The sequence below is a fragment of the Pezoporus occidentalis genome, unplaced genomic scaffold (assembly GCF_034315485.1).
Source record: "Pezoporus occidentalis ecotype Australia unplaced genomic scaffold, CSIRO_AGI_Poc_V1 ctg38, whole genome shotgun sequence".
NCBI classification, from domain to species: domain Eukaryota; kingdom Metazoa; phylum Chordata; class Aves; order Psittaciformes; family Psittacidae; genus Pezoporus; species Pezoporus occidentalis.
The window spans coordinates 6,745,015-7,199,408 of NW_026915702.1; the positions used below are offsets into that span (position 1 = coordinate 6,745,015).

At 40.3% G+C, this 454,394-nt stretch overlaps 2 protein-coding genes and 2 long non-coding RNA genes across 5 annotated transcripts; 2 read left to right on the forward strand and 2 right to left on the reverse strand.

Moving 5' to 3' along the window:
* Positions 1 to 10,778: 10,778 nt before the first annotated feature.
* Positions 10,779 to 20,312, forward strand: LOC134170567 (uncharacterized). The gene is made up of 4 exons (XR_009967310.1): positions 10,779 to 11,222; positions 14,140 to 14,326; positions 16,439 to 16,551; positions 20,184 to 20,312. It is a non-coding gene; the product is annotated as an uncharacterized LOC134170567 (long non-coding RNA).
* RELN (reelin) lies at positions 11,384 to 293,756 on the reverse strand. Its single transcript, XM_062632047.1, has 64 exons — positions 293,091 to 293,756; positions 247,405 to 247,515; positions 214,788 to 214,923; positions 182,167 to 182,237; positions 175,117 to 175,149; positions 173,106 to 173,184; positions 165,006 to 165,102; positions 159,761 to 159,812; positions 143,472 to 143,568; positions 140,530 to 140,770; positions 125,310 to 125,455; positions 121,582 to 121,733; positions 118,576 to 118,688; positions 116,659 to 116,867; positions 113,571 to 113,699; positions 112,316 to 112,425; positions 109,134 to 109,200; positions 107,966 to 108,199; positions 107,217 to 107,378; positions 102,688 to 102,924; positions 96,541 to 96,733; positions 93,994 to 94,106; positions 87,545 to 87,682; positions 86,503 to 86,689; positions 83,914 to 84,119; positions 80,832 to 81,003; positions 80,223 to 80,423; positions 77,857 to 78,092; positions 75,618 to 75,775; positions 74,521 to 74,728; positions 68,861 to 68,937; positions 67,202 to 67,360; positions 65,089 to 65,277; positions 64,551 to 64,824; positions 63,537 to 63,677; positions 63,266 to 63,443; positions 61,737 to 61,821; positions 58,941 to 59,123; positions 57,335 to 57,506; positions 57,150 to 57,252; positions 54,618 to 54,847; positions 51,643 to 51,863; positions 50,498 to 50,645; positions 46,899 to 47,157; positions 45,065 to 45,314; positions 42,877 to 43,045; positions 39,509 to 39,649; positions 38,246 to 38,423; positions 36,790 to 36,983; positions 35,450 to 35,706; positions 34,522 to 34,676; positions 33,496 to 33,710; positions 32,666 to 32,843; positions 30,169 to 30,344; positions 28,790 to 28,896; positions 28,135 to 28,377; positions 27,459 to 27,634; positions 25,642 to 25,715; positions 24,690 to 24,851; positions 24,179 to 24,336; positions 23,120 to 23,339; positions 21,916 to 22,113; positions 21,427 to 21,525; positions 11,384 to 12,527 (listed from the first exon to the last, which is right to left on the reverse strand). Exons 1-64 carry the CDS (start codon positions 293,317 to 293,319, stop codon positions 12,431 to 12,433), a joined length of 10,383 nt encoding a protein of 3,460 aa, XP_062488031.1. The 5' UTR covers positions 293,320 to 293,756; the 3' UTR covers positions 11,384 to 12,430.
* A 32,069-nt stretch (positions 293,757 to 325,825) lies between these two features.
* On the reverse strand, positions 325,826 to 398,103 carry ORC5 (origin recognition complex subunit 5). 2 transcript variants are annotated; one of them, XM_062632013.1, is made up of 15 exons: positions 398,057 to 398,103; positions 395,072 to 395,225; positions 393,478 to 393,570; positions 389,544 to 389,741; positions 385,825 to 385,899; positions 382,928 to 383,039; positions 382,437 to 382,567; positions 380,411 to 380,459; positions 379,791 to 379,881; positions 377,645 to 377,697; positions 375,979 to 376,091; positions 372,506 to 372,553; positions 365,785 to 365,895; positions 330,055 to 330,167; positions 325,826 to 326,378 (listed from the first exon to the last, which is right to left on the reverse strand). In XM_062632013.1, exons 2-15 carry the CDS (start codon positions 395,216 to 395,218, stop codon positions 326,333 to 326,335), a joined length of 1,380 nt encoding a protein of 459 aa, XP_062487997.1. In that variant the 5' UTR covers positions 395,219 to 395,225; positions 398,057 to 398,103; the 3' UTR covers positions 325,826 to 326,332. The 2 variants fall into 2 exon arrangements, with proteins under 2 accessions (XP_062487997.1, XP_062487998.1); XM_062632014.1 differs by lacking the exons at positions 325,826 to 326,378; positions 398,057 to 398,103 and adding an exon at positions 326,414 to 326,859 and having other exon boundaries at positions 395,072 to 395,266.
* A 951-nt stretch (positions 398,104 to 399,054) lies between these two features.
* On the forward strand, positions 399,055 to 405,599 carry LOC134170575 (uncharacterized). The gene is made up of 3 exons (XR_009967315.1): positions 399,055 to 400,226; positions 400,917 to 401,237; positions 405,478 to 405,599. It is a non-coding gene; the product is annotated as an uncharacterized LOC134170575 (long non-coding RNA).
* The last annotated feature ends 48,795 nt before the right edge of the window (positions 405,600 to 454,394 follow it).

The window sequence follows — 454,394 nt, forward strand, 5'->3', positions numbered from 1 at the left end:
CCTTGAGTTGTGAATTAAAGCAACCTATTTCAATGTTGGAGAGGAGATGGCACAATCAGAAGACAAGAATGGAAGCCTTCCTGGCTTTCTCCCTTTATGCTAATATTAGCATGGGAAGAACGGATAGCTGAAGTAATACAAGCTCTTCTTACGTATTTTGCATACTCTGATTTAATCATCAAATTGACATTCTGCGTACATGCACAGATACAGTGTCACTGCATCACAGAACGGTTTGGGTTGGAAAGGACCTTAAAGCTCATCCAGTTTCAACCCCCCTGCCACAGGCAGAAACACTTTCCAATAGACCAGGTTGTTCAAAGTCCTGTCCAACCTGACCTTGAATGCTGTCCTACCATTATTCAGCTAAAGATCTGACACTACCATGTAGAAAAATGATTTGAGAAACTCTCTGGATACCTTTAAGAAGTTGCTTGGAAAGTTACCATAATGTAAATGCTTCAGTCACTGCACATTCAACCCGGGAACTAGGGAAAAATGATATATTAAGCCTTAATAGCTGCCTACTAAATCAGACATAGTGTGTGCCTAATTATTTGTGGTTGCAGCCTATTCCTGTCCAGTTTACAACATTAATTGTAGATGCTACTCCCACACTGACCTCTAGCTTAGTAACAGTTGGCGCAACCAAAACTAAGGCTGAGCAAACCAGCATGGCCAGGACAGCCTCTGTAGAGCAGGGCTAATGCAGATAAAACATGGAACAACCTTCCCTCCCTCCCTCCCTTAAATGTAGAGTGGGGGCTTGTCTTCTCCTGGGGGAAAATGTCCTCGAGACACAAAAAAAACAGGAGCAGGCTCCAGAGTCATGAATTCATTTGTTGCTCCCCAAAAGTTTTGACTTTAGCACATGACCAGCCAAATCAAGAGAGGCAGAGGAGCATGAAGGACCTTGTCCTTTTTTAGGCAGCCCATGGACTGCATGAAAAGCTTGGTCATTTTTAGAGGCTACAGCTATAGTCTAAATAAATAGTAGTTTAAGGGAAAAATGGACTGTCACTGCTATAAGAGTCAAAGCAGGTAAATGCATGTTCAGTTCTTTCTCAAGTTATTAGCAAGAGAACAACAGTGTTGCAGCTGTGTGCTAGATCCATGCCTCAGTAGTGCACAATTTTAGTGTCATGTTAAATAATAACCAACATTCCACATGGTTTTGGAATATTTAAGTTCTAAAAATATTGCATTGTTAGGGACAAGCCACTATACCTATGAAGAATCGTGGGCTACAAATACTATTTGAACCACAGTAATGGAGTAGAATTCCAACTCCAAACATAAGGCAATACTTGATAGATGTTTAGTGCTCCAAGTCTTAAGATCTGATGGCTGAACCCAACAGAGCACTTCAGTAAGCACTCAGCTCAGAAAACTGGGCTCGGTTTGTGGCAGAGGCTAAAGACTTCACCATTTCCTAGGCCCTTTGACCCAGCATCATGTTCAGCCATCTTCCCTTTTTTAAACTGTAAGTATGTCAGACTTTAAGGAAACTCTTACTCTACCAGAGTTTGTGCAGCACAATCAAAACCTCACATCAGCACTGGACAGGTTACTTAGGCAGAGTAAATATGGTTTAGTGATCAGAACCCAAGCCTGGAAGTAGAAGCAGGTTTTTTTTCTTACTGGACTTAGAGCTTTCCTTCACTGAAAAGTGATTCTGGTTACAACCCAATATTGACCCAGCCTCCCCCAGATACACCTTTAAGCGCTTATGAAGCTTTTAGCACGAGACTGCCAAGTTTAAGGCCAGCATGAAAGTTGATCCCCATGGAGTTAATTCTGGGTAAGTCACCTACTCATGCTTGCTTCTGAAACTTCCATCATCTTATTTTTTCCATTTCTACAGCACTTAGTAAAGTAGCATTTTACTTATGAATATTCTGTAATACAAATCCAGACACCTGTTAACCCATTCTTTTGCACATTTAGCAGAAGACATGTTAAAAATCTGTCTGAAAAATGTAGTCTTTCTTTATGAAAACTTCAGCCAAAAGAATTCCAGTGGCCAGACCCTTGCTAAGACTGTCAGTCATCCCCATCCAAACCCATGCTGTGCCACTGTGTTACTGTCATAGACAGGAAAAATTACGAATGTACATTCTGCAAATCATCATCAGAAGTAACATTAGTAATTTTTAACTTCTTTTGTCCTTTGCTTTTTCTCTTTTACTATCTCCGGACTATCTCTGACTGCTGCAACAGCCATCTGGGTTATCTGAAACCCTGAAGCTGGAAACAGCTTCCTACCATATTTCAATACTCAATTAAAAGTTTTGCAATAGCAGTATGGGCACCAGCACAGCAGATTTAAGCCTACTTAACGTTTCTGGCTGGCTTTTCGTGGTTGCTTTCACTTATCCCTTCTAAGGAGCACGAATTGCTGCTCCCACAGCTTGCAGACCAGAAGCTGAAAACTACTGACACAGGGAAAGCCACATCTTAATCTTTGCCAGAAAATCGGCGAGAAGGGGGAGATAGTTCAATCAAGGTTTTAGGAAGGTTTTTAAGATCTTTGGGTCTACGCTAGTAACAAAGTGCAAAGCAGCTCTTTCTTGTTATTATAAGAGTTCTCGGACAGTCGCTCTGACCTAAACTGACAGCCTGCAGCTTTAGTAAGAGGGCTGCAGCGTCCAGACAAGGAAATGACTGGTCTCTCAACCTCCTCTAGTTTCCCCTTTCATTTTTTAATTACAAGCTACAGGGTGTTTTGTGCGTATGTGACAGTTACCGGCAGCGCGGGGCCGTTTGCTGCCCGGCAGCCTCCGAGTTGCCAGGAGCGCGGTAAGGAGGAGGCGCAGACCAGCCCGGCTGCCCTGCAAGGCGCCGAGGCGAGCACCAACCACGAGCGCCTTTCAACCCGCTCCTGTCGCCACGGAGCTCCGGCCGGCAGCAGGGCGCGGGGTGAGGAGACAGGGGCCAGCGGGGAGAGGGGAGAAGGCAGCAGAAAGGCACGGTGAGGGGCGTGAAGCACTATGAGAGACCCCCCTTCCCCAGGCCAGCCCCCAGCCCCGGGTGACCGCAGGCACCGGGAGAGCGCGACCACAACCCGGCGTTCCTCACGCTGAGGCTCGACCCCTGACGAGAGATCCCTTAGGGACAGACCAGCCCCGCATGCCGCGCTCACCTCCACCAGCCCGGCCGCGCTCCGCTCACCTCCAGGAGCTGCCTCCTTCCAGCCCAGGGGCGACTCGTACTCGAAGCAGCCGCCCACCACCTCCCCTCCGCGCCCAAGGTGAGCGCAGGGCTACGGGGCGGGCGGTGCCAGGTGCCAGGCCCCGGCCCCGGCCCCGGCCCCCGCCTCCTCCCCTGTCGGCTGCAAGCAAGCGCGGTCGCGGCTGGGACTCGTAGTCCCCCCCCCCCAGCCCCGCCGGGTGCGCGCCCGCCGCTGCCTACAAGTCCCAGAATGCCGCGAGGCAGCGCGTGCGGCGCGGGTGTGGGGCGCGCCCCCGCCCGGCGGCGCAGTTGTGACCGTTACCTCAGCCTTCCCTCCTGTATATGTGTGTATGCATGCCCGGCCTAACTGCATCCAGCTATAGTTCCTTTCTAGTTTAAATATAGAAATACAGCCGGGGAGCGTGGGGTAGGCAGTGGCTAGCAGTGAGACAATGGCCTCTTTGGTTTTGTTGCACTCGTGTGTGCGGTGCTGGGGTACACTGAGGTGTTGGTTAAATAAACCCCATTTGGGTTGTCTCGAAATTCCAGTGGAGGAGCCTCAAGATTTATTGTTTAAAATAATTTAGAAAAGCAGATGTCAGTGCTCTGTCCTTTCAGAAATGCAGTACACACCAGCTGTCCAGTGTGTGCCAGTTATGTAAATTAATGTAAAAATACAATGTGAAGGACTTCATGCTGATTGAATGCTTCAGGAGACTTACAGTTATTTTTCTTCTTTTTCGATGAGGAGCTTATTTTTCCCAGCTCTGCTGTCTAAGAAGCACACTTGTTAGCTTGGGCCTCAGGGTGGTTGGTCTCACAAGTGACTGAATGTCTTTAGCTGCCAAGGGTACCTAGGTATCAATTTCCTTATGAATACATAGGAATTAGTAGTGAAATAGCGGGAGGCGTCCCTGCCCATGGCAGGGGTGTTGGAACTTGATCTTAAGGTCCCTTCCAAGCCAAAGCATTCTATGATTCTATTCTATACTTTCAGAGATCTCATCTTTCAGTCCTTGATTTATAAATGTTTTCCAACCACTTGCAATCACTTTCTCTTGCCCAGGAGAAAATGTTTTCCCACCACTCAGATTCTTAGAGATTTAGTTTTGTATATAGAGCTGGTAGGAAAATAAGTTTGAAATTCTTACACACTGAGACCATTTAAAACAGAAGTTGCGAAACTGGTGCCTACAGGAATGTATTATTTTGAAAACCTTAAAATGATTCCTTGCCATATTTAGCCCTTGTTAGAGTTCGAGTAACTTGAATAAGATTTAAATTAATTCAGGCTGAAATAGGGTACTTTTAAATATCAGTATTGTCAAATTGAGAAATTTCAAGGTCAAAACATTTCAAAAGTTGCATTTTAAAGAGGTTTGTTGTAACGAGTTTTATCCAAACTAGGTTGTAACAAAAAGGCATTTTGATGAACAATTTCAGAGTGGTATATTAGACACGGCACATACATCAGACCTGACGTGGAATGGTGCTGGATGCCATTGTTACACAGAACTGGGTAAATAGAGGTACTTTGGGAAAGGTTTCTTTCCTGATTCATATTTATTTATTCAATAAACTATTTTTTTTCTGAACTTAGGTGCCTGTATCTTGTGTTTGAATGAAGGTGTAATTACCTTATGGAGGTGTGGTGTCACCACTTCAAATCTGAAATGCTTTATTACCAGTCAAGCATATATTGCCATGGCATACCACAGACAGACCTGTGCTTGTACACCCTGCACAAAGAGGGGAGCAAGGAGAAAGCCTGAACCAAACATGGGAACAGCAGATTTCCTGCTAGAAAACTCCACATAAGTATCAATCATTCTGAACGTTACAGAAATCCACACTTCAGATTATGTTACACTGATTATGTCGATGGTATTTACAATCTGGATTTAATTTCTTGTGTGTGTTTTAAGAGTGATGTACTGGGAAGGTTCTTTTTACTGCTTCTTTCCAGCATTGTCTAAAATGGTACAAGATGCTTCCCTTCTTTAGCTCTGAGAGAAGGGCAGGGGTTGCAGTGCAGTGCTGCATTCAGTAGGAGCAAGATGAAAAGAGGATTTTTGGGCAGAACAAGTAAAAGGAGGGGAAGTTTCTACAGAATAAACAATATGGACAACTGGAGAAAGTTAAAAACCTCCTGTGAAAGATAACTGGGGGAAATTAGTTAATGGCACCCACACCCTGGAGCTGTGTGATGACAGAGGGCCCAGTGTGAGCTCTGAGGGCTCCTCTGGCTCACAGCGGGTGGAGCAGCAGGAGCCATTGCTGTCTAGCAGCCTAAGGAAAGCTGTGAGACACTGAAAAAGACCAGACTGAGTGCTCACAGCTGCTTAGAGCTCCTGACCTCGGGCTGTTTAGTTCTCAACTTCTTCAAACAACCACTGATTGATAGCGAGTGTGGGCACAGGAGTTAGATGAGGGGCTGGAGAGTGCAGAGACTTTTGACACTTCTGGTTTGTCCCATTGGCATGGACATCCCATATGGAACAAACTGGGTCAGATGGGCTTCATCAACTGGTCACTCCCAGCTACTCCCTAACTACACTCAGAGTTGTTCTATTAATGAGACAACTTTCCAAGACAGAAAAAAAACTGTTTATGTTTGACTATGGAGTGTTATGCAGGTCCTAGGACAGGTCAAATTATCTTTATTAGTGAAACAGGTTTTCAGATAGAAGTGAAATGCTTTTAGATTTACAGGGATTTCAGTGGCAGCTGGCTTGGTTCTCAAAGTGCTCCTGTTAAATAGTTCAGTTACTACCCACATCCTATGCAGATACATTAGTCATGTCAAGCTTTGTTATTGCCCATAATTACACAATTATTCTAGCAGAGGCCCAACCACCAGGACATTTTCCTTTATACCATGCCAAGTTCCTTGAAAGTGGCTGACCTCAAATCCTTTAAAATGTCCCTTGAGAAGTGTGTGACTTTAAATTAGCTAAGTTGGGTGTGCAGTCATGAATATAAACCAGTTGAATGGCTTTGCATGTGCTGTTTCTGGCACAGCTGGAGCAATATGGTATCAGCAGAAGGCTGGCATGTATGTGCACAGTCAGTGTGCAGGGAAGGAAGGACTGGGGTCTATCAGCCAGCTCTCATAGTATCAACCATAGCATCCTAATACAGAAACAGCCCTGAAACCTGTGGCTGCCCAGTACCTCCCAGAACAGCACAGCTCAAAAGCACAACCACATCCTCTTCCCCAGTCCCCCACAAAGAAGCTTAACAAACTTGTTTTCTTTAAAAAGAAGTACAGCTTCAAACTATAAACCCAGCATCCATCAGCACCCTCCAATACAGTGCTTTTCCAACCTTGGAATACCATTTTTACTGGGCCCCTCCTTGCTGGGTGCTGGCTCAAACTCTCCCCATCAGGCTCTGGTAATGAGCCATGCATCGGTCTAAGTTCTTTGGCTTGCTGCCTGGTTGGTTCCTTCAGCTGAACCAAGAAGAACATGAGGAAGAGAAAGCAACAGTCATAAAACATCAGTAACACAGGAGAACACTAGGTAGTTCGTCCATGTGCCACCTGTATGACTTTTGCAGCCTCATACCTCACAGTCATTTCTTCCAGCAGCAGATCAACCACCTTCAGAGGGTTGATGTTCTGTATGCTCCTTCACAGCAGATGTGCTGCAAATGGTTGCATGGTCTCAGCTGCTTCACATTGATAACAGCCCTTGAAAACCTCTTTAGGGCCACGCTTAAAGTAGGCAAGTCTTTTTGCTGATCCCATTTGGTTTTGAGGCTCCCTCACCAGCTCAGGATTAAGGTTGCTCCCCTCTACAGTTTGTTTCTGCTACTCCAGTGTCAGGTCATGTTTAGTAATGCCTTGCTACAGAGCTGAATGGAGTAGGGTTTATCTGCTGTATCTACCTGCTTGTGCATGGCCCTTTCTGCATCTGTCAGCAGGACTGTCAGAACCTTGCACTGGCTTCCGGCTTGGATAATAACCAAACCCCATTCCCCACTGATGGCTAAATGATGAAGTGATGCTGTGGAAGCATTTCCACCAAGTGACATTTGCCCTGAAGGGTTAGCAAGTAAATAAACCGTAGATCCATGTTTATGGCTGCTGTAAGTGTCTTTCCAAATATTTTCCTTTCCAGACTAAACAAACCAACTTTCTCTACTTGTAAACTCAGGGTTTCAAGGGTCTTGTTTCTGCTGCTGTAATGTGCAATTTCTCTAACTTGTTTACATCTGTGTATAAGTGGAAAGCTCAGCAGCTTTCTACTTTACCAGGACTGGCAGCTGTATATATATATATATTTATAGATATATATCATGTGTTTTACCATAAACATTTCTATTGACACAATGCAGAATGGCATTTTTTTTAACTGCTTTGTGCTACTGATTTTCCTACCATAGTTTTGCTGCCTAGCCAGATATTTACGCACTTTGTATGCTGGGTAGTTGAGGTCACTTACAAGAACCAGGTTCTGTTGACCCAAAGATTGCTTAAGTGAACTAAATATTGCTTCACTGGCCTTATTGTCTTGGTTTGGATGTCAGTAGCAGATGCTTGCTGCAAGATCCTCCTTGGAGATGACCCCTCTCATCTTAGAATCATAGAATCATAGAATCATAGAATCCTTAGGGTTGGAAAGGACCTTAAGATCATCTAGTTCCAACCCCCTGCCGTGGGCAGGTACACCTTACGCTAAATCATATCACCCAAGGCCTCATCCAACCTGGCCTTGAACACTGCCAGGGATGGAGCATTCACAACCTCCCTGGGCAACCTATTCCAGTGCCTCAGCACCCTAACAGGAAAAAATTTCCTTCTTATATCCAACCTAAATTTCCCCTGTTTAAGTTTTAACCTGTCACCCCTTGTCTTGTTACTACAGTCTCTAATGAAGAGTCCCTCCGCAGCATCCCTATAGGCCCCCTTCAGATACTGGAAAGCTGCTATGAGGTCTCCACGCAGCCTTCTCTTCTCCAGGCTGAACAGCTCCAACTTCCTCAGCCTGTCTTCATACGGGAGGTGCTCCAGTCCCCTGATCATCCTCGTGACCCTTCTCTGGACTTGTTCCAACAATTCCATGTCCTTTTTATGTTGAGGACACCAGAACTGCACACAATACTCCAGGTGAGGTCTCACAAGAGCAGAGTAGAGGGGCAGGATCACCTCCTTCAACCTGCTGGTCACACTCCTTTTGATGCAGCCCAGGATAGGGTTGGCTTTCTGGGCTGCAAGCGCACACTGAAGCCGGCTCATGTTCATTTTCTCATCGACCAGCACCCCCAAGTCCTTCTCCGCAGGGCTGCTCTGAATCTCTTCTCTGCCCAACCTGTAGCTGTGCCTGGGATTGCTCCGACCCAGGTGTAGGACCTTGCACTTGGCATGGTTAAACCTCATGAGGTTGGCATCAGCCCACCTCATAAGCATGTCAAGGTCCTTCTGGATGGCATTTCTTCCCTCCAGGGTATCAACCGAACCACACAGCTTGGTGTCACCGGCAAACTTGCTGAGGGCGCACTCAGTCCCACTGTCCATGTCAGTGACAAAGATGTTGAACAAGACCGGTCCCAACACCGATCCCTGAGGGACACCACTCGTTACTGGTCTCCAGCCAGACATTGAGCCATTGACCACAACTGTTTGCATGCAGCCATCCAGCCAGTTCTTTATCCACCGAGTGCTCCATCCATCAAATTGATGTCTCTCCAATTTAGAGACAAGGATGTCATGTGAGACAGTGTCAAATGCTTTGCACAAGTCCAGGTAGATGACATCCACTGCTCTACCCCTGTCCATCAGTTCTGTAGCTCCATCATAGAAGGCCACCAAATTGGTCAGGCAGGATTTCCCCTTAGTGAAGCCATGCTGGCTGTCACCAAGTACCTTGTTGATTTTCATATGCCTTAGCATGCCTTGACCCAGAAGCATTTGATAGGGCTTCCACAATCACCATACTTGACTTCTGTACATTCAAGGTTTTCACTAGCATAGAGCACAATTCCTCCTTTTTGTCTTTCCTGCCTGGCCTTATGAAACAACCTATCACAATCTTCCAGTCATGTGAGTTGCCCCATCATGTTTCAGTTATTTTTATGATATCATAACTTTCTGACTGGGCACAGAGCTCCTGTTTGTAGCCCAGGCTGTGTGCTTTGGTATACATAAACTTGAGGTGGTTCGTCTTCTGGTTCTCATCCTAAGAGGCAGATAAGTAACGTTTGTCCCTGCTCTGGTTGGCATACTTATTCCTCAGTTGGTTGCAATGGCATGAGCATTGCTGCTTTGAACCGCAGCCCCTGAGTCCTTCAGTTTAAAGCCTGACTCACCGAGTTGGCCAGCCTGCTGACAAACATGGGTCCCATCCCTCCCTATATATATAGCCTTTTGAAGGCTATAGTCATCAAAGAATGTCCCGTTGTTGTAAGTATCAGTTTTCATAGTCATGCCTGCCAAAGTTTTGTACCAATAGATAAGCTTGTCAGGACATTTTATAGCAGTGTCACTGTGTTATTGCCATCAGTTATGTGTGGTGTCACCCTAGCTGTTTTATCAGCTATTTAATGGCACATGACTCATTGTTTTCAGTCATGTGGGAGGAAAAATGAAACAGCAGATACACAGCGCGTGCCTTATGTGCATGCTACCTCGTGAGCTGTAGGAATGGACAAAAATGTAAGGAAGAACTAAGAACTTCCTGGAATCTGGAAAGAGAAATGGCAATATCACTTGGGAATCTGTCAGTGAGGATGATCTTGAGAAAAGCCTGTGTGCAGTTTGTAGTGAATTCTGGTGAGATGCCTCATGGGATTATTCAAAGGAAAAGCAGCTTCTCTGATGATGCTGGTCTCTTAACTGGAAAGAGAAGTCAGATTAAGTGCCTCGTTGTATCTAAATCTTTTAAATACATTAATTTCCTAGCAACACACTAGCTGCGTGCACATTTTAGATTGAAATATCACCCCTCTATTGACATATTAGGGCAAATAAAATTATCTTTAAAAATAGGAGTCTTTATATCTTGCATTTTTGTTTGTTCAATGGGCAAAACTTTTATTACAGTGTTTTAAAATCTCTTGCCCAAAGCTATTATATTCTTTAATAACCTCTGTGTTTTATTTTTTTTCCTTGCTGCTCTTTCCTTGAATAGGTCCTTTATCTTGTTTCAAAGACTGAAAGCACACACATGGTTCTCCATAACAGTACGGGGAGTTTGCAGCTGCAGGAGGCTGGGCAGTTGCAGTAAATTTCCAGGTGTGTCAAAGGTCTGTTGCATAATTTTGACCAAGCCAAGGTTTTGACTTGCTGGTTACTGAATGACCTCCTTTTTTCCTGCACTGCTTGAATACCTTTGATCAGAAGCTGCCTAAACACATTTTAGGTGGCCAAGCATGGATGTGTTGCAAACACCATTCTGGTTTAGACCAGTATGGTGCCATAAACAGATATGCATGATATAAGAGCACAGCAGGTATATATGACGCTTCTCTCTGATGAGGAGCTGCTCAGGGAACTGGGGTTGTTTAGCCTGAAGGATGCTCAGGGGAGACCTTATCTACAACTGCCTGACAGGATGCTCAGGGGAGACCGTATCTACAACTGCCTGAAAGGAGGTTGTAGCAAGAGGGGTCAGTCTCTTCTTCCAGGTTGCGCCACGGAAGATTTAGATTGCATATTAGGAAAAATTTATTCATCAAAAGGATTTTCAAGCACTGGAAGGGGCTTCCCAGGAAGTGGTTGAGTCATCGTCCCTGGAGGTATTTAAGAGACATGTAGATGTGGTGCTTAGGGGCACGGTTTAGTGGTGGACTTGGCAGCTCTGGGGTAACAGGTGGGCTCCATGATCTTCAGGGTCTTTTGCAACCTAAACAATTCTATGATCCTACTAATTAACAACTTTATTTTGAACAGGGTTCTTTACCTGCTGCACTGTACTCCTCAGAGCTTTGAAATGCCTATTTGCACACTGCATATTGGGTTTGCAGGTATGGACGAGTGTGTATTGGTCCATGGTCCCATTTTATTCCTTGCACTAGGACCTGTTCCGATGACCATGTTAAGTCCACAGGTGAGACTGGGAAGATCTCTTGGTTTATGTTATTTGCAAAGTGCTATTAAGAGTGCTGTACTAAATATTAAAAAATACCATTGATGTTTGCATTAAAATCTAGGTATTTAGCAAAAGAATTTGGACTATGATTTCATGGCTTGAAAAGTCTAACATCAAAATTCTTTGTTGACATTATTTTTATTGAAGCATGGATCTTTAGCTTGGTTCACCATAAAGTGAAGCATTTTATTTATGCTAATAGACAGTTTAGGGCTATAGGGGCATTATAACGTTGCTGGTGTAGATACAACTTTATCAGAAGATACAAACATGACCCGCAATAGAAACAAACACCAAAGAGAACACGATGAAACGTTCACTGTTTACAAATCACTTCATTACTACAGACACCAAATGGCAGTTACTGTAAGTAAATCAGTTGCAGAGAACTGACTACATTTAGATAGGAAATTGGGAACTTCTGTTTGGGGCTTCCTCCACAGCTCCTTAGTAGAAAAAAGTTTAATGTCAAGCATTCTTTTTTTATACACAAAACAATGCTAACCCACAGACATATTAAAGAATAAGACTGAAGGATATCAGTGCCTTTACAACTACTTTTGCAATCATCTTCTGGATTAGGTACTTCGAATTTTTCTTCTTAATACATTTTGTTGTAAGGTAAATAGCCCAAAAATCAGCAGCAAAAGTATTACAACAGCAAAACAAGTAAATACAGTGCCAATGTGTCATGTTGTAGAAGATAATACAGAGAGGACAAACAATGATAACTTAATCATATAAAATGACACAGAGCTGAAGTACAGTGCACTTAAATACCTATGTGACCAAGAATGTTAAATTCTGTACTTAGTATGTAGGGTTTTTTAAACATAAAATCTGAAAAGTCTTTGTGCTTAAACGTTTTTTTTCCTGTTAAACAGAATTAGTTGCTTACTTCCAATACTGCCACTGTAACTGATATTACAACAGATCACAATTTTCACAGACACATCAACATTAAAACATTTACCTATGAGAAAATAAGTCACTTCTCATTAGTTCACAGTGCGAAAAAGTGGTGTGCACTCTGTCTTGAGAAAGGCTTTCAGTTACTCATCCAGCCAGTTGCAGAAAAGTCCTGATACCAGACGCAGTGCTAGATTTAAAGAATGAAAAGCAACACATCACATGTTGGGAGGAAAAAAAATAAATTTCTCGTTTCTTCATGGATATCGTCTAAGTGACCTTCGTCTTCTGTTGTAGAAATGCCTGAGCCCATGTTGCCGTGAAAAATTCATCATGTAATTTTGTTTGCGAGTGCTGTTAAAATCAAAGGGCAGGGGAAGAGAAGACTGTCAGTGTCTTTGATACTCACTTTAAATTCTTTTGGAGCAGTGAGCTAGTGGGGCAGATTCTTCTTTGTCCTTGCCTGACCTTTCAGGCCTGTGTACAGTAGCATGAAAAGCACCATTTATACAACAGTGAGGTACAAGGCAATTGAGAATCTGTCCCACTTTGCTTTTATTTACAATTCATAGTTTTAGGGAAAGTTTAAGAGGTTTCAGCTAATGAATATTTGTGCTGCCTAGGGCCAGATTCACTAAAGCTGTATGCACTTCATTCAATACACGGCATTTCTCTACAATGGTTTTATATTCCAGTTATTCTTCTGTCTTCTGCCATTAACTGCTTTATCTTGAGAACAGAAGAAAAGCTTTTCTCCATTATCTTCCACTTTTACCATATAGGAAGTGAAGTACAACACTTTTATGCAGATTTAATGATTCCCTCCTTTATACAACCCCACCCAAAATTAAAGGAAGATCTCAGAAATAAGCATCATCATGTCTGGAAGGAGACCAGGCAAGAGAACCTGACTGCAGTCTAGCTGAAGAAGGAATATTCATTCAGAAGACCTACCTAAAGGACTGTCCTAGGTGGCTTAAACCACGACAAGGACAAGACCCATCACACCTAACATAGGTTTCTACTTCTCCCATTGAAGGAGAATTGTGAGGGCAGTGGCAGTGGCAGTGGCAGACTACATGGCTGTCTGGGACTTTGGTACCTGAAACCCACCTAACTGGCTTCAGTTTCCAAATTTCCACAGCTTTGGAAAGGGAGTTACAGCGTCTGTGGTGCATTCTTGTGAGTCAACTTATAGCCTAGATAGACTTGCATACACCTTGGAGAGAACTGCATGTGCGGCACCACACATCCCACTGTGCAGATCCTCTGCACCCCCTGCCTCTGTTGTGGCAGGGGACTGCAGAACAGCCACAAAGCTTCATCTGGCTATGCCTTTTCTTGATTTGTCTATATACCTACCCAGAACCCTAGTACATGCACACAAATACAGGCCTACAGAAATCTACAGCCAGACTGCATTCAGAATTACATGAGAATGAAAAAGTTTGTGTATGCTGAATTTCTGATAAAGGATGTCTCCTCTCAGACCTGCAACTTGCAGAGCACTTGGCCAGATGTGTTAAGCAGCTGAGATGTTGCTATGAGAGGCAGTGACTTGTGAACTACGCACTGTAGAGTCCCAGGGCACGAGAAAGACTTTTTGACTATGGAAATGCCTTTAAAAATAAAAATAGTATCACATACTGCTGCTAGAGCCACCTAACCCCCTTTCTCTGCACAGAAAACCAGCATACGACATACTCCCATAGATACAGTCAGAGGATGCAGTTTCTTTAAGAGATCAGAGCAGAGACCATGCAGACCTCAAGGACAATTCCATAGGGTGTAAGGAGCTTCTCCCAGGAGGAACTGCTGGTGACTGCATGGCCAAACTTTCTTTTGGTTTCCAGTGAAAAGTAGCTGAAAAACTGTAATGAATCTGTGCAGTCTTAGATTAATTCCTGCTTTGTCATAATCCTCCCTACCTACCTAGGACCTTGTGCTTTCTATGTCTGTCTTGCAGTGGGAGAAGAATGGCTGGCCTAAGCCTCTGTCCTCCAAAGGACTGGATGGTACCAGAACCCTCCAAAGCAAAAAGTCCGTAAGATTTTAAAGGTGATAGGTGAAGTAAAGGCCTGGAGTAGACACTGCACTGAACAAATCTCCCATTGAAACCAGGGCAGGTTTTCACTTGTGAGTTTTCTCTGTGGGTAAGAAGTTAAGTACTCATACCAGTCATACTTTCCTCTCTAGTGCATAAGCCTACTTTTAGTGAATGTGGCCCTTAGGAAAAAAGGATAATTGCATGCTTTGCAAAATACATATGATCCTGCAAAGCTGTCTTTCGCTGCAGTATACTAATTTAATCTAAAAAAATCTGTATAACAAAATTATACCCTTTTCAACAGCTAATCTAGAACACAATTGACTAAACTGTATAAAAGCAGCTGTGTCAAAATCTAAAGTATAAGCCCCTAAGGAAATCCAAGTTGCTTCCTGACTGATTTTCCAAGGCTTTGCAAATTTTTGATAATTTGGGTTTTTTTTGGCCACTGGAATGTACATACAAGAATGAAACAAAGACCAGCTCCTGGTGACAGCAAAAGCAAGCAGATCTACACTCAGCATGACTTTTGGCACTCCCACAGGAAAGCACAGCTCTAGAGCATTTGGCAATTGAGAGAGGAGTTAATGTTTTAGGCTGACTTGTCCTGAGTTTCACCTGACTTCTTCAAGTGAAAAGGATTTGTGAGAGTTTTGTGTGAGACAGCTTTATGTAGTTTTAATGCCACTTGGGAGCTCAGGTGCAAAGAAGCATTGAAAACCAGTCTTTATTCTGGTCTTGCAGTCACCTCAGAGGAACATCACACTCAATCCAGTGCTGAGTGCCTCACTGAGGAAGGCAGGAGGGAAATCATGACCCTGAACCCGCTTTTGAATGTGGCTGCCATTGGTCATGAGGTTTGAAGGAGGTCTTAATCTTGCCTTCCCTTTAATTCCCATTGCCTGGTATGTGGGTGGTTCCTTAGACACAAGGCCTTCAAGGTGACATCCCACCTCTCAGGAGAGCAGCTTAACCACGAAGTGAGGATGAAGCACCTATCTGCTGGGAGAAGGCTGCTCTGCAGTTGAAATACAGGAGACAGGGACATGGGAGAAAGCACAGCCCAAAACTGAGTGGCCTTGCTCTAGGTAAATGGGACCAATCAGAGCCTGTCAATGTGTTTGGATGAAAAAGATGCTGTTTCTGGACCTCGTTAAATTTAGGACTGAGCTTGACTGCGAAAGCCTCAGGTTAGGCAAGGCTTGGGCAGCTAGGGCACATGCTGAGCTACAGTTCATGGCCCAGGGGCCTTCACATTCCTGCATTTTCCTCCTGCCTTTGGTCTGCTCACATTCAGCAACATGTCAGCAGAGGTTTTCAGGGCTCCTTTTGGACACTGCTAGGTGCATCTTGCCTCCATTTCACTTCAAACTCCTAACCATTTTGTATCTGGCCTTAAAGTTATGATGAAGATGTTTAAAATAATGAACAAAGGGGGAAGAAAAAACAAACAAAAAAACAAAACCAAAAAGGAAAAGAAAGAATTGAATAAAGAAACAAAGAAAGGGTTACCTAATGACTTAAAAGAGATTTACTTATTATTTATATATATCATTCTGCTTTGTTATTTTATATGATCAACAAGTTACAAAGAAACATATATTTATGTCTCACACTGACCACAAGAGCAGTGCAGTGTGTGAAAAATAAGAGAAATCTGAATTCTCAAGAACTTATTCTTTTAACTTCCATTGACATGGTTAAATTTGTCCCCACCAACATCTGACATAGACTTTCCAACTACTGGAATGCCACATAAAAACTTCATGCTTGCTATAGAAAATGGTATCATTTTCACTCTTGCTATAGGTAAGTATGTATAACCTATATATTATAGTATCATACTGTATAGTATGTATAGTCTGGTATTCACAAAATCACAGAAAGTATATATTTATGTTTCTGAATTATTTTTATATGTTGATAGGAGACAAGCACTGTATAAGACAGACAGTGCTTTATAAAATCATGATAAAAAATATATACTATAGTTTGCAGGAGTACTTATGCATGGCTGCGTTTGGTGGATTTAAGAATGCTTTCAATACTATTAATAACAAATTTAATTTGTATTTTCACAGACTGATAAAAGGTTTTACCATGCTTTTGCTATTGTTTTCTTTTTTTTGTTTTTTTTTACATAGAACATGGCCAAATGGAATGAAAAATAAGTGGTAAAAAAAAACAGTATAAAAGTGTTTTTATTTTTAATTGACAGGGCACAATAGGAATCAAATAGAAAAAAAAATATTTGTATAACAAGATGAAACATGAACAAGGCCTTAGAAAACAGCAAAAGCTGCCTTTTGGGACTAGCCTTGGGGTAAGTAAGTTTTGAGGCTGAATGACAAATGCTTGCTTTGTCAGGGGGATACTATAATGAGAAACGTCATGTGCTTTCACTGAAGTCCTGATGGCTCATATCAATGAGAAATGTTCTTTGGTTCTGGTGAGGTCAAGAGTTAAACCCAGAGCTCAGTAACTGTTGATTAGTGGTACCTATTAACTGCAACAATACAAAGAAGCAGAGTTATAAGAAACTAGAAAGATAAAAACTACTGGGAAGACACTGTGTGTCTCATGAGCTATGCCACCATGCAGGTTCACTGACGTACACTACCTGGCTCTGGCTTCAGCTCTGTGATCATTAAAAGAGTGGGAATTCCCTGTTGGAACTAAGAGGTCACCCATGCAATGCACTAGGTGCCTTCCATTGGGTCTTGATGCACTGCAGGAGAAGGAGAAATCCTTCTCACTGCAACCTCAGTGAAATTCCCACTATGGTATGGGGTAATCTGCTGAACACCTTCTGCTGAGTTTAACTTCATTGCTTCCTTGGGAAGAGCTGCAGGATTAGGGCCCTCAAGAGCTACGTGGCACATCTCAGAGAGTACAAATGATTTTTCCACTAACCAATTATTGACAAAACTTTGTGGAAGAGCTGTAGCTGTAACAGAAACATACATTTTCTATTGATTCAGGGAAAGTACTTACCTTATTCTAGTGTAAAACCAATGACAGCAAACAATGAAATACAACACAAGTTAGAATATGCCTTTCAATGCATGCAGCACTGTGATTAGTCATAAAACCCTGATGAGGTTTAGAGGCAATATACGACTTTTCATCTCTTTTGAAAATAAAAATTGAACAAATTATTTCCTGATATTTCAAATCAATGCTATATATATATTTTTTATAAAATTCAGCATGCACTTTTTAGACATAACAAAAACATCATAAAAGCACAGACAGCATCATATTAAATTTGGCATAAATGTTGTAAATATTCAGATCATTACCTAATGTTTGTACTGTTTCTGTTGTTTATCATAGCTGTGTTGATACTTCAATTTAAATGCATTTTTCAAATCATTGCTTTTTACTGAAACAAGCAGACGAAAATGCTTTTCTACATGAGCAGTTGTTAGAACTAGAATGTATAATTTGTATTTTAATGTTGCAAAATAAGGATAACATTCTTTGCACCAACTGCAATAATTTCTCACTAAATCATTTGTGCCAAAAAAGTGGTAATATCTTGACAATGAAGAGCATGGAGTGATGGCTATGAAGGATTTGTTCTGTTATGCAACAGTTAACCATAAAGTAGGTGGGGAGAATATTTCTTGCATTCCTTGCAGAACTCAAATTCCTTTGGATCACAGAATGAGTTTTGGGGTGCAAAGAAAGCAGCACCAGACCCTTAGTATTCAGCTTATCATTACTCCTTAGTTCTCAATACCTTTGACCAGAATTAAGTTTATGAGAGGTTTGTAAGAGCCTGCCCCATACATGAAGAAATAGCAGCTCCAAATGCACATGCAAAAAAGTGTGTGGTGTCTGTGCAGCAGACAGGCTGAGAGCTGTGCTTCCAGAGAAAAACAATGTGTAAATGAAATGCAGAGTTGGACATGGCTCTTCTTAGGGCAGAAGTGCAGGAGCACAGGAAACCACTGTTAGGTCTGTGATGAAATACTTTTTTTATCCTAAGAAGAGCCACATGGAAATTGTGAGAGTTGTGCCCAAAGCCTTCTTTATGAACAGAGAGAAAAAATGCTGCACTATTGAGGAATAATAGGCACTAGCTTTAAAAAGGACTGGAGAACTTGACAGCTAGTATCCTCTCCCCACCACAGGACCAACATCAGCCATTGTTAAATAAGTTGGCAAGTAGTTAAATTGGCAAGATCAGTTTAATGTATAACATAATAAAGCAGGTATTGTGTTTCACCTGTTCAGAAGAGGTGCTCAATTTGAGCACCATTTGCAGCTGCATCAGTCTTAATGATACTGCTTTTTAATGAGTCATTCAAATAATTCATTCAAAAGAGAAATGATTTTAAGTCATATACAAGGCCATCCTTCTTTGGCCTTTCTTATCACTGGCAGGTATGTTGCATGCACATATAATCGGCATCTTATTTTTTCCTCCAACAAACTAGATTGGGAGTGAAAGGAAACAAAGAAATTGCACTCTGAAAATGTATTTGCTGGTGAGAGGATGGTGGTCCTTGACTCAGAAATCAACTGGACTGAGCAGAGTGGCATGACCCTGGCTGTGCATCAGCTGTTAAGTGCTATCTGCACTATGGCTTGGCAGCTGGGCCTGTGGCAGAATCAATTTCAAACCTTTGAATTGCTGAGAAGAGTAGAACCATGAATGCAGGTATTCACAGATTTGTGCCTGGGGTCAGCACTGTAAGGAGGGGCAGGGGCATCCCCCATATTGGATGGGAAATAAAATCCTTTGTTGTGCTACATCCCTACAGGCCAGCTCTCCTTGCTGGCAGGTGCTCTCCCTGCTTGCCCTCTTATTCCAGGCCTTAGTCTGCTCAAGGGTTGCTGTCTCATTGTCTTTTGCCAGAGAGCTGCCCATGCAAGGTTTCTGTGCGCTTCATTGGAGAATGAAGAATATTAAGAATTAAAGCAAAATCCTATCCATAGTATTCATGGTGTGAATCCCTGGTGCATGCAGGATCATCCAGGATTAGTGCTAACAGACACTGATCCAGGCTCCCTTCTGTATGCTGGAAAGCACTCAGTGCAGGTGCTCAAGTGGCTTCATCATTTTACAAGTGAAGAAACTCAAGCACTGGGGGTAAAGTGACCAGGGTGAGGTGGCCAAGTGAAACAGCAGAGCCAAATGAAACCCCAAATAGGAGTATCTGTTGACAAGGAACAGTGTGCCTCCTTTCAGAAAGCCTTGTAAAGGCTTTATTGAACCCTTGGCAGGTTACTTGCAAATAAAATTTAAGAGGTCTACAGAATATTTTGATGAATTAACCGGTACAGACAGAACTTAAGCAAAACAGAGGGGTCGAAGCCACCTGTCAGGTCTAAGCACATGCCAGCATATGAACCAGATGTACCACAGCAGGTAATTCTGCCTTTCCTGAGAGCAGCACGTCTCAAATGTCGTAGTTAGCAGGGAGCAGAACTCTACATCTGGCCTCTAGGAAATGGGCTGTCATGGCACTACATTTCACAGTACTTGTTACAGGAGAAATCGGTCTGGTCTGTCTTCCTCTGTGGGTTGTACCAGGTGTCACTTGAACAGGGTGGAAACTCTCTGTCTCTAGTCTGATATTTTGGCCAAAATTCAGAAGAGCATTAAAGCTCTTTAACAAGAGATAAAGAAGTGAAGGGAGGAGGCACTGTCTGCACATCCAATTCCTTCTCTAGGTAAGGTGTGATTACTTGCTGTAGCATTTCTATTGCTGTCTGCATTCTAGTATAATATATCCCACATAGTTGACTTGTCAACACTCAACTTGTGTGTCTAGTCTACAACCTGCAGATCTCAAGTCCTCCATATTTCAGCCTAAGAATCACTTTTTTAAAGATCTGTCCTATTCCTGCTTACACACCCTAATTCAATGCTTGGATTATGCTCCATTTTTTTTCTGACCTGATTTTTTTCCTTTTTATTATATATTTTCTTTTTAATTGCACGGTAGAAGAACATGGGGATCCTTCAGAACTACCAGTTCCCTTTTCCAAGGTTTTCTAAAGACTGTGAACCTCCTGCAGGTTCATACTCTTCCATATCATTCCTAATGCAGCATCTTACAGCCACTGATTAACTAAGCCAGGAATCACATCCTCCCTCTGTTCCTTCAAGCTTTAAATGTAATGTTATGGAAGCAGAGCCCAGCAAGGTGTGTGAAAGCAGCAGAACATGTACAATTAACTCAGTGTTGGGGCCAGATTGATTTGGGATTGATATGAGTGCCATGCAAGCTGGTGCTTTTCAGTGGAAAGAACAGGGCTAGCTAGCAGTCAACTAATTGACTTTGCTACTGTTACAAAACATTGCTTGCAGTATCCCTGCTATTCAGAAACCTCATGGTTATAATTACAGAGTCTGGAGGTCATCCAAAACCAATTTCTTCATTGCTGGTTTTTACATTTTTCAATAAAAGGAACGTTTGAACCTATCTATGGAGCAGGCACGCCTCTCTCTGCCAACCACTGTCAGCGATGAGTTCCCGCCCGGGAAGCCACTAGCATTTCACTTCTACTGGAACTAAAGTGTTAGAGAAAAAGCAGGTCATCTCTTCGTGATGTAACACAGGAAAAACGGGTTAGCTGCCAGCGAAACCCAGCTCAAGAATGGGAGAATCAGGAGGGTGCAGACACTTGGTCAAATCTTGACAAGGGGATGAATATAGAGCTCGGACCATAGGAACCTGATATAGTGAACCCTGTTTCTGAACAGTATCCTTCTTACTAAAAAAAGGAAATGAATAAGGCATTAGTTGCTAACGCAAATTTTTCAGAGGCACAACAACATTACTCTGTGCAAAGAGCCATACAGCAGACTCTTTTGTATCTTTGAAAGAATATAAAACAGCCTTACATGGCAGCACAGTGTTGAAAGGGAACATCCTTTCTTATGTCCCAGCACAGTATTTTTTTCATAGTCATTGCTGGTATTACACGACCACACCAATACTTGGTTGTGATAAAGTCCCACTTTCCCTCCTGCATTTTTCCATGATGCACAACACCCCTGCTGTGGCACTTATTTCATGGCCATCTTAACCACTGACAGTTACAGTCAGGGCAGAGCATTAGCAAAGACTGGTTCTTAAAGGATTCCCTGGCCCACAACAATTCTTACTGAGTTTAACACTCATGGCATGCTGGAGGAATTTCAGTACTTTCTAAGATGGGGTGGGATGAGGTGAAGCTGATACTCACAGGACGACTTCTACGTGGTCTAAAGCCCACTGATCATGACCTGTTCCATTGTGACGGGGCTGCCACCAGCGCAGTAAGACTCCCTTCATTCGTGCCTCCCTGTCATCACAAACACAAGAGCCTGTGAGAGCTCCAGACTATTGGTGTTTTGCATATCCCTATTTAACCCCCAACAGAACTGAGAGCAAAGTTAAAGCATTATTCTACACCACTGAATATCAACACACTGTACATGCAAAACAATGCTGAAAAATGCACAGAGACAAGGATTTTTTTTTTGTATCATATCTTTAAAACAAGCAACCTGTTTTTCTTTCAAGTATATTGATAAACATTAGGCTGGAATTTCTTGATCAGCCTTCCCCTTAAGTTTTCTTCTTCGTTTACCCTCTCATCAAACTTTTTACTTGCGCAGTGATGCAAAGATAGATTCTTAGTAGAAATATATCTTCTGCACTTAAAGGTAATGAAATGTGACTGGGTACTCACAGGGGAACATTATAAGACACTCTTTGGGCTTGTATAAAGTCCTTTGGCTGATGCTGTGCAATTACTTGCCATGTAATTCCATTATTTACACTGTACTGGAGGAGCACTGCCTTGTCTACAGTGTTGGGATCACTCAGATTGGTATTGCAACTGTCTGTTTGTGAAATGCTTCCAATTTGCAAAACAAACATGATTTTGCTGTAAAACACAGAAAAGGTATTTTCAATACACAAAAAACCCCTTCAAACCGGAAAAATAGCATTTCCAGGTTTATTGCAGTTACCTTATTAAAACTTTGAGCATCCTCAAGAATCATTACTTTTAACATGCAAAATAAACTGTTCTCAGCATCTCTAAAACACAGTTCCCCTTTCAAAGTAATAGTTTACTATGTATAACATTGCCATAGAATTGGAGGCAGTAGATCCAATTTTACAATGTATCTGCACAAAACTGAGATGGATAAACAGTATAAACTTGCAAATGAGTGTATAAAAAACAAAAAAAGGGGGGGGCAAATAAAGGTTGAATATAATAAAGTGCCAAAAAGGTATGTGGTTGTTCAAAAAAGAAAGGAAAAGCCTAATTTACATCTGTCCTGTTTGCCAGTTCATCTTGTTTCTAATCTTCCTTTAGGCAGCTAAAAACTAACCAGTCCAGAAAGCTGTCACTCTGTTAAGAGCCAGCACAGACTGGTTGCATTTGGTTTTCCATGGCCAAAGAGGCTCAACAGATGACAAAGTTACTCCTGTTTATTGTCAGGTGAGTGTAATTCTATTTGACAACTGAAACAGGAAAATAAGTCTGTGATTACTAATGGCATCTTTAGTCATAACTGTCGTGGAGGCACATGCAAAAATGGGATTTGTCTTATCAGATCAGGCACTGGTCCAGACAGTCTGGTGTCCAGTCTTTGCCAATGGATTCATTGTCAGTGCTGGCTTACTAGAGAGTGCTCTGTTGGGCATGACGAAAACATCTGACCTTTTCATCTGACATCGCTTCCTTCTGACTCTCCATCTCCCAAATGAAAGTCACAAAGCATTATGCCAGCCCTAATGTTTATCTGCCAGCCACATCTGACTGCATGGTTCAGCTGGGTCAGTCCATCCTCATCAGTACTGGCCTACATGGCTGCACAAATATATGAAGAGTTTCCTTTCTCATGAGCTGCTAAAAGAGCTTTTTAGGCTCAAAGTATTACCTTGCTCGGGTGAGATCCAGAGGCTTAGTCACTGCTTGTCGTATTTGACATCCATTAAAATAGAGTGAATCTCCATGGGCATAGGGTGCCAGCTGTCCGCATCCATTCCCTATCACTCCCCCCTGAATAGTTTCCCAGTTTATTTCAGTGACTCTTTCAGATTCAAAATTATCTTTAATATAACTGGGGAGGTCATGGCTAAAGCCAGAGCAGTCATCACCTAGAAATGACAGAGTGAAGTTATAAACCACACAAAATTCAAAAGAATTGATAAAATTGAGTTACAGTTCATTGTGATTCCATTCAAGGTTGAGGCCCAATATACAGTGTGACTACAGGCTGAGTATACCAGCAGATCCATTAATAATGTGCATATTGCTGTACAGCATTCATTTTTAGAAGACTGAGGCTGTGAGTCTTAATTTTTACAGTAATATAACTTCAAGAACTGCAATATCATTTCTCCTATTTTGCATTGATGCCTATATGAGAAACCTCAAATTGCCAGTTGAAGGGAAATATATCTAAACCAGGAAGGCATCCGATCTTATAAAGTTGAGACTCTCTTGGAAGACAATAAACACTGGCTGCACTCCCACAAAGTGCTTAGAATTTAACAAGGGCGCTCAAGTACCATTAGACATGTGCTTAGCTGCACTGAGGGATTAGAGCAAATGCTCTGACATAGCATTCTATGACATAGAACTGAGTCCATTACAGGTGCCAGTTGCCAACATCTTGTTTCCATGTACACATCCCACGGGAGTGGGTGCATCGTTCTAGTAAAAGGGTGGAAGCCATTTTTGGGTGGGCAGGTAGCCAAATTCTGCCTTCATTGAAGGCTAAATGGGCTTTACATACAATGCAGACAGGAGAGACTACTGACTCAAACCAGAAAGGGAAGGAGGAATAGTTAATTGCAGCTCTGACAGATTTTTAATTTAGAATTCGTTACTCAAGCAATCCAGTGATAAATTTAGACATATCACTTTTTGTGTTTAATTTTGACCTAGATGAGACTGTAGCAGATGTATAAGAACGAAATTGAAGAAATGAAACCTTGATATCCTTCATCACAAATGCAAATGGATCCAGTTGTGCAATATCCATGGCCACTGCAGAGCTTAGGGCACGCTTCCCCAATATACACGTGGTCAATCGCCCAGCTTTGTTTCTCTAGTTCTTCTCCCTTCTGAATCCACCTGAACTGAGTTGCACTGTAAATACCAAAATCCAAACACTGTATTACGATATCTAGCAATTAAGCACATCTGTTCAGTGATGTTCAAATACACTAGCAGCAGATGAAATGAAAAATGTCTTGTGAAAGGGCTGTGATTTCAGTAACTGGAAAGACGGAAAGACCCACCCTGAATGGGTAGCTGCTATGTCACTGGCAGTAGCCAGTTCTGTTAATAAAAAGCTTTCTGAAAAACATGAATTATGTATCAGGTTTAAATCCACCAACAAAGAAACATTTTTTAATTCACCAGTTGTTCCAAGCGAACAGTGCCAGCAAGACAGCTGGCACTTTGTAAGTCCACAGCAAGCTGACCTTTCAGTAACCTACCTGGATGAGACATGATCAGGCAGCTGGATAGTTATTCTTCTCCACATGGAGCTGTTGACAGAGTTATAGATGGTAGCTTCGTGGAATTGAAATGGGGAGCAGCCAATACTATTAGATGAGGAAGGAAGACAGTGTGTCTGGACGAGCTGCCATGAGTCTGTCCTGCAGGAAACAAACAAAAAAATGACTTAGAACAACTGAAAGAATATTGAAAGGGAAGCAGGTCATGGCATTGCCTGTCTTATTAAACAAACCCAAGAGATTGTCAGTAATAGTTTCCATGCTCGTTCTGTAGACACAACTAGACAAGAAGTGAGAAGCTGAAGCACTGCTGCAACCAGGGAGGTCTTTCAAGCATTAGGTTTTCATGCTGTGAAGCCCTTGACGGTGGTACACACAGCAGAGTCCCAAAGCTCATCTGGTTTGGCATGACAGAAGGAACTATTGAGGAGTCTCTTCCTTAGTCTCTCTCTTACAGTATTCAAAAGAGTCCCAACAGAATTTGCTTCATGTTCTCCTACAGTCATTTCAGCACAGAATATGCCTTCGCTTTTATAAATTATAATGCATTATTATACAGCCACACAGGATACAGTGTTATTAATTGTTCACTAGCTGAAAAACAATTCAGAGTTAAGTAAGTCCCACTTGGTCCTGTATCATACTAAACCAACAGTTTCCTGTGACTGTGGTTTTCTGCAAGCACATGTTTAACAGGAATATGCTCATTACTGCAACTGCAAACTCAATGCCATGAATCTGTCAACATCTGGGATAAATTACAAAGAACATTTATGGGAGTTATGTAGACAAATCCCAGTGCTTGCACACAGGCTTTGTTCAGATCCTGCTACAAGATGAATAGCCAAGTTATTGCTTTAATAAACAAAAGCACTCTAGGTTTTTAATATAATGTTGGGTTTTTTAGGCCTACAAATTCTGCTGTCATTACCTGGCATCCTTTGTATACTCCAGCATCACAGAGTGCAGGTCCCCACAAGAAGTTGCCTCACAGCCAACCACGATCTATAGCACAAATAATATTGGCTGCTATAACAATTCAGGTAGACATTAATGTGATATATAATGAAGTCTTGCTCTCCTTTTTTTTCTTTATGGGGTATGTAAAACAGATAGCCAACTTAGATCTTGGACAAAATCCATCAAAAGTGGATGTAAAACAAAAGATGCAGCACTTCAGATATGAATTAATGAATTTTACTTTATTGCTACTGTTATTGTCAAATAGAATCCTAACACTGCATTCCTAAAGTTCGAATTAAATATCTAAATAAACTGTTCTGAAACACAGAGATGCGGTAGCTCCTTGGCATTTCAGGAAGTTAAGTACTTAACTACGAGTTAATTATGTATGACATTTATAACGTAAAATGATAAACATATGGTTATAAACCTCAAGTCAATCCAATTTGAGAACAGGATTATTCTGACTATTTAAAACAATAGACATATTTGTGTTATATTAGAGTGGAAAGGTTACAGTACCCAATGTACAGAACTGAATAGATACCAAAAAGCTAAATTTTAAGAGCTTCAACACCAAATGGCAGCCATGCACTAAAGCTGAGTTCTTAGTTTAAAAATAAAATCTTTGCTGTAACTGGTGAAGGAAAAGGAGAGAGTCAGGAGAGAGAAACTTTGCAATGAGAGTTTAGTAATGTGAACTATTAAATGGTGGTTGGTTATAGAATCATAGAATAGTTAGGGTTGGAAAGGACCTTAAGATCATTTAGTCCCAACCCCCCTGCCACGGGCAGGGACACCTCACACTAAACCATGTCACCCAAGGCTCTGTCCAACCTGTCCTTGAACGTCATAGATTTGGCCTTAAAACAGGGGAAGAAGATGACAGGCTGGGTAAAATAAGAAGCTTGGGGTGGGTCTTGGTTTCAGCAGTAAAAAGCACGCCAGACTCCTCTTTTATAATTTCCTTGAAGGTGGCATGCTCTGTGAGTGGGGGAAGCGGTGCTTTAGGAATTACATTAAGCAGTCAATGTAAAATAAGCAACAATGTTGTGAAAAGATGAAAATATTGATTAGTGGAAGATGGAAAATTCTGGAACTGTCTTGTGAAACAGAAGAGCAAGAAAAAAAACCATAACAAGAAAATGGGTGACTATTTTGGTAACCCTGCTTTCATAATAGTTCCTGGCTTATTTAAGATGTGGTGCCTGGGGAAGGGCCTAGAGCATTCCTGGACAATAACTATGAGTTGCCTTTGGCCCTGTGCAGAATTCTATCCTAAACCAAAGTAAAATATTTAGAAGTGTTTCTCTGATTATTTAGGTGATTTGCCATGACATAAGTAGTTAGAAGGGGTATTCCTGCTTGAGCACTTCTGCATTTTCCATAAGCCAGTCTTCTCCAGCCTGCCTCTACTTTGCCTTTTCTGCTTATTCGTGAGTTAGGGGAAAACAGCATGTTCTGCATGCTGTGTATTCTGACCTTAAAAAATAATGCCTACTCTATCTGATGATCCAGTAATTTAAGGAAAAAGGCATTAGACTTCCAATTCCTCTCAGTAACCCCAAAGCATGCAGTCAGAATAATTTGATATTTAACATTATGCAACCTTTCTGGTTCCCATTACCTGCATTTTAGAATTTCTTTAAAATGCTAATAAAATGCCATTATTAATTATTCATCAAATTGGGCATCCTAGTTGGAAGAAGAATAATTTCTGGAGACACATTTGGTGATTTTTCACTGCATACTTTACTTTGGAAAGAGAGAGAGAACATTTCTTACTTTAAACTGCATCATGTATCCTGGCTGTATAATGAGCTCCCTGGAGGACAGGATGTTGTGTGTTTTGTCTTTTTTCTTATTTGGCCAGTAGAGATGGAATGATGGATTTCCACAGAACCCTGCAGTCCTGACTGCATTGGGGTAAAAACTCCAGTTTTCTTCATGAGAGGTGCCTTCTATTAAGATGAGTTAAATACAATTAATGCATTATATTGATAAATATCAAGGCTTGGTAATGATTCCACAGAATGATTAGATACAGTACTTTAGTGACATGAACACTAAATTTATGCTACCTGTCATGACAAACACAGTAAGTAAGCTACTAACAGACAATGAAAACCTCAGCTCCAGAGAGGTAATTAAAATGTTTAAATAATAGTACTTTTAAAAAAATATGATTAAAAAAACCTTTACTACCATGAATTTAAATGAAATTAGTTGGACTGAATTAAAAAAAAAAATTGCCTTTCTTATAGTTATATACATATATATACACACACTTACATATCTGAATATACATGTATATGTATTTACACACCCCTATCAGTAGCATGAAGAATAGCATAATAACAGCATTAGTCTACAAAATGAAAACATCTGCTTGCAAGCTCACAGGTTTTCTCTTAGATAAGATAATGCCAGACAACAGATTAGCTGCCACAGCCTTTCTTACCATCATCAAACGTATCTACCAGCTGGCTGGGGTTGATCTCTGCTCCTCCGATCAGGATGTTATCCAGCGCCCACTGCGCCCGGTCGGGGCCTGAAACCACAATTCCATTGCTGATGGTGAAAGGCTGCCACCAACGCAAGCGGGTTGTATTGGTCAGAGCGTGCTCAGGGAGGAGGATGTAGTCATGCCTGACCGAGATGTATTTTTGGTAATCCATCTCATGAAGCAAAGTCCAGGTTATCCCTAGAATGAAAAGATGCAGGTTTAGTAATAAAACCAAGTGTATGGTAAAATCTTCTAAAAGATTAAAGATAATAAGAAGTAATAATAAAAAATAATAGCTATGGCCTTCTGATGCACAAGTCTTAACTTCTAAAGGTAGCTGGCAACTGTGCTTGTTTCAAGAGCAATTTTGTAATCACATAGAATAATTGAATTGTCCGGAAGCTACTGACTACTGAAATCAGGCAGGAGGATTATGGAAAACTGAGCAATAGATGGAAATTTTAGATGGGGAAAAATTTTGTAAGGACAAAAATAACTTTACAATTAAAAATGATCTTATTTTGGATATCTCCAACAATTTCTCAGGTATTCATGGTGCTTGAATAGAGAACAAGGCTTTAGCTTAGCTGAAATTACAGGATGTACTTGCCTCCATCAGTGGAATAGTCTAGCAGTACTCCCTCCTTTCTGCAAGTTGGTCTGTGGCATGTTGTCATGTTGTTTTCACTCCCAATTCTCCCCCAGTATTGTAGAAATCTGAGAGTAAATGTGTAAGTTTACATCTGTTACAGATCTGCACAAATCAGTAAGTTTGGTTTCTATTAGCAGATGTGCTGAAAATGTTCAAAATGGCAGCATTTTTAAGGATGTAAAATCAATGTAGCAGTAGAACACAGGTTTCCAAAAACATTGCCTGGTAATTCTCATGGGAACCTCATGAAATCTGGCAACGTCCTGCCCCTGGGAAAGATAACTCCTTGCAGTGGTACTGGCTGGGGACTGACTGCCTGGGAGCTTCTTTGCTAACAGCTGCCTAGGAGTCCTCATGGAGAGGAAGCTCAGCATGAGCTAACAAGGTGCCCTTACACGAATGAAGTACGTAAGCTGATAAACTGAGGCAAAGTCAATGGAAGCCACTGAAATGGTTGGGGCTAGAGCACATACCCTGTGAGGAGAGGCTGCAGGACCATGGCTGATTCAGCCTGGAGAAGATGGCTGGGTATGGGAGACAGTGGGCTTCCTCACCAGGCATAATGGAGAAGGGAGGAAATCACTGTGAGGGTAATTCAACACTGAATCAAGTTGTCCAGAGAGACCAAGGAATCTCTGTCCTTGGAGGTTTTTCAAGACCCAACAGGACAAAGCCCTGAACAACCTCGTCTGAATTCAGTGTTGACCTGTCTTTGAGCATGAGGTTGGACTAGAGACTCCTGGAGGCTCCTTCCTTCCGGAAAGCTTTTATGATTCAGCTAGTTCTTACTGAATTACAGAGGTGAGAGCATGTGGCTTCATTAAACCCATACAGTCAAGGGGAATGATGCTGAAGTTGCCTCTAGTCATCATCATGTCCTTAGCTTGTCTAAACTGGCATAATTCCATTGCTTTCCTACTCATCCTTTTCTACAGCATGTGAGTGAAGTAGGTCTTGTTTGGGCACCCAAGAGAGCAGAACCAGCAGAGGTTATGTTCTGAACTCAGTGAGAGAAACAGCTGATGCCTCCAGGAGTGGAGACAGTGATGCCCAGGAGACTGTGGTGTCTCAGTGACTTCAGGACATCCCAGGGGAAGGGAATCTGCTGCTTTACCTGCACAGAACAGACTGTTCTCACTCTTGTAGGGTGAGCCTCGCTCTCTGTGACTCATCTGAAAGCATCAGTGCTTTGAGAATCATAACTCATCAGTGTCTACCTGAAACAGCACTGTGCTTGTGATGGCCTAGGAGTTCCCTGAGCTATAAGCTATGTTACCTGCTGCTTTGTCAGTGTTTAACAGAGTTCCCCATTAAAATGACATAGAAACATGACCTACTTTGCCCCCCGCAGGTCCAGATCCTGAGTGACAGCTTGCCTCACAGTTGCACCTCCAAAATACAAAGTTGTATCTTCTGCGAGAATCCCACACTCCGTACAGGTATTTCCACCTTCTAAGGACATCCATAAATCTGGTTTAATTTCTTCATTGTCAAAGCGCTCTTTCAGGAAAGTCTGTAAGTAAAGTGTTTAACATAAAGCACGGGTAATTATGATCTGAAGCCTTTGTGATGATCACAGCTGGCACTGAGCTAAACATGGTTGAAGGCTCATGAACACTGTAAGAATTTTTTTTCAGGGTGGCTGAACATAGTCACTTTTGGCTGGATATTTGGCCACTTGAACTGAATTGGCTAAATGTGAATATACATTAGGGCTGGGTTCTAACATACTTGGGAGTAATCCAGCACACTAAAATCTGCATGTGCAAATGAATGAGTGTATTGGGTTTGTGTGGCAAGGTTTTGGTAGCGGTGGGCCTACTGGGGTGGCTTCTGTGAGAAGCTGCTAGAAGCTTTCCCCTTGTCTGATGGAGCCCATGCCAGAAGGCTTCAAGATGGACCCACTGCTGGCCAAGGCTGAGCCCATCAGGAACACTGGGAGAGCCTCGGGAATGATGTGTTTAGGAAGGGGGAAAAACCCATACAACAGCAACTGCAGCCAGAGGGAGAATACATGAGAGAAACAGCCCTGCAGACCCCAAGGTCAGTGCAGAAGAAGGGAAGAGGTGCTCCAGATGCCAGAGCAGATTCCCCTGCAGCCCATGGTACAGCCCATGGTGAGGCAGCTGTGCCCCTGCAGCATATGGAGGTCCATGGTGGAGCATTCCACCTGCAGCCCAGGGAGGACACCACACTGGAGAAGGGGGCTGTCTATGGAGCAGGCCCTGTGGAGAGAGGAGCCCAGACTGGAGCAGTTTTGATGCAGGACTTGTGACCCCATGGGGGATCCACACTGGAGCAATTAATGAAGTCCATGTGAAGGACTCACATTAGAGAAGTCCATGGAGGACTGTCTCCCATGGGATGGACCCCATGCTGGAGCAGGGGAAGAGTGTGAGGAGTCCTCCCCTGAGGTGGAAGGAGAGGCAGAGGCAATGTGTGATGAAGTGACCATGACCCCCATTCCCTGGCCCTCTGTGCTGCTGGTGGGGAGGAGGTAGAAAATTAGGGAGCAAAGTTAAGCCCAGGAAGAAGAGAGGAGTGGAGGGAAGGTGTTTTCAAGATTTAGTTTTTGTTTCTCATTATCCTACTCTGACTTGATTGGTAAGAAATTAAATTTGTTTCCCCAAGTTGAATCTGTTTTGCCTATGACAGTAACTGGTGAGTGATCTCTCCCTGCCCTTATCTTGACCTACGAGCCTTTCACTCCCCTGTCCAGCTGAGGAGGGCAGTGATGGAGTGGCTTTCATGGGCACCAGGCTTGCAGCCAGGGTCAAGCCACCACAATGGGTCTAGTTCATAGCTATGATTATTATAGAATATGTAACAGCACTCCAGTACATACCTAATATATATGGGAGAAACTGCTATTCTGTATTTTTTCCCCAGCAAAACCAGTACCACAATGAAATTTTAGGGTTATGGTAGTGAATATGCATTTATGCAACTGTCTGCATGTATTTGAATAGAATATATCTCTGATTTTCACTTACCTCCAGGTGTGCAGTAAAAGCAATGCCATGACTGAAATCCTGGCCTAAGGAGATAGTAGTAAAACTCCCCTAAAATTGCTAGGATTTTATCCCAAATGTCCTTAATGTGAAGAATACATTACTAATTAAAAAAACTGCAAACAGATAATGATATTTGTTCGTGTAATTAGTATCTCAGATAAAAAACAGGTTATAATCATTCAAATGATACGGTAACTGAAAAGTTAAATAGCTATATTCTCTTTATACAGAATGCTGCTTAAGCTGTTGTTTTTGTGGTGCACACACCTATTCTGTTCTTATGTGATGCAAAAAATATTAGATGATAAACACTGCATTTTAAACTAATCTGAGGCTCCTTACACACTTTTCTAAATATGCTATGTTTTAAAAATATTTTAACTTTTAAATTACCAGTATTGAATTAGATTTTACTCTCTTATTATAGAGTAACACTATTATCAGCTAGGTGAATTAATTTTATGTCAATTTCTTGTACTTTCTACTTCAGTAAGCTTTTTTATGATAAAGACAATCTTTCTACAGGTCTTGATCGAATACAATCATATGTGCAAGGGTGATTTAGATCATACAATGGTGACCTAAGGATGAACAGAGAACTTTACCATAACTTTTTTAGGCAGTGTTATTTGCAAAGGAACAAACCTGTTCTTGGATACTGCACTAACAGTTTTGTTAAAAAATGATAAAATGGTGGAAAATAGATTTGAGTATCTTTAGGCTGACAGGAATCAAAGATAAATTTCAAGTGGGATCAATCTCTCCTCTCTCAGCTAAACACATGGGAAAATTAACTCTTTAAAACATGCAGTAAATTTACCTTCAGTGTTTGGGTCAAATAGCAGTTTGGACCCGAATACCCAGGATCACAGATGCATTGCTCATTCAGGCAGTCTCCATGACCTCTGCAGTTTTCCAGACAGCCAGGGCCCAGATAGAAATTATCAATGGCCCATTGCATATCTGAGTATTTCTGGTAGAACCGAAACCTCACAGGACTAGATATAAAGGAATAAAGAAAAACAGACTTACGTATAAAACAATTTTGCTCAATTGAAAGAAGTTGAGTGAAACACAAAATATTTATGACTGAACTATTCTCCAAGCTTCCACAAGTAATATCTCACAGCATCTGTTAAAATTGATTTTATACTTATCCATATGTTCTTCTTCACACATGTACTACCTATGATATATGGATGGATTCCAAGCACTGTTGGGGAAGAAATGGCTATTCTGGCTTCTTGTGAAAGAATTTCAATTTTGGTTATACTTCCTGAAAAAATTACTCAAAGACTATAAAGGATTTTAATTTTGCAGAAAAAGACAAATGGTTTGCATATGTGTGGCTACTGCAGACAATAAGAGTAATTTTCCCACTCACTAAGGTCATAGATCTACTCTCTAATTGACTGCGGCTGTCTGAACAGAGGACAGAAGACTGCAGAGAAGCAAGGATAACTTTGCTGGTTGTTCAGACATGGTAAGTCTTGATTGACAGGAAACAAAGTTTTGCAGCATACGTAATGAATGTGGATGCTGATGGTCTGCACTTTCCTTGAAAGAAAAAGAATAGGCAGATGTACCCTCTGTTGTGTTTTTCAGAAGGTACTGAATCCATGACAAAATGAGTAATAAATTCATACTTACTTGCCCACAAGGTTTTCAGGCAGTGAGTAAGTTACTCTTTTCCATCCTTTTGTGGGAAAGAAGACAGATGGCTGTGAAACACTCCCAGAGCATTTGGGATCAGCTGGTAAACACTGAGGTACTAAGTAACTCCAGCTAACGCCGAAGTCAGTGGAGTACTGCACGTGGACCTGATTTTGTGCAAGTTTTTCTGAGGTTTTACATCCAACAGAAACCTAACAAAGAAGAGAACATAAATAAATTACAATTAATTGTGGTGATGGTTAGTTTAAAAAAATGTTTGTACCTGAAAACTGACTGTAGAATTTTCTTCTGTTAATAATGGCATTAACAGTGCTTGTATGGTACCTGTCATCCACAGATTTCATCAGTATTTGCAAGATTAAGAACAGGTACCAAATTCTGAGATTCACTTTCTTCTAGTTAGCTCACTTTTTTGGATTTCCAGGTTTTGACACTTGTCTCTTACACCCCAGTATCCTATGACTAATAATCTTCACTCGCACACAGCCTAAGATCTGAATTACTTCAGAGGAGGCCACCCAACTCGGTTATGTTTGGCAGACCATCTTTATGGGAGAGATGTGCAAAGGGCTCTACAACTTCGACATATCACTGGGTTATTTCTTTAATTTAGGTAAAGGGGTATATAAAGGACAGTTTGTGTGCAGGTTTGGTGTGAATGCATGACAACACAGGAGCACTGTTGTGTAGTTTGGAGCTGCTTTTTCCTCACCAAGCAGCTGTAACAAAATAGGCACCTTGTATATGCATAATACCCTTATTACATGATGTCCATACAACTGCTGTGCTGGAAGAGAAGGGTGCCTCATCTCCGGGAACAGCCTGTGGTGTTAAAGCAGACCGACATGGAGCCAGTAAGAAAACTGAGGATGGACTAATAACAGTTTTCCCTGCAGGGAATGGCTCATGCATAGGTCTATACATCATTCTACCTCCTGAAAGATCTACTCAGACTTGGAGCAAAACGTGGTTTTGAATAATTATATTGCAGACAGAGACTACCTTGAACTGCATAATCCAGCCTTCTGTGGGAGTCAGGTCGTGGGTGACTGCGTAGACCTCTCTGCCATCATGGCTCCCGCAGATCATGACACCATCAGGAGAATCACAAAATCTCTCAATCGAGCAATCATCGTGGAATAACCAGTGTTCATTCACTTGAAAATAAGTGGCAACATCAGTAATATACAATGACAATAGAAATGAAAGAGAACAGGGAGTTGTCTTAACCACTAAAGGTGATTCATGGCTTTATTTTTCAGCCGATGTGGGAATTATTTAGTATTGCTCCTGAGAATGCCAGTACCTCATCTTTCCCATGTACATATTAATTACATTTTTTGCTTAAAGCACCTCTTACCTAAGCAATATAGCATTATTTTTTAATGCTTAAGTAATGATCTGAGACTTATTCAGAATGTAAACTGGATATTATGGGAGAACTTTTTAATGGGTGTCGCCTACATGTCTCCACAAAGGGTAGGTACCCCAGCACAATTAACTTGTTATAGTTAATAAGTTGTTAAGCCTTGTAAACATTCAGAAATATATCCTCTACAAAATTTAGTTGTTAAATGTAACTTAACACCCCTAAAGAGTGTCAAAAATGTCAGGAAATAGGAGCCAGATACTCAGATTAAGGAATCTGCTTAGAAAACCTGCCACATGTTAATCCTTTTTTCTTTCTTTGAAGACAAATCAGTTTTCTAAGTAAATTTATGCAGTAAAAAAGGGAAAGTTATATTAGCTCTTTTAATTTTGCATTTTGTGAACTGAAACTAAAAGACAAGTCTTTTATAGCAAGAAGACTATATATGTCTGTAATACATATGAGATACATGGTGAGACAAAGATTCAGAGGCTCAGCAAGATTTGGAAATCCCTATGCTGACTTCTTGCTCTTTAACTCAGACCCACATGGAACCTTTACCTGTAGTTTTGTCTTCCATGAACATGTCAAAGGCAATCCTCCCGGTGGGCCCTGCATCGGCAGGAGAGCGCTCATGCTGAGGCAGAGGAGCGCTGCTGAAGGTGTCGAGCATTACTGTCCTCTGGTCAGCTGAGCCGGAGATCAACACATTGTCAATAGCCCAGTCGTTCTGGTCCAGGCCATCGTGTTTAGGCTGCCACCAGCGGAAGCGTGTCCCAATGGTTTTGGCATCGTAGGGAAGGAGGATGTTCACAAAGCTGAAATAAAAAGGGTAGTTGTAGGTAAGCCACAGGAAGGAGGATACTTCTCAATGCTCTGTGCCAGGTGCTTTGACCAGGTCCACTCCTGTTGTTTCCTAGAGTATGAGGAAGTTGGGAAAAAAGGAGAAAACTGGGTGATCTAGCCTATGTTCCTCTATGGGAGACTGCTGAAATAAAACACCTTCCTGATCGCTCCCAATGTCACCCCTGGGACAGGGCTTGGAGTGAGGTGAGAAGGGCCAGCAGCCAGACTATGGCATGGTTTGAGCAACTTCACATGCTCCAGCTGTGCTTACAGACCAAATGAATGATCTAGACCTAGTCTAGACTAAGGTCCTAATTACGGGAAGTGCTAAGAAGGAGAATGTTGAAGTAAAATTAGAATTGCTTCAACCTGGAGCCATTCAGGAGATAGCAGTGTTCCAATGCAATTTTCTTACTTCCATTACAACAGATGATAGCACACTTAAATCTCTTGTCCAGTCAAAATGCTAATGATTTCTTGGTGTACTTAAATTAAATAACAAATAATGGGTCCCTCTCAGACCCATTTTTATAAGTCTTTTAAATGAGTCAGTGAGGAAAATGTGCACCCATATCTGTGCATGATTTAAACATCACAAATATCTGAGAATAGAGCTTTGGTGTATCTGTTCTTTTGATGAATATCTGCAGAAATTCAGTTTCTCCTCTATACATCATTGTCTGACTAGTTCAAGCATAACTTTCTGCTCTTGTCAGTAAGGAACTAGATTGCAAAAGGAAGTATCTTAAAGAACCAGATGGATGTCATTACAGTATCTATTGATTTATCTCCCTGCAACCATTTACAAATCTACCAGACAACTACAGACTCCTTACTACCCTTGTATTTCTGGCCTAGCAGCTGCACAACGGCTGATGCTCAAGCAGATGTGCTAAGGCCATTCATAAATGCTTGCAGGACTGGATAGGCTGAACTCTTAAAGATGTGACATCCAAACCACAGCAGTATTATGTCCCACAGGTTCTTATGAAATATTCAAGACCACCTTACTTTAGTACAGGAAATTATACAGGCAGAAAAAGGTATCTACAAACCCAGGCTTGCTGAACTGATCATAGAAAATTTCCATTAAGAGGCTCCAGGTGATTCCACCATTCACAGAATACTCCAGCAGCACTCCTTGGTTGCGGTTATTAGGAGTTATCAGACATCCATACATGAAATAAAACTGAATGAATTCTGCACTGGTGAGGTTCAAGTCCACTGTAACCAACATACGGCTGCAGCCCTTCAAAGCAATAAAAAAATATGTTGGCAGGCAAAACTTACGAACATAAAAATTGTTAGACTACGCAGTCACTGTTAGTGTAACTTTATGGTCTAAAACCTTTGAAATTGTACAAAATCATACTAATTATAAGAAAGGTAAAGCTACAACAGAAAAACAAATGCTCTTGCCTGAGGACATAATTTTAGCAATGCTCCATCTTAAAAATTCCTATTGTGTATTTGTACACTTTGCTACTGTACCTACAACTTTACAATATTCACTACCAAGGATTTCATTCACCTTTCTTCTGAATACAACAGTTACAAAAATCCATGCCTCCAGTGTAAAACACAAGGTTTTCCAGGCAGAATTAATGAATTGCTGATAATGTGCTAATGGCTCAATTTATGCAGACCATCAAATGGCACAGCATTTATTATGTGTGTTTTCCCATAATCCCTTATATATATCACATTGCTCAGTTAGTTACTGGTGCCTACTTAATCCTGCTGGAAGGAAGTGAAAATGTAATGCTTTGTTAGTTTATTTTAGAAAGCTTGCATCAGTTTGAACCTAGTTATAAATTTGCATAGAAGAGATCTACAATCGTAAGTTTTACATGTTTCTAAAATACTATTAGGTCATTTTTGTAATACCAAGGTTTTCTGTAAGCAAACTGTAATTCAGCAGCAGCCTGGGTTATATACCTACGTATATATAGCTAAACCAGGAACTTTTACTCTGAGCTTACCCTGAAAAAAACCCAACAATAAGATATATGAAGGAAGAGGCTATACATTAATGTATTTGGTGCAAGTTGTATACATGCAAATACATAGTTATTAGTTTACCTCTATGGTCTGATAAGAAGCCACACCAAACGCTGGTCTCTGGAAGTTATAAGTGCTATGAGGAGGCTACTATGATTGTGTGAAATTTAATGTCTACATGCTTGGATTGTGCTTAAATCTATTAGCTCCACCTCCAAAGTCCCTTCCATGGCTCCTTTCAGGAGGCATGCACACTATATGTCATTTTCCTGGCTGTAGCATAGCCAGGAATATGGTATCTGCTTTCCTGGATCGTTTCTGGCTGGCCCTAGTCTGTAGGACCTGTCTGACTTCGGACTCAGCTAGTCAGAGGAAGCAAGTTTGTTTAATATGCTATATATTTAATTGTTACACTGATATTTTTTACCACCTTGCCATTTATTTAACTTTTTAATCAGCCTCATTTATACTGTCAGATGGAGTGAGCTGGCCCTGGTGCTGCGCACGCACCCCGCTGAAGTGAAGAGCCATCCCAGAGGCCACGGCCCCGCAGACTGTGCTCAGTTTGCCCCCATTCACTGTCAGCCAGTTCTGGTTCGATGGTGAGCGGTTGAAGTTATCTTTCAGCTGTGTCGGAAGGGGGGTCTCTGGCTCGTCGCAGTACAGCCCACCCCAGTGCTCATCACAGCTGCGGAGGAAAGCAAATGCAAGGTTCAGCTGGCAAAGGCTCTGCTCAGGGGTTTCATCAGTGCCATGTTATTCCACATTAAAGTGCCATCTTATTCCACACAGAATCTGTCTGTATCATTTCCTAGTGCACAACTGATGTACGGGGGTTTCAAACATCTGCCACTTTTTGTAGTTAATATGAAACAAAAATGACTTTAGGAAGGCCAGTATTTCGTATCATGCAAGCTGCTAATATAGAGTACACTCTCTATTACACTCCAGCACAGAGTAAAATCAGTAAAATACATTGTAATTGGATAAATAAACCTAAAAGAATGTGCCAAGCTCAAGAATGCCCTGCTAACATTAAATTTTAAGCAAGTTTCTGTAAAATTTCAGAGGATGGGTACTTTCCTGTTGTTTCTTTATATAGTGCCACACACCCCCCCCCCCCCCCCCTTTTTTTTTTTCTCCTCTGAAAAACCTTTTTATAATGTGTCAAGGATTGGGTAACAACATGGAAATGTGTTCTGGTACTGTGCAGATTTCATCAGGGAGATCATGTCTTGGTACTTCAGTGCTGTCAGGATAGAAGATAACACGATGTCTATTCTGCATCAGAATATATTTCTAGTGAGCACAGTTGCAGTGCAATTATACAACCATTCTCCCGTTTCTGTTGCTATTCATGGCTGGAAAAAAGCAATACATCCATCTGGAAGGTATTTCTCTGTTGCCAGACAGACAAATCTGGAGAGATCTGGCTGTTGTTTGTTAGCTTTGCAGGGATCTATATGGGCTGTTATACAGACGGTTTGAGGATCAAGGCAGTCTGCCTCTGCTGGCAAACCTTATCATGGAGCAGAGTCATCATACCATCAAGCCAATACCAGTCCCAAGGCAAAATTTGGCCTTGTGAAGAACTGGCACTTATACTTGGTGGACATATCCCAGCCTCAGCCCAGGTCCTCTGCACCCAGTGCCAGGATGAGGGCACAGGGACACAGCATGAAACTGCTCAGGAATAAGGATGATAAGTTCATTAAAATGACAGAGAAGTGGAATGCTGCAGCGCCGGGCAGAACAGGGACAAATGGCACTTACATGCAGTTGTCTTGTGTGCACTTCCCATGGCCGCTACACATGTCTATACAGCCATCTCCAATGTAGACATTATCGATTGCCCATGTTTGTTGCTTATCAAAAGGAGCAGGCTGGTGCCAGCGGAAACGAGTTGCTTGAGACCTTTGGGAGAGAAAGGAAACCGGATTGGTAATATATCTATCTAAGCTGATCTTCATTTTGACTGAAAGGAAATGTCAGTCTTGAGGCTAGACTGGTCCTGGAAGGTTTGCTTGATATCAGCACAACTCGGTGCTGATTCCTGCTTAGTTGTATGCTATGAGTGTGGAAAGTGAAAAAGGAATCTCCAGGGAGAGCAAAGCAAGTGGGCTGTGGTCTGTGCAATGGAGAAGAGAGTAGGAAAAAGGCAGAATGCCCGAAGGGAAGCTCAGACCAGTCATAACCACATTCCAGCACAAGTCCAAACATAAGGGGTAGATGGGAGCTGGATCAAGCCAGACTCACTCAAATCCTCCAACTTTCACTCTGAGCCTGACTTTTATTGCTTTAGTCCAAGTCAACAAACCAGTCAAAGTTTTCCTTTATGAATTCTCCCAAATGCAGTTACAAAAGAGCAGCTGTAGGGAGTGGGTTGGCTCCTTGGTAAGAAACCACCATTTATATATCTCGTAGGGGCAGGTGAGAGCACCCATTCAGGGCTTGATGTGTGACTCTGGCTTTGCATTTTTCTCCCTCCCCTCTATCAAGGGCTTGGCTGGAAATGTTAAGAAATGATCTATGCTGTGATACTGGCTCCTTTCAGTGAGTAATTCTCATTTGGATGATTAAACGGGGCTTAGCTTCCTATTCAAACACCTTTCTTTGATGTAGCTGTATGTGAGCTAAGATATTAGCTGTCAAGATGGGTAGCAAAAACCAGGACAAACCAGCCAGGGAACCCCAAACACCCATTCAGCTCATGCAGCAGCAGACACCTATATTTGAGTAGCTGTGAGCGGATGAATTCCTGTAAATTTTGAAGACCACCATTTTAAACTCCAGCTAAACCCCGTTCTGCTGTACAGCGCTAGATGGCAGCATTGAACTTTGTGTAGTCTCTTATTTTGAAACTCGGAGAGAAATTAGAATTATTGTTACCACTGAAACAAATAAGCAACAAAACGCCGCAAATTTATTCAGTTTAAAAATAGACATTTTATGATAAGGTCAATTTTATTCTATGAATTGTTTCTTTATAAAGATGGTACATGAGATGAATGAGTAACAAGTTTATTCAAAGAGAAATGTATGGCTGTGCTCACCAAATAGCATAAACTGAGGAAATCTTTAAGGAATAAAGACAAGAACCTATATCTCACTGTGACTGCTTTTGGTTTGGCACTTCGCTAACAATTTATTGAGCTGCTGCTCCTGGGAGAAGCTTTGTATTTCCATTTGCATTTTAAAATCAGCTCTGAGACTGAATAAAAACTAACTGCTCATTGCCTTCTGCAGGCCATAGGTTAGATAGCACTCTGGGGTACATGAGTCCTAAAAGGCTACATTAGGATAGGTGCTGTGCGCCAGACCAAGTTTTTGACCATGTAGCCTGCACGTCCCTAAAACATACAGGCAAGAACAACTGGAGACACACACCTGCTGTTACACAGCTTGAAATAATAAAGCAGCATAAAAATTGTATCACATTAGACTAAAGGGACTATTAGCGGCACTGTTCCTTATTCTAAAGCTTAATGTCTCCCTCGCTTGTGAGCTAAGGTTGTAATAACCTCTCTCATGCAATCCCTGTCTTCATATCTTTGGGAAATGGTTTTACTTGAACCAATGAATATAGTTATTGGACTGGAAAGATGAGCAATATTTGCCTCAGTAGGACATCAGACTTCTTCTTTTGACCTATACTGCTCAAAAACTTTTCAGTCTTAAAATCACAGTTATTCATAAAACCTAGTTTATCTTAGGTAGTAGGCTCCTTTCAGATCCTAACTAAATTGCTTTGGGACATCAACCCCAGACCTGATTTATCCCATTCAGCCTCTGAAAGCCCCTCCTGAACACAGATTTGCAGACTATATACAAGAACTGTTGGGGTAATGGATTTTGCAGACAATATTTAGTGAAGCAGTACAAAAGAGGAAGCAAAGGAGATCGATGCTGGGAACAAGTCCTGAAAAAGTACTATTACTTGAAGTAAAGCACTGCATCAAAGATGGGGAAGAGTCTAAATGCCCCAAATGATTAGTGATAAAACACGGACTTTTCCACTACTAGTTTCAAAGTGTGTGGTAACTGTATAAGCACTCTCAGTGTAATTGCTAAAAGTTTCCTAACTCATATATGCATTAGCTGGCATCTTTCATAACAACCTTCTCCAACAGGCATAGGTTCTGCCTGCACTGTGGCACTTCTGTGCCTGCAGATATCAGCGGGTATCAGCAGGCTCAGCAACAACAGCAAGGCTGTGGAGTCAAGCTGTGCTGAGAGCCTGACACCCATGCAACCTGTGTTTGCAAGTCTTTACTTTGGGCTAGCTCTGTGCTGGCTTTATCATGTATGACTGATCTAGTTGAAGATGTCCCTGCTCAATGCAGGGGTGTTAGTCTAGACGACCTTTGAAGGTCCCTTCCAACCCATACTATTCTATGATTCTGTGACTGCACAGGGGACAATCACAACTATCACTGTAAAACAACGTATTAGGAAGGAAACAAACTGGAAGGCTGAGCTACCCAGTTGACCCTAGATGGATCATTTTGACAAACAAAAGTCCAACAATCCAGAAGTTTTCAGGGCACTGTAGGAAACCGTATGGCAGCACTCCCAGTAGCACTGTCAGTCCCAAACAGCTCCTCTCACTACAACTTCCCAACAAATCCCACAAATTTTCTCCCCTCAGAGATAAAAGAATGTAGGCAAAGGAAGAAGAGGTGAAAATGAGGCTGAGGGATACACAAAGGATGCAAGGAAGGTGCAGAAAAACAAGAAATCTGAAATGCAGCAAGAAATGCTGCGTTTAAAACATCAGCTCATAGGCAGCAACAGCAGCACATGGTGCAGTGGGGATTGAGCCAGTCCAATTAGCCACCAAAATGACCAGAATTCAGTGAGGATAATGATAACAAGGGAGTTTTTAGAAAGTTCCACCTGTCCCTGCCCAGGAACAGGTGGACAAGAATTTCCTATCTTTAAATAACTAAGAAAGGTAAATGCACATAATAACTTTGCAATTTTTATGCAAAGCAGGATGGGGCTTCATTTACTTATTTATTGCTATACATATGGACCAAACAAAAATGGCAAGGTACAATTATTTCAATGCTATAATGCATCATGCATCAATACATAGTTATGCATTTAGATTTATTCTGTAGAAAACCAGAGGGAAATACCTAGTATAGGGTGGCAGAGGCAAAGTAACCCGGGTCCACTTGTTGAAAGTGTCTGAAATGAGAATCCGCTGGAGATGGTACTTGTTGCATTCCACATTAGTGGGAAGACAGTCCCTCAAAATTGGGTGCCAGCTCAGCCCAAGGTCCACTGAATATTCCAGTTCAATAGCTAGGGATAGAAAAGTGGTTAGTTACTTAATTTAGAAACTTAAACCAATAGGTCTACAATAAACTGGTAATCCCAGAAAGCATTGATCACAAGTCTACACTGACAAAATAACCACTCAAAACATTTCAGACCGCTGTATAAAAAAGGTCTGAAGCTCCCTCCTTTGGTGGCAGTGCTGGAAGGTATATTACATGTTGCTGAGCAGGTATACCTCCACATCTACCAACTAACTCAGGGACCACAAGCGCAAAGATGAAGTAATCTGTTAAATCACCAGGATTATGTCAAGCTGCAGTGTGCAAGAAAGTGATGTAACAGCATCATGACCAGCAACTTGTTTTGTTTTCCAGGCTGAAGGATGAGATTCAGCTGGATGTAATCATAGTGTGAGCCAGAGCAACACTCAAATTCAAACTTTTGGCTCTGTCACAAGATGGTTTAGTCACTCTTCCACCCCCCTCCAAACCAGCTCATTTCATTATCCAGCATAAACAATTTTAAATTGAGTTTGTTAGTCAGTAAGCTTGTTTTTCATTCAAACACAGTCTAGCCACATTAAACTAATGTATTCATTTCTCAGCAAAACCCAGCAATTTCATCGTTTTGATGTTTATAGCTTATAAACTTTAATCATGAAAAATATAGGTTAGTCAAGCTCACTAGATACTTTAAGTTAAACTTTTATGCAGCCATTAAAAAGTAAATAAGAATGGGAGCAGAACTGTAACTTGAAGTAAATGTTCCAGCTGCCAGGCATTCTGGCATGGAGCATGACTGCAGTGACAGAGGTGATAAATCTGCCATCCTTTTGATTATTACAGACCCATTTCTTCTACCTTTATGCACAGAGAATGATCATTAATCACCCAATCAGTCCTACTTGATGTCTAAGCTCGTAAGACAGTGGATACAAACAAGGGTGAGTTTTTAGTGTTAAATCTCTGTCACCAAAATGAAATGCTTTGCTCATTGTGGCTGGAAGCATGATTAGGTAGTATCCTGCCTAATTTAATACTAAGTTAAGATAATGGTAAGTGTACTAGACAATGAAGCAAAAAAAGAAGGAACTGTTTCTGTGCCAGTACATAGCTAAGCTGCCAAAACACTCTTCAACTCGGCAGAGATGATCTTAGGATCAACCCAGTGAATTAACACATGCTACATGATGCAACATATTGTATTGTCTTCTTCACAAAAAAAATCTATACCCCAAACCCCTATGCTAAGAGAATGTAATTTTAGATGTACAAACAAGCATTCAAAAGCTAGGAAGAGCTATTTTTTGTGCATCTTAAAATTCACACAATGAACCATTTTTCAATTTCCATGTGATGTGTATTGAATGCAGAGCATGTTTTTATTTATATGTGTATATGTATGGGCAGATATAAAAGCATGCTCTGCACTCATATGGTAAAAAAAAGTATGTAATTAAAAATTGCATAATTACATGTATATGTATATGTACACGTGTATGTGCATATATCTGTGCACACATTCATACATGCATACATACATATATATACACACATGTATTTATTATTTCATGTGCACCATACAAATTTTTGCAGTTGATGCTGACTTAGCATGTGGATTTTTTAATCATACAGGTGCAAGTGATGTCAGAACTGAGACTTACTTCACTGGAAATGCAAAACCACAAAGCAAGAAACACATGCTAGAAATGCTCAGCTGCTCATCATTAGAACAAGGAGATCACCCCAAGCAGTGGATATCATGTACTGGTAAATGGATTTGAGTAAGACAGCTATTAGTCTTTTTCTTAAATGAATTGAACTGCAAGTACTTGGAGGAAAGTTTAGTTTATCTTAGGCTTCAGACACCTAGAATAAAATAGCTGATAACTCCAATTCCTAACAGAAACATGCAGCTTTCTTTTGTTTCTCAGTTTACATTACAATACATAATGGGACTGATGAATAATGGAACCAGAAAACAAGTGAACTTTTCTCTACAGTAGAGGATGAGGAAGGGCAGGAATTGCTAAGAAGTCATTACCATAACAGGAGTCCGTGACAGAGCAGGATGCAGCAAAATCTATTTGCAAGAAAGAGTCTTCATTCACAACGATGTCAGTGGTGACAACATAGCGAGTGCTAGCTTTCTCAATGAACACTAGAGCATCCCCAGTAGAGCCGCAGACTGGCATCTTTGTTCCACCAGGATGGAGCAGCCACTTCCTACTATCCAGTGTGGTGAAATCATCTTCTAACACTGTGTTACCTGAGATGTTTCCTCCAATAAGAATCTGAAACATTAGGAAAGGAATTGTTTTTGAAAAGATAAAATGTCTAGAAGTCTTCACAAACATACATGTGACATAGCATCCTGGAGAAGGAGAAGATTTACTGATCTATGCATATATATTCTCCTGGACCCAAATGGACAAATTTACTTTGTAAAGAGCTTAGATTATGAGGAAGGGGAATATCTTTTTCCTGTAAAAGGGTTCTAAAGAAATCTGCTTAGCTATACAAATGTTAAGTTCAGGGAGGCGAACTCAATCCTGGACGAAGTAAAACTGCTCACAAAAATAGATGTTGGTAGGAGTAAAGTTACAGTGTCATTTTCCCTCCTGTCTGTTCAGCTGTACTATAATCTGGCACACTACTCTCTGATTGCATCTACTGATAGAATTGGGGAAATAGTCCCTGATTTACCATTGACTGTAAGACATCAGCGTTTAACTATTCAACAGCAACCAACATAGAATTAATTTTCCTTTGTTACTCTAAATTCAGTTTCTGATTGTTCCAAATTGTATAACTACATTCAACGAAGATACAGGAATGAAAGAGGTAAATTTTCTCATTTTTAAATGGAGGGACAGAAAGTAAAATTTTCATATAATCACAGAATAGTTAGGGCTGGAAAGGACCTTAAAATCATCAAGTTCCAACCTGCCTGCCATGGGCAGGGACACCTCGCACTAAACCGTGACACCCAAGGCTCTGTACCACCTGGCCTTGAACACAGCCAGGGATGGAGCATTCACAACTTCCTTGGGCAACCCATTCCAGTGCCTCACCACCTTCACAGTAAGGAACTTCTTCCTTATATCTAACCTGAACTTCTCCTGTTTAAGTTTTAACCTGTTACCCCTTGTCCTATCACTACAGTCCCTAATGAAGAGTAACCACATTGTAACCACATCATTAAACATGGCTGGAGTTTGGTTTCTGGGTTTCTCCTAAGGACATGAACTAATTCCTTTAAAGTATTAATGCATAAATATTTAAGCAAGCTGAACTTGGGCAGCCCAATAACACTACTTAGAGCATAATCACTTTAGTAGGGTTTCTTGAGAGTTATAGCAAGTCACACAAGCAATATAATAATCTTTATAGAAGTAAGTCCTGAATACAAAACAAAATTTTGGTTTAAAAATTAGAAGATGGATATTGACTGTCATTTTTCCATAGGTTTTCCTATTACATTCTACCAAGCCAATTATATGTTTGGATAGATTTTAAGTGAAGGTTTTTGAACTCAGGCTTGCATGTTGCATAGTAAAGCCTTCTGCAACGTGAACCAGGGGCTCTACCAGTGTATAAAAGACTTTCGTAGCTCCAAAAGGCTAGGAAAATTTTTCATACATGTTCAGGCATGTTCAGAACCCCGCATGGAAACCGTGTATTAAAAACCAAGATTAGCAAACAGCAATCGTGTGCTACTATTTTGCTAGATTATTATATACTTCTGAAGTATCTTTATGCAAAGCAGTTTTGCTTGGCGCAGTGAGATGACATATGCCAACCAAAGGGAAAAAGTAAGACTGAGAACAGTCTAAAGTTGCTTATAAAACCCCCAAAGAACCCAGAGGATTCCTTACCTGGTCGATTACCCAGGGACTGTAAAAATGCCCGTTCTCGGATGGTTGCCACCAGCGAAGCCGAGTGGAGCTGGAACGGGCCTTCGAGGGAATTTCCAGGGCAATGTATCGTCCCACATTGCTGGAGTTACTGAAGAGGAACTCCTGGAGAAGGCTCCACGTGAGGCCCCCGTTGAGTGAATACTGCAGCAGCACAGGCTGGCTCCTGGGGTCTGGCACCCCCTTGCCACATCCCAGTCTCATGAAGAACTGCACAAATCTAACAGGGGGGAGCAATTACTGGAAGGATTTCTTTCCTGTAACACCCTACATAACCAACTAGAGACACCTGGAGTTTGTCTGTTGACATAGCCCTGTGATTTCTTGCCGTAAGAGTCAGCTTTAAGAGACCTTACGATTGCCTTTTCAAAGCCTCCCAGAATATAAGTGGGCAGGCAGGTGGGATGACAAAAATTTGTTTTGCCTGTGTGATGGTTTGCCAGGCAGAAGAGGCTGAGCAAAGCTTGACATTTATGTTTTGACCTTTTGTTTGCATAACAGATGCTGTTCCAAATATCTGGAACATAATCCTGGGTGAAATTTTTATCCCTGTAGCCCATGAGTGCAGATTTTAGTGGCAGAAAAATAACAGTGCCCTAAGTCGATCACATTTTGTTATGAATTCGCTGAAATGCTTAAATTCAAAACAAGCATCCCGGTTTTCCATTGGCATAAACTACGGGAAATCTGGACAGGAGAACAAAGCAACATTCATTTTCAGGGATCATTTTGTCCATTTACTCAGCCTGGGAAATTTGTCTAAATCACACCACTTAGATGTGCCGGCTTCCCTGAAGCCAGCCCAAGCCACCCAGGGACACCAGTGCTTTCATCCCCTATTTAATTGGCTTCTCCAAAGCAGCACAATAGACTTGTATCAAACTGTGAAATTCTTCCTGTTAGCTGATGCTCATAAATAGCTCTACTCTGCATTTGGAGTGGAGGGAACCACTGCTGTAATGATATTTACCTATCGGACTCGCAGGGATATTACAAGTATTCATGTTTGCACAGCTTTTGCACAGCATTAGAGTGTTGTATCTGTTCTAATTATTATGGCATTATTGCTGCATGGCTCATGGTTAAATGAAACGGCGCAGAAGTTTTGTATCAGAAGTCTTGCTCTGGTTTGATCTGCAGGTAGATCCACTGGGACTGGAGGCTGCGGAGATCCTGGGCAGACAAAGCTTCAATAAAGCACCAGATCCGCAAGTCAATTAATTCTAGTCCTCACTGCGACTCGTTGTTTCTCTTGCTACTATATATAACTTCTTTTGCTATAGATTGTATCTGCCTCCGTGTCCCAGACATGACATACTGCTTGTGCTGTAAAGGAGCACTGGGGACCCTCATGCATCAACATATCAACTGTAATGGATTGGATTCACTGCTGGTGAGTCTTTGTGCCTTCTCAGATTTACTCCAACATTTGCCACACAATTCAAAAGAAATAAACCCAGGTGACCTTGTCTCTGTTGAATCTGCTCTATGTGGATTGCTCTTCTTTTATCTGAAATTTTACTCATATAGTAATAACCACCTCAAATATAGGTAATGTCTAGCAGATAAAAAAGATATATTAAAATATCCCTCTTCTCATTCCACATATATTTTGCAAAGGCTCTGCCTATTTTGAAATGGAAAAGCAGAGTTTTCTTGCAGATCTAGTAACACTAAAATATGTGGATATTCTTCTACTAATTCAGAATTGAGAAAGATCTGATCAGTTGTGATACTTAAATATTCTCTCCTTACTTATATTTCATGCTGTGCAGTTCCAGTTACTGGTGTGTGATGGTGATATACTGTCCCTTATATTGAATGTTTTAAAATACAGATTTAATGTGACGGCAGTGGATAGCGGATTGCAGAACCCACTCGGTTTCCATCCCCTGGTGCCAAGATGGCTTGCAGTGCTAACAGACACCACTGCTCACCTGTGTACTTCAGAGGATTTCCTCATGGGAAAAGGGGAAGTTTTAATGTGACTACTGAGTCTAGTACCTTTAAAAATATCTATCAGGAATGCTGGTTCTCGTCATTCCTGGCATAAACTCAAACCCTTTGCCAAGTTCTGTGCAGAACTCAGCACATCTGTGTCATAGCCAGATCTGTTGCGCTTTGCAGGTGGCCAATAGAATCAGCCTGGAAATTAAGAAAATCCCACTGCAATTACTTAGGTTGCTGAAGAGCTATTGCAGTCTGCCTTGCTCTTCAGAGAGCATAGAGTTATTTGTTGATAACTGTTGTTTTTCATAAGCATTAACAAGAAATTAAATGCATTGCTTTGTTTGCCTTTTACTCAGGCAGAAGCTATTTATCTCCATATAACACCTTGAGGTCAATGTATGCAAATCCAGCTACAGACTATCACAGAGAAGAGATAAATGATGGTTCTTTGAACACAAGCAATAAGGAAAACATGCCATTTAGTCTAATGGAGCAACTTACAAGACCTCTTGCGTCTTTTATTAAACAATCTTTTAATTTTATATTGGTCTAGGAAATCAAAACAGTGCAGAGAATTGATGTTTGTGTTTACCAAGTCCTGAAAAAAGTTTGCTGTGAGGAATCTTACAAATTACAGGGATCTTTAATATTACACTTCACTGAGGCTTAGCTAACTGCTGATCTAAAAAAATATAATGGTTAGAAATTAGGCACCTTTATTGACTATAACGCTCCGCAATCATTTAAAGCTTCAGTGCTAATGAAGACAAGTCAAAAAGAGATAAAGTGCCTGTTAAAGTGTTTCTCACAGAACATTGGAGAGGAGTAGGGTGTTTATAAAACATCAGTGGAAAAAAGTCCTGGAGAAAACGCATCTCTCCAAAGTAATAATACAATGATATAAGCTAAGACACTGAATACTTGGAAAACAATGCCGATTAGTTAGCATGCATGCAATTAAGATGTGGTTTAATTTATATAAGTAGATTTTTTTTCATCCGGCTTGCTTAGCATGTCTCACTCATCAAATATCTACTCTGCAGGCTGTAATGATAGAACATAATCTCTAAATACACTAAAAATATTTGGTTTTCAATTGCTGTGCTCAGTGTAGCTGGTGACAGCTTGATGGGAATTTCTCAGTGAATTATTGGAAACAAATGTGCACAACAAGGGGAAAGTAAGCTTCAGAAATTAAAGAATTATGAGATGATGAATTAAAGAGCTATACTGGCAGCAGAATCTCCTGTTTCAGCAATGGCTCGTAATATACCAAACTGCAAGACAAGCAGAGCGTGTGACATGCAATCGATTTCTCATGTTACGCATTTAAGAAATAAACACTTGCACAAGCTACTGAAGGCGTGGCATTGGATCTTGGAGTTCTTCTTCTTATTCAAGGGAAAAAGTAATACTTAAATGGTTAATCCCATTAAAGTTCAAGTTAGATTTAATTTAAAATAGTACCAGTGGTTAAAATTCAATATTTGCTACAGCAAGGACCACAGAATATATCAGCTTGCCTTGACCACAGTAGGGTCACATATGAATTGCTCTTCAGTATATTATTTCTTAAGGGAAATCCTGAAAGAACTTTGAAATTGTGTTACCTGGCTTGTGACAAATCTAGGTCTCGAGTCATCAGCATACGTAAACCTTCTTCATTGAAGAAAAGGTTGTTTCCTCCAGACATGATACCACATTTCCTTGATGTCTTTCCACCACTCACAAGCAGGAATCTATCTGACTCCAGCTGACCTGAATACACAGTGAATACATATTTATGATTTACTCTAAATGTGCCTTCTGCAAGAGTACTATTTCCAGAGGATGAGAGCTAAATTAACATCACACACAGAGTGAAGAAACACCCAGTATTTGCGATTCAATGCATCCTAGAAAACTGCCATGAGTCAAAACAAACAAACCCAGAAGAATGAAATCTGGGATCTTATTCTCCAGTTACGCACAAGAGTTTCTACTTTTCTTCATTTTTCTTAAGACACCAGCGAAGTACTCAGGTCTATAAAGAAACTTTGGGTACCACGTGGTAGCACTCAAGCAAGGGCTGGCAAAAATTAAAATGAACAGCAGCACCTATGAAGGGATGAGTTTGATTCACAGATGTTGCTTTATTCAAAATGTGCTCTTCTTGCCATGCTTTCCGGCAAGGGAAACCTCAGGGTGGTTTTAGAGCTGTGGACATAGATGCTGTGTGTGCCCCGGCAAGCATGAGACTTTGAGTTGCCTCCTGCCTACACTTCTTTAGGGTCTGCCATGCCTTCTGAGGAGTGGCCCTCACCACTGAGACACACACTCTGCCCTAAAACCATATTTGTCATATTAAGGCCACTTATACTTCCCATGTGAGAAATAAGACAACCTTAAAGCCCTCCACTGTTTGCTTCACTTGCATTCTGTCTGTACTGAAGTCAAACTACCATCATTTTCCTCTGAAATTATTTTCTACATGTAGAGTTTCAGGAAATTCTACGTCAGTGAATATCTTGTATTCCACAGCATTTGCAGCTTCACCAAGAGTCGGACACTCCAAAACAGACAGTGATAGCCATGAGATATTCACAAACTGTGCTTGAGAATGAGGCCTGAATTGCTTGGTTCATGGGAATACCTCCACAGCATAAATTATATTCAGAACCATGCAGGGGCGAGGAAGACTTCACTGTTTTATCCCTTGAGCCATGGATTCCACTATGGACAGGTAGAATTCAAACTCCTCCCAAAAAAATGATACCTTCAAAATCATCCTTAAGGAAGTCAGCATTCTTGGTACTTATTTTGCAGGTTGGCCCAGAGTAGCCAGGGTCACAGATGCACTTTGTGCCATTGATACAGCTGCCGTGCCCACTGCACATCTCCTCGCACTGCGGGCCGATGTACACGTTGTCAATGGCCCATGTCACTGGCTGGGATCCAGCAGGGTAAAATCCTTGGTACCATCTGAACCTTGCCAACCTGAAAAGGCATAAAGGGTATGTACTTTAAATAACAGTTCCACCTTTTTTTGTACTTCCTACATAAACCGTACTATGCATATATGTGGTATTCTTTTTGTTGAAAATGGTTTGACAAATTGCTTAATTCTGGAAACTGACTGCTATATCAAATTCCTTCAGCACCTCATGCATCTTTATAGTGATATTCAACCCAAGTACTGACAGCAATAAGAATAACATCATTCATTAGCTGTAATATCAGAACTGAATGACTGACTTGAAAATGGGATTCCAATCTAACCACTCTTCTCTGTTCTGTTCACAGGGAGGATGAATGGATGTGGTCTGAAGGATTCCCTTCTGTTTGGTGTACAGTGTCTTGGGCAGACTGAGCCACTTTCACCCTCTCCTGGAGAGTGAAATCCTACATGCTGCCACCCTCTCTGCAGTGAGACCACACAGTGGAGCTGGGATGGGTGGATCTCACCCTCAGTTACATGGAAAGAAAATGTTACCTCCCCTGTCACCAGGTATTCAGCTTACTGTTGGGTAGCTTAATCTTAAAGCAGTCTGGTATTGCAAGTTGTTAATTTAAACTATGTTCTCCTTTGGGTGCTGTTCTGTCATTTTTAATTTGCCTTCTTAGTGTCAAAGCTGCATACAAAGGACTGACTGGGGAAGGAGGGAAAACAAACTGAGATGGGGAAAAACACTTGAGAGACTAATTTTATTCCCAATTGAGAAAATGCTTTGAAGGGGGAAGGAAACCAGTAGAGTGAGAAGGGAAAGACACTTAATTGCCTTCCATGTTTAATGTGTTGTTTTAGAGATATCTAAATGCAGCAGGTATTTATTGGCACAGGTAGCTGGTGAGTTTTTTCTCTTGGTTTGCTAAAAAGGAATTTTTATGAGGGGATTCAGGTGATAAGGGGTAGCTGATGGCTGGGAATGCTACTAAGAGTTTCAAGAAAGGTTCCCGAGAGCCAGAGTTCTGCTGGATGTAAAAAACATTGATTTTAGTGTGCCCTGAGGGGAAGGACTCAAGTGTGAGGCTGGAGGTGTTGTAACCTCCTTTTCAGAGGAGATCTCTGCCCCACAGGCTAGATTCATTCCACCCCAAGGCACGTCAGCTCCTTCCCTCAGGCTTCGGAAGGGTGAAACATGACTGAAGCAGAGAGTGAAACACTGGTCTCGCTGAAGTCAGTAGGGGTTTCTTTACTGACTCAACAGGCCCTGGGCTTTTCCTTCAGGACTTAACTGGAATACTTATTCTTAGTTACAGCTGCCTGCTGAGAACATGTATTAATTTGCAAAATAACATATGTGGTGGAAATAACTGAAAATGTCCTCATCTTCTTTTAAATATAACCAAAACTCTGGGGATGAAAAGGGGGAGCGGTTTTTTAGAATTACATAAGCAGTCAGGTTTGGATTTTCTTTTTTTCTTATTATTCCAGTGAAATTTGGTAGAGAAAATCCCTCTTCATCCCTCTGGCCCAACAATTTCATGGCACTGAATGCCTGATGGAAGCGGCTCCTTGCTGCTGGGTTTGGCTGGCTATCAGCAATTAGCTTCTGGCCTGGTGCGTTGGGAAAGAAATTGGAGGGAAGGCAAGCAAACAGGACAGAAACACTCAGGAACAGAGGACTAAATCAAAACACTTGGAAGGTTTAAATGAGTTAGAAATCTGCATTGGCAAAATTTTCTTTCGAAGGGATGCATTAGTGGTTGTGTAAAGGGTCAAATAGCTGTTTTGGAAAAAAACAGGAGGACAAATGGGCTGCTGCAAGAGATGGTGACCTATTCCATGCTTGAAATGATAACTGTCATAAACCAGAAGCTTCAAGTTTAAAATTTAAACATCTCCTTAAATAATTAAACATTCAGGCTTTCCAAGTTTGGTTCTCATCTTTTGTATAGGTCTTTTCATACTTTCAGAGGCAGATAGGGGGGCCCTCATTTAGTGGAGGGCCCGTTGAACGCAGTGGTTTCATAAATACTCCATCTCTTAGTTGCATAGCTCATTTTCATTCTTATGTGCTACAGTTTAACCCTTAATGATATGATCTTCTACATAAACTGAGTTGATGCTAGCAGACAGTTTCCCCTGAAAAAAAAATCAGTACTGTTTTAAACTTTGAAAAGTTACGTATTATTATTATGCCTGCTAGCACATACTGGTTTTCTATACTACATATCTGTTAGCATCCAATCTGGTTTGTTCCAAACTTCCAGTTTCTAAGTGACTGCAGCAGTTAATTAGAATCAGAGAGATTTACAGCTGCAAGAAAACCTCGAATATTTAGATCAGTCCATTTCCTTACACTGAAGTAGAATCAGGTTTATAATAGCTCATATTTTACTGCATTTTATAATGACTCTCAAATTTCATGCAAGAATATTCATGATTAATTCAAATAGCTAATGCACTGCAGTAAGGAACATTCAAAACTCTTTAAGGACAGTCAATTTTGCATTAATTTTACCATGAAATACACTTCCATAAAAAAGTCACCAATCAGAAGATGTATGGATAAATAGGACATAATGTGTGGTTATTCTACATTAGCATTAGGCACAACGCATTTTTGGGAATCACCTGAACACTAACAACACTGAGGACAAAAAGGAGAGAAAAAACGTTCATCTGGTTTGCTCTGGTGCTGCAGGTCTTACGCACTGCTCTTGTGCTTGGGAGAACACTTTGGATGGAAAACAGAAATGAAAGCAAACCAACAAGCAGCTGGGCAGGAATAGGAGCTGGACACTTACCCACAGAGATGCAGCTTTCCGAAGTGAATGACCTCCCTTCTCCAGCCCTGCGTGGTGCCTGCGTAGTAAGTGCTACTTGTGTGATGCTCAGTGGAGCACAGGGAGCTGAGGTGGCTGCTACTGCTATAGCACAAGGGGAGCAGCAGGTGCCAGGTTGCCCCCAGGTCTCGTGAGAACTCCAGTTTCACCGGGTCAGCAGAGGAGCTATCAGTGGTGCAGCCGATATTGATCTGGGGGCCAAGACATGAAATGCAGAAGATGACACAAGGCAGGCTGTGGGGCTCCTAGACTTAGTCAGCCTCCCCCATTTGGTACAGTATTTATTTAGCCCAGGAAAACAGTGATTTGGGAACTCATTTAACAACTGGGATGATGCATTCAAGACATGCACATGAACATGAACTCTTGCGTACTGCCCTGCCTGTCCTTGGGCATATCGCCCTCTGGCACATCACAAAATGAATGTCATATGAGACTCCCAACTACTTCTATTAAGAGTAATCAATGCAATTAATTAGACAAAATCCCAAAGGAGAGCTGCTAACATTGCTGGAGCAAATGCATCAGCTCTTTCAGTCCTCTGGCAGGTATTGAAGTAATCACAGCACCAAAACAATGTGCATTTTTAAAACCAGAAATATTAAAACAAAATGTGCAAATGTAAACTTTTTGTTAAATTGCTGAGCTGCACTATGGTTGCCTTTTATGTCACACTTCCAAAAAAACCCCTCCTTGTGCCACATATCATTTCAATATGTTCTTCAGCTTTCCTACTGACTACACAGCACTAAAAGAGTTTTATAGCTGGATTGGATTTAGATTCAATGTCTCACCAAAACATAGCTTGGCAGGGTCAAATTCCTCAGGGTGTTCTTACAAGATTCCCAGTGTAAAGAACAATACAAAAGGTAGAAACCTTACACAACAACCATTCTACTACTGGGAAAAAAAAACACAAAATGATGTTTTGTACAGAATCTGAGACCTATTCATGCATGCATTCAGTGCAAATCAGTCTTTCACAGTGATATTAAGATGTTCATTTAGTTTCAAATTGCTTATATAAAAGAGGAATTAGTTCCCTTACAGGATGTCCCTGTTATGTAAAATAAGATGTAATATACATACCATGCAAGAAATAAAAGCCATTGCTGATGAAATACAAAGTCTGTACAAAAATTATGAAACATTTAGGGGTTTTACATATCTTTGTAGTAGAAAATCAGTGTGTTTCTAACACTCTTCTCTGTAATGAAAATCTATGTATTTCTAAAACCCAGTAATACTTAGAAGTGTGCATGAATGTTTTAGATGTATCCTACATCATATTTCCTTCATCACTCTTCAGCACACATGAATCTCACCAACCTGCAGTTGTCTAGAAGGGCTGTCTACTCATCTGGAAGCTTAGAGAGATGCTTAAACCGATATAGGCTTTGACTCTTGAGACATAGAGAGAAACTCTACTGCATTATGCATACTTCTTCATTTATACTAATGTTCTCAAAAAAGTGAGCTGAAAACAATGTTATTACCACATATGGAAGTAAGGATGCAGATTTTATGAGGTTAATGCTCTGAAGACTCACAAATATCTTAAAGTGACCTCAAACATTTTTGTTCTACAGGATGCAATCTATATTTTAAAACAAAAAGTGGTTTGCACTCAATAATTTATGAATTAGATGCATGACAAACTGAAGTGTGCAAGAGTACACAACTAAATGTAGTTTTCTTGGAAAACTCTTAGTATCATTCAGTACTTGTTCATAAACTGGTATCATTTCCAGTTTAATGCTACAGCATACTATGTCTTTGTTGAAACCAGCCTTGTAATTGCAGCATGGCAATTTACATGAAAGAATCTTTTACACTTTCTTAATGACAATATAATGACCTCTCTAAATTAATAAATACTAGGCAAAATGGTTAATCCTATCAGAAGCTGCCGTAGCCAATGCCCAGTTTGGATTTAGACAATGAACCAGAAGACTATGCATTGTCATTGAGGTACCTGTTTCCACTAACTATATGTGAAGCACAAAAAGTATGCTCCTTAGCTTTAGATAACTCCCTAAGATGGCGTGAATTCAGGTCATCATATCTAAAGAACAGCTTCCGCTAGAGCATCTATGAAAGGTGGAAGAAAAAGGAAGACAGAACCTTGGCTCTGAGAAAGTGCAGTTTAGCCATTGGGTAGGAAAAATGAATTTCTAGTGTCGCAGATGAAGTCCATAGCTCTCCAGTGGGTCAGGTCGTGGAAATGCTGCATACTTAAAATAATAGGCATGGTCAAAGTAGTAGTTTAGGCAAGAAAGTAGAAGACTTTGAGGCAGAATTTTCCCTCATCTCTGTGTTAAAAACCTTCATGATACACCCACATGAGAGAAAGTAACATTAAAGCAGTTAAGGTGAAATTATACAGGCTTTTCTACTTGGCAATCATAACAGCTGGACAAATACACCAAAGAGCAGAACCTGAAAGAACACAACTCTAAGCAAAAGGCAAAATAACTTTCTGAGAACAAGTACCTCAAATTGGATTATAGTGTTTTCATTTACACTCAGGTCCCTTGTTGTGATGGAGTGTTCCCCAACTTCATTTGAAACAAATACCATAGCCGAATCTTCTTCCCTGTAAGAAAAAGAAAGGAATACTTTAGATTCAGTTTATTACATTGTCACTTCTTTTTAATTTATTGCTGAGAGTTGCTTACGGAGCTCCTTTAGATGAATATGGGCAATAAAGCCCAATATTTCCACCAGGATAGAAAAACCAATTGTCCTCTTTGGGACCAAAGTCAAATGTATCCAAAAGGATCATGGGGTTCTTTAGGTTATTCCCGTCAATAATGAAGTCATCCATAATCCAGATTTCTTCTTTTTTGCCTACAAAGAAAAAGGGAACATTCCTATTAAGACCTACTACCACTACTATTAGAAGGCAGAACAGTAACCAGTATTTATGGATTACAAGGAGAAAAGGGTGGTAAAAGCATGGCTTCACTATTTTCATTTTCCATGAAAATGGACATGGAAGATGGAAAATTTTCATTTTCCATTAAAATAATTCCCATACTGCTCTGCAGCCTGATCCTACAGAATTAGCTTTTATTCCTCTAAAATTTGTAGAAGTCACATTAAAATGGAAGAGTGAAAAACCCGTGTTGAATGATTATCTCCTGTTTAAAGCACATTTACTTTTGAAACTCTATATCAATGTCTTCTTTCATTAAGAATCATCTAAAAGAGCAGCTGCTGTAGAGCCCAAGCAGTCTGAAAGGATGTTTTCATCCTATACATTTTTCCTCGCACTTAGCAGTTTGTGCTGGCTGGCAAGAGCTCTTTGAGAGAGAAGGAAACTCTAAGGGACCTTCTCTCCAATGGATTATGAATTCAAATATGTTGGAAAACTGGTGCTTTGAAACTGGAGAGGAAAGAATAGATTGCCAGATCTTTTGTGTAACAGTGTTTTTCATCTATCTAAAAGCCTTTGTGTTGATCAGAGAAAGTCAAAAGGCTTCTTTAAAATAAAATTCCTGCTAAAAGGTAGCCTCCACAAGAACAGTTTAGTCAAGTGTTTTAGGCAGAACCCATTAGAAGAATGAACTAGAACTAGATTCTTAGGACCAGATTTGAATTTGTTAGAGGTGTTCTAGGAATACATGACTGCTGTACCATTGTGTCTAAATGATCGCTGGGATTCTTTAGAGCCCTTACAGTCAGCTCCTGCCAAGATACGTGCTCAGAGTAACTGAGAGCAGAGGAGAGCTTTCTTCAGCTTAATCAGGAGGAATGAGCTGTGTTCCTCTTGTGGTTTTCTACAGTTCTTTACAATTTAATCAAAAGATTAACTGCTTACTACATACTGTTTCTAAATAGGTTTTTAATGCCTAGTTAATTCTGAGCAAGGTAGGCCCAGTTCCAGTTTACACTTGGGACACTTTTGTATAATTGGAGCATTCTGATGGGGCCTCAGTGTAAATGAGAATCAGGTCCATTAAAAATAATGAGAAGAACCTGAGTGAAGTTAACAATCAGTGTTGCTTGATCTCCCAGGCCCTCCAGGACCAAAGCTGATGGTAGTCTTCTGCATACAGTCAAGGCGTATTAGGTTAAGGTATGTTCACTTTAAAGCATACAGCAGCAGGAGTTCTAAGAACAGTAAACATAATCCTGTGTTTTTTTTTAGTTGAAGGAATTAAAATATAAGACAATATGAATTAAGGGTTTCTATTACTGTTGAGTTAAAAAATCTAGCCTCTTACAGATCCTGAGCTGTGCAAGTGTGGACCTGGAGTCCCATGGCCGTCTCTTCCTTACCGTTGTTGTAAGGTTGCCAGAGCCTGAACCTCGTTGCATTGCTTTGGGCTGCATAGGGCAGAGGAACATTAATAAAGAGGACATCTGTGGTCTGTGTGAAGTAAAACTCATCTATCAGGTGCCAAATGATGCCACCGTTGACAGAATATTGCAGCAGGATGGAATGAGACCTCTCGGGGGTGCCTGGAGCAGAAAGGACATGCATTTACATTCATTATAATACAGATTTAAAAATTACTGGCTCAAAAGCACTTCTTCAAGTGTAAGTACAATTGAGTTACTCTGACATCTATTAAAGTACAGACTTCCTCTAACAACAACTTAAGCTATTGAGATGTTGTATGTTTATTGTACATCATGTATTGTACATATATATATCTTCCTGTGCTTTCCCTTGTTTGTTCACAAAATAATAATGAACTAGAGGCTAAATCTACATTGCTGTTCATGATATGTATGGTCACAGTTAATTACTTATATGAGAACCTATCTCAGTGGAATAATTTTTTAAATTAGAACAAATCAGCTCCTACCACAGACATTTTTTTCAGAAATTCAATATTTATTTGCTTGTTTTTCTCAGGTAGCAGACATTTTCATCACCATCTGTAGCACCCACAGATAAAACAGTGCTGTCCTCACAAATTTATAATCTATGGCTCTGACTGCAGACACCACTATGAGCCTATTCATGCCCAGAAATCCTATAATTGACAGAAAGCACTGAGGATCTCAAGTAGGATGTCTTAACGATAACAACAGAGAGGTAATAATCTGTGCGTTAAACTGGGCCTAAAAATCAATGGTGGAACTGAAAGTAAAATTTTCATTTTCTGACTCCTAGTTCCTTCTTTTTTTACTTCAAACCTTAAAGAGTCAATAAAGGCTCTTTACAGCCCAAGCTATGAACAGACACTGATTAGAGCCCAGTACTCGCACTTGATGCTGGTTACCCTGTACAAGCTTAGTCCCCAGTGCGTGTCTGGCCTGTGCCTGACTTGCTCACCAGGAACATCAGTGTCTGAGTGACAGTATTCCTTAGCTGAGTTCTCACTCAGACAAATTTACACTCCCCATTCCCTTCATAGTGTGGCCCAGTGATGGCACATCCCCAGAAACTCAGTCTGAGGGCAGCAAAAGGACTAAGGGACAGTTTCTTCATCCTTGCCTCACTGTGTGCTACTGTGCAAATTTCTCACATGTTCTGCTCTTAAATTAACTAAATTTGCTGAAGCCAACATGCCTGATGTGCATGCTCCTGCTCCTCTCTGCTCCAGTACAGTGTCTCTCTTCAACCAGCATGTGTGGAACACAGCAGGGAGGAGACTTTTGCAGTCAGGAGCTGATTTCAGTTTATCTGTGGCAATTAACAGTAAACAACACATTGGTCTTACTGCTTAGAGATGAGAGATGTGCCCAGCTATATTAATTTGCATTCAATATTAGGGAGCTTGTTTGGACTAAGTCCTGGGTCCAGGCCTAGGGCTAGTATTTAATGAGAAAAGATTTCTCATGGAGTTTCACTGCTTTACCTCTTATGGGCCAAGTGTCAAAATCCAGCCTTGAGCCTTTGGCTATTCCTGCCTTTCAGAATGATACTTTTTAATCATCGTGTTTTTTGAATATTTTGGCAAGAATTATGTGTAGAAGTGTTTCCAAGGCATAACTTAATTTTTTGAAAAAAAAAAAAAAAGTCTTCACAAGATTTTACTTTTAAACATGAACTATTGGACTTATTACTGTTTTGGGGAATGTTATGGTTTTCAGTGTTATTATTTTCTCTCTTTTCCATAAAGTACTTAACAATGGTAACAGATAGCCAAATATATATGGTTAAATGTCAACTAAAGGGAATCAAACTTAATTCAGAAAGAGCTACCTTTTTACTTGCCATACCAAGATTTTGCTAAGAAGAAAGCGGCGGTTCAAAACTATTTTTATGCTGTCCTTTGGCAAATGATGAGTTAGTTAGGATCCAGCCCCAGAGTGCTGAGCTTCCTGCAAAAGCTATGGACATCTTCCACCAAAGGGAGAGGAGTTTTTGGATGTTGACACTTCAAACTGGACGTGCCAGTTCTACAAATAATGCTGGGAGAAACTTCTGAAATCACATGGGGATGACTCAAACCCTCACTCAAGTTAGTGCTTCTCCACTGTGTCACACCTGACGTGGGTAAAATTATTTTACAAAGCCAGAATGGCTTAGAGCAGGGGAAGACTGAATCATTGGTTTGAAAATACTTGTACTAGGGAAACTGTCTTGTTACACCAACGTGTAAAGTTGGCTTGCAAAGTCTGACTATCCTTCATATACAACCGAATAGAATTATGGCATTTTCATCATCTCTAAGATACCTAAGGAAGTCAAATGATAAAAGCTTTTAATGCAGTGGACTGAAGCTTGAAAAGGAAAACCCAGTAGCAGTTCCTCATCGGTCTCTGATTTACTTACGGCACTTTTATGACTTAAAAACCTGATAATTTTTTTTTTTTTTCCAACACTGTGTGAAATCCCTAAAAAATCTTGTGCTATTTTATTTCTCTTCTGCTCTAAGACTGTACTAGCTGTGCCATTTTTGACACCACCACAGTTTACTTTTTCCTTAGGAACTGCATAGATGATCATGTAGGCTGGTAGCAAGGTAGGGATAATGCAGAACCTCAAACAAGTTCCCATATTATCTGTCATAAACTGATGTTCAACACTGATGTTGAAAATGTAAATCCATATTCTTTTCTGTGATGCTACTACACATGAAGAAAGCAGAAGTGATAGGAAATCGGCAGTGATCTTACCTTTGGCAATAAATTTAAATGAAAACTGGATGTACACGGTATTAGTGCAATCTAGATCTCTTGAAACAAGCATTCGCAGTCCTTCCTGCAAGTACAGAAAATATAGAGTGAATCTCAGTTCCCATTATTGAAGAAGCTTACTATTATCTGGATGTTGTCCGTAACTGACTGCTGGTGGCAGTGAGAGAGGGAGAAATTTCTCCTAAGCAGAAAATAGGGACAGTGACAGCCTTGGCAATGTGAGCCATAGTAATGGAAAGAGCTAGATATGGGTGTGTGTCACCACCAGAGGCACACCTACACTGTAAGTTACAGACACAGGTACAGCTCATTCTGTTCATGCTCTGAACCATCAGGATGTGATCTGATCTGCAGGCCCTGACTTACTCAAATATTGAGTCCAAGCTAGTATACTTCTTTTTTTGGCAAATTGTATGGTAGCCAAGCACCTTCATTTCCAGGCAGGAAGACTCCTCCCTAAGAGCTCTTTTCTGTCCCTCAAAAAATATTTTGCACAAATGTCCTGTTATGGTGCAACCTCTTGACTTAGAGCAATAAAGAAAGGGAGCAGACAGGAAAACTCATAATGACCCTTAAAGCCCTGTCCATCTCTACAGGTGAGCTCAACATTGAGTGGATCCTGGGACAAGAGCCAGTCCCTGTTTTGCAGAGATCTGGCAAACCACCTCTCAGAGTTTGCCCCTTCCTCAGACCCATTCCCCCAGGGAATGACCTGCAGGAACAACCAATCCAGGTTTTAGACAATTCACATCCTGTGATTTGTGATTTAAATGATGATTTAAAAGAGGTTGAACTGGAGTCAATCTTTTGCAAAGAAATATTTCTAAAGAATTAATTTCTACACCAAACTTTATTAAACCTTCCTTTTTGGGAGCACATGAATTCACAGTGTCAAAGGAAGAGTCATGTGTGACCTTAAAATTTGTGTTCTTATGTGAACAGAAGTCTTTCTGTGATGTGTTTTGTTGAAGAACTGAGATCAGAAAATATTACATTTCCTGGCCTTTTTTAACCTGTAATTAACAAAAAATCCTGAAAGACCTAGAAAACTTCAAAATGATAGAATTAAGTAAAACACATGATAATTACTAATTACATAAACTTTGATTACATAGACTACAGAATAATTTGTATTATTTGAGATACTCAAAAGCCAGTCAGGGGATTTCAAGACACAAACCCAATCAATTGTGATGTGTACCATATATCCAAATCACTCACTTGGCCTCAGAAATCTCAGCCACAGAGTTTCATTCTTTTCCTTTGGTGGTTAAGGAGGAATTTATGCCATAAATAAAAGTAATGGCCAACAAACCCTTTTGTTCATAAAACCCAACTGTGACAAACGTGGTGCATATTTAGGGCAGGAAAAGATGAGAGAAATTAAAATGTCAAATTTGGGCCTGAAGACTCTGACATAAACATATGGGGGGCAACAACAAAAAAATTACTTTCTGTTTTAACTCTACTGGGTTTTATTCATGTTTTCAATGTAAGCAATCTCTGACCCCTTTAAAAATGAGAGCTGTTCCAGACTTGATGGTGTCACCATTCAGGTTTCCCCTCTCAGCACCGTAGACCTCAGGCCAAAGGTCTGGATGCAAGTTACCATTGAAATCATCCTTCAGGACAGACGGCAGAGGAATGACAGGGACACAGTACGGACCACCAAAGCCTCTGTCACACCTAGCAACAAATCGGGAGGAAAAGGTGTTATCCATCTGGCCTAGATAAAACAACATCTTTTCTATGAAGCAAGTTAAGGAGGCTGCTACTTACACACAATGACCTGCATCACAGATGCCGTGGCCTGAGCACATCCAGGGGCACCCTTTAGCCAGGACCACGTTATCAATAGCCCAAGAATCAACACCAGAAGCATAGTTGTACTGAATCCATCTGAATCGTGTTCTGGGAGAGCTGGAAAAAGAGTGAATGTATTTCAGGCTTCAAAATGTATGCTCCGCATAGTGCTAAATACTAAAGAAAAATCTCATAGACTTTAGGAGAAGAAAAGCACATTAATAAGCATGACCCCCTGTACTTAGAAAAGATTCATATTCCAGTTTCAACTGGAAGTTTCAATTTCTTAGGTTAGTTCTTTAGGTAATATTGCAGCAGACTCTAAGGGAAGGTGCCCAAAGTGAAAATTTAGGAAGAACATTGCTGCTACTCTTGCTGGTCATAGAGTGCTTTGAAGAATTACAGAACTATTGAGAATAATGGTAAGCAATATCATCATCTATTTTTTCTAAACTAGAGCATAGTTTTATTCAGAGAGATGGTTTCCAACATGCCTGCCACATCCATTTACAACCATGTGATATCACTAGGAGGCAGGCAGAACTCCTCCTGGTCAAAAACATGGAAGTGGCACAACCAGTAACATGTGTTTTGACTTCCTGAATGCCATGACTAGCATGACATTGGATGACAACTTATGCGCAGTGACAGAAAATATGTTTATGTGAAAGCAAGGGTCAGGGCATTAATTCTTGCTTCTTACTGGGTAAATGTTAGAGAAGCTTGGTTTAGCTTTCCCATTCTTGCTATCACAGATTATAGGCAAGACTTCAGAATTCACTCATCCAAAGTTGTTCCTTCCTTAAGTTCCTGCAGTTCAGTTTATGTCTGATGAAATATTTTGAAGTGAAACTTAAAATTCCAGTGGTGTGACAGCACACGTTTAATAATTTAAAAGACATGAAGAAAATTCCCAAGCTGGGAGCTGTTTGCTCAAATTAGATCAGCAAAATTTTTATCACGCTAAGCAGGCAGAAGAGCAGTGCTCACTTGGTTGAGGGTGGGAGGTAGACTGTTATTCTCTTCCAGTTTTGGAATCTTTCTGAAGTGTAGATGGAGCTCTCGGTGTAGTGCTGACAGCCGATGGTTGGAGGGACACATTCCTCTGTCACCAGGTGCCAGTCTCTCCCGTTGTTTAAAGAATACTGCAAATGAATACTATGGGAATTGCTGTATGGCTTGCTGCAACCCATGCTCAGCTCAAACTGCAAGAATGTGGAGGATGATACATGGAAGTCCCAAGTCTCTGCATAACGAGGTTTTCCTAAGTAAAGAGAGAAAAACAACAATGAAGAGAATATACCTTATGTATGTTTTCAGTACTGTCCCTCAGACACAGTATGTGGATATTCCGTGTGGTATATGGATAATACAGATACGGTATCTGTATTTTCACCTTTTTTTCAGGCTTCTCTTCCCTGCAGATTTCTTTATACCTGGATTTGTTTGTACCTCCCATTCTGTAAAAACTTGACTATAATTTATAAACCAGACTCACACAAATCTAGCAATGTTCTATGCCACATACCAATGTTTTCACTGAACATCAGAGCTGTATCCATAGACAGGCAGTCGATGTCTACTTGACCTCCTTGTATTCTGTACCAGCTTGCTTGTAAATCCACAGTTCCATCAAATTTATCCTGGAAGCCCGTCTGAGAGCTGTCATTCATCCCTATAAGGACATCGTCCAAAGCCCATTGGGCTGAATGCTTCCCTATAAAAAGCAGAACAGGCAGGTTAGTGGAGTCCCTATAAGTTATTTTTTATGCCCATATGCTGTGTTCACACAGTGAGCCATGCTCAGCCACATAGATTTAGCACTGTTAAACAAGACTAAAACATTGCTCAGGAGGAATCTGAACTCTAGAGTATCTTTCTATTTTGGATAAACACAGGTGTTTCCCTCTTCATTTCTCAAACTTCAGTGCCTTCATCATCATCATATGCTCTCCCTGTGTTTGAATAGACACTCCCATAGTACCTAGATTGAGGATTTTCATTTTATGGGTCACAACCTTCCTGACATTCCCCACAGCCAAGGTGGAAAGGCCTCTGTCTAGTTCCCAAAGTACCTTCTGTATGGAGAAGGATAGTACGTAAAGGAAAATGCAGAAGGCTCTTGATATAAATGATATTCATAGAAGTGCTCTTCTCCTTCCCGGAAACCTCTCTTCTCTTGCTGTCCAGCCTACAGGCACCTCAGTTCACCATCATCTCCAGCCCTTTTCTCCCTTCATTTCAATTCACCTTTGTAGTGGCATGCTGAAAATGCCATTGTACTGTGCAATCACTGCCCTCACAGGAACAGAAGAAAGTCTTGACAACAAATTGTGAGCTTGCAACAATGTGCCTGGGCTTCTGTCTTGCTACTAGGAGGAACGTGGGCTGATGGGACCACTCTGCACTAAGTTATGGCAGACGGAGGACAGTCGATGAAGGAGCTGATATCTGTAATGAGGAGCGGTTGTCACCTATGAGCGCTGCTATGGATGGTGGTATTTCAACCTCCAGTCATAAACACTCTCTCTTACTGGGAGCCAAAGGACTGCCATCAGGTGGTCTTTGAGTGACTGCTTTCTGCAAGGACAGATGTCATCAAGGTGCCCTCAGAGCAGATGGCCACAGGCAGGATACAATTAGAGAGCAACAGGTCTGACATCAACCACTCACCAGTGCAAATGATCACAGTGGAATGACTGTCTGTGGTGCACTCCTTGCTACTCAGCATTTTTCACAAATGAATTGGATTCTTAACTAAATCACATCCTTCTTACCTTTCCTACTCTCCTGGCTAGGGAGAATAATTAATTCCAGCACATACATTGTAAGAAAATGTATGAATAAAAACCAACCATCAAAGTGACAAATTATGACCCAGAAGCTGCGTACCATAATTAGTTGAATGTAAGCTGTACACTTTTCTCACCAGGGAATTGCTGTTAAAATGTACTTTGCTTATTTCTGAATATCACCTTATATAAGGAAAGACTTTTAGTCAGGAGACTTCTAATAGCAGTAATGTGCTCCCACATAAGATGGAAGCTCTCACGGTGGCTTTAGGTATCAGGCTGCACCAGGGTTTTACTTTCGGCTGAAGATGTGGGAAGTGGCTGAGTGGGCTTTGGAGGTACAGCAGAAGGCAGAGGAGGAGGGTACTGCGACACCAGAAATGTCAGGGGATAGGGGGGTCCTGGAATATGGAGATATTAAAACAGTGAGATGGGAGCCACAAGGTAGGCAGATTCAAGTCCAAGTTATGCTTCTTCTTCCAAAACAGAGGAAAAATGACATAAAGTGGGTACGCCATTTTACATCTCAGGCCATCCTATACTCGGGTAAATCCTCTAATCTTATTTAGGCTTATGTGTGCAATATACTTTTCCTGTCCCCTCTGTTATCTCTCAGCATCTTTGGTTTAAACTTAGGTCTTATACAATTTTACTCTTAAGTCCACTATTCTGCTTTGTGCTATAGAAGAAAATCACATCTGCAGTGTGACTGAGGAAAGCCTGAATATGCTCTTACAGCACTCAGCCATTCATCAGACTGAAGTTTCTGCAGATCATGTCCATACTGAGAACATTGACATGCGGGTTGTGTAAAGCTGCTTAATAAATATTTAGGATGGTGTTGCTTACCGTGTTGTGGCTGCCACCAGCGGAAAGCGGTGGCAGGGGTTTTGGCCTCCCGAGGTAAGTCTATTGAAATGACCTGGGGTTCCAGGTATGACATGAAGTCCAGCTCTCTCAGCAAGTGCCAGGTGATCCCATTGTCATTTGTGTATTGAACAACAAGCCCTACATTTTAAAGTTAAGAAAGGCAGTTAGTCTGATTGTACAGAGCAAATTGGGGCAACTCTTCAGCCTGTATGAGGGAGCTGCCAACATCCATCCAGTGCCTGTGACTCCTGGCATCTCGTGGTCCAGGAGCATTTTGTGGATGAAGTCCTACTGCAAAGATGACACAGACTCACCAGGTATCACACAGTATCTTGCTTATTTTCACCAAACTCAAAGGATCGAATCGTTTACAACCCCAGTGAAACTAATGATTGTACCACAGAAATGATAGGAATAACTTTTCTTCATATAGTCAGTATTTATTTCATGTCGGGTATCCTTGCAGTTTGTGTGGGACACTAGGTTGTAATTCTCATAGTTTGGCCTCCAGTATGGGTAGTTCACAATGCTCATGTAACACGTGCAAGCTCTCAGTGTCCTTAAAAGTTTACTGTCACAATATTTGGATAGTTTAAGATAGCCTCTGTATGTAACACACAGTATGGCAAATACTAGGACACAACAGAATTGTGAAGTCACTTATGTGCTCATCAAAGGGGATACAAGAAAGAGCACTTAAGTATATTTCTTCTTTTAAAACTTTTTTACACTAGAGCATGTTCAAAGATCATGGATCTTCTTGTGTCTTATAGTGGTGTGCAAATGAGAGAAGAATCAAACCCTCAATGTAATCTGTGCTGAAAGATGACAGTTGTAAGTATCAATGGAAATATCATACATCAGGAAACAGTCCACTGATGTTAAATGATTTATACTGAGAGGAAAGTTCAGTTTTCTCATCTACCAGATGTCAGTGGTCTGTCTTCATGAACTAGACCACTTCATATGGGGAATCTGGTCCCAGAACCCTGCTGATCTTTCCCAAGCACAGGTATCAGCTCCCTGCCCCAGTAATAAAGCCTGTGGGTAAAATAAGAGAGGGGGCAGCTGGGAGAGATTAATTTCTTTAGACTACATGTATTTTCAGCTGCAGCTTTATAATGTTGTGTTTCGGGTAAACCATGCATGAGCTCGGGTTGGAAAACAAACTTTTATTAGACACACTGGTGTAGTTGGGAAGCTGAGCCAGTTTTCAAGCACACAACTCCTCTTCAGGTCAGCCATGGAGGTTGCCCACTTTATCCTGAAATTGAATTTTATTCATTTTATTTCATATCTGAAGAAAGTCCTGTGTACTTGTAGATTTACCTGTTTTCCAACACTATCAACTAGTCTAATAAAAGCTATTACACTTCATTTTATAAATGTTGTTCATTTTATAAATGTAAACCATCACAGCTATTCCTACAGATAGAACACCATTAGGTTTGGTGGAAATAAGTATAAATACAAATGTGGAACAAAAGTAAATAGCTTTTGCACCATTTATAAAAACTGAAGAGGCGATCAATGTTAAAAATAAAACAACATTTTTGATTTTGTAAAGGCAGTAAAAGGCAAAAACACTGTAAAATGCCCAAACGACAAAAAGTTTATTATAAGGAAAGGAGGCTTTACCTTCATTTCTGGCTCTTGGTCTGCTGCAGGAGTTACCAACAGCCTTGCTTCCAATTTGTACATAAAACTGAACTAGCCTGTTAAAAAACAAAACCCCCCAAAACAGGGTAGAAGTGAGGTGTAATTATCTTCTGATAGCACAAAATCAGTCAGTATAACTCTGCTCCCTTAACTCATGTGGCATTTTCAGTTAGGTCATTATTCCAGTCTTGTTGATCAAGTAATGTTCCCAGTGAAATCAAGCATGGCTATAGTAAACAGTGGAGGACTCAAGACAGAAGAAGGTGATGTGGTTTATTGATCCTGTGCTGGACTGAGTAGAAGAATTTAGCAGCTCCTTCTTTCACACAAAGATGCAAAATCTCCAAAGTAGGCAAATCTGCTCCTTACATCAGATCTTACCTTAAACTCTTGTAACTGGAAATCGGTTTAAGCTTTAAAATACAGTATTAGTTTCAATGAAATTATTGTATCTTCACTAAATCACCAATTCCTTCTTGGTCCTTAAATTATTGATGTAAACAGTTTTCAGTGAAAAGTATTCATGGGACATTTTTGTGAAGCAGACCCTTTGATTTTGAACCCAAAATTTTTGATTTAATTGAATATTCCCTTGTTCTCATGTCATAAGACAGGGAAAAAGCCTGTTCCTGATCTGCCTTTATTCAGCCTTCCTTGTTGTCAGTGTTTTTACCATCCCTACGTTCTCTTATTCATTTTGACTTTAAATCATGGCAACCTTTTCATCTGTCTCTGCATGAAGTTTTTCCATGTCCTTGATTTTTCACATAACCATTTTCTGCAGCTCTTCTAAAGCCACAACCTCCATTTGAAACAGTATCACTGTCTTTACTGTCAGAACTTTGGATTAACTTGGGGCATCCCTAATTATCTATATTTGGATGAATAATTATCCCATCCTTGTGCTCCAATGTATTGCTTGGGTTTCCCCCCCCCGCCCCAGTCTCCAGTGATTCCCTGGTATCCTTGCTGAACTGATAATTTTAATTGTGACTCTGTAGTATTAGAGTAGTTTACATTTCCTCTTAGATGCACACTATTGTGCTGTATAATAGCAATTAATTTCAATTAATGTGGTGCTGCTCACTCAACAAATTTCCTTGCATGCCTCCAACATTTGTCTGAGTCTTATCTCATCATAACTAATGTAAAGAGCACTGAGATGACTAAGAATGGCATTGCCCCTCACCTATGCCTTCTTCACAGGTTGTCTGAATTGAGCACTCAAACCAGCACCTGAACAGAGCAAGGAACTGGGATTCATCCCCACAACGAGCTTTCACATGCTGAAAGGTGGTGATGCCATTCTACCTCTTGCTTCCTAAACATCTTTTGACTTAGGATGATACCTGCCTGTTGTGTTATAACTACTGAAGTACTCACTGAAGCGATGTTTTTGGGAAGCAACTGTTTGTCCCTTGTGCTGAGGGTGTCCTCATGGAGCACATAGTGAGATGGGGTTATTGCCAAACAGAGGTTTGGGGGGGAAAAAAGAACACAAATCTAAAGGAAATTAGACTTCATTAATACTACTGCTTGTAGATAACTTTTTTCTTTTAAATACAAATTTCTACTACTTGTAGATAACTTCTTTATTTTAAATACAAATTTTGTGCCTCTTCGTGAAAAACAAGGCTTAATTTGTCAATCGAATTATTCCTCACAAAGATGACTCCTTTCGCTTTAGGGGATTTGGTCCTAATTTGTAGTGACATCACTAAAATCATGAACAAGCCACAGGACTACAGCCAAAGCCAGTATGATCCAGTTTCCCTCACCCACTGCTACATACACAATGTCATGATCCTTTTCTGATTCTAAACCCAACCACACTGCAGTTCTGTATTAAAATCAGTATCTCCTATCAGAGAGGTTTTGTATATCCACAAGGACTAGGACAAGCTAGAATATACACATCAGTGTCATTCATTATATAACCCCATAGATAGCTCAAGAATAGACACAGTACTACACTATTTAGCCAGCCACATCCTATTGTTGGCTGCAGCTCTGTCCTCCGAGACAGTATTCAGGCAATAAACCACTAGACGATGATCTCAGAGGTGAAAAAATTTACAGTCTTATGATGATATTTTCTGTTATGCTTGCCAAATGTAAAGATCAGTGAAAAGCAAAAACAAAAGACAAAACCTCCTCTTTCTGCAGAAGTGGGGATTGGCCCATCTGATCTGTAAGCATTTGACCCAGAACAGCAATCTGGGATGGTTGCACAGTCATTAGCAACTGAGTCTAATGCAGATGGGAGCCAAGTCAGCTAACAAGCCAGATGTCACTGTTTGGAAAAATAATACATTCCATGGTTTTTATCTAGCTGCCAGGTAGGCACTGTGTGTAAATGCTATCATTGAAGAGTGTCATCAGGGACAAGCCATCAAAACGGGAGGAAGTAGCTCAACAGTAACCAAAATGTATTCAGATATCGTATTGCTAGTCAGGAGGATGAAAATACTGCTGCTGAAATTGTGCCTTTGGTACATTGGGCCATACAAAGGGAAAAGGATGGAAAGACTCCAGGAGGTTTCTAAAGTGTAGAGCAAATGATGGTCTGGGTGAAATGAATTTTGACACTTACAGCTCTCTTAGTGCTATGGAACAATTTCATTTTTTTCACAGTCTGTCAAAAAGGTGTAGTCAATCATATAAAAGAAAAAGGAGACAATAGAACAAAGCTAAGATTATGATAGAATTTAATGTATATGCTAAAAACCAACTGCTTGTTTATGATCATTGGTTTCAGGGAGCATGCTTTAGTTTAAAGTGCTCAGCATGACACCTGAGTTTGATTTTGCCCTGTTGGGCTGCTTCCCTGAGCAGCATCATGCACCTCAGGCTGGCACATTTCAACCCCATTGGAGCAGAGCAAACCGGGAGCACCAAGCGCTCATGCACCCTTCTCCTCTGGGAAGAGTGATGGGGAAAAGGGTCTTTGTACTTCTTACAAAAAAGAGCAAAAATCTTTACATTCCTTACAAAAAATTTACACTTTACACTCCAAAAGATGTAACTGAAGCACGATGATATGGAATATGCATAGGTAGATCTGCAGGAATTCGGAGTAAAAATAAAACTATAATGTCTTGCAGTATTTTTCAATTTTTTGATTTTCCACGACTGATTTAATGAAATAAGATATTAAAAGGTCTGGGAAAACACTATTAACCTGAAAAATAAGAAGCTTAAAAATCTACTGTAGCACTTAGAGCCTTCCTATTCACAACCCTCAATCCACATATCTAGTGGCATGTCTTTCAAAGCATTTTTTCCTGCTGTTTATTCAAGTCACCAAAACCCTCAACCAAAAGACTCACACAAAAATAAAAGATAACTGTGTAGGGGCTAAGATGACCCCTAATAAGATAACTGAATTCTATGCAAGGCATTACTGAATGCAGAAAGTAATACCAAATTGGGAAAACATGCTTCCGTCTTATCTCCCCTTTCAAGTGACATTAATTTTAGCTCCAATAACAGGAAAAAAAAATATCTAGGCTGAGGAATTATCTTCTGGTTTAGGGTATGGGCCCTTCAGTTAACCCCTCACACTCTCACAGACCTTGACTTTGTTTCTAGCAAAAAGTCCCAAACAGTTTACGTTACAGATGGTGTCAAACATTAAAGTGGGATGCGCTTGTTGTAAGCCAGGTGTCTGAAGTTGAATGTCTAAATTTTACATGGACAACCCAGATTGCCTATAAAAACCTTAAAAAAATACATGCTTCCAGAAAACAAAACACTGCCCATTGCTGGACCCTATTTTAGGATGAGTTGCACTGCCCTTATGAAGCAGCTCTTCTCTCCTCTGAGCTTAAAAGCAGCCTGGGGTAATTGTAGTCTAAGGAGTCCATGTTCTGGTCAGACAACATGAGGTGGATACTACCCCTGAGCACATATGGGTCTGAAGAAACCAAACAATTGATGTTGGTCTCATTTATATTTGAAATGACCAGTGTGTTTTTTCTGTCCAGCAAATAGCCCAGGGATGTGGCTTCAAGCTTTAATTGCTCAAGGAAGTTAAACTGCTCACTGTGATGCTTATAACAGAAATTTAGTGATGATTTATTTTGACAAAATAATCAGCTGCAGCAGGAGAGCAGCTCACATGATGAGCACATGCTCAGAGGAGGGATCATAATTGCTCTTACCAGGTGTCCCTCTCGTCATGTACCTTCTTGGGGCAGTTTTGAGACACCAGAAGGACCATATTCTTCCACAAAACAGAAGTCGTGATAGATTAAACAAGTCAAGAAAAAGCATTGCTCATTTCATTTTAAAACTTCTTCTGGCTTTTAAAATGGCTCAAGCTCTACAAAAAGGGGAAGCTATAAATACGAATATCTGCCATTAAAAGTGGTTTCAAAGTAATCTTGAATCTAAAGAAAATCCTTTCCTTTTATAAAAAAGATTTCTCCAGGAAAGAAGGAATAACTCAGAAATACTGTTTGAATACAGACTTATTGATAATGAGGTTACTTTCAATATTATGCTTCACAGGATTAATAACATGAGATTTAAAAAGATAGTGGAACAGAAGAGACATACTCAGGCTTTCCAGTGCAAACATGCACTTGTCCAAAGCATATTTGTCAAACAATTAATTAAAGTAATTATTAAGTAATTTACATAATTATAGAAATAATTCATGTATTTGTCAGACATGCAGGGGACAGAGGAAAGGCAGCTGGTGCTGTGCTGCTCAGTGCTGGGAGCAGCTAAGGATGTCCCCAAACCTGCAGCGTCCATGCTGCCTTACAGAGGTCCCCATGTCTCAGCTGGAGGGCGGTAGCAGTAGCTTGTGGCCGATCTTTGCTGACTGATCCCACAAATTAAATAATGCAGCAAATCATGGCATTACTTTCTCTTCGAGCAGTATTTTTCAGGAGAAGTACCTTTTATTAAGCTAACTGACATAATTATAGGATGGGCAAGGTTTCAGGTGCGTGATCCCTCATGAGACTGGACAAAACAGCAGCAAACTCCAGGCTAAACAGTGGTTAGGATTAACAGCCCTTTGTTTATCCTAATTACATTAATCAGTTCAACAATTTGAGAGAAAGAAAATAATTGCTACCAATGGAGCAGGATTCAGCAGTAGCAGGGAGAGAGGTGAGGGCTTGTTAGCCTCTTGGCTACACAGAAACAATTCACATTCTGGTTATTTACACTTCTGACAAGTGGACTAATTCACAACATCTGGCAAGTAAATGACAGCTCATTTCTCTGCCATCGCCATGCCTGCAATTCAGGGCAGTCAGGGGAAAGAGAGTTTTTCTGACTGGCTATGTGCAGAGACTTAGGTTTTGTGCAGTCTCAAGACCACGTCTTCTGCGCATCCATTTAGGACAGAGTGCAAACCATATTCTCAGAAGGATAAAGAGTTCACAGATTTTTAATGCTGCTATTCTACTGTTTCTAACTTAAGTATTCTCTCTCAAGAAACGGAAATAGTACACCAGAATGAGCAAAAAAGTAATTTCCCTGCCTTTAAGATTTCTTGTACAGGTTGTGATTACCCATTTTCTATTAATCATTTCTCACCTTCTCACATCTACGCTTGTAAATGTGGAGAGGAGACAACATGAATACGCAGACAATTGTGAGAAGCAACACTGAGGATTAACCTGATATTTGTGGTGTCCAGGGGAACAGTCCTCGCCTCCCTTTTGCCAGGTCCATTGAAGTACAGAGATTTTCCATCGCTGAGCACACCACAGCCTGTCCCAACCTGACCTCCTGTTATCTTGTACCAGAGAGGGCTTAGCTTCCTCTCAAACCTGTCGAACATCTCACTGTGATTAGGCACATTAGACACACAGGTTCCATGCGATGCTTCAAGAAAAAAAAGATAATATGGGAGATGCTTTGTTGAAACTGTGCTGAACAGAGTAAGGGTCAGATACAGAACATTGCAGACAGTTCCGTTGCATTCACACATGAGAAAGTACTGTGCTTTTCTAAGAAAATGCCCTAATGACAGGGTTGTACCTTTTTAAAACCTGCTTTACAGATTTCTTTAGGCAGAATAAGCCCTCTTCCTCTAAACTCTAAGATGGCTTATTTCACCAGGTAAAAGCACTTTATGTTGATAAGGCATTTTATGTAAACAAAAATATTATCTGTTTATTTCATTTTAAACAAATTCAACAGAAGATGTTAGCTCAGTGCTGTGTTTCTATAGAGGGTTGAAAAGAGTGCAGTGTGCAACTGGTTATGTCAATCACTGTTTCTTTTTTCCTTGGGTTTGTTTTTTTTAGTGTTACTGCATAAAAGCTTCCGAAACCACAAGTGAGCAGAATTCTCCACAGAAGGGCCCGTCAGAACATATGTTCCCTCCTGGTCCCATGCCATCTGATGGCCAGGGGACTCAAAAACAGCAGCAATTCTTTTGAAGATGATCCAAAGGCTTTTAAGCAGACTTTTTAGTTTATAATGTTTTATTTTGTTTTCTCTTTTAATTGCTAGTCCCTTCCCATTCACACAGATGGCGATACTCAAAGATTACGGTTGCCAGAAACATCACTGATGTCCGCCACCTTCAACTGCTCTGTTTTGCCTGGACTGACTTCTATTTAACAAAATGACAAGATTCTTGCTGGCAGTCCATGATACTGATGTCACCAGATATTTTTCTGGAATACTGGAGAGGAAAACCAAGATGCTAAATTTGCAGCTTTAACTCAGCCAGTGCTTCTAATCCCACCTAAGAGGGTTGTCTTACCTGTGTAGCCAAGGTCACAGAAGCAGACCCCCGAGACGCAGTCCCCGTGACCATTGCAGTAGCTGGGGCAAGGCTCAGAAATGTAAACACCGTCTAAGCCAAAAGGAGGCACACTCTTGTGGGAGCTGCTCTCCTGGATCCAGCGGAATCGAGTCTTACTGTAGAGAAACAACAGTGAAGGGCAGAGTATCACTATTCCCAGCTTCAATACCTCCTGATCCTTGTTTAAAAGAAGCTTTTTCTAAATTAGCCATTTCCAAATAAGATGAAAAAGGAAGCCTGGAAAAGATTTCTGACACCCTACATTTTGTGCAAATTCACTTAAGGATAATTTTCCCAGGGTTTTTGGATGCATTTTTGACTTTCTCTATTTCTCTGGCCTGTATCCATGAGTGTGATTCAAAGAACAGATACATGGTTTTATCAACAGCAGTGAATGATTAGATATGACTCTGAAGATGCCTCTCACAAGTCGGTTCAACCTGAGCTGCTAATTATGCATTGAAATCCCAGAACTCCATTTCTTACAGTACTTATGAAAGGAACTCAGTAATGGCAGTGATAGAGTTTATTATGGGATTGCATAATTTAGAGTAAGAAACCGTCAAGTCATCTGGATACAGGAAAAATCCTCCACTTGCTAAAAATAATGGCCAATAATGTGTCCTGTGGACAAAAACACGAAGTTTTTATTCTTGGATGACAACATGAAATTCCTGGAAAACAATGCTCTGGTTCTTAACTTATATAACTGAAACTGCTCCAGAGACTTCGGTGAACCTACACTAAGTTACTCCGCTGACCCAGTGCATAGGAAATTGGTTGAAGAGGAGATCTTTTGGTTATTATTTTTCAATCCTTAACTTTTAGTTGCATCATTTTATAGGCATTCCAGAGAGGGAAACAGATTTAATATCTCACTGCCAAGCCAATGGATTAATTATGAACCTCCTTGCTACCCTATCTAAAATATGATAAATCTATTGCTTTTTTTACTAGTGTGCGCTGGGATATGGTAGGTCAGTGATCAGTTGTGTTAGTGCTCCATACCAACTGATGAAATGGAATGCTCTCCAGACAACCTGTGAACCATGATTTCCAAAGTGACCTGCAATAAATTCAGTTTTCAATACTCTGAGACCCTCATCATACTCACAACACTTCAATTTTTAATGTATTAACATGAGCTTCTTATTCCTGATCACTTTACTGAACATAATGCCAAACAGATTGCTGCTATTGATTCTGCTCTGCTTGTTTTGGGTAAATCAAATCAGCTGGTGTCAGATCTGTGCAATTTGGCACCTGCTTTTATTGGCTAATTACTGAAGAAAAGACAAACTTGTTATGGTACACGCTGCTATTTCAAGTCCTTGCGGCAAAGGCACCAGTTCCCCTGCTACACAATATGCCACACACTCAAAATCTGTGCTGGGGCTTGAGGAGGAGGAGCCCACAGCAGGAGGATGGGGCTGAAACCCAGGGGCAGCACTAGAGCAGCTGCCTGCGGGAAGAGTGACAGGAGGCAGCAAGGCATGGCTGGGGTCTTGGGGGAATGCCTGACGGCTGCACTGGCAGTGCTTCAGGCAGGCAGAAAATCAGAGCAGGGAGTTTTATTGAGAGGGTAAGACAGCGAGCAAGGGGGCAAGAAACTTCAACCAAATCCAAGTAAGACTGATTAAAGCTTCCTGATTTCAAGGCTTATTTCTGTCTTCCACTGTCTGATGTCTTTTCATCTGTATTAACCTGATGGTGAGGTCAAGCACACCTATCATTCCTTCCTCCTTTGACTTCATCTGTCCTGGCTGCATTCAGTGACACATTACATTATGCAGCAGCTCAAATACCTTCCTAGGGTTTCTTTGCCCAGTGGTAACTGTAAAATTAATCCTGTTCAAATGGATTACTTGATTCAAATGACTTATCACACTGTCTTGCTGGTGCCTCTGACCTGACTGATACTTGTGAAGACCGACAGCATCATGATGAAGAGACTGATGTCAAACTAAAATGTTCTGGGTTCCTTGTTGCTTTGCAATTTGATTTTATGGACCATTCTGACACCTTTAAAATAGAGAGCTTCTCCTTGTTTTGGACAGCACAGTATATTTTTCCTAGATCTGCCCATTTTTAATGCCACTTTTCTCCACATCTTGCAACTTGCAGCTTTTTCCTAATGCTGCATCAAATGAGAGGCAGCTAATCCACGCGTAAAACTGGCATTGCTGGTTTACAGTACCTGGCTGCAAGCGACCTGGGGATAACAATAGTAATTCTTGTCCAGTCCTCAAAGTCTCCTGTGTGATACACAGTCGGATCGCTCAGCTCCCGGGAGCTTCCCTCGCATCCTTTCATGCCTGGCGATGCAGGGTAGCAGCCTTCCTTCACAAGGGACCAGAAGAGCCCAGCGTCATGCGAGTACTGAAGCAGAACAGGAGCAGAGCTGCTGTACTGGTTGGTGCAACCAATGTTGAGCTGCAAAGAAGCGGAGTATTCAATATGAGCTGAAGAAAGTTGAGCTGTTACTAGTATTTACTGCCCGCAAACCAATGAAAAACAATTTGGGCATTGGTTTTGGAGGCTTAGTGCTCTGAACACTTGCGTTGAACCCTGCTGCAAACAGTGACTGATGGTTGGAGTCTGTTTCCTACATGTGCATGACATTTCTCAGTAAAAAATCCTACTATCCCTTCATTAAGGTTGCTGGGTTCAGCACACCGAAGTGTGCACAGAACTTTTCAAAGGTCCTGGTGCATAACAGGCTAAACCCAGCAAACAGCACAGGCACCCATGTGCCCAGGAGAAGTGGGAAGAGCTGTATCCTCTGAGAGCCATCACATCTACAGGCTACCCAATGTGCCCAGGGCATCAGCCTGCCTCCCAGGGGCCCCCTGCCCTGGGCTGTGAGCCCTGACCAGAGCCTTCTCATCGGCCTCATAGGAATGATGTCTGGGAGCTGGGGCCTCTGTCTGGCTCCCGAGAATAGAGCAAAAATGGGATGAAGTTTAAAAATGCATACTAGAATGTGAAATGAGAATGTAACCAAGACAAAAATCAACTGCTGATTTCAACTTTTCAGTTTCATTTTTCAAGCTATCCGAAAAACATTAGTTTTCATTTTATTGCAGAAATCCTACTTGAGCTGTAGAATGCAGCAATGTAGAATGTAAACCAAAATTATTCATGTAAAATGAAATAATTTTGACAAATTACCGTCTTTCAGTTTATCAATGCAAAGTTATTCCAGGCAGCTATTTAAAATGGAAATTTCACAAACTCAGGAAAGCATTTAACCATATGTTTAAAATTAAAGCATGCAAATAGGACTGACACATTTGTGCGCAGGCCAGTTTAAAAGCTTTCCAAAAAAGACAGGAGTATAAATTCAGGTCTTAAATAACAGACTTTATAAAGAATTCACTGTTCTGTGATCCATGTTGTTTATGTTTTGTACATTTATGTTACATTGCCAAGTGTTTCAGTGATGGAAGGCGTATAAAATATTTTTAAGTACTGCTTTTTTAGACTAAATGATTTTTGAAATGCTGTTGATCATCAAACCTACAGAATAGAGGCTGAGTCACTGAAGTCAAGTGGTGAAGAGGCAAACAGCATCTTTTCCAGGCTAAATGGTATTTATATATTGAAATATTTTTGAGTTTCAGACACTTTAAAGTATAAAAGTACAAGCAATACTCAGAAATTGCTACTGCAATCCCTCAGTTTGTATAGCATCTCATTAGCATAACTTTTAGATGAAATGAGATTATTTTACAAATCCCATTATTTCTAACAAACTTTCCTATTTATAGAACTGTGGGGATTATATTTGAAAAGCTGCCTGTAAACATCTGATCTCTTCAATAATTCCACTTGTAAATTATTCAGCGTCTGTATCCACCAATTATGTAAGGACCATGTATTTGTGGGGAGCTCATTAAAATTGCATTGCAACCAACCTCCAGAATTCACCAATGGGATTTCATTATAAACTCAATAAAATTTTGATTAGAGTTCAGAAACAAGAGCTTGTCAAAGCAAATACACTTTCTTTGGAGCCCATATTCTGATGTACTGAAATTTTTGTATGCCCTTTAAAGAAGAATGCTAATTGGAGCCTATATTCATCGACACAATAAAAGTAAATTATATGAAAAAGCCATACTGGAGCACAGAGCAGTGTGTAAGTCCTTAAATAGTTTAAAGTACAAAAAATGCACGCAAATCACATTGGAGCTTTTGTAGTCACGGAGCCCCAGATGAGATAAATCCTTTCTCCCTTGACAGTGCAGTAGCATTTCCTAGTACTGACTTGAATATAATGACAGTCACTTCAGCCCACTTCTGAAATGTGCTGAAGAGCAACAAGCTTTACAACTTCTCCAGAGGGCTAAAAAATATATCTCCTGCTCTAAGGTGTTGACTGTCCTTCTAGAAAGCATCATATTTTATGCTGTATGAATTCATAGTTGTCCTCTTCACATCTTTTTACACAGCGGTATAATTTATCACCTTGGTTTGAACTGTGGCCCCAGTGACATTTTGCAAGTATTGACTAAGAGAAGTTTTACAGATATTGTGCAGGGATTTATGTTTAAGGAATACCTTGAACTGCAGGACATATCCAGGCTTCAGAGTTAAATCTCGAGTCACTGCAAACCGATCTCCATCTGATTTACCAAAGAGCATGGCGGAGGGGGTGGCAGAGCAGAAACTTTCATTTTTGGCCATCCCTTCATTGGCCAGCATTAGCCATACGCTCAGCTGGTTCATAGGGTAATCAAATGCTGGCTTTTCATAAAAGTTCTGTTAAAAATGAAGAGGAAAGCAACAAGTGTGATCACCTTGCAGTGTGACTACAGAAAATTTCCCAAAATAATCAGCTTTCAAATTTTGCAATATGTATTTTCTGTCATTTTCTAAGAATTGTACTTCCCAAAATCTGTCTTGACTTTTTGAGGAGATACATAATTATAATCCTCTGTCACAAACATTAGGAGCCTGATGGTTTTGTGATAAAACACAAGTTATTCCTACACAGAGAGATACAGCTGCAAACACTACATCTGTTTCTTTAAATACACCCTTTAAATTTCAAAGAAAATTTGTTCTTATACGTCTAATATATTGTACATCTACTGTATTAAATGTCTATTAACAGAGAGGATGGTTCCTGCTTCATGTGGATGCTCACTACCTGCTTTTGCTTATTACCTGTGGTAAAGTGGGATTAACAACAGGAATGATATGCTTCTGCTTCTCTGACAAAATGATGATGTCATCGATGGCCCACTGGTCATACCCTTCCCCTGAAAACACGGGCTGCCACCAGCGAAACCTGGTGCAAGGCGTCTTGGCTGCAGCTGGCAGCTCCAGATAGACAAACCTGGAGAAGAGAAATTCAGCAGAACTTTAGGGAACACGGTTTGTAGAGAAATGGGAGAAATACCACTGAACAAGGGAAAGAAACAGGAAAGCCAGGGCCTTTCTCACATGTAGAAGTCCTCAGAAATCTTCTACATATTTGGATACTTATTTATACACAGCATATCAAGAATCCTTCTTTGTTCTTCTTGTCTACGAAGAATGTAAACCCTTTAAGACAATGGCTATTTTTTACTCTCGATTGCTATATTGCCTAGCACAATAAGGAACTGATTTGAACTCTTCAGCTTTGAATTAAACTGTTCAGCTGATCTATGTTCAGCAAATCTTAACATTCTTCTGGTGCCAGCAAGTAATAGTGAAATATATTGGCAAAATTCATTTCTCATTCTCTTCTGCTGGTTGGTCCTATTTGTAGACAAAAGCATCCTTCTATTACAGTGCAATAGATTATGTAGCAGTTGCCTGCTGTGGGTAAAAATATTTCAGCCTTCCTATATGGGTCTTCATAAAAGAACTTCAGGTCTTCCTCAGATAGTTTGCTTTATGTTCAACTTAGGAAACACCTTACAAAAGTGATGTTAAATGAAAGTGAAAGTTTCAAACCTAATCATACTTATGTTAAAAATACAAAAATTAGTTACTTGTTAAATCCTATTTCAGTCTCATCTAAGCCATTTATTCACATATTCCTTTCAGTGCTCTTTCTTTACACCGTGTTTTTAATTGTTATTTTCTACCATGGACCCACTTTCTGGTTAGGCAGAGAGAAGTGGAGGAATTGTTCAGGGCCAAAAAGAACCTTCTTTCCTGGAGGATTCCAAGTTTAATTGTGGGAAAATAAGATCTGGACCACAGCTGAAACAGCAGAAAAATGAATATGCATAGCTATATTCTGTAAGGACCATCACTCTTGGTTACTCAGAGGGGCAGATATTTTGGCTAAAAATAACGTATTGGATAGTCCAGAGATTAAGGTTTCAGTATGTAGCTTCTTTGTTGCATGTGTCCTGTAAGTTTGACAAAGTAGAGACTAAATGACCCATGCAGTGGATGAAGAGAAGGCAGTGGATGAAGTTATTCTGGGTTTTAGTAAAGCTTTTGATACTGTACCTCATCATCCCCATGGACAGGTTGTCCAGCTATGGGATAAGAGAGTTCATGGTGAGCTGGATAAAGAAGTGGCTCAAAAGCAGAGCTCAAAGGGTTGTAGTGAATGAAGCTACACTGGGCTGACAATTGGCCCCAGGTGGTGCTTCTCAGAGCTCAATTTTAGGGCCAATCCTGTTCAGTATATTTAGCAACTATCTGGATGCAGAAGTTGAATGCATCATTAGCAAGTTTGCTGATGATATCAAATGTGGAGGTGCTGTTGACTCTCTTGAGGGACAAGAGATCTGCAAACAGATCTAGACGAATTGGAGCATTGGGCTGTGATTAATGAGATGAAATTTAAAAAGTCAAAATGTTGGATTCTGCACCTATGATGGAGTAATGTCAGGCCAGAGTGACTGCAGGGCAGCCCTGCAGAAATGGATCCGGGAGAGATGGTTGACAGCAGGCTTTACAGAGATCAGCAGAGTTCCCTGGCAGCCAAGAGAACAAAAAGCATCCTGGGGTGCACGGCACACAGCAGAAACAGCTGGTAAAAAGAGATGACTGTCCCACTGTATTCAGCATTGGTGCAGCCTCACTTTGGGTACTGTGGGTAGTTCCGGGCCCCACAATTTAAGGAGGATTTAAAGATACTTTTTTACTTCTGAAGGAGGGCAACAAAGCTGGTGGAAGGGCTGGAAGGCATGTCCTATAAGGAGTGGCTGAGGACATTGGGCTTGTCTAGTTTGGAGAAAAGGAGGCTGAGAGGTGACCTCATTGCTCTCCACAGCTTAATGAGGTGGGGAAGCAGAGAGGGAGGTGCTGGTCTCTTCTCCCTGGGATCCAGTGAGAGAATGCATGGGAATGGTTCAAAGCTGCACCAGAGGAAATTTAGACTAGACATTAGGAAGCATTTGTTTACTGAGAGGGTGGTCAAACACTGGAAAAGGCTTCCTTAGAGGGATGATCAATTCCCCAAGCCTGTCAGTGTTTAAGAGACATTTGGACAATGCCCTTAACAATATGCTTTAACTCTTGGTCATCCCACTGGACTACATGACCATTGTAGGTCCCTTCCAACCATTCCAACTAATGATTTCTATTCTATTATGCTCTGTTCTGTTCTGCTCAGTTTGGTTCTGTTTGGTTCGGTTCTGATCTGGTCTGTTCTACAAAAGTTCACTGCTTTTATACTTCCATGTGCCAAGATCACTTTAGAAAAGGACAGTTTGCTGAGTTATAGAAGTCCTCCTGAAAACATTGTTCATTGCAATGCAAAATGACAAGATGGGAAGATATAATTATCTACATATTGAAAAATATGAAATACAGGTAATAGAAATCATGTTAATACATGTAGACAAATGCATTCTTACAGCAAATCTGAAATGCTGAACATGATTTTTTCTTCTCCTTAAATATTTCCTTAAAGGAGTTTTTGTTGTATGTGACATTAATATATGTTCGTTAGATGTGAAACCAGAGTCGGAAATGGCAGAGTTCTACACCTCCTTTGGGCAAGTTCTGCATTTGCTCCTAATATTTTGCAGATACTAGCATTTTAGTCATGTTTCACACAGGAAACGAGTGATTGGAGACTTTGTATTGTACTTCAGATTTTGTAAGGCCCACTTTCATTAGACTTTTCCTTTCTAATGATGGGAGTTTACTGTGGCAGCGTGAGACATTTTCATATAATGATGGCTTTTAAGCATTGTAACTTGAATTTATTATTCACATTTTCATAAACTGAGAAATAGGGTGGGTTTTTTTAAGAGCTGATGCAGTATGGATTTAATTTAGACCAAAATTATACCTGGGTTTGCTGAAGTCAGAGAAATACATTTCTGCTAGTAGCTGCCAGTTGATTCCGCCGTTATTGCTGTACTGCAGCAGCACACCTTCTTCTCTGCTGTCTGGTTTATTGCATGAAGAACTGTCTCCTCCTATCTGGATGTAAAACTGGACAAAATCCACCCAGGTTGTGTCCAAATCCCAGCTTACCAACTGTCTTTTTCCGGCCTACAGTACAAAGAACAGAGGGGTAATAATAGTATTAAATAGGACACCTTCACTGAGGATAGACTTATTTAAAGTCCAACACAGATTAACATTGCACGGAAAATTGCACAGCACAGAAGACATTGAATTTTGTATTAATATGGCATTATTTTGTCTTTCAGACAATGATTCTGCTTGGCCATCCTTTATGTCTTAATCACCCTGGTGTGATCCCACAGGAATTCTTATTAAATTTCAACACATGATGCAACTCCTCAACACAATTTCTACACAACTATTTCATCTATTCTGGAAGCTGAATGCTTGTGTTTTCAAAACTTGGTTAGTTTGTACCCAACAACTTAAACCTGTGAAGAATCCTTTGACACTCAAGAAGCTCATTTAGGATACAGTCATAATGTTTTGGCCTTGAATTACACCCACTGTTTTTGTTTATTTGGTGGTTTATCCTCAGCTGAGCAAATCTGTCCTGGATGGTGCTGTGGGAGTGAGATGGGTTCAGACCTGGGTGCAGTCCCAAGCTTCCCAGTGCAGCTCCACATGGCTAATACTGGCCAAGGTGGCAATGACAATCTTTTGGTAGTTTGCTTTCACAGCTTCCTTTGGAGACCCACGGGAATTTGAAGTCATCATCACAAAATGAAACTAGGAATGGATAACGAAGATGATAGATGATACCCTTGAATGAATATACCCTTGCTGCCCCATGGACAGGTGTGTCCTGGCTAGCTGAGGGTATTCAATGTACTGACCTGCAGTGGATAAAACTCTGGCTGTAAAACTATCCCAGGTGGGTTTTCCTACCTACAACCCACAGCAGTTCTGCCTGGCAAAGGGTTAATCACAGACAAGCAACATAAAACCTCAGAGGAATTGCAGGGGCTAATTGAAACAGGTCTGTATTGCAAACACATGTACAATTGATTAAAATGAGTTGTAAAACAAAAGCAAGAGAGTTGGCAGAACAAAGCCAACATTAATTCTGGCAGCAGTAATTGATTATGGTAGTAAACATTAGACATTCAAATAAAAAGTGGCTATTTGAGCAAATGAAAAGAAAAATGGAACCTGTGAATATGAGCTCCTAAAACAATCCAGAACTATTGGGCAACTATAAAAATATTCTTTTATTATCTACCAACACAGCCACTGAGCACTTTGAAAAAGATCTGAACAGAAATTAAATAAACCACCTTCTGTTGATGGCACACAGACTGCTACTACTCAAGAAATGAATGATAACCTATCCCTTAGAGATCAATAGAAAGGGGCCAGGAATGTCTAAATGAGTTTTTCACTCCTCCTTAGCAGAAATCAGAAGAAAGATCATAGCAGGTTAATACTAATTTAGCAAACTACTTTGGAGAAACTTGGCATAAGGAACTGAGCCAAAAGGAAAAACATCTAACAGAGAAGACAATTACATAAGAAAATCCAATTATCACAATTAGCTAGTTGTACTGATTGGTCTATTATGAAATTTTCAGTGCAGAGCTACATTTCCAGGGGAGCTGGATGTGAGACTACATAGGAGTGCTGAAAATTATTTCATGGGTTAGATTTTTGTAATGAGGTAAACAACACGCAATTACACAGCGTTGCATATTGAGTTATTCTTCTGGGACTGATCTGGCTCTCATGACAGCAGTGGCAGTTTGATCAAACCTTTAAAAGAGAAGCACATAGCTGCATTTAAACTCTTCCTTTCAATTAAGAACAAAACCAAACCCAGTACTAGATCTAAGGAGCAACAATAAAAAATACATATGTAATTACAACCCACAATCCTACATCTGGTTAGAAAGATTTATTTTTATTTTAGTTATAATTGATATTAATTAGCAGAATTCCCCATATCTCTTTCCTACTCTATTATTTTTGTCTGCAAAGCATCCAAGTTATACAAAAGAGTAACCTCCTACAGGCTAACCACTTCCCAAAAGTCATTTTTTCACTAGTTTTCATCCTGTGACCTCAAATTAAGCTGCTTGTCCCCTGGAAAGAGAAACAAGCATCTCCATCCTTCACCCAGAACTGTACAGACTAAACAAATGGGAGCTGCTGGATGTTGAGAAAGCACTGAGTCTTACAACAGAAAATGCACAATTAAGACAGTATGAATCTACACACTTCCCAGCACACTGGCAATTTACTTCCTTCCATTACAGCTGGTATTTCTTGAATACATAATGCACGAGTCCTTCCCTTATCTCTTTTGGTTGATTTGTTCTTTACCTGCAGAGCACAGCTGCGCTGTTTAATGCACTTCTCATACTACATGCAGCTTTCTGCCCCCTTCTGTTTTGTTGCCATGCAAGCACATTGTGCTCCATTCAAACCTGCAGTACATGCCTTTCCCAATCTCCTATCCCTCGTTTAGTACCTTGTTGAAGTAGAGCGAGGAGCCAGATGAGATGACCCCACAGCCTTCCTCAGGCTTGACAACCTCTCCCCCAATAATTTCCTGCCACTCTGTCTTCAGGCTTTCTGGGTTCTCAAAATCAGACATGATGGTCGAAGGAAGGGGATTTTCAGGCTGACATTCAGTACCCCGAAACCCCAAATCACACCTGGAAGGAAGTGTAAATGTAAGAAGCTGTTAAAGACTTCATTTGACACTGACAATTACTTCAGGATCCTGAAAATGATCTAGAGTAGCTGGATAAAAAAGCTGTATCTTATTTCTAAAATACCCTGTGGTATACAGAAGGTTTGACATTGGCAGGCAGCAGTCTGTGCCTTTGGTGTTGCACCCAGGATGACAGTGGCTGCCAAGTAGTGCTGAACTGGTCCCTAGGGTCCTTCTGATCCAGCAAAACAGCTCCAGGACTGAGCTGGTCCCTGGTTGTGCAAAGTGCTCGAGAGGCCATCAGGACACCTGTAGCAGTGAAGCGCTATGTCACTGAAAGCTCTTTCAATGCCTGGGTAACGGGTTAAAACTTAAACAGGGGAAGTTTAGATTGGATATAAGAAGGAAATTCTTTCCTGTTAGGGTCGTGAGGCACTGGAATAGGTTGCCCAGGGAGGTTGTGAATGCTCCATCCCTGGCAGTGTTCAAGACCAAGTTGGATGAGGCCTTGGGTGATATGGTTTAGTGTGAGGTGTCCCTGCCCAGGGTAGGGGGGTTGGAACTAGATGATCTTAAGGTCCTTTCCAACCCTAACTATTCTATGATTCTATGATTTGGCAAGGTTATGGGTTCTTGGACAGAGAGGTGTGTGGAGTAACCAGCTGTTAATGTTGCATGAATGGTCTAACTCCCTATAATACTTTCATTTGTTAATGTTGAAACTAAAAGTAAGAACAACAGCCCTCTCTCCCTTCTCTGCCCCACCAAAACTAGCCACACCCAAAGGATGCAAAATGGTAGGATACCTGAAGTATCAGAAGACCATTGTTAAGAGGAACTGGCAAAGGTTTTATACCTGCAAACACCGTGGTCACACCAGCCATGTCCGCTGCACATGTTGGGACACTGCTGTCCAATGTAGATGTTGTCTAAGGCCCATTCATCTTGGGCTGTGTAGTAGCACTGACTCCAGCGGAAACGTGTGGCGCTGGACCTTAAAACCAATAACAATGCTTTAATTTGTGATTCTGTACAGAGCTGTAGGAAAAAAAAGATAAAATGCAGCTATAAAAAATAAAGTTGATATCACAATCACAGCCCAGCCTGCAAAGACTGGCACAACTAAAGATTTTAGTAAATGAACTAGATGATACCACTGGCTGCACAGGGCGATATAATGGACTTTCCAGTCATTAATGGCATTTCTGAGGAAGGCTGCATACGTGTTACAGGAACTTTGTACATTATTTTATGATAAACCTGTCAATGAATGTTATTGGATTTTTACTGAGTGCCATCTGGGAGGGTCACTGGTTGCAAAACTAGAAAGATGGGTCTAGGACATGACTGTGATTTTTATATCTTTGGTCACAGTTAACAGGCTGTAAGTTACATATAAAGGTTTCTTCTGATAAAGTTGTTGAGTGTGTTTCTCCCCTTTGTATACTGTTATTTCCATTCAACAATAGTTGACTGGTTTTGATTGGTAATAGAAATTTCTTTTTGTCGGGATGATTCCAAACTAGATTTTGCTCACGTACCACTGGTGGCATTGCGATCACAAGTTTTTGACAAAATCCTATTTCATAGTACCTATTTTTATTCCACATTGCAAAGAGCTTAAAGAGCTTGCTTGTAGCCAACTACTCAAACAGAATCTGTAACACCCCAGGTTTGTTGTAGGGAATGAGTAGATTAAATTACTTGCCTATATATAGCTAAGGTCTGGGCATGTGTAATATTCTTCAAATGGAAAACCTCACTGTGGTTTCTTCTTTCTAGTTAAATAGTTTTTCAACAGCTTTGGCTTTCTTTATTGTAGTGGAGTAAGGTTAACATTATTCACCCTGAATGCTGTAAAACAATTTGCAATATCAAGTAGGTATTGCAAATATCTTGATGTTGGCCCTCTTGATGCTGCTTGATGTTGGTCCTCTAGGAGGTTGTCCAATGTGACAATGACATTTTCCATGCCAAGTGACTGCTGCTAGCCAAACCCAGCCTGACATCCACCACCCTCAAAAACCAAGGCTGGGGAAGAAACTGCATCATGAGAAGAGTAATATTTGTTGCCATGGAGTCTTTCCAAGCTGCCCTGCCAACCTGTGCGCATCCAACAGGTTACAGGTGTTGATAGTGGCAACTCCCATTTGGTGGGCACAGGAACCCTCCAGTCCATGCTTATGTCAGAATGAGATTAAGAAAAATATATTGCAAATGAAGTGAAACAAAGGTGTGAAATCATTCACTGTGACAAAGCAAAAGGGGCCATCCTGGCTGCATGATGGGTCTGGGAAATAATGGTGTGGTGGGGGCAATGTGGGCACTGAGGCTGGGTCACAGAGCTGTGGAGAGGATGGACAGGGAAAGCAGGGCTGACTGTGGACAATACAAAAATCAGACTTTAAACAGGGACAGGCCTGTGCCTGGCCAAGGGCTGGTCAGGAAGGCTGAGAATGAGAAGCAGCAGGTTCCTACAAGAAGTAGGAGCTTCTTTCCTAGCTTGTTTCTCAGCCATATGGCTACATTATGATGGCACAGATATAATGCTAGTACCCTAATTTGAAAGAAAAAGCTCTTTGCCCCACCCCTAAAAATTTATGTAGAATAAGACCTATTAAAATGAATATTGTAAAGGTGTCTGAGTCACCTTGCTCACACGAAAGGATGTGAAAAATTGAATAGAGGCCTCTGCAGCTAGAATGGACAGTATGGCAGAGCACTTAGCCAAGCAGTCACATACTAGAAGCATGCAAAGATCAGTTTATCACATGCTTGGAGAAATTTTTAAAATACCACTTTTGAACTCCCTCAAAAAACACATTAAGCTGACAAGGGCTTTATTTTTAATTGAAATCAGCTTTTCCCCCTGTTTTAAGTATCTGCTTGGTATTGCGAATAATGTAAGCATTCTTACAGCATGCAAAACTAATATGCAGTGCTAGATCTGCCACTAAATACTCCCTCAGGATACAATCTACTGATGGGTTACATTACAAGAGCTATGAATTACCCATTAAAAGTGCACAATGCCAGTAATATGCACACGAAGGACTTCTTAAGCTTGCATAGGAACAATGGACAGTCAATATTCACCACCATTATTTACTGTTCATTTCTGGAGTGCTCTGAAGCCAGCACATCACCTCAGTGATGGTATTATGCTTGCTACAGAGCATCAATGGCACCACAGAGAGCCCTGACAGAGACTGTGTGCTCCAAAAGAGCAGTAGTGACTGGTGTTAGCTCTCACATGTGCTGAGGAAAATAACAATACTAAAGCAAAGAAAGGTATTAGAGCAGGTGAACCTCCCCCTGCATTACCTCCCAGCACAAGAAAACTGGGGTGGGAATTACAGTGATACAGGGGAAATTTCACCATCCTGTGGAAGACTCACAGTGTCCCAACAAGTGGTGGTGCTCCCTGAACAGTTCCCAGTTCTGCTAGCTCCAGCATCAATAGCATTTCTCAGCCACTCGCTGGTTCCTGCTGGGTGTGAATGTTGTTGTAGGGTGGCTGTGTGGCTGAACCGCAGCTGATTTTGGGGCACCAGGCTCACACCTACCCTACAAAACAGTAGGGAGAGCCTACCTGTGGGTGTAATAAAGTACACCTCTGTGCCCAGGGGAGCACAACACCTGAAATCCTACCAAGACAACCCCTGTGCAGCACCACTGTGGGACTGTTCCCAGCTCAGCTCTGTTCATTAGTTAGAAGCTCCCCATATGAATGCAGAGATGGCAGGAGATTTGTTTCCCTCATTTAAGGAGAGGGGAGGAAGGGAGGAGTTGCATTGCTGCCTGGAGATGAACATGTGGCTGAAACAGAGGTGTGTGTATCAGCTGGGCGGCTGGGGATGGTCTCCAGGGAGCCACATCCTAGAGAGCTGTGGTTGTTTCTAACTGCAGACAAACAGAGCTCTTCCCCAGGGACAGCTTCCCTGTTGTGGGAAATCCCACAGCCTCCAAGCTACAGAAAGGCAAGGGGATGCCCTCACCTTCCCACCCAGCCGGGTGGTGAAGGGGTCATCACATGGCTGTGGGCAACAAGAGGTCTCATGGATTCAGATTCCTCTCTGGGCAAGGGATGACACGTTAGGCTGAATTCACAATTGCTAAATCAATGCTGCTGAAAAGCTGGTCCTGCTCACTGTTTTTGAAAGCTTTCCACGGCCGCTCTGCACCTCAAGGTAACAACAGCTTAAGAGGATTATGCTGTTAAAAATGGTAACCGACAATTTTAAAAAGCCATGTTAATTAAGAAAAGAGAATAAGGAGCTGAGTGTCAGCTGCATTCTCAGTGATAAAATACTGGTTTTCTGGACAGTCACCACTTGGACACCGCACCATATTGACGAGTCATGAAAGCATTTTATTACAAGCAAAATAAACCTCCCCAGGTCCAATCTCTCTTTTTTCAATGCTACTGGAAGGCAATCTGGCTTTCTGATGACATTATATCTAAGTCAGGTTGATGTCAAATAAAAGTCACTGCTGTTGTGTGACATTTTACATAAGCATAAGGAAATCATATCCCAGAAGTGTTGCCAGTGAAATTATGTTCTTTCTGCTGCGAAATATTTCAGATATGTGAGCTAAATAAAATCATTGTCTTCTCTCTTGATATTAAGAAACCTCACGATGTGATGCAAATTTGTAGCTGATGAAATTGCATTTGCTACCTTCTGAGTTACCATAATTACATTTACCCAATTATCCTGAAACTCTCATTCAGTCATTAGGTGCTGATTTGTTTATGAAGTCGGCAACTGACAGCTGCTTGTATCTCATTAAGCCCTGTTCATATGTAAATGCCTCCCATAAAACTGGAATTAATTTTCATCAGTGTTAGAAATGTTCAGTTCAAGTACAATACAATTTCAGCAACCAGGTGCATACATTCCAGTTCTTCAGTACAAGTCTCACTGTTGCAGAAGATTTCCTAGCATCCAAAATCTTGGATAACACAGGGACCTTGTAAACTCACACTTGCCAGATGCAGAACATCTACAGATGTGCAGAAACACCATCACACCCAGAAAGTTTTACAAGAGAAATAAGTGCTGTTATGAACTATTTTCTGCTTGCATGAGCACAGCACCGCAGCCTGATGCTGCGCACCCAAGGTGTAAACCCTCAACAAAGAGCTGTGCATGCAGGGATGAAAACTCCAACAATCACAGCAGGGCTGTGCAGAGGTGCGAGGGCATGTTGAGACTGTCACGGGCCAGAGCAAGGCTAATGAGATCTCAAGCCCAGGACCTGAGTCCTTCTTTAGGTGGTTTGTCTCCCTGAGCAGTAAGCACAGGGCAGGCTGTGGGGCTGAGCCAGAAGGAAAGTCCCCAGAGCCCCCTCCCCATCATCCCTGTTTTGGGAATGCAGAAGACCTGGCTCTTCCCATTGCACTGTTCCTTCTGGTCATTACTAAGTTTTATCCCATGCGTAGCTGCTGCAGAGGAGTGCAGGTGGGTAAGGGAGAGGAGAAGGCGGGTGCCCTGAAGAGAACCGTATGGAGCATGTTCACTACCAGCCCCCTGGATTGATGCCCTCTGTGTAGCCAGGCTAGCAGATGAGATCTGCACATTAAATGTTCACCAGTAACCCCCAAGTTTGTAAAGGCAGGAACTTGCCCTCTGTTAGTAAACACACCTTAAAAATACAAAAAAATCCCCTCCCAGTCTCAACCCAAAGCACGACTGAGTTCTCAGTCTGCTCCTTGCCAGTGGAAAGGAGGGAAAATAGAGGGAAAATGTCTGAGATGCATCTGGTGTGCTGGGCTGCTTTGGTGGGTAACGTGGCCATCCTTCCTCTTTACCCCCATTATGCCATACAACAACACAGTCATTCTGAAGGTGTGTTTTATGAAGGACAAAATAATGTTCAGTGGTAATTTGTACCTTAATTACAAACAACTCTGCTAACAGACGGGAATCCCTTCAGATATAAGACAGAGTGTGAAATATTTATGATTTGTGCGCAGTACAAAACAGGAAGCCAGCTATTATTTCAGCATAGTTTCTCCCCACTGTCTCCTAAATTAAAATGGAATTATTTGCTTCTGTCACCTCATACACCGAGGAGAATTATTAGACCCTAAAGAAAAAAAGCCCACAATGTTCGTATTATCAACTGTACAGTATATAATAGTAACAACTTTGAGTACAGTATATATCTTAGAAATAAATTTAAAACTAACAATCTACTTTAGAGTATAACATGCAAAATCATAGACACTTTTAAAACTCCTAAATGCCTATGTGAGCCACAGATTTTACAGCTGGTGGCACATAATGGCGTATAAAATTTAGTACATTATAATCTAATTACGAAGCAGTTTTTCATAGATTTACTTGTTCCATTTGGTATTATCTGACCTGATACACTTTAAGGATTCAATATTTGCCCCTGATGTTTTGCCTGGGAATGGGAAATCCTGAATATTGGCAGTAAAAATGACCTTTTGAAAGAAGGTATTATTGTGGGTTGGTTGATAGAAATAAGTTGTGTTGAGGCAGTGGAGACTGCATAAAAATGATGAAGGACAGAGAAATACAATGATAACTTAATCTCCGCAAGCTCTCATGCAATTGCTGTGATGGATTCAGGTCAAACATAATCAAAGTGTAGCTCTAATTGGAATAATATAAGGAATTCAGGAAGCCCTGAAGATTATTGAGGTTTATGTCAACTTCTTATTTGTGTGTTAGAATAACACTCTAAAAACAAATAATGGAAGATGTCATACAGTTAAATAAATAAAAACGTTAGGGCAGGCAAAACAAGTTTGGTTTACAGTAAGATGAATAATGTTGGGCTTTCTGATTATTTCTGTTGCTTTTTTTTTTGCAGAAGAGAATGTTATTTTTGAAGACATGCTATAAAAAGAAACAAAAGGTAAAAATTCCCAGAAATGAATCATTAGTTATTGTTTATACAAGGCTTTGGTCTGAAGATGTAAACAATAAGGAATGTGCAAAATAAAGCCTTCCTTTAGTGGGGCATTTACAGACAAGTGCCACTATTTTTGAAAAGGTCTGAACTCTATTAGAAGAGTCACAGCATGTATTAAAAACAATCCTAAACAATAGTTTCTGGTGACTTCACCAACATTTCATTCTCTAATTATATAAGGAATGTATTTTATGTTACATACTTGCAACTGGGTCAGCCCTGGTACCCTGGCACCCAACCCACCAGCTTAAATATGATTTACGGAGGGCTTGATCTTTGTCATAGTAGTTTGAAAGTAGATGATTTATCTGCATCTCCCCCTAAAAGAATTAAAAAGATGAACAAAATGCTCACCAAGTCTTCTGTGGTAAAAGGACGGTGATTCTCCTCCACTGAGTAAATTCGCTGGAGTGGTAAATACTTGCTGATGTAAACTCCTGACAGCTCGGCATACTGGGAAGACATTCCTTGAAGTAAAACATTTCAAAACCAGATTTAATATTGAGGAAGTATTGGCAACAGAAGCAAGGATTAAACACTCTAGAAGCAGGAGTGTGCCAGGGTCCAGATGTTGGATTGAAAGACACAGAAGCAGGAAAATCCTGGCATGATGTAGAGAAATGTCTCAGAAAAATAAAGGTAGTACAATTCAGGATAAGTCATATAACACACTTAAAGAATTCAGCATTGGTAACTAGGAATGTGCTGTTTTCCCCCATGAGGATGTCTACCTCATTTATCTCACTATTCTCAGCCCAGCATCTAGGGATGACTACAAAGTCTACAAGTCTAGTATGGAATAAGCCTATGAAAGACTACTGTACCAGTCATTTTAGAGACCTACTTTCAATCTTTTGCCTGGAGCTGCTGGCTTCCCCCACTTCCTCCAGCTGCAGTGGGAAGCAGAGTAGGAACACAGCCACACAAGAGCAGCCAACCATGGTCTAATGAATTTGCCTCCAGAGGCCCTTACCATGCTCTGCAGCTGTATTACCTTTGACACCTATAGCAAGTGGTGTAAATTCCCCCTTGCTGCTTCTATGATTCTTTCTGCATTTAACTCAGATTCTTAGAGAGGCCTGTTCTCTCAATTTTCTTTTTTCTTGTTACAAAATCTGATCATTATTACATTTTTTATATAAAATATAATTAAGTCCATTATCCCAACAGACTCTTACCGTTTTCTAGAGCTGCCCTTCCCATATTACTCCATTTTTTTCTGCAATATTCCCTTCATCTATTTATACATTGCCAGAACAGCATCCAAAATTCTTGTGCTATGGTTTCGATGAAGTATTAATAAAGTGTTATTACCAACCTGTGTGTTCTTTTTCTAGCTACCCATCCAGAGAGTCCCTTCTGCCACTACTGCCACAGCAGAGTTCCTCCTGACCGTCTCTACCTCTCTGAGAGATATGACACTATTTTTCATAGATATGTATTGCTCAAATATCTTAAGAGTATTAAATGAGGATCTGATAGCTTATTCTGTTGGTTTTTGTCTGGTTGTGGTGATTTTTAATAGATTTTCTAAAGGCTTAATATCCTTTTCAGCAATTTTCAAACATTTCTCATTGATTCATCTCCCCTAAGAGAACTTACAAAACAGGATCTGATCAGTGCTCACGCAGCAAACAAAACTTTCAAACAAAACTTTCAAACACTTTAATTAATTAGTGTTTTGTGTATTTACCAGATTATGTCCTTGAAATATACCACAAATAGCTATCTCTATTAGTCTTTTATCACTGCAACATGGGTGGTGTGAGAAAAATGGTTTGGTTGCAAGTTCTTCTCTCTGAACTCAGCTCCAATGAGAGAGGAAATGAACACTAATATCTGAAGGCAAATGATCTTGATGGCAAGGACAAACTCCAAACACCCACCGCTAGGAACTATTCTTAGGCACCATGATGATGCCTGCAGGTATAAAAGACACAAACATCACCTGAACACACAGTATTTATAGGTTTCCTCAGAATTCTCTTTAAAGTAAGAAAGCATTACTTGGATGTAGACAGTTTTAAAATTCAGTTTTTGCCATTTCTCTACCCTGCCCATCAAAAGTAAATGTGGCAAAACACAGCAAGGCAAAAGGTAACAATAATGCTTTCATTGCTCATAGAAGATGTGGGACTGGATGTTCAAATCCCTCTTTGAGCCTTGAGAGCAGGCAGTGAAAAGGCACCAGGACAAGTTCCCTGACACCCCTGAACCTGCTTAGGGGCAGCCGGAGGACCTTGCTTAGCTCACCCTGAGGCCAGGGAAAGTCCAGTTTGTCATATAGGAGGGGAAAAAAAAGTGCAAATTATGGCCAAATGCACTATTGACATTTGTGCTAAGACACGGCTGAACCACACAGGGAAATAGCAGCCAGCACTGCTATTTGCACTTATAGCAGAGACTGGGAAACAGACAGTCATTACAGCCTTGGACTGTGTTTGAACCAGGGGTGGGAGATGAAACATTCTACATTAAATCCCCCAAAGGAATGTGCTTTCCATTTATGAAATGGCTGTGCACAAGGGCAGAAAGAATTTCTATCCATTTAAATGCCAGGGAACAGTAGATGCATTTTACGTTGAAAAACAAAGCAATAGCACAGCAAAGATCTTGGCCATTACTCTGTAGCTCTGTCTAATTGTGGCCCAGTTATTTTCTCAACCTTGGTTCATTTCTGTCACAGTTCTGTGTTTCAGGCTCTCAGACACCTTTCTTCCAAATATCATGAATAACAGTTTAAATATTTATGTTAGTAATTTTGATGATTCCAACTGAGAATTTCTTTACAGAAAGCGGAATGAGGAAAACATCTTCCTTTGTTCAATGCCACAAGTATACTTCAGGTGAAATCTGTATAAACAGTTTGCAGAAGACAAAGGTCTCCGCTTCCAGCCTCACCTCCTGAACAAGATGCCACGTGAGGCCATGGTTGGTGGAGTACTCCAGTTTCACCTGGTTGTCCATATGAGGAGTAAACGCCTGATCGCAGCCCATCACCAAGTTGAACTGTATCATATATGAAGCTCCGATCTGCATAGACTGGGTCTCCACATAGCGCATACTAGAAGCTAACTTTGAATCTCCTGTAAAACTGAAATATGTAAGGAAAGAATCAGAATCCATCCCAAAACTAAATCAGAAGGCAACATTCTGAATGATTCTGTGTTAAATACAGCAATGATTCTTTCTTTGTTCTGTGGATTGGCACATGGTGTAAGATCATGCACAGAAGCCTCTTTCTGTTGGAACTTCTGCACATTACCAGGAAGACCCTGTTGTACCCCAGAGTGTGAAACACTGAATTATTCTCTTAGTACTTACTATATGTTCTTTGTATCACGGATCAACTTAGGATCAAGCAAAGGATAACGTACAGAAAAAACAACATAAAGAAAGCTCATTCCTCAGGAGTGTGCATTGCCTAAGGTCATGTCATAGGAACAGCTGCAATTTCATTCAAACAGTGGACGGTAAAGATACACTGCATTTAGTTTAAAATATTCCTGTTACATAGAGTTTTCATTCCATTGATTTTCAAGTGATTCTATATGCAACGCATTCACTGACTTTTGACTGTGTTTCAGAATTAATATCACCTATCCTCAGCTTCTTTTCTGCAGGATGTGCTGATATAAGAGTTACATTATCCAGTGGATTGAAGAAGATAATTTTGCCAGTGGCAATGTTTGGAACACACCAAGCCTCATACATGCTACAGGGTACCCAGATATCCCATATATGGTAACATATAGCTTGAAATTACAAGGTTATTTTAATGTAAGTGGAGGCTTCTCTTCTATGCAACATTCAAAAGTTAAAAAAAAATACAAACAAAACCAAAAACAGATGCAAGAGAGGTATAAGGAGGAAATAATAACAACTTAAACATTTAATCCTGGGCACTAGGTTTCAAAACAGAAGGTTTTTAAGAAAGTTCATGTAGAATGAGAATTGCCTCCTTCTCCTTTATTTGAGATGTTTAGTTAGTGTCTTCCAAAGTAATGCAGTCCTTTCAGCTTCAACATTTTCTAAGACTACTCTTAATTTGAGCAGCTTAGGATAGAGACTGCATATTTTTAAAGAAAATCACTGAAAATCATCATGCAAAGATAAAAAGCTACACTCAGTACACTGCTGATAAAGAGAATGATGATCAAGTAAGTTACATCTTAAATGAGATGTAACTTAAATCATCATCTTAAATAAGAAATCCTAATCTTTCAATACCATACAATAAAACATATTAACTTCTAAAATTCAAGGTCATAATGAAGTCAGTGCAAAGACTAGGAATACAAGCCAGTGTTACTTAACAGTCTTTTAAATTAATTCACTGACCCACAATGCTTTCTGTAGTGTCCTTTCCAGACAGAGCAATTGAGCCCTAAATGTAACATTCTACCTTAAAGCTTTAGAGGAAATTACTGAAAGCTAATACTAGTTTTGTCACTATTGAATTGCTGTTACATGGCACAAGTTAAGATCTAGCCTCCTTTTTACCCTCTGACCTTGCTGTCTGTGACTTCATTTCCTAAAGGACAATCCAGCCCATGACACTGTGTCAAACTACCCAGTCTACTCTGATCAGCACCATGATCCAATGGCGGACGGACATTCTCTTCACTCCTGGGGCACTGTCATGGACAACTGGACCAGAAGGCAGTAAGTTAACTTGGAAAACTGTATCTCAGCAGTTCGCTCTTTCAGTCAGTGTTGTCAGTGTTTTTCTTCTCAATGGCAAGGATAATTTTAAGTTGGGTAGAGGATATAATGTGGACACATTGGTAGTCCAGGTGGCAACCTATGGTTTGTGGCTTTGTTGTTAGAACTGACTGCACCTCAGAATAATTGGTTTGGATAATGCCTGAATTTATTTTTCTTCCAAACTTTATCTAGTAGTTTTCGAAATGACAAAACCCTGTAAACTTAAATGTTAAAGCTGACTTGGTCTCACATAGTTTTAATTTCTACAATGCAGTTTGAAATTTCATGGCTGATGTGGGAAATCAAAGTTTTACAGCAGCCCTCTTGGGAAATCTGTGCCAGTACAACCAGGCTCTTCAGGTATCAGTCAGCTGTGTGCAGTGTCATCAGCAGAAAGTTATATGTAGGGATGCTTTGGAAAATGATTTGACATTGCACATGGGCACAACACATCACAGTTACCTAAAGCTCATCTGAAAAGAATAAAGGAGTTGAAACCAAACAGTCTGATGAAGCATCTGCCTATAACCTGTCTTCCCCAAAGTGATAGAAGACAAGTGAAGGACAGGTACTCAGCATAGGTGCAAAGAATTAAATGTTTCATTTTATCTTTGTCTCCACAAAAAAAAAATCCCTCTATTTAATGTTACTGGTTTAAAACTGGAAAAAAAAAAATCTTAAAATGCAATCTTTTTTACTGGTGGCATTCAGGTCATGATTAAAACACTTCTAAGTTTAGTATTCATTTTCATTTCGTAAATTAGCCACTGGATATCGTACACAATACACTAAGTAAACATTGGTTTAAAATTAAAACAGCTCTATGGAAAGGATAGTAAAGAAATGTGAAAAAGGAAGCTAGTGATGAGGTGAAGATAATTTATGATGCTCTGTAAGAAGCTTTTTTAAGAGGAGGAAATCACATTATGGGTTCACAAAGTCCTTTATCGTCCACAAATTACCTCCAGCTGAACAACGGTAGCATTAAAGGTGGGGGCTCCATATTACTTGCTACTTCTTTGCTCTCCAGCTTTCCTGTCTGTGTGTGTGGTTAGGTGTATGCTCTTCTCCTGGAATACTAAATGTTTTCTTTGTTCTGGGAGTCACGTAGCTGGAGTAAGTTTCTGGATTTTGTAAAAGGGGAGTAATGTCCCTGGTGTAAGAATAATTAATTAAAAAAAATCAGAAATGAAAATGCAGAGGCTACATTTTTGTATAAATATGTAGCTGTTTGTTTCTAGCACATAAATAATTAGACCTGTGGAGTCTCAGGAACACAATACCCACAGGTGCCCTCAGAACAATCGCTCTCCCTCCAAGCACTGCCAACTAATTGGTACTTCTGGGAATGATATCACAGCCAATGTCAGCCAACCTGCACTGCCCCAAACTGCTCTGGGATGCCCAGAATTACCATGTTTTCAAGGCCAGTACTTTCAGGAATACTGAAAAGCCACATGGATGCTGGTTTTGTATAGCTGCATTGACCGAAAATATTGATGGCCAAATGCTCATGCCAGTCCCAGCTTTGCTTCCATCAAAGGCAGGAAATATTTATGCCTTTTAACGATATATGATACCTACGTTGCTAAATGATTCCTAAATGTATTATTATATTTTAATTAAGTCGATTACCTGAAAGAAACTTTCTGCATGTTACAGAGTGATCATCTAAAAGAAAATACATTTTTATAAACACAGGTAAACTATCAAGCTGATTTAGGGCAATTGTGTTACATTGCTCCATAAAGATACTTTGTTATGAGCCAGATTTACAGTCTTTTCCCAGGCTGCTCCAGAAACAGTGAGACACTCTCTTGTCCATTACATTGACTTAAATAATAATGTAGTAATCTGACTGAAGATGTTTTATTTATATAATGCTATTTTATTTGTGTCCAGATGAATAACAAAAAAAATAAAAACAAAAAATAAAAAAGAAAGAAGAAAAAGAAAAATTTATAGCATTCTTGCAAATTCTTAAATGCATTTCAGCAAGTGGCTGTAAATTGTAACACTCAAGAGCCATTTGGGTCAAAACCCTGATTGTGTATGAGCATTTTGGAGAAGTGATGAATTAACGTACACTTAAATTTAAAAATGGTCTGGAGCCTTTTCTCTATACTCAATGCACTCGCTATAATAAAGTCTAAGAACCAATTTGAAAACAAATGTTGACAATTACAATCAAATAAAGTGCCTGTTCTAGGTATAGACCATTATAAAATACTCAAAAATCACCTTTGCTGGAAACATATGTATATCAACAAACCCCTTCTTTCTAAATGAGGCTAGATATCGAAAAGAACTATCTCCCTCTTCAACAAAAATAAAAATCCCCCTCCTCAGTTTTCCTCCATTTCAAGGGTAAATATTTCAGATTTACAGACTTTGAGGCAGAAACGGAGGCTTTATAGGCAATTAGCAGGCATTTCAGTGAAAATGGGCCTAGGGATGACACCTTGTAAAATGATTTATAGGTATTTCCAATAGTCCTACTAATGAAAAAGCAGTTGTGAGGCTTTTCTCAAGAGGATGGTGTCAGTGCTACTGCAAACTCCGCTCATAGAAAGTCATGAGTTAGAAAATGAGAACCAAATGGACTCACAGCTGGGAAAAGCCAACAATAATTAATTTAACTAGCAGTCATTTGTACAGACCTTGTGTAAGTTTAAGAATTTCCCTTGAGAGAAATAAGGTCAGTGAAGGATAGAGTTCATGTCTTCCAGTGATAATGAAAAATACTGATACATAAACAGTATGGAACTGCTCTATCCCTGGCAGTATTCAAGGCCAGGTTGGACAGAGCCTTGAGCAACATGGTCTAGGGCAAGGTGTCCCTGCCCATGGCAGAGGGGTTGGAACTGTATGATCTTAAGGTCCTTTCCAACCCAAACCATTCTATGATTCCAAACAATACTGCAAAAGCTTTGATTCTTTATTCAATGTATGGAAAGTTCAACATTCCCGCTATGACTGAGCAGTAAGTATCCTAGCCAATATATGTGATGGAGAATTTAGTTGCAATTTATTTTGATTCTGATTTAGAGTAATAGGAGGAAAACAGGGAAACTTCTGCTATCTTAAATAACCACCCTCCCCATGACAAACTGGTCTTAAAAGAACAGAGTGAAAACAATGTCATTAAGGGGCTTTCATTCCAACTCTTTGATGAAGAAGATGCAAACAGTTTGAGCTCTAGCATGTTCTTTAATTTTAATGAGCAGCAAGTACCTTCCTTGTCCTTATTAAAGTGGTTAATGGTGCTTCTACTGCCTCATTATCACCACTAGAACATGTTTGGTGTTGTTCCTACTGCTAAGCCAACTCCTTTTAGTTTAACAGATGATCAGAAAGTCAAATCAGGTTGCTCAGAGATTCTTTTTAATAAAATTCCAACAGTGCTTCTCAGAGTGTCCGTGGGGATGCTAAAATTATTTTTATTTCCTCGAGGATTTCTATAATTACTGTGATTGTACTTTCTCCATATAAATATATCTGTGCCAATTAAAGCCATAGTGGGTTTATACGTTGATCAGACTAGCATGAAACTGTTATTTGGTTTTAATCAAAACATAGAGATTAAATCGAGCTTCCCTTGTATTAATTCCAAATGTCACACTTATGCATTCCAGAATTTAAGTTTTGTGAGGCATGTTAATGTTTTACTGAAGAAGCTTATTTTTACACAATCCTGACAGAATTGTCTTTTTCTTCTTATTCACTTCTTCTTCTTTTCTTGCCTTTTTTTGCTTTGGGGCAGGTGATACTTTCTTGTCTTTGTTTCTAAATACATAGCACATTTTAGGCATAATTGCACTATGTCATAATGCTGATCACAGTGAAAATGACTAAATGGATATAATACCAGTCAAAATAACTACAAATGACTAATGTTCCACCAACATTCTGCTGCCTTTCCTTTTTGGATTGCAATCTAATGGCCATGTAAACAGATCTGAACATGACTTACAAAATAATAAGAGTCTGCACTTAACAGATTGTGTCTTAACCTGCATACCCATATTAACCTGACAGGATTTTAACTGAAGGTTATTAAAGTTTTATAAATTGTTTCTAATAGGATATTTAATTATTTTGTGGGTAAAGAATGCTACATTCAAGGTTCCCATCAAACATAAATTTGTGCAATGGGGTGTATAAACTTACTGATAATTACAATTAGATTAACAACAGTATTTTTGTCCATAATGTGAAGATGAGACACAATTACTCTGAATAGATGCCAGAAAGACTCATTTGCAGAAATCACTTGGCTCTTAGCAGGATGAATAGATTAAGAAAATGGAAGTAGAATGCAAATGAACATGTGTTTCTCACCAAAGAGTCCAGTCGTGTCCGCAGTAAGGCTGGACATTTCCCAGGTAGAATCCCAGAGACTGTGTGACTTCAACTAGGTTGGTGAAATCCAGACTGATGCTATTGAAAAGCACAGAGGTCATGATGATTTCATCAATAGCCCACACATCTTCACCTTGGGAAGAGTGATATGGTTGCCACCATCTGAACTGAATCCCAGTCTGTCTGGCATCTTCAGGAAGCTCCACTGAAATTATTCTGGAAAACAAAACAAAGTTACTGCTTTAAGTTTGTCTGTTTGTAATAATCCCATGGGGATGTAATTTATGGTTATTTTTTTCTAACTGACTCTAAAAATCAAGGGTGAAATTCATCCCACAACTGGTATAGCTTCTATCGGTGACAGGGGAATCATTAGTTCTCTTGGTAGTCAATGTATTGAAAGACAGCTGTGTGCAAAAGGCACAAAAAGAGTTTCCACCACATCTGTAAATTTTGCTGCTACTGTGGAGCTATCTGTAAATTTAAAGGTGCTCTTCCTTCCCAGGAGAAACCTGAATGCCCTCCATTTGAAGCTCAGGGGATTAGACTGGCAAAGGGATGTTCAGCTGACAAGGACCTAAAATTCCAGCTCCATCTTCGCAGACTCTATGGATTTTATCCTGATCTGAAGACATGCATCTTCTTAACATCTGTCTTTATTTCTGCACAGTACTGATGCCATGCCTGTGTTTCTGTTGTCCTAGAAGATCCCATCCCTGCAAAGCACCGCATTCAAGTGGAAAAGACTCATCTTGTCAGAGTAATTGTGTGCAGTCTTTTTTTTATCCTGTAGTTGCATAGAGATGCAACTGGAGGTGAGTCCAGGGGCTTCTCCTGGTATGCAGGGTCACCTGATTTGTCATGGCAGCTATGTCAACGAACCTATAATTGACAAACTGCAAAGAAAATTAAGAGTAATATCTAATTTCCAGGAGCAATTATTGCACACAGCAGCAGGGAGCATGCATTAATTGCCACAGCAACAACACCTTCTTGAAAGCTCCATAAATCACCAGGGCCATGGTGCCCCACACTAGGCATGTAAGCTGTGAAACAGACTGGCAACAGAGACGTTTGTCTCCATTGGTGTACAATTACTTGCTGGCAAAAGGATTTTTAAGCAAGCTCATCATGTAGCTGACATTTTTATTTCTCTCTTAGGGGAAATGTGAATAAAATGACAAATCAGGTAAAGTGGAAACATTTTATTCATTAGCACCAAGTTTTTTCCAGATTTGGAAAGTTGCCTCTTGTAATGTTTTGTTCTGTACATATGAAGCAGTCTTGGGCCTACGGTGCTCTTAGTGCAAAACCAGTCTTAAAAATGACTTGCTAAACTGTCCTTTTAAAAAGTACATTTATAATAGTGTTGTTTAATGTCACATTGATTTTAAAGAAGATGACGTTAATGAATTAGCAATGAAAATTTCGAACGGCTTGGCTAAACAGATGGGAAGCGCTCAAAACCTCCTGGCTGGCATTTCTAAGAGTTGCTTTCTGACAGTTGTAGGTTGGAGAGAGCAGCGTTGAGGGACAGCCAGAGGTAATGGCTGCTGTGTCCTTGTGGCAAGAGACCAGCAGTGCACACACTTTATGTATGGCAGATACATTTCTTTTACCATTCAAATAAATATGCTTGAACCACTTCATACCCTTTTAAGAGAAAAACCAAGCCCCATTGCTTTCTAGCATGTTAATAAACTACACAGACTTTCGTTTTTACCAAGGATTCCCTAATAAATAGCAACTCTATGGCTTTTTCAGTTATTTTTTTAAGGCATGAATGACACTAAATTGCTACGGATGCTAAAAGGAATTGAGGGATTTTGACTCTGATGGTTCAGTAGGGTGAACCTGAGGAAAGCCGGGCTAGGAGGAGCACTGAATCTAGTGTACACCGTGAAGCACTTGCCACTTGTGTGAGCTAATGCTCTGTTATAATCCTAGGCATATTTCTCTGCTGGTGGCTGTCTCTGATGTCTGCATCTTCCCTTTCACTCTCAATTCTCATAAGCTCACCCACACGGACACTAATTCTCACTGGCAGGAGTTTACAGAAAATCCTAAATCATGACACACACCACTGACACACCTATCGGATGTTAAAATATTTAGCACATGTTAAAATACGTTTCTAATCCCAGGGGATTAAGCAAACACAATTTAAAAATGTTGGTGTAAACCAGCGTATATGGCACATATGTTAGTATGCAGAACCCGACTACATCTCCAGTTATAACAGCTTCTCCTGTCTGGCTTTGATTTGTTGGAGATAGATGGAGAGGGAGGGGGATTCTTGCTAATGACTTTTCTGTTGCAGAGAAGAAAAGTGTTCCTACTAACATTATCAGCTACCATTAGATTTCTTAAAAACCAGCTGGGAGACCTTTGCTCTGATCTCATTCTTTCAAGCTATGCGCATACCTAATATTGAAAAGCCACCGCTGTTCTGCTCAGAAGAAAAATGCAGCTGTCAAATGTTAGCAGATTAAATGCAGCTTTTCAGCAGAACATTAAATGTGTAATTATTTTTTGTATGACTGAAGATTAATTAGATTTCTTGATACAGATTGATTGCCAAACTTTGTGGCAGTCCATCTATGTTACCAAAACTGCTGATATTTTCAGACATCATAATATGAAAAGGTGAAGCTTTCTTCATGTTTTCATCATAATTATTGCCAGCATTATCTTCAGGTTTGTGTGTCTGTCATTTTTCTGTCTACCCAGAGTGGGCTATACATACCCCATGGCAAAACCTTTCTAACCTATGTACATTGTGCTGAGTCAGAACAACAGAAACTGCTTCATACTTAATCTCAAAAAGCAAAAGAAGTCTCTGGCATCAATATAATTTACTACATTTATATCTCAAACGTCATTAAAATCAGTCACCAAAATGTGTATTTTCCTTTTTGTTATAAAAATTTCATAGTGCTATATATTAAAAACCTTTAGGGAAATATAATTCTTACAGCTGTAATCTTGAAACCAAGAATTAGAAACAGGGCCATATAAAATATATATGTGACTATAATAAAGGACTGGAAAGGAAATCTTGAAGAAGGTTTATGACTGTGCAAGTTCATAGGATCATTCCTTTGGAAACATTTAAAACTTCAGAAATTAAAGTCTACATGCAGTATACTTCTACCAAATATGGTCATTTTTCTCAGATTTTTAGGTATTTCTTATAGCTCCTGGGAAATAGATTTACTATTTCAAGGTTTTTTTTTCCATTAGAAAAGATTTCTTCATTAAATGTTCTTCATTTTTCTTCATTAAGGAGATTCTTGATCACATTTTGCATATTGTAATTCTGTACTGAGTTATTAACAAGATGAGGAAATGTAATATTTACTTTTTTAAATATGCCGATCTGAGCTCACTAAATATAAATAACGAAAGTTACATGTCATTCAAGTGACTTGCAAGCTATATAGCAGAACCCCTAGGGCTAACTCAGGCCTTATCCTAGAGCTGGGTGGAGGGGTAGAGAAGAAGGTTCAGGGCAATACCCAGGGCAAAACAGCTCTAGGGCAGGAACTGACCTGCTGGGATGGGACCCACAACACCACTGTTGGCTCTGCCTCTCATGTGCCCCTTTACAGAGCATCTCCTTTCACTGGGATTTATTAGCTCTGCTGCAGCACCCTATAAAAGGTGGATGCTTCCAGGTTTGAGTGGGTTTGAGCCAGTGGAGTTAGCCAGCCCAGGCTGTTCAGGGCTTGTGGTACAGGTATGCTCATGGGGACTCCCAGTTTTACACTGCTTTAGTAAAATTGGTGGATGGTCTCATAAATGTTACAGTAAAGAATACCTTCTTCTCTAAATACATCAGATACATTTCTCTCTAATCTGATGCCAAACATAGGTGCTGCTGGGTAAGATCAGCTCTTGATTCAGCTGCCTTGCTATTTGTGCAATTCCCAGGCACAGTCACCAGCAGGTCCTCCAGGGCACTGAGTCCAACCCACAGGCACAGTCATGTAATGCCCTTCCTAATGGGAGCAGGTTCAATTTCCCTGCCTACCTGGAGAGATCCTCACAGTCAGATATTGTCTCTGCTGTCCTGCAGTGCCTGCAAACTCCTAATCCCAGAGGATGGTGTAGTAAAGGTATCTATCTATGGCTTCAAAGCTACAAATAATTTATGCTAATTTTTCTTTAAAAGTGGCTGCTTCCATAGGAAGAGACATGTCCCTGTTTCCCACAAGGACATTTCTATCCCTCATCCTGCACTGCCTCAGCTTGTTACATCACATCACTTGTGACTCGAATGCTGTTAAATCCATGATTTCATTTTTACAGAAGCAGGCAAAAATGGGAAATGCCCAGAACATCTGAGAATTTTTAAGGAAAAGCGGTAACGTTCAGTGTTCCTTAAAAGTTCCTTACTCGCTCCTGCACCATGTGGTCAGATGTACTTACTTTCCACATTGTAGTGACTACCACTACCAGCATTAACTGCATGTAGATAACACTCCTCATAATATTTATGCATATACCTTGGCTCGTGGTAGTTGAGGTAAGAATAGTGTTCCAGGAGTTTCCAGGTAATTCCATTGTCATAGGAGTAGTGCAGCAGCACTCCTTCCCCAGGCTGGTCAGGCGCTTTGCAGGTACTCAGCACTGACTTGCTGCCCAGGCGTAGTGTGAACTGCAGGAACCTGGATCGGAATTACACATATATTTATAGGGTACCATTTGCATAGTGTTTTGGTTTGTTGTTTCCCTAACCAAATTGTTTTCAGATCTTCTCAATCTAGACAAATTTTGATAAATATTAGTTATGGGGTTTCGTACGTGCAATTTGTTTTTACTGTCAAGTAATGCAGTGTGGCACATATAGTTAAAAAATGCCAATCATTACAGCATTTAATTATTTATTAGGCACTGAAGGGGAGGGAGAGATAGTGAATGGATCTAATCAGCTGCCACAAGCTGTCAAATAAACACAACCTTATAAATAATTAATTAGCACTTGGCTTTGACACTCAGGTTTGATATTAACATTTCATATTTTCCATCCGAGCTGTACAATAACTTCCCTCCAGTCTGTTTTGGGCTTTGTTGTTTACAGAGCAGGAAGACAAAAGGCAAGGCTATGAAATCACCACTGAAATACAGAACTAGGAGTATTTAAAAAACTTTTCTTCCTGCAAATACAATTGGCTCAACAGTACACAAGGTCGTAGCTGGAAGGGGAGGGGTTCCCAAATCTGTTTGCCTCACAGCACTGCTCTTTCCCTCTCACCTGGACTGGGAGCTGTCAAGGAAGGAGGTGATGAGCTGGCGCCTCCCATCCTTGTTGAAGACCAGGGCCTTGCCACTGGCCAGGACCCCACAGCCGAAGCTGACCTCGGCCCCTCGGATGGAGTAAAAGCTGTGGTAGGAGGAGAGGCGGGAGCTGGCAAAGCTCTCTGAGATGAACATGGGGAAGGTCTGTGATGCCATCTCACATGCTGGCCCTGAAAAGCCGGGGTCGCACCTGAGGGTGAGGAAGATTGGAGTTAATGACCCATCTTCTCCTGTGGTTAACCAGCCTGTTGGCAAACAACACAGTGGCTGCACTTGCCCATGAACTGAAGATGCCTAAAACATCTCTCTCAAATATAATGACCAAGAGCCTCTTTAGACTGTAGTTAGGTATTGTATAGCCAATGACTTTCTTTTAGATAGTACTTACTTTTCCAATCTAAAAAAAAAAACCTAGTTATGAACACCCCACCAATCTACACATAACACACAACACAGAAATATTTGTTTTCAGTTTTGGAACAAGAATATTCCTGACATAATTTACAGCTGTTCACGTGTAAAATGCTTAATTTGCTTTTATCTGTAGCATGTCAGATGTGATTACAAGGAACTGAGTAACAGAACAGCATTCCCCTTGTGTCATGCTCTTATTAATACCCAAAAATAGTTGCACCAGTACTTTGAATGTGCTTACTAGTTTTGAGTAAGTAACTCTACTTTTAACAAGCCAGACTTCCCAAAAAAAAGTGTAGTGTTGACTTTCTGTCCTTGAGTTCTGTCAGGTTATGGAACATTAGAACTATAAAAATTGTGATTCTTTCCCATAATTTAATATTAAAATCATATAGTGCCAAATCACCTCTAAAACCAGTATAAAACATGGATCACTGACATTTCAGTGTGCTATGGAGCACATTTTAAGGTGAATTGGAAGTTAGACTCTCTCCCAAAAGAAAATTATTTAAAGAAAATTAATTATGCTACTGTTTAAAAAGATTGATCTGTAGCTCTCCAATGAGCTTTATGCATTTTGGGGGCTAGCCTAGTTTTACATCTAGTCATCTCAAAAAGCAAGGAATGAAATGAAAATCACTTCAACTTTCAGATCATCAAGTGAATAATGTGACAGAAATTAAATACAAGTACTGAATTATAACTCTTACTTGCAGCCATTTCTAGTACACTGTCCTCGCCCTGAGCAGAATTTGAGGCAAGATGGACCAATATAAACTGCAGAGAAAAGAAATCAGTTAAATGAAGGGTTATGTTATGTGATAAACAGAATATAATGAATACAAGATCACAGATCTGTTTGTACGGATATCATATTTATCTTAATCACACTAGCTGGAAGAGGTCTACAAAAGGATAAAATGCATTTGACCGTGTCAAGGATAGCCAGGGATAATTTATTATTTAATGGGTAATACCTATCTGTGGTATGAGACACTAGTGATGTTTCAATCAATGTACCTGATTTTTCTAAGACTGTGAATGAGATCAGATGATTTGCTATGCATTAACCATTTTCTTGCCTTTCCTTTTCCTCATCTTATTTCAGAGATCTAAGCCAACCTCACTGGACTTCCTGGAATTAAAACTGCCCCTGATATGCTTTAAGTAACAACTAAATAACAAACACTTTCACTGATTCTTTCAAATGGAATAAAATTCCAAATTTTATGTGCTCAAAAATACTCCAGACTTGTTTTACTCTTTTACTCCATCTTCCTCCAATGACTCCTAACCAACTGCCTTGATACTTTGTGAAAAATATTAAGGACAGGAAGATAAGCAAACCTCAATATAATCTACATCTACTTGCACTGCTATAAAGAAACATTAATCTTGGTATAGACCAAATACGTTAATCTGGGTGTAGCCCAAAGTGATAACTTGCTAGCAATGTTCTGTCCATACAACATAATAAACAGGCCTCAACCATGAATAGTGTCATCTTTTCTGTTAAATAATGCTGATTACTTGGAGTTATCCATTTGCTCTGTGGCTTTTGGAATGTCATCCAAACAGCCACCAATATGAGATTATCTATAATAAGCAGTACTTATTTCCTCTCTTCGTTTTATGATGCTGCCCATCATAGCAGTGTGTCAATACACCCTGGCAGATGCACACGAAATTCCCGTTAGCTACTCCCTGTAACTAAGTCTCCATCAGATTTCATGCGATTTCTAGATTTTCTCACTTCTCAGAGTGCAAAAATTCTGTTCTGTTTGATTTACTTGTGTCTTTAGAGGTCTTTTTGAGGGGGTGGTAAAAGTAGAAGGGTTAAAGATGTAATGATGTCATTCAAAATGAAAAAAGCTTCATGGAAATTGGCAGGTTTCCAGTGTTTCTAAAAGATGGCCAGCTTCCAGATTTCATTTAAAACTTAATTCACATAAGAAACAGTTGTGAAGCTAAAAGTCAGAGTGCTGAATCCTTGAAAATTTTCCTCTTTTCAAGAATTTGAGTAGCTTGCCAATATTTGGAAGTCTCCCTATAACACAGTGTAAAGCTTCAGTTTCACTAGTTTCTAACAAAAGAAGCCTGCAAAACTTAGAAACAGGATCATCTTTGACACTTGATTCCTATATCATGGTTCTGCATCTCAAACAAATTTCAGAGCAGGCACTTTTTAGAGAGATGGTTGGTAAAAATCCTGCAGCATGCAGAATGATGGAATTCTGTTTTGTTCTACAAGCAAAGGTAGTGCAGATATAGGAATTGTTCATTGATTTTCAAAATCCTGTTTTGTTTTGTTGTAAAGAATTTAGATTCTTGGGTTGATTTCATCTTGCTCTTGTTTCTGTGGACATCTATGAGCGTCTCCAAAAAGTGTCTCCAACACACGTGTCCTACACAGGTTTGCATTTTGTTAGGTAGCAAATCATCTTTGCAGATTTACAGACATCTTCTTATGTTTATATACATTAGTTTTCCCTTCATTTTACTTTCTTTTTGATATGTATTATCACCTCTAAAGACAAGCATGAATACTCTATCCACAATGTTAAGATGATGCTACTGCTCATTAATATAATTAAGAGAATAATTTTTGAGATATTACCTTATCAGCTTCAAGGTTTTTATTTTCAAAAACAGGTATTAATCTATTTTAAGAACTTTGCAAAACGTAACTATTTACCATTCCCAGTCTCCATATTTGGGAATCACTACAGAATTTCATGGGCTATTGTATACCATGGTAAATCTTTACATTACATACTTCACACATTTAGCAAAACAAATTCTGGATGTAGTTTACTTCATCCCAAATCATTTCAGGCTAATGAGCAAGCTAAAAAATTTGCACCTTCTCATAGAATCATAGAATAGTTAGGGTTGGAAAGGACCTTAAGATCATCAGGTTCCAACCCCCTGCCACAGGCAGGGACACCTCACACTAGACCATGTCACTCAAAGCTCTGTCCAACCTGGCCTTGAACACCACCAGGGATGGAGCATTCACAACTTCCTTGTGCAACCCATTCCAGTGCCTCACCACCCTTACAATAAAGAACTACTTTATAGTCAATCTAAACTTCCCCTGTTTGAACCTGTTTGTTAGCATTTTCTATCATGTTTCATTCCATGTTTCATACATTGTGTCTCTTTTGTGCTGTGTTCCTAAGTAGCTTTTTTTTTGTGATGTATTTACTTTTAAGACTGGCCCCAGTTATCCTCTGCAGTTGGCACTACATCCCTTTTCCTAAAAGAACAGTTCCCTGAAACAGATGGTACTTTCCCCTGGAGTGCCTGTAAACAATGTAAAAGTTATGTCAGTGTTTTTGTAGTAGCATTGTTTTATAGAGGCCCTCTATGTCCAGAAGGAAAAATATGCCCCAGATGCTGTAACTGTTGCTTTGTCTGGTGCACCACATATCCTTAATAGTGTAGTACCTACTTACGTAATTAGGAATAAGCAGTCTGAGGAAACGTTATATTAAGCCTTTGCCAACAACATATTTTCCTGGAAAGCATTCGATTAAAAGAAAAGAAAAGAAAAGAAAAGAAAAGAAAAGAAAAGAAAAGAAAAGAAAAGAAAAGAAAAGAAAAGAAAAGAAAAGAAAAGAAAAGAAAAGAAAAGAAAAGAAAAGAAAAGAAAAGAAAAGAAAAGAAAAGAAAAGAAAAGAAGGGTAATCTGCTAAACTGTTGTGTTTTCAAATGGCAGAATTCCCCTCTAGCTTCAAAACACGCCTGTTACCAAGTGTAGATAAGAAGAAAAGGAATTTAACAAAATAAAAATCCTTTGATTTGTGATTGTGGAAAAATGCATTTCCTTGGAGCAGCATATAATAATGTATTCTTCTGATGTTTCATGATCATGGATAAGAATACTAACTATTATCAACTGCCCACATATTTCCAAGGATTGGTCCTGTTTGTCTCCATCGAATCCTGGTGTCACTTGTTAATGCAGCATTAGGAAGAGGAATAGTTATACGGTTCCACCTGAAATACATATAACATAAATATTAGCATTTTACACTTACAGTCATAAAGCAACTGTATGTTTTGCAGATATGTTTACTTATACTGAAAGCTTTGTTAGAATTTTTAATTCTAAAATCTGCTCAAATGAAGCAATGAAGTTACAGAATCTTTAGGAAATACAAATAAAAAAGAAACATGGCTGATGATATTTTAATACAATATATGGATGACAATTATTATAAAACCCAGCCATTTTTTTCCCCATATGAGTGCATGAAGTCAGAAAAGACCCTGACTTGCTTCACTATAGTGACTTCTCTGTCACAATGGATATCTCCTAAATTGCATACTGAATTAAACTTTTCAGTGTGACTGAGCTCTGTATTAGATGAGAACCCCTGGGGGTGAGATGAGGATTTGGCCTGCTGTGGCCTGGGCCATCATTCCCTGGGCCATCATCCACAGGCGCTACACTTCCTACACACACCAGGGATAATGGCTCCTATTAAAGTGATACAGAAATGGGACATCACTAGGTCATAGCAATGCTGCTTTCTTAGTTATACCCGCTGCCCTGAAGTTTCTGTGGAAGTTGGGATGCAGAAGTATACAGTCATGGGACTTATGCTACACAATAAGATGTCACAGTTCTTTTTATGGTCAAAACAGTACTGAAGAGACTTAATAGAGAAGGGTTCATATAAGTTTGTGACACTAACAACCACTTCTATCTGCAGAAGCAGAGAGAAAGTGCTTCACTAACTCAATATTAATATTCGAAGTGAGTGAACATGTCTGAGGATATAAATATGGCTTTGACTGATGGCTCCTCTGACTGAGAAGAAAACTTCTGTGGCTTTGACAAGGTCTAACTTTGCTGGCAATTACCAGCATGCTGCCCACAGTTGTTTGGTTTGGTTTGTTGGGGTTTTTTTTGTAATTTGTCTTTAGCATCAGAAAAAAATATTACACCACTGAAGCAGCCCCATATATTTCAAATTTCATTAGTGGGCAGCCAGGGAGACCAGAACACTCCTTCCTTGCTGTCCTCAGCTAGTAAAAAATGAAAGATGACATGAGGTTGTGTGCTTTGCTGCTTTCGCCTGTCACCTATAATTCACTTCTCTAATCTTGCATCTCAGCTTTGTAGAGAGCACTCTCACCCGCTGTAATTTTCAGAGGTGTAGACTGTGCTGTGGGGGAGGTGAGGTCCAGCACATATCTCAGGCAAACACTCGGTGTGGAGCAGGGACCAAGAGCGACCATGGTTGGTTGAAAACTCCAAGCTGACGCTGATAACACAATGAAGGAAGGAAAGTAGAAAGTTACCATGAGCCTCAGATATCTGGCATAGTTATGAATGTAGAAAAACCAACACTGAGAAAACATCAATCTGCTATTCCTAATAACTGATGCTGAGACACGAAATAATTTGAAGCAGATTTTGCATTAAAAAAATCCTGAAAATGCAAATATGAAACAAATCTGAGTGATCAAAACCGTTGAGGATTGTCTGAACACCTGGTCCATGTTTGGCCACCATCTAGCTAATATTTTTATGCTGCTACTGTTAAACAGGCTGATGTTAATCTTGTATTTCAGCTAGCAATGGTTTCAAAAATAATGAGGAGAACACTTGAATTAATCAGAGCTAAGCAGCAGGATGTGAGCACAGGACACTTATAACTGCCAGCTGCTAACCATTACTTCTTCAGAAGGTGGTAAAAGACTACTGGTTATTCATGCATTGGCCTGCTCTTCCCTTTCACTGCTGACAAATATTAACTTCACTGGGCTCCTCAGTCATCTGCCTCCTCCACCCATCATGCCTAAATGGAGATCAGAAAGGCACTATGGAACAGTGAAAATGGCCAGCCCACACTGAGGAGTGCAGAGGAGGGGGTACCTGCAGAAGAACAGCCTCTGTAGCAGACAGAGCCCCTGGGAGCTGTAGGAGCCTCTGTGTTGCTCAGCCATAGTGGTCTTTGGAGGCTTCCTCCCACCTCACAGAGCCTACAGTGCTCAGTGGTGATGTTCTGTGAATTCTGTGACATAACTATATGTGAAAACACCAGATTTGTTTGAAAAAAGGCTGCTGTTCTCTGGTTTCATAGACTAGTAGTAAGCCAAACCATCCTTGTGCAGACATTACAGAATTCAGAACTTTATGAGACAATCCACTAAGTCTATGACAAGTTATTAACCAAATTTTCCCCAAAATCCACTGACAAGTTCAATTTTCAAAAAGGTTTTGCTAGGTATTTTTCTTTCCCTGTTTCACAGCATATTTAAAATACCCCATTGTTTTCAATCTAGGAGTATAAGGAAATCCTTAGATGTCTCACATTCTGAAGACCTTGAAAAAGAAATACAGAAAGTGCTTGATTTTTTACAGATTTAGTATTCTACTGAAATACTCTTGTGATTTCCTCCATACAATTAGTCTGTAATATTCTGTTTTATTTTAAGTAATGTCAGTGGAACATTATAAAAGTAATAATTCATCACCTTAACATTAAATTATTGGATTATAACTTTATATTTTCATTATAATTTGCTGACAATATTACTTTATTTAAATGTTCCACCACTGTGATATTGTAAGTATGTATTAAAGCAGTTTATGGAGGTTTTGACTAATTTATTTCCAATTCAACTGTACTGATACCTTGGAGGGTCATATTTACTGCATATATTCAGTGTGAGTATCCCACATCTGAAGTAATGAAGGTGTTATGAATAATGCTGTAGACCAGGAGATGGGAAATGCCGCTGTATTTCGGATATACAAATAGAGATAATGGGGACCTAGTGCTTCTTTTGTTATGAAGAAGCTCACTTCTGCTTCAGAAATAGTTTACACAAAGGAAGAATATTAATATTTCAAAATATATACTAATTCTCATCAGATAACAGACTGAGACATAGACTTTATATAACATGTTTACAGCCCAGGAGTGTTTACAGGCAAAGTTTTCACTTTCCATGTAGAAAAATGTTGCTGCCTTCTCTTCCTATCAAATGTAAGTGCAATGCCTTGATTTTTGCTGCCCACTGAATTCTGCTGCCCTGCATGGCAGCGAGGACTGTCAGTGCTAATGCAGCTCTTTCCAGTTGGAAGTAGATGCCCTGGAACACAGATGTGAAAGCATTTACAGTCTCTTACTTTAAACTCTTGACTCCGGAAGAATATAAAGTAACTTAATCCTCATAAAATATCAGGATACACAGTCTCACAGGTATGTAAAAAAGGACAGTAGACAGTTTGGTTTTGTGTCCCTTTTTGAAGAAGGATGTTAAGAAACTGGAGAGGTAGAGCAGAGGATGATGAAGATGCCGGTGGCCTCAAGCACTGAGCTAGGAGGGGCTGAGGATCTGGCCTGCTCATTGTGGTGAGGAGGGGTGAGCTATGGCAACCTGTGATGCGGCAGAGGGCACTTACAAGGGAGGCAGAGCCAAACTCTCCTCAGTACTGGCAGGTACAGTGGAAAGGGCAATGGCCATAAAGACATGGCTTTAGAGTTTTGTACTGGATGCTAGGAAACACTTCTTCATTTTAGCAGGTCACCCAATACCCATCCATAGAGATTTTTGAGTCATAGATAAGCAAAGCCACAGCTGACCTGACTTATGGTGGTAACAATCCCAGCTGCAACAACAGGTTTCACTAGCTGATTCCAACCAACACGTCTATGATTCTACAAAATATGTAGCCTTCTTCCTTAACCCCATGGAAAAAAATTAATATCCTAATGAAGTGAAGCCAGCAAAAGAGTTCTGTGAAGTCCTCATACTGATGGTTATTAAGATGGAGAACATTTACTACCAGTCTTACAAGAATTATATATGCTTGTGGCATCAATAGCCTCTGAGGGCTCAGCAAGCAAATTTCTGCCACTGCCTTTAATACTTTTACACAGTGTTACGAGGTAAATCTCATCCCCATTAGAAACTGAAGTAAAAGTCATTCTGAAATCATGTGCGTATTTCAGAATAATGGACTAAGAAAAGCAAGGTTTGACCTGGAAAGCTATTTAATAGACCCCTTATTGCAGATGAGAGATATAAATCTGGGCCTTTGGAGATCAGGAGAAACATTAACTTTTGTACAACTTAAATTTTTCATTATTAATTGGCTCCTTCTTTCTGAGAAAAAAAAAAAGTCCAAATACTCCAAATACTCATATAGATGTTATAAACCAAAATGTAATAGAAAGCTGATAATCAAAGGAGAGATCTCGTCAGTTGTACCTGTTACCAGGTTGATAAGTTCCACAACCTAAATTGATGGAAAACTGGATCATGTGAGTCACCGTGGAAGGGAGCACTGGAAGGATGTGGAAGTAATCCACAGCCCAGACATTCCTGTTGTGACCTTGGTGACTCTTCTGCTTCAGGCAAAACCTAGTTGCAGGAGTCTGCAGCTCCGGACTAATGACAACAGAAACCAAAGATGGAACCTTTAAAAGAAATTAAATTAGGCTTAAATAAAACAAATACTGGTAAAAAAGGTCACAGGTTACTATTTAAAATGGAAAAGCAATTTCAAATGTTATGAACCAAATATATGATTTTCTTTCTGCTTTACTTCTGTTAACTTTGTTAGCCACTTTTTCCCACAGAAGATCGCAAATAAAAACATTTTTATTATGTGCATAGCTATTAACAGTCTGGATACCAATGCTGCTTATCACCTTGGTGGGATCAGATAGTTTGGATGTAAAGACACTGCAGAAAAGGCTGTACCTTCTATGTCCTGAAAAACACTGGTTTGTTTTGTCAGTGCGCTGTTAGTAATGGAAGATGGTATTTGTCCTGGAGCCTTTCAGCTCACAGAAGCAAAAGCAGGATAATGACATGCCTAGTCTGAATACGTGAGAATGGAGTAGCAGCGTGAGTTCACAGGCATATGTAGGGAGGATGTGATATTGCTGAAAAAAATGAAAGCACTGCTTTACGAAGCTTAGCCTTTGTCTTAAAGTAACGCAATTAGAACTTTATTATGTCAAAAGAGGATGTCAGCTTTAAAACTGCTTGTTTAAAAAATAACCCTTCACAATGAATTCAGTGTAATTCCAGATCCTATCTCTCCCCAAGTTCCCCAATTAATTTTTTATTATTTTACAATTACAGTTTCCTTAGTTTTAAGAAGTTCTACCCTGTCTTTCAGACAGAAGCAGGCAAGGAGGGAAGCCATGCACAATGAAACAATGCAAGTGACTCAACCAAACTCAGGCCGAACCTTACTGTAAACATTTGCTCTCTGAATGCAGTGAAAATGCACACAGACCTGTGCTTGAAATCAGCTGCATGTTTACTACCAAGTTTCCCACACGTTGTATAAGCATACTGCAGTTCAATCCCTAGCATAAATACATATGTATATGTATTACATATAAATTTTTGCTGTCTTTTTTACATCAGCAGAATAAAGACACCTCAGGGCTGGATTACTGAGGACAGACACAGGCTAAGCGCTTTCTTGCTATAGACAGGACAGATTCTGACAGAAAGCTTGAGGTCCTTATTGTCCTGCCTGAAGGTACTGGGATGTGGTGGAAGGAGGTGCATTAGCAGCAGAGGAGACTCTGCTTGGGCACACTGCCAGCAGCCACTTCCTGTGGCTGAGTTCATGCCCACATCACTGCAGACCCTCTGAAAAGACATAAAACTGTATTTAAAATTGAAAGAAAAAGTGTAAAATGTGATATTTCCTGCACTAAGCACGGCAAAGACATCCAGGCATTTCTGAGTCACTCTCCCCCCAGCCACTGATCCCACCATGGCTGACCTTCTCAAGACATATCTCCTGAGTACCAAAAAGTGGCTAGCAGGAGCTTGAGTGGAGGCAGGAGTAATTGTTTGTAAGGAGATATTATCACTAAAGTTTTCAGCTGACAGATGAAGATTTGTGCCTCTTGCCCATTTGATTGTTACCCCAGCACTAGCCAAAACCACAGTCCTGCTTAGGGATAGAATAATCAGCAATAACTGCAGACTCTGTGGTGCAAAGGCGTGCTATCCCTCAAAGATCTGCACATGATTTATATGCCTGGGCAGGCCATGTTTGACTGTCCCTGTGGCATTCAACATACAGTATTGCTGTGATGACTTGCAAATAGATTGATCTTTCCATCCCATCCATCTATTTTGTTTAAGATGATTTACCTTGTAAGCAGCATAGGTCAGGGTATCAAGAGGTATGTGTTCCCTCCTGCCTTCAATCTTGGCATAAAGTACGACATCATTTTCATGGGATTCTCCAGAATCACAAGTTCCCCCTGTACAACACACATTTGAGGGATAAAAACTTCATTGAAGCCTTTATTAATGGAAAGAGGAATCATATTAAGCAGCCATAATTCTGAAAATAATTACAGCCAGATGCTATTTAACTTAGGATATGAAACAAAAGAACACCAGCCCCAAGGACACAGTGTATACGAAGTATTTGATCAGATACACCATGCCAGAGATCAAGGATGTTGACAATAATGAAAACCTCAAGTAGCATTGTTGATCAGCTTACCAAAATGATTTTAATAAAAAATGCTGTGCCCAAAGCCATACTTCTATCTGTATACTTTACATCCCATTTACATAGAAAAGCTCTTTGTGTTCTTGCCAGTAAACTGTTATTTAGTACTCACACCCCATGCAGCCAGAGACATTTTATATGAGGATTTCTTATATACTTCTCAGCTGCCAGACTATCAGCTGAGAAGTTGCTCTTAATAGGAAATGAGGCAGACAGCTGTGAACCTTGTTGTGAGGCTAGTTCTGCTATCTACATTGTATCCTGGAACGGCTGGATGGAGTCTATTATATCACACAAACCCACACCCGAATGGGGCATCATTTGAAATAACTTTGTACCAGGAGAACCCAAAACACTTCTTAACCTCTGAAAGTGCAACTCTTTCGGCAAATCAGAGCACTAAGTTCTGCATCACGGTTATGAGAGGGACATCATCACACTGGTTTGGTGTTCTGGAAAAAAGTTTTTAAAACAGAGTATCTGTATTTGAAACAGGAAACATGATTTCCCTGTACTAAGAGTACTGCAGGTACTCAAATGGAACTATAAAAAATATGATGAGAAGGCTTCTTTGAGAAGTCTGTAAAGGAGAAAGGTTGCGCTTATGAAACAATGAAATACTTTCTGGTTTGTCTTTTTTTGTTATAGATGGCCGGTTCTTGGTCCAGAGAACCAGGTAAGATGTGCATCTTTGATGTGTATTATACTGTAATAAGGAACATCCATGTGTCCATTCAAATGCTCTGCTTGCCTGAATGTTTAAACCATTATGTATTTAAGTTACACATATGAACAGAATACATTTTTCAAGTGAAATCCCACTATTCTGTGCGCCTGCCTGTGCTGACAACTTCTCACCTAAGTTCAGAAGGTTGAGCAAATTTCTTTCCTGTTTCTCTTGCAGGTGTTATAATGCTTGGAAGAACTGGGAAAAAGCATTCTCTTTTTCCTGTGCTTTATCGGTAATTCACGTAACAGAGATGTGCGACAATTTAGAAAAACATGAGGTCTTTCACTCATTAAATAAAGTATGTTTTTTCTTGTTGATTCCAAAGGTTGCTTGTGGAGGTCACAAGTTTAATCTCTGCTTCCGCCTTTATTATTCTATTATTCTATTATTCTCTACTTTTAAGCAAAAATCCTTTACCTCCTTTAAACAAGGTGTTGAGAGAATAACCTCATGAAATTTCCTTTATGTGCAAAATAAAAGTTCTGGAAAAACACTGAGACAAACAGAATGACACCACCATGTTTCACAGCGGTTTTGACCTGTTGCAACACTGAACTAGTGCAGTGGCACTGACAACAGGGAGGGAGGGGAAGTGGCAGGCCAGGTTTGCTCTTGGCTGCTTTCTTATCCCTGGTAAATGACTGAAGTTGCATTTTATCCCAGCAGAGAAGGTCTACAGATGATGCTAACACCAGGTCAGTGCTTTTCACAAGGGATACCACAGGTAGGCCATACCTCCTCCAAGACAGTAGCACACTGTAACACACTGTGTGTGACTCTCACCCCAGGCCAGTAAGTTAGAAGAGGAAAATGTTTATGAATATAGTAAGAGTTTTTGAGCAGAAACTACGCTATGGGATCAGCCAGGTAAGGCTGTCCCACTTCTGTGCTCCTCCTATCTCACCCCTGAGTACAACTCTGTTGACTCTGATGGATTTACACCAAGGTCTACATGGATGTGGCTGTGGGAGGATACAACGGGAATCTATAAATCTTCTATGGTGTGGTAAGGATGGCAAAGCTACGACTATCTCTTCTAATGATGGATAAAGGGGAATTGTGTGAAATTAGGAGGTACAAGAAAAGAAGATGCTTCTTCACATGAAGAATTGTTAAACTATGGAGGTGTGGACACAACAGGCAGGTTCAGTTGATTAAGCACTCATACCAAGGATCATTTTAGATACTGCAGAGGGGCCTGCCTCCCCTACCTCCTACTCCAGTAGGCTGTGACTCTCCCTCAAGTCCAAGGTTACACCTGCCAGTCTTATGCTTTTGTCTCAGATGCACCTGGGCAACTCAAGTGGCAACAACTTGTTCTTGTGTAATGAATTCTGCCTGAGGATTGAACAAGAATGAACCTACGCCTATGTGTGAACTAGGTGCTTAAAGCTTCCTTTATATCAATGGAGATCCAACCCATGCAGTCAGTGGAATCCAGGGAGCTGCTCAGCTGGTGAGCTGAATGTCCTTTTCCAACAATAGTACTGACCAAATCTCCTCTAACTATAAAGGAAGTTCAGACACTGATCTTACATGGACACACCTTCTGTATTAAACTCTTTTAACTTGGAGCTAAATGTTTATATCAGCCAAAAATATGTCTGGATAAATCCATGGAAGAAAAGCCCCCAAGGGCTATTGCACTCAGAGCCCCCCATCTGGTTCAGAAACATTTTCATCTGCAAGTCAGTGTCATCTGGGAGAACATTTCTGGGAGGCCTATTTATGTGCCACATTCATACATATGTGTAGGCATCCAGAAAGGTGGACTCTCATCTGACCATCTTACATCCCCATGGGTGTCACAGATCAGAGCTATCCTCTTCTGAAGAATATTTTAGTTCTATGAAATTTAAATCTCACATGCTTCACATGTTGTATTGCATTAGGAATATATACTCACCCATACTGAAATAAAATCTTAAGTTCCCATAACCTGTAGTGTCCATGTATGGGGTGCATATTTTTCTCTCTCCATCTCTGAGAAATACCATAGCTGAGCCAGATTCCAGTGTCCCACATTCAGTACCAATGATGGCTCCAAATACATCCCACCTGGAGAGGTCAACAATGGGCAGAGAATGTGCATGAGCATGTTACAGATGAACTCACACAAAACATATTCTAAGGGTTCATTTGTACATACAAAAGTAGCTGCTTCTATCCTTCCAGAGGACAAAAAAAGATTGCAGCGTTTCAAATATGATTCCTATGATATTGCTTACATACTCATTACTAGATCTTAAATTCAGTTAAGTAAAGCAAAATTAATGCAAATATCTTAAATAAATTGGCAGGAAAGCATGAACTGCTAAAAAAATGAGGCTTTTAGTGAATGCTATTACCAAATATTTAATGTTGTATTGTTCTATTACCTTCATTATTTTTCTGCCATAAAAATGTTTAAAATATAATTGCATTTTTTTTCACTTTGCATAAGATTTATAGATCAATGAAACTTGAAAAGGCATATGTCCACCATATCTGCTATACAATCATTAAATATGTAGCTGATAGCTAAAAATGATCTCTTTTCATCTTTTTGAGCATTTAGGGTAACAGTTTTCAACTAACACATGAACAGAGTATGAAAAAAGGCTGCTGTGTTTCTAATATGTGATGATACAATCTTTCTCAGGTTTTCTGTACAACATTTTATCTTATTTTTATTCAGTGATAATTAAAAGAGCTGTTGCAGAATTTTTCAATTAAATATTTTATTGAAAATATGTTTTCATCATGAAAGCATTGGTTTCTTCAAAACCTGATATATATAAAACATTTTGAAGGATTAGAAGCTGCTGAAAACTTGTACATTATTTTGGTCTGATATGATATTATTCATGTCAAAGCCTTAATTTATTCATAATGAAGTATTTTTAAAATTATAAGGCTGATAAAACAGTGAAATTATTTAGAATCACTAAATCCTGATAATTCAATCCTTTAACTGGCCAGCATGATTCAGGATAAATGAGAACACACTGAAGTTCAGAAACCTTTTTGGGGAGGCAGAGACTTTTCTTGACCGCTTCCAGCAGAAACAATTTCTAGCAGTTATGTGCCATATGACGATTTCAAAACCTGTCATTTCAAGGGCTTAACAATCTATCAGTTTGACCATTCCAACTATTTCAAAATGTATTTCTAGGATTCTATGATCTTAGAAGCTGCCGGTTTCCCCATTGACCTAAGCTGCGACAGATCAGCAATGTGCCTGTTTCGAAATCCTGCTTTAAAACTGTCAGTCATTTACACAGGAATTAGCAAGCTTAACATCATTGAAAAGCTTTAGGATATAAATATTTTAATGGAAGCACAGTTGAACCTAACCCTAATTCTATCGTGCAGACACTTTAAAGTTAATGTGCAGTATAATCAAAATACAATTTTGAAAATGGGTCTCTTGGGCTGAAGGCAAGTGCAGAATTAAATATTTGTGCCTACTTTATCTTACATGACAAAATCTCACAATGCACCATTGATCTTTTGTATGCTCTATTTAGCTCAATTAAAACACTCTCTGTAGTGACCCACAAAACAACTTGGGGTCATGAATGATGCAGATCCTGGATGTTTCCAGGGATCCTCTCCTTTTAGGCAGCATTAGAAGTGAAACACAGAAAGTTCTACAATGTTAAAAAAAGAAAAAGAAAAAAAGCACTTAGAAATACATCAACACACTTTAAGGACAAATCGAGAAGGAGCCTGAGTGATGGCATGACAGAGATGTGGACATTCTGGATTTACCATTACGTTTGAATTAATTTATCCCTCACTTGACTCTTGAAATTCTTCATTACAAAACAGGCAATAAAATGATGTATGGATCTAAACTAGATCAACTGGACACAGAAGTCCAAAGCAGCAATGTATTTGCTAGAAGCAGAGGCAGCTTGATGTGGGGATCTGTCCATTTTTAGTACCAGGTCCTACTGTATGCAATTAAAAGAGAATGGCAGAGGAAAGACACAAGATACTAACAACAGCAACCCCTATCTATGTAGCCTACAGTTCAGGTGGGACATGCAAAGAATACCAATCAACTGCTTATTAAAAACAATGATAACTCCTCTGCCTTCACTCTTGAGCTGTTTCAGATGTCTCACCTCCCAGACCATTTGGTGCAGTCAGAAGGTGGTGACCACCACATATGAGCTTCCGTTCGCTCTCACTTGTGAGTGATGCTTTTTCTTTTCCATGAATAATAACGTATCAGACCAAAAGAGTTAACAGGCTCCAGCTGATGCTACAAAGGGGAGTCTGAAAACCTCCTGCAAGCTCTGCCTCAGGAATAAAGTATTTTTGTGACAATTTGAATACAGTAAAACAATATTTCAAATACCATTTGAATAGCTTTCAAAAATATTTCTCTAAGAAGGGGTTAAGGAAACTCATAAACTTGCAGCTGTGTACAAGTCCCGAAGCAAAGCCCCACAGAAATGTTGCAAACAGGGACTGAGGTGGTGCCAATTTTATATGACTGGGATGTAGTCCATAACAGCACCCGAGTTCAGTGTGTGTTCATGGTTGCATGCAATTTAAACCTCCATTCTTACAGCAACAATTGAGAGCAGTGAAAAGCAAAAATAAACAAAATTAAAAGGATAAAGTTGCGAGGCCCTGGGCTGGCCACTTAGTGCCTTGGAAAACAAAGTTACCCCCTGCGAGCGCAGGCTGCCACACCACCAACATTGTACGTGTTGTGGGACCTGGTTCCTGGGACTGCATTCATGATGAGAGAGATAAATGCATCTGCTGGCTGCACCCTGCCTCAGTCCTAGCTAGGAACAGTCACACCTGTGACTGGAGCCAGGCACTGTGTGACGGAGAAAATGCAATATTCTTAAATAGGAAGAAACTGTGCATTTGTTAACCAGGATTGCAACTGCCAGCTTAGCTTAACCAACACCTGCTTCAGCAGAGACAGGATCTACAAGACCAGGCACATGTCCCCAGGTAGCACTTCCATCCTGCTTTTTCATAATGGAAAAGAGACTGAGAGAATACCTCAAATGTATCCCACATGATCACCTAACACACAGCACAGACATACTCATTTTCTTCCCTTTGTCTGAAGCAGCACCTGCTGTGCCACGGGTTGATTATTTGAACTGGCACAGAGTTCACAGTGAATATTTTTTCTGTAAGCCCCAGATAAACCACATGTCCACAGGACACATTAGCACGTATTTCTGAAAAGGTGTTCTTTACCTTCAGCACAGCATAGGCAGCATCTGAATCAGCTGCTAATGATCTGAAGTTCTTTGTAGGTTAAAATCACCATTCAGTAGAGACCCATAAATTGACAGTGTATGTGTCTCATTGGGGTTACAGCAACTAATGAAATGTTTCTTCAGAATGACTACCTAATTCACAAGCATGACTCTTCTCATTAAAAACTTTGGTGATAGGATGGTCTGGAGACAGACTGTTCCTACTGGGCTTTCTGGACTTGTTCCTTCCTAAAATCCACAATCACCTGTTATTTACTGTACTATTTATTGTAGCCACAATCTTCCCTGACTACATAGCAAAGACAAAATGCAATTTGCTGCTTATCCAGCTTCCTCCTCCCTGGAGTGATGCTGCATGCCTAATTAGGGCCCTGCGCACGTGCGGGACGCTCACCCTTTAGGCTGGCTCTCAAACTCTTCTGCCCACTGCTCCTGGGCATCTTCTGTGGAGAGGTCCACATCCCGGGTTGTGGCAAAATTGAACTCGCTGCCCTCTGTCCCGTGGAAGTAGATGGAGTTTCCATCTGACTGGCAGCTATGCTGTGGACAAAAGGAGCAGACAGGAGGTGATGTTACATCGGGTTTGTAAGGTATCCTGCTCATGTATCATCAGAGCTCAGAGCAACCCATACATTATCTAATGACTCACTGACATCTGAAGCAAAACAGGAATAAAAATAAAAAATGGGCAGTCATCTTTTATCTTTCCTGGCCAGCCCCCAACGACTGTGTCCTAGTCTTGTACCTGCTTCCCTACAAATGCACTAAATAACTGTGTTTGCAGAAAGAAGACATGTACCATACCTTGGGGTGTTTATTTCTATTTTAAAGTATTGCCTCTATAGCTGGTACATAAACAACTGTGTGGAAAAAAAACTTCACTAGTATGTCAAATATTGCAATGGGTATTTTATCAGCATAAGAGTTTCATGCTGTGAAACATGTCAGATCTCTGCCTGATTTTTTGGCAGAAGAGGTGTTTGTTTGTAAATTTACTATGCATTGCCATCCAGTAAACTTTGGATCTGAAGTGTATGAGTGAAAAGGTTACATTTGCCATATTTAATCGGAATAGCATAAAAAAGAGCTCTATAGGCAGCTAGTTCTTGTGATACAGCAGTCTCAAGGGTCCTGGGGCTTCCCTGGAACCCAGTGCATCTTCTTCTCCTATTGTATTTCTGTATATACCACCTCAGCAACATCAAATGAAGGCATGCATTTGCCTTAGCATGCCCTGAATACCATGACTTTCCAAGTGTACTAGCCTGGAAGAACTTGGCATTTTATTGGCTTGTTCATATCACAACAAACACTGATAAATAATTAGCTCAAACACTTTTTTTTTTCGGGGGGGGGGGGAGGAATCTTGGTTTCATTAAAAGTGAAAGCTGAAATAAGAAAGTACTAATTAGGATAATTCTGTATTCTTACCACAGTTCAATATCTGCAAAAGAGATACAATAGTGCTAAATTGCATTGACCTTTTCAGTATCGCCTATGCAGTGCTGTTGTCTCCAAACCTCTTCCTAACGTGCTGAGGGAAAGTATGACAATCACTTCAGTGTTTAAAAAGGTCATGGTAGTGCCACATAAGTGAATGATTAAATTTTTAACAAAGAGAAAGATGTGAAAGGAAACAAAAACTGTCCAGTCCATCTTTGTCTATGGTATTTTATGAGCAAAGTAAAAAATAACACATTTTGTCAGATTCTGTAACTCTTCCTTCATTTATCAATGCAAAAAAGAGATGTAATTGAAACTCTTTTGTTGGCAATTATCAAGTATGGTTGCCAATAACTTAGCAATTAATTTCTATTTAGGAATGTAATTTGTGATTACATTTCTAGAGGTGCCTACACATTAGAAAAAAATCTGAGTACTTGAAGTCTGATTTTTGTATAGAGACTTTCTGGTCTATAGTTGAATGACAACAGCTCTATGTTTGTTAACACTGACTAACTATCACTTAAAGAAATAAGCACATCATAAAAATGTAAAGACTGTTCCAACTGCTAAAATAAACAAATTGCTGTTAAAGTGTTTTTCTTCCAAAGAAAGGTCAAAGCAATAGAAAGATTATGAAGTGTTGATAATTTACCACAGAAATTGAAGAGATTTTGTCACAAGTCTCCTTGCTCTGTTAATGCACCATATACATACTGCACCATATATGCAGCTGGTGCCACTGAAAAGGCAGAACAATTTACACATATTTTATAACTAGCAGAAATTAATGAAACAAACAGTTTTAAGTTTTATTTCTCTTTGAAAAGCACTGTACTATGCGGCTACTTACAATCGACTGAGAAATGGCTTTTGTTCACTGATTTATCGTTCATGCTCAACAGCAGAATTTTATCTGTTTATTGGGCTTTTTGCTTTTCAGAAGTTTCTTAATTTGTTGAAGAGAAATGAAGTATCCTTTATCTGTCAATCAATCTGCCACAGAACTCTTATCTGCAGGCAGCCAAGTAAATACACTAAAAATAAATATGCAGGCTAAAACCTAATTCAAATTTATACATAACCCTTTATATCTTAGGAAACAAATAGATGAATCAATCCTACTGAGCTAGTTATTACAACTGCATGCAAGTTTTGGAAAACCCATTATAAGCCTTACTTATTTCTCAGGTGCTAAGTTATATATACTTGATAGTGGAGTATGTAATTAGTAATCTCTTGCCTAATGAAAGCCACCTATTAAACACAAAACAGATACAACCCCATTAACATTTAATGTCTGCATGTCCTTCTGCTGTCTAACAGTAGTACATCTGATGGAGTTTCTATTTAGGCTGTCGAGATAAATAAATGGGCAGTTTGGCAAAGGGCTGCATAAGTAATTATTTGTACAGTGGCGTATGATCAACCCTCTATGAAAGCTCAAAAATATAATTTATTTCATTGGTTATATAAAATTATCTTTATGCTTTTATACACAGCTATACAGTATCTATGAATATGCATTTTATGCATATTTTCTGTGTTAATGAACCACACAACGTATGTCTTAAATCGCCCTCTGCTCATGTTAGCTTTGAATCTCGCTTGAAACAGCTATGTAGAATAGAAGTTCAGACTGGGGTTTAACTCCTTCTGTTGTTCTACATACCTATGAAACCAGTAGTAGAATCCCATTATCTTTGAAGAAAGCAAGAAAGATGTTCAAAACACAGGTACGGCTTTTAAAAATGTTCTGAGGGAGGGCCATCATTTTCTGGTACATTTTTGTCCCAGTGCCACCATTTGGGACCCTGGACTCATGCCCATAAGATAAGCAGATGAGGATGAGCTCCATTTGCATGAGTTGTGATGCCCCAGCAAGGGCTAAAGCTCCTCTGCTCATGAACTCATTCTCTCCCACCTGCCACATTTCCCTCACTTGTATAATGATCACCCTCTATTCACACTTAGCTTCCATGTTTTCCTTCTCATTTTCCAAGCAGTCGCTTTCTGTCACTCCTTTACTGCCTTTTCTTTTTCATCTGATGGGCTGCTGAGGGGTGAATAACCTTAAAGAGCACTCAGCCAAATTTTCCAGGAGCAAAAGAAGCTCCACAGGAGATGGTCCCTCACCAGCATCACCCCCAACTATCTTGTCAGTCTTGTTCAACATCCAGGAGGCTGCTGACTGTGCTGGATTATTTTGTGGTTTTGTAATAGGGCTTGAACAGATTAGAGACTGAATTGAAACCATCAGACTCATTTTCTCTTGGGTTCCTCCCAGGATTAGAATCCAAGGCTTTCAGAAACAAAGAACTAAAATACAATTTACATACTGCGTTGCCTCTTTCCCAAATTAAAGGCTTTACACTTGCAGTGGTAGTGTGTATGCTTCCAGTATTTAGAGACTGAATTTTACAGGTTCTTTATTTTTTTTCCTTTGTCATTCTAAAGTGGTAAGAAATGTGGGATGAACATTTACTGTGTTTTGATACTAAATGGAATAAGTTCTCCCTAAATTGGAGATACTGCATATCTCTCTACATAGAAGTAGAGTTCTCTTTTACAAAATCCAGATTAAATGTGTTGTCTGCTTCATTTTTATTCACACTTAAATGATTTAGGGACTGTAGTGATAGGACAAGGGGTAACAGGTTAAAACTTAAACAGGGGAAATTTGGATTGGATATAAGAAGGAAGCTCTTTACTGTGACAGTGGTGAGGCACTGGAATGGGCTGCCCAAGAAAGTTGTGAATGCTCCATCCCTGGCAGTGTTCAAGACCAGGCTGGAGAGAGCCTTGGGTGACATGGTTTAGTGTGAGGTGTCCCTGCCCATGGCAGGGGGGGTGGAACTGGATGATCTTAAGGTCCTTTCCAATTCTAACTATTCTGTGATTCTATGATTTATAAGACAAGAACAAATTAGCTTGATGTGCAAATTTTGTAACTAAAAAGGCCAAATGACATCAACCTGTAGGATATTTCCCCTTGTTACCATGAAAGCATCAGCTGGTAGGTCCGGAACTAAAGCATAGGTTATTTAAAGGGTATTAAAAAGCATGTAGAACATTTAATGTGTCCTTGCACAAACTGCAACACTGAAAAGTTAAACAATTTGTAAGGAAAAATGAATTTAGAGAAGAAATCATAGAATCATAGACTGGTTTGGGCTGGAAGGGAGATTAAAGATCATCCAGTTCCAAGACCCCTGCCATAATCAGGGACACCTTCCACTAGACCAGGCTGTCCCCCTTCAACCTGGCCTTGAGCACTTCCAGAGATGGGGCAGCCACAGCTTCTCTGGGCACCCTGTGCCAGCGCCTCACCACCCTCACAGTGAAGGATTTCTTCCTAATATCTAATCTAAATCTCCCCTTTTTCAGTTTAAAGCCATTCCCCCTTTGTCCTGTCACTATGTGCCCTTGCAAAAAGTCCCTCTCCAGATTTCTTGTAGGCCCCTTTAGGTACTGGAAGGCTGCTATTAGGTATCCCTGGAGCCTTCTCCCGGCTGAACAATCCTAGCTCTCTCAGCCTGTCTCCACAAGAGAGGTGCTCCAGAGCTTTGATCATTTTTGTGTCCCTCCTCTGGACTTGCTCCAACAGGTTCACATCCCTCTTGTGTTGGAGCCCCCGAGCTGAATGCAGTACTGCAGGTGGGGTCTCACGAAGGCCAAGCAGAGGGGAGAATCACCTTCCTCAGCCTACTGGCCTTGTTGCTCTTGATGCAGCCCAGAATAAGGCTGGCTTTCTGGGCTGCAAGTGCACACTGCCAGGACAAGGATGCTGTGTGGTACAGTGTCAAATGCCTTGCACAAGTCCAGGTAGATGACATCAGTTGCTCTTTTCTTATCCACCAACACTGTAACCCCATCGCAAAAGGATACAAAATTTGTCAGGCATGATTTGCCCTTAGTAAAGCCATGTTTGCTGTCACTTCCTTATTTTTCATTTGTCTTTGGACAGTTTCCAGGAGGAAACTCCATGATCTTGCTGGGCACTGAGGTGTGACTGACGACTGACTGGCCTGCAGTTCCCTGGGTCTTCCATTTTTCCCTTTTTAAAAATGGGAGTTATGTTTCCCCTTTTCCAGTCAGTGGGAACTTCACCAGACTGCCACGACTTCTCAAATATGATGGATAGTGGCATGGCCACTTCATCTGCCAGTTCCCTCAGGACCCTCTGACAAATCTGGTAGCCTTAAACAAAGTTTTCTCCCAGATCACCTATATAATAGAACATAGGACACTTGCAGGCACTTGAATGGAACTACTTCATAACAGTAGCTATTTCCCATTGTTTGCAACTGAAGTGGGACTACGAGCCTGGTGCAAGTAAACTGTTGTATTCCTAAATAAACAACCTGCTGGTTGCCAAACAGAAAGGAGCCAAGTTCTGTTCAGGGACTGTGGTCATCCCAAGGGGAAAAAAAATGTTTAATTTAATCTGGCACTACCAATACTATTATTCACTAGCAATTGTTAAGCTATTGCTTTGCATGAATAGGGCAAAATTAAAATTGGCTGGATGCATTCCCATATCTCAACATGCTTGGATTTACTTTGTCTGATCTCCACTCTGAATTTACTGTGTTTCTAAAGTTGTCTACTTACGGTATCACTGCTTTTTTCCATTTTTTCAAGGCCTTGGACAACACCTGCATGGCTTTTTCTCACCTGCTTCCAACATCTCTCACACCACCATTTTGTGGCTCACTTTTCCTTGACTGCCGATGCTTGCCACTCACTCTGCTGGTGTGACGACCAAATTTGCACGACCCATTCTGCCACCATGCTTGGCAAATCCCCAACAAGATGATATCGTTCACTCTCTTCCTTAGTACTTTCCTTAACAAGCCTCGTAATTGACTGCACTGAAGAATGCACTGCTTACCAGGATAAAAACTTTCTCTTCTTGCAATATTTTCTCTTACTCCCAAAATCTCCCCAACCCCTGTTTATAAACAGATGGCATTTTCCTGGAACACAGGCTATCTTTTTGGTTTGTGCCTGTAGAGGAAGCAGTGGTACATTCCTGCCTCAGGGCTCTCTAAAGCTACAGTGGTACCACTGCTCCAAAAATAAAAATTTCACACTAAAATTGCTGTTATCTATGAACATATTTCTAGTCTATGAATACAGTTCATAGCCAAGTTGTATATGAGAGCCAGCAAATATTATTAATTCAGGTGAGCTTTCAGTTGTATATTATGATGGCTTTAGTTAATAATTTGAAGATACTGACTATGGAGAAAGTAGTGCATGGTTTCAAAATCAAACTTTTATCAAGAGTCCTTCAGCCTCTTTATCCTACTCTAGACTCTACATTTTACATCTTCTACCTACAGCTTTCACCTTTTTTTAGTAGGTGCTGTTAGGAAAGACTCGATTGTCTAAGAGGCAGAAGAGTTTCAATTAGGACTACTCAAAACCACTGGTCAGCAAAAGCAGAGAAATCAGATTTGGTGAAGCAGGTAATTTCCAACAGGACCCATCTGTGTTTTCATAAAGAAATACTGACCAACTTTCATAGCATCTAAAAGGCTTAAGGGTCTCAAGTAGTATTGCAATCCTACATCATGTAGCATGCCTGAACAATCTCCTTATTTTTAAAAACTTGCATGGCAGCACCACATAAGGCGACATCTGCTACCCCCAGCAAGACCTTTTGGCTGGGAGGGACCTCTGGAGGTCTCCTGTTCACCCTGCCATGTGAAGTAGCACAAGCATCAACATGGTCAGCCTATGCCACAGTTGCAGCTAAGGACACAGCCCCGAATATTTTTAGAAGCTCAAGAGACAAAGATTGGGAATGTAAACAGAAGCACTGAAGTTCATCCAAACCAGATTCTGGCTGAGTTGTTCAAGTCAAAGCTGTGAATCAATAAATACCTCTGGGCTTTGCAGTATGGGATTTCATTACTTGAAAGCAGAACAGAGAGCAACTAAATGATACAACTGTGCCATTCGGAGAAGCATCAACAGGAAAACATTAGTGTGAAATTCCTCAACGTAACAGATTTTTGGCTGAGGCGATGCATAACATCCACCCAAGGTTTGTCCCCACACTCCCATGAAAATGTTGTTCACCACTGTGTCTTTAAAGTATCCACAGTCATCTTTACCATCATTTAATTAGTTTTTTTAATCAGAGACGAACACTGATGCTTCTCTTCATATTATCTCCCCTGGGCTTAATGGCCCCGATGATTCTTTCAGACAGCTGTAGCCTCACAATTTATTTTTTGGCGACATTTCTGGCATTGGAATGAATGTGTTGGGCATTTGGGCAGTGCCAGCTTGCAAAGGGCTGATGGCAGATGGAAAGAAATCTGCCCAGTATGCCTTCACCTCTACACGAGCAGAGGGCCATCAATTTCCCCTATTAAGGAGTTGTCACGCAGCCCACCCAGCTGGAGGAGCATCTCTGGTAGCCAGGCTGGCTGGCTTCTGCTATTCAAATACAAAACACACTTTAAAAGGAAACGAAAATATCATTTGTCGGCAAATTGAAAATGCATGGCTTTGACTGCAGCCAATTTTTTAATGACTGTAATATTTTAGGTGATTATTTTTGCCACTTCAGATTGCTCCTTAGAGAGGAGAGGGTTTTTTTAATTAAAATCTAGGCAATGCAAACAGACGAGATACGAGAAGCAGAGGAACAAGAAAAGAAAATGAAGAAAATTAATTAAAGCAGCATTGTCAATGGAGCCATAAATTAGACATTGTGTCTTTCTGGGAACGAGTCACGCAGGTTTTAACAACTTTTAGATTTTGACATGATAGCAGGTACAAGAATAGATTCAGTCTTGATAAAATCATACTCTGTAGGGAATGTCTCAGCCAGCAAAGATACGATGACAGAATTTAGAGAAGATTTTGAATTCTAAATTCTGCAGATTTGGCTTTTAATGCTTCTGGCCTGAAGTCCCTTCTTTAACCAAAGGAAAAACAGCAATGTGACTAAAATACTTTCCCATGAGATAAACCGGGCTCCAATCTTTCCCACTTGCTACATTTTTACATCATTTAATGTAGGTTACAGAATGAAAACCCTGGCTGAGAAAGCAGGCCAGGTGCACAGGGGGTTATAGTGCACCTTCTATTTCCAAAACAATGGGATGAAACTTGTCATGTGATGTAGTAACAACTAGGCTATGAAGTGTGTTTTCACTCATCATTTTCCATTACAGACTGTTATTCAAAGGCAAGTGCTCAAAACACTTTGCTTGGTTCTTCATTTTCTAGGACATTTCATGATGTTTGTACAACACCAGTCATTCTAGTGATGACCAATTTCCTTAATGAGTCATTTAACTGGCATGGACTGAACTATTCCTCTGTGTTATTGGGAACCATTGATGTTTCCAGCACTCTGCAGTGATCATGATTAAACCTTATCTGTTCTTCTGAAAGTAATGATATATATTTACACCATTGTAAAATTAAGTGAGAAAGAGTCAACCAGAATGGTTTCTACTCTTTGGCATCTAATGGCCAAATTCATCCTGTTTTTATTAATATCCATCTCATGGTTACCTGCAAAGACTAAATTCTTTCCTCCTAGGAGGCGGGAAAGACCCCTGGTGCTTTGACGCCAGCTCAGAGCTAATACTGGCTCCCTGCCACCTCTCCCCATAGTTTCCAAGCCACGGGTAACTGGCATGGAGAAAGGTGCAGGTTCCGCATTGCTGCCCAATAGCAATTCTTAGCTGCCTGAACAACTCACAGCGCCACAGCCAGCCACCTATCAGTTCCAATGAACCCCTTGGTATTGTATTGAAGTATATTATTTTAATTAAAAATGTGATTATTAACAAAAAATAAATAAATCAAGAGCGATTCCATGGATGTGCTACATCCAGCACTATGGATATACAGATGCCTCCTCATGGGCACAGCTCAGAGTGCCCACACTCTCATTAAAGGGAGCCAGTTGACAGGTTTTGTGCACCCCGCTTCGCTTTCTTCACCTCTCCTCCTATCTCACACTCCTCCTTCTACCCACAGAGAAGCAGGAATGGCTCTCAGTTAAGATGCAGCAGGAAACCTGCTCGCCTCTTCCCAGGAAGATGTGGTAGATAAGAGCTCCTGCGAGGCAAAGCAACTGGTAAGGAGGCTGGGTTTGGCCCACAGACCAAATACCGCCTTTCTGTACCTTATTCCAAAAAAAAGACTCTTGTCAGAAGCATCTATATCTGTGTAATTTTGTTCAATATAAGATCATAGCAATTTCAATTGCCATTTTCACACTGGCATTCATAGACCTTTCCTCCTGCAAACAAATATATTTGATCTGATTTAGACAATGAGTTCCTCAACCCTTTTTTAAAATAAGAATTTAAACCTGAAACATTAAAAATTCTTGTTCATTTCAGCACAAACAATTAAACCCGACAAAGATATATATGGAATATTAGGATGTTTGTTTTGAAAGAAGACTATCCAATGCCATTCTTATTAATTAACTGAGTATTCAGAGATTTGGAAATCTGCTCTGGAACTAGGCACGGTGAAACAGCTTAATCAGCCTTTCTTTTTGCCAAACTCCTAGGCCTGTGTGCAGGTCTTCTCTGCTCAGTGACACACAACACAGGTTCAGGAAGGACTCACAGATATAGGATGTGCATAGCCCTGCTTTGCTGGGGGTGTGTAAAAGTTCACAGAGTTTTACTGACACATTTTCAGCATATTTTTCCAAGTGTGAGCGTTCCGTTCTCTCATTCTCTTGTTTATAGCTTTCTTTTCTGCTAAGATGGCATGCATTTCTGGGAAATGAAAATTAACTGAATCACAGAATCATAGAATCATAGAATAGTTAGGGTTGGAAAGGACCTTAAGATCATCTAGTTCCAGCCCCCCTGCCATGGGCAGGGACACCTCACACTAAACCATCTCACCCAAGGCCTCGTCCAACCTGGTCTTGAACACTGCCAGGGATGGAGCATTCACTACCTCCCTGGGCAACCCATTCCAGTGCCTCACCACCCTAACAGGAAAGAATTTCCTCCTTATATCCAATCTAAACTTCCCCTGTTTAAGTTTTAACCCATTAACCCTTGTTCTATCACTACAGTCCCTAATGAAGAGTCCCTCCCCAGCATCCCTATAGGCCCCCTTCAGATACTGGAAGGATGCTATGAGGTCTCCACGCAGCCTTCTCTTCTCCAGGCTGAACTGTGATGATCTGCTAGTTAAGGGACTTCTGTATCATGATATTGGGATTGAGACATTTTCAGAATTTATTGTCCATATCCACAGTATGGACATTTATTGTCCGTATCCACAGGCACCATTCTCTGGTCCTACACCCTACTTGCTCAGTGAGGCCAGCACAGACCTTTCCTCCTTGCTCCATACCATGATATGCTAGGCTGCATGCTTGCAGCTCAGCAGCACAGGCAACCTCTGGTGTAATCCCCAAATCTGGTAGACCAAACAAACCAAGCTGACCAGCTGGACTGCAGCCTTCAGTCACCAAGTGAAGAGCGGCTGCAACTACTGTGAGACAGGAATTCTGAAACTTGACTCTTCCCAAAAGTGAGAAGTGTCACTGGGTTAACACATCAAGACCAAAGAGATTGCTGTTCTAGTGCCCGTCCTGTTAGTGATTTTTGCTGCCTTTTCCCAGATGTGGAAAAATTCCAGAGACAGGTGGTTTGGTCTCAATGTTCTTTTCATGTAATCAAAGCACTGCAGAGACATGAACTATAAGACTGCTGAGGTTGTCTTCCTATTCAACCCCAGTTTCTGAGCTTGCACATCCAGTTTTGGACCAGGGCGATCAGAGAAAACATAAAAACCTGACAAATGTTGAACCTCAAAGCAAAACAATTTCTGGTCAAATATACAAGATATATGAAGTGTCCACTGAAAGATGAGATCACTTTTCTGTTCTGTAGGAGCAGAGATAGAAGCATTACTGAAGGAAGATTTCATCTTTTCTCCTAATTAGCTATGAAGTCTTGAGGTTCACATACCTGTAACAACTCTCAGAGCCTAGCACTGCCTCATGCATTTCAGCAACCTCAACCACCAATGCAACATCCTAACCATGCTCAGTTGCAAGCCCATGCACATGCTCAGTGCTGTCACTGGAAATACTGAAATGCAGTCAAGATTTTATCCCATTCAACACCCTTCCACACAGTCCAACACAGATAAATATGTTCCAGTGGATCCAATTAATCTCCTAAGGGTTGCTTGGCTTTGTCCCTCTTGCCTTTTGCTGTATTCTTTGGAACGGACACACAGATTCAGTGGCTTATCTCTCAGCTTGTTTCCTATCTCAGTAGCCACTTCTAGCTGCGTCTGCAACCAGGCATGTGCTTTCAAATGAGTAGCAACTGCTCCTGAGCGCAGCAAGAAATGTAACGAAATTCCTGGTCCAAGCTCAAGCAGACTGGGAGAGGGAGAAAAAGCTCTTCCCAAGCTGGGCATAGGCAAGTTCCCGCAACTGCTTTTTGAGAACACACCAAATCCATCAAACTGGAGTGAACACATCGGTGCATAATTACCATTAATGCTTGCTCTCTCCACTCCAGTGATTGAATCCATCACAGAACCTAACCCCAGACCGGACAGTAGTTTTCATGTCAGTACTTCATTTCAGCTGTCCTTTTTAATTTACTAATCTAAGTAGCTATTAAAGTGAGCTATTTTAATAGCAAAACTCCAGGATTTTTAACATTTGCTATTTGTTTTAGTAGATTTCAAGTACTGCTAATGTACACTTTCTACAGAAAAAAAATACTTTCTTTTCAACTTGATAAGCATCCAACATGAGTATGTAACAGGTATAACAAGCAATTCTAAAAGCCACCTCCTGAGCAACTACTGGGAAAAAGCTTGTGAACCACACCTATATAAGCAACATCAACATTTACTCTAAAATACCAATAAGCGTATCTTGATGCCTATCTTTACCAACAGAGTAACCCACTAAGGCAACAAAAGGGTATTTAATGGTTTGGGATGGCTGAAGGGAGGGGTGAGGTGAGCGGTTCTAACATGGTGAGATTAGGCCAGGAACCGTTCTATGGCCTTGCCGGCAAATGACACAGCAGGCTTTGCATCCACTTGGGCAAACTCTCTCCCCCCAGAAGAGTGCAGCCATCCTTGCTGCCTACTGGAAACAGGTCCTGGCCCATCCATGAGGGTATGTCCCTTGAAGACAATGCCTGGGAGATTGCACAAGCCAAAGCCAAGAAGGAGGGTGTTGTAACAGCTCAGGTGTGCAAGATCATGGGCTCATGTTCGTACCCTTGACACATTCATTCACTATCCTGGATGTGCCACAGAGCCTCCAAGGAGATGGTTCCATCATCTGAGCAATGCCTTCTGGGGCAGTCCAGAAGTAAACACTTCTGGACTTTCTGGAGAAAAAGTTTCTACTCCTTTTTCTACCAGAAATAAGTATGCATTTTTTCCTCTTCTTTCAATTTGACTGCCAGCTGGATGAGCTATCTCTGACTAGCACTGCCCTTCCACCTGAGAAATATGCAATATCAATCATTCTAGGTGATGAAAGGTGGTGAGGAAGAAAGGAGGAATAGAGAATAACCACAGTAAATGGAAGACATTTAGAAAGACAATTTTTCTTGGTTTTTTTTCCTTAATATTTCATTCCCTTGGGCCAATGAAGTTAGTTATCTTCATGGTATAATTTAGGAAAAGAATAGACCCACAGTTTTACATATACTAATCAAAACTGAGTTAGACAACAAATAACATCCCAAAATGTGACTGTTCATTGGCAATGTCAAGGAAAGTCATAAGGAAAAGCACTAAAGGAAGCCAGTGAGAAATTGCCACAAGCTTAAAGAAAGATTTTCAACTCCAGTTTAGCTAAAAGACTAATTGATAGAGGACAGGAGAATACGAATTCAAACTTTCATGGCACACACAGGCATGGCACAAACAGGATGGCACAGAAAAGGTCTCATCAGCTTGAAACAGAGTTTGGCATAGTGATAGTCTGAGTATGGGAACTTCTTTAAAAGGGACATAGGTGAGAGTTATAAAATAACACACAATATAGAAATGAAATTTGCTCATCCCTTAGTAAAAATGTTAGTAAGCGTTTAAAATTGCTAGTCTGAACAAACATCAGGACAATTCAGCAAGTTTTAGGACTCTGGGAAGAAAAAGGACTTGTATGAAAAAGAGAACTGGTATGGTTCCATTTAAAATTACATTAGCACAATTTACAAAGATTCTTACCTTTATACAAAATAGTGTTTGTGATGAACTGAGATCAGAGCTATGCAGATTTTTTTAAAGAAATTATTAAAATTTTTTCTAAAGTTTTATGTAACATTCCAAATCTGAAAAGCAAAAAAAAATTGTAAAAAAAATAAAATTGTTCTTGGTGTTAAAATGCAAAGAGAGGGTCTATACTGAATCTGATGTAAATCTTGACCCAATTTATAGTGTTACTTTTGAAATAACATGAAATTCACGTTGCAAAATCTGTTCAAATGATATTTGGCAAGATTGTTGATGAAAATCTGATGAAAACTGGAGCAAAAACCTTAAAAATTAAATGTGAGCACAGAAGTGCTCTGGTGACAGTTACATACACTAAAAATACTTGAAATAACTACAAGGTCCTATGAAGAACAAAAGCCCTGCGTCACACATAGCCTTAATCCCTGTGGCTACACTGCAATCTTACATACTGCCTTCACCTGGTGTAGGTGGCTACACACAGCCATACATTAGCTGGGAACAGACATTTGCATATTGCACTTGTCCCTAAAAGAGAAGATGACCTTGGAGGAATGGCAGGTTGGTGAATCCTCACTTGTGTCTCATGGAAGGTTTGAGCTTGAATGGGATTCCTGTCTAGAATCACTAAGTGATTTCTGAGTTTATGACCCTTGTCTTTCATGTAAGCGTAGTTGTGTACGACACAGACTTGCTGAGTTTAGCTAAACAAGGTCCCCAAAACCAAACAACAACAAAAACAGGTTTCTTTGCTAAAGTTTAGATGTTGTTTGCCCATGTTTCAGAAGGAGAAGCAGTGTTTAGGTTTGGCTGGCTGAAAAGAAGTAGCTGTGCCTATGGCACATTAATTCTTCGCTCTGCTTTTATACCTTCATATCTGTGGGCTGGATTTTAAAATCCAGAGCTAAGACTGAAAACAGAACAAATGTGAACTCATCACAGAAAATCACTTAATTAAAAACACAGGTCATTATTTGAGTCTGAAATCTCATTTAAAACTTTTTCATTGTAGTTTAAAAGGTCTTACTGAAATAAGAAAAGTCAATATGTGGGTACTATGAGTAGATTAGTGGAAGTATTTCTTTCTTAAGAGATTAACCTGAGGCCATTCATATGAGGCTCTGTGGGAAAAGCTGAGGCCATAACCAACCTCAGTATTCGACATCTGTTTCCTGTACAATTGCCAAAACCATTACCAGCATCATAAATGAACTCTGACATCAAACTTGACTTTTTTGTGAATGAAAAATAGGATGAAAACAGAAAGTCATCTGCTGCTCAACTTCTGGCTGCTTCAAAACATAGAAAGCAAGAATGCAACTGATTCCCAAATGTTGAACAACTGTATATCTGAAGGAACTTTGTGCACAGAGATCTTGTAGGGGTCTTTAGAGGTTTTTTTCCCAAGGTAGTATGGTCTTGCTGGATCTCACATATCAAAACGGGATCTTACTGAAAAGAAACCTTCAAGGAACAGCCACTACCTGAATGCATGCTGCAAAGGAGATGTGATATTCACAGCCAGAAAAACTAGGCAAGCATTTTGTTTTGTGATGGTTTGTGATGAAGTGAGTAGCAGCAGCCGAAAAACACCAAGACAAACAGGCAGGTTCCAAAATATTGAACAGAGTGACTTGAATTTGTTTCAGAAATACTGCACAGTTTTGCTAAAAGGAAGCTGTTTCCCATTTTCCGTTACGTGATCTCTGACATGACAGTATAAACTGTCATTTGGTTTGGTCATGGCAGAGAAGTTACATTGTTCTAGAAAGCCCCAGTGGGACAGAGAAAAGGTAAAAACAAAGTAAAAAAAAGAGAAGTACAATTCTAGAAGCAGATGGAGTGGCCTAAACACCCTTGTGTGTTATGTGCTTGGTTAGATGTCACTGTCTTTTACATACAAAAGTCATAACAATATTAAGACAGAAAATCAGACTAACCTTAACTGTGGCCCCAGGAAAGAAAAGCCAGTTGCCAGTATCCACAGGATCAAGATTATCTTCTAACACAACTTTTCTGTTAGCAGCATTTATGATCAGGATGTTGTCCAGTGACCAGCACGCTTCGTACACATCACCAGCGTGAACATAATCCTGTTTCCACTGAAAATGGATGTTCTCCCCTTTAGCGTCTTCAGGAAGGTACAAGATGTGGATGATTGTGCTGACATTGGAAGGGGCACTGAAAAACAATGGTATGGAATTAGACCAAGTTTAAGCCATAGCCAGGAACACTTTTCTCTCATTTAACACATTAACTACGAGTTGTGCTGATGTCCCTTGTATGCTGCTAAGTCTTTTCTTAAGATCAAAAAATACCTGCCCTGAGGCAGAGTCCCACTGTGCCTGGCAGTGCACTTACAGCCCAGACAGCCTTGCTTCAAAGAAAGTGCAAGCTAAGCCAGTAAGCAACAATACAGATGTCTGGAGAGCAGGAAGAAAGAGCAGGGCAACATTCATACTCAAGGCTGGTCACAGCTCTTAGGTGACTGATAATGTCAGGTATTTTGCAGGTATGGCCAAAAGGAAATGTGTAGAAAACAAGAACAGGTCACCCAAAACATGCTTTTTGCATGAGCCTTAGTCCCTCATAGATCTGCACAGAGCAGGATGGCTGGAGGGAAAAGCTGGGAATTTCCTCTGTCAAACATGTCCCTCCAATCCCCTTGTCAGGATAATTCTGTGGATGGGGAGGGCCACGTTGCCTTTCTTTCTGTGTTCTGCTTCAAGAACAATACAGAAGAAACAGACTGTCCTCTTGCTGCTGAAAACAGAAAATGTGGGCAGACCTGGAGTATTAGTATCAGGCAACGGTCAGAACCTTGAGCTCCACTTCCTAGAGCTGTCCTCAGAGCTGTGAAAGGACTGAGGTTCACCTTGAGCTCTGGGTAAATGTCTTTAGCCTGACAGTAGCAATGAAAAGACAAAAGACAGGTCTGTGTGCAAGGAAGGGATGCTGATAATTATTATTTTTGCTTTATTGATCACTCAGCAAGGGAATTAACTACATTCAAACCCCAGGCTGCAAGGAGTTGCAAAACTGGGGTTTTACAAGATGTCAGCTACTCAACCTTGCTTCTGCCTTGGTAGAAATGGTTTGGTGGGTGAGTATTTTGTCAGAGACAATCCAGAGATTTTAGGAAAAAAAGGCACCCATATCTTGCTTACATAGTAGAAAACAGAGGAACTTCCCTTTGTAAAGCAAAACATTGGAGTGTGGTGAAATGTTGAAAAGCCACTGTATTTGTTCCACATCCACACCCAGAATCTGCCCCCACAAATCACCCTCTGCTGCAAAGCTGCTCACAGGCATTGTCCTAGCTGCTCCCTGAGCTCACATACACCACCTGCCTTCCTTGAGAGAATCTTCAGATCCCTGCTGGGAGTCCAGAGCTGAAATCCCATCAACACATCAGCACAACACCTTCCCTTCACAGATGCCCTCCTGTCCCATCTCTCCCCAGTTCTCCCACCGTTCCCTGGAGATGCATGTAGAGCAGTGAAAGCTGCTGAAGCACATTCACATAAACACTGTGGTTCATACGGATGACAGGAGAAATGAGCACCTGTTCATAATTCATCTTCCCCACTTTGCACGACATTGCTCTATTGACCTATTTTCTACTGCTGGCTCCAGCAGTCAAAGTTAAAGCAACACAGATAGAACTGTATAGGCATTAACTTAAAAAAAATTGGGTTTCAAGGGCTTGTGTTTGAACCATCACAACTCTTGAGTCTCCTGGCTTGCAGAGCTATGAGGGCAACTGAACTGATGCTATGGACTAGCTGTGTAAGTCTGCATCAGGGTCAGAAAAGCAGAAGGCATTGTGTTGTTAGTCCAAGGCAACTCCAGTGCTTAAGTAAAGCTACTCTTGCTTTATATTTTTCTGAGATAAGAATTAGCGCCATTCGTTTTACTAAAATTTGTTGATAATTTGTGCCTTTGCTAATGAAATTGCAATCCCACTCCCACGAGGAGTGGAAGGATGAGATACTGAAATCCACAGCTTTGCAGCTGGAGTTTTGCTTACTCATCAGAAATTAAGTAGCCTTTTGCTCTGCAAATTGTCTCAATGGACTGAAAATAAGTTCAAAAAAATCACCTATATGGTACAGACACCAAGGTAATGCAGAAAGGTGGACGAGACGCTCTGAGGACATTACATATAAACAGCATTTTTTCTTCCCCAGTTGTACTTGTAAAACTATGTATATATGCCAATGCAAAAAATACCTTTCCTAGTAGTATTTAATAAAATGTTGCTTCTGCTCTGTTAGAAAAATCCATCTCCAGTACTGAACCTCTCTTTAGAGGTGTGCATATTGCAACAAGATTTTAAAATTTCCACTCATAATCCTTTGCGTTTTCATGTAAACCAGTTTGTTTAAAAACCAGGCATAATTCACGATAATCTTGCTATTGTGAGTATTAGGAGCCAAATGTTCATACCAAACTATAAGCAAACTTCATTGAATGTTTTTTGCTATCAAAGTAGAAACTTTTAACACTATAAATTATGGCTCTTGCTGGCATTAACAGTGGTGCTAAACTGCAAAAATCATCCAAGTTTTGTTTTTTCAAGGACCACAACCTGCTGGTTATTGGAGTTGCATTTTAACTCTGAAGTCATCCTCTCCCTTACCTCCCACAATAATCAATGGATGAAATTTTGGTTCACCAAACCCAGTGGCAATTACGTAATTAGCTTTAGTGTCCAAAATTTCACCCCTTGTCTTTTGACGTGTATGAACAAGTGAAAGCTGAAAAGTTCACAAGTTTTAAAGAGTCCGGTTTAAAAAGTTCATAAGTTTTAAAAGAGTCTGGTTTAAACACCACCTGCTCAGCCAGAAAGCATGAAAATGATTAAAAAGCTGTAACAAACCTAATTTTCTCCAGCTGAGTCCAATCTGCAGAACTATTCCTGCTGTAGGACACAGTGATGTTGGGATCAGAGTAACTAAAGCGACACGAGCCAGATCCTGGGAAAAGCAATGAAATGAGAACTGTTACAACACAGTGAAGCAATAAATGATCCTCCAATAACGACTCTTGCTACTTTGCCTTTGTCGCATCATCACTTCTCCTGCTTTTAAAGCACTTTGATTGATGATGAAATTTCCTCAAATCTGTTGCTGAAGGTAAACACAAAATAATGCATGCTTTATGAGTCAGAAATAAAGTAGAAATGATAAATCACAGCAGTGCCATGTAATCTCTGCAAATTTCCCAGGGGAAGCCAAGTAAATTACTTAACACCCGCCACTGCAAGAAAAAACACCATATAATGTTTAAACAAAACCTTCTTACTAGAGAATAATCCACACATATGGAAAACAGTAAAAGACTGGTTTTCATATTACTATATAGCAAAAAAAATCTTGAAATAAAATACAGTAAATGATAGGAAAACATATACAGAATTACTTCAGCCAAGAGCAAATGTGCTTTAGAAAATTAAAAGAATAAAGATGTCATAAAATTATTTCTTTTTAAGAATGCCCAAAGAGAATTAAATTAAGAAATCATACAGTATACTCACTGGAGCCTATAATTAATAATAAACATTTGATGCTGATCTGGGAATTTCAGAACACTTTACAAAACTGAACTAATTAAACCTTATGGCACCCCTGCAAGGCAGGGTAATATATTTACTTTTGATTTATAAAAGGGTGCCTTCTGGGTGTTGTCACAAAAGATGAACTTAACAATTAATATAGGGGACAGTCAAAATAACAAAAACTGGCACTGAAAGATTCAACCTAGAAAACATGATAAACAACCCAAGTGGTAATTAAATACACTAAAAATACTATTTTTTCCTCAGGCAGCAGGTAATATATCCACCTCAGAAAATTCAACAGCCAGTGAAATAAACAAATCCTAACCTGTGTTCCAACGGTCAAATTTCTGCTTCATAAGCATGTTGAAATACACGATTCAAAGCAACAGACATCAGCTACCTTCCATATTTAAGAGAAGCAGCTCTCAATTAAACAGCACCTCTGGTGGCATCAGGATACTGCTGAGCGAGTACCATAGCTTTTTCACAGTAGGAGTGAGTATTAGGTGTGGTACAAGTAGTATGTTATGTTTACGTGTGTTTCAGATATGTTCTGTCACACTAAAAGTAGTGTGTATGCATATTTTTTTTTTATATATAAAGTTCCCAGATGTGGAAACTGCTGAAGATAAAATACTATCATTTTCCAACTCAGGGTATTTGTTTTTGTAATTAAATAAATGGCCTGATTAAAAAGGTGTTAACCGCTTGTACAAGAGAACAGCTTACACATTTTAATGGGAACATATGCCATTAAGCACATTGCTTGCAGCCCCAGCTCCCCCGAGGCAGTTCACGTTCACAGCTCTCAGCAATACAGAGCTGTTTTTCTACTCTGAGATACATGTCACATACCTCTGCAGGGGAAATAATACCCCAAAACATGGGACGAAATCCCATTGCTGTATTTTTTCCTGAAACATCAACTAGCATCCTGGAAATGACCCAGAAAGTTGCTCTCTTGTACCTTTTACTAATATTAAATTGTAAATAGAGGAACAGATACTTCAGAGCCACTACAGCTGCGTGTGGTACGTTCAGCTGGTCTGACACGTATTCTTGTTGTAACGAGGCACAGAATAATTAATATTGCAAAGGCAGCAGGACTTTGAATTACCATCCATGTACCCAAAATGAGTACAAAGCAACTGTCTGGTTATATTTTACTGACAAGGCATTTTATTTCTATCATATTAAAACCAACTGATGTCAGGAAAAGCCTTTGCGTTTCATATTTGCCCATCTGCTGAGATGGTCTACTTTACCGAGTGACATCTGCTGTCGGTTCCTACTTCTGTGGCATTTAGGAGTTCCAACCCTTAATCACACTCATTCATTTTATTTTAGGGGAATTCAGTTAAAAAAATCAGGAAACTTCAGCCAGTTTAACTGTTATTGCTGGCCAGAGGCTATAAGGCAAAATAGCAACATACTGAGTTTGCTGTTCAACAGAAATTAAAGGAATAAACAGTAAAAATAACCAGCAATACAGACTTCACAACATGTGCCATTTCAGTTAGTGTCACAATCAACTTTTGGTATAGTGCTCTTCAACAAAGCCAAGTCAATACACGCTGCTAAAAAGAGGGAGAAGGCCATATTTGCTGCCCATACTGCAAACACAAAAGGAAACGAATGATCCCTGTCAATACAATCAGTATGAAAAATCCTGTGTGTTAGACTTGAACAACCTCAAACACCTGTAATGAAGATCATAGTCTTTGCTTAAAAGAAATGGGGCCACTGAAAAAGGGCTTTGCAAACAAGCATTTTACTTGTGTTATTGAAAAGAGAGTAATGGAGACAATGAAAAGAGGGTAAACAAGTGCTGGGTTTTATTATTATTCTAATAAGCAGGGCAGGTTTTATTAAGATTAAAATTAGTTTGGGAAAATCCTCCAGGTCAATGTAAGTAGCTTTTACTGCCTGTGATGACAAATGTGGTTTAAAATGTGGTTTTGTCAGTGTTTAAACTCTCTTCATGTATGTTCTTGACTCAAAATCACAAAACAGCAAGATTATTTTTCATGTAAGTATCTAATTCTACAATGTAAAAAAAAAAAAATAATAAGATCAATATATTTGGAAAAATTATCAGCAAGGTTCAGGCATTATTCTTCGCCATTTGAACCATATATTTTAAATAGACAAGAAGCTCCTGGATTTGGTGCTTACACCTATTACAAAACCAGTATTCATCCTAGCTTACATTAGGAGTTTCTTCTTGAGAAAAGGGAGGAAAGTGAACATACAAGTGCACCCCAGAACAGGGTTTACCAAGATAGTCTTGCAAGCCACTGGCTTTCAATATAATTGCCTATATTAATATTACTTAATACTATTCCTATTACTCCATATTGCTGTCATTTCACCATTCCTAAAGCAGGATTATTTAAATTAGAAGTCTGCAGTTTGGATGTTTGCCTCTACCTTGACCAGCAAAGCTATGCTCTGACTTTGTGGACAAATAGATAATCAAAATTCAAGTAGTAACCTAGCAGGAACTGAGGGCAAATCCAGCTGGGGAAGGGAGGTGTCCTTCACACTGCTTCCAGAGACAGTAATAAACAGTTTGTCAGCTTGGAGCAGAGCAGCAGGGGCAGGATGTCATGCTGTAAATCTTCACACCCTCCCATCCTCCAAAGAAAAACTTGTACGTAAAACCTTTTGAATGAGGTTAGAACAAGCTTCTTTTATATCAGGAATACCCAGGTTTTGAATTAGCCATGAAAATAAGAAATAAAGCATGCACAATGATTACCATAAAGAAGTCTACAGTAGTAAGTTGTTGCATTAGAGAAAAATGTCATTTCTTTCTTAAGCCAAGTATGTCACAGCGAACCTGATGCCTCAGTGAGGTGCTAGTTAGATTTGACTGAGTTGAGATTATACTTTCAATATTAAGGGTTTCTATGTGTCATTATCTATTTGAGGAGGAGGGAAAACCAAACCAACCCCTAACGAAGAAAGGCCAAATTTTTTCTTTACATATGTATAGGCAAGCTTCTCCTTGGGTTTCAGGAAAAGAGCATTTTTCTCTTTTGGAGTTATTTTTCTCTTTCTTATAGGCTTCTAGCTGAAGTTCACAGACTTCTAAAACTTGGAAAAAAGCCAAGGTAGAGACAATCTTACTGGATTTAATTTTAAATGATACATTTGAAGCTCAGACAGCAATTTTGCCTGTTATCAAAAACAATGAGCAGCTTCTGTTATCAACCCCAGCTATTTTCATATACTGGATATTCTGAAACACTAATTTATTTGACTTGTGATTCATGTGCTTGGATTTTGCCCCAAGCCAATTTTCAATAAAATAGAATTTGCTTTAAGTTGAATTCAGACACTGATGCTAATAGAGGAGGGTTTTGATTGGCAAAGCATGTGAATGCTAAACAGCTCCTGACTCCTGCTTTACTTCTACCTAACATAAACAGGAAACAATGAAAAAGGTAAACAAAAGTATGTTTCTTCATTGCATTTGCTGCTTGTTTCAGAGGACTGGTAACCCATATCCAGTACACGACTAGCAGTGACCACCTACAACATGTCCACCTGAGATGGTTATGACTTCTTTGCCTCTTTTCTCTGTAAATCTTGTTAAGCTGCTTTTGGTTTCTTTCAATGCCATCCAAAGTACTAGTCAACATTTTAAATACCTTTTTTTTAAAATATCATGTAGGTTCAAGTGCTAAGAGCATAATATTTTAGGAGAGATGTTATGAAGGCACTTCATATCAGGTATTTGCATCCAGGTATTCAGGTATTAGTATCCAGGCTGACAATGGCAGGAAAAATTAATTCTCATTAAGACTTTGCCTCCATGTCAGATTTACAGAAACACAAGTCATAGGGCTGTTGGTCTCTTAAGATTTCTTAACAACATTGATTAGAAGCTGGTGTTTTGCTGAGATAAAACTGGGTGCCATCTGCAAGGGAAGTAATATTTTGCTCTTTATAGACTATGACGTCCTCTGCCTCTTGAGAACCTCTTGATAGTTCCTGTGAGTGCTTCCGTGGATAAGCACATATCTAATGCTGGCTTTGAGGAGAACGGGTTTCATGTGGGACTGTACAAGAAAAATTCACGCAAGAAATTTGTGGAAAGGTTTGAATTGTGTCTTAACTGTGGCCTAAAGAACAAAAGGAAGCTGAAAAGAATCCTCTTCAGCTAACGTTAGAAGATTGCTTTATTCATTTTGTTAATGTGATGAATAATGATTTGTGTTTGCTAAGAATTATGATTTGCTGGTATTGCTTGAATAAAGCCAAACTGGATAGTATAAATTACTAATGGTCAAATTTGGCTGGCTTACAAATAGTTTTTTCCAAATTATTGAACCATACAGTTTGATACAATGAATGCTCTTTGGATCCTAATTTATTTTAGGTGTATCTTTATATTGGTTTCTTATCAAGAACCAGATGATTTTAACCATGTCAAAAGACTGAATCTTTTGTGGCAGATGTACCAGAAGCACTGGTACAAGAATGTGCAACTCACTGTTCATCCCATTCTGCCTCTGAAAACTTCCTCAAGAGACAGTTGCAAGATCATTTTAATTTTTCTTTGAAGCCACAACTTTGAATTTAGTTACAAGTGTGATTTGTAACTATGACACATTTTAGATCTTTAGACTATTTTTAAAAAGAGTTTTAGAACAGGTTCAGAGTACAAATAAATATTTGAAGTTAAAAAAAAGTAAAATTAAAAACTTTAAGAACTGTATTCTATTTTATAACTCTAGTCTACCTTTACATGGAAGAATTAAATATCTTTATTGCTGGATGCTGTTTTCCTCCCTTGTGAGAAGAGCATTTTGACTATCTACATCCCCGTATGTGTTCTGATCAAAAATCTGAAACAAATACCTGATACTAGAAAATGAAAATGTCAACAGTGTTTGCCTTTGGTAAAAATCAGACTTACTCTAGCAGTAATGAGAATCATGGCTTTTGAAATTCAAAGCCTCAACTATTTATTTTCCGCAGGTTTCAAAGAGCAGCTAACTTCATTTCAACTGGCAACTTTAGGCTGTTACTCCACTTGGAAATGCTGGGTGGTTACATCTACATGAAAATAAGGGGCTGGCAAGCTATTAGCCTCTACTCTAAAACTGTAACAGATGAGAATAATAATTAATAAATACATTTGATAAAAATTAATCATAAAGGCTTCAGAAATGAAGTTCTAAAAATTAGTCAGATGTCAGACCCCAGCCGGATGGGGCCCTGAGTGCGCTGTCCTCACCCAGTGTCGTCCTGGTTGGAGCATGGGAGGAGCTCTGGAGCAGGTGACCTCCCACAGTGCCTTCCCACACACCTCCTTCCGGGATTCCCAGTAACAGCAAACGTACTTCTTATGAATTAGTGCAGGTAATTTCCTTTAGGTGAGAGGTAATGTCTGAGGAAATGCTGGCTCAACTTCCTCTTAGTCTGTTTATATTCAGAGATATGATGGGCTTCCTGTGCTCACGCAAATCTGTTCTCTTCTAATGAACAAGATCAGATCACAACTCGTATTGCTTTTTGTGTTGAGAACATTAAGGAGAGAAAACTAAGTCAGGAAGAAAGCTGTGTTTCACTTATGCCAGTTTCTAATTTATTCTGTTACAAAGATGCTCAGCTATTTATAGCATCTTTTTCTGAGATACAGCCAGCAGGTATGTGCTTGGGTAATGTGTCTGTTGCCAGATAAATAATTGCAAGATGCTTCTAAATTTAACCACATTTTTAAGTGCACTGACATAAGATAAAGACTTGGATGTAATAGGTACCCAGGAATTACAGCTACTGAAACAGTAGTATCATTGACACCCCAGAAATGCTCTCAGTGGTTCTTGTCTGTCTGATCAAGTAGTAAGCCCTGTGCTTGATGAGCATTTTCTACCGACATTCCTGTATTTTATGCTTCAACATTACTGCCATTAAATGCTTAATGTAAGATTATGTGGAGATCCTCCTAGTGAGAGGGGACCTTTCAGTGAAGCTAGGCAAAAATTAAATTATACCATCTTAAAGTAGTTCAGTAGTACACTAATATGTATCTATTTGTTTAACTCCATCTATTTAGCAACCTGGGTCAGCTTCAAAGGTCAATAATCAAGACAATGAGCACCATAGGGTGTTGATAAGGGATTAAAATACTGCAGGAACGTAAATGATATTTTATTTAGATTCCTACAACCAGTCCCTTCTAGAGAGGCAGTAGAAAACACACTTTGGTCCCAAGAACTGCCATGTAAAAGGAGGCATCTTGAATATCAAGATTTGAAAGTCCTTTCCTTGCCTGGTTTAGCAAAATTCCATGGCACCAAGAGAATCTGAGAAATATTTTTTCTCAAGCCAAGTCCTGAGATAGGTTGCTTCTTTTTTATGAAACCCTGTAAAACTGATTGCCTGCCTTTACATCTTTATGTGTGCAGATAACAATTAGTTTGACAAAAGCTTTTCTTTTCTTTAATTTTCTGTCTGGCTTTTCTATTTTTATCTGCTTTTGCTTTCACAGAAACTCCCTCTCTTGCCCACTGGAAAATCACCCAGGAGCATTTTGCTGAGCTGGGGGCTTCTCTGTTCCTCCCCAGGAGCTATAGATGCTTTGTTGTTTGAGTTAATTCAAAAATGGACAGTTTTAATCATACAAAAGTGTTATCCTCATACAATGATATGAGCAGGATTAAGATGAAAGTCAGTCTGTAATCCAGCATTTATTATTTGCAGCAATCAATTCCATAATGGCTCGTGTTCAACAGCGAGGCAATCGCTCGGCCACCTGCCCTGAATCCTGAGCTTCTCTTTATCTTTTCTGCTTCTCTCTGTGTAGTAAATCCCAACAGTGGCAGAGAAGCCCTGGTACAGAAGTAATAAAGACAATATTTCATTGTAACCTAGGGCTAGCCAAAGCAACACAAATCATTTCACCCCAAGGCCATTAAAATGTCTTTCAAATATGGCATTAACTTTAAACCCTGGTTTCAATCTAGGTATTATCTAGGCAGCCCTTCTTGTATAATTCAGCAAAATCAATAAACACCACCTAACATTTCCACATGCTATGTGAAGTGTGTTAGACAATGTTATTTACCTATCTTATCCTTTCACATTATATGTAATTTATAACCTAAGCATCTACACAAAGGACTTCTCTGTCAGGAACATGGAACTAGTAGATTTCATGTCAGGCAATAGGAAATGGCAATTTGAACGGTGAATCAAAACTCATATTGTTGTTTTAGTAGGGGAGAAATGGGAAATGAAGCAAGCAGAAGAAATGCAGAACAGTGAGTGACACCAATTTCAGCACTGATTTCTAGAAAATTCTCAAACTTTTTCCAAATGTATAGGAAAACAAAACATCCTGGGGGTTCAGATATTCAGTGCTCTGTTCTTGTTGCTTAGAAGGGACTGTATCTGAATACAGCAACAATCAAGATTAATTTAATAATCTTAGTTTCTTATGGACATTAGTGCTTTAAATTGCTCACTGTAAAAACTGGTTTTAAGCATTATTTAAGTTCAGTTCAGACAAGGTTCTAACACAATTTTAATAGCCAGTCTCCTGGCAGTTAAACCCTTTAGAACCTCATGCTACCCCAGAAGTGCTCCACATTCGCTTGATGTGAAATAGTCTATCTGTCCTGTGGCTGCTGGAAGTGGCCAGCCTCTTCCCTGCAGGTACCCCTATCAACACGGCTGTATGGATGTGACATTCCTGCACAGCAAACCTGGTGCTTTTTGGGAGGCATTGGAGCAGGAAAAAATTGTGTGACTGAAAGTAATCATCCATGCAGGTGACTAAAGCAGAGGAGGTGGATCAACAAGCCCAAAACATCTGAGACCATGGTTTCTCCAATGTTTTTTTTGGTGTTCAGCTAACAAGATAGTGAGGGATTAAAAAGATAAAATACTCTTCCATGATGAATTCAGAAGGGGCTTATTTTTCAATTTGGCATTTCTCAAGAGACATGAGAGTGAATTTTCACAGCAATTCTGAAGGAAATTGTTCATCTCTGTCCAGTTCTGCTGAGGGCAAACCCAGCACTACCTCATAAACTGGTTCTTACAGCATTTGTCAGTCATCTGATAGTGCCTGCTAATTGTAAAACTGACTAAAAAGAATTGGAAATTAAGAGAAAATGATCAGTAGTGGTTCCTCTCAGCCAAAGCTAAGGCCTATTTAACAAAACATGTTTGGATATGTGAATTTCTATTGAGTGGTCTGAATCCAAGCAGAGGATAAATAAATGGCATAAAAGCAGTACTGTCAATATAACAGCTGCCATCAGAACTGAATTAAAACATGATAAAAATATAAATGATAAGTGTCTTCAGACTGTAACATGGGGCCGAACGCAGTCCTCATTGTTCATGCAGCTGAGCCAAAGTGGATTTGGGATGTTTCTGGCGGGAAGAAGGAATTGCCATCTTGCACAGATGCTCCGCAGAGCCCTCCAGATGATGCTCTAGGGCATAGTCTGAAGAGACTGCTATTTCATCCACAGGAATACATGGAGGTCAGTGAATTAATTGTACTATTTATGTAATCAGATAATTTTTGTAAGATTATTTTTGTTCACTGTGGCCTTCTATTGGCTGAGGTTAATAGGGAATTAAATGTGTTTTCTGAAGCATAGAAGCTTGGTAGGTAAGGACTGCCAATTCTGATCATTATTAAAAATAATAACAATAAATAATAAGAACCTGTAGTTTGACCAAAAACCAGGGCAAAAAAAGATGTATTTCCATCATCTAACACAATCAATTACACTTTATAATTTCATTCTGCAAGACTCACACTGGTAACCAAGGCAAATTGCTACTACAAAAAATGAAGAAAAAACCTTAGCCTGAAAAAATATTGCACTTTTGTGGTTTGTTGTTTTGTTGTTGTTTTTTTTTAATAAAGGAGATGTACACTATCTGTGCTTTGTCTTCAGCAAACATCACTGAGACGCTTAGCCATAGAGTTGTTGAGTAGAACAGCTATCATGTAGCTCCTAGCAACCTCAGTAGTTCCGGAAGAGTAATAGAGGCTGCTGGTTAATGATCCACTAACTTGATGTCTTAGGGTGAGGCAGAACATGACATGAAAAACATTTTGGAACCGTTATGACAAAGATCTGCATCCAAGTCAATGCCCCTTACAAATATCCTAATCAAAAGCAATCAATAACATATTTTAAATTGTTTTCTCCATTGCACTTGCTAAGGACTGTGAAATCAGCCAGCATTAAACATAGACTGTAAATAAACTAAGCCACATGGACGTTCCCAGTAATTGCATTGCACATGCCCCTCAGCTCTTAAACAATATGACAGTAGAAATAAGTACAGCTGATTGTCCAAGGGATTTTAAAAGCTCAAGAAATTGGAAGAGAAGAAAGAGGTGATTTCTCAACCAGAAAATAAACCATGGAAAGTGCATTGATCAAGATTGCTTTGTTACTGCTTTTAGTGATTCTGCGATCAGATTGTCAATGAAATGCTTATGCATGTAAAATCAGAAAGTTTAGCATTTTATTCCCTTTTAGGGGGGATAGAGAATAGGGACAAGAAGAGATTCCACTGAAAGATCACCTGAGTAATTTCTCTGAATCCTGAATTAGTGGGGTTTTGCCCTTATCAAGAAATCGTGAATAGCTGAATAACAGTAATAAACTCCCTTCAGTAATATTTTAACCATATTAAAAACGATAGATACATTTATCCTTGTTACAGGGTTCCATTAGAAAGATATTAAGGAAGATTGATGAGCTGCAGGTAGGTATTGCTAGTGACTGTAATAAATTTGTTTCATTCATATGGAACCTTGCAGGTTTTATCCTTGTCAGATACTGTAATCAGCAATAAACTCAGTCATCTGAAGGATGTTTAGCCAAAATGAGTTGGAACAATAGAAGGGGCAATAGGAACAGATAGCAGAGAAGTGACTTCCATCCGTGGGTCCTGAAGGAGCTGGCAAATGAAGTTGCTAAGCCACTGTCCACCATATTTGAAAAATCAGTCAGGTGAGGTTCCCAATGACTGGAAAAAGGGAAATATAACCCCCATTTTCAAGAATGAAGACCAGTCAGTCTCACCTCTGTGCCTGGCAAAATCTTGGAGCAGATTCTCCTGGAAGGCATGCTAAGGCACATGAAAGTCAACAAGGTGCTTGGTGACGCCAGCATGGCTTCACTAAGGGGAAATCCTGCTAGACCAATTTGGTGGCCTTCTATGATGGGGCTACAGAACTGATGGGCAGGGGTAGAGCAGTTGATGTCATCTCCTTGGACTTCTGCAAAGCATTTGACACTGTTCCACATGACATCCTTCGCTCTAAATTGGAGAGACATCAATTTGAGAGGTGGACAACTCAGTGGATAAAGAACTGGCTGGATGGCTGCACACAAAGAGTTGCGGTCAATGGCTCAATGTCCAGCTGGAGACCAGTAGTGAATGGTGTCCCTCAGGGATTGGTGTTGGGACCGGTCTTGTTCAACATCTTTGTCACTGACATGGACAGTGGGACTGAGTGCGTCCTCAGCAAGTTTGCCGATGACACCAAGCTGTGTGGTTCAGTTGATACGCTGGAGGGAAGGAATGCCATCCAGAGGGACCTTGACACGCTTGTGAGGTGGGCTGATGCCAATCTTATGAAGTTTAACCATGCCAAGTGCAAGGTCCTACACCTGGGTTGGAGCAATCCCAGGCACAGCTACAGATTGGGCAGAGAAGAGATTCAGAGCAGCCCTGTGGAGAAGTACTTGGGGGTGTTGGTCGATGAGAAAATGAACATGAGCTGGCTTCAGAGTGCGCTTGCAGCCCAGAAAGCCAACCGTATCCTGGGCTGCATCAAGAGGAGCGTGACCAGTAGGTCAAAGGAGGTGATCCTGGCCCTCTGCTCTGCTCTCGTGAGACCTCACTTGGAGTTTTGTGTGCAGTTCTGGTGTCCTCAGCATAAAAAGGACATGGAGCTGTTGGAACAAGTCCAGAGAAGGTCCATGAGGACGATCAGGGGACTGGAGCACCTCCTGTATGAAGACAGGCTGAGAAAGTTGGGGCTGTTCAACCTGGAGAAGAGAAGGCTGCGTGGAGACCTCATAGCAGCCTTCCAGTATCTGAAGGGGGCTTATAGGGATGCTGTGGAGGGACTCTTCATTAGGGACTGTAGTGATAGGACAAGGGGTAACGGGTTCAAACTTAAACAGGGGAAGTTTAGATTGGATATAAGGAAGAAATTCTTTACTGTGAGGATGGTGAGGCACTGGAATGGGTTGCCCAGGGAAGTTGTGAATGCTCCATCCCTGGCGGTGGTCAAGGCCAAGTTGGACAGAGCCTTGGGTGACATGGTTTAGTGTGAGGTGTCCCTGCCCATGGCAGGGAGGTTGGAACCTGATGATCTTAAGGTCCTTTCCAACCCCAACTATTCTGTGATTATATGATTATATAAACGGATGGTATGAAAGAAGTTAATGTGTTAACTTTTTCTCAGCACTGAATTGGTCAATTTCTTTTTTACATTATCTCTCTCTGAAGTTCACTGCAGTCCTTTGTAGGATAATAAATGATGCTTATATAAAAGTAGTAATTCCACCACAAGATCCCAGTGAATAAGAAAGTACATCATCTCCGTCAAAATGTGCTGTTTCTGGATATCAGCCAGCAGTATGTACAATGGGTAACAGTGAGCTGCTGAGAGGTTTCATTCTTAGGAATTCATAGAATTTATTTTTTTTCTTTAGTACCATATTACTTGGCACCTTTTGCATTAAACCAAAGTCAATGGTACATGTATGAAATGAGTGTAAGTCAGCTAAAATCAACTAGGGAAAGATGATTTATAATTAGAAAAAATTGAAAATATTGCAAGTCACATATTTGTCATACAAAGGTAGTTCTGGGGGTGACTGAAAGTAAAGATTGACCAAAAAATCTGTTAGATTTAGGAACCCAACTTCTGATAAAAGTTCTTTATCATGATTTTTTGGAAGAGAGAGTCCAAGCCCAAGATTTTTTGCTAAATGAAGCAAAAAAAAATTTTGAACCTTTGGCTAATTTTTTTGCTTGTAAGACTAAGGGCTTGATCTTTAAAAAATGGAGCTGAAATGCCAAATGTCTGAAATTTTCAAAGATATATTCCCTCTCAGAAGATAGAAGAAAACCCTTCCCCACTAAATCAGTTTTGGTTTAATAAAAAATATTAGCTGGGGGTAGATTATTTTGAAAATGGGGGGAGAATTGCTAGTTTGCTTCAGTAATGACAGCAGATCTTTGTGATAATGGCATAAAAGTTGAAGGGAAAACAAATCTAAAGCAGGATCCTGCCTTACAAACCTGCATTTATCCAGTACATGATACTGTCAAAGTCATCCTGTTCTCAGAGGAGTGTTCAAGAGCGTTCATAACAAAGCTGGAGAATGTGAGCTTTCCTTATCAAATTATTCCCACTTTCAAATATTGTTTAACAAGTAGAAATGATCTGACAACACTAAGCCATAAGGGGAAAGCTACAGAACAAAGATTTTAAATGGAATATAATATTTTCCATTAACAATTCTCACATTGCTACAGACCACTTTGAGGATTACCTGCCCTGGAGGCCAGGCTGAGTGTTGGTACTCATTGCAGTGGCTTTGGTGTTTGACTCAGAGGCACTGTGGAGGAAGGAGGGATGGGAAGAGCCTGCCAATGTTGAGCTGCCCATGCACAGCATGCACAGCACACACATAACGCAGCCATGGGAGCATATGCTGGAAGAGGACGTCCAAGGAAAAACGCATGAGTGCAACCAATTGCACACCTTAATCCTTCGCATTACCACCTTAAAGCCTTTCCTCTTCTCCTTATGGGGTTTCATGGATCTCTTTCTTCCTGTGTTTAGCTCAGTCATTAATCTTCTGGTACTACAAGTCACCTTCCATCACAGTAGCCTACACAAATGACAGATCATGTTCATCCCTGGAGAAGTCCAGGGATGTAGATAAAGGGAAAAGCCTGAGGTTTGGAGTGCAAAATAGAGAATATTTCAGCTAATGAATCAGACTAACGTGTGGCAGCTGAGTCCAGAAACTTTTGTGCAATATCCTGCAATCCCAAGATGTTGAATTAAATGTTCTGTCTTGAGAGAGCCCAAAGTCATTGCTTTAAATACCTCAATTAACAATCCCACTGAACATCAAGAAAACTGCTAGACTTTGTCTTTCACATGTTGCTGTTTGGTCTCGGGGACATGTAGTCATGGATGATTCAGATATCTGAAGTAACTGAAATTTTCTGCACATTTGAGCAGAGTGCATGAATGCAATGCCACCAGCTACAAGTGAATGCTGTGTGGCATACAAGTTGCTCTCATTCGGAAAGGATACTGCATATTAATGTCCTGTGTGCTGAATAAGCTTTACTAATTACCTTTTCATCCTAATTAAGTCTTCATCATAAGTGCACCTTTTCAACTCCATTGCCCTTTAAAGGGCAAGACTATGCAGAATATCAGCTACTGAAAAATTCACTAGAGTGCTACCTTTCCTGACCGCAGTTTAAAAGGATCTGGGATTTATGGTGAAATCAGCACTATTTTTTTTGCTTCATTTCCCAGTCCTCATCTGCTTATATACCTGCAAATACAAAATTCCATCTGATAGTTAGTGATGAGAGAAATCAAAGGGTATGCTCTTTAATGTGGGCAAAGCTTTGTGATGAATTCAATATGAAGATACCCCAAAAGATTACAGCTTAAGCTATTCTGTGTTCGATAGAAAGCGTTAAACATCTTAAAAAAAAAGAAAAAAAAAGGCAATTCCCTTGGATGAGTCCCCAGATAGGGTTATGATTAAATCAGATATTTGGGAATAAGCTGGAAACAGGATTCTAAAGCCAAGTACTGCTGAGCTCAGCAGCAGTCCCCCAGCTCATGCCGGTTTTTATCAGTTACAAAACCAATCTGCACTGTATTTCAAGCTCAACACGGGCACACGGGGAAATGTGACATATTTTGAACTTCAGGATGAAATTTGATTTACTCGGACATGCATCCAGCCCTGTCCTTCTCCATCATAACAGTGATTTTACTGGTTCCTACTGATACAGGTTAAGGTATTACCATACATGTCTGACAATCCTATCATATAGGGTATTTCCTACTCAGACTGTTCTTATCCTTTTTTTAGTTTACTTTCTCCAGTTGAAAGGAACTAAGATTATTAGTGAAATCTTAAGACTAATTTTGAAACTTCTGGGAGTCTGCACACTTCTGCAGTTCACCTGCAGCAGATACCAGCCACTGACCTCTGACAGCAGACATTTACCTATCAACCCATTCAGCTTACAATGCTGTTAACCACTCTGGTTCACTGCAAGAATAATCCTTAGAAGATTTTCGTGGCTTCCTGAATAGCGAAATTCCTCCATCACCATAAACTTGCAGCACTGTAAAAGTCACCTATCTTCGTGTACAGTCAAGGGTGGGAGGGCTTCTGTAGGCGAGTTAACACATCCTAGCAGATCAAGTGAGCTGCTCCCCTTTCACTGGCTGAATGACACTGCAGGCAAGTTCCAGGATGGTTTTCATTGGCTGTGCCCAATATTTATGCAATAATTCAGTTTAGGAATGGAAACATTTTCCTGGCTTTTTAAAAAAAGCAATTCAAAATGTAAGGATAGATACCAATACTTAGAACTACTAATGTTGCAGTTAGTTGCAAGGTGACAGGTAATGGTGACCTCAAATAGTCAAATGAACAAGTACAGGTAAAACCAATTTTTAACGGTGTATTCTGAGTCTTCTAGGATTTTGATTTCCAATACATTAAAAAACCCAGGCTGCTTGCCAAGCTACCTGATAGCTCTTATTTCCAGCTGAGATTTCCAGAGTTTAATCACACTTCTGCTGAGGAACTTTTGGAGAATTAGTTTTATAAAAACACGAATATGATTTTGAAACACACATCATGGTAAGTCCACAGAGGAAGCAGGCTACATTTCCTGCTTGCCTTTTATCGAACCATTTATATCATAAGAACATTTTTCCTTCACATTTTGAACACTGAAATATGAGTTAACAAATTGTGTTCCCAATTCATTTCCCCTCAGCCCAAGACAAAACTCCTGCCATAATTCTGCCGCAACTACACAGTGAAAATGTGCAATAACTTTCAGCAGGTATTATAAACAATTCAGCACACAACGATACCATTGACAATATGACCTAAATAGCATATAGTTGCACACGTGTTAAAAACAGCACTACCCAGCAATACCATGGAATATATCAAGAGTTTTAAATATCAAAAAAGGTTCATTTTGTAGAAATGGCAATCACACTTCAGGGAAAGAGCAAGAGATTATGATGTTATCCATCAGATTGCTTATAAAATAAGTGAAAAAAACCCTCAAACTGAACATGACTATGCCTCCCATTATTAGAGTATTCACTGGAATTTCTCCTTTGCAAAACTTAGATTAGGAGCTCTTGATTAGAAGATGAATAAATGTGCTGCATTTAAAGGAATTTTTTTAATCCCTCATGTCGAGTGGAGCATTGACCAGAAAGGTAAACCTGAAAATGAGAACCATTTTTCTTTGAAGAAATGAATTTTTACACTTTCTCAGGTGAAAGAGTAAGCTAAACTTACCAAGAGAAAATTGAAGGACGGACGCAGTAGTTGTGTTAAGGCCAGTGGTGGTCTACAGGAAGAAAAGCAAATAAGCAGAGAGGTTGTGTTAGATCAGCAAAACAATACATTCATCACTTGTTTTTCCTTGAAAGCATGGAAACTCTCTGGACACCTACATCTCTAATGCATAAAACTATTAATCTCCAACCCTTTCAGGTTGAGCAATCATTGACATTTCTGTTATGTCATTCTGATTATAGATATCTCATCATATGTCAAAACTGGATATTTTTTCTTCCATCATATTAATTTCTACAATGCAAGCACATTTATGTGAAACACTGGTACTTGACCAGTGTTTAGAAGACTGAAAAAATGAACCCTAGGGTTTATGGTCAGCTTAGTATAAATCTATATATACAGAATGGTTTTCACTTCTCCTAACACAGAGAAAGAACCCAAAATTATCATAAATAAATAATAAAAAAAAAATTTAGTAAACCTAAAATAATAAAACTAAATATCAAAAGGGAAAACAGAATCTAAGTCTTTAACAATAAAGTGAACAAAACCTTAGTTATACTGCATAAAATATGCAATGAAATTTTGTAGTAGCATCTACACATTGTTGACACCCAACCAAGACCCAGAAAAAGGCAGAAAACACCTAGTGTTCTGTTCAGCACACTGCCCTCCCTTAAAGCATTTCTTTCTTCCTTCTTTCAATGCTCCCATATTTCTGTAGTTCAAACTAGGATGGTTTTCCTAAAGATATTATAAGATAAAAAGCACTAGAGTCTTGTGAAGACACCTATTTATTTTCAATTAATTATGAAAGTTGGACTTAATGATATTGCTACATAACAAGCAAGGCAGAAGCACTGCCTAAAACACACTGTCTGATCTAGTTATTCTCATACTAAATCCAAACCACAGCACTGTACCAGCTAGTAGGAAGAAAACTCTATCCCAGCCAAAACCAGGGCATCATTATAAGCAGATTTTAGAGGTTACACTGAAGAAGGAAAACATACAAGTTGAAAGACAATGGCAACATTGGATCAAAAAAGAAAAGGAAAAAAGACATGGCCTGGCCAGTCAGTTACACAATCATAAAATAAGTCATCTAATTGAAAGAAGAGGGAGAGGAAACAGCTTAAATAATTTCATCTGGTGTTGCTGTCAATGACGCCTGTATCATAGATTTCAAGACCTTGGAGTTGTCCTCCATGTCAGACCCTAAGCCCCAATAAAACATCCCATGAAAACTGTAACAGACTCTTTCATTGGATGTGCTCCTTGTGATCTGTATCTGCATCATATCATGGATATGCCATAGAGAAGTCAAATTTCTGAGCAAATACAGCTCAGTTAGGTCCTGGGGCTAGCAGGCTTTGGCTACCAGAGCTCAGCTGAGAATCTGCATGGAGGCAGCTCTAAGAGGAGCACCCAGAGGACTGGCATGATCCTCCTTCTTTGCTTGTATGAGTGATGTAGAGGAAACTGAATAGTAGATAACAATGAAAAAAAGTGTTAATCTGCAAAAATATAAAGAAACATTTGAGCTCATGGACACTAAACTGTCATTTTCGAAAAAAGCCAGCAGCCATGTAAAGATTACACTCGGTGACTTGGAAGATGCTACATTCTTCCAAGCACACATTAACTATGGCAGTATTCCAAAAGCAAGTTTATCAGCATTTTGTAATGGTGAACAGTACAATTTCTGCATAATTTCCTTTGAGTCACAGGGTGAGAGCAGAAGTTCTTCCATTATCAGATATTCCTATGCTCTTTAATTTAAATCTACTATACAGGTAAACATGAAAACTGCTGGTAAATTCCTTTCATGTCTGAAGTCCTTTATTACCCTGTGCCTTGCTGCATGATACTGAACAAAATCTAGTCCTGAAAACAGATGTTTTCTGGCTGTTATTTGGTACTTCATTGACACAGAACAAATGTTATCTCTCAGTCACCTGTATTGGCTTTTCTGTCTTTGGAGACATTGAATTTTCCATGTTTGCAAATGTATATTCACAATGTATGTTCAAATGTATATGATTAATAAATCGTAGGTGATAGTTCCCTCCATTCCCTTCCATGTACTAATATCAACTTTTGAGTAACTACGTTAAATCAGCTCAAATAGTTTATTTCTGTTAAACTAACAGTCTTTTTCCTTGTGAGTCTGTTTTAACCCAGATTCATTTGCTAGTGTGGTTTGCCATGCAGCCAAACAAAACTCATACAAATACCATCTCTCCCCCCAGCAGGAGGACACAGGCAGTGATGCAGAGCAAATGGCACTTCCATTTTCAGTGTGCACCTATCTGAGGTATTCACGAAATTATTACTTTGAAAATAATGAAGACCTGCATGAGTTGGCATGAGGTTTGGTGTGTTTTTTTTTTTCTTTTCTACATACATACCACATATAGAAAGGAGCTTCACTTAAAAATATTAAAGAATGGGAAGATTAGCTGATAACAAGACCACCTGTGCTTTAGATGGGTGCATGCAAATTTATCACAGCTATGAATGCTCTGTGAACTAGACAGATTCAGTGAGACAGATTCCAAAGGCTTCACAATCATGTCAAACGGCAACTTCTAGGGCTACCTGTACATAATATTTCTTTCAAATAAAGTTTTCCTTTCTTTGGAATATTCTTAATAGGTAATTTTAGTCTTTAAGCAAAGATAGGGAATCTGAATTTACGTAACTCCTTTAAAAATATCCTCACCCTGCCATTTAAGTCCATTCTGTCAAGACTGATTTAGTATTAGGTATCACACTTATGCCAAATAATAAAGTGCTTTCTGACTTGAGTTATGAGTACCTATTATATTAGCTTACATTCAATTAATTATGTTGTGCAACTTCTAATTTGAAAACTAAACCCCCTATCAGTGCTCAGTGGCTCATATCACCAAGAAATTAAATGTATCAGTTATCACAGAAGAGGGATTCATGTAGACTTAAAGAGACTATTTTGTGAATCACTTCAGTAATGCTTTAGAAAAAAAAACACTGGACTCACTAAAACTTTTTGCAAAGTTCTGCAAAGAACTTCTAAGTTCAGACACTGCAAAGAGGCTGGCAGGGAGCCTTTAGTAGCTATTTTCCTTTGCTTGCAACATCTCTGAAGCTATACCTCTTTCCGGGATTTTGCCTGTAGTAAATTCTCACTAACAGATACAGACAGTTGCCATTAAAAAGCCTCTGCCTGCAGTAACAGGCAGCTGCTGAAAGTCAGGAGAAGAGAAGGAGGTCAAGGAAGCAAACCGGTGGCTGTCACAGCTGTTGATATAATACATTTTGCAAATTCAACTCTTCTTGACTAAGTATTTTAAAGCAATAATTTAGCACTAAGAGCCATGAATGGGAACAGAAATTTCAAGAGCCATTTCAAACAGAGACAGAATAGGATTCAATTAGTAAAAGTGGTAGACTAAAAACGCATAATGATTGGATACATGAACCGGGTTTTAAAATTTGTGACAGGAAGAGGTATGCTGTGAAATTGCTGAAACATGACTACATATCAGAAATAAGTTGGCTCTAAGGAAACAGGGATTTAAACCTATGTCCATACTCAAAAACAAACCTAGGTCAGACCTCTGCCATGAAAACCATCCTGTGCTCATCCAAAATGTTGAGCCATCAGCACGTTCTTTCAGAAGGACTGGGTTTTTCTGCAACACTGCCACAATATTTATAAACACTTTCATTACAAGGCTGCTGTTTATAGGCATGATAATTTTTTTAACTGATTACTTAATCACACCATTTTGACATCATAATATTTTTTTCCAAGCTCCTGATGCCATGGTGTTGCTATTTCACCACATGGTAATAAAACAAATACAATCCCACACTGGATTTTGAAGCCAATTCATGATTGCTAAGCATAGTCTAAATCTGATATCAGCAGGGAGAAGACAGTTAATTAATGGCATTTCAAAACCCTCAGAGCTGGGACCCTGGGTTTTCTAAATGTCATAAGTAGGTTGTTTTTCAAGGAGTGTTACCTATGCTCAATACTACAGCTAAAAATGAGTTTTAAAATAGGGAAAAATATCTTAGTGGTGTTACTTAATTTTTGCATAGGACATAAAACGATATGTCTCTTCTCAAGGCAGTTAGTGAAGCATACATAGTACATTCAAATAGGATTCAAAGTAGAAGAGAGGCAATTGAGCATCCCCGTCAGGATTCCTCAGCAGAGATGACTGTGAGGGAAATTCTCTTGTACCAATAAAACCTCTAAATTAGTTTTATATATGTTTATGACTTTCAGTCACTACACCAGCAATATCTGCAGTGCATTTGTGAAATTCGGGTCTCAATTAACAATGTAAAATTAACCCCCTGAAAAGAATTGTCAGTGTCTGAAATGAAGGTGCCTGGAGAAAACCACTTCTGGTTTACTGCCCCCTTCCATGTACACTCTTCAAATAGCTCTAATCAGCCTCTCCCTGCACTCAGAAGACTGTTGAAAGCATGAAAATCAATTTTAAATTACACAGGTTTTGAGTTGGCCTTTTAATTTTTTAGTTCTCTCCAAAACTCCCATTTTATGTACATCATTGCTTTTAGCTGTCCGTGCATGTGGGCATTGGTTCTACATCTTTCAATTAATTTTCTACACCCACATGATTCTAAGATAACACAAATTGCACCATGCTGTTTCTTACAGCAATTTTATAACCAAACCCCAAAGAAATGAATTCTGTTCCCTTCATCATGACTCAGTTTGTTAGATACACTTTCCTGAGACTGGCTGGTCCTTGCTCTAGGCTGCACTAAGTCTAGATGATACATTGCTCACAAGTGATGTTTTACAACCAAACTAACATTTATCAACAGTGACAACAAAAAATGGGGCAAAGCTAATAAAACAAGAGAAGAAAAATGAACCTTGTCTCTATTTCATTGTAGGAAATAAAAAGAGAATGATGCCAGTTTGACAACACATTTCTATTTCCTTGCCTTTCCAGTTTTTTAATGGTACCTCAAATAACTTGGATTACGAGACTGGGTCACGAGACTTTCCCTTGCAAACTACTGCAATAACCTTTGGCTAGCATCTGTAGCTTAAAACACTGCAATGTTCCTCGGGTGCTCTTCTATCACCTTGTTTAAAAGCCTCTCTGCTGAACATTGAACTTTCAGAGCACACCTACATCTTCACAGCTGACACAGCCCCAATTCATAGCCTGCAGTTCCAGCCCTAGCACATGAGCCAGACTTCACTTACCAGTTCTCTGGGACCATATGGCTCGCAGAAGGTGACAGCGTTGCCGTGCATTATCACACCACACTGCTCTCCAACCTCGCAGTTGCTGCATTCATACCTGCAGGAAGAACACACCATGTTCAAAACAGAAGTCAGAAATTGTACATTTGAGGCTGCATCGCACTTGTAAACTGCAACGTAAGACATCTTGGCACTCAGACAACTGGACTGTTTTGTTACAGTGGTGTTGAACATAATGGTTGAGCAACTGTGCGTTTGATGTACTAGAGCCACCTCTTGAAAAAGCCCCCTGTGAATAAGTAATTGCTCCCTGAACATTGTCATCCCTACAAAACAGGGGAGAGAATCCCTGCTTGTCAACTGCAAAAACATACACCCTGAGAAATTAAATTGAAATCTTACATGTATAGTTTACCCTGACATTACTCTTCTTCCAAAATCCTTACTGCACATTTGATACACTGCATGTAAACCCACCACTGCAGAGTCACCATGCAGGAAGCTCAGGAGAAGGGGTTAGGATCAGCCTCTGTCCTGCCTGCAGGGTTATTTACCCAAAGAGTGTGCAAGACTGCACACCCTACACAAAATGTGCACAAAGACGCTCCTCTAGCCCAGCTACTGTAACACAGGTCTTACTGCTGCTTTCTACAGGTATTTGTCATATCCCATATTCTTAGTAACAGAGAACTGCCACTCTGTTCACCTTTTAGGGGAAAAAGTATGAAGAGAATCTCAGAGACGCTGGTAAATGCTGCTAAGACAATTAACTTCATGGGCTACCTGGCTGTGGAACAGAGGGAAAGATTATCAGCTTCAAGGATCAGAATTATCAGCTCCTGGCATAAGCAGCAGGTTTTAAAAAAACTAAGGAGATGCTCCCAGCCCCTGAATAGCTGTCTGCAATGGGGCCGAACAACATTGCCTTTGTGCACCCAAAGCTCAGCTTTAACCTCAAAACTACAGGTAAACCTTTGCTCCCAGAGCAACTCCATTGTAAGGAAGAGTGAACTCACTCCAAACCGTCTTATTTCTTGCTGGTTTTGTCTGAACTTTGATAACTGGTATTATTAGAGCTTTATGTGCATGGACTTAATGTAAGGGGTGTTTAGGAAACTTTTTCTTTGGTTTCTCTCGCAGAGGGTTCCTCAGACCTGGCCACCCTTTCTGATGTATAATGCCAACATTGTGTATATGGGAATGTACACAGTGTGTACATTCCCATATACACACTCCATATGTAATTTAACAGTGTGCAAAGATTTGTTTTTCTATTGTCTTTTCACTCTCTGGCTAATTTCTGGATAGCAGATCTTACAGGAAATTGGATGGAAAGGAAGAAATCCCGAGGATATAGGGACTTGCTGTCAACATATATGATAGAGTTTTCAATGATCACAATTGATCATAGATAATTGATACATACTGTCAATGTATAGCTGATTCCTGTGAAAATTTCCTTGGGTTTTTTTTTTTTTTTACCCCTCTTCCTAATCTGTGTTTCTTGTTTGTCTTTTCATTAGTAAGTGTTGTGTTAAACCTCTGCAAGTCTTTCTGTAAACTGCTTTGAGCAGGATTTTTCTGTTCCTGAGTAGTGAAAATCATCACCCCGCCATGGAAGAGGCTGGTAGTGCTGTCAGCTACCCCATGGGGCTGGGACAGCTTTTCCCTGCAGGGGCCCTGCATCCAAAAGGCATGAGGAAGGGAGGATGGGCCACTGCAAACCTAAGTAGTGGTTAGAAATACTGTTTAAATTAATCTTTGACATATGTGTTTGACTAAATGAAGCTTCCTCCTGGTCTGCTCCCACAGCATACAAGCTCCTCACCACTGTCCTGGCTCCCCAGGGCAGCCAAGTGTGGATAACTTTTGGTAGAATGGGTTAACTCTGAGCATTGTACAATACCCTGCAGGTCTGATGAGCACTGAGCGCTGCTGAGTGGTAGATGGTAGGTTTTCAGATGCATAGATGTGATGAATAATTGATTGCACTTGTTATTCTGGGTCTCTTCAGTTGGTCCTGGGTGAATCCTTGGGCTTTCTTATACCCAGTTCCATTACTGAAGTCAAAGATGAATGCCTTATTCCCACTTTCCTAAATCTCTCCCTTATTCTGGGGTTTTATTAAAGGTTGGTTTTAGCTCCACTACCTGAAATGAAGTCAGGTGTAAAAAGTCCTTGATTTTTTTTTCCTGTATATGCACGTCAATAAAGTCATTCAGCAGTTCACACTAACAGCATTTAGGACTTTGAATTTAAGCAACAAAATTAAATCCTCTAATAAAGTAATGTAGTTCCTATTGACTTCAAGGAGTGAATATTTACTTATAGAAGCCACAGTTGGCCTATAATTTTATTTCTCAATATAAGCCAAGAAGAGAGTGTTGAGTGAATGAAATTGTACTTTAAGAGAAAGTACAGAAATGGAGTTCATGGAAGATGTCTTTTGCTGCTATCTAAATTTCACTTAATCCCTTAACTGTGATAACTGAAGAACAGAGGGACAGGAACTAGAAGAATACCTGCAATTCTGTAAGATTCTAGCTATTTATGAGAATTACTTTCATTATCTGCCCCTGTATTTTGGAATTTTATAGTAAAGCATCTGACTGAACTCCTGGTATGTGCAGGAAAAGACAGGTATGGTAGGAAAACTCTGCCTATAAATACAATGTAGGTACTATATCATCCCTTGTGAAATGTCAGGATAGATAATACAAGGGGTATTTAAATTTTTTTATTCTTACATTTCAATGAATGCAAAGTAATTCAGCTGTTCACCTGTTTACTTCTGTAATGTGGACTATGAAATACTGTCTGAAAATCCAGAAACACTGTCCTTCTAATGCAGCTCTTTCATCATCACTCATCTTTACTAGGATGACTCCTCTCACAAGAAATTGGATGGCTGCTGGCAATCCTGATTCAAACCTTTGTGGTCTCTTTGAAATTCACTACGTCTGACAATAAATTGCTCATTACCTTGACAGGAATTCATGAAGAATAAGGTAATTGATCTGCTGTTCCTGAGATCATTGTCGTAGCATTACGTGTTTAGAAATGATCTAATTTGCTCCTCTCCTGGTATAGAGAAGAAGGTTAATTTCTTTTTCATTTATACAAACAGGAGACAGTATTAATCACCTTGCTAGGTGCAGCTTTTCATATAGCTTTTCATATTATCCTTCTCACCTGCCTGGTCTAAAATCTTAGCAAGATGAAATCACTTCAGCTTTCTCTTCACAGCTGGTATTCACTGCCGATGCTGATATGTGTCATATTCATCTAGATGTCTTCTCTGCAGACATGCCATCCCTCTCATCTCTGGCTTAGAGAGTCCCATCTCTCTCTGCTATTGTTCTTCACTTTGCTGAAGGGGAAACATCTGCTGTTTCCTCATCCCTATTTTCATCTTGTTTCCCTCTACAGTACCTGAGTTTGTGGACATTATATTGACTGATGCCTTTTGTGATGTCTGGACTATAAAGGAGATAAACATCTCAAGCTGCCAAGAGATTTTTAAACATAAATCTTTCTGAAGTTTAATCCCACAGTTTTAGTGCAATTTTGAAACCACTTCAGGACTTCTCTCTCCTGTCACAAAGCTTTCCTCCTCCTCTTTGCCACTGGAAATATCACTGTACCTCTCCATTTCTCCTATGCCATGAAGAAGTGACGGAACCTGTTTCTTATTGATTGATTTTAAATACTAGGCTTCTCTTTTCTTTTTCTGTGATTGCTGTTTGGCTTTGAGATGAAACATGGCATTGAGTTGGGAAAGGGAGTTTGGCCAGCAACAAGCTTCTGTACGGTCTTTCTTTTTTAAATGTACTGAATCCTGTGCTGTCTGCAGCACCACTATTTAAACTGTTTTCTACAGAAACATACATTAATGCCAGCACCTCTTTACTAATTTATGTTTCTTCTCCCCGTTTTTGACTCAACATTAAATCATTTATCACAGATTTAAACATTTTGTTTTCCTAGATTTGTTCTTGTTTGTCCTATTTCTTACATGGCACTTTTTATATATTCTCCTCTGCAATTTCATGAGGTTACATGAAGGCAAGACGGTCAGAGAAACAGGTGCTCAATGACCTGGACAGTCTTCCAGATACCACCCATATTGAACCTCTTCTCATCCAGCCATTCCACAGCCCTCCCCTGGCAAGTAGTACATGGTACCGATTCCCCTTTCCTCCAGAGGAAATAAATTACTTCCATGGCTCCTGAGCTTTCTGAACTAACACACTCCTGCCAGCTTTGAGCAAGTCTCATGGACCACCAGTCACCCATACTATTAGACTTTTCATTGAAAAATGCACTAAACACTATTGTCTAATTGGTTCCACAAGTCAGCTGTGAACTGCTCAGCATGGCTGCTGGAGCTAGATTTAGCATGGAGTAGGAGTCACCTACCTTAACTTCCACAGCCAATACATGTTAGACATAAAATACATTTGACATCTATGAATGTGTAAAGCATATTTGTTTCACAAGCCAAAGAGAGTTTTGTAAAGTTAGTGGCAAATGATACCCAAGAAATGGGGAAATCTTTGCTTAAGTAAGCAGACTTGTGCCTACAGGTTGGGGACTATAGAAATAATCATATTCTGACATTACTGAATGCTGGAAGAAAAGAATATAAAAATTAGTGGGACACACCACACAAAAAAATTCTCGTGGTGGTTGAGTCCCAACAAAATGAGAAGTGAGACATGCTCCCATTCCTGCGTTCCAAGCACAGAAATCCTCCCTACTTCCTTTTCCTTATACCTGCTCTCCTGCTGCTTCCTCTTCTCGTTGTCCTTTCCCACTTCAGCAGTTTCTCGTGTTTTCTTTCAATCACTAAACTGTAATTTAGGTCAGGAATCTACTCCCAGATACTGTGACTTTTCCGTTTACAAAGAGCCCATCCAAACCTTCCCTTTCTCTTCCCCTTGCAGCTCCAATTAAACCCTTGAAGCCTCTTCTTCTCTTCTCCTGAGCCTCCAAAGAAACAGATGGTTGCTGGGTAGGATGTATCTTTTAATGCATTTGAAACAGCAGAAATCCATCAAAACCAGGCAGTCACTCTTGAAATCATACAGTGCCCTTGTGCAAAATTTTTATTTGATGTGAGGCCTCTCCCAGTGATGGAGTGACACACAGGCTCTGCTGGGACTCATAAAATTAGACACACACAGAAGCTATAAAATGCTTTGCATGTGCATTTGGACTGTATGTCCTTGCATATGCCAGAATGGGGATCACGAGGAGCAGGACAATATTAATCACATGCAAGCCAGGGTTATGTAGGATTTGTGAAGAAAAGATCATAGGAAAATACAAACACTTTTCATCTTTACACAAATAATGGTTTAAGAAATTATTAGAGTGGCTTAGTGTAACTGGCCTCTGGTGACACGGCACTGCTGGGGTATCTGTGCACACATGGCAGCTGCTACCACACACTTTGAGCACAGCAGACCAGGGACCAAGCAGGGATAGAAATACTGCTCTAGCAGTTACTGCAATTGTTTGTGGTAAAGATGGCATTTTAGCAGCTGCCAGGGGGAAAAAATGCAATTTTAGGGTGGATGACATAAACTGTTAATAATCCCTGATTTAACTCCCACTAGACAATCAAATGAGATGAGCTTTCTGCCACTAAGCAGGTCTTCATTGGAGGCAGAGGTACTGTAGAAATCCTTTGTGCAGAAAAGCTCATGACACCTCATTGCAGTTTTCTTTTATTTGTGCTCGACTTCTACTTAGCATTGCTGCAGATGTTGGATTTCTGGTGTGATTACAGAAAAATCTGTCTCAGGACAGTGGTGAGCTCTGGGATTCTCTCTCCCAGCACACACCTCTCTGAACTCACCCACCAACTTAGGTGGGTCAAGGTTATTCCAGGGGGACCAAATCCAAATCCTGGGAACAAAAGGAACAGGAGACTGGGGTCTCTTTTAGTTTGAAATTTCTCTGTTGAGATTTCTATAAAGCAACGATGAATTTAAAGATATGAGAGTAAAAGATGATAAATAAATTTTGGAGGCTCCCAACAGACAGACCCTCTGAGCTACGAGACATCTGGAAGGAAATAATGCCTTCTCTAATTTCTTTCCACTCAAGTCCATTTAACACACTGCTGCTAAAGCTATCTACCTTGGCAGCTATTCTGTAACCCATTAAGAGTCCTTGATCTATTCATTTCCATAAAGAAAGAGGGGGTTTTTGTATTAGAATATTGAAGGTCCTTAATGCATCTGTCCAGAAAAACATTTTAAAAGATGATACAAAAGAAACAAAAGGAGGAAAAATAAGCAGGCACATATTAAAAAGTATTACAGTAAGAATGTGCAAAAGAAAAATATCCATAAAATTTCATAAACCACAAAGTTTTTACATAAGATGGTGAAATTGTAAAAGGCCTGCAGAGATGGAAATCTGTGACAGGTCTTAATGAAAAGTAAAATGAAGTCAGGTTTCACAGAACATATGTATTTCTAACTAAGAAATGCTAAAACATCCATCAAGAATTTCATTGAACAAGAGAAGCTAGCCCAGTAAAATATTTCTGTGCCTTGTATGAATTAAATCAATCAAATCAGTTATATTTCTGAAATAGGATTGGAAGGAATAGAAAACTCAGTAACAATCTCATATAAAAAAAAAAAAGAGACTCCAACCTTCAAAACATTTTAAGACAAATAGATGTGTTTATCTCAGTACAGTATGACCAATAGGTATATTCACTATACAGTTTTGTATCAATTTTACATCAGTTTTGTACTGCAAGAGACCTGTAACTTCCCCTTTTTTGACATACATTCCTACATCATATGAAACGGTACTGTATCACCATGATTATTGTGGTGGCAAAATCACTAATATTTAAGATTTAGGGGTCTGACTAAGAGTAAGCTTTGCTAAGAGAACATTCTGTTTGACTGAAAGTTAACGGTCTGTGATGGTTTCCAACTCCCCACTTCTGAGCTAATAGAACACTGGGTGTGCAACTCCCATTGGCTCTGCCAGCAGCTACCTTTCCATATTGTCCTATTATTTACTGTTCAAGTCCTCAGAACTGTGGCAGTGATTTAAGGAGTCCAACCCTCCAAGGGATTGATGCTTGCTTTTATTAACATAGAACTGATTGTTTTTCCTCATCTCTTTCCTTGTTTTCTGATACAGCATATGGGTTGGGTCTCTGCAATCACTTGGCAGAGAACAGGGGAACAGAGGGGAGATGCTGTCAGAGTGTTCTCTCACTATGATCATAGTTAACAAAGTTTCTGCTTGACCGATCCTGAATTGCGCTTGCCTTGTTAGGCATGTGGAATGCCGAGATCTTTCAACAATCCCTACTGGTTAAAGACTGATAACAACTTGTGCTTGCTGTTTCCAATGTGATAATATTCATTACATTATTCAGGAATCCCCCTGACTGAAAAAAAAACCAGAAATTGGGAGCTGCTGCATAGAGCTGGGAAGGGTTTTCCTTCCTATACAATACAAAAGTTTCTAAAAAGTTTGCCTTCCACAAAGGCAAGAAAAAAATCAACCTTAAATGTTTTCAGCAGCTGAATTTTAGATAGAAGTATTTAATTTAGGTTCTTATTTTTCGTTTGGATACTTTAAAAATATTTGATTTCAGTTTATAAGGAGTTTCTGCTATAGTTACCTTCACCAGAAATATGTACTACATGAACATGAAATAAAAAAGAAAAAAAAAAAATTGGAAAAAACAAAGTTTAATTACTGAAATTCATCACCATTTCCATCAAAAGCTATGATTTTAAGAAATCAGAATCTTCATACAAAAACATTTACTGAGCTCAGGTCTACTCCTTTCTATGTTCGGATTAATTCAAAATCTGAAGTCAGTGAGAATTTTTCACTCACTTCAATGGGCTTAAAATTTCTCAGTCACTCATTAAACAATTAATTAATAAACTAAGATATTTAGGTCCCAATGGAGCAAAACCACACATAAACTTACACTAATGTGAGCTGTGATATCTAGGAATTAACATAATACAAGTACTTCTGTGTAATAACTAAAATGTCTTAATTTACTCAAATGTATATAAAGGAAAGCAGAAGTCTGAAACTCACCACATGGCAGGATTCAGTTCTTGCTGATGGTAAGAGTCAAAGTCATCTCGTAGGATAATGCTGTCACTGTGCATTTCAGCTACAAAGAAAAGAAAGCACTATATGAAAAAAATATCCAGTGTAATCATAGAATCATAGAATCATTAGGGTTGGAAAGGACCTTGAGATCACCTAGTTCCAACCCCCCTGCCATCATCCAGTGTTTATAAGTGTTGCCTTACTTACAGCTTTAGTAAAGCCTTTTAAAAAGAGGAAATCATGTTTTAAGCTATGCTAGTAACAAAAGCAGGGCTTTTCAGTTACAGGGTTTTTTTTCTTACTCTGGATTGTAGTATCACATAAAATTAAGAAGTGTCCCAATCTATCACCAAAATGTGATGGCTATGAAAAGATGCAGCCATCATCTTGAGACTGATGTGTTTATCTGGGTAGAGCATGACCAATAGATATATTCATGATACACAATAGAATCACATTTCTTATTCTATTCTTTATAGCAACACAGGATAGAAACATCTGATACCAAGTGTTTAAAGTAAAGAACTTTTGCTCTAAATTGTTTGTTCTTCTGAACATTCAAAAAAACATCCCTCCAAAGCCAGATTTTGGAAACACTGGCACAAGGCAAGATGAGATGTCCTAGTGAGTGTACTGCATTTCTAATAGTCAGGGGACTCATTCTGATAAGTCATAAGCAAAAATCTATAATCTCATTGGAATTTCTCTGCTGCCATAAATGGAGCTGGCAGTAAGGGTTAGCTTGTTTAAGGAATATAAACTGAATTATAGAATAATACAATCATAGAATAGTTTGGATTGTAAGGAACCTTCAAAGGTCATCTAGTCTAACTACCTATAATGAGCAGGGACATCTTCAACTAGATCAGGTTGCTCAGAACCACATCCAGCCTGGCCTTGAATGTCCCAGTCTGCAAGATCTGGACTCCAATTTTCCCCCTAGATTTACTGTATCATTTACATATAATGACCAAAAAAAATAAAGAACCCCAAATGCCAAAACTCTAGAACTTGTATTAGTATTAAACAGGCCCTTCTCCACCAATACTTTTGTTAAATGAAGGAAGTAACTGTCACCTGCTATTCAGACTGAGCAATGATGCCAGAATCTGTCCTGGACTAATCAAATTGAAATACATGGGTTGGTGAGTGCAGGGCCGGAGCTCTGCTGCGTGCTCTGTGTCCTACTGGGAGAGCATGAGAAGCAGTGCCCTCAGAGCTACACTGGGACAAAACCTTCCTCCCAGATTCCCAGCACTGGTGTGACAGCACTGTCCTACACTGGGGGTTGCAGGTCACAGAATCATAGAATGGGTTGGGTTGGAAGGGACCTTAAGATTATACAGTTCCAACTCCCTGTCATGGACAGGGACACCTTCCACTAGACCAGCTTGTCAGAGCCCCATCCAACTTGACCTTGAACACTGCCAGGGATGGGGCAGCCACAGCTTCTCTGGGCAACCTCTGCCAGCACCTCACCACCCTCATAGGGAAGAACTTCTGCCTAATATCTCATCTCAGTCTCCTCTCTGGCAGTTGAAAGCCATCCCCCCTTGTCCTGTCACTACAGGCCCTTGCAAACAGTCCCTCTCCAGACTTCTTGTAGGCGCCTTTAGGTACTGGAGGACTGATATAAGGTCTCCCCAGAGCCTTCTCTTCTTCTCCTCTTTTCTCTGAAAAATCCCAACTAACTCCCAGTCTTCACTGAAGAGGTGCTCCAGCCCTCTAGTCCTCATGCAAACAGATGCTCTAATACACAGCTAGGACGAAAAGCTCTGCAATGCGATGTACTTGCACTGCAAGGGCTCAAAGGCAATAAATAAACAGTAATAAAAATAACAGTGAGAAAAACAACTAATCAGAATTAGACATAAATCAATTCACTTTATATGAGCTTCATTTTTATTTGAATTCCCCAGAGCTAGTTTCATATGACCTTACAGATTGTTTATTATAAGAAAGTTAGTTATTCTGAGAATGACAAATCACATACCTAGGTGAGGATGTAAGGGAGCTTCTGTCGGGGCTGTGGAGAACAAAGACACACAATGCATGAATATCTTCTACGATCAGGGCTTAACTGTAGCACTAAAAATTGATATAGCACAAAAAAAAATTGCACAGTACATGTTGTCTTAAGTAAACCATACCAAGAGTTTAATTACGAAAAATATGATATACATCAAAAGTTATAAAAATGTAACAGGAAAGAAAAATACATACTCTAATTAAAATTAGCATCAGTAATAAGTGAAAGACAGAAATGGTTGTATGGCAAGGTAAGAAAGATCACTTCTAGTCTAGGATTATGAGATATTCTAAATAATTTGGATTAAGAATCAGTAATTCAGTGATTGACAAAGAGAGTAGGAATTAGGCTGAACAAAAGAAATAGCAAGGTAAATATGCCACACTTTGACCATTCATACTGCACTGGACAACATTTTACTAGCTATATTGTTGGGAGAAAAAAATCCTAATACTACTAGGACAACAAGTAACAGATTGATCCCACAAATCACTGAATCAAACGCTTATTTTAAAGCACATTTTTACATGCATTGATGAGTCAATTCCCCAATAGGTCTTTGTCTTCTAGGAAACAGTAGAATATTGTAATGACACACTGGATGGGGGGCATGGGGTTAAATGACAAAACTTTATTAAGTAGCCTTCTTCTAACACTTTGCAACAGAAGTTTTGGTGTAATATAAGATAAACGTGAGGAAGTCTAGAAGGTGACTATGCAGTGTGCTAGACGCTCCTTGGTAGCTACTACATCTATTGCTTTGCCCAATCGTAAATTCAAAGTAAGTAAGTTATACTTCTTTCATGGAGGTAAAAAGGGTCCATGTAAGTAAACTTCAGGGAAGCAGCTACCTCTTTTGCCTCTCAGCACCTCACCCATGCAGCTGTATTTCTAGTTGTATTTTGTTCTTTGGTAAATAGAACAATAAAAAAAGATCGTTTTGAAGTCAGTATTCTTTTGAAGATTCTGTGTTTCTTGTTGGGCACTGACCTAAACTGTATCAGTACTCCTGATGTTTTCAGCATATTTGCAAAAAAAGTCACTGAAGTACTGCAATTTCCGTCGTAACATCTGACAGATTAAAAATAGATTAAAAATACACATAAAAATGAATGCAGCAGTCTGTGTAGAGCCCTCACACATAGCCATCTGAATGGGAAGTCTAACAAAAATCTCAAGAATTTTTTTTTTCTCTTCCTGCTTTCTCCTTAAACCCTGGGTTTGCATGGAGGTGTGACACTGTAATGAAACTGCAACCTTTCACGGGGAAGTTGGTGATTAAGAAGACTGAGCAAGAAACAACGTAGGTATCTGTAGACCAGAAAAGGATGGTAAGCAGTCTGGATTTAGCTCAGACAGAAACCTTTAACTTACTTACAACTTGGAAGACCAACAGGTTTTACTCCATCCATTCACCGTATATATATATATATACACACACATATACGCATATAGACAACACTGAAAACAATCACAGAACCACTGAAATCTTTACTGCAGCAAAGAGCAAGGGCATTCTCAAGAGTCTGATGCTGAATAGAAATCGCAGACATGCAGATGTGAAATATTTTCCTCTTTATGTGGCTCACTTGCTCCATTTTTTTTTATACAAGAAAATTATCTATAGAGGCATGTATAAATTTCTCTGGAAAACTTCTGAATACTACTTGCACAGAAGAAATGTATTATTTCCCAGTCTGAGCAATGAAAGCTGTTCTGGATTTTGCCTGTAGGAAAAGAAGTACATTAAGGCATAGGATTTGAGATATTCTGGATGTTGTAAGAGGTTAAGCTTAAAATAAGACCGCTGTCTCTGATGCTCTCTATTACCCCTTTTTATTAGTTCAGATCATCACAAAGGGATGATCCATTGTGAATACAGGTGTGACTGAGAGCCACTCTGCTAGCGCCCATCTGTGAGGGGGATGGTCATGTCAGGCCACATCATGGGCAGACTCATTACTTGACCAAGCAGATTTCATTTGCCTTTGAAAATAACTCAGCTGAAAGAGCCCTTCCTCTCTAACAAGAGCAGTTTAGACCTCAGAAAATGAAAGACTAGATTGTCATTTAACCCGGGTTTCTTGGCATCGCTCTTTGGAAGAGGCTTTCCGTCGAAGGTGGTCCAGCCCCGGATACACACAGTCACTAGTGATATTTTCTGAAGTTATTATTCAAAATTTTAGCATTCAGCCAAAAGACACGTGTATCGCACAAACTTGGAACATTTACATTTGCTAACCCCTTTGACTTCTGCATTTTTAAAAATATAACTAATTCTTTATGTGATTAAAGAATAAAAATTTTGATGTGAGAATTTTTCCTAAAACAGCTCTTCAGTTATATACACAGTATGTCACAAAAACACCTGCTTACCAAAGGACTGAAATGAAGGAAATTTTGAATACACATACTAGTGCTACTGATCACTCATTTAAAATAACTAAAGATGAAATTAAGCAGACACTTCCTATTGGATAAAATGATGTTCTTATAAACAAAGACTTTCTGTTGAGGAGCAGTTATGTTTCCCAGATCTTTACAGGATCTGAGAAGCTCAACCAGTTTTGCCTCAGGTATTCTTTCATCTGATTTGTAATTCAAATTCCAGAGCTGAATACGACAAAAGGCTGTGAAGGTACCATTTAATGAGTGATAAATCTAGACTTTAATCTCACTATAATTCCTGTTTTACATTTATATTTTATTGCAAAAGAGAGTGTATTGGTCTTCAAGTGGTGCAGTTAAGGTCCCCAGAATAACAGAAATTCAAAACATCACACAAAACCACTTGTAGTAAATATTTTCAGATCTGCCTTTTTTATCAATTTATAGAATGACTTATTTTAAAACAATATGGATTGTAAAGCAGGCCATATAGCACAGCTGAAGTCAAATGGAGTTTCCTTGCATAACATGACAAAGCTAAAAAACTGATATGATGCAGAGCAGCTATACAGTGCAAAGATACAAAATGTTCACAATTTAAAAGTAATCATACAATACTTCAGACTGAGAGGGGAAAGAAAGGTCATCTTAGTTCATTTTTGAAACCAGAATTCATTGTCTTAAATGTTTCTTAGGCACACAGTTGGGTGGTTGTAAATTGAAAATCAATATTTGTGTGGCTCCAAAATCCATCTTAGCTTAAATGATAATTGTGTACTTTTTTTAAAAGAAGTAAATTAATTTATTATTTGATTTTTAACTAGCACCCTAAGTTTATACAGAGCTTTACAAGAGACAAATTGTGCTAAGCAAAGAATGGAAACGGGGCTCAACAGAGTTCACAAACTGAGAGGCATGAGCAAATACAATATGAGAAAAAGTAAGGAAAAGCATGATGCTTGCCTTGTAAGACAAGGCTAACCCTTGTACGCAATACTTTGTGTATTGTGTACACAAAGTACACAATACAAAGTGATTCAGAGAGAGAAAGGCAACAGTCAAACTGGAAGCGTGAGAATTCTGAGGAAAGTAATGGGGAATTCAAAAGTCAATGGGGTCATTGTGGGGCTCTGTGTCAATGGGATGAGGGAGAATGAAGGCATCCTTTGGAGTAAAAGGTTAAAATTTTCTGTGGATGAAGTAAGGCTACTGAAAGGTTAAGCCAACAGAAAAATATGTCCTGTTTTGGCTAAACTGGAAGGGAGGGAAGTATGAGAGAAGTGGGAAGGAAATGTCATCTTCAAGTAGAGGACCTGGAATATAAGAAGGGAACAAAGATTTGGTGATGGTTCTGATGTCAGTGGAAAAATACGAACCAAACTCATTTAACACCGTAATGGTTAACTGTTAAGAAAAAGAGCCTCCATTCAGATAAAAAGAGCTAGCAAAATGCAAATGAAACACATGTTCCAGCAACATCAATTTGTACTACTGACATCCATAGATCTGTGGGTAAAGCGTGTGTACAGGGTTAGATAGGGAATACAGCATAAGAAAATACTCTTAAAACACACTAGAAAACTCTTTTTTTTTTTTTTTCCCTCTGAACCCTGAACTATTTTTTAATGTAAAGGAAAAGTGAATTACAGGAACACAAATGCTTAAATGCTCCCAGACAAACACTCTGCTTAGGGTTCAAAAGCCAGCAGCCATTAGCTGCTGCTCATCAATGCATCACAAACGAGATGTGGAGAGAGGTATATTCTACTCTGCAGACTATGAAAAAGTCTAATCTCCTTGTCATTAGCAGTCAGATGAAGATGAAAAGGAAAATTAATGCTTTTATTTAGACTCCTGCAAATACTTTCTCTCTACTGGTAAACAAAGTTGCTATTGAATGATAGAGGCTGAACATTCCCCTAGAAAGAGTCAATGTGTTGCCTGAAGGCTGCATTATTCTCACTGACATATAAGCCAAGGAACAATAAGTCAGCTCTACACTCCAGTCTGTTCTGTAAAATACTGCTCTGGTCAAGCCTGAGAGCTTGCAGTCTGTTTTGCATTTTTTTTTTTTCAGAGCATTATTAAATTTTACAAGGTACAAAACACACCTAAAGGGGCTTCTACAAACATTCAGGTAAAAGCCATCAAATAAAAGAGAGTGTCGGCCAGTTCTCAGGATTTACTTTCATATGGAGACATCTGTCAGAGTGTAGAGTGGTTTCTTAACAAAGGAATCCCAATCCTATAATTTGTGGCATTGAGTATGAAATTGTATGAAATTATGGGAACCATGCTGAAAGGAGTGATTTTGCACTAGGAGGGAACAACATCCTTCATCTTTTCCATCTCTTAGGTTTTACCGTTCTGAGATTCTTCTCTAGTCAGTCAGAACTAACTTACACATTCACAAATCTCCCAGTATGGTCCTTATTCCAAAGAACAGTGCTACTGGTCCGAAGTTACATAGAGGACTGGGGCAATGGTCTCCTTGATCCTTTAGCACCTTGCTTGGTTCTGTAAAGGCAGGCAGGGTTGTGTGACATGAAAGTACTCATACCTGCAACACAAGCTGTTCCTCGCAGCAGGATTTCTGTGTTCATACAGACCTAAACTCTCTTCAGTTCCACAAAATAATGCAGCCGGGCCTGATGTTTTGCCAACTCCATTTTAATTATGCTGTTGCTTATTAATAGATGATTTTTGTTCTACTCAAGTCAGAAATAAATCTTCACAATAACAAGTTTACCTTATTTTTTCATTTATTTTGCTATTAGATCAACAAGTTAAAGATATTGTTAATTAAAGCTATTGTTAATGACAAGAATATCATCATTCATTAATATCCTTATTTGCCCTTAGAAGTTTTTATAAGACATCTACCTTTTCTGTCATTGCTTATATAATTTTCTTGCCTATTTGTGCTGGATGAACCCTTTTTCTGATCATTTTTATGTCTCCTTTCTTCCTATCCAGTAAAATCCTTATAAACTTTAACGCATACAACAATTCTCAAAGATCTCTCTAGCTTCCTAAAATATTCGATATATGTGATGAACACACAGCCTTCCAAGCAATTATTTTACTTTCTTTGGTGTCTTTCCCTATGGCATTACTTCTTACATTATATATAGGGCTGCTTGTTTGAAATTGCCATTCCTTAACACTACCCTTTATCATACTCCAATTCTCTTCAAAATAAGAACTACACTTCCTTTTCACTGCACAAATGCCATTAACTGTATTAGCATTTACTAATGCACATCTGAGGGTGGGCAGGCACAGTGAACATGGTTTCTGAGATTCCATGCTACTGTCGTGTCATCACGTATATCCTTTGTAGCAGTTATTATGAAGTCTGATATCATCTCCAGTGAACACGCTTATTAAAAAGATGTCCTGTAATAAATCTAGGAAGTTGCTGTGTGGTTTTCTTTTCCTTACTTAATACGTCATATCATTCACTGCAACATTTCAGTATGGTAATGTTTAGGGCCAGAAACAGACCATAAAACGTCATTTATGTCAATCTACCTTGCTGGTCTGCATATATCTTAATATGATATTTGCACCTAAATCACTAAATCTTTCTGAAAGAATCTTTTGTTTACATTAAACTGTGATTGTCTTCACGCAAAAAAAAAAAGAACTGAGGTTTGCTTCAAAAAGAAGCATATTGTATTTCAATTGGAAAATTAATCCTTATAGTGTAAGAGTTATAATACTGGTTAGGGGGATTAACACGATGCATGCTGTCTGCTGAAGAAGTAAGAACAAAAAGGCGGAGGAGAGCCTGGTGCTGGAATGGATGGGAGGAAGAGCAACGGGCAAGAGGATGGTTGACTCTCTGAGTCAAGAAAGCTGTGGCTGAGGTAGGAATGTTCTACTGTCTCTTTTTATACGGAAATATCACCGGAATTTTGTGGAAAAAACACTGATCAGCACAGAAATGCCTTTCTCTCTTGTACAAAAACTGATGGATACCTTCTCTACTTCCCACTGCTTTAATGAAGCAGGTTCAAAGCAGTGTACTGTTTGTAAATAACAGGACATTCATTTTTAGGTTATTTATGAAAAGGGTATCTATGAAAAGCTGTGCAAGCAATTACATTTTTAAAGTTTGTGTAAGTCAAACATTTTGTTTAGCTTTTAAAATGATCAAATGCTCCAGGTGATGGGCAAAAATCTGATGGCCTACTTTCACAAAATGGAAAGGCAGGTTCTTCACAAAGACAGGTTCACACAAAAGTGTGAGCTGGATGGTAAGCAGAGCTTTTGCTCCAGGCATGTTGCATATTTTGCTTCTAGCTAATACAGTGAGAGTTCAAATTCAGCTTGTGGTTTTGACAAAAAGGCAAATGTTGGTTGTTGCAAGCTGATTTCAGGTAAGTCTATAACGCAATAGGATTCACTTTAACTTTTGTAGATTCCTTAGTGTTTAGCAGAGAGGACAGAGAGGTTTCCCAGATAACTAATGGGAAGTATGAAGCCCGTGAATCAGTTTTAAGAATGAAAGATCCTGATACTGTTTTCTGTGAAATAAATTTCATGATGAGTAACACTGACGTGCAAGTACAATGCAAAACCGCATTTGTCGGATATTTTTAATATGATGGTGGCTCTTACCTCCCTGTTCACACAGCTGTTGTGCTAAGGCATCCTTGAATATTACTTGGCCCCTATGAGTAGCTGTAGCCCTGTGAACATAAAAAAGACAGCAATAAATAATGTAGTATTTATTTATATATGCATATCTATATGCATGACTAATCAAATCAGAAGTCCCAGTCTGCTTTCTTCAGTGTTTTTCTTTCTCCACCCTTTTAAATTCATAAAATAACTTGTAGGGATTGTTTCTGTATAGCAAAAGAAAAGCTCCTAAAACCAAATGGCTAAATTGGTAATAAAAAGCAGTGGCACAGGCTTCACAGCAGTGAAGAACATCAGTAAAAGTAAGCGCATTGCAAAGCTAAGCACATCACTCTGCCTGGGAGAGCGTACCTGCCTCAGTGCAGGGCAGAAGAAATGTTTGCAGAGCTGCTGCCCTGTGACATTAACAGTCACACAACCCAGTAGGCAATAGCAATGGCAGTACTGTTATATGCTACTGGTAGAAATGCACAGCTTGAACGGGTGTCCAGGAATCCTCTGTGGAAACAAAGGGAGAGACAAGTAAGCTCCCTGCCCCAGGCCTCTGTCAAACATCTCCAAGAAAAAAGAACCCATGCAACATTTCTTGGTATGCTGCGCTGGGGTTTACTGCAAATTAAGTTGTTGTTTCTTTTATTTCCCTCATTGTTCAGACAAGCTAAAGCAGATCTTTACACTGCCTGTCCTCTAACTATTCACTTTCTGAACAATCTACTGTTTTCTTGGTCTCCTCTGGTCTCAATCTGTTTCTGTCTTTGTGAAAGTGATATGCCTATAGCTGCACATAGTTTCCATACTTGAGGTCTCACCAGTTTTGTCTGAAGAATGATTATTTCTCATTAATGACCTGTAGCTAAAAGAACAGCTAATGTACCATGCAGAAAGATTTGTCATTTTGTTTTCTCATAATCAGCTAGAAATACAATGCAGTTTGATTTGTTTTTCTCTTACAGAGCTGTCATGCTAACAGTGCTAGTCATTCTTTATTTCTAATTGCTCATTTCTTCCCTCTTCTCTAAGTGTAGTACTTCAAAACTTCAGTTTTGTCTCAGAGATTTCAAAACCTTTCAGTATTTGCAGTGTTGCCTTTGAAGTCTGATTTTTTGCAGCCAAAGTTCTTCAAAAATCTGCCTAGACTCGCACACACTTTTCACATGTGATTTTTATCCTTTCTCCAAATCAGTAATGAAAATAATTAGCATTAGTGGGCTCAAGATAGATCCATATGAACTCCTTGAAAGAGCCTCTCAGTTTAACAGTAAGACACTGAAAACTACTTTATGACTGTGGTTTTCCAGTGAGCTGCTTTAATGGAGCATGCCTCACTTGCTTAGGAAAACGTCAGAAAGGACAACAAAGGAATGATCCGAAAGTCAAAATACGTAATTCTTCTCTTGGCTACTAGTCCACTTACACTCACAGAAGAATAACAAAAGTAACACATCTAGTATTAAATTTTTCATACATAGTGGATCCTCAATGCAAAACCCATCTGCAAATGGTCAGAGTACAAACAGGACTAAATGAAAACTTCCCTGAAATCCACTTTACTTCCTGCTCATTTAGAAAAGCTCCACACCAATGTGTGTGTTGAGAAATGCAAATCTGTGGCTAGCTGATGCTCCTAGGCCTTTTAGGGCACTCCCTCTGCTTGTGGAAGGGAGCTGTGCTGCTTTTCCCTCCTGCTTGGACTTTCAGAAGCTAAATCTGCATGAAGCTAGAGCCTTGCCTCACCTGTTAGCTACAGTGTTTTGGCCACAGTCCTGAGATCACCTTACCAGTGTGAGGTGTTTGTAGTCCTTACCATGTGCACCATGGAAACTATTTTAGGATTTCCAACACTTACATAAAATACAGCAAAACATCATGCCATAGTTTTTCATCAGTATTTCTTCATCTGCTGTCTGACCAGTGACCATACTGAGTACAGAATGAAACAAAAACATCATCCCAGTACATAAAGGCAAGAAAGCTGAGTCTGTAAGTCTCATGAACTTTGCTGAATTTGCTAAAACTTTATTGTGATAAATATGCAAGAACCCATGATCACTACATATGTTTCTGCAAATCTCCTCATGAAGCACATGCAGATGAATTGAGTCAGAGTGGGACCAAACAATCTCCAAAGCCAAACTAGTGCCCAGGCTTCTTTAAAAGGATGAGATACTGTGATTTCCTCTAGCAGGTGAAAGTGGTAGGGCATCTCACAGCCAGCTGTGGGTCCAACACAGCACCAACAGACATGTTTTGCAAATGTGTTTCACAGCAGGAATTTCATGTTTTGAGCAAAACCCTAGCTCAACAGTGCTACTGGGCACATACATGAAAATGCCATGTTTAAGGAACAAAAGGTATTTTGTGTATTTCTATCCCTTCCCCAGTCTGACAGGGTAGAAGAGAGGGCTTTTCACAGACAATGAGAAAGAAAACTTATATTGTCAGTGGTCTGGGACTTCAGAGACGCTGTTTATGCAACAGCCCAGGATACAATTCGGGATGTGCGCAACAGTGATGGCAACCACAAAATTCCTTTATGAGGCAGACAGGAGCAAACTCTCAAAACACGGACCACATGCAGAGAGGAGCTCGAGTATGTGTCTGAATGCAACAAATACCAAATAACACCAATAATACCAAACTCTGTACTGTTTACTGGATCTCTGCATGCGTGTGAGAAAGAGAGGATGTGGGCAGAGAGCCATCAGCCAGTTGAATGATCTGCATCTTTCTCTGTCTATCATCCCTGGTTTGATAATGCAAAGTAGGAGTCAATTATTGCTGCTCCATAGCAGGAACAATCTGCCCCCCTGGGACAACAGTGCTGTGCAGTGAGGGCACTGCTGCTTCCTACAGCATATGCTCATGTTAGCATTGGTTTTGCAGTGGGCATATGTATGAGTTCTGCATCAGCCGGAGAGATATTAAGGGTATCACAACTGTCAGTTTACCAGTATTACCTGCTTGTTTTTCTATGCATTTAAGCTTTACTAATGGAGCAAATGACAACAATGCAGTGCAATTATGCATGACCTAAGCTACTTTTAGAAAGAAGTGCAAAATATAACTTTTCTATATTGAACTTTCTTTGCTGGCAATGTTCCTTTCTGACAGGTGAGATTCATGGAACCAGATCATGAATCTGGATTTTTCTCTTCTAAAAATACGTAACATATCCAAATCCATCCCTATATTCACACTCAAGTCTAAAACCTACATAATATTTATTGTAATTATAATAAAAAGAAACACAATGCCTGAATAAGATTACTAAAGAGAGAAAATTATTCAACTTTTAATTATGGGGTTGTATTTACGTATATATCAAGTAACTTATTTTTATGATGTTTATCAAGTTTCTATACTGTCCTTAATGTAGTTAAATACTTCTTAGATGAAGGCTAGCTACTAACTATTAATTGGTGTTACTCCAGACTAGTCTATAGTCTCACTCTGATTACAGAGTACACTATTTACGTACTTTATTTATTTCCAGCTAAAGGACAAGTGATTCATCAAATCTAACTGATCAGTCAGCCAAAGGGTAATGCAAATGCTTTGCATGTCCTCAGTGGTATTCTTCACTACAAATGAATCTTTCCAAAGGGATGAGAAATAAAAGGAAAATGGGAGGCAATGGGAACATCCTGACATGGTGAGAGCTTAGAAAGAAAAACAACTTAGAGGTAATAAGGCTTCTTTTAATATTAACTTAACACTTCCATTAGCCTAGATGTATTTCTCTGCTTGAGGCTATGCAAGAGAGAAAGGGGAAATTGTGGTTCTAAAAGTAGCAAGAGGAGATAAACTGCTGACAGAAGAAGAAAGAGGTCTGAACACAGGAAGACTACATCAGGTGTCAAAGCTTACTGTCAGTTCAAGGCATTACTAACCCTATGCTTCAATTACAGTAATTCTGTAAAGAATTTTCCCTCCTCAACTGCAACTATTCAAGTTGAAATCAGGTTCCAATAAAGACTTTTATATTGTCTGTCACTGAAAAGGAAAAAAGAAATATGACTTGCTGATTCTCTACTTAACTATACATAGTCCACATCACCTGTGAAATAGGACTTGAAGTGCCACCCTGCTCAAGTGCCAACAAGCTTAAAACCACTTTATTTGAGTACGGTATTGCCAGCTCCTCTGAACATAGCCTAAGTAATTCCAATTTGTCCCCTGTGCAATGGCACAAACCATTCCAGGTAATATGGGAGAAAGAAATCCAATGACACTTGTATACGTTCATGAACCTGTAGATAGAGAGGCGCACTACCAGCCTCCTGTTGATTAGATGCAGCATGCTGAGCTGTGTGTCCAGGAGCAGAGTGCCTGTCCCAGGCCCTCCCCTGAAGCTGTCATCACTTGCTTGTGCCCTGAGGTTAGCACACTCAGCACTTGCTCTGCCCTTACAGGGGTGTTTGGCATCTGTGCCTTTCCCTGGCACGGGAAGGCACTATGACAAATACATTTATGGGGGGTCTGGGAAAAAAAAATAAATCAGAGTTCCTACAGTACAACACCTCATATCATGACACCCCGGAAAGGTTTTCAATAGGACCTATTAAAAAGAGGTCAAATTTTTACCTGCACTAGCAGAGCTTAACCCTATGCCTGCTGCTAGCAGCTGCACTATAGGACATGGTTGGTTTCTGGGCTGCGAGCACACACTGAAGCCAGCTCATGTTAAGTTTCTCATTGACCAAGACCCCCAAGTCCTTCTCCGCAGGGCTGCTCTGGATCTCTTCTCTGCCCAACCTATAGCTGTGCCTGGGATTGTTCTGACGCAGGTGCAGGACCTTGCACTTGGCATCAGCCCACCTCACAAGCGTGTCAAGGTCCTTCTGGATGGCATTCCTTCCCTCCAGGGTATCAACCGAACCACACAGCTTGGTGTCATCGGCAAACTTGCTGAGGGCACACTCAATCCCCCTGTCCATGTCAACGACAAAGATGTTGAACAAGACCGGTCCCAACACCGACCCCTGAGGGACAGCACTTGTTACCAGTTCTTCACTTGGACATTGGGCTGTTGATCGCAACTCTCTGCGTGTGGCCATTCAGCCAATTCTTTATCCATTGAGTGGTCCATCATCAAATTGACATTTCTTCAGTTTAGAGACAAAGATGTTGCGCAGGACAGTGTTGAACGCTTTGCACAAGTCCAGGTAGACAATGTCAATCGTTTTGCCCCTACCCATCAGTTCTGTAGGCCCATCATAGAAGGCCACCAAGTTGGTCAGGCCTATCAACTGCCTTTACCTGAGAACACACTGCCATTAACAAAACATGCATCAAAACATTGATATGACTGTCAGAAAGTCTCACTGGATAAAACACACTATATGCAGAGATGGGCTATTTTTCCCTCCCGCACTCTACCTACACACTATGGATAGCTAATTGTAACTCTTTTCATGTTACTAGACACAACCTGCACCCAGCTAGTCTTGCAGAAATTTTACGTCATTCCATGTACCCTATGCAAAACATGCATTTTTAAAACCTACAACTTCAGCCACACTTGAGCATCTTTTAAAATGTGTAGTGGTCCGTGCACACTCCTGTGTGTTACCCTGATGTGTACATTTTTGACTGTATATGTATGTGGTCTAGCACACACAAGACACTTGTAAGACATAAGGTGGGTCTGGCTGTTACTCTTCAGCATTAAAAAGAAAGTTTATATGCTTGAGAGACAATATGATAATTTGGGGTAAATACAAGGAGAGGAACACTGCAGTTAAATGAAAGAGATTTAATGTACTGCATGGAATGGATTCAAGGCTACAGCACTTGAAGCAGAAGGGTGCACAGGCAGCTTTGGTCCCTACATTTCACAATTTATAAGAACATTATTTTGGAGTCCTAAAAACCACTAAACTTTTATTTGGTTGCAAGGTGTGAATACAAAAGAAGGATATAACAGAACAGTATATATGTATTATGAGAGAATAAAAAAGTAAGAATTATCATTTTAAACTGTACATAAACATTTTCATCCTCCTTTCCTTTGTACCTCAGAGAATAAAATTATGTTTTTTTTTAATTCTATCTAGTTTTATGTGACTGGAATGATTAGAGCGTCTTGCTGACTGAAAGCAGATTAGGACAATACTTTCTTCTCAGCTACAGGAAATCCAACATTTTCATTAGTATTTTGCATTGTGTGATTATAAAGGAAAGCAAATTCTATTTTTTCTACTTTTCAAATAAAGGGTTATTGCAGTGGCATTTGCCAAGCAGTCAGCTCATATAAATAATAAAACAAGCATCTATTGCCTCTCTACTGACACAGTGCCAACAAATACGTCCCTGTTTCCCACCTTTTTTAGTGTCTGGGAGAGAATGTCCTTGTCTCAGGTTTTGCAATATACTGTACTTTATTATCTAATGAAACACTGATTGTATGGATTTTAGTTTTTTAATGCATTGCATATTTATAACTGTTTGAAACCTATATTTAACCCTAAGCACGGAATATATTACATCTTTTGGTACAAAAAGTACTGGTTTTCCCAAATTTTACTTATTTAGTCTTCTAAGGCCACTATTCAATCAAGATAGCATTCAATCACATAAATTATCCTTCAAGGACAAAAAGCCCTGTGTCTTTTCCTGCATTGCAAGAGGAAACGTTAAAGTTACTGTGGGTTGTATAGTACTTGACATATCTAAAGAAACACAGAGGTAGTAAGTAAATGGACATGTAGAACATAGTTATTTCCTATATGCTTCTATGATGAGTGTTATTCTTTTCTTAACAACATGCACTAATTAAGTTTAACAGTGCTAATTTACAGGTGAGTTCAGAAGAGGCCACCAAGATGTTTGGGGCTGGAGAATCTGTGCTGTCAGGAGAGGCTGAGGCACCAGGGCTTGTTCAGCCTGAAGAAGAGATGACTGGGGGGACCTGACATCAGTCAGCTAAGGAAGGTTGTGCAGTTCCTCTCCACTGCTGCTGTATCCAACTGGATTAAAGCCCTGAGCAACCTGGTCTGACCCTATTTGGAGCTGGATAGTGGTCTAGAGACCTCCTGAGATCCCTTCCAGTTTGCATTATATTCCACACCCATGATTCTAAGGTTTTGGATGTCAGGTAAAAGCAAAGAAATAAAATCAAGGTTTGATTCTAATCAGATTAATCAAAACTTATTTTGAGAACTGCTTTTCATAATATAAAAGAATTAAACAGTCCATTATGTCGAGCACTTTGTGTAAATACCTGTGATACTGACGCTCCCTATCCACGAGTTTATGGTTGTGTATCTCAGAATATCCACCAGAAGTGCCAAGGATTCTGCATGATTCCAGAAGCTCAAGAGTTTGAAAGCAGTTGATGCTCTGGGGTTTTCTGGTGTGATATATTTTTTTACATGAAAAGTGATAAGAAATAACATATTCAGCTAATACAGTGAAAAGTTTAAAACACTTAAGATCTAGAAGCATAAGAGATCCTATGATGAAAACAATGTTGGTTTTAAGAGATTCTAAATAATGGAAAAAAAGGATTTTAAGGCTACCTTTTCAGTTCATTGCTCTCACGTCATCTGTATTGCTATCCATTTCCCAGTTAAAGTTTGAGCAGCCTGCTCTAACCTGCTTTAGCTGTTCCCAAAGGATGTTGCTAACAGCTGTGGATGAGCTGGATCACATGAGAATCTGGAACCTCATTCTCTGTATTTGCTGTACAACCCACACAGAGAAATCCTCAAATAGCCAAATTAACCCAATTTCTTTAAAAACCCTCATTTCAATATTAATTACATTGATGCAACTCGTGCATCCATAATATACAAAATCAGCTTACAATGGAAGGATAAAATCTGCCTCTTTATTCTAAAGCTAGAAAATGTTCCATCAAAAATCAAAGTGTCCGCAGGCTGCTCTCCAGAGCATGTGGGGCAGGTTTCCCTTCCCAAGGCTTCACCGAACACTGAAGTATTACACTCCTTGTCTAATGCTTCTTTGCACTCTCCCCACAGTCCTAGAAGTTTTTAGAGGAGTGAAAAATTAATGAAATATGTTAACCTTTCACAGACTGATCAAAATCAAACTAGGAAGAGACTATTACTGTTGGTATTGAAGACCTGTTATTCTCTCATTCTCATTTACCTCCTGCTTGCTGGGAATATGGTGAACCCCTTGAAAAAAATGCACGGTCACTAATCATACAAAGACAGTTATTTCTCCTGAATGGTTTTTAATTTTCAGCCAGATTTATGTGTTGGAAGAAAACATATATCCCTGAAGACCATACCAGCATAGAACTAGAAACAGGCAGGTGAAATACTGCCTTAGGAGAATAATTAATTCCATCAGCCACTGAAAAAATGACAAACTTGTTAAGTACCACAGAACCCAAGCCAAAACAAGCAGGTGGAATGACATCAGGTACATGGCATAAACTGGAGAGACTATGATGAAGGGGCCTGGCATCAATAGCAGGAGCTGGATGTACTGGCGAAGGATAGGAGACTATTCCTGGACCCTGGAGGCATTGTAGGTGACTGTGAGACATGGTGTGAGGGCATCTGTGGGAGTACTGCAATGTGGGTGCTACGGGGACTTACTGGCCCAAAACTGGGCTTCATGGATCCTGCCACTCATGGCATGCTTATGCATTTCTTCAGAGATGTTTCAGAGATGCCCATTTGAGTAATGTCTTAAGGTTTGGATTAAGACACACTCAGAGACCTGAATTACCTAAATAATTTCTAACCTCTCCCACCTCAGACGGAGAGATCAAATACAAACATATTTGAAAGAGAATCATAGAATGGTTTGGGTTGGAAAGGACTTTAAAATCATCTAGTTCCAACCCCCCTGCCATGGGCAGGGACACCTCACACTAAACCATGCCACCCAAGGCTTCATCCAACCTGGTGTTGAGCCCTGCCAGGGATGGAGCATTTACCACTTCTTCAGGCAACCTGTTCCAGTGCCTCACCACCCTTACAGTAAAGAACTTCTTCTTTATATCTAACCTGAACTTCCCCTGCTTAAGTTTTAACCCATTACCCCTTGTCCTATCAGTACAGTCCCTAATGAAGAGTCCCTCCCCAGCATCCCTATAGGCCCCCTTCAGATACTGGAAGGCTGCTATGAGGTCTCCACGCAACCTTCTCTTCCCCAGGCTGAACAGCCCCAACTTTCTCAGCCTGTCTTCATACGGGAGGTGCTCCAGTCCCCTGATCATCCTTGTGGCCCTCCTCTGGACTTGTTCCAATAGCTCCCCCATGTCCTTTTTATGTTGAGGACACCAGAACTGTGCACAATACTCCAACTGGAGTCTCATAAGAGCAGAGTACAGGGGCAGTAACAACCAGTTCTCAGTGTCTTTCCACAGTAGGTCCTGTTCTCCAGTCCTCCTTTCCAACCCAGCAACTTCCAGGAGCTGTTAAGCCTGAACAAAGCCCTAGTGATCACCTTGCAGAGCGTTAGCAATGGCCCAGCATCACTTAGTGCTGGCCTCCACTTTTGCTGTGGATGGGAGCTCTGTCCCTGTGAGCCGGCAACTGTGGTCAGGATCCAACTTCCCTCTTGCTGCCAGCTCCAAAATGGGTGAATTCAGCTTCTTCTGAGCCATGAGCAGAATTCTTTCTTCCTCCACCCAAGAAACCATGACCCCAGAGAGGATCATAGGACCATAAGAAAACTGAGGCTGGAAGTGACTTCAGGAGGTCTCCAGACCAACTTCCTGCTCAAATCAGGGTCAGATATATTCATCAAACACATACAGCCCTGCTTTGCTTTTTGCCAAACTGCCCAACAGCACATCCATGTTCACAGTTCTGGTATTTGTGGATGTTTTTGCATAATAAAACACTACTAGAACTATCAAGATTATGTTAAACAAAAACTGCTGTTTGAACTTTAGCTTGAATTAGTCGCTCACTTGACCCAGGCATAAATTCTCTCAATTTACAACTCATTTGGACAGCAGCCTCCCATATAATATACTGTTCCAATAATAATGAGCTGGAACTCATGTTTCTTACTAGGAAACAATCCATGACTTATCTTACTCGGAAATAAATTACCCTAAGCTACACTGCCATAATATCTTCTTTTGATAATGTATTGGTAATTCTTTAAGCTTATTACTGAAAAAGACATCAAACTCTAAAAACACTTCTCTTAAAGTATTAATGAAGAGATTTATAACCACAGCCTTTAAAAAAAAAACACCAAACTAACAGAGAATCTAAGCAAAAATGTAAAAACTTCAGGATAGATAGATGTTCTTTGTTACCAACTCATTTTTCCTCTGAGTACAGATTTGTTTTCAGAAGTCTTTGGCAGAATGAGCACAACACCAGAATGAATCTTTGTAGGAAAATATCCTGTTGATGTTCTGCACAGTCCCAACACCAGTCCCAGGTGAAGAAAAAAAGGCAATTATTGGGTGAAAAGCTACCAGACTTCGACTCTTCATTTATCTGCTAATGACAGTTTCCAGTCAAAAGAAATATATTGGGAATTCAGTTCAGTAATGCTGTCAGGAAGGCAAACTTTTCAAATATACACAAATAATTACTGCTCTGTTACTTGAAATACTGCTTGGGAGCTCATATTCCCATGTCTGGAATCCCAAATACCAAGTATTCCAGATGAGGGCATTCATTGGAGACCTGCACATCTGGTGCTGTATACAGCAGTAACAGTGGAAATTAGGGAAATTCATCTGCAATTTGTATAGCTAAGAAGTTTATGGTTGATTAATAAAACAGCAAACTTGAGCTAACGCTTAATGACAAAAGAGAACTGAGATTCTAAGGGAGTTTTCAGAGTACCAGAGTTTTAAATTTTTTTTTAAAGACTGCATCAAAGAAACAACAACAAAAAATGTGGGTTTGCTCTTGTGATTCTCTCCTCTTCAACTAAAAAACCGCTGCATTTAATATAAGCCCCTGTACCATTAGGGAAGAGACACTGCTCAGGTTAAATTCAGGAGCAGCAGTGACATACCATCCCCTAGATAAATCTTCCCATACAGTCTAAGTAAAACTAAACAGACTTCCAAGGATTGTCATTATGGAAGGATTCATAACAGATATTAGTTTTGATGCAAAGTCACATAAAGGTATCACAAGTATTTCCCATTTTAAATGGCAACTACCCATTCTGAATGGTCACCAAACATCTGTTGATCTCTGGAAAATAAATCCCACATCTGTACAGAAAATGGCTGAAATATTGAAAACCTACAATGAAAAAAAACATGATAGAAGCTAGAAGATACTGTGTCCCTATGGATAGGATGAATGTAGCTGTGAGTCAAAAGACTTGAAGTAAGACCCATCAGACAGATGGAAGGAATAGCAGTAAACTGGTAAAGGCATACAGATGACAGAGATTCAATTATCTTATTCAGAGGAAAATAAGACATATCTGAGAACAACACCTAAAAACAATGCTGTAAAAATAGCAGCACTAACTATGCAGTACCACTTGTTTGGTACATGCTAAGAAAACAGGCAGACTTCATTCATTGGCAAAGATTAACTCTGCTATGTTATTCTAGTAGGAAGACAGCAAAAAACAATGTACTGCAAACAACAAATAAAACATTTTAAAATACAGCCCATGATCTATGCCTTTTAGCTTCTGGCTACATCCATTTTTGAGGATTCATCAGTTTAACAGCTCATAATAGGTTTGGATTCACAGAATCATAGAATGGTTAGGGTTGGAAAGGACCTCAAGATCATGTAATTCCAAGTCCCTAAACCTTCTTGCATGACGTTACTGCTCATCTTCTGTTTCGATTTTACTGACCCATCCCTTACATTTAAACTGAAGACTCTGTTTGTATGTTAAAAATACTCAGTGGACACATGTTTGCCTGTATGGTTTAGGTTCAGAATTTCAAATGATGTATTTATTTTTATTTCTCTCTATATATTGCACCTAAACATTCTCTGGCTGTATTACTGACTCTATATAAAATTATGTCAGTATTTTCCACACTGGTATTTGCTCTTTTGAAGTTTACCAATAAGAACACTGTAAAGAATTTTGATCTGTTTTGATCAGCTTTCAATGCTGGTAACAGAAAATTTTGCTATTACTTAGTGACTGAACTGGACATTTGCCTGGGAAATGGATCTGTACTATGTCACCATGCACAGCAGTCCCCATTTTCAAACATAACCTTCCTAATGAAAGGACACACAACATAACAAAGAAAAATGACCCTAGCCACTGTTATTTTAGAAGTACTAGAAGATTAAATAAGCTTGCAGTTATTGCACTGTTAACCTCTGATCCTAAAGGAGCTCTGTGGTCTTGAACACATTAATATCATTAAGCAGGTACTATTTCCTGAGCCCCCTTATGCCCTGCCTAAGGATGCCACAACTAAGAAGATATCCATTTTCTTTGTAAAACCGAGGAGAAGGTGTCCCAAACTAGTCTGCTGTAGTTTGGGTGCTGGCTGCCAGCAGAGCTGGGAGGGATGCCCAGGGTGCCGTAAGGAAGACCTGGGAATCTGTGGGCTACAACTTCCTATGAAACCAATGGATCATTCAGTATCCACACACCTTCCCAAAACCCACTGGTCACATCCCCAACATCACCCAGCACAATAGTGGGCGGAAAGGCTCCAAGATATCAATGGCCCCACAGGCCATCATTGCAGGGGGAGGAAGGGCCAATGGGGTGTTCAGGATAAAGCATTTTTGGAAGACATTTAAGCAATAAAATACTAATGGGAATTTCTGATTTTCACGTAGAGATGTTTTTTGTTCTAGAAGAGTGTCTAAGTCTTTGGATAGAATTTTTAATTGCAAAGCCAAGGTAAAAAGATAATATTAAGCCAAACATTTCCCTTTCAACATATTTTTAAGTGAAAAAAAAACCAAAACCAAACACACAAAAAAAAAACCAAAAAAGACAACAAACAAAAAAAAAACCCAACACTCTTCCAGGTTTGTGTACAAAATTTTGTCATATGTTTACATTTATTTTTTCCCTCATTCTAACACAAATGTTCTTCTAATCTTCATGACAAAGCAAACATTGTCCACTGAATAAAGTTTATAGTAGCTCTAGTCTTTTAGTCAGGCCTGTAAAGAGAACAGAAATCCCATTTTTGGAGGCATGACAGGTCTCTGAAATGTGCTTCCTTTGCATCTCAGAAAGAAATTCAGACACTCTCAAATTTTCATCAAATGAAACAATAAAAGCATGATTATCTTAGAGCAGATAAAATAGCACCATGGGGCCAGAGGGCCCATAGGATGTGTCCTGCCTCCACCACTGCAGATCAAGGACAGGCAGCTGTGACAGCAAGCTGCGGTGAGGGGTACAGGCAATACAACTCCTTTACACATTGATCCATGCTTATTCCAAATTTATATTCACAGGGCAGGGCATGAAAGCTGTGACATGAGGAGCCTGAAGTCTGATTTCTCTCCCTGTGCAGCGATATGCTATTTGTTTTGTGGTACTTTGTTTCCATTAAGAACAATAGTTCAAAATACTGAACAAAACTTATTCCTTCATTTCACAAAATATGGGGTTTTCTTGTTTTGCTATAGGTATAAATATTAGTATTCTCTCATCAATGTAACTCCTTTCAGTCATATATTTAAAATACGTGATGACTATTTTGGTAAGTCTGAGAAATGTTGAAGAGGACATGTCCCACTTCTTACAGCCAGGCAGTGAACAAACTTCTAGCAAATGACAGCTCTGGAGTCACCCATAGATCTTGCATAATTAGCACTTCTAATAATTGCATCAGCAGCATGAAGAGTTAAATGTTATTGCTTCAGAATTACCATTATATATGAATGGTGCTGTCAAGAGTTCATATACACTTGGAATAACAGTGAGGTAAAAGCACATTTTCAAGTCGGCACTGATCCTAAGTTTAGGCTTTTGTAAGATTATTTTGTTTTACAAACGCTAAATGGGACAGAAATATTTACATAAAATTAATAAAAAGTAAACAGATACTAGATAAATATCCTTACAGGCTTTTTGATGCTTTGGATTTCAATGCACTAATTCAAGAGGAATTTGAAGAGGTAATTAAAGAAAGATTAAATTGAAGGTTTATTTATATTCTGCAGGGAGAGAAGTAAAAATAACAGTAATAAATACCAGAAAGTATTAGATTTTTAAAGTGTAATTTAAATAATTGACAATGCTACTTATTGCACAGAATAGGCAAGACTTACCTTTAAATTTATACATTCCCTTAAGAATAATTTTAAGTATATTCATGAAAATATATTCCTTTTTGGCTTGCAGTAAAAATAATGACACCATTTGTACCCAAATAAATAAAACCACAAATGTTATGCACTTGACAAACTGCACTGTATTGCTATATATTATTCCCACAGAGAACATAAGGGTATATAGAGAGGGTCTGAAATGCAATCAGAAGAGGTATTGTAAAGCATATTTTTGACACCTTCTAGCCCAGCCTACACCTAAATGAGAGATTGGTGCCTCTTATGAATTAAACATAATTCCTGATTTATGTTCTGTTACCCTTGTATCAAAAAACATGGTTCCAGAGCAATGTCACTGTGAATTCATTTAATGATATTGATGATACATCTAACACAGAGAATACAAAGTAACAGGCAGTGCAGAACATGGCTTTATAAATCACTTCTGTAGAGCATAAGGCAATAAATAACAAGCCATGGATTCACTTCAAGTTATGATAAAATACTTACGCTACTTGTGCAGCAAATTACAAATACCTAACCATTTCTGGTAAAAATATGAAACTTCTGATGAAGGAATTTTACCAAATCACATTGTATATATTTGACTTCAGATATAACTAGGTTTGAATTAGATCTTTCCTTGTAACAAGATGAAAATTGCAATGAAAATATTGCAACTATGTCACTGTCGACACTATTCACAGTCCAACAACACAGCGTGCCTAGACATTTCTGGTACCTGCATATCTGAATTATTCATCTGCTTCTACAAGTTACTGACTTGACTGCTGCGTAAACAACTATTCCAACAACTATTAGTGCTGTTGCACGTCTTCAACTAAGCATGAAGACTCATGTCCTGAGAGCTCACTCACTTTTTGTTAACAGCATCTTACGTCATGAGAATATCTCCTGTCAGTTGTGTACACCAATACTTACACTTAGTGAGGCTCACTACTGATGCAGTACCGTGCGGGTCAATGTGATTTAAAATAGCAGAATGTGCTTTACTAACAGAGATTAGTAAACATTTTCTTTAAGAAAATTAGAATTAGAGGACAAGAAATTATTAATTTACAACTTATCTGACACTAAAGATAGTTAAGAGTTATTAAGGTTGAGAGTCTTTGACTGGGAAACCAGCTAAGTTGCTTCTTATGGGCTTTCTAGTATTTTGGGGTATTTAATTTCAAGTGTTGGCTTTGCAATTACTCAGCATGAGTTATGTATCTTTTTATCTGTGCCTGAGAAATAGTAAAACCACCTCCAATTACACTTACTGGTTATAAGTTTTTGAAACCTTTAGAGATCCAATTTCATATATAGTAATGTAGGAACTGTAAAGCTGAATTATGAACCTGTGGTGTACGTCGTAAGCGGTACCATGGATATAACAACCATAAAGTAAGAAGTTTGCTTCCCCAGAAACTGCAGCATGGTCCTCACATATGACCTCAACAGGGGAGTCTCTCACATAAAGTTGTGCACGAACGTCTCTCCCTCCTTGTTGGATCTGCTAATGACTACAGAGGACACTATCAGAGAAAAGTAATCGTGCTTGAAAGAGCAAGATTATAAGCCTAAGAAATGTGGTTAATGGACCATGCACCTGACCATGCTGGCTGAAGCCCAAATATTGTTCTTTCAGGATATTTAGCCTGTTTAGTCAAGAAAAATGAAAAATAGCAGTCTGACCATTTGTACATTGTTGGACTCAGAGTGGCTGTTTTATTCCTTTTTAAGTCTATTAACACAAAGGAAAACTTCTGTTGGTAAAAATCACAGTGAGAAAGCTGGGGGCTGAGACTGAGTGCAGGAGATGGACACTGTCCCCTTTTCATACACATTATGATAAAATCTTTTCACAATCACTTTATGTCTCAGTTACCAAACAGACATTAAAAAAAAGGAAATAAAACTGCTTGACTTACTACAACAGGATCTGTGTCAAGCCTTGGCTTGGGCTTCCCAAAACTGTTTTGGCTACTCTACCTCTGTTCCTTTTCCCAGTAAAGCAGTGATCTCCAGCACTGTTACCTCCTAGTCTGACATTCTGATAGTGAGGATTGCCACATACTAGTAAAATGAAACAAAACAGGTCTGGAAGAATTACGAAGCTTTCACTCAATGGTTCCTACTTTTCCCAATGTTTTTTTAGGCAGGGTGCTCACTTTCTGCACAAACTCTTCCCAGGCCTGGTTTAACCTACACCTCACAAGCTTCACTGCCTCACCACAAGTTCACTCCTTTTTATTTCCCAGATTGTTTTTTCTGTTCCCAATCATTTTTGTATTTCCCAAAATAGTCCTAACAATTTGCCAGTGGGAAACACAGTAAACAGCTCTAGCTCATCTAGAATTATATCTCCCATTTTAACTTTTACTTGGAAAAGAAACCACTTTTACATTGTTTTAACTACATTTTTAGAATACAAATGTGATTATACTCCATGTATATGAACTTTAGTGCTAAAATTTAGGTTCATTTATCCATAACTGTGTATCAGCTGCTGGGAAACCAAAGATTATACTACTTGCTATAGGACTTCCCCTTGTTGTTTATTTCAACAACCTCCAACAGCCCTTTCCATGCTAACAGCTGCATAGTTCTTTTGCTCTTTAATTCGTTTCAGTGGTTGCATGAGCAGATTGAGGTCAGAACAATGCCCTCAAAACTCCTAGTGGCAAACCACTGGTGTTACGTATATTAAATCTGAGATGGCCATAGCCCAGACTTTTCCACATAAAAAATCCTGAGTCTGACCCAGTTATCCAGCTTTGGCAGAGGTTATTCTATATAAAAAGGAACTGTTTTTCCAAAGAAACATAGAAGCAGAAACTCATTCCATATATTGTAAGCATTCGACACAGACAAAGCATCAGCTCAGTCTGTAGAGACCAGGCTCAACTGTAAAATTCATCAAAATAAAGCTTTAAAATATAAAGATAAATATAGACTCTTATGCTAACAATGACAGCCCAAGTCATTACTGGGTTTCTACCTACCATTTCAGCTGCCTGTCCTTATTCTAACAAAACCCTGAAATTAAGTACTGCCAGCAGCAAGTTACACTTTTCATGTTTTGCCTTAGTAGACCAGCAAGCACTCTGTAGCTGAAGACAGCTATTCTTAGTTTGATGCTATTTTGGTAACACTACTGCTGATTTAACTTTGCCCATACAGCCTCTCTGAATGCATATCTTCACACACGTGCAGCAGGAGGTCAGCTCTCTGAGGGTGCATTCTCTGCGGTGTGCTGCCCAGCCCCGGCTGGAAGTGTTCTTGGCCTTTGGCAAGTGCTTAGTGAGAGTAAATGTGAAGGAATGCACAGGCATGAAAGGTATTATTACATTGCTATTTGTTATGCTAATTTTGTTAAGGGTCTGTCAGAATTTCATTATAAATCATATCTTCAAGGGGCTCATAAATCAGCCATGAAATGTATTCTGCACTCACACTTTCCCACAGAGCAAGTCCTAATAACATTATTACTTTGCCAATTTAAAACAAAAAAGAAACAAGGTTTATTAAAATTCTATTTATTAACTTTTCAAATCTTATCTGAAAGTGTAAAGATATTGTTAAAGCACTGCTAAACAGAGCAATGCAAAGCTTCTAGTGCTGGCAAACACTAAGCTTCATTTACACTATGATTTTGTTACTATCTAGAAGTCTAAGGAAACTCATGAAAACTTCATACACTTGGCTTAATGCTGATGTTTTGGCTGAGGTTTGTACCATTCCATCTCCCTTTGTCACTGGATCTTCAGTGCTCCTGAATCTACCAGCTACCCACCAAAACCTCCATGAAGCTGGGAGCACCAAGACACGTGCCACAACCCCCAGAGGTCCAGGGCATGCGCAGCTCCACCGCTGGCTCCAAGGTAAAAGGATCATTGTTGGGAAGGGTTAACTACTCTCTGTCCTGGATTTGGCACAAACTGATAGCTCCAGCTGGGAATTCACATTCCAAGTCACATTCTGTACTAGAAACCCCTGCTGCGAAAAACGGGATAAAACCCCAGCTTTGAAATCCAGCTTGACTGCATATGAGATAGAGTCACAAGATGCCAATGCAAATAAACTACCTTTACTGACAAATGTAATGGTCATCCAGTAGTCATATATATCCTGTTATACAACACCTGTCAAACTCAGAAATACTTGTTTCTGAGTTTTTTAAGGTTTTATTTCTTCTCCTAGTCCACAGGGACTTGTAGCCAAAAGTCCTCCAGAACTCTGAAAATAGTCATGAACTGTAAATCTAGCTACTACTTAGATCCTGGGTGGGTTACAAATCAACCATGGAAATATCCTTACAAATATAAGTAAACATGACATATGTTAAATATTAGCAAGTGTGAGATCTTTTTATTATTGTTATTTTTATTTCATTCAGCTAACACACACTAATAATTTATAACCATAAAGCTTCCCTCTGGGATGCTTTGCTTTTGCACCACAACAAAGCATTAAAAAATCAACCCTTAAAAGCTTAACAACAGAAAAGGCCAAGTGCAATCTATATGAACTGAAACTAATTACTTTTATGACAATCTACTTATCTACCGCATCAGTCTGGCAATCTAATGCATGAACTCCCAGAGCCTTAGTGTCTACAGGTTGTGCCATATGGCACTGCAAAGTTAGATTTAAATTTGGCTTCAATCTGTGGTCATCTCTGTAAAGGCGCAAATAAATGTTCTAACAGATACATAAGCAGTGCATTCATTGTCAGAAATTTAACATAAACAATTTGCAATTTTCTAAAGCACGAATTACTCACACGACACCTGGCAGTGCTCTGCCAGGATTGTGAAATTTTTCACCACTGCCATGTACCTTGCTGCCATAGGAGAGTAACAAATGAGCCTCGTAAAAAGGAGAAAAGGCTGGCATGGATGTTCTGTGCATTACTGTGGTAGGGAAGGATTAACAGAAAAGGGAGTGGAGGGACATGATATGTTAAAACAATGCCACGCAAACAGAAATATTTGCAAGACCACATTTCAGATCCCTTAGTAAAAAGTATTGAAATCCTTGCATGGGTTAGAAAAAAATAAACATCCTCAACAAGCTACAAAGACAGTGTCATCATTGACTTCAGATCTACTTGCCCTCCCCACATAAGAATAAAGCTGAAGTTCCTCATCTGCCAGCACAGACAACTGCTTGGTAGTGATAAACTAGTGGTTCCCAGTCAAGAGACATCTCACATGGCTTTGCAAGGGAGGAAGGGGGATTGGGACACTGTTTCTTCCCTTCCCTTGGCAATTTGAGCTGCATATCTCCTGGTAGAGGAGACGGCAGCCACCACAGTGTGGTTGTTGCCTCCTGCAGGCAGAGACCTCCCAGTGGTGACCATTGCACCCAGGCTAAGCTAGCAGAAGAGAGACATGAACTAAAGCCAACAACAGTTTATAGTGCAAAGAGCAACTTGGAAGCAGAGCTGTCTTTTCTGTCCCTTTATTCACCTGATGCTGGGACTCTTGTTTGCTGAGAGCAACCAGAATAAAAAAGTGAAAGTAAAACTGTCTCCTAACAAGATAAAGGCTCCACAGAGTAAGAAACCCATTTCTGAAAGCCACTAGAAGACATGCCACCATTCTCCAAAGCAGTGATGTTTTCATCATGTTAAGTAACAACAGAAGTCCAACCTCTCAGACCTTGTGTGAAGGTCACTCCAAAATACTCTCCTTGAAACAAAAAAGACAACAATTTGCACACAGATAATCGGAATGGTGACCTAATTGCCCATGCTATTTAAAACACAAAGCTCTGGCTAAGAACACTGGACACCCACAGAACAGTGCCAGCTCTAGGAGCAAAGGGACAGTAGCTCCAAAGCTGGGCAGTTCACCCAAACGAAAGGTCAGCTCCCCCTGGCAAGCAGGAAAATACCCAAATAGATTTCATGGCTGCAGGCAAGGTAAAGTCACAGCTGCAATATTTGCCCCTGCAGACATCACAGTTAAAATTGCATGTGACTTTCAGCACGACTCAAGTGCCGCAAGGGGATCTGGTTTTATGTAGGGCTGGCAGCCAAGGAAGCCAAGCCCCAGATGCACCAGGGTGCCTCACTGGAAGTTTCTTAGGCATACCTGATCAAGCACATGCAGTTTCCACAGCCTGATGAAGGCAGAGGGTCTCTCCCAAACTCCCAGAAGCAGGAGCCTGACTAGCCATGCTTCTGCATATCTACCTTTTAACAGCATCCTGAATCCAGCTCCAAGCAAAGTAGCCTCAGTAAACTTCAGTAAACCATGGATGCTAGTGACTCTGCTCTACCTTTTCAGTAGCAGACCAAAGGGCAAAGCAGCAAACCTGGAAACTGTCAATACTGACCCAGCTCCCAGTTTGGTCCTAGGATCTCCCTTCACAGAGCAGGACTTTTCCCACCCACTTACAAGCTAAAACCTTCCATTAAAACCTCACACTGCACACCTGCTTACAGCCAGAGGAAGGAATCAAAACATATGAATAAGGAAAAGCCTAGCAGACAGACAAGTGGTCTGAGTTTTAATCCTTAGTTCTTCTATGGGGCTGGAGTCCATGTGTCTCTATGGATGTCAGAATGTCATGTCACGACATATGCAGCAGAGAGATGAGTTCCAGCTCCTCCTAGCCCTGGATGGCTCCATAAAGATCCACCTTCAGTATGTCAGCTTTCGCCATCTCCAGCTTATGTTGTGTGAATTAATGAGCATGCCCACAGCTTGCAGAAAACAGGTGCTACCACTTCAAACCCAAATTCAATCCCAGGGATGCAGATCAGGTATCTCTGAGCCACAGCTACCAGCACATCATGCTATGACCAGGTTTACAAGCTTAGGCTATGCAACAGCAGAGATGACACTGGGGAGGGTATTCCCCAGGTAGCTGAAATGGTGTTGAAACCATGAAGAAGAGATACGTATGATCCCTGCCTGACACACTCAGTTCCCCCAGGAGAGGAGCTCCTCCTGGGGCTGGAAGCGGCACAGGTATCTAAATTCTTCCATTTGCTAAGCCATGAATCCTCAATACTGCCTTCACTCAGAGAAGTACTGACTATGCAGCATCCCTTTCAGACTTGGGTTTTGTTTCAGTAAGGACAGTTACTATAAAATTAGCAAATGGAAAAATCCCTAATATTAGTTGGTGGTATTTATAGTGGATGAGCATTGCTTTCACTCTACTGTGTTACGAGAATAAACCTTTCTAATAATTGTACAGGAACAAAAAGGCAATACTCCCAAATGCTATCAAACATTACCTTCTGATTTGAATGCACTTCAGACAGTTTTGGGTTTATTTGGGCTTTTTTTGTTTATTTTTTTTTTAAACTTTAGTATCTCCTGGAGATGTCATTTTCCCTTTTAATTTTGGCAATCTTACAAATTCTAGGGAAGTTTCCCAGTATCTCACATGCTGTCACAGCATCTTCAAGCCATCTTTACAGCTCTTCCTTCATAATTTGTGTAAAGAAAAACTTTCAGCTCATCATTGCAACAGCTGCTAATGAAGATCTCTAGGCTTTCTTCTAATTGATAAAGAGAAAATGACAAACACTTTAAGTAGCCATTAAACTGTGCTAAATCAATGGTGATTTACACAGAATTTCTATAGGAGCATACAGCACAGCCACTTTAATATCAAGTGAGTTAATTGTGATCAATGATATGACAGCGGAAGGCAAATGAGTTCTTAATGACAAGAAACTTTGAATGTTACAGAAATAGAAGCTAACAAGAAACCTCTGATGCATTTTTCACATTATGTCATTAGGAACTACCATGTTGAAAAATGTAAAAGGAAAACATGAGTATTTTAAAGACTTACAGATTACTAAATTTTATGAAACAATAAAGTTAGGAAAAAAGGATAGTTCTTTTAACATTATTTTTTCCCTGCATTATTGGAAATTTAATTTAATAGGTGTTACACTAATTTAAAAGCTATCATTAGAGAATTCAGGGTTATTTTTTTTAGCCAGTGACTACAAGAGTAAAGACTTTGTCCTTGTCTCACTTTTTCAAGCCCTTTTGTTTAACTTGTAGATTTTAATGTGCATCATAACACCTCTCATCCAGCAGTAAGAAATTCTCTGGGGAACACTTGCAGAAAATAGGACATTGAGTCCATAATTAAAGTAATCTCTTCCCAGGCAGATGCTTCAGTTGGCTCTGTTATCACATATTACAAAAGGCATCTTGAGGCCTATAAAATGTGTGGCAAATGGCTTTGGAGATGAGAAACAGCAATTTTTCATCTAATTTTGATCCATAGACATGTAAGTACTGGATTGCCACTTTTTGGTATGGAGCCAAATAACTATTGTGGTTGTTGAAATAAGCTTGGCAGTAACCAAAATTAAAGAGTACTCCAGCTTTTATCCTCAGTCAGGAAAGCCTTTTTCTAACCATCTTTGCACTTAGCAAATAGCATGCCATCTCAAATATGCGAGTTAATGCCTACATCTGGATTTAGAAGAAAGGCTTTATGCAGCTTAACTCACCATACATATTCTGTCTCTATTTGCTTGTTAAAAACATCATTCAAATTACGGCCCTTTGCAAAACAGTCTGTGATATTGATTGGAAGAATTTCGACTGTTTATCTTCTGTATTAGGATGTTTAGGACATTGCTCTTTGAATGTGTAAGTAGGTTCTGCAAAGTAATTTGCTCATATCAGTTATAATCCTTTGCATATACACTAAGGCTGATAGGAGCTGGATGAGTTCATGGAGCATGTTTTCAGTTCCTGAGTGCAACTGATGTGTTGTATGTGAGCAATATCTGATCTCAAACTACAAAAAAAAAAAAAAGAAAAAAAAGAAAAAGAGATTTACTTTCTTCCATTATTAATTTCTTCAAATTTTTATTTTAAACTCCTCCCTACTTGGGTGGGAAATAATCGAGATTGCTGGAGATCTGCTTATTCTTTAAGACTTTAAAATATTTTCTTTTTCACAGAAAACGTCTCAAGGAAATGTACATTACTACTTGGGCTAAAAAGCTCTTGTTGAGCTAAGAGGGACATTTAGAACACTGAAATGACAATACTATATTTGTTACATTTCTAATAAGATCTAAAAGATAAAAGCCAATAAGCAATAAGGAAAACAATGCCGTGTTAGGAAAACTCTATTTCATAATGTTGCAGTGGTATTTCATCTGTAAGATATGTTATGGGAGCAGCCATTAATCAGTAACAACAGCCAGAAAATGACATGTGAAATACTTTGGTAATTTCAATTAGGGTAGGAGCTCCAAGCCTTCTCCTGTGTGGTAACACTTCTTTATCACAACAGAATGGAACAGAATACTCACTGAGAGTTGCTATGATGACGACCCCATTATTATGATGTCATTTCAGCATTCACCATTACACCATCACTATGTCATCAGCAGCAGCAGCAGAGTAGATGACACTCTGGCACCTGTCTGAGACTTCTGCTCCCACGATTGAGCTGCTGCCCATCAGGAAATGCTGAGAACCCAATGTGTGAAGGCTGGCTAGACCAAAAGTCCTGTTTCTTCCCCAAGGAGCTCACAGGCCTGCTATGTCACAGACAGTCTAAGTAATCACACCCAGTAAGATGAAAGTAGTGTAAAATTTTAATACAGCCATCATAGCCTTTTACCAGGACAATTAAGGCAGATGTAATGACTTGGGAAATGGATGCATCCCTAATTTTGAAAGTCAGTGCTGTGCATCTCTCTTTCAGACTTTCTTACTTCCACGCTGGACAGAAGTTTTCAAAGCACTGTTGTACAGGCTGGCAATAGACACCTGTTAAAATCTGATGGCTCTTGTCAGATGGACCCCATGTGGGCTACTGTCTGAAAGGGCCACACTGTCCCTGGTAGAGGAGGGTGGGCACTCACCTCAGAGTGGCTATGTGCATCTGGTGATGCTGATGCCATTTATCAAGTGGATTTTCAAAAATGGTGCCTTCCAGGCCATAAGAGAAAAAGAGACAAACCAGACATGGTGCATTGGATTCAGGAATGAGTCTTCCCCTGGGGAATCATTCAGGAATGACTTCTGTTTTCCCAGAGGACAAATAGAGCAAGACAGTGGAGAAAAAGGGAAAGAGCTATTAAAAGATTCTTGTTTAAACCTCTCTAATGTTAAGAATGAGAGAAAAAACAAAGCAAGGGAATTAAGTATTTAATTTACCTCTATGTATTTTCTCTTTTAACTGCCTAATAATGATTGTGTTAGAAACCTCTGCATTTGGGGCAGTGTTGACCTCAGGAGACTTGGGCTTTGAAGGACAGAGTTCATGATCATATAAAGATCACAATATGATCACATACAGGCCACTGCACACGAGCAATGTCTGTATTCTGAATGACATCAAAAGAACTGTCATTTATGAATGCTGTAAAGAAAAATCAAAGACAGATACTATCAAATGTTTTCCTAGCACAATTCCATTCTGATGACATTTGTATAACGTATATACAGAGGTTATAGAAGAATTATTATAATTAAATTAAATAATTATAATTAATTAAATTATTTAATGATTTAAATCCTGCCTGACCAATTTGGTGGCCTTCTATGATGGGGCTACGGAACTGATGGACGGGGTAGAGCAGTTGATGTCATCTACCTGGGACTTCTACAAAGCATTTGATGCTGTCCCACACGACATCCTTGTCTCTAAATTGGAGAGACATCAATTTGATGGATGGACCCCTTGGTGGATTTTGGCCGCACGCAAAGAGTTGTGGTCAATGGTTCAATGTCCGGCTGGAGACCAGTAACGAGTGGTGTCCCTCAGGGACTGGTGTTGGGACTGGTCTTGTTCAACATCTGTCAGTGACATGGACAGTTGGAGGGCCATGAGAATGATCAGGGGACTGGAGCACCTCCCATATGAAGATAGGCTGAGAAAGTTGGGGCTGTGCAGCCTGGAGAAGAGAAGGCTGAGTGAAGACCTCATAGCAGCCTTCCAGTATCTGAAGGGGGCCTATAGGGATGCTGGAGAGGGACTCTTCATTAGGGGCTGTAGTGATAGGACAAGGGGTAATGGGTTAAAACTTAAACATGGGAAGTTTAGATTGGATATAAGGAAGAAGTTCTTTACTGTAAGGGTAGTGAGGCACTGGAATGGGTTGCCCAGGGAGGTTGTGAATGCTCCATCCCTGACAGTGTTCAAGGCCAGATTGGACAGAGCCTTGTGTGACATGGTTTAGTGGGAGGTGTCCCTGCCCTTGGCAGGGGGGTTGGAACTAGATGATCTCAAGGTCCTTTCCAACCCTAACTACTCTATGATTCTATGATTCTATAATTTATTATTTATTCTGTAATGTTTTGTATATAATACTATAATGTTTTGTAATTTGTAATTATAAAGCGATTGAATTACATTTACTTCTATATCCACATATAAGAAATATATAAATATTAATAATAGACTTCAGTTTCTCAAACTGAGAGGGATACAACCTATTATTAAGTTAAACAATGATTAGACATCTTAGAGTTCACTCTGTCAGCAAGTTTGAGGTCATGGTCATTCCAAATACTCAAATGCAAATTTTCTCAGTATGTAGGAAGCAAAAGCTGATCTAATGTTTTATATATCTTCAAGTATAAGATTTTTTTCTTATTTGTGTTTAAACTTTTGCTCGAACTGGATGTGGGGAGACCATCATAGCACAGGAAAAGGGAAAGGGTTTTTGTTTTGTCTTATTGGATTTTCACATTCATTGTATCCAAGTTTTCACATTTTATTCACATACATGAAGTCTTGCTGAATAGTACTGCATGTCTACATAATAATTCATAGATGATTCTAGTAAACTCATCCAACAAGGTGATGAAAGTAAGTTAACTTCTGTGAGCAAAATAAAGATGGAGCGTTTTTATGTTTCCTCAGCTGCGCACACAAACAATGCAAAACTTCAAACAAGTAATTCTGAAGGCACGAATTTTAAAAAATACAAAAAGTGTTGTCTGTGCCTTTGATGACAGCATGGACACGCATGATTGCTCTGCTGGAACCAGGCCAGTGCTCAACATCCTGCAGTACTGAGCTCTTCACCAAATTATTTAGTGATAGTCAATTGCAAGAAGCCAAGTACTTCCCAAAGAAGTATGCAGACAATACACTTATCTCAAACTCATTTATGCACTAGACACTTGTTGTATTATTCACTTGAGAGATGGCATTGAAATGATCAGGCTCTCTCAGTCTACCAGGGAGACATTCCAGAACTACAAAGGGCACAGTGTCTGGTTGTACACACTTGTCTGTAGTACCAAAATTTAGTTTCCTGAAGCATCTCTTAAAATTGCACTCTGCCTTTGCCTGTACTCATATTTTTCGGAATTATAAGTTTACCCATACAGAACATTTATTACTCACTTCATTTAATACAGCCATTTCCAACAGAATCCATTTCATTAAGCATGCTTCTTCTAGGTTGTCATTTTGAAAGGTTTATTACTGACCAATTATTAGTAGCCAACAGGTATTTCATTCAGTTCCTCTGTTACACAGGAAAACCTAGTGGAAGCAAACTGCTAGAGTATGTGTAATATTTTTACAGTCTAGTCATGCTTTTAAAATTAAGCCACCTTGAGAAGACAGGAAGAAAGAGCACCTCTTTGAATGAAACAAAGATTTATGTTGCTGCTGAAATAAAGTATGTTCTGAAAAATAACCCTGAGGTTAAATTTCAAAGAAAGAGAAACAAAGTTCAAGAGAGAATTTTAAACACAACTACTGATAACTGAACTGTGGATTGAGAATTGATGATCTCAAGCACAAAAATAATGGGTACATTGCTCAGAAAGGGAAGACAGTAAAAGCTAATCTTTGCTTCTAGAACTGTCAAATGAACATTTGCAAGAAGGGAAGTAATTCTCTCTGTGATTGTTTTATTATTTAGATAGTATCAGTAGAAAATGACTGAATTTCATTTTATTTCATGCAGGAGGTGCCAGAGTCCTATATGGAACCATGCCAAAATCTTAACAGAGTAGCCAAAGGCTGTATTGAGCTGCCTTCTGCTACCATACATTACAAGTACATTATATATTATATTTGTACCATACAAAGTAAAGAAACCATCCTAATATTGTATCATCTTACATTTCTATTCTGGCGTTACACAATGTTGGTGAAAGCAGCATTTTATGCTTTTTGCTCATTTTTTGAATTAAGTTCAACTAACTTATCAATAGAATTTTCATGTGCTTTTATATTTAATAGATGTTCACATACCCATTCTTTCCGGCTTTGTTGGTTCTGCTTTTCTTGTGCCTACACAGCATGAGGACCTTAAAATAGCAAATAGTCAGTTGTCTGTAAGGTTGGAGAAAATGTTAAAAATTGAACATTCCTCTCATTAAAGTGAGCTTTTAGTAGGAGTATCAGATGTCTAAGAGGATATGAGACAACAGGCTCTCCCTCTGACAAGAAAAAAACCTGCAAGATTTTATGAACTTCACAAAGTTGCCTTTTTTATTCATATCTTTTAGCATATTTTAACTGTTCAGCAGCCCACTCATTGCAAATTCTTGACATAGACAAATCTACTGAATGTTGAGGGTGGTGGAGATGAAAAATTAATGTGCATGATTTTGCACGAAGTACTTAATGTTTAGACAGCTGAGTCTGTCTGGGTGGGATTCAGATTTAATAAAACTTAAAATAGGTGCCTTTACAAAGGTCTACATGAGAGCTAGGTAGTTAGTGATCCATTTTGGCCAGTGGAGACTTAGGGTTTGATGCACATGCCTAAATATATCTAAAATAATTTAGCACATCCTAAGGAAACTAGTAGAGCTACAGAAACCCTCCAGACCTGCAGGTACCTCTCTCTAGATGCAGAACTGAATGTCAGGCCCTAGATACCCATCAAACCAGACTGCACCCTGGTAACTCTCAAGGGAGTTACAGGAACACAGCTCAGAGATAAATACCTACCTGGAGATATCTACATATACTATCTCCAGTTGAAAACAGCTAAAAGCCCTTTAGATGAGTGGAAAATAAGGTGCAACGAGCTTCCATCCTCCCTTGTGTTTTTCTTGCTTTGTGGTGAACACTTTTGAATACTCACCATCATGTTACGCTCTGTGCTACAATCTTCTGCTAACAGAGTTTCTGAAAACACAGAATTCCTCACTGGTCATCTCCATTTGCTTTATCACCACACAAAATAGGTGAAGCTCAGACAAAACTCATAGACAGGCTATATCTAATTCTGCACAGTCAGTTGAGTCTATGCTGCTTGAGGTCATACTTAGAGGAGCCACGATGATTCCATGCACGGTGTTTGCATTTCACTGGAAAATTAACAAACTCATAAGATGAAGGAGGTAATCTGGGCACGACATCAAAATGGGACATGAAAGCAGAACCAAGATCTGAATCAAATATTGGCTCATGATTTTCAGAATGTTACACATAATGCTGATTGACAGTACAACAATGCCTCTGCCCAGGGAAGTGGAAAACCAAGCAAAGGAGTAATTTTTCTTCATAGTTCCACTAAACTGGCATAGCAAAAAGGAACAATCACTGATGATTTTTTTTTTTTTTCCACAAGGCAAAATCAGGCAAGTTATAAGCAATATGGAAAAATAAGATGACTGTAACATTGAGCTAACATCAGAACCGCCCTAACTGTAAACAAGGCTTGTATCTTATTTAGTGCCTTTACAACCCTTTGATTCTGCACCAATAAAATATCAGAAATATCCTGCTTTACCCTTACGTTGCAATAAAGAGTAGGAAGAGAATGGTAGAATTTAACTGAAGCAGGGAGCTTCACGGGAACCCAAAGTCAAGTCTGTGCACTATGACACGCTTTTCAACTGACTGCAAACCAGCTGCTATTCATAGCAATAACTAGGATGCAACAAACAAAAATGTATTTCATTGTACAATTCCTTTTCTTTATAAGAAAGGAAGGATAAAAACTTATATGACTATATAATGAAGAGTTGAGTGATTATATATAAATACAAGGGACTTAAAGGACCTTAGTCCTGATAATTGCTATTTTCAGTTTCCTTCCCAGTTTTAATGTCTGTGTGTATTACCATTGTGTATAGAGTAAACAGAATTGTGTATCTGATTTTGAAGATAACCCCCTATATTTCTTTCAAATGAATGAAAAAAAAACCAACCCCAACCAACCCCCAAGCAAACCCTAAACAGTGTTTTAAATGACAGTTTAGTTAAGTGGTTTACCGGGGGAATGTGATTCCTTCAGACAATATAGCCTTTTCCCACCCTGGCTACAGGACAAATATAGCAACCCATGTAATCTTCTTGGATGTTTATTCAAGATTTCTATAATTATTGTCATAGGTTTCCTATAAATGCTTTAAATAGATAACCAAGCCTCTCAATCACAGTCTTTATGTTCGGTAGTGTTTGTACAATATAGTATTTCAAGTTCATACATTTACACTACTGTCAGTTCCTGAAACAGGCTTAAACACATGGGCATGAAAAGACCAGTTCTGGAACAGGGCACTTCAGATTTCCCAGAAAGGAGTTCTATCATTAGGTGATTGCGGGAAAAGGCATACTCTTAGTAAAAAAACACATCTCCTTTCTTGAAAGTTTCTTCCAAGTTTCTTTCAACAGGACAGCTGTCTGCCTCAGCATTCACTCCCAAGCTTTTTTCAGGAGCTGTGCTGGGAACTCTTTGCTCCTGCTTCAGAAGTGATGTGCCTGTGCCCTGCCTCAGCAACCACATCTCTTCTAATTCTGTCTTCACAGGGGGACACCGTCACAAACTATTCCCATTCCCTTTTACCCATTTGCACCATAAGCTGTACTAATTATACGTCAAATAATATAGGATTGTGCTGTTTAGTACTTTCAAAGTCTTCTAAATGCACAGAATTTTAAAATCAGTTGTGATGGGTCACCTCTCTTACGTGGGTCATTAGGCACTTCCTACAGACTAGGGAAGACAGCATTACAGAAGTCCAGTTAATAGAGGGTGTAGTGGATATATGTATAGACACAACCTATACAATAGGGCACAGTAAAGCACCTATTCAATGACTAACAAAAATGTCTGTGTAAGAAAAATACTTATTTTCTGAAGTAAATTCGATGGAAGTCATTCTATTTTCTACAGTAGCTGGAACTTCTGCAATAAACCATTCTGATGGTCAGAACACAACATATTTTTGCAATTTAGGTCAGCTTTATCACTTTTACAAACTAGTAGGTTAAGCCTTCTATAAAACAACAGGCTTAACAACCTAAGATGTAACCCAGCGTGCCACTATTATCCCCCCCCGACAGGCTGAGCTTTAACTAGGTTAGCATGAGCTTAGAGCACAAATTACAAACAGTGAAACCTAGGCTGAAGGATTATGAAGACAGTGTTTTACAAATTTGCAGACAATCAGGGAAATAACTTGTTAGTGTAAAAGAGGGCCTAACATTTTTTGGTGGCAAAGAACATTTACAGATCCTAGCAACTTGCTTAGGAGCCCCTGATGCTCAATACCTGTATAAAAAAGTCCTAAGTTACTGCTAAGAAAACTGTTCTGCAACGAATGATTAATTTCAGCTTTTATTTTTCTCAGCTTATCGAGCAGTATCTGTGGTGAACAACTACTACAGGATTACACTGAGATGTACTACAGGGACACCCGCAGATTTCTGTATTTCCTCTAGAAGCATATTTTATGAAATACTTCTAAATATTTATTTATTAGCCATAATAAGGTATTTTGTCAAAAAAAAAAAATACAAACCAACAAAAAAAAACAATGAGAAAATAAGCAACAGTTTGCACATGATTGGTGTAAAAAAAACGGCCATTGCCTGACTTTGCTAAAGGGGAGGATGGGCTGCCACCATCACTGCCCAAATCTAGTTTCTTATGGGTTCAGTCTTTTTCAGGACTGAGCTCTAGAAAAGCACAGCAAAAAACATGGGTGAAGTGAAAGGGAATTTTGCCTATGACATCTATAGGGTCATGGCTTCCCTCTGTCATGTCTATCCTCCCGGTCAATGTCAGAGCAGGTCAATAGTATGTGCAGTTAAAAAGCAGCCATGCACTGGCCTCTGGGAGATTTGCCTGGTGACCCTCATCCAGTTCCTCCCAAGAAATGTCCAGGGAGATGTATCAACACTGCAAAAATCACACACCAAAGCTAGTGCTAATTAATAACCTTATTACCCATCCCCAGAGAGGTCAAAGACTAATGAGCTGAACTGATCACAGATGTATTGGCAACAAACAACATAGGAAACTATTCCCTATATTGCACTGTTGTTATAGTCTATAAATTCAGGTAACTTTTGTAAATATTCTCAATTTATATGAAACGAAACTTCAATTAAAATTATTTTAATTTATATTAAATTTAAACTAGACTGGTAGTAAGTCTCAAGTGTCAAAAAATCTTGTTTAAGATACTTATTTGGAACAGAGGAGCAGAGACAAAAAAGGTAAAGCCAAACTGTCTGGAAATCAGAGAACTGGGTAAAGGAGTCAGAGTAACACCATACCAAAAAAAAATAGCTTTATTTACTGCAACTTGTGATTTAGTACGCAGGGGAAACAACAGCTCAGGCAAGAAAGTGTAGGCAGCTGGGGAAAAATTGAGGAGGAGGAGGATTAGAGATAAAACGTATTCCTCCTCCTTTCATTTCCTTCAGCTGATGATTATGTTTACCCAAAAATCCTTCAGCCCAGTGTGATCCTGGGCTGAGCCTTCAGAGAGGCTGAGCCTTCCCACTCTTGTCTGAATTTTATCTACAGGACACCAAACTGATATAACTGCATCATTTTGCACATTCTCAGACAGCTATCACCCATAGAGCATCCTTATTCCATGGGGTGAGGCAGTCTGTAAAACCCCTGAGACTGATGGACCCCGAGAGCTGCTGTGTGCCCATACTCCCCAGTGCGAGATTAGATGTCTCAGCCCTGTTAGTTTCATGGGTATCAAGGGAAGACAGTTTTGGTGTCTGCACCCAGATTGCTATTATACATATGTGTACCTCCACGCTACAAATTACAGTCAAGAATAAATTCATATCTCTGCTACATATGTTCTGCACACAGCTGAACGGCTAAGGATTTTACAACATCACCATTTCTGAAGAGGTGCATTATGGCTTATACAAACAGGGAATTACAGATTGGATTTCCAAAACTGTTCAGTGCTGACATAACTCTGTTTCCACTGAAATCAATGATGAACCTTCCATAAACTTGCCAAGATAGGCAAGCATTCACTGCCTGAGAAAATATGCCTTTAATTTCAATTAAATGGGAATTAGCAGTTGTAGTAATATTTGTATTTGTATAGATGCATTTGTCAGCAGTACAAAACCATGGTCCTAATGCAAGCAGGTTAGACCATTTCATTAGCTCCAAAGTGATTATCTACTCATAGGCTTTCTGTGTATACGTACATGAAGTTGACACAGCCCGTCCCCGCAGGTGGAGCAATCCAAACAAAACTGAGGTTTGTAGTCGGGAGATGGCTCACGTGCGACGCAACCACACTGCACATGAACTGGTTTCCAAACTGGTGGTCAGACATAATTCCTACAAGACAGACACAGGGGAAATAAACAGTAACACGTTTTAATGGCTCATTGCAAGGTGCTAACAGACCGAGAAATACATCTGCCATGTGTTTCATCATGGCAACACACCGTGGAGTGAAACATCATGGAGTGAAATATCATGGAGCGAAACATCATGGAGCGAAACATCATGGAGCGAAAAAAACCCAAGACTATGTCGCTGAGTAATTAGAATTAATGCCAGTGAAAACACTGGAGCTGGCCTTTGCTTGAGCCAAGGCTGCCTTTGTATTTATTAGGAGGCTCCATGTATTTATTATTGTTATTCTTCATGAGACCAACACCAGAGGAATTATTTACATTTTCAAAGGAAGAGCTGGATTGCAGGTGCTGTAAATCAATATTATTCTATTACCTGATTTACACCCATTAAGATATAAAAGACAATAAATCTTGAAGGGAAATATATTATGATTTAATATTTAAAATTAATCTTTTAGAGAAAGGTGTATTCTTTTAGTAGACAGACACAGGTATCTGGAAAAAAAAAAACCAGCAGTTGAGCTTTGGTTCATGAACTCTTCTAATCTGAAATAAAAGCAGCAACCTTCAGCAGTTTTACCAGTATACATTCCTTTGATTTTTTGAATCAGCCTCTAATACATGGATGAATGTAAATGTCATCTATTTACGCCTCCTTCAGAAATTCACTGCAGTTCATCATTAGACAAAAGAACTGCATTTTTTTGACAAAACACACCAATATCAGACAGTAACCTTCTCCCCCTCAGAGCCCTTTTGTGGTTTTCTACAAATAAAGGCAAACCATTCTTTGTTTAACACCCTTTAGCTAAAAGTAAGGCAATCTCAAATGGATTACTACACCTTTAATCCTAGTACATTCAACAGTAAATGTTGAAATATTCTCTTGAACGCACTTATCAGAAGGAAATGCCTTGTTCCAGGTTCAGAAAATACTGATGGGGGCTGAAACACTGTTTATAGGATCAAGAGGAAAAACAAATGGTAGTAGGTACCTCCATGTTCAACAAGGTCACTGTTAGCTATTAGGTGATTGTGTCTCAGAAAGTTTATAGTGGCTGGTATTTCTTATATTTACTTGTTTCAATTCAAACAACAACATAGAAATAAAACCCTCTACAACTATTTTTGATGGTAATTCTGTAATGCAAAGCCAGAAATGTCTCTTAACCCCTGACAGATCCAGAGGTGGAAGGAGTTTGCAAGTGAGATTTCCACCAAGAAGGTGGACAAATCCTTCTTAATGCAAACACGCTGCTCCACATGATGCCTCTTCAGGGACTGCCATGGCAGCAGCATGTTGTTCCAGGGAGGGGGCGTCTCACAAGCAAACCATTCACTATATTATAGATCAGAAGCAACCTCTGAAATCCCGTTCAGGTACTGATGAGAAACACGGACTATAGCTCAGTGTTACCTGTTATTTATCCTGAGGACTGTTAAATTCAAAACCGCCTTCAATTTTTGGGGGTAAGAAAGGACATCACAGTGAGTTAAGGAACCTACCCCAGGAACACAAAGAGGCAGCGGATGATGGCAGTGATACTGTATCTTTTACAAGTGACCACAACCTTCTCACTCAGGCTTTTTCAGTTAGGTCCCCACTGAAGTATATGTGTGAGGTTTTCCATAATTTGCACAGTTACACCTTTCAGCTCAAATCCCCAAGCAATGCTAACGCCCATTGGGTCAGAACGGTCACAAAGAAAGCTCAGGCTCCCCAGGCAGCAGCTTCTTTTCTGGGGATCAGTAGAGGGAAATACAGGGAGGTAGTACTTTCCTGACTCTTGTTTATTGCAAGACAATAGATGCAGATGAGGTCTGGCCACCTCTTGCCATACTGTGCTGCCATTTTAAGTACAGTATTATTCACATTCCTTGGCTGATTGGGAGGGGTTGCATTAACATGCTCAAAGAAACTCACTTGACTGGAGCCAAAGTCACTGCCCCAGTCTCACTGTTGAAGTCTATCCAGTGGTGCCTTGCTGAGACAGATGTACCCAATAATATGTCCAGAGAGGTCACTTGCTGGGTAAGTGGTATTTAGGCAATTAGACTTTGCTGAGGGTGAAAGGTGGCAAGCCTGATTCTTTCTCAAAGTTGTGGGTCTTCTCCCTCTCTCTTTGAAGTTTGTGCTCAAGCCAGTGACTTCAGTGATGTGGGCTTTGGTCTCTGGGAATGATGTGGAGCACCAGCTCTCATCTATCATCATCTCTGGCTGCATAGTGGGAAACAGAGTGAGCCACAGGCTTTATCAGGTTAATTAAATAACAGATGCTGTTATTTAAGGAACAACCCTTCAGTTTGAAGAAACCCCCCTTTCTCTAGAGCCAGCCAAATGCAAGAGAAGACAAAGACTGCCTTACCACCTCCCCCAGCCGGGGAACAGGCACATCAGCTTGGGAAATGTGACCGCTTCCCTCCTTGGCAGCAACTTGCGAGTTAATGAATTCCCTAGGTTTCAGGCAGTAGACTGCAAAAATGTGTCTTATACATCAAACACATACAACATCTGTGGGGAATTTCTTTTTCCTTTGATTTACAGTTTAAAAAAAGAACAATTTTGCAGTGACTAGAATAAATCCTAAACAATGAAGAAAACAACTCATTCAAATTTCTGCAGAAAAAAAGTCAATGAATTGCACAGCGAATATTCAAAGTCCAGTTTTATAATTCTACCACCATTTTTTTCTTTATATTTTACTAAAAATATATTTTGATAATTTTTACAGCTTTCCTCATCTGCTGGACCTTTATTGGGTTCATCAACATCATTTTGGAGTTCAGAACCTTCAGGACATTTCACATTAATTAAGTACTGACATTTCAGTGAGTGAGAGAGTGATATCAAAAAAACCATTTTTGATGCTTAAACCCCAAGTTTGCTACTGAAAAGGTGAACATAAAAAAAATAGCAAAAATGCCAAAAATGGAGCAATGCAATCAATACTAAGAACTCACTAAATTAAGGAAGAATGTAAATTACATTCTAAAGAATGTAATTCTAAAGAATGTAATTTCCCTTCTTGCTTCCAGTCTTTTGCAGTACCCAAGCAAGTTGCTTCCAAAACTGAATGTTTACCCTGTAACAAATCAAACGATAAATATGAATCAGCATTCTGCTGCAAAAAAAAAAAAAAAAAATGACATTGATACAAGACATTGTATTATATCTGATTATATCACAGCTCTCAGAACAAAATTGTTCCCTGCATGAACCTCAGACAGCTTCAAATACAGAGCGTGCCTTCTTTAAGGTGCTCGGCTCTAGTCAACACTGTTTTACAAACGTTCCCTCTCATGTCTGTTGACCAGTGCAATCATGTGTGTTCAAGTCTAGTGTTCACTAAAATAATAATCTTAAGGTAAAGTTTTAAGATTTGTCTTTCTAAAACTATAAACACTTCTGCAAATAATCAGGTGTTTCCATGTGAGTTACTGAATACTGAAATGTTCAAAGGTTTGTGACAGCTACACATCCACAGCTCTAAAACATGCTACATGCAAAAATGCCCTGAGCATCTCTCTGAACTCCTATTCTCCTTGTTTTTTACAGTGTGCAGTCAGCACACTGATGTGTTTCAGACATTTGCACTTTCTAGATTCTCCATCCCTTAAAATTTCTGAGGCTTTTACAGTCTCGGTATAATCATATAAATCCCAGACATGCTTTGTACCTGTCAACAACTGCTGGGAGAGACACTAGACATGGTCCGTCCCTCTTGAGATTTAACTCAGCAAGTGCTATTATTGGGTAAACCTTTTTGAATGTGCTTAGCTCTATTCAGCACTATCATTACTGAATCAAAGAACGTCTATATGAAGAGATTTCAAGAGATAGATTAAATACAATAAATTCAGAAATCCCAGGATAGAGAAAAAATATCGCATGAAAAATACTTGGTAAAGTCAGATGACAAATACATAGCTTCGATCTTTACATGTTAATGATAATCAGAATTACTGCAAGGAAATATTCTGCCTCTTTTTTAAGGTGGCATACCGGAAGATGAACGAGATGTAAAGATGCTGGTTCAAGTGGTCCATAAATGGCTAAGCACAAGTGCGGTTCCACAGCTCCTCTCTACTATCACCTTGTTGTATAGCTTCTCCAAAAGGGAGAGCTATAGAAGATAGGAACTATTCTCCCAACTGTGCCCCCAGAAGCCAAAAGATTATCTTTTCTAACGGTAGAGCTTAGAAATCATCTAATGTGGCAGATAAATATAATAAGATTCACATCATTTTCTGCTTTCTAAGTCTGAGAAATGTGGACCTGTAATACTCCTGACTTGCAACACGACAAATCCTTACATATCCTTCTTAGGAAACAGTTTCCTATATCAGAACTTCATACAAAAAGCTCTGCGTGTCAAGATCCTTGGTAAAGCATTTATTGAGGCTGTCTTAACAGACTTTGCAACACTGAACCAGTTGTGAGGTAGTCTACCACTTCCCGTTTATTATATGAAAAGAGTATAATATTAAGGGAGAGGGTTAATGTTAAATACAGGTGTAAAATGAATGACAGCATCTTTGTTTTGCTGCCTCTAAACTGATTATCTGTTATATGTTTCCATTTTCAAAGTTATGCAGGAGTAACAGCAAAATGCCAAACATAAAATATTGATGAAATACCAAGAAAACAAAGCTGTAAGCAACCAAATCACTCTAGGATCTTTGGGAGAGTCATCATTCCTGATTAGTAGATATTACATTTAAGTAAGAAACAGACACCTTCAAGTTAGATTTTCCATTATGTAAAAATGAAGTACCTAGTCCTAGAAATAGTTTTTTCCTATAGGAAACAGAGCTGGAGACCTATGTTTGCTACACAGGCTGTAGCATCTCAAAGGGTGATCCATAAACGCACAAGCTAAGCATTAGTTTTGCTTAGTGTCACAAAGCAGGGAGTGATGTAATCTGGACTGTGCCAGAATACACCTCCCATGCTGAATCCCACGCTAAACTGGCCAAAGCAGAATCTGCAGCTTGCTTCTCCCATGCAGTACCAGGGATTTGATCTGAGAGGGCAATCCTTTTTTTTCCAAAATGGAAAGATGCTGGTAGTTAAATTTTTTATAATGATCTGTCATTTAAAGCAATCACTTTGCCAGAGAGCTTATGCCCATAGTCTCTTCTTCCCAGAAGCACATGGTCTGTATGAAGTTGAAAATTAACTGTATATAGAGGTCCCCCCACTCTCCTGTTGCATATAAGACCGCAATATACAGATGCAAGTGTGCTGGGACAAGTGACACAGCTTGGTGGCTAGTAGCAAGGAGCCTGACTTTTTTAGTAAAGTCCCATTGGACAAGTCTCCAGGACCACTGCAGGAACAGGGCTCTCCTGCAAGTTAAGAGAAAATCATGTGCCTCTCTACAGCACTTGAGTGAGCAACAGAGGCTGCGGCACAGTTGGGCAGGTAGATGGCAAGACCTGAATTCACAGAAATCCAAGTGCAGGTCCTAAGGAAGTTTTTAGGCTAAAATCTATTCAATGAATGAATGTAGACACCAAGTGCATTTTACAGCTGCTGAAGCCGCAGCTTACAGAACACATTTTCAGGGCTAGGCACCCCTTTGTTCTAGGTCTCTTTGGATTTTTAAAGGACCTTTTTGATCCTGGCTGAACACCTCTCTGCTGAAGGAAAGTGGTGAATGAATTTCTTTCTTTGCTTTGCTTGTGTGCAGCTTTTGCTTTACCTGTTAAAAGTGTCTTTATCTCAACCCATTCTCTTCCCTGCCCCACTGGAGGGAAAGTGAACTATTGGCTGTGTGGGTTTGAGTTGCCAGCTGGGGTTAACCACTACAAAATGAAATACATGTTTTCCCTGAATCCTATAGCGAGTGAAATAATGGTTTATTTTAGTTACTGGAAGAATATTGAAGCAACATCCTAAAACATGATCGACCCTTTTCAGGACTCTGAAATGTAAGTCTTAAAACTCTTTAGAAAACCAGTGGTAGGAAGAAAATCAAATTTCTTTGTGCTAAAAACCAACCAAACAAACAAAAAACCCAAACAAACATGTTTAAGAAAAGCATCAGTAGTCCGTGTTAAAAAGGACTGTTAGGAGTAAAGAAATATGTGGAGATGGTAGCTACAATTTATAAAACACAAACACAAATGTATATTTACGAGCTTACGCAGTTTCTACTCAAAGTAGCTGCCTGAAGGCAATTGAACTACCACTGTAAGTTCCTTTCAAACTGAGTAAAGGTGCAGAATCTGGCCCTAAGTGAACTGCATCCACCTAGCTAAAATATGCTGTTGCTGATTGATTTTGGGGGGGATGAATTCATTCTGCTTCACAGGAAAAACACATCTCTTTTGATAGAATGTAACAGACTGCTAAAGCACTTGGTGGCCTTTGTGATCAATTAAGGGTCAGGATGGTTTGATAAATAATTAAATAGCATGAGGAAAGAAAAGACCAGCAACTGTCAGATACATTCTACCACTCGGCAATATATCACCTTTATCTTTCTTGAAGTCATGTGTTTGTTTCACTATTATTATTACTGCTTCATTATTAAATAATATATCATCTCAGCATATGCAGTGTTGGGGAATATAACACCCACAGGCTAATAAGAATAGTAGAAAAAGAATGGATAAGTGTATAACAACTTAATAAAGTCTCACTAAAATCCATAACTCTTTTTGTGGTCAAGAGATAAATAGAGCCTGAATACCACAATCTGATTCCTGGGGGAAAACTGCTGTGCTGAAGTGACTCAGACCTGGGACAAGAAGTATGGTGTTTATAACCTTTTACTATGTATATAAAATTTAAATGTGTTTTCTTTTTAGTTCTGAAAACAACAAGTTAGTCCAGATTCACATTTGAATTACATTCACAATTTGGGATCCAGGTATTCAGCAGATCAGATTAGGGCATTTAGGGGATACAAAGAGCAGTGGTTTATGTTCACATGTCTTTTAACACTTACTGAAGCAAGCACTTCACGAGTAACACTGGTTTGCAGGAAAAAAATGTTCAGATTTATGAAAATTTGCTCGGAAAGAAGATTTTTTTTTTTGCTTAATTTTCTTATAATGTTCTACTTTTAACGGATTGTTAATCAAAACTTTGGAGCCGCTTTTTGTTAGAAACCACTTAGGGGTATAATTTCATCTCAGGGATTTATGAGTCCCAGTCTCATTACACCTAACAGGAGCTACACATATGGAAATTGTGGTGCACAGGGAGGAGAATATCCCCTTTCATTTGCATAATTCCCCAAGACACTGAATGAGCCCCTTGTGTAATGTGCGATATGGCTGCTTGAGTCAGGGGGATGGGAATGGTGAGACCCTGGCCTGCAGTGTGCTGTGGTTTTAGGGTGGCCATTGTCAGGGTGGATGAGGGGACAATTTACAGCCGAAGTCTAAGTGCTCCATAGAGAGCAACATGGTATTAAGTGCTCCAAGGCAAGTAGATTTAGTAACAGTAAACAGGGACCAGCAGTAATATAAATAGAAAATGCTAATAAGTTACTGTGTTGCTGAAATATAGAAGAAAAAAATCTCTTTCAAAGGCTTGAGCCAAAATCTATTTTAAATATTTTCCCAACAGCCCCATCATGTTTTATAATAGCAACTTTTCTGTTTTTCTTTATAGAAACCTATTAGGCTGATACCTTCATTCTGTACTAGATATTCAGAGGTCTATTTTAGCAATGTATTCCAGTTTACTCTTCTGCAGAAAAGCAGCTGTCCCTGGTTTGCATCCCCCTTTTTTTTTCCCCCCTGTTATTGCATTTGGTTGGTGTCTCATCCATATGAGCAACTCTTGTACAACTTCCCCAAAATACCATATTGTTCTGAATCTTTACACTTTGCAAACCTTAATATGGGTCTCAGGAGCCAAACATCAGAGACACCACTTGATAGGTTTTGTACCAATGACAAATGTGACAAAGGACTACCCTGTTATCATGCCAGACATCTGCTCCCACCAGACTCATTCTGAAGGCCAGCAGTAACCACATCCTTCTCCCTACAGCAGTGACAATTCACCAAGGCAGCACTGGTGTCCCTGGAATTTCCCCAGACTTGCTTTGGTGGAGGTGAAAAGGTGAAATTGCAAGCCAGCAGTTTTAACTGACAAAACCATACTGATCTGCTCACTTGAAGAAAGCCATGAACCAACCAAACCTCTTTGCTTACCAGAGCAAGTAACATCATGCAAAGCATCGCTGTGCAAGACCTAGAAAACTAGACAGCCCAATAAAAATGTAACTGCCCATACTCATCTATAACACACATACATACATCCTGATTGCAGCTACACAGCATCCTTTCCAAAGCAGTAGCTTCCAAAAAAAATCTTTAATGAACTAATCTTCACCCCAGGCTGTGCTGGGCTGCATGGTTTGCATTCTGACAGCACCCTTCTCTGGCTATACTGATGCTGGTGACACATCCCGATATCCTGTTTGCTCTTCAATAGCCTAGTATGACTAATTGGGATAATGGCTTCATGGCTTTACCTACAAAACCCTAAATCTCTCTTTAATTTATTTTAAATGAACTTAATGGTTTCTGGCAGGAGTCTGCCTTGTAATGCATTTCCTCTATTTTGATCCTTTGCCCGCAGACGTATTTTGCATTTGCCTGCATTGCTGTCACTGCCTCAAGTCACTGAAGGACACACTCAGTGCTTGATATCTTCTTTGCACTTGCACTGTCCCTAATTACACTTTATATCTCTGTTATCAACAATATTAGTGAACTCTGATGTTCTAAAATTGCTAGTTTCCTCCAAACCAAATTAAGTCAGTCAAACCAATCAGTAAGAATATACGAAACCAGAGGGACTACAATGGAAATCTTTTTCCAGACAGAGTATTTATTATTTACACACATCTCTTTCTGTTTTGGAGTAATGTTATGTGAGTTATTCTGTTCTAGTCCCCAATTCCTTATCTCAGATGATCTGAAAGTCAATTTGAAACCATGCATTATGAACAGATGCCACAGTGTGTCCCTCACCAGTGTTGGCTGCAAAATCTCCACAGAACTGGTGACAGGAGGCAGTTTCTACCCAAAGCAGCAGTCTAGAGATGTTCCAGGTGTCCTGATCCCCTCCCCAAGGCTTGGTTTGCAGCAGCCTCAGCAATGCCCACATTCAGGTGCGCTGTGTAAGGCTGAAATGACCTGTGGCATTGGCCAGTACCAGAGCCTCTGGGAGATTTTGGGGGCAGCGGTGTCTCATAAAAGCCTTTCCTATCTGCTCAGGAAAGACTGCATGCAGGAGCTACACATGAAAGTAACGGCAATGACACCAGGGGTGCGCACAGGGGGAAGAGAGGCAGTTTTGATGTACAGGTACACATAAAGCTGGAGTTTGAAAACCGAAGTGTTTCCCTGCTACACACTTCTCACACTATCTTTCATCACCGAATAAAAAGTATCAGCTGTGATTTGCAGACTTCTGTGGTATTTTTGGCAAAAAAGAAAAATCCCTTTTCTACAAACACCCAAACAGTTGCTGTAATTTATTTTTTTGCGACTTTAACAACAGAAAACTGGAACTTGGTCACTGCGAAGTCTGCCAGTTGTTCCCTTTACCTTGTGAAATGGACAATCATTTACTTTGCCTCCTGTTCCATCTTAAATAATTCAATAGTCCCACTGTTGGCAACTTCATACTGCATCTCCCCCACTGAGCAGCAACGGATTATAATGTTGAGAGTATTTCACTAAGCAGCTACTAAAGAGCAGCATGCCCAGCAGTCTGAATTTCTGCCCACTAAAAGCAGAATGGTATCATCAAAAAGAAAACTCCTCAGAAAACACGTTACCAGCTAATCAACATGAACAGCAGCAAAACTTTCAGGAAACAAAAGCTAAATACAAAACTAAAATAAGCAAGAATAATCACAGCCAACAAGCCCAGAGGGAGAGCAAATTATTTTGCTCATTCATTTCCATATTACTACTTTTAACTCTAGCAAGAAAAACATCACTCATGAGAAAAAATCTGGTGCATTGCCCCCCAGCCATATGGTATATATTAAGACATACATACCACAGACAGATAATTGTAACACCGCACTTTTATTTCTATCTGACAACACATACTGTCAGCTGAGAGTCACAAGCAGAGAACAAAGTAATTTTTCATTTCATTCCTTTGCCTGAAATTTACTCCTTCTAGAGAAAACATTACCAATCCTAAATATGCAAGAGCACTTCCAGATCAGATATAAAAAGGCAAATAAAAGCAAGCAAACAAGAACAGCAACCCCCTTGTAAACTATCAGTCAACACAAACAGTAATTCGGGGGAAAAGACTGCTGCTACTGAAGCCTTTGTCCTCCAAAGAGCACCTTATGACTAAATATTAAAGGCTAATCTTCTGCATCCCATTTCATAGGATCTTAAAATATTGTCCTGGGAGTTCTGTAATGAAGCTGCTGCTGAGTCAGTGCAGCAGCAGGGCTGAGCTGTATCGCCAGGACCAATGCATGCCACTCCATGGACCTGGGCAAGCTGCAGCTCTTTCTCTGGTTCACATCCTATGCATTTATGGGAATAAAAATTAAAATATAAACCAACATTTACATCTGAAACCTAATCAATGTTCATGTGATAGCAGCTAATGCCACAATGTGTGCGAAAACTATGCCTGCTCAGAAATAGTGTGCTAGGGTCCTCCAGTACACTGACCCACAGCTTTGCTGGAAAGAAGAAACCTTTATCCAGACCTATGGCAGTATGAGTACAAACCCCATCAAATGATCACCTGTAAGAGGTCTGAGTTGCATTTCAGGATCTGGGGCAGAAGTGGGAAAAACCATTTGGGCTGTGAAAAGCAGGGGGTGAGTGGGAGCAGAGCACCCTTAGTGCTCGTGCTGCGGTACTTAGGACTAGATGATAATCTTAAAACTTGCTTAATTCAGTTCCTTGAATGAGCACTTCTTAGCTGAAAGCCTGCCTTTCTGAGCAAACAACCTCCACTGTAACTGTAGTGCAATAAATGTTCCAAGATTTTGCTGCAGTTTTAAAAAGGGTTTAAAGAATACAGTAAGTCACGGTAACACCCAAGAGACTTACTCTAGGGAGCATCAGTCCTATTAACATATAAAAAGAAGGCTAAAAATATGAAGATCAAAACATGGCTTTGCTTTTTGACCTGCTAATCTGCCATTAACAAGAAAAATATCTCAAAGAGCTGCATTCCTACAGTGAATTTCTCCTGTTCGCTATTGTTTTGCAATCTGATGAAATCAATAGGAAAGTGTGTCACAAAGGAAGAAATCTGACTTTTCATCTCTAAGACTCAACTACATGTGTTCTTCTTTAAGGCAGATTAACCCTTCAGAAAATGAGCAGGTTTCCTAATTTGCATTCATCTCAGCCTTGCCATGTATGTTAATTGATTTTTTTTCCCACTAGGACTTCCAGATAGTTTGAAGTTGTAACTTTGCTGTCTCACACTATAACATCAGCTCTTAGAAATACCAGCCCTTCTTCACATGTTTGTGTTCTCTGTTCTGATACTGATGCTTTTCTTGGAAGGCATCTATTAATTTATGAATGGAGTTAGTGCTTCTGAATCTTGTTCCCCCCGTTGATAGAAAAGCTAGTATACAAGAGGATAATTCTGATAAATAATGTACTTGCAAAATCCAAGTAGATTAGGGAGTTTCCAACTCATTACAAATAGAGCCTAAGTATGCCAGACAGCTTGATCTGGGAAAAAAAGGGGGAGTCTAAAGCTGGCTAACAGAGTATTATTTAGTGCAATGTCCAAATCATCACTGAGGAAGGAGACTGTGTTGCATAAACTGCTTCTTGGGTGGACTGAAGCCGACCTTCCAAGTTAATCCAAAAGGCGACAGAGCCATTCTGGAGTGAGGCTGAATAGAGCACCATAGTGGCCTCCTGGGGAAGTTGCTCTGTGCCTAAAAGTGAGCAAAGACATGGAGGAGTGGGGAATGCCCCTGTGTCCTGCTTCCCCCGTAAGTATTCATGGTAGAACATTTGTAATCACTAATTGTGGCTGTAATGAATGACGATATTTTCCATACTTATAATACTGCCTAGTCTTTATTTTGCAGTTTATCTCAAGGAATCACCATATTTCACTTTGAAATAATTTGCATAATCCATTTCCCATCTATTTTGCATGCAGGATGTCCCAGCAATATGTCTAAAACTCAAGGGCTGCTGATACTCTTCATACAGGTGTATATGGATTTGTTTTTTTTTTTAGCGATATGCAGGTTATTGTTACTTATACAGCCCTATGCAGTGAAGTATGGAGTACAGATAGCTATTCGGAAATTACATCTAGGCTTAAAATAGCCATATTTTGATAACCATAGAGAAATAATAACAATGGAAAGACCAAACCCATGCATCTTTCAACTTTTCAATACTTCTTTTTTCCTTGTCCCTTCTTAAATCATACATTCAAGAGATTTTTATTTTTTTTATAGCAAATAAAAGAAATAAAGCGTTTTATCACAGGCAAATACACAGACCATCACACCTAAGCCCAGATCTGTCCAACCCACATCGACAACTTATACCACTTGAACTACCTTACTATTAATTTTGGCTATGCTGAAGTCACTTCTCTGAATAATTAGACTCATGTGGGCATCTCCAAATCAGCTTTCAGCTGCTTAAATCAGCTACTTTTAAGAATATATATAAAGTTGTAAAACTTTAGTAAAAATTTAAGTAAATACTTGAGCCTATATATAGAGAGAGTAAATATATAAGTAAAAAGTAAATACTTGAGCCTATATATAAATATTTGCCCCTGATAACTCCCACAGGTACGGTCCAGACCACTTGAACCTCTACTTCAGATGCTTAATGAGCGAGTCCTCACATCGTAAACAATTACACTCCTTTTATAAACAACATGGAGAGATAGGCGCCTGTGATGGGCTCCAGAGAAGGCTACCTATAACTTGCGTCCTATTCAGTTGCACGAAAATTTCAAGAATTGCCTGATAATAATAATTATGGAGCACATAAAACATATAAACATATCTAGAAATTAATATATGCAACAAAAAGATTGTGATTCCCTTCAGATTGCCCTACAATAAAATTACCTCCAAGAAAATAACAGAAATAAATGTTTTTCTTGCTAGCAGGCACCTTTATTTTTGCATTGCAAAACAAATTCCCAGCATTCACTGCAGATGTGACATTCAGAGATTTTAGATCTTTTTATAACTAATTTCACTCACTCTGTGCAAACGGCAGTTTTCAGAGACGTGTAACGTGGATGGATTGTTTTAGGAGAATTATACCATTAGGGATATCTACCTTAGTAAATTTAATTTACTTCTGGAGTAGGAAAAAAGTAAGAGTTACTCAAAGATTATCTTAAGAAGAACATTAAGGACAGCAAAAAAAAAAAAAAGCTGAAGTGAAGAGAGGTCGTGATAAATCTCTGAGTAGTGGTGGGTGAAGCAGGTTGGTTTTGGTGCTCTCTCTGGGGTGCTCTGAAATTATGAAGGTAACAAAAGATGCTATATTAATATAGGAAAGTTGAAACTAATCCTCAAGATAAATGCCCAATGAAAGAAACAGATATTTGCTGTTGAAGTGGAACATTATAATATGATGTGTCATTCATAAAAATGAATGGCTATATTTAAGGCTGAGCCTGAAATGCCTCAGACAATCTGGACAATAAAGTAGTAATTAAATAACTACATCTTTACAAGAATAGTTGTATATATAACTATATAATATACATATCAGTATAGGTCTTCTTACAGGGAAAATGAATAAGCTAGTACAGTATAAGATATCTTTATCCTGTTAGAATTGGATCTCTGCTAGAGAATGTAACAGTTTGATCACAGCTTCCTTCCCAGAGCTCCTGTTGTTACACCAGAACAATTTTTTTGTTCATGAAACACATCTTACAATCCAGGATATAATAGCAAATTTTATTTTAGAGTTTCTGAGACTTATGTCCAGATGAGATTTCCTGAAGGAAAGCCTTTCTTTGGTCTGATGATCTAAGCAGGAATAGCAGTACTTTTGCTTTGAGACTCATTTTTTCCCACGAAGCTTTACTGAACTATGATGTGGTTATGTGGTTCTTCCTTATAACTACTCAAAGAAAGAACATCCCCTTCTTCACTCCTTCCTGAAGGACCAACAACAGATTGTGTTACATCAAATGAAAAAATGGAGCTATGCCACATACTGCAGCACATTCCAGGAAGGTTGACTGTGAATTGAAGTCTGACTCACCCACAAACTTTCATGCATTTTGTACAAACCATTAGTTCTAACTTCCCCAAACCCAACATCTGACTTCTTGGATTAATTTTTCACAAGAAAGAAGCAGCTACTCTTTCCTTTGAACACCTGTGTCTCTGTTAGTTCCTTTGTCCTCATGCCTACTTCTTCATTCCCATTGCTTCAGCAAACTTACTTCCTCTCAACCTCTTCACCATTCCGTTACTCATACCCTCTTCCACGTCTTCCTACGTGCTTCCATGCTCTGTATACCTCAAATATTTCCTCAAGTAGCTCTCAAATGACAATCCTCACTAGAGAACCACAGAACAGAGCTATCTTCACCTATCTTCCTGAAGAAATGGACCCAAGAAAATATCAAGCAGCTAATTCCAAAGCAAACTACCAGGACTCATGAAATCCAGCATAGGTTGGACAGGGGTTTCTCTATCACTGATCTCAGAACACTGTGCTCACAAAATCCAAGAGCTGCTGTACATACTTGTCAAGTCCTCAAGCAACTTCTGGAACTAAAATGATCCACAAAGAAGGAAAAATGTCCTTTCATTGCAATGCGCCATCATCAAAAGAGCACTCTTTCCTACATTGTGCAGCCATTTGGATGAAAATGAAGTCTGCAGACTTCCAGTTTGGTTCACAACAATTGCTGATTCCCTTTGTTTCATTCCCATTATTTGAAGGGCCTTGATGTTTTCAATGTCATCTAAACATAACTGGCCTATGCTGTAATTAAACTTTGATCAAATTTTTAATGGGATCTCAGAGGAAAACAGTATTTGACTAACTTGTATTATTCTGCATGTATTAATCAAGTGAATTCTTCTTGAACTGCCTGAATTTCACATAATAACTGCTCTTCTCCATTGTTAATTAGCAGAGCAGAAAAATGATAGAATCTGTTTTCATTGGAATAATACTTTTGTATCCAGAATATTCTGAAACTTTTGTCAACTCTGATTCACTTAGTTTCAGAATTTTTAGCCATTACTAAGGCACGTAAAAATGCAGTATCCATATATTAAAAAATAGTCCCAAACAATAACAAACCATATACTTATGGCACATTAACAGCTTGAATTGCTAAGGCCAGATGTCCCTTATAAGTCACCATTAAAGAGCATTTCCATGAACATTGATGTTAGCATTTTAATCAGTAATTGGGAAGCAGATCTGAAATCCCTAACTGCAACCCTTTCTGAATGATGTCAAAGTTGGCCAAGTCAAAACAAATCCTGAGTCAGATTAGTCATATGGAATCTGGTAAATAGAGTCTGCCTTAAAACCAGCACAAAACAAAACAGAACCCCCACAAACATGCAGGGACAATGAAGCTTTCAATGGCAAGGACCTGCAGGAGGAAGAGACTTCCCCCAAAGCCTAGGTGCCCTTGCAGAACCATGTCACCACTCTGCAGACCGAAGAGGAAAGACCCATTCCATCAGGAGAAACACTGGAGCCAAGGCAGCCCAATCTGTTTCCCATATAACAACTAGTACAACTGAGAAGAGGTGACGGGTAATAGTAGTAGGCAACTCTGAGATATGGAGGCACACATTTGCCAACCAGCTGAAACGTAAGGAGCTCTGCCTGGGGATGTATAAGAAGTCGAGTGAGAGCTTACAGGGCAGGATTAAAGGGAGGGCAGGGACAGGTGACATAACTACGGGGCTCACAGGAAGGTGCACAGAAGTCACACTGACCAGAAAAGGGGAAACATAAGCCCCCATTTTTAAAAAGGTAAAAAAGGAAGACCCAGGAAACTACAGGACAGTCAGACACATCGCAGTGCCTGGCAAGATCATGGAGCAGATTATCGTGGAACTGTGCTGAAACACACGGAGCTGATTGGTGACAGCCAATACGGCCAGTGCAAACCTCATGAAGTTCAATAAGGCCAAGTGCAAGGAGGTCAGGGCAATCCCAAGCACAAACACAGGCTGGGGAGAGACTGGATTGAGAGCAGCCCTGAAGGGAAGGACTTGGGGATGTTGGTTGATGATCAGCTCAACATGACGCAGCAGTGTGGGCTCGCAGCCCAGAAAGCCAACCTTATGTTGGGCTGCATCAAAAGGACAATGGCCAGCACACTGACGGATTCTACCCCTCTACTCAGTTCTTGTGAGACCCACCTGGAGTACTGTGTTCAGCTCTGAGGTCCTCAACATAAGAAGGAGGATGGAGAGAGTCCAGAGAAGGGACACAAAGATAATCAGAGACCTGGAGCACCTCTCCTATGAACACAGACTGAGAGTTGGTATTGTTCAGCCAGAAGAAAAGGCAGCTGTACGGAGACCTTAGAGCAGCCTTCCAGTACCTAAAATGGGCCTACAACAAATCTGGATAGGGACTTTTTACAAGGGCAGGTAGGGATAGGACAAGGGGGAACAGCTTTAAACTGAAAGAGGGTAGATTTAGATTAGGCATTGGGAAGAAGTTCGTTACCTTAAGGGTGGTGAGGCTCTGGAATAGATTGCCCAGAGAAGCTGCACATACACTATCCTTGCAAGTTATGAAGCTCAAAGCTTGAGAAACCAGGTTGGATGGGGCTTTGAGCAACCTGGTCTAATGGAAGGCATTCCTACCCATGGCAGGCGACTTGGAACTAGATTATCCTTAAGGTCTCTTTCAATGCAAACAATTCTATGAGTCTCTTCCAAATCATTCTATGATTCTATGAATTGAGGCTACAAGAATACATATTGCTGGAGTTCATAGTTTTAGAAGAAAGCTGAAAATTGCTGCAATCTGGAGGAAGGCTGATCTGCCTTACACCTGCTTAGATATAAAAATGCTTCCTTATACTAAAAAAAAAAAATAAATTAATGTTCAATCTCTATAAGTTACAATTTATTTCTTGAAGTTGAGAAGTGATTTATTTCAGTAGGAAGTCTCGTAACAAAAAGAAAATATCTCCTAATAAAGGACTTTCAGACAGCCCATAAAAGACACAGCAAGAACCAGCTCCTGGAAGCTCAAATGTGACACATTAAAATTAGAAATTAGGCACCTTTTTAAACAGAGTATGATTAAAAACAAGGAAAAAAAGTATACAAAATAGATTCTTTGCCTCTTGTAGAAAGTGTACGGTCACACACTTTAGATAATAACAGGAATACTTTTAGCTATAAGCTAGAAATGACTGAGGAGGAGAAAGCTCAATACACATTAGTGAATCACAGACTGACAATGAGCTACCGATGTGAAAAAAGGCAAACACTGCCCTAGAATGTATCAGCTCAATTATTTCTAGTAACAATGGGGGGAGTATAAGTACGGTACTGGTAAAGCATTGCGAAGACATCAATTATTGTGCGTAATTATGAACGCTTGTGTTCAAAAAAGATTAACTTAGGCTGGAACAGCTGCAGGGAAGGACTACTAGGATGATGATAAGAATGTAAAATATGTCATAAAAGGAAACAGAAAAAGCTTGTCTTGTTTAGAGGGAGGATGACTACTATCGCTAAATGTCACAGGGTTGTAAAGGAGCTGTTTAAGCCAAAGGACAATCATGGTATGAGAACAAAGGGTGGAAACTGGACTTGAATAAATTTACTGTAATTTAGACCCTTTTTAATCACTAGGCAAATGAAGCACTGAAACAGTTTCGCAATAGAAATTTGGGAGATAAATGACTATAACCAGCTTTAAAACCCACAGACGTTCAAGCTACACCATCGTCATGGCTCCTGCAGCACTGGGGAGCAGAGGCAAACTGAAATGTCCCCTCCTGGGGACAGCTCACTAGCACTGCAGGGGTCAAATGTCAAAATGGGCCAATCATCCCCAAACTGCAGGGACTGCTGAAACAAACATTAAGCTTATACTGTGAACGAGCTCTGAAGTTAATACCTTACTTTCTTTTTCTGAAAGAAAATTATATCTTCTTAGAGGCAGCATATTTTCTAGGATCCCTGCAAAATATTTTTTTAGAAATCTGTACTAATCATTCATCTATTTTTTTTCAAAACAAAGCTGAAATTACACTGAAAATACCATAATTAAATGGATTCATACCAAGCTTCACACACAAGTAAATGGCATTTAGACCAGTCTGCCAAAAATAAGAATTACTTGGATATCAAACAAATATTCACCATTTCTCTTGTACTTCACGTAAGAAGCACTGCTTCAACCACAAAAAGACAGGTTACTATTTATTAACAGTAGTTCAACTTAATGTTGCCTGACTCGATTAAATAAATGCTGCTGTAGGTACCTTTCTTGTTGCATATGAAATGGTGAAGCAGTGCTTTACTTTAATAGCAGTCTAGCTGTAGTAGCTGTAGATGTATCTTCCTCCCAAAGACCCCAGTTTTTTAAAAAGGTCATTTCATTACATTGGCTTCCTGAAACACTTCAGATTTATTATTTGTCCTCAGGGCATAAAAAATACAAAATCTGCTTGTGAAGACTCTAAGCTTTTTTCCTTTGATTAGAATAACTTTTAAACTACTTATAGCTATCAGTTTAAACTACTTATACCTATCAGTTCTTGTTTCCTTAAAATTGGCTGCTCCAATTAGATTGATGGTTTCTCACTTTCTTATTCTGAAAACTGTAGAACTAAGAAAAAAATAACTCAAGAAACAAACTGCAAACAAAATGGATGAGGATTTAATGTTAAAGTGCAAGTTCCTCTGTGTTTAGTATTACCAAATTTTTGTGAAACAAGGTACTTTGTTCATGTGGCATGTGGAACTTGTAAAACTATGCTTACAGTTACTTCCCCTGGAAATATCTACTTCACTGTATCCCATTTTTATCAGTTCCAGTGTTCATGTTTTTTCACTGGTGCTACTTGCCTTCAATATGGTTTGTGACAAATAAAGTAGAGGGAATACTGTATATTTTCATTTATTAGTAAAATGAGATTTTGTTTTATTGAAAAAGATAATGAAAATAAAGACTAAGTAGGAGCTTTTGTTATTTGTGTCAGGCTGTGATTCATGGAAGTGAGCACAACTTGAAAGAGTCTTTAACAAGTTTTCATTTATGAGTAGGATATTTTAAATAACTGGCATTGTTTTTTAGAGCAATTTATATTTCATTTCATTGCTTTATAAAGGAATATCTAGGATAAGCATAGAAGGCTTTAAATAACACATACAACAAGATTATAATAGATAGGACTCAAGAACCTGGACCCTCTCATAACTGGTCAGCAGATGCTTCTGCTGGAAATTGCAAATGAATTCAGTTCAAAATTAAATGCTTTCCGAGTCATTCACTAGAGACTGGAATTCAGCCTTTAAATACACATGGGAAACCATCAAATGTGAGTCAATAAAACAAGACATAAAAAGCCACTTGTTCTGGTGAGACTCTTCTACACCGGCTTTTGAGAAAGCACTTCAGAGGGTTTGCAATAGAACAAATTCCACAGCCAGCATAAAACTGGATTGTGTTAACAGCAACCTTTCCTCCTTTTTCTTACCCTGTGCCAGCAATGTGACATTAAACAGAATTTCACTTAAATAAGTTCACTGATTAAAAAACTGTTGCTTCTTGCAATTTTTAAACTATGCTTAAGGGAAACTGTAGCTCCTCTTCAGCTATTCCCAAGGCTGAACCGTGAAGTGCTTTGTTACTAGACAATACCCTCCGTTACCAGACAACACCCTTCATTACCAGACAATACCATGAGTCTCTGAAGGAGAAAAGCCAGGATGGGACTCGGCTGCAGACGGAAACAATGTATACCTGCCTGCAGGTGAGTGACAGGTCTTGTCTCCTCAAAGATGTTGAAGGTCTGATGAGCCCAGGGCATGGATCACATGTCCACCTTAGGACACTAATTCCTAACATGTCACCAGATCTATCAACTACACAGTTATGTCTAATGACATCCAAGATGCTTGAGGCATCCGGAAGATACAAGACCTGATAAGGTTCCCTGTTGTTCTCTGGCAGGTGCTGGAGGCTGGGTGGTGGCACAGGGAAGCTTGAGTTGCTAAGGATTCCACAAAATTGCCCACCCAGGAAGTCTAACAATTAATAATATGGCTGATGCCATATTGTAATAGTGTATATACTTGCAGCATACGATCTACAGATTCTCATTGTTCTGCCAAATAGAGAAGAAAATTGATCCATGACTTTTTGCTACTCACCTTGGTTTCTTCTATGAAGAATCAGTAGTCTTGGAGACAAGTCATCTGACTAGTTCAGATGACCACTGCAGGGTAAGACAACCTATGCGGCCAAAGTGCTTGTCTCTCTCCCCAGAGCAGGAAGGAAGCCCAGGGGGACCAGCTCAGCTGTTCACCACGATGCCCTGCCGTAACTGAATATGACACGTCTTTCAAAGTTCCTCTGGATGAACAGCAGCTAATGTCAGAAAATTACGTCTTCAGAAGTACTTTGCATTTCAGTGTCAGTTCTTGAAAAACAGGGCACCTGAAGGCACATCTGCTTGTGAATGCCTCAGCCAGACAGCCAAGTTCCCCACGTTATACATGGCAAAAATGTAATACCTAAGGAAAGGATCCTCAGAACTAGGCTCAGGAGATTCATCTAGGGTTAAAGCATGGAACAAAACCCTAAATGCTCCTGGTTTTAAGAATGTGAAAAATTTCAGTAGCTAAATCTCTCATAAATATTTCTTAGGATACAAAATGTTCTTGAATTTTACATACCCTCCTCAGTGTATTTCAGTGGAGAAGAAATAAACATTTATTTTTTCAATGCTAAGCAATCCTTTAGATTACTGATCTGACAGATTCTTCAGAGCAAATCTGAATTCTGTATTCATTCTGAATCTTTAGCAAAATTTCTATTAGAAGTTAACATACACCTCTTTGATAGTCTCAGAGAAAACTGCAGCTAAAGCATATCCCAGTTGGTTGAACTCTTGGCAGATTATGACTGAAGATATTTTTAAAGAGTTCATTACTTCTTTGCCCTCCTTAAGCAAAGGTTATCACAAAGCTGCCTGAGTAAATTATGACTACTGGCTGGTCACTAATGTCTGTGATACTACTTATTACATGTTCAGTGATAAATTTAAGTAGGTAGTTAACAAGAAGAAATCTCTACCAAGGCCTTTACCATGGAATCTAAAAATAGTAAAGTTTAATTTACAGAGAGAAAATAATGAGCTCAGTATGTATGAGCTAAGCAAGCAGATGCAGTACTTCAACAAATCCACTATTCACATCAAAATTAAAGATTAAAACTTAATCTTTCCAAAAATTTAGACTTGTAGGATAAAACAGCTCTTAAAGATTTTTTTAAATCTAGACTTCCTCAATGCTCATATTCTTCATCTTAACAGCTAATGCTGTCAGCATTTATTGATTCAGCCTTCTAATGATTACATCATCCTTCCAGCATGTCAGAGAACATCAAGGTGACTGTGATGCCATATGACTGGAGTATGACTCCAGTGTCACAAAATATTTCTGTCAGTTGTTTATCCAGAAACAGACATTTAGAAAATCTCAGTGCTAGAGGAGCAAATTACTGATTTTATTAATAATTCACTATGTAAAATGTTTCATCACTTTCGATAATGCTGCCAAAATAGCATTGTCAAGTAGTTATTTAAATAGTTTTATTTAAATAAATTCGAACTCATTGAGGGCACTGTGACCAACATCACGTCTTACCAAAACCCACAAGGTCTTTCAACATTCAGCTAATTAATGTGATGCTATCTAAAAGAAACCCCAAAACCAACAAACCAATATTCTCAAACAGCTACAAAGCATCTTTACTTTCCTGCATTGAGGTTGGATATTGTACTTGTGTATCTCATGGGTTTCTCCTGAAGGTTAGTTTCCCTCAAGCATTCAACCAGCTCAAGCTAAGGCTTATGAAAAAACTTTGGTTACAAACTGCACTAATTATAACAATTGCTGTATTTTTCCTAAGGGTTGAAATGAGGGAAGAATTACAATATATTCATTTGATAAATGTAAAAAAAATCCTGGTTTAAAGCTTTTTAGTATCTTGAAGCTACAGTTTTGAAGTAAAAGTTGTATTTTCCTTCTTTTCAGAAACAAGTCAAGTGTTCATATGACAGCAGGTCCAGTAGGTCACCAAAAAAAATTAAACTCAAGCAGCAGATAAACTAATAAAATATGAAGACATATTTTGTTAAAGAAATTAAAAATCATCATTCTTTCTTATTCTCTTTCAAGAACTTCATAAAATAAAGTGCAAAGTCATGCCTGGACTGACATGATCACCCTGGAATAATGGATTTCATTCAGCAATAAAATCCAGCAGAGCAGAAATGAGGAACAACCCTACCTCAAGGAGCAAGGACTTCATGTGGAGGACTGCAATTCTTCCTGGGGATTTTGTAGCAAGGATAGCTGGACTGAAATCACTTCAGGACCAACTTGGGCTGTTGTGAGGTGATGCTCACATACGAACAAGTGCCCTTAAGTAATGTCACAATTTTCACTCTAACTTCAATTTCTCTAACCTCAGCAATGTCCTGTAATCAGTAAATGCCTACTTTTGCCATGGCATAAACTGTGAGCATGACCCTGTGCCCATGCAAGCACAGGATCCTTTCTTCTTTCCACCTACCAGCACTGCTGGTGTTACCTGAGTGGGAGCAGCACAGAGGATCTCTGCCTTTCCCTCTGTGCACTAGGAAAGCAGGGAGCCAGCTCTGCTCACACCACACCACACAACAGCACAGCCTTGGTACCCTGCTGCTCTAGTTCATGTATTTTAGCATCTGATGAGATGCAACCTTACCAATCATTCCCTACAAACAGCAATGCACTTCCATTGGTTTATTCTTGAAAATTGGATTATTCTTTTCAGCAGAGACGGAGCAGATTTTTCTTGTGAACTATCTCCAAAAACATGCAAGTGATTATCAGTCACAACACTGACAACAGACAAGCAAACAATAAAATCATCTGGCAGGACAGGTGATGATCAGGATCTTAACAGAGGGCTCTTGAGCTCCATTTTCTTGTAAGGCTGATTTTTCACTACATATAATCAACTCCACTTTGAAATACAACAAATTGGCAGATATGGGGGAAGCAGTCTGATCCCAACATTTGTTTGTCATAATACACCAGAAATTAGTTTACAAACTTGTCTTCCAAATTACAATAATAACCATTTCCCAATATCATTCCACATTTGCAAGAGGCTTCAATACATCCTAATTGATGAAGTCCGAGAGCCCAGTAATTTCAGCTTGAATATGCACTCACATCCTGATAAACAAAAAACTGAGGGAAAACAATGAGCCTGGCACAACGGGAAAGTTGGGCAGAAGGGGTTCTGGGTGACTGTCACAGCATAACACATGACAATCAGGCACCACAGAAAAAGGCCTAGGACAAGAAGCAACACAGGCAGGCACATTGGCAGTGTGAAGTTCATGCAGACATGGGAACATTTCCTTAATATATTCTTGAGGCATACACACACAGAATGCAGTTTTAAGATGGCCCTAAATTTATAGACTATGGCCCTTTTTTACCTATTGTATTAAAGATTCCTCTATTACCACAAATTGCCATGAAGCTTTGGGCTGGTAATCCAGCTGAATGTAGCTCTCAAAGCCTAAGGACTACACCTTTTAGAGGGGCAGCTTGAGACCATTTCGTCTCATTCTATTACTTGTTACTTGAAGGAAGAGACTGACATCCACCTTGCTACAACCTCCTTTCAGGTAGTTGTAGAGAGCAAAAAAGTCTCCTTTGTGCCTCCTTATCTCCAAGCTTTAAAACCCCAGTTCCCTTAGCCATTCCTCATAAGACTTGTGCTCCAGGCCCTTCACCAGCTTTGTTGACCTTCACTAGACAAGCTCCAGCATTTCAATGTCTCTCTTGTAGTGAGGAACCCGAAACTGAACGCAGTATTCAAGGTGCAGCCTCACTAGTGCCAAATACAGGGTATGATCACTGCCCTAGTGATAGTCCACACGATAATAGCTGGCCACACTACTGCTGATACAGGTCAGGATGCTCCTGGCCTTCTAGCCAACTGCCAGCCAACACTCAGAGATCCTTTTCCACCATGCAGCATTTTTATTTTTCACAAAAAAGAAAAAAATTGGATATGCTGGTTAACAGCATTCAAAATGCAGCACTTGAACAATGTCTTTGGAGTTAGGATGAAAAAAGAAGAGTGAGGAACAAATACTTATGTCTATATAGATATATATATATAGACAGGATTGTGCATATCTATCTATATAAACATCAGAACTAGATGATCTTACGGTCCTTTCTGAGCCTAGCTATTCTATGATTATTTTCAATTGTTGAAAGGACCTATGACTTGCACACTTCAAAAGGCATTATTAATTGTTTTCAGTAAGTACTAGTATAGATAAAAATCACCAATCTGTTACAATTATTTTTGATCTCTTGATATATTTTTAATGAAATCCATACTTTATTGGTATCAGGATCTTCTCAGAGGTAGGAGGTAGCAAAAAAACTGATTTGATCACTAAATTTCACTTTTTTTTTTTTTACTACATACATGTTTTTATAAATTAAAATGCAATTTAAAAAAATCACATTAAAATTCAGTGATGCTCTAACTTTTTCCCATACCATTTTCTGGCCACCCAGGAAAAAAAAACAGATCTATATAAGATGTAAGACAACATCACTACTGAATAAACGTACTTGCTAAATTGGACCAATATTGGCTCTGACACTCCAATTAGCACTTTGGTTTTGGCAATTTAAAACTATCTCTAAAGGCATTTTCTTGTTTAGAAACTCCAGGGGGCCTTTTACAAGCACTGTTGCACTGGAAAATATTCACTGTGTCTCCAATGCAGTGACCGCCTCTCATCTCCTCTGTAAAGCAGCAAGTGCTGCTTATAGTATTACTCATCTGCACTCACTATTCAAACCTAACAAATGCAGGCAATATTACATGTGCCACACTTCTAAAGAGATTCAGTCACCTTTTCAACATTGACCACACAGACACTAGCAGGAGCTACAGATATATTTGAAAGGTTAAAAGCCTGAATTATTTTACTGTCATGTTCATAATGCTCCAAAGGCATTTGAAATAAATTATGAAGCAGACACCATCACTCACTTTTATGAATGCTACATTACAGAGTAGTTCAGGGATCTCAGCAGATTAGTCACAACTGGATTTTGATGTTCAAAAGCTGCTGCTGCCATGGCAGGGGGTAAACCCCAACAAGAGTACTTCCAGAAATGGATGAAAGCATTTGGTATAATGGGACTTGGTCAAACTAGAATGAAACTAGGCCAGTTTAAGTATTTTCTGTGTAGGCTCCCTCTCAGGCTGGACTGTTTTTCCAACTTTGGGGCATTGCTTACCCAGTAACATGTTGGGAATTTTCCTCCTCAGCAGTTAAAACACTTGCAGACACAATTCCTTGTTCGGTAAGCACGGCTAGTTACTGCCTATGCCTTGATAATGAGTATATGTTGTGTTAATAAAGCTGAAACCCTTTCCATAAGGCACATATGATAGTCAACCACTTGCAGGAAGGGTCAATTTTTGGCTATTTAAAGACATTTAAGTAGTAATTAAACATTGTGACACACAAACTTTGAAAGTTTTATCATCATTACGGTTTCATTACAAACCATTTGTAGGGGGAAGTATCTTAAAACTAAACTCACATGTAAACTTTCTTGACCAATGTCAGTTTGGCACCAACTCACTATTTAATTGACTGTTAACAAATTCTCCAAGATATGACTGCTACACTGATATTTTATCTTCTTGTTAATTGGTAATTATGCATTGGCAGGAAAAACAGTTTTTCTTTCCAATTATTCCAGAACTCAGTGATTATTTAAACTTTGCTAATTAGCAGCAGAGGGCTGGTACATCTTCTGGGCAAATTGTATTTGATAATCCCTATTAAAATATACATGGCAGTAGTTGACTTGTAACAAACAACACAGAAAAAAAGTGGCAGTTCAAAGGGTATTAGATGCAGCACAAGGCAAATGGGGGCCTATTAAAATTTCCCCAACTGTTCTAATGAGAATGCCAAGGGTCATTTTTTCCTAGTTTACCATCTGTTTGGTTTCTGGCAAATATCTCCGGTGTGAAGGGAGCGTTCTGGAGCCCATTTGGCTTGTCATAAAGTAAACCAGGGATCTACAGCAATTTCAGTAAGTTACAGAACTGTACTTCAAGAGCAGTAGCATGTACAGAGCTGAAAACTTTTTCTTCTAAGAGGTGGCATTTACTGATTATTCCTTACTTTTAAAGCTGCAAACAAGCATGGAGAGGCAAAGAATGAGCAGGGGGGGATCAGCTTTATAGACTCACGTAACAAGAAAAATCCCACAATTGGCCTTTTTCCATCTCACAGTGTTAGTGGGGGATATTTTCCTTTATCTGTCAAAATCTGAAAGCAAAACACTGCCCCAAAACTATCAGTGTTTGAGCATAAACTGATGCCAAAACCAAGCCTCTGAAAGCTCAGAACCATACATCCCATCCAGGAGCAGCAGGATCCTTGGATGCCTCCAAGGCTCAGCCTGGACCAATGCACTGGCAGAGGTGGGGAGCCCAACCAGAGCATTTTCTGTGGTACTCTTTTGGAATCGACACTTCAGCCATCCTCTTTGCCCTTCTTCTTGAGATGAAACCATCAGCATCACCAGTAACATCCACCTACAGCCACTCTGCCCCAAGACTGCTCATGACCTGTGAGCCAAAGGGGAATATGGGACCAGGAAACTACTTTTATCCTTCTCCCCAGTTCCTAAATCATACAGAGCCACATCAAAATGATCCTTCATCTATAAATTGAAAACTGGTTTTGGTTTTGGTCTGCTCTGCAAACATGTATGTAACCAATATACCAAGCAGAGGATTATGTAAAAGCTGCCTTAATCCCGTCAAAAGGCAATAGAATAATTTAAAAAGAAATTATTTATGGTGATTGATTCTCATAGGATTTCTTCTAGGAAATTAATTATTCACCATATTTTAAGGAATATTTGTAACTTTTCATTAAAAAAAAGAATTCCACAAACTCAATGTATTACTTACAGTAGGTGTGATCAACTTCATGGTATAGAAACAAAGCATTGCAAAAAAGGAAAGACTGCATGACGATCTTTCATAGTCTAGATTTTGCTTTCTAGCAGATGCAATTCCCCTGATCAGGCACTAAAAAGTTTCCAGGTAACAATAATCTCACAGCCTCTTAAAGTACCCCACAGCATCAAATAAAACTTAAAATTCAGCAGCAGTTTATGACACTGCAGTTGAAGGGATACATCTGTTTTAAAAGATAGGAAATTACACACACTGTACAAAACCACAAAAAAAATAAACCAAGAATTTTCTGTTATCCAATTAGGCCTGTGGCTACACTTTCCAATGTAATGGGAGCTTTGAACCCACTGTCGCTACCACAACAGAGCCTATGGACTTTCCAAAGGGCTGTTTCAATTTAGGTTGAAAGGTTAATACATATATAAATGTTATCAAATTCATTTATTCCACATTTATTAAAAGCTAAACATCAGTGTAATAATTATGATTTTGCATGAAATTGGGTTTTGGGGGGCTTACCTCTAAAGATTTACACTTTCTACTGTAGTTTGTAAGAAGCTAATTACAACAAACTTAAAATTTAATGAATTTGTCATGTGTGAATGATTTGAAAATCTAAATGGAAAATGGAAAGCTTTGGGAAGAACCCAACTGTGCTGAGATGCAGTGTGACTGGCAGGTCAAAGGCAAGCTTTGATGTGCGCAGCCCAGCACGCCTGCCTGCTCAACCAGTCTGTCAACCAGGACTACCCCGTGTAATGAGACAGATTCAGGTCCTCAGCACACAGCGCTCCTTATCACTGCTGAGGGATTACACTGTAATCTTCTCCTTTAATTGTAGAAATGATACTGTGTTCCTTGCTTTCCAGTGCACATGGCTTTGGAGGAGCTGAGCTGTATTTTGGTAGTTACCCCATGTTACAGACGCATACCCCTACCACCCACCAAACCCATCTAACTTAATCTCATTTGCAAGTAATGATTTCCATCAAACCCACCACCACATTTGTAGATTTCTAACATGTTTTTTAGTACTCCTGTCTTCCACTTTCCTCTTATATATCTGGAATAAATGAAGTGAGAGCCCTAAGCTCCTATATAGACATGATGGCTATGAGGGATGGAGAGATCTCTCAGGAGCCCAACACACATCTCCAGGGAGAGGTAGGGTGTGAATGACACTGAGGGGTTAAATGTGGCTTGAGAAAGGGGGACATGAAGAGCAGGACTGCTGTAAAGCCTTCAGCAGGACACACTAAAGGACATGGAAATGGTCCTAGGCACACACCCCACTGATAACAAGAGGATTGTGGAAATGATATTGGAGATACCTGGAAGAGATATATCTGTTCTATCAAGTCATCCAATGAAAAAAGACACACTATTCTTAAAAGCTAGATTTAAGGATCATTTCTTTGCTAAAGGATCCTCAGAGCGTGGTTAGTGACGTTTCAAGTACATATTTACATTTTATCCCAGATCTAGCTTTAAAATTATAGTCCTAGTTTTACCTTAATCTGAACCCAGACAATGGTTCATCTTGGGAAAAATCATTAATATTTACAACCACTGTTAACTTTTATCCCCAAAAGCTCACACATCTGTCTCTAAAAGGGTTGTTAGAAGGGATCCCAAATGAAAAATTCAGCAAGTTTCATGTCAGTGCAATCCCACAGAGAAAACGAGGAACTATTTCTTTGGCTATGTAATACATACTGAAAAAGAAAGAAAACAGAACTCTAAGAATTAACTCTATTAGCACTAACATTTTTTATCTTTTTTCTTCAAAGCTTCTTGATACGGTGTCCTGGGTTCAGCAGTAGCAGTCGTTTTTCTCCCTTTTAGTAGCTGGTGCAGCGCTGTGTTTTTGGCTTTCAGGCTGGGAACAGCGCTGATAACACCAATGTTTTTAGCTGCTGCTCAGTAATGTTTAGTCTGACCAAGGCCTTTCTGAGTCTCATGCTCTGCCAGGGAGGAGGGGAAGCCAGGAGGAAGCAGAGACAGGACACCTGACCCAAACTAACTAAAGAGGTAATTCCATACCACAGCACGTCATGTCCACTATATAAACTGGAGGCAGTTACCCAGAAGGGTGAGATCACTGCTTGGGTCAGGCTGGGTATCGATCGGTGGGTGGTGAGCGGTTGTATTCTCTTCCCTTGTTATTTGCCTTATCATTATTATTATTGGTGGCAGCAGCAGTGGTTTGTGTTATACCTTAGTTACTGGACTGTTCTTATCTCAACCTGTGTGAGTTGCATTCTTTCGATTCTCCTCCCCATCCCTCCGGGAGCAGGTGGGAGGACGAGGGGGGGGAGTGAGTGAGCGTGGCTTAAACCACGACATATGGTTTAACTATGATAACTGACAATGATGGTGTCTCCATCAAGTGACTTCCTAAATTAGGTAATTAAAAGATAATTGTAGCCACAATACAGTAACAAAAGACAGATATATGTATACTGGGAAAATTTCATATTGTCAGGGCAGACTGGAAGATTATTATAATCTAGCATGACCTCCTGTGTAACACAGACAAGAGCATTTCAATGGTAATATTGCAAGAGAGAAAAATATTCTTCCCTGCTCTGTAACCAACCACTATCAACCCAATTTCAGAATATTGCTGCTATCTTCAGGTTACAAAGGCCCAGCTTTGTTCCCCTCCCCCATCTAATCTATAATAAACCACATAAATCTTTGAATTGAGGTCTCTGAACCAGACATAGTCCTTAGCATTTTTAAAAAAGAATTTCCAGCAAGCTCAATCTAACCTGAACATCACGGTCACTTGCTAGAAAGGAGGAGCACATTCTTTGCTGAAAATGATGACACAATAGATGGATCCAGCGTTTCTGGAGAAAGCACTTTATGTTTCCTTCAGAAAATGAAACAAAGCCACCTACTATTCTATTAAACAATATCTTAAATACCATGGAAACTATGTTCTTTTTCCACTGCAGATGGTACATTTTAAAATACTTTCAATTTTTAAAACTACCAAATTGTTTAAAAAGCATATAATTCACATGTTACATGCTTTCTGGAAGAGGCTAGACTTCTTATCTCTCACTGCAAAATTAAGAAAGGAAAAGTTTATGTAGCTCTCAGTCCTCAGAGACATCAGTACATCATGAATTGAACATTTATACAGAATCAAGTTTAAACGCCATTGCCATTTTTCCTTCACTGTTTACTTTTAATGTGACTGCAAAGACAGTGCACCATAAAAGACCATCATCTCTTTTGAAACATTCGTATTATTTCTCTTTTCGATACATATGCAAGCTTAGAAGCTGGCAAAGAAAAAAAGCAAATTGAAAGTTTATTTAAAACATTCCATAACTAACAACTGTAACACAACTGACCCTATAGTTTGCCTGCAGAAAGGTCAGCGATGGCAGCAGTTTTAACCTGACATGGATGGAGGCATACTCAAGACTGAGCAGCACACCTCCTCTAGGCATTATGTTTAAGGATTTGTATTGACAAGAAAAACAAGCTCCAACCACATGTGACCGCTTTCACATTTCTTTGCGCTTTTGTAATTTCCCAGACTGTAGGCTTGGGTCTTCTTCTGGTGCATAGAATGCACGTGTCACTAGTTTAGCAGTTGGTTATCTTACCAGTGACTTAGTGGCCAAAGTGACACATCCAAAGCTAGAAAATGACCTCTGGCAAGTTAAAAAAAGGCCATGTCTTTCTCCTGTCACACATCACATCTTACTTTAACTTTGGTCTCAGTGAGACACCACTGTAACAGCCCTGTTCTACAGATGAAAATACAAACTTAGGAAAATAACACAAATGGCTATTTAGGTTTTAAAATTTTCCTTGATTTCTATTCTTAAATATTTGGATGCGATTAAATATGACCTGTAGACCTTGCCCAGTGAGTTTGTAGCATAGGGCCATGATCTCGCCGATGACATGATACAAAAACCTGTTTCATCGCAAGATAACATCTTGCCAGTCAATTGACCATCCCTAGAATTTCACATTAATAAGTGCTTTCTGTCTTGCTTACTCCATCAGATCCTCTTCGTTCTGTAAAGAGTATGGAAGGTAAGGAGAAACACCAGTACTGCTTCTTCCAGAAAAAAATGAAACTTTCAGTGCATTTTGCATAAGACATGAAATATCTGTGGCAACTCTGTTCTTCCCAATATCAGTTGATCGGTGGTGCTATTCACAGAGGCAAAGCCCTTCTCAAATTATTCCTCAATTCAGTTTTAAATAATTGTGCTATTTAGTTGCCTTCTTTCATTTTCAAGCTGACACTCGCATGTCCAGGCCACTCATGTTTCGTATGCATATAACAGAGATAATTATCATGAAAGATTATTATGAAGAAAGTACTGAAGTTTAATCTTAACAGACAAATTAATGTTTAAACATGCTACTGGTACAAGTAAGTGCAGCACAGTTGATATCCCGTAAAACTGGTTCCTATTTTCGCCCCTTCACCCAAGACTGCTATTTAGGGGTCACTAAGTTTCTCCAATTAGAGGAATGCAATTCTTACAATCATTTGTAAAGATATAAAAAAATAACACCAAATAATAAACTGAAGAAGGCATAGCTGTAAATTACTTGCACAGATTTAGGAGAGATTATTCAAAAGTGCTTGTCCTTAGCATAGCTGGCTTGGCTGCTGCTGCTGAATGCTACAGCATAACTTGCAGTATAGAATAATTCTTCAAAACCTTTCCTACCCCAATTCCAGTTTTCATACAAGGAAAATAATTGGTTACATAAAGAACCTTGACCAGTATTCTGGTTTTAAGGAAGACACTATTGTTAAATGAATGGAAAAAGTAGGTTGATGTAAGCTCAAAAGAATCAGTTTTCCAGACCAAGAATAGTTACAGGCTTTGGGCTAAATGCTTTAGTTTATACAAAACGTCACACCATTTAGAAATGGCTATTTTAGACAGTTTAGCTGCTGAGGCTTTACTCTCATAAAATTCATATAATTCAGTGTACTAGAACTAGGGCTGGCCAAAACCAAAGAAAGTGGATGAAGAAATAAAAGCCATTGAAAAGCCATCATTTCTGTATATGGTTGAATCCTACTGACTTCTTGCTGATTACCCAGTCTAAATTAACCTGCTTCAGCAAGTAAGTTGTTATTGATGTCCTCTGTACAACCAAGTATTCATTATCCTGGTTTGCTTAATGTAAATTACATTGGACTTACCAAATCCAAAAGCACTGGAGCCACCAACACTCTGGGAAGCCTGAACACTGGTAGAGGTGTAGAGCCCAGTTACCAGTAAGCCATCAAAGAAGGTACTTGTCGAAATAGTCACTGAAAGAGAGAAATAAAATATGAGTAATTATTTATAAGTACTACTGATAAGTACTTATAAGTACATGTAAGTACATACATTCTGTGAGTAGGCTGTTGCCCTTGTATGAGATTCCATCATTCAGTACAGTGAATTAATCTGAATTCCCCTAGTACTTATGACACTTTGGTGACTTTAAATTGACAGGGATTGCTGATAAACTCTGATGTCTCCCCTAAATCGTGTTCCACCTCCCCATATTGCTCTCTCTTGCTGGGAACAACACGGGAACATCACAGTGACTGGCCATGAAACATGAAACACAGTTGGTTTTGGTTGTTTTTTAAATCCAAACAGTCATTTAGTACATGTTGGCTTAAACTTAGGGTACATGTTGGCTTAAACTTACTGTTAAATTTCTAAAGTACATAGAGAAATTGACAGCAGCTTAATTTGTTCTGAGCAGAGGAGCAGTATTTACCACATTTAATCTTCAACTTTTTATATTTAATTATCTTCCTTTCTTTGATTATTCAATAATATACTGAATAATTCCTGCATCCAACATTTCTGCTCCCATGAGTCAAAATTTCAGGTTTTGTAATACATGCTTCCCTGAATGCAGATGCCGGTTCAGAGCCATACGATCAGTTTTTAAGAGGTCACTTCTGATATATATTTTAAAAGAACAGAAAAAGCAACTAGATTTTTTAAAATAGAGGAAGTATTGTAAAGAGAAAAAGAAAAATCAAATCAGCAAACAAAGAATTTTTCCTGAATTTGATGATGAAGTGGCAAATAATTCAGAACCTTTTCTTCCCTTTGTGCCTTTAAACCAACAAAGAAGCAAAACATATGTTGAAAAAATATGCCTGTGCATTATTTTTGAAGACTTGGCAAAACAGTCAGTGAAAAGCATTGATAGAAGGGCACCGGGCCAGTACTTTGCTGCCATTTTGTTTCCCTGTGGGGAAGCATCTTATTCTTTACCGAATAGGATATAATGCAAAATCCTACTGTGAACAGGTGACCAGTTTCTCTGTGGGAAAGAAGTGATATTTTACAATGCCTGTATTTGATTTTGGACATATTTGTGTGATTGTCAACCCCCATTTTACATAAGTATGTAATAGGTCAATTCTTATTGTTGAAAGAATTTCCAACACAGTACGGCTCCCTCATTAAACCTCTGGGAAACTGCACAACGCCTCTAGCACATTTGTTTAAATCAGAGTATTAGGCTGTTATTATACATGTGTCAAACGTTTCAGAATAATTTCATAGTTCTTCAAAAGGAAAAAAATTAATCATGACATTCTCAGTGATGACTTTTCTCTCTACCCACTGATGAAATACATCAAATTCCCGTAAAATGAAAGAAAACACACACCATGCCAAGTTAATGACCAAGAACAGGAAAACTAAGCTAATGCACAGCTCAGCAACAGGACCATGACTTTGTGTAGGGACCAGCACTTCTTACTGAGGACTTTCAGCTTGCCCTTCCAAGAACAAAAAGATTTCTCTGAGATCCTCTCCCCCAGGCTTTCTTTCTGCCTTTACACTGTCTCATTCCATACATTGTTGATGCCAAATATCTGGCACTTCAGGAGCAAGACTAATGCCAAGACCCAGCTGAACCTTGGAAAACATCTGGAAGGGCACAGAGCACCCAGGCCTCGGCACACAAGTGGGGCTCTGGCACAGCCCCACGGCTCCATGGTGCCCCATGTGCAACACAGCAGTGAGTTATCACCTACAAGTACAACCAGTCTCTACTCCATCCTCCACAATACACTTGCTTAGGAGGACAATTTGGGTGACTGAAGAAGAGAGAAGTCCTTCCTATCACCAGGGACTGCCTCAGTGGGCAGGGGAATGCCACCCTCCAAAGAGCAGCACTCCATGCCAGCCCTCAAGGATGCAGAGAGTCCTGTCCTGACTTGTCTCACCCCTCACAGCAGGGATGGGAAGGAAGCTTGTGAGAGTGCATGAGAGCCTGTGAGAGCAGGTAGCCCGTGGTGCAGACATGGGTAGAAAACCCTCAGTTGCCTTGAAATAGCCCAGCGAGAAGTTCTGAGAACATCTTCCTGGAAAAAAGCAGTAGGGCTTCACTGAGAACAGCTACTGATCAGGCAACAGCACACTGCAAATATTAGAGGCAAAGCTGGTAACAGCTACTTTAAAAGTTACCCAACATTTCCTTCTATTTTCAGTTCTTGAGATCTCTGCCAATTTTTACCCTTGTGGGGTTTTGGGGGTCAAAAAAAGACCCAAAAAAAGACCCAAAAAATTTTTCTTCATGGTGTCTGCCTCGGAACACGTGAATTATTTAAGGGAGAAGGAATTTCAGTCAAAACAGTTCATTCATTTCTGAGATGAAGTTAGAGGAAAATGTTGTGCTGCCCTGGCTGAAAAATTCCAGTGCCCTTGCTTTCAGCAGCTCTTCCAATCTGAAGTGTGAAAGCTGTCCTCCATTAGGACAAATCATATATTTTATACACACACACACACAAACAAACATACCCCAACCCCAAACCAGCTCACACATGCTCAACAGAGACATTTTCATTCTTAGCATCTAAGTATATCTGTCCTCATTTGGCACCCCAAGAGCACTAGCTGACTAAAAGGGCTCACTGAAAAAAGTCCCATGAAATAAATTTCTGTCCAACTATGTTGCTTTGTTGGAGCAGAAGCGCTTTGTGGAGATATCATTTCCTATTATGTTTTGATCTGGGAAGTTTCTCAGTGTTTTAAAACAAAATGTCATGTCTGCTGTTTGGAAAGAAAGGTGAAGAAGAAGGGATCTTTATCAGAAGTCTAAGTCTTCTGATGAGAAAACATCAATTCAGCAGAATCTCACTTCTCCAAAAGCTGAAAAACATGCAAAATGTCACAAAAATGAAGCTGCTCCTAAAGTTTGACCAAAACCATCCCCAATAACTTAAACTTAGGAGATACAAAAGCAGACCTGAGAGCAAGAGCATAGTGAGCACACTAAGATGGAGAAAGTGGTAACATTGGAAGAAGTGTAGGGAATTGGAAGAAGTGTAGGGAATAGGAAGAAGAGACTTTTTGGAGAAAAAACAGGCAGCAATGGGGAAGAGAGGTCCATGGCTGGGCAAAATAGCAGAGATGACAAAAAAAACTGGAAACCCTAGAGATGTTCAGTATGGGGCACTCACATAGTGATGAGAGGGAGAGACCTGGTGCAAAACCACCTGCAAAAGCCAATAGTGAATCCTGGGTCAGCTTCACAATGCTGGTCAATCCACTATGTCAACCTGCTATGCAGTTTTTACTCCACCTTCTGAATCAAGTGAACAGCATTTGCATGATGGGTACGAAACCTTCCTGCCCATGAATCACATGGACAGGAACACATTGGTTAGGTGGTTAATTTCAGTTTATATTGTAAAAGCCAAGGAAACGGGTCAGTCAAAAAAGGTCATATCAGGGTTGGGAAATACCATAGAAGTAGCCTCCAGTGCTGCTTTGCCCTACCCTTCTTTCTGTGCAATGGCTGTGGTCACAAAAAACTGTATTTCTGAGAATCATGAGGCCCTCACTTCAATTTTCCATGCTCAGCACATACACACTGCTGTGCTGGCCTACGTTTGCTATAGAGACCAGATAACTGAGCACACAGGCTGGTCTCATCCTGCCAATGTCACACATTTCTGGGGAGCTTGGAGGTGTTACTTCCTTGGGAATGGAGGGGATGAGGCAGCCTCTCTCAGGAGACACCTCACACTTCCCACGACAGGTTTCTGCAAGAGCCCTGGATTTGGTCCCTCCTGTGGGATGAGGAACAGTGGTGCCTCCAGCAATGCTGGGAGCCAACATGTCTTGAGGAGGAAGCAGGTCAGGAAGAAAGATACTGGCAAAGATGCTGCTTAAATTATACTACAGGTGGAGGTAGCAGCATGACAGGAAAGACAAAGGGGGTTTTAAACTATAGTTATATTCAGATATTGCTAAGAAACTCATGCTATTCTTATGAACATAATTTTCACTGTTTCCAGTGTTATATGCTACACATACTGTATAGTATTGTAAAAGTCTTTTCATCTGTGTAATTAATTGCATAAAAATTGCCTTACATTCTCTTGATGGACAGACAGTCTCTTGACTGTCTCTGAAAAGACAGCTGCATTTTGACTGATACTCAAAATACTCAAAGTACAGTCCATGCATCTAAATTGCAAAGGCAGAGAAATTGGCAGGTGGAGGAAGGGACCATCATAAGAGATAACTGCCACTGACAGAGGAGAGATTCAGAGCAGCCCTGCAGAGAAGGACTTGGGGGTGTTGGTCAATGAGAAACTGAACATGAGCCAGCTTCAGTGTGTGCTCGCAGCCCAGAAAGCCAACCGTATCCTGGGCTGCATCAAAAGAAGCGTGACCAGCAGGTCGAAGGAGGTGATCCTGCCCCTCTGCTCTGCTCTCGTGAGACCTCACCTGGAGTATTGTGTGCAGTTCTGATGTCCTCAACATAAAAAGGACATGGAACTGTTGGAACAAGTCCAGAGGAGGGCCACGAGGATGATCAGGGGACTGGAGCACCTCCTGTATGAAGACAGGCTGAGAAAGTTGGGGCTGTTCAGCCTGGAGAAGAGAAGGCTGCGTGGAGACCTCATAGCAGCCTTCCAGTATCTGAAAGGGGGGCTATAGGGATGCTGGGGAGGGACTCTTCATTAGGGGCTATAGTGGTAGGACAAGGGTTAACGGGTTCAAACTTAAACAGGGGAAGTTTAGATTGGATATAAGGAAGAAATTCTTTCCTGTTAGGGTGGTGAGGCACTGGAATGGGTTGCTCAGGGAAGCTGTGAATGCTCCATCCCCGGCAGTGCTCAAGTCCGGGTTGGACAGAGCCTTGGGTGACATGGTTTAGTGTGAGGTGTCCCTGCCCATGGCAAGGGGGTTGGAACTAGGTGATCTTAAGGTCCTTTCCAACCCTAACTATTCTATGATTCTATGATTCTATGACAAGTCATACCAAATTTAGCTACTCTTTAGCATTAGCTAAATGTCACTAAGAGGACTGATAGATATACAGAAATTCCACAGAATTTGCAGCTGCTATTTATGACAGTCAAAGAGTTAAAAAACTTTAAAGCAAGGAAAATTACAAGATGTAGACATACAGGTATAACACAGTGTGAGTGGAGATTTAACAGAGCTCAAGAAAGAATTAATAAAGACAAAAATCATTGAAGCTCTGTCTACTGTTTATGTGAGTAAAGACACCCAGCTGCAGTGTGAATCTGCACTTTTGTATACCATGAAGAAAACAGAAAAGAATTTTGGTATGTGACATGAGATCACCACAGACTTCCTAAAATTGAGACTTCCTTGCATCAAAGCAAGGACAGACATTTTCTGGGTTCTTCTCAAGGTCAGAGCCAGTTCCCCTAGCAATACTGTAATATTGCATCATTGCACACCTGAGCTATGGCTAGAAACCTTCCTCCTAAGAAATAAATTCCTTACACTGAAGTAGTTGGCTTTGGTTACTTTTGCTTAACACCTCAAAAAAACATATCAGCCTCAAAGTAACACAAGTCAGGTGCACAATGGCACTGTCCAGAGAGGCCTCTGTCCCTTCACGGTTCTGTGGCTTTGAAAGGAGACTGCAAAAAGGAATGCAGACTAACATAAAATACAGCAAAGAGTGTCAACATCACACTACATTCAGTGCCAAGCAGAGCTTTACACTCCCTAAAACAGCTAGTAGTAGGAATGTGCCATGGCTATCTGCATCTCAGGATCATTTGGCCAACATGACCTGATCAGAACCCCACACTGGGTTGCTCCTGTTTCAGATTTTCCCTCTCTGGCTTTGTTCGCAACAATTATAATAGTAGAAATGAGGTGGAACCCCCAGAGTGGATTTCTGGCCTCATTATCTGCAATCCCAGCAATTTGGGAAGGGTGTGTGCAAAAGATGAATCAACACAGGGAAGATGCTCTTTGTCCCTTCCCAAGCTGGTCCCCTCTTTTAGGCAATGGTGCCTTTATGCTACCATCATGCAACGCCAAACACAAGTGGCACAAGTGTAAACCCATCCTGCCATGTAGTGCTGTCTTAAAAGGCACAGATAATACTACGCCCAAACCCTTAAAATACCACACAATCCCTGAAATGTCAACTACATATTAAATTGCTAGTAATAAGAGAATAACCTCTGGTGTCTTATTTAAAGGTACACTGTTCAGACACCACAGTGATAGGCAACCTATAAATACTCAGGTAGAGTTTTAGAGGTATGCATTCAAAATAGCATGCTGATCTATGTAAATCAGTGGTGGAGTATGCATTGTTCCAAAAACCCAGCAACTGTTTAGAATTAATTGCACTCAGAACCTTACTAGCAAAAAAAGGAGGAATTAAAAAGAACAAACCAACAAACCACAAAATGACACATATGTTGACATCAAACTGACTGTTACTGCTCATAGAAATACTTTGCTTTCAAAAAAACCAAAATCCAGGAATTTCAAATATGAATGCCAAGCAGATACCCAAGAACAGTGTGAATCACAGGTCCACTACACCTGCCATCCTAAATCCAAAACACAGAACTGTACCAACTACTAGGAAGAAAACCAACTCCATTCCACATGAAATCAAGACAACACCTCCTCAGAAAAATCAAAGGCAGGAAACCCATGGGATTCATATTCATATTGGTACTGATTTTCCCCAGGTATGTAGGAGAAAACAAAAGAGAAGGACATTTCAGCATGGTTAACTAAACAGACATGGGTGAGGGACAGCACTCTTACAACTGAAAGCATTTTCACTTAAGCAATTGTTTTCTAAACTCAGCCCACCAGTTAATGTTTCTTGAAGGTGGGCAGAAGATGCCTTGAATAGGACCATCTCTAACCTGTGATGCCTTCACCAATAACTCCAGTTACCAATAGCTCTTGGGAAGAGGGTAGTAAAAATGCACAAGTTTTGAACCTTGCTCTCCAAACAGCTTAAAATCAGATCTGGTAGGGCTTTGCGTTATGGTACTACTTTCAGCGGTTCTGCCCCATGCTCCATCAAATCTCTTTGTCTCCATAGCTTTTCAATTCCTTTCCTAAATTGGTAATGAGCAGAGAACTGAAAATAGATTGCAGATGTGTGGCAAGAGGTCAGTAACATGATATACAGACATCATTTGTCATTGATGCAGAGTAGCCTATCAGCCTGTTGCAAGAACTATTTGCAGAGACACTACTTATAACATCTTTTTGGAAGTTCATAACAAGACAGTGACAATTACATCAGCAGCAATATAAGCAGTGTTTAGTCTTATATTCCTAAACTACAAAGGATTGGTCACAATTCATAAGGTAAGGCTGCATCTCACTAGAAGTGAGGAGTCCAATGGCTAGGCCTATGAACAAGCTCTGATACCTGGTACACGATTCCAATATTGGACCCAAAAGCCTTTCTCATGCACCAAAATCCCTATCTTGAATATGTTTCTGACCGTATCCAAAGCCACCAGAAACTTGGCTATGTTGAGCAATGAGGTACTTTGTTCCAGCTGGCATTACCAAATACATTAGCACAGACAAGAGAACTGACAGAGAAAGGTAAGACTGGCTGCTGGCACAGCAGCCTGCTTCCTAACTAGCAGATGGGTAATTAAGGCTCTCACCTATGTAAGAGGATTCAAACCTGAATTTCCCAAGGAAATATCCTAAAATATTTTAAACCCCAGTTTGTGTGTGGCCCATCAGGCATTGCATTGTGTATGGGAAAAGTGAACACCAGCTGGCACAGAGAAAGGGTTGTTCTCTATTCCCATGGCTGGGACAGCCTTTTTGGAAGGAGGAGATGGAGGTTTCAGTCAGTGGCCCAGTGAATATGTGTTATTGCTATATAAAGTTCCTGAGAACGTCATATCTATTTATGTCACCCCATTTAGCCTGTAAATCTCACCATAACATTGATGTCTAAAATGGGCCAGATGAATCACACTCAAGAAATGCTTGATTCTCCTCACTGACTAGAAGGGAGCCTAGACTGTAAAACTCAGCTGTAGTTGTCAACTCTGAAGATGGCCAAACTCAGATGAATCTCACCAAGAGCCACTCACAGTAAGTTAATTATCCAACTTGTATTTAGATGACCAACTAACACCCACATCAGAGGGAGCTGAACAGGAATTAAGCTGCCTAGCACCCAGAGCTCACTGAGAATATTAGAGACAATGACTATCTTTATCTTCTTCCTTGTGTTATGCCAAATATATTATAAATGCTTAGCAACTTAGCAAGCACTGTTGTGGTACCAAGCTCCAAAGGATATCAGCAAGTGTCTGTTACTCCATTTGATAACTTCACAGGGCACTGAACAGCATTAATGAAGTTTAAGCAGTAAAAATAATAATATGGATATGAAACAAAACCTGTTTGACAAAAATGTACATCAGCTATGTCTCTAAAAGTGCTGTTGAGCAGAAGCCATCAGCAGTCAAAATTCAACCACTGAATTCTATTGCATACTATAGCCAAAAAAAGAATGATCATCTAAATGCTGTTTCATATAATGATTAATGAGGATTACCATTTATAGTGCTAGTTTAAGAACACAAACCGAATCATGTTTGTTAAAATGTACCTCTGGGCAACAAAATATTATTATGACAGTCAGTAGCAAAACATAACAGCCAGCAACATACATTTTAATGATACGTACACAATGGTTAGACTTAAATAATTGTGAAACATTTTGCCAGTCATAGTGTATTGTTTCTCTTATCTAAAGCCCCAGGAGCATATGAGAAGGGATGATGGTCATTCCTAGATCTCACCAGCTACAAAGGGTATGAAGCAAGGCTCACCACTGGTCTACGTTGGAACCATTTTTTGTCCTTATTCAGCAACCACCAATCTCCTTATTAACTTTCAAATTCAAATTTTGTCATGCTTCTATGAAATGCACCAACATAAGGTTTTTCTTAAAAACAGATTAAACGTTATTGTGATTACCTTTTTATTACTCCAAGCCTGAGAATATTGACCTTCGTTTTGAAGCCTAACCTTATTTTTCATGCTTTTCAAGTTTATGTGAGGCTGTCTGTTTGATACATGAAAATTTCATATTGTTGGCTGTGCTCTCAATAAATTATTTAGCAGGTCTGAATATTACCGCAGTGTTCAGATTTTCAGAAGAGTTTGGTAAATCCCTTTATTCTGCTGTCCTCAAAAGACAAACAGCTACTCTATACACAACTAACAATAGCATTAAAAAATAAAATGAAGGCTGGCTTGGAAGAGAGCAAGTATAATTATCTACTGGGAATTTATTATAACTCAGTAATATCTAAACATTTGCAAGAACTTTTGTGTTAATTTTAGCTAAGGAAGCATGCCAACTAAAACCAGGCTGTTGAACATGTTTACCTCAGGCTAAAAGAATACAAATCCTCATATAGACAAATGAATTATGATAAGCGAATAATGTGAAGTGCATAAGTTCCAGTGATACCAGAGAATAACGAAGCATCTGGCTGCTCCAGCTTGGGTGGGAGTACTGCTCACTGGGAAAAACTGTCTGGATGGCCAGGCCCAAAGAGCAGTGGTGAAGTAAAATTCAGTTGGTGGTCAGTCACAAGTGGTGTTCCCAGGGCTCAGCACTGGGGCCAATTCTGTTTAATATCTTTATCAATGATCTGAACAAAGGGATTGAGTGCACCTTCAGTAAAGTTGCAGATGACACCAAGTTGGGAGGGAGTGTTGATCTGCTTTCAGTGTAGGAAGGCTTTTCAGAGGGATCTGGATAGGCTGGATCAATGGGCTGAGGCCAGTTGTATGAGGTTCAAAAAGGCAGTCCTGCACTTGGGCCAGAACAATCCTATGCAATGCTACAGGCTTGGGAAAGAGTGGTTGGAAAGCTGCTTGGCAGCAAACGACCTGAAGGACCAGCTTGTGCCCAGGCAGCCAAGAAGGCCAAGTCCCTTCCAGCCTAATTTTCCTGACACCATCCAGCTACCGTTGCTTTTGAAGTACAAAAACAGGGCATGCAGAGAATGAGCCCCACATTCCTTCTGCATGCACTCCCACCTCTTGCAGTACACTGGCCTGTGACATATAATAGTCATCAATGAACAATTAAAACATCTATTTAAATAATTGGATTTGTACTTTTACAGCTTCAAGTGGCAAGAAGCACCATAATTCTATTCTATAATGTGTGAAAGTTTTTTCCCTATATTTCCCTCTTTTCTCCAAAATCTTGCATTTTCAGTAACAGCAAAACATGTTTGCTTTACCAACAGCATTCAGTATCTATAGGAATCTTTCATATCTCTCTCAACCATCCCTTTTCCCAATTTGAGGAAACTTACTTTAGCCTCCCATTACATATAAAGATTTTGCCTCTCTCCAATCATGTAGTTTTACTATGATTTTTTCAAACAGAAGCAACCAGATCTGCCCACAACACTGAAACCTGGGCATATCATTTAATGCACACCCAGTGGCAAAACAATGCTGCTGTTTTACTCTTTACTCCTTTCCTCCTAATTCCCTTCATTTTAACAGTAACACAGTGTTAAACATTACTACCTTAAGCATCATGCTATATGATGCTGTTTTACTCCTTTCCTCCTAATTCTCTTCATTTTAACAGTAACATAGTGTTAAACATTACTACCTTAAGCATCATGCTATATGATGCTGTTTTACTCCTTTCCTCCTAATTCCCTTCATTTTAACAGTAACACAGTGTTAAACATTACTGCCTTAAGCAGCATGGTATATGATGCTGTCACCTTGCTGTTAAGCCCCCACGATCACTTTGACCACTCTTAACTTCAGGCATTGAGCCTTGACAATGACACTTCTTCCTCACCAGACTCAGTCCTCCCTCCTCCTTGTGTGATATAAGTCAGGTGAAAGCTGGCACAGCTCTTATAATTTAGATGATGAACAAGAGTGAGTAATAAAGTTTCTAACTCCACTTATCTTTAATATATTTGTGCTTATCTTTCTTAAGCCAGAGCTTAACAGGATTGCTTAATGGACCACAGTAATAAAAGACCTTAAATAACCTGGTGCTTTGCAGTCTAAATAGGTTGGGCACCCAATACATAGCAGCTGTGCATTGGACGTGCCGTTGGGTTTTTTTAGCATCAGACTGGGAATTCATCTGCTTGAATGTGAACAGAACATTTTCCTCCTCACCCAAACTGCTCATCTCAGAGTCCTTTCTATACAACAGATCTGCCCCGCAGAGTCAGCAGTATCTGTGTCATGGCCTGCCCAGCCCAAAAGTAGATACCAAATCAGATTCTGGGAGAGGTTGCTATAGCCCCCCGGGGAGCAAGGGAGTGAAAATGCATGAAAGTCCTGATTAGAAGAGAAAAAGTAAAGAAAAGGAGTACAGAAAATAAAGACTGAAATGCACCAAGAGTTGCTAAGAACCACGAGCAGAAGAGGACCAAAATACATGATGCTGATTATTATAGGAACAGGCATGAGAGTTTAAAAACATGATTTAATTTTGCATGTGTGATTCATGCAACAAAATAATTCTGCTTAAGCACAGTCCCTCATTTAGTTGGTGCAGAATGCTATTAAAAAAAAGCCAGACAACCCCCATCCATAAACTGGCATAAAAATACAAAATAGCCTAGAGATTGATTGACATTCTAAGTTAGACAGGATAGAGTAAATGAGGATTCATATGGGAAAAATATAGTAGGGTTTATACTAAATATAAAGCAGTATTTATACTAAGTTCTGGCATATGAATGATGACTGAAGTGCAATAAATGGCATAATAGTATTGTAAAGTCTAATCAAGGAAAAATTCTTATTTCCAAAGGTTTAAATCAGAACAACATGTACAAGAATCTGAGAAAAAAAAAGAAGAAATATTCACTAGATCCTTGGCATTTAAAACACACTTAATGAAAACTGAGTCAAAGAATTAAAATAGTGTGCTTGAGAAACAAAATTCCTAAACTAAGAGCAATATTAAAGCTCAGTGGCATCTGTTTGTCTTATCTTTATGGATAGGTGGCTAAATGGGTCAGAGGCAGAGATGGTCACCATAATACAATATGTATGGTTATCCTTTACATTGTAATTCTTTACCTTGCGGTTTGTAAAGGCTAAGCACACCAAATAATTAATGGCTTCTTCACTAAGGTTATGACTGTAGGTATATCATTTTATGGCGAGTGGTTTGTTCTTTGTTTTAGGTTTATGTAACGCTCAACTACTGAGCAAGAAAGACCAAGGACTGGAAGAGCAGGGCTGTGGCAGGCTGTGATTAGGAAACAGTTGGCATGGCTTTGGGGGAAGAATCCACAAAGTGCCCTCTTTCTGTTTTGCTTGGGCAAAGGGTTGGAACTGAAGATGAAAAAGCTCCCTTCCTGACTCCTGTTTCTAGACATTTTTTAGCAGATCCTTTGCTACCTTTAAAGGCTCACAACCATCTGAGCTCAATGTTCTGATAAAGCAACCAGCCAAGCCATGCACAAACAGAAAAAAATGACTGCAGAACCAAGACGTTTGTTGGATAAACTTGTCCTTGTCGTTTAGTTGCTTGTTAAATACCTTATACACACAGTTGATTCCCACATGGTCACTTTCTGTTCTTAAAAAAAGCAACAGGATAGTTCTTGTCCCTGGTGCGCACAACTATCCCAGATAATACCAGTACAATTTCCCCTAGCACATAACAGACTTCTAACAAATCAGTTCATGTCCTTTTTCCATGCTGAAATTCTTTCTGCTCCACGCATCCCAGTGAAAGAGATAAGTATTCACAGCCACGTCCCTGCTATGACTCATATCTTGTTAGAAGAAGCATGCACTTGGCTCTCTAGACGAAAAATCCCACAGCTGCCTGTCTCGGTTTGCTGCAAGACTATGGCCCCCAGGGTTGTGCACTGTTGTGTCACAAAGGTCTTCATGTCCCACAGGACACAATTACTATTAAGTTCCTCCGGAATAAGTGATGTTCTGCATATTATGATAGGAGGGTGGCAAGGGATAAACGGTAAATACGTTAACCCTAATTTTTCAGTGTAGCCTGGACAGTTTTCGTGCAAGTAATCAGCATAGCAACTTTATGTCATAGCAATAGTGCTCAGAGCAGATACACCTTAGGCAGAGAGGAATCAGCTGGGAGGAAAGGAGCTAAGGCATACCTCATGTTTTAGGGCTTTGCTGTTGGGAGCATGAAACCTGTGCTCTTTGGCAGTAAAGAGTTTGACGAGGACTGCAATAAACGTATCAAATGGGTAGGATATCACATGGCATGTCATAGAATCATAGAATAGTTAGGGTTGGAAAGGACCTTAAGATCATAAGTTCCAATCCCCCTGCCATGGGCAGGGACACCTCACACTAAACCATGTCACCCAAGGCTCTGTCCAACCCGGACTTGAGCACTGCCAGGGACGGAGCATTCACAGCTTCCCTGAGCACCCCATTCCAATGCCTCACCACCCTTACAGTAAAGAATTTCTTCCTTATATCCAATCTAAACTTCCCCTGTCTAAGTTTGAACCCGTTACTCCTTGTCCTATCACTACAGTCCCTAATGAAGTGTACCTCCCCTGCATCCTTATAGCCCCCTTTCAGACACTGGAAGGCTGCTCTGAGGTCTCCAAGCAGCCTTCTCCAGGCTGAACAGCCCCAACTTTCTATCCTGTTACTATGTAGTCGAATGCTTATTTGAGATTCAATATTTCCATTCTTTCATGTCAATTTGAAAAGTCTCAAAAAAGCATGGAAAAGTGAGCTACCTGGCAAAATTAAGATGTACAACTAGCAAAGCCACTCTCAAGAGAAGAGGTTAATAACAGGAAGAACTAAATTAATTGCCACAACAACTTGTACTGGTATCCTCAACAAGAAGCCAAGCTAGCCAAGAGCCATGATAGCTAGCAGATCTATGCCAAAAGAAAGAAAACTCACAAAGATGTTTTTATCTTCCCAGCTTTTCTTCTTCAGTTTGCCAGTAAAAATATTAACAGAAAAACCAAGAAAGCACATCTGTACATCTTCCACCACATTAGCTGAGGTAAATGCATATTCGCCTACCCAAAATCTTAAGAAACTTGGACTTTGCTAAATAAGACTCTTCCAGAAATATTAGCACAAATTAGAGCAGTGCCTATATTATTTGAACATGTATTATCTCAAATATGAAAAGGCAGAATAATGAAGGGATTTTAGAAGACTAAAATGCTTAAAAATTCATAAATGATAAAATATTCTTACTATGTCTATTTTTCAATGAAAATTTAATACTTTGATCTTCCCAAGTATCATTTCAGCTTAGAGTTATATACTGCAGTTCATGTTGTTGAACTGAAACAAAAAAGTGTATTTTTGATTTACAGCAACATTTAAATGTCCTTCCCAAGCACTTTGTGCTGCATGCTCCCTTTACCTAGGGCAGGCACTTTCCTATTCTTTATGCTTCACATTTTACAGCCTAGTCCACACATTCAGCCTACTGACAGAGTAAAGGCAGTATGATCCCAACCACAGACTTTGTGCTACTACATAACAAAACAAGAAAATGAAATGAGGTTGAGGTTAGAAAGAACAAAATGTATTAAATGAATTTGGAAAATAAAAAGGCAAAAAAATATTTTTACTTGAGTCAAACTCCCCCTCTCCAAAATGTTTTGTTTTTAATTTAGAAAACAAGTGTCAAGAAAAATTGAGGGTTTTTCCCAAGAAAAGCGTTCATTCTGCAAAAGCTGTGGTTTCTACTATAAAGTATTCCTACTGGAACTGCATTTATTCAATTTCCCAGAAGGCAAATGTATACTTTGCCGGTCCTGAGTGTATTGAATTGTCTCCTTATGATTTTTTTCTCCTCTTCTACATCTGACATATTTTTCCTTATTGCTAACACTGAAATAAACATGATTAAGCACAGTTTTCCTGTGAGCTCACATGCAGAAGTAGCTTGGGCAGTGTATTCATTTTGCTGCTTATATTATTCTGTTGAAAACAGGGAGAACTTAGCACTTTCTCAAGTTCCAAAGAACAAAGTCAAAATGAAAACAAGCTGTCATTAAGCAACATCTCTGACCAGACTAGTGTAGAGCTGCAGGATTGTCCTCAGCATTCCAAATGCAATCTCTCTCCAAGATCCCTGGAAAAAGGTCATATTATGTGATTTCCACTGGTTTTAAACTTACACTTCCTCACCCAAAGACAACTTCCTAGGGCTAAAACTATGCCTCTCATCCTTGTAATGAAGCAGAGAGTGTACAATCTCCTCTCCTTCACGTTCCCACAGTTTTCCAAGGGCAAGGAGAAATACATACTACAGACACAGATTATGTCTACCTACCTCAGAAAGTTAGATAGCAAAAAAATCAAGACATTTAACTCAAGCGAATGCTCTTGGAACTGGTAATTATGGATGCACATCTGGGCATTAACTTGTAGCATTATTGTGTTCATTCTCTTCTCTGTTAAACTTCAAGTTTTTGCAGCAACCAGAATTATGTGTGGTGCTGTAGGGAAACACCCTTCAAGAGGGGAAAAACACTGCATCAAAGAAAGATTTCTACCTTGGACCACAGCAAATTGCTTTGTTAGCCTATTATTATACTCAAGGCATTCTCAGGCAGCTGGGCCTCATTACAGGCAATGGAGCTTTAGCCATTAACTTCAGAGAGATCAGGATAAAGCCCTGAATGCAATGAAGGTAATTTAAAGCATGTTACGCAAGAAAATGAAATGGTATAGAGCATTGCTAATGCCATACGCTAAACATGCTTCCTGTTGAGTGCTTGAAGACCATATATGCCTTGGGAGAGATGCTCCTACAGGGTTTTTGTTTTCTTCCAGTTTGGTGGGGCACTGCCCTGATGCAGGCCTTGTCATGCTACAGCAGAATGAGGTAGATGAGGTAGATGAGATCCATCCCGTCTTCCTTGTTGCACCAGTCCCAAATAGAAGAAATATTTCCAGAGAAAGCATCATTGCAGAAAGTAGCTTTTGGGGGAAGAAAAATATGTAGCCAAGTGTTTGCCTATACAGGATCTGCAGATTTGTTTGTTGTCAGTTTTAACAGCACTGATACAGAAAACCAGAACATAAATGATACAAGCTTTTGGAGGTCAGACCAGACCTAGAGCTATGTTTCTAATATATCTATAGCCTTCCACACACCACAGGTAAACATGAGGTTATTTGATCTGCTGCACTACAAAAGAGAGGTCCTGGGAGAGGCACATGTAGATGGACAATGAGAGTGCTGCCAATATGGGATAAAACACTCAGAAGTGGTCAGCAATTCCGGGCCCTTTCAGGCCAGGAAGGACAAGAATGTCCAAGCCTAGGACCAGTGAGGGGGAGCGTCTTATCTGCGTATCCCTGCTGAGTCCTGCTGTGGTTTGTCCTACTAGAGAACAAACCAGCAAGGCAGAGACTTCAACAGAAACAATTCACAACTTTATAAAGCTAAACCCAAACTGACTTATGCTACTTCCAGCCCTACTTGCTGGCAGTGTTGCCCATAGGGTGCATTTCCCAGGTCTCTGAATGTGGTAAAGCTGTTTTGTTTTGGATCTGATGTGAATTTTGTGGAATACTGAAGGGGAGCTTTCCTAACCTACCAAAACCCATAGGCAGAACCAAACTTAAAAAAGCACCTTCTTAGGAACTTAAACATTTTAGAAATCTTAAAAAAGAAACCCTTTCTTCACCATCATTGATTCAGCTTGCTCACCATTACAGCATCCTTTTTTAAACTCATTTGAGGTTCAGCAGCCACAAGCCAACATGCCTGCCAGGTCCATCCCGCCTCCAGAGATACTCTGCTCTATAAGCAGAGTAAGTTTAAGTGCTCTATAGACAGATAGAAACAGCCTCATGCTTGCAGGCCCTTGTCCTCATGGGGGACTTCAACCACGCTGATATCTGTTGGAAGGACGGTACAGCCCGGCACAAGCAACCCAGGAGGTTCCTCAATTGTGTAGAAAGAAGGCAACTTCCTTCTGCAAGTAATAGAGGAGCCGACAAGGAGAGGTGCCATGCTTGACCTCGTGCTCACCAACAGGGAAGGGCTCGTTGGAAATGTGACGCTCCAGGGCAGCCTTGGATGCAGCGATCACGAGATGCTCGAATTTGAGATCCTCAGGACAGTGAGAAGAGCGTGCAGCAAGCTCACTGCCCTGGACTTCAAAGGAGCAGACTTTGGCCTCTTCAGGAACCTGCTTAGTAAGGTTCCATGGGATATAGCACTAGAGGGCAGAGGGGCCCAAGACTGTTGGTTGATATTCAAGTATCACCTGCTACAAGCTCAGGAGTGTTGCATCCCAACCAGAAGGAAGTGCAGCAGGAGGGCCAGGAGACCTCCTTGGATGGATAAGGAGCTCCTGAGGAAAATTCAATTGAAAAAAGAGGCTTATAATAAGTGGAAGCAAGGACAGGTGGCATGGGAAGAGTACAGGGATGTTGTCCAGGAAGCTAGGGACCAGGTTAGGAAAGCTAAGGCCCAGTTGTAATTAAACTTGGCTAGGGATGTTAAGGATAACAGGAAGGGATTCTGTAGGTACGTAGCAAATAAAAAACAGGCTAGGGAGAATGTAGGCCCCCTCAGGAAGCTCTCGGGAGAACTGGCTACACAGGATTTGGAGAAGGCTGAGGTTCTGAATGACTTCTTTGCCTCAGTTTTCACTGGCAAAGGCTCTGACCACACCACCAGGTCTTGGAAGGCAGACACAGGGACTGTGAAACTGAAGATCTTGGGCCCACTGTAGGAGAGGATCTGGTTTGAGACCATCTTAAGAACCTGAATGTGCACAAGTCCATGGGCGCTGATGAAATCCATCTGCGGGTCCTGAAGGAGCTGGTGAATGAAGTTGCTAAGCCACTGGCCATCATATTTGAAAAATCATGGCAGTCAGGTGAGGTTCCCAATGACTGGAAAAAGGGAAATATAACCCCCATTTTCAAGAAGGGGAAAATGGATGACCCAAGGAATTACAGACCAGCCAGTCTCACCTCTGTGCCTGGCAAAATCTTGGAGCAGATTCTCCTGGAAGGCATGCTAAGGCACATGAAAATCAGCAAGGTGCTTGGTGACAGCCAGCATGGCTTCACTAAGGGGAAATCCTGCCTGACCAATTTGGTGGCCTTCTATGATGGGGCTACGGAACTGATGGACAGGGGTAGAGCAGTTGATGTCATCTACCTGGACTTGTGCAAAGCGTTTGACACTGCCCCACATGACATCCTTGTCTCTTGGACAGAGACTTGGATGATATGGTTCAGCTTGAGGTGTCCCTGCCCATGGCAGGGGGGTTGGAACTGGATGATCTTAAGGTTCTTTCCAACCCTAACTATTCTGACTCTATGATTCTATCATAAAGCTCATTCTTCAGCTTTTTAATGAAGTTTGTTCATTGTGAAACAACACAGCTCCAAGCTGATCAAAGTTTAACCTCAGCCTAAATCCAGGACTCGCCTAGCAGAAATATCCTCCCCAGAATATTTCTGCATTTCTAAGGAAATGCTTAAGTGTTGCAAAGACAAAATTTCAGCTTCCAGCTCACTGAGTTTGCACACATTTTAGTTGAACTGTATTTTTGTGAAAGGTACACTTAAAAAGGACAGCTGCTCCCAGTTAGACTTTAGGTGATTGATACTGAAGTAGGTTTTATTAAAGAATGAACAATAACTGCAGAAGGTCCAGACATTAATATTAACCTGTAATAAAAGGAATTATGTTTAAACCATTCCTAGAAATAAAAGATGAGTACCTGGTCCTACAGTGCTGAAAGAAGCTCATAGATTAAATTATATCCAATCAGGCAAAATACAGATATTAAACATTTATGAGCAGCTCTGATATTCTGAATTAATCAGTTCTGCACATTTAAAAGTTTCAATATTTAATGCTGCTACCTCAACAGTCCTGCAGAAATATTAAACTTCTGTACAGTCCTTTGAAAGAAATATCAAGAAATTTTACCACACACAACATCTAAATTGGGGCTGTAGGTTTTGTGCCGGGCTGCGTTTTGTGGAAAACCATGATTATAATGTATTGAACTCCAACTGAAATCCTTGATGTTTTCACCACAGATGAAACAGGAATAAGTACAGTAATACCGAAAATAACAATAAAGCCGGGGTAAGCACATCTACAATCTGATTAAGTCTCCTAGGCATGATGGATTACTCAGGAAGGCTTACTAATATCATACTTTCACGAAATCTCTCAGATGAGTGTAAATGGCATGCTAAAGGCATTTTAGATATTGTAGCGTATTAGTGTTACTGTGTTAGTATAGTAAATCTTCTCCAAAACACCAGCTGTGGTAAGCAAAAATATATATAGATATTTATCTGTCCACAAATTTCCTCACTGCAAAAAGCAAACACTCTGAAATTTATCTTCACTGCTCCTAATGATGGTATTTTTAAATACAATATATAGGAACTGTTATAGTCATTTATTATTAGTTTTAAAATACAGTGTTTAAAAACATATTTAAGTAAGTTGAAAATGAAGACATAAAGACCTTCTTTAGAAGAGACAGAGTCATGTACGATAACAATTCCATTATTAGAATGCTTGCTTTGATTACAAACATATTTCTGAAATTCTCTGCTTTATTCCTCCCGAATAAAGTAAAAATTCCTTGGAAAATTCCAGGTAAAACACTACAAAAATACTCTACTAAAGAACTGCTGAGGTTTGGTGTAAATTTTAAGACAACAAACAGTGGAAAGCCTACGCTATGAACACATGCTCATTTTCAAATCGCTTAGAGTGACAGTTTGGAGTTAAGATTCTGCAACATCTGATCTCCCTCCCATCTCTTTGCCCCTTGTCAGTCAGCATAAATTCCATATATAGCTATCATTTTGCATGGTCTTGACTGCATTTTCATTGTAGGCCACAAAACTGACATTACCATATTATAAATCTAAAAACCACTGGTAAGTTCAAAGAGCATAGCTATCAGGGGTACACTATCATTTTAGGCTATAGCGCATAAAAATCAGCGTATGTAGGTTATTAGCCAAGACACATTAGCCAAGCCTGTCCTCCCCCACCCCCCCATACCAGCTATTCTTAAGAAAAACAAACTCAAGAAAACCTCCAAAACCAAACCCAAAATACCAAAAATCAGGAAGAGTTCTCAAACCTTTATTTTCCATTAATTTCTGAAGAAATACAAACATCATCCTTTAATGTCATTCCCTTTTAGTAATCAAATCTGCCACAGAAGCTCACACTTAGTAGATGAAACAGAGAAGCTCTGCTTCAGTCCTTGCACCACTCTGTGCTCCTGCTAACCCATACCCACAGCCAGAAACCTCAAACAACCAAAGCTCCCACACACAAAAGCCCCTGCCCCAGACATTATTACTCTTTGCTGATTTCACAACATTGCTGGTAAGTGAACTGAAAAAAAAGAATACTTCTGTCCCCTAATGAGATGCTTGTAAGCAGCAGCCGGGGTCCTTTACAGAACCAGTTAAAATAGAAGCAGATCCTTCATTCCCAATGGTGAACATCATTGTCCAAGAGCATACACACACGTGGAACAGTATTGCTGCCAAATGCTTTGTAAAGGGTTGTGTTTCTGTGAAAAACAGAGAGGAAATTATGGGGAAGTTAAGAGAAAAGACATGAAAGAAAATGCAAGGACACAATTTGAATAACTATGATGAGCCCAATTCTTGTGTGAACCTGATTTCTTTTTCTCCTACAAGTGACTTGTTCATATGATCCTCAAAATACATAAAGATCTAAAAAGAGATAATCTTGGTGATAGTAGATCAATGGAGAGGTGTTACTACCATTGCATCAAAAAGGAGCAAGTAATAGATAAGTCACAACAGTCACAGTGGGATACATGACAAAGTGACCCTTGATCAAGGGTTCAGAAAGAGTTTAAAACCAAACCAATATGACGAACCAAAACTGTCACAAAAGAATTTCTAGAACCTTCTGGGTTGGTTGGTTGGTTTGTTTGCTTGTTTCCAAAGTCATGGAGTGCCTTGCAGATAGATGGGATTCCTCCTGAAACAGCTACAGCAGACTGGGGGAAGCCCATTTTTGGTCCAGAATGGTGCATTAATTGACCAATTAGCAGCCTGACCTGATTGCACAGACTAAGCTTTTCCCCAAAACAGGAGGGTAGGAAAATTTGGACTAACTTGGAAGATGCTAAAAAAGAAAAACTCTAACAAAGACCTGAAGAGATGAGCAATCACTCTGAGAAACAGATGAATTACAAACCACAAGGGCACCAGCACCTGGATGTTGAGTTCACTTAACCACAAGATTTCTCTTACAGCAAACATTCACCACATTTTAGTTCTCTGAATGAACACATAGCTGTCCCAGAATGGAAAGTTCTGGGTATCCCAGGTAAGTGACAGAATAACCTCTAGAGGGAAGCCCATGAGCTCAGACAGTTTGATCAATTCAAACTCATGCATAATGTATGAGAAGACAAACAAAATTTCCATAACACCCAGGAGTGGTTGTGTTAGGAAAAAAATAAACCTCGATATGAATTTCATTGTATTTCATAGATACATCTTCCTCTGGACAATAATATTCACATCCACACAATGCCCACATGCAAATTCTGGAGAAGGCCACCAGTCTGAGTTGGTCAGACACAGTCCAACAGTAGGAAAGGAGGAAAAGAAAACAGCAATTCTGCATTACAAAGGGCCTGAAGAGACCTCTGTTCCTGGCATATTAGAACATAAATATGGAGTCAAAACCAAATTATTACGGAACAACACTTGTATCTACACAGGTGAACTTGGACTTACAGACCAATATCAGAGAAAGGAAGTTTTCAAATACATAATATGGACTGCTAATGAAAGAACAGTGGATACTAGCTTGGGCATCACCATTGTTTCAAAAGACATAGGAAAACAGCTGGAAAGTGAACCCCTTAATGTCTGTGTATGTTGCCGACAATGCGGGGGAGATAGCTCACCCCCTTGAAATGTGGGAAAACAGGATTTAATTGGAACTGATAGAAATTTGAGGAGAAGATTCTGACAGTTCAGAAAGCACACGATCTAATACCTTGTTCAGACTTAAGAATAGCAAAAAAAAAAAAATCCCACCAAACCTGTACAAGACAAATGTATTAAAAATGAAGTGCGTTAAGATGTAGCTCCTCAAGATCCCTAAGTAATTTGCCATTCTGAGCAGTGGTCTCATACCTTCCCAGGCAGAAACAAAGGCAACACGAAAGGGCAAAAAGTGGCTAAACTCTTATCTGAGGCTCAGTATCTCAGGGGAATTTAGCTGCTAAAATTTCAGTTCATTCAAGACAGCAGTCCATCCATTTGCAAACTGTTACTGAAAAGCTACCGAAAATAAAGATGGGAACTGAAGCTATAAAAGGTGAAAGCAGACATAGGAAATACTAGAGTGAGAAAGCTGTACGGACAAAGGAAGGTCTCAGACCCTCTCATGCACTTGTCCCAGCCCAGTGGGTTTACATTTAAGGAAAGAGCAGCAGATAGTTCTGTGTGAGCATCAGTATTCACTTTCCTAATCAACAATCACAATTAAGAAATTGTATTGCAACAAATCACACCACACTAATACGCCGTAGAGGATGAGTATGGAGAATCAGCTTTCTGTGAAGCACAGAGAACTAAACGGAGATACTTGAAAGGCTTCTTAACCTGTTAGCATGGGCAGATACCCTGGATATTGTAACAGGTTTAGCGTGTTTTCCCCAAATTGACCTGAAGAATGGTAAAGAGCCAACGGAAATAGATCCAAATGGTAAGGAAAGCACAAATTTCACAAGTCCACAAATCATCACCAATTTGTATTGACAAATGTTTCTTTACACCTGTGTGAAGGGTGACATAAGCAGCCTTTCTTGGCTGGTTGCTGTATCTAGAGCATATCCTAAGGCAGGGATTGGCAGAAATTAAATTAAGGGAGCATGGGAAGTCACTGATGTGCACATACAGAAATCAAATATGGAAATAAATATCACGTATATAGCACAACAGACGTACCTATGTCATTCTAGTGACTGATACATAACTAAGCATCTTACTTGCAAACCAAGTTCCTTCAAACTTATCACAAATCTAACCATAAAAGGGAAGAAACCTGCAGGTCCCAACAGGTAGGTCAATGAGTTACACACATAAAGAATTGAGTTGAAAACTGCACAAGTTTAAAATGCTGATTTTTTAAATCAACTAGTAATTATGAAATAGCCATATGTAAGTTTGCCAAACATCCGTGCACCATTCATTTTAATGAAAGAAAAACTTTAATAAGTATTGATCAAAATGGCAAGGTTGTTGGAAATTCATAAGCAAAACCAAAGAGGCATTTGAAATGAAACTGTCTTCTAGCTACAGCTAGAGCAGCCTGTAGATCCTTCTGTGCTTGGGGGGGGGGGGGGGGTGTCAAGGAAATAATACCAGTAGTGTAATTGTAAAGCACATTGGAAAGGCAGGTGCTGCAGTTCATTGTTATGCTAAAAGAACTCCTAACAATCGTCTACAGCAATTGCAGCTGTCTTTCTTTTATAAACGTAGGACAATTATCCATCTGATTAGCAAATGTAACCACCTGCAGCTAACTGGTTTACCAGTTCAGCTACTTCCAAGGATGAAATGTCTTCAAAAACCAGGCAAGTTAATGCTAAAACTACAATACACTTCAACAGTTTCATACTGCAATAATACTTCAAATGGCTCTGGAATTATTTGCACTCTGGTAGAAGTGCTCAGAAAATGGTTTTCCAAAGTGTGTCCTAAAAATAGCCTCAGTAAATTTTAAAATACCAGGTAGCTCAATCAGTATTCTATGAAGGACAACTATTATAACCACATTTTTATTACAAAATATATCCATCACACTAAAGGCACCCAGGCACCTCAGAGAACACATTTAAATATATACAGCCATTATGTATGGCCAAGTTCTCATCCTGCACACTTCCCCCCCCCCAATGATGGTATTCTTGCTTCGTATATGAAAAAACTGTTCCTCTTCAGTATTCTTCACCTGGGCCTGTAAGACCCTACTCAGACACTTGTCCAAAGCCGTTTGACAGCTGAGTATAAAATATTATTAGTTTTTTCATTAACTTAAGTCATAATGGTAAAGGACACGGAGGGCAGATTTTCTATCTGAGCTGTCAAAGTTTCATGGCAATTTTGATAGAGTGACCTTGCTCTTCCACTTAATCTTACCCAGGGATCTAAATATTTAGCAATATAGGCAAATTACCTCAGTGTCCTCCTGTGAGATGTCCAAGTAAAACCGAAAAAGTTACAGTTTGGGACACAGATTTTCATTAAGATCTTTAAAGTTTCTATGTATTACTTGGCTTCAAAGTAATTTGCAGATCACACATTTTTCTTCCTCTTTCCTTATCCCACCTTAGATTTCTGTATGTCCCATCAGAACATATTCACATTTGAAATCTGTTATTTTATTTATTTACTCTTTTAGCTTCTCTTTAAAGCTGAACATGAGCTTTTCCCACTCCTATTCTGCTTCCTCCCTTTTAAGAGAAGACAGTCAAGGAAGGAACATTTCGTACTGGGTACATCTTATTTCCATACAGAAAAAAGCATAACAGAACCAACCACAAATGTGTTTCCCCAACACTACTCTCACTAACTGTTGATCCTACTCGGTGACTTCAACTAAATGCAACAAAAAGGTAAATCTGAAAACTACTGTGCATCTGTAAATCCCCTGAAATATCAGTGATGCGAGGAAGTTGTGTGGTCCCCTTCACTTCCCAAGCAGGAAAAGGCAGTCACAGCCACTTTAGTAGACACCAGAGAACCTACATGCCACAACACATTATGTGTCCTCCAGCTGCTCCATTCCAAGCTTGCACCTCATCAGAGGAGGACTAATTTCCATGCGAGACACAAAGCTGCAGGGAATCGAGCTCCTAAATTCCCCTCTGTGAATAGCTGGGAGAAGGGAGCTGTTTGTGGGGTTGTTTCCAGTTCTTTGCTCTGTTGGTAACAGACAGCCCTTTGCTTTAATCTTGACATAACCACGTAAGAGCTCACCATCCTACACAGTTATGACTATCATACATGAAACTATCCAGGGAAACATGGTTTGTTTCTATCATTTAAAAGTAATAATACTACTATGATTAGATTTTGTTAGTCATGAATAAAATTTTGTTCTAATTTCTGGCGAAAAATACAAAAACTATGCTGCACCTTGTAAACAATTTCCCCTCCAAAAAAAATTGGATAAAGATCAAATTACAAAGGTACTATTTGTAATAAAAAAAAAACGCTTCATCATCATGAAGACTGGGAGAGGAGTAAAAGAGAGGGAAGGTGTGAGAATGTACCCTGACTTCTTTAGACAAGAGGTTTTACTCTGATGTAAAATTAAGTCATCTTTTCATCTCATTGTAGGACAGTAGAATTTAAGGGAATTCTATCAGAAATTCACACAGTATTAATTTGCTTTTTTGCTCTCTCAAATGGGATGAAGAACTGCAAGTAGCTGGGGAGCTTCTGAGAAAACTCCAATAAAAGCTTTTTTCCTGTAAGCAGAAGGTTCCTGCCCAAAACTTCTTGGGAATTCCCAAATTTACAGCTCCTGCTGTCAGGCGCTGCTTGTATATCACCCACCAGCAGCATGCCAGGATCCCTTAGAAGTCCCCTGTGAATTAAATTCCCTTTCCCCAACCCACAATCCAAGGAAGAAGAGGAAGCCCTCAGCATAAGAGCAGAAGCCTTGCGCCCCTTTTATTGGGTGCAGAAGTTTTGTGCCCCTTGAGATTCTTTGTTGACTCCTTGTTCACTAAGTTCTAGGTCACATCAAATCCATGTAAAACCTCCACCCTACCAGGTAGATTTGGAGGTCCTTTGCAGATCGCAATGCATTTGGAAGAAAAGCATGGAAACCTACATGAAGAGAAATTTATTATTAATATATTTTAATTACTCTTTATATCCGGTTCTGCTGCAGAAGATAAAATTCCTAAAATTTTGCAAAGAATAAAGCTTTGAAAAGGGAATTTGGGATATTTTTCTACTTGGGAATTTTGGGGGTCATTTAAAGGAAAGCAAGGAGCAGAGAAGTAGATACTCTAAGTGTCTGAACTCCTTGGCACCTTTTCCAACTTGTCCTCTTGTTGAACCAACAAAATTCTCTTTTCCTACTTTCTCTTTCCAAGTGAACACCTTCCTTGCCTCCCAAGAAGAGGGAGCCCAGGGGACCCCTAAGCCTCTCGAGCCCAGTTGCACACCAGGTTGGCACATGAGCAGGCACAGGAGATGAGCACCGCTTGGCACCATGCAAGCCTCCAGCAGCAGCTAGAACAGACACAAAGGTGTATTCAAGAGCTATTTGCTGACTGCTCACCCTGTTCAGTATGAAACGCATTCTGAAGAGGTTTTTAAGCATTTCTACAAAATTGTAATTTGAAATGTATCTCGTCTTTGCATTCATTGAGAATAAGTTGATGTGTCAGTTGGAGGCTGGCATCAACCATTTTTGGATGATTGGTTTCAAATCCTCTAATCAGCTTACCGTCCAGATAATTGAGCTGTATGTTGGGGAAGGCCCTTTGAGGAGTGAGTGAAGACATTCTCCCTCCAGCCTGGAGCAAAATTAGAGCTGTCATTTCCAGCCCCCTACATTTCCTGTCCCCTCCTGTAACAGCCAGCCAGAAGACGCTTCGTTTGCCCAAGAGTATACTGATTCCAACCTCCCTACTGCATGTGCAGCTAACAGACTTGCAGGGTGGCTTTATTTTTCCAAGAAATACTGACTTAGGATACATGTAGATTTGAAGCTAAGATTTAGACATATGGTTTTCTTCTATTTTATCAATAATTATAACCCTCAGTACTCTTATCATCCACTCCAGGAAGCAACAGGAGACATGCTGTGGTCCTCATAGGGGAAGCCTAACTCAGAAGTGACATAAACAGCAAGGAAAACATATACATTAATATGGGCTACAGTAACGTATGGAGTGCAAGATTTTCTACTTGCACAGGCTGCCCATAATGGGTTTCAAAATAAAGGTGGCATCCTGTTAGGCAATTTCATCCCATGCTATCTTTGCTTAAAGGGAATAGATTATTGTTTGCCAATAGGGACAACGGAGCTGCCAGCTTTGGCACTCCTTTTCTGGCCATCCCACCTGGTGCAAAGCCCCCACAGGGAGTGAAACACTAATTTGCACCATTAAAAAAAGGCACTGATGAAGTTTGCCCATTCCCCCTGAGCTTACACCTCCCCTGTCTATACCACCCAGGACACCTGTCCCCTCTATTCCCCTTTCAAGGCTCTCCCTTGTTTCCAACACCTAAAGGAGAAATGGGTTGGGAGCTCTGTTTTCTCTCACAAAATAGCATGTCCTGTTTTTTATATCCTCCCTTTATTATCTTCTTTTATTATCTTCCCTTTTTTCCTAGTTCTCTGTAATTACATACTGGGACATCAAATGGTGAAGCAGGGACTGATTTTGAAGGCTTTTATAATTAGCTTTTCTATTGTATCCTCTAATACCTCCTCTGGCTTTAGACTTACTTTTTTCTGTTCACAACCTCCTGAACATATGGTGGTAAATATGCAGCATGCTGTGAGCTTCACCTGGAGTCTACTGCAATGTAAATAACAGACTTCATGTCAGTCAATTAATCACACACCAGTGGTTGGCAGAGGGCAGACAGATTGCAGGAAGGGAAACCGGAAAGCAGTGTCTTGATCAGCGTTGAACTTCAAGGATTAAGTATTACCTGAGCCAGTGTGGTTCTGTGGCTTTGCCTAAGAATAGTCTGTAACATTTGCATTAGACATTGCTTGATGTCATAATGACTGGATTCAAGGCCAAATTGTCCACTCATCAGGACCACTTTCACAATATTTCACCCACTGGAGTCATGATCCCATTTCCACCATCACAGAATATGACCCAAATGCAAATTTTATACAAAATCAATCCCAGGGTGATGTTCAAAATTTTAACATGGCCATTCCAGCAAAGGTGTTTCTTTTTGGTAAAAGTAATTCAAACTAATTACTTCACAGATGTGTTTTCTTCTTGTTTTTGCAAGAATGCATATGAGCAAGACAAAGACCTTTGTTTACAGGATTCACTTTATTTAACTCAAGGGACTCATAAGCATGTCACCAATTATGGTGACAAACAAATCATTTTATGTTAAAAAAAAAGAGACTCTACTTCAGCAGAGCTTTTCTAATTTGAAGATCACCAAGGATTTTCTGTATTACATTAAAATCCCTGTCATTCCTATGGAGGACAAAAGCAAATATAGAAATAAATCACCTAATATGTAAAGGCGCTTGGGTGAAGCACAGCACAAGTTATGACCTAATAGGACGATTTTTCCTAACAACAATAAAAGTCTCACTGAAGGCAAAGAAATAGCCCATTTAAGGCTCAGATTCTCCCATTTCTCACTGCACCTGGACTCAGACTCATATCCACTGGGGACAGTGCCCAGGAAGGGCTTTACCACAAGTCTTGCTTTAGGCAAGGGGATGAACAAGGGCCCTCAGCCACCTTCCATTCATCTTACACCACTGCAGGTCAGCCCTGGAGGTCTCTGGATGGTTCCTATTTCTTCTGAGACTTTATTCTCATGGGGATCGCTATGGCATTTTTCCACAGCCACAGAAGGTGCCTGTTAGAGAAAGCTCCTCTTCAATCAGGAGTCAAAGACAAACTTCGGGGACTTGATCAATCTTTGGCTTTTGGCCATTGACTTCTTATGGTCACCAGAAGAACTGGTTATATGTCCAGGACAACAAATTATCCCCCAGATATGACTAGAAACCTAAAACCCACTCCTGCTCTTAAAGGCTTTGCTGCACAGGTGGCAGCAGAGGCAGCCTGGTGCTGGAGCACCACGTTGCCCCTAGGGACCTTCACTGTACCACAGCCATGCCCAACCTCTGCTCTGCCAGGACAGGGCTATATGGCTCAGCAGCTCTCAGGCCATCCTGAACATGAACCAACCCCAGCACAGCCGGGCCCTGATGGCTGAGGTCCAGAGGAGATAGATACTACAGCAGAGTAGTCTGTATTTTCAGTGGGGAAATAAAAACAATTCTTAGTGGGGTTCAGTACCTCGTTGTTACCCCAGTGTCTGTAGTGTACAGCAGAGTCTTATCAAGGTGTTTCTGGGCCTGGGGCATATGTAGGGCCCCTCTCTCCATGACTCGCCCTGGAGCTAATCTATAACTGATCTCACCCAACTCTCTTCAGTTTCAGTGAAGACATTACTCTGGGTCTTTTCTCTCTGCTGGATATTGATTTCCATGAAACTTTCCAGTATCTAGCGTCTTTGAGACCTACATGTTATATTTGATTGAAGTTAACAAACACATTCAAAAGTGGGGAGGACAGACGGCATACTGAGAGTGCCATAGAAAAGAGCCTGTTCATGCATATTTGCTTCAGGGACAAATACACTTACTTTCAAGCATGCATAAAAGGCAATCACAGCAATGTGAAGAACATTTATTTAGCCTACTGGTCTACAACATCTTGCTATGCCAATTAAAAATAGCACCAAAGCAACAGATGCAATAAATATATACAAGGACATTTTAATATTATGGACATTACTATACAACGTTCTTAACAACATGAGTAAAGGGAAGTTCAGATGTCTAAAGGATGGCAGCTCTTGCAGGTATGTGAAAAGAGTTCTTTTGTTTTAGTATTTTAGAGAACATAGGTTTTAAGAGTTTAAATGGGTAGTGCAAAAAAGCATACACAGCCCCAGGAAGGGCCAGGTTGTACATCGAGCTTCCAGCCCCAAAGGCGCGACAGACGAGGCTGTGTCCCCAGCCTGTCCTCTGGAACAGGAGGGGCTGGGCAGCCCTTCCCCATGGTACCAGCCAGCTCGAGAGGGAAGTGGGGCAGCAAATTCTGAGCATCTCAGCTGAGGCCAAACCCAACCTCCCCTTCCAGAGCAAACACTATCAGCACCAGGCAGGCAATGTGTTACCTGCAGTCAGGCTCAGGGGCGGCTGGCATCCCTTGGCAGGTTGTTCTGAGAAACTTATGGGTGGAAAAGCCAGCACTCAACATACTTGGGTCTCCGTATCTCCTTGACTTGCCCTCTGAAGTGCAAGCATTTAATTTGGACCTGTGCAGCACTTCTGGTGCCTGTGTGGTACCTTACACCACTGGCACAGCCCCAGGCTCTGACAGAGCCAACCTTCATCCAGCCCATGGGGTGAGCAGGGCTGTGGATTAACATCAGCTGCAGCTCTGCCTTGGGACAGACCAGCCATTTCAGACTGCAGCCCCCACTGGATTCCACTAAGGGGCTCTTTCCTCTGGACAGGACTTGACAAGGAGCAATGCCTGGGTCAGAAACATAGACAAGCCCTGAGGAAGATTTTATAGTATTTCTAAGTTAACTTATAATAGTAGAGCTTTTAATCTTAAAAGATAAAGTAACTAAGATGGTGTTGTGATTAAGGTGCAGAATATCTAATTTGAGAGGTGCATAAAAGGAAATCAAGGAGTATTATCTATCAGGAAGATAACTGTAAAAGGATCAAGCCTTCCCTTATCCTCACTATAAATCTTTCACTGAGAAGAATTGCAAGGCTATAAAGAACAAGAATTTCAAAAAACTGGAAATGAAAAAGGAGACATGTTAAACACTACCTAACAAGCTTCATGACATGAGCACAAAAGTCTTAAATTCAATGTCATAAATTCAATACCTTCAAAAGATTCAGCTACTATGTCCTTAGAGGCAGTACCAGTACTGTGTAAGTTAAGCACAGTATTAAAAGACACTGAAATTTTTAATGTGTTAAATGTTTTAAGTTCATAGATCTGATTCAAGAAATATCACAGAAGTATCATCACCCATTTTTTCCCTTCTATATTTTCAACAGGTATTCCACAGTTTCTGCAATTAAAAGACAGCCCAAACGGTTTTAGAAATGGATGAGCCAGAAAACTGCCCTTGTGGACATGGTTGCATGCAACCATTATGCCTACTCCAATAAACTCACCCAAAATATGCCAAGACTAATACCTGCATGTATTTAAATTACCACTTTGAAAGAGATTAGATTTAAGGCATTCCATTATTCCCAGAGGCAGTATGCAGTGATTATTCCTTACAGGTATTTCCGTGGGAAAAATACCTTGTTCAAAAGTACTGAATGTTGTGATACTGCCATATATAAAACCCTCTCCTTTTAGTTTCACATTTAGGACACATAAGCCTTTATTTTCTGTTTAAATGTACTAATCTTCTTAATGCTATAATCAAGCCTCTAATATATAATATTATCAGTTTATATTTAGAAAGAATAACCATCTTGTTAGTGGTGATGGACATATCTCTCCATTCATCTGACTGAATTACCCTGGAAAAATCCCTTTCCCCAATTCATTTCTGCAGAGACAGCAAGCGGCTTTATTTTATTTAAAAGCAAATCATACAGTTGCAAGATATTTATAGTTAATATGTAAAAATCCTGCTTTAAGTTTGAGAAATGTCTCTTTCTTCCTCCATCTCTCACAGGGAAATATTCCAGTTTGCAGCTTTTTTAATAGCAGGATTTTGCAGGTTACAAATTCAACCAAAGGTATTCCTACAGTGAACAAGTAACAAAAACTTGTATGTTTGCATCCTTCCACAGTTTTGTGCTCTTGGAAAGTAAAAATGAGCCTGAGCCTTTGGCTACATTTAAGTGAATTTATATTTCAGCATATCACAGGACCCCTTTTTTTTGCTTTAAGCAGAACTGGAAGTTCTCCCAGTAATTCCTAATTCCTGCCCAACATATTACCACCACATAAAAGGTGTTCCTACCAATACAAAACCTAAGCTAGATCTAAACCACACAGATGTGGGCTTCCTGGAATAAATTAAAGGGGGATTTTCAAGACACCAGACAGCTGGGCTGTCATTTGGCATGTGATAGAAATTACTGCCGTGACACAGGCAGAAAGCATAATAAATAGCTGCTAAATACCCAGGATCCTGAAATATATATTAAGATCTCTGCCACCCCACTCACATATATTTCCTTGCAGCACCTTTTCTGATTCTGAAGAGCACATTAAATGATTAGCCACCCAACATACATAACTATTTATCCACGTAGCAATCTGACTGCCTGAAAAAGGAAAGGCTCAAGAAGCAACTAAACAGCCAGCTATGTAGCAAAGGATACCATGAAATATGCCTCTAACTGCATAACTAAAAGAAAATTATTATTATACTTTCATTACACCTAAACATTTCAAAATTGTTCAAGATGAATACAGGAAATGTGCTTTGTTATTATCACTTATTCCTGGTTTGCTCCAACGGTAAATGCCTATACAGGGTACCAGCAAGTAAAACCCAGAACCAAAAAGTCCATCAAATTCTGTTCTAGCTAATTACAAAGGCTTCAATCTCCTTTTATACCAGATCACAGTGTTCTTGATGTAAAAAAAGCACAAAGAAAGAAGATGATTCCCCTCTAATTCAAACTCATTACAACCACCCTGCATGCTAAACATAATAAACACATGTTAAATTCAGCAGAGCTGAACTGGCACGCAGCAGGAACATAACCCAGATTGCTTGGGCAGGGCATTTTTTTCCTACCAATACATTTGCCTAGCAGTTTTGGGGAAAGTTACTAGATAGAAACTGTCTATCTAGCTGTGTTCTCAGAGTGATAAGCCCAGCTCTTTGCAAAAGGAGAGAAAAGAATAATCTGCTAAACTGAAAATCTGACTGCTCCCTCATGTGCGGTCATCTCTTCTGCCTCACCTTTCTGCACCCAGGCTTGCCCTGATGCAGCACTGTGCCAGGAGGGATGGAAACTGCCATCCAGATGTTCAACTCAAGGAATAGATCAGTAAAATTTTCAAGAGAGCAGAGTTAAAGCTTGTCCTGCTGCCCAAAGCTCTTGTCTCATCACTGTTACCACACATGTATCAAGGAGCTGTGGACTTTGCTGGCACCAATCCTCTTTCAAACGGACCGCTGTTCTCCTCCACACTGGAGTGTTAAAAGTTGGAGCACTCCAAGGCAGAACATGCAATATTTGTTTGTCAACGATTTGGCCAGTGTAAAGATGTGAGGAACTGTGCTTGCTGGTGTCTGTATGTGCTCTGCACCTCATAAAAAATCTACATGCTCTAAGGAAAACACATCAATTAGGAAAAAAAAAAGGTTCCCTGTTTCTGACTGTTTGCATGTAGAGAATACTTGGTAACTGCAACAAGTGCAGGCTTTGTAGATCTTGAATGCAAGGTTAACAGTTACTGCGCAAGTCAGTAGTGATTCTTAGCGGTTAATGATGTGCAACCAGAAGAAATATTGTACTGCAATTAATTTTGCAATGTGTTTTCTTGAACAGAAAATGTTGCAAAAAGCAGGAGAATTTGCTCTCTACCGTAATCTAATTGGGGAAAAGGCACTTGGGGGGACTTGCACACTGGGGTTTTGGGCAAGGTCCCAGAGGAAGAGTAGCCACTGTGTAATACACCACCACCGCTGCTCAAAGACAGTTTAGTGTCTACAAAACAATTTGTACTAAGAAAGCAGCCAGATGCCATCGCATTGGCTTTCCCTTGGTGATGAATAGCATGAAAGCTCCCTAACATCTGCTACCACTTGATGAAACAAAACTTACATCTCTTTGAGTGAAAAGGTCCACAGATGCTCACTGAAGTAATGTGGGCTGCCTGAAGCTGGGGAGAGACCAGTGCTGCCAGCCCCAGCCAAACCTGCACCTTTTCATCTCTGCTGGTTGAGGCAAAATGAAGAACACAAGGGAATATTTCCCTGAACAAAATAAACCAGCATCTCTCAAAGCCATTTCCATGTCTGTTCTGAGCAGTTCCTTTCTATTTGAGGTGGGCAGCCCTATAAATATTATTTCTTGAACAAAAGGTAATTTTAGAGACACAAAGGCCTACTTGTCTAGTTAAACGAATTCTAATTCTATAGATGCACGGCAACAGGTTTTCAAGTTTGGAGACAGAAATATCCTTTAACTGTAGGCATCCAGAAGGAGTCAATGGACAGAGCTCCTCTAAACCTTTTTTACTGAACACTGAAAAAGATTTCTGCTGAAAAAGAAAACTGAACAATGACTAGATGCAAAAGAAAACACAGTCAATATATACAGCCACATAGTAACTGCAGGTATCATTATAGAAAACCTGAGTTTGTTACCTTGGAAATGTCAGTACTGCTACCAGCTGCACTCCAGTGCCTTAGAGAGTGAATGATTATCCTGTAATTTATTTTGGGAACAAACGTGAGGAGAGTGGTGAGGGTTACTTGTCTGAATCAGAACTGCTCAGTGGCCGGAAATTAAATGGTCAACTTGTCAGAAGGAGAACTGTTCGATTTTTGGTTCAGTGACCAAAATGAAAAGAAAAAGAAAGAAAAAGAGATCAGCTTGGGTTAACATAAAAGGAGAAGTACTGAGGGCTTTAGCACAAAAAAAATAAATTAAAATATCAGTTAGGTCAATATGAAAATCTTCAATGAACCCAAAAAAATTCAACAAAGAATTTCATTCAAGCAGGAAAGTCTCATTTCAATTTCTGATTATGCAGCAAACTTTCTTTTTTTCACAGTTTCACAATTAAGATACTTTTCCACAACAAAAATCAAAACCATGTTTTGAAAATACCAGTAATACATTTCAAACGCTTCACTTCCTCCCAGTTTTGATTAAAACATTTACCAAGTTCTACACAAATACATTATCAGTTTTTGTTCTTTGCAAAATCAGGTTTTGGATTAATTCCCTGCAGACACGGCTGAATCAATTCTGAAGTCTTGTGCTTCATACAGAAATACTGCCAACTTGAAAACCTATCTGAGGTTGTGTCAGTCATCAGCAAACCAACTATAATAATTAGAAAGCATAAACATATTTGCCAGAGGTTTTTGATTTTTGTACTAACCAGCGCTGAGATTCTGAAGGCTGCAGTCTTTTGGGCCAGAGTCAGAAGAACTGTGCTACAAAAATGTTTAATGCTGGAGTTTAGCCAGAAATCCTCTCTTACAAACACTCTAGGAACTTTTTTTCACAGCACTCTATAGTACTGACCCCTTAATTTTGACACCTTGCACCCCACACACTGCAAGGCTGGGCGGCACTTTGTGAAACCAGAATCTTTGCCTTGGCCAGTTGTGCTGTTTTGTTCCTTTCTGCAGTTCTTGGTATCGATAATCATTTCATCCAGGGTCCAGATGAATGTGTCTAATTCTGGAAGAAGGTTTTTTTTTTTTTCTAGCAGCGCATTTCCCCTGTGAGATAGGAACACTGGAAGGTTATTGTGGCCTGGAAACCACAGCTTGTTTAGTCAGAAAGATAAATATTATCTATATTTCTTGTTCTTTCCTATCTATTGTATTGTCCTGGAGAACAGTGGGAAAACTGGAAGGCAAACGGCAGAGATCTTGCCAAGCCCCGTGACGTGATGAATGACTTCTCACATCCCAGGGCCTGACACGAAGAGAGGCCACAGAGGGTTGTGCTGCTGTTTTCAGATGTTAAAAAGGGCAATAACCTAACTCATTGCTTTCATTTCTAGCACAGGATGAGGTCCCCCATCCAGGACCTGCATAGGCAGACCTGGTTCTGCCATGAAGTATTCCTCTACAAGACCATGGGCAATATAAACAGGAAAGGTGATTTTTTTTTTTTGTGTCCTTTCTAGTTCACCTATGAATATTCTACCAGACATGTTGTATGCTGTGACCACAGAGCACCTCTCAGCCACAGAGAAACAGTTATTCCCAGATTTATCCAAGCCTTCTGGCCAGTGACTGTTTGTAAGCGGCGAGGAGAAGCAGACAGGCCAACCCAATATGGGTGATAAGCAAACTTCTTCTTTATTTGTGACGCAATTCACACATATATAGGAGTGGTATTCAGCCACCCCTTCTTGGCACAACAGTATTGGTTAGCCCCCCACAGCTTCCTCCACATTCTCCTCCCAGGTCCAGTCTCCGGCTACCTGTGGGGGCCGCCACCCCCTGCCTTGCTTGCACAGTCCTCCAGAACTCTATGGTTCTGCTCTTAGAGTCATTCTGCAACAACTGTTGTGTGCTCTCTCTTTTCCCTTTTCTTTCCTTCCTCTCTTCCATGATGTGCACAGCAGACCACCAACTTTCACAGTCTCCCCATGCATTCCCAGGGAGCATCCTGCATACGCTACCCATGCACAACCAAACGCAAATCCCTTCAAACCCAAGCACGGGCAGGCCAAAAACTGCCTGCAGATGTGAAAAGGCAAGATGAGGAGGAGAACACAGCATTTTCTCCCACATGTGGAGAAAAGGAAGCCTGCTTGATGGATTTCCCTGCATGAACTGTGGTTTTTCTTCCTTACCAACTTCTGATCATCCAGCTCAAGGACAGGAAATGGTGACGCCCCTTACACTGTATGTTTTTCACCAGCTGGACCACTCTGGTGGTACATCCACACGACGGCCAAATGCTGGAAGGGGACAAAGGATGAGGTGCCAGTGTCCAGCCACCCATGGCAGCAAGGAATGTTGAGCCAGACAGTAGGAAACATAGCCACAGCCAGAGCTGCGGTTGGAGACGGGCCCTCTTCTTGTCTTTTAGCTCTGTCAGGTCATACCCTTTTATTTAGAAAACAGTTCTTCAAGCAGACCCAGGGAGGAATAAATAACTCTGGCTAATCTGAGGCTTATTTTGCTAAGCGTGGTGCAAGAGCTCTTAGCATTCTGTATCCATCTGGTTTATAACTCGATGCCCTCAGCCTCATGTGTACAGCCCTGCCTCTTGTGAGAAACAGGAGCAGGGCCACAGGCGTGTATATGTGAGTAGATGCCATTCAGGGAAACTAACATAGAGCTTCACCCAGTCTCTGATGATTAATCTGCTCATCCTGCTGAAGAAGAGCAAGGGCACTGCCAGGTTCTCCTATTGTATCTTGCAAAACCAAAGAGAAAACAGTGACCACCCAGGGTGTCTGCATGCCCTAAGGCTTCTGCCTCAGGAGGAGACGCAGCTTCACAATTATTTCCAACTCCTAGAGAACCCCTACATCCAGAAGACTGGACTTATTAATAAGACTTCTCATCCACCAAACCTAACTCAAATTTTACTCAATCAAATACTCTGAACTGCCTCCCTGAGTAGCTGCACAGAGAGGAGGAGGGTACAGAGCTGGAGGCACACAGGGCCACCGTCCATCTGACATCTTCCCCTGCTGGTACCCAGCCTTTCAGCAAGGAGATGGAGACAGGCTGTCCCCAGGGGGCACACCACATCCCTCTCAGTGAGTGGGGCAAGGCAACCCACATAAGGTTATCTGTGGGGAGCACCATCCATCTCGTTGCCGGGCTGGATACACTCTGGGGTGTGTGTCATACCAGGACATAGGAAACTGGGGCAGCACTTGGACACTGCGCTGAAGCATTTGCGCAGTTCAGAGGGAAACGCAGAACTCCAGGAAGGTCAGTGTGGGAGTCTGAAAGTAGGATTGTGGGGGTTTTAAATTTAGGGTAGTGTAGGGTAAAGCTTGCACCTGACAGATGGATTTGTTGCCTGCTGTCACTCAGGGCTCTTGCAGGTTGAACTTCAACAAACACTGGAAAAGAGCCATTGATTTCACCCCTCAAGGAGATGCTTGTGAAAGTCTTACAACCAGTATTAATATCAAAGAGCCTAGAGGAACAGACTCCTCTGATTTGTTCCCAGGATGGAAAAACACAACAAGAGGGACCTTACAAAATCTGCAGAAAACATTCTCTGCTTTGCAATAAACGCCTTTGGGAAAGTGTCTGAACTCCTCACCTGCTCCCCTGCAACTTTCCCAGGCCACTCATGTCCAGTCCCAAAGACATGTCCTGCTTTCTAGACTGAAATGTTAGGTCATGAGGAAACACTACAAGGCAGCAGAGAGGCAGTTGCTCCCTTGATGCTTCACTGCTTCACTGATGCCGATTCCATGGGAAGACCAAGGATCCCACTGGTGTTTAGAGACAGGAGCCTTGTGCTGATTTTTTCCAGCATACAAAACCCACATACATTAACCAGTCTCCACAGAGAGCCTTGCTGACAGCAGCAGGATGAGGGTGAATAGCCAACAGCTACACCAGTCACCTGGAGTGACACAGGTGATGCTGCAGCTGGTGAGATGAAGAACAACTGCACAGGTGCCTCTGCTTGAAGCTAAACTGAACCCAACTGCCCAGGAAATGATGTGATGCTTGGAGGCATCAGCTGCTCCAGACAGTTGCAGTAGATGATGGCAAGGAGCCTGTGGCCCAGTGGCTGGCTGTTGGGTGCCATCTCTAACCCTAGCCAGGTCCTCTCCAGCTGCATGAGGACAGAGTAATGCCTGGTCCTGCACTGTGGAATAAATGTGCGCAAACCCTAATGCTCCTCACAAACCGTGGCTCTCCCTCTCTGAGCAGGATGTACACCCCTCTGACATTGCCTATCTGGCAAAAGTTTAGTGACATATATTAAAACAAAAGTAAAAACGCCTCCATGACCTTGCTCTTCCCTTCAGGAAAAGAGTAAAAAATATGTCGCCCGTGGGAGGTATCTGAGCACTGGGAAGCACCTAGGAGAAGGTCCCACAGGCATGAATCATGGGGATTTCTGCCTCCATGACACCACTGTCCACTGGAACAGCCCAGCCCGTGCTGCTTGGACTGAGTGACACACACACTAACTTTCATCTTCCAGGGCTGACCTGAGGGGAGGGAGTATGGATGAAGACCTCCTGCCTAACAAGAAGGCATCATTTGTCAAACTGGGGAAGGTCTTTTCCACAGGCAATCTGTTCCTGGGCTTTGACTGATGTTAAAACTTGCACTGTCAGAGTTTGTCCTATGGTTATCCCAGAGGCTAGTCATAACTGGGGGGAAAAAAAAAAGTGGGAATTACACAAATATTCCAGACACACATTTGCGCTCTGTGCACCTTTCATGCCTGATGAAAAGGCAGGAAATGTTAACACAAAGAAAGGAAGCATGTTAAAAAGACTGAATCTTTCATCAGAGACTATTGTAATTCTCATAACAAGGGTTGGTATGAAAGGTTGCTTATTCTCAGAGGTAAGACAGTGCTGTTTCCTTCCCTCTCCATGCAGCAAACACTCATGACAAATCTAAACCACAGCTGTACGGCATGAGATACACAAAGCAAATAAAGGTTGCATCCAAATCCATCTCAGCTGTATCACTATGGCTATTATCAGATTGGAGGTCACACTTCAACCAGTCACTATGCAAATACTGTAGTATTATACCTTAATAAAATGCTACAGTATTTCAGAAGCAGTGGCCTTCAAAAATCCAGATTAAGGCACCAATAAAGAAAATGAGAAATGCTACTGGCCTGACAGCCTCGCCCTGTTCTACCTAATGAGCCAACATGGGTTTGGTGGAATAATCAATGCAGGAAACACTGGAGAAATGTACTACAGTAACCCACTTATAACTCATTTACTGGTGACCTTAGAATTACAGCATTCCTATCTTGGTTTATACATATTTATATCTAATTACAACTATTTATAAGAAAAACATCTTTTTTAAATTTCTACTTAAGAGCAATTACTATGGACAGATTTTCTTAATGAATTTCACAGATAAATTATACATATGAAGAAATACCTCCTTTAAACTCAGAAACCAGAAAATATGCACAACATCCCCAGTGAAACAGTATTTTTACACCCTTTTACCATTTACGGGCTTCTTTTCTTCCTTGGCTTCAATGCTGTGCTATGGGAAGGGTCTGTGCACACATGCCAGCCCCAACACCAAGCTCTGGGCCTCAGATGGTGAACTCAGTGAGGCAGAGATCATTTTTTTCATGTGTACAGACAAGCCCTCTGCAGACCAATAATACCAACAATACCATTTCTGTCCTAGAGTCAGATGCCACCTGACAAATGTGGGTCACGCCAGCACGCCATGCTGACTTTGATTTCTGTTATTTGGGGCAATCAAGTCTCCTTTGCAGGGGGGAACAGCCCCCTGATGGGGAGAGAAAGGATTTAACCAGAGATTACATCTCTTCTGCAAATTTGCAAGAAAGGCTCATTTAGGCCTTTGTGGACCTTCCACCTCCTTTCATCAATGCCTGACCACATCTTTGGCTGAGCCATCTGCTGACCGCTTATTTGGGGCACCAATTACAGTGATGACAGCTGAATCCATTAAAACTTAACATCTTCCCTAGTGAAGAAACTTGGTTTGCAAGAGGCTCTCGTCTGTGACCTTGCCTACCTTTTTCTTTCAAGGTTGGCATCCTTCATCAGTTTCTATTCAGTTGATCTTGGAAGCACAACTCTTTCAGATTTGCCAAGACACACCACATGAACTCTGAGGCCAGACGAGAGCTTCAGAAATATGGACAATCCATTGGCCAACATCAAGAATTAGAGAACCACATTCACTCAGAAATGCATTAAGGCTGAGACTGAATGAATTCAAACAGATCATCTAAAGAACAGGCCACAGAACTCGGAAGTCTGCCTTGCTTTTGAAAAGGTCAGTTTATGCAAGAAAATCCTAAACCCAGCAGAGCAGAGTCAAGGTGCAAGCCGAGGGCTGTGGTGGATGAGGACGATTTTAGTAAATGCTGACCCAGATGTAATTATTATATGCTATGACACTCTTAAGCAGATGCAAGACATTGCCTGGGACCTCAGAGGAAAGAAGGGTCTAGAATCTTCCCTCATTCTTAATAACTTCCTCTCCATGGCTACCAATCGCCAGCCTCTCATTTTTAATTCAAGTGTCCCTTAAGAGTTACAGAATAATCCCTGGAGCTAATGGGACTCCCGTGAGCAAAAATTTCTACACACCTCTTTAATTTAAAACAAAACATGGTGGAAGTATCCATTCTTCCAAAGATCAGAGGAGAGTGCAAGTGGATGAAATGAAATGTGTTGAGGGAATACCCTGCAAAAGACTCAGGATGACCTGCTTCTTGGGCTGATACTGGAAAATATACATAGACAGAAATTTGTTCTTTTACCAATACATGATCACTAACATCACTTTCTGTGCAATCTTTACTTCTGCTGGCTCACAAAAAGCTTTCTGCGCTTTGGCATAACCCATAGAGAAAGTATCCATAACTCAGTTTCTGCATTTAGTTGTTATCCTGTTTACACCTCAAGCAGCATCACCACTTACTCTCCAGTTACTTTCTCTTCCCTCCCTTTGAACCCCAACAGCTCTTTATTTTTTAACAATCTGAACATTATAATGAAAATACCCACCAGATCAAATGGGTATCAGAAATGCAAGTAACCCTAAAGAAAACAGATACCAAATCACAATCTGTATTTCTTAGATAGAGTGGTTAATAAAAAAGGTAGAATTGGCCAGACTTTAAACAACTTTTTATCTGTGCTGAAAGAGTGCATAACCACCACTTAAAATAGTTGAAAACCATTGTTTACAACCTACCAAAGCAGTGGTTCCAGACAATATACAGTATGTCTAAGAATAGTAACAGTCATTGATGGAAACCGATAACATTTGGGGACTGAAGGTTACTCTGTTCTGGAAAAAAAAAAAAAAGGAACAATGGAGAGTGAAATAGAAACTCAAGTCTCATTAAAGAAAACTATTTTAAGGGTAGAATGATGAGTTTTGACATCAATCATGGGAAAACAGTTCAAAGTTGTTCTTAAAAGATCTAAATTTGAAACCTTGAGAAAAAAAGCACTGTTCAGAGTGACAGAAAAAGTAATCTAAGGGATAACAAAAAATACAGTGTAAAGGCGATCCACGTGTGATTTTTAAACACTACAAATCTGATTGGTCATTTGCAGGTTTCTGTGACTAAAGGCAGCGAAGACTTGTATTAAAAAATTTAATTTATACTGTTGTTAGATTTTTTCCTGAAGAAATTATATTCTGCTCTGTAGATTACAGTGGAAAGCCCAAGAGAAAACCAAACCAGCATCACTGCTATCTAGCCCCATACAAGCAAGCCAAGTGGGTCCTGATGCAGCTCTCCAAGCACACGACCACCGCTCGGCTGGAAGGAAGCTGAGCAGGTGCCTACATCAAACCAGTGCACACTTTGTCAGTTTGCATTTGAGCAAGCACTGAAGTGCTTTGCCAGCTCAAGGACTTAATTAAATTTGAAATAAGCTAATTCAAGGAATAAAAGTCTGCCAAAGGTAATAAAATTGTTTACCGATTCATCAAGTTGGTCCTGTATATAAAAGAGCGTATTTATATGCAGTGTAGGTCTGGTGCTATTCAATCAGTGAATGCATTTTTAAATATTTACTGATTGCAGGAATAGGGCCAAATCTGGAGTATTTTAAGGGTTAGGAGAGAAGTGTTAAATCCCCAATATCTAATTTAACTATGCAAAATAGGGAATATTATTGCCTTTATTTTACTTATGAATTTCAGCAAAATAAAGTGCTGGATCCAGTGTGTCAGAAAAGCCACTTGCAGAAGCTCCTGTGTTTGCCAGGTTGCCAGGCAAGTGTCTTTGGCACCAGACACCATCCCTCTCCTGGGGTGCAGGCCAGCGCAGAGGACAGTTGGGCAAACAGACAAGACCCAGTGCCACAGCTCCACTGGCTGCCCAGTGGCTCAACTCCCACCCTGAGAGCCCAAAGAAACGTCTGAACATAACAGAAAGTTGTTGGCTGATTTTTTTAAACGAGAATGTTTCCTCATTCAGCCCTTGGCGTACGTTTTCACCCAATTCACTCCTCCTTCAACTCGATGCTCTTGGGTGCTGCTGTCACCTGCCCCTGTTGAATGAAGGAGCAGCAAGTGTAACAAGGGGCCTCACCAGAACTTGTGAAGAGTCAGAGCAGTGTATTTTAATAGGCTCTCTGAGCAGGTGAATTTGTTTTGTATGTGTGCAAATCTCCCTTTGTCTTGTGCTTCTGTACTGCACCTCAAAACACAACACTGCCTTTAAAGTTTGATTTTTTAAATGACAAATGCTCGGCCAGTGCAGACTGGCATGTTTCAGTAGTATTAAACTGCACTGTATAAAAGCCGAGATTGCTTCTAATTATTTCTTCAGATTGTATACTTGGGGGAAGGAGGGGTTTCTTTTGCTATATTTAACATTGATAATTGTTATATTTAAAAATATTCAAATGAGATATTTCAAAATATCTAACTGATTAAATGTGCTTAGCTGGAGGATATGTCTGCTGCGCTGTGCATAGCAAGTAGGCAGTGCTTCTTGCCTTGTTTTGGCACAGGTGAGTGTTTAATCAATGCACAAAACGGAAAGAAATTACCATTGCAAGTTAGAAGTAAGATGCGAGGCTGGCTCACACCAGGGTGTATGTACACCTTGTGCCGTGCAAGTGAATTAGTTTTCAAGTTCAGTTAGTGGACCTTCTTCGTGATTACCCTTTAAAAGCACCCAGTTTGTTTATTCTTTCTTAACACAACGGCTGTAGGGAGGCCCTGAGACGCTCTGGTTGTATCCCCGGGGGCAGATGTCCCCGGCGGGGCCGAGGACAGAGCAGCGCACGGAGAAGCGCAGCGGGCAGCGGGTCTAAGGGAGCCAGCGGGAGCAGCAGCGGCCGGCGGCCCCGCAGCGCCCGGGCGCATCTCGGCGGGGCTGCCCACGGGCAGAGGCGCAGCAAGGCTCACAGGGCCGAGGGAGCGGCGCGCAGCGGGGCGCAGGGCAGCGACGGCTCCGCCAAACTGCCCTGCAGCCCGTCAGAGCGGGCAAGTGAAGAAACCCCGGAGCCGTGTTTCGCTCTGTCAGGTGAAAAACTGCGGCGGAAAAGCCACCCTAGGGTACCTGGAAGGTCTGGCACGCAGCTGAGGAGCTTCTCTGCAAGCTGAGATATTAAAATTCAAGCCCCCTTTTAAAAGGGCGAGAGGCAGAAGAGCATCCCCCAGAAACACACACGCACACCCCGCTCCTCACCCTGCAGGCAGCCCTGCCCGGAGCCCTGCTTTATCTAAACCCTGCCCGCAACCTGTCCCGCAGCCTTGCCTGCAGCGCTCCCGCGCCCACCACAGACGCCTCTCCCCAGACCAGCAACGGGGCTTAAACACGAGATGCCTGCTGGAAAACACGGCAGCAGCGAAGGAAAGGCTGGGGGGATTCTGCTATGTATGCGTCTGAACCATATTTTTAAACCCCCAGAACTTAAAATCGTGCAAGATGGAAATTCCAGCCTCCTTTTTTCCTCAGTAGGTTGAATGCAACTTAACTGACCTGAGCGTGTATTACGGGCTGGAAGATGGGGGGGGGGGGGGTAAAGAAAAAAAAAATCATCTGAAATCAGGGAATTTTCACGTGGTTTGTTAAAAGGAACACCCGTATTTTTAAACCAAAAGTTTCCTATGAATTTGGTAAAACTATACAGGTGAAGGTTATACACAGACAAAACTTCAGGATCCCTTAGATCGTGACAAAATGAATACTGTGTGTGTTCAGGTTTTGTGTCTTCACAGAACAAAAATTAATCAGAATCTTCACATAATGATTCAACCATTTACCTAAAACGTAAATTCTCAGCCGGAATATATCAAAGTCACAAGTTTAACTCCATCTTTAGCCAGGGACCACTACACAGCATCTGCTTCTGAGCAAGGTGTTTTAAATAAATATTTGCTAATATTTTTTTTTACTTTTTATTGCTTACAGCAGAATTAGCTTCTACGATGCAGCACGGCAAAACCTCAAGCAGACACAAAGAGAGAGAAGGATTAGTGACTATACGTTTAAGCGGTCTTCCACGGTTATGAATTAAAAGATGTTTCACACATGGAAGTTTTCTATACAGAGAAACGGCGGTAAGGCCGTTGAACTCTACAGCTCCTGGCTTACAGGGGCACTTCGCAGCCGAGAGCAGTTCTGCACAGCAGCACACCCCTCCTGCCAGGCAGCGGGTTGTGCCCCTCACCCCAGAAATACACCACCCAGGTAAAGACCCTACTGGTGGGGACAACTTCCCCCGCTCCGTTTCATTCTCCTCAGCCTGGACGTTTACAAAAAGCAGGTTCATTTATTAATTCTGGGCACGACCTTCCATCCTCAAAGCCACCTGCGAGGGCCTGACCTACCGCTCCCGCCTGCGGCTCCTGCACGGGCAGCAACAGGCGGCTCCCTGGGGACCCTCTCGGTGCCCCGCCAGCGGCACGACACCGCCACTGGGCAAAGGAGGATGCGATGGGCGAAGGCTGGGTCCGAAAGCCACTGAAGTGGGAAAGGGACAGACCTCCAGCAACTTCGGAGGTTCTGGATCCGGCCCTGAGCCCGCTAAGGACAGGGGACTCGCAATTTCCTCTGGCTTCTGGCTGCGCCTCGCGGGAGCAGCGCCGGGGCGGAGCGGGGCTGCGACGGCGGCGGCAACGCGGCCAGGGCAGGTGAGGACGGCCCTGGACGGCGGGGGAGCGCCGAGGAGCCCCTCGCTGGGACTGCCCTGTGCACATGGCACACAGCCACGCCTTCCCCGTACAGGGCGCCCGCACCCCCCTTTCACTTTCCCCTGTGTGGCTGCGGGGCCGCGGGGCCGCTCCTTGGTGCGGGACCCCCAGGGGCCGCCCTCCCACTGGGATCAGGGCAGCGCTGAGCACTGCGGGGACTGACACCTACCGTGGTACTCCTGTCCGGGCACGTAGGCGGCGGGGCTGCCCGCGATGTGCAGGGCGATGAGCACCTCGCCCTGCTCTCCGTCGCCCTCCAGCTCGCCGTGGTGGGTGCAGAGGAAGAAGAAGGGCGAGAAGCGGGCGCGGGGGGCGGCCGCCCGGCCCGCCGCCAGCAGGGCACCCAGGGCGGCCAGCAGGCAGGGCCAGCCCCCAGGGACGCCCCGCCGCCGCTCCATGCTGCTGCCGCTGGCGCCGCTGGGGCATCCAGGGCACGGCGGGGCCGCCGCGCCGCACAGCTCCGCTCCGCACTGGACGGGACGGGGCGGGACGGAATGAGACGGGGCGGGCGCTGCCCCCCGCCGCGGCCCGCGGGAGTTCGTGGGGAGGCGGGCGCGGAGAGCGGAGCTCGGCGCGGGCAGGGGCGGCCCCTCCGCGCCCGCCGAAGGCTGCACCTTCCCCGCCTGCCGCTGTCGGGGTGCGGGGCACGGAGCTGGGAGTGCGAGGGCTGGGAATAATTTATTTCCCCCGGTGTCGGGGTGGGAGGGAGGGGAAGGTCCCTCCCCTCCTCCTCCTCCGCCTCCTCCTCCGCCGCCGCCGCCCGCTCCTCTTGCTCCTCGTTCTGCGTGCCGGTGTGCGGTGCTGCCGCTGCGGAGACGAGGGCTGCGAGCTGGGCTCTGCTGCTCGCCCTTTGTCTGCCTCTGTGGGTTCCTGTCCCTGCCTTGCCCCTGCCCTGCCCCTGCGTCCCCGCCCCAGGTTCTGCCCCTGCCTCCGCTACTGTGTCCCAGCCCCTGCCTCTGTTCCGGCCCCTGTCGCTGCTCCGGGTCCCCGCCCCGACACCTGAATCCCTACCCCTGCTCCTTCCTTGCTCCCATGTCCCTGTCCCTCTGCCTCAACCCTTGTCTCTCTGCTTCTATTCCTCATCCATCCTTTTGCCCCATCCCTCTGTACCTCTGCTCCAGAGCGCATCCTTGTGACCTGTTTGTCCTCGTCCCTCCGTCCCAGCCTCTGCGCACCTGCCCCAGCACTTGTCCTTTTGCCCCCACCCCTCTGGCCCAGCCCTTGCCTCTCTGCCCCTGTCCCTGCCCCAGCCTCAGCTCTGCCTCTGTTCTACCTGCACCAACTGCTTTGAAAGTGAGATTTTTACTTAAACCTTCCCCATTACCGTCTTTAAAACGACACATGGGCACAGGCAGGGGTGGGCTCTGAAGCTCTGGGAGGTCAGTGTGCGAGCTCCTGGGGAGGGCAGGTTCCTGGGAGAGGGCTTCAGACCCCCTCCAGTGTGTGTCCGTGCCCTGCATCCCAGGAAGAGGAGCAAACCCAGCGGCGACCACAAGGGGAATGAGCAGCTGAACACAAAACACCGACAAGTAGAATAATTCATAAAAACATACATTTTTAACAAAGCAGGGCTGGCAGAAGGACCACGGTGTCAGGAGCAAATCTACCAGGGTTTGAAGAATCCACCACGCTGCTGCTGGATGCCAGCTAATGCCCAGAGACAGGCTGGGTGAGCTGTAGTGACAAGGTGTAATTAGAAAGGAGAGCCTGCATGCCAGCATTTTCGAAGTGCAAAACTGGCACCGTCCAGGGGCTCCCTCCTGGATTGGTTTCAGTGCCAGAGGGAAAGGTTCCCTCCACGGAGAGGCGTGAGCCACATGGATGGCACCACGCAGCTGCCCTATGTCCGTGCAGGCTGCTTCGCTGGCCCACCTCCCACCCAGCTGATGGAGAGCCCGCACGGTGGCCCTGGGGACATCCTCGCCATCTGCCCCACCTGCCTTTTCTGCTGTCTCTGCACTGAGCCTAGCTTACCGCCACCAGCAAAACTTTCCTGTCTTACTGGGTGGCTCCCTGCTAGGGATGGATTGAGGCCATGTCCCTTACTGGCTCGGATGGAGAAATGCACTGCGACGTGATCCTGCTGTAAAGATGAAAGGTGTGCAGTACAGGGGACAGGGCAGGTCCCACTGTTGCTCTGAACGGTGGGAATCCCTGGCCACTGCTGTGGAAACTGAGTTCCGCCAAACTGAGTCTGGCTCCAAGGCTTCCTTTTTAGCTAGGTTATTTTTCAGCTTTGGGTATTTGTTTGGTTTGTGGTTTTTGTTAACATCTGTCGCTCCTCCATAACTTTCAATGCATGTAATAGTGACGGACTAATAATAACATTTCCTCATGCCAAACTCTCATGCAGGCAAAAGCTGTGTGGAATCACTGGCAAAAAAGCTGCCAACAGGCCGCGTTCGCCCTCATGCATTCCTGTTTCCCTCCACCAAGAGCTCACCAGTGAGGCCAGGCCATGCCAAAGAGGCTGGGCAAACATACCTCAGCTCATGTACTCTCTGCTCAGCATCCATGCAAAGTTAGCCAGTCACTCTGGGGGGCTGCCAGGCTTTACTCAACTCTTCTGCTCTATAAAAAAGCAGGTGGCAGGAGAAGAGGGTGATGGGCTCCCACTGCTGCAGGAGGGGGGGATGCCGCCTGCCTCTGCCAGGTGTTGCCATACCAGTTGCTAGCAATGCCTTTTCATTTCTTTTTTTTTCCAAGAGATAGTTCCCTAAATAAGCTTGGGAGTGTGGAGATTGCACTGGGAATTGGATAGGGCCTGTGCTGATGAATTTTAGGCAATTTTCTTTGTTTCCAGCTGTTTAGTATCCAGAGCAGCCAGGACTGGTTTTGCAGCCAACCCACCCTTTTTCTTTACAATCTGTGTATGCCACTTACCAATGAGGGGACGTTAAGTCAAGGAAGGTGAGAAAGGTAATGACTACATTTGGAAGCTTCGTGCCTCTCCTTAGTTACCTGTTTCCTCCATTTGTTCATCATGCCTCTCTCTAGTCCGCCCACCTGTCCTCCTTTGTTTCTTACACTTTCACAAGACCTCTAACTTCTTCTTTGTAGGGCAAGATGGGGAAGTCCCACGATCATGGCCTGATATCTCATCCAAGCTCTGTTGACTGGGAATTGAGGAGAGACTGCAGACCACTGATACTCAATGACACAGGTCTCAAAGGGGTCACCTGGGGCCTTGAACCCCATTTACTGCACCCACTAGAAATAGACATTTGGTCCAGACAAGACAGATACCTTTCTTCTCGGACCTGACCTATCTAGGGCAAAAAGTGCTTTCCAAAACTCTCTGCACACTTCAGGAAGAAATAGAAAAATGATGCTTAATGGTGCTCATCAGCAAAACAGGGGGACCCAGGGTATTACAAAACCCACAAATCCCACAGTTTTGCATGTCCCTACAGCAGCAGGGAAACTTTTGCTGTGTATATTTGCAGGGGATCAAGGCTATGACCAAGCCCCATGCATTAGAGGGAAGGAAGAAGCTTCCAGACCCTGCCAGCCTTTACCTAGGGGATAATTTCTTCCTGGTCCCAGCTCCAGCACAATCTCCCTCATACGAGCATGATTTACCCATAACAGACCGTAGACCTCCCCTGGTATGACAGACTTTGTTGTGACCAGGAGCACCAGCATGACTCGCTCATCTCCTGCCCCTGCCCCTGAGCAACCTTCAGCATGGCTGGGTGAGGGGGTAGCCTCCTGCCACGCTGTCCCCATGGCTTGCAGGAGACTGGCATGTGCTGCTCGCCAGATAGGTTTTTGCATTGGTTTCATAGCCCCTCACTTCTCTGGGTAACAACGGTACCTGGGTTTTGAAGATGAGGGGTTTGTGCAGTGTCTTTGGCCAGAATTTCTCCTTCATCAATCTCCTACTGACAGCAAGGCTAAGGCATTATTATTAATAACAATAAATAAAAGTGACTAAGACCAACCTGTCTGCATCAGAATAAAAGCTTGTAAAAACCATAATAACCTCTATTGTCACACTCCTCTGATCCAAGGTTCTCCATGTAACTTGCCACAATTCCTTGTTGAAGACAGCACCTAATGCTGCAGGATGGAGGTTACCGTGGACTTTCACCCCTTGTGCAGTGTATTTTTTAAACAGAAAATAACAGGGAGTAAATTGAGATGAGAAAAGACTGAAGACTGCAGTGCAGGATGCAATAGGTAGAATGTAAATAATTACTTAGGAAGTACAGGCCCCTTCCAAGCATGGGTGTGGGGGGGAAATCACAGCACAGATGGACGTGGCTGCAGTCCATATCAATTTATGGAAGTGATTATTCAGGCAGTGGAGCTGCTCACTTCATTCAGGGAGAGAGCTCACACCCCAAAAGCAGAATTGAAAAGCACATTATCAGGCAAGTAGCTGCTTTATTAATGTGTCCACAACAGATCATTTTGCAAGGGTCAAGACAGGCTGAGGAGCTACTAACACCAAGCAGTAAGGAGCTTTGCCCAAGTTCCTTGGGTCTAGGTAAAGGCTTTCATGGAAGATTTTGTCTCTTGTCACTGTCACCATGTGGAGATCTTGATGGAGAGTCTTGTCCCCAGCTTTTAAGTTTTCTATGACAAAAATTATGGAAACTGCCTAGACTTTCTACATAGTTAGCTATAAATGAGAGAGCTATGGAGTACTGGGTTGCAAGTACCATTTATTCATTGTGGTATAGCATGTAACATCTGAAAAAAAGGAAAAACTTTTGACTATAAATGTTTCCAGACTATAAAGTGGACTTTCCAAAGTGAGATCTTTCCACCAAGTAGTTTATTTTCTGCTCATCCATGCAAGCTTGAGTGCTTTCTCTTTATGTGTTTCCTCTTGACCATCAGACAGACATGTAAAGCAGACCTGCTCTTTTTGCTTCTTGGAAGGTTTTGCTTGAAGACAGACATACCAGTGGCTAGAAAAGAATGATGTGAGGGTTGTGAAGAAAAAACAACCTTTGTAGCTGATAGAAGGAATGAATTGCCCATGATCATTTCACCCTAGAAGAAGCATTTGCATGTTACTAGTGGCAGTGGCTAGGAGCACCGGGGCCCAGCAGGCCCTGTAGCTCAGGCATGTTCTTGTCATCCTGAGACATAAGGGCTGAGTTTAACTGTGCAGCAGCTGGTCTTCTGGAGATGGGGAATGGGAAGTCTTCAGCAAATACATTGAAACTGCAGCACACAGCCAGACTGAGTTACTTAGGGCAGTGTATTATCCCATCCCATCTGTTCCTGTACCAGATGTAGACTAGAAAAAAATACAAGTTGTTGAGATGGACATCTGCCCACCTCAACAAGTTGGCCATCAATACCATTGATGCACTTCAACTGCAGGCTGGAAAGCCCTTCCTCAGTCATCCCAAGGTGTATAGGGTCTCTTCATAATCCCAATCAGGGAAATAAACAGGGAGGATGGGTCTGACCATGCTAAACTGAGATGAACCCCATGTTTCTTGATGCTATCAGTGAAGTTGAGTGAAGTTTGGCTTCAGCAAAGTTGAAGTGTGTGCCCTGTGAATGCTGGACAGCAAAGTCAGAAGTAAGTAGTAGCTAATTGATCTTGACTCCTCTTCCAACACAAAGTCTTCTGTTCATGACGCCTCATTGTTTCCTTCTCCAATTTATGCAGGGGCTTACCAGAGAGGCCTGGCACTCCAGAGCTGCCTTTGCCATGCCAAATAACCCTGTGGGATGAATCCCTTTTTTGTGCAGAGGACTTGTCATGGTCGGGTAATAGTGCAGTCTGGCCTTGCCAGTTACATGAACTTTGCTCTAAAGTAGAGCCCAAGTCTTTTCTAAACAAAAGCCTAAATGTGAAATCATAGGCAACTTCCATGCCTATGTTATTACGAGATTTTAATTTCTCTAGGGTAGGAGCAATAGCAGCTGTTCGGCTGTTCCATTTTCCAGGGGGCTGCTGCTATCTCATGATTTAATCTGAAAATAGAGTATTTAACTGTATGTATTTTTCTCTCCTTGATATTGCATTTCATTCAAATGGGTTTAAACTTGTATTTCTGTATTGCTTATTAACTTTAATGAGGTAAACATAAAAGAGAATATTGAAAGGCTTTTCTTTTTCAGAAAGGCATTTCTTTACAAACACTGTTGGTGCTATCAAATAGGTGAGCCTAAACCCTGAAATTTACTATCGATCCTGTAGCTATTAAAAACAAATAGAAGATTAAAACAAACCCAAACCAGGGAACAAATATTGACAACTTTCTATTGTCTGGCTTTTAAGAATTTAAGGGTGAATACTTTCAAAGGGTGGAAAGTCTTTATGGTCCAATCTAATATATTTTACATTTACGAAATTGCTTTCAAGATTTAAATCTACAGCAAATAAACTACGCTTATGCTTAGAAAAGAAGGTAGTGGGAAGGACTTAGAGCTTTATGTTATTCTGAATTTTTATTATGTATAAAAGTAAAAATTACTGAAGACAAACACACAACACTCATTATAGTTCTCACATTGCATGTTCCTAATTTGGATGATCAATGAACAATTTTGGATGCAACACAGGCATAAGCATATAATTTTTTCTGTTTCCGATTCACTGTGCTGCTGTGCCCTATTAGCACCACGTGAGGAGTGTACCTAAGTGTATTTAAAGGAGATTCCACTTGACTCTGGTTATTTACAATTCTAATGTTCGATCTTGTTTTGCAAATCTGATTTTCAAAGTACTTTAAATTAACATCTCTCATATAAAGAGGCATCTCCTGCAACAAGTATTCACGTCCATGACTATTGTTTCCCATTATCCATTTGCTGCTCTGGATCTCCATGAAGAAACGCTGTGTATTTACTCGTGTCACATCTGCATACTGAAGTTTCCAAGGCTTTCATTAACTTGCAAATATTTATCGTGGGTAGTCTTTATCTGAAGAATTTTTTAAATGTCAGTGGCCACAAAAGGAACTCTTAGTCCATTTTACTGCCTAATTTGTCTCACTATTCTAACTTAAATAACCCCAAGGACACAGAGTACACAGGGATAACAGGCCAGGAGAGTCTTAACAGTTTACTTTGTGAGCAGAAGTGGGACGTAAATCCTGACGAAGTCTATAAAAGATACTTCTTCTGCTTTAATGATCACTAAGCTTTCAGAGACCCAGAAAAGATATTCCTTCTTTTTTATTTAATGATCGCTAAACTTGCAAAGAGCTGGAAATACATTTTACCGTGGGTTTGGGAGGTTTTCTCTTACCATCTCTGCATTTAAAACCTATCTAAAGTATACAATTTGTGTAACGGAGTGTCAGTGGACCTGTGTGTGGAGATCCAAGATTCAACACTTTTATCTAAGGCACACAACTGCAGCTGCAAGCTGCTGTGAGGATACGTGTTGCTTGCCTACTGTCTACCACAAAGAATTTCTAGCTGCAGGTGCAAATATGATGTAAGAACAACCTGAATGGCCATTGCATCAAAACTATTTAAAATACCCACAGATTTATGCAAACCTGGAGGATAAAGTGGGAGTCTCACTGATGAACTGGGGCTTGCGGGAGGAGGGACCGGGCTGCAGCATCTGTCTCACCACCCCCTGACCCAAAGCGGGACATACCCTAGGGTGTCAAAGCTCATAACTTATGTGAGAGCTGGTCACTGGGGCCACTGAATTCTCAGGTTTGTTTTTCAGCCCATCGATGTAGGGGTTAATGTGTTGGCCACCCTCAGTGACTGAGTCACTGTGTTTATGGACTAAACTAGATTTAACTAGATTTCTCTATTTCTCTTTTTTTTTTTTTTCTTTTTGCCCTCATTTTCTTTTTTTTTCTTTTTCATTTTCCTTTTTAATATTTTCCTTTTTGATTTTTATTTTTAGTTTTCCTTTTTTTTTCTTTTCTTTTTTTTCTCTGGCTTTGGGGGTGGGTTTTTTTTGCGGTTAAGGAGCATCGTTTGAAGTGGGAGTGGAAGCCTGGCTCTGGCTGTTCACACAAGTGGGCTCTTCATGGCAGCCCAGCAGCAGAGACTAGCTGGGCACCAAGAAAGAGAGCTGCAGGGGGTGAAGGTAAGGGTGTTTGTCACAGCCCTGAGGGATGTTTAGGGAGTGCAAAAGGACCACAGGTAAGTGCCCTCATGGGGCCTGGTGGTCTGCAAGCATCTTGGAATACGCACAGGGCAGTTGAACATCACCAGTAACAAGCCCAATCAGTAAAGGTGCACACCAGACAAAAAGCCACATCTGTCACATCTTCAGGGACCCTTAAACCTGTGTGCACATGGGCCCAAGCCTGAAGGTGGGGTTAATGATACAAGTGATGTGAAAAGGCTGACGCCTGACAAAAAAATGGGAACAGAAAACAACCTGGTGGTAACTTTCTTCTTGTTCCCAGCATGCTTCATTTATTGAAAATATCTCATCAGAGCCTTGTGTCCTCAGAGCTGCACAGTCACACTGCTTTTATTTCATTTTGATAGCTTGTGAATTGTAAAATTAGTCATTTTTCAGAGCAAGTCCTGTCCAAGAAATACATCAAGACCATAAAACATGGGGCCAGGGTATAGCGACCACATGAATGCAGTAAAGAAGTTAGGAATGGTACCTCTACTTCACTTTTGACCCACAAAATTACTTTTTCAACCAAAATAAGACCGCTTTTAAAATCAGACTCATAGGTTAATTAAAAAAAAAAAAAATCTTAATTCGTATTAGCAGCAAAGCATTAGGATAAGCCAGAATAGTATAGAATAAGCAGGTACTTTTCATTATTCCAAAGCCTCCACCAGAAGTCTAAAATTCATCACTTACGAGTCAAATATTCCTCCCAGCTCCCTTTAAGAAGGTCACTTAGAAATTTCTCAGAGTGGCTGTCAATGGGAATCTCTTGTATAATACAAAGTATAAATGAGACCACAGCATTTTTATCCTCAAGAGGAATCATGGTTATACTGCTAAGGAGCAATCTGGTCACTGCAAGAAAACCATCAGGCTCCCATCTCTGCCCGTGGCTTCTTTTGACAAAATTTGTCCCTCCATGTCTCAGTGTCACCAGTTTTAACATGAGACTGTATGAACTGGCCCAGGTTGGGCAGCAGGCTCCCGGTGTGACTGTACTCACATACTGATTGCAGAGCTACCATGATCTATTTGCACTAGTGGAGTTTGCAGCTTAGTAACTTAAATATCCTCCATCTCCCGCTCTCAGGCAGGGTTGGGGTCACAGTGTGGTCTCTGCTGCTTTGTGGTCACAACATGGCTTTATCATCTGTCACAGGGGGCTTGGGGTACTGCTCCTGGCAACACTATCTGGCTAATTTCTTCGCCTTCCCCTTGCTTCTCCTTCCAATAAGATAAGAGGAAAAGAGTTATCTTCATTAGCTGTACAAACAGACTTAATTACTCACTGCAGAGCTGGAAATCGTGGGTTTCCAGGCATGGGTGCTACTCCCACGCTGCTGCAGGCACAGCTGCATGGACAGCCTGGCCCAAGGACTGCCAATTGGCTCCGCTCTGTGACCAGCTCTGCCCATCAACCTTGCCGTCCTCACTGAACAGCCATCCTCAGCACTCGGGGCTGGGTGAGAGAGCAAAGGCCACCTACCCTGGTGACTCACAACGGGCTTTTGTTTGAAGGAGAAGGTAATGCGGAGGTACCACCAATGCTGCAACCCAGTGTGAGATCACCACGGTTCTGGCTTGCAGGAGGAGGTGGAAATGCTTCTCAGCCTGTAGCTGCCTTTGGCCCACTACAACTGCACATGTACTGTTCTCCTGTAGCTGAGCATCCATGTCTCACCTCCCAGTGACCCAGGGAGCAGGCAGGGGAGTATTTGCTCAGCGGGGCTGGAGCGGCTGCATCTTCCCACCAGCAGTCTGGCTCAAAACTGAAGGATGTTTGTCAAAACTTCTAGGATAATTGAATGGAAGAAGATACAGAAATGCAAAGGATGGTAGTATTTTTTATCTTTTGGGGGTTTATTTTTTCCCCCTTTGGCAAATGGCCTCGAAAACTAACAAAAAGAGACAAATGCCAAAAAGCAAACCACCTACTGGTGTCTCCTGGAGATAAATCAGAGCATTGTTCCAAGCAGCAGAATGCTGCTGTCCTTTCTCTTGGAAGTGAAGGGAGCACCACCCAGGTCTGGGGAGAAGGCCAGAGGACAGAGAAGAAGAAATGAGCAGTTCAGATGAACCTCAAGGTGGTGCCTTTAAGTGTGGTTGGCAAAATAACCCACAATGTCACTCATTAGAAAAATCATTGCTGCAGGATGTTAAGGCGGCTTCAGAGACACTTATGACATTCAGCGGGTTACAATAGTTTGTTGTGGATTATTACGACTCCCACTTCTAAGGAAAGATCTTCTGGGTATGAGTCATGGGGACACTGCCCAGCTGTGTTATTCTGTCCCATGGCACCCTATTGTCTATTATATTTTCTTTCCCCCCACACCAAAAATGCAGACTTTCAAGTCTACGATTCCTGACACATGCAGCAAAGAGTGAACTGCAGGAGCTGCAGTTTGCTCCTTGTGCTTCTCACACTATTTTCACCCAGCTTTTGCAATTTAAATTCTTTTGAGTATAATAGCAGCTTTTAAGCAAGTTGCCTCTGTTTGATTTAGTATTAGTTTGTGTTTACTGAAGCCCTGCCCCATCACTACTGAAACTAACATCAGGCTCAGAAAGATCTAACCTATCATGTGGGTAATAGCGAGGTTACAATATTCAGTTTCTCCCTCTTTCAGAGATTATTGGCCAACAAAACATAATCTTGGGGCAAGAAGCACAAAGAGCGCCTGGGGTCTTTGGCATACCAGCTTAATCAAGTCCTGCAGGAGCAGCTCCAGTGGCTGCTGCCCTGTCCTGCCCCATCCCCATGCTGCTGCCAACATCCCTCTGAGCTCCAAAACAGCTGATTCAGCACCTATATCTTTGCTGCTCCACCCTTGTGCCTCAGCTGGAGCTGACTCGGGCAGATATTTTCTGTTGCTGACACCATTAGAGCAGCAGTAACCTCTGGCAGGCAGGTGGGAGACAGCTCCATCTTCAACTGCTGTTGCCGTTTGCTTCACTGCCCATGAGCCAAAGCCCTGAGGAGCTGAAGCTCCATTTGCAGCCAGAGCAAGCTGTGGAGAGTCAGCAATTCACCTTTCTCGTATTCTTTGGGGAAAAAACGATGAAAGCAACAACAGACTTAATATAGCAATATGTGTTAAGGGAGCTGGATTTTGGAAATCACATATCCAATAACTCACTAGCCAGTACCAGCAACCATTGATGGCATCTTTACTCATCACAGTCAGCTGAGTTAAAGTTCCTTAACGGCTGCTTCCCAGCACTTTATTCTTCACATTTTCATGCGCTTCACCCACTGAGAGGATGTTATCCTGCCGCCTTCACACTGCTGGGTATAGGATGCTCCCAGGTGGCAGAGGATTGCTGTATCTCATTCCTGCCCTCTGTTACAGTGACACATATAACTAAACTGTTGATGAATTGTATTCTTCCTGCAGGCTACTGGGTCTGTGAAGGATCAAAGTAAAAGTACGTTTTCATAACTCCAGGTGCTTAAGGAAAGTAATAAATAACAGCAATGCTGTGCTGTGTATAGACTCTACCCAGGGACAATGCATTCCACAAACACAGGTGAGAAATGTTTGTCATATTTCATACAAAGGGGAACTCACAACCCAGACAACAGGTAATATTTTTCCTTCTATGTGCTCAATGTATTGGAACAAAACCTATTTTAATAGTAGTACAACTGGAATAGCTCGGCACCACGCACCCCTGTGTTCAGCTCTGAAGCTGTTTGCTGCTGCAGGCAATGACTGCTCTGAGCAAAATTCCTGCACTCAGGACTACTACTGGAGGCAGATCAATGCTCTTGTATACTGGTACACTCATGTCCTAGTAAAATTGCCAGCTGAGTAAGGCATCCAGCCCTTGTAAGCCCCTACATAGGTGGAAATCCTGGGACTCCGCAGCCTGAACAGGACCAGGCTTGGTGAGCCATGGCTTGGGGCAGCACACTCCTTTTGCCTTCCCACTTTACATTGGCCTAAGTGTGTGCTTGTGAAGCAAAGTGATGGGGAGCAAAAGCCCCCAAAGATGTGTGTGCAGCCTCCAGAGCTTGAGCAGGTTGGCTCAGGGTGTGCTCAAAAGCCATCACGTGCCGGGTGACCTCATGATCCAGTGACCAGTGTGGGAAACTGGAAGCTGTGGGAGAAACTGGAGGGGACAACTTTGTTCTTTGTTTGAAATAGTGTTTTTCCCACTCTGATTAAACTGCACTGCAGCTCATTAACCATTCAGGTGTTGTCCACATCTTTAGAGAAGGAAACGGGAGATGACAGACTATTTAACAAGTTCATTTTGAGCACAAAACGTGTTTAAGTCAGGAAGAAATAATACTTCATGCAAAACTTGGGTCGGTGTAATTGCAGGTCTGACTGCTTCAAAGATGAAAAGCCTTTTTCTTAATTCAAGGCAAATGTAGCAGAAATAACGTTTAGAAAAGAGGCACAGGTAAGTACACACCAGGGAGCACAGTTTTAATATCCTGAGTACAAGACTTTTTAAGTCTTTGTCTGACCCCACATTAACACACTTGGTTACATTTCATCTGCCACAGTCATCTTTGTCGGTTTCTTCCCCCCCCTATAATTTGTTTGCCCATGTTTGCTCATGTTGGCCTTTAGGGCTGATGCTCTTGGCCTGGCTTGTGCCTCCTCGGAGGCCCAGCACTGACCCTGTGAATGCTGCAGGATGAGCTCAACTTAATCCTTCATGGGCAAAATGACTCATGGTTTCTTCAGAGTCTGCCAATGTGGGCACATCTTTGGCACCAGGAAGACCAGGAAGACCCAGGGGTTCAGCCTCTAGACACCTGCCCTTGCAAGCATGCAAGGAGACCAGGAGTTCATTAATCAAGAAGGAAGCAGGTGATTGCCAACAAGCTCTGAAGTTCAAGACAGATCCACATCAAATGCTCCAGCCATGCCTTTCTGCAGGGTCAGAGAGCTCCCAGGTCTGGGATCTATCCTGGCCGCATCCCAGACCTGCTCCAGGGTGAAGCATCACTGTGGACCACCACCAGGCTGGGCAAGTTTCTGCAGGACCCAGAAGCCCCCTGTGAGCTGCTCTCACCACCTCTGGCTCTTAGACCTGACCTTCCATTTGAATATGGATCCTGGCACCCTTGAAAGACACAAGCACTTTCCTCTGTGCTCCAGAGGCTGGGTGGCAGGCGTCATCATTCTAACAGAAATCTTTGCTCAAAAAGCAATGCATCCAAAAGGTCATATGAGGGGGTAATAACTGGAAGGGATGTGGGTTGATGCTGCCAGGGATGCTGTGCTGAAACCCTTCAGCTTGTGCTTTTCCCATCAAGGAATTCAGGCCTGAGAATCCATGGTACCTGGGTACCCATGGAGCAGGTTGAGAACTCCGGCTCTGCCAATCTTTTCTGAATCTTGTACTACACCCATGCAGGACAGCCATCAGGATGGGTGGGCTTTGGGAGGGGAGCAGGGGGAAAGGCACAGCTCAGCCAGGAGTTCAGAAAACCTCAACCACCCATTACCCTCCCATCTTTGCTCGGCAGCCCTAAAACACCATCATTAAGTGTGGCCAAGGCAAGAGCTGCTGCCCAGGCTGGATATCGGCAGCCTGCTTGGCTCCTCCATCCTCTACACCCATCTACCTCCTCAGGCTGTGTTCACTCTTCTGCTGTGCTCCACAGAGGGACCCTAAGCACCCCATAAACTAGCAGAAACTTCTTGAAGTTCAAAACCTGCTGATTATCTGTAACACTCCTTGTTGGAGGCACTGGAATTTGTGCTGTTTACTAAGTCTCATGTACCTCCTGATTCAATGTTTTGTAAATTTAGCTCTCTCCAGCTTCAGCTGATGTGTGGATGCAGACTCTCTCGGATGCTATTTATTCCACAAGTGAGAAATGACTTGATAATTTATGGATTGTAAACCCAAAGTTATACAGGTTTTTACCTCGGGGGGAGAATAAATACATGTCTCATTTCAACACATTTTAGACAATGTGCTTCTTTTTAATGGCTTCCTTTGATTTGACTCTGAAATATGTAGACACTTCCTTCTAGGATTCTCATATGGAAGCTTCATGCTATTCTGTCAGGTTGCATATTTTCCCCCTGAATTGAAAAGAATTGGCTTATCTGAATTACAAAGATGTTAATGTTGTGTTGTCACTGTGAGCAAGGAGTTTAGGCAAAGATTGTATTTTGATTAAGAAATGGAAGAGTTGGAGAATAATTACTGCATTGGCAATGTGGAACTTATGGATGTTTAAAATGAATCAGAACATATTTACTTATTTATAGCAGTTGAAACTAGAGTATGCTTTTATCTGCAAGTAAGAGAACTTGCACATACAGCTGCGAAGTGTAGTGGAGGCTATGTGCATGGTATTCCTGACCTGAGAATAGAATATAACTATAATGGATATACATTGGTGTATTGGGTGAGGAATTATTAGGCAATGGCATTTGACATTACAGTTCAAGGATGAAAAAGATTTATTGATCTGTGAGTTAAATAGTGACCGTGGTTTCACCTCTCGTTATTGCTCTGTAGGTTGCATTTAAACAATGCACTGTGACGAATCTTTAGGCTCACATAAAGGTAAATCCTTCTCTTGATAGATCACAGAGGAGCAAAAGCCTGAAGAAGATGCTCAGCTCCACCACCTGTTTTATTTAGAGGCTATTTTCATTAGGTTAGGGTCAGTTTTGTAGGATTCCTCCACCTTCACTTTCCTGATAACATCATTTGTTTGGATCTATAACCACCTCCCAAGCCAATATTTGTAAACAGTGACTGAAGTCGTGAGTCAACATCATCTCAACATAAAGGATGTCAAACTGGACAGGAAGGTTTATTGTGTCACTGGGCCTAGCTTTGCATCACCAGGGTAATTATTAAACCCAGGGCAAACAGAACTTTGATCCCATGTGTATTTTTGAATGATTGGCAATGGCTGATTTTACAAAAAATATCATTTTAAAGCCATTCTCCATAGGAAATCATCATGTCAACGTGTAAGGTGTCCAGTGCAAGGTTTAGCAAAGCAGACATAGAAAAGGTGCTTGTGTGGGGCACTGTGTGAGGAGCTATGGGACCTCCCCTGATTCCCAGCCAAGAGAGTGAAACATTCACTCCCAAAACAGAATGTAATTCACTCACATCAGTGCAATGACCAGTGAGAAGAGGTGACCATGGCCTGGGGAAAAGTGAATGTGTAAAAGGATAAAATGTGCATCATAAGAATGCAGCGGGAACTCCCTCTCTCTAAAAATACTGTTTCCATCTCTCCCTTAGGTGAAGACTGTGTGGGCATCTTCCCTTTGTGAGCTTCTCTAAGGTCAGTTCCATATTGGCCAGGCACTGTCCTTTGACACATCCCTTCCTGCATGAGGAAGGTGCTGAAGTGCCCAGTGAAAGAGGTGGGCACCTGCAGGGTGGGCACCTACAGGATGGGCACTAGCACTTAGGCACTGATCCCCAAATCATCCATGTCCAGAATTAGGTGCTGGAGGTCTGTGTTTATACGTATGTGAAGGTAGAGAAATTTTGGGAAAATAAACAAATTTAGGGAAGAGAGGAAATACAGGAGAAGTGAATCTGGGTGAATCCGAGTGAATCTCTGACTGCAAAAGCACCCAGCATCAGAGGTGTGGATAGGCTGATGGGAAGTGCAGAGGTGCACCAGCCCATTTGTCATGCGGAAAGCTCCTGCTTGCAGTGTAATAACTCATCACCAAGGAAACAGTAGATGGACACTTTGGTAACCATCTTATTTACCAGGGCAAGTCTGTGCTTATGAAGTACTTTTACCTCTTCCTTGGACTACCGACAGTTAAGAGTCCTGCAGCTGGTCAGGAAATGCTGTAAGGGTGATGTACAGCTGTATACCAGTAGTGTCAGCAGTTCCTTTAGGTTGCTAATAAAGGACGAAAGCGAGTGGGTGTGCATAAATCTAAGCTATGGATGGGCAGGGCAGTCAGCAGCAGCAGTAACATTTTCGCTCTTGGTCTGCTTGGCTGTACAGTGCTTGGAGCCCAGGAAGGCAAATGGCCAGTGTGAGGACATCTGCAATCCCAGCACATGAAGCCTAAAGAGGGATAAAACAATTAATTTTTTACAGTTCCACTAATTTAAAAAATTCTCCCTATGATTTCTGTATGGAAATAATTTCCAACAATATGCTGGAATGAAATCATGTTTCCCCCACTAGTAATATTTTGCGGAAGTATGTAATTATAAAGCTCCTCTATTTGATTTGTAAGAGGTACTGCACAGTGGCAAGTCTTATGACTATGTAAATTTAAAGTCCTAAATATTTCATACTAGCTGTAAAATAACATAGTGTAATCAAAAAGCCTGCCATAGCTGGAAAGGATGAGCTAGGTGTGAAGATGATGAAAACTCATCTGTTTGCTTGGCACTGTCAGTTGGGTGTTACTTCTCTACCTTTCTTGAGATCTCGCAAGTAATTTATGGCAGATTTTGCTGCTATTCTCTGCTACCCATCCCCGTAGGTGCAGTCATTAATGTATCCACAAACCACCCTCCTCTTCTGTGCCTGCAGGGTCTCTCACAGGAGAATGCCATGGCACAGGACCCCCTTGGAGACAGCCCCATGATCTGGAAGGGGATCGCCTGAATCAATGCTGAAGTACAATTGGTGGCTTGAAATAATAACCCAGTCACTGTGAAGTAAATGTCCTCCTACTTTCAGTGATAAAAAGAAGTCTGCAGATGGGCAGATATCTGCAGAGAAAATCTACAAAGCAATAGCAGGTGAAACCTCAGCATGCCGGCTAGGCTGCTTCCTAATAGCTTCCCGGTATCACCTCTAGCAAATGGATATCTACAATGGTGTCGTTTATTGTTGATGACTGATAATAGGATTACTGCTGCCACATCTGAGAAGCGCGGCATCCCAAATAGCATCGTTTCATGCTGAAGGGAAGATGTTATTATCACGTCCTGACTTTGCATACTGCTCAACCAGTTATCTGTGCAGGACTCAGTGTAGAGCTCCGAGACATTATAGGGTATTATCATGCTATATGAAATACAGGCTGCTGCAGTTATAAATCAAGAGGACACCTCGTATGGTGACTGGTTCTCCTTGGAAAAGCATCTCTAATCAGAGGCTCTTTTCTCTGAAAGATTAGATTTTAAAAGAATAAATGCTGCCAATGAATTTCAAGCTTATAAAAAGGGCAGGTTTAAAAACTCTGATGTTGTCTTTTAACAATGCCGTATATACAGCTATGGTATAAGCTTGACCACAACTCCTTAAGATCCCCCACGCCTGATTACAGAGTCCCTCCTTTGCAAGACTAAGTGTGTAATTGATTTTATATAGTATTTCCTAAACATCATTTCCATCTATAGACACTGCCTAGAAGAGCGCAAGCTGTGCTGCTGGCCAAATGCAAGGAACATCTCTCTACATGGCAGAGACTGCGTGTTTTCATGGTGCGGGCTGGGGCGGGCAGCTGAGCTGATCCTAATGGCCTGTGGCTACTAAAGCACCCCCTTCCCTGTCCCTCCCCGCCCACCCCGGGGACAAAAAGTTCCCCAGTTTTTCAGCTGAGTTAGTTTTTGGTTCACACAGGGCGAGACCAGTTCCAGAACTGGCACAGAGCAAATGGTGGAAGTACACAGCACAGGGAAGACAGGATCAGACGTATTGGCAAGGGGAGGTAACTCACCAAGCCTTGTGGGACTAAACACTTCTGTGGTGGGGAATGGTGGAGGCTTGGGAATGCTCAGCTGGGCTTTGCTCTCCAGCCTTGCACAGCCTGTGAGGATCAGAAGTGCTGAGTCTGTGGGTGCCCCAAAGAGCTGGTATTGCTGCAAGCCCTGCATATTTGTCAGCCCAGCATTCACCTGGGCCCTTCTCTTGTGTTCCTTCACCAGAAGGAGTGAAAACTGTGTTTGTTGGGCACAAGAGGGTGGCTTACCCTTGATGGAGAATCTATAGCTGGAAGAGAAACAGCATCTTCAAAAACCATACAGCTGTGAAAGCTGGAGTAACTGCAACTGAGAACCAAAGGTGAAAAGCAAGCAGCTTTGCTCAGCTCTGTCACAGCCAGTCCAAGCTTTCCAGTTTGCCCCAGTTAGAGCCTTCAGCTGGAGCCACCTCTGCTGGGCTGCTGACTATGAGCACTTGAACAAATACCTCGTCTCCTATCGCTGACAGGCTGTAGTATTTACAGGCCAACCGAATCAGGGCATGCAAAGGAGATTGGGGTCAAACGTTAAGGTATATTTATATAAACTAATCCCTTCTTGAGTTGGGAGGTCAACTCCATTTCCAGGGATCAAGATACAGAGGTGGGCTCTCTCCTATCATTAGCCTCAGATATATCCAGAGCCCCAAACTCACCCGTGTCAGACAAAGTCTTTAGATCTGCACCTCAAACACTGTTAATCCTCAGAATTTTAAACACTTGTGATGAGAAATCAAAGCTAAAATTCCGGCAACGATAAGCTAATTCTCCTGATGGCCAAATAAGTTTAGTATTAGGCTGAAGCAGCAGATTTTCCTACAGACTTTTCACCTGCGCTGTTCCTTCACTTCTTCACACAGAAATGTGTTAAATTAATTGAAGATACCAACTTTTGCACACCCACAGGCTTTCTGTTTCACCTGTGTGTTTAAAAATAGACCTGAGAGGGAAAATGGCAGGTTACAAGTTTGCAGCAGACCTAAAAACTCATGTCTGCCTCTCCTTGCATCTCCCAGCAAGAAAAGGGACAGGGAATTACTGGATGCGCAGAGGAACATACATTAAGGGCCTTGTAAGCTAAAACCCAAGCAGTCTGTGAGAAAAAGCACTTAGACTGATGCAGTTTATCATTTAGGATTCACTTCATACACAGAGCGGGAAGGAAAAAAGTTCTGCAGCATCTGAAACATAAGGATGGCGCTTCATCATCCTTTGGAAAAGTACAGAGAGCTCCGAGTGCGTACATAAAAGTAATCATTTAATAACAAAAGTTCTGTTAGTCACCAGTTCAGGCTTTAAAATGCCCACTGACTATAAAGCCTTGTAATATTTCAGTAGGTTATTGCCTCTGAGAGGTGTTGCCACTTCGTTGTACGTTTCCTGATTGTTCAAAAGACTATGACGCTAAAGATGGTGCTTTCTTCTGCCTGAAATAATGCCTGAGACTCAAGTGAGGGAGTGAATGTATGGTGTATGCTGCTCATGAATAAAAGATATTTGCAGCTAAGCAATCTAGAGTGTTCCTCTCTTAGGGGATTAATTCTATTCATCAGAAAAAAATTAAAGAATAATTTTTACAGTCTCTTTTCCTTTAGTAAGTGCAGGAATCCAATTGTTTGAGTAATGGTGAGGATGCTTTAGCAGAGGGAATACAGGGAGGGAAGCAGGGAAAATATTGAGCCTCACCATGGTCATGGGAGACATCTCAGTGCTGTCCCTTGGCCCAGGCAGAGGCAAGCTCCCATGGCAGAGCACCACCAGGCCCCCTGCATCTTGCTGGCAGACACAGGTTGTGCACAGGCACTGGGAAGCACCCTGTGGCAGGAGCTGCGCTGAAAATGTGACCTACAGGAGGATGCTTATGGTGCTGCTCTGACACTTCAGAGGAGGTGTAAGCATGGCCAAACACAGCAGCACTTCAGCTTTCCCACTCTCACCTGGGCTGCACAGCGGTCGCTTGAGCTCTTGACTGTCCAAAGGGTGACCCTTTGAACTAAAGGAGCAGACCTCTGACCCACACCTCCGGGGATGGCCCCAAGCCCTGGGAACACGCTCCTGTCACCTCTGGGCTGCCAGGTACAGGTGCCTGAGATGTAAAATGCCTGGGCACTGGCTCCCCAGCAAACAGCCAGCTGGTGCCATGAGAACCATCTTACAGAACTTAGCGGGGAAGGGTTTGTGCAGGATCAGAAGTAGCAGAGGTGTGAAACTGCTCTGCTGAAGTGTAACTCCAAGACTGGCACCCACGCCGTGCTTCTGCACATGCATCCGAAATATCGGCAACAGTCAGTCAAGGCACCGAGAGAAGGGGAACGTGCTGCATATGCTGACACAGGCAGCTCATGGCAGCACAGCCACTGCATCTGCCTGTCTGCAGCTAGAGTCACACTGGAGACTCAAGTCCACACAAGTCCAGAGGAGGCCCACGAGGATGATCAGGGGACTGGAGCACCTCCTGTATGAAGACATTCCAGATGGGATGCACCCGCGGGTGCTGAGGGAACTGGCGGAAGTCATTGCTAGACCACTCTCCATCATCTTTATCAAGTCTTGGGAAACGGGAGAGGTGCCTGAGGACTGGAGGAAAGCAAATGTCACCACAGTCTTCAAAAAGGGCAAGAAGGAGGACCCGGGTAACTATAGACCGGTCAGCCTCACCTCCATCCCTGGGAAAGTGATGGAACACCTTATCCTTGGTGCCATCTTAAGGCATATCAAGGATAAGAGGGTTATGAGGGGCAGTCAACATGGCTTCACCAAGGGGAAATCATGTTTGACCAATCTCTTAGCCTTTTATGAGGAAATAACACGGTGGATGGATGATGGCAGAGCGGTGGATGTGGTCTACCTTGACTTCAGCAAAGCATTTGACACAGTCTCCCACAGCATCCTCGCGGCTAAATTGAGGAAGTGTGGACTGGATGATCAGGTAGTGAGGTGGACTGCGAACTGGCTGAAGGAGAGAAGCCAGAGAGTTGTAGTCTATGGGGCTGAGTCTAATTGGAGGCCTGTAACTAGTGGAGTGCCTCAAGGGTCAGTACTGGGACCGGTATTATTTAATATATTCATCAACGATTTAGATGAGGGAATCGAGTGTACTATCAGCAAGTTTGCTGATGACACTAAGCTGGGAGGAGTGGCTGACACGCAAGAAGGCTGTGCTGCCATCCAGCGAGACCTGGACAGGCTGGAGAGTTGGGCAGGGAGTAACTTGATGAAATATAACAAGGGGAAGTGTAGAGTCCTGCATCTGGGCAGGAACAACCCCAGGTTCCAGTATAGGTTGGGGAACGACCTGTTAGAGAGCAGTGTAGGGGAGAGGGACCTGGGGGTCCTAGTGGACGACAGGATGACCACGAGCCAACACTGTGCCCTTGTGGCTAAGAAGGCCAATGGCATCCTGGGGTGTATTAGAAGGGGGGTGGTTAGTAGGTCGAGAGAGGTCCTCCTTCCCCTCTACTCTGCCCTGGTGAGACCCCATCTGGAATATTGTGTCCAGTTCTGGCCCCCTCAGTTCAAGAAGGACAGGGAGCTGCTGGAGAGAGTCCAGCGAAGGGCAACAAAGATGATTAAGGGAGTGGAGCATCTCCCTTATGAGGAAAGACTGAGGGAGCTGGGTCTCTATAGTTTGGAGGAGAGGAGACTGAGGGGTGACCTTATAAGTGTCTATAAATATATAAAGGGGGAGTGTCACGAGGATGGAGCCAGGCTCTACTCAGTGGCAAACAATGATAGGACAAGGGGTAATGGGTACAAACTGGAACACAAGAGGTTCCACTTAAACTTGAGAAGAAACTTCTTCTCAGTGAGGGTGACGGAACACTGGAACAGGCTGCCCAGGGAGGTTGTGGAGTCTCCTTCCCTGGAGACATTCAAAACCCGCCTGGACACATTCCTGTGTAACATTATCTAGGTGTTCCTGCTCCGGCAGGGGGTTGGACTAGATGATCTTTCGAGGTCCCTTCCAATCTCTAGCATACTGTGATACTGTGATACTGTGATACAGGCTGAGAAAGTTGGGGCTGTTCAGCCTGGAGAAGAGAAGGCTGCGTGGAGACCTCACGGCAGCCTTCCAGTATCTGAAGGGGGCTATAGGGATGCAGGGGAGGGACTCTTCATTAGGGACTGTAGTGACAGGAAAAGGGGTAACGGGTTAAAACTTAAACAGGGGAAGTTTGGATTGGATATAAGGAAGAAATGCTTTCCTGTTAGGGTGGTGAGGCACTGGAATGGGTTGCCCAGGGAGGTTGGTAATGCTCCATCCCTGGCAGTGTTCAAGGCTGGGTTGGACAGAGCCTTGGGTGACATGGTTTAGTGTGAGATGTCCCTGCCCATGGCAGGGGGGTTGGAACTAGATGATCTTAAGGTCCTTTCCAACCCTAACGATTCTATGATTCTACGGAGATGCTGAAACCTCTGGCCATTTCACCCATCTTGGGCACAGAACTCCTGGAGGAAGACTGAAGGCTGAGATGCTTGATATGCCAGTGGTAGTCCCATGTTCAGCTGAGGGGGAAGCTACAACCACTGCTCTCCAGGTCCCTTTTCTTTTGGTAGCACAGAAGCTCACATTCATGTGCTCTGGCCAGGGCCATGACCAAACTCATAAACAATGGATGGCCCTCTGCTTATCCTACACCTCAGTGGCACAACCAAGTACAACCACTTGAAGTGTTTATCCTTTTGTAGAGAGCCTCTGTAGCCCATCAGGAACTGCTCTGTACATGGCAAGAAGAAAGGGAAGACCACTCTGTGCCCATGACCATTTTACCCTCTGGATATCACCTTGTCATCTTACAGTCCCTATAACGCAATTGTTTCTTTTCAGCTCTTGAAAATATTTGTTTTTCTTTTAACCTGGAAGTAAATGATCAAATCTGTGCTGTGAAGAGACACAAAGAACCACAGCCCTGAAAATGTGAGACAGAATGAAAAATACTCCTGTTTCTCTAATGCTGTGGTTCTGTCTGCAGCCTTAGCAAGTGGCAGATCGCAATCATGGTTAAACATCTATTTATTTTATTGCAGGAAAAGCATCAACACATGTGCTGTATTTTCTGGCTTCTAAACAGCAGAGTAAGTGTACATAAAATTGAGAGGTGATGTATAATATATGAAGACATTTTGATCCATGCAGTGAAATGAAACGTATGCAAATCATTAGCATTTTATACAGAATAAAGTTCTACTATACACAATTTTATGTGCTCAGATGGAGAATCTGTAATCCCGCTAAGGAACATTCAGTCTACCTATAATGAATGAGCGTTTTTAGACTGAGAAACCTTTTAAGGTTCAAGCCAATAAACACCTAAAATATGGAGATTAAAAATAACATTGGAATACACATAGTAGCCAAATGAAATCATCACATTTGTGCTTAAGGAATGAGGCATTCAGCAAACTCTTCATTTTCCCCAGAAATACTTTGCTTTAAATTCCATATTTTCTTTTGCTACATTTTTCACGTAAAAGCCTGCATGAGCTTTTGTGCTGTTGCCAGGCTTATTTTTTGTTTATATACAGGTTCTTGCCATGGAGATATGTTCCTGACATGAAGGCATCCAGTATAGGAAATGACATGCAATGCCTTATTCTTCTAGTTTAATTAATGCTCTGACAACTTGGCAATAAGGCTACAGCAAAGAAAAGGTCTCTGCAGGGAACCGCAGGTTTTGAGCCATAAGAAAGCTGTCAAAATCTTACTATATATCTATAGTAACATACTGAACATCCAAAGATTTCTGGAAGGCATCTGTGGAAAAGAATTCAAAAGGAAAAAGGTTAGCATAAAAATTATGTTCCTTAACCTACTAAAAATAAAAGAACGGAAAGACTTTCTCAGCACTGGAGCTGGAACTGGGGAAGCAGCCTTTGCTGGCTGACTTTTTTCATGCAAAAAGGAATTCCAGTTTTTAATGAGAGAGGCTTGTTTGACACAAACAGCAAAACAAAAGGATTAGCCCAATCCCTGCCGAGACTGTTTTCTTCTGTGATTTAAACAGCAGTATGAAGAGTAGATCCATTCCACACAGTGATCAATGTAACCATTCTGGATCACTGTGAGCAAAACTGTAAGCCCAGGTCTTCTGCTCCACAGACTTCTCATCCTTCTTAGCTGAAAGCACAACAGCAGCATCTTGGCTGAAGGGCAGAAAAAGCTGTCTTCTCTTTCTCCTCTGACTGGTTCACTATTTTGGGAAGCATCAAAGGTGGCATCCCCAAAGGAGACTGCAACAGCTCTAAAGGCATCCTACACTCACAGACCTTGGATCACCAGAAACCCATGGTGATCCATCCACGTCTTACTGAGAGTATCATTTGATATTCATGATCTGACTGTGCTCTATCGCCATCCTAACTTTTCCAGGAAAGGAAATTGAGAAGGAAACAGCAGACCAAACTCAGTACCACCTGAATTCCTCCAGTATCTCCACATCTTTTTGGCTGTGAGCACGCAGAGATAGCACTGTCTTTTCTGATGGATGAGCTATTCTTCAGCTACTGATGGAAAACAGCTGCCCATACTCACACATTTAATTGCCTTCTCCACCAAAAAAATTCATGAAGTTGAGCCATCCTAGGAAAATATAAACCAGACACATCTTTATGTATCTTTCTGAAATCAGGACTTTTGCCTCCTATATTGTGAAGGCTTCCAAGTCATGGGAAAGCTGATAGCTGTCACAGGCCATTCACTACAGAGAAGTTTGAATTTCCAATCTAATCTGCTGCTTGCTTGCTTTAATGAAGAGATTAATTTGTTTCTGCAAATACATCCCAAATGAATCAGAGGAAGCAGCTTCACTCTCTTCAGGGGTGTGATTTTCAAAGAAGAAGGTGCACAGGAGAAAGTAAAAGGCTATCATCGAAAGTATTTATAGCAGTATTTATATATAGTACAGCAGAGATAGACAGGTAACAGTTAGTTTAGAATACTTCCTATTCAGAGTTACTGCTGGCATGAGTGCCAGTGACTATAATTAAAGTTATTTGGTTTTTTTTTCATGATAGTAACTCTAGCTACCCAGAATTCTCCCAAAGATTAACAGTTTCTCCTTGATAGTTCTACATTGGGTATGTCCGCAATCCTAGTTTCCATTTTGAGGGTAAAGGAATTTTAGCAAAATCTGACTAATTGTATCACAAAAAACTAAACCAAATGTTTTCTCTTGTGATGCTGACATAACAAATGCAATCATTTCAATGAAAAGTTCTGCCACTTCTGTGCTTTGGAGGAAGTATTTAAGATTAGATCAGCAGGAGCAAAAGGAGAAATGCAACCAGGTTTAGGGCTGGGTTAAGTACACAGTCAAGTCTAATTAAAACCAGAACCCCAAACCAGTCTGCTTTCATTTTAAATGTGGATGGTGATTTACAGTGGTATTGGTGAGGACAAAGCTTTGCAGAAAGTAACAGTGACTATTTGCACAAGCATCATATTTTTTTCTATAATCAACTAAAAAAAAACCCTCACTCTTGAAATCAATGAGATTTTATTTAAAGGCTTCTAAGCCATTAGAAAACAACATGCTCAGGATACATAAACATGTCTCTTGAACAATAGTTACAAATATGTTCCATCTTGCTTGAAGAGCAGCACCGAAGAAGCCATTGAAGGTTGCTGCACATGCCCCAACCCCAGGCTGTCAAGTGGAAGAGCCCATGCTGATAGGAGAGGAAGCTCCTCTCCTCAGCAGCCAGGAGCCACAGGTTTGTTTACATTGGCAGGGAAGCTATGTACTTGTCTTTGGCTGTTCTTCTCATTTTTGCTGAAATTCCCCAATCTCAACACAATGCTGCACTCAGAAGTTTGAGCAGGACTCCCAGCTATTTGTTGTTTCTAATGATTTGCATCCTTAAGGAATAATCAAAACTGACATAGAAAATACAACTGTGAGAAAATGGATGGGTACTCAGCCATGCAGCTGGAATTCAGGAACTGCTGTAATTGCATGCGAGTAGCATCATTTGCCCCTCTTGTAGATATTTCACTTATTCACATCACATCTTTCTTTTTCAGGGTTGTTGCTGAAGATCCTGCAGCCTGTGAGGTGAAACAACCACCGTCTGCTGGTGGTTGAAGTGAGCCAGCAGAGCTGGCTGTCCAGGGCAGTGTCATGGACAGCACAGGGCACTTGCTTCCCTGCAGTAACTACTGCCACAGGTGGGAGCTTTCACTGCACTGGGTGCGATGGGGTAAGATGAAAGAAAGGAGCTGGGATTGTAGTGACGGAGGTGAGGGGAGAAAGGGAGAAACAGCAACATAAAAATACTATAAAAACTGTTTAACAACAGAGAAACAATGAAAACAGCAAGAATATAATCATGGATTTTGCCACCAGAGTGGTAAAAACTTTCCATCACTGTCTCTTGGGTACTTTCTTCTGTACACAATCCTTTGCTGAATTTTGTAGAAACATGTTCCCTCATCAGGCAAGGTTGTCTTAATGAGAGGTTATGAACCTTACTCTTCGTTATCCTCTCCAGCTATTCTCTGACTCCCAGGATTTAGGAGGTACCTGTGTGAAAGTCCTCATTATCTATGTGAAGACAGAAGCGCTCAGCTGCTGAACTACCAATCCACAGGCTTCAGAAAAACCTGCTAGTGAAGATCTATTTCCCAGCCCTACCAGTCCTATTTTATTCCTCTGAACTCAAATATCTGAACAAAGTACACGAAATAACAAGCAGCACATATTTCCCTGAGCACAAATTGAATGCAGAAAGGGAAGTATTTGCATATTAGAAATCCTCTTCTGTAGAAAATCTGTATGTGCCAAGAAAACAGAACATATGTGCTTAATGAATTTAGGCAGAACTGCACCTTTGCTGTGCTGCTTATGAAAAATCACATGCATTACACTGAGTCTGTCATTGATACTGGCTTCTCATCAGCATTTCATCCTAATGAAACAAATACGAAAAACAAACACCAAGAACAAGACAACTGGCTACACAGGATTTGTGATGCAACATATTTAACCAGGATCTGGAAAAGAACCTTGCCGAGGCTGAACAAGTACCCAACAGACTCCTCTGTGAATATCCAAACAAGTGCTGTCAGGACAGCAGTGTGTGGCAACAGGTTACTTGAACCTACACCTGTGCCAAGGAGAGAACAAGCAGCCCAAGTAGCCTTCCTGCTCTACTGTCTCCTGGGAGATCCCTTCTGAGACGTAACCCACAGGAGATGGCTGTGCTTGTACAGCAGCTCTCTGCAAAACACATAAAATACACAGAGTTGTAGTGGGACTAGGGGTACAAGAAGAAAAATAAGGGGATACAGAAGTCTGGTAGAGGTCTGGATACTTCCAAACATCAAAGTCATTAAAAGAGCAAGATCATCCCTACTTCATCTCAAAGGAAAATCCAGCCCCTTTCTATAGTGAGTCACACAGCTGGACCCAAACGATAGGCAGTGAGCATGTTTTGGCTGTTTGGTGGTGGTAACTCCCTTGGAAGAGCTGTATGACAAATCCTTTTCTGGCAGCTGCAACACCAGTGGCAATGATTTGTAACCAAATGAAGTACCTGTCTGTCCAAATCCAGTGCTTGAACCTCATGAAAGGAAGAGGTAGATATGTTCTCACTCAAAGATCACCTTGATTACAGTCATTCACTCACTCAACCACCATGGAAACACCTCTGGTCACAGCCTGCTTGACAGTCTTGGTCTTACTTGAATACCGTGCTTCGTGATATGAGAAGCCTAGATACTTGGTTATTCAAATATATGGCTGATGCATTGCTAATGTCCAATAAGCAGTATGACGGTTTTCAACTTTCTGTTCTAGCACAGACACTGCCACTGAGCTGTTGCTTTTTAAAGACAACCCCATGTAAAGTTTTCAAGCAACCTTCACAATAAAAGGTTGTATTTCTGCACTTCCAGCTCTGCTGGCACACACAAATAATTTCTGTATTGTTTTCAGATTTATTTTTTAATGATTTTAATAAACACACACAAAAATAAACGATCAAGAAGTAAAACTGAACTTACTCCATGTTTACCTTTACCTGAGTGCCTTACAGTTTATAGGAATCTGCCTGTTCAGATCAGAAGACATGGCACACAGAAGCTGAGATAAAAACCTACAGTTTTTGCTATTAATCTCCCATTCAATACTCTAGTGGAGCCATTCCAGTACCTACAAACACAAAAAAACTTGGCACTGTGTATGATTAGACTTGCTAATCAAGTTGTATCTTTATCCCAATGCATAATTTACTAGCAATGATAAGGCTCTTTTGTAAGTTATGTGGTTCTGTCACAGAAAATTGGAGAAGTTACTGTCACCTTAAGCAGGATTTACTCCTGGATGGAGTAAATCTTCTGTCTCAAAACACACAGTATGCTGACCTCCAGGCAACCCTCAAGAACCTGCTGTTTCTCACTCTTCCCTGCCACTTCAGCCAACACAAGTACAGAGGGAATATCTGATCCTGGGATACTCAGCTGTGTATGTTTTGCTGACAGATCACGGACATGTAGTTCTCCTGCATTCCTGCTGGGAATCCTGTCCTTCACACTATTCTGGCGTGGCTGGCTGTTCCAGGTACAAGGGGAGTACATAACAGCGGAATAGTCTTGAAAAAGCTACTTGGTGGATACTGGAAAAATTTAACCAATGTTAAAGATGGATGTATTCTCATATACGTAAATCATGGTGTCCTGAATGCACATGAACTTATAAAGTGCTCACACAACCCATATACTTCTTTAACTCACACAAAACCAGACACAATAGCTAGGGGAGTTGTTATGGTAGAAGCAGAAGGTACTGGGAGAACTAAATTAAGATAAACCACTGTCAGAACAGAACAAATCTCCCCCTGCATTACATGTGGGTGCACCCTTGCAAGACCTGTTAAAAGAGAAAATCTCCATGTTGTATGTATAAAGATGCAGCTGTTGATGAAGTCAGAGCTATTCAAGGACAGTGATTTCTTTGCAACTGATGATAGCTGCATTTCTTTCTCAGTTACTTCCTTCTGTAGGAACAAGCCCCAGCTCCTGTTGATGTTCTGGAGACAGGCATCAGAAGTTTGTGATTTTTACAGTATTATAATGCCTTGTGACTTATGAATTATGAAGTTCTCTTATATTTTTAAAATACATACTGCTGCACTGAAGCACTGAGGGATTTCTGATGAGTCCAGTCTTGCTCTGCATCATTCACAGTTCTTAAAACCACCTGTAGCCTGGGGAGGCTAAAGGAGGCCACACGTTATCCATGAAAATGGGGTCTCAGAACAGAGAATTGCTCACTACCCCGTAAGAAACTCAGCAGTAATTTATAAACTCATTGACATGGATATATAGAAATATTTCTAGCTTGTCAGAATAATTCCTACTATTCATCATCAGCATAGTTATAGCCCACATCAATCATCTGCACTTTCGGTCCCCTTGTTCATTCTCTTACTCTGCTGATTCAGCTTTAAATTTTATATCACTGAAAGGAGTCTTTCAAAAAGGTCACGAAAGTGCATTCAATGCAAGGACAGTGGTTTTGTCTAATGGATCCTCAGCCACTACTCCTTCACCAGTTAACCTTATTTCAGTCAAATTTATTACATTCTACAAAAATTTGTATCCTCATCCTTTAGCTTTACACTGAAAATGGCAATTACTATAGAAGAAATTACAATGAAAACAGTATTAGCACCATCAAGTTTTCTCAGTGCTTATTTTCTAAGGCCCTTATTCTGTGTCTTTGCACTCCAAATTTGAGGTTGGGTAGTTTTGAGGGTCTGGTCTGCCATGTGGGAGTGATGGGGTTACTGAAGAGGTGGGACAACCAAGGGAGTACATCTCACACAATGCAAAAAGGATGTTTTTCCAGCTGCAGCCTAAACCAGAACTTACATGACTGATTTTGTTCCTCATTCAAACACTCCCAAACATACATCAAACACCATTTCTGAATATGGCATATTTAGTCCATTCCATCTATACTGCCTGTTAAGCAGCTATTGGCAATTAAGTCTTGAACTAGTTCTGGTTTTGATCTCTTTCGAGAAAAGATGTGGCAACAGTGAAAAGAAAATCCATTTCTCCATATTTACGAGCTCATTCCTAAAAACCAACTGAATTTTAACAATAAAATAAGGAATAAAGTATATTTCATTAAGTAATGTTACAAGTAACTATGTATGTCTATGGATCTATACTACTGAAAAACTAAGATTCTGGAATTAATTTAACCCTACAATATTGAATTTGGGCCAATTTGCTATTATACTAGAGCAAAAGACCATTATGCCTGGCTCTTCTTTTTCTGTTTGAAACCTCTGAATTTGCATCTCACCTCTTCTCAACCCCCATTATCAGTAGCATCACAAATATTCCTGAAACAGCCATATACTAAGCCAACTGGTAAAAATCCTTCTAATTTTTCTCCCATAGGAAATTAGATACAAACGTTGCCTGAAAATGTCTCTAACATGACCAAAATTATTGTGTACTGGCAGCAGGGGAACTACAGGCAGTGGCTTCTGTGAGAAGATGCTACAAATCCCCCTCTGTCTGACAGAGCCAATGCCAGCCGGTTCCAAGGTGGACCCAACACTGGACAAAGCTGAGACCATCAGTGACAGTGGTAGTGCCCCTGGGACATGTTAGAGGGAAAAGCTGCTTAGCAGCAGTAGTTGCAGCCAAAGAGAGCAGTGAGAATATGTGAGAGAAACAGCCCTGCAGACCCCCAGCTCAGTGCATAAGCAGGGCAGGAGGTGCTCCAGGCACTGAAGCAGAGGTTCCCCTGCAGCCTGTGGTGCAGCCCATGGTGAGGCAGCTGTGCCCCTGCAGCCCATGGAGGTCCATGGTGGATCAGACTCCACCTGCAGCCCAGGGAGGACCCCACTCTGGAGCAGGGGGATGCCTGAAGGAGGCTGTGACCCTGTGGAAAGCCCTCACAGGAGCAGGCTTCTGGCAGGAGCTGTGGCCCTGTGGAGAGAGGAGCCCAGGATGGAGCAGGTTTGCTGCAGGACTTGTGATCCCGTGGGGGACTCACACTGGAGCAGCCTGTTCCTGAAGGACTGCATCCTGTGGAGAGGCCCCACACTGGAGCAGGGGAAGAGTGTGAGGAGTCCTCCCTCAGAGGAGGAAGGAGCGGCAGAGATAACATGATGAACTGACCACAACCCCAGTTCTCTGTCCCCATGCACCACTGGTGGGGAGGAGGTAGAGAATCTGGGGGCAAAGTTAAGCCTAGGAAGGAGGGAGGGGTGGGGTAAGGGCATTTGTAAAATTTAGGTTTTACTTCTCATTATCCTACTCTAATTTGATTAGTTTTTCCCCCAAGTCAAGTCTGTTTTGCCCCATGACATTAACAGGTGAGTGATCTCTCCCTGCCCTTATCTTGACCCATAAACCTTTTATTGCATTTTCTCTCTCCTGTTCAGCTGAGGAAGGGAGCAATAGAGCAGCTCTGGTGAGCACCTGGCCTCCAGCCAGCATCAACCCATCACAGCATCCATATATTCATGTAAAGCTACCTGTAAAGCTGCTTTCAGTGCTCTCCCTGTATCCTCTTGATGTGTGTATCTGGAAATACTGAGTACTTGTTGTATTTTCATGTAGGTTAAATAAAATGTGGTATTTTCACAAATCGCTATTGGTAGCAAAGCCTCCCCAAGAAGAGCTTCTTACTTCTGCTTGGTAGGTGCTCTAAGGTTTTCATGCATCCGGTGTGGGAGCTTCACAAGCCCTGCCCTACTTTGCTGAAAGCTGTAAACAAGTTTGGCTGCAGTTGTTCCAATTCTGTGACTGAAGAGTTGTAACAATAAATTTGTATCAGTTCCCTCATGTTTTGTACGTCAAATTCTAATCCTGATCAGGTATCACAAAAAACCTGTGATGTATTGCTGTGGCTTTACATGGACTAGTTTACATCTGAACACAAACCCTCCTCCTCCAATGTTCAGCCCTAGAAGATTCGTGAGAGCTGAGCTCGGCTCAGCACTATGCCCAAAAGGGGAAGAAGCTGTAAAGCTTAGCCCAAAGGTCACCTTATGGACCTTTCGATTAGTAAACCCAAAACCTGGTAGGAATCGTTCTGAAACAGGTTACGTATTTGCATCCCAGAACTTCGGTAAGGGCAACAAATGTTGCCACCTCATGGACAGGTGGAGGGTTTGATTCAGCTCAGCGGGAGGAAGGAAAACTCATCCCGGAGATGACTCACTGCTGCCCTTTCCCACTCTCCTGAGGGAGAAGCGACAGCTTGGCCAGAGAGATGCTTGTGTTGCTTATTCACCTGGAATTTGCTCATTTGGGTCTGAATCCAGAGGCCTGGCTACACACCCCCAATTGGGGATGAGGGTGGGGGGACAGAAAAAGCTACATGTATTCAGTGTATTTGACCATCTCCAATATCAGAGCAATGGGGTGAAAGAATGATGATTTTTCAAAGGAAAAAAACCATAACGGTCAACACAGAACATGGCAAGGTCTTGTATCGTCAAAGACCAGCATTCAGGAGTGAAACATCTGAGTAACACGCTGTGGGACCTGGAGTTTTCAAGAGTGACAGAAATCTTCAGATTCAGTAAGACTGTAATCCCAACATGGACATGGGAATTTTAATACCCCATAAAGGAAGTGGTGGCTGGGAATCTTCTACATGTAAACTGGAGATAAATGTAACTGTAGTCTATTCTATCGTGTATTTCCAAAGCTGCAGTTTTGTGTTAATCACACTGATTATTCACTGTTCTGCCTCTTCTGGGGAACTGCTGCAGGAATACTTAGTCACCTGTTGAACTTTTCCCTTTCTGATGGAAAGGCAGCTGTGTCATCCTCCTCCGCAGGGCAGATACTTTACAGAAGTCATTACACAGTGTGTATCAAAGTATGTTCATCCCAAATAGCATTGTAATTATCCCTTAATATTAACTGGATAAGCGTAAAAGGACTATAAAATGTTTAAACAAAAATAAAACCTTTCAAGTTTGACATCGGAACAGAATTCTAAGAATCAATGTTTTCTTTTTATATAAAGCTTTGTAAAAACAGATTTACATTCAGCATTTATGACTGGTCTGAAAAAAGATACTATTGTGATTAATTGGGAGTTTCCAATGGCTGTGATCTCCATATAGCAGTGTAAAAATCTGCTGACATACAACTGAAGAGAAAGAAGGATTTACACCAGCTTGATTTGAAGTATGTTCTTACGTTTATTATACTTTGCTACTCCACTCCCCTAAAATGGTGGCCTCAGGAAAAGCTGCTTTGGCAGGCAATTGCAAAGATTCCTGCAGAGAGGAAGTGAAAAGACTGGGCATACAAACAAGGGCTGCTGCCATGTTCAAAGCACTGGGGAGAGTTCATAGAGCAAAATGCAGTCCTAAATAAATGGGTTTCAGGCAATTTCAGTGTTAAGATAACATCATTAAGAGTAGAACAGATTGTGCTCAAACCCTGCTGTTTATAATTAACACATTGCTTCCAAATACTCCAGGGTCCCTGGTAAATAGTCCTCTGCTCAGATCCACCCAGACCAATCAGAGTATTTTCATGAGGTTCCATGCTGGGCCAGCACCTGTTTGGACAAATCCAAAAGAGCCAAAATACTCTTCTTTCTGGCCAGCTAAGTAGAGAGATGAACACAGCTTGCCTTAGTCATCGTCACAGAGTCCATATGGCTGTGAAGCTTGTTTTCACAAGAAATCGTACAAGTACTTTATTATATCGAAGTTCACGGTCCTATAAACAAAAACACAGTATATTAGAGCAATCATCCTAACAGTGCTAAGACGTTAACCTGTGTGGAGACAGCATACACAGAACATTCTGAACAATCGATGTCAAGCAATATTCGTAAAAGAAATGCAATCAAGGATGAATGAATTTTTAACTTTTAGTGTTATTTACAGTACCTGTCTTCTGATTATCTAAACTCTGTAAGATACTGAAAGAGAAATAAAGCAGCTTTCTAGTAAAAAACTGAAGATTCTTATTTCAATCATTAAGTAGTAAAAATATATTAAAGTTAATAAGATCATATTTTCATGTGATAAACACGATACTCTACTTGGTGATGCAAAGCAGCAGTCTTTTGTGCTATTGAACGTTTTGTTCATCTTCCAAACCACCTGTTCTAGCATGTACTACATATCTCCTTCATCTGTACTCATTTGTAGTCTGCGTTCTTTCAGTCTTGACACCAGTTGACCCATGTTCATAGCTAAATTTGAAAAATCCAAGAATGCCACTTAACAGAAGAGTCTAATGTATACTTTAGTACTTTAATGGCAGCCAGAATGAAACAGCAGTAGAATAAAACATATAATTATTTTTTTGTCTCTAAACTCATTCTGCTTTACAATCTAATGCTCAGACTTTGGGGTTTACTGTTTGAATAAGTAACGCAAATTACTGCATATAATGACAAGCATAAAATTAAAAGGTTTTTTTAAAAAAGTATTCAGTGATGCAAAAACAACCACTCACAATGCAAAGTGAGCTTAACCAGCTGAATGCCTTATTTGCTAGACTACAACCATTTAATATTCTCTGTTCACACATCGTCCTGTAACCCACTTTTCAAAAAGTTTCTATAAAACATCACACCGGGTAAGGAAAAAGTTTAGAAATCCCCAAGATATAACAAGAAACACTGTGTTTAAGTCTACTTCATAATCCAGTGATGAAATTAAAGACATTAACTTCCACTGTTAAGACTGACATGACATTGGATCACTCAAGAAAAGTGCTTTCACTTACAAGGCTTTCCACAGAAACAAAACCACACACACTAACAAATGGTGACCTTATCAACTATGAAACACGGCCGTCCTGTCATAACAACTGGGTTCATTAGAAACCATATGAAAAGATCTATTACCTTCCACAAACACTGAGAGATCCCTACTTCAGCTACAGAAGATTTATTAACCTAGGTCTGAAATTCTTAAAGCAAATTAAAAATTTCTAACAAAGAAATGTCTAACCTTACCTTCGGCTAGTTTACCAAAAGGGAAGTAAGCTGGTAAAAAAACTATGTGGTAAAAAGCATGCAAATACCTCTGTGAAAACTGAGTATATGCAACAGAATAGAGACAGACATGAGGTTCTGTGGTACGAAAGACAGACTGTGCATGGCCAGCAATTATCACACTAAAAGCCACCAGAAAGAGTTTTTTACTCTTTTCCAAAAACAGGTGGCTTTAAAAAAGAAACAGTAATGATGCAAATTTCACTTTTCCTTAAAAAATATAGAAAATAAAATGACAATGTGAACAGCTTGAATGGGGGTGGGGAGGGGAGGGAGAGAGCATCATTTTCTGTTCTGCTCTTTGCACTCTTCAGCCTTCCATTAGGAAATAATGCTACAGTAGCAAGGCTGAAGTATCTGAGGATTTCAGTGAATCTGAAGATTTGCAAGGCTTAAACCACAACACTAACAAACTTATTTCAGTATTACTACAGTAACAGAGAAGAAAAGAATCAAGGAGATGGGCTGCTTATTTGATGTGTCTTTTGGTTGAAACTAGTTCCTTCAATAAATATAACCTCTCCCATGGGTGGTTAAAAACTACAGGCAGCTGCAAGACTATAGCACAGCTAGAAAATGAAATTTCTTGAAGCACAGAACATGCCTTCACCCTGTTGTTAGCCCTATCAAGACAAGGGGGAAGTGCATTTATTATGGCTTTGTGAAAACTTGAACCTTTATGGATTGTCCTCCTTAAAGATTTAACAATGACTATGGGCTGGAAAAGATACTTAAAAGAAGTGCAACAAAGGAACAAAGCACGAAAAAGAAAAAAGAGAGGGCAACAGGAGGGAAGTAGAACAGGCCAATTGTAAAATCTGTCAAGTCATTTAAATGGCCCTATTTGGACAGCATATAAACACTTCCAAACTACCTGGAGGTTGGAGTGGGTGGACAGAAAGGCTTTCTGCCTCAAAACATGTAGAAAAAGTCTGTCAGGATATATATATGTGTGTTTGTGTGCATATGTATACGTGTATGTGTACACATACATCTGACCTAAAGGAAAGCAAGCCAAAGCACTATACTGTGCATTGAGGTTTCAAGTGATAGCATCTCCAAAAACTACTCTCTCTGGTAAGTATGAGCTGCATAGCACAAATTCTGGTCTTGTTTTCTGGCCAACTCTACTTCCCAGCAACTTTAATGGAATCAGTGAAATTTCTACGGATGTTAAAGTTGTAAAGAAAGGGACATCATTTCAGTATCTTAATTCAAGGATCTTCACAGTCAATACAGATTTTATGAACTGGTCTCTGTATTCACTGTTGGAGTCACAGAAGACAAGAACTTGGGGACATTTGTATACACAATGATTCATATTGCTGAGCAGATGGTCAGCTGTACTTGGTACCAGTGAGCTTTTCCAGGACATCATTCACTAATGACTTTATTGCTGGGCATAGTAAATAGACATAGTGAAGTTGTGGAGGTCCTGGCAGTATGGTTGAGCAAGGCCTGAACCAGATGAAGTTTCATTCTACGGCTTGACCAACCACAAATTGAGATGAGGGTGTCTGTGGGGAATACTGACAAGGCTATTGGACATTTAATAGCTCAGAAGAGCAACGCATGCACTGAGGTTATGGGATACAGTCTACACCACAGGTTCCTCTGACATCCCACATTACAGAGAAGAATTGGCCTTGGGAACATTTCTCCTCCTTTTCGCAACATGTCATTTCTGAGCTCTGTTCTGGCTATTGACTCTTTATCCAAGATCTGCTAATAATCTGGCTGCAGCAACAGGTGTGAGGTAATGCTGTTGGCACTACCTCACACAATGAGACATAGGCTTCACTGTTGCCTATGTATTGCAAGCATTTCTGTCTGTCATTTATCACCTGTCCTAATGGATCTGGAACAGTTCTCAGAGTCCAAAACTGAAGGGTCCGAATGAGCAGAGCTGTTGAGGTACCTACAATTCATTTACTGAATCAGTTTGTATCAACTACAGATCGCACAAGACTGACTATGTGGAAGAATTCTTACAACCTGTGTAGCTTTTATATTGTATGTACAACACACTGTTAAGAACTAAATATCATTTCAGATTCAAGTACCATAATGTGCCTTTTGGTAATGAAATGGACTGGCATTTTAGAGTAGTATTTTTGCATGAAGTCCCTGACCTTTATTAAGCACGAAGACAATGTGTTACTGTTACACATACTGCTGCTGTAACATAAATCTTTTCCAAACCAAGACTGGACTATAACTTACCTGAAGTTCAACACTTCCCATAACTAAGACGACTCTCTCTTACTTAGAAAACAGACAGATTTCTATTCTGGTCTGCAGAGAGCTATAGACTGAGCAAATACTGGTTCTGAAGTCTCTTTCAAGTCAGCACATACAACAGTAAACAAACTCTAATAAGCTCACCGGGCAACAGCTCTGATGAAGTCCAGAGATACAGTACATTTGTACCGTGGTCCATCAAGCTGGTCATTATGGCCAACTGTAGATAAGAGTTGGAGCGTCACAAGAGAGGTGATCTAGGAACAAGAAACACCAGTAATGTTAGTCATTTTTGCTAGCATGAATAGCAGTGACTATTTTTTTTTTTCCTTTCCATTTGGCATCATTCCTCTATTTCACTGGAAAGTCACCCATACTTGCTCACTGATTTTCACACAGTTCTGCACCTAGCAAACCCAGGAACATTTTCATCATTACATTTTCTGCACAGGGAGTGCACACAGGCTAAACCCTTCATCCTTTGTATCAACCCTGGAGTTCTAATCAGAGAGAGAAAGGCAATGTGGGGAAGGGGAATAACAGGCATGAGGTGAACGTTTTCCAAATCTCTGCCTGACAACTAGGAGAGACTTTGATTCTCCTTCCTTTGTAGCCAAAGACCTCCTCTTGAACTTTCAGACTCAAAGGTGGATATTCCTGTGCCAGCTCATACTGCATTTTCAACAGATGGATGTTACCACTCTAGTCCAGATAAAAGAGAATGTGAAGGTTGGAAAGGCTGGAAGATTGTGTGCTTAAAGAGCAGGGCCTGGAAGGAGAGAAATTTACCTACAAACACACGTACAGTGTCTTGACTATTTTACCAAAACAGCCACATATCAGCATATTTCTCACTATCTTCATTCTTTCAAATGACAACTGTAGTATCACTAAAATGCAGTTGTGGGATGTCACCATTGAGTGCAGGCAGTCTGCTCTGCCTCAGTTAGGAAAAAACGCTATGGTGATTCTACCATCTCCTTACATCAACCCAGCTCCCAGGGGAAATAAAGAGGTAAAAAGCAGGAAACAAGAAAAAATTTCCCTGGCTTTTGCTATAGATGCCTCTGACAATTCAAGGCAATGAGGTTACATTCTATGAAGAACGGGTATTTGACCACACACAGCTCTACTTTTCAAAAAACCCCAACCAACCCTGACCTACCTCTGTGAAATGATAACAGCATAGTAAGGAATTTCTGAAGAATAAGGCATCAGTTCAAATCTTCAAGGAAGCACGCTGCTATAAAAAGCAGCTGCGAGTTCTTACCACTACCAATAAAAAAGCCCCCTGAGTAATAACCCCACTCTTTTGCTGAAAGTGAACGTGGTCACTATTTGCAACAATGCTTGCAGAAGGTAGGAATAATAAAGTTTTTCCTTAAGTGGACATAATACATAGAAATTATACCTACCTGTGGAGAACAGAAAAAAAATAGTCACAAAGAATGAGGCAATTTTGTAACAGCCTGTGCTTAACTTTCTTTTATATGGCATTAGGCAAAAATAGTTTGGATGTCATCATTCTGCAAAGCTTTTAGTTTGGTTAAGGAACGCAGGCCTACCCATCCTCACAAATTCCATTCACTTAATTCAAGTCTATAAATTACATTATACAGTATCACATGATTTACAGCATTTAAAAAAACTGAATTCAGTACATGGTAATGGCTCAAAATCCAGTTCATGAATCACTTCAAACATGTGACGGAATTGGGATCAGCCTCAAACTTGTTAGGTGATTATTTTCTTAAAATACTCATGAATTTGAGAGCACATTTATCTACAGTCTTCATTCAACAAAGTTGTTACTCAGTCAGTGAAGAAGCAGTCTGGAGTAGTCTGCTATAACAATTGCTATTTTACACCCTGGTGCACCATTACCGTGAATCACTTCTGCAGTACATACTTGTAGCTGGCCCCATGTTCAGAAACCACGAATGAAGGAATGGCAGGAGGCTCCTAAAAGCTCCTGATAAGCACAACAAAAGCCTAGGTAGTTTGGAGTTGGACCCATCTCAGTTTTATGTGGGATGTAAAAGTGACCTTGCTGCTGCATTACCATCGCTCCAGCAATACTTTAACAATCAACTGTAACCACTTTCTTTTCCGACTAGCACCAAATGCTATGTGTATAATACAAGGTTGGCAATGTAAAATTCCTTACTAAAGGCTAGCTCAATAAATCTGAAATAGCATCAAGTTTCATTAATGTTTTTGACTCAAGACATTAAAGACTCCATATACAATATTACAAGACAAATGAAGCTATTGATTATCAGAGTAACACAAACTTATTTAGCAAACTGTAACCCTTTGCTTCTTTCACAAAACCTCTATTTATTTAGCTTAATAAAAATGTCATCACAGGGAAGCGAGCGCTGAACCAGTTAGTCCTGATCCCGAGATTGCCTAAAAAGACTGATGTAGAGAAAACTGCCATTTTCAACTGATGGAGGTAATAAACAATTTTCTCTCCAAGGATGCTCAGTAGAGACAAAGAGAAAGAACATATATCTATCGGGAGTAAACAGGGACCACCTCCCAGTCAAATGTTAGAAACTAGAAAACCTAACTTGTGAGTCTTTGGGACAGAATTCAAAGCCTAGTTAGAGATGCCTATCCTGGGCATTGAGAAAGACAGAGATCTCCAAAGGACAAACCCAGAAGCCTGCATGCTGAGGACAGCAGCCTGGAGCTCTGTTTGCTTTTTCAACGGGTTCAAGGACAATCAAACCAGCAAGGGAGCTCTGTCACCCGAAGAAATGACTTGCGCATTTTTTTCTGCTTTATACAACATAGCAGGATTCTCCTCCTGATGAGCCAGCCACCGAATTGGGCAACATGCAGTTTTTTGCAATAAATTGCTTTGTTAGAAGAAAGGATCCAAATGTGGTTGATGTGGAATGATCAAATTCCTCAAATACTTTGTGCTGAACCTATCTGTCTAGACCTGATTAAGAAAAATAAGACGACTCCCTAGACCAAATGGTTAAGAAGTTTTCTAGGACACCAAAGGTTCAACTCCCTCTGATACAAGGCAGCTCTGCACTGAACATCTAACAGGTAACTGGGATGGGGGTAGTAGAGGAAGGAATTAAAAACTATCTATGGAGTTAAATCGTAACCGGATTTAATTTTCATTCCAACCGCTTCTTGAGCTAAGCTACTTTGCATAAAATTCATAGTATCACTGAATGATCTGGGTTGGAAGAGACCTTACAGCTCATCCAGTTCCAACCTGCCTGCCACAGGCAAGGGCACCTTCTACTAGACCAGGTTGCTCCAAGCCCTGTCCAACCTGGCCTGGAACACTGCCAGGGATGGGGCAGCCACAGCTTCTCCTGGCAACCTGTGCCAGCACCTCACAGTGAAGAATTTTTTCCTAACACCTGATCTAAATTCATTGCATTTATATAAACAGTCTCCATGCCTACTTGGGGCATTCACCTGGTAAAGCAGCATACAGTGGAATGAACTGGGTTTAAGACACTGTATTTGCAGCAAAACTTTAAAAATCACCAATTCTGTGATTTTAACTCTTTGATTTTAATGTGATTTTGTTCTTTTAACTCTTAAGGTCCATGTGCTACCTATTAACTTAAGCACTTCAAAATGCTACTACTTTGAAAGTTCAACTTTGGAGACAATTTGTTCCTAAATGAAGATACATCAAAAGTTTGAAATACAGCTGGGAAAATTATGATTAGGCTGTCAAACTAATTGCACTTTTTAGGAAAAACCCCAAACCAACCCAACTTACCAAAAAACCCAACAACTTTTCAAAGCCCTTTTTTTTCTTTTTTAATACCATGGGTACAGTGGCTCCACTTCATTATCATGAAAGCTTGGGGAAAAAACATCTGGCAAAACCAGACCAGAAACAAGCCAGAAAAAATGTGTGGGTGACATAAGAAAGGATATTTAGCGAGAATCTTTTGAACAAAAGATTACAGCTGGAAGAAATATTCTAAAGCTATTCATAAAATTAAAGTTAGATCTGATAATGATTTAGTAATAGCAAAAGTTAATAAGTATGTGGAATTTTTTACAGGAAAAACAAGAAAATCTTAAGAAAAATTAATGATCTGAAAGAAGTGAAGGTGTTGTCACTGCTATGATCAAAAATAAGCCATTACTGAACTTTTCAGAAAAGTATTTGTGTGAGAAACCTGCTGCTGAAAGCTTGGATGCAAGGTGAGAATAATCATAAAAGCACAGCAAAGAGTTGCTGCTAGGAGATAATGACCTCTCAGACTCCTTCTGGAGATAATACTGGTCAAATATGGACACAGAAACCTCTGGAAAAAACAAGCAACCCACAAGTCGTCCTTAAAGGCTGCTTTTTGCCTCTCAGCCTGGACTGACAGATGGGCCTTGCATCATTCCCTGAGCAGACACAAAGACCGGCTTTGTCAGCACATGGCTGTGTGGAAGCAAGAAGGATTCCAGAAGTGAGGGCTGTCTGCTGAGAAAGGCCAGGCTCTTCCCAAGGACACCATGAGAAGCCAGAAAATGTCCACGGAGGTGCAAAACGAGCAGAATTAGGATCCGAGATACAGGGAAACAGATGGTTAGTTTGGGTAAGCAACAGCTACCACAGGAGAGAGTCTGGACAAACTGTGTGGCACATCCCAAACCCATAGGATGAAACTAAACAGAAAAAATTATGCTAACTGTCAGGGGAGGGGAAAAAAAGAGGAGGAAAAAAAAGTGCTGCTTCCTCAGAGATGTGACTGAAATCTCACCAAGTGGTACATTTCAAACCAGACTAGAAAAATATTAATGAAAGATGCTAGCAGGACCAATTTAAAACTGGCAGAGACATACTAGATGATCAGCAAGGTATTTTTCATCTCCACAGTCTATAATCTTCAATTATCTTGCCCAAGATGCAATGTTAATTATAACTCTTCAGTTTGCCTTACTTTCACCCACAGCTTTTTGATCCTTAACCTCAAACCTACCAAGAAATGGAGAACTTTCCTTATTCTGTACCATCAGACAATGGTATCATGTTCTTTCAGTCATATTAAAATGTGTATGTACCCCAATGCTTTGCACCACCATCATCACTTGGCTCTCAAAGCAAACATGCAACTTCCTGCACTTCTCTGAAACCCACCAAGAGTTACATTCACACACACACTAAAACCACTGCTATGCAACAAGTCAGTTTGAAAAGCAGATGTCATTTAGAAAACACATTTCAGTCAAAATGACTACTGCAGTAGTCTCCTGGAGTTAAATTCAATGACCCTAGTGTAAATTAAGTGAGTGTAAAAAAAAAAACCTGCTCAAAATTATTTCAATCAAAATTATAGCCAGAGTATGCTCAGTGTGTCAGGCTTGTTAAAAAAGCTCATACAGAAAGGTAACAATAGAACATTATAATTTAATATTTAAGTCATCAATTCATCAAAATTGGTTTTATAAAAATTATTAAAAATAAAACTTTTTGAACACTTAGATTTTAACAATCAGCTTTTCATTCTGAATTAGGTTTTGTGAGAGACTTTTAATACATGAGAAAACTGCAACAGAAGGGACACCTCTCCAAATGCTTATGTCCTTGAAGGGCACAGTTAAAGAATTCATCACTACACGCTCCAGCTAGGTATTTTACCTTTTTTTCTGAGCTTAATTTAATTCAACTCTTTTTAAACTCTCTTAGGAATGCAGTCAAAACTTTATTGACATTTAACAGAGCCACCAACACCACCAGACAGGGGTACCTCAGCCACAGCCTTGGTGCTGCTCCACAGATGCAACTCAATGCCCCTCACTTTGGCAACAAATACACTTGTAGGCTTATAGGCTTACAGGATACTACAGGCAGACACAGTGACCCAGTCTGCTTTGCAAGCCTTTGTCTTCTATGAATGCTTGCATTTGCTGTCTCTCGTTGTCCCATTAGTTATTTTTCTTTTGGGTTTCTGTCACATAAATATTCCCTCATTATCTTGTGTTGACTCTCCAGGACCTTGTGCGCTATTTCTTTATCTGTAATAGTATACACCACACTCCCCAATTTTTAAGTAATTTCTGTGTATCTCATCAATGGGTCGACAGCACTTTACCAGGAGACTCCATCAGATTGGGTCAAACAGAACTTCACACTAATTATTAACTTGAACAAACTTTCAAGACATAAATGTATTGACAAATTCCAGATGTGACAACACCATATTCACTAAATGTTTAATTGGTACAGGACAGGGGGCGTGTGGAAAAGGAAATAAACTATTTCTGCTACCTTTAGAAAAAGTGAAGTAACTTAAGCTAATAGGGTTTCTTTTGTTTTTATACCCATTTAAGCATTTAAAAATGTTTGTTCTATCACGACTCAAGGGATGTTTTGCTGTTACTAGGAAGCACTCTTGACAGCCTGGCAGGGAAGGAGATTTGTATCACTTTTTCCCCTAAGAATTCTCATGCAAAATGCCTGCTTTCAGTCTTCAGTATAATAAAAGAATTTACTGGATTGAGATCAGTCCGTGTCACAGAAGCCATAGTGTCATGCCATCGTTTTCATGAATGCACTAAATTTCATCGCGACCCCTTCTGGCTTTTTCAAAGCGTCATCATGTTGATGGCTCAGTCATTTGTTAAGACAGCCAAAACTTCCTTCACTTTCTAAAAGATGATCCTTCTGTTTTAAGAAATATTTATTTACCCTCAAGTATATGACCTTGAATTTCATGCTGTTAAACCCCCTGGGTTTGCATCATACTCACCACCTTCAAAATATTTCTTGCCTATCTTCATAGCAGAAAAGTTTACTAAGACCAAAGCATACAACATTGAATTTTACACTACAAAATTCTTTTGGTTTCTACCACAAAGGTCAGTAGTCATTGTCATACAGTATTTTCCCCACTGTATAATCAGTGCTCATCACTTCTGCCTTATTCCACTCAGTCTTACTTTTCGTGTTCCATTTATACTAAATAATATTTGACAGAAAGTGCTACCAATTGCCAATTTCCTAGATTTGTTTAAGGGGTAAACGTGCATCTTCTGCTTTTTTCCTCTTCCCCTCCTCCTGTTCTGCACCATCCCACTCCATCCTGTCTTTCAGACCACAGAACACCTTTCTGCCTATGAAAAACTGCTTTATTTCTAGTACATTCTCCTGCAATTGGCTTCCCTGTGGCTCTTCAATCTCAAGTGAAGCAAATATATTTTCTTCCTTCAAGGAGACACTTTCTCACCTTGATCTAGAATTTATAGTCTAAAATTGGAATCCACTCTCTTCAATTAGTGGTTTCTCTTCTAGGGGTTTTTTGTTCAGTGACTCCAACTAGCTGTAAATCTTGACTCATCAGGGCCACATCCTTTCATCTCTCCTCTGTACTTTCTCATTATCTTCACTCCTTACATCTTCTCTTCACAAAACCATTTTCAAAAAAACACCACAGTTGTTTTTTTAAACAGGGACACAGAAACAACATCCAGGAAACTAGAAAGGCGATTTTAAAAAGCAAGTAAGAAACCCAGAAGGACGTATTTATCCAAATTTGTGGTTAAACTGTGACACACTTTGCCACTGAAAACTCAGTGTGGTGGTAGAGGGTTTTATGGAGTTAAGAAAGCAACTGGACAGATTCATGGAAGGAAATACAACTGCACGCTGCTAAATGTAATGAACTCCGTGGCAAGCATTTAAGTCACAGGTAATAAGCTGTAATGTAGACCAAACTAAACTCATTTTCTGCTTGCCAGTCTTATATTTTTCCTGCATGACTGGTATTAATCAGAAGTAGTCAGACAGTTTTACTGCCTTATAAGAAGTAAAACAGTGGGTAAGCCCACTTCTGGTCTGATTTAATGTGGTTGTTACAATGCATCCACTTCTACATCCTACCACTTTGTGTTCCCCTTTACCCTTTCTCTTGGGTTTTTGCAAGGGCTCTCTCACTATTCATTACTGTATTTTCTCCACGCTCTGTCTGCAGTCTTAAACAAAAAAAGGGGGGGGAGGGAGGAAGAAAAGATTATGAAAATCCAGCTTCCTCCACCGTCTTCTGGAAAACTGCTTGATTTCTCAAAAGCATTTTCACTGATTAGCCCTGCCCACTCACAGTTACAATAACATCACTTCTTAAAAGCAGGTCAGTGATCTATTCATTTTGGAACTATTATTAAAGGAATCTTTCAAAGTATTAATGAATTTGCTCTCTCTTATTTTTATTCAATATAAAAATCAGAAAAAAACTCTGTTTTTCTCTTAGTACATTTACTTAAGCATTGATCAAGTTGCCTATGGAGAAAAAAGAAAATAAAAGGCATTTCACAACAATCTTTGCCTCACTCTCCTCATCAATTAAAAAAAAAAAAAGCCCTAAAGTATAGAAACCTCTGCAGAGAGATGCACGGATAAATCAGTATTTCTGCGTCAGTTCTCTCATTTTGAGGATCAAAAGTATTCCATAATGCCTGGAAAGGCATGACAGAAATTTGCTTAACATTTTATTTTTCCTGAGAGGATCAAATTATCTTCTGTACCTGAGGATGTATTTGGAAATATCTTCAGAAATTTGTTAAGACCCCTGGAACTGATCACAAGGGAGTTTATTCTGATCCTCCAAAACATGCAAGAACACAGCTTGAATGTACTTGCAATCTGTTGGAGGTGTGTGCATCTAACTTATCCCACAACAACCTGGAAAACGCACTCTTAAGTAGAAGGACAACAGATAGGAGTTATAGATATATAATTCAAAAGTACTCGCCTTCATACTTCAAAATCAGAGCAAGCAAAGATGGTAACAGATGGTCAAAGAGACACTTGGGGAATGATGTTTACAGTTAATTTGATTACTTAAGTCAGGTAGCTTCAGAAAGTGGACACCAGACAAAGGCTGGCTATTTTTCAAGGCATAGGCAACAGCTAGCCAACAGAAGTATCCTTCTGGCAGCCCCTGATTCATTTCTGCATCAGAGGTCTCAGGTTCCAAGCACTGTTTAGAAGGTGAGGAAGGGACACAAACAATTTTTTTTCCAGAAGTAAACCTTTGTGCAACTGACCAAGTATATAACTGCAAATTCCCAAATCCAGGAAATGCCCAACTGGGTTTTTTTTTGTCCTTCATTTATAACACTTCTGTTCCACAATAGTAGCATTTCTAGATACTGCAAGACAAGTTCTATCACAAACAGAAAAAAGTAACCTTTAAAATACTACTAAGCATCTGTGATACTGACAGGACTTGATATATTTACAGAAGGCCCTGTAATTTTTAATGCTGAGTAAAATACGGAACTGTGTACACAGCTGCTAGCCTTCTACTGCCATATGCAGTTTCGTTCACAAATATAACTGTGTTCAAAAATAATAAAAGAAATCACAATTTCTAGCCTGTCCTGAGGACTAAAATCGGTACTTTGCGTATGCCACGAGCAGAAATCCTGAAATTACAGGAGATTTCTCTTAATCAGATGTTGAAGTATCTTCAACTACCTTGCTTTCTCTAAGAAGGAAAAAGATTTTCAACATGTCTTAATGGCAGTCTATTTTTGGGTGACTATGATAATTAAGTGCTAAAAGAATACTGATGCAAATATTGTATAAAGAAATAAGATATTAAGAATTTTTAAGCAAAACAAGAACTCCAGGGAACATCAGACCCAAATACTTCTGAAATATAAAAATCAAACATTTTTACCACAAGGCTAGACAAATAGTAAAATACCCTGTAGTCTGAAGTGGGAGTCTGCTCTGAAAAATGACAATTTAAGATACATAATAAATGCACCTTTGAGATTACTAAACCAAATCTTTACAGACTCTGCACAGTACCACGGTGCATCTCAGCTACTCACAAGAAGTGAGTAGCTTCTTCTTCACTGCAGAAGACTGCAATCATCACCACATTCATTGTGAGTACATATACCTCTGCACATTTTAGTTGCGCCGTAACAGGAATAAATAGTAACAAAGATAATAATAGAAACAACATGTATCAATCACTAAAATACAGAAGTACATCATAGTGGTACAAAACAAAGATCTCTACTGGCCCAATATGGTGTCTCTTAAAGAAACAGCAAAGGATGCTTAGGAAGGAGCATAATAAAATTGTAAGGAAGAAAAATTTCCCAACATACACAACTGGCTCTCAGTAATCTTCATTTCAGGGACTTCAATAATTAGGAATAAAATTATACACACATACAGATCTAACCTGTTGAAATACAACATTTCATGTTGTTCTTGTACTGTCAAACTACAAAGAACTAAAAAGACTGTGCTGATTAGGTGCATTAAGATCACAAATCACAAGAGAAATTCATTATAAGGCTGCACATAAACACCAAGAAATTAGAAACAATACTGTCTAGCTCTCAGCAAGAGCTGTATATATGGCACTGAGACACACTAGGTTTTAAGCCATCAAACGGGGGACATATATGAAAATAAATCAGGTTTTTAAGACGGTAATTAGAATTTGATTTCATATGTGATGTTGGATCCTTGACAAAACAACGGTTACAACTGCAACTGAGAGGAATGTTTACACTTCTGTGCAAAATCTTCCCTAACAAAATAAGGACATTTACGTTTAACATATTCCTGTATCGCTGTCCCCAGGTACCCTTAAGCAGAACAGACAAAACACCAAGGATGAATGCACGTTACAGTTCCAGGCTGATTGTCACCACGCAGCACAAGGGAAAAGAGAACTCTGCAGAGCCACTCTTCTCTGCAGTGGGAAATGGGCAGATCTGGAATCTCTCCTCCCCAAGCATGCCAGGAAACCAAATATTTACCCTCAAGAAGAATACTGTGTTCTGAATCAGTAAACCTATGGCATTTTGGTCCTGCCAGGAGCAAGACAAAGACCAGGACAACCGCTGTCACTCAGGTAGTCAAATCCTCTAGTTGCTTGAAAACCAATGAAACAAATGCTATCATAGCAGCACAAAGCTGATGGTTGTAACCTAGTGTAAGAAATTTTGGTTTTATTTAAAAAAAAATCCATACTTTTAGGTACACTACAATAGGGACTATAAATTTATAACATCCATTTTTGTCAGTCTTTCTACAGGAAGTCAAGCTTTCAGTCATCCAGGAATTAATAAGTCATGAAATATCAGACATTTAAATTCAATGACCCATTAAATACATTAGATGCAATTTCAAAAGGTATCTATAAATATCTTTATGCATCTGGCATGGATGATCCTGCAAAGAGGTCATAAATACTATTTTTCTACCTTTTACTCAGTTATTATTGGTTTTATAAGGCAAAGAGCATGTAACATCATCTGCCAGCATGAAACTTCATTTGTCACAACTAATTGGAAAGGAAAAAACTTAGTATTCTTCAAACATAACACTTTTTCATACATTTTCCACCACCCTTTAACACAACTGTGAAATCTTGCTGGTTATGCCATATATCACTTAGCTTTTCTAACCGTGAAAAAGAACAATTTCTGACACTTAAATGTTGGGCAAACATACACGTTGGCTAAAAAAAGTTGTCAGCTAATCAAGGCAACCAATGAACTGGTGAACTGGCATGCTGGCACAGTCACCGGCAATGCTGGTCAATGAATTTAACTGCACTGTATTTGAAGGCAAATGACATGTGGGAAGGAAACAGGCTGGAATGAGAGAAAAGTTTTGTATAAAGTACTATTGCACTTCAAGAAATCCACAAGGATTGTTTTGCTCTTTGGAGCAGTGACTATGTATGCATTCTATTTAAATACCTGCAAAAGGGGAAGCATTGCTTAGTAACAGTATGCAGCCAATTAGTACTTCACAGCATTCAAAGATAATACCATTTAGGTGGACAAAACCATCTGAAGACACAACCCCTTCCTAGATTCCCCAAAACATCTTGCTATATACATTGAGTTAAAATTTGTGTAGGTAGTAAATACTGACTATATGGCTTCTGCATCATCACAAAATATTTGTGGAGCAACAGAGTCTAAAATACTAATGTGCTACACAAGGCAATTTCTATGTAATTCAGAAATGGATTAAAAGCACAGAAGAACCTACACAAAGGTGCCCTGATTTAGTTTAAGTGGAACACAAGAAACAATTTCTCAGGTCTCCATTTCTGCAGTTGATGTTTTGAGATAGCAACTGTATTTTTTGAATAACCCTTGTGTCAAGACTTTTCTGTAATATTTCTGTAAAATTTCTATAAATCTGATGTTTTAATATTAAAATTAAATCACCATAAAAAGGCTTAAACCCCACCACCCCCGAAGTACAATATTGATCACCATACTCTCAGAAATCCATACAGAGATCAATGGAAAGGTGAAAAAAAAGCAGGAAAGAATCAAGCAGCCAATTAAACCATTTGATCTCATGGATGAAGGACAGTCACCCTCCTACTAATAGGGCTATTGTCTACTGAAGTGAGAAAACAAAGGAGAAAAACAAAACTGAAGAAAAAGGAGGAATCAGTGATGATTTGGCAAAGACACCACTAGGGCTTGATGAAAAACTACATGTCGTTCCAATCATCTGTCCTACATCCTGAATGCTTTTCCGCCTTCTTGGAGGCCTTTCATATAAGCTTTACACAATGGGTAAGCAGCTCCCGTGGCTATCCTATGGAATCTTTTCAGTAAGCAGAAACAGAAGTATTGCTCAAGCCTATTTAAAAATGTCCACAGCAGAATCTGCATTGAAGCCAATAAACATTTAAAAAATGGCATCAAAGAACCAACTGACCAAGAAGTGTTATCAATCTGCTGTTCCTCAGTAAGAGAAGCAGCAGAGACCAAAATGTCATCTAGACTATGCTCTGGTTGAAAATACTTACTATGAGGGTCTTTCCCTCTCTCACACTGAAGGCCCACAGACTTGCTTTTCAACAAGTTCTCAATACAGCTTGCCCAAGACAACACATTAGAAACAGAACACAGGCAAGGCGATGACTTCCAGGAGCTAGTTATTGGATCAGTGCATCCACATTATTCCTCTGGAGGTGCCTGGCAGCCTGCACTCTCTTCATGGCTGTATTCAATTTTATTACTAGAACTAACATTGTGGGAAGTAGCAGTGCAGATATCCTCCAACTTAACCAGTGTCCAAAACTAAACTCCCAAAGCTATGTTTGCCTTTGCACATCTTGTCCTGAAGAAGCACTACACAGCGTTAGTACTCGACTGACTTTTATCTGGAAAGTGTACCGAGACTTCAGCATCTCAAGAACAATTTTAAGACCCCAACCTCATTTCTATGACACAATTTTGCACTAAAGGAAAAACTAAACAAAAGAGAGAAAAGAACAGAACAAAGGTTCATACAAAGACTTTTCTGTCTCTGAAACTGTTCTCAATTTATTTTATAACAGAGAAATTGTGCAATATGAATGCTACCATGGTAACAACTCACTTTATTGAACAAGAGAGAAAATAATTATCCCAAACCTGCGTATCATGCAAGCACATGCAGTAAATTTAGTACTGCCCTGTTTCCCTTTGCTATTTTTCTTCTTGCAAAGAGAAACAGATTTTGAATTTATACCTTATAGCAAGCCAGGCATCATTTTGCTTGTCCCTCCCACTTCTTTGTATATTTTACACTTCTCAAGTGCATGATGTGAAGGACCCAGTTACTTACTAAAAGAAAAAGGGATTAATGAGTCAGAAATGCTCTTCCCCCTCCTGAGTTAAGTACAGAAGACTCCTATGTAAATGCTTCATGTGTTTAAAAAAAATGAAGCCCTAAGGCAAGCACAGCCCATGCTTAGTATTCACTCAGTATACTTCAGCAGGAACCCTTACATTTACAGTAAACCAAAAGTTATTCATCTGTAAACATAAATTAAACCTGGTTTTACTGTTCTGTCCAAATATTCTTTGTGAGAACATGTTTGTGAACATATTGTTATATTTTATATACAAGAGACCATAATATTTTCAGAAGAACTGCATGGATTTAGCCATACAAATCCAATTAATTTCAATAGAAGTTGTATGGCTAAATCCCTGTGCTTGGCTTTGACATTCTGGAAGCAGTGGGGGAGGTTTTTTCAAGTCCTGAATATGTATTTTATAAAATTCAGTTTTCTCAAAGAGAAATAAAGTAGCAGGTAGATACTTACAGATTCAACAAACATTTATGTGACTCTGTCTAGAAAATCACATTCCTTGCACAGCAGGCAATGATTTCCACAAAACTTTGTTTCACAAAAAGTAACAGTATTATCCTGCAGTCTATGAGATAAAACTAATCACATGTACACATTAGCTGGATAAATTATTCTTATTCTACCTCCAGTTTTGATCTTTTTTACTTCATTTGCAGTGGATCTGCCTGTCTGATATAAAATGTTAAGGAATGAGTTTAATCTTTTGCTCACAGTTAGAAGATAGCCTGAACAATGTGTTTGGGATAATTCATGTTTTTAAAGGTCTCTTTAAAGAAGTGGCTCGGAAGCGCTGTTTAAAAAGATGATCTCATTTGCCACAGACCTTCCTCACTTGCCTTTTTTAGTTTATTTACAATCCTAAATAACCTGAAGAGTAGAAACAAAACCACTCTCACCCAACTTCAGCAACAAAGAACACAGCTAATCTTGGCTATTTCTTGATAGATTTCTTCCGTTACTAGGAACAATTTACATGTATACACATTCACACACACATACAATACAGGCTGTGCAAAATCTTAATTCCACAAACTGTCTTCATAGAGCTGGAACCCTCCAAACCATCCAAATACAACTTGATACAAAATCCTTTTAAAAATATGGAATGTAATAGTATGTCCTTTATAAATAAACACACAAATACATACACTACTAAATATGAAGCCCTTACAGAAAATGAAAATATAATTCCAGCAGTTGAACTGGTAAAACTTACAATTATATACAAAACCAGGCAATTTTTAGCTGCCTTTTCTCTTCCTCCAAGCTCTCAACAACCAGTACCAGGATTTCACTTCATAATATATCAACTAGCTGCTTTCCATCTTAACACACATAAAAACAAACCCACTAGAGATGCATGTTTCCCATACAGCAGTTGAACAGTTAAATCTCAAGAGTATTGTAACTGTAGAAGAGATATAAATAATGTCTCATTTTACAATAATTCACAGTCTGCATCCAACAATACTTTTTGTACGGATACAAAAAATTTCTCCAGTTCAGCATAATTCACACAGAGGCAGTCAAAACTTTCTTGTTTTAAAGAAGAGAAAGTTAGTGATCATTAGGGAATTAGCTGGGCATATAAAGTATTTAACAAGCAACTAAACAGTAAGGATAAGTTCACTCAACAAAAGCCATCAGGCTGCAGTTTATTTGTCCTGTGTATGCATGGCTTGGCTGGTTGCTCTCAGGAATGCATAGCCCACATGCTAGTTGATGAGGTTTATTTAAAGCTTGTTGTATTTCAAATCAATTGTGACCGTACCCTCAAAATGAGGAACAATAGCCACACTTTTTGCCTGAACTGGATGATAAAGCAGTTACTTCATAAAAAACTAATGGCATTTTAGTTGTAATTTTAGAAGGGTTTTTAGAATGTAATTTTAGCTACATTTTAGAAGTAAAAACATTGCTATACAACTGTAAGGCAAAATTTTTCCGCAGTGGTATGTTTTGAAAGCCTTATAATCTGACTGAAAACAAGTTTATAAAAGCATTAGCATGATACAAAAAAAATACACATCATCAATTGGGTTCAATATCTGAAATAGCAGCCCCTCCGTCCAGAAGCTCTCCACAAAGTCTTCTGTGAATACACAAGGATTTACACAAAAGCTGTAAATTCTGGGGTAGAGAACTTCAGTATCCTAAAAATGCTTAACATGATCAAACATAAAGCGATAAAATGCTTAATATATAAATAGACTTAAATAAGAAATTGTTTTGTGAAGAAGACTTTTATCTATAAAGCTTTCCCAATGCAAAATCCTAAAACACCCCTTTACAACCTCAGCTACTTCTATCCCCCTCACAACTGAGAATCACAGAATGGCTGAGGTCGGCAGGGACCTCTAGAGGTGTCCTGGTCCAACCCCCTTAGCTCAAGCAGGCCCACCTCAATCACACTGCCCAGGACCATGTCCAGCTGGTTTCTGGATATCTTCAAGGATAGAGACTCTACAACTGCCCTGTGCAACCTGTGGTAATGCTCGGTCACTCTCACAGTGAAAAGGTGTTTCCTGATGTTCAGATGGCACCTCCTGTGCTTCACTGTCCGCCCACTGACCCTGGTCCTGTCCCTGGGCACCACTGAGAAGAGCCTGTCTCTGACCTCACTGCATCCTCCCTTCAGGCATCTATATCCACTGATGAGATACCCTACCCCACCAAGCCTTCTCCTCCCTGAGCTGAACAATCCCAGCTCTCAGCCTTTCCTCTTAGGAGAGACGCTCCAGTCCATCATTTCTGTGGCCTTTCAGTGGACTCGCTCCAGTATGTACATGTCTCTCTTGCACTGGGAAGCCCAGAACTGGACACACTATTCCAGCTGTGGTACTCACCAGTGATGAGCAGAGCAGCAACTCCTTTCAGTTGCTCATTACATTCCTTCACACTCCACACACCTTCTTCTCCTCTTGCTCTATCCTAACTCCTCAACAGAAGATGCTCTACACCCTGTGCCTGGGTCTTGGTTAAATCCTTGCTAAATGTCCAGCACCAGGTCAAACAAAAAACCCCAACCTGTGCATGTGCTAAAGCGTCTCCTGAACAGAGGATATGAATATGGACAATCTACATTAGATTTATAAGACTGAGTATCTTTGAAACTTGTGCCTTTCTGTCAATTCCAACCACAAGATAAACTGAAACAAGGTGTGAAGGATATAAACAGGGTGAAAGAACTCACAGATATGCAACTGAGTACGTTTCCTTAGAAAACAAAGGTAAAAAATACTCAAGAAATGAAGAAGCACTTTGAAAAGCAGATACTGTGAATATAAGGCATGTGCTGAAGATCATCACATTCAAACATATTAAGTACTTGGGCAGGGCAGCCTTATCAGTTATCCACAACTACTTATGCTTCAGACAAAACAATGTTTGGATGTAGAGGAATGTACAGCAACTCAGTAACTAAACAAAACACTGACATGTTTATCCTTAACTTCAAGTTTGTTTTGTGGTTGGTCTTGGTGGCGGTGCCTTTGTTTTTTTATGTTTGTTTCGTTTTTATGATATAACCCAAATCCCTCTTTAAAAGAAAGATGATCTAAAAACAGAAACAAGCATGAAATTCCCATGCAGCCTCCTCTCACCAAATGTTCCTGGCTGTCTTTAACAGTACTAGCTTGTTGGAGAAATCAAAGATGAGATACAGCCAGTAGCTATCAATGCCTGCAGGATTGTCTGCTTCACAAATAAACAGTTTTTAATTCAGAAAAGTAATTTCCATTCAGTCAGCTAATGAAATGATGCCTCACTGTGAGATTTTTTTAGAGGATAGTCATCATTGTTATCTTGGTGCAGGACTTGGCTTTTAGTGTCTAAATGCTTTTCTTCTTCAAGTGACAAGACTCACTCATCTGAACACACACAAAAAATGTGTCTCCCTGCTTTTAGGCTGGCTCATCACCAGCCAGGGCCCGAGTTAACAGTTTCCAGCAGCAGAATGCAGCCTATTCAAAACAGCGTGATTAATTTAACTAAAAAGAAAACCACGAGCAGAGAGAAATGGATTAAAAAACAACAAAACCCTACATACATATGGTCTTATCTGAGACTTGCCTTGTTAACATTCCACTTTTTCCAGCCACAGGGTGAAGCACTTGCTGGTACTGCCTGAGTGCAATTGCTGCCCCTGACACTATAACCTGAATCCTTCCCCCTCTCTAGCACAACCCAAGGCTGAATTCAGGTATTGTTCCTCCCATTACAAAGGAACTGAAAGAAAGCCACTGCCAGGTTCCCAGAAAGCTGGGGAAAGGCTTCACTGCATTTAACCCTTCGGGCTCCCTGGAACCAGCCAGGCAACATCCTCCGGTGTTAGAGACCCACACAGCACCAGTAATTCCCACATTCTTGGTAACTGCTAAAGGCTGTATTTGAGAATACCACAGATGATGCGGGCACAGAGCATGGAAATGGTGCTAGGAAACAGGAGAGTTTAATTTTCTTTGGTGCAATCAGGCATTACAATTCTCCTATGAAGATCTAATGACAGGACTAGAGATGTAATATGGTATGAACAACTACTCACTTTCTGGGTTGTGGGGTTTTGTTTTTTTTTGGTTTGTTCCCCCCTTCACCCCCCCCCAACATATAAATGTATTCAACTTTCCAAATTTGTTCTCTAGGCTCTCTGTAAGAAGAGAATCCAGTAATGTAACTGATTGATGGAAAGGCAGCTGTGCCCAAAAATACACTTTTACCATTTTAATTATATGACCATTATCCACAATAAATATACACTGCTACATTCCTTGTGCTCAGAATGGGAAGTAAAGACAGCAGTATATATGTTATGTTTATGGATATCCAGCTTACCACAGCTGCAGCTTGGTATTTAGATCTGACAAAGAAAAAGCTGAGACAATGAAAAAAGAGTATCTCAAGTACTGATCAAAGAGACTGGCAAATCTTATTTAACCAAGAGGTTAGATTTATATTTGGAAGAAAAACACTGGTAACTTAACACTGGGTCATCCGACTACCTGATATAACCAAAAGTTCCAGTGACACAAATTAAATAATCACCAACATCAGCTATTCAGTAAAGATACAGTCCAGACATCGGGATTTATCACAGCTGCATTTTCATTCAAATCATTAAGTCTGTCACCTTAAATTCAGCAAAGAATTAAAAAATTTCAGAAAAAGATGGCCTTTCAACAACAATTAAATGGCTTTCCAGATGGATCCTCAAATGTCTGCTTGCCGCCTACAGTTTAAGACTAAGTGTAATATTCTTCCGAATGTACTTCCTAAGTATTGTCACTTAATATCGCATATTCCTTCCTTGAACTTTTACTGTTGATCCCTACATTGACCTAAGCGTCCTGACCTATCAATCAGTTTTAAAGTTGATCAGATCAATGCCTGCGTCATTTCACATGAAGTTCTCAACTATGATTACATATGAAACAATCAAACATACAATAAAAAATGTTTAAAAGTATTACAAAATAACTAAGATAAATACTTGCTCATCTTTTCACAAGACGAAAAGTGTAATCTTCCAAATGTCTCCCTTTATGAGCAGTGAGCAACCTGAGTATGTCTGTACTGGGTCAGTGACTTCAGCTACAAACTCCCCAGAGGATGAAGTACACTGGCAAACTTTATGCCCCTGGTTTCCAGTTCCTGCCTCTTCCTATTTAAAACATATTATGATTTAACATCAAAATGAGCAGCTTCTCTCTTACTACCTAAGCAGATTCAGTTAAAAGTATTATGAAGATGACAGTGATTGACAGTTACATGACACACTTGACACACATCACATCTGCCAATACTTTTTTTCCCCATTCATCCAGGTTTATTTTTTTTTTTAGCTCTGAAGAATAGGGTATTTATTAGTACAACATTTCCTAACTCAACGTGCAAGAAGAGCCATTTAACTGGCTTTTTAACATTTGATTGTAAAATAAGAGTTAACTGTTTTTTAATAAATGTACCCCCTGCGTTTCAGTACTTTTATTCATATGAATATGACCTTCAGCGAGCTGACCATCTGATGCAATGGATACTTCATATGGATAGCACTTTTATAGGTAATACTGATAAAAGTATTGTTCCGCTCATGAGGCAGAGGGAGTTAAATCATGAAATATTCAGTTTTAATGAAGATTACTGTATCAAAGGCAAGGCTTAATGCAGAATTGAAGTAAGGATCAAGGTTAATGCCTATTCTAAAGCAAATTTACATAAATTATGTTTCACTAGTGCACCACCAGTCTTATTTTGTTAACTTATATTTGAAATCATAGAGATAGAAAATATCTTTAACATCATTTTCACTCTCCTCCTTCCTAGGCAGAATTCTTTCCTCCAGTTTATGTCTGAATGCTTTGTCCACTATCATTTTTAACAGCTCCAGCAGCGGGGCACTCCACCAAAACTTCAGGGGAAACTATTACACACTTGAACATTTCTAGTAAAAAGGTTGGGTTTTTTTTTATGGTATTTGAAACTAAGATTGCCCTCATCTTATTTCATTACTCCTACTTAGACCTCTTTGGACTCCTTTAAATGAATCCCTTCTTGGCACTTGAAGCTTATAAGACTGTCAAAATTTTTTTTCATCCCCTGGTAGCTATTTAGTCAAATTAGTGTAGGGATCATCTCTCTTCATTTGAACATCACCAAGCACACAGAGAGCTATAAGTAATAATTACATCTGTTCATTTCCTTTAATCTTTCTTCACAAGTCATTCCCTTCTAGCCTTTAATTTTTGCCACTCTTTATGCCTACATCTTCTTTTAAGTGTTATTACTTTCCAATTATTTGACTTTTTCCGAACAGCTTTATTTCAGGTTATTTCCACTTATACATGCTAATTTGAATTTACCACTTCATTCTGACTTTTCACTGATGGGGGGGGGGTGGGTTTGGGGTTTTGTTTGTTTTCTTTAACAAAACATCAGGCAAAATCTCACCTCTGTTCATGTCAAAGAACCACGGGAATTAAAACAAAAATTACCCACGCTAAAAAGCAGCATTTTAGCTTACTGAAAATATGGTAAGTGTAGGTGCCTAATCACTTCAAACTGTCTACATTACTTATTTTTATGTTTAGTTCTGTTTTTCCAGGTCTTAGGCACTATCAACTTTGGGCAGTCTGAAACACCTTTGGTTTTCAGAGTACAGACAATTAACCTTCTTTCTTTGTACCTGTCTTTTTTAGTATCTGCATAAACACTTTTACTAACAAGAGAATTAAATAAAGACTTCAAGCACTATTTTTTATCTCCTACCATATTGATGATTTCTAGCATGATTACCACTTTCCATCCTGCCTACTCCAACACATCGAGCTACCACTGGTGCCTCAGCACTATGCAAAGTTACAAAAGCCTCACCGGAACCAGATCAAGATGGCTTTGCTCTCATCGGATGGCAGTCTGGCTCACTGAAGTGAATTCCAGACAATGAGTAGAATTAAAATTTGGGCTATTTTTTGGTATGGGATATGAGAATAAGACACTGGTTTGAGTAGGTATTAATCTAATCACAGAAATGATAAAAGTATATTTCTTTCCTGCTAAGGAGATATTGCCATGCTAAAGCTCTACCTGTACCTCTTTACTTCTCCCCGTCATTAAGAACTGGACTGGTTCTGGTCACGGCTGCGTAGGGAACACACTAAATTAAGTAGTAAGTGACACTCCACAAGTTAGTACTGTGAAATGCATACCACAAGGTTAAAACCAGTGACATCTCAATGGTTTTTTCTTTGTCTAGGAGAGAAAGCAAAAGGCACCCCAGCCTACCATGCAACAACTCCAGTCAGCCAGTCACCATGTGTTCCCAGTTAGTTATCCTTCCCCCTTCACTACTTCTACTGGTAGTCCTTTCATTTTATGATACAAATTTATAATTTAAACAAAAGCTCAGCTTTTGTCAAAAGCTCCTTTGTAACAGCTAAGTATCCATGATGAAATTAAATGGTAAATCTCTGTCCTTATTAACTAACAGGCAGCCAGCTAAAAGCAGAAGATACGTTTTTCAGGATACAATCAAAAAGCAATACAGAGGGTTTATGCCATTGATGGCCCTGCTATACCTGTTCAGTGAATCAGAAGAGATTACTTCAGTTTCCCAATCTTCTAGGCTGGCAGTCTAGCATCTTTCACAAGCACTACAGTCACACAAATTATTAAAAAGCTTTTCTCTGCACCATCAGTGTCATACATCCATTAGAGGCCACTCCAGGCTACAAAATATTTGTTGCAAAAAGTCTTCCTAGGCCATATGCTAGTGATAAATAAAAAAGGCTGAAAAAGATCATTTTGTAACAACAATCCTCAGTTTTCTTCTCATGTCTGTGTGGTAATCTCTTAAGTCAATCTGTTTACTCTCCGTATCAACCATAGCGTTTTTTTTTTGCGTATGATTTGTTCATCTGTTGATGTGCTCCTTCATATTTCTTGTCTAAATATCTAGAACATGGAAGACCTCCTTGTTCATTTTATGTAGGTCACAGATGGTCTAAAACATACCCAGCAGTCTTCAATTATTAAATTAGATCAACTTGGGTCATCATTTTCTCTATCTATGCCTTTAATAAATACTTCAGCTACCACCCCTCCAGGGTTTTTTTTCAAACTCACTAGCAACCAATGTCTGAATTCTGAACCTTTCAGAAGCTACACGTGTCCTGTCTGTATATTCTGCCCCTCTTACTGGAATGTTCTAATGCATTCATAAAAGTATGGTGAATTTCCCACTTTTCATTTGTATTATATTTTGAGAAGCACATACGGAAGGTAAGCAGAAAGGAAAAAAATATATGTAAAAACATGCACACTGAAAGATACCTTTCAATGTTTTATGTGAATTGCTATGGAGAGGTAGCACCATGTGTTGTTAAAAATGCCAACATACACAAATTTACAGTAATATTCAAAAATATTATTTAGAAAACAAAACGCTAATTTGGGTATTAAAATACAGAAATTTTGGTACTGGGATTTATTTTAATTTTTATGACCTCATACAGATTTTAAATTTTCCCCATCACATGTTAATGCAACACACTTACAGATCAGCATCTGCTCATCTGAACTAGAGCTGTCTTCAAATATTACAATTTTCATTTAAGCTATGCCCAAAATCCACTCTGCATAAGCTAAGTCATATTTTGAAATTTTACCTCTAAAATGCTTCCTGAAATTTAAATAACTGAGTGACCTTTTACTTTTTTTTGTAATTCTTCTATCAATTCCACTCGCAGAGGTTCACCCTGCCTCTGCGCATTTCAAACAAAGGCGGAAGATCCAACCTTTCTTGACATACTTAGCTTTCTCACATAGAAAAAAGATCACTCTCAGAGTGTTTCCTACAAGACACTGAGCTGCTCTGCAGATGCTGTTACTGAAATACGGTTCAAAGATATATGGTTCACGTTGCAATTTCAAGGATGTAAAATGACAGATCACTACCACAGAATTCTGTAAAATAAGCTTCTACCAGGAAAACCTTGTCATTGAAAAGACAGGGCTTCAGCGGTTGCTCTCAGGAATAAGTAAAGAGCGATCCATCAAAACAAAAGATGGGAAGGCCAACCCCAGCTTGCCTGCCACCCAATGCAACCCTGGGCAGGCTCTTCCCAGGTATACAGTGCAGCATAACCGGCCAACTTAATCCACAGGAGGAATGAGTGGGAAGATGTATAAATCAATCATTTCCCCTATTCTGCAAGCATTTTGACTAGGAATATGACATCCAAGAAGGGATATTTGATGGTGCATTTTACTGTTTATTTTACAAGCAACTCAGTGTAATTACTGAGAAAACACCTTTTGGTCAGTATGAAGAGTAACTATTGAGAAAACACTTTTCAGTCCTTCAGGACACAATACTTTAGATAAACACATCGTAAATTTGAGGTATTCTTGACTCCCTGTCTAGTTGATGGAGCAAAATCAGTACATCAGGACATGCTACACTGTAACCTAATCTAGATAATTTAAGCTTTTCATAAACAGAGTGGCTTTACATGCTCATGTCTACATCAAGGCACATGGGATGTTCTCTACATGTCTATTTCTCTCCATTAACCAGAAATGCACCCTAAGTGACTAGGTCAGATACACTTTTACTCTGCAGACACTCACACACAGCAAGAAATCAATCTCATCCAAAATAATCACATTATTTTTTCTGTCATCCACCCTCCTTCACTGCATGTGAGAAATTAAATCGTAAGGTGGTAAGGACAGAGACCTTGTGCAGCTCCTAACGCACCTTCAGATATTCAGCAATGCCTCTTCTAAAAACATATTTTTCTGAATGAAGCTTTTCCAAGTCTGAGCTGCTGTAAGATTTGTTTCAGCCTATTCTGACACTCTTCCTATTTTAAATAAGTAATATTTCCAACACTTACTAAGAATATAAACTTTGCATAAGTGAGATTTGCTCATACCCTGCTAACAATTTTCCACACTGCTCCCTCCCCCCATTATTTTCCAGTTTTCATTTCCATAGACGGGGAAGAGAGATTAAGCCAATTCTTAACTATCCCTCATGTATCAGGAGGCATTCTGTTGTCAACAAGCTTCATATTTTGAAATCCTCTCTTTCAAATTAACTGTAATGCAGCTGCTGCTTTTGTCTAAGATACTGTGGCAAGCCCCACTATCCCTATCAAATGGACACAGAAGGCAGCAGAGGGTCTTTGGGGCAGGAGGGATGTCAAGTAGAAAGTCAGTAGTCAGAACTGACTGCAGCTGGCAGGGCAGAAACAGTACAAGTATTCACTGAAGTGATCCAACATATTCTTTAATGTACCATTTTGCTACCTTGTGCTCTAATACTGTACATGTACTTAGCCTCAGTACTTCCCAGCCTCATAAAAAACCAGAAGAGGTCCCTGGTACAGATACAATGCCACAGATTTATTTCATATGTGATACAGCAGAATCATCTGTATTGAAGTGACAAGTGGGGTATAACTATCTAAAAAGAATATAACCTAGATAGGGAGATGTAAGAGCACATTAGGCAGGCAGTAGACAGGGACCATATCAGAACCAGCACAAGCAGCATATCAGTAAAGAGAACATAAAATTATAGCCAACTCTTTAACCAGTCTTCATGCTGTTACTGAAGCTGCAATTACATTCATTACTGTATGTGCAGAGAAGAGACATATTTAATACGCGAAGACTTGCAAAATTAAGATCTTGAGAGGATATCTGTGCCCTTACAACTCTGCTGAAGTAAGGAGCACATAAAGCTATTTAAGCTAAACGACAATGTTAGCAAAAAGTAAAGCAGGTAAAATTGGCCTGGAGTAGTATTAAACCTGTAACTAGACATTAGTGCTAGCCAAGAGGGAAGTGAAGAAATGGAGATGCTCGATGTAACAATTTGACTACACAGGCTAGTTCGAGGTTTAAAATTGTGCGTCACTGTACCAGGTTCTGTACAAGTACTCAATAAAGAAATGGTTCATTCCCCCAGACAGGCTGCGATCCAAATTTTCAGAAACCAGCCAAATCATTTTTAAGGAAGAGACAGATAAAATTTATGAAATGCTAATAACATCACCTGGAGGCCCAACAGGTTCCTTCTAGTCTTACATCTTCCTAACCATATCATCTTGAACTAAGAGACTTGCAAGAGAATTAATGAATGCTACCCTAATTCTCTGATTTGCCTCATCTTAGTACTGTGTCCTAACTTATTTCTATGAATATCTGGTGATTCTGGAATAGGTTATGTGCATACACGAAATGGTTAAAGCAAACTGATTAAAAAACTTATCATACACAGGCCAGTTTTAGATATATGTGTTATCAAGAGAGGTTCTGCAGTATTTGCTTAATTAATCTTTGCTGTCTTAACAGATGAACCAGATGTACTATTATGTTCTTTGTTCTTCCCTAAAGAGGGGATGAGCCGATTATTTATCTCCAAACAATAGGAGTTCATGTACCACAGTGAAGAATTTTTTTTTAATCTGGGAGGCAATCACTAACAAGCGTCAGCTGCAACTGCTTGATGTAAACACAGTGTGAATTTGTTCCTGGAGTACTGAAGGATGCTCCCTCCACAAAGTGCCTGAAGCCAATTTCTAAATAATTATGTAAAGAAAGGGATGGAAAGGACAGAGTTTGGAAGGAGGGAAGAAACTGTCTCATCTTCCATGTATTCATATTTACTTCCTTTATACACTAACACATTTTCATAGATAAGTTAAAATTTGAAGCTTCAATACTGTTTACAAATAATGCACCAAGAGAACAGAAGCTGAAGAAACTGTTGGCTGATGCAACACATTCCCTTTGTTATATAGCATGCAATCTAAGACATGTGAAGGGCTCAAAGAGATATATAACATTAAGATCACAGGGACACCAGAATTGTTTGTGAAAGTTACTAACACATTCAGGGAGTATATAAGTCTTCATCACTTTTGTAGGAAACTTGCATAGCTACTTCAAAACCTGTATTTTTTATTTGATTGTATCTGAAAAGTACAAATTTAGTGTAAATCAATATTAGAAAGCCTTATCATAGCGCTAGTTACTGGTTTATTTGACTCTGCAAATTCTTAGGGAGATGCTAATGAAATACAAACTAAGATGAAATAGCAAGAATATTTTTAAATGAGTTGTTTTTTTTCTAGATAAAAGGCAGAACAAATTTAGGAATTCCCTTTATCTTCCTGAGAAACTCAATTTCATCTGAAGCCTTCTCTCCCTCCCTCCCTCTCAATAGCCTTTCCTTTGTCATAACCAAAATTTCTTCTAATAAAACTGGTTTTCAATAATTCACAACAATTTTTCTTGTTAAATGCATTAAGTTTCTAAGACACAGATTAAGGGCAAAGCTAGGCACTATCACCAGAAGCTCTTCGCAGAAATAAGGTAAGTGTTCCACTTTAAATTACTGAAAAGAAAGAATTCAAACAGAATAGAATTTGATTAAGAAAGCCTCCCAAGAGATTCTAAAGCTGTATTAAATATATACCCCCACAAAACGAGAACAAGATCATACTAGGTCAAACAACATAACATAGCTCAAATATAACTAGTTTTTCTAAAAGATGCTCTTTTTTCTTCAACTAAAACTAGAAGGAATCAAGCCGATTAGTTTCTTCACAATTTTAATTAGAAAGTACTACTTGAACTAAGAATACTTTAATTTTTATTCACAGCCATGCTGAGACTTAAAAAAAAACATACAGTCAGCTATTTGGTTAAAAGCAAGTAATGTTTTCTCCTTTCCTTTTGCTGAACAGCAGGCTCTCTCAAGCTGCCATAGTCAGTGCTAAAGTGCTAACTATGTCACCATGCTGTGCATCACATTAAGTTCCTATTTCAGCTCATGAATTTCTGCCAGATTAGTCCAGTGACCAGTAACAGAAAATGAGAAAATAAGAGTTATTTATTACCTCTTATCACCATCTTCCCAAACCTACTGAAAATCAAGAGTACTGATCAATAGATTACTGTACTTTCTAATCAATAGACAGATCCAGCAAAATTAAGCATGTCTGATGCATAATCGACCTAGAAAGAATTAGGCATTAGGATTAAATACAACAGTAATAATATAAGCTTATAAAAAATGCAGCTACAAGTTTCTGACTGCAAAGAAAGCCGTTCTAACAATTCAAGCCGATCTTTTAAGTATTGGACAACCATGAAGTAACAGGACAAAAAGGTGCATTAGAACCCCATTTGGACAGTACACCTGAAGGGGATATACAAATCATACATACATTTTGTATATAACGTAAGACTAAAAAATATGCTGTAGTGGCAAGATGTGTCTATGTATCTTCACCTGTACTGGAAGAGGAGGGGAAGCTTATTAGAACCAGTAAAGAGAATGAGATAACTCCAGAGTCTAAGGTTTATATTCAGTCATTCCTACCATAGAGAGGCTATGAAGCAAAAGTCTTCTGATGGACTAGACAGAGAGGTATATATCAAATCTTAGCAGTTTTCATGAAAAATAATAAAAAGGATAAAAAAAAGCTTTTAAGACCTTTTCCATCTATTTCCTTTTTTTTTTTTTTTTTGTAAAAATAAATACTTCCCCCTGCAAGAAATCATAATATGACCACTATGGGGATGACAACTTTCACGGGCAGACTGGATTAAGCTGTGTAATTTTATGTACTTTCCTCTGAAACAAGAGTAGGCCAGTGAAATGCAAACAATCATTTGCAGATTAAATCAACAGGACAGAAGCAGAGGCTGATGACATTTTCTCTTGTAATTTAAATCTAGAACTCAAGAAACCACAAAGATAGGGAAATCTCAGAATCATAGAATGGTTGAGGGTGGAAGGGACCACTGGAGGTCATCTAGTCCAACGTCCCTGCTCAAGCAAGGTCATCCAGAGCACATTACTCAGGATTGTGTCCAAACAGCTCCTGAGTATCTCCAGGGAAGGAGACTCCATAGCCTCTCTGGATAACTTACTCTAATGCTCAGTCACCCTCACAGTAAACAAGTTCACCCTTATGTTCAGGTGGAACTTCCTGTGTCTTAGTTTATGCCCACTGCCCCTTGTCCTACTGCCTAGTACCACTGAGAAGAAGGGAGGACGTCAAGTGGATGGGACCAGACTCAATACTTACATACACTGATCAGATCCCCCCTGACCCTTCTCTCGTCCAGGCTGAGCAGGCCCCACTCCCTGAGCTCTTCCTTATATGAGAGATGCTCATATAATGTTTGGTCATATCCCAGAAACAAAATTTAAGAAAAAAATTACATACACCTGCAACTCCAAGAGACACCAACTTTAACAATTATCTCACTTCTGAATGTCTGCTACTTTAATACTCAGTAATTCAACATTTAAACAACATACAAAATAATTGTTCAAATATATCAACGTTTTTGTATATGACTATTTAAACCTCTACCTAATCTCGAGGTACTGCTGCTCAGTACTTCCTTAATGGGTGTATAAAGCAAAGTAAGACACTCTCCAAATTCAGATGCATGATAAACTGTAATTAAGTCTTGAATCACTTGCAAAGTTATTCATGAGATTAAAAACTTTCCTGGTAAACATTCAACCAGAAAACAAGAAATCTCACCAAAATATAAACTTCAGTCATGAAGTTTTGAATATTAAGTTCATGTAAGAACAGGACAGAAGTACATTCTACCAAGGAGTCATCCCATACACTTACGTAGCCAACATTGCTATTAACTTTTCAGGTAAAATTTTAGCACTGACTCTATGTGGTTATCCAGAAGAAAGACAAGCACAACAGTTTGGAACTGTCACAGTAAAAGGGAAGCAAAGAAAAGTGGCTTCAGAGAAGAAAAAGCAGAATCAGCAGGAACTTCCATTTTTTCAGCATTTTGCTTGTTTTCAAAAAGACTAATGACCCACCCTGAAAAAATCTACTTATGACACAACCATTGCAAGAGCATGTTCTGTATTTTTCACACACTCTAAATTAAAAATGGCTCTCACTCATCTTTGTTCTGTCTCTTAGGGAATAGCACAGCACAACACAACACACATTTTCAAACAGATCTTTTCCCTGGAAACTCTCCAGTCAAAAGTGAGCAGGTAGGCAAGTATTCCAGTTGTCTTAAATGCTCTAGTCAGATGTAAAATGCTCTTACGAGCAGTCCCCACAAAAGCAAGGAAAGCTGGAAAACCATACAGGAACAGCTGATCTGGCAAAAATGAATAATTCTCATTCTGCCAAGAGCTGTCAAGTGCAGAATGGAAAACTTAGTATTTCCAAACATTAACACAAACTGAGCTTGTAGAAGCAATTGCAGTGTTTTACATTTGGAAAAAAAAAAAACCTGTTGACAGCATTCCTCTTTATCAAAGTTCCTACATCAAGAGGATCTAATATAATGCATTAACAGAGTTAGTTCTACAATTGTGGTGTGGGTATCTAGTGTCCAGGAAGGCTATGCAATAATAAAAGCAAACCCTTCATCAAATAAGTAAATAACGGAGCCAGACATCTTTTCAATCCTGCAATCAGAATTTTACCATAGTTGGCAAGTTACAAAAAGGGTAGCTTAAGTACCAAATTCTCATCTGAAAAAAAGAAAGATATAAAGCATATTTCTAACACAACAGGGACAAAGAAATCCTGCAAGTAAATTGCTACATACTGTTCCAGTTTACACATGTAACACTATTTTTTTCTTCATCTATCCATGTTAGGCAGACAAGAAAGCAAGACAAAAAGAAAAGAAACCTCTCAGATTTTTATACTCCATGAAAAGGCATTTCTTTTTTTTTTTTTTTCCCTCTTTAATTGAAGGAAATTACATTCCTCTGGCTCCCTCCAGCTGGAGGCATGCTATGTACATCAGTGGGTTTGTGTATTTCTAATAGACCCACTGTACATCAATACCAGCACTTAGCACACTACTCTAAATCTCGTATCTGCAGACTTATTCTAACTTCAGATAAAAAGCTCCTGCTCTGTGGCCAGCAATTTGCCATGCTATTCACTGCTTTTCCAGACTGAAATATTTTAAGTTGGTTAACCTTCATTCCAAGTTCTTACACATTTATAATTATATTAGTTTCAAGAATTTGTGGTATTCTTAGGAAATTCAGATTCTTTTCTTAGATCCAGTCTCAAACAGATAAGAAATCTCTAATAAGTGAAATTTAGACTGAGGCGCAAAACACGCAATATGTCACCTTATACACACAGGGATAAACAGCCTTTGTAGAAATCTGTTTCCAAATGCACTATAGTCAGAAGTAAATTCTAACTATACAACTACCTAAGAATATCAGTGGAATATAATGAGCAACAGTAAAACCAAACCTGGTGCAAAATATAAATAGAAACCAAACTTTTCTAAGGTGATCTTACAGTCTGATGCACTAGAGTGAAAATGCAAACAGAACTGAACTTACTGATCAGTTTAGCTACCTATTCAGCAATTTTCAGGTATAAGTACATTCTGAGAAGTTATCACATCTCTCTGCATAGATGTCTTTCCAAACATTCAGGGATGCATTAACAGGAATAAAATCTGCAGAAGTATGCAAGGCAAAAGGTCTAATTCAATTTTTACATAATACAGATATCATAACTCAAAACTACAGGTAGATCTAGTCAATTCTCTTTATGAAAAGTGTATTTCACAGGAAAGCTGAAGCAAGATAAAATGTCTAGAAAATGAAAAATGGTTCGGATTACTGAAATGATTTGAAGAAGGAATTGAAAAATCATTTTGGTAGAGGAAAGGTTAATTTTGGCTTGTACACCATAACATAAGCTATAATTATGACAATGAAAATATCTACTTGCTTATTGGTTCTGATATAAATTTAGATGTCCTTGTAGCCTTTAATGTAAAATGAGCTGATTTAAATCAGCGCTGATAATTCTGGCACAATGTTTGGTGTACAGATTCACCCATGTCCTATACTAAGGCACATTTTTATGATGAGAATAATGTTATATTTCTGTCTGAACGTGGGAAACATAAAATGAAGCTCTCCTCTTATACATACCAGAACTGAGTAGACTTTCAGAACCTTTGCAAAATGCACTTTTAGTAGGCATTATAAAGTTTCTTTGTATCCCCATGTTTTGTAATAATTGCACTTGGATACAATGCACACTTCATATTCTGCACAGTAAGTCCAGAAGACACATAAATCATACTCCTGGTTGCCCCCTAAGCCTGAAAATGCATCAACTGCTGTACCTAGGTAAGGAAAACCTATGATTTACCTGCTGTTGTAAGATGCATACTGTATACCCCAACGTTTTTAACATTGTGTGAAAGTATATCTGAAGTCCTCAACATAAAAAGGACATGGAACTGGTGGAACAAGTCCACAAAAATGATCAGGGGACTGGAACACCTCCCATATGAAGATAGGCTGAGAAAGTTGGGGCTGTTCAGCCTGGAGAAGGCTGTGTGGAGACCTCATAGCAGCCTTCCAGTATCTGAAGGGGGGCTACAGGGATGCTGGGGATGGACTATTCATTAGGGACTGCAGTGACAGGACAAGGAGTAACGGGTTAAAACTTAAACAGGGGAAGTTTAGATTGGATATAAGGAAGAAATTCTTTACTGGTGAGGCACTGGAATGGGTTTCCCAGGGAGGCTGCGAATGCTCCATCCCTGGAGGTGTTCAAGGCCAGGCTGGACAAAGCCTTGGGTGACATGGTTTAGTGTGAGGAGTCCCTGCCCATGACAAGGGGGTTGGAAATGGATAATCTTAAAGTCCTTTCTAACCCTAATTATTCTATGATTCTATTCTATGATTCTAAGTTTTCCACCATTACAAATATATTATCTTTTAAAATACTTCAGCCACATGCTTGACCTAGCCATACATCTGATCAAAACATCAACTGTGTGAGTTCTGTCCCAGGCACAGAACATGACTGCCCAGTGATGGTGGCAATACCGTCTTCAATCTGTTAAATTATTAAATTATAAGTCCATATGAAGAAAGAACATTTAAAGATCTTGTCCTCTGAAGGTGCTGCAGAAATCAATAGTGCTCTAAGCTCTGTTATCTCTGGCTTTAAATACCAAGCAAATAATTTCAAAAACCAAATTTAGTGACATGTTACACTAACACAATGTATTAAAAACCAGTATCACAACAAATCAGAACTACTAAGAAAACCAGTGAATATTCTGGAGGAAAAGGAGTACTAAAAACTTATCAAAAAAATACAGACCTATATTCACATACATACTTACAACAGTAGCCTAACATAACAATAAAAATCTTACTTTAACTTTTTCTCAATCAATCCTCACTAAATGTATTAAAATTTTACCTAAAACCAGCACAAAACTGAGAGAAATTTCAGCTTTTATGGGGGTAACTGAAACAATTTTCATTTGCAGAAGTGGAAACTTGGATGTTTGGGTTTTTTCCCCTGGTGCTACTCCCTGGTACTGGTTAGTGAGAAAAAAACAAAATGAATGAGCCCCATTGTTTCTCATGTAAGCCAATTACAGCAAGAAGTTCCAGCAGGCAAAGCTTAGTCTCTTATCAATTGCAAAGACCACACTTCTGAAAGGAACACATTAACTTTTTGTTTGAAAAAAGTATGAGAACATGTTAAGGACTAATTAACACCAAAAGGCAAAAGTTAGATTAAGATTCAAATTTTAGGTTGAAATTCTATTCAGTAAAAATGAAAGATTTTCAATAAACCCTAGCATTAACCAGAAAATTGAAATTTTGCTCCTTATTAGCATAAAAGTTTCATTTTTGAAAAGCTAATAACCAAAATTTTCATGTGAATAGAAATTATGCACATGAAACAAGAAGCAATAAGAAATATCAGCAACATGACAGAACTTGAAGCAGCTGCTACTCCTTCTTGAATCTTGACTGACATTGTTGATCAACTTTAAAGCTAAGACACGCTATTTTCTGACAGTACATGGGGAGAATTAATAAGTGTTTGGTTCATGTACAGCCTTTCAGTTTCAAATTAAAGAGAACTAAAAATTAATTTTGAATCAGTTAATAGGCCCAACATTTTATTTAAAACATTTTAAACTTCTGTACAATTCAAGAATGATTTCCATGATGTACACACAAACAAGCAAATAAAAGCTTATGGTATCTAGCAGTATTGATACTGCTAAGGATAATCCAGCTCCTAAATATTTATTAAAAAAATATATTTACAGAACAACTAGTGGCAAAAATCAGGGGAATGTAAGTTGGTTTAAACTATGAAATTTAATTTTATGCCTAGATAGAACTACTTCCAAAACCCTATTTTAAATTCTGCTGCATTTTTTTTCATTTACATTAGATTTTGAATGCAAAAATGGCTTTAATAATTAAAAATATTACAAATTCACTTATAAATCTTGGTTTTGTAAAAAAAAATTTAATTTCAACTTCTTTGCCCTAACCTGGTTAAGGCTTAATACAACCTTTTTCTTTTTTATCGCTTAATCTTTATATATTCAGAAAAAATAAAGAATTCCAGTTATTCTTTGATACCACTGCCACCTAGTGTACACTCTAAATTAGATTGAAGCATTTATACAGATTTTTTCAGTCTGCAATTTAGTCTAAGAGGGAATTACACTATAGTGTATACAATATAGTGTAAACTATGTCTTCGGTAATTCTTAACTGTGCCTTGAAATAATGACATGTTCTCTCATCTGGATGCACGTAAAATATGCAGACATTACTAAATTAGAAATACACTGTAAAACTGTTATATGATACATCCATGTCTTTTCAAGTCATGCTATGAGATGAATGGGTCAGGGAGAGACTTAAAACAAGTAGTACCTACACAGTGGCTCACCAGTAGATTCGGAGAAGTGGTGAAACCAATCTGAACATTACTTGGACTGTATCTATCTTACTTTTTTCTCAATTTTAATAACAGTGTTATACGACTCCGTTTATTACTGAACTAAACCTAGATCAATCATTGTTGATAATCTAACATCATTAAATAAGACAATTGCCTTCTGCCTCAGTATTCTGAATTTCAGCTTCAACATTTTGTGTCTTCAATCAAAAATGCACTGCGCAGAGGAAAACACAAAGCCAGCATCCTGCAAGACTGACCGATACCTTGACTGACAGATTTGACTGACAGACTTTACAGTACAGTAAATTAAAGAATCAACAAAACATTCATAAAAAAAACAGGCTACATCTGACACTAGCCAGAAAAAAAAGAGATCATAGATACAGCTGGCCAAATTTATGCATCTTTATGAACACCAAGATCCTTGTGTTCTTTGCGCCTCAAAATTGCTGTAAGTAGCTACAAGGTTGCAGTAATCACTCAAAGTCTAGTCGGAAACTACCTGCTTCAACAACATTTGGTGTCCTTTCATATGACATTTGCCCATCAGAAACTTCACGTAGCTTTGAAATACTAGAAGAGTTAGGGTTGAAACAGAGAGTTAGGGTTCCTTCTTGAATACACACGGAATTCCTGAGGTGCTGTGAAATCACAGAAGAAAGGCAAGAAACAAGTACAGGATGCATAAATGTGCCTAAACTTTATTTTTCAGCCACTTCCTGACCACCTCTGAAGCTATTCCATTGACATCTCAAGGGGGGGGGGGGCAGACTCTAAGCTGAAAAACTACGTATCTAGTTACAAAAAAGTAAATGCTTGTATTAGATTTTCCAAGTTGATGTCTAATAATGTCTCATGCTTCAGATCATATAATAACCTTTAACTAAAGGAGCTTGATAGAGATTATGTGAAGGTTTAAGTTGCCTATCGCATCTGTAAAGCACTTGGGTCCCCCCCACTATTAATGAAGATATGCACCTACCGATGGTTAAATAAAGCACTACAATTCCCTAGCTTCTCTGTTGGCTGATTTTACAATATGTATATTTACTGTTGGTTATTCTACAAATTTGGGAGATTAATTCTGCCAAATATTTGTGTGAACACTGAACAGGAATGATTAAAGCAGTAACAAACTGTTACGCATCTTGAGCATATGTGTCCTAGAACTTTACAGGAAAGCAGACATCAGATGCAAATAATCTTTTGTTAAATGTGAGACCTAGCAAGGAAAAGTAAAAAATATTTCTATAGGCAAAAGTTAAGCACAACTGGAAAGCAGGAAAGAAATCGAGATCTTCTAAGGTAAACATGAAAAGCCTAGGAATCAAGTCGACAACAGAAAACTATCTTTAATTATACAGGTATTTACACTTGACAAACCCAGAGCTCTAGAGAAAACTAGATTTACTCAATTCCATTCAACTCCACAGTTATGCTGCCATCTAGCGAAATCGGACACTGACTCTCTTCTGCAAGAGCTGGTCTGAATGAAAACATTATCCCCAAAATACATGTATGACAACACTTTTCACCTGCAAATACCTTATTTCTCTCTCTGCTCTTTCTTCACCACTGTATTTCTGTAACACGTGTTACAAGGTAACTAATTTTGGCTATAGGACAGTGAACATTTACACACTTAACCGAAATACAAAAAGGGTAACAGACTTCAGTGAGAAGCCACAGAACTAATAAACACATATCACAGCCCAGGATCAGGAAAAGTTAACTATTAGGTTTCTTCCTGAACTCATAGCTAGTATTACAGACAAATATTATGCTAAGCTTTCACCTTTAGATTACTGCTGTGGTTGTTTTCTCACTACATTTAATTCAAATTAGATGGAATGAGAATAGACGCAAAAAAAAAAAAAAAAAAGGTAAAACCCTTTCAAAAATTCCAGACAGTAAAAAAGAAATGAAAAAAATAAGTACACACTCACCTGGGAAAATATATTTGCAGTTGGAGCAACTCTGTTGTCCACAATACTATATAATATTGCTAACAATCTGTCCAGGGGAAATGGCTTTGGCCCAAGGAGGTGATTGCTGGTCTACAACAGAAACAAGATATTTTCAGTCCAATAGATCTTTCCTGGAGTACCACAAGATGTTGTTCTCACATTCTTTTGGTCTCCGGGGAGGCACTGTAATTCAAAAAAGTCATATAGCCTACTTACATGAGTACACACTTATTGATTGAGATAAAGATATAGAGTTCTATTTAACATGGCAAGAGTTCAAACTACACAATAAATAAGAACATTTTTGAGCTATACAGTGGATCTGATGCCAGATTTCCTGTCACTAGATTTCTAGATTTATTTGTCCTATTAAATTACCTTGCGCAACCTAGGGATTGAAGAGGAAAAAATATATTTTACAGCGTTCCCACGATGCATATAGTTTTCTTCTGTTTATCAACAGGAAGACCAGTTAGGCTTCTTAGCAGCACACTGAATTTTTAGCTAGTGAAAAAATGTAAAGGTTTAGATTTATTCTATTGTCTACAGTCAGTCTATAATCCATAATCACCTACAAACATCTGTGCAGAACAAAACAAGTTTTTACAGATCTATATAACCATCAAACAACTTTTACGTATATTTTTGCTTCTTGAAGATAAATATTTTACTAGCATTCGCATTTTGAAAAATCATAACAGAGAAGATCCTGTTAAAGTATCAATGTACCCATTTTGCTTGAGTCATTTTAGCCAAAGCCTCTTCTCTTCCTTTCACAAAGGTGCAAAGTCATAACAGAGCTCCTCGTCTTAAATGCCATATTAAATTACTCTAATAAACAGCCTTCTGTAACAACTTGGCAGTGGGCACCAATGGTAATACAGGAAATTAAATACAGGAAGAAAATTTTTTTAGCCCTTAGCACAATTAAAGACTACATCTTACTGCCCAAGGCAGACTGTGGAGTCTCCATCCTTGCAGATGATCAACACCAAAGCAGGCATGGCCCTGAGCAACATGCACTAGGTGTCCCTGCTTGAGCAGGAGCATTGGACTAGACCAGAGGTCCTTCCTACCTCAGCTCTTCTGTGAATTTCACTTTCTAAACCCAATTTAAATAAATAAATCGATCAACCATCTCTGTGGGAACATGAAGTATTAACTGCTCTTTTTTTTCCCAACAAAATTGCTGAGGGTTTTTTTTTTATATTTTTGGTGATTTTAACTTTTTAGTTTTCATTTTCTCTTTTGCTTTCTTTATACGATAATGAAAAAGTTACCAGTTTGATACCCAAAACTGAAGAAAACATTTTTTGTCAGAAAATTAGAAATGAGAACACTTCAACTTACTGTTTTACACAGGAAATGCCTTTGTTACTACATTTCTAGTTTCTTACAATACACTCAGTCATAGGACAGTTCTGGCTGGAAGGGTCCTTAGGAGCTCTCTACTCAAACCCCTCCCGCTCAGAGGAGAAGGTCAGGTGAGGTTGCTCAGGACTTCACCAGTCCAGTCTTGGAAGCCTCCAGGGACTGTAACTGCCCCAGCTCTTTGGGAAAGCCACATTACTGCCTGGATGTCCTTGTAAGGAAAAAGTTTTATTTATAACCAGTAAAAACATTTTGTTTCAGCTTACACTCACTGCTTCTCACTCTCTCACCATCCATCATTGTATCATATAGTCCTGATAATCTCCATACTTGCACAAGACAAGCTACTTTTAGTCCTCCCTTCTCCAGCTTGAACAACCACACTTCTCTCAGGCTCTCCTTGCAGGGCAAGTGTTCCAGCCTCTGACTGCTTTGACAGGTCTCTGCTGAACTTGTTTATTAATGTGTGTCTTGTACTGCAGGGGGGCAAAACTGGACAGATTATTCAACATGCAGCCCAAAGAGTGCTGAGTGTGAGGGCCCAGAGCCCTTCCGCCACCCACAAGTTCAGCTGGCTAAAGTTAAGAGTTCAGCTGCCTGAGCCCAAGGTCAGCTCCTTTGCTGCAAGAGCTGCTGTATAAAGAGCTGCCTGCCAGGTACAGGCAAACATGTTAACAAAACACAGCATATTTACTCAACTTCACATTTACAGAGCTATTTTGTCCTTTATCCTTCGTTTGCACCATACAACATCATCTTCACACCTCAGCTGACATTGATGGACATTTTAGGCATTACAGGTTGTATGAAGTAACACTGAATTAGACTGAATTTCACAGAAATACGAATTCCTGATTTTTCGATGCTAAGCATTTTTAAAATAAACAATTATTTTACAATAAGGAGAAGTGCAGTTCACAAGGCAGAAGTGGGTAGTATTACAACTCAGACAGCATAGTTAGGACTGCAGAGATTTATCTATGACCCAAACTGTCAAAAGCTCTGACAAGGGACATACTTGTTTCCATTTAAGTTTGTATTTCATTCTCCCTACTTTGACATCCAGTTTCCCTTTTTTGTAGTATACATTGATTTATTCTTACTAGCAGAGAAGCCAAGTTTTAAGAGGAATCAGAATGGTTTGGGTTGGAAAGAACCTTAAGATCATCTAGTTCCAACCATCCCTTGCCATAGGCAGGGATGCGTCTCACCAGACCATGTTGCCCAAGGCTCTGTTCAGCCTGTCCTTGAACACTGGTAGGATGGAGCACTTACCACTTCTTTGGGTAATCTGTGTCAGTGCCTCACCTCCCTCACAGTAAAGAACTTCTTCCCTGTATTGAACCTGAACTTTCTCTAAGTTTAAATCCATCACCCCCTGTCCTGTTGCTACAGCCCCTGAAGAAGAACTTCCAAATAAAGTTTATTCCAAAATTCTTCTGGGAAAGAAAAACTCTCAAATACACCACCAGCACCTCTGTGTCATCACATTAAAACACAACCACACATTTCTTCAGCAAACCAAAAAGTTATTTCCAATACATGTTTTAGCTTTTCAAATCCAGGAGGTGTCCCCCACACTACCTCTTAGCTAACAAGGAAAGCAGTCTAAAAAATAACATAAATGTAGCCAAAACTTGAGCACAGCAGCCTTAGTCAGAATGCAGGTACGGTGTAAATTATGAACTGCATAATCCCCTGCCCTTGCCTCTAAACGTGTCAGCTCTGTGAATATTTTTTGTTATCAACAGGAAAAGTCACCAAACACACAGTAATTGTGTACACTCCAAGCAGCTAGCAAGCACAATCAGCATGCATTCAGTAATCATAGAATCACAGAATGGTTTGGGTTGGAAAGGACCTTAAGATCATCTAGTTCCAACCAGCCTATCATGGGCAGGGATGCCTCATCCTAGACCATGTCTCCCAAGACTTGTGTTTAGTATACAGTCACTTCACAAGTTTCTTGCTCTTGGTATTACCAGCTCTTGCTTAAACAGAACATAGTTTTGAACTTTCAAATTATTTGAGAGAAACACTTTCTTCTGGAAGAGCCGGAAGAGTTCATTCTAAGAGTGTGTAACTTGTAGAAGCAGCACTCTAGGTTTATTTCTTTGACAGAAATAAACGCCTGGAAGAACAGGAATGGTTTGGAAATTCCTCCAAACAGCACATAGTAAAGAATAAGATTTTTACAAATCTGCAAGGAACTAAGGCAGAAAGCATTTCCAAACCTTCCTGGCTGCTATACAAATGACGCATCTTCAGTTGCAAGCTAGGAATCCTGACACAAAAGAAATCCTAGAATGAAGCTGAAGCAGGGATTCTAGACAAACCCTTTTCTGAGAAACAACCAGCACACTTGATCTCTTGACAGCCTGACACCTGAAAAAGCATACTCCTGCACAAGTAGCTTCACCAGAAAGATCCCTCACTTGTCACTAAACTGGGAAAACACTGTTCTACGGCAACTACGCAAAGAAACCCAACATATGCTGCTGTTGTCAGCACCAAGACAACTAATAGAATGATAAAGTCAATTTTTTTCCCTCACTCACAAGATTTACTTTTTTCTAATTAAATAAAAAAACAAACCATGGCCTCTGGACTGGATGGAGTTAAGAATCGAGAAACTGATTTTTAGCCTGCCTGCACCTAAACTTTAAGGGAATGATTTATTTAATCTAATGTTCGCTTCCTGCCAAGTAGGTGCGTACAGTCAAACTAGTTTCCTGGCTACCATTACAGCCAGTAGATCTAATCAGTGCAGTTTATGGTGCAATTCATCTGAATGAACATAGAACCTGCTTGAGAACGAGACTAATCGCACCCTACACTCCAATGACTGCATTGACTTGCTCTGCACTGTCTATAAAAAGACACCAGCTTAGATGCAAGCACGCGCGTGGAGTCAGCTGAGTCTGATCTGCAAATCAGTCTTCAAACAAGCTTCTCAGAGGGAAGGTATTGATAGAAGCTGTCACACCAACTGAAGCAAATGAGACTTTATTCATAACACTACATATATAAACTTTTATCCCTATATTTCAGTTTCCCTCACTACAGAATCATAGTACCTAAGTATACAGTTTTACATCTGGACAACTGTATCTCTGTGCAAATATTTATAAAGATTACAGTACAGGAAAGGAAGGCAAGTCTGGAAAATGCTCTTAGGACCTGCAGTCTACTATACCTCAGAAACTTTCAAAACCAGACTCTACTCTGACCTACAAGCAGTTTCAGTTTCTGGCATTAATACTTAATAGCAGAAGGGTCCTAACCTATAAAGTGACACATTAGCAGAGAGCCAGTGCTCTATAAATAGAAGCAAAGATGCTTTCAAAATGCCACAATGTACCCATCCTATTCATTAATCCCTAGGACACACTCCTGTTTTTTCATGCAGTCAGAGGTCAGTGCAACACTGTCAACTCTAGAGATACTTTCTACTAACTATAGTTGATCTACTAGAATTAGGAAGTCCTAGCTCTCTTCAAAGTAAGACTAATATTGAATGCAACAAAGAGGTGCAAGAATCAGATCATTTGCAGTCTTCAAAGTCCTTCCTGATGATGCCAGTTACTTGTTACAGCTGGACAACCAACTGCATAAGACATAGTTAGACATGTATGCAAATATGTCTAACAATGCTTTCAGAACATCATTCAATGCTTGGGTTGTATGGTAAATATAAAGTCTACAAAATTAGAATTAATCTAATTAAAGTAAAAAAGTCACTGAAATCTTACTCATCTTTTTGACCATTAATTTTGCTTACATTTGTTTGCCTTTGAGTTACCCTCATTTACTAAATTCTTTTGTTAGTACCTCCTGTTCTGTTTTTGTACTTAGCAGCATCTAGTTTGCTTCAGGAACAATAATAAAATGGAAATCAGTTTATTGTTAATGAAAACACTTCTGAACACTAAGTAGTGAAATCAGCCCATTTAACATAACCAATGATACCAGAGTTCAAGCTCTACAGTACAATTAAGGTGATCACAACCTGGGTATTTCTTCATCAAATCTCTCTTTTCGCATTTATTGTACGTCCCTAGCTGTTCCTGTGTCCCTGGTTGCTCCCATATCATCTTCCAAGATGGAAATCTATTGCCAAGAAGGAATAAAACAAATGTTTCCTTGCAGCAAATGCAAGGAAAAGAACATTTTAGTTTAATTATTCCTTCTCCTGAAAATGATTTATCTTCTAATTAAGACATGAAGGTATTGCAAAAATATAGCATTCCTGAAAATAATTAAATGCTCTGGAATTTCTCAGGAGTTCATGTGCGAGGGACAAAAGACACATGATGCCCATTTGTACAGGACGCATGAATTTAGAGACTTTCAAATTCTTACATTTACCTAGTGGTGCAACACATTGCACTGCTGGAAGGAGAACTATGCTCACTCACACTTTCACATGCAAAAACTGTATCCATACAGAAATAAGAAAACTTGGAAAGAAGTCTTTAGACTGCCAAGGACTCTGTCCTCCTGCTGAGGCAGCAGGAAATTAGGAAAAAGACTACAGGCAGAATCAGAAGCAAAGAATTATCAGGCTAAGTATCGTCAGAATTTTTCTCACATTATTTACACTGCCTGTAGCATGGAGAAGAGGAGGATATAATGATATAATTCAGCAGGGATTTAGTGCTGTCTGAACTGCTCTTACTCTACAGGTTTCTTTAAAATCAAGACAACAAGTTACAAACGTTAAAATTTGATTTATCTCTTTATATTACAGTTATCTCTTTATATTACAATTATAAATACGCATTTAGGTATTTGCTTCTCCTAGCATATTAAGCCTCTGACAGTAAAAACTGGTATAACTCTACTGAAATCAATGACATTTAGCTATTTATAACCATGGAAAGGTTAGCTAATAGTCTGATGGGATCCTAAGAAATGGACAGGAGTGCAAAGTTTCCAAGTCTCAAAACACAAACTTTAGCACTTATACCTCACTGCATGACTGGGAATTAGTGATTTGACTTTCAAAACTACTAGTATCTTCCAGAGAACTTCTGATATCTGGCTCTTCCATGTATGATGTCCTTTAACTACCTTTATTAAGCACATTTTTTACACAGAAAAACATTACTTTAGGAGATGAATTTATGCTACAGTTAAATTTCAAAACAATAAAAATGCGTGTATCCACAGAAATTTACATCACACAAAATCAGTACACCATAAGAACTGTTATTTATGCAACTCTGTTTCTTCTACAATAAACAATGAGGCAAAACAAAATGCAAAACCAGCAATTGAGCAGGAAGAAAATATTTGTTGCCAAGCTCAGCCAAGATAAAATACATACCTTTTCATGTTTCTTCATAAAGTTGGTCTTTCTAATTTTTCCATGATGCTGTAAACAACAGAAAAAAAGCAAATTCGTTCGTAAATTATTTTACGCTCCTTCTATAGGAAAAATAGAAACAAAACAGTCAACAAAAAATACATACACTCTACACATGGTAGCACAGTAGTCTGGTTCTGCTTCTTTAACCTCCAGTATTTGTGCCTGATGTTACTAGCAATTCGTCTTACTAGAAGTGCTAAAATTATGCTTGCTTTACTTCTTGCAAAGGCAAAAAACAATACACTAGTATTACTTGGTGATATGCATAAGGTGTTTTTTCCTGATCCAATCAGGGACTGATGAGAAGAGGCAGCAAAAATGCAGCCTGAATTAAACTTCATGCCACCATCCTCCTCCTATCATCAATCAACTAATGAAAAAGACGTTTCATTTCTTTCTCTTTCCAGAGAAGTCTCAATGATGGACACTTCATTTTCAAAACATACATGCATACAATCCATCTGAATTTTCACCTTTTATCTGCTCCATTTTAGAATTTGGATGGTATGCAAGTTGGCAGAATGACGAAAAGGAATTAAATCAATACAAATATAGTTCAAGGTGCAGGAGCTAAACAACAGAAAGAAGGAAGGAGCATCATTTAAAAAGGCACAGCTTTAAAGCAATCTTAAGAAAGGGAAGACTGTGCAAGGAAAATAAAGTGTTCTTGGATCAAGTTCTGGATTTTGGATCTCAACTGAACATGTGAGAGCAAGACAAACACAGAAATCTAGTAAACGCCTTAAGGCTATAAATCAATGAGCAAAACAAGACAGAGACACATGAAGGGTGACATGTATAAACGATATAAAATTAGTAAAGCAGTACAATATTCTTTAAACATAGTCAAGTGCTACTTCTCAAAGTATACCTTATAAAGCATGCTCAATGAATCAGGGGAAAAAATATCTCAAAAGAAGGAATTCTTTTTCATTATAATGTTTAAAATCTTGTACTTAGTATTTGTAGACCTCAATATTCAGCCATGTCAAGATGATATCAGTAACTGTGGCTGTTCTTGACTGACTTCTGAAGAGCTTAATATTAGTCAGGGCTTTAAGTTTCCTTTACATAATTTGCCAGACTGAAAAAAAAAGAATTAGTTCATTCAATTAATACCTATCATATTAGAGACAGGTATCAGAGACAGCAATCTTTTTTATCATGCTTTTGAAAAGAAGACTAGATGATAACAGAGACTTTTTGGAGGAGGAAGTGATCAAGCCTGAGATTAAACAATGATAGATCACAACTGCATTCATACATTTTGAATCTCCATACAGCATATTTATCAAGTGTTTCAAAGCAAGTAAGCAGGTGCCCTATTTCTGTGCAAGCACATAGAAACATTGCATTCAGAGCTACTTTTAGAAGATAGTAGTTTTAGTAGTTAGTTTTTAATCCTGTTTTCTATTAAAATGATAAAAATAAGACTTCATATAGTTTGAAATTTTTGTTTTAAAGATTACCTTTCAAAACCGGCTTTGTATTTTTCTCTCAACCTACTGCAAAGCTCTTAAATTTTCATATAATTAATAGCAGCCACGCCAATTATGACTACACTGCTTTATCAGGTGTTAGCATTCCAGGCTGCCACAAACCATAACTTTACCTTTAGCTGTAGTATAGCCTAGCACCCATACCAGTAGTGCATATTAGCACCTAAATGCCTATCTTCTTGTTCGCATCTAGCAGTCCTTAGTTAAATCCCAGAAGATAATTTGCTGTAACCTACTCTGAATCTCATTATAAACCTGAGAAAATCATATTCTACTTTCACAGTCCGCATCACTCAAAACCCTGAACCCATCAAAAGTGTCGGTTTTGTTGGGCTTTGAAATGCAGCTATTTCTGAAATTCACCTTACCACCTGGCTAAGTGCTAACTGCTATCAGATGGAGCAAGAATGGTAACTTCTCCTGTTCATCCAAGTCTTGGGAAAAATATTTAATATCACTGATTGAAGCAGGGACCATGAAGGCATTTCAAAAACCTTAGAAGCTCATTCTTATTGCACACAAGTCTGGCAGGGTTCATGTGCAAGAACAGAACCATCAGAGATACTAAAAAAGGAGAAAGGAAAAAAAAAAAAATATATTGAGAAGGCTGCTCAGTGAACACAAACAAGAAAGATGAGGCACTTTTTGACAGCATGCTTCACTGAACTGACTCTTGTGAGCTTTCCTATTTAAATTCCAAGACAGATATGAAAATATCTGCTCAAAATCACTTCTTCAGCAAATAAATCTCTTACAAAGAAACTGCTTTGGCCAAGGGAAAAGAACAAAGGTTGCCCATAAAGAAAACTTGCAAATCTGCACTTATTACAAGTAATCCTCTACTCTTCTCAGCTTTCAATGTAAGATCATACCAGAAACATTAAATACATATTTAAACTAAAAACATATTAGTATATTATTACTAAAACCACAGTAACTTCTCAAAACATATGTCTATGTGGTTTTTTTCTTCAAGAGGGAAGAAAACAATCATATTTTTACAAATTTGTCTTGTTCACATTTTCTTCACATTTTCACACCAATTCATCATGAATACCATACATTTATACACACATGCATATATTAATACATACTGTAATAACGTATAAAACCTTAAAGTTAGTAAAATGCATAGAAAACATAACTGCCTAATCACTTTTCTGGTATCAGTCTTCCTGCCCACATTTTCTCCAGTTAAGACCTCAAAAACAACACAATGAGGTACGCTTGAGGAGCACGAAGATTCTGGGTAAGAAACAGGCTACAAACTCTGGCACCACAGCATTTGTTTGCAGCATGACTACAACATAGCCCAAAGGACAAAAAACAAAAAAACAAAAAAAAACAGAAGAAGAAAAATTCAACCTATACATGTCAAGAACTTACAGAAAATGGAGTTTAGACAATGATTTGGTAATAAGGATTAATACATTCATCCTAAAACATGCATTACCATCATTTCAACACAACACATGCCAGGTAATGGAACCACATCTGCTGCAAAAGCAACTGTGTCTGTTTCTCTGTTTCAGAAATTAAAATTGTGTAAAAAAGTTAACATTGCACTATGTCATTTTACCTCATTAAAGGCTAATGCACTTGTGGTTTGTATCTTACTCCTGTGGCTTATACCTAAGGCCACTGCAGGCACTCCTCTAAAATCTTTACAAACTGTTGCTATACCAACTTACAGAAGCAAAGCAGATACTTGCACTTAACAGTGTTACATATGTTTTGACACAACAAAGAAGACTGGTTTATTAGACATTAATAATGACTACATCTTTACTAATCACAATGTGATCTACAGAAAAGCTTCTGATCACAACAAATGAACCACACATAGAAATATTGCTTAAAATGAAGAGTTTTAAAATAGGAAATTCAGTATGCAGGAATCCATTAAGCAACACTAAGAAAAAATCTCATTACCTTAAGAAAGAACCTCTTATCTGTCCTAACAGGATTGTAGGAAGCAAGGTAAGCAGCTATTAGAAGAAATTTGGAGTAATAAGGAAGTTCCACATGCGTATGTGCAGAGAGTCCTACAAAATAAACAAACACTTTATGAGTCACCAAAACACTCTGAACATCCACAAACGTCAAACTGAACTCGTTTGCATTCTTCTTCTTTTCCTTCTGTCCTGCTCTACTGCTGTAACTAAATGAGTTCAGCTGCTTTCTCAATACCATTATCACAGACAAAAACTGTGAAGGGCCAAGGAACGGCCCGATGCTACTCTCTACAACTACCTGAAAGGAGGACAGAGTGAGAAGGTGGCTGGTCTCTGCTCCCAAGTAACAAGCAACAGGACAAAAGGAAATGGCTTCAAGATGTGCCATAGGAAGTTTAGACTGGCTATTAGGAATAATTTCTTCACCAAAAGAGCAGTAAGACATTGAAACAGGCTGCTCAGGAAGTGGTGGAGTTACCATCCCTGAAGTGTTCAAAAGCCATGCAGATGAGGCCTTAGCGACACTGTTTAGTTTTGGTCTTGGCAGTGCTGGATTAATCATTGGACTTGATAATCTTAAAGGTCTTTTCCAAATATAGGAAACAGTCTGATGACTGAAACTATCTTTAGACAATATTAAATGGCTATTTTACCTACTATCTAAAGAATACATTATTTGTCGTAACAAATAATAGGGAAAAAGCGTTCCCAAACTGTGAACTGGTCAAAAGACCATGAGCAACAGACAGCACCAGGAAAATGTAAACGAAGGCTGACAGATACATTAAGATTCAACTTTCAAGCCTATCTGAAGTATAAACCTCAACAAAGCCTACTCCTCTACTGAAACAACAGAAAGAATTCTTGCGATTCCGACATTTCTCTTTTCCAATACAGTGGGACACAGGACAGGTGTTTTGTTTAGGAATGTGCTAATCCTGTGTAAGTAACATACCAGGTATAGTATTCCCTTCTCCCTATTCAGACCATTCTGCCAGTTGGTACATAGAGGTTTGACCATCAGGAGTCAGCCCATTCCTCCTCCATTCCTACATAAGAAATACTTAAAGAAATCTGCTTTTCCCACAAAGAACCTTTGGAAAGGTTAAAGTCAAGATATATGCTATGGGGAAAAAAACAGTAAGAGTCCTCTGCAGAACACCTTCTCAATAAACATGATTAACCTGAACTGTAACTGAACGTTAACAGGTGGCCTCATCTATATAATTCCCTTCACATGTTTTCAGGTGACAATAACCAAGCCAAACGCAAAGTACACATTTCACATCACAAGCCTCTACAGTTACTATATTTCAAGGGGGCTATAGGCATGCTGGGGATGGACTCTTCATTAGGGACTGTAGTGACAGGACAAGGGGTAAAGGGTTAAAACTTAAATAGGGAAAGTTTAGACTGGATATAAGGAAGAAATTCATTACTGTTAGGGTGGTGAGACACTGGAACGGGTTGCCCAGGGAAGCTGTGAATGCTCCATCCCTGGTGGTGTTCAGGGCCAGGTTGGACAGAGCCTTGGGTGAGTTGGTTTAGTATGAGGTGTCCCTGCCCATGGCAGGCGGGTTGGAACTAGATGATCTTAAGGTCCTTTCCAACCCTAACTATTCTATGATTCTATGATTCTATACCTTTCAGCTGCCCAGGTTCTTCATCACCATGCTGTAAGTGCTCCCATTGTGAGCTAAAAGACAAATAATGCACATATATATATATAAATTATATATAAAGATGAAATACTTGTTAGCCTTTTAGAGACAACTTTCTGCTTGGTATATTGTATTTCAATTTCATGACACTGGCTAGGATACAGTTAGTAAGAGCATAATTAAAAATAACATGGCATACTACCTTGCAATTAGGTTTCAATTATGTGCAGATTATGCATATTTGAAAAAACGCAGAAAGTAATGGTATATTAAGGTATTAATTTGAGTACAAGCTAATTGTAAAATACTAGTTTCTTTCCTTCCTACCACCAGTAAGCATGTATCAATAGTGTTCCAAGTTTCAAGAAAAATGCAGAATTGGGTAAAAAGTAAAAAAAACAATAGGTTTGACTTTTTTTCTGCTTAATAACTGTTTATGCTAGTGAGAACAATACTATAATTACTCTGTAATGTAATTTTGGAGTCTATGTAATAAAGCAATATTCACTCTTCACTGTAAAACTTCCAAGACATCAAGATGGAACATTCTGTCAGTGAAAAATGCCTGCAAGCAGTTTGCTGTGGTCCTAAACAACAGCAAAAAATTTCACTTCAGAATTTTCCCTAAAGAATGACATTGTCACGAATGTCATGATTTTAGATCATTTTTGTATATCACAGAGTTTGTTAAAGCACCAGTGCTTTTTATTTGGGGTTTTTAAAGATCTGGTCTAGTGGAAGGTATCCTTGCTTGTGGCAGGGGGGTTGGAACTAAATGATTTTTAAGGTCCTTTCCAACCCAAACCATTCTGTGATTCTATGATACTATCTTTATAAACAAGGTTTATCAGCCATATACTGTAAAACTTCTGGAAACAGTTTAATAAGAGCTGATGTATCACTCAAACTATAATGAATGAGTGAAGTTTTTACCCAATGACTATTTTACAAGTAGAAAAAACAGGCTCCTTTTCATCTTAGCTCATGTAGCACATCAGTCAATAGCAAAGTTCTACTGCTGTCACTTAAAACTTGAAGAGAAGCCCAGATTAATTACAGTTCTGTGGTCAGAAAAACTGATATGGTCATTTTAATTCCTCAAGCTTTTACTGGTACACAGAGGTAAAACCTAGAACTATAATGCAGAAACTGGAATTTATCATTAAAAACCCATTAAAGCTCAAATTTATAATCAAAGAAAACTGTAAAGAGGAAAATCTATTTATTTGGAAACAATTCATAAGTTATTTTGTAACATAATCTTGTATTACACCCTAATTAGAGTAGGCAACTGCACAATATAAAAAGTCAGGAAGATCCTGAGTAGACTATGCATTGAAGATCAATATCAAGTACAAATATATATTTGAGTTAAATAGAAAAATGCCTCATTGTACAGTGAGGTTTGGCTCGTATGAAGTAAAATCAATTCTCCTTTTTGAACAAACGATCACTTTTCCAAAACATTTCGCAAGGACTGATACTACAGACACAGGTTCAGTTACCAGAATACTCTATGGCCTCAATGATTCAAAGGAAAAAAAAAATCATTATGTAACAAGATAAAGAAATCAAACACTACTGAATTACCTCTCTTCATATGGCATAACATGAGAATCACTCATCTTAAACATGGAAAAGACATTACATTTGATCCAATTGTTAACATTGAAAATGAACACCGCCATCTTTCTATACTAGCAGTCTGGCAACTCAAGAAATAAACAAGAAATCTAAAACCCTATCAAGAGGATCTCAGCCCATTAGCGGGACACCAGATTCTAATACTGTCAGAAACAGTAAGGAAAATTTTGCTCTTGGACAAAAAAAAAAAAAAAAAAAAGGGTGTCAGAAAGCACAGTAAACCTACAAATTTAGCTCTGCTAAACAAAGCTAAGGAACACAAATGTTCAAAATCTGTAACATCCCACAGTAAGTTTGAGGCTTGCATGCATCCTTGGTACACAGTGAGGATCTGTCAACTCAACTTTACAAGTGGGTTTTATGCTGTTCTATCAAAAAAGAAACACTAGCCATGAAACATAATACAGAAGGTAAATATTCAGAGAGGAAGCTTGTTAAAAGCAGCAACATCAACAAAACAAACAAGCCCTTGCCCCCAGATTACCTGGATATTTCCCGGAGATAAACAGTCTGCATTGCCTTCTTCAAATGAGGTTCAATATTTTTCCAGAGTTTGCGAGAGTCACGTTCATTTGCTGCACCAAGGCAGAATCAACTCTGTTAAACATTTAACTCACACAACACTATAACTCTTATCCCTGGCACCTGAACAGTCACAGACATGACAGAAGTCATCTAACACCCTGACTCTGAAATGCTGCATTAAAATGATGCACCACAATCATCCATTTGCAAGTACATGTTACCATGCAAGGATGTTTTTCTGCGGTTGAGATACTCTGGGACAGTCTGGCAGAACATCTGCTTTCATTTTCTCCTCTTAGCCTTGGCAGAGGAATGACTTATCCCATGCAGAAGTCCTGGTGGTTGAGTGAAGACAAAGATTTATAGTGGAGAAGCAAGTTTTCACAGTATTTGCATAACGCACCACTAAAAAAACATCATGCTGCACATGCTGCCTACTGGGTGCAACTGAAATAAGCAATGCTGTTGTGACCAAAAATGGTCACAAGACAATGAAGATCAAAGCAAAGTCCTCCACAAAACACACAGGAGGTCACGTGCGCTCTCATACACCTGCTCAAATTAAAGACAGAAGCTTACCTTCTCCTCTGGTCACTGGTTCGCAGTATTTAGAAAAATTGAGCGCTGCCTACAGGAAGTAAATTGTACAACATATTAAAAAGGTCCTATACAGTCCATCTAGCTACAGAATATAATAAGCAGTGTAATTCATTACTTTGCAAAACCAAGGGATTATTTTTCAGTCAATAATTATGCTGCTTGCTTCTAAACATTATACTGTTAAATGTCACAATGATTCTGTAGGTTAAAATACAAACAGAAGTAATCTCTCACAGGTTGCTTGGGTTTGATTTCATCAAAATCTGTTTACTGTACTCAGGGATTGCATTTGTTGTTTTTTTGTTTTTTTTTTTAATAACATAGTAATTAGACATTATAGATGCAATAGAAATATTTTCATGAACTTGCTTTTTCATTTTCAGATTAAACTTTCCATTCCAGGAGCAGTACAGCATGCTCAGAAGTAGGCCACACATACAGAAGTTACTCTTAAAAAGACAAAACAAAAACCCCAAACAACAAAAATCATGCTAACACATTCCACATTCAAAGGAACTCCTTTTGCTTAAGGTAAGATTGAGAGATCTTTGACCGTGCTGTAATCTAGACTTTTCTCTATATTTATTAAATCAGTATCACACAGAATTTTGTAAAGAACAATCCTCACATTTCATTCTCCTTTTGTTCTCCTGCACCTTATTAAATCTCTGTGCCAGTACTCAGAACTCATAACTTCCACATGTAAATCTAATTCCAGAATGTATTTTTAATAATATATAAATAATATGCATTATTAATAATCATGCATAATAACATACACATTTAGAGTCTGTATTAGACACTGTGGAGTTGTTCAAAAGCCTATGGACAGTTAGTTGTATGTGTCTCTTCTACAGAAGAGACTTATTAACCAAAAAAAGGATTTAGCGCCCAATCAGGTAAATACTTTCATAATGTTGGTATTTCACACACACACAAACAGTGCGTTTAAGGCTAATGGAACTACTCTGACAAGCAGAGTCACCTAAGTACCTGTCTAGAAGAACTGTGACCCTAGTTTCCATTTGTATAGCCATCAGATTTCAGCATTTGCATGTAAATAAAAAACCTATATAGTTAACAGGTATGTTCAGCTTCCCAGTGGAAATGCAGGCAGGACATTCAGATCATCTCACTAGCATGGATCTGTTTACTAATCATAACCAATGATCACTTCAAACTTTTCCTTGTACACAATATAGTTATTTAAGTAATAACCTGGTGAGCTAATAACTGTTACTGCTATTAAGCTTTTCCTATGCAAAAATCACCATCAAGTAATTTCTATTTTTCTTCTGTTTGTTTGCTATTGCATTATTCAGCAGATATAAAATCGAAACTCTTTCTTTCCAAATAGCTTCAATGTATTTTTGTTCCCTCAGGTGTGACTATATTGCAGGAACTCTGACTTACCTATTTTATTCTTAACTCCAAAACACAGACAATAAAAACATTTATGTCAATCCTCACTTTTCTAGGCCTTTGAATCAAACTACTATACGCTATGTTTCTGTAAAACTGTGCAACAGATCTGTCTTGCAGCAGCTTGGTTACCTTAAAATCCTTTGTAGGATGCAAGCCAAGTGAAAATTTTACCCTCCTAGATGACACAGGAAAATGTATCAAATTTTAAGTTAAATTTCCCATAAAGTTGAATTATAAAGAACACTGGGTGGCCAGTTACATTTAATAGGCATGGAAAACAACAGAACTGAAGGTTGGACATGCTGAGAACATGCAATTGGAAGATATTCTAATGTTGAAACATTCAAGGCCACACCGCAAAAACCTGAATCTAGTTGAAGATCAGAAACCTGATCTAGTTGAAGATGTCCCTGCTCATTGCAGGGGAGGCTAGACTAGGTGACATTTAACTGTTCCTTCCAACCCAAAGCATTCTATGACTTCTCTTTGTCCATATTCAACAATAAATCTAGACTTTCAGAGCTGTTTTGGCAAAACACTTCCTAAAACAAAAGAACAATCCTAAAGGAACTCATCTCACCAGATGCTGAAGTTCTTTCAAGTCCCTACAGACCATGTAGAAGACACCAAGCAGAATATTGATATATGCAGAATAGAAGTCTGCAGAATATTCTGGGGGATGATTCTGAGACAAGATCTTCTGCAGATGCCCTGTTTGAACAAAGATAAGTTTTGCTTACTTAAAGCTAACTCAATAAACTGACCACATCTTACAAGTTAAGTGGGAAAACAAACTATAGTCATCACTAAAAAAAACCCAAACCCACCAAAACCTACATTGATTAAAAGAATCACCAAATACAATGGAACCAAAATTTTACTTTGAGATGTTTTGGCAAGTGGTAAAAGAGAAGTCTTTCAGAGGTTGTGTGAATACAGACTTTTACATTCCAACAGCTATTACACATTCCTGATTCTTTAAAGGCATACCGATTGACACAAAAAAAGCATTTAGATGTTGTCAGACAAGTATTACTCAATCCCCGAAAGCAGATTAAAGAATTAGCTTACCTATGCTGTAATCAGGAAAATACAAGGTGAATGGCTCAAAACACCCAGTATTTGGACGGAACAGTTCCCATACTATTTCACTGAGCAGGATAACTGTCACATTTCTGTCAGTCTACATGGAGGGGGCGGGGGAAGTGGAGGGAATAAAGGAAGTAACAGGCACAGAAAGAAAAAGTAACGCTGTATGTTACAATATCAATGAGAAAAATTATTGCTGTGACATTTCTGTTCCACAAAAATCACCAAATGTACAGTTTAATACAAATGACTGGGATAGCAATAAAGCTTCAGCTGGCCTTATAAAGAAGCTCATACATTTGCATATTTTCATAATTACATGAGACTTCCTTGCATCCCTTGCCATTTCACTGACATGTAAGATTGGTGGGGTGGTAAGATACAATACCAAGTATTGTACTTGTACTATATTGTATTGGTACTATTGGCTGGTACTATACAATACCAAGCAATTCCATCCCTTACTTCCAAAATTAAAACAGCATTTTACTTTGGTAATTAAACCCAGTCTTTCAGAACAAATGGGAGAATTTAAATAGCAAAAGAAAGCTCACTGCTTTCTGAAGCCAGCTATATAGTGCTTGCTTTATTTTAAAGGTAAGTTGGTTTTTCAAAAACAACAACAAACATTTCAAAACAAAAACATAGTATTAACTCTGTATTTTACCAAATGTTTTACTAGTTACTAACAATGGTTGTATGTAGCAATGTATTATTTTTAACCAAGTTTTTACTGACAAAATGCTTGAGTTTGATGCTTTGGTTAATAGCTAACAAAACAGTTCATATTAAAAAAAAAAAAATATTTCCTTATTTTGGTCATGCTTCCATGTATCAGCTTTTTTCTACGAAGCCGACTGTGAGGATGATGCATCATTCTTTTTGCAAGGTTTCTGCAATCATACTAAAAAATATGCGTAACAAAAGATGCTTTTAAAAATGGTTCTTCCAGAAGCACACTTTACAACTATCAAGGCACCTCAAGAAAATAAAAGAAAGTGACCCGACTGAGTTGACAATGCTTAACATGAGCTGTGAATGACTTGAAGGAAAAGTTTATTTCCCTCCCCTGAAATACAGGGCGAATCTTCTATTTACTCTTCCCACTTCCTGCCAAAGTGGCACCCACTCATATTCTTTGCTGTTTCTTCTATCTCTGTTTTGACGGGTCTTTTTAAATTATTATTTTAATGAGAGTATTTTTCTGTAGTTTTCCTTCAACTGTGTTCCTCTCCCAGATTTCCTCGTATTTTAGCTAAGGAAAGTACTTGGGTATTTTCAGTTCAATTGCTGACAGACTTTCCAGTATGAAAAATCTAAGTACTTCTCACATTAATACTCACAGAAATCAAGCATCCTATGACCTGTTCTTTTCCAGTCATTCCCCAGTCCCACAGAATCTTTCACCACTAATGAAGTTTCTTGTCTCTCTTCACTCAAGGAAAGGAAGTGATGCAGGAGATGCTCCTACAACATTCCTTTGCAACATCAGCTGCGTAACAGTTTTACAAAGTCTCCGTGCAGAAGCCAGAATCTGAGCAACTGGAATCTCAGCATTCAGCAAAGCTGACAAATTTATTTGGAGGTTACTTTTGAATTTGAGGATGTTTCTCTACTACATGTAAGTCTTTGCCTATGCTTTTTTGGTTCCTGAACAGCAATAATAAGCCTAAATTTTCCTGCTTTCTCTGTCTGACAGGTTCTTTCTGCTTCAGGGGCAGCAAAATCCAGAATATGGCAGAACAGACAAAAAGAGCCAGAAGATGCACCAGCTGTCAGGATTAAGATCACAACTGTGAATCAGTCGCCATTCAGTACATAGGGAAATCAATGTCACCAGAAGATTTAAGAGTACCACGCAAAAGTCTTGAGATGACAAGCATAATTTCAGCTATTTAGATGTTCAGACATTTCAAAGTACCACCATCTTCTGGCTTTGTCTTCAGTTTCTTTTCAGAGAATGCACCATTTTTCTTCATTCCAAGGCATAAGCTTTGATACTTCAGAAGTGAAAGAGGGAAAGATACAGTAGTTACTCCAGCCAGAAACATACTGTGCCGCAGTTCCAGTGACAGTGTAAAAACTCTTTGCCAACATAAAGCACATTCACAGCTGATGAACTGTGCAGCTCCAGCCACAATTAAATAGCTGGTGTTCTACTGACCTTTCCCAAGCTGGCCACCACACAGCGCTCTGAAGCTCTACATGGGAGAAACCTGAGGAAAACAAACGTTTTCCGAGTTGCAAATTCATGCTTCCTATGCTGAATTCAGCACTCAATGAACTCTATGCTGAATATACTCACTCAGTTGTTTGGGCTCTTTTGACTTGGCAGTTGACTCAGAAGCAGACTTTGGATTTCCACATAAACATCTGACAAACTCTAAAAGGGGGTTTATTTATTTCTTTGTACCAAGCTAACAGGAGCTATACTGAAGCATCTCGCTACAGATCATAGTCTGCCTGAGATATTTTTCTGCAATTATTAGAAAAATAAAAATGAAGAGTAGAAAAATTTCAAATTCTTCTTAAAACCAATATTCTCAAAAAGACAGCTGTGCATCTGATACCAGCCCCAAAGGAATCTGTAACAGATCAGGTATCATAAAGGAAGATACTATCAAACAGAATTTAAATAAAACCCCCCAAAAACCCTAGGAGTATAAGAAAAACCTGCCAATGTTTAAATTCTGGTTCGGTTTCTAGCTTTGACTGCAGACAGTTGACTATTTGATGGTGGTGTGTAGGGGGGATTAATTTTGCAACATTTTTGATCTAAAGAATCACTTATCTTGATCTTGCCTGGATGGACAGAAACCACATGTTCAGTTACTTTCAATATGCAGGACATACATGTTAAGTTTTTTCCAGATACTTACCAACTCTTGAAGCCTAAGAAATGCTGGCAGGATGTTTGCTTCCATTTCCCTCAGCTGTTCTGCTCTATCCAGTACCTTTTAACAAAGCAATGATCTTATTACATAGAGAATGTCAACTTCCATTCTCATGTTCATTTAAAATTAATTCTTAGCTGCTGGAAACTCATTTCACTAACGGCTTTTAGACAGCAGAAAACACCCCTTAAGCAAGCAACATCACAGAGATTATTGCTTCGGGTGTGATTCCAGGAAGCCCAAGCAGCTCTGACACCTAAAAAACATACAATCCCCAGGAAAGCAACATTCTCATGCCTTATGGCAATTAAAAATTGCAATGCAATTATACCAGTCAAGAATATCACTGACAAAGCCATATCATCATTAACAACCATTGAAACCTTCAATTTTTGTTCCAAATTCTTCTTACATTTCAAGATCATGTGTAGTATGGTAGCACTAGATCACCTGTAGGATACCTATCTTTTTCCACTCTTAAATTATTTTTCAGAAAGAAATAAAGAGTTGATATTTTCAAAAAGTTAGCTATCATCTAGAATTCACACAACTGAATCTTGAGAGAAGCTTTTCTTGCCATCATTTGCAGCCTAGGAATTTACAGGTTTTATTGTATTATATGCAATCCTCACAGAAACAGGGATGTAACAGATATATAGCATATGTACAGCTTAAAAAAGAAACACTTTATCTAAACAACCAACATTTTGGAGCATAGAAGAAAAGAACAGGAGCATGAAAACATGCATGCTTGTCCTCTGGGGGATAAAAAAATGTAAATTGTATTCCCAGTACACTTAAAATCTTATCAGGAATAAAAAAAAAGAGAACAAAAACACATTTCTTTCAGTGTTTTATTTACCATTCACAATACAAAACTAAATTCTTAAGTCCATTACTTCTTTTGAATTACTGATGTTGAAAGATAAACTATAGGTGTCTGGAAAATTATATCTGTCTATCTCTTTACATTTCCTCCCTACACCAAGTCCTTAAGACATCTATCATATCTGTTGCCCACAATAAGAAAAAGAATTTTATGTGGACAACCAAGAAACATTTTATGCAAATGATACTTCAAAATCACACCATGCAGGAAAAAGGCCTGACAGTGCAGTATCTCTGCTTTAATAGCTCACACTTCTTGGGAATTTGTTTAAAACTACAATATAATGTATGACTTTATATTGACATCTGTATTTGGTTTATATAATAAACAGTTCCAGGAATGAAGACTGCTTTATGTTCCTGACCAAACAGAGGCTACATATTTTTACTAATAAAACACTGCTTATTGGATCCAGTGACATGCAGCTACCAAACACAAAGCTTTAAGGTCTTTAAGGTCTTGATCTAAGCAGATCTTACTTTTTAGTTAAGCAGGAAACAAAGTGGAGTTTCTATTTGCAGAAGATAAAATATCCTGCAACCCTGACTTGTGGAATATGTCAAGTGGTTCACAGAAACCACCAAACCACAGGCTTGTAATTCCACGCCTTAGTTTTAATACAGTTTTAATACAGATGTGACAGCCTTCAGCTTTATAAAAAAGCTATACATTTTAGAACTGTCTGCTGATTTATATTAAAACCAGCAGCTTGTTATTTCTGTAAAGTGCTAAATACTGTAAATGGATGAATGACTACAAGTTATATCTGCTCCAATTTGTCAGGTAGTTAAAATGAATAAAATTCATTTTTCATAAGTAATCACAAGCATTCAGCACCCATGCTTTGGGTAAGAGAAACATTTGGAATTATCTGCTTGAAAGTAAACACTTATCTTAATTTGCGCTGAGTTAATTGGGCTGAAATATTACATTATTTACTACTGAAATAAAATAGAATAAATTAGCTTTGCCAGTTTATGTTACCAGCATGCTGGTCTTCCGTCAGTCCCAATTTAAACCATTCTACAATAAATCCAGATGACACAGTTTAACATACATGAACTGATTTCCCCCATTCCTGTCTGTTCCCTTGCAGAACTGAACTGAGATACTAATTTAATACTTAATTCTTCTGATTCAGCAACTATTTACATGATACAATTGAACCTCTCTAGGTATTTAATGCTTTTCTTTCTACAAGCATTGTTCAAAGACTTCTTGTTTTCCTAGTGATACTAATTTTCGTGTAACACATTAAGTATTCTTTACTGATGTAGAAGTTTTTAAATCCAAATATTAATCTGAAAGTAAAATTTTACTATATAGAGTGTTTTGTGCAATTTCTTAAAAGAGATTTTAGTGCTAAGTTTTGTTCTTATGGAATTGCTGAAGGACGTCAATATCATTTTTGTGACAGAAAATTAAAATGAATTATCTATGTATGTTTGTATGTCAAATTTACTAACTCGTGAGCTGTAGGAAACTCAGAGCTAGTACTATTTCCACTAAGCATAATATGAAGTTACTTAACTAAGTAGCTAACTATTTTTAAAATGAACTAGAACTTATTTGACTATAACCTGTGAAACAGAACTAAGAATGTTCAGAGATTATCATTCAGTATGTTGAATGGTCAGTAATTATGAACATCTTTGTCTGAAAAAAAAAAAAAAAAAATCAAACCAGTATGCCCCTTGATTGCTGTGAGAAACATGCAGAGTGATTACCCAGGGTCATTAAGCTTTTAATCATGAACCAGTTCCATGTTTTCTTAAATAATCGATTTTGCCTCTTTTAAAATAAACTTAATTCCTATTGCTGGCCTGAAACCTAAGTCCGTGTCTTTTGCAGGTTTACAATGTATATACAGTTACACATCACTAATATATGATGGTGTTCAGGTTCTTTTTAAGATAATCAATTACATTCAACCAAGTGAGACCAAGTACAATAAAAAAGATTTCTCAAACCTGTGTCATTTCTCAAACCTCTTGTATGCCTGAAATTTGTGTTCATCTCTCAGCACAATAAATGCTATTACAGATGTCTGTAAATTTTGATGCCTTTAGGCAGCTAAGATTATCAAAGGGGAAAAAAAACAAAACAAAACCAAAAATCACAAACCCTGGTGCTCTACACTGATTTAATTATTCCTGTGATCCTTAAATTCCTGTTATTTTTCCTGCAGTCTGCCTGTTTATTCCACTTGAGTATACCATCAAATTTTTTCCATCTTAATTTTAAAACTACAGTTCTTGTCTCTGAGGGCCACAAGCTTAAGATTTAACACCTCAACTGCACTTTTACAGAGGTTTTATGCATTTTAGTTCCTTAATATAGCTTCTAACTTGAATCTGTTCTAGCCAATCAATTCTTGTCATTTGCATGCTCTGTAGTTCACTTCTGCCTTCCTTCCCACCTTTGCTTTCTCATATCTGAGGCTATCTTCCCAAGGCAAGAGATATGCAACTTACTAATTATTAGACAAATAAAGGCTCTCTATTCTTAAAGATTCTGTGATACTATTACATACCCGATTTAAATATGCAGTATAACTTATGTTCATTATGAGTTATGCCATGACATTTTTGTGTAGAAAAAGTTCTAAAAACCAGGAAAAATACAGAACCTCATCTAAAGCCAGTAAAGCAACAGAAAGAATCTACAACTGTCAACAGATTCTGAATGAGGTCTACACAGAAATATTGTGAAAACTGCTCTATGCTGCACATACTTCATACACAAATTATCCATAACAATTATTCACACCCTCTTAACAGGAATGAAACAGGAACATTAGAATTGTATTACTTACAATGTATAATGTTTGATCTTGAAGCTCTTGAGTCGCAACAGCTTGTTTAAACAGGCGTACAAAGTCATTGAAAGTATCACAATGCACTTGAGAAGTCTGTTCCACCTCAGGAGAACAACTCTGCAACTGCATCAGAATTTCTTCTAAGAGAAGTCGTGAAGTAAAGCATTCCACACAGTTCACAAACACATGAGGAAGCTGAAAAGGATAAAAAATAGAGACAACTTACAAAACAATTTAGCTTTTTCAGTATGAATACTCCAGAATAATATTCTCTTCCAGATGAGACAACGCAAGAAACCACACCCTGTCAATAGCGTATACAACATAAAACAAAGAACCTTGCAAAAAAAGCGGAATTACTTAGGGACCTAGTACCAATATTACATATCAGAAAGTGAAGACAGATCTGATGAATCCTCATGCGAAACAGTTTACCTTTTAACTACATTCAAAAACTGAAACACAGTGTATCTTCTATGTGTAAAAATTGTGAGCAATGCTTAAAAAGAAAAGTTAAAAAAATAACATTTAGTTCAAAGAGAAGTTAGACAACTATAACACATTACAGTATTGTAAAATAGTCCATTAAAAATTACAGTGGCTAGATAAATGAACTTCTCAAACTTATATTATAAAGACAATAATCCAGGAACACACTCCCCAAAATATACTTATAAGTACCAATTTAGTAATACTGAAAAGGCCATTTGTCCATAAATAGAAGACTACTACAGACTACGTAATAGTGCCAGCATTCAAACCTGCATAAGGCAAAAATTTTCTAGCAACTCTGTTTTTAAGAAATAGATTATTTGCACAGCTCTATACTTTTTGGTAACGCATACGCTCTTCTTTCACACTGAACACTAAAATCCCTGGAAAACATTAGTCATTGGGATACATATGCATTACTTGCAAAATTAAACTTCTGACACAGGAATGTGTGTGTCTATAACAACAAACAGATCTACGTACTTCAATCTTTTTACTTAAATCACAGTATATGGCATATGATTCAGCAGATGTGGGAAAGTGTGGATATATGCTGGCAATCCAGCCAAGCAGCATGTAATAAAAAGCTTTCTTATGATTTTGAGCACTATTAAAAGAAAGGGGCTACACCCCCAAAAACACCTATTCAAAGTGCTGCACCACCACAGCAGGAGAAAAGCTGGGTATCTCAGATGTGATTCAAACCACCACATTATGTAGAAGACACTTATACTTGGCAATAGCCAGTTCTATGAAAGCAGTTGCTGCTTAAATCCTATTGACTTCCAGCATCCAGACGTATGTTTGGATATGTTGCAAATGGGCAGCACAGTCATTAGGAGCACTGCACAAAAGGTTACTGCATGAAAGAAGATCTTGAGCACTGTCTTCCAGCTTTCTTCCTTTACAGAATTTTTAATGAAGGGGACGTTTGCATAATACCCTGTCCTGCAGGGAGGCATTAACAGGTTCAGATGGAAACTTCTGTGATGATAACTTTCACCTTCAGGGTAGTTTAAAGGATGTTTTGGGAAAAAATAGGACAAGGAAAAGAACTAGAATGAGTAATACACATTTGCTAACAGAAAAAGAAAGGCCACAAAAGTGGCAAGAACCTAGTGCTTAAAAGTCTTCTACCAACACTGACCAGAAAGAAACTAAAATGGACTTCAGGCAGCAATTTATCATTCTTCAAAAGAATTATTTGTGTAAGAAACATGCACTCAGCCACAATGACCCACTACTTCTACGTAGTTGAGATTCTCACATGACATTTAAAATAACACGGTTTTAAAATAAAAGAGGGGAGATTCAGGCTGGATGTGAGGAAGCAATGTTTTACCATGAGGGTGGTAAAAACTGGAACAGGCTGCCCAAAGGGGTGGTGAATGCACCATCCAGGGAGACGTTCAAGGCCAGGCTGGATGTAGCTCTGAGCAATCTGATCTAGTTGAGGAAGTCCGTGTTCACTGCAGGAGCATTGGACTAGATGACCTTTAAAGAGCCCTTCCAACCCAAACTATTCTATAATTCTATGATTCTCTGCCTGCAGCCCCTGAACTGAAGTAAATCTGTTCATGACAAAGTTCCTACTTCAGGTTAGCAACATAGAGCAACTACAGTATTAATAATCAAGGATAACTCATCCCCCAGTGAACAGCATTACAGCAGTTTTCTTCCTTAACAATTGAGGGGAAAAGAGTTTGAGAGTTTGTAGTCCCAGCTTCCCAGGAATGTAAGGCTCTGAAATCAAAACTGAACATTGAATTCTCAGTAGTTTCCACTTCACATATTCCAATGTCATTTGTCTTAGCAGTCCTGCTTGACCTACTTCTTTCTTACTCCTACACTGTTTTCTAAGAGCAGGAATCCAAAGGAAGTTCATGTTACAAGAATACACAGCCCTAACATTTCTGGAAGTGAAGCTCATACAGGAGGAAACACCAACAGCACTGGCATGGGAGAATAAGATCCATCCCACCAGCAAAACACTTGGCAATGCCAGGCTTAGTAAAGATAAACACACCTGGAGAATTGATTTTATTACATTAGAAACTGTGAATGGCATACTGATTATTATGGTTTTTAACTTATAACACATATCAAGCTATGTTTGGAGATCCCAGAATAAAGTACACAAAATTTGTATTTCCAAACAGATTCTGAAAATATAATACTAAAAAGGGCTATCACTACACTTTTCCCATTTAGAGCTGATTTACTGTGCAAGAGGAATTAGATCAATTGTTCCTATGTAATATTACTCCAACATTTTAGAACTCCTGCACTGTTTCATTTCCAAAGTTTCAGATTTTCCTTCTTCTATAAGAGGGCTGATTCAATCTAACCAGATTTACTGCAATTAATACAACATTCACCTCAAGTCTGCAAAAACAACTACCAGTGTAAGAAAGAATGGCATTTGCCCGGTACTCAGCCACTGATTTTCACCATTTCGTAGAACCACAGAATGGTTTGGGTTGGAAGTGACCTTAAAGATCATCTAGTTCCAACACACCCTCCACTAGACCAGGTTGCTCAAAGCCTCATCCAACCTGCTCTGGAACACTACCATGGACGGGGGAACCACGACTTCTCTGGGCAACCTGTTCCAGTTTCTCACCACACTCATAGCAAAGAACTTCTTCCTAATATCTAACCTAAATCTCCCCTCTTTCTGCTTAAAACAATTCCCCCTTGTCCTATTCCTACCTGCCCCTGTAAAAGTCTCTCTCAGGGTTTCTTGTAGGACCCCTGTAGGTACTGGAAGACTACTACGAGATCTTCCTGGAGCCTTCTCTTCTCCAGGCTGAACAACCCCAGCTCTCTCAGCCCACCTCCACAGGAGAGGTCCCCAAGCCCTCTGATCATCTTCCTGGCCCTCCTCTGGAATCACTTGTTTTTTCTCTCCAGCAAACATGTACAGCTTGTATCTCACTTTGAATGCTTTAAACAACTTTACTAAGTTTAAGCTCTTAGGCTGACATTAATGAAAACTCACTGTTTTTAGTATACTCTCGCACTCTTTTTATATAAAAGTAAAATTAGTTTCAAGGAGAATTACAAGAATATTCAAAAAAAAAAGTAAGCAAGTCTCAGATTGAACTGGAATCATCATAAGAATTAGTTATTTGTCTCTGGAGCTGTTTAAGATTAAGTCAAGCGAATGAGCATAACAAAATTTAGTTCCTTTTCTTCTTTTTTAAATTTCCATAGAAAAGTTATTATGATTTATACTACATTTCATATGCACAACTTCTTTTTATCCTAATTGCACTATTGAGAGAAGCAACACGTTCATCACATAGTAAACGAAGGAGAAGAATAAAGAAGGCAGAAATGGCTGAGGAAAACCCATTTTGAGAAAGTAGAAGCTAGTTTGAGGGACCATCTGTTACAAATAAATTCTAAGTTCAATAATCATTGTGAACATTCTTACCTGTAAGGTGCTTAAAAGAGTTTGCATAACATAAGTCTTTCCACTAGATGTATGTCCATAGATAAAGATCGATGGAAAACTAAAATGGTGACGCTAGGGAAAAAAAAACAACAAACAAAACAAAACAGGTTTTGTTGTTTCAATTTTTTTCATTCAACACACAGAAAATTTATCAATGATGTTTCCCTTCAAAAGAAAAATTATCTTTTAAATTGAGACATTAAACGTAAAATACACCAATTATGACAGAATCAACATGACCAAGTTTTGTGTTTCATCTTCACTGAAATGTTGGAAGGGTAAGTCCCAAGAATCAAGTATCACATAAAGCTACCAGTGAAACTGCTACAACAGGAGGATACGTTTTCCATGAGAAAACAAAACAAAACAAACACACACACAAAAAAAATCACATACCAAGACAGAAAAGCAGTGGGCTCTTAATTCAAATTAGTAAGCTGAGTGAAACAAAATCTTCACAAGCACAAATTGCAGGCTTTACACTGTCCTAACTTCTGCAAATGCTACAAACTGCTTTTCTTTCCATCAGCACTAAACAGAAAAGACAAAAAGTTTGGTGGAGGAGATGGTACAGGATCTCACTCACCTCTCACAAGGCAGTATTGGATATAACACATCTATTTATTTAATGGTACTGATGCCGTATATTTCAGGGATTTACTTTTTTTTTTAAGATGTGAGGAAAATAATTAACTTTTTCTTTTTATTTCATTCTGAACAGGTATTTTTTGTGGTTTTCTCATTTCTAAGACTCTTGTACACGGACTTAAAGAATTAATATAAAAAATAAAGACCTTTTATGAAAAACAATAATATTCAACTAATTCAAGGTGAAGGCACTCTTGTGCAAGATATGCAGATACTCTGAACCTCCATATTTAACAAGAATTTTAGTATCTATTTTTTAAGAAGACTTATTGCCACTGTGTTTGAAATACATAAATTTGAATGCTCTAATTTGTGTAATTATTATATCTATAAATAAAGGAGGAACCAGAAACAGATATTAATTTCCATTTGTAACTGAATGTCAACTGCTTGTAAGTTTGCAGATGAAAATCCCTATTACCTTTTAGTACAACTTTGCCAGGCAGTAACAGGATCGGTTAACAAGCCAGTGATTTCCGAATCTTATGGCCAGCAACACAACTAATTAGAATTGAGCCAATTTCATGTACTTAGAATTCAGCTGTGCAGATAACTGGATTAACAGGTGAAAACCAAACACAATTTCTACACTGCCACTGAAAAACGAAAAAAGAATACCCCTGAACATTAGACCAGAGAAGGAGACAGAGTCCTTCCTGGTACTATCTGGCAAAGATGGAGCAAAGTCTTGGAGAAGTCACGCTTCAGATACAGAAGCCTCAAATGCCTGTAAGTTTGTTTGAGTCCTTCCAGCTGCAAAACAGCTTTCAAACTTCAAATCCACTAGAATCTATCTGTCCAACAAAGAGGCAACCAAAGTATTTTCATAATGACATCACAAAAATGCTCTTAATTTTTCTACTCTCCCTTCTGAGACAGCAGAATGTGTTCATTCCGTTCAAACTTACAATACAAAGAGCATTACCTCTCCAAATATTGACAGCAACAGGGACACTTGGGATTCTCGACAAGGCACCAGACTTTCCAACTGAAGCAGTGTAGCTGCTGGGTACGCTGGATGTTCAAGGTTAGGCATTTTGATGTTCCTGTAGTCAGTCACCTGAACACGCATGTCCCATCTGACGTGCAGAGACAAGAAATAGCGATCTGTAGAATAAAATGTTTCAATTATCATTTGCTGTCACACACACAAGGGAGGAAAATGAAGAGGTATTGACATGATATCTAAACAGTCTAGCACAGGATAACGGTATAATTATTATAGACTTCATCAAAATCGAACTTTACTGTGTAAGGCATTATAGAGACATTTTCATACCTGACAGAATTCAATAAAATCAAATAAAAAGGGAAGAGCATCCAGGGTATGAGCAAATCAACATAACCAAGAATTGTCATCATTTAGTTAACTGGAAAATACATTATTTAGTTCTAGCTTTATCTACATTTAAAAGTAGCAGGGGATTAAACTGAGGAAAGTAGATTAGTCACAGATCATCACCTCCCTGGACAGCCAATAAACTACGATTTACAAGTAACAAAGAAGATGTAGAACATAAGGAAAGATGAGGATGACAAAACAGTAGCTCTTCAGATGTTAACAGGAATGCTTACCCCAGGTTAAAAGCAGCGGAAGTGGAGGCATATGAAAAAAATCGTGCTGATGGTAAAGACTGGAAATACCTCTTAAAAATAGCAGGAGCCCAAACCAGATAAAGCTGTAATATTAATTATAGTCTAGGTTTTAGACAAGGACTAGTCAAGAAAGACTACTTTGGGTTTTGATTGCCCAAACACTGGGAAAGCTGGATTTTAGTGACAGAGCATGGAAAAACACGTCAGTCAAAGATACTACTTTGTCTGCAGCTCTAAAACTGCTGGAAAGATGGTACATTTGTCTGTAGTGATAAGGACAACATGCAGAGAGAGAAATGAAGTGACATCAAGAGTTGGATTCTGACTTTGCCAAATATAACATTACTTGACAGCCAAAAATTTAAGTTTGGAAATTTAGGTAGGTTCAACAAAAGATATCTCATCAGCTGACAGGCACATCTGTATGTTATGAAAACAAAGTTAACAAACAAAGCACTCCAAACACATTAAATATAAGTATTGGCAGCCAAATAAGTTATGCTGGACGTAAGTACAGTGCCACATCAGAAAAGATCAGGTTAGCAAAAGGAGATCAGAAACAGCATGGGAAATGGAAAACAAACTGTCCTGAATCAAAAAAAGCATTATTTGGTTGCATGGACAAGGGAGATAGTGGGTGACAAGGAGGTTCACAAATACAAATGTATTTACGGAAATACTTCACAATAATGTTCGTTCTGGGACCAATCTGTACTAAGTATTTCCATAAATAAATTTAGGGAAAGATGTTTTTCCTTTTATATTTTCATTGTCTTCTTAAGTAAAAAACTGGAATTGAGAATCATCAAGAGAAAAACAAGTGGAATTAAATGGGGAAAAAAAGGATAACCCCGATAACAGAAGTAATGCCAATACAATGAAATTCAATACTTTAAATTACACATATTTGTAAGTAATCGTATCACACTTAACAGTTAGATATCAAGAAACTGTAAGACTGAAGCAACTTGAAAATAAACAAATCACTCATATAGTAAGTATAAGAAATCAAAGTAATGCAAATGTTGATAAAACAAACACATAGTCATATGTATTAAGGCAAATTACTTCCCATAGAGACAACCATAAAATAGCATTGGCCCATTTTATCAGACCAGCAAGATCAGCTTTGAACAAGTCTGGCCCCATCCACTGCATCCACTGTATCTATTCAGATGTTTATTCAAAATGAAATAATTATAAAAAAAAAAAAGTAACTTGATTACAATTGCTCTCTAAAAATGAGGTAGGAATAAATATCAAGCATGAAAAGAAAAAACTTTATAGACAGCAGCCTCCAAAACAGGGAACAAAAAAGGAGGGAAGGGGTTTTAAAGGAAGCTGAAGTTTGAATGGATGTAAGAGAAGACCGCTCTTTTGTTCCCCTGACTACACGAGAACACAGCTAGACCTGGTATACTAAACGCATCTAAAGCCATAAGGTACTTCATCTTCTCCATCCAGCTTCACTCCAGGAAAGCACAAATCGCCTGTTGATTGTCTGCCAGACCTGTCTGCTCCTCAAGCACCCCAGCACATCAACTTATACTAAACGTACTTAAGCCACTGGATGAAAACCTACATCTCTACTGACTTTGTGTAGGTCTTTTAATCTTCAACCAGTTCTCATCCTAAAGTTCACAAAAACAAACAAACAAAAAAAAAGCAATGCACAGAGCAACACACTCACAAAACAATTAGTTTAAATTAAATGGCAATGGTGACACAAAGATTATCGTCATCAGGATGTTCCTGACCAGGGAAAGTTGTACCGCGTGTGCGTGTGACTCCAGCCAGATGAGGAGGGACAAACAAGTATTTTGCAGCTGAGTCTCAAGTCAGATATCAAAAGCACAAGTTAAGATTTCAAGGCTGGGTTTGTTGATTCAGGAGCACTCCTCAGCCCATCACTCCTAACACACCCACACATGGCATGTCTTTCTACACTTTAGCACAAGCTGACAGAATTGAAGAGACTCCTGTGCTTCTGCTTCCCCTTCGGCACAACAAGCACCCGCGCCCCCAGGACACGGCCCGGGCACAGGGGTGCCCTGCCCGAAGGGGAACGATGACCCAGCTTCACCCGAGTTAACGGCTGGGTTCAGACGGGCGCCTGTGGGGCCGAGGGTGGAGTCGGCTGAGGCAGCAGACCGAGCGGCAGGCGGCCGGGACACCGGCACAGCCCCACACCGGTTCCCAGAGGAACGCAACAGGAGCAGGTCAGCCCCGCCACATCTCTCTCCTCCCCCCTTACCCGCCTAAGCGCCAGGCCGTGCCAAACCAACCCCATCATCCCGCTCGCTCAGAGGCTCACCCCAACTCCCCGCTCCCGCCGCTGCCTTCCGCACATGCGCACAGCACCGCCAGTCTCAGTGCGCAGGTGCACAGTCTGCACGCATGCGCCGTAGTGGCGTGACGCTCCCACTCCCGGCGTGTGTCCGGAGGCGCGGGAACGGGCGGAGGGGCCGTGAAGGGAGGGTGGTGGTGGGTCTGTGGCAGGTGATCGGCTTGTCCTGGAGATGAGGTGTCTGAGCCTACAGGGAGAGCGCCGTGTAGCGCATGTCCCTGGACATAGGTGGCTTTGGAGACGTGTTAGAAGCTGCTTGGCAGCAGTGAGGAGGGTGTAAGGAAGTTTGTGCCCTTGGGTAGGAGAGCGGTGCTGGTGTCGAGGGATCAGGCCTAGGCCTGGGGCCTAGAGTCAGAAGGAAGTCGCGGGTGTGTATGTGGTTGTGGTAATGGTTAGTTTAACTCGAGTCACGTCCGTTACGGGCACACAGACAAGTGTGGGGGCTCTCCTGTAGCTGGATGTGCAGTTGAGGGTCAGCTTTAAGGTGCACCCTGTGAGGGGGCAGTGGAGTCAGCCAGATGAGGGGTCTGGATGTGTCATGTGTCTTCTGTTCACACCTGGAAAGTAGATGTTACAAATAGAGAAGAGACAAAGAGAAAATAGTCTTGAAGTTGTGCACATAACTTGGATCTATTAATATAGAACAGAACTCAAGGCTGTGGAGATGCTGCTGCAGTCAAGCTTTGCAGACAGCGCTAAAAATGCACGGTGACTTCAAATTACAGTTGAAGTGATACTGTGCATAAACATTGCATATTGTATTAGAAGGATGAATATGACAACTGCATAGTAGGTTATTAAAGCTAAAGTGATTCTCTCCCTTCATAGTCTGAGCTGGCAGAAATAAGTAAATATTGTGTGAATCAAGCATGATTTCTTTTTAATAGTCAGATTTTTGTGTATATGTATGTCTGCATGCATGGACCAAACCATCCTGATTGGAATTGGGAAAAGAGAAGCAGAAAAGCATACAACCGATTTCCAGTCATATGTACCAATTTCTGTACAGACTTATTTTTTAAATAGCCTGTTATTTATCACAGTTTTGCCAAAGCGATAATAATATGAAATTGTTTTTAATGTTACTGGATTTGCATATATTTGGGCATAAGTATCACTAACTCAGTCCACTGTGCTTGTTAAAAGATCTTAATTTCAAATAATAGATGTGTTTTAAAGCACCGTATCAAGGAATATGCTTCCCAACAGAGGGAAATGCTTTTTATTAGCTCTTGAAACCATGGAATCTGTTGGTGTGAGGTCCTCTGTATGCCAGTAGGCCATGTTTCAGAAAAAAACAAGTATAACTGAAAGGAGTCTCAGAAAGTCCACATTTGTATAGTGTTACATGGAAGCTGAAATACTTTGGAAGCAGTTCTTGGTGATGTTCAGAATTTGCATCTTGTATGGATTACTGCTGAGTGGATCTAAAATTTGGCTTTGAATTGAGGAAAAAAATCCTAAAATGAGAGATCAGTCTTTGAACAAGTAGTTTTCTCCTTAGTGATTCTGTAGGAGCATTGATGGCTCAGGCTGCAGTCCCTCCCAGGTCACTTTAACACAACATGAATCCATTATCGTCTCAGAGAGGAAAGTCTTACTCTTCCTGGCCCACCCCTACTTCCACTCATTTTCTGGTCTTAGGATATGGGTGTTTATGAAGAGGGCTAGCTCAGGGAACCATTCCAGCTGAAATTTAACCAAACCAAAAACCAGCTACTTCAGTAATTGCAGCCTTGCTTCCAAAGCCTGCTTATTAACTGAGTGGAACCACCCATACTGTCTCATTTAGCTTCTAGCCTGGAATTCGAACAAAATACCCAGAGTAATTCTGTTTGTTAATCCAGAGTGGCACCATTATTATCATGAGATAAAAACCGAAAAAAATAAATCTGTATAGCTTTACTAGTTTAAAATTATTGATAATATCTGCATTTATTGAAAAGGTGGGATATAATGGTATGGTTTTGCAGGGCTGATCTGAAGTAAAGTAGTACAGAATCCTGGACTCTTAAACCTGCAGATGAAAAGCTATTACAGAAGACTGTTGAACAGTTCTGTCCTGTTTCTCAGGCCTATCAATGTCTAATTATTCCTACAGGAAGTCTCTACTTTCCAGTAAAACTGCTTAAATTTAGTAAGTGTAATTTTTTTATTTTTATTCAAGAGGTCAAAACCCTTAAGTAGCAGTTGTTAGAGATCGGATTTGTGTCTGAGTAGCTGGTTATGTATAGCATAATAATTTTGTTTCAGTTTACATCGGTTTTCATTGATATTATATACATTTCTGCACAGCTTGAAATGATTTCTTAATTTATACTAAACTGTCACATGTTTTTATCTTATTCTGACTGAGTTGCTTACATATCAAATATATTGAAAATGAGAAAGCAAACAGTAAAGTGAGGTTTGGAACACACATTTAACAGAGCAGGAGAGTCCTTTCACATTGTGTTTGTGGTCATATATATTAGTACTTTTTTGTTTGTCAAACTCATTTTCAGTACAAGTAGTTATTAATTTTCATGTAAGTATTCTTATCCACAGTTCCAGTTTAGCAATAATCTTAAGTTTAGATTATACAGTTATTTAATTCAGATCACTCAGCTTCCTCATTCCTTAAACTTATAAACATGTGCTTAAGTGAATTACACGGTTAGATTCTCTAATTTTTTATGTATTTATATATATATATATATACATATATCTGTCTACAGAATACATATAATCTATGTTGATCCTGTATATATGTAGAACTATATAGAGAGAATTATGTATATTGAATACGTGGAGTATTTCATTTTTTGTTTCTCTCAGTCTTTCCAAGACACACTTTACCAGAGATGCCGTTGTGTGAGATGCTATTGAGACTGCATCTGGATTATTACATAGCAGACTCTTCCTATTCAAAAAAAGTCAATTCAAGCTGACAGAGGTGCAGAAAAGGGCTCTGCCAAAAAGCAAGAAGATAAGAAATTATTGCTCTGGAAAGACATTCTCTTGAAAGTATCATTGAGGTGGTTTAAGAAATTATTACAACCATGTTTGCTGCCTTGTTAGATTATACAACTCTTTCAGCTGAGTCAGTGGAAAGGATAGTGTCATCATCTACCTCTACACAAGTCATCCACTTAACCTAAATTCCCAGGTTAAGACTATTTAAAATCAGGGTGATTTTCCTTCAAAGTGGATGAAAAGATCTCAAGTGTTTCATTGTGCACATTGTGGTAAAGGAGCTAACCTTAAATAATGAAAGAGGAAAGACACCTGCAATAAATTCTAAAATGGTTTCAGCTTTATCTGCTGGTGGCTGTCTGACCCATCCTAAATAAGAGTAGGATTTAAGCCTTGTTGAAGAGTAGACACCAAAGGGGTGAAGAGCAGCTTAAACTAAAGGACAATGCTGTAACTAAATATTTTAAGTACAATATTGCAATAAGGAGGAACACAAACTTGAGTAAAATACACTAATAAAAGCAAACTCCTTAATGTTTATTCAAATGGGAAGCTGCCATTCCAAATTGCTGTCATTCTGCAACGTGTTATTTCAAAAGTACAATATTAAGAAGAACATATGAAGACAAAATTATGTCATACCAGGTAACTTTGGTCTATCTGAAGTACACTTACTCTGCTTGCAGACCATTTTGGGGAAAGTAGCTCTATGCACCAGCTGTAGAAAGGTGATCAAGTACATAACAAAGCAGTCTGAACACATTTTAAATGCCCACCAGAAGCGTAACAATTATTACTTAATGTCAGTTGAAGTCATACAGAGGCAGATATCTTTGTGCAAGCTCACATTGCACTTGTGACTGCAAGAAGCTATTAGATACCTTCAGGGTATCAACTCACCTCCTCATTCTCCCAAAACAAGGAAGATCATGGGTAGTTAGGCTTCCTAACAAAAGATTTGGACCAAAGGACTGAGTTACATCAGGAGAAATAGCCCCTGAAGACAATTCCGTGGGCTATGGGTTGCAAGAGTGCAATATATTTCCCCCACATCTTTTGCTGTCCCCAGTCAGCCCCTGTGTCAGTGCCAGGATGTGATGCCAGTGGTAAGCTGGCACTGCTTGGAGCCAGCACCAGTTCTCTTCCACTAGCACTAAGCAGTAGAATCAGAAACTGAGGATCCGATCCATACTTTCTCATTAAGTTTGCTAAAGATAGGCAAAGATGAATGTTTAACAGTCTAATCTGTGTGGTTTGGTTGATATGCTGGAGGGAAGGAATGCCATCCAGAGGGACCTTGACAGGCTTGTGAGGTGGACTGATGCCAACCTTATGAAGTTTAACTATGCCAAGTGCAAGGTCCTACACCTGGGTCGGAGCAATCCCAGTCACAGCTACACGCTGGGCAGAGAAGAGATCCAGAGCAGCCCTGTAGAGAAGGACTTGGGGGTGTTGGTCAATGAGAAAATGAACATGAGCCAGCAGTGTAGTACGCTTGCAGCCCAGAAAGCCAACTGTATCCTGGGCTGCATCAGGAGGAGCATGACCAGCAGGTCGAAGGAGGTGATCCTGACCCTTTACTCTGTTTTTGTGAGACCTCACTTGGAGTATTGTGTGCAGTTCTGGTGCCCTCGACATAAAAAGGACATGGAACTGTTGGAACAAGTCCAGAGGAGGGCCACGAGGATGACCAGGGGACTGGAGCATGTCCTGTATGAAGACAGGCTGAGAAAGTTGGGGCTGTTCAACCTGGAGAAGAGAAGGCTGCGTGGAGACCTCATAGCAGCCTTCCAGTATCTGAAGGGGGCCTATAGGGATGCTGGAGAGGGACTCTTCATTAGGGACTGTACTGACAGGATAAGGGGTAATGGGTTCAAACTTAAACAAGTGAAGTTTAGATTGGATATAAGGAAGAAATTCTTTCCTGTTAGGGTGGTGAGGCACTGGAATGGGTTGCCCAGGGAGGTTGTGAATGCTCCATCCCTGGCAGTGTTCAAGGCCAGGCTGGCCAGAGCCTTGGGTGGCACGGTTTAGTGTGAGATGTCCCTGCCCACGGGAGGAGGGTTAGAACTAGATGATCTTAAGGTCCTTTCCAACCCTAACTATTCTATGATTCTATGATTCTAATTACCAACAGTGTATTTTCAAGGAATTAGTAGGTAGGAAGCTCTTATGTATAACTCATAAATATTAAAAACAGTATGTGGTTTAAATACTCCCATAGCGTCTAATGCAGAAGATTTTGTAGACATATATGGTGAATCATCTAGGGTTTGAGATACCCAAATGAGATTTGATAAAAATATCACCATAGCCAAATAACGCTAAATTTCAGCTGGTTGTTCAGGCAACTTTGTGGCATAGTATCATAACAGATGGGACACTGGCACTTCTAAAAACCATGTTTTACTTCAAAACTAAAAAATGTTTTACTTCAAAAAGGAATTGCCACTCTCATAAGATGTGACATGGAAAAAGACGTGGCTATTCAGTGCACTGACAGCAGGGCAAAGCAACTCGGTGAAGAAGAAATCAAAAGTAAATCTGCAGATCCAGGTTGGGAGAGTCACTGATATTACTGTATATGTATTTCTGATATTCAGAATCCATAATGCTGTTTTTTCATGGGTCATTTGAACCAAAACTGTGGTATCTGGTCATTACTGCTCCAATCCAGACACAGGTAGCTGTGCTGGGGTGAGGGCTCTACAGCCACATTGACTGGATTGTGTGATTTTCGCCACAGTTACAACAGTTAAAACACAGTACCACCATGGGTAGTTTACAAAGACACTTCATTAGAGATCCCTTAACACCTTCATTAATTCCATCATTTACGTCTATGTTAACTGCATTTCCTCAGCTGTAGCCTTACACAGGAGCTTTCTAGATTCCAGTGTAAATTGAAGTAAACCTAAAGTTGTTTTCACCTATATTTAACTCCCCATAGTGCCAAGAAGTAACTCACACTGCATTTATCCTTGTCCATATTCTGAGGTACCCTAAACCCCTAAACAGAGTCTGCTGACAGCCCTGGCTTAAAGCTTTACTTCTGTTTACAAAGTCTTTTGCACTGGGACATGACATCCTAAAAACTTTAAAGTGTTTTTTTTTCTCCCATGGTATCATCTGTGATGCAGAATTCACATGCCCGGGGAGCATAATCTGTTGGGAGAGTTTTCCTTTCCTTAAATTGGACGTATAACTGCTGAAACATTCATTGTGAGGCAGTTTTCTTTCATCTGGGCTTGGTATTATTTTAAAAGAGGTTGAGCTGGTTGCTGTTACATAGTCACAGCAATATCATTCCTGTGGGGTTTTTGCTAGCTTCCAGTAAATTATGAGAGATAGACCCCAATGCATTTTTATCAATGTAGAATTGAAAATGAATTTAATCTTTAAATAGAAAATCAACTAAATATTGAGGCTGCAGAACGAAGCGGCAACTGAGTCATCACATTTGTAGACTAAACTTTAATATCACAATTTTAATATATAAAAGTAAAAAAGCAGCTAAATTTCTCCCTGGGCAGGTAGACTGCTTACTGAGACTAATAAGAAATCCTGTCTTCTTCTCAGCTTGAACTTTTCCTTCAGCTTATTTTCCATGGCCATGCAGCTGTCTCGGTCTTATGCCAACCTCTCAGCAAAATAAATTTGTCATTTAAATAAATGCAGAGGAGAAAAATTAGATGCTAACAATTTTTAATAATCCTAATTAATTATTGATTAGTGGTAATGACAGTAAGCAGAAAATTGATTTGCTGTTTGTATTGAGCTGAAATAATTTGATTGTAGAATAAAAGCAACTAACCAATAAGACCAACAGTGATACTGTATTAATCTCTCATTTCTATATTAATAAAAGGTGTCTGTTTGTTAAGTGATAAGCAAAGGAATGCAAGATAGTTCTAGGTAGTAGGTCTTTCATTGCATTTATCACCAGTGTGTTGGTGTTTCTTTCAGCTACAGTAACTAACACATGATTTGAAGAAAAAAATCTATACAAACCTCAGTAGATACAGATTTTTTTCCCTTACAGTACCTTTTGGGTAGCAGTAAATGACCAGGTAGGACTGATCTCTTTCTTCTTCATGTCTTTCAGCTTTTAGCAGTATTTATAACAACCATAGTTTTTCTCAAAGCATTCTAGCACTAACCCTTACACAACATATACTCAGCTTTTTTATCTACAGAAAAATCTGTGCTGCCTTTGAGAATTTCTGCACTTAACAAATGCTTTTTCTTTTCTTTACTTACTAGTACGGTCTCACAGTCAGGTATACCCTCTGCTTGTGACATGCTAACAGTATTTTTGCGGTATTTAAAAATCAGTTCTGGAACTACATGTAGTATTACATGCAGTATTTCACTGATATCATATATTATCATACTCCACCTTCAAGCTTCTTTTTGGTATTCCCCATCTGTAGGTCCAGCAGCTGTTGGCCTGTTAATTTTCAGCTTTGTAAGAGAAGTTCACAATCAACAGGCTGGTTTTGATGACTCTCCTCCACCATCCCCAGGATCTTTGTATAATATTATTTCATTCCAAGGTATGATCACATACGTCATAATTATAACCTTCAGGTTCTGTTCCTATGTGTATGAGTGAAGTTGAAGTCCAAAAGACTGTAAACAGATAGGCTGGGGACAGACCAGGTTAATCAGCAGAATAAGTCATAATCATAGTGTAGCAGAAGCCTAATTATTGCCTTTTTTCTTTTTCTTTCCTTGGTATATATTGTAACAAAAGGCAGTATATTAAGGAAGGAATTGGAAAGACATAGCTCTGCTGGTATTTAAGATGTATAAAAACCTTTTTAAGTGTACATGACAGTGTTGGTTGACACCAGGAGCAGATAAGAGACGCAGGCAACATTTCCTGTTAAAGAGATGTGTGTGTGGTGATGGGCTGTATATGCAAAAGTCCTGTGCTGAATAGAGATACCATTTCAGAATAAAGGGATCCATAATGGTGCTTGGGTTATGAGTGACCAGCAGAATGGAAACGTTGTCCAGTCAAGCTCAAGAGAGGGAGTGGTGGTCTTCACAGTCTGGAGGTAATGGCTAGACATCATCATCTTTTCCAGCTGGTCTTTTCCAGCCTTGCTGATTCCATGATTCTGTGCAGTTTAAGAACTCTGGTTTAGACCTTTTTAGCTCTGCAGTCTTAGACCCTATTAGCCTCCAAGGACTGATGTGAGAGAGAAAGGCTGTGATTTTTACTTTTGTACAAAAGAGGACTGACTTGAAGTGAGAGAGAGTTAGCATTGCTGAGCTAGAGTCAAGGTAGGTGTGGGGGTTGGAATGTATTGAAACTGTCAGAGACCATGGGAAGGAGGAACTACAGCAGGCAATTAAGAGTGACCCATCCCTGACTGGTACTTGGAAGATGTTGGAACTGGCCAGGCACAAGGACGTCAGAACTGGAAAGAGGATGTCAGTAAGAAAATCAGATAGACCTTTCACCTGATGTAACTGCAAGGCAAACACAGATGTGCTTGGCTAATTGCTTGGAAGCATATAAATACCATGTAATCTTTGCAATAAACGATCCAGCTTGCACTCTACCTCTGGGTCCGTGCCTCCATCCTCACAAATGGTGCCCAAACAGGGACAAGACAGAGAGCTGTGACTTCGCGACCAGTGAGGACGCCCAGCCATACTCCGAAAGCCTGCAGCAATTAACCAATACCTCTGACTGAGGTAAGCAGCTGGGAACGGGAACATGGAAAACTCAGCATCCCCCAAGCACAAGTCGGTGTACAGAGTACTAGTAGAATTCCTAGCGAAGAAGGGGGTTACTGTGAATGAAGACAGACTAAAAGACTTGTTAACATGGGTCTCGACCCATGTCCCTGAGGCAACATCAACTAATATTTATCAGAAGGGAATATGGGACAAGATTGGGGTCTGCCTCTGGGATGCAGCCACAAGGGATGATGCAGCAGCACCCAAATTGCTGGCTGTATGGCTCTCAGTCTATGAGGCACTTAGGAGCATAGGAGGCATCGGCACCGTCAGCCCCTCCTGTTCCAACAAACACCACTCCGGATCCTCTCGACCCAGAAACTGAGCCAGACCTATTCCCGCCTGATCCTGGCATTGGCTGTCGTGAGGCGCAAGCTTTGCTGGTGCTCACGCACCCTCCCGCGCGTATCGATTTGTGGGAAGATAGCCGCCGACAGGCTGCAACAGGAAATGAGCCAGGCAAAGATGACCCTTTGATCCCGGACCGATCGACCCTGACAGAGAACCCGACCTCTACCACACCCCCCCCCCACACACCCCCCCGACCCGCATAATATGTGGAGAAACATAAAAAAGAAGCGGAAAATCAAGGTGCTGTGAACCTGCCCCACAACCTGAATGCTCCACATCCCGACCGTCACGACGCGAACCGCGGGCTGGACGGCGGGGAGGAAAACGGCGCTCCCGCGGGGACTACGGCGGGGGCTCCCCTCCGGCCGAAGGGCTGCGCCTGGTGGCGGCGGGAGAAGGAGCTACAGAACACGGGCGCACTGCCTCCACCTCCCCGCTGCCGCGACCTCACTCACTCGCCCGGCGGCGGCAGCAGGCTCCGGCGGGCTCCCCCCATTGTCTGCCCGCGGGCAGAGGGCTCTGATACTCGCCCGCCCCTCGCCTTTGTGTGCTCCGGCAGGGGCGGGTACGCGCTGCGCCCGCCGAGATGCGCGCTGCGGGGCGGAGGGGGTCCACTCCTCCCGGTGAGAGGCGGGAAGAAACCCAGCCTCTGCCCCGGAGGTTTTTCACCCGGAGCAATGGTCTGTTAACATCAGATAACGATTCAGTCAAACATGCTACCCTTCAAAACAGAGCTACCATCGATTTTTGCTATTAGCTCAAGGAAATGGTTGTAAAGACTTTGATGAGATGTGTTGCATGAACCTATCTGATCATTCTGAGTCTGTCCATGATGCAATTCAAAACCTAAAGGACAGGCTTCAGAAGCTGGGAGTGGAGAGGAGCTGGAATTGGCTAAAAAGTTTGCTGTCAGAATAGGACATCAATGCATGCTTGAAAGACATTATTAAAATCGCAATAGCCTGTGTACAAATCTTTTTATATATTTTGATCACAGTTCCTTGTTTAATTGCTTGTATAAATCGTTTGTTCGCTAAGTCTATTAACAATGTTTTGTTAGCTTATAAAGAAGGGGGAGATGAGGGGAATGTTGCACAAGAAGCTGTGCCAGCAGACCTGGACGAGAGCCCGGACATCTGGACTCTTACCAGCCACAAACCTTGGGAGAAGTGAACCGGACAAGTTGGGAAGAACAGAGAAAGAACATCAGATAATTTCTGAGGATGGTAAATTTGGAAACAAGAGGATGCTTAAGATAAAGAATGTGTAGTCAAGAGGAAGTGGAAGTGAGATTTGTAACGAGTAGTGATAGCAGAGAACTATGTTTAGAAATAATTACTCAAGCAAAGGTGTGTGGACAGTAATGTGATTGGCTGAAAGAGTGCGTGATCATTAAGGTTGTTTTGTGATGGAAAAGTACTAAAGGAACTAACTGCTACTAACGGCTAGGCAGAATACTATGAAAACCTGTAAGCTAACTCAATAAGGGATTTCGTTTGTAGCCAGAAACAGAGTCCATGCCTCAGTTGCCACAAGACTGGGCCTGGCAAAGGGTGTCATCTCATATAAAGGATGGCCCGCGTGCAGTAGGGACCTTAGGCATGTTTATCCCTAATAACACTATGATAATGAATAAGCGAGGAGTGCGTTCTCGAAGGTCAACACATGCTTTTCAACCGAGCTGCGATGACAAAGTATATTTTTGGAACCCAGGTGAAATTATAGCTGCCTCATTTTTAGCTCCTGGAGCAGCTAGTGCTCAAGCTTTGGCAACATTGAATAAGTTAGGATGTTGGCTTGCTAAACAAACTAATGCTACATCATCCACTCTCTGCGTTGCTCACTGATGTTGACTCTATCAGACATGCGACTTTGCAAAATAGAGCAGCAGTCGATTTTCTCCTCTTAGTGCATGGACATGGGTGTGAAATTTTGGAAGGAATGTGTTGCATGAATTTGTCAGACCATCCAGAAACCATACATGAAAGTATCCATACATTAAAAGACAGTGTAATGAAGTTAAGGGAGGATGATAAAGATTGGTTATCATCACTTTTCTCTGATTAGAGTATAACTGGGTGGTTATTGACTTTGGTTAAGGGAGGATTTATCTTTTTGTTTTCTCTCTTTGCCATCATATGTGTTGTACCTTGCTTATTACAAAGTATACGGCGAATGTTATCCCACGCTTTTGAAAGACATGTATATTGCGTTGCAAAAACAAGAAGGAGGAACTGTGGGGGTTGGAATGTATCGAAACTGTCAGAGACCATGGGAAGGAGGAACTACAGCAGGCAATTAAGAGTGACCATGGGAAGGAAAAACTACAGCAGGCAATTAAGAGTGACCCTTCCCTGACTGGTACTTGGAAGATGTTGGAACTGGCGAGGAACAAGGACGTCGGAACTGGAAAGAGGATGTCAATAAGAAAATCAGATAGACCTTTCACCTGATGTAACCGCAAGGCAAACACAGATGTGCTTGGCTAATTGCTTGGAAGCATATAAATATCGTGTAATCTTTGTAATAAATGATCCAGCTTCTGGGTCCGTGCCTCTGTCCTCACAGTAGGAGCCAAATTTGTATTCGATAGAGAAGATGAGATTTAAAAGAAAAAATATCTTTTCTAATATTATATTAAGAAGAATTCTCTCAACTATGAGTAAAAATATTTTTCATTTGAGGACATTTCAACTTAGAATTTCGAACTTCCAGCATACACTAACTTTCTTCTCTGTGAAACTAGTGGTGCTGTCAAACCCTGCCTTTGTGTCAATATGTATTCTGCTGATACCTCGGTTTTATTTGCTTACATGTCTCAAGACGCTGCATGTGTTGAATTTTGTTTCATTCTGAAAAGATCAAATGCAAAACGGTGTAACAGCTACATCGATTATTTATGAATCAAGTCATGATATTAATGTGCCTTTCTCAAAATACAGCTATGGCTCAAAAGGAACTGCAGACCTCTACCCCACTCCAGCGTAATCCAGAAACTGATCTGTCAAAGTTGTTCATTTTTAAGTTGTCATTGTTACTGAGACTGCCATGGAAAATAAAACCCAGCCGCATCAGCAATTCTTGAATCCAGGCATGGAATAAACGCCCACTGCCGCAGAGCTTTGCATGTACCATTGCGTTGCCACATGTTCACAAGATTCCAGAAGTCTTATGTACTTCACACACTTGTTTGTTATGGTTTTTTGTTACTTCAAGGGGAAACAATTAATTACAGATATCTTTGCTGCTTTTCCCTTCGCCATCCTCTTGCAAAAGATGCATAGCAGTGGCAGACATCTTACGGTCTGCTACACCTACTAGGTATATTCTAGCATGCAAATTACTACCTGAATTAGGAGTACCACAGTGTCCCAGAGTGGAACAGCATGTTCCCAGACCAGAGGTACTCTGGGGAGTAGCAGACACAAATATTTGGAGGCAGAAAGTGGAAGGTTGCAGAGTGTGAGTGCTGGGTGAAGAGCAGTGAACCACCACAGTGAAAGAGAGTCCTGGAGTTGTGAGCATCAAATGAGAAATAAGAATGTGAAGGAGTTGCTGTGATAGGTATGAATATAACCTTGACTCCTAGTAAAACAGTTTGTAACACTCTTTAACAAAAATAACCCAGAAACAGGGATGATGGTTCTAGAGCAAAGGAGTGGCAAGCCATGCAGCAAAGTACTGTTACATGATGAAGCATGCTGGTTTTCATCTGGAGTTTAGGCTGAAATGAAACTCATAAGAACAGATTAAATCATGGCAATATTTCCATGCCAAGTATGAACAAAAGGTGTGATATCCCATGTGTTTCTATAATTGAAAATACAACTCTTCTTGGTGACAGCTCAGATAGTGGCAGTGAAATAGCCTTGACCTAGAACATACTAAATCTGGAATAATCAAGCAAGAGGTGCAAGTGTGATTCAGACACATTTAACAAGAGATATCTCAGTCATTTTCACAGAAGAAAGCTGTAATATTATCATCTTTCTGACAAGAAATAACAGGAGAGCAAGTGCTATCTGTCTTGCTTTAATGCCCTGCAGTGGCACACGTGGCCAGTGACTTGATGTATCCCCAGCAAAGAATTGTCTTAGGTTCTTAGCTATGCCCAGTGCCTGTGTCACCAAACTTGGTGAGTGCTGTAGTGTCTGAGTATCAGCAAGGATCAAACTCTCACTGCAAAGTGTTTGCACACTTTCTGGGCTTCCTAAAGCAAATTTCCATCCTGTTATACCTTCAGGCCAACAGGACATGAAATATATCATAACTGTTTTGCCAGACTGGGCTTGTTTTTTTTTCCAAATTTAAATCACAATACGTATCAGTTCAGTTTATGAGTAAGTCCATGTAAGGAGTAAACTAAAAAGCTGTAACTTAGTAAAATGTAACTTTATATTTTTGATTAATTATTTCAAAATTTGAGAGATTTCTTCAAACAGTGAGTTATGTTGACAGTTAGATATGACTAATATATACTTGCACATGGTAGTATTTATAAGAATAGATTTACAAGTCTAATGATAACCAAATCATATAAAATTGCTTTTTCTAGCCTCCAGTGAGATTTGATCACATGGGTTATTATATGATTTTGGTTGTATTAGACTTTACAAGATTCCTTTTCCTGCATCTCATTACTTATTTGGAATTACTTATTTATTACTTACTTATACAGCACCTTTGATTTCAAGCACTGGATTTTCACAACAGCAACAAAGCAAAATATAGGAAAAAAACTGGATTTTCGTAACCACTTCCTTTAGGAGTTGTGTGAATTAGCAACAAATAAATTCCATTAAGTATATATATTTTTATAGGTAAATTATCTCAATTAATGAAGTTTTAGAAGTTTCTGTCCGCAATTCATTTTCAGGTTTGCTTACTCCTCTCTGTTTATGGTCCTTCAAAATCTTTTTCCATCATGGCTAGTGCTATGGCAATACAGTCACGGTGATAATACTGCCAGAGAATGTGGTCTGTCTGCACAGGAGTGAGGTTAAATCCTGATCTTATTATACAGGGTTTGTAATATTTTTACAAAAATACAGCTCAGAAGAATGCTGTGGCAATTTACTAATTTTGTATGTCAATGATGTTGCTGTAATGCAATGATTGAAGAGAGATAAAACTCAATTGTGCTGAATTTCTGATTTCTTTGGTATCACCAAATCATCAGCACTGAAGTCTGGCACTTTCCTGTGACATCCTAGGAAAACTGAATTCTCAGAAATGACTTAATACTCACCAGCTCCCTTAAATGCTTCATGCGAGGCATCCTGAATTGTGAGCATCCCAAATCATCTCCTATCACTGGACCATATACGCAAAATGTGAAGTATGATTTGATCTTTTGTGGACTTCCTGACTTTAACCCAACACAAAAATATTATAAAGGAATGGTTGTCACGTTTTGCCTACCAGGAGAGCCACTTCTCTGCTTCTTACGCTTTAAAGAGAGCTGCCTGATCTGTTACTTGAATTACAGAATTGCATGCTGAGGCATTCCACTAAGCAATAGACAACTGGGAAGCATCAAGGTGCAGATGCCTCTCTTAATATACCAATGAGTCCATTTCTTACTGGCCTTTTTCTTTGAAAGATGATTTTAGAACAAAGATTTATCATTGAGAATTCTTTGTTAAATAAAAAGAGCATGCAGACTGTAAATAAACAGATTTAATAAGCCTGCACAGATTAGATGCTTGCAGCGACATAATGCTCTCTGACTTCATCATGTGCAATGCAGCAAATATATTAAAAGGCACTGGTGAGTCCAGAAACAGCTTCTTTTTGCTGTTCCTGCCTGAGAACAGGATGCTGGTAGGAAGTTTTTACTTGTGTTGCAGCATCATGTGGAGCTGGACTGGTACTGCAGTGGTGAAAATGAAGCTGCTTAGACCCCTGGCACTGTGGGCTACTGCACCAGGGAGCCTGAGCCTTCTGCCATCCTTCACAGTCACTGCATGAACAGCAGTGGCTTAAAACAACACACTTGACTCCATGACAGTAAGAGATAAATCAAGACACAAGAAAACTTGGTACAGATTGCAGGGATGATCCCACACTTTGCATGCAAAGTTGTTGATGGAAGATGAACACATGCTGTAAGAAGGCTTCCTTAGAACATCTGGCAGGATTATAAATAGCTGACTATTCCCAGAAGATAGAAGGTTAAAAAGAAAAAGAGAATCTGCTTTGTGCCTGCTGCTACTAGACAAAATATACATTAGTATGGATCAGAAGGTAGGAGTGAAACTGTTAGCCAGCAGCTGGTGCAGGTGGAGTCTATTTCTTAGTAGTAGTTCTATTCTGAAACTCCACAAGCACTGAGGAAACCATGGAGGGCAAGAAGAAGTAATTAAGAAATCTGTGTGTTTAGAGTAAGGGTAAGTCCCTGCTACTGTGCTTTGCCCCTACTTCAGTGCTTTGCAAGGCTTGGCAGTGCCTATAAGCTGCCAAAAAATGTGTCAGCAGAGAATAGAAATGGGGTTACTCAAAACACATTCAAGAAGCCTAACGTCCTCATGCAGAACTCTCAGCTAAGCTTCATTTCAGGGCCCACAGATACACATTACACATAGGCACCAGGAAACACCAGTCACAGATCAGGAAAATAACATTTCCTTATGTGTGTAAGCTGTTTTCCCATTCTCCAGTGGTGGAGACCATTGGTTTGACCTTTGTGCCTTCCTTAGTGACCTCAGAGGCTTAAAAGTGTTTTGGAAACCAGCACATACTATTTCCTTAAGAACCATTCTTAATTTCCAGGCTGTGTGGGATAGTGACTCTGTCCAGTCTAACTGCTAACACAAGGAACCTCAGTCTACGGTTCCAGCTCAGAAAAAGTGAAGGAATTTCTCTCAGTTAGAGTGTTCTCCTACATAAAGATTAATTTTGTCACATAACTAGGCTTTCAGTCAAGAAAGCACTTTTGCTTTCTAGTGCATCTCTGAAACAAAATTCAGGTGTATGGCTTTGGTATTAAATTTGTTTGGGTGCTTCCACTATTACCCTGAAGCTATGTTTCACCTCCAAAATACTATATTGAAGCAGACAGATATTTGCAAGTCACTTTTTAAAACTATAATATTTCACTTCAGTTGCATTTGTGAAGGGAGAGGAAAGATCCTCTCCAAGGTTTTTATTGTATCACATTTCAGGCAGGATCTCAATGGCTCACTTAGCAACTCTTTGGCTTGCACTGTAGTCTCCATTAACAAATCCAGGCAGGTCAGGAGGCCACATTCCACACCATTTAGTGATGACCAAAGCCCTACTCACACTCAGCTCTGAAACATTTAGCTCATCTGGCTCATTCAAAGTGAGCTAAATGGTTGGAAGAAAACGGATTCAGCCCGGATTGCTCAAGGCCCTGGGATGCCCTGCATCCTCTTTCTTCAAACTGCCACTACATTGCCTTTCAGTGGCCCTGTTCTGCTGCCTGAAGCTCTGGCTGCTTTTAATGCCGCTCAGCCTCTTTCTTCTTTCATAAAAGCTCTTTCTTTTTCCTTTCTCCTTCTAGGGTTTCATCCTGGGAAAATTGGCTGCAAACTAGCAAACGAGCAAACATATGTTTCATTTTAAGTAAATGGTATTACACTGAAACAAACTAAATCTATTCACATACAAAATGTAAAGCATAAGCTTAAATGCCACCAGGATGCCTAAATCTTTGCAGAATTGAGTAACCAGCACTGGAACAAACCGCTACTAGAAGAAAATGATCAGCCTGTACTGTTGTACAATCACCCGGTATTCGAAGCACAGTGGTTTCATATCATTGTCAACCCCACTGTGTAACTTATGTGTGTTTGATTTAATTACTGCAAGTGAGAGCCTCAGGGAAAAACATCTGATTTTATAATGTACTGTATCAGTTGCTAAACCTTGCATGAGGGAAGCCAGCATGAAGTATGTGCAGTATGAGAAAGACTAATGTGCACACTTCTACCATATCACTTCGGCTGTAACTAATAGTTGCCATTCCTGCAAAGGTAAGGGCTGTGAAAGAAGTTCGTACAGCTCCTTACTGAAAGCAAAAATAGGAGCCTCAAATTTGGATTCCAGCCTGTCTTCCTTATAAATGCAGGTCTTCATTACAATGGAAATGAGAGTGAAGGGGACAGCCTGTTCTGGGGCAGACAGACAAAGAGGGGCTGCTGTGCACTGTCTTTCCAGATCACTGAATTCACCAGAGCTTGCATTACTGTGTCCATTAAGTGTTAAAACTGCATTTAAAAATAATTATCTATCTTCTTTGGCTTTTGTAGTATGTATTCTGTAGGAGACTAAAAGCATGATTAGCATCAGTGCCATCTCCTCTCTTTCCATTCAGACAGCAGCCTGCATTGGATTCCCCATCTCATTCTGTGTGGAGAATGCTCAGGGCTCCTGCCTTCTACCTGTTTTGGCTCCTTTTACCTTGGCTCAGAAGAAGGGACAATTCCACAGGATATTAGTTTAGTATTGATATAAGAAGGATCTTTGAAAATTGCGTGATTTATATCATTGCAAACAGTGCACTGCTTGACCAGATCCTTCACCATTCTCTGGGTTTACTCATCTATGCACGTAGACTTGGGCTGGGCACAGTCCAGACAGATTAGTTAACAAAGCATTAGTTTGATGACAAAATAGTTGTGGTTTTGTCCATTGCCTTTGGAATTTCTCTGCTACACAGGCATTTCTTTAGTTTCAGGTTTTGTTGTCCATAATATGTCCAGCACATTCACTCCAGTCTCTGAAGAAACACACAAAGCACTGAGTGTCAGACACTATTAAAAGGAACTGAAATGAGTAAAGTAAAAGAGAATTCTGACCGTTCTCATGCATGCGATGTTTCTTTCAGCAGCTGGTATGCCTGTCTCCTAGACTATGTGAATATAATTCTCACTAGGCATGGGAGAGGGAAAACATATCTTGGAGCATGCCTGGAAGCTAAAGTTTTCAAGTCTACCTTAAGAATGGGCACCTATTAAAATAATATATAGAGGTACTAGCATCCCTTAAAATCTGTGGACACCAAGTACAATACTTTACTAATCCCCTGGTCTGTTTGCTAAGAGCAAGCTATTCTAATACACTGCATGGCCTTAAATGAAAATGGGTCCTGGCAATGGGATGCCATAGCCTGGCTGCAACAGATTCCTAATATCAAGTGCATTGTCTGACTAATCCTTACTACAGCTTTATTATTTCTTCCTTTGAGTCTTTGATAAGGCAGAAATGACCGGGTGAGCTCCAGCAGAGGCAGGAATTGAGTACAGGTATTCCAGCTTACAGGCCATCCTTCCCCACATCAGCAGCAGAGGAGTTAACTAGGCAGTATATGAGGTGCATACTGGCCTGCAGGATCAAAACAAAACTAATGACAAGTGACAACCTACTCTTCTGCAGCTCCAGCTGCAGAATCCCTATGGTAACTTAGCCAAAATGAAACTGTCTTCACCCATGTGTCTCTGCAATTGCGGGAAGCTCTCTCTGAGTGCCCCAAAAAGCAAGTGAACTTGACAGCAGATACGCTTTCTTGTCACTACAAGGATAAGGTATATATCTTCAGCAAATTTTACAGGAACCATCTATCCCGATCCTCTCTGTAACAAAAACTGTGATCACTTTCTGTCTATTCCTAGCAAAAAAAAAACTTAAAAAAACCCTGCAATGCTCAGCAGCATATAATTCATCCACCTCTACAAAAACCACAAATCAGTAATAACCTGGTCTTTTGAATATGTTGTTAGCACCACAGAGCAAAGAGCACAGAGAGCATAAACAGAGACATATAAACAGGTGAGGATAATGAGAACATTTAAATGGTCATTTTAAGTCCTTAATCTGACCTCCATACTTCAATAGTCCATGCTACAAGTTTTTTGTTTCAACATCATCAGATACAGCTGGAGGGGCCCTGACACACTTAGATTTTAAAAAGTGTAGGAAATCTGAAGAAACCTTCAGAAAACATCCAACAACCCTTAAGCAGTTCAAGTTCCCCACTACTAGCAGGGAAGATACCAGAATACTTTCTGCCTGTAAGCTTTTTATACTTTTTCTTAGTTCTGTACAGCCTTTGACTAAAGTTGTCTGGGCACAAGGAATTAACATTTACTTGGCTCTGCCTTCCCATTCTTTTAAATCCTGATATGTCAGCTCCTGTATCTCACTTTTATTTTAATCTCTCTTCAGCCAAATACAAAAGCCCTAATAAAGTTTCTCCAAATTTAATTTCAGAAATCAAAGGATTTTCCAGATTTCCCGTATCAGTGCCAGCTGCTGCCAAGCACAGTGCAGTGCAGCAGGAGCTCCAGCTAAAACTACTCATAGTTTATGGAAGTCAAACCAACTTCTCTATGTGTTTACAATGAGCACAGGAAGTGTTCATCCTTTGTCAGGAATTTTTTAGTATTTGTTGATTGGGACCTCATTGAGGATGTATGATGGTTTTGGCTGGGATAGAGTTAATTTTCTTCATAGTAGCTAGTGTGGGGCTGTGTTTTGGATTTGTGCTGGAAACAGTGCTGATAACACAGGGGTGTTTTAGCTAATGCTGAGCAGTGCTTACACAGAGTCAAGGCCTTTCCTGCCTCTCACAGCACCCCACCAGTGAGCAGGCTGGGGGTGCACAAGTTGCTGGGAGGGGACACAGCTGGGACAGCTGAGCCCACCTGACCCCAGGGACATCCCACACCACATGGAGTCATGCTCAGCATGTAAAGGTGGGGAAGAAGAAGGAAGGCGGGACATTTGTAGTGATGGTGTTTGTCTGCCCAAGTAACTGCTACGTGTGATGGAGCCCTGCTGTCCTGGAGATGGCTGAACACCTGCCTGCCCATGGGAAGTGGTGAATGAATTCCTGGTTTTGCTTTGCTTGTGCAGCTTTTGCTTTACCTGTTAAACTGCCTTTATCTCAACCCACGAGTTTTCTCACTTTTACCCTTTTGATTCTCGCCATCCCACTTGGTGGCGGGAAGGGAGGGGGGGGTGTTGAGCAAGTGACTGTGTAGGGCTTAGTTGTTGCTAGCTGGGGTTAAACCATGACAGTATAGTATTGTTGCTTTCCTTCAGGAGGGGTGTGTTTTCAGGTGGACTGGCCACTGCCAAAGCACTAGATCAGCTTGAAGGCTGGTGGTCCCTAATCTCTGAAAGGTCAGTAGTGTCCTATATGTAGAGAGGTTCACTAAAGCTTGATGTTAAGAAAGAGTTTTGAGGACAAGACATGATAGGAAGTCCAATGAGTTTTGGGGTATTCTATGAATGCCCCAGACATTTTGTGTCATGTATTCTCCATCTCTCTGCAGGTTGGGTTCTCAGCTGCACGCAGACAGCACTGGTCACAAGTAACGGAGCTGTGATCCAGATGAAGGGTGGGTGGTGCAACTGCATGATGTGAAATGGGAGAGTGCAGTTAGGTCTTGCACATTCCTGTGGGCCATATTTCTGACACATCAAGGATGCAACAGACACACCGAGTGCATGCAGCCTACATGACCAGATGCACAGTAGCCCTTGTCCCTGGCCCTGTACAAGAGTAGTCCATTAGACATTACCGATGGAGGCTTTTGGTCACTGCTGCACATTTAATAATTTAAAGCTCTAACACATATTGCAGCTACAAGGAAATATTCATCATTTACTACTTAACCATGAAGAATTTTGAACATTTCTAAAGGACTTGGTCATTCTCTTCCACTTATTTTTTTATATTAGTGTGTTTTGGAGATTTTTTTTGTCAGGGAAGTAACTGCAGTCCTACCTGCAGATGAGCTCTCTATATGTGAGTCAAAAAGTGCTTTTGTAATCATGTTTATGCAGATATTTTGTCTTCATCTTCAGAAGAATACAGAATAAAATAATACTCAAATCATAAGTAATCCCTATTTTTAGTGTAAGTTCCAAGTATGCTTCAGTTACACAATCTTTCTTTTTGCATTTTAGGTTAGGACAAAAGGTAGTTGAAGTGCCTCTGAACGAGGATACTGATTTGAGAAACAGCTGACCTTGTTTCATTGTAATCTGCAGAGAGCAATAACAGTATGCAAAATGCCTCATGATTCACCAACTGCAACTGTATGGAAAGGCAGATTGACTGGTAAAATCTTCAAGAGATACATGAAGGCTTTAACAAAGTTCATCCCTGGGCTTTGGAGATGTAGAGCCAGCAGGCTGGGGCTTGGGGTACCAGCAGCCCGATTCCTTTGTGCACCTGATAGAGTAGCATTTTAACCTATAGCTGTTCATCAAGAAACTCTGGAATTATATGTTTTGAGCCCCACTGTAATTTTCTGCTGAAGGACATGCAAGAAGCTCGGTACTTCCCCTATTTTGTTTAACTTTACTGAACTTTCAATCAGAATATCATCACACCCATGTTTGTGTGGCTCTTTATGGGTCCGATTCCTACAGAGCTCACCCTGGCTCACACTTGCAGAGCTCAGCCAGCAGCCAGAAAGGGAAAAACATCCTTGAATTATTGATGTAAAAGAAGTAGCACTTTTTGGACCTTATTTTCTGTCTTTGGTAGTAGGCCAGAATATGAAATACACAAGTTTCTCTTTAAACCAAGCTGTAATATTCAGAAGTAACAGTTGCTGTTTCCTCTGAAGAAGAAAAAAAATGCATTTCAGTCTTTTTTTCAGTGCAAAGACCTGCTACTGCATAGATCTACTTGTTTATGAGAGTGCTAGAAGTTGAGACTCCATTGTCTGAGGCTTAAAAAGTTGAGTTCAATAGACTTTGATGTAAAGTGTTCAAGAAAAGGATTGTTTAAATAGGAGCCATAGCTGTGATGATTTAAGAATATAAGTAAGGTGTGGCTCCGAGGGGATGGTAATATCTTATGAGACCAGCAGAAAGTTGGGTCAAAATCGTGAGTTTTCATCTTTTAGTTGAAGGTCTGTCGTGCCTAAAAGGTCTTCTCTCTTTCCAGCTGCACAAGACTGTCAAATGGAGAGGTAACCTCTCCACACAAGCCTAGTCTCTATCAGTAAGGAATATCATGCCTCTTTGTTCTTTCCTCACCTGCTCTGATGTGGAATTGCTATAATTTGTAAACTGATTTTCTTCTCAAAACTATTTTCACTGTCAGAGTCTGATTGTCTTGGATAGCCTTAAACAGTAACACTTTTCTCCATGCTCAGGTTGCCTCGCTGTAGGTATTTACTACTTAAAGGATAATGTACCTCAGTGTTAAAGCAAACTGTCCTCCTACAACCAGCACAGTAAAAAACAGGGATTTTAATGACTTTTTTCAGCATGACTCAAGTCCTCATGGAAGAGGCAGTGTGGTTTATCAGCTGGAGCATGGACCCTATGTCAGGAGATCGGGCTCTGTTCCTTGACTGCCATGCAGTGGTTTTACCACATGCATAAGGCCATGCTGATCTATGGCCAAGCAGAAGCTGCACAGCTACAGTTAAATCAGGCTTCTGCCTCACACACACACACACATCCTGCTAAGAGAGAGTTGCACCTTCTCTGGTTCAGTGGTGTAGGTGCAGGGCTGATTCTGGGCTCAAAGCAGAAGTTGGTATCCGCATGCACAAGAGCACGCCAAAAGGTGCCTGTGCCTCCAGATCTGCTCTCACTTACCTTCATGGTCATTTTAGGGTTTAGGGAGATAGGAAAAGAAATTTTTGCATCCAGTGTCTTATTATACTATCTCTTGCAGGTAAACTGTGAACTTCTTTGGGGGTGATCCTATGGAAATTATTAGTTAATATGCCACATTACTTAATACTAAAAAAACACTGTTGTCAGAGCTGTAGGGTACAAGTAGTCCAGGAAGTTCATTAGAATTCTTCACCAGATAAATCTGGAAATGCAGTGGTACATGCTAGATGATGAAAAGATGCTCAGGTGCCTTTTTCAGGGAAATGACTTCTCTTCCCTTGTGGGTTGTTGTGATTACTGAGAAACTGCATAATCTGAGATGCTGATGCCTGTCTCTTCTCCAGAATGATTAGAAACCTTTCCTGCCAGAAAATATTTAGGAGTATAGTTTCTCTTCCATTGCTTTCAGTTCCCAAAGCAATTACATCAGAAAGAAGTGGACCAGTGTGATTTCCTTTTAAATTGATGCAGTTTTATCACTAGAATCCTCCTATCAATGCATATTCTGGATGTGTGGGCGCCTATTCTGCAGAATCAGTATTTGCTCAATGATATTGAAAACTGTCTCTACACGAAGAGGATAGCGTTGCTGTACCTCCTAAGTCAGTATGGATAACATCATGTGAATTCTAGCTTTGGCAAGACCTAAGAAATAGATACAAATTCAGTTTAGAGGACACCCCAGCTTCCCATTGCTCTCCGCTCTTGGTTCTGATTTCTGTTCCTGACAAAGGGCTGTTACTGCTCCAAGGGCACACAGTTCTGGATTGTCTCCAGCCCTTATATTCAAAGGTTATGAAATATCTGTCCATAAAGTGAGAAATACTTTCCCTTTTGGTTATAGTGCTGGCTGGATTAGGTAGCAGTGTGTGTTTGTAATAGTGTCATCGAAGTTTATTTGGCAAATCATCTCCAAGGAATACATGATCACACAGTACAGTGCAATTCCTCTAAACATAAAGGGGAACACTAAATTAGGAGCTAAGTCATTGTATCTATCAAAAGCATAAATATGCAACTAAAAGTCGAATGAAAACAGTTTGAAGACTTTTTAATTCCTCTTTGCATCCTCAGGGAAGAAAGAAAGAAACAGTAAGGAAACAACAGAGAACAGAAGGAGGATATCTGGCAAGTAGGTCAAGCTACTTAGAGAAAGATACTTACTTAAAAAAAAAAAACAGCCCAAATGAATTTAAAAGATTTGAGGAATGCAAAGGGGGAAGAGAGAGAAAATCCAGAGTATGGAGACCTAGTCTCACCTCCTCTAGAGCTGATCCCATAGAAGTTCACTGGCGTTGGCGACAGAAACCTGTTTTATAGGATGGCATCCAGCCCTGGTCCATGGTCCGTGATTCACAGGGAAATGAGTTCACTTCTCTGGTAACACAAATTAGGAGAGGGATTCTGGAAAGAACAGAATGAGATTGACAACTGGACTGGAGGGACTGAGTGGTTCTGTGAGAGGGATGCAGGGATGGCTTGGGGGGGGGGGGTCCCTGCCCTGCTCAGCTGCGCCACCTCTGCAGCATGGGGCTGGATTTTCATTTGCATTGGGTTTAGGACTCCAACCCCAAATTTCCAGTTTATAGCAGGCAGAACTGGATGGATGGCCGCATGCAAAGAGTTGTGGTCAATGGCTCAGTGTCCGGCTGGAGACCAGTAATGAGTGGTGTCCCTCAGGGATTGGTGTTGGGACCGGTCTTGTTCAACATCTTTGTTGCTGACATGGACAGTGGGATTGAGTGCGCCCTCAGCAAGTTTGCCGATGACACCAAGCTGTGTGGTTCGGTTGATACCCTGGAGGGAAGGAATGCCATCCAGAGGGACCTTGACACACTTGTGAGGTGGGCTGATGCCAACCTCATGAAGTTTAACCATGCCAAGTGCAAGGTCCTACACCTGGGTCGGAGCAATCCCAGGCACAGCTACAGGTTGGGCAGAGAAGAGATTCAGAGCAGCCCTGTGGAGAAGGACTTGGGGGTGTTGGTTGATGAGAAAATGAACATGAGCTGGCTTCAGTGTGCGCTTGCAGCCCAGAAAGCCAACCGTATCCTGGGCTGCATCAAAAGGAGCGTGACCAGCAGGTCAAAGGAGGTGATCCTGCTCCTCGTGAGACCTCACCTGGAGTATCGTGTGCAGTTCTGGTGTCCTCAACATAAAAAGGACATGGAACTGTTGGAACAAGTCCAGAGGAGGGCCACGAGGATGATCAGGGGACTGGAGCACCTCCCGTATGAAGACAGGCTGAGAAAGTTGGGGCTGTTCAGCCTGGAGAAGAGAAGGCTGTGTGGAGACCTCAGAGCAGCCTTCCAGTATCTGAAGGGGGCCTATAGGGATGCTGGGGATGGACTCTTCATTAGGGACTGTAGTGATAGGACAAGGGGTAACGGGTTAAAACTTAAACAGGGGAAGTCTAGATTGAATATAAGGAAGAAATTCTTTATTGTCAGGGTGGTGAGGCACTGGAATGGGTTGCCCAGGGAGGTTGTGAATGCTCCATCCCTGGCAGTGTTCAAGACCAGGTTGGACGAGGCCTTGGGTGAGATGGTTTGGTGTGAGGTGTCCCTGCCCACGGGAGGAGGGTTAGAACTAGATGATCTTAAGGTCCTTTCCAACCCTAACTATTCTATGATTCTAAGATTAGTTGTGTTTCTATAGTAGTCTGAGGAATTGAGTAACTCAAACACCATTCTGAGTATTAAATTGTTTGTTCATTGCCAGTCCTAGTGTATCCTCAATGACTGTCAAGCTTTCTTGCTCTTTCTCCAGTAACAACAGTTCAGGTTTTCAGGCCTCACTTCAGGCCAGCATTAGCCCCATGTTGCTTAGCAGTAGCTGCAAATAGGCAAAATGACTTTGATACTTCACCCACAAAGAGAAGTTAGTAATTTTTTTAAAAATAATCTAATTTAGAAAGAAAAGGCTGAGCTCCCATTCCATCAGGTATGTGGTACTGGGGGCAAAGGAGGATCATTTCCCTTCAGTGCAGATGTCACTTGCCATTTACTTCAATATTTGCAGGTATTTTGGTAGGGTGTGGGCAGGGGAATGGAGGTCTCTGATAAAAGGGTATTTCACACATGGTAAAGTCTGGAGAACTGCTCTGAGCATGTCATTCCGAGCTTCCCATAGGCTCTCAGCCTCCACTGCACTTGGCTGAATACATTCAATTTGGGCTGATTTCAGCAGCTAAATGTCACAGCCTTGTAAACCTTGGGTACCAGTAGCACAAATGAAGGTGCTATGCAAAACCAGGCAATACACTGCAGAAGCTGAATTAATTGCTGATAGAAGTGGGGAAGACAGCAGGGTTATTTTGACCCTTCCCTTCTAAACGTGTCTTTCAGAGTTACCTGTTGATAACTTCTGGTATCATTAAAGTGGTAAAAGAAGCAAAACAAAACAAAAGCAGAGGAAAAGTAGAAAGTTAGAACATCCTGAGGCTGAGGGTCTGTTTTCCTGTGATTCTATGATTTTTGGACAGTGACGGATGAGTACCCCTATACTACTTCAGCTGTTGAAATTTTAGATGCTGGGTCAGTACTGAACATAAGAAATGGATGTGACTTGCAGGAAGCATCAGTACATCACACGGATGGGAGAAGGGACAATCCCTGCCTCTCCCCAGGTGTCTAGTTTGTAGGTACCCTGGCTGCACTTCCAAGAGGCCAGCGGCACTTTTCAAGGCTCTTTTCTGGTTCCAGGCTCATGGCCCCAGGCTGGGAGGCCTTTCTCTGTCAGTATTTCTTCATCAGGCAATTTCTTCTGTTTCGTAATTTTCCCCTTTTAACCAGGCTGCCTTGTTGGGTGCTCACATCAAGGTTGGGCTTTTGTCTTTTTCTCCATTGCATTTGTCTGCCTGGTCTGGTTCTCTGTTTGGCTTATGGCTTCCCCCATTTCCTTATCATCCTGTTTGACAAGGTTCTGAATGAGATAAGCTTACTGAAATAAACATGATTGACACATATTCTTATCAACCAGTGGGACTGACTCCCACCACTGCCCCCCATATCAACTGTTGATTAGATTTGGGTCTCTGTGCCCTCTTGCTTGTGGCTTCCTCTTTTTCCTATAATCCTCTTTTGTATGAGGAAGGTCCTTGACCAGGCACCCTTCAGGGAGCAGATGCTTTCTCCTTTGTTATACCCTTACAGTAATGATAGTTAGGATCTTGCTGAGCAATGAAGAACATGTTACCAGACAGCAAAGGGAACATGCCCACTGTAACACCCAGCATATTCTATACTAGTAGCAGGACTTTGAACTTGACACAAAACTTCACCAGAAGCCAGCACAGAGACTTTAAAATGGGAACATTATGTTGGAACAACTGAGTGCCCAAAAGACTGTGAGGTGCTGCATCCTGTATCAGCTGCATTCAGGAGATAACACAGTTGGTAACTCCTGCAAACAAAGAATTGCAATAATCTAGCCCTGAGAAGTCAAGCCAACTCAAAATCCTCCCCTCTTAGGAAGCAACGCAGCCTGCTGATATTTCACAGGCAGCACAAAGATGGCCTAGTAGTACAATGCACACATATCTGTTGATCAGTCTGACAACAATAAGAAAGCTTAACTCTGGGAGATGGATTTAAAAGTGCAAGATGAGGTGATTCCAGGATAGCAGTCACATTCAGCAAGTGTCTCCTACACGAGCCTTATTCAACAGGGGTGACTTTCTTCTCCTACATCTCCTCACAACTTGGCTTAGTACAGTTGCTGGTGTCTCCCTTGCCCTGTCCTGGGTTTATGTCTCTGCTGTTTGTTTCTTTTGTGATTTTGTTCTTTTTTAACAGAAAGCTCAAGCATGCCATACTCTGGGACCCCTGTCATGCAAGGTATCCATTATGATTGAAAGTAAATCTAAACAGAAACTGGTAAGGCATCTGCAGCTGTAATCATCAGACAAACCAGATTTCACTCACAGTACTGAATAATGCCAATATGGCAAAAAAAGTGAAGATTCACACTCACCACTGTTTTCCTAAATTTACTTGTCAGCAGTTGTAATAGTGAACATGGAGTTGGATAGGGCATAGCGAAGGAGGGGTTAAAACACCCTCATTGCATGAAAAACTGGAGCCCCAGATCTGTTCCCACCTCCCACAAGTGCCTGTGTCGATCCCCATTGTGAGCAACATGGGATGGCTTCTCTCCACACTCCCTTCTTGAGAAAATCCTGCTTCTGTGGTGTAAGGCAGTGTTAATTCAGTCTATAGAAACAGCAGAAAGCCTGAACCACTGCAGATAACAGAGCAGTGTACAGCAAGGGCAAAAAGGCACCTGCTGCCTCTGGGCTAATCAACATTGCAAATCTATCCTGTGCCTCCAGTTAATTTCCAGCTGAAAACCCAATCATTTTTGAAGCACTTGATACAAACCACACACAGAAATCAGGCATAGCTTTGATTGATGATATTTTTTTCTGATCAGAATGGTTGTTTAAGACAGTTTCAAATTTGACAAAATAAACTCACTTCACTAAACTCCAATTTTTTTGTTGACAAAACTGAAGAGCATTCCCTTGGCAATTCCTGTGCCAAGTACCACAGAGATCCCACTTGACCTTGTGTTTAAATATCATCCCATTACAGTCAGACCTAGGGAATGCCTCCACTGCAGTCACCAAGGTGATTATATGGCACAGAAATGTTAATGTTAACTGAACAAGCAGGAATATAGGGGATTGTGCAGTTGATGGGTCGCTTTAATAAAGCAGTCAGGCAGGTATAGTGTAGTATAGCTGTGCAGTTCTGCTTCTCCTTCCTTCTCCCCTCAACTCAATCAAATCAAGCTTGATCCAGTCTTGGAGCTAGCTCTGTCAGTCCCGTGGCAGCTGCAGAGGGCTCAGAGAGCTCATTTAGGCTCATCACTAGAAAATACTTGAGGCAAAGAGCTCCTCATTCTTCAGTCATCACCAGGAGAGAGCAGGCACAGAACTATTCATCTGGAATTGCCCTAAAAACGTGTGTCCATTCCCTGAGAAAAGCTGTAATCTCAGCAAACCACAAGGCAGAGCAAAGCACATGCAGCTGGCATGTTCAGTCTGTTATCAGCTGGCTCTAGATGTAGTGCTCATGTGCTCAGAGCTCTTGCAGGTGGTTCTCTCAATGAACCAGCCTGCAACCTTAAGTCATCATTCAAGGTCTCCTGAGCACATCTGCTAGGCACTTAGTTGGGCTTTTTTAGTGCTCTGTTTGGACTTGAGCTCTCCTGCCTTCCCACTGATCACCTGGCAAGAGGGAAACACAAGCATGAGAATGGGATGCTGCTGTTTCCACCGTGAGATGCACTCCTGATCCTCTCTATGAGGCCAGGGGGAATTTAGGAGTCACTTTGGAGTAAGGCATTAGAAGAGAGAGAACTCTCCTGCCTTACCTGCTGAAGGACACCTAACTGACGGTCGTTAAGTGCCAGTCACCTTCCCCAGCTGAGGAGCTGTCTGCAACCCAATACAATAGTCACACACAGAGTTCACACTTTGATAAGGGCATACACCCCTCTGCCACACTCTTCAGAGGCAATCCAAAGTAATTGCAAAGCTGTCTGCCATGAAAGCAGCTGATAAGTTGTGCAAGACCTTTGTGGGTTTAGGAGGCTATCTGTGGCGATACAGGAGGAATTCATGCAGTTTCTCCAAGATGAATAATCTCAGAATAGATTTGCTTAGCGCTAATGAGAAAGTACTGGTATTCAGTTGCATGTGGTTTCCATGCATGCCAGAAAGACATGCACTCTCATTAATCTGCTTTAACTGTGAGCCATCTTTCTTTCACTTTTAATATTCTCAAGCCCAGGGAGTGCCAAGGGAATACAGGACAGGCTGACTACAGAGGAGTTATTTCCTCGGAAATCGTGCTCATCTGTCTGTCAGGAATTCTTGAAACAACTGCAATAAACCCTGAATTTTTAATATGGTTCACAAGTTCAGAGACAGAAAAATCAGTGCTTGGACAGCTGGGATTGCAGTAGTTACCCACAATGTCAGGGTATACATGTTTCTGTAACAGGAAATCAAATGGGAAACTGCACTGGAAAAAGAGTGATCAAATACGGTCAGAGGCAAAGAATAATTGCTGGAGAGCAGAGGAAGATGGGTCAATAGAAATGGATACGAAAGGGTCAGGAGGGAAATATGAGCTCTGTGCCTGATTTCTTATTGTTCTACGTTATATCCGAATATATGGGACTATATTTGCCAACACCATACATGTGAAGTAAGAGCACCCAAATAGTGCAACATAGGCTGATGTGTTAACTCTCAAAAATCCAGGTAGCCCAAATCCTCACAGAATTCTTGGTTATAAACACAGAAAATAAGACGTGACTCCAGGGGAGCTACAGATTGCTTTGGATGACCTTGCTGCCTGTAGAACACTGGCTGGGAACCGATGGCATGGGCTCAATGCTTCCCTCAGTCTCAGGAGAAAAATATGTGAGGTATATGAGAAGGAATGGCTGCTGCACCACATGTGTTTCTCAGCTGCAGTTGTGGCCCCACTGAAGCTGGAGTGTCAGACCCCACACTTAATGTTAACATGGCAAAACATAACACAAGAAAACCAGATGGAAATTACCTTAAGGCAAATAGGTATGTGCATGGGCATTAACACCTGTGCATGCTAAGAGATGCAGCTGGGTCAGAAAACAACTTCAGGAGCTGCTGTAGGCTCGAGGCTGGAGAGTGAAGAATGAAGAGGAAGTGTAAAGGTCAGCTGGGGCTGAGGAAAACAGCAGAAAGAGGACAGGAAAAGCCTGTGATGAAAAGTGGGAAATCTCAGTGGGTTTTGTATGTGTCCGCATATGGCAAACTTTCTATGGTCCCACTAGAGCCAATGCTGGATTAGTCAGTGTAGTGAGTAGCAATTAATTAATGTAGAGAGGTAACAAATCAGATAAGAAGTAAGCTTCTACTTCAGGATAGGATGAATCATGATACTGCCTTTATTGACTAGGTTAGTATTGACTAAAGGAACTCTGGGATCATTTGCTGAGGTGTGGGTGCCTACATTCTGAACAACTACATGAATTCAGCTGAGTAGCCCTAAAGCAAAGAGCAAGGAAGTCAGTGACAGCAGTGAATTCTGCCCATTACGTACAGCAGCATTCTAGGAAATAAACATGATTTCCTGGATCAGTGAAAGTCAAGTACACTCCTTCAGGTTTCCAGGAAACATTTTCTGGGTCTTTCTGAAGGCAACAGCATCAGTCAAAGTTAGCAGTGAAAAGATCTTTTGAGAGAGTCTCTCCATGAGCAGCTGACAGTTTCAATTTCCAACTCACTACACTTGCTTATGTAGACAGTGTTTATGGGTAGGCAGGGTTTTCTGATGCTCTTGGAGGCCGCTTATGGGGTTAAGTATGTTGAGTTGGTCTTGGGATGTTCTGCCTACCAGCAGGAACTCAAGCCTAACTGGTGGTGTGTCCTGGACTGGCCAGCACAGACCGTTTTCCTGTGTTGAGGCACTGCCTGGCTGTTCCACCTGGGTAAGGTAACCTCTCTTCTTAGCTAACTCCATAATTATACAATTTTGAACACTTAATATTGACCAAAAGTCTGTTCTTACAGCTTCAGGGATCTCTTGAATGTGCACCACTGATGACTGCACTACAAGGTTTCTTAGAAACAAAAGGTAGTATTGCAGTGGAGCAGTATGGGAGCTTGGCATATGGGAATAGAGAGAGATGCAAGACCATCAGACCTTCTAAGAGATCTTCGAAGCACAGAGGGGAAAACAGCTTCAGGCATTCACATACTGGTAACATACATGGTCAAGGTCTGAGCTTAGGACCCTTCCTTCCTCATATCAGAATATTTCTACTAGGGGTGCTGGCTTTCTTCAGCCCTGAGCTAGAAATGGGGTTTACAGTTCAGTGTTTTAAGGATGGTCATGGAGCTTGGACTTTCATCGGGTAGTAAGTCACAGCTAACACTGTGGGGATATGTGGTTAACCACTACCCCAAATACACACTAAGGCCAGATGGTGATCGAGGGAACTCGGACAGCTCACCCCATGGAAATCAGCCACTCTTAAGCTTCATCAGGTGAATGATGAAGCAATTGCCCCTGCTGCAGAACCCACAGAAGAATGTCACTTCACAGTGCTATTTAAACCAAGGGGGACTGTTGCTAAAAGGACTTACTATGGGACACTGGAGTGTATTAGATCTTATGGTCCTTAACAAACACCAAAACCACAAATGCATCTCCACAAGAGCCTTCACTGTGGAGAGGTCATTCTCGCAGGACACAGTTGCATCTTTGGCTGCCAGAGATTAATTAGGGATTGTCTAGGTCAGTCTGAAGCTGATGTGGAAGAGTTTGGTGAGGAAAAACTACATAAAAACCTACATCTCTACATAGGAGAGATGGGAAGCTTGTGTAGGTGTCCAGAAAGGGTAGGAGAGCTCGTTTTCTGTGTGTGCATATAGACTTGACCCTGTATTTAGACTTTTCTATGTTGGGGATATGGGACTTCAATGTAATGTAGCAAATGTGGGTCATATGAAGAGGCAAAAAGATGAAAAGAGGAAGTACTGCTGCACTAACCATGGGCTGGAAGGCTGCGGGCAGGTCTGCCTAGCAGTTTTCTCTGGGTGGGATCTGCACTATTATATATGCCATGCACATAGAAGGCTGTCAGAGGAAGGTCTCTCCACCATGTACAGCTGCACTGCCAACATCCACCCCCTGCACAGCTCATTCATCTGCACACGAATCAATGCTTGCACTTTGCCTACAGATAGCTCACATCCATCATGGCAGTGACAGTACCTGTGGCATCACTAGCACATGAAAGAACAAAGGCAAGTAGATAGTGCACAAAATAAAACATAAATTATGAGAAATACAGAATGGATTGGTTGGGGCTAATATAGAGATGGCTTAAGTGCTACTCTGTTTTTTGATTCCTTTCATATACAGAAAGAAATAAAAATGTATTATGCACATACAGAAATACACTATGCATATATTAAATTGCTACATAGAACTTGCTGCATGGTGCAGATAGATAGGGCACAGCTCCAGAAGAACAACAGATGGGGACTTATCTATTACATTCTAAGAACAACAAAACAATTCTTGCAATTCCTTTTGCATGCCATGGATTTTAGTGGGAGCTGGAGCCAGTTTAGCTCAATAATTGCCAACCCTCTCAAAATCATTCACTGTGGATCTCGAGAGAAGTAAGTCTCCTTTGTGCCTCAGATGCCCACTTGCTGTGAGAGGAGCTGGGAGTGAGAGATGCCCATGGCAGGGGGGTTGGAACTAGGTGATCTTAAGCTCCTTTCCAACCCAAACCACTTTATGATTTTGTTAAGGAAGCTGTTTGATATTCACAGGCAGGAGGATGGCTTGAGCATAGCTTGCGGATATATTGAGGATGGCCTGAGAACAGCTTGTGGATACCTTGAGGATGGCCTTCATATGCAGTGCTAACTCACCAAGGAGTTCCAGGTAGTTAGTTGCCTGGAATGAATGCCAGGTACCTGAAAACTGGTAGGCTGCTGGTAAACTGGTAGATTTCTAGTGAAAACAGGAGTTTGACACCAAAGTAAAAGATGTGGCAAGTATGTCTAATGACAGGAATTTCTGCAGGAGCGAAAGGTCAGGTTAGCTTTGTGAATCATTTCAGGAGAGTGGGAAAAGCCTGTTGCTAAGTATGGAGTACGTATGGTCAAATAATAATTAAAAGAAGAAAATCTCATGGCTTTCAAGACATATTTATTGATTTTGGAGGTTTGCCTAGTGATTTCAGGTCATGAATCTGAATCACAACTCTTTCATTCGTCACTCTGAAGTAGAGCTCAGGATGCATTGAACTCCTATGCAGTAGGCAGATGTCCTCCATGATTGCAGGGGTCAGTGAAACCATCAGCCCAAGAAAAACTTTCATTGCAGCATAGTGATAGCAAAGAAACAAACAGAATGAAGTAGAAGGAAATGGTTTGACATTCAAAATGCAACCAGTTTTAACTGATTGCAAATGAATACAGTTACGGCAACACTGTACTCAAGGGTCTGTCTTTTTAGTTTCAGTGGTCTTTTATTTAAGAGGCTGAGAAACACTGCTGAGAAACACTACTGTAAAACATGAATGTCCATCGGTGCTATTTAATGATGTTTTTTTGGTTTCCACTAGCTATGAAGATGTCCAGCACATGCGTACCAAGGAAATTTACTGTGTTGGTTGCATGAACAGAGCTCATAGTGAAGCATGTGCAGAGCACTATCTAAGCAAAACACCTGCCAGATATGGGAAACTCTGTAATCGTTGTTACTCATTTCTCTGCATCTGCTGGTCTGGAGTCTCAATGGGTCAGAATGTCACTGCTGTCACCATGAGTAAGGATAAAGTGTCCTTGGGCCACTTGAGAGGAGATACTGGTAGGCAGTGGGAGGTTGCTCCCAGCCAGCATCAGGGTATTGAAAGCAGACTTGAACTGCAGTCTGCTGAGGTAGAGCTTTGACCAAGTATTGTTATTTTATTAATTGGCTTTGTAAAATTCCTTTAAAGTTCCTCCTTTGTTTAAAATCAGCATTCAGATAGGTCTTGGATTTCCAGATGGAGGCTTGGATTGGAATCACTTCTATTCATTTGAGAAAGAACCATGAAATGATGATGCCCATATGATGACATAGCCCTTTTTAATGCCAAATGCAGCTGGCAAAATTATTTTGTCTCTAAAAATGCCATGGTTTTATCCTTTGCCAAACATTTGCAGTATTTCGCTGTGACTTGTGTGATACCTTTCTTTTTCTAAGTAAGGCTATTAAAAATGAAACAAAAAGAGAGAGCAGCAAACTCTGAGAGTCACCAACTCACACGGGTAGGTCAGGCATTTTTAGAAAGTTCTTGACCTTTTAAAAGGGGACATGCTGAAAGTTTAAGAAAAAAGACTGCAGTTGACATCTAGAAGCAAGAAACATCCAAATTGGCAAAACCAACCATTCTTATTTTTTCCCTTTAAGACCACCGGTAACAGCTACTGAGTCTGCTTCTCTTTCCCTCAAAGTCTCCGCAAATGTGTCAAGCTGTTTTACAAATACAGACCTGAAAGCAGGAAACAGAAGGACTGTCATTAGCTGTTTGCATTTTTGAAACTGTTGGCACTCAAACGCACCAGTGCCGGGGCCCGTGATGTGCGTGCAGGTTGCTTTGCTGCAAGTGCCAGGAGCGACCTCGTGTGCATGGGATGGGTGAGCCCTCCTGGGGTAGGTGACTTCAGATCCGCCTGAACGAGCAGCAACACTTCCAGCCTAGCTCTGAGATATAACCTTGGCCACAGAGAGCTGCCTTGTCAGGAAGTCCAGCAGCAGCAGTCACGCTGACTTGGGCCCGGCTTATGAGAATGAAAGATAAGAAAGCCCTCTTTTAGCAACATTCATATTCCCAATACAGCATCACAAATGCTGACATCTACCTTCTGTATCTGCAGTGTCATGACATCCCACAGGGGAGCTTGGCAGGCCCTTGGTTTCAGAGCATCTGAATTTGCTTGCAAGTTAGCTGAGTCCAGTCTTCAGGTGTCCAGTGATGGAAGAGTCTCAGTCTTGCCAGAACATCATCTTCATTACCTGGGCTGTTTCGCAAACTCACAGGCCTGAAACTATGAAATAACCCTATTGCAGTCACAACTTGCTGTCTGACAGAGCCTTTAGCATTCCTTTCAGTGTAAAATTTGTTAGAAGAAAGAAATAAAGAAAGAAATAAAGAAATTTTATACTTGGTTTCACAACTGTATGTACTTACCATGGTGTTATTGGCAACCTGTTCTGATTGATTTCATATTTATGATCCAGAACAAATATCACAAGCATATGTGATAATTTAGAAGACGTGTGGTAAGCTGTGGACTCATCTTCCATCTCCTCCCCACCATTCCCGAAACCTCATTCCAGTTCAAGCATCAGGTGCACTTCCTTGCAGATTCCACCTTTGCTCTTTTCCACTCTCTCTGCTTACTTTTACCCATGTACAAACACCTTTTTTTTGTGATATCTGCCCTTTCTGGCTTGATCACTCTGTTAATGTCACTCTGGAGGAAGTCCTGTCCCAGATCTATGTGGGCTTCTTACCAGTCGGTGAGGTAGTTCTGAGAAGACGCCAACACCTCTGCTGTCTGCCTGTTTGATCCAAGAATTCCCACTGAACACAGATAATGCCCGTGTCTTTCTACAACTGCGTGATACACTCTGTCTGGATGTAAATGGATTAGTCTGTGTATACTCAAAGTAAATCTGCACATTGTCTTCCAACTTTTAAAATCCAATTTTATTACTAATATTACAGTAATGTAGTTAATAACTTTTTTAGTATCTCTACTCCCAGCACCATGATTATCTCATACACTGCAGTGGCTCTTCTCAACATGAATATACGGGACTAATTTGCACTTTAAAAAGGACATAACTGTCTTCCTGTGTTTCCAGAACTCCTCTTAATGGATCGTGAAGGGAGATGGGAGCAGAGGAAAGATAATAAAGGGAAGAAGACAGTGAGGAATTAAAACCAGGAGTCATTTGCTGGTTTGGAAAAGAGTTGAAGTCAGGTGTGGAAGGAAGAATTAACAAAGGAACAGAGGTCAGGAAGAGAAGGAGAGAACAGTAAAAGCGGGTAGTGTTTAGTGGAACAAAAGATAGATGTTACCTCTGGAGGAAGAAAGATATGCCCCTGAGAGAGAGAGTGCATTAAAGCTTGCAGAAAGTCTGACACAAAAAAGCGAAGCAGGGGGACAGAATTGTGGGTGAAAAAAACAATCCAGAAACCCAGGGTACCATTTGTGTAACTGATGTAGTTCCTGTTACAGGAGAGATATAGGTTTCCTGTAGCCTAAGCATTTTTAGAAACACTATGTAAGAAAGTGTCCTGGGTTCAGCAGTAGCAGCCATTTTTCTCCTTAATAGCTGGTGCAGCACTGTGTTTTTGACTTTCACTGATGTTTTAAGTTGCTGCTCAGTAACATTTAGTCTGACCAAGGACTTTCTGAGTCTCATGCTCTGGCAGGGAGGAGGGGAAGCTGGGAGGAAGCAGAGACAGGACACCTGACCCAAACTAACCAAAGAGGTATTCCATACCACAGCACGTCATGTCATGTATATAAACTGGGGCAGTTACCCAGAAGGGTGAGATCACTGCTTGGGTCGGGTCAGGCTGGGTATCGGTCGACAGGGGGTGAGCGGTTGTATTCTCTTCCCTTGTTATTTCCCTTATCATTATTGTTATTGGTGGTAGCAGCAGTGGTTTGTGCTCTACCTTAGTTACTCGACTGTTCTTATCTCATCCCATGGGAGTTACATTCTTTCGATTCCCCTCACCATCCCTCTGGGAGTGGGGGGAGGAAGGGGGGGAGTGAGAAAGTAACTGTGTGGTTCTGAGTTACCGGCTGGGCTTAAACCATGACAGAAAGGTAAAACCTACAGAAGAGAAGCACGAGAAGTTTTAGACTGTTTATCTTTAGTAAAACATCCTTCAGCTCATAGTTTACAGGAAGGTTATTCATCCACCTTGTGAATAGGGATGTTAAATATTTTGGATGCCATTCTTGACCTGGAATCTGTGCATGTTGCTACTGAACGCTAGGGCTTGTGTCAGATGTCCCCATGTCCTGTCTGCAATGTGTTCCTCTGCTGACTGCCACACCAGGGGCTGCAGGTCACGCTGCCCTCTCCGCCTGGAAATGTAAGTTGGCACCTGAGTCTAATGGTGAGAAAAAACATTTTAGAACACGTCTGGTTGTTTAATGCCAGGAGCCAGTTAGTGAAATGAGCAGGTGTGCAGACAGCTTGCCTAACCCAGTTGTACTGCTGATGTCCGCAGAGGTAATCCATCTGGAGTGCCTTCCTCCCTGGATAACAGCTGTAGTGGCTCAGCTCACTGAGACAAGCATTTACAGGGAATCCCCATGGATGAGTGACTGCATCTTTGAATTCCTGCCAGCTTTCACTCGCATAAGGTGGAGCACATATGGCTCCTTAACTCAAAAGAGAATCTGATTTTGAAATTGCCATGGCACATGATGCTGTAGCAAACGTGCATGGTTGTGTACAAAGTGCTGTGTCCCTGCAGAATAAACATCAGGGTCCACAGAAGCAGAACACAACACCAGAGCTCCCCATTTTGCAATGGGTACCGACTCAATAAGGTATTGGCAGCTCAGAGGGAGCTCCTTGCCACAGTTATAGCTGCAGTGTATAGTACAAAAGCCTTCCATCTGTAGCTCAAAGATAGCTTACAGTTACTTGTTTCAGTATCGGAATAGGTTTTTGGTTGGGCTGCTTGCAGTCTTCTCCAAAGCAAAAGAAGGAATGGAATTGCCAAAGGTGAACAAAATACTTCAGCTAAGGGGGAATGGAAAAATTTCACTGTGCAGTTAAGCTCAATAAATGCTACCAGAGATCTCTGGCACTGGGAGGTCTTCTGCTGTGGGAGCAGGTGCTATTGGCTGATAGAGAGATTGCAGCTGGAACAGCAGCTTTGCCTGCAGAGGCATGTTAACACTTACTGGATTACACTGCAGTTTGCCTGTGTGCCCTGTTTGTGCTCTACCAAGGGATAAGGGACCAGTTCACCTGCCTTTACCTGTTATGCCAAGCACAGGAGAGCACCAACACAAGGGCATCTGTAAAAACACACTCTCCAAGCAAGCCACTATACATGTGAGTTCAAGTTACCACCGCAGCCTAACTAAATTATCTTTCTCCTGCATGACAACAGGGGAAGTCTTCTTGCATCTTTTCAGCTTCCTGATGCCAACAGGTCTTATTCGGGGTGTGAACACTTCACTGTGGGACTTTTCTCAGGTTGGTAAAAGGGCATTTTCACCAGCTAACAGGCCCTCCTGCCACTATGTAATGCTACAGACAGAAGTGCATCACTTTTCATCATTTATACAGTAATATGGTTGGTTTCCTATAACTCTGAATTCCATACTGACAATTCTAGTGTCAGAGCTGCTTTTGTCCCCGCAGAAATTTTGGTCTTCTTTTAAAGTGACTGCTTCATATGGTGGTGGTTTAATTCTCCATTTCATTAGCATTGGCACGGTACAAAGTTGCTGTGGTAGACAAGAAAGTTTAGTCTGTGTCTTAATGTCATCTCATTCCACCTGAACAGATTACTTATTATAGTGCTACTGTCACCTCCACTTCTCATTACCATTTGCTGACACTAACCAATTTGAAATCTTCTTCAGATAGGTCTGTGCCCTCTCCCACACAAAGCACATGGGGAGCTGGGATGGTTTCATTTCTTGAGTGCAGAACCCAGAAAGGAATGGTGCATTTGGGAAGAGAAACCCCCAAATTTCTCTTCTTGTTACCCCCCCTTGTCTCATCCATCACCTTTCTAAGTCATGTCTTCCCACATCTGAAGAAAAGCCTACCCTTCTGGAGTCACCCACGCCTGGAAAATGGGCCTGGAATGTCATTACCCTCCTACTTGCTGCATTTTGCACAATTCCCCATAAATCTGCTGCCTAATAAACCATTTCTGCTGGTTCCCAGTAGTGCAACTGCATGTGCTTTGACCTTCTGCCTGGACTGTTGCAAACCCTATCAGTATAATTTCTATATTGCTCCCTTAGAAGACCTCTCTTGGCTTCCTATGAGCTATGAAATGCACCCAAATCATCCGAAAGTCCCTTAATGGGGCTGGTGGGTGGTATCTGTGCATATTGCTGCAGTTACTGCCGCTGACTTTGATGTTGTGGCTCTCCTTAGGTCTCAGACCAGCCTGAGTCATAACCACAGACCTTCTTTCCCATTACAGGGTTCACTGCTGCTGTCACACCAGGTGCAACACAATGGTTTTGCAGGCTGTTATACACCTCCCTTATGAACACAGCATCTCTTTCAAAATTACAGCTCCAAAGGGCTCCAGTCTATTTTGCTTACAGCCTTGCAGGCTGTGCCCCATGCCTTGCCTTACACCTACCGAAGCGTTCCCTAGTTTATGTCCCCATATCTACTCTGATTTTATACTGCTACATTTTACAGCGCTTTTCCTTGCTGCAATTATTGTGCTTCCTAAGGTTTTGTATGCACTATGCCTTATAAAAATAAATTGAACCACTGCTCTTTCTACTGTTTCCTAGCCACAGGGGAAAGTAATTCATTTGTTTGAGGAAAGGGGTGTGGAGAAGGCAGCAGCACTAGGTCAGAACTCCTCAAACCTAGAACAGATTACACTTCGCTGAAGGCAGAGAGATCAAAATGTTTCTTCAAGCACTTTTCCAGACCTACGGAGATTAAAGTCAGAAACAGAATCGGTTTGTATATATTTCCCTTCAGCTTGTGTCACTTTATCAAAGATAGTAATTTTCAAAAATGGCTCAGTAATAAATCATAAATAAAACTTTGGGGAAACCAATGAATCTTCACTTATTTTTCAAAGAGGTTTTTAACTGGATAGCATCCCACAGATACACATGATCTTTCTCTGCATGGATATTTATTGCTTCTTCACCTGCCTCACGTGCCTTTTAATAAACAGATTAAAGTGTCAGTTAGATTCATTGCATCTCCAGTAAGAAGTAATTTTGCATCCTTCGCTTAAAAACTAGTTTTGAAATGCCCCAAAGCAATTATTGCTCAGTGAATCCCAACAGACAGTTTGATACTGTTAAATAAGTGCCTAAGAGTACTGCTCTTTCCTTTTCTCAGGAACCAGAACAACAGCAATAGCACACGCAGCACCTCTAACCCCTCTGCTCTGTACGTCTAAGCTAAAGGAACTCTGCATTTACAGTGATGATCTCAAGATGTGTAAAAAAGCACTTCAAAGAGCAGTTATATAAGAGTGCAGGAGAGTATGAAGATAGTTAATAGCCAAAGCTACACTTTTTACTCTGAATATTACAGCATTTTATTTCTTGAAAAATAAATTATTTATGCCATCTTTCCACATTGGTTCCTCATAATGTAATCTTTCTAGGAGCCATTACACCAGTGTTGCTCTCCTCTCTCACAGCGGGAATTATGTGCAACTTCATTTGTAGTTCCTATTAATTACAGAAGATGGCAGTACTAAAAGTAATTATGATGCACAGCTGATTGGAAGATTACTTCATCTTTTATTCCCTCCCAGTGTGGCTTTAGAGGGGCTGCAGCACATCAAAGACAAGCCAGGCTTCGAGGCAGAAAAAATACAAGCTCTGGGACAAAGAGAAAATTCAGTAACTTCAGGTGTATTGAAAGGTTTGGGTTGTATTCAGTGGGAATAGGAGTGATTCTTTGTGTTATTTAATTATGCTCCTTATTATTAGAAATACTATTTCTATTCATTCTATATTTCCTTCAACTTTCTTCAGTAAAACATTTTGAGAGTGATGCAGAGTTACGGAAATTGCAAAGGGAAGATTGATCTGTCAGCACTGGGGACTTCGTTCAATGTGGAAAAGGTATGGGGGGATCATCCCACCATACCCAAAAGGTGGGGGTTCATCTGTGTGGATTTGAGGATATGGTACTCAGGTGGTGGAATCCTCTCTTTCTTCCTCCACCTCATTCCCTTTTCTTGGTAGGGCATTGAGTACTTCAGATGGAGGAGCAGAGGAGATGTCTTTGGGCGTATGAGGGTGAAGATCCCAGTAAGGGACAATTCTGAAGGTTACAGTCTTCAAAATTATCAAGTGCATTTTTTCGTTTTAATTATTAGCTTTCCTAAATCCACAAGAAGTATAGGAGATGGTTTGTTACTAGAGGGTATTTTTTCCTATTTAATCCCCTGTATAAAGGTAAACAAATAATTGACTTCTGGGGATCATAAGACCATTCCTGCAAATAGCTAGGAAAATTGCTCTCTGCATTTCTGTTCAGAACCTTTAAAATGCAAATTGTGCCGCAACTGCAGAAAGCTTCAGTAATGAGACTGATGCAAAACACTGTGAAAACCTGAAACACCAAAATCAGAGTTTAGACTCCTTTAATGTCCAAGGAATAAATCACAGAATTAGAACCGCTTACATGATTTCATTATTATTTGTGTCTGGACTTCATTATTTATTTTCTTCAATGCAGAGATCCCATTCTGAGAGATAAAGACAAAAATGTAGTTTTACTACTCATTTCCATGAGAGTTAATAGCCCAGTGACTTCAAAAGGAACAGCACATTGCTCACCAAGCCTGAATTTGGTTCACATAATGTAAAATGAAATATGCTTATGCAAAACAAATTCACATAAAAGTCTTAAAGGATGAAATCTCACAGCCATGGAAATCCCAACAGAAGCAAAAACAGAACAGGAGAAATTCCAACTCTGCTACCACAAGATTTCGCCTTTTTTTAAAGAAGTGTGTGTAAAGTGATTTATTTCTTTATGCAGGTTGTTTCTTCACCTAAACCTCCCCTGTCCTGAGCGATAAGCCTGCTGCAAATAACACAAGTGAGGATGTGCAGATAATAGTAAAAATGCTGCAGGAATATAAAGGATTTTCCTCTGAACAGACTTCAAGTTCTCCATTTAATTTTTTGTAATAATGCTTTTTATTGAATTATTTTCTGTAACTTCAAAGCTAATTCCAAGAGGAATTGAGATGGCAACTTGAAGAACAAAGTGGGGAAGCTTACTTTACATTAACCTGCAAATTGAGGCAGACAAGAGAAGAAACAACCTTGAAGACCTCCACTTATGTGCATGCATTATAGATGCACAGGTAGCCCTCAGTTTGGCTCTGTGCTCCCTATTGAATAACCTGGCTTCCAAAACAAATATTTTGAGAAATAAGTACGAAGAAGAGGGGAAACTTCCTTGAAATACTGCTGGGGTGAGGATGCCCACCATTGTTGGGCAGATTCTCTTCTTTCCTGTATCGGTGCCTTTGTGCCACATAAGGGATTCAAAACTGACTTGAAGTCAGTTTAATTAAATGCTATGCCTGTCAATCTGTCTCCTCTTGAATAAATTACATCATGATATTTTTAATCAAGGCAAAGTCAGAGCAGATTAGCCTTCAGGATCAGAAACCTGGCTGTGCCCGGTTCATCATTGCCTGGCTCTTGTCTCAACATGGAATATTTGCTGAGGGGCACCGCAAAGCACCCAACCATCATAACAGGATTCGAGCTTTAGAAAATGAGGACAAGATCATGATCAGTGCAGAAACCTCCCCTTTTCATCATCCCTTGCTCATAGGTCCCTTCAGTTGCAGTCCTCTTTCTTGTCTACTTGTGCCAGGCATGAATTCATGCTCCAGGATGCTATGGGTCATTTGGAAGCTGCAAAGGGCCTGCTTTATTAAGCACATCCTCCTTCCTAAATTTCCACTGATGCAGCATTATTGCATCCTTCCAGCATACAAGACACTTTCTTTCAGTACATCTACTGAGCATCAGACACATGAGAGGTACACCCTGTACATTGTTCTAGCTATCTGATTCTCTTACTGATATTGTTCAAACCAGGACCAGTGCTCGACCAGACCCTACCAAGCACTGCTTCCAGTTTTGCTAACCTTGGTCCCAAAGCTTCAGTGGCTGTTGGTCTCATACAACCCTTGTACTCCTGACTGTACTTGCAATTGCTGTATTCAGCCCTAGCTAGGGTCTAGACTGGGACCTCGACAGCTGAATGATCTATAGACTGTCACTCATTAATCCATCAAGTCTCCAGCAATACAGAGAAGGCAGATCTGAAGCTCCAGAATGCCAATTTCAAATGGCAAATACAAAAGGTAATTGTGCTGTGGAAGTACCTGGGGAGGTGCTGGTATGTGTGCTTTGAGTGCTGATGTGGTGTAAATGAATTACCTGCAGTCCTGTTTCAACCAGTGGTAAAGAACAAACTTTAAGAAAGAAGTGTTGTGTTTCCTTATTAAAAAGTAGGTCACAGATGTTACTCCGTGGCTTGGGAAAATGTCACCAGCCGTGAACTTGTTGTGTCATTTAGCCACTTTTAGCCATATTCAGTAAAGATGGTGACAGTAATGGGAATATAACATATGAATAGCTTCCTTTATTATAGGTAGAAATAAATGCCTATGTGTATGTGGGAGCGTTCAAAGATTTAACAGAGAAATTAGGTAGCTTTCTCTTTCCCTAGTAAGAGACCCAGCATGAAAAATAATTAGCAATTACATTCTTTTAGTGCCTTTTATTTAGTTATCTCAGAGCCCTTTGCAAAGCAGAGTCAGCAGCCAAAGACGTTGATCTGCTTCGTGCTTGGTATTGCAAGGTCAATCAGTCTAGGCAAATCAGGAACAGAGTTCCAGTAACTGAACCACAGGGTCGGCACCAAACCTACAGAGCTCAGATTCATCAGGGTAAGTAGTGCAGTATCAGTTAACAAAATCTTTAACTATCAGGTAGACTTTTGCGTGTACTCAGAAAAAGGCCAGTCCTAATTATTTTTTTTCATAAACTATTTATTATTCACAAGACAAGATAATTCTACTTTGCTTGGATATGATGATACAATTTAGGTACCAACAAGCCTCTCCTACAACTAATTCTGTACACAGCCCTTTAATAATAATGTGCTCCCTATTCCATCCCTACTGAAAAACAGTCTTAACCCCATGCTGGTTTAAAACCACTATCTACATTGCCCTTATTGATCTCATTCTTAACTTGAAAAAAACTTCTACTGTGTCCCCTTGAAAAGTCTTAATAAAAAGAAACACAGCTCCTTTAACTTTTCTATATAGTCTGTTTTTCAGAGCTAGTGCAATTGTTGTTGACCTAGCCTGTACCCGCTCCGAGGTAATAATAACCTATTATTAGTGCAGGGACTGATGGAGTGCTCAGTGTTTGAAATAGTGCTTAACAAGTGTCTTATGCAGGAAAAAGCATTGCCTTTTTGTAGTTTTGTATTGGTACAACACTAGGTGTATTTTTCTTTCTGAGGCCTTAGTTGGCATGAAAACTCCAATTATTGTTTTTATACAAGTTCCCAGTCTTACTTGATTGTTCCATTTAGCTCCTATTTCTTGGGCTGTTTCCTCAGTCTTGGACTAATTATTTTACAGAATTCCTCTACCATCTGCTGGTCTAATCAACTTAATGATCCATGTCCTCTGGAAGCAAATTGCATTATTCCTCATTATTTTCTCTGCTTCTGACTTTACCATTATTCACTCTGTAGACTGAGGATTTGGCTCCAGTTCTTGGCTACTTATGAGGACAGTGACAACACAACTTTAGGTAGTTGTTAAATAAGGTTACCTCCAGAGGTGTTAGTATCATCTCCTAGCACAGTTCAAAGTAGCCTAAAACTGCGTGAAATAAGAGTGGGTACCATTGATCCCCGCAGCTACAATTGCTTAAATCAATGGGTTCAACCAAATCATGGCTATCGGTGTTTCGTAACCACACTCTAAATGGTGCCAGAGGAGGGGGTATAAGCACAAAAGCCCATTTAGTGCCTATATGTACCAAATATTTCTTCTACCAAGACTGACTTACAGCAATTTTATATTATCTGAAAGGTATGAAGCAGTTGAAGTGCTGTCAGAATCAAGCTCTTGTTTTTAAATACTTCTTTTGATTGTTTTGATGTAAAATTGTTGAGTGCATGAATCAGGGCCCTTAAAACTGACTCAGGACTACTCCAGCTATAATACCAGTGAAGCAGTAAATAATTGTTCAGGATCAGAATGTGACCTTTTTTCTGTTTTGAAAGTGTACAATTCTACATTCAACAGAAATAAGATGGAGTTTCATCAACAACTGGTTTTTAAGCTAAGATCTAGGATCTAACACAGCTACTTATCCTCACTTCTGTTTCTGCAGGGGCAATTCCAGTAAACACTGACCATCAGACTCTTGACTGAATTAGCAAACCTATTGAATATGAAAAGTACTTTGTCTTACAAGATGAACACTTCACTGCTCAGGTACAGAAGTCACTGAACGTATTCATAACATGTCTTCAAAATAAAAGTCTACAGGAATAAAGTTTCAGGGACTGGAAAGGGGGTGTTAGTCACTGAAATGAGTTTCTTTAGAAAGGTACCTGGATTTCCATGCATCTTTGAAAAGAGATACCTACTTTGGTTTCTTCTGCAGCAAAAAACATTAAGGGGCCTATATATTCCTACAGATAGCTTCCAAAACACGTTAGGATATCAGAAACATGGGAGCAAACACTAGCTGAGACCCTTGGGAAACCCTTCTGAGATGGGAGGTGAAACTGTATTCTCCAGGCAACGTTAAATAGCCCTCAACACCTGGGTCTGGGCGACTGAGCTGAGCCCTGAGTATCACTTCAGTGTGTGTACCAAAGCCTTCTCTAACATTACATGTTGATATTCTGCAGACACTATCTATCTGTGGTGATAAACCCCCTAAAAATGGTAAACAGTGCCTAAGAAGGGCAAAGCAGTGAGGAGAAAGTGTTCTAAATGGCAAACTCTACAGTCAAGTGTTATTTTTGCGAAAGGCCACTGAAACTTCACATCCTGCCAGCCTATCCAGGGCAGTGCACAATTAATACTTTTTTATCAGCTGTGATTTATAAGATCTTTTAAAATGAATAAAAAGATGCCCATTGCGCATCCAACTGCCTGAGGAGGGTAAAGCACAGATAAGAAATCAGTGTTGCATAGAGTCTCTGCAGAGAGAGCACATCCTGGTCCCAGATGAGCCTGACAACGTTTGCATTCTCACGGAGAAGAGCTAATCAAAGCTGTGACACGGTTAAGTTCCCCTAAATTAGAAGATAAGGAGGAAGGGGAACTGAAGTCCCCAGGAAATTATGTGATACTTCATTTGCACTCAAGAGGCAACCCAACAACTGTCACTGTCACGCAGGAGGGACAGAAATGCAAGAGAGATGCTGATTCTTCACGATAACACTGAAGGAGCAGAGCAGAGCTGATTTGTTTCCTCGGTTTCTGTGCCCCAGAGAAATCTCACAATGACAGGTGCACTTGAAGTTGCTTTTGTTATTCATTGTTTCCCTTCCAGAACTTGGTTCGTAATCAGGAATTTAACCTCTGCTTTTCCATGTAGCTTGTTCCATAAGTAAACTTGCTGAGCTCCTGGAGCTGAGGTGAGTCTGGCAAATATGTAGCACATGCTTTGCTTCAGAGGCAATGAATTGATGGAGAGCACGGCTTGCAGGCACCTGCTGAAGGGGAGCGTATAAGGAGATTCAGAGAATGGGATGTGTTGCTCACCACTTGGAAAGCCTGGGTTCAGGAGCTTGCAGCAGTGTGTGCCACAATAAGGAAAGAACTGCCACTGGCAGGGCACTGACAGAGAGGAATATGAGGGAAAATCATCGCACCATGATTATTTAATAGCACTAAATATAACAATATTGTTTCAAATATTCAATCCCATTTAAATGTGCATTAAAAATTAAAATATGTTTGAGGGTGGGTGCATGCTTTGAGCAACAGTATGTGAACCACAAGCCATTATAAAACAGGGTGGGAGTTACCTGACCTGCATGGTTCAGGTCAGAATTTCTCCTTAAATGAACTGTGTTTGAGAGAACATCTGTCTAGAAATATCTCTATTCATTACCTGCTGAGTTCCTTGCACGCCAGAATCACAACAACAACTCTTACATTCTGCCACTGCTTTTAAGAGCCTGTATGTAGCTGGAATTTATCTGGCTTCAGTTTCTACCCAGTGAATCATCATCTGCATTTGTCTTATGATTATAGAAGCCATCTATTACCAAATTTCTTTGTGAATATATGTGTGGATTCAGTGAGTCTTCTGGTGGCCTTATCTTTGCTAATCAGACACATGTAGGATGTGGGGTTCTTCAGGTTAAGGCATGTCTTTTCCTTTCACTGCTATTCCAATCTGTATGTGAACCATTTGTAATTAATACCCTTCACTAACTGGAGTACCAGTGTCACACATACCAGTTGCATGACTGTCAGATACTCTCACTTGATTTTCTTTTGCATGTGCATCCCAAAATGATACCTATAAAGATGTTTTCCATCATTCTTGTGATGTAGATTTGTTATAACTCCCGCAAAAAATTGTTATCTTGACTTAATGTTTTGTCTGTCTCAAGAACTACATTATTGTAATGTACAATCCTCTGAGTGCTTTCTGAGTGGAACCTTCAAAGACCATGGTCTGCAAAATCGATCTCTGGAAGTGATCCTAGGAAAATGGCTTTATGGAGAACTACTGTTTCTTTTGTTGGCACAATGCAGTTAATGCTGCTAATCCTACAAATCTAACGTAGTTACATTACTCTTCATCTTTCATATTTTATTTCTCTCAAGGTTTTTATTCAGTTTTACCTTGGGATGATATTTTGCATATATAAGAAAAGGAAGGACGAATATGAGATTTTACGGCATCTACGGGAGGGAGATGGCACTCATTTAACTGTTGTCCCGGGTGTTAAGGTATATGACAAGGATAGGTAAGGAGTGAAACACTCAGACGGTTCAGAGCTACTGTGATTGAAATTACTCAGAAAAATTAGTCCCATTCAAAATGCAAAATTCAAACACTAAGCCTTGTGTGTAGATTTGCTATGCAGAAAGATGAAATGCTTAGAAACTCAACCAGCTTGTAAAAATGCATCTCTTGGACACTTTCAGTAGTATTTAATAGACTTGTAATTATTATACTAAACAACTATCATCCTGTTCTGTGATACGTTATCATGTTGAGGTTGTGAAAAGCAGGCAGAAGGACTGAATGTACAAGTCCTTTAGCAAGGAGAGGCAGTTCTGCTAGTGGTAGTGATGACAGCTCTTCTCCCCCTATCCTGGAGGGATAACAACTAGTGAGGTGCCAACTACCCCATGCTCATCTCACAGATAACCAGCACCCTCACAGACAATTAGTGCTTGCAGGAGGTCGAGGCAGGCATGGACACAGCCACTCACTGAGAACCAGAGCTGCACCAACTTCCATACATAAGGGCTCTGGAAAAACAGGGAAAATTCAGCCAGTGATGCACATTTAAGAAGGCTTCAGAGAGTTAATTGATCTCCTGCCTGGGAGCTGCTCCCTGCTTTTGTGTCAATGGGTCTTTTAAAACTTAGAGTTGAGCTTGATCAAACGTTTCAAAGTTCAGTGGGGTCACTGTGAATGTACTTGAATTGTACCTGAGTGGCACTGATAACCTAGTCTAATGTCCACAGTCCTTCTGGCATTGTTCTTCCTTCCAATCAGAAATAAATGCACCACTTACTTAGATAGGAAAAATGTTTTTTTCAGTCTGTACTTGCTATAGACTTGAATTATTTTGGTCACTTGTCTAATTATGTCTTTGAACAGTTGCAGCAGGTATTCCTCTCTTCTTTTGGACTCTTGCAAAGGAGTTTTCGGGAGTTTACCTTGCTTTGGTATATTAGTTATGTATTTTTATCTTTTTCTATTTTATATTTATGTATTTTATATTAGCTATGTGAATTAGTTTTAAAAAATAAACTAAAAAACCTGCAATGATTTTGAGTCAGCAGTCACACTGCACAAAACACAAGTAAGGAGCAACTAGAGGAGGTTCAGTAACCTTCTCATGCAAGATGAAACATTTATACATCATAGCATTCAGGGAATTAGGACGTACTTCACACTGAGAAAAGAGCATCTATCTACGAATTCCCATAGGAAGCATTTAAACCTCTGCTTGAAGGCCAAGTGATACCATACACTGTCCGTGTAAAAGGGCAAGGAAGAGGCAGTTGACTAAAAGGCTTTAAGGCAATCTCTCTGCAGGCAGATTTCTATGTGGTATTCCATCTGGACAATAGCAAAAAAAGCTCCCAAAACCCAAGGGTGGGGAGATAACTTTTTGCTCAGCTAAATTTTTTGAGCTTTCAGGGATTTACCTGTGCAGAAAGCCAGCTCAGCAGATCTGCAGGCTCCTAAACTCAACCTCTGTGAGCAGCATTAAACCTGGTAAACAGTTTCTTTCTTCAGTCCCTTTTCTGTCCTTTGGACCTATGTGCTGGTCCTGGAGATGACAGCACATGAGCTGCTGAGTCCTGAAGCCACCTGAGCTCTGCAAGCACGAGCCAAACACATGTGGGCTTTTCGGTAAGGCAAATGGCCCACGTCTGATGTGGCAGCAGCGGTGTCTTAGGAGGCATAAGCAGAATGTTTAGGATGGTGAAGACTGGGATCCACCAGTGCAGGTTTTGGATTTCTGTTTTCTCCTGAAAGGTAAATGCTAGATAAATCACAGTGTGATGAGGTAGGACTGTGGTGTGCTGATAACCACCAGAGCATGGACAGTTTCTGAGGTGTCCTCAAAAAGTGACAGAAAATAGCAAGTCAACTGCTGGTCTATGAAAACCTGCTGTACCAGCTCTGTATCTGGGAAGTGTTTATGGGTCTGAAAGCTGGACAAGGCTCTGTGTATGGCCTTGCTTGGAGCACGGTCACTGGTTCTGCTGCAGCACTACTGAGAAAACCATCTCAGGAGTGTGCTGCTTTCAGTCTCACAAGCAGCAGCAACAAGTAAGGATTCCCCAGCATGTGGCAATTCAAGAGCAGCAGGAGAAATGTGTGAGAGCGAGAAGGGAATCAGACAGTTCTCCATGTGGCAAGGCAAATGTGACATATAACTACTGAGCAGTTAGGCATATCTTATTCCTCCTGTGAACCTAAGGGATAGCTCAGGTTATGCTCATTACAAGAAGCCTGCAGTCCTCCCCCAGCTTGCCAACTGCTCTTTCCCAGGATTTGCCAGTCACTTATGGCTGCCACAGAGGCAGCACAGGATGTGACACTGTGACACAGGGTGGGAACTCACCAGTGTGCCTGCTGAGACCAACTGTGGCCTGAGACAAGGCCACCCACTCATCAGGAAACGACTCTTCTGAGCATCCAGACATCTAGGAGGAAGTTTGGTAGAAGAAAAAGGAACGGAGAAGAAAGTGCAGTCATGGGAAAGACTTAAAATGCCTAGAATAAAGAAAAGCAAATGTGCAGACATGGACACCAACCTAAAATAAACCCTAAAAAAACAAAACCCAGAACAGCAGGCTCTGGCTCCCCTGCAGTGCACACCACTGAATACAGAAGAGGGACCAGAAGCTGCAGTGAAGCTGTCAGCTGGGTCAGGTTTGCCGAACAGAAGGGACAAGGTGTTACCTAGTGCAACAAAACATCCATAGCTGCTGCTGAAAAGTGGCTGCATCTTTGCTGCAGGTCTGAGCATCTGCCTGCAGTAATGGCCATCCCCAGAGGGAAAACTGCTGCTGCCAGGGAAGTTCATCCGCCCCAAAGGCAGGAACAGGGCTGAGAGCATGGCAGCGCTCAGCACTGCTGCCTTTTGAACTAACTTGGAGATTCCAGGATGTATTAGATAAACATCTTCATCCAATTTAAGCAAAAATAATTTATTCATAAATGTCTCATGAGAAAGGAAGCACACCTTATTCAATATTTTATGTAGCTGATATGGTTAGCAAAGGATTTGTAACTCACAGGTTCGTAAACAACCTTTTTGAAACTAATGCAGAAGTGGGAAAATGGTGGCATTCAAGCTCCTGCAGAGAATGTTGGAATCGCAAACTCATGTCTCCCCCTTTTAACAACAATGTAGTATGATTACAATTTTGCAGAATTCAAACTTAAACAGGGTAAGTTCAGATTAGATATTATAAGGAAGAAGTTCTTAAAATTCTAAAAATTCAAGGCTGAGATGATAATCCTTACCGTTATCTTTGCTATTGATCTATTTAGATGTTTATATTACATGTTTACTGGTTTTCTTCATTTTCTGCAAATGAGGTAGTTCAATAGGGTCATATCAGCATTTATGAACTGAATTATTCTGTGATTCAGTTTTCACTTTTGTTACCCCTGGGCACAAATATCACTCCCATCACCAATGTTGGCCTTGGTGGTGGAGTAAACTGGATGCCGAGTTCAACCCAAAGCAAAAGCATAGATAGAGAACATCATAAGGTCAGGAGAATATTGCATTGCTGGACTTTACAATTCCTTACTCCTTGTCATGCGTCCAGCACCCCTGGGAGCAGACTGAAGGAGATGAAAATCCAAGTGAGCTCTGTACAAAAGAGGCTGTCCACAAATAATTGGAAGTGATTTGTAGTGAGGTCTTTAATTCCAAGTCTGTCTGCTTTATAGAAGAGTTGGGATTTAATTATAGTTGTTGCAAAGCTTTCCCGACATTCTTGAGACTACTGAGCACATACTTAAAGCAGCAAATTCTGTGAACCACTAACATTAATTTTTCCTTATAAATCCTAGGAAAATGGAGATGTTGCTCAAAACTGATGTGGCATTTTTTAATCATACTAAATGGATGGCCAGCAAATTGTGGGTCAGTCCATGTTACAGTAATTCCTAGCAAAAGAATGGGAAATAGGGATTTGTCAGAGTAGTGTGTCAGAGTGAGAACTTCATACAGCATTTAACCTCCTATTGTGTGACATTTTGATTTAAAAATTAATGCTATCAATACTGCAAGTACTAAGTGGATTAAAAAGTAAATGTATGTTTTATGGGGTATTTCTTAAAGAGAATATACTTAATGGAAGAAGGTGTCTCTGAAGAGCTCTGCAGTGAGGAGTGCCTGGCCCAGTACTGCTCTTTTTTTTTTTTTTGCAGGGGGAGAGAGGGGAAAGTGTTGGAAATGAAGTCAAAGCTGGCTAATAAAGTTTGCAAAATTCACACACTAGCAGAGTAGCAAATCATGATAAGAACTTATACAACGTGATTCTGGACTGCTATATAAACTGAACACATATTGCAGGGGGGAAAAACCAACAGAGCAAACAAATGCTGCTGCAGCCAATGACAGGATTCTCGCTGTTTTTGACAGAGACAGTATTTTACATGACTTTTTTTAATAGAGTCAGACAAAGGTTAATGTATCTGTGAGCAGAGATTGCAGTTCTGCCTGTGAGGACTGGGACACTGCATTAAGATAAACAGGACTGAAAATATTCATAGGTCACAACAGGTCAACCAGCTGAACAAAAGCACTGGTGATAAGACTGCTGCTGCAGGGCTGCACTGGGAAACAGGAACATTTTTGCCTCACTGAGCTGGAGTCCTTGGCCTGAGCAGGTCCAGGAGCACCCACCATGTTACCAAAGAGCTGAGTGGTCCTCGGCCAGATGCTTCACTTTTTCTGTCATTCATTTTGTATTTCCTAGTTAATGATGCTTGGCCCAGCCTGAACCTTTCTTCTATCTCAAAAGTCAAACGATTATTGATAAATTGTCAAAGGTTCAGAAATGAGTTGGGCGAGTAATCCAAAATCTGGGAAGTGTGTATTAGAGTGATTAAGCATCTCTGGCACCTTGGCTTTTTTGGAGTAGCAAGTAACTAGATCAAGGTCTTTATGTGGGAAAAAGATAACACCTGATACATTACAGTTCTGTCTTCTATTAGACAAAGTTACAAGAAAATATAATACCTGGAAACTGAATTTAGACAAATAATTGCCATTGTATGATCTCCTAAATCTTGTTTGGGGTCTTGTCACAGGCTGTCCCTAGACACTTTTCTGCAGATGTGAATCTGCAAAACAGACCTAATATTCCAACGTAGCAACTTGACTTCAAGACCCACATGTAGTTTCTAACAAGTTACTGTCCTTAGCTCTGAGGCCCCCCAGCCAGGCACAGGAAGGAAGACTACAAAGGAAACAACCACACTGTATTTCATTTAGAATGGTTTTCATTTATGAACTGCAACATTTGAAACAGTCAGAGCCTGAAGGCAGCCTCCCTGTGCCACGTCTCCCCAGCTCAGGCACACCAGCTCTTTACATCTTCTTGGCCATTTCCCATGGCAATGGCAGGGACAGAGGTGCTGCAAGCAAGAGCTGGCTCTGGTCTCTGCCCACCTCAGGCTCCTACAGAGAGTTATTCTGCATGGTCCTGAGCTAAAAACCTCCACAGAACATCAGGGAAGAGCTGCATGATGTTGATGGCCCTTGATCGCTTTGTCCCATCTCCTCCATCCCTGGTGGCAAGGTCCAAGCCAGCACTGTCAGGGGAGGGCTCCAGCCCATGGTGACATCTGTAGGACTTTCACAAGACCAAACAGGATTTGTAGTTTGACAAGAGAGCTCCCAGATTCTGAGATGTTTTGCTAAATACATACCCTAAAGGCTTGCTGTGGAGGCAGGGTGTTCTGGGGGAATTGTTACAACCTGTGTTTTGCAAACAACGGATCTATTATATTCATTTCTCAAAAAGACACATTATGAATCAAAAATCAATTCGTACATTGAGAAGTTCTTTTTGAGTAATGGTACCAGGGGAAAAAAAGTCCCAACAAACCAGAAGTGCTCTCTTTCAATACTTTCAACATAAAACAGTCTTGGTTTTATTTTCTAACAGTGCTTCATTCTAAAATTGATCTATGTTTAGTGTTAGTAAAGGGTAAAAATATGTGAAAAGTGAGTAATTTATCTGACTGGATATTAGTTTTCCCTAATATACTTTCAGTTTGGCCACCAAACAGAAAAATCAATTATTCTCACAACTCTATTCACTGTAAATAAGTGCCTCTCTTCCAACGCACTCCTTTCCAGTTTCCTCCTCTTTATGGAGACTTTCTCTATTACCAGAAATAGTAACTTGTGGTTTTCCCCAGATAGTATCTTCTGACACTCTCACTCATATAAATTCCCCTTATTTTTTTTTTTACTGCTAGTGGTAATTATAACTAGTTAGCTTATGCTGTAAGTTTCATTAACACGATCTCTATTGCCTCCTTCAGATAATGAAGCTATTAATTAAAATTGTATCTAACAAGGATCCACTGGGTATGTGACTAACTATTGTTCCAGTGTGGTTAGATGCTGGGTCTGATTATTTTCATTGTCTTTCAAAAGGTTTTCAGTACACGTTGTATTGAGCCAATCCAAGTCACTCAGAATATTTTGGACAAGATGCTACAAAACAGAGGATCATGTTCTTCAGCAAAATCAGAATGCTATCGCCCTTTCCTCCTATTGCCATTTAACTGGCAGGAAGTATGTTGGATAAAACATATACTGTGTAAACTCCTACTGTTTACTGATCATTGGCTTCATTAGTGTCCTGGGTTCAGCAGTAGCAGTCATTTTTTCCCCTTCTTGGTAGCTGGTGTAGTGCAGTGTTTTGACTTTCAGCTCGGGAACAGAGCTGATAACAAGCGATGTTTTGGTTTGGCCAAGGACTTTGTGAGCCTCATGCTCTGCCAGGGAAGAGGGGAAGCCAGGAGGAAGCAGAGACAGGACACCTGACCCAAACTGACCAAAGAGGTATTCCATACCACAGCACGTCATGCCCAGGATGTAACGGGGAGTTAGCCGGAAGGGCTGGGAGTCTGCAGGGTTGGAGGAGGTATCGGTCAGAGCTTGGTCGGGCTGGGGGGGCGAGTTATCGGTCGGCTGGTGGTGAGGTGTTGTATTCTCTTCCCTTGTTATTTCCTTTATCATTATTATCACTGGTGGTAGCAGTAGTGATTTGTGTTATACCTTAGTTACTAAACTGTTCTTATCTCAACCCGTGGGAGTTGCATTCTTTTCGATTCTCCTCTCCATCCCTCCGGGAGCAGGGGGAGGGCAAGAAAAGGGGGGGAAGTGAGCGAACGAATTACCTGGCTGGGTTTAAACCACGACAGTTCTTTTTTGGCGCCCAACGTGGGGCACGAAGGGTTGAGATAACAACAGATTTGACTGGATTAATAGTCACTCGTCACAATGCTGATTTATTGGGTCTCAGAGTTGTTTCTCTTGATCTCACAGCTTCAGAATGTTGTAACTTACGTAGAGCCGGTATTTGCTGTGATAGTGTTTATCAAGTGTGGGGCCTGGGCTAAGGTTCTTGTCTCACTGTGCTTTATGGCAATGGCTTGTAATACGGGTGGGCTCCAGCAGCAGGGCGGGACGGACGTGGCCGTGGACTTGTACCTGGCCGTCCGGCTGCTCTTCACCGGCCTGGCCCTCACCCTACTCTCCATCTTCGTGAGGCTGCGGGGAGCCGAGGGGGAGCGGCCCCGGGAGCCGGCGGCTGCTGAAGCGGCCCGGGAGAGCGGCCCCGGGGACCAAGCGGAGGCGGGAGCGGGGCCGGAGGCCGCGAGGGGACGGCTGCCGGTGGAGGAGGTCGGGGCGGTCGAGGAGAGGAAGGAAGCGGCTGCCGAGCAGCGGGAAAAGGCGGCGGAGGAGCCGAGCCCCGCGGAGGAGCCGAGCCCCGCGGCCGAGCCGAGCCCCGCGACCGCCGAGAGCGTTTCCCGGAAGCCGCCCGCCGAGCCCCAGGAGGATGCAGGAGACCACGCAGCATTTCCCAGCAAGGCAGAGGAGGAAGAGCTGGACTCAGGAAAAGAGAAGCTGGAGGTGGGAGAGCCGGCAAGCACAGCAGCTACACCAGCCCCAGTGACAAGTACAGCAGCTACACCAGCCCCAGTGACAAGTACAGCAGCATCAACTGAGAGTTCTGAAGGTTTTGAATGGCCTTTGGGCATCCTTGGGACCTGCCTGCTGATTGTGATGGGGATCAGCATGTTGGCACACACACAGGCTGTGTTCTACCCACGACCATTTTGTCTGATCTCAAAAGTTAAGCAGAGTCAGGTTTGGGTCTTGTCTGGGGTTAGACGAGGATATGGGGGGACCAAGAGGTTTTCCCCAAGGCTGGACAGCCAGGAGTGGCAGGGTGTGTGGGACAGTATGGGCAAGTATCTAGTCCACTGGGCCCCTCCAGTGCTTTGGAAGCATTGGAGATGGAAGGC

What these genes read in the sequence shown, in the direction of transcription:
- RELN (XM_062632047.1), bottom strand. Translation starts at nt 293,319, where the DNA reads ATGGAGCGGCGGCGGGGCGTCCCTGGGGGCTGGCCCTGCCTGCTGGCC. An exon ending in ACCAAGAGCCAGAAATGAAG is followed by an intron (nt 67,361 to 68,860) that starts GTAAAGCCTCCT and finishes TTTAAAATGTAG; the next exon opens with GGCTTGTTGTTCAATACACA. An exon ending in GTGTCTTATAATGTTCCCCT is followed by an intron (nt 21,526 to 21,915) that starts GTGAGTACCCAG and finishes TTGTGATGACAG; the next exon opens with GGAGGCACGAATGAAGGGAG.
- ORC5 (XM_062632014.1), bottom strand. Translation starts at nt 395,218, where the DNA reads ATGCGTGTTCAGGTGACTGACTACAGGAACATCAAAATGCCTAACCTT. An exon ending in TTCTTAGGCTTCAAGAGTTG is followed by an intron (nt 383,040 to 385,824) that starts GTAAGTATCTGG and finishes CCCTCCATGTAG; the next exon opens with ACTGACAGAAATGTGACAGT. An exon ending in CTGCAAATATATTTTCCCAG is followed by an intron (nt 330,168 to 365,784) that starts GTGAGTGTGTAC and finishes TCTTGTTCCTAG; the next exon opens with ATCACCTCTCTTGTGACGCT.